Source organism: Sycon ciliatum, chromosome 2, assembly GCF_964019385.1.
Source record: "Sycon ciliatum chromosome 2, ocSycCili1.1, whole genome shotgun sequence".
Classification (NCBI taxonomy): Eukaryota; Metazoa; Porifera; class Calcarea; order Leucosolenida; family Sycettidae; genus Sycon; species Sycon ciliatum.
Genome location: NC_088644.1, coordinates 22147366 through 22554865, shown reverse-complemented (window position 1 = coordinate 22554865; position 407500 = coordinate 22147366). Strand labels below are relative to the sequence as shown.

Below are 407500 nucleotides of genomic sequence, written 5' to 3'. Positions count from 1 at the left end.
CTGGCCGCAAGTCTAGCGGCCCCAGGGCGCTGGCCATGCAGCCGTGAATAAGCGGTAGACACATGAATTTTGTATGCGCTGCAGCGCGCTGGTCGCATTGGATCAACAGTTACATGTGCACTGCACGCAGCGGTCTGTACGCGCTGAGGGCGCCGGCCCCGGTCAATCGACTGGATTTCCATGTCCGCTACAGTAGTAACACCTGTGCGTACTGCACCTAAGTCCTAACACCTTGCGCCAGGCTTTTCGGCTAGTTTAGTGAAAGTCCTTTGCACGAGAGTTTCCCTCAGGACTTAGTCACGGTTTATTTTGATTAACTCCTTTGCCCGGTCCTCTGTGAGCTTCAAAGAGTGTCTGTCGGATTGGTCTCACTTTCTGGAGATGTCGACATGAGCTGCAGTTTCTTCGTCAGCGATTTGCTGGTGATAACTCTTCACTAGACGCTGTACTGTGCCAGTACTGAAATTCAAGCTCGCGAAGCGCTTTTTCAGCTTGTCTATACCTCCCCGCGGTACACAACCCTTGCCACCAGACAGCTGGAAGTAGACAGAAACTGTATTCCCCATAGCTCTGAAATGCGAACATCCCGACCTATTTTACGGACTCGAGCGGAGGTTGCAGCGTTTTCTTGCGCTGACGGAAGTGTTCGTCGGTGGCAGCTCCGTCAAAAAGACTCAAACGAACCGATCGCAACTTCTGTGATGATGTGTGCTGCCATGTTGTCGGATGCAATGGCCAATGGTTATGTTCGGATGGTGAATCGGTGGTTCCATGCCGTATGACACAGGCAGAACACCAAAAAAGCAAGTGCGAAGCGCCAATTTTAACTTGGCAGACCAAGTACATGATTGTATCGAAAATTCAATATATTCAGAACATCAGCATTTAAAAAAATTAAAGCCCGGTCTTCAATAGTAGCACGGGCAACAGGGTCAAGGAAAAACATAAACCCAGGCTCTTATTAGAGAATAATGCCCATCACGGTTTCTTCTTTGCCTGTATTACTTCTGGAGAGAAGGCCTCAGAAATTTAAGTGGTACATGTACCAGTTGTAGTCTTCGGGGTACGGGGTCGAATGGTCTTGGTCCGAGGAAGCTGAGACGCTCCCTTCCTTCTTTAGTCCCAATCGAACTCGCGCACTTCCACCGAAACTGGGTGACTGCGCCCTACTTGATGGGCATTTGTATGCAAAATGTCAATAAAAGCGCCAAGGCTACAACTACCGTAAAGTCGCGGATAAAAGCCGGGCTTGTATGCAAACCATGCTTATATGCACCACTGATATTTTACCAGGCTTGTATGCACATACTATGACATAGAAGCCAGGCTTCTACGCGTGACACGCGTAGATCTACCACTGACTACCGGTATGGCGGCAGTTTTACTATGCACCGTACATAGCGCATGCACTCTTGACCTACCCGAGCCGCGCTTGCAGGCTTCTACGCGCGACAGGCTTATATGCATTTGACCAGTTTGATTTTCAGGCTTCTATCCGCGATGTGCTTGTATGCAAACCCGGCTATTATCCGCGACTTTACGGCATTACTTACAGCATGTTTGGGCGAGTTTCTGTCACTCGAGTTGAACCTTTGAGTTGAACCCTGGTGTGAAAGTTGTCGCCTGCTGGCGTGGTGACCAGGTGACTGGTGTACGCACAAGCACGTGGCCGCTTGTTCAACCATGTTCGATTGGGAATAGGGGCCGAACGCTGCATCGCAGCCTTTTTTGGACCAAAACCAGTCGACTCAGCGTCCAAAAGACTACAACATAGGGACCAATTGCGGTCATCCGCGCTTTCATAAGAACGAAATGGCGCTTTTAGTGACATTTTGCATACAAATCTCCATCTAGTAGGGCGCAGTCACCCAGTTTCGGTGGAAGTGCGTGAGTTCAATTGGGAATAAAGGAGGAAGGGAGTGTCTCAGCTTCCTCGGACCAAGATCCTTCGACTCAGCACCCCGAAGACTACAACTGGCGAACAATTGATTTTAGGCTTAACATCTCCTTTAAAATATCTGACAAGTACATGTCATGACTTTTGTACATGATTTATATACAAGTAGATTATTAATACAGTAATTATCAGGGAGTCGTCAAATACCTAGTACCTGGTATTTGACGACTCCCTGGTAATTTTTTTTTTAAAGTAGCCACTCACCTCTGCCTGTCCGCATTTCCCTTTATTGTCGTACGGGGACAGGCTAGCTGCATAATTCACTGACATGGCCAGCGACGAACTTCAGCGTCTCAACTCTTATCCACTATTCCTCTGTTTGTAGACTACATGCCTCGACACATTTGCCAACTGCTGCAGTCTGAGAGGTTGTTCAGGTTATACGCCGCACTGGACAACTTTCGAGATCGCCTCACATACTACTAGTACAAAGTCATGTAGAAAGTTTAGTTCCACTACACATTTGTAGTAAAATTAATAATTTCGATCGAGTACTCATTGCATGCACGTGCACCCCAGCATGCCAGGCTAGCACTAGCAGCAAAACGCGACACGTGACAAGTGCTTACACTTTTAAAATAATAATTTTTGTAGTACCTTTTGTTAGACATCGACACGCGACGTCGCGACATCGTCGACAGTCAAGAGCGCATAATTTTTTTTATGTTTTAGGCCATCATTTATGTTTCGCGTCAGTTCAACTTCCAGAATCATTATGCGAGAGGTGGAAAAAAATAAAAAAGTTGCAAAATAATAAAAAAGGCTCATCAGAGGTGTATGCACTGTACATAGCACAATAGCTCGTGCATGGTGTACATGTACATTCGAAAGAAAAATCGTACATCGAAGCACAACATCTGGGTTATCAGCATGAGTAAATATTCACTTTGGACAGAGGAGGCAACCGTTGGTGACTATGCTTCGCTGGATTATTGTGCTCAGACTTCAGCAGCGGTGCAAAGAGCTCCGGAACGACGCATCCTCTCAGCTTGAGGCGATCAATGCGGTCTGGTGTAAGCTCATAGAAGATTGCTCCCAGATGCCGAAGAAACGATTTACCAACACTGGCCTAGAGGCCATTTCTGAATCCCAGCTTCGCCGCATGCAACCACTCCACACTGATGACTCGCACGATCGTACACTTACTGTGCATGTTCGATTTTTTTATTTCTTTCCGAAAAAGATCAAAACGTATGCGTGCGGACGACGCGAAACATAGCCATAAAAAATGATGGCCTTATATGGACTCGATCAGGGACAGGGAGTCGTCAAATACCGCGGATCGGACCGGGTAGACCCAGGTGCTCGAAGTCCGTACACTTTTACAGTGTGTGTTTGCCGAGCTGAAACAGTAGCAATGATCACTTGCCAGAATCCTGCTCGTGGATGGAAGGTATCTTGTCCAAGTTTGTTCTGAGGCCAGGCTCGATTGAACCAGGCCATCTTTCGATCCGATCTGTTTCTCTGGAGTTCGCTGATTTTTCACATCAAATTTTTGTGTCGCAGAGGGTACTCTAAGTCCGTACTGATCAGAGGTGACTCGAAATACACACATATTTCTGCTAATTGCTAACTTGCAATCCCTCGGTTACGACGAAAGCACCGAAGGGATATGTTTGGCATGTGCCTCCACCAGTATTTTTTTGCAAAAGCGTAGTTTGTTGCCGAAATGCAAGCTGTTTTTAGTCGGCTCAGAAAAGAAGCAGCTGCGCTGTGAAAACCGCGGGAAAACAGTGGTGGAGATGCCAGGAGTGTCAACCTTTCTGCAAGGATTGGTGGTTCTCTGTAAATTCTTCTCCTCTGGCCATTGTCAGCTCTAAGCTGGCTCTTGATGATTGAGTGAAGGTCTGTTTGACGCTGTGTCCGTTCGAAATCGGTCTCGGCAAAGTTGATTTTTGCATGAAATGTAACCCAATTTATTTGTATTTCGTATGGACACTCGAAAACCCACTCGCGTGGTATGGGACTTCTGCTTATCGTAGATCCCTGAAAATTGCTACGCGAGGAGAACATACCTAGGGCAAGTTCGATTGGTAAGGATCGGGATCGGGATCCAGATCTCAGATCCCTCGGATCCTTCAGATTCAACTGAACACTTTATTTTGGACCTTGACTGTGGCCATGTTGAAAATGGCGCTCACAAGGCACCCAAAAGGGTGAACGTCGTACTCATCCCGTGCGTCGTACAAAAAGTCAACAAGCTCCATCCACGTGTGCGTACCACAATGTGTACAAAAATGATTTTTACCAGCCATATACGCACAAAGGTCACATTTGGATCCGTTGGATCCGGTCAACCCTGCTCCCCGAGGAGGGTTGACCGGATCCAAATCCGAAGGATCCGGATCCGGATCCGACCAATCGAAAGGGTGCGAATCCAGTGGATCCGGTGGATCGGGATCCCGATCCAACCAATCGAACATGCCCCTAGTACCTGTCCCCTCCATAAAATATTTGAGTCGAATACAATAACAGAACATGAAAATTTAATTAATTATGGGCGTACGAACTTAGGATAGCATGTACGGACTTCGAGCACCTGGGTCTACTCGTATACGCGTACTATCAAGAGTACATAACTACACATGTGTAGTTATGTACTCTTGGTACTATAACTTAGTATAAGGCCAAAACAAAAAAATAGGCTTGTTTCCGGTCGGCAACCCCTCAAAAAGGAGACTCGGTCGGCCGGAATGAAACTTTTTTTGGATACTTTTTTTTGGTTCCTCAATCGTTGTGGTATTGATGGACAAGAGCACCTACACATGTACATTGTACATATATCATGGCAAGGATCAATATCAAAGTGGACTGACTCACTGTTCTTGTACAGCATGTGGTGCATTTCTGTTTTCGTACATCCTGAGAAATCAAGCAAACAGTTCGAGTCCTTCCAGCTCCGTTATTCTAGCTCGTAATGACCCCGGAGGTTTTCGAGCCGACAGCTGAGAATCTCTGCTACCTTGTAGGTGTTTCGATTGTGGAATTTGGTTGAGATTTGACTGAGTTATGACTCGTTGAGTGCACTTGCACACATGGCATTGCCACCGTTTGTATACATTTGGGACCAAAAAAAGTTTCAGAATTTGGGAAAAAGTGGCCCGGTCGGGCGACCGGAAACAAGGTCATTATTTGTTTTGGCCTAATAATTATTATTTGACGTAGGCCCTGGATAGATCCATGGACTCGATCGAGTCCATAAAAGCAACGGTGCGCCAATAAAAATGGCGATAAACTCACTCTCCCTACCTAAAATCTACGCCGAAGACCCCGCGCTGACATGTGCGCGCCCATGCAGGGCCGACAACTTTGTGTGGGGGGAGTTTGGCCCTGTCGCTTTGGGTGCATTTTGCATAGCAGGCTCGATCGAGAGCTTCTGGCACTGCTCCGAGATCTGGCCCTACAATGATTATGTAGTAGATCTACTGAGTCTGTACTAGCCTAGATATGCCCTGGCTGGGTGGAAACGACATGCATGCACAAACAACTCAAGCCAAGGGTTCAAATGTATTTTTTAAATTTGTACTACTCCACTGATGATGTTTGTTGTTGGTATTTACTGTAGTGAGAATCAAAGCAGGTACGAAGTTTTCCTTGGCTTTTCGATTGGTTGATTTTTGAGCTTTCTCCACAGCTATTTTCTCTCCAGACCAAAGTCAGAAATTGATGGAAATACATGCACACCATCGTCATGTACTACTGTAGTGACAGTACTACTAGCATCTGCCGAACTGCTGAGCTCCACTGACACAGAGACAACAAGATGTTGACAAGAAAGGGACATCCAATGGTAGGCTCAACAGTTGTCTGCATGAAACCTTGTCCTGACCTGCCCTGCTGAACAAATCGAAACAACAAGTCACAACGTCAGTCTCCCAAGCGCTGCCTCCACCCTATTCACTAGATCCCCGATCTTTGCTGGCTATGTGTTTTGGGCAACATTACCAACGCAGGCCAAGACCAGCACGTCGATGGATAATTTTGTTGCTAAAATCTCTGCTCAATTATAGGTTTCATGTATATCCTGCTGGTTTGTCTCCTTCTTTGCCTTTTCACCCTTGTCTCAGTTTTACTGGCCGTCATCATGATGTGCCATGAGATAATAATACAAAAATACGACTACAGTATAATTGTAGTATCTAGTCCGAAAAAGTGATTTCTAGATTATATGCAAGATTACGTCAAAATTTGTGTCCGCTTCGCCACGGGTCAGGAGCAATATGGAGATACCTCTTGCCTTTTTTTTGTTGACAAAATCACAAACGAGGACAGCAGGGACAGAGTACAGCACTGTAGAGTGTAGTAGGCACGCGTACACGGACTGCATCATGCACGCTACTAGCGCGACGATAAAAAATGTCACGCTGCTCGTACTGCTATGCGGGTTAGTCACACGCAACGAGTCAGCGCAGCAAGTGCGTACCATGTGGTACCAGAGAGTGGAACTGGTACGACTGGCCTGGTAGATCTACAGACTGACTGTCTTTGGCAGTTGAAAAAAAGGTAGTGTAGGCGCCACACTTGTACGCTGAGTTCACCACTCATACTGTTTGACCGCGAAAAAGAGTCTTCGCACTTCATGCACCTGATAAATCTTATGAGTGAACAGAAATTTTTCCCTTTCTTTCATGTTTTGGGGAGTAGTTGGCGCGTTTAGTTTCTATGCATATCCGTACCTGTACCTGCATGCCTGAATATTGCTAAATTTGCTGCTTGCCATGGACGAGCTGGGCAAAGCTCAACCAACCGAAGCGTATAACAACATGGACCAAGCGCCACCGGGAGTTGCTGATCAGAGTTCTTTCCAGGACGCGATGCAGAGGACGAATATCGAGACCCCTATGCAACAGACTGGAAATGGATTCGACGCTGCAGATAATATAAAGCGGCCTTTTGAGGAAATCCCTGGCACCGCGGATAGCACAGGGACTCCGAAGAGGTCTATGATGGAAGGGATGCCTGGTGGCGCGCCTTTCGATGTTGCACAGGCACAAGGCCAAGCAGTTCAGAAAGCTGCAGAATTTCTAAGTGGCCAGACCATTGCAGGTGCCTCGGCTCAGTCTGTCCAGGAGGAGGTGTTGAAAGTGCCGAACCGAATGGTTGGTATTATTATCGGCCGAGGTGGTGAGACTATCAACCGTTTGCAGTCTGAGAGTGGCGCTCGAATTCAATGTGCGCCTCCAGATACAACTCACCATACTATGGAACGTGCCATTACTCTAACTGGTACTAAGGAAGCTATTGCTAGTGGCAGAATGATGATTCAGTCGCTTGTTGATCAAGGACTGCCATCGGAGCCTAGTGCCTCCAACGCAGGTATTATTCATGTCAACAGTGGATTTAGTGGAGCTGGTAGCAACATTCTTCCTGCAGGTGCTCCAGAAGTTGGATCCGAAACCATGGAAATGATGATTCACCAATCTAAAGTTGGTCTTGTCATTGGAAAGGGTGGTGAGACCATCAAGCGCCTTCAGCAGCAGGCAGGTTGCAGGATGCAAATGATCCAAGACGGACCATATACGAATGCGTATGAAAAACCTCTTCGCATTCAGGGCACTGCACAAGCGATCACTGAAGGGCGTGATTTGGTAAATGAGTTAATTCACCAGTCTGATACTACTCCCGCCGGCCAGGAAACATTAGAAGTTCCTGTCCCACGCGAGCTCGTTGGTATGGTCATTGGTCGCAGCGGAGAGCAAATCCGCAAGATCCAGAACGAGACCGGTGTGAGAATTCAGTTCCAGCCAGAGCAGCCGGGGCGGCAAATCCGCAACGCAATCTTGGCAGGAACACCGGAGGGTTTGCCAAAGGCCAAGGTGATGGTCGAAGAGATCGTGGAGAGAGGCCGCAACAGCACGAAAAACATCAGCCAACCTGGACCTTTCCCAGGAACTGGAGCGATGGGCAATTCTGTTGGTGGAATGCGCATGGGTGGTGGAGCTGGCGGTGCATTCCTGGGGCCCAACCAAGTGGTGGATATGCCAGTGCCAGCCAGTCGCTGTGGTCTGATCATTGGACGACATGGCGAAACTATTCGGTCTCTGCAGCAGGAGAGCGGTGCCCATATTCAGCTCAACCGCAACGCAATGTGTGGGCCCGAGGAGAAGATCTTCACCATCGGTGGCACGCCAGAAGAAATCTCACGTGCCCAGCAGTTGATTCGCAACAAGTGTGAAATGGCATCGAATGTCAACAACCATCATGTCGGCCGCAACGAATTTGGCCAGCCGATGATGGGTCAGATGAGTGGCCAGGGCATGTATGGGCAGCAGCAACAACAGCAGCAGGGTCAATGGGGATACCAGATGCAAAATCAAGGCTTCAACCAACCATCCGGAGGTGCTGGCGGCGTTGACGCTCAAGCCTGGGCAGCTTACTACCAGCAGTACTACAACCAGCCCAACATGGGACCCGCTGCAGCAGCTGCATCCACACAGCAAGCTGCAGTGGCAGTGGCCGCAGGCAATGCCGGTGGTAACCCAGGAAGCAACGACATGCAAGCGCAGTGGGCTGAATACTACCGACAACTGGGCTACTTTCCCGGGCAGACCCAGCAGCCGTCCAGGTAAGTTGTGCTTTTCAGTGGCGTTGCACACACGCACAGTACACTGGTGTCTCGCTTATCCAGGTGGTCCGGGACCGGGCACTGCCCATGACTTCGAAATGTCCGTAACTATGAGTCAAGGGGGCAGGGCCAGAGATCTGACGCATTATGTCATTATTTCCACGTGTGCACGGGGTGCCCGGTAGACCGAGGTCTGGATAAGAGAGATGAATTGTGTACACGTTTCAGACTCTTTATTGTAGGCACTTACAAAGGACCATGTGAGATAGCAAGAGTGTGCAACTACCCTGCTGTCCCGACAGAATTTCAAGTTGACGTCATTATTTATGATGCAATGCTCCTTGCACCAGTGATTTACAACATGTGTACTGGTGTCGACGCATCACGTTTATCTTTGCAATGATTTGTACAGGATCAGATGGGCTTTTGTCCACCACAGATTCCGAATTCGTCTGATAATCCGTGTGCAGTGCGCATTGCATCATAAAAATGATGTCAACTTGAAATCCTGTCGAGTTGCACACTCTTGGGGGGTTATGTACTCTTGGAGATAGTAAGCATGGCTTCTAGCGTGTGACGAATGTCAGATACTACAGTCGTGGCAAGTGAAAACCGGCCGTTGCATGAAATGAAGCAGAGCCGTGTTCAGTGCACAGCCCATGTTTCGTATGTCACCCAGTCTCTGGGCTGTTGTATCATGTGGCTGATTTTTGCTTGTCACATCTGTCAAAATGATGTCTTGCCCAGTGCACTGGTGTCTGTGGAAGACTGGTTAGGCCCTCATCAGACTACGTACATAGAAAATCCAGTACAAAATCACATAAAACCTAAAAGGCAACATTTTTCCATGCCTGCATTCAGACTACACATTTTACATGCAATACACAGGCGACCTTTGACCCTACGAAATTGCGCAAGGGGCCTGGGATGTGTGAAAGCAGCGGACAGTCGTACCCGGGTACAAAGTTCGTACAACTGCCTGGTGAAAGTACGATAAATGCAGGAAAGTTGCCTTGTACAAGGGTTGGCACCCTGCCTGAAAGGATTGGGCAGCTTTTTAGGCTTCCCGCCAGATTCTTGTTGTTGTCCTGGAAACTTCTATGTAAATGTGACTTATAGGCTGTTTTGTACCTAGTCTGAAGAGGGCCTAATGAAGGTCTCTTTGTTTTGATGTCTCTGTATTGGTGTTTTATCTTGTGCTTTGTTATGTGCTTCCCTTTGCCAACTTGCAATAACTGATCCGTGCTTGGCATCCGAGACACGAGACCGAATATATTGCTGAACCTCTCACACACTTCTCATCTACAGTATATTCAGATAAAATAGGTCCCGCTGGCTTTGAAAATTCGTTTGGCTGAATTTAGGCTCAAAACCTACTTATATATTTGCTTCTCCATACACGTTCCCATGTATGCCTGCACGGACAACACAATGCGGGATGTACCGTTTTCGAATGTGTCTACCATTTTACATTTGAGACGCCAAAAAGACAAAGGTACCCACTTAAATATGAATGCAGTGTAGGGTCTTTTTTATCAGTTGCTTGACTTACTTTTTCTGTCTTGAGGTTGGGATCCTTGAGTGTTGTAACCCTGCTGGTGATACCCTCAAACATTGCTGCTCAGTGTGAGCCAGCAGCAGCAGCAGAGAAGTTGATTACAGTAGAACCTTCCAACTAAGAACACCCAAAGGAACTGGACAAACGTGTCCGTGTATGGATGTGTCCTGTTTGCAACTTTAATTGCAATTTGATCGGGAATAGTTTGGAACTGCACACAATAGCGTTAAGTCTGTGTGGAGGTGTCCACTAAGGGAGGCTCCACTGTAGGTGTACACTTAGAGCATAAGGCGTTGGTTTTCATTGCATTTGCTCTTCCTGTGCTGCCATAAATTATGTATGCCTTCTGCAGCAGCTGAGTCTCCACACTCCATGTATAAACGTCATGCATTATGTCCTTGCGTCCAATGATATGTCGTCGATGATCGAATGAATGTCATATGAAATGCATGTTGACCCGACATGTACAACCTATGACTTGAAAGAAGGTACGATCCTGTACGTATAAATTGCACATATGCATGTACGTTTATATAAAAAAATCTTTGCTTTTCATGCAATCAAAGTTTCTCTTGTTGTGTTCATGTGCCATGTATGTATATTGCGATGTGTCCTGCTCCTGTAATATCACCATGTTCTATGTTGGTGCTTGCCCCGATTTTCTTCCTTTCCTATTCCCAATTTGCTGTGCATGTTGTGTGCTGAAGTCGATACTTCATCATGCAGAGTAGGTGTGCCATTGTCTCCTTCCTTCGCGGCTTCTTTTCTTTTTCGTTCTTTTCGCTTTGGTGTGAGAGGTGGATGATCCTCACCTCTCTGCTCCTCTTTGCAATGTTTTAGTGTTCACACACACACAAACAGTAGTTGTGCCATCATAGATTTTTCTCACTGAGCGTAGAGTTTTCTGATACACCCATAGTAGTGTGCATGTTCATGTGCTCTCATGACACGGTAACGTTTTCTTTTGCATTCCTTCGCCTAGCGTAGCTCAGGTCTTTGTTGTCTTTTCGCTGCTCTCATAGCATTGCTGGTCGTGGCAAGGAGTGGGTGAATGCGCTGTTGTGTGCAAGTATGTGTGTGCTTCTTTTTTCCCATCCCATCAAGATATTGTGCTTGTTTCGTGCTACCAGGCTTCCACCACCAACTTCTGGATTGCAATCAATTCTGTATTTCTGTTTTGTACTATTTACATCCCTCAGACAAGAATCATTGTGTAATTATGTCTTTGTTCTCTTCTGGCCTCCTCTCCACATCCCTTTTTCTCTCTAGCACTTGTGCTCTCCACTAGTGAACTCTTTTTCCACTTTTGTTTCTGTACTAGGTGCTCTTTAGAGCGAAGCAAATTTCACATTTGCAGGTTTGTCTGTTTTACTTTGTAACCATTGTGTGTCTGTACTCTTTCTGATCCTTTCGTACATCTGTCCTCGTTCAATCTTAGTTCTGTGGCCCAAAGGGTCGCAACTGTCTTGCCTAAACCGGACGTTCATACAAGCCAATTCCTCTGTGTCTTTGAGTGTGGTGGTTTGTACGAAGTCCGTGATGCAAGTGCAGGTGTGCATGGAGTATTACTGTAGTAGCAGTTTTGATGGTGGTTGCTGTCCAGCATACAGCTCACGAGATTCAGTAGATTGCATGGTCTTGATCTGTTTCATTCAGATCAGGGAGCCGTAAAATACGGTATTTTACGACTCCCTGATTCAGATCTTGACCGCTATCGTTGCTATAGGAGACAGTCTGTGGGTGTGCATCCAGTGCATTTGCAGATTTGTGTGCTTCTGCAACGGGCGTACATGGTACACCACCCTCATTATTACAGTTTCAAAGGATGTGCCCATATTTCGTATGACCGGCGTACATTATCGCAATGATTTTGTACACATGCACAGTTTCAGCACAATGACATCACTGATGAAAAGGCTCTTGAATGACAAGTCTTGACGACTCACTCACTGTACTGGTCTGCATGTGCAATGAAGCCAATGATCAATGCTTTCAAGCTTGTCACATGCTGTGACGAATAGTGTTCATGTTTCCAGGGAGTAGTAAAAATAGTATTGCAAGTAGTAATAATTTCTACTCCCTGGTTACTAGTAGTATCAAGAGTAGATAAATTTATCTACTCTTGGTAGTATGCCATACCCAAAGTGGGACTACTAGTACATGTGATGTACATGTAGATGGAGAGACCTGAAAATGTCATCATCTGGCTAGGATATGACGCTGTTATGCAGTGCTTGTGATACAAAACGTATACACTGTGCTGGTATACCGGTAATATTCACTTTGTTGATGAATGAAAGCTGTAAAAAGGCCTTAGGCCTGTGGGGATTGCCCTATTAAAAATTTGATGATAATAATAATAATTTGTAAGAAAGGGTTTGCTCCCCATACCGGAGCAAACCCTTTCTTACAAATTATCGCCGAAGTCGCAACCACTACTTCGTAATAATAATAATAATAATAAAGCATGTTGTGCTGTCACTGTCTCTTTTCTCCAGGTAGAGGCATCTCGACTTCACAACGATTTCCAGTTGCTCTCGTAGTCCAGATGCGAACACTCTACAACACTACCACAGCATGGTTACTGTTGCCGCTCCGCACGACTGTGCCACACCAGGTAAATCCGTGTGTTGATTTTACTCGTAGGGTTATGGGTACAGTGTATGGGGAAGACGCCATCGCCATTAAATATTTCATTCAGTTGTAGTGACAGTATTATGTTTTGTGTTGTTTCTCGCCAGTCCAGTCACCATCATCCAGAGCCTGCAAACTCCGGCAAACAGTGCCGACAGCCCTGGCACGATCTACAAGTTGGCGTATACCGGCAGAATCGGCCAAACATTATAGCCGTGCTTCTCGCTGCTCCAGCCATGACCAGGTGTAACGAAGCTGGCATCAACTCCAGCCATAGCACAGGTTCCAACTGGCCATCAACCTCCTCCCTCCCCCCCCCCCCCCCCCCCCACTAGCAAACCAAATATGTGACTACTACAGTAATGTAGCCCGGCCTCATTACTAGTGACACTCAAATCACGGTCTTTTAGCTTTGGGGGAGGGGAAGGGCCAAAGTGTGACTGACAGCCAGACGTTTTACTTTCAAAGCTAATTTTTTTACCGGATGAACTTTGTTGATTTTCCTGGCTGTATACGAGTAACTTCCAGCGCAAGGTATGATTGCAATATCCATACTTGCCCAGTCATAATTTTCTCTCATTTCCCTTATTTTCCTGGTTTTCACCAATTTCGGCCATTTTCTCTTTTTTGGGCAATTTTTGATTATTTTGCATATCTTTTACGGGTAGTCGGGTACCCGTGCTACCCGTGAGTACCTCGGGTAGACGGGTACAGAATAGTACCCGAAAACCCAAAGTCGCAGATGACATCAAGTACAGTGGATGCGTACACATTCATGTAATATTCTGCATGTCTACCCAGTGTGTAAGGGAAGGGGTGCATTGTGGTGGTACCATGGAAACATTACCCGGGCCAATCGGGTACCCGTGGAAAATTATCCGAACCCGATGCCCGAAGAAAATGCTACCCGACTCGGCCCTAGTATTTTTCTGCAATTTTTGGCAATTTTTTCCGCAATTTTTATTCATTTCTAACCAATTGCCCATTGGATATTGGGGGACCAAAACCTGAGTTTCTTTATTGTCAGATCGCCCCTACATGTGTGATTCTGTGAAATGCAGGGCCCCATGTGCCTTTGTCACACCACAAAACAACCTTTTTTGAACACTCATGCCGTCATGGTTCAGTGCCAATACCGGTAGTTTTCCATCAAAGTCAAAAATCCCGGTATGCCGGTAGTGACCCTAGTTTCCCGGGGAAAGTCACCTGGTCACCTCCCTCTACCCCCCCCCCCCATCATGGGGTTCAAGTGGGGCTTTTGTAAACATCCACTGCATGCTGAGTGCACAGTATGTTATATTCAAAAGTCTCAGTAGGTCACGCCTTACCAATGGTTTACTCAATACAGCGGTACTTGGAGTGAAGGTGACATGGATGCAGCTAACGAGGTTTGCCCCCTTGTCGGCCGCTTGGTTGTGAGAGTTACCACCTTACTCTTGCCTTTAGCGCTGCATCTGCCACCCTGGTACATTGTATCACAGGCATGGTGGTGGCCTGGCACGAGCAAAACCGCTTCCTATACTATTATTAAGCTGGCCCAAGTTAGTTATGTTTCTCAATACAACTGTATAGCCGGTTGTAACGTGGACGTGCTAACTTTAATGTTATGTGCACTGTTGTGCAATGCCACTGCACTGGGCATCATCGATTCATGACTGTATCTTTGTCCTGTACAGTCTGTATCAGCTATTGCGCGCCCTTTTGTTTTCAGCGTTTTATCAGTATCCTATGCATCACTCACTACAAGCGATAAAAATGCATTTTGCTTTTGATATTATTAATTTTTTTGATATTTTGTTCCGATATCACTTTACATGTCATGTTCATGTAGCCCATCATCCTTACACCAGGTCATTAGTAGCCGATACAGACTGGAATGCTTCGGAGTAGATCTACGGACTTCAAAACGCTCTCTCAAGGGATTTGGGATTTGAACGGCAGGAGGTCCCCAATCTTTGGCCACAACTCCTCCTGCAGTGCAGCCTAGCCTGTGCATCAAGAAGAGCACGTTACATTGTTGGATGATTGACCCCTTGATTGACCTCTTGAACTATGTCCAACATGTCACCTATCATAATTATCACCGTATATCATCATGATATCAACCAAGGCTTACAGCACAAGAGTACAACTAACTATTAGAGAGGTTAAGATGCACGTTATTTCCGACGTGATGCGCAATTTCACGTCAAATTTGGCGTAAAACTCCAAATTTCGACGTGAGCAGCAGGTCGCTCGCGTTGATTTTTCGACGTGCGAGCAAATAACGCGAGCTGAACTTTCGCGTCACGTCGGAAATAACGTGCATCTTAACCTCTCTAATTACTTACAACTAACCTACAAGTGCAATCCGCTACATATGATTATAGTTATTATTGTACATAGCTGCTGTCGTCACAGGAGTCGGTGCATGCAGTGCATGAAAGTAATAGTTACCTTTTGCGCAAATGCATTGTTACGCCCAAACTTAGTTACGCGGTTACGGTACATATGTACTTACACAACAATGTCGTGTGACGATACCACCACTTCGAGTTCAGCAACGTTGCCAACGCAGTCTCAGTCCGTGCGACCTCAGCGGTTTGCCAGTTCTTTTGCTCCGTCAGTGGTACGCCGTGGCCTACTGTGCTGGCCACTGTCTTTACACGAATTCCACCTCCCATTTTGATGGAGACTCCGGCACGGAAGCTGGAGGCAAACACGAAACACGAAGTGGTCCACGCTTTACCCTCTTGTCCAGCCTTGATGTGGAATCCACGGCTAGCCGGCTGCAGAATGCAGATGTCGATGCACCGTGATCTTGAAATTATGGAAGTGATCGAGGAGCTGGTGTTGTTCCCGCAGCTCAGCAGCATGCAGTGTTCACCATGGTTTACCGTGTTGACTGCATAGTGTAGAGCCCGATCAATCGAGTGTGTGTTTTCCACGGTGAAGAGGCAGTATCCGTCCAGAGTTCTCTCAGGGATTTGAGACTTGACTCTTGAGCGGCAAAAGTTCCCCAGTCTTTGCCTGGCTTTGGCCAGAAATACCAAAATGTTACAGCCATGTACATGCATATTGTTAGATTGACAGCATGAAACAAGGTGGAGGACACTGTGTTCGGAAACAGTGACCTTTCTACAACCTTCCGCGGTTGGCAATTATAAAGCCATGTACATGTACTTGCAAATGTCCCCCCCCCCAAAAAAAACCCCAAGACGGCTACTATTGTTTGAGTATTGTACTTACATGTACGTGTATGTAAGAGTAAGAGCACAAAAAGTTGATAAATATGGTGGTAAAGACACACCTGGCAATATGGCGGTAAACACACGCCTGCCCACACACGCTCTCTAGGCTGCAAAGTTCTGGCACAGAGCTCTCCTTCTCACCACCACCACCATCAGTTCGCGCCTGGCGCCTCGATGCATGGCTGGCGGTATCCGGCATAGCAGGCTGGTACATCAAGTAGCGCATGGCACATAGATGATGACACAGCAACGACATAGCTCGATTGCGACGTACGTTTCGTCCCCGCTGGACTCATCAGGCAATCTTCTTCTTGGATGTCTTCATACGGAGCTTGACTCGGGAGAATGAAGTTGAAGACACCACTGCAGCTGTACTTATGGTTGATAAATATGGTGGTAAAGACACACCTGGCAATATGGCGGTAAACACACGCCTGCCCACACACGCTCTCTAGGCTGCAAAGTTCTGGCACAGAGCTCTCCTTCTCACCACTGTGTTTACCGCCATATTGCCAGGTGTGACTCTTTACCACCATATTTATCAACCATAAGTACAGCTGCAGTGGTGTCTTCAACTTTCATTCTCCCGAGCACAAAAAGTGTCAAAACAAGCACAACTCAGCAGACATCATACACAGACTGATAATAACTACAAAGTACATGTACATTGTCATGATTGTAGACTTTGTACAATTGTAGTATTAAAATTATAATAGTGACTGTCTGCACTGTACAAAAATGACTATGTACATGTACATAGTCTGTACATCTCGTAGGTCTACGTCGGTACGCGGACGGCGGTACATACATATTGTTAAATTGACAGAATGAAACAAGGTGGAGGACACCGTGTTCGGAAACAGTGACCTTACTACAACCTTCCACGGTTGGCAGAGCCCCTGTCCACTACTGGCATTAGGACCATTTGAACCATATGGGTGTTGAAACCGGTTCTGACCCTCATTATGCTAGGGGAGTTTTATTCTCCTTACGTCCGTCGTGCATTCTTTGATCGCTCCAGCCTCCTCAGTCCTGGATGACTGGATGTCGTCCTGTGATAGTCATGTAGCTACTTTTAAAAATTTTCTTTTCTTCCAACTTCTGCCCGTGGCGTCCATCTCTCAGCTCGTCAGCTGTCAACCGGAGTTACTGCCACCACCATGACACTGTCGCGAGAAGTAGGCCTTTGCGGATAATGCCGGCAGAAAAATTGGCAGAATTCGGTAAGGCTTTTTCTGGTAAGTTTCATGCATGTTTGGTATGTGGATAAAGAAATGGAGCAGAATTCGAGGAATTGCCCGCCATAAGGTTTGTATGGTTCTGCCAATTTCACTGCTTTTCGAGCAGAATCTGCCACCTTTTCGAGCATTATCCGCCAATGCCTAGGGACCGGCGGATTCTGCTCGAAAAGGTGGCAGATTCTGCTCGAAAAGCAGTGAAATTGGCAGAACCATACAAACCTTATGGCGGGCAATTCCTCGAATTCTGCTCCATTTCTTTATCCACATACCAACCAAGCATGCACGAAACTTACCAGAAAAAGTACCGAATTCTGCCAATTTTTCTGCCGGCAGAATCCGTCGGACCCTAGAACCGGGTTCACCCAAATGGTTCAAATGGTCCTAATACTAGACCGGGGCTCTGCCAACCGTGGATGGTTGTACACAGAGTAAGGTCACTGTTTCCGAACACAGCTTGTTTCCGAAGCATGCTGTCAATCTAACAATACAATCAAACAATAGGAGGACAGAGAAAGTGTTTTTACTCCGAGTTTTACGCACTAAGCGATCATCAGAAAACAGTAAACTCGGAGTAAAAACACTTTCTCTGTCCTCCTATTGTTTGAACCAGCTCTACCACTCGGTATTGAGCACTCTCTTGGACAGCCTGGAACCTCTCTGTTTTAACAATACAATCATGTATGTGTGAACTATCAAGGTTTATCTACAATGTACATGTATAATTATGTACATTGTAGCTGGTAGTTTTGAACTACATGTAGTACAGTGTACTAGTATTGGGTTCTAATACCGGTTACCGGTACATACATGTATGATGCAATTGTTAGATTGACAGCATGAAACAAGGTGGAGGACACTGTGTTCGAAAACAGTGACCTTACAACCTTCCGCGGTTGGCAGAGCCCCGGTCCCTGCGGACCATTTGAACCATAAATGGGTATCGCACCCGGTTCTGACCCTCATTATGCTAGGGGTTAGGAGATTACTCCTGATGTCGTCTTGTTGTCTTCGCTCTTTTCTTTAACTTTTATAAAAACTTCTTTTTCTTTTTTTCTTCCAACTTCTGCCCATGGCGTCCTTCTCGTGTCCTCCACCTTGTTTCATGCTGTCAATCTAACAATTGCATGAACTACAACAAGGTTTATGTTTTTCGATTTTGACAGCATGTTACAAGGCGAGGACGCGTAGTGCTCCTGACTACAACCATAACCCGGTTGGCAGAGTCCCGGTCTTGCGGCAAAATCGAAAAACATGACTGTTAAACTACCAAGCAAGGCTTCTGTGTATATACCAATAAGGTTTATCTAATGCTGGTTTACCAGTGTTGGATTATATCATACATGTATGATGTAGCTACTGGCGACTTCGCGAATTCGTGCACACGAGTCACGTCACCATAGCAACGGTCAGTGGGCCTTCTGCGCATCGAAAACAGTCCAACGTTTCGCTAGCTGCCTATTAGAGTATCACTACTTGCTATCGTGCGTTTGGAGTGTGGCTGGTGAACTGTTCGTGCTGTCGTCTGCAAGCGTCGTATGATCTCGTTGGGTCAAATGAAAACCCATTACTCGTACACGTACCATGAGAATCAATGCCGAATAATAATGATATGAATGGCGTTAGAAGGCCTGACTCGCGGATCATGGGGGGGGGGGGCATGGCGGCACGGGGAGGCCCCGAGTCCCCCCTGGCTTTGCTTTTGGAACGCAGGCCACATGAATTAATTATGTGGCCTGCGTTCCAATCATTGACCATGGACAGTCACATGATGGTGACCGCCATGAGTGATGTGGAGGGAGGGGGGGGGGGGGGGGGGGCGACCGGTGCAACCGACAGATTAGGGTACGTGTGAAACAGTGGAATATCTTTCTGACCCAGCAGGACTGCAGGGTGAAGCTGCTGACTTCAGAACTCGGTGTTACAATTTCATGTGATCACAACAACGAAATACAACTGTTTCGTCCTTTGTGGACTCATCAGCGCAGCACAGAGAAAGTGAGGCCAAACCTGATAGCAATGAAACATATAAGTTTCCAAAGCCAGATTTAAACCAGGCCCAAACGTAACTTGTCAGAGTGCTCAAACTGACAAGTCAGTTAGCTCTGAACAACGCAAACAGCCAAGGCACTACCCCACATGAGAGTGCTCAACTACTACAAGAGCAGCACATGGCTACACGTACATGTAATACAAGAAACACAGTTTATCACTCCCTTAGTATTGACTCCCATAGATTTTTGCCATACCTAAGCAGTCAAATATTCCTGCATATTTCACTCCTTAGGGCTATATTGACTGCTTAGGGGTTGCGCACTGCGCAGTTGAACGGACGGTGCCTAGTGCAGCATTGTCACTGCATGAGTAGGCGGTGGTGCAACGGTTGTGCAATCATAAAACCGGGATTCATGAGGTTATCGTTCTGGAATTTGAAATACGGACTGTTTGTCGTGATAAATCTAATATTGACTTCGTCAGGAAATAAAAACCTCGTAAAAGACCTCGGCTTCGCCTCGGTCTTTTACTCGGCTTTTATTTCCTATATTGACCTCGTACTCAGTCAACATTAGATACATATCTACCACCTAAATGTATCAAAATATTAATTTGGTAATACTAATAGAGCGGTTTGCTCAGTACTAGTACTAGTAGGGCAAGGGCTTTATGAAGCCGGGATACTAGTGCATGCATTGTAGGAAAAAATGGACGCCGGTCATCTTTTCAGTCAGTGCCCCCTCCCCGACTACTGATTAGCTCTGTATTGAGCAGCAAATTAGTTGTACTCAGTCTCCTACACTCGTGTTCTGTTCTCCCTACTCTAATGATATGTCAGGTGCGCCGGCACTCACGCTGCTGCCTGGAGTCTAACAATATGCGTGTTGAGCCGGAAATGGAATGTCGCTGTAAGCTGGCATCCCTAGTGATGTTTAGGCTGGGAGACTGTCACCATATTACGGAGCGCTCTCATGGCGCTTATGGCAATAATAGACAGTAGTCAGGGGCGGAGCTGGTCCTCCTTTTAGAGGGGGGGGGGGGGGTGCACGGCCGCACACAATGATGTATTTGTAGGATGGCTGGTGCATGTCATTCATGGTCATAACGTGCATGCTGAACATAGGGCACATGCCCCCCCCCCCCCCCCCCCCCCCCCCCCCGTGTCCCATGAGAGCTACGTGCCTGGTAATCATTAGTTTACTCAAGCTCAACTGATGAAGGGTGATTCCGGAACACAATGGATGTATCCCTCAGGGAGCGGTACTTGCAGATTTGCCGAGTGGAACGTTCTAGGTAACCTGTACTTTGAAGTAGAAAAAACGAAATAAATTCCCAGCGGAAGTTTTGCTAACGAAAAGCTGCACCCATAAAGTGGTTACAACATGGGGTATTCACTGAAGGAAACTGATAGATCATGCTAAGTGTTCGAAAAGACCAACAAACTTGAGCAGCAGGGAGTCAGCGGCTAAACGCTCCATATCGCAAACTGAAACAAGCGAGCTGCATGGCAATAGGATTCTGATCAAGTGTTTGGAAGGATAGAGGCTGTTCTGATAGCGTTAGATACTGGTAGCGATGCTGCTAGGTCATCTCAAACGGAGAAGACTGCACATCTCATGCACATGTCGAAAAGCAACGCCGGTTATAAACTATGTACAGAATGATGCAGCACGCCAGTACACCAGTACTACCAAGGGTCAGTAGCGCTGAGACCACAAAAAAAAAGTGCAGGGCCATCTAACTTTCTTGCGGAGCACGAACACTAGACAGGCACTGTAAGTATTGTGCACAAGAAAGCACTGCAGAATCAACGCCAATGCGGAAAAGGTGTTGGCTTGCCGGAGCAACGGACTGCAACAAACTACACACTGGCAGGTGCTAAGGTGTCCAGCGTGAATGGGGTCGGCAATGTGTGCCTCATAGTTAGACTGGCGGCTCCGATGAATATCGACGCCGGAAACGTACTAAAGTATAGCTGCTTGTGTAGTCATACTGCGGAAAGAAACGATGGCAGCTACTACATGCTACAAGTGAAATCAGGGACATTACTGAAAAAAGAGATCTCTCGTTTAGCCAAACGGCGGTTAGAGATTCAAGGGACATGGTGTATAAAGTGGGGTCATGGTACGCATTCGGTTGGCATGGTTGCAGGTTGGCACGTGTTCTTACTTCACAAACAGGTGGAGCATACAAGTGCTATATCAGGGAAGAGTGGATCACATCACCATCACATGATCCATGCACCGAGGGCATTGGTGGGTGGCAGAGTCAGAATCTCGCCCACTGCTACCAGTCGGCCAGCCTATCCTTGCTCAGAGGTCTTCGATGTGGATGTGGACCGTGCTATGCGCTGCATGGCGATAATGCCGCCGATCGCTTTCTGCAGGTGCACACGACCACGCCAGGCAGCTGGAATGTAAACCCCGATAAATCCATTTCCTCACTTTTTGGATAAATGGCCAAAAGTATTCATTTTTATGTGCGGTTTGTATCTAATCCATGGTTGGATTTGCAATTGCAATAGTCAGATTTTGAATTTGAAATTTTGCCTGGTGGTACCTCTAGCCCTTCTGAGTACACTGCGCTGAAAATCAGATTTTCTCTAATTTGACAATTATCAGGTTTTGCATCTCAGCTGTTCACATGCAGGCCACCTCAGCAGTGTGGGTTTCGCGATCATGCGGCACAGTGCGGCACAGTGCGGCACGGTGTGATGAAGTCTCAGTGACTGTCATGCACACACACTTTAGATACACCTCTGTCAAACCAATTCGACCATTCCATCTACTCTAACATCACGCTATACCGTTGCAATCCAGCTGGCCATCTTCACATGCCGGCAACATCAGCTGGAACTTTTTGCACAGCATGAGATGCTCCTACAATGGTAACGCATCGCAGCCCGGTGGATGGCTGTGGACGGTGTTGGCCTGGTCACAAGACCAGGCCAACACCGTCCACAGCCATCCACCGGGCTGGGGAAGTCAGACAGGGGCATCTACATGGACTTTGCATCACGTAGTAACCATGGTAACAAACAATAGGTCATGTTGTTGCTGATAAGCCTGCCATGGCAACATAGCCACCCGTAGCTGTCAGTTCGCAGTCTATCGCTGAATCATGCGCGAGATATACCATTCCAATTCCAATTACATAATTATTATAGAATAATCCAAACCATGCAATGATCCGAATCCATACCTTGAACTTCTTGCGAGCGCTGTTGAACTCTCTCAGGTTTTCCAGCGTCTTGTCGAGCCGTACAGTGGGTGTCGTGTCACCCTGTATAAACACCGCATCAGACGGGCACAACAACCAAAAGGCCACTATCGAACCAGACAATACAACCCAGCTCAGCCAGGTGGACAAAAGTAGTTCTCTCCGGCGCACAGAAAGCTCAGAGATCATAAACGAGACCCGGAGAACTATTCAGCCATGCACAGTGAAAGCGAGTAGCTCCCGCCCATGCTTACTCCAAGTTTGTTTCAATCAGGATGTGGAGTTCAGGATTTTCTGCTATGCTTGATATTTTCAGTGGACTCATCCACAACAACTCAGTGATCTGGTACATACAGTGATGCTATTTTCACGGTGTACTGACAGTATCGGAAATAGCCTTCCAGGCTACATGTACCGGCGAAAGTACATCTGAAGTACATGGTATATACACGGAAGCCTTGCTTGGTAGTTTAATTAAAACATGTTTTTTCGATTTTGACAGCATGTTACAAGGGTTTTCCCAATACGGTTCAAATGGTCGCAAGACCGGGACTCTGCCAACCGGGTTATGGTTGTAGTCAGGAGCACTACGCGTCCTAGCCTTGTAACATGCTGTCAAAATCGAAAATCTGAAGTACATGTATGTGTATTAAAAGCTACAGACTGTGTTTAGTCACATTCAACATGGGCTGGACAGCATCGGTCTCATGCGGAGTTCTACAGGAGAAACGAGGCCAGCCGCGTACCTTCACCCATGGATGCTGCAATGCCTGACTGGCCGTCAGCCTCTGCTGTGGATTTAACACCAGCAGCTTGGAAATCAAGTCCTGCAGGGGACATGACACAACACAAGGCCATGCTGTACACGGTAAAACACACCGCAGTATGCTGATGTGCGTGTACACGTACTGCAGTAAAACCAGGTTTAAGCGACCACCCCACGGTGCAAGCAAAAGCGGTCGTTAAAAAGGGGAAGTTAGGTCTAAAATCAAATTTTCACCAGTTGTAGTGTTCGGGGTGCGGAGTCGAATGGTCTTGGTCCGAGGAAGCTGAGACGCTCCCTTCCTTCTCTATTCCCAATCGAACTCGCGCACTTCCACCGAAACTGGGTGACTGCGCCCTACTAGATGGGGATTTGTATCCAAAATGTCACTAAAAGCGCCACGTCGTTCTTATAAAAGCACAGATGACCGTGATTGACCCATATGTTGTAGTCTTCTGGATGCTGAATCGACTGGTTTTGGTCCGAAAAGGCTGCGATGTAGCATTCGGCCCTTATTCCCAATCAAACACGGCTGGAAAAGCGGTCACGTGCTCGTGCGTACACCAGTCACCTGGTCACCGTGCCTGCAGGCTACAACTTACAGCATGTTTGGGCGAGTTTCTGTCACTCAAGTTGAACCTTTGCACCTTTGAGTTGAACCTTGGTGTGAAATTTGTCGCAGACACACGCACACGCTAGCACACACACACACACATCCGATGATGTGCAATGAGGACAGCGTTATAGTGATCACTGGTGCGAACACTCGAATGACCCTACCTGCCAAGGGGCTTCTTCAGCAAGTAGTACAGGCGGTCTTTAGAACCAGGTCCCACAGTGTCTGTGTAGAACTGTCGGTGCATGGAAATACGGTCGCTAGGAACAGGTGGTCGCTAAACCCAGAGGTCACTTACACCAGGTTTTACTGTACTATTGACAACCGGTCCCGAACCGGTCATGAACCGGTCATGAACCGGTCCTGAACCGGATTGAATAGGAGATACCAATGCTACATTCTGCATCGTTTTATTAAAAAAGTTAGTGCCTACAGTCCATTCATAAAAAGATGGGCTCTGGCTCTGGCGAGCTCCCGTATTTGGCGATTTTTCGTGATTTCATCGTACACAGTGCAGTGCTGCGAAATTTGAAATTTGAAAAAGGGTCCAAAAAGGGTACCTGAACTGGGGTTCAAACCGCACAATGCACTGCTGCAGACAGGGTCAAACGGCCTGGATTTTTATGGTTTTTCCCAATTCAATGCTTTGGGGGCAAAACCTGGCCGAAATCCTATTCTTGTTATGGCTTGCTTTTTGGAGAAAAAAACTTCAGAAACATAATTGGAAGAGGATTCCATAGAGGATTGCAGAAAAAATTCTAAAAAAACTCAACGTTTGACCCATTTATGGCCAAAAGCTAGAAGTTCATTTTTTCTGAATGGACTGTAGGTCACTTTATGCAGCATCTAACACGGATGCAATTTCCGCTCCACATCAAACGAGGGACCGGGACAGGAGAGGAGAGAAAACCGCATGGCATAGAGTAAGTTACCTTTGCATCTCCGCTGATGTGATCCCAGTAGGGCGGAACGAACTCAAAGTCACACTGAATGATACGCATGAACATGCGTTGATCGTCCTCCTCAAAGAAAGGCTCAAAACCGCACAACCTGCAAAACAGAATAATATACGCATTACATCAAAGCAAACACAACATTCGGTTTCCAACCAACTGAACCGGGGTAAGGGGAAGAGGCAGAGGAGTGAGTCCGGTGCCCTGTGAATTGATAACCTAATAGTGAATTTGCCCCCCCCCCCCCCCGCACACCAATCTTGGGCTAGCTGACGAGAAAGGAAAGAGAAGGGAAAGAGATACAAATGATGAGTTGAGTTCAGGTAAGTATGCAGTATTTATTGCACACCATACGAATCCTATTGGAAGTACAATGTAATGACTAATGGCAATCGCCTCTGTAGACTGAGGGTGCACTCAGCCTAATCTAAGCAGGCAACCAGGATGCCAAAAGACATGACATCTGTGCCGCCAGGGACAGCAGTAAAGCAGGCTAAGGGAACTGGCACAATTCATGAGCTTGGCAGGACTGCCAGACACTGCTGGCTTCAAATGCCTAGCCTAGCCTACTCCTGCTTCGCCCTACAAAGTACGAGCGAGCAGATGCCTACACATGCTAGCTTTGTGACAAGAGGGCACACTCAGTTGCCATGCGGCATGCGTTCTGCACTATGTTTCAGAAAATCTGCAGCCAGAAGCATGTGCTCGTATTGGGCTGATGACGAAAGGTATGACCACCTTCTCCGGCAACATTGCCACCCCCCCCCCCCCCCCTACCCCCAGCATGACACAAACACATACATAATAATAATCTGAGGTCGTGAAAACGAGAAGTCATTACCAATACCATCTTTGCTGAAGGGGGGGGGGGGGGGGTAAAGTACCGGCCCCGTCTCTTAGTTGTGAGAACATAGACGTAAGACTTACAGAATGTATGCAATGACACCGATTGCCCACAGGTCGACTGCGCTGTTGTAGGCCTTGCCTCTGAGAACTTCAGGTGCTGTGATGCATGCGAACAGCCATATACAATACAATAGTACATGCAGACACACAAACCCACACATACACGCACGTGCGCACACACACACAAACCCACACACACACACACATATATACACACACATCAGATGATGTGCAACGAGGACAGCATTACAGAGATAACTGGTGCAAACGCTCGAATGACCCTACCTGCCAATGGGCTTGTTCAGCAATTAGTACAAACAATTCTTTTTACGTAGCAGGCAGAGGAAAGGAGGGTTCAGTGCATTTCTGAGTTCCACGTTACCATAATCTTCAGGCGAGCAGTTGCTCTTGTGTACATGCATTTTTAAAGGAATTCGGAGTTACTAGGCTGGTATGAGCTGACCCACCGACATATCCAGGTGTTCCGCAGACTGTCATCTTGGCCGTTGATGCGTTCATCACACGGGACAGGCCAAAGTCAGCTGCAGAACAGAAACCCGCAAGAAGAGCCATCCACTCTACGGATTAGCATTCACATTCATCCCAACGTCCCATGCATGCATCCTCGCAGTGTACACTGTATCAGCCATTGGTATCTGCAATAAGATGGTAGATGTTGATATACTTACCTAGTCTACAAGATTAGCTGATTGAGATTTCAGATCAAAATAGTGCAGGGCCTAGTCAGTAGCACTGGAATTTATACACATGTGCGTGTGTGTGCTACATGGTGGGTGCATGCGCACAACTTTTATACAACAATCACTTCTACGTCATTCCATGTGTTTCTCTCGGTAACGTTATTTTCCATTTGCTCCCATGCTCTCGCCTGTTCCAGGTGACATGGCTGTTTAAAATGCCAGCAAAAACAACAATGAGAGTGACAACAGATACTGTTGCAGCATCAACAGCAGCAGCAGCAGCGGCAGCCGTAGAGCCAGCAGTAGCAGCGACAGTTGTCTCATTCCATGTGTGCCTACTACATAGTTGCCGCCAAATCATCAGTACAAGTACAGTTGATTCCTGCCTGCCTTGTCCCATTGAACAAAAGTCAGATCAAGTGGTTAGCTCAGCTACTGTTTGCAAGACAGTGTTGGATGTGTACGGAGCCTAGCTATACCGGCATCTGTACCCTACCTAGCTTGATCGGTGCATCCGGCTCTGCACTTTCATATAGTAGATTCTCCGGCTACATGGACCACATGGACAAGGAACACATGAAGAAAGACAGTTACACAGAATAGACGCGGCAAGGCATGCCTAAACAGGCAAGGCATGCCTAAACTTGCATGTTTTTAATACATCACAATAACCCATGGACTGAGCGGAACTGAAAAATTCATGTTTCGAACTCCCGAGCAACCATAATATGTGTCCAACATTTAAAAACAGCATCACGCCTGTGCCCAATCAAGATCCGGCTGAGCGACCATGATTGGATTGCTAGCTGGAGCCCGTGCATAGCGGCTAGTGTGCCAAACGTCCCTTTGCAGCATGACTTTCAGCATGGTGCAGAGATCATGTTTGGACTCACCTTCAAATCGCGATGGATGATCTTGCGTTCGTGAAGATACTGCAAGAAACCCAAACACATGACATAATGATTCCCGGCCTCCAGTAGAGCAGCAAGATTCATACTATTCATAATACACCTCAGTGCACAAAGCAACGGCCGATTGAGATTTCGAAAGCCAGAATTGGAAGAAACTTGCCTCTTTCACATAATTTTTTTCACAAACAATGAATTGCCAGCTGTTCCAAAAAGCGTGCCGCTCCGATAGCAGCATTGCATCTTGCCTATACACTGTACTCCGATCATACGTAGGCATGATATGCACAGTGAGTGGTGGAGCGAGTACTTCCAAGACTACAAAACTGTAACTTGTCAGACACAACACGACCAGAGGTTCCGATGTGATCGATGAGTTCATCATGTTGGACCACTAGCAAAACCTTTATGATCCGAAAAAGAATCATTGAATTGAGAATAATAATAACAATAATAATAATTGGTACTATACTGTAGTAGCTACTGCCAACAAAAATCTGTTCTCTTCCCCCCCCCCCCCCCCATCAATCCCTTTCTAAATAATAGGTCATGTAGAATACCTAGCCACTCACCGCTACGGCCTCCAGGACCTGACGTACTGCATCTGACGCATCCTTTTCTGTGTACGACCCTCTGTCAATAATTCTAGAAGAGAAACAACGGGCAGTGGAAAGCCGCACCATAACTCATACATGATCCAGTCGCCGGGCAACATTTTGGTCTCGGTTTCCAAAATGCGATATTAGGTTTCCAAAATGCGAAATTAGGTTTCCAAAATGCGAAATTAGGTTTCCAAAATGGTACTCAAATACATTCATTCTGTGACACATGCATATACACATGCATGTATTTCAGGAAGTATGCATGTTCCGAGTGCTGAGCAGGCACCGGGTCAGCCAGACTGCCTGAACAAGAGATACATGAGTACATTCAGCACTGGTCCAACCATCAGTTCGTTTCGAACCCAAGCATCAAATCAAGATGCTGCCTAGAAGGAACATAGCACTGGACATTGGGTTGACAAGCACTGAGATGGGGTAGAATCCGGGTAACTACCCTGACACCTTTACTCAATTTCGGAAATGCAAACCGGTGACAAAAAGTCCTGGTTTCAGCTCAGCTATGCCACAGAGACCTATAGTAATACCGACAGTACTATAGGGCAGGCCATAAAATAAAATAAAGTAAATTATCGTGTCCGTTCCCGAAGGGAACTCACGACGGTCGCTAACACCCGGTAGGGCAGGCCATACCTATCAAATAGTTCACCGCCGGTGACCAGTTCCAGGATGAGCTGAACTTCATTGCTTGTCTCGAACATTTCTCTCAGTTTGATCTAGAGAAGGTGGGGAGAAGCAGGGCATGGCAAAACTCGGATCATTATGTCACTTACTAAGTGTGTAAGAATCAGGTGCACAGTGGCCGCATGTTAGTTGGGCTAGCTATTCAGTGCCGTGGAGCTGCACTTGGCGAAGGAGCTTTAAGGCCTTGCTAAGATGACAATAACTGTGTGTGTGTGTGTATGCGTGGCACTGAGGGAGCAGAAACTGTAGACGGCGAGGGAGAATGGTCTGGCTTGAACTGACATGGTCATGAAGCAAGCCTACAGGCTACACATGCATGCAGTACACATAATGAAAAGAACAACTTACTATATTAGGGTGATCAAGTCCGATCATTATATCTACTTCGACTTCGGCGATCTTTTTAAACGTCTGGACAAGGGAGAGCAAAGCACGGACAATATACCCTGACCACCATGATAATACTTGTGAATGGCAATATACCCTACACCGGTATGATCAACACGCATGTATGCTACACGTAGCGCACTCAAAATTCAAAAGGTTAGTTATTTAAAGACATGCATGCTGGAACGAGAAACACAGCCGCAGTATCGCTGGCAAGTTACCTGTACTAGTATTGCTTACCTCTTTGTCGATACATTTGAGGGCATACTCCTTGCCAGTTTGTCTATGCTTGCAGCGTTTGACAACAGATGTTACACCTCTGCATTACACAAGCACAAATCAGCAAAGGAAAGGGTCAGTACATGAGGTGACTAATCACTGCTACCACAGTTTTCATTGGCTAAAGGGTACAAGAACATCCAATGCAATAGTAGAATGCAACACACACACACACACACGCACGCACACACACACACACGCAAGCAGGCACGCATACACACGCACACACACACACACACACACACACACACACACACACACACACACACACACACACACACATGCACACACACATACACAAACCATGCGTGTGAATAAGCATGCTTGTAGGGCAAGGACCTTTCGTCATTTGATTGAGTGTTGAAGTATAAAATGAAAGTCTGCATGCCTGTATTGTTACTTCACACACAGACGCACACAGGACGATTCCTGTAGTGACTTGAAGGCATACACAGCTGGTTAAAACACGGTGCTGTGAAAAGCATCCGCTACTGATTCAGGAACCAGTCAATACTGTTACCTGTGATGCACACATGAGCGACAGTCTATAACCAGCGGCCCCACCAGGCACAGCAAGTAACACTAGTTTGGCAAACACAGTTCCATTCTAAACTGCAGCATGTTTCCCCACGGACTGCTTCTCCATAGGGTATACTGCAGAAAGTGCTACCCAGGGGCGGGCAGTAGTTCCTAACACTACTTCAGAAGCAGTGGGTGTGTTAGGCATGACATAATGGTCACCGGTAGCAAATACATGCCTTGACCAGTCACAGCATTGTTTGCATTGCTTGGCATCACTCAAACTATGAAAGTAGTGGGTGGCGACAAGCGGAGGCAAGTGTAGATGAATTGTTACAGTAACGTGTTTTCACAATTCGAATTCATCAAGTGATCACACGTTTCACAAACTGTCAGTCTACTGAAGGTGTGCTGTGCTACAGGCTGTCATTACAAGACACCCAGATAATCAAGTTTGCCTTTTAATTAAATACAGCAATTGACACTTACGCCAGTCACGGAAAAGCCTGGCAGAGATACCACCGGTCTTTTCTAAGTTTTCTTTACACTTCTTTGCTAAAACCTAGCCTAAACCTCACCGACTTAGTGTGAATTTTGCTCCTATGCGATGACATCACTCCAATCTTCTTCTTTTTTTTATCACAAGTCCAAACCCAAGTCAAAGCAGATTGAGCAAAACCAGTTCCAGATTTCTGCTGAAATGAGGAATCGACAGATACATGTATACTGGTAAGTTGTATTGTGTAATTACTATGCTTTCCTAGATTTGCAAGATTTGCATGTCTGGGATGGATGCTTTTGCTTTGGTGTGCTTCAAGTGGTCCGACTACATTTACGGTCACGGCACTAGTAGGTAGCTGGAAAGCCTGTCCCCGCCTCCCAGCTGGGGCATTCTGGCAACACCAGGCGGAAAAAAAGAGTTGAATTATTGCAGTGTTGATGGAAGAGAGTGTGTGAGCCTAAAAGCAAATGTAATACATGCACGCATCACACACGCTAACATGTTTCTGCAGTTCAGCAGTACAAGATTGTGCACAGCTTACTTCTGACCAGGAAATGTGTGAGTACAGTCAGTACAGAAGAGATAAACTAACCTACTTGGCATACCCAAGCCAAGGAAATGGAGAACAAGCACACAGCCCATCTAATTAGCTTGTGCACCACAGACCAGCCCTGTTGCGCTCAACACTGCCACACACTGCACTGATCCAGCATGAGTGCTTTGAGTTTGATGCAGTACCCAGTACTTTAGTGTTGTATGTTGGAGAGTGGATGATTTTGTTGCACTTTCCTTGTAAACAAGCCTAGTCAGCGCATGGAGTGCTGCACTGTGACAACCACACTTTGCACTGTGCTGGACATGTGGATGCATTTTCCCTAGGTTCATGCAGCATGCCATCTGTGCCAAGATGAAATGCAACACAGCTTTCACAAGCCCTACACTACAGCTGGAGCAATAGTTGAGTTGAGGCCTACCAGTAATGGCCCATTAGAAATAAAATAAGAGAAATAAAAAGCAGGAAAGACGGATAAGGTGCGTGTGTGCGTGGTGTGAGAGAGAAAAACTATTTTGGTTCCTGCTTTCCCTTAGCTGAGTAACTATTAATTTAATAATAATATTCTGGGGACTGTTGATTGATGTAGCAGTAAAAATAATATTTTTTTTTACTGCTACATCAATCAACAGTCCCCAGAATCACCCATCATGCTGAGTGAACCAGGCAATCATGCCAGCTATGATAAGCACTTGCACAGTTGCAGACCGGCAACGAAAAGCATTATATTTTGCGAGTTACCAGGTTACTGAATCATAAACTTCTCAATCAGTACTAGTACTACTACTAGTGTCCAAGCACTTCGACCAGCCATACCCGGGGCAGTCACATAGCTGTTACGTTCTTCTCACAGATACACACAAGATATGACTTTAGCTAAACAGTTTTACTGAGTTTAAACTTTAGTTTAGGCGCAACGAAGCGCCCAAAATCAGCATCACCATTATCAATGCCCTAGCGCCCTACGTACCCACAGCCTGCGCAGCATATGTAGGTGCACGTCGGGTTGCAAAACACCCCTTCATCATGGATCCCGACATAAGCACAGTACACGCCACGGACAAACGGCTCGTTGAACGCTGCCGCTCGGACCTCCTCCCCCGGTGACCCGATATCTTTCCATCGAAATGAGGAACACCACTGCGGCATCGCCCTCAACAGCGCAATCGTGTCATTCTCTCTCTGTCACAAGAGAGCATATTTTCCGAATCAATGAAGATCGATTTGCAGCCCCACTACTGCTGATTTAGATCACAACAAATCAGCCACGATCACTAACGGCGTAACGACGATACAGTACAAGTATGGAGGCGCAGCCTAGATTGGGTCATGTCAGTACGTTATGTTTGAGCGCAGTTTGTGTCACTGGAAGGCACCCGTCCGAACATTCAGACGGCAGCGCACCCCGCAGTGCAATGCCAGCGCAGTGCGGTGTGTCCGGCGGAACGATCGCAAACAATGCGGAAAAACAATAATATCACGGACAGCAGCAGCAGCAGCATGCCAGCTATCGGGAGGTCGCACTGCAGGTACACTTCACTACCATCGTGCCCCCACTGACCCTCCGTCCTCACCTGCCAAGTTGGTCCAAAACTTCATAGTGCTTTCGAACATCATCGTCCTTCCCGCCTGCTGACTCCGACATGGTTACACTGAGCTAGCACACCGACGTCGACACTCCGGTTGCAACTCTGCTACAGTACGAGTATTGAAGAGCCCCTTCAGGTGGCCCGACCATCCACGGCCACGGCACACCAAGTAAAAGTGAGTTAGCGTCGCTCTTGTCCACAATGACTTGTGTGACTTGGGCCAAACACAGTCTCTAACGCGACGTTACGTGCCGCTGGCTCACACTCGAATATCGCGGACACTGTGTTGGTGAACGAAAATAAACAAAAAAGGGGTAGGTGTTGCACTGCATGCAGTGACTAGTGAGTAGTGGCTGCAGTACTGCAGTCTGCACTGTTGACTCTACACAACACTCGTCAACAGTCTAGAGAGTAGAGTCTCCACTGCCACCGATGTCCGCTCACCGGTTGATCTACGACGACCCTCGCACTGAGCTCGACAGTCCCAGGCGATACAGTCGACGAGTCAGTCCGCCGTGTTGTACTTGTAGAGTGTGATGTGGATCTACACTGCCACAGAGTCAGTGCCAGGTCTGTGTGTGTCTACTCGGTAACGCTACTACAGTACAGCCTACAGCCTAGGAGACCATGGAGACCCAGTACCGTCACCCAGCCAGCGCAGAGCTATGTCGAGGCTCGCTCTTTTCACAAGACTGTCATGTCAGTGTACATTTTTCGGGCCCGTGTGCTGACAAGCTGAACCAGCTGTGCTCACAGTAAATGCATGTAGATCGGATTTCATTGAGCAGCACAGTTAATTAGTCACTACGTGTAGCTCCTGTATGGAGTCAGTCACCCTGTTGTTCATCTTTGCTTCCCAACTAAACTGCTTCCCAACTAGACTTCCAGTGCATGCAGCCGTCAGGCGTCAGTGAGATACTACTCATGTACTAGTAGTACTGACTCCATTTCCGGAGAAGGCAGCCATGGCTAGCCAGCCAGCAGTATAGTAATGCTCTTTTCTGTTCCTACGGAAGTACACCGTGTAGTGTATCACTGTACTAGTAGTAGTACATGTATGTGAAAAACTCTACGGTCACTCGATCGATCCATCGTGACTGTGATGATGGCAAGGGTATAGACTATAGTAACTGTTGATGACAGTGATAGAGACAGCGGGTAGTTACAATCTGCCTGTTTTCGAACTCGGGTGTGGCGAGCAAGGAAACCACCATAATATTTCTACTGGCTGCTTTGGTTGTCGACAAAAACAGACTTGGTGTGCAGTGATCAGGTGATGGGTGAGCTACGCCGGGCCTGGGTTTCGTTTTGCCTGCTAGCTGCGATGGGCAGTCACATGATGCTTATGATGCTTATGCCTGCAGGGCCTCTTGCATCCGCCACGGGGTGGGGAGCCCCTTTTCAACACACTGCCGCTGTACAGCTGTGTTGACTCGGGGGGGGGGGGGGGGGGGGGGGATCGGGCAGATCTACAGTGCTGGCAACTGAAATCCGACCTCCGAGCGGTGCGCTCACATCGCAAAGACCCAACACAGTACAGTACATGATAGTAAAACTACTAATTTTCGCTAGAATGTGAACTCATCGCTCAGGGGTCGGATTTCAGTTGCCAGCACTCGTACCTTCGCCTTTGCGCAAGACAGTAAGCCATCTGGGTAACGGTTTCTTGTCAAGCTTTTGTGTACACTCCTGGCTGCACATGCCATTGGTGGCAAAACCAATTATTACGAGAGCGTGAATGCACCTCTCTCAACATGACTGTATCACCCTGACTTGGTGTCAATGCATCGACCGGAGACGTGTGGCTACAAAGTAAAGTTGTAGCGTCTGCGATATTGGCGCCCATCCTCCCCCTCCCTCCTGTCAACTATTGCTGGCTACTAGTCCATTGTAATACATTGTACTATGAATTCGTGCAACTGTAGATACGTAACATGTACTACTGCTTTTGAAGTACCGGTGCTTGTAAAAATGATTCATTGCGATCGGCTCCGCCACTGCGGCACTGGTCCTGGTCCTCCTGGACCGCCAGTCACAGCATTCATTGTCATGTACATGTCATGTACATGTGCCAGACCATACATGTACAGAACATTATGTCATTGCACACATTTTCACTTTCCTCTCTTCCTCTCCTCTTTCATTCCACGGGAAAGCCGCTTGACAGGCTCCCAAAGAGTTTCGTCAATCCTCAAATGAAAACCAATCAATCAAAAGCCATGACTGGCAGATGGATGAGTGGCACCAAGAGTCGGAAGTACAATGTAGTTGCCAAGACTGGAGGAGTACACGTTATGCACTCTTGAGTCATGGCTGGCGACATGTAGCAGCGCTGCAGAAGTCCGGTAACCCCACGCGGAAATGCGTGGCAGCACTTTCAAGAGTAGAATGTACTTCCAACATTGTCATATTGGGGCCCAGCGGTTGAGAGCTTATTACTACTGTATTATTAAAATAACTCTTGGCACTTTCCTTTAAAATATTCTCCACGTACTGTGCATTCCGCACATTCACACTCCCGCTGTTCTCATGCCTGTGCAGTGGCGTGCCCATGGCCCAGTGGGAGGGGAAGGATGCTTGGGTGCCCAAGCACCCCTACCTACGAAGTACTTAGCCCTCAACATTCCCCGACCTTACCGGGCCGGGTAGGTGGGCACCCAAGCCACCCATGCCATACGTGCCATACTCCGAGAAACTACTACATGTACGGTACTACAAGTAGCAGGTACATGTAATGAGTGCGCTGTAGCTGATTATTTTTTTTCCCCACATGACCCGTCGACGACTAACCGTGTTACTTGGAAGGGGCTTGATCAGTATTGATCAGGGACTATCACCAGAAAAAATGTGACTGAACTAACTTGGTGCACTGTATGTGCATTAGAAACTACACTATACTACGTAACAACTATTAGCAAGAGTACATTAATGTACTCTTGACGTCTTGGTAATACTTACAGGTACTCGATCTCTGAAGGAGAGAAGTTTTATACTTTATAATTCATGAAGCTGATTCTTTCCCATGGAAGCAGCGACTTTTTTGGCTGAAGAAAGCATGCGTGCTACGAGGCGGATCCTGGGCACGGCCGCGGGTAAGGAAGAGGAAAACAGAGGCAGGGGATGCACCAAACAAAAAGTACATCATACATATGCATTGAAGCAAGAGTACTTAACCCCAAATTTAAGGTTATGTACTCATTGTATCACATGGACCAAGAGTACAGTATACTTTCACTCCACCCCGGCCCCAGGCCCGAAAATATAGCTCAAGCACACAACGTCATGGCACCTGATGTTATTAAACAAAAGAAGTAAATTTCTATATTTTAAAGGCAATGCGCCGGCACAAAGCCACGAACATAAGAAGAGCAAAACAGCTGTGCTAAACTGTACACAACCAAGCCGTATAATAGACTTGCCTGTACAGCTACCCGATCCACAGAGGGACGGGTCCAATAAGACTCTGCTGAGCCGTGCCACGTGCAAAGTATTCTAAAAGAGTGTACAAGTGAACAAAAAACTGGACCAAACCTTCCATATCTTATGACTATGTACCCTACACTACCAGCACACCATGTGTTAGTGGCTCTGTATGGTACAAGACAATTGTGAGTGACTGGGTTGTTTTGCCAGTGCATACCTCGAGAAATCCACAGTGAAAAGACAATCAGAAGAAAAGTCCGAAGAAAACAAGATGGTAACAGTCAGTGAATAATAAAGGGAATAATTTGACGTACTATATTAAATGGGTAAAATGATAATCTCAGTAGAGAGACCTTGAGCCTTAGAGGGTGAAAGTGAATGAGTTATGCTGACGTGCAAATGTCTAGCTTGGATTTCATGGACACTTAGAAAATATAACAACGCATATAGGACGAAGACAAGGGGAGAAACGAATGTCTTGTGCGGACAATGGAGCACGCATTAGACAGTCATCTTACGACCTGAGAGATGAGGAGGAAAACTGAACAAGGCACTCTGTCAGCAGATTGCTGGCCGAGCGTACCCACAAGTCCAACTGCCCACTGACAAGCTTGGAGTGTACCAGGCAGTGGGTGCCTGGATTGCCCAGGATGGTTCCAGCAGCAATGGCCTCGTTACCTGAAAGAAAGAGCACATGCCCACCCATCCACCCACAAACACGCACACACACACAAACACACACACACACACACACACACACACACACACACACACACACACACACACACACACACACACACACATATACACACACACACACACACAATGCCCGTTTGGTTTGCGATGTAAAATAAAACTTCAAACAAAACACACACACACACATACATTCCTGTACAAGTACAAACACACATGAACATTGCATTGATTTTGTGCTGCTGCCTTTGTGACTCCTACTCCCCCCCCCCCCCCCCCCCCCCCTCCGCTTATCCTGGATAAGTGACCAGGTGGACACCATTACACCTACCTATGATCTGAACAGGATGAATGCGGATACGGTTCTGGACTCTCTCCATAAAGCTGGGTAGGTCGGGAATGCTTGTGGACAGCTTTGTCTTGCTCTCGTGAGATGTTGAGCCCCAGCGGCCACCAAACTCATTCGTCGTCACTTCAAGTGGCCTGTGAGCATAACAGCACAGGAAAAAAGCGAATTACATGCAGTCCTACATGCAGAGACAAAGAGAAACAAAACAGTTTAAAGCAGCCTGACAGAATCTCATGCAAACTGCTGAAAAGAAGAAGAAGAAAGAAAACTGGCCACGATCAATTCAACCAATAGGGAAAAGCTCTGTACAACAGTTACTATTCATAGGGTGAGGGAATGGAAAAGGGTAAAATCAGAAGAAAAAATTGACTGTCACCACCAGGATTCAAACTTTGTACAACATTGCCACGTTCAGAGTGGGGAAACAACAAAGCACATTTTGGATCATACATACCGCAACAAATCCGACAGGAGGATGTTCATGCTGAAGATCTGCCGCTTGGCCGCCGTGGCAGCACCTGCTTGGTACGCCAGCTCGCCTTTCATCACCATCGTTTTCGCGACCGTCTTGCCGGACACGTTGAGAACGAAGCACGCCTGCCACACGCACAGAGAACGCACAATATTTATATCAATACTTTGCTGACGTACAGCGGATTCTGCGCTCTTCAAGGACTACTGTACAGGCAGAAAATTTCGTCGGTCAATAATTTCGTCCAACTCCAAAGAAAGGGAGTTCGTCCGGTTGTAAATTTCGTCCATGGATCATGAGAGTGTATTGAAAAGCTGGACAAATCGACATTAGTCCGGCATTTAATTTAGTCCAAAAGCTCCTTGGACGAAAAAGACGAAATTAAATTCCAGACGAATGTTTCTGCTTATACAGTATATGGAAGTAAGTATTAGCTGTTTTAAAATAAGCCACAACAATGAGCGCTTAGTAGTGGAGGTAATAGAAGAAAACCAGCATGGGCTTTTTGCAATGACGACAACAACTATAACTATAACTTGGCTCTCCATCCGAGTTTAATCTGCACAAGAATATGTAGTTCCAGGTGGAGTCCGTACCGTTTGGCTTGCTGCGACTGTGACACCGGACCAGCCAGAAACACCGGGAGACGAGTCAACATATTCGGCCTGCAGGGAAATGAAAGAACGAATGCAAGCAGGTCAGCTCGGAAAGGGACGTGAGTCATCAACATGAAATGTGCTGTATCGGTATTTGCTGGGCTATATATTGACCTTTGATAAATACCCACACTCATTAGTGACCACACCATCAACAGTATCAAATTCAAATAAATTTGCTTGACTCAATAAATACCACTGTACTTTTCCATGCAGCACTGCACTTTTCCCTTAAAAGGAGTATTTTATAAACAGTATTTATTGGCTTTTGGGCCAATAAATACTGTTTATAAAATACCACTAAGGCCAATAAATACTGTTTATAAAATACTCCTTTTTAGGGAAAGTGAAGGTCAACATATGTATAATAAATGTAGTCGCCTCAGGATTTATTGCAATTACATACCAGTTATAAAAACCTCGGGGGACCTCGGTTTTTATACTGGTATGTAATTGCAATAAATCCTTCGGCTCTACATTTATTATATACATAATGTAGTACAGTACACACTGCATGCACAGTTTATGCCTCAAAATCCCCAGGGGAACACTGCATCAACTGTCAATTTTTTTAATGTCAATGCTCCAGTCCAAACTAGGGTCAAATAGGAAGGGAATGGTCACTATACTCCAACAAATACAGTACACTATTGATGAAGATAGTCTCTATGGTAGTCGCCGCAATTCTGCATTGCAGTTTTGGCAGACTGCTCCTCGCCGACAGCAAGCACTCTGGAGTACATGTACTTCCAAAAAGTACAAACAGCATCAGAATAGCAGTGCACAGTGTTACTATGCAGGAAGCATCAGACTACGTTCTAGACTGCACTGTGGTGTACATTACCTGAAATGCAGACGGCGGTTGAATCTGGAATTTGACACCATCCACATTTGTTTGCTTGCTGTTTGTCACGTAAAAGACAAACACGGCAGCACCAGGTCGCCACACACGCTGCACCGCCAGCCGAACTGAATCATCAGCACATAGATCCTGCAGCAAAACAACACAAACACGCACATGGAGAATGCAGACAAGACACAGACGAAGAATGCAAACTGTAGCGACACAGACATATGTACAAGTACAGCACTGCTCAATGAAATCCAGTCGTATCAATCAAGTATGCGCTGGGTGCTGCACAGCCATAGACCTGCGAACACTGGGCTGCAAAATGATGCAAGGTGCACACTTGAGTGACACGACTAGACTGGATTTCATTGAGCAGCACTGTACGTCCTAGCAGTCCAGTCTCAACCATTTTAAAATTTCCGACACGCCAATTTCGCTCCATTGCAACCTACAGGTCAACGATATTGAGAACCGAACGCCTTTCCACATGTACCTTTCTTGCCTCCTCAGCGAATCCAGTGAAATAGCATGCATTAGTCCCTGCTGTACCCACACATGCAGCACTTGAAAGAAGAGACTACTTGTAATAAGGCTGGCACTGAAGCAAAGGCAGATTCAGAAAAGCACTACAGGTCTACCCTCGCTAGTAGACAACCCGGGGGGGGGGGGGGGGGGGGCAATTTTTGTCTTATAACGAGTACTATCTACTATCCGGACTTGAATATACGCATTTCACGTGTCAGGGCATTTTGTATCGTTGTCTACTAATGAGGTTTGTCTTGTAACCTATGTCGTACTAACGAGGTTAGACCTGTGCATACAAGTAGTAAATACTTACTTCCTCAGTTTCGACAGACAAACCAAGAGCTGTCACAGTCAGCTGGCTTTGCTTGGCCCTCAGTCCGGTTTCCTGCGGTCTGGTGTCCACATACATAATCTCAATAGTGGAATGCACTATATGTACAGATGCGCTCACTGAAATCCAACCCGACGTGCAAAGTCGACGCCCTGGATCAGTTCTGATTACATCACTGTACGTGTACATGTGTACGTCCAGCCGCATTCCTACCACTTCCAGGGTGTCCAGGGCCGTGCACGTTGCGAGAGCCAAATATGCACTTTTGGTCAGATTTCACCGAGCGCAACTGTACTTGTATGTACATGCCCCTACCCTGGCAGATGACTGTATGCACTGCCACACACACAGACACACACAGACAACTCACACACACACACACACACACACACACAGACAACTCACACACACACATAGACAACTCACACACACACACACACACACACACACACACACACACACACACACACACACACACACACACACACACACACACACACACACAGACACACACAGACACACACAGACACACACAGACACACACACACACACACAGACACACACACACACACACACAGACAACTCACCTCCCGAATACTATTGTGAGGAAACGCTTGCAGGCTCGCAGGCAGCTGGTTCGTGTTCGGAGTCGCTGTGAGAGGTGCTGGCAAGTCTTGTGAAGGTTCCTGTGCTAAAAATGAGAAACTAGGCGATGAGGTGTCCGGCGCCTGTTTGAAAAAGAGAGAAAGGCACAGAGACAGTGCAATTCACCACACAAGCACATTATACATGTACATGTATTCCCACATATCCACAACAGCGGACACACAGAGAGACAGACAACGGACGAATAGACAAAAATGCATCTCAACATGCACACATAACAGTCACAGCACGCAATTCACCAGAATGAACAAGCACACAAAGAAAATGAACAAAAACAGGCATGTCTTTGAAGAAACTCACCGCATTGCTAGACTGTGACAGTGCTGGTTGCATGGGTGGTTGCGATGTTGCTGCACCAATATCTACTGCAGCTGGTGCAGGTGAAGTGGACGGCTGTGAGATCTCCATACCGTCAAGAAGATTAACTAATCCACTGCAAATAGAATCAAGGGAAGAACGAGCAAAACGTTATCGAAAGAGTTGTAGAGGAACACATTCCAATTCAACCTTGGCCCCATGGAGGCCTGCCGGGCTGTAGAAGTAGATCTGTCATGTGATTATAGGTGGGTAATGTGCTCTGCCAGGTCAGCCCTCTCCTCACGAGAGAGCTGCAGCTCAACGCACTCACTATGCTTGTTTGGTTAGGTGGCACATGCGTGTGCGTGTACACGACATCCGCGTACCACGACCATGCATCTTGACACAAAGGTCATGTCATGACTTGTTCTTCTTGAGATATTAAGACTTCAGTCCATCAAGTGTCAGTCGGTCAGTCGGCAGGAAGCTCGAGCGCCAGCGTTTGGAGCAGCCGCCTTCTTGTGCCTCTTGGTTGTTTAAAGGGCTGTGGACCCCGGCTGTGGCAGTCGCCCAGTATGTATAGCACGGAAATACTGTAAATCGCCCAATATTCGCGTCACTAAATTTTCGCGATTTCTTAGAACTATGGTGAAGAAAGGAGGACAAAATGTTACGAGTTATGACTAACTGTCCACCAATGTAACCAGATCTTATACAGTCAGTCAAGTTGGGTGGTCTGTTGCTTTGCATCGTTGAGTTGTAGTAAGGCCGGTCTGTCCAATAGTCTTACTAGTTTCGTCATCATCCAGTAACTTTCGGCATTCTTTGTTGCCATGATGCGTAGCTCGTGCTCTTCTTCATTGCGCTTTCCTTCCCCTCTTGGACCTTTCCGAACCTGAGCCTTCCAAGTTGGAAGGTTGTTGGTTTGCGCCTTGGAGAAGTGTTGGAGCTAGGTGTCAGGTCGCCGAATGTCTTAGTACTCCTTGTCAGTTTTGTGCCATTTTGTCGCACTCGCTGACTGTATAATCTGGTTACGTTGGCGGACAGTTAGTCATAACTCGTAACATGTTGTCCTCCTTTCTTCACCATAATTTAATTGGCTCACCATCCGAGTTAAATTTCTTAGAACCAACAAGTTTGCGATGGCAAAAGTTCGCGAAGCACAGGGGCCACCTACATACACCCACTGTTGAAGCTCGATTTCAAGCTAGCCAATATAATATTCGAGCTACGCTCTTCTCGCGAAAATAGCGAACATTAATCCGTCGCGAACATTAGGCAGTTTAGGGGCCGTCCGTAAATATCGATGTTTTTTTAGAGACGATATTTGTTCATATCTCCCCCTCCCCACGTGCTGCAGTACTAGTAGTAGTACAAGTCACAAGGTTCAAGTGCCTGCATGCTGCATGGTGCACGAGCCGCGGCAAGCAAGTACAAGGTGCATATGTAGCGACCTGACTCATATCACGTCGGGGTCACCAATTTAGGATTTTACATCGGGCCCTAGACGACGGTTACTTTGGCCAACCGGACAACGAAGAAGTTGTGACCAAAGAGAATGATTTTATTTCTTGCGCATGCGTATGTAGAATGACGTAATACTCAGTGAGTCAGGTCGCTACACATACCTAAAAATAGCGTATGTGAAGATCGATATTTTTTCCGCCAAAAACAATGAACAGCGTCAAAACCCCCTCCCCCCCCCCCCCATACGAACGAATATCGTCTCTAAAAAACATCGATATTTACGGACGGACCCCTTACAGTATAAATCTTGTCCTTTTCGCGTAGCTGTACACTGCAGTTCACACTGAAGCTCTTCGAGCTCTACGTATATACCTGCTGGTTCACACCCACCATGCCAGAGTGTTAATATAATAATATAATTATGGGTGCGTACTTTTGAGCAGCCGGTGCAGCTTGCATGAGATCAGCAGAAGCAGCAGGACTGGGACTCATCATCAATTGTGTAGCGCCCACACTGGCTGCACCGGAACCAGTCGAGGCGTTGGCAGTGCCACCGGATGCTACACCGCCCCAGTCCAAGTCCAGCAGGTCAACTGCAGCAGAGCTTCCACCTGAACAGCCAAATCGAAAAAAGAAGTAGTTAAACCAGGACAGCAATAAGCAGTTGGAAACAGTCGAGGAAGGGTTGGATCCAATACAGAATATCTGGATTATCTGCAGGCCATTCGATTAGAATATATTACGGGCATGTACATGGGCACAGCGAGTTCTTTATGCAACCGAGCTCGTGGTGTATGTGAGACTAACAATATTATGTTGACGAGGTTCTGATAGACACATTCAGTCACATATCCATACACTACACATGTAGATATTGACATGCCACACCGGGACCACACAGTGATCACACAGATACCACACAGAGAAACACACACAAGCACCACACTGGCATCACGGAGGAATAACACACAGGGACCACACAGGCACTGTACATGTCCAGACTGTACCTTGGTTCTGACTGGCAGCTGCAGGCACGACAGAATCATTGCCATGACTGGTACCAGTAGCAGAAGAGAACATATCCAAATCTAGCAGAGAACTTCCACCAGCATTACCATCAGCAACATGCTGAGCTGATGGCGAGGCTGAACTGGCATTCATGGCTGCCACATTGGATTGTGACAGAGCTGATGTGTTACTACTGGCATTGGCTGCTTGCTGTTGCTGGCGGCGTTTCTGAGCCCGACTCTTGCCCTTGCCCTATTACACAAGGAGATAGATGAGTGGGTATAACAATTCAGTACACCACAATGTCATCTAGCACCGGCTATCTGTATAAGCAGGATGAGTGTAGGACTGTAGGAATATTACACGTTTGGGTATAACTCTGTGCAGAGTCACTTGTTCAATTGTGGGTGACAGGTTCAAGACCAGCAATATCGTGGTGATTCACTACAAAGGGCATGCGAGAAATAAGGCAGCCCCTCACTCACTTACTCACTCACTCTGCCTCACTCTATCTCTCTCTCTCTCTTTTTCTGTCTCTCTTACCGTTAGGATACCGGCACCGCGGCCAGCACTGGAAGTCCCAAATATGGCACCAGCCAGCTCACGCTTGCTTCTCTCCTCTTCAGTGAGTGGAACGCCACCTTCGGAATCAGCGGAGGTCGGTTCAACAGATGCCTACATGTATACACCAGGAATGTGCGTGCACACACAGCACACACATATACACGTGCATGTATACACGTGCATGTACACACACACACACACACACACACACACACACACACACACACACACACACACACACACACACACACACACACGCACACACACACACACACGCACACACACACAGCATAATGTTGAACTACAGTACAATGACTATATCACGTGACATGCACGTGAACAAGCAAATCAAATTCCAGTTCAGAATGAAAGTATAGGCACAACCAAACAGCGCAGCAGGTACTAAGTGTGTGTGTGTGTGTGTGTGTGTGTGTGTGTGTGTGTGTGTGTGTGTGTGCGTGTGTGTGCGCGCGTGTGTGTGCTGTGAGCAGTACAGCAGCTGAACACTCAGAATACTTACAGCAGACTTGCCAGTAGCACCGAATTGACCAGGTGATCTGGGTGAGGCAAAGCCTCCATCAGTCTGAAGACTATCACCAGAAGATGTCGGTCTAGCATGGCCAACACATACGTAAATCAGCAAAGGAGAGAGGAGAACGCAAGGGCAAAGAAAAGAAAATTACAAACTTGACCCCGTGCATGGATTCAGTACAGGGATGCTTTTCGAATTGCAAGAGTGGCAACGTCAACTCTCGAGTTGAGCCGTTCCTCTGCTACTCAGTGACATAGACCTGCTCACAGTTCACGTCACTTCATAATCAAACACCGATCTAACGGCATTAGTTAGCATGATTGTCACAGTGCATCACTGCAAGAGTTATCTTTTTTTCTTTCTGTGCTAGAGATATTGTGTTTTTGCCAGTCTAATGTATTCTTCACTCTGTCATTGTATTGTACATTGTATCACAATCAGCCATCGTATGTATGTACACCACACACTTGTTTTCATAATCAGTCCTTTATGATGATGGCCCGAGACCAAGCTATTTGCCTATATTTCCTGCACTGAGACTCAAGTTGACAATAATTGAATGATATCATAGTGGGAAGTGGTTGCAGTTGAGCCTCCGTACCCTGAGAGAAATGGAGAACTCTTACTGCCGCCGACGCCACCACCAGTGACCAGCACATGACCCAACATGACACATCCTGCCAGGAACCAAACCACTACAACAGTCCATGCACGGATGTTTTTTATTTTTTATTTTTTTTACATGCAAACCATAAGCACAGGACTCCACAAGAATAGCCGTTTTAAAACAGTCAGCAACGAACGCATCGTCTACAGTCCATTCATCGGAAACTGGCCCGCTGGCTTTTGAAAGTCGGATTTGGGCCGAATTGAGGATCAAAACCCCACGTTAAATCTCAAAAATCTGGGTTTTGAATCTGCTTGTAGCGACCTGACTCACTGAGTATTACGTCATTCTACAAACGCATGCGCAAGAATAAAATCATTCTCTTTGGCCTCAACTTCTTCGTTCTCCGGTTGGCCAAAATAGCCGTCGTCTAGGGCCCGACGTAAAACCCTATATTGGTGACCCCCGACGCTGCGCTCTTCGGAGTTTTGAGCATGCCATCCCTGAGCTCGGCCCGCCACAGTTTCCTGCTCGCCTCAACTCTCGGGATCCCGTCAATCGCCGGCTGTTGACGTAAAACTTGAGCCTCACCACCACTCGTCACTGGATCCGCCTCGGAGCTGCTGTGGCCCCTGCCACCCTCCCGGCCCACCTGGATATCCCGCTATCCTGCCACGGCACATCGTCCAGTCGTTTTCGTCCTGGCCTCAAGCTGGACATTGGCCACCTCCACCCGTCGTACCAGCTCACTCACTGTGCACGCACGCAGGCACACGCCCGGCACCGGACCCCATGGAGCTGCGCTCGCCTCCATCTGTCCCCGCCTCAGTCGGCACGCCTCGCCCCAGTGCAGCGCTCCTGCTGGTATCCTGCCAAGCCTGCAACATGCAGCCGCCTCTGACATGATAATACTCCTCTGTCACGCGTACATTTCCTTTCTTTCCGCCTCTGACACGATAACACTCCTCTGTCACGCGTACATTTCCTCTTTTCTTTCTTTCTGCCTCTGACATGCTCTCCACCTCTGTCACGTTAACACACCTCTGACATGTTAGCCCGCCTCTGTCATACATCTCTCTCATTTCCGCTTTCTGCATTTTTGATTTTGTTTCGGCCTTTTTTGCCACGTCACAAACAAATTTCATACACGCAGCGCTCTCGCTTGTACATATTGTATTATATTTTTCTCTTTCCGCCTTGTACATGCCGCGCTTCCTTTCTCTTCTCTTTCTTGTTTCTTGTTTATCGTGCTTCGCTCCTCCCGACCTCACCACTGGCGGGGGAGTACTGTAGCGACCTGACTCACTGAGTATTACGTCATTCTACAAACGCATGCGCAAGAAATAAAATCATTCTCTTTGGTCACAACTTCTTCGTTGTCCGGTTGGCCAAAGTAGCCGTCGTCTAGGGCCCGACGTAAAATCCTAAATGCTTCTCCATACATTTTGCCATGGCATACCTGTCCTAATTTTGTAAAACCTGGCTGAATTTCTATTTCCCTGTTCTTGGACTTTTCTGGCCTCAAATGTGGAAGGAGTAATTGCACGGGTCACACAATGCAGGATGTACTGTTGTTTTCACGATATCTACAACTACTTTGAAGTATGTGAGAGAGACACCAAAAAGTTAGGGTGCCAGTTTCCAATGAATGGACTGTAAGCCTTTAATTGGCCAGGCCGCCCCCAAAGAAAGAAGTCAAAGGCCAGGATGAGATCAACATGCAACAAGCAAACTCACTCAGCCACACTTGCATCAGCAGCAGCAGCAGCAGCTGATGGTGATGACTCCGGTACAGCTGTCTGCTTCTTGGCATAGCCTCCACGTCCCCACAGGCGTGGGCCAGCAACTTCCAAGCCAGATTGGGTTTGCCTAGAGCAAAGACAAAGTAAACAGAACATAGTTGTAACTTTAATAGATAAGCATACATCCACAAGCAGCACAGACTGCAATTCGACAGACAGCAACACTCAACCAAAGTTCACTTTTTCAAAATACTAGATGCACGGGCCATGTGGTGCAATCATACACAAAACATACCTAGTGACTTGCGGTGATGACCTGGCGCCGGCGCTACTAGCACCGTCTGAACGACTGTCATCACCACTACCCGTGCTCTCAGCTGTTGTCGACTGACCCACCGTGCTGACCACTGCATGTGATGATGCTTCCTCACCGGCAGAAGCACTGGAGGGAGCAGCTGGTGAGGCGGCCAATCCACGGAACAGAGCAGATGCAGCGGCCGACTGCTGGGGCGCGGCGTAGGGAGTGACGTTCAGGCCAGCTACACGGCCACTGTCTTCTTGCGGCTCTGCCATAGGAACACACGCGTGCACACATACACACACGCACATATGCACACATACACACACGCACACATGCACACACACACGCCGTAGACACCTATTCGTTATAGCAATGCTACCGTACAAGCCATAACTACTAGTGCTGGGACGGCGCAGCAAACAATGTTGTGGTCAATCTTACAGTAAGACCAAGCAAAGACAAACCCAGTCTCTCACCTTCTTCATCAGGTGGCTTGAAAGCAGATTTACGCTGGCTAGCTGGTTTGTAAGTAGGACAGCCCCGAGCCATAGCGTCAGATACAATGTCATCCAGGAAGGACAAGCTCCCATCCACCTAATTCAAAAACACACACAAATGGGCCATGTCAAATGGTGTGGTGCTGATCATATGAAGCGTGAGCATGGAAGACAAAAGTGTATTCAGGGTACAATGTGTGACTATCCTGGCATTAGAGCTTGAGCTTTGAAGATACTAAAACTCAACAGTGATTATCCACGTCCAGTCCAGTAACTGGAATTCCTGTATACAGTTTCAAGTAGATACAGTGAACTCAAAAACAGTCTTAGAGGGCAAAGCAGTGAAGACGCTCACCACACGCATCATCGACAGCAATGGCATTCTCTATAAAACATGTGGTACGAGGAAAACATGGATGCAGTGAATGGGATTTTCGGTCTTTGACCACTTGCTGGTGAGCTGATCTACTCACCTCCCACCGCTTTAGGAGCTGCATCTGCGCCTTGATCCTTGAAGGGTGGTGGCGTTCCTACGGATGCGGAAAACCTGGCTTCCAGCCGAGTCTCACGCGAACCGTGAAATTTTTATTTTTATTTTTTTTAATGCTCATGGGTGGCTGGGTATTATCATCTGTTCAGAGTACACACAGTGGGTTAGTGGTGCTTACTTCCAGGTCTTCACAGCTTGCATCAGTTGGTAGGACCTCCTGCATCAGAGCTGGTTGTGCTGATAATAGCTTCATCTCGTAGCAGCGCTGCAAAAGCATGCATGCACACACGCACACACACGCACACACACACACAAATACACACACACACACACACACACACACACACACACACATCCAGAAACAGAACCATTGAGAGACAAGTTTAACCCTATACCCCACACGTAACACTGTGGACACAAACACAGTGATTCAAAGTTGAAACAAAAATAAATTACAGTGTACTACCGTTATCATACATCACATGACTTGCATGGAAGCACAACCCGCCCAGTTTTTATCCTGAAGCCAGCGGGTAGGGACGCAGGGCAACACGTTGTCACGCTGAGTGTCTGTACCCGCATGCAAGCAGCATGCAAGCAGCACACACCCAAGTGCGACCCGGTTGCCAGGACAACTACCTTGTCCAACGAGTGAGCCAATGCGCCAAGAGAACGGCGCCCAGCCACGTGTTTCACAAGACTTAGCATTGATTGCGGCCTTGTACTACCCTACACAACATAGCCAGCATATGCCTAAGTTACTATGGTTACCTGCTGTAGATCAGTGGACGCGGATGACAGGAACTTCGAGACACGTGCCCACACTTCGCCTGGTAGTTGATTCTGCTGGCTTACAATCTTGGAGATGGCCGATACTATCCAACCATGCGTTTCAGCATTGGCTACAGCAACAAAAAAGCAAGAAAGATGTGATAACAAGATTAGGTATGCATAGGGGGCAGTGGAAGAAAATCAGTCCGTCTCCTACTCAGAGTTTCTTGCAATGATGTAATTATCAGAAGACTAGCTAAGATAATGTAACCATAAGGCGATACTAAAGCTCCTTACATTCATACTGCCTGTCCAGAAGCTTGCAGAGGGCAGTGAGCACATCCTTGGCGGAATAGTCCTCACTTAGATAGGAGTACTCCCCGAGAACCTATCACAACAGAAATAGAGCAATACAAACACAAGCATAAGCTATATCCCCAGTAAGTGGAGGTCATGCTGTTTGCTGCTGTCGCTGCTCTCGTCATCGTTGCCGTTGTTCAGTTTTCATGTACACGCACTTCAAGGTTGCTTCTTCTCACACGTTCCAGTCAAAGGCAGCTATGACATGTGATGGCACGACTCCCTACTGGCCCTGACCCGGTGCATGGTCATTACATGTACAGTACGTGCAACAAAGTCTTCTGCAACCGATAGACTGGCTGGCCACAGTCAAAGTCAGTGTAGTGTTGGATTGTGCACAACACATGTATGTACAATATATTATTATTACTATTGCACATAACGCTGAGTAATTACACGATGTATAAAAAAACCAGCATCTTGCATGTACAATACATGCACACCAGTATTGCACTGGTGTACGCACAAGACAAGTACGTGCGACACATGCACACCAACATTCAAGTATGTACAATACAATAACATGCACATCGGCATTTGTACCACTGACCCAGCACATGATCTTGACCAAGATGTTGGGCAGGATGAGGTGGTCGGTTAGTTCCATGTAGGACTCCACAGCGTACAATCGCAGCTCCAAGTCCTGATCCTCGTCTTCAGTGCCTGCACATGCATAGGCAAAGAGCACAACCACACCATGTACATGTAGAAATTGTCAAGACTATGTACGTGGAGACCAGAGTGACTGTGCGCCTCCTGCATGGGTGCATGTCACGGCAAAATGCCTGGATTACATCATAGTTGATGCAGAAAAGCGGCAGCAGCAAGCGATGGAGTGCGTGTAGCTGAGCTGCAGTTGCCAGTTGTCCAGCAGCAGAAGACCTACATGAATCCTGCTTACACGCACTGCATCATTAAAATGATGTAATCCAGGAACGTCACCATGACAGCAACCCACTAGAGCCGTACAGGCTTGTTTCCATGTGCCGTATTTCCCCGATTATAAGTCGCACTCAATTATAAGTCGCACCCCCATTCTCAGGTTTGAGCCATATTGATTTGATATTATTGACATCAGTAGTAAGTCATGCTTGATTGCAAGTCGCACCCCTTTTTTTACTGTTGAATTTTAGTGTACAAAGGTGCGACTTATATTCGGGGAAATACGGTACTCTTGAAAATGTAATATTGATTGTGATCTAATCAAGGGCCAAAGTGCATGTACATGTAGAACTGATGTGTCTGTATTCTAGTGCACTGTACGATACACTGGTATGTGAAGATTTAGCGACGGGCACGGCTAGATCCAAGAAAATCAGGATCTAATTTTTTTCCCAATGCCTTTCAAACTGAAGTCTGCATTCACTGCACGCAGAGCACATCTGTACAGACACGAGCATATTATACAACAGTGTGATGGTGAGAAGATTAGATTCGTGACACCTTCCTCCCTAAACAGCAACCTGAACTCAACACACACATGGAACATGCCAGGTCGTGGCACAGTCTTACGTCTCACCTTCTGCCAACAAGCGCATGAGGTTGTGTGCCACCTCAGGCCGTACCAATGAACCGCCAAGCTCAAACACGGCGTTCATTGTTTGCATGAACCAAGAGTTGTTGGGAGCAAACGTAAGCAAAATGAGTTAAGGAGCACATCTGCCCAATGAAAATGGTAGACAGTTACTACCGGTTACATTCAAATCTACACACCTAATTTGTTGTAAAGCATACACTGCACATAGACACCAATAGTAATACCGCGAAGTACACACACACACACACACGCGCGCGCGCACACACGCACACACAGACACACACATACACACGTCACAACCCAACCTCGTAGAAATTCTTTCCGAAACAATGCATCCAGTCTCCTTTTGAGCAGTACCTGTTCCTGCTCCGCGCATCCCCTGGTTTCTGATATCTCGAACGTGTACTTAACTATCTCGATCACCCCTGCTAACGTTATTGCCCCCGCTTGTTTTTCATAATCCATTGCTTCTTGCCTCCCCGGTTAATTTCCATCTAGCTGTTTCTGGCTAGTACCAGCTCTATCGCACTTATCAATCATCCTTATTGGCGTCACGCCATCGTGGAATAAAAGAATAATAATAATACGTACACCGTGCATAGAGAGAGGATATTTTTCAGCAAGTTCAGTGACACGGGCCACCAGATCAGCACGGAAGAAATCATCAACAGTGCTCCTGAGGTAGGAGACTAGTCTCTCGCAGATCACTTCAACATTGTGTGGATTGGTCATGTGGTAGAGAAGATCAAGAGTCTAAGAAAGCAAGCAGGCATGCATGCATGCATGCACAAACATACACACACACAGATACACAGATGCACACACACATACACACACACACACATACACACACACACACACACACACACACCGCACACACACACACACGTACATACACGCACACGTACATACACACGCACACACGCACACACACACACACACACAGGGAAGAAAACATACAGCAGTCAAAACCTGATGGTTGGACGACCCAGACCAGCAACAGCGGTACTGCCATAGAGCATCACAACCATGGTTATTCTCCGAGTTCCTCAAAGAAAACATGTCTACTGGAGTTCCGACATGTGAACATCTGACATGTACTTTATAGCCCAGATACTACTCAATCTGCGGACAGAACTGTTTCGTCCTTTGTGGACTCATCAGCACAGGAGGAAATGAGGCCGAACCTGATAGCAATGAAAAATAAATTTTCCAAAGCCGAGATACTATAAATCCGATTCGAGGTCAAATGACAGGTGTATTATTTATGTAAAAAATATCAAGGTTTGCGTGGTGAAACTGAACATTCCGCATCAGTGGAAATGCCATCGCCCTCAAAGATCTAGGCGCAGATGCAGTTCCTGAAGCTCCTAAACTATTATGAAGGGTCCTTCAAAAACAGTTCAATAGTATTATATTTCCAGGGTACTTATACTTTTAAGTTCTAGTGTATGTCTCGGAGAGAGTGGAAGAGACAGCAAAACAAGGATGGAAGAGGAATGAAGAAAAAATTGAACAAGAGCTATCGGTAGATAAGAGACATACCTTCCTCTTCAGCGTCTCATCCGGATCATCAAGACAGTTGATCACAACCATCTGATGATCGGCAGCATACTTGGGATCGACCTGAACTATAGAAGCAAGCAATGTGATACCTGAATAAGCATGCAAACAAACACACACACACACACACACACCATATCACACACTTCTTACGCTTGGACTCGAATGCTAAACAGCACACATGAACCGTCGTGTACCTGAACGAAAGAAACACGCTTCACTACACGGTCACATAAGTGAACATGTAAACAGCACCAGCATACACCGAAGGCTCACCAAAGTACTTGTAGTTGTTGTTCGTCGACGTCAAGAAGCGAGACAGCGACTTGGCTGCTTTCTCGACAAGCTGAGAGTTGGGGTAGATGGACGTGATGGTTCGGATCACTTCGTAAGTAACGGCTGGGAGCGGACGACCAAGGAGAAAAAGACACAAACAAATGCGTTGAAATGACATCATGTGTGACATAATGTACATCAAAATACAACCAATGAAAATTGCTGTTTGCTGTTCGGACCACATCATTAGAAAGTATTTTGTGTACAAGTAGTAATAGCACTCAAACACAAACAAACAAACAAGACTTAGACAGGTGCAATGGAGATAATGCAGATTACAAGCTACATGAGTGTGCACCATTGAGAACATGGACACACCGTACCAGGAACACCAGCACATGATGTTAGTTCTTTGAAAATTACTCACAATATCCAATCGGGTTGCCAGTGTCAGCTCTTGTCAACGTCAAGCTGAGCACTTCATACATCATCTCGCTTGCTCTACAAACAGTAAGAAGCAGGGCAGCAAACAATACACACGCTTTACGTTTATCCGTTCATTCTACAAGTACAGTACTGTATGCTCGACGGCCAGCCCATAACGCTGCCATCAGCTGCATTGACATGGTTATTATTTTACCTTTTATATACAGTTCTAGCATTGCAAATGGTGGACAAGGGGGCACAGCAACAGGAGCATGTACATGTGCATGTACATAGTGAAACCTGTCTAAGCCGACCGCTCAAGGGACTTTCAAAATGTGGTTCCCGTGAACAGGTTGTCTCCATATCCAGGGTCATTTGACTGGAAACAACACAGCTGGGACCTGGTTGTAGTGATCTTCTAGGAGAGGTGGTCACCTTATCAGAGTGGTCGCCTTGACAGGTTTTACTGTACACACTTCCATACGCACTGAAGGCAAAAGTAGAATTACAGCACGGAAAAAGGCGTATCTTTTTTTATCGCCAAGGTGTGACACATGGCAATTATGCACTCAGCGTGAGAATCAAATCCGCGGTGCTGCTGCTGTTATCCAAACTGCTTTGTTCTAGAAGTCGGGTGTGGTATAATTGTTGTTTCTCTGTAGTCAGGCTGGTTCCTTGTCAAGACAGCGTTGTTTTTCAGCAGTTTTGTATTATCGCGTTATGATGCCTCAGTGGCCCACCTCATTAGCTTCCGATGCCAAACAGTAGCTGGGTTCCAAGCCCTCGCAATCTTGTCGTGGTCGCCAACGCTTTCTCAATCGGTGGTCTCACTTGATCAGGTTCGCCCCATACTAGTAAATTGTGTGTGTGTGTGTGTGTGTGTGTGTGTGTGTGTGTGTATGTATGTGTGTGTGTGTGTGTGTATGTGTGTGCACGCGAATGCACACTTCAATGTGCCGAGATTTGCTTAAATTCACTCATTTCATCGTCACCTACTTGAGATCATCAGCGCCCAGCATGGCTAAGATGCGGAGAAGCTTCATTTGTGTCCATGGCGAAGGCATGTTGTGGTAGTCAAACTCATGCGGCAGGCGGCCTTCTACAATTTGCTTCAGAATGCTGACAAATGACGAAGTTAGATCAGTGTTCTCTTCCGGTGCTTCCTAAAATGGTCATACCCGCAAAATTCGACAAAAGCAGCACATGCACGCACAAGCACACATATAGCACTTCAGCGATGTTCAAAGGATCGGAAGCGGAACAGAAAAAAGCATGACATGACAAAAGCGGAGGTACGGTACAAGTATAGCCACAGGCACAAATATAGCAAAACCATCGCATCCAGATATGCTTTTGCCTTCCACTGTAATCAGTAATAGAGCACTTTGACCAACATCTGATGATACATCCAAGGTAGGGTTTATTGAAGAAGTGACGGAAATAAAGAACAAAGTACAAACACGGCAAGACACAAAAGTTCTTCAGACGTCCAACTCACGCAGATCAGGTCATGGAAGATGTGCAGGCAAGCAGCCATGACGCCAGGATCACGGTCGCACAGCACCTGACGGCAAATGTCCTGGATGTCACTGAGCTGCGTGGGCGCCATGCACCAGATGCGGTGCAGTGTCATCACCGCCTTCTTGCGCACTATCTCGCTGCGAAGTTTGAAAACACACAGCAGTAAACTTTGTAGAACAGTGCGATTTGGTGCTATTCAAACTGGATTTACACTAGGGACCAGTGACTAGGCCAGGTAGATATAGAGTTGAACAGTCGCAAAACAAACCCTCTACTACAGTGCATATCTGCAGGTATGGATGACGACGATGACAACATGTAACAAGGCATATACCAAATCTGCAGGTACATTGCGGTAAAAAAAAGTAGCACTCAAAATCAAGTCAAAATCCATGCCAGAACGGCATGCCCATCTATTTGTCGTCCAACACATTGATTTTGCGCACATCTTTGGTGATCAGTGACCAGTGCAGCATGCTTACCGCTGGTGTGTGAGCTTCTTCTTGATCAAGGGTACGAATACTGGCACCATGTCACTGCCAATCACTTTGCTGATCACCGTCATTGCAGAGCACACTATCAGAATGTTCGTACTTTCCAGATCCTGGCCATGTACACAGGTATGGAAAATGAGAGTGGAATGAACGTATTGGAGAGAGAAAAGATTATGACTGGATGTGCATGTGCATGTCGCGTCTGCACAACTGAGAGTGAGTGGGCGCATCGCTTCCTAGAGGACAGTCAAATGCATTTCCGTCGTTTGCTATTTCGACAGTTCTTTAACTGTCCATGTAGCAAGTCAAGACACAACCATCGTAGAGGCATTGCAAACAACAGACACTGTGTTCACTGCTCGGAGTTGCTATGTAGAGCACATACAGACACTGTGTTCACTGCTCTGAGTTGCACATACCCGCTGTAGAGAGTTCACCAACAGAAGGGTCAGTTCATGGTTCTCGTGCAAGAACAAAGACGTGGCCAAGTAACCTAATGACACACAAACACAATATCCACACACACACACGCGCGCGCGCGCGCACACACACGCACACACGCGCGCACACACACACACACACACATACGCACACACACACACTCACACACACACACACACACACACACACACACACACATACGCACACACACACACGCATGCACACGCACACACTCACACACACACACACAAACACACACACGTGCACGCACGCGCATACACACACACACACACAATTCACAATCCCAGTGTGCTCTCTCATATTGATTTTCACCTTTCCCATGCCATAGCTTCCATAAAGGGCCTGGCCCAATGTCTCCCAGTAAGACTAGAGACATTACACAATCAGTGCAAAGTTTACAGCCTCGCATGGCATGCCACGTGCTGTTACGGTCTCCCCGTCTCTTCGAGGCTACCTGAACGTGTCCCAGAGCCAACATAGCCTGGCTCGTCCAGGAAGCCTCATACAATCTATCTCGAGCTGACAGGTATTGTGTACATGGCTATAGTGTTGCGTTGGCTGTTCAGTGTACATCTGGAGCATTGTGTATACATGTGGAAACGCTGGGCTAAGCGTCACTGAACATACTCAATCCGCAATTGAGCGAACAGTCTCTAGCCAGAGTGTGAGACAACCAACAGCTGCTTCAAATGTCATTGACACTAGCTTCAACTGGTGCACAAGGTCACCAACATACCAAGACAGAAGCAGAGGTATTGGTATCACATGAACATTAGATTTGCTAAGATACTGGAGCGAAAAGTGGAGGTTAGTGCAAGAAAACTAGAACATTGCTCTGCACTAGCCGCATACGTACCAACACGTTTCTCCACCAATGTCGTCTGCTGTGCAAATTTTACAGCATGGATGTGACCAAAGGATACGTCATGGCCCAGCATCTCACAGTACAGCAGGCGAACGAGAACTTCTTTGCGCTGTTTCTGCACCATAGACACACCACACCAGCAGCAGGACAACAGGAAAGCTTCTCAGTACGCACACATGCACGCGGACACACACACGCACGCAGACACAGACAGACACATGCATGCACACACACACACACAGACATGCACATACACACAGACATGGACATACACACAGACATGGACATACACACAGACATGCATATACATACACATACACACACACACATACACACACACACACACACACACACACACACACACACACACACACACACAAAGTACAAAGTATAGAAAGGCTGCAGGGCACTAATTGATAAACTGAGCAGAGGGTTATGTCTACAGCCATGCTGCACCATGCAAAACAACGCAAATAGTGGACATACAGGATTCAGGTCAGGGTGTGCGCAGAGCTCCTTGAGAGCCTGAACTTCCCGCCGCATAATACGATCTTCTTCCTGTGTAGATTAGATCAGAACACACAACAACGACAGCAATGACAACAACGACGACGACGACAACAACAGCAACAAAATATCTCTTATTGGCGATGGTGCCATCGTGAGAATAAAGAATTCAACAACAACAAATGACAAGCACAGTACAATAGTCCAGGATTGAGTCAACAATTCCACAATACACTACAAAATAAACTGTAGACATTCACACACGCACGCACCCATGCACACTCACACACCGAGTCCTCTGTCCATAATATACGGTAGTAGATCAGTACAATGACAAGACAGTGTCGTTGACTGTTGTCATGCCCGGACCAGCTCACTTTCCGACACAGGGTTCATAAGGCTTTCCTGCCCCAAAAGACCTTTACACCAGCCATTGGCAAAAGAGACCTTCTTCAAGCACAAATCGGATGTGCGGATAATTCTACTGTGAGTGAAAGGTTCACTAATGGTAACACCACTAACTCTACAGTCCATATCTAGCTGGAACGGACCAGTAGGCAGTGCTCCGAGCCATTCCCGCTGTATCCACCCTACAATCATGTTGCCCCTGTTGCCATCGCTCAGCTTGTAGTCTAGTCAGAACAGATGAACATCTTGTATGCTCAGACATTACTTGGCACAGTGGATCAAAGTAGTAACTGCAGTGGTGGCTTGTCTCTACTAAACCCACCTCTTTGGAGCTTGCTGCCGCCATTGCAGTTGAAATTTGCCGTGGTATCATTACCCAGGACCATTTGTGCGTTGCCATTCGTTTCGACACTGCGTTGCTTTAGAAAAGGATTTTCGCTTTCTGGGGTGGGGGTTCTTATCAATTTTGTTGTACTTAGTCTGAACACACACTCAAATCAATGGTCTCTCCGCTGCTAAACGAGAGAGCTTGGAAGCTCAGGGCCCTACGCTATGCTTTTTTGCCTTGATGACCTAGACAAAAAAAAAGCATAGGGATGTTATAATTTTTTTTTTTAATTCTTTTTTTAACCCTTTAGTGCCTAAATTATTTCAGGAGACGCATGAAATTCACAAACTCACATTTTCATCTGACTGTAATTTCGATATCCTTTGGAGTATTCCAACAATCTAGGGCTCTATGGAAAGCTCTCTCCAAGACGAACACAGCCATACCCAGTTCGCAATTGATAGAGTCGTAGGAGTAACGCCGCAGCGCGATCTGAGCGCTCCAATGCCAGACCTGCGAGCGCGGTACTAAATTCTCAGCCATTTCAACAATATCGATCGCAGAACGGTCAATTTTTTTGCAGGAGAGAGCTTCAAAATGCAGCTTGAAAATGACGTATGCCAGTCGTGCACGCGTCGCCAGCGAGTCAGGGAAAATCCCTTGCTGGCGTTTCAAATTTTACGCCTCGCGAGCCGACTCGCCCACGCGAATTCCGTTCGAGTGTCATAACTCTGCGCCATGACATCGGATCGTCTTAGGGTGTTTGGAGCCGACAGCTGAGGCTTTTCTAATACGATTAGACCTTTCGTTTGTTGAATTCGAACAAGGATTGACTGAATGGCGAAAGTTTGAAGTCACCTCAGCATGCACTGTACAGTCAGGCGGATATATCCGCCCTATAGGCGTTATAGGGTTAAAAGACATAACCTGGGATTCGAACCCGCACTATCGCGCGCCCTGCATGCATCCCCCGATACACTTCGCATACATACTAAATAGAGAGGTTCCGGGGTACGATTTTCCGTGCCAAAATCCGTATGGGCGCTACGGATTTTTTCCAGGCATGCTCCATACGATTTTTCGGCACGGAGAATCCGTGTGGACTGGCTTTCACACGAACCATGTTTCGTATGGAGATTTTGCGTCATCGGGTGCAGAAAGATTTTTCGCGTACAAATTTGGTACGAGAAACATGGATTTTCCGCGGGAAGTTTCGATTTCGGTACAATTTTCAAAATAAAAAGGCATAGCGCGGGAATGTGACGTGTTTGCGATCGTAACCTAGGCAATGACGGCAAACACATAAGTTCCGTACTCCGGAACATTTCACTGCTCGAAAACGACGTCTAAAAAGTCCGTAGCGCCTCTACGGATTTTGGCACGAAAAGTCGTACTCCGGAACCTCCCTATTCTTCCAAGTTGCTTCACGTTATGATCTTGCATTTGAAAGCCCTATTTGAATATGCATTGTGGCCAGCCGTCTTTGATGGTACGGTACGGGATAGGTACGGGACAGGTACGATCGAGGGTAATACGACACCGTCTACCGCCTTAATGACGGCAAAAAAAGCATAGGGATGTTACAATTTTTTCAATTCTCCTATTTTTTTTAAAGGGGAAGTTAAGGCAAAAATTAAAATTTCACCAGTTGTAGTCTTCGGGGCGCTGAGTCGAATGGTCTTGGTCCGAGAAAGCTGAGACGCTCCCTTCCTACTTGAATCCCAATCGAACTCGCGCACTTCCACCGAAACTGGGTGACTGCGCCCTACTAGATGGGGATTTGTATGCAAAATGTCACTAAAAGCGCCATTTCGTTCTTATAAAAGCACGGATGACCGCGATTGGCCCATATGTTGTAGTCTTTTGGACGCTGAGTCGACTGGTTTTGGTCCAAAAAGGCTGCGATGCAGCGTTCCTCCTTTATTCCCAATCGAACATGGTTGAAGAAGCGGTCACGTGCTCCTGGGTGCCCAAATCACCTTGTCACCACGCCAGCAGGCGACAAATTTCACACCAAGGTTCAACTCGAGTTCAACTCGAGTGACAGGACTGCACCCAAAAAAGGTCAAACAGGCTAGTAAGTTGTACCCTGCGGGCACGGTGGCCAGGTGACTGGCGTACGCAGGAGCACGTGACCGCTTGTTCAACCATGTTCGATTGGGAATAAAGGAGGAACGCTGCATCGCAGCCTTTTCGGACCAAAACCAGTCGACTCAGCGTCCAAAAGACTACAACATATGGGCCAATCGCGGTCATCCGTGCTTTTATAAGAACGAAATGGCGCTTTTAGTGACATTTTGCATACAAATCCCCATCTAGTAGGGCGCAGTCACCCAGTTTCGGTGGAAGTGCGCGAGTTCGATTGGGATTCAAGTAGGAAGGGAGCGTCTCAGCTTCCTCGGACCACGACCATTCGACTCAGCACCCCGAAAACTACAACTGGTGAAATTTTAATTTTTGCCTTAACTTCCCCTTTAAGGCATATCCTGGGATTCGAACCCGCACTATCGCCCTACATGCATTCCCCCATACACTTCGCATTCATACCCATTCTTCCAAGTTGCTTCACGTTATGATCTTGCGTTTGAAAGCCCTATTTGAATATTGCGGCCAGCTGTATATGTGGCCAGCTGTGTTTGATGGTACGGTACGGTACGGGACAGATACGGGATAGCGCCAGGCGTGACACAAACAAACAAACAAACAAACAAACACACAAATACCAAATTAAAGCTGTGTGGACCCTGGCTAGCGCCAGACGTTACTGAAGTAACGTCTTCTGCATAGCTACGGGAATAACTGTTACTCCCTTCTCTTCTGACACCAATTTTTCAGACTTGGCCTATCCTCAGGTTGTAAATCAAACTAAAGGCAAACAAAGAGGAACTGTAAAAGATAAACCTTGAAGTGTAATAGAGCAGTGACTGGTTGATGAGAAATGTGTCAGCTAGGGTGTAACAGTTACCTTAGGGGCCGTCCGTAAATATCGATATTTTTTTCAAGACGATATTTGTTCATATCTCCTCGGACCCCCTCCCTCCCCCCTCAAAACGAACATACACACATTTATGCAGGGTATCGATATTTTTTAATGAAGTGTAATCTTCTCGCGAAACGTGACCAACAGGAACTCCAAATTCAACATACACCAAGGTTTACATTGCCACAGTCTCTCAACCTTGCCATGGCTGTATTCTTGGGGTTGACTTTCACTTTGTGTAGGTCATCAACTGCATGTTTGCACAGTGCCCGCCCAAAGTTAGAGATCGATATTTTTTCAAAAGGACGAGATGAACAGGGACCAAACCCCTCCCCCCCCCCCCCCAAACGAACGAATATCTTCTCTAAAAAAATATCGATATTTGTGGACGACCCCTTAGGCGCCGGTCACACATGCAGGCGGCGACACCGCTTTTGCGGCTGCCTCCAACACGCTGGCAGTGGGCGCTTTTGCGGCTCTTTTCTGCCGGCGGTCACACATGCAAAGGCTTTGGTACGCACGCAGCTTCACGGGTCTCCACAGGTGTCGTAAAACTTTTCTCTGAAAAATACTGTAGCCTCAAAATTCTTCAGGAAGTTACCTGCTTTGTTGCATTTTGACTGAGTTGGCTGTTTCATTTTTAATTCCTATCACTGTTGTCTTTCCTTTCCTGCGCTGGTATGGATCGCAGAAACGCCCAGAATCGCCGACTATGTCGTGACCAGCGACTGCGGAGAGCTATGGAGATTGCCTCAATATTCATGTTGTTCAATTTCTCTTCGTTTGAATCTTGCGGAAGCTCCTTGAGCATCGGTGGACGCCTGAGTCGAGTCCCATGTCGGATGGGACTCGACTCAGGTGTCATGGTGTCTTGTCTTGACCTCGAAATAGAGGGAGAGGAGCAGTTGCTCTTGGTCAGCAGTCCACTTCATGACGAGAGATGAAAAACTAATTTTTCCAAGATCCAAGAGATCCAACAACGACAACGCCGCAAAAGTTGCACTACCGCTTTTGTGTTTCGCCACCAATTTTTTGGTTGTGGCGCTTTTGAGATTGCCGCCGTGGCGCCAGTGGCGCCAGGCGCAGTATCCATGGTGATCCGGGGATATCCCAACTTTTGTGGTGCAGCTTTGGTGGTGTCGCAAAAGCGCCATGCATGTGTGACCGGCGCCTTACACGTGCAGGTGTGGAGAGTAAGAGAGCTAGTTAAAAGGGAAAGGGGAGAGGCTACTAAATGTTATAATCCCATAAGGTTCCTTTACGCTGAAGAGTATGCTGGTGAGATGGAGAGGACCGTCAGGAAGCGCTTTGAAGAACAGTGCAGAGTGGCAGGAATTCAAGCACCCGGCACACCATGGGGTGAGCACTACTAGTATGCATGACACAACCCACATCACGTTAGCACCTCTAGTCCTCTACACCCATCAATGATGCATCAATTCTCACCACACAGTTTTTACAAATTTCGTTTTATTCTGTAAAAGAGGCCTTCCCAACCACACAGTTGTCCCTTAGCGCACACCATCTCTACATGTACATAAAGCAATGCTCCTTCATGATAGAAGCCTCCTGCTGTAAGCAGGGATTGTGCCTGGGTCCTGAACACAGTGTGAAGTGTGTGGGTGTGGTAATTGACTTTGACATTGCAACATTGACCGAGATGTGACTTGTCGCACTTGATGACACAATATTTATGTGCTTTATATGTGCGTGCTAGCTGGTTGCATAGTACGTCGCAACAATGTGTCTTCACCTTTGCTGTCACATGTATGGCTGCAGCTCCACACAAGTATAACGTTATACATGTATTTCACAGTGACATTCACACACACATACAGCTACGTACGTCTCTCCCCCTTCCTTTCCCTTTCCACTAGCTCTCTTACTCTCCACACCTACAACTTCAGCGCAAGTCACACCCTAGCTGACACATTACGCCCCTGATGTGCTGACGGTTTGCCAGAGCAGTGTATGGCAGTGTATGGCAGTGTCCGTCCAACGCAGACCACAGTGTACTAGCAAACAGTGAACCAGTGAACCAGTGAAATCGCTTAAAAGCGTCCACCCTAGTGGGAATTGTATTTCCGTGCTTGGAGAGTACACCATGTTTAATACCTAAAGTAGTTTAAAAAAAGTACCTGTACGTCTCATGTGAAATCACACATTTCGTGAAGGGGCATTTGTAAACCTTCTTTTTGTGCTCTTGTCTCCTTTTAATATCGTGCTGTGCGACCTATTCAGAAGGGAAAAGACGTCCTCCAAAAGCCGATAACTACACAATCAGAGGAATTAAATTAGGGGGGGGGGGGGGGGGTATACCAAAAAAATTGATTACGAGACAGGAGTTACGCAAAACGCTTACTTACATCTCGCGTTTTGGCTTCTCCAATGGCGCGTATCAGGTTCTGGAAAGCACGCGAGTGTCCACCGCTCATGGCGGAAAGGCCCGACTGCAAATGGGCGAGGGCCTTCTCCACACTCATGGTCACTAAGTCCCGTTCTGTAAATACTTCTTCTATTCTACTGTCTACCTAGTCTACACAGTCACAAGTCTGAAAATAGGGACGCAGAAATCTCTGGTTGGCTGGGTGTGATCAAGTAGATTCGACCCACTACACACGTATCCCGTGCCGGAAAGACAGTGAAGCTAGACTAGAGAGTAGTCTAGTAGAGCTTTGACTTTCGAGAGGTCCTTCTGCCAGGCAGGCAAACAGCTTCATCACTTGCTGCGCTTGTAGCTCCCCCTTCCAAAAAATTGTGAAAATTACTTGAACATGATATGAATCATGATAGATATGAAAAACAGCCCATCGCGTCAGTGACGCCACTCTCGGTCGCCATAGAGAACACGCAGAAGATGACGTCAAGCGCCCACATGTCATTATCAAAATGCATGAAGTATGAAGTAAAAGTATTATTAGTTGTGTGTACGTGTATTTTCAAATTCGTATTGGTGGAATACCTGATTACTTGGTCCACTTGTTATTCATCGCGGTGTTTACCAACATCACGACTCACGTCTTCATTAGGCGTTTTATAACTGTTGTTACCTAGTATTCTTATCCTTTCCGTACTGTTGTTTTCAACCTGGTTGGTTTTTCGGAAGGCTGTGCAATGGCTGGTGAAATGTAGTTGTGAATTGGAATCCCTGTTGCACACCCGAACAGAGGAATGGATTCGAAAATTGAAGGTTCGTGTCTAATTGTGTAGAGTGCATTCAATCTATATTCACGCACACACTATGGACAACATACCAGTTAGTTGTCGTGACTCTCAGTTTCACGCTAAAAGTCAATTTTCACACAGCAAGAATAGCTGAAGACTGAATGACAATTGACATTTTAACACTGAATGCGAGAGATCCCAAGCCAGCTAGCTAGACGTGAACTAAGCAAATGTTGTGGATTTAAAAAAAACCTGTAACACAGTGCTTGAATGGAACGTGCAAGCCATCACAGATTGGGTAAATTTCCCAGCCGTTTGGTCTCGTGCAATATGTTGTTTCAAAAGGCAGTATAGACCCCTGGTTTTAAAAACACGTTGGGCTAGCATGATATATACCCAATGAAGGCCGTGATTACTTTGTGCATAAAATTTCCGAAATTGGGCGTGGAAATGAGGCCGAGTAGGACAGTGAGTTTCAGAGGTGTTCATCTATCTATCCATCTATCTATCCATCTATCTATCCATCTATCTATCCATCTATCTATCCATCTATCTATCCATCTATCTATCCATCTATCTATCCATCTATCTATCCATCTATCTATCCATCTATCTATCCATCTATCTATCCATCTATCTATCCATCAATCTATCCATCTATCTATCCATCTATCTATCCATCTATCTATCCATCTATCTATCCATCTATCTATCCATCTATCTATCTATCTATCCATCTATCTATCCATCTATCTATCCATCTATCTATCCATCTATCTATCCATCTATCTATCCATCTATCTATCCATCTATCTATCCATCTATCTATCCATCTATCTATCCATCTATCTATCCATCTATCTATCTATCCATCTATCTATCCATCTATCTATCCATCTATCTATCCATCTATCTATCCATCTATCTATCCATCTATCTATCCATTTATCTATCCATCTATCTATCCATCTATCTATCCATCTATCTATCCATTTATCTACTATCTATCTAATTATAGTATCTATCTATCTAACAATAGGAGGACAGAGAAAGTGTTTTTACTCCGAGTTTCACGCACTAAGCGATCTTCTGATGATCGCTTAGTGCGTGAAACTCGGAGTAAAAGCACTTTCTCTGTCCTCCTATTGTTTGAACCAGCTCTACCTCTTGGTATTGAGCACTCTCTTGGACAGCCTGGAACCTCTCTGTTTTATCTGTCTATCTATCTATCTATCTGAGGCCCGCCGGAACTGATCCGGTTGGTCAGGTCGCCACCGGGCCAACTTGTTAGCCACCAACGCATGTTTTATGTTGAGGAGGTTATGTGTACCCACTATAATATACACAAACTGTATGAAAGAGGCTATGGTGTGGCCGGACCCATCAAAAACTGCATCTGGCGGTCCTCTAGCGGTCCTCTACCAAGATACATAACCCCCCAGAGTGTGCAACTCCTGATCCATCTCTGCATAGGGTCTTGGTCGTGCGTAATCGGATCTTCTGATGTCATGCGTACATTCCACACAACCACAAGGCCGGTCTGGAGGCAGGGCACCGTTGTTTTTGATCCGAGAGTACTCGCGACTCCCCGGGTTCCCCTCAGATGTGTACGGTATTATGACGCAAAGATCCGATTACGCTCGACCAAGACCCTATGCAGAGCTGGATCAGGCGCTGCACACTCTGGGGGGTTATGTACTCTTGTCTATACCTATCTATCTATCTATCTATCTATCTATCTACTTGTATCTCAACGTATCTATATCTACATACAAAAGGCACGTCGGAGGTTTGTAGAGTTTGTTGCAACTCCGAGTTCCTTGCTCAATACAATCACCAGGCGACTTGTGACACGCTCAGTGGCACTTTGCCAGTATATAAGCCATAATTTGGTGATTGTTGGTAGGTCTTGATTCGGCGCAGAAAAATTGCCGTGACCCAGTGGTGATGTGGGTGGTCACTTGGGTGAGGGGAGCTATCTAGCTATATACCTCCGTATCTCTGACTCAATCTGTTCATCTATCTCTGGCTCTTAGTCTATTATGTACATCTCTCTCTCTCTCTCTCTCTCTCTCTCTCTCTCTCTCTCTCTCTCTCTCTCTCTCTCTCTCTCTCTCTCTCTCTCTCTCTCTCTCTCTCTCTCTCTCTCTCTCTCTCTTCTCTCTCTCTCTCTCTCTCTCTCTCTCTCTCTCTCTCTCTCTCTCTCTCTCTCTCTCTCACACACACACACACTCCTTAATCTCTCTCTCTGTGTGTCTTGTGCTGCGCCGTATGCAGGTGACTGGGTTGACATCACCCAACAATTCCGTGATGCCGCTCAAGGTGTGTGAACTACTTTATTGATTCCTATATTTGGTTGTAATTTTGCACTCATACGGTATTATATCCTGAACACCGCAGCACTCTTGGCTTTGGACAAGATCACAAGTAAAATACTTTGATTTGTGTGTGTGTGGGGGGGGGGGGGGGGGCACTTTTGGTCATGGCTGTCATAGTTGACTTTTGGTGCGTTTGTGTACATTTGTTTGATTGACTATGTACGACTAAAACATGATGTACTAGTAATGGATTACTTTCTCATGTGGAGGATAGCCAGGAGATTTTAGATGCCTATGGTGTAATGTATTTCGCGAGTTTGTTTTGTAATTTGTGTAATGAGACTATGGGTGCGTTCTTAAATCCTCTCCGAAAAGTTGGAGACTCTCCGAGAGCTGTTCTTATATCCTCTCCGAATTTTAGGAGGCTCTCCCAAGCTCTCCAAGCTTCAGAGGTGGTTGAAACTTGGAGATTCCCGTGGTTTGGGATCAGCACATGCGAACTAGGCTAAAAGCCACGTGTTGATCATGAGTGTACGCATTTCCCTTTTCGCATACGCACAGCGCATACTACATTCATGTCATTCAAGGCGCTTCATATTGCTTGACATGTGCAAAATATCTCCGAATTCTTCCAGACCCATTCTTAGATTATACCAGTTTCTTCGACTTCTGTTTTCTTCTTCTCCGAGAAGCTAGAGAAATACTAAGAGAATATAAGAACGCACCCAATGTGTCATCACAATATTGTGTTATGCGTGTGTATATGTGTGTGCGTGCATGCGTGTGCGCGTGTGTGTGTGTGCGTGCGTGCATGTGGTTGTCCCTCCAGAGCTTCCCCTAGGCAGCTTACTTCACGAGGAATGCTTCGGACTTGGTGAGGCAATGAATGCTGTGGAAATCATGGATCCTAAGATGGATACCTTCTGCCAGGAGAATCGCATTGATCGCGAAGTACTTAGTGTCCAGGAAGCCAGAAAGGTTTGTTCTTTATTTCTCACAACTTAGAATGCACACGTTGTTACATGTACATGTACCACTTTCACTCTGTCGGCTTTCCTATTTTGGGGGCTAATCGTTGCATACAATGCACTCACTGAGTATTTCATGTTTTCAAGGCTTGCATCATGGCGGTTGACCTGTCGTATTTCTCTGGGTATCTCGTCCTGCAATGGTATGTGGGATTGGCAACGAGTCTTTGACTCAGGTTCGGGTTACCCTGGCCATCCTGTTACACAAGGCTTTATATACGGTGAATCATTTTGTTTATTCCACATCCCATAGCATGTAATTGCCAATCAGATTGTGTGTTTTGGTCTTGGCTACAGGATCAATTGAAAGTTTCTGACTTTTCACCTGAAGAGCAGCTGGGAATCATTGACGAGCTGCTGGCCTGCACGGTACGAACTACGGGCATCGTGTACTCTGCTTTTATGTTTCTGTCGACGCTGCACTGCATGATTATTGCTAAACATGATGCATGTAATGTTGTACACCGTGTATCGTACGAGTCCGCATTATACTTTGCGTGTTCTCTCTGCTCTCTGATGAGCTCATCTAGTGGCACTTGCTTTCCAATGTAGAATTACATCATCTATACTTGCAGGCTGCTGAGGTAGACTTTCCAGACCGATTGTAAAGGTTTTTTTGTCGGTGTGTAGCCTGTTATAACAGTCCATGTGGAAATTAAAAGCTCTGATCCAGTATATAATTCCGTCACGCCGGGTAACTATTGTATTTGTGGACGCAATTGCATTGGTGTTGGTGTGCATGGGGTGTGCGTGCGTGTGGGTGTGTTTGGGTGTGGATGTGGGCGTGTCACTGTATGTATGTATGTGTGTGTGTGTGTGTGTGTGTGTGTGTGTGTGTGTGTGTGTGTGTGTGTGTGTGTGTGTGTGCACGTGTGTGGGTGTGTGTGTCACTGTGCGTGTATGTGGGTGTGCACATGCGCGAATGTGCACAACTGTGATATTGCAGGCAACATGGCTGAGTGGTCATAATCTGGCGCAGACTGTCTTCACATGCTACTACGTACATGATGTGTCTACAGTGGAAGATGCGCTTATAAAGGTGAGTGTGTTTCTCTGAACTGTAGCTACTCAGTGAATGGCTGAATGCAGTAGTTAGTGAATGTGGAGTTGGTACACTATGTTTGAAAAGTACAGTGTGACTACTAGTGATGTAGCGTATCACACAGTTTCCACAAACGATTATTCGCTCTTATACCGATTCAACGCTCTTATACCGATTCAACGAACGAATGAATAATCTACAATTCTCCATTACCAGAGGTGCATGTTAAACCATCGATTTGTGCTCCGAGATGTCATAGCTCTCCTCAGACACTGCTGACACGGATGGGATTACCCCAACAACTGCACTGTAATGCATTATTTGAAGTTCACGTTTCCGCTGTTTGAATATGTCGTTGCCTGCTCATGCCTCAGGTCTAGTACCATTTTGAACTCTCCCAAAGCATTGCTGGTGTAAATATCTGATGGTTCTTTTTTAGCAGCGGACACGCTCTTACCATGCTTACACTGACATGATTCTTTTGTGCTGTGGAGTGAAACCTGCTTCTCCAGTATCGTGAACATGGCATCTTATATGCGTGCCATAAATGTTACGCTTCGAACAATTTCTAATTTTGTACCCCCCCCCCCCCCTCTCTTTTTTCGGCAGGCTGCTTGTATCGGAGTGTTGAAGTGCTGCTACTACGTCCGTGAAGTACTTATCGCATCAAGTGTCCATGAAGATGTAAGTCAGTTGCTGGTGACTGCTGGCAAGGTGGGGGACGTTCGTTGACGCTGGCTTTCCACTTGATAGGTGACAGTCGTAAATATTATATATTCATGTACATGTAAGACTCTAATACCAGTCAAGGCTCTAATTAAACAACAGATACCAGCCACGCGCTGCAAGTAGTTCTCAGATCCCAGCCACACGCTGCGAGTAGTTCTCAGATACCAGCCACGCGCTGCGAGTAGTTCTCAGATCCCAGCCACATGCTGCAAGTAGTTGTCAGATACCAGCCACGCGCTGCAAGTAGTTCTCAGACCCCAACCACGCGCTGCAGGTAGTTCTCAGATACTAGCCACACGCTGCACGTAGTTCTCAGATACCAGCCACATGCTGCAAGTAGTTCTCAGATACCAGCCACATGCTGCAAGTAGTTCTCAGATACCAGCCATACACTGCAAGTAGTTCTCATATATTAGTCACACAGGCCACACGTTCCCAGAGTCCAGTCAGATACAACCCTAATATCAGTCGTTATTCTTTCAATACACAAGCTTCGGAATTGCAAACAACAGCAAGAAGTATTGTGTCTGTATGTGTCTGTGTCTGTCTCGGCGCGCAGGAAGATCAACAGACGTCACTCTACCTTGGCTTTGATCTCTTACGAGAGCTGCCGGATCGCCGGGCAATGGGTGAGTCGCCTCAATTGCTCATCCATGGATTTTCTATGGGTGCCCAAAACGGACATGGTATAATTCCCCACCAATTGTCTTGCTTTGTTGTGGAACATGTTGTGGATGACTTAAGGCAGCCTTGTTTGTAGAATTGATTCTTGTATCCTACTTACTCTTCTTTTTTTGATGTATGCTTTTGTAGCTACTTTGAAGGATGTGGAAGTTGATGTGAATCGCCAGATTCGCCACTTTGTAAGTTAATCTGTCCACTGTCTGCTCAAGAGTGGTGAATCGTATTTCAACCTGCTTGTTACATCATGCACCTGCTTTAGGCGTAAAACTCTGGTGTAGAGGTCTCAGTCCTCATGTGTTAGACTTACCTGTCTTTATAAATGTAACTCTCTCTCTCTCTCTCACTCACACACACTCACACGCACGTACACACACACACACACACACACACACATACACACACACACACACGCGCGCGCGCGCGCGCACACACACACACACACACACACACACACTCGTTTCATCCCCTGTCCTCTTTCTCTCTATCGCTCGACTACTCACTTGGAAAAGTAGCTGTTCCCATGCACGATTACTTGCGCCGTAATTTGTCTACCGGTTGGTGTGTTCTATGTGTTGTCTTCCATTCAGTCCAACCCACAATCACAGTGCAAGCCCTTCAGCGGAGCACACTGTTGTACTGGAGCGAATGCTGACAATGTGAGTGATGTGGCGATGCACTCTTGCTGGTTCTGTTCTGCTGTCGCGCGTCAGACAGTTTACAATGATGCTGTTAATGTTTCTTCCCTGGTGCATATCAGATTGTTCGTTTCAGTCCCGAGTGGCACTGAATGCAGCCTCGGCTTACAAGTCAGTGCTTGATTGCAGCAGCTGATATGGGATGTGTGTGAAGTTAGTTTTTATACTCATCATCATCAGCCCTTTAGCGTTGGCATCGGCTTCAGCCTAGCCTTCGCTTGGGCCACACCCAATGTTAGGCAGGGTACCAGAAGAGAAGGGGAGAAAAGAGAAAAGAAAACGAAAAAAGGGCAAAATATAGGTGAACAAACACTTGATCATATGCATACTATTCAAAGACATTTAACAATGCACCACGCTGGTGCAGTAATAGCACATTGCAAGTAGCCGTAAGTTAGACCTGTTCACAGTGGTACACATATTTCTTCTCGATGATATCATTAACCAGTTGACGCCACCCGGATCTCGTGCGCGCAATTTCACGCAATCTGCAGAGGTCTGCACGGTTGTTGAGCGACCTCCCGATACTCGTCGGATCATTGTGTAGGACGGTCGGCAGCTCTGTTCTTGGTCGGCCTCTGTAGCCGGTTGTCTGGTCCCGCACACTGAAGTAGGCCCGCATTGTTGCATGCGCTGGGACGTATCCGTCCAACCGCAAGACATGGCCGAATAGAAGTTTTTATCCTAGGAACAGTATAGTGTGTACAAAGTGTAAAGTGAGGACAGAGTGCCGTACTAAAGGTTTTCTTCACTGTGGCTTTTGTGCTTTATTTGTGGGTTTTCTCTGCTCTCTCGCAGCTGGATCAAGTCCGTGCTTTGTTGGCGAGGATTCGCTTCATCAAGCACCTTTTCGGTTTCTGTATGCACTCAGAAAACCAGCAGGTGAGCTTATCAGAGTCGGAGCACCCAAGGTTGTGACCATGTTCTCCCTCAGGAAATGTGTGAAAGCTACTACATGTGGATGGTATCATCTCCTTCCCATACTGTACCTTGGCTGTCCCCAGGCTAATAGATGGGGCGACACCATTTGTTGGTGTTCTTCCTCCTATGTGTTGTTGTCTCTACTTGGTGAAACTGGTACTGTCACGTTTGTTACAATGCCGCTCTCGTGCCCTGAGTTTGGTCCTTGTAACCGTCATCCTACCACTTTTCTCTCCCCCCCCCCCCCCCTTTGAACTGTGCTCTCCCCTCTATGATCATAATCACTTTGAGGCAGAAGAAGACATGGACTTGTCATAACATCAGATAACAACCCTAGTCAGTTCTGTGACACCTGCTTGTGTTGCTTGTCTGTACTCGCCTGTGCATGTGGCACATGTTACAGCAGCCAGTGGGTATGCATGCCACTGCCACCTTGGTATATGCAGCTGTGTTATACTAAGGCGCGTGTGTGTGTACCTCACACACGCATACATGTGCAGATACTTGGGCAACTGTGCTGTATTGCTTGTTGTTGAAGATGTGATAGTTGCAACTGTCCTTGCCTTCTCGTGTTAGGATGAAGTTCGGGCAGAGGCAACAAAGGCATTACAGTCGGCGATGGAATTGCTGCCAGAACTGAACAAGACGCTGGACTTCGGCATTAAGCGTGCGGATGGACCGCCTAAGAATGGTGAGTTTGTGTGTGTGTGTGTGTGTGTGTGTGTGTCGTAGCCATTGTGGTGCGTTTCCCTTGCGGTGTGAAGAGCTTGTTTCTCTGAATTGGGTGGCGTTGAACTGACATGGTGTGCGGGTAGTCACACGTGGTGTTCTGAATGGGTCGGCGGTATTATCCACTCACAGTGACAGAAGTACAGTATGTAGCTACTAGTTTATTTTCTCCGTGTTGGTCGTGCTGCGTGCTGACAACACATCTTCTTGTAATGATGCGGTGACATTGCAGTGCATGCTGCTGCTTGTCTTACCTGCTCTAGCTCAGAACAGTTCTATGCTGCTGTACCAACCGTATGGCAGTGTTCATTTCAATGTGTGCCGTCCAACTGTGGTGCTAATATCAACTGCATAGATTTCTTCACATTCGAATCGCCAAGTGTAAAATAATAATTATTGGTGTTTTATGGTTTTGTGTGTATTCCAGCATTGATGCTGGGCTTTGAACCATTGCTCAATGAACGGCTTCTTCCCCCGTCGTCGCGATCGCCGACTTTGTTATCACGTACTGAAGTGAGTAATTAAAAAAATAATTTCACGTCAACGAGAGAGCTTGGAAGCTCAGGGCCCTACGCTATGCTTTTTTGCAAAAAAAAGCATAGGGATGTTATAAATTTTTCATTTCTCTTATTTTTTTTAAGACAACCTAGGATTCGAAGCTGCACTATCGCCCTGCATGCATTCCCCTGATACACTTCGCATACATACTCATTCTTCCAAGTTGCTTCACGTTATGATCTTGCATTTGAAAGCCCGATTGGAATATTGTGACCAGCTGTCTTTGATGGTACGGGACAGGTACGGGATAGCGCCAGGCATGCCGACGGCACAAACACACAAACACGGAATTAAAGCTGTGTGGACCCTGGTTAGCGCTAGACGTTACTGAAGTAACGTCTTTTGCATAGCTACGGGAATAATTATTACTATTGACGTGCTGTGACGATGTTGTCCAGCGTGAACCTAATCTAGCGCGCGCAATCCAGTAGAACTCTGCGAAGCAGATGGCCTGACTGTTCTTCACCTGTACTTGTCATCTTGTCTTCCCTGTCCCTGTAGGCTATCGAATTCTATTCTAATATTATACCTGAGCTAAAATCCACCATATCCATTGTGGCCTTGCCAAGTCTATCAGCGTGTTTGGTAAGTTACTAGCACTGGCATGGGTTCACTGTTCTCGAGATCCTTCTTTCTTTCCATCTTCACTAGCCTGACTACGTCCAGCAATCCATAGTAGTACTGTAACACGGGTAACTATTGCGACGTAAAAATGTTTGCGAATTTTGCGAGAGGCCCCGAATCGCAAACTTTGAACAACGCAAACTCGCGCCATGTAAAGTTCAAAGAAGTATGTATTCACTATGTATGTACATGTATTCAATATGTATTCAATCGCCAACATTGAACAGCGCAAACCAGTCTCAATTTGTAAAACGCAAACATTTATTGTCGCAAACGTTACCCGTTTTACAGTGGTTATGTCTATCGAGATAATTCTTTCTTTCCATCTTCACTACGTCCAGCAATCCATAGTAATAGGGGTTTTTTTTCATTTGACCCGACGAGACCACGCGACGCTTGCAGACCACAGCACAAACAGTTCACCAGCCGCACTCCACGATAGCAAGTAGGTGTTACTCTTGACAAGTCTTGTTTTCGTTCCACGAAGATAACGGGAACTCATCAGAGGAGAAGCAGTTGTCGTATTGATGGCTTTTCCTGCAAGTTGTAAACCGTAGGTGGTGTTTTATGGTACGCTTTTCTCAGCTCGCAACAATTCTATAGAACGTTTACGTTCTATAGAATTGTCTGATGATTGCCTAGCGGCATGAAACTCAGAGTTACAACCAACCTGAACGTCCTCCGCTGAGTCTGCTATGAACGTTTACGTATATGTACCCGTATGCATATGTGTGTGCATGCACACACATATAGGTGTAAAATGTGAATTTGTTGCTGTTGCTGCTACAGGACTGCTTTTGGCAATTCTCATGGCGCCGGCCCCTGCCATCGGTGATATCAAGGTCCTATCTGTTGGTGAGCTGCATCCTATTTTAGACTCTTTGCTGCAAGCATTGTTGTTGGGCACAGTTGGAATGGGCAGTTTTTGGACCGTCTTGTCGGTCCCAATCACCCTCTTTGTCGGATTCACGGGACTTGACCCTGTGTTGCTATTTTCTGTGTGTGTGTGTGTGTGTGTGTGTGTGTGTGTGTGTGTGTGTGTGTGTGTGTGTGTGTGTGTGTGTGTGTGTGTGTGTGTGTGTGTGTGTGTGTGTGTGTGTGTGTGTGCATGTGCGTGGCGTGTGCGTGGGCGTGTGTGGGTGTGGGTGTGTTTATGCTGGTTGTATTATGTGTGCCTGTTGTGCACTGCCTCCCCAGCATTTCTTCTTCATGTTTGACATGAAGAAGTGTGAGCAAAGACTGCGCGACCACTGCCGTGCATTCTGTAATCCACCGTCGTTGATTGCAAAGTAAGAGCCTATGCTGTGTGTGTGTGTGTTTGTGTTTGTGTGTGCATGCACGCGTGTGTATGTGTCCATGCAACTATAGAAACACATAGATGTCGTGCATGTACATCCAAGCACATGGCTGAAGTTCTTCTTTCTTACGACTTCAGTACACACCTGGTGATCGTGACTACGTGAAACTCGGAGTTGCAACATAGCTTCCCCTCTCTCTCTTAGCTCTCGTGTCTTCCTTACTAGAACTATTCTAAATTACTTCGCTGATTAGTTGTGAATGCAGCAAGACATTGATGGATCGAGCTTGGCAGCTAGAGTCTTTTCTTTGTTTTCCCTGGGCTCTCACATATCGGCCATAAGAACACGGGCACTGTCTGTGGCATTCGGCCACACGGTTTTTGTCTCGGCATCTCTACATTATGGTTGATTCATATGGTGGTAAAACACACACCTGGCAATACGGCGGTAAATACACGTCTGCCCACATGCGCTGAGCTGCGCGTTACTCTGGCACAGAGCTCTCCTTCTCACCACCACCACCAGCATCAGTTCGCGCATGGCGCCTTAGTCGATGCATGGTTAGTGGTTAGATTACATTAGATTGAATTTTGCGCATCGTCAGTTACAACTTATTCTGGCTAATAGGGATTATGTGTTGTTTCCTTGACTATAACTTCTTGACTATATTACTGCCTGGAAAAATATCTACTAGCAGCTAGCAAGATTTGGCGATGAACAATTTCTGGAGTACTGTGGGCGAAAGCAGCTCATCTTCAGCATAAGTTTCTGCCTGGTGCTGAGAAAGCCATCATGGCATGTTGTAGCTGGTTCCCCAAGCGGGATTCACAGAAGCTTTCTTTTGCGACGAGATGCGCAGTGCTGAAGTGTGATGCAAACTTGCGAATTTTACTCCAGTGCTGCTCAATGAAATCCGATCACGCAAGTCAAGTTTGCGCCGTGCACCATTCCGCAGCCCAGTGTTTGCAGGTCTAGGGCTGCGCAACGCCCGGCGCAGCATACTTGAGTGACTCAACTAGATTTCATTGAGCAGCACTGTAGTTTCTCCGGGTTGTCACTGAAAGCTTCATTTCCATTGTGATGATTGTAATTCGGGATTTGCTGATTCCTTCTTTTGGATTTGTAGAGTCAGTATATCTAGCAAGCCGGAAGTGTTGCCCCATCTTCGTGAATTCTTCGGTCTGCTGGGTCAGGTATGTGTCCCTGGGCCATGGATCTCGACCTGTTGCGCGTCACTCCCTGTGTTGCTGGCATTTATAGTGTGACATTCTGTCGATTTTCTAGTTCTTGATTATGGCTTAGGAATTTCCAACTCTGGACATAAAAGGAGAGCTGACCATCTGATGTGACATTTTTTTAAGGCTTGCATTTCATGTAGTTTGGTTGGTGTTGTTTGTCTTCGGTGTGCAGGTAGTGGACGAAATCGTCCATGTACTATGCATGCAGCGTTCATGGCATCGACAGAAGCTAGTGGGTGTGATGGGCAAGTTGGCTACGTTGCAGGAGCAGGTGTGTGCATCTGGAAGTTGCTTGTTGTTGCTCTTGGAATTTATACCGTAACTCTGTGTGCCGTGTAACCCTGGAAGTATACTCGTGCTCAGTTCCAGCGCTGTAGCAACATTGCCAGCAATCAGAGTAACACATGTACATGTATGTGTATGCAGGTGTGTACATGCATGTACACGTACAGTCGAATGTCACTTATCCGACCACTTCAGGAATCAGGCATGTTGGATAACTGGATATGTTGGATAACTGATACTTCAGTATCATTTTTTATGTGCATAATTATATGGCTGGATTTCACTGATTTATGTACACAATACCCAAATATATTCATGCATATTCATGAATTGCTCTATGTACACATACATGTTAGCATACTTGACCACATCTACTTCAAGTAAGTGCATATTACACCGTATAATAATTATACATTTTTTTAGAATTTTACTGTTGAGAGTCATAAAATTACCACTCCCGGGCTTGTCGGATAACCGACGTGCTCGGATGACTGGCGACCGGATAAGTGACATTCGACTGTACTGAGTATGTCACACTATTATGTACATGTATGTCACACAGTAGATCTACTACATGTACATGTATAACTATAATACTACTAATCTCCGTATACATGTGCTGCTACCGGTATAAGTGTATATCCATGAAAATGTACTGATGTACCAGCTTGCCTGTCCATTCACTTCTCAGACCCTTGTATTCTACTCTGTTTGGTTGCTGCAGGCTGAGAAGCTTGACCTGACACTCACTCGACTGCTTGCCACCAGTGATCCTGAGGTATGGCTTGTGGTGACCTATTGAATTATCCATGATGATGGGCGTACTGTGATGTACAGTGTGGTAAAGAGTCTACTAAAGACAGAGTGCATTTGCTGCTGCTAGCGAATTGGTGTTTGAAGAGCTATGGATTGCGCAACTACATGTACTTCGAAGTACATCCTTGTACATTGACATGGCGGCATGCATAAAGATACATTGAATCTTTATGCATGCTGTCGGTGCTGTAGATATTGGAGATCGCAAAAAGCCTTTCCTTCACTTCTTTTCCAAGTCAGGATTTTCTGTCATGGGGCCATGCAGATGTATTTGATGGACATATGTCTGTGCTACTGTGTTCTGGAATATGTGTGTGTGTGTGTGTGTGTGTGTGTGTGTGTGTGTGCACGTGTGTGGGTGCGTGCGTGTGGGTGGGTGTGTCCCTCAGTACCAGCACAATGGCTACTTCTCTGCATACGTCTTGTGGTTCATACTTCAAGTTCAAATCCACTACATTCTACTGCCGTTTGAGCTGGAGCTCTACAGTGTTGACGAGTACCACTATGTGTTCTGGTGAGCTGCTCTGGGGGTTTGTTATCTTGACAGTGGAACTACATGCACTATGTTATAATCATTCTGAAGCGTATGGTGCGTGTTGTCAGAGCTGCCATGCACCCAGACAGACTAGAGTGATAGCAGTGCCGACAAACAGCCTATGCGCAGGCGTGTATTCACTCAGTAACCCCCCCCCCCCCCCCCCCGTCATAACAGGTTCTATTTCCGATGTGAGGACGGTGAAGTGTGGCTACAAAATTAATGTCAAGCAGTGTAGATGAGAATGAGCTACGCTGCTGGATCCTCGATTTGCTGGCTGAAGTGCCCACCCGCGCCAAAATGTAATATGAATCCTGTGCATTTGAAGTTGAGCAGAGCTTTTCCGTGCACGATTTTGATGGGATGACCAGGGAGGCCCACACGGAACGAAAAAAGCATGAAAATGATGGTACTTTTGACCAAACCCTTATCAACAATAGACAAATACTATTTTGCAATAAGATTAAGGACGAATAAAGTTAATTGACTGGTTTTGTTTCCTCCTCTAGTTGTATTTGATACATGTTGCACTGTGCCATGCATTCCTGAGTCTCTTCTCTGCTACCTTTGCACATGTATTCCCATTGCTTGCAGGTACGCAGAGTTCTTGTTTGGTTGGATGGGTGGCTGTTTCAAGGCCGCGATGGAGGTGCAAAAACGCAGTGAAGTGGCGGGTGAGTGTTGTGCGGAGGCACAGTGTATAAATAGTGGCTCAACGCCAGCACTGCTGACTGAGCTTCAACACACCTCCCATGTACTTTGATAAGTACAAAGAAAACCCGGATGCCTAACCAGCTTCTGGTTACGTTGGAACGGGTTGTTTTTTATGGCCATCAGTCCCATCACAATGCCCAACCATCTGGTGGTTGTTGTTGACGAGGTTCAAACTGATCACTCTGGTCGCATGATGCCCTGTAGCGGGGGAATCCTGTAAGCATGCCAGCATCCAGGATATGTGGTGTGCCTTTCTGACTATACGAAGTGGTTGGGGGAAATTTTTATTTTATTTTCTGTACTTGTACATGGCCTTGTTGTATTGCTCAGGTGTGAAAGGTAGTAAGAAGGCCAAGACTGCAAGAAAGGGTAAGAGTGCTGAACATATACGTACAAGTAATTTTTTTAGACATGGACAGTATTTGATGACACGTTCCCCAATAACCAGTCTGGTGAAGGGTAGCTTATCTATGGCCCTGTTGAACAAGTGGGTGATGTTCTTGCGTATACTATGGCTGTCCGTATTAGCAAGACTACAGCAACTGTACTCATGCTCTGAAGAATTCCCAATGGCAAACCAGGCCACTAAGATGCAACTGTACACAGCTTTTATGCAAACAAAATCGTTCGCATAATTATGGACATAAATATTCCCATAACAAAATAGTAAAATACCCCGGTGAATATGCCTTATACACCTTGTACGAGGTGATTTGTAAAAAAATTACATCAAAGTAAAAAGGCTATTATCCCCCCCCCCCCCCTTGGTGAATTTTGAAGGGTGTGTGGTCTCATTCTGTCAATCTGCATGCCCTCTATCCGCGTAGAGTCTTCTCGAGCTCACACCACAAAAATTAGAGACACAGCATGAGGTTACTTTACATACAAATTTCCACTCATATAAAAGTGTGTACACAATTTTACAAATCAGTAAAATAGGACCTATCACCAACACGCAGCACCTGAATTTGTCAATAAAATTGCAATGGGACATCGAGATAGGTCTGAATCAATTTACAGGCAGATAAATCAGATGGGCGTTGTAGGATTCTCAATAAATATGATATAAATACGGCAATTCACAATAGGTCATAGCTATGGTTTATTCCACTCAAGTTCTCAAATGTTCACGACAACTCGGATGGAAGCCTTACAAAATTACTGGATACCATGATAGTCACGGAGTGGCACTAATTCGATAATCACTGATTCGGTGCTGGACCAGAAGATGAAGTTCCGGACGGTGGCGCAATGGCCGACAAAACACACACTCGAGAAGATGGAAGTGAGCTGTGACCCCGGGGCGCAGCATCGACATAAGACATAACACATGAGGACAGGTATGGACGTGGCTGCTCGGTCAGAAGAACCCCAGCAGGGTTGGCCACACCAGAACATGCTGATTGCATAGCTGTAGTGGTCAGCGTGGAAACTCGTGCCGGGAGAGATGTGCTGGAGATACAACTGCTGGCGGAAGAGGGTTCAGATATGCAGCGGGTGACAGCCTCGGTTCACGACAAACGGTAGTACTTGCCATGACCGGCAGTCGACCAGAAGAAAGCACGCAGCATTTGGACGTACTTCGCTAACTCCAATTCGAAGCGATATGGAATTTTCGACTGGATTCCGGCCTTGTGTGGTGTGACTATGCAAGCATCATTTTGCTGCTCCCATACTTTGACCTTAGTGTGCAACGTCATGTGCGAAACGCGTACACCAATCATAGAGAGCAACTGCGATGCTTGCCGGCCGTCCATTGGCAGTGAGCTATCATGCATCTGCCCCACTGCCCGCTTTAAAAGCCCTTCCCGGTGCATACCGACAGTGCCGTGGCTTCCATATTGTGCATCATCCCCAAGGCGAGTGCAGCGATTGACAATCAGCTCCTTGACTATATCGTATATCCATATCGAGTGTGTTGGGAGAAGACAATGGACCACCCTCTATGAGTGCTTCGCCGTCAACACACAACATACTAACGTTACGCGGCGGCAACTCCGGTGCTGGCAACCTGCCCTGCTGGATTTCTACCAAGACACCGGAGTTGGCCAGCCCAGACTCATACGTGCTGTAAAGCTGTTTGCTATTTTCATATGCAGCAACAGCGTCAGCCTTCGATTTGAAACTGCCTTTTATGACTGGAGAATGAAAAGCACGTACAGCCAAAATTGCTGTTTTCTGACCTTCACCTCTGGCCACCCTCCAGCAATGCATGTGACTACCTCCGCTTGCTGTGTTGTGTCAGCCAGTCCCTTTCGAATGGCTCTTCTTCTCTTCCTGGCTGACTTTTGCTCCTCACTGGACCTTCTCCTCCTGTGATACTGCTTCTCTTCATCCAACTTGAAAAGACCAGAGCTGGCAAGTGAACCCTTAGAGCAGCTCATCATTTCCAGCACAGCCGAAAACATTTCCATTGTTCGTACTCAGCATTAGAAATCTTTCCTGCTTGCCATCTGTTCTTCCAAGTTTCACATCCACTGCAGTGTTTTGATAGCACCTCCACGTCCAGAACCTGTCCTGTCTCATAGGACACAACAGTTGGCATACCAAACATTGATGAGAAGCCGCGCTTCATCCACGTTCCATCGGTGCTAACTGCAACCTGCTCCGGGTGAGTCTCTTCATTCTTCCTACTCCCTCTGACTGTGTGGTAGACTGAGGGTCGGCCTCGGGGATCAGCTCAGGGTCTGGCCTGCCGTAGGGCACGCTCGCAGGCGCTCAGACGTCCTTCTAGTCTCCATTGAGAGATATTTTACTGCATCGATAACAAAATCATGAGTGTCAATCTATCATTGACGACTCACAGCACGGCGGAACAAAACGATGTCGCAAAACGCTGCTGATACCTATCTACTACTATACAATGGCAACTCACTAATCTATCTATTAGACTAATAAAAACACTACACCAGAAAAAAGGAATCGTCCTCGACAAGGATATTTTACTCAAATTGTAAAATAATATGCCATGTAATTTTTTCAAATCACTTTGTAAAGATGTACGAAATCCCGTAGACCCGGCTGGGTGTTGAAAGTACAGGACCCTAAACGTGCCCTGAAGGCGTTCAATACGACAGCCTTTTTCCGGAAGGATCTAGCTACAAGTAGTCATTCCCTGTATCCGAAGTGATGAAACTGGAAAAGTGATTTTCTTCCATTGATAAATGGGCTAAATTTTCAGAATGCACATGTATCAGTACCACCAAGAGTACATAACCCCCAAGAGTGTGCAACTGCCTGCACAACCTCCATGCAGTGCTGCGACGGCAGAACTTCACATCACGTGACATGGTTCAAAAGGTTACACTGGCAAACAGTGCAAAGTGACCACAAGAAAGTTGTACCCAAAGCTGGGTTGCGCACAACCCTGTATCAATCATGCACAGAGTGCAAATAATGTGTACGGGTTCATCACGTGATGTGAAGTTCTGCCGTCGCGGACCTCATAGCTGGAGTTGCACACTCTTGGGGATTATGTACTCTTGGTATCACACAATGAACACCCAACCCGTCATTTACACACCTACGGGATTCTGTACAATGTGCATCAGGCTTGTAGCTAGTGGGGACGTGTAAACGTGGCCATGGATCATAGTAAGGATTTATGAGCAGGTTAAGCATTGACATGATTGTTGTCGAGCTGTACATAAAATCAAGAGTACATAAACCAGAGTGTGCAACTCGGGATGGTTCCTGTGGGAGCGTAATTCGTGCAGTACGTCATTTCTGACGGCATGGTAAGCCACAGGTACAGTGAAAAGTTGCGTAAGGGCGCGTTCAGACTACCGTGAACCCCATCAAACCGTGAATGCCGATAAACCATGAAGGACGTTCACACTACCGATAAACTAACGTTACCGGTACGTAAGTTTAGCACCTCTCACCGCGGCGCTGAGAAGGGATTTTCCCTTTTTCACAGCGCGCATGCATGCCTGAGCACTTTTTTACTGCCGGGAAAACTTTACTGCCGCAGCAGCCACGGCAGTAACACTTTTCCGCCGGTAACGTGCCAGTAACGTCACGTGATCAAGTCACCATGGTAACTTTTCCATTCCGTCACTTTTTATCGGTAGTCTGAACGCGCCCTAACCAGTCACGGTGGTGCAGGTCACTGAGTTTGTCCTGATTTCGGTTTTTGGATACGGATAGCCTGGTGAATTTACTTGTCGGTGGATGTACGCAGCGTACACAGTCACACAAAAACACTGAAATCCTGAAACAGGACGTCTAAAATCAAGTAAACTTGGCTGATTTCCGGGCTATGAAACACGAAAATTTGAGCTGTACGCAAGTCGCGGCTTCTGACCTCATCAGGGTGACGTAGTGCATGAACTGCGCTGTTTCAGATCTGATATGCACAATTGCACACTCTGTTTATGTACTCTTGATAAAATGCAATGAACTGGAAGTGTTGTAGCTTTACAGACAGCAGATGCCAGCCTCTTCCAAAGGCAACTTTGGAACCTTTCTTTGTTTGTTTGATCGGAACAGTCGGGGAGAGCACACACAAGGGCGTCCCGCAAAGTAGGCGAGTCAAACCCAAGGACGCTCTGAACCCCGCCCAAAAATAACGTTCGTGAACAGCGTCACGAAAGCCCCACGTCACTAGGGCTTGTTATTTTCCTTACTCATTAGTTTAAGGCAAAGATGCATGGCACTTGGCCAAATTACTATGTAGTGCCATTGAGATGAGCGGATGTAGTCACAGAACTTGTTTCCATGGAAATCACAGCTATTTGAAGCTCAGACTTCACTTGCCCTCCAATTTGCTTTTCTTGATGACTAAACCTTGCCATGCTTGGCAGTATAAGTTTCCGGCGTATGCCGACTGCCAGTGAACCTCTAACCCAAGCCATTCATCGGGTCATATTTCTAGGCTGCCATCTTGCACATATTTTCTTGTACATTTTTCCTTCACCATGCCCACCATGACCAGAAGAACTACTGCACTCCAGCCTGTGGTCCTGGCGCACATTAACCATGTGAACGTGCCAAAGGTCTTGATTTGGTTACCATGGCAACGAAATGCGTTGCGAAGGGAATCGTATCTAATAATCGAGCCACTAGATCCAAAAAAGGGAACAAACAGTTTGCCCATTTGTCCATGTTCCACTATTGCCTTGTCACGAAAATAATTGTGACATACGGGTGCACAGAGCTCCCGGAATGATCGACTTGTGGCTGTATTTTCGCGGTATGAACTGAGAAAACACAAGTCGAAATTGTCACGGCGTGGACTGAGAAACACAATTCTAAAAATGAGAACGCTGTGTTTGATGGAGATCCCGTTTGTTCCCTTAGCCTGCTGAACATGTGCGTGTGTTTGTTTTCTTGTTTGTGCCATGTGATCTGTTCGCTCAGTTGACCGTGAGAAGGAAACTCGGATCTTTCTGGTGCACGGCAAGCAACTGCTGGCGCGAGGATGCTTGCGGGTAAGCCATGCTCTGACGGATGGCTGCTAATTAGGTTCTCACAACTGCTAATCAATCACCGGGGGAGGAGGGCACTTGGTGGTACATGTACTGTGCCAGTTTGCTGTACTTTAAAGCTCACGTGTTGCCCGGCTGAACAGAACAAGTCTCTCAATGCGTCCGCATTCCCGTGTTCATGTTCCTTCCCTCTGTAGGTCATTGAAGGCATGCACTGTGCCAAACGAATGGTGAAGCCAAACTATCCCTATGGTTCTGAAGAGGTATGGTTTTTTTTCTCTCTGTCCTGAAGATGGTGTGCTTGACAGTGGAGTGACTTATTTCATGCTTCCAGTGCAACACATTTCACTTCCGCCACCATACCGCTGACCCCAGTCATTGCACTTGGCTTCAGTGTTCACAAATGTAGTATCAGCAACAGATTCAACAGACATGTGTTGCCTGTCGCTCTGCCTCTCTCTGCCCCCCCCCCCATACTTGCCAACCCAGCCAAAGCAAATCCGCTAGTCACACACCCAGTTTCCCTTATTTTGCTGGTTTTTGCCAATTTCGGCCATTTTCTCTTTCTTGGGGCAATTTTCGAGTGTTTTTGCGTATTTTTCTGCAATTTTTGGCAAATTTTTTCTTTCTTTTTATTCATTTCTAACCCATTGCTCATTGGGGGACCAAAACCTGAGTTTCTTCATTGTCAGATCGCCCCTACATCATGTGCATGTATGATTCTGTGAAATGCAGGGCCGCATGTGCCCTTATCACACCACAAAACAACCTTTTTTGAACACTCATGGTTCAGTGCCAATACCGGTAGTTTTTCGATCAAAGTCAAAAATCCCCGGCATGCCGGTAGTTACCCTAGTTATCCGGTAGTATACCGGGAAAACCGGTATGATTGGCAAGTATGCCCCCCCCCCCCTCCCCCCGTTGTGCACCACACGATAGTCTCAGCAGTGGAACTACAAGGACAAGTGGTGCCGCTTGGTTTGTGCTTGCGTGTCCGTGTGTCCGTGTGTGTGTGTGTGTGTGTGTGTGTGTGTGTGTGTGTGTGTGTGTGTGTGTGTGTGTGTGTGTGTGTGTGCGCGCGCGCGCGCGCGCATTGCATTGCAGACTCGGTTCTCACACCGCTTCCAGACCCTGAATACGTTTGATCGTCCACAAGCGCTGACATACGATGTGTACCGGGAGAAACATGACTTCCGTGTGGTCATGGAGCAGGATGTGAGTATTGTTCGTTTGATGTTTGAAATCAAACTACGGGTGTCCGGGTAGGTAGTCATGTTGATTCTGTTCAATACATAGAGGAATGATTTCAAATTGTGGGGTGGGATGGGACTTTGGTCATCGGTACAAGTTGGATCCCTGTCACACACTCACTCGGGAGTCATGTTGTCAAGCGCTCCATGTATTGGTTACTGCAAGTGCAGCTGTCTGAAAACAGGCTGCTGTCATTGATCGTCCATTGAGATTCCTGTACTGCTGTGCTTCTTCTTCTGCTGGTTTCTGCTGCTTTCATCTAGGCTGCTGCAATTATGTCGGCTGGAGCTGAGGTGTTCAAGGCAGCATGCGAAGTGTTTGAAAAACTTCCCCAGGACGAGCCTGAGGTAAGACGGCGGCTGCTGATCCTCTCGGTGTGATGCGATAATGATCATAATGTGGATAGTATTCATCTCAACGACTTGCCAGAAGAATTATTCGAGACAGGGAGTTATTCAGGGGGAGATGCGGGGGTATTATTTAAAACCTTTCGAACATCATTATTTTTTGTACTGCAGTAGAAAAGACTGTGAACAACACCGAGCGATCTGTGTGATGTCACATATTTCCCCCTGTAAACAAGCCCCGTGGGATTTATTTGAGAGTCGGGATTGTTGATCATTGTGGACAGAGATTCATTCATTTAGTCGGGAGAGGGGTTTAGTCTGGCGGGGATTTAGTTAGAACGCGGAAGCGCGGTATGTGCCGTTGTTCCTTTCCTTACAGGACATGTGCCTCAAAACTGAAAACTCCTGTACTATGCAAGCATCACACAATCATACATACGAGCAGGTCCCTGCAACTTGTGCAAGTGCCTGATCTTTCTCTCGTTTTTGTGTTCAGGTTTCTAGTTTGTTGAAGGTTGCCAAGGCCAATCTAGTGGTGTGCAAACTGTTGAGCAGCGGACACAAGAAGGAATCAACGGTGAGTTTGCCTTTTATGTGCTGGTTTTGCACTGGTGCTGCCGGCTAATTTCTTTCGCAGTGAATGGCATTCGAGGTGTTGCAGTTGATAAAAACATACTTCGAAGTAGAAAATACACGTATTACATGTATCTACCGTATTTTACCGGTTATAGGTCGACCCCCGTATCTAGAGGTCTCAATTCTGCGTTTTAAAGTTTTCACCCAAAGAAGCACTACTAACCACTCCCTGCTACTAACACATCGACAAATCATGTAAACATTCCTTATTGGAGGGTGTAACGTCCCAATCCTTGAAAAAGACCAATAAACTGGCAAGAATGTGTACACATGGTGCACTCGTGCATGCAGTGCAGGTCATTTTTTGTAAGATACTGATAGTTCGCGGTTATAAGTCGACCCCCACCTTTCTCCTTCTATTTTTAGTCGTAAAAGGTCGACTTACAACTGGAAAAATACGGTATACGTCGTCCACACCAGTCTAGAAGAACAGATCGAAAAAATTTCTGAACCAAACGGTTTCGTTCCCTTCTCATAATGGGCTTTTTGTTTGTTTGGTTCGGAAAATGTTCGATTTGTTCTTCTAGACTGGTGTGGACGACGTAGAATTACGAGATTCCCGTACCCTCTTTAACGTACCAGATCCCCATACTGTACCCGATAGAAGTACATCTACCAGATCGCCGTACCCGGTAGAACTACCGTTCCACATAAGCTGCTTAGAATTGCATGTTTATTGATTACATGTAGCTTGAAATCTGCGTGTAGCTTGAAAATTATTATTGCATATTTCAAGCTAATTCACAGACATGCATTATAATTTAAAATACGTGTGAGTGCAAGACAAGTATTGCTAGTGGCCGAAATGTGGCTCCCAGTGGAAGATGAGTGTGTGCATCATTATAGCGTGAACATGCTTGAAGCCAAGAATGTGGCAATAGTTTGCAGCAACCATGCACTTGGGCTTTGTGTTCAGCTGACTTCTGCATGTACCGGTATATCTCCCTTGCTCCTCTGTTCTACCTGTAGGAATCTCCACAGTTCGACTTCTCCACGCATCGCCATTTCCCGATTATACGACCGCGGTAGTGTTTGGTAGAAAGTGCTGACGCCCTACATCGATGTTGGTGGTGTCGACAAGTCTGGGAGTGTGCACGTGTGTGTGTATGTGTATGCGCTCATGTGGGAGCACCCTATTGTATTGTAAAGTGTACACTATTTGCTGTCTGTGAGCTGGTCTCTGTGAGCTGGTATTAAAACCAGTTAACAAGCCTATTGCTCTCCCCCCCCCCCTTCCCTCGCCCTCCGTTGTAATTAAAAGTCCCGCTGTCCCTGCATGCCGGCAGTAGCCGTAACAAGCGACTGTTGTAACACTACACGCCTAAACTCTCTTTCATGCCCGTGACACTCGCTGTTGCTGTTGATGCTGCTTGATTGCAGCGACTCTGCTGTATGTACAGTGTAATGTTAGTATGGTACAACGTTACTTTCTCCGCAGCACTATACTGCATGCACATAAGAACAACAACAAAGCAAGACTTACAGCGATGTTGTTGCGCTCTCCTGTGTACATAGTACTACATACCACTGTTGACTAAAGTCTCTAAATGTAACTATCGTTCGTATCCGTGTATTTTGAAGTATTTTCTTTTGCCGCCGCGAGCTGAAACTTGCAGTGCAGACTTGTGCCCCCCGGTCCTGTGTCGACCATATTATGTTGTGTGTATCAAGATCTAAATTGAATGTTTGAGATTCACTTGCAGTGTGGAGTGCACGCCTGAAACGTGAATTGGTCAGTGGGACCTGGAAGGTACATGGCAGTTCAGGGGCGTCGGAAGGTATTCGACATAATCATTGGTGCGGCCATGAATGGGTGTAGGGTCCGGGGTCCTCCCCTGGAAAATTTCTAGGGAAATTGGGCCCAAATAGCCCATATTCCATTGCTTCAAAAATCCAAGATGGAGTTATTGGTGCGCCTTTGACCAGACCTGCCGCACCGGTTCCGACGTCCCTGTACTGCTGTAGACTGTAGTTGCATGATCAACAGTACTTCAAGTACAGTACAGGACTTGTACAATACTAACGATCGGACATGAGAAACATCGGCCTTGTTATTCACGAGTTGTCGTTATTTGCGAGATTGAAGAGTATGCAGTCTGGGGGTTACTTGGTCTGAAGTTAGTGACTACACTGACTAGTGTTGCTATTCGTGAGGTTGACTGTATGCTCATCAGTGTGTGTGCTATGGGTGGTGTGTATGTGTGTGTGTACGCGTGCAAAATCACATACTGTAAAAGCCATTATTCTAACAAGGCGCATATATAACGATTTCCCAAAATTGACTAGTTTACGTGTACCAAAGGTAACGATTCTCACTCATTCTCAACGCTCAATAGGACAGTATGTGTATCGATTTCTGTATAACGATTTCTATTTTAACGACAGATTTCTCCTCGCTAACTCGTTAGAGTTAGCACTTTGTTATAATAATTATGGCTTTTATAGTACAGCTCCACATGAAGGGTGATGATTGATACTACGGTAGACCGTCTGCAGCAGGGAGTCGTGTAGTGAGGTTATTTGAAGACTTTCACAATGCAGAGAGATTGCTGATACTTGTGAAAGTTTTCAGTAGAATCTACTCCTTCAAGGCGTGTGTGGTCTGCAGAGTGCCGGATCCCATGGAAGTCAAACTGCATTGTCACTTCCCATTATGTCTGTGATTTATAAGTAAAGAAAAAGGACCAAGGATAGGAACTACAAGTACAAGTTATGCTATACTTAGTAACAGTTACTATTAATTAATCATTAGCTCTCCATCCCGGCGACTACCAGTAAAAAGTAGAGGTTCTACTCTCGATGTTTATCTACACTACAGTCAGCAGACGGTAGATCTACAAAAAGTAGACTAAAGTTAGTTTGCACATCCGCGTTACCATACCACAGGATGTTGATACTGATAGCAGGGAGTATTGTACTACTCCCTGGTTGATAGGTAGCTAGCTACACATTTCAGAGTAGATCTACTCCCTTACCTAGTACCTGCTAGTATTAGTAATAGTAGTATTTGGCATGTCTTGCCGTGTTATGTGGCACTACACACACTCCGGCCGAGTCTCTCTCTCTCTCTCAGACTATCAGTACCAGGGAGTAGTAAAATACAATTTTACTACTCCCTGATCAGTAGATCTACCAAGCAACTGCAAAACTAAAAGACAAGTGGACGTGCTATGCACTGCACTGGCGCCATATAGGGCATGGCCACATGCACACCGCAAAGAACACGCGGCTTTGTGAAGCTGTGCGTAGCATGCCGTAGCTTTAAAAGTAGGCAGAGCTAGAGTACTACGAATGCGTAGATCTGCAGATCAGTCTACCACAGTCTGACAGTACCAGTCTAGTACTATGCTGAATGCATGTGAGGAAATAGGGTATAGTACTACGACCAGTTGACGGTGACTTTGTTCCGAGATGAAATTGAGAAGACGACCTCAGCACGTCTTCGCGGCATATCCTGTAGGTCTGTTTGCAATGCCATGAAAGACTGTTGCCGCCCGTGGAACCTGACTCTATGAGTTTCAAACTTTGTTGGGGTTTGTGTTGGCCAGTGGTTCACTGGCTGTCCCATGTAAGGAAATTTTAATTTTACTTGAAGCTGTGCATGTGGCTATCATAATCAAGGCTGCTGAGGATTTCTTGAGCTGCCCTTGTAGCTGTAGTGACCATCTTAGATGTAAGCTCCTTTGCTGCTGAAATCTTGGTTTCGTCTGGCATCATTTCAGTAAGCCTAGTCTCGCTGGCCGATGCTACAACCGTCGGACGTATTTCCAATTTGAGCTATATTGGTCAAGAATTGCACAAGTCAGCTCGGCACCATGAGTTTCACCGAATCGTTCTGGGTAAGTGTGTGAACAGTATAGGCGTGTAGGTGTATTGCTAATGCTAGGGTGCAGGAAATCTTGAATTCTTTGAGCTGCCTCTCCTCTAGACTAAAATAATGTCAAGTGCAATTTCAGTGAAACTTCAGACAGTTCAGTATACTACATTGTAGGTACGTAGTTCCCAGGGTCATACATATCTGTACTTTATAGCGGAGGTACATGTACTAGATCCTAGACTCATCAAAAATAAGTCTTTATCATAGCCCATGCTCCCTCAAACGTATGAATGTTATAGCACATAGTTTAGTGTACCCAGAGTATGTTATACCGAAGTGTTGTTAGTCCCATGGCGGCACTACTATTGGGTTGCTTTTAGAAGCTGCACGCACAGTTCAACTTGTCACTGTGCATGTTATGTAGTAGCGCGTGATGGTGCTGGAATAGCCACCGTTTGTCAGTACACCTCCAGGTATTGTGCTGGCCAGCGATATCCAGACTTGGGAACAGCACAGCGCCGAGCATGTGATGCTGATTGCCTTGCTTGTGTTCACGATGCACATGAAGAGTTGTAGCTTGGTACCTGAGCAAGTACCACATTTCATTTGCTGAATCTGTCTTCAGCACTTCCACGGCATCCATTGGAGTGCCCATAGTGGTACACCAGGCTCAATGTCTGATGACCGGGAGTGCATGCAATTGTGAAAGCTGCATTCCTGCACTCTCAGTCAAAGATATCCGATTCAGCGCCCTGAAGACTACTGGATCTGAAGTGTTGATTTCATCTCGCAGCTCCCCTTCAGAGGCATGTTGTAATATTAATACTCAACGGTGCCTGAAACTTGTGAAAGGTTCCTGGTGCTGCTCAGGCGTCACTATACCATACAAAATGTAAATGTCCCTGCCGAAACTGTACCTTCTCCATATACAATTTCCTCGCTGTAACGTAATCTGGTATAGCATAAGTTTCGCCTTCAACACACTTTTCGCCTGGTCCCATGTGCATGGATACCTCAGCATTACCACACTGTATACCGGTAAGTACAAACCAGGACCAGCAGCTAGTGACCACCAGTGAAGTACACGGTATAACCTACTGACCAGGCTATGCGTCTTGCGTACGCTTCCTGCGTCTGTAGTTGATGCTTGGGAACAGCTGTGCAGGCCATGAGGCATCCATGATGATGCTGGCGTACATTGTGTGGGGCGGCCCATGTTTCATGTCACCAGTATGTGTCCTGTGACATCCTTACCTGATGTCAAGCACTTGCTCTGTCACGCTCCGTGGCACTGATCCAGTCACCATCTGTTTAACCTGGGAATAAGCAGGCAGTGTTGAAGGAGGTGTTGTGTGATGGCATGATGTGTACCGACTGCCATGCTTCTTATTCTAGTCTATGTTTGCTTCTATTAATTTTCGTGTATTTGTGCGATTTAAAGCTAGTCCACTGCTCTGATACAGGTTGTACCATGTCAGTACCAATTTGCACTTATGCAGACGTGTACAGCACCACACATTTGCCATGCATTGATAGAGCTATTGAGCGTGGTCTGTACTTTTTTTGAATAGTGAGGGCTATCCTCGTGGCTGGCCTCTTCAAGGAAAGATAGTAAATGGGTCTATAATTGTGGCAAAGCGTATACTATAAGATTTAGCGTGCTGTAGTTGCCACATCTACATCATTCTATTGTCTGAAAATGGTGGTCAGTCAACCCACATCCTTTTTCACACACTTTCTTCGGATATTTAAAATGATCATAACACCGTGGACCTGATTTGAGCCTTCCTCGTTATCCTCTAGAAGCAAAAAAGGGCTGCTTCTGCGATCAAAAGTACAATATGCGTCAGTGGTACCTTTGCTTTGCCTCTCGCGCGTGAATGACGTGTTTCTGGTTTTAATTAAGGCTAAGTTTGTGGCTGTTGTTTGTGTGGTTCTATGCATCACCTGTACAGCAAGCCAATGGCTATCAGGAGCTGAGGAAATGTATGAAAATGTCAGAGGAGTTTTGCAAGGATGTGTCGTCCTTGCTAACTGAAAGGTGGGTCAATTCAATCATCGCGTTCATCACTAAATATAGTGGAATGACTCCGTGCCAATTCAACAGAAGTTGACGCCCTTAGTAAAATGCGTTATTCTCTGATGGTACATGTAGTAGGATACTGTAAAGCCGGAAAGTTTAACGACCAAGAAGTTTAACATTTTTTGTAATTTTGGGCGTATTAACGTGCAGAAAGTTTAACAATATTTGTACAACGGAAAGAACATGCATCGATGTATGCGCATCTTTACACAGACATCTCAAACCGGGTTCACGATAACGTTTCTTCAACTAACGAAAAAAATCGGTCGTTAAAACGTTAGACTTTGTGACTCGTTCGACTTTCCGGTTTTACAATATAAAAAGAGAAAGCAGCTACAACCATTACTTTAAATCAGTCCCTTCACCACTCCACAGTATGCTCTTAGCCGATCCACTCCACTTGCGCATCACCACTATGGCGAGGACAATTCCTTTGATATTGCGTACCCTCCAGACAGCTGGTACGCTCCAACAGAGCTCATCAGTGGAGGTAGTTTCTTGTGCTGCATGGCACGTCCCAGCAGTGCGTAACATCACGTGACGAACCCGTACACATTATTTGGACCCTGTTCAACTCTCTTGTGGTCGCTTTGCACTGTTTGCCAACATAACCTTTTGAACTAAGTCACGTGATGTGAAGTTCTTGAAAAATGGCCAAAAGTGGGTCACGAGTTGGCAGAATGACGAAAAGTGAGTCATGTGCACCGTACAAATTGTATATTAGCAATGACAGCTTCAAAAACGCCAGATTTGGACCAAATTTGGGAGAGAAACGTTGATATTTTGCTCGGTTTTGCTGGCAATTTCTTTTTCAGGAGTTTTCGATATTTTGCTCAAAGAATGCTAGCAAATTTGGTCTGACCCGCAGCACTGGGATAGAGGGTGTGCAGGCAGTTGCACACTCTTGGGGGTTATGTACTCTTGCCTTTACTAAAATTAGCACCTCGGTTTACTAGGGCTTGTCACACTTCTATGCAGAAAGCACCCAATTGCACCAGTTTTTTCCCTATAGCGTCACTCATACAGTAGTGGCAAAACACCGGTACTGATTTTTGAGTTTGATGTTTAGCAGGCTCCACAGCTTCTGAGCGCTATTTTAACGCAGTACAGCCTACACAGTACGCACTATGCATTATGTGTAGGGTTTACGCGAACAGCCGTGATTTGCAATACATTTTGGTAAAAGGGGTACTCACCAAACCTGGAAACCTTACCTGTGACCACAGGCGTATCTTAGCGTTTTTTTCACGACAGCCTCAATGTTATATTGACGCACAGGTGAGAGTACCGTACAACATAGCCCAACCGGTCTTTGTTCAGGGTGTCAATTATGTTAACTGGTTTGAGGGAAAGAGACAAACGGACAGTTAACTGTCAATTATGTCAAGTTACTGTATGGACCTTGTTGTCCTGAAGACTGAACTGCTGTTACATACTAGAGAGACCGAATATAAGGTAAATAGGTGCGAGGTACATATTGTGACATAACTAACACCAGGGTACTAAAGGTGACACCTACATAGTATCTACTACCACATTACTCCAATGCTTTAGTAAAAAGCTAGCAACCGAATGAAATGGGCAACGCAATATATTAATAAAACAACCGAGTAAATCAATTTCGAATGATCATATATCTTGCTGAATCGAATGATTAACCCAACACTTTAGCAACAAGAAGTTGAAAAGAATGATCAACCCAAACACTCTAGCAACGAGAGGATATTACTGCTGTCTATTCTTGCTCATAACTTTGATAGAATGAATGCTGCTATTGTCACTACTCCGGCTACTAAGGATGCCATGCTATTATAGTAAAATTGTTTCAATCGTATCCCAGCCGCTCCACAGGCATGCTCACTCTGCTAGAACGTCGAGGCAGCTGTGGCTGGTTGTTGTCGGCTCGGGCTTCTTCTTCCGTTGTGCCTGCAGCATCTTTGTCAGACCCAGGGCTACGGCTCCGCTCGGTGGTCGCCTCAGTTGCTGATGGCGGGATAGTCTCCCTGACTTGCCGGCGGTTTCTTATGGCCATGCGCACACCGTCTTCCACCACCACTTGACGGCCTTCCTGTCGTACGACACACCATTCCTTGGCCGGTTGACTATATCCGTCTTGCAGTACCACTTTACTGCCTGGCTCGAGAGCAGGGAGCTCCCGCACGCCTCTCTTCTGATCGTGTTGATGGGCCATTCGCATTTTTTGGTCAATTTGCTTCTCCCGGTTGATGATTTGACCGTTAGCTAGATTCGGCAATCGTCCTCGAAGGGCCCGTCCAAAGAATGCTTCTCCTGGTGATGTCCCAATCATCCGATTCACGGATGTACGAATGCCGAATAGCGCTTGCTGGAGTCGCTGTCTCAGAGGTAGTGATGAAGGCATCCCACTCAAGCGCCTGCGCACGACGCCATGGAATCTCTCCACCATTCCGTTGGAGCATGGATACCGCGGGCTCGACTTGATATGCTTGACTCCTGCTTTCCGGAGAAAAGTTTCTGTTTCGTCCGACACCAGCTGTGGCCCATTGTCGCTAACTAGCTCCACCGGTAGACCATGTCTTGCGAATACTTCCGACAATGCTTGTATTATGACTCTCGACGTGGTGCTGGATAGCAAGAGCAACTCGGGATATCGGGATCCGTAGTCGATGACCGACAAGAAGTGATGATCCTCGATCTCCACGAGGTCCACCGCCACCCGATACCAGACTGGTAGGATTTCTGACGGTTGGAGGGGTTGTGGAGGATTCCGCTGCCTCTTCCAGCATGTCGAGCATGTCCTAGCGAATTCTGAGGCATCTTTGCTCATGGACGGCCACCATACACTTTGTCGCAACGTGTCCAGAAACGTGTCGAGTCCTGGATGGCCTTCGTGTGCGATACGGAGGACTTGGTCATACAAGGTACCGGGTATGACGATGCGATTGTTATGCATGACGATGTCATCAACCACTGACAACGAGTCCCTTATTCGAAAGTATACCTCGTCGCTGCCGTCGCATGTATTCCACTTGCCTTGTAACACTCTGTTCCTGACTCGACTTAGCTGACCATCAGTGTCTGTGGCTAGCCGGACATCTTCGCAAGAGATTGGAGCTTCCCCCAGGATTAAGCCAACATACTCCTTCATTGACCTGGCCTCTGCCGGACTGGCTTCAACTGCTTGGGAGGGGGCTCTCGATAGCGCGTCAGTACAAATCATTGACGTTCCTGGCCTTCTTTACGATTGCCACCAGAGGCTTGTGGTCAGTGAATACGATCACTTGTCGCCCCAGTACGAATTGGCGGAATTTTACCAAGCCGAAAACCACAGCCAGCATCTCTCTCTCGAGCTGCGAATACCGTGTCTCGGGATCCTTGAGAGCTCTGCTAGCGCATGACACGGGTTGAAAGCGGCCATGATTGTCCTTCTGCCACAGTATAGCTCCCAGGCCACATGGAGATGCATCCACACTAATGGCCGTCTCCCTGGTTGGCGTGACGTCGAAGAACGACAGACGTAACAATCTAGACGCGGCCTCCTCTTTGAGTGTGTTGAACTCCATCCAGAGCGAGTTGTCTGCGACGAATGGCTCGCGTTTTGCCAATGTCCTGACCGGTGCCGTTGCGTCCGCTAATCCAGGGATGAATTTTCCGAGGTATGTTAGCATACCAAGGAATCGCCGTACATCCGACTGAGATTCTGGCAGAGGCATGTCTAGGATTGCCTTCACTTTGTCTGGGTCAGGATTGACGCCCTGGGCGTTCAGTATGCTGCCAAGGTATCTAACCTCACTTTGCTTCCACTGACATTTGTCGTTGTTCAATTTCAGCTGTGCCGCTTGTAGTCGCTCTAGGACTCGCTGCAGTCGTTCATCGTGTTGCTTGATGCTGTCACCGGTGACCAGTACATCGTCTACGTACACGAAGACTCCTGGGATACCAGCGAGCAGGTCAGACATGACCCTTTGGAAGATTTCCGGGGCGCATGAGATGCCGAAGGGTAACCGCTTGAATCGGAACAAACCTTCCTCCGTCGTGAAAGTTGTGTACGGCTGTGAGCTGGATGACAGCGGGATTTGGTGGAATCCAGACTCTGCGTCCAAGACCGAGAAAATCGTTGCACCGTGGATTTGGGCTGTTATTTCCTCAGCGGTAGGCATGGCTCTCTTCTCCCGAATGATGTTTTGGTTCAACTTCCTGTAATCTATACACAAGCGAAGCTTGCCGTTAGATTTGCGGCTAGGAACTATCGGTGAGATCCATGGAGTCGCCTCTTTCACTGGTTCGATAATTCCAGCCTCCAACATTCGACTTAGTTCTGCCTTGACCTCCTCGCGGATGCTGAAAGCATGTCGTCGGCAGGCAGACGCCACAGGCACGGCGTTTGGGTCCACGGCGATGTCTACCGGCCGCATAGTCACTGTGTTGATGTCGGCAATGTCTACCGGCGGCATAGTCACTGTGTTGATGTCGGGCTCATCAACGGTGACAGTGACCAATTGTAACTGCTGAATGACGTCCTGTCCGAAGAGGGGACATTTCCCGGGTGAGACCACAAAGCACCGACAAGCTATCGATCTGCCATTTGCTTCAAACGTTGCGGTCGCCGTACCAAGTGTGTGGACTTCCTGGCCACCGTATCCACGGAGTCGTCTGTCCGGTAATTCCTCTGGCTGGACGACCGTGCAGGGCATTATTGTCCGTGTGGCACCCGTGTCTAACAGACCGTGTACTATCTTACCATCAACCCGCACATCGACCCAATAGCGGGGATCATGAGCTGCGCGTAGCGTTGCCGCAGGCTCCATGGTATAAGCCTCTTCGAATTCGTCTTCGACCACCAATGTATCTTCCTCTATTTTATTGCTGAGTCTGTCTTTCCGGAGGCAGACCTGAGGAAAGTGGCCCACTATCCCACAGTGCCGGCATCTAGTCCGGCCTGCCGGGCAAAAGGATCTTCCCGGGGTATGTTCTCCCCCACAATACTTGCACGCTCCTTTCCGCCTTTTATGTCGAGGAGGTTGTGCCGAGGCTCCTGCCACTTTCCTGGACTCCTCTCCTGACATGACTCCGTTTACCATTGATGTCGATGATGATGATAGCGGCTGCGGAGTCGGTGCTACTGGCTGCTCGTACAGTAGCGAGTCCAGTATAGATGCTTCCATTCCTACTGCCTTTGCCGATGCCGCAGTTAGCGTCAGATCTGCGGTCGCTAGGAGTTCTCGTCTTATAGCTGATGACTGCAGTCCTTCAATGAACTGGTCTCTGATGACTCCATTCACGATTGTGTCCACATCGGTGCTGTCGAAGCTGCATTGTTGTGCCATAGCCCGAAGGGCTGACAAATAGGCTGTCACAGTCTCCCCATTCCTCTGCTTCCGACCTCTAAACCTGTGCCGTTCTGCTGTCAGGTTGATGGAAGGCTTGAAATACTTCTCCAAGGCCGTTTTCAGAGGAGTGTACGTGTCAGGTGGGACATCCCCTTCTGCCTCAGCTGTGGTCACAACCACGCCTTTGGTGATCCGCCGGAGGTCGATTCCGCCAATATTCAGCAGCAGTTTCCTCTTCTGCGCGGCTGCGTCGATCTTCTGTAGGTCAAGGTAGGCTTCGAAGTCTTCCAACCACAAGGCGAATTCCTCAGCTTGGTTCGTGTCCTCAGAGACTTGAAAGGAACTTGGAGCTCTGCCGAGAGAACTTGCCATCTTGAGTCCTGCTTGTTCATTGCGCCAATGTTGTCCTGAAGACTGAACTGCTGTTACATACTAGAGAGACCGAATATAAGGTAAATAGGTGCGAGGTACATATTGTGACATAACTAACACCAGGGTACTAAAGGTGACACCTACATAGTATCTACTACCACAGACCTCCAGCAAATAGGACAAATGGGACATGTATCATAACCCTCCATACATCACATTCCTCTTGCGATACTAGTAGTACAAATAGCCAGTGATAGTTTCACACTCCAAGTTTTTTCACCGCCGGTATGTTTCTTACGACACACAGTACAATTGCCATCACATACTGGCACTGATTCATTCCAATCTTTTGTCTGATGGTAGGACAGAAGTTGTAAGACAGTCTCCTCCAGCTGTGCACTACTACCGACACCTTTTCTTTGGAACATGTAACGTTACGTCTATCAAATGGTTACAGTGCAACCCGCTCGCCGTCACTTTTATGTTTCCAGTGAAAAGCAGTCCCGTCGATGTGGCCAACTGTTCGCTTCATTCTGTGAACCCTTTCAAGTAATTAGTTCTTGTTGGTGAGCGGTGTATCAAGGTTGCTGCCTTGCTGTGGAGGATCTGTATCGTCTCCGGAGAATAGAGCAGTAGGAACTAGCAGCTTTACTCCTGGCGACAGCACTTCACGGTGCTTGTCTTCTCTCCAGATCATGAAAGAAATACCCGAATGAGGGTGTCCTGCTCAAGCTGCTGGCCATCTTGTCAAGATAATAATAGACCCATCATCTACTCTCCCAGACCAGGCTTGTTCCGGTGGGTTTAGTTTACCAATACCCAGAGTGAGGGTGAGCATTCCGAGGGGACGCTGTTCAGAAGATCCCGAGGTCTGAACCAACGACTATATGTCACATGCATGGTTGTGCTGTACTGCTACGCATCGGCTTCTAGTATGCTTGCATTCATGGTAGCATTGACTGCAGACCTGAGCGGTCACGTGCATGTTTCTGTCTCGCGAGTTCCCGGATGCATGCACCGGAGCTTGCGCCGCTCTGTGCTGCGCTGCTTTTGTTTAGTTCCTGGTTGTTGGATTTTAGTAGTGTTTTAGACTAGTTGGTGTAAACAGTTGCTTTTCGGAGTTCATGTAGAAAGTTCAAGGTTATTGTTTCTTCGAATCGCTTTCCGTTGTGCACGAATGTGGAATGTGTCACTGTGTGAGTGTGCGTTCCCTTTAGTGAGCTTTTCTTAGTAACAGACGCCATCAAGATGCCTGGGGGCAATCGACCTACACAGTGTGCATATGCCCAATAAAATGTTTTCATTTTGCTTCTCCTGTCCAGCCACTATATCCAACGGTCTACATCTGATGTTAAACGTGTTCACTCAGCGTCCATTGATACAGGTTGCCTAGCTGCTTACATGTGCATATACACTTCTCCAGCTCCATACCGATTGTACTGATGACTTGCGGCATGAGCACTTGACGGGCGAGAAGCGGAGGTAGCTGCGCCTGTGTGCGTCGTGATTGCCGCACATAATGGCTTCACATATGCAAATAGGATCAGGTGAACACCTTTGTTGATGAGTTTACTTGGAACTGCAGTGTACCAAGTACCACAGGCCATGGCCGCCCATGATCTTCTCCAGCTCCACACTGATTGTACTGTTGACTTGAGACAGGAACATCTACCTGAGAAGAAGCGACTTTCCCTCCCTTGCTGTTTAAGGCTACGAATGCTCTTCGCGAGCTCCACACCGATTGTACTAGCGACTTGAGACATGAGCACAAGTACCACTGGCCATTGCTGCACATGATCTTCTTCAGCTCCACACTGATTGTACTAGCGACTTGAGCTAAGAACATCTACCTGAGGAGAAGCGACTACGAATGCTCTTCGCCAGCTCCACACCGATTGTACTAGTGACTTGAGACATGAGCACAAGTGCCACTGGCCATGGCTGCACATTATCTTCTCCAGCTCCACACTGATTGTACTGTTGACTGAAGACATGAAAACCTGCATTGGGAGAAGTGACTGTTTACTGTTTACGACTGTGGATGTTCTTTGCCAGCTCCATACTGATTGTCCTGGCGTCTGAAGAAATGAACACTTGACAGAGGAACTGCCACAGCACTGAGCACTAGCATGCCGAGACTGTACTCTACAACAGCAGCAGCATGTCTGGCGTTGGAACTACAACTTGTCAAGTATGCATTTGCTGCTTGTACCCTTGCCTTCCTTTGCCAGTCCTGTGCTGCAGGCGTAGCTGTACAGTACTACAGTCACCGTTATGATGATGCTCACATGATCATCATCATGCAATGCTCTGCGCAGTGCACCACCCCACCCTTGTGTAGGGACTGCTGCCATTGCAATGTGCCACTGTTGCCTGTTGCCTGATGCACAGTGTGTGATGATACCTGACTGTGTTGATGTTCACCTGCAGGGCTGATGTGGAGGCTCAGTACCAGAAGAAACTGCAGAGTTTGGCCACCAAGGCATCCAAGGTTGCGGTAAAGTCAGTTGGGTAAGTTTCTCAGACTTCAGTTATGACACCCATGGGGATTGCTCCTCTGGACAAAATAGAATGAGATTCGCTAAACACAGTATGACACATGTGTTTCCCACATGGGAAGAGTCAGGCCAGGATATGATCCTTTTGGCCCGGTACTACTGGCGCTTACCCCTTCCGCCGCACAGGCTTGGGGTTAACGTTTGGCATTTACACAGGTTACGTCATTCCACAATATGTATTCGTACCTGGTCAATACTTCCCACTGTCCATTGCGGTGTGCCGTGGTTGCCTCAAAGTCGTTTTGCTGGATAGTCACAGCCTGTTCTGTGCGCAAGAGTAACTACTGTATTTTCCGGAGTATATTTTAAAACACTCGTAGTTCACCCAAACAAAGTCGGCTTAAACAACGACGATGATCAAACGAACCAGGAAATGCAGCGTAGATGTCTGTTTTCGTGACAAAAATCTGGGTGCGGCTCGTACTCCAGTGCGGCGTATACTCCGGAAAACACGGTAGATTCTTGTCGCAGGTGTCAGTCTAGACTAGAGTCTGTGTTTGAGATCTGCTTGCTGCCATGTCCGATGTTGTGTTTGAGTGCAGCTCTCTTCAGTCATCGTGGAACTGCATCATGTCCTGTTTGAACTCTGAAGCCGAGTATCACAAGTAAGTCTGAAGAGCATGCCCGGTACCGGTATGCCGCCCGTACTCTGCCATGATGTTCTACTGCCGTTCATCGTTTCTTGCTGCAATCTAGCCATGGACCGTTCTCAGAATGTGCCTGGTGGGTCAAAACTTGCAAATTCACTAGTTTGCTGTACGAAAGATGTGCCCTGCGATTGCCATTTGAAACAGAAGGGTGAGTGCAGGAGAAAAGAAGCGGGAATTCTATCTAGCATGACAGTGCTTGAGGCCTAATTTTGTGGAGAAAATGAGGTAGAGTTGGCTATTTACCACGGCCCTGCTTTACAAATCACAGGTGAAGCAGCCGTTCTTTGCGCTTTTCTGAATCTGCTTCCTGCCGGGGTTCGTAGAAAATGTTGAAAACAAAATGTTGAATGTTCTTGATTCTATTGCAGAGGACTTGCTGAAACTCTTTCCAACCAGATATCTAAACCATTGAAGGCTCATGGCGAAGAAATGTACAAAGAAAGGAAGAACGTAAGTTCAATTTGAATGAGTGCCAATGTATGGTGCCATGCTGATGCTTGGCAACCACCAGTGTGTAGTGTGCATGTGCTGTCGATGGATCTGCCTTCAGTGTGCTACTGGCACCCTTCCCTTGCCAGGAGCTTCTGATGGTCATGCACTGAAGGTTTTGAGTCGATGACATTCACGGCAATTTCTGTGCCTTTTTAATTCTTTCCAGGGTGAAGCTAATGTTGAACGTGCACTCAAGGCTTTCAATGAGCGCCGGTCGAAGGAGACATCTGTAAGTCGGCCGTGATCCACTTGACTCCCTACATGCCAAGTCCGGATAATCCACGTTATTGCTGAACTTACTGGCAGGCTGCGTTGTACTGCCCACTGCACGCTTGTTACCTGAGAGGGGCGGATGGGCTGGTGAACAAACATGTTTTTTTGTGTGCTAAGTTATTGGAGATGTTCCAAGTCTAGTATGGCCGCTGGTAGTAGGGCAGTGCGATTGCTAAAGATACCGTATGACCCAATCCGACCATGTGCTTTACCAGATCCTTTTCTCTGGGCCCACCTTCATGCATGCTTGGTTGCTGTTGTTGAATGATTTTTTCAATCATAAAAACGTTCGGATACATGTTCCGGCGTAAAGTAGCACGAGAGCATCGCACATTGATTCACAGTCGGTGAAAGTGGAATTGCATTGCTGACATTGTACATACATAACTATGTGCAATGGGAGGCTCATTGGGTAGTGTCCATCACTCTGCTTCTGTCAATTTTGTTATAATGTTGTTTTTTTCCAGTCCCGTAACGCTGCCTACAACCGTTGCAAGGAGGTGGAAACCATGACCGAGATGGTGGAGGCAACGAAATCGGACAAGGAAGCATTCAAGATCGGCAAGGCACTGAAGAAAGCAGAAGAGCTGGCAAAGAAAGTCGGTGAGATATCGTGCTGCTGTGTTCGTGATTTGTGTCTATTATCAGCATTGACTCAACTGCATGGGCTGTGTGTGTGCGTGCGTGTGTGTGTACGTGTTTGTCATATCCAGATAAAGAATACCGACGCGACTGCATCGAAAGTGAAAATCTCCGTCTGGCGTGGGAGCATAACATGTTCAGTTTCTGTGAGGTAAGTTGAGCTGTTGCATGTCATGCACATTGTGCACATGTACAGTCGTTGTCTAAGAAATTTGACCTGCCAGTCTAAAGTTGCTCCGCGTTTCCATTTCAATGCCGCCATGCACAGTCCAAAAACCCATCATAGGGCCGCATGAGCAGCCTTGGCGCGGTTGCTTCGGCCCACGGGCCGGATTTCTTTACTACTGTATATGTAGACAGGATAGCAACCTTTTTGTTTTTTAAACAGTAGTGCCTGATTCTCGCCACAACCTACGAAGTTCCCATACATCCTAGGCAGCATTTGAATTTTGCTGCTCGTGGGAAACTCAGCAAAACCCATCTTCTCCCTTCTATTCAGTTCAAAGGAGCATTTCACATGATTCCAGAAAATGAAAAGTTCGGATAATCGGCACTCTACTGTATACAGTCGTCCCTCTTTAATCCAGCACTTTATTAACCAGCACCCTCGATAAACCAACACAATTTTCAGTAGCCCAAATGTCCCCTTCATGCATATTGCAGCAGTAAATCAGACTTGTTAATCCAGCACCCTCCCTAATCCAGCAGATATTCCGTGGCACAAATGGTGCCAGATTATAGAGGGACCACTGTACCCCCATCCATGCAAGAAAGAAGCCACTGTTTGGTAGGAAAGAGCCTCATCCGACCACCCAATAGTCGTCTTTTGTAACGTGCATGTGCACATTGCACACTGGCCTGTAGCCTGTAGCCTGTCCCCTTCGTCTTGTTTTCTATCTGTCTAGCGAATGGAGAACGTTGCTCAAACTCAGACCGCCTTTTGCCGTGATGTATTTGGCCAGTATTGCTCGTCTGTTGAGGACAAGATTCCAGTTCTGCAACAGGTACAGTCTGATATACCGGCATCCACTACTAGTACATTCCGTGTTGTGCTGCCATCTCACCTTTCATTTTCAGAGTGGTGTGCGGGTGGGTGGTGACGTGTGTGGCATGTGGATGGGTGGTGGCGTGTGTGGTATATGGATGGGTGGTGGCGTGTGGGTGGGTGGGCGTGTGATGTATGTGGGTATGGTGTGGTTTGTGGATTTGTGGTGTGTGCGGGTGGGTGTGTGGGTGGATGGGTGGAGTGTGTGGGTAAGTGTGTGGGTGGTGGGTGGGTGCATGGGTGGTGATGTGTGGGTGGTGATGTGTGGGTGGTGATGTGTGGGTGGTGATGTGTGGGTGGTGTATGTGTTATGGCAAGAGTACATACCCCCCCCCCCCAGAGTGTGCAACTCGACTATGGGTGCTGTCCCGACAGAATTTCAAGTTGACGTCATTTTGATGATGCAATGCGCACTGTACACGGATTATCAGACGAATCCGGAACCTGTGGTTGACCGAAGCCGATCGATCCTGTACAAATTATTGCAAAGAAAAACGTGTGATGCGTTGACACCCGTACACATGTTGTAAATCACTGGTGCAAGGAGCATCGCATCATAAATAATGACGTCAACTTGAAATTCTGTCGGGACAGCAGGGTATGTGGGAGTTGCACACTCTGGGGGGTTATGTACTCTTGGTTATGGGTATAGATCGGTAGATTGGCTTCTTTTCATTATTGTTTTCTCTTCCAGTCACATGCTCTCATCAATAATGCTTACTCCCAGGATGGGATTATAATTTATGCAAGTACTTCGAAGTATTACAGAATTATGTGCAGTCATAGTCATAGCTGTGCTATGTAGTAATGTGTATACTGAAGTACTTCAAAGTACTTGACAGAAACTGCGGTAGTGGCCAGTGAAATTAATCTGACCTACATTCAAGTCTGGGGACTGGCATGTCAACCATGTGGACTTGGAACGCATAATTTTCTTGTGCTCGCAACTAATTGCGTAATGCAACGTTTGTGAAACTGGGAACATCCCAAGTTGTAGCATACCCAACCACCACAAGTGGCTGATTGGCAGTGATTGCAAGTCTAAGCTTGGCTCAACTTTAGCAACGCGCGATTAGGACCTTCTTTGCTGCAAATGTTGTGCATTATAGGTTCAAGAGCTGCTCGTAGATTTGTAAAACTTGTACACTGTACTCAGCTACGCGAATGCCAAGAAGCCGCACACCTCTGCATTGTGCATTGATTCCAATCAAGGCGACGTCGCTTCACTGACTTCTTCTGTGAATGGTACTAGTATATGGTGACTTCACATCGCTCTCTTGGGTTTCACAAGGTGTGCATCGAATCACACATGCACATAGCAGAAAAAGCCTTCTGTGAATCTCTCTTTAAACGCTGGACATCATCCCCAACTTCGGGATCCGATTTCATTGACCCCCCCCCCCCCAACAGTGCGATATTGGGAAACTGTCAGTCAGTAGCTGTGCCTAATCTTGTGCTTGGCTCCCGTAATGCTCCCAATGTTTGTTGTCTGTGTATAGAGTGTGGAGCAGATGAGGATGAGTCTGAACGCTATTGATGAAGTGGAAGACATCAAGCTCTGCTGTTCATTGAAAGGCACTGGTAGCAACACCGCTGAACACGTTCTGTACCATTGCTTTGTAAGTTGCCCTCAAGATGGCTGCGCGCGCTGCTGTGCATCAATACAATTGTGAAGAAGCGTTGATCATCCCTCTATTTGGTTGCGGTGTTAAACCGACGCACACACACACAGACACACAAACACACACACACACACTGTGCTGTGCGGAACTGTGACGGAATGGACTTCCTGGTAATAGGTCTAGAGACCTTTTCATATATTCCACCATTCTCGTCTAAAACTGTTACGTGACCATGTATTCTGTGTCTGCAAGTTACTTTATCTGTGATTGTCTTTTGAGTATATTACTGTACCATTTAGGCTAGTCCGGCTACCACTAGTAAGCACGCTCCTCTCACAGGAACACATGCCAGTGAAGGCGTTCCACTGGATGTTGACATAGCACAATCCAGCATGGCGAATCTGACCTGTCATATTGTCTGGGTCCCAGCACTGACGACCAATGGCGTGCACAGTTCACATGTCACTTTTGCTCCAATATAAACAGGATCCGCACTGAGGCAGGCCGCAAAACTTTGAATACTACCCTACTTTGCCAGCTCTCGCCGCTAATGATTTTCCGTGTGATTTTGGTGCACATTGCACTGGTTCACATGAGCAAAATGCGTCGAGAGAGGTTGCAAGGGGCACTCCTGGCTGCATTCCAGGCACATACGTGGTACCAGAAACACGTGAACCAATCCTTGTTGCAATGATCCAGGGATTGGCAGAGGGAATACAGCAACAGCAGCCTCGATGCATATAGCAAACCTCCCTCCACAACGTCGAGTCTGCATTGCTGTGGAAGAGAGAGAGAGAGAGAGAGAGAGAGAGAGAGAGAGAGAGAGAGAGAGAGAGAGGGAGGGAGAGGGGGGGGGGGAGATGGATACTGCATCTGATATTTCTGTACAACTCAGTGAGTAGCTGCGCGACCTTTTGCTAATGTATTGTCCTTAACCTTGCCTTGTCTCTGTCATTTGCTGTTTTTCTCCTGCCCCTCCCACTAAACACACATGCACGGACACACACACACACACACACACACACGTACGCCTTTGTCATGCAGGCGGAAGATGAATCCGTTCAAATAAATGAAGAGAGACGCATCCAAAGTCTGAGGGAGCGATGTGCATTCTTCTTCCAGGAGTGCCGCAAGAACGAGGAGTACAGGGATGGTAAGCGTGCCGCTTAGAATTTAGTTTGTATGGACGGTGTGTGCTGATCCTTTTCTATCCTGTTGCTACTGTACGCAGTACGCAGGGTTGCAATGGGTACCGAGTATGACTATGATAAGAAACGGAAAGAGAGAAAGAGGTCAAGTTTGGAGTTGTCGGCAATTGCCAAAATTACTCCTTTGTAATTATGATATGTAGAGTTATTTCAAATCCTATGTCCATCTATTGTCCAGTCTGACTGACACCTACTGCTAGGGCGCATGAACAAGGCAGCACTGGGGCTATTAGATGCCAGGGTGCATGAACAAGGCAGCACTGGTGCTATTAGATGACCACGCCTGCGTGTGTGTTTTTATTTGCTTAGGCCTTGTGTCGCCTAGCGGTATTGGAACGCCAGAAGCGGATTTGGAGCAGCAAGCCAAGGTATGCAGTCGTTTCATTGTCTTGTACTGGATTCATGGCCGATTGCAGGGGATTGTGTGCATGACAGTGTAAATGTTCTCACGGTGTAAAGTAACATTACGGTATTTACACCATTAAATTCGTGTGGATTATCTGCTCACTGCCATGCTGTGTCAATGCAACTAGAGTGCGTACACCGTGGATCCACAGGTATTTAACTGGTCTTCCGCAGGATCACCTAGCCTTTGGAAACACCATTGGACATCACTTTACTGCACTCTCCTCCCCGCCACTTCTATTTTCGCAAATGCTTCTGTTGTTCACACAAACCCAGGTCTGTCTACCACTTTATTCTGACCAATCCCCATTGCAAGCTGACCCTGCCTGTCGTGTGCACTTGCTGTTTCCATACTGTTGCCCTGTCGTGCCTTTTCGTGATTGTTTCGAACAGATCAATTCCAGTGTGGACCACGTGCAGGCCTGTCTCTACAAGCTGCGGAAATCCCTGGCCGTGTACGACGGTAGTTCATGTCCAAGTTATCCGCTCAGTAACCAAATAGAAACTCGACCGGCTGCAAAGGTATAGTGTAGCCCCGGGACGTTTACTCACGAGGTTCTCCGTTGCTGCAGATTTTAATCTAACTCTCCTGTATTATGATAACCGTTGAAACGGAAATCCCATGTAGAACACAGACCTGCACTCGTAGAAATATCAAACACTTATTTCTTACATGCAATGAATTTACTGCGATCATCTCTTTCTCTCTCTTTCACACATGCACACGAACACACACACACACACTCTCTCTCTCTCTCTCTCTCTCTCTCTCTCTCTCTCTCTCTGTGGCTTCTTGTATGGCGCTGTGTTCAGGGCCAGGTTCCAGTAACTGTGATGAATATCCCACTAACGAATGGAATCGGCAGAGAGGCCAGTCCAGGAGTCCAAGATCTGCACTTTGATATTGGTAACATTCCGCTGTCTCCAACTCAATCAATACACGACCGTAACTCCGTGAGCTCCTGCTCGTCGCAAACTTCCACCACCAAGTCCAGGCGACGGATCAATTTCTCTACAAAGAAGAAGAAAGACACACTGACAGTCGGTGGGTAGCCTATTATGTACATTAGACGGTGTATTGTGTATGTGTGTTTGTTGAAGTACACTTTCACTCAGTGAAACCCCACCCAGAGTGTATATTTGGCGCCTCAGCTAGCACGCCCTTGATGTCTCGGAAGTGGCACGAATGCGGCTGGACGTACACATGTACAAATACAATGATGGGATTGGAACTAATCCAGGGTGCCAGCTTTGCACTTTGGGTCGCAGGCGCATGCCCCGTATGGGTTCCTGGGTGCCCGGAACCCCCCCCCCCTTTTTCCGCTCAAAATGCAGGATTTTGCTTCATTTTTTGAAATTTTTCCAAGGTGGCCCCCCAGAACCCCCCCCCCCCCTTGAAGGGCACCGGCGCACGCGCCTGGGTCGGATTTCACCGAGCCCAACTGTACATGTCAGCGTACAATGTGCTCCTGAGAATCCTCCCGGGAGAGGCCAGTTCAGCTGCGACGTTTGATGCTAGGCAGGGCTAACAGTGGTATGTAGGTCTGCGAATCTAGAACGGACATGGCTACTTGCAGGGTCCATTGTTCGTATGTTTTCCCTTGAAAAACAAGCCAGCCAGGTCCATTTTGCACTGCTCACCAAGCATAAGAGCACAGTGCTCCTGTTGGCTTGGGTCCTCAAGTTCAGAACAAATGGTCACCTTCAACTTTCAGCAAATGCTCCAAAGTAAAAAAATACCCCGCTGACCATTGCCCAACAGCAAGTAACTTCTGGATGTCACGTGACACCAGTTGACAATGGAATGTCAAGCAGCAATCTGGAGATGTACAACACAATGAGTAGACTGACAGCAGCGATGCCCCACAACCAGCCAGCACCAGCGGCAATGATGTTGGCAGCCTCATCATACTCCGTACCTGTTATTTGAAAACATCTACTATTCAAGACACAAATACACCAGGACATTGTGCAGTTCTCTCAACTACAGTCAACTTCGCGTATAACGACACTCGGCGGGGCATCAAAAAAGTGTCCTTATTCGCGAAGTGTCCTTATACCCGAAGTCTCATTATGTGTATTACAGTTGGATGGGACTTCGCTCTGGGCATGGAAATTCTGTCGTTATTCGCGAATTGTCGTTATATCCGCAGTCGTTATTAGCGAAGTTGACTGTACTCGTTTTCTTACCCACCCGGTCTTATTTCAAGTAAACTGGTGAAATCCACTCTCATCATTTGTCCTGATTATGTGATACGACATCACATTGTGTTTTTTGCTTTCTTACTGAATGTCATCCGACAGATTCAGCAAGGGGTACCTCTGTCAGCATGGCCAACGTCAGGAGAGCTTCCAGCGTTGATGTTTATGGTGAGGCTGCTGCTGGCTACATGTTTGTGTGTGCTATTTCAAAAAGTGTTTGATTTGGCTGTTTGCGTGAGCCTTTTACGCTCTGCTACCTTTTGATATGACACATTATGAGGAGGAAGGGTCCAACCCATAGCCAGAGTCGACTACAAATTGCAGAATGCAGTGTATGCATGCTATTAACCCGACTGCTGCCTGGACGATAAGTGCTGCGAATAGTGATCACGCACCCTGGCCTGAGTAGCTCACTTGGCTAAGTTAGCCCACCTGGGCCACGTTATGTTGCCAGTACATGTACCACCCCAGTCACAGAGCACAAGTTGGTTGAATTTGGCCGTCAGGAGGCCAGCGCAAGGTATCCGGGGCGTGGGTCTGATTCCAGCGAGGGGCAATGTGGTACCCCGCAGCACAAGGGTAGCGTGATACCCTACGCAAACGTGCGCGCTGCATGAGTAGCGTGATACTCGCCTAGCGCTTTTGCTGTTGCCTAGCAATGCGTTTCTGTCTTTCCCGGGCCCCCCAATACATGTTGGGTGGCCCTGCGCATGACTGCACGTTGTCATAGCAACCTTTGAAATCTCAAGCCGGTTACCAACAAGCTAGGAATCAGACCAAGCCGCCGAATGCCCCCGCCGGCCACCGGCGCTTCATTGCAATGGAATTTTGTCAAGAATAGTGAGCAAGGACAGATCAAATTATGCGAATACATATACATATAGCTTGGAGTACCATCATGCTGAGTGACACTCATTGTGAGACATAAGAGAGTGTAGAGCGATAATAAATTTCAGGAGGCGGGGGTGGGAGGGAGAAATTGCAAAACAGTTAGATGCATGCAGCAGCACAGCTAGCAAGAGAAAGAAGCCGTGAATGGGTTTGTTCCTATTCTTGATGGCTATGGCCATCCGTTGGCCCAACGGTATTCGTGTGAGTACGGCGTTTGTTCGTGCTGCCAGCTCGCGCCCGGCGTTTGTTTGTGCTGCCAGCTCGGGCCCCGGTGCGCGAGTGAAACCGAACTTTGAAAAGGCTTTCGCTCTTTAATGCTATTGACTGTCTTTCATACAATACCTATTGATGTCTAGAGACATGCTGTCTAGCCTTCCCCTGGTACGCATTACACAGGACTTTGTTGAAGTTCATACCGTGAACTGCCAAAGGGAAATGTTTGAATGGTGCTGGGGCGGGTGCGACATTACAGTGTCCTTGCAGCCGGCCTAATCGCGTTGTCGCCACAACCGATTTTGTCCTGCACTTTCCTAGTCTGAATACAAGGTGGCTGTAAGGCAGTAATGGGACACTGAGATCTTTGTTGTTCCACTTCTGCTTCCAGAGACGCCAACGGCACCAACGGCACAAGCATCAGCAACAGCGCCAACATCACCAACAGAGAACCATCCGAATTTCCATGAAGAAGATATAGATGGTGGGTTATTTGGATGCTCTCTCTCTCTCTCTCTCTCACTCTCTCACTCTCTCTCTCTCTCTCTCTCTCTCTCTCTCTCTCTCTCTCACCCCTCTTAATTAACTCACTTACTCACTCACTCAATTTATAAGTATATCTTTGCTTTCTTGGCTTGTAGAAAGTCAATCTAGTGCACGTAGTGTGTGTGTGTAAGACATGATGTGATCATGCAAGCGAATAGAATACCAGTACCGTAAAAGTCCGTAAATAAGTACGTATTTACTTTTGAATTTAGTGGCCACACCCGTACTAACTTTCGGGCGGGTACTGACTTTCGGGCACGAACTAACTTTCGGACCTGACTTGTGTGTAGTGGAGAAGTCATTTTCATGTTGATGTACATGCTACGTGCTGCATGTGCGCATCGTACCGGTACTTATTTCGGGCAGTATGTTTATCGGGCTTGACTTGACTTCAACAGACAGAGCCAAAAGAATGAAGGGGGTATTTCTTTCGGGCAGGTACTTATTTACGGACTTTTACGGTATCATGGTGGCCTAAGCAGATGATCATTAGTGTTATCAAGTTGTCAGTCCATATGCACTGGTGATGCCGGCCACTCACATTCACTCATATTCACCCTCATTCAGTGCAAAACGTAAAGAATTCCATGCGACATTGCAGGATTTGAACAGCTTGAACCGGTTTTAGTAGCGAATAGACACCCTTAGCAAACAACGCTATTATTTACGGTACTCGTACCTTGATCACCCAAATAGCGTTGAAGCTGCAGCGTATAAACGTTATGGGGGCTGATTTATCGTTGTGACCAACGGTACGTGTTTTGGCCAAATATTCCATAGTCTGTACGCATTTCACCTTGTATCGCGTATATGGTGACAAAAATGGTTGTACCGCGCGAAATCAAAGCTATTCTCGTGGCAACAGCGTACTAAAAATAGCGTGCATCTTGCTAAAGGTCGAACCCAAATCACGGTATTTTCCCCCTTACGATAATACCGTTACAACATACAATGGTTTGCTAAGGGTAGGGATATCAGCGAACGCACTGCCAGCCCATCTGCGCAGGCCAGCCTGGCCCATCTACGCGCGGCCGACAAGAAAACTCATGAACACTTTCATTTTTTTGCAAAATAAATCGTGCGAAGAAGATGCACGGAATGGCTGAAAACTAGGCTGAGGAATAGTAGCATCCAGAGACTCTCAAACAAATTCATGGTCCATCGCTTCTGACAATGGCAGCGAAGACATCAGGGAGCTGATTGCAGCAACTCTCTACCAAGCGCGATGCTGGTTACTCACCAGGGCAGGGCGCTTCCATCGCGCAAGAAATGGCCGCGAGCTAGAAATGGAAGTCCGATTTTGGAACGATCCAACCAGGGAAATTCCTTGAAAATTGGCCTGAACACCTCTCATACTGGTGTTTCACGATGTGCAAACTTTCAGAGAAATCGACCGGGGAGAACGTGGTGAGTTCGTGGGTCCTCGAGTATCGCGTATGATTTGAATGGTCGCGGGGACAGAAGAACAGTAATTTTACGACTCCCAGCGGTGCAAACAGACCGCGGCCATGTTTTCTCTGTCGGCCGCGATCACGTTCAAAAAATCGATGACGCAATGCATGCGCAGAGGCCTGCGCAGTGCGTTCGCTGACATCCCTACTAAGGGTGTCTAATGCATCCACTTTACTGCTCGTGTCATCCTCAGGTATGTGCTTGATCATCATGTACGATATCATGTACAATGTACAGTCGTATGTGTAGGAGGACTGTATGCATGCTATGTAAGCGAGAGGTGTGCACTTTGTACATGTGCAATGTTTGTACACGCACACCATGGTGGGCTGCCAGTATGTACAGTTGGGTTCAATGAAATCAAACGTTGTGAATGAAAGATAACACCCTGTGGCAGGGGCAGTTCACAGCTCGGTGTTTGCAGGGCTAGGGTCGCATTTCACTGGCCAGCTGACCTGTATGCTGCTTGATGTTGATGGCAAATGCTCACTATTGCCTCTTTAGTCTTTACGGCCTTTACCGTAAAAGCCCGTGTATAAGCCCCGGGCGTATAGAATAGCAGCCTCGATTTCCTGGGCGTATACAAGGGCACGGGCGTATACTTGGAATAGGGATAGCAGTAAGTATTGGGTATCAGTACCTGTATATGTACTGGTGTTGCCGGCATACCTGGGCGTATACATGGGCATGGGCGCTATTTTGAAACAAAAGTGTTGACTTCCCCCTGACAGGGCGTGTACACGGAGGGTGGGCGTAATTCCGAGTGGGCGTATACAGGGGCTTTTACGGTATGCCATAATAACACGTGCCACTCGTGTTGCTTCACAGCAGTACATTATGAATTGGTTTGGTCAAACTTTGGTGTTGTGATCTCCATAGCTAGGTGTGACACTGGTTGTTGCCTGGTTATTGCTGTACATGTTGGTGATCTCCATAGCTAGGTGTGACACTGGTTGCCTGGTTAATATTGCTGTACATGTTGGTGCCGCTGCCGCCATCTTGTCTCCCTGTGCAGATCAAAGTGAGTTTGATGATGATCCGTCGGACACTTACGGTAAGTCCAGTACTGGAATGTCACATCACATGATCTAGCCGAGGTACATGTACACGTACACGTATATTGTCACAGAGTCTGCGTGCATAGCCGCTGTAGAGAGTCATCATTTTAGTCCAGTTCTGCCAGGGTGGAATACAGTACACGCGTTTCTCTGCTCTTCTTCTGGACATTAACTGTGATGGTGTAGGCTGTGAAGCCGGTGATGTCAGCTTGCCACTGTGTCACATTTATTATGTAGGGCCAAGAGGCGCTAACCAACAGTGCTGGTATGGAACTGTGATTGTCGGCCAACAAGTGGCACACTGCCTGCCTTAATTATGTAGCCTGCCTGCATCACCCCTGTACTCATGTACACGGTATTCGAAACCCGTCATCACTCATACTAGGTCACCCGGTTTTCTTTGGCTTGATTTCTTTTTTTCGAATCTTGGCACAGTCAGCTTGCACTCCAGCTCTGAGCGACCGTTAGCTTCAAACCACAGCGAAAGTGTAGTCTTTGATTTTCCGCACTGAGCGGTTGAAGATGCATGCTGTAGTGAAGGCGGTGTGCCCAAAGGAAAACGGAAGAGACCACAGTTGTATATTCTTGATTATGGTCTTCTGGGAGTGTTGGCATGCGGTACAGGTGAGTAGCAGTGTGTGTACCGCGGCTCTGTGCCTATCACTACCACTGTTGTAGATCTACTCTTGTACACACTGTGTAGGGCTACAGTCAAAACTTGATAAGACGTACTGCCCACAAGGGAACTCAGAAAAAGTACTTCCTAGCCAAAGTACTTACTACAACCGCGCTGCAATCAAGTGTGCCAATGTTTGGTCAGCTGCAAAAAGTACTTGCTAGCGATAGTGTGTCTTACACCCTGTGCATACTTAAGCTGTGTTCACAATTGGCGCGCGTTTGTGCTTATTTTGCTGGTTTATGGGCGTACGGAAACGCACCGAAATGGAAATCCCAAAATGTTGTATCTTTCTGCGCGTATCAGGCGCGTACCGGCGTACATGCCAGTCACTTTGACTGGTGGGGTCAACGAATTAGTCTCGAAGGCATCGCACGCCCTAAATACGACTCGAATTGCTGTTTTTGTGAAAGCCTGAGCGCCCAATTGGGCACGCATGAACCGCAAACGTACCGCGTCCACGCCGGCTTTGACTGCATCCGTGTGCTGCGGCTTCCTGCAATGTGTAATGCTGTTTCTGTGTGTGTGTGTGTGTGTGTGTGTGTGTGTGTGTGTGTATGTGTGTGTGTGTGTGTGTGTGTGTGTGTGTGTGTGTGTGTGTGCATGCGTGCATGCGTGTGTGTCGCACCATTCTCTTCATCCTCCCTATCATCCTACTAGCACGTCCGTTAGAGGGTTGTGAGCAATGTCGAGCACTGTATGACTTTGATGCCACTGAAGATGCAGAACTTACTATTCATGAAGGCGACATCATTGACATCACTTCGCAGCCTGGCGAGGGCTGGTGGGAAGGCAGACTGAATGGCAAGATTGGCTGCTTTCCTGAATCCTATGTGGAAATGATTTGAGCAGGTTGGGAATGTGTGTGTGTACACGTGTGTGTGTGTGTGCGTGTGTGCACGTGTGTGCATGCGTGTGTGTGTGTGTGTGTGTGTGTGTTCCTGGATGAGTACCAGTGATGATTGCCTTTGCGAACACTTGTGTGTGCCCATGCATGGCTGTGTGTTCTAAACGTTCCTGTGGCTGACGTTTTCCCCAGTGCTTCCTTCTCCAGGGCCGAGTTGCAGCACGGCAAGATTGCTTGATCCTGCCATGAATCTCTTTTACTTAGTTTCTTTTCCATGCCAGTTATCGTATTTATCACTTTTGATGTACTGGTTTGTAAAACTGCAGCTCCTGTTATGCCCTGCAAGTGCTGAGCTTGTGCAAGCTCAGTGCTTCCGTCAACTTAATTTAGTTTCCCCTTGGCTCGCCCGCCGTAGATTTGCGTATAGCTGTGCTCCGCCTACACATTATTTTTCAACAGTGCTGCAACTGCAACCCGGTGTCGCACGCTCTACTGCAACTCTTTGCCTTTCGGGTCGGTTACTTTGCGCTGGCAGTGGCTTTCTGGGGGAGTATATAGTGTGCAGTGATGTGCCGATACTGGCAACTGCAGGTCTTCTTTTCTTTCTTTTCTATGTGTGCAGTAATAGCATCTACGACTCCAACCTTTAACCTTTTGAGTTTTTACCTCTTGATTGTTAACCCCTTTTACAGACCACAGAAATTCCGAATCTTTTCAGATTATCTATCATGCTGTCACCAAATCAGAGGCCCCATCCCCCCCCCCCCCCCTAGGATGCTTTGTTAAGTCATAATTATCATCCACTACCTTTTGTCATGCTGCTTGCTGTATATATTCAAGCCTCCTTGCTATGCTTCGGTTGCTGTGACAATCCCTTGATTGACTTGTGCCACAAGTACACCACCACCATGCTCGCTCTGATGTTGATACCGTCAAGAGTTCATAACCCCCCAGAGTGTGCAACGCCCATCCAGCTCTGCATAGGGTTTTGGTCGAGCTGAATCGGATCTTCTGATGTCATGCATACACTCCACACCACCGCAAGCCCGGTCTGGAGGCAGGGCACCGTTGTTTTTGGTCCGAGTGTACCCGCGACTCTCCGGGTTCCCCTCAGATGCGTACGGTATTATGACGCAAAGATCCGATTACGCTCGACCAAGACCCTATGCACAGCTGGATCAGATGTTGCACACTCTGGGGGGTTATGTACTCTTGATACCGTGTTACTATTGACATTATTTTTGATTTCCCCTTTTCTATTTTGACACCGGGGCCTCCTTTGGGGGGACCATCACAAGCACAATCAAATACAGTGCTGGCAACTAAAATCCAAGGGGGTCGGATTTCAGTTGCAAGCACTGTACATGTAGATATTGCCAAGAGTACATAACCCCCCAAGAGTGTGCAACTCCCACATACCCTGCTGTCCCGACAGAATTTCAAGTTGACGTCATTATTTATGACGCAATGCTCCTTGCACCAGTGATTTACAACATGTGTACGGGTGTCAACGCATCACACGTTTTTCTTTGCAATAATTTGTACAGGATCGATCGGCTTCGGTCAACCACAGGTTCCGGATTCGTCTGATAATCCGTGTACAGTGCGCATTGCATCATCAAAATGACGTCAACTTGAAATTCTGTCGGGACAGCACCCATAGTGGAGTTGCACACTCTGGGGGGTTATGTACTCTTGATATTGCTAATAATGTACGTACAGTATTATAATTGACCTCTTTTTACAGACAAAAAAGTCCTGTTTCCAGTTTGTGCCTCAATATTCTGTGCTCGATTGGTACTACAGCGGGTAGTGTTCTCCCCGGGTGACACAGTGAGCAACATACAGTACATGTACCGTCACGCCTACATACTGTGATGTTGATGATGGGAATAGTAGCTATATTTACCATTCTCTGCTAGCATCATTGCAATCGCACCAAGAGACTAGAGCAAAGAAGATCTGTACTCGCGGCCAAACACTTCTAGAAACAGCTGGCTTGCTGTGGGAGCGTTCCACCTGCTTTCTAGTTTAACGCAACAAACAAAATCTCAAAAAGGAAATTGAAGGGATGAGGGAAATTCTGTGAATAACAAACTGAATACACTTTTTTTCTTTTTAATCCTAAGAGAGTAATGATCCAAGCAGACAACTTGGCTGAATAGACAGGAACACTTGATATACCCAGCAGTTCCCCGAATATACAAGCAAAAAATAATTATATGAATATTGAATACAATCATTTAAGCTACACAGTAAACGTGCGGAAAGTAAAAATTCATCGATACTGGAGAAAAAACTCCTTCAAAACAACGCACCCGTACGCCTCCAGAAGAATTTAAAAGATATACCAAATTGGTGAAAATGACGTGGGGGTGGGGGTGACATGGTGACGGTCCAGTAAATGCGCGTGCAAGAAGACTAGATACTTTGATGTTACCTTGGTCATGTAGTTAGTGAAAGCAAGCTGCAAGCATGGCTAAATCTGTCACAGTGCTGCTCGAGCAGCCATTGCATAGTACATGCAGTCCTGCATAGTGCGACGGGCAAAGGCGTTGAAACTAAAGCTGGCGTGTGCATACAAGTGCACTGCAGAACATTGGCATGGATGTGTTACACAGGCACTAGGTAAAGCCTGTAATGCTAGCACTGGGTCTGGTCATGTGGCCTACAGCCATCAATAGCCTGCATACAGTTCTGCGCTGTCTGAGCAACAACTGTTACTAGGCAATACTAGGCGGCAACATGGTGCGATGGTGAAGGCGTGGGTTGTCCAGCCTCTCCAGGTATGGTGATCAGTACGGCATACTCACCCAGCACCTTCTGCACACCGGAACGTACATCCGTGGAGTTGCACGTCACACAGGATACAAGCACAGGGTACAGCTGGATGAGCTGTTGCCACATACCTAGCAGTGCAACAACCACCACAGCAATCATGCGCACACAGAAATATTAGAGCAACAGCACCAGCAACACCATAGTCCAGGAGCCACATGGCCAAATTATTCAGCACTGCTCCAACCTCTTTCGCACAACCTGAACTTACTCTAGCCGTGTAGAGGACACTTTTGTCATAAAAGGTCAGTTGACATTATCATAATTATCAGGAATCTTAGGGGTGAAACGAGTATCTATTTTGACCAATCGATCACTCATTTGTAATATTCGATCGAGTATCCGATTACTGTATTTCGAGTATTTTACTAAAATTCAAGAGCTAGATTTGTGAGTTCTCGACCAATTCGGAAGAAATTATCTGTGAACATTGAACAAAAGTTGCCAACGTCTTGTACAGAGTGTAAAGTAACGATTTTCATCAGTATTTTCATATCTCATAACTAACTACCGTTACTCGCCGTGGTGATTGCATCGTCCAAGTCATAAAATACTGACTCAAAGACATGCATAATGCATGCATACCCATGCCAGTGGACGAGCATAGCAGTGCAACAAAAGCTTTTCAAAAATAGAATGCCAATACTTTAAACAAAATAAAATAAAATAAAAACGATCGAGTGCAAAATTTCGAATACTCGCTCGTATGAAATTTTCGAACGAATACTCGAATATTCGAACTAATCGTTTCACCCCTCCTAATCAGGATGTGTTGTGAAACCACAAGTTCTCGAGAGTGAAAGGCCTTCTCGCTTGTGACAATTTGTTCGTGTTAATGCAGTTGTATCCCGACTCCGCCGTACCGTTGATGTTTACGACGTAGTATACGCTACATGCGCTATGTGCGGTTTGCTGTGTGCGCTGTAGTTGTATGTTGTATGTGTATGCTTTTATCATATACGCTGTCATTTTCACGCTATAACTACCTGGTGGTTGTAGTGTTAGTTATTCAGTTGTTCATTCATTCATTCATTGTTCATTGTTATTAGTCGATGGAAGTGAAAGATATTGTTGAGAATAAATAGTTGTCCTCGTGCCGTGTGGGGTCGTTCGTTCCTGACACTTTGGAGAACCAGAGGGTTCACAACATTTGGCGACCACGCCAGGATACGAAGCGAGCATGGCACAGGAACTATGGATCATTGAAGCCAGCTTTATCGCTAACGGAATTCGGTATGGATTTGAAGGTGATAGGTTGAGAGAATACGTGGAGGAGAGGCTCCAACAGAGCGAGGAGTTTGAAGAGCGCAGTGCTAGACGGCAAGAGGGTGTGCTCCGCACAGAGTTTAACGAAAAGCTCAAGAAGATGGACGAGCGCATCGCCGTCAGTACATATTGTGAGGGAGCAAAGCGAGATTTGCTTGCCTCACGCGAAAGGACGCCGGACAAGGCGTGGAAGACTTTGCTTACAGACAAGCAGCGGTCAGAAGAGTATTTGAAGCCAGTGGGAGGATCGGATCCAAGGCCCACTGCGTCGGTACAGAGCATGGCGACATCGGTCGGAGACGCTCAGAAGCAGCTGGAGTCTCGGCCGAACGACGTAGAAGAGCAAGACGTAGAAGCGCAAGACGTAGAAGCGCAAGGCGTAGAAGCTGAGGAAATGAGAAGGGCGATGCTGGTTAGCACGGAAGAAGTAAGCGGCAAGACTGTGTGGAACACGGAGATCGAATGTAGGTTATCTGGTCCAGCGTCCGCCCCACGAGGCAGTGGTCCAGTGACTGTGTTGTGTGTAACAGCCCAGATCGGTAAGCTTGGTGTTGAGAATGTTGAGGTGAAGCCGTTCGGTGCGGAATCAAGCCAACAGCGGATGTACAAGTTCGCCATCACGATCCTGGGTAGCTCCGCAGTCATTCCGGTATGTGCTCTTGTGAAACCAACGTTAGAGCTTCATCTGAAGTGCGCAAGCCCGCAGACCATTGCTCAGTTGGCAGAAATGGTGAGCACTCGTAATATTCCACCTTGGCCACCGCCACAGCAGCGGATGACTCGTTCTGGGCGTGTAGTCAGAGCCCTGATCGTTTTTGACTTATGAGTTGTTGTACGGCGGTGAGAAGCCCTTTGGTGGGGAGAATGTTGTGAAACCACAAGTTCTCGAGAGTGAAAGGCCTTCTCGCTTGTGACAATTTGTTCGTGTTAATGCAGTTGTATCCCGACTCCGCCGTACCGTTGATGTTTACGACGTAGTATACGCTACATGCGCTATGTGCGGTTTGCTGTGTGCGCTGTAGTTGTATGTTGTATGTGTATGCTTTTATCATATACGCTGTCATTTTCACGCTATAACTACCTGGTGGTTGTAGTGTTAGTTATTCAGTTGTTCATTCATTCATTCATTGTTCATTGTTATTAGTCGATGGAAGTGAAAGATATTGTTGAGAATAAATAGTTGTCCTCGTGCCGTGTGGGGTCGTTCGTTCCTGACACTTTGGAGAACCAGAGGGTTCACAACATTTACAACAGGATGCAAAGTAACACCGAGCAACACCCACATTGGTCACAAGCGAAACTGGGTTCTTAGAAGCGTGGCCAATGCCAGTTGTCTCTGTCAGCATGGTGGTACACGTATGCATAGCAGCAGCAGCAGCAGCAGCAGCAGCAGATTGTGTCTTACTGGTTGTTTGTTCTGATGTTGGAGTGGTCTTCATAGTCTGCAACATGAGAGCCACTGCGTGTAGAACAAACGAAGTCTCAGCAAGCTGACTCCTGAGAAGCATGGGAGAATTGGATCACAAACAGCCAAGCACAAACACATTGTAGCATTCCTGCACACCACAAAGCCGACCATATCTCTCACAAGATGGTACAAAGAAGATAAAATAATAGCTATGAGCACCGGGGGTGGGATCTTCGACAAGCACAGATTACCAACTACATGACATTGTATATCAACTTATTATCAAGACACTCACATAACCTCACTTTACTGGTCATTCTCCGCCTTCTAAATCCACCTCTCACGCCCACTTCCCAAAAGACACAGTTGGTTCTTACCTTGGCAATGGGCAATCGCCAGTGAGCTTTTCATCTTGCTGAAATTTCTTTAGAACACTACAGCAGCGGCGAACCAAAGACTCGAGGGCCACCGATGCTGAAACACAGGGAGAGAGGGAGAGAGAGGGGTGGGGGAACAACACAAGTGAGCTAGCAATGTCTGGCTCTCAATATCAATGTGGAATGCGCGAGTATCGTAGTGACGTGCGCATGTGCCTATACCCGGGCATAAGCACACCCTCACAAATAAGCGCATGGGCTTATAAGTGAACCTAAATGCAGTCCATCCCTCTACACACAGGCACCACAAAAACACCATGTTCACATAGTTCAATGTGCATCGCGGTACCGCACTATGTGCATAATTATGCAAGGTACCGGTGCACTAGCAACTCAGGCGCATGCACCTATGAGACGAAACAACCCGCAAAAAATAGCAAATAACGCAAAAACGCACTCATAAGCGCACAGGCCTTTATGCGTGTCACTACGGTATGAGAAATTTCATGTACAATACAATGTTTCAAACATACTTGTAGGGTAAGATACAGCTTTCACCAGGCTCACTGACACCAACCCAGACTGACTGCTTTCAGGACAGAGCCATAGGAGCAGAATGCAATGATGTGGCAGAAGTATGTGTCAAGCCAGGCATGAACATTGGCTGGCGCTCTAGTCTAGCAATCAAAGTACTTACCAGATCTTCCTTTGCCTTGTACCAGTACGGAACAGTTGAGCAGCGTTTCAAAGCAAGCGCGTGCAACCTGCTCACGGCCAAGCAGATTAAACTCAGCGACAGTGACTAGATGCACAGAAAATAGACGGAAGAAAAGGAGCCATTGACGGATAACACATGCAGCCACTAGACACAATTGTAAACAAGGAAAGAAAACTACAACATAAAGAACCACAACGTTGCACAACAAGGAGAACAACTGTGAAAATGAGGCGGGCGGGCGTACCATCAAGCGGCGACGTCTGGGACAGGATGGATCCACGGTTGAGTAGCTCAATAGCTGAAGATACGACCCGCGGTGGACACTGGTCAGTATGTGACAGGATCTCATCGCGAATCAAATGTACAACCTGCCGGAGGACAGAAACCAAACAAGTGTGACGGGCCAATGCAGAAAATCAAAATTCAACATCGCACACAACAAAGTTGCACAGTGCTTAAAACTGATATGCGGAACCAATGATGAAGCCCCCATCCCCTCCCCCAGTGACGGCAATACCCCATAGCTGTATACATCATCAGTCCTGCCAACAAAGGATTGTGCCAATGCTTCATAGAAACAGTTTTCGTTCGAAACATGACAACAATGCAAAGTTACAAACAGATTGGAAGGTTAGGTGGCAATCCTTTGCCCGCCGTGCATCGCCAAGAAGCCAAGATGTACTTACGCAAACATCCTTCTCCTCAAACATCAACCGATCATCCACGGAGAGGACGCCCGGCGGGTCACTGGACAAGCAATGAAAGCATCAACAGCGCAGCGCGTACACAAACACTCAGATGATGCAGGCAAACTGATCCGAGATACCACCATGTGTACATGTCTAGGATACCACTGTGTGTAGGCTTTCAATTGGGCTACACTTCATCTGTGCCTTGAGGATGATGGTGTTCCTGCGGATGCGGAAAAACAAGCCTGACTAACTCAGCATGGGAACCACAAGATTCTAAATACACAGATCAGGGGTCTAAGTGCAGCCATCCTAGACCAATCATTAGGCAGTGAAGAATTCTACAGTCAGACCTCGCATAACAGCACACATCCGTTTTCCACAAAAATATCCGGATAGGCGAGGGAACCGGATAATCGAACACACATACTGTATGTAAGCATGGCATATGCTGTACATTTGTAACCAACTATTTTCTTCCGGATGGCGAGGGATCCGGATAAACGAGAACCGGATAAGCGAGGTCTGACTGTATAATGATTAGATAGGGGACTGCATAAAGTGAATTGGACCCAGTTTAGTTACCAATGCACACACCTCACAGACTACGCGTGTGTCTACACTGACCTGGCTGGAAAGAGAAAGTCCTCGCAGATCTGCAGAACGACAGTGTAGACCTCCACATCAGATGGCACTGTAGAGCACATGCACACACGGACGCACGCAAAACATGCATGTACAAACGCACACATACACACACATGCACACACACGCACGCACACACAACACCAACGTCATGACAATCAGATATACGGTATGTCAAAATATAGAATCAAGTACAATTACATGAAGCACAGTAATGCTCTCTTTGCATTCCAAGCACCCTCCACGGGGCACACACTAGACTACACACACGTACGCACTCACGCGTGCACACACACACACACACACACATGCGCGCACGCACACACACACAAAGACACATACACACACGCACACACACACGCATGCGTGCGTGCGCGCGCGCGCGCGCGCGCGCGCCCGCCCGCGCGCGCACGCACGCACGCACGCACGCACGCACGCACGCACACACACACACACACACACACACACACACACACACACATACTATTATTATTTTAAAAATAATTTCAAAATCAATACAACATGCGGACACAGAGACACACACACACACACACACACGCAAACACACGCACACACATGCTGCTGTTTAAAATCAATGCACTCCTAGTGAGCCATACCAGCCTCGGCATTGCGCAGAGCTGCCAATCCAATTGGTACAACCGTCAGCAGAACTTCCAAAGCAAGTAGCCAGGTACTTGTGCTGGGACAGCTGTATTTACACGCAAGTGGAATTTGCAACGCCTGCACAAGGAAAACACAATCATTCACAGCAGAAAACGTACTAAGTGCACTGGTGGTATTCGGAAAGCAGAATGCTAAAATAGTGCTTTTAATATACTGGCAGTTCCGCCCACAATAAATTCAGGTTTTTACTGCATTACGATATTCATATGTCGAGCACATCACACCCTCCTCCAATCATCGACTAGATAGAGACATACACTACATGACTAATATGTGTTCATCATGTATGCTATACCTGTATTGTAAGCAGGGAATAGATGAGAATGTTAGTTCTCAGGGCCCTGGTTACATGCATGGAACTACAGGATACTGTATATGTGGTGGTAGGGCAAAGAATGGATGGGCACTTTGAAACGGGCCACAGTCTTCAATGGCAATAACAAGAATCATGGGAGGTATTCCTGCCTCACACCAGCCTGCATATTCAATCACCACATTACAGCATGAGGTATGCTCGGCTGTGATATGTCAAACGGCATGCCAGGTGCACACAGAGCTAGACATGATCGAAATGCAGCAGCAGCACATTGAACAGCCAGTACACATACCTTGAGAATGCATAGCAGCACAGTGGGATCATGTCCATTGTGTGTGTCAGTGTAGAGCTTGCAGGCAATTCGCCATGCTGCCTCCCCAAGCAGTATACAGCTTTTGCGCTGCTCCTTGCTTGCCGGTTGCAAGTTGCTGGGCAGGCTGGTCGCAAAAGAAGTCAACTGCAGGACAAGCTCAAAGAGAGCAAAGACAAATCCTTCCTTCGAGTCTGCAGACTCCGACGATGTTGTCGATGTTTCTCCATCTCTGCTGCACGTCTGTGCAGCCTCACTACAGATCTTCTGCACATTGCTCAGACTGGATTCCTGCAGCGGTGTCATGGAAGAATTGCTTGTCATCAGAGTGACCTGGTCTGCAGGTACGCTCAGCACACCGCTCATGACTTTCCTCAGCTGACGCAGGTGTGCTGCGCTGAAGCCAGCCGACAAGTGATCCTGTAGATACGGAAGCTGCTGCATGTGCACACACAGCAGTGTCTGAAGGCTGCTGCGGTCCACCGGCTGCTCCTGATTGCTGCTCTGCGACGCGGCCGATGCCTGGCGATAGGACATACTCGGCGTGGTGGGGAGTTGAGCACACTGCAGCGCCAACTGTCGCCACACCTGCCAGAGCTGCTGCCAGAGGTCTTGCTGCTCCGCCTGATCGCTCCTCTTGGTGAGCAGTAGCTGGTGTAAGCTGCGCAGCGCCGCCATTGCCAGCTCACCCTGACCTTCCGACACGCACGCATGGATGGCCGACAGGAGCATGTCCCAGGCACGATGGAAGCCGATGAGCAGTGCCAGGATCTCGAGCTGCTGGGCGAAAATGCCGGCGATGCCCTGCAGCGTCAGCACCTGAGTCTCTGCCCACTGCTTACGTAGCGTGTTGCGCGAGTGATGCACGATAACGACAGAGCTCTGCTTGGCTTTTTCACCAGATTGCTCGACAGTATCTAGAGTATGCTGTATGTACTCTAGCAGTGGAAACAGGACCTACAGGAAAGGCAAGCAAATGCAACACACAAAAACCCCATTTTAATACTTCAAAAAGGAGAATTGTAGCTCTCTACAAGCATCAACAAGTCTTCAGGCGGTTCAAAGTCGCTACCCAGTGCAGCCCGTCAGCAGCACCAGAAACACCATAGGCACTGAGAAACTGTTTGACTGCTCACTCAACTACAACACCAAAGCACAAAAGAGCACTACTAGGATGTACATGTACAGATGTGCAAAAGTAGAAAATGACATAAAGAATTGATTGTGAACAGCATGCCGGTACAGTGTGTTCCCTAGCATAGTGTACTACTACTACTACAGTACACTATGCTAGGGAACACATGATGTTACTGTACCTTCCATAGTACGATATTCCAGGAGATTGGAGACAGGAGATGACCGTGTGCATCAATGGTCGAGAAGAGGGTCTGAGCGGCGCTCTTGCGCACCGCAGCCCTTTCATCGATGCATAGCCGGCCGAGTACGTAGAACAGACTGCACCAGAGGCAGTCGTAGCGTGGGATTTCCGACGCCATGTCCTCCACGGTACGAATGACACCGCTCACAGTGGTGGGTAGAGCAGCAGCAGCAGCGGGCTGATCCTCCCTCGGCTCGGCAGTGACAATTGAGCAAGAAGAGGTCGTCTCGCCAACCGATGCTGCTGCCTCTCGGCGCCGAGCCGGCACTTTCGGCCAAGAAACAATGGAGTCAGTTGTAGACGAAAGCCACGGGCAGGTGAAATCTTGCGGCAGGCCAACTTCAATAGTAGACTGATGATGGCAAAGGAAATCTGAAATATTCCACTGTAAACATACACACCACACACACACACGCACACACACACACACACACATACACACGCGCGCGCGCATACACACACACACACTGGGGGCATGTTCGATTGGTAGGATCGGGATCCCGATCCACCGGATCCACTGGATTCGCACCCTTTCGATTGGTGGAATCCGGATCCGGATCCTTCGGATTTGGATCCAGTCAACCCACCTCGGGGAGCAGGGTTGACCGGATCCAACGGATCCAAATGTGACCTTTATGCGTATATGGCGGGTAAAAATCATTTTTGTACACATTGTGGTACGCACACGTGGATGGAGATAGAGCTTGTTGACTTTTTGTACGACGCATGCGATGAGAACGGCGCTCACCCTTTTGGGTGACTTGTGAGCGCCATTGTCAACATGGCAACAGTCAAGGTCCAAAATAAAGTGTTCAGTTGAATCTGAAGGATCTCAAGAGAATCTCATGTACACAAATGACATCAAGAACTAAGTGGGCAAGCAGACACCACCACATGCACGGTACTTACCAGCAAGCCAACAGCCGTCAAACTGATATTCAAGTCTTGCGTCTGAAGACCAAAGTGCGATGCTACATCCAGGCACTGTGTCAGACATGTCAGAGGCAGCAGAGCCAGGAAGTCGGCCACGACGAGCTGAAGAGCTTCAAATCCAAGCTGAACAACACCAGAGCTAGACAGGCAACAGGAAAACAAAGCAAGTCAATTGATGTACATGTAAATATGCTTCAACAATGGATATGCAGGAAAGTTTCCTTGCCCATTGCTTGAGAAAACCGAACACCCACACGCAAGAGCACATGCAAGAGTACACACACATGCGCGCGTGCGCACGCACATACACACATGCACACACACACGCACGCGCGCGCGCGCACACACACACACACACACACACACACAACCACACACATGCATGGTCAGCTCTCCTGTGCAGCTGTCATTGGTATACACAGAGTCCAAATCGCATGGACGCGATTGTTCATATAGACAAGAATGTGGGTGTGGTGGGACTGTTCAAGGCCAGGGAAGAGACACATCTACTGTACAGTGAGATTAGTGCAAGAAGACATGGCTAAGGAATCGTGTAGATCCACATACTTATCAAGTTGAGCTGAAGAGCGGATGATCTGAAGGATCAATGGCCAATCATCTGACAGCTGATCACCAAGAGACTGTAGAATCTGTCAGAGAAAAGGACAGGAAATGGCAAGAGGAGAGAGGGTATGAAGCAAGGCCCTCAGGTTGAAGACGTAACGTTACTTCAAAACAGGTGTGTATCACCCCAGCTGCTGCGCCAATCTCTGGATTGGTATCACCAACAGAGTGGTTTCATATCTATCACATGACCACATGGGACAGCCAAGTTGGTTTCAACTCCAGTCAACCGTTGCACGTGATGTCGGCCATGTTGGTTCCACTGTCCACATGAAATGATCACTTTCTAGTTTCTACACAGATTTAGTCACATGACAAACTGATGTGAGACCACTCTATAGCTAAAGTGGATGCTGTGTCCAGGGGTGAACCATAGAAAAAGAAAACTGCACTGTCTACAGATCCATCTGCCCAGCCAGGAAACTAGCTATGTGTAGATGAGAAATACAGACACTCGGAAGTCGAGGACAACTTTCAGCAGTCCCATGGCCGTATAAATTCTCACTCGGTACCTACAGCCGACCTTACTACAGGACAAACAGCAGCAATGATGGGATTGGGCCATCTAAACGCTTTTTCTCTCTTTTCTTACTCTTTATCTTGTGTTCATAGCCAATGGGGTCACACTATAGCAAAAGGCAAGGTCAGATAATTACAACTAGTTCCTCCCTTCAAAGCCATTTGAGACGTGCGACGCGATGAACCAGCATCCTACTGGTTCACTTCACTATGCATACGTGAATAATAACAACGCTGATCCTCCAAACCAAGGGCTTATCACATCATTCTTTTTCTTTGATAACGCGGTTTGCACTGTACCTCAAAAACACAGGTAAGCTGGTGATTGCAGACATCAGCCTTGCTACACTCGGACAATCGCGAAAGGGAGAGCAAGATGTCATGGAAGGTCTCCTGAAACACACAACGATCAACACACAGACACACGGCCAGACAGACAGGCACATACACATGCACACACATGCTAATTTAATAGCAATATTAAGAGGCAAAACTGATGGGCAGAACACAAGCTCCATTCAGCCTATTGCAGAAATGACAATGTACTAGGAACGCGCACAACAAGCCACCGAAGCGCCATAGAGAATGTCTTACCCTATTTCCAGATTCACCATGTTCTCGCAGCGCCAACGGAACAATGGCCGTCAGGCACTTAGCAGATGCATCTCTCAGTCCAGCGTGATTAGACGCACACGCCTAACAAGAAGAGAAATGAAAATCCAAGGAAGCATACGGGTGCACACACACGCACGCACGCACGCACGCACGCACGCACACACACACACACACACACATACACACACACACACATACACACACACAGCTGGATGAGAGCAGGGATAGCTAGCAAAGCAACATATTGTGGATAAACAAAGGCAAGTCCATGGTCAAGTCTTTCAGCACACTGACAGTGCAAATATAGAAACAAAACATCACACAGGCACACACAGGCACACACAGGCACACACATCACACAGGTACATGCCCGCATAGGCCCACAGGCACATGTGCACACTTGCCCACAGGCACATGTGCACACTTGCCCACAGGCACATGTGCACACTTGCCCACAGGCACATGTGCACACATGCCCACAGGCACATGTGCACACTTGCCCACAGGCACATGTGCACACTTGCCCACAGGCACATGTGCACACATGCCCACAGGCACATGTGCACACATGCCCACAGGTACATGTGCACACTTGCCCACAGGTACATGTGCACACTTGCCCACATCACACAGGCACATGTGCACACATGCCCACAGGCACATGTGCACACATGCCCACAGGCACATGTGCACACTTGCCCACAGGCACATGTGCACACATGCCCACATCACACAGGCACACACTGAGAGGCACACTGTAAACCTACTGAGAGTATGTGCTTGACAAGAAGTTTCCAGAACAGTGGCAGCCGTTTCAAGTTGACTTTGCAGCACAGCACCAGCAGGTGACAAGAGAATAGGCTGGGCTCCTACAAAGCATACACACCAAACACAGGGAAAGAAACGTGACAAACACCCATGTACACACACAAACACAAGTTGATGATACAACTGGTACAACTATAGATGCATCCCAAAAAAGCGCCAAGCTCCTTGTGACCCACACTGAACTACACTGGCCCTAAACTGTCTCAAGCAGTGTAGCAACTATGTACAACGCTAGCCAAGAAAGCAAAACACAAGCTGGAACTGAAAACTCAAGACTCGAGAAAATAAGAACTGAAGAAAGCCATTCAACCGAATATATTTCCATGAGAGAGGAGGAGAGTGTCAAACATTCCATGGTCACACTTAATTGTTTCTCGGAATATGCCGACACGAAGGGTGAAAAACTTAGCACATCGAGCGACGAACCCAACATCCACCAGTGCTACCTGCAGTAACCTACCTACCTCACACACCTCCACTCCACTCACCCACATACCCACACACACACTACTTTACACAATGGTGCTAAACTAGTACCATCCGCAGAAGTCTTGATAGGGCAAAAGATTTAGACCGACCATGGTAATTCATTTGCGACACACAGCACCGGTGCAACATCTCGCATGATTTCACAATACCGCAGATCACGCTTGCTGGGTAAAACACCATTCACAAGTCTTCACCACTACACGTGGGATGACCACTTTTTTATGTTACAATGTGCGACAATGGTGGCCACCATGTCAAAGAAGGGAAGCTGTGAACAACCTGAACACGTACTAGACAAGTCGAGATCCTAGAGGCTGGAAAGCGCAGAAAACGCTTTAGAGTGTGAGAGTTGACAAGGAGAGATGAAGCTTTTGGAAGGAAAGGCACAGGGGGACTTTCTACATACCCGGCCGGAATTGGCATGATTGCGTGCAGCACTGAACAATGCACAGAGGGCATTGAGCAGATCCAGAAGACCCTTATCTGACAGATACCTACACGGACACACAAACACAACATGTAGAAGAGAAGATGACAGAGATTGTCTGCTGCTACCACTTCTTCAGCACTGACAGAACAAAGTTCAAGCTAACGTTAGGCAACACAAGCCAACAGGTATGCACTAAAAGGTATTCGCATGTTTGGTCAGAGCAAGAATAGCCTCGCAGCACACCCACATATACGCACTCACACCCCCCCCCCCCCCCACACACACACACAGACGTACACATGGTACAAGCATGAGCTGCACGGTGAGTACCACCATGGCATCCTAGCGTGGTGAATCTGGTGATCCTTGAATCCAACCTCATGAATCAGAACCACATTCACTGCACAGCCCAGTGTAGATGGTACTACAGCCTTACAGGGATGGCAGAACTGGTACGATACAGTTGGCCACCAACGTGTGTTTATTGCTGATGAGGTCATGTGCATCCGCCATATAATACACAAACTGTATGAAAGACTAAGGTGTAGCTGGACCAATCACAAACTGGTTTTGCCGGATACGTGCTACAAGGGTTGTGTAGCCTCTAGAACTGCTGTACCCACAAGGTGGGATTTCACTTGCCCACTATGATGGCTCGTCAGCCATCCTTCATATCACATAGTGGTCTAAATAGCCCCACTCGGCGCTCGGAAAGCCAACACGGTTTTCATGTTTTCTACGTTGCACATTCCACGAAAAGGTTCGATTTCGTTGCTTTCAGTTCACTACTATAACAAATCGATTTGAAATCGATAGTATGACGTACATTCAGAAGATCAATAGAAACATATGCATGCACATGCACACACACGTGCACACACACACACACACACCTGCTCTCTCTCTCTCTCTCTCTCTCTCTCACACACACACACACACACACACACACACACACACACACACACACACACACGCACACAGCATACTCGTACGATATAAGGCCAAAACAAAAAATAGGCTTGTTTCCGGTCGGCAACCCCTCAAAAAGGAGACTTGGTCGGCCGGAATGAAACTTTTTTTAACTTTTTTTGGATACTTTTTTTGGTTCCTCAATCGTTGTGGTATTGATGGACAAGAGCACCAGGTTACTGTCCTACACATGTACATTGTACATACATGTACATCATGGCAAGGATCAATGTCAAAGTTGACTGACTCACTGTTCTTGTACAGCATGTGGTGTATTCCTGTTTTCGTACATCCTGAGAAATCAAGCAAACAGTTCGAGTCCTTCCAGCTCCGTTATTCAAGCTCGTATCGACCCCGGAGGTTTTCGAGCCGACAGCTGAGAATCTCTGCTACCTTGTAGGTGTTTCGATTGTGGAATTCGGTTGAGATTTGACTGAGTTATGACTCGATGAGTGCACTTGCACACATGGCATTGCCACCGTTTGTATACATTTGGGACCAAAAAAAGTTTCAGAATTTGGGAAAAAGTGGCCCGGTCGGGCGACCGGAAACAAGGTCATTATTTGTTTTGGCCTAATAGTAATACTCACGCGCTGTTCTGGCATAGCTGCTGTAGTAACAATGCAAGGTGGCTGCCTTCTCCCTGGTTCATCTAAGTAACATAAAACAAGAAACATACACGCATGCACCCATCATCCACTACACTGCCTCTACGTCGAACATTCATGCAACAATGGAATCATCGTCATCTCCTGATATCTCCATCGTTGTACATGTATGAAACTTCGGAGCAGATACAGCTTTACTTGATATTTCCACTGGAATTACAGACGATATGGTACTGGTGTCAAGTGGTTTGTTTGTACAAACAATGAGCTTTTTGACAAGTCGAGATTCCTTCGTGAAAGGTCTTATGATTGCATGCAAGCGCATGCATCCGCACCCACATGGCAACATATCAGTACAGAAGTGCACACATCTATACCACCGGTAGATCTTTCTGAAGGGCAAGGTAATTCTACACATACCGTAAAGTACCACGAGAGCGCCCCACCTTGATTTTACAGCCAAGGGAAGGGAAATCGTGTACGGAGTGTTGCTAAGTTTGTACGGTGCGAGAACCTGAGTGTACTAGGTAACACTTGACATGTTTCTGTGTGGAGCTCGCATCCGCTGGAAGGTACACTGAGTACGGATTGACTGCACAGCGTGCAATGTGTGTACAGGGTCCGTGTCGTATGACCTACAGACAGGACACCATCTCCATAAGGCGGTCACGAAAGGACAAGATGGTGGGACGTTCTCGTGGTGCTTTACGGTACTAGTAAACAAAAGCAAGAGCACAGTCCAGAAAGCCTTACCAATTCTTCCTGTGTTTGCGACTGCATGACTTGTAAATTCAGTGCCGCAAACATTGTCTGGAAAAGAACAGGTTGAAAAGGACACAGATATAGGTATTGTATTCCGCAGCACATGGAAAATGGGATGATGAGGGAGATGAATGAAGCAGGTAGCACAAGGATTCAACAAGGACACACACAGATCAAACGTAGCTGAGCCATGAAAGGAAGATGGGGATAATACCAAGTATAATAAGAGAGATTCCGCAAAACGAAATTTCGCGTACGTTCCGCATGCACAAAACTTCGTGTGAGATTTCTCAGTTAAAGGGCGAAGCTAGCTTGGTGCAAGAAATTTTTTTTGTGTCTTTTCGCTTAACCTACTCAACTGACGACTTGGTCATGACTACATTGTGACCAAGTGCACAGTGTTTTTGTGAATATCTGAAGAACTACTTTCTGTGAGAAGGTATTTTCGTGGCTGCTGACAAGGATGTTTCTGAGACCTTTCATTTAGCAGAGAGAGAGAGAGAGAGAGAGAGAGAGAGAGAGAGAGAGAGAGAGAGAGAGAGAGAGAGAGAGAGAGAGAGAGAGAGAGAGAGGGGGGGGGGGGGAGAGAGAGACGAGCGCACACATGCACGTACACACACACACAGTGATATTCACCTGATAACAGTCCAATGCAACCAGCCAAGTATCCCTCAGCACGGCCCCATGCACTAACGCAATGGAGAGCAAGCATTTCGTACATTGCATCTTCTTCGGAGTAATCTGAAACACACCACAAGAGGCGCAGTAACACAAACATCCCCGAGCTGCATAGCAATGTGTGGGCGCTATCATGGTACAGTATCTATAACAAATGACTATGGCAATACACTTGAGCACATAGAGTTCTCCAAATTCCACATGCGAACTACAATGCTTCAAAAAAGAAAACACCGTACACTACAGAAAAGGTGATGGCTCCTCTGTTCCAAGTACTTGTTCCTCCAGCCTAGCATGCATTTCAAACAGCAACATAAACATTTTGAAATCCAGAGGCTTCAACTGTACACGTAGCACAAGAATATTCATATCACTACTGTACTGGTAATATCACTACTTGTATACAAGAGAATGCAGTCAGGTGTTTTAAACAATGCAAATATCATCATGGAATATGTAAAGTGGTACATGGTACATGGTATATCCAGAGGCAGACAGTTGTAATGCTATCAAGTGTATCCTGCACTCTCACCCTGATAGTCGCCATGCGGTCCTCAGGATTGGTGGTGGGACTGCCTAGCGGACCCAGGTCTGACACGGGCTGGGCAGCTCGGCACAGGTTCTGCAAAAAGTTCAGCATGAGCGCGTCCAGCTCCACTCGGCCGCACACACCCACCAGGGTGTGGAAGGCGCGCAGCACAGCCTCTGTCACGCTAGGCACTTGACTAAAAACGACAACAGCAACAGCAACAGCAACATCAACAGCAGCAGCAGCAGCAGTAATGTGTACATATCAGGATGACTCGAGGCATTCAAACAGAGAACGGGCCTAAATTCCAGTTCTGAACGCCTCCACCACTCACCTAGCATCGAGAAGAAGCGAGAGGCTTCCCAAGATGTCCTTGCTGCTCACTTTCACCATTGCACTGACAACACGGTCCGAGTCTGCAACCACACGCATGCACACACGCAAATGAAATACATATAACAGGTTTGTTTTGGGAAGCAAAGCCCATCGAAGCACCAGTGCACACTACAAGGCATCCTATTTGAACTAATCTGATTGAATGTGCACGTGCAATTAATCTATCACAGCCGCAGGATAGGGCTAGCACACAGAACACATACACGCACATACACGCGCACACACACACACACATACATACACCCACACCCACACACCGTGACTCACTAACCTGCCTCAGACCCAATGACTGTCACACCACAGTCACTGGACGTGTCGGTGATGTCCGCAGTACTACTAGATCCGCTGCCACCATCAACTGCCAAAGTGGGATGGTCAGACCTGACAGGGCTTAGCAATATATTACTTGATGTGCTGCCCCTGCTTCCAATGGCAGACGGTAGTGCATCGAGTGTTGAGTCCACTATCGGGGAAAGTCCCACACTATGTACAGTGTCCAAGAGACATGACACACCTTCGCTCAGAGCATAGCCTTCTGCCACCTAGTCAAAGATAAGACAAGAACTGAATGCAATCAAGACTCCGTACGATACAGATGAATGAGTACTAGAGTAATCACCAGCCTGACAAGAGCCAGATTTTTACCATAGTCTCCAATCACTAAAGCCTAGTTCACATTCGACGGAACGCTGACGGTACGGGACGTAAGGGCCCGTCAGGAAGGCTGGGGTGAGCTGTAAAATTTTGTACGATTCGTACGACACGACATTCTGCAGTCGTTGCGTCGTTCAACAGCGAACGGCACCAGTCATAAGGCACGGTCCGTGACGGGGTCACTATCGGACCTAATTTCTTATTTTTCGGGACTTCTCTTCAATTATTTCTCCTTGAATGAAGCAGAACCAAGTTCACAATACCAGTTTTTCATGAAGACCAAAAAAGTAGGTTCGAAAGGTGTGCCATTCAAATAATAGCTCCAGGAAATGATAAAACAGTTCGTCTGTCACGCTCCTGAACTATCCCTAAATACCATATGTGACATCCGGCCTTATCTTGCTAAAATTCAACTCAAGTCGTGTTAGCGATTCTGCGAGTTATCATGGGAAGCGCAGTGTTCGAAATGCTAAAAATTTCCAAGTACGAATCAGGAGTAGTCGGCACACGCCGCCGTCTGCTGTTCACACTCAAAATGCAGCTGTTTTGTACGCTTGCGTCCCCGTCTAGGGTATGAAAAGTTGGATCGATCCAACTCTTCCCGTCGCTTCCCGATCCGTACGGCAGTACGGTTGCGTTCCCGTTCCTGGTGTTCACATTGGACGCCGTCAGACTGTCCCGTCACTTCCCGGCGATCCTTACGTCGGGTCCCGTCGCGCCCCGTCGAATGTGAACTAGGCTAAACACCAGCACACATCACCTAGGAGACTGCTCCCCCCCCCCCCCCCACACACACACATGCATTGAAGTTCAACAGACCATAGGCACAGTCAAATCCAGTCCGGTTCCTGTCAACAACACACAAACAAAACAAAAATAAACCCAACTGACCTGGGGAGCCTCATGCTTTTCAAGCATTTGTAACAGCATGCCACGGGCTGTGCCTACTGGTGACAGGGCAAGAACAGAGTGTGTTGTGCCACCATACAGAAAACCCTCGCGGTACAGATTGCTGGGAGAGGATGATATGGACATGCCAGACGAATCAGGAACAGTTGAGCCGTCCGAGTTCACTTGATGGCCGCTACCCACTGCTGACAAGCTAGCTGATGGTTTGGGCTGCAGCTGATTCTGAATAAAGAAGTGCAGGCTGCAAATGATGTCCGCAAACACCTTGGTGGACTGCTCTTGCAAATCGTAAAAGTAGCAGAATGACCTATTGAAAAGCGACATCGAAAACACATAAAGATATGCCAGTAAGCTGAGGGGTACATGTACCGGCAAAACCCCACTGTGCTGCATACTCGTGCATAGTGTGAACAGCTGAGGTAGACAACACACCAAGACACACACACACACACACAACTAACAACCCCAAAGCCTATCTGTGGTTGCATGGTGATACCTGTAGATGTGATCTGACAAGGGCAGACTACTGTGTATCAGACACGCTGACTTGCATTACTTTAATACAGCGCATAGAATACAACAGTTCTTGCTGAATGCAGTTTACTGTTATTGCAGTCTTTGCTACAATGTCGGTGAGAGAAAAGTCGCACTGATAATGCTTGTGATAACTTATGCAATGTTTACTTGTATTAAGATACAGATACGATGCCACTAGCACGTGCTGAATGCTGCATGTTGCAGCCACTGGCACACACTAACTGCCGAAGGCTGAATGCTGCATGTTACACTGAACACTAACCGCAGAAGTCGTGGCTGCACAGCAAGCTGGTGCAGAACCTCCACAGCAAGTACTCGCTGCCAAATCGGCTTGTCAATCTCCAAGAACTTGACCAGCAGCGACAAGAAGATCTCACACTCCGTGACCTGCAGACAGAATGCAGAAAAACGGCAGCGCCACGATGATTTTGATCCATCCTACGTGCCTCCAAAACTTACACACACAGCGAACCCACATCACAGATTGTCGTGCCAGTGCCAGTGTGTCAATAAAGGCACAGAATACAGAGTTCTAGCCAGGTCAAAATAGTAAGGGGGAGAGAGAGAGAGAGAGCAGTTACCCCATTTTCCAAAATGGTCTTGCAATGCAAAATGCAACGTACGGGGCGAACCCCCGACTTCACCCGAGACACATGTGCCTTTATGAACCCTCTAGTCATGACTATCGACTGCATTATTGTTGAATGGCATGAAAAACACAAAACTCAACACATGAGTGTGTGTGTGGGGGGGGGGGGGGCACGTTTCACAGGAGGGCGCTGCGCCCCCCTACCCTCCTTTGGCTAGAATCCTGGAGTACAGCAAGCGTAACATTGGAATCACACAGGTGCAGGACCTAGAGCACTCCTGACAAGCTACACTATGACTTTGTTATGATATCTGAGTAATGTGACTGTGACTGACCAGCAAGACGTAGAAGTGCTTGATGAGCACGCCGACGATGCGCAAGAGACGCAGGCACACCGGGAATGAGGGCTTGTCTGCAACAGCGCCGCCGCTGCTGAGAGCGTTGGGCGACATGGCCAGGTTGTACTTGATCGAGGGAGAGAACAGCTTGATCACCAATGGGCACACGCGCTCCTTCAGCATGAAGCTAAACTCCGGTATCTATACAAACAACAAAGGATGAATACAATCATGTACAGAGAAAGCCTGCAGTGAATCACCGGTGATCTAGGCAGCATAATGTGTTATTAACAGCGTGCTCAGCTATTTTTCTGTGTCCATCACGTGAAGAAAGGAGCGTTTGAACTTTGAACGCCAGTCACACCTTACACAACTTTATATTTTTAACTTGGAAATTGTGGGCACATTTTACAAAAAAATTCCTTGGCTCACCATCTGAGTTTTTATATTTTTAAATTATTTTTAAATTACAACTGCACTGTACAACTGCACTGTACAACTGCACTGTACAACTGCACTGTACCTGTAAGAATGCCTCCGGGTGAGCACTAAGTAGTGACTCCAGCAGCTCCAGGCCAAGGGTGCGACTTATCTCCGGCACTTCTGTCAACCAATAGGGTGGGTCGCCATTGGTGAGTTGACACAAGTCCTACGCACAGGCAGCAACAAGAGCGCAGCACGTTGTAATGGCAAAGCACTATTCACACAATGGCGTCAAATTATTTTTTATTATTAAATTTTGAATAGGGCATTCCCACAGGCCTAAGGCCTTCTTACGGGGTACCCTATACGTTTTTGTATGGAAGAGCGAAAAAATGACTTACTATTGCTACTGGCACGTCACCCTACTTAGGTTTTGCATTGTTTCTAGCAACGCATCGGCAGTGTCAGGTCACACCAATCATCAATTTCTCTAGTAGTTTCCACGTAGCACAGATTGCATGCACTACAGTATTATCATCCTCAAGCCAACGGTACAGTGGCCATGGTTTTCCTGGTATAGGACACTTTACACTGATCATCAGGTTCCCCAAATCTTGCAGAGTTCACATTCCAGCCCTCCTACACAGAACTCTTCACTGTGCACCAGCCTTCTACTAAGAAGTACGATGCTGCATTGTTTCATGCAGACGCAAAGACCTAGCGCAACAAAGATGGAGACTAACCTGAAAGACAAGGTAGGCATCCTGGGCACACGGTGGAAGATTCACAGGCGACTTGCGAGAGGACGACTGAAGTTGAGCTGGCAGCGGGTACATCAGGAATAGCACAAACTTCAAAACTTGCGCACACAACAGGAAATTGGTGGTGCAGGGGTAATTCGGCACCATTTGTGCTAAGGCAATTCTGCTGGATTAGGGAGGGTGCTGGATTAGAAAATCTGATTTACTGCTGCAATGTGCATAAAAGGACATTTTGGCAACTGAAAATTGTGCTGGTTTATAGAGGGTGCTGGTTGTAAAGTGCTGGATTAAAGAGGGACGACTGTATTACAGGACACGTTGATCAGGAGCCAGGTGCAAAGTGGTGATTGCGGCAAGAGAAGGAATGGCTCACTTTATTGTAACTCCCAGAAGCTTCCAATGTAGAGCATGCTTCCACCCTGGTGACCCAAAGGTGATCTCAAGGTGACAGCAAATTGCAGGAGTAATGTTACTAAATTCCAGTGACACACCAAACACTCAGGAAAGTGACTTATAGATAGTAGATACCAATCTACCACACATTAGCAAAGCTGTTCACTGCCCTTACGAGTTTTCAGGTTGCCATTGGCAGCTGCTTCTTCCTCAGCCGCCATGCGCTCAAATAGAGACGTGACCAGCTGCCTCATTGCTGCGATGGCCGTGTTACTGGTCACAGGGTCTTTAGACGTGTGCAGTCTGAAGCATATCGCAAGTACCTGAGCACAGCCAACATGCAACACAGACACATGACTTGCCCAAGACACACCCAGTACTGTACACAGGGAGAGTGCACGGACATTTTAATTAATGACAGTCAGTCCGAATACTACGTGAAGTGTACACACACACATACACACACACACACACACACACACACACACACAACACACATACGCACAACACACACGCACAACACACACACACACACACGGAGGGTTTGGGATTATAATCATACATGACAGACCTACACACATAATGAATAGTCGTGATGTGTGTCCACTGTAGATGGATAGTGCCCCCCCCCCCCCCCCCCTCTCCTATGAGTACAACGGGGCGGGGGAGAGTACATCCATAGTACGAACACTGGCCTGTGCACTTCAATGTGCCACATCTTTACTAGTATTCAAGGGATGCATTCCACAGGTCAGGAGAGTACTTCTGTTGACTATTATTTAACAGTACATGAAGCTGAAACAGGTGAAACCCGGTCATGTGATCAACTGGTAACAGCAACACGCTGATCGGTATGACCACTACTAGTATTCTGTGATACCAAGTACTACATAGAATGTACGAGAGGTAGCCTGGTTTCAGAGACCACCTACATTTTACTATTTTAAAGATCGCACTAGCCTAGGCCAGTCTCATGGTTGGATGCCGAGAACCACGTTTCCCCGTATTCCCAGTTACCTTGGCAAGCTGAGCACCATGCACGTGCTGTGTGGACGTGAACAGTAGCACAATGGTCTGCAGGACGCGCAGGTCATCCAGACCCAATGACATGACGCTGCACAGCAGCCCGATGATATTGGAGACATGAGACTGTTGAACGCAATACGTGGAGCACAGCATACAATAGAAGACACAGGCGTTAGGACTTCAGTAGGTTCTGTAATGACACCTATGCATTAAACATGCCTGCAGCATTTCGTAAGGCAATTTGCTCCACATTCAGCAGGCATAGCCAGCTCTACAACATTTGCGAGCACAACCTTACACAGTTCATGACCTTTTATGCAGAGCCAGCTGGTATCAAAATGTGTACAGTCACAGATCAAGTGGACTTGCCCCATGAAACCATATGGCGGGGAGATAATGCATAACTCCCATGCCGGCAAGAGCAACTGATGATATAATACACACACTACTGCGTCTAACCCCCGGTTCAGGCACTTGCTACTACTACTCACAAAACCCTATCTCCACAACTGGGTGAAAAGCAAACTAAACACATGCACTGTACCAAAACCCAGATTCATTTTATAGTAATAATTATTGGCGTGTCAGATCCCGGGCATAGGAAGTTAGGGGAGTGTGCATGTACGGTAAATTGTACTTTGAAGTCTATGACTTTCGCTGCTTGAAAGTCCTGGAGACAGCACTCTGAGACTGCACTAAGTGTCAGTGGAAATGCAAGGAATGTACGAATGATGATGACGATTCATGGGTCCGTTGGAATCCACGTTGCCGTTTACCTCTGGAATAGCATTCTGTGATATCAGCCGCTGCAGTGAGGTCAACGAGAGCTGAATAAACCGTGCATTCTTCGTTTCACACGCGAAGAGCAGCGGATGGACAACATCATCGGTGTTCTGTAGTGCTGAACAAACAATAAAAAGAGTGGAAACAAAAGGAACTATTCAACTAGGAGTGACACGACTACCGCTTTGACAATCATTAAACAGAGCGCTACATCGATCGGCAATTTCTTATACTATCGAACATTTTTTTCTCCAAAAGACACACACGGAGGCCATACTGCGATTGGCTGATTTGGAGACAAGCACATTGTGAACGGCCAATGACCATCAGCGTTTGTTCTGCACCTCTGTGGGTGACAATGACTCGCGCTGCTGTCTGCAGTTCGCGCGGTGTTTGTCGTGCTAGAAACGGAGCGTCACTGTAAGTTGGAATCTCTAGTGATGTTTAGGCTGCTGGAGCACCATAAATCATAGTGTTCCCTTAGCACAGATTTTATTAGTCTCCTCAAGCTTATAATTATGATGAGGGGTGAGTTCTCCAAAGCACTGCGTATGGAGCAGGGAGTGGCTCTTTCTTGCAGGTTTGCCGAGTGGAAGGTTCTGTGGACTTCGGGACTTCTTGTGTGCTGTGGATGGCAATCAGGAGTCCGTCAAGTGTCCAGTCAAGTCGGCCCGAAAAGCGCGAGCTAACATGCAGGGAACGACACATAATTCCTCTATTATCGCCGAAGTCGCTACCAGTATTAATTTTTGTAATATCTTCTCAAGCGGCAAGAACTGGGTTCAGAAGGAATGACATACGACTTCTCCCATGCACAACACCATACATTGCAAATCCGCAATGGAATTTCAACAATGTGTTGCAACCAATTGCCGTAAATGTGTACACGTTGTACGGCGCCATGCGAGGTATGTGCACCTGACGTTACGCGTATTATTATCATATTAGAGAGGTTCCGCATAACGTAATTACGTTAGTAAAAAACGTAGTCGATCTACGGAAAGTCTTACGTAAACTGCATGCGCATCTGTGTTCCGCCTTACGGGAGTTTTCAAATCACGTAGCTGCCCTTGGCAACTCCGAACGCGGCAGTGTACGACCAGATCGACCTGGGGAGAGAGTCATACATTTGTACCCCAATCCACTTACGGACCAGCTACGTTACCAGAGCCCTATCTACGTACTCTACGTAGACAACTTTCCGTAAGTGGAGTGCAAACTCGCGAATTCACGGGTTTTCCCCGCCCACTAACGTAAAGTTGCTCAACTTTACGTAGTGCGGAACCTCTCTATTATTACTGACAGTATCTGGTATCCTGCAATACTACCATGGCAGGATACTAGTAAAGGAGTGGAAGCACACGTGCAGACACGCTCCTGTCAGATCTGCCTGAGACATGCAAAGAATAGTGGCAAGTCATATTCTGTACCTTCAATGATGGCATCGTTCTGGAGCGTGGAGTAGTGACGCAGCTTTAGTATAGCTCGTTCTACAGACTAAACACAAACACCACATACACGTGGAAGGCATTTAGCTCAACACCACACGAGTACAAACACAGTATACAGTGTTACTGTTTACAAAACGATCAAATGAAAATGTTCAGGGTGGATATTTTGAATTTCTAACCTCCTTGACTGCTGGGTGTTTACGGCGTGCTTCTGACGACAACGTTCTTAAATCCCCTTGAACTAAATTGATCAGCTGAGACACAGCAGACAATTTTCCACCACCGCTCATAATTGCAGCCTGCGGTCAAGATCTTCCAATCTCACTATTCAATATCATTCAATGCCTTGCTGCAAATTGAAGTAAACTCGTCCAGGGCTCCACATTTCTAAAGTCGACTGAAAGCAGATGGAAGGCTTCGAGTAATGACTATGTAGCTCAACTAACTTCAGACTAGAGTATTCTGCATTCATGAATGGTTGAGGAAAACTACTTCGTATGTTATGATACGGTAATTGTTGACAATGTTGTTCCTGTTCCTGATCATGAAGATTGAAGGCGAAATTCCAAAAATGATTATGGGCTTTTTGGGGCAGCTACGACGTGTTCTTTGCTTGTCAATCTTGATACGATGCAAGTCGTTCACTTTCTGGTAACTAAACTGGTTGAGTTTGAAGCAGGACTACTCCCTGGTTTGAAGGCTATGCATGAAGCATCACCTCAAAACTCGCTGCTTTACTCAGGTTTGTTCACCTATGCCGCTATGGCAGGGAAAATAGGCCTGATTTACACGAACGCTTTGAACTCGTACTTCGATAAACCAAGCCTGACCGGCAGGCGCGCTAAAATTTGCAAAGTGCGCCGCCCGCGGGCCGCTGTACAGCAGTCATCACCATGGCAATCAACCGAACAAGCCGAACAAAATATGGCGCCAAAAATACGGATTTGGCCTTTTCACTTTTTGTTGACGCAGTTTTGTTTTGGGAAAAGCAAAACATCTTGTACGCGTGCACTGCTGCACATGACACTTGACAGTGAGTGCTGTAGAGAGAGTGTAGTGTGAGCTGTCTGTTGTGCAGTGTGCATGCACTGGATCAGGGCAAGTCGAATACGCATATGTACCGGATGTATAGTAGCAAGAGTTTATGTACTCTTGATAGTAGGCATGCAGCACGTGGCGCACTCACTAGTAGTACTAGTAGTAATGTAGTAATTCAGTCACTGGGAAAAAACTCGCTGAAAGAAAAGCAAGAAGGATTCGCCTGATTCGAATGTAAAACTGACTGACGGCTTCATTGGCAGTCAGGTTTTCTGGTAGTGGTCTCCTTCTGTTGGGCAAAGTCGGAGGCATTGGTACTACAATGGCCAACCGCTCCGCCACACTACACCTTCAAGATGGCTCATCCTTCGTTGGTACAGCTTTCGGTGCTGAGCGGAGTGTTGCCGGAGAAGTCGGTGAGTACATGTGATTTATTGTCCACGTGCAGAATCGTCGTTCTCGACGTTTGGAAGCTACTCACCTCTTCCTCCTCTTCTCCTTCGAGGTCACATTGCATGTTCTTTGGCAAGCTGTGCTTGCTGTGATGCTTGTGGCTGCACGCAATCCCGGACGATTACCTGGAATCAGTTACTAGCTTTGTCTGTGCGCATGCGTGCGTGCTTGACAATATCAATTGGGTGTACTAATTGCATTTCAATGCCATTGGTCTCACGTTGAACATCTGAATGCACATTGAAGTTCTCATTGTGCCACTGCACCTTGCGTGTCGCTCGCAATTGCACACCTTGTAATTACATGTATTAGCACTCTACCACCCAGACTAGCATACCCTCACCCTGTTATTTTGCTCAGTTGTGAAACAAAACTCAGGGAATATCTTGCTCTGTGGAACTCGTTGGTCGTGAAGACGAAATCGTGAACATGGCCCGTGCCCCTGTCGTATTCTTTCATACCTACGTTATACGAAATACTGATAGGTCATAAACCAAGCCAAGTGGAGAGATCGAGCACACACCTAAACGAAATGGGCACATACAGACCTTTTTTTTGTTGTTTTCACATGTGTGATGGAATTTGAAACTATTAATATTATAAATGTGTTCATTTTTAGTGATACTGCTAATGTGTGAATGTAATGACTCATGCTGCAGTTACAAGCCTTGGTGATCTCAACAGGCACATTTTACCAATTCATCTGGCCATTCCAACCTTTCAGTCAAACTTAGGGATAATGTAAATGCTACTCGCTGGGCAATGGGTATACCAACATCACTATCAAGGTTGCTGCATTCCATACACAGAAACAATGCCCATTGGATGCCTCGTTCATTGGCAGAAATAACAATAAGAGTGGGTAGAAAGTGACACGCGGTGGCAGCTCAGTGGGTGATTCGAATCCTGGATTTGCACCAAGCAGGCATGACTTTTTTTTAATGTTTTTTTTGTGTTCTGTGCAGTCTTTCAAACTGGCATGGTTGGATACCCTGAGTCTCTCACCGATCCATCGTACAAATCACAAATTCTGATCCTAACATATCCGCTTATCGGCAATTATGGTGTCGTCAAAGCGGAGAAGGACGCACTGGGCCTACTGAAGACTTTTGAGTCAGCTGGTGTTCATGTGTCTGGCTTTGTTGTGGGCAACTTGAGCGAGAACTACAGCCACTGGGCTGCTGCTACATCTCTTCATGCATGGCTGAAGGAACACAACGTGCCTGGTTTGTATGGTAAGTTTGGGACTGGACAGACTCACTTTCCCTCCATTAGGCGGTGCGGGGGAAAGTCCACTACAACTGTACACACCGTGATACGAACCGTGCACAAAAGGTCATGAACTATGTACGGTCACATTCACGGTTGTACTAGAGCTGGATGTACCTGCCAAATATGGGACGAATTGCCATGCGAAAGGTTACGGCCATCTTCGATGCATACTTCCCATTTAATCGTCTCTATCATGGCTGCTTTCCATGCTGTTCTTATCAGATTGCTAAGGGACGTAAGTAAAGACTTGTTAGATTGACAGCATGAAACAAGGTGGATATCATAAGTAAAGACTTCCATACCCACCATCAAACTATAAGTGTCGGCATGTTCCTGGACATTATATTCAATTATGTTCATAGTAGAAAAAATCATGTGAATAGTCGATGTGGAGATAATAACCCAGGGATCGATTTACTTTGATTTTTTTGCATAGCAGTCACTGTTACACAGTTTTACAATTGACTAGCAACTCCCAGTATCGATTAGCAGTTTTCCTTCATCGAAGTTTACATGTATATCTGTACAATAACAGGATTTTGTACAGAAGAGGACAATAGCTGCAGTTGCTATTTGCTTTTCCGAACGAACGGTTAACCTGAATATTTTACGTTAGGGTTTTCGCTTGGGCTTGTTACATGTTCAGCGTCCATCCGACTTCGAGTTCTTCACAACACAATGTCCTTCAACAGGGCAGTTCCACTGATTCCTTCCACAAAGAAGGCTCAGGAAAGCGCTCAAACGATCGTGACACTTCGTTCAAAACGCACAGAATTTTCGCTTTTCTCCTTTTCTTCATCGAAACGAATCGACACTCCTGGCGCGTCCAGTTCTTTTTCCCGCTTCTGGACAGTGATCAGATTCACTGACATGTTGGCTACATGAGACTAAGAACCATCTACTTCAACTGTGTCTTGTTGAACAGAAACAAACTGAATTGAGCTTGACAGTGAAAGAAGAAAGGAGAACTTCAGGGAAAGTCGTCGCCGTGTAGAAAACTTCAAAAGACTGCAGACTAGACTGTGCAGTCTTGTACGACCGGTCGACCAGTGCTATAGCATTGGCTAGTGCAGTGTCCAAAATCAAACAGAGCGCGATCCGCGACCCGCTCGCGGTCTGAGCAGGACAGGCCAGTTGGTTGGAGTAGTAAAATACTACTCCCTAGTCAGCAGTGTGTACAACAGTCGCATGCAAACTGCACTTAAACAGTACGGAATGGTCTTTGTACATACCGGTATGCATGGCCAGTAAAAACGAAAAGCGAATCGCAGCCAGTGAATTTTGATTCGCAAACTGCGATGCGAACCCGGATAAATCGATCCCTGTAACCGTAAAATAGCTATGAACAGTTTCATTTTGTTCATAGCTATTTTATAGAAAAATCAGCGAGTTGTTTCCTGGTCCATCCTAGTATAGTACTGCTTGTAGTCTGGATGCGATTCTTTCAATGTTCTCTTTGTTCATGTAGTACTGTTTTGCCGTTCCTAGATCAACTTGAGTCATGTTTGGCTTGTCACGTTCGAAGACAGAACATTCAAGATGCTTGTGCTACTAGAACATGCTGCACAAATGTCCAGTACAGATACAACACTGCCGTTTCTTTCATCTTTCTCTTTGTAGGAGTTGACACTCGATTCCTAACACAGAAGATCCGTGAGCACGGCACAGTTCTTGGAAAGGTTTGTACTGGGTGTTGATGACTATGTGTTGTGATGTAGATCTTCATTGTATCAGATCTAGTTTCATGAAAACCTGTCTGTAAACCGTATCCCTGAAAAGTCGTTACGTTTGCATTCTTTGCTGGCTGCGATGATGCGGGTAATTTGCCCAGGATTGCTCGTAATGAGGAACTTTGTTTCGAGACTAATTGTGTGCCCCATTGTGTGCTGAATTGTGCTTCTGTGTAGATCATCCTGGAAGGGGACAAGGCCGAGGCTACTGAATGGGAAGATCCTAACTTGAGACATTTGGTCGCTGAGGTATCGTGCACTGAATCAACGGTCTACAATCCTGATGGTGATGTTTCCATTGTTGCTGTGGATTGCGGTATCAAGACCAACCAGATCCGTTGTCTTGCCGAGCGTGGTGCTCGTGTCAAGGTTGTCCCATGGAATCATGACTTCAGTAAAGAAGGTACGCTGATGTGGATTGTTTTGGTCACCAAAAGGTGTTGCTGCTGGCATTAGTGTTGATTTAGTGCTAGCTTCAGCGTGTCCTGCTTTGCTTGAAGTGGTCAGTGTCCAACCTGTTGTTAGTACTGTGCAATCCTGTTCCTTTTTTTCTTTCTTTCTTTGTTTCCTCTCGTCTTAGACTGTGATGGTGTGTTCCTTAGCAACGGCCCGGGTGACCCATCTCGCTGTGACACGACTATTGAAAACGTCAAAGAAATGCTCGGTGCCAGTGAACCTAAGCCGATGTTTGGCATTTGCCTTGGTCATCAGCTGATGGCCTTGGCTGCTGGCGGCTCTACATTCAAGATGAAGTAAGTCCCCGCCCCTATTCTTTCGAAAGAAGCTCGATAGGGTAGGGTTTCTTTGAGCCTGAAATTGCCATGTCTGTGGATTCAGTTCACACTGCATTTTGATATTTCTACAGTCAGACCTCGCTTAACCGCACACATCTGTTTTCCACAAAAATATCCGGATAGGCGAGGGAACCGGATAACTGAACACACATACTGTATATGCATGTGGCATGTCAAAAGCAGTGACATCGTACATACATGTAGACGGGTCCTATGCAGTACAACTATCGTGCACAGTGTGTAAAACAAGCGAGAAAAATGACAAGTGCATGCAACTTAGGCCGTGATCGTTTGGTCGGATCCAGATCCAGATCCATCGGATCCACTAGATCTGCAATGATCGATTGGTCGAATCCGGATCCAGATCCTTCGGATTTGGATCCGAGCAACCCTGCTCCGGGAGCAGGGTTGACTGGATCCATCGGATCCAAATGTGACCTTTGTGCGTATATGGTGGGTAAAAATCATTTTTATACTCATTGTCGTACGTCTAGTGGACTTTTGTTGACTTTTCGTACGACGCGGGCGATCAGTACGACTTATGCCTTTTTTGGGTGACCTGTCAGCGCCATTTTTTACTTCGTCAACATGGCAACAGCCAAGGTCCGCAAAAAAGTGTTCGGTTGATTCTGAAGGATCCGACGGATCTGAGATTTGGATCTGGATCTGGATCCGACCAAACGATCATAGCCTAAGTCCTGTCCACATGCACCCAGCAGGTCAAGGACCTCATTTGCCTGTACAACTCCCTGATTCTAGCTTTTGGAAGCCACATGCAACCGGATACGACGAAGCTTTTTGTACACATTTTAACCAGTTTGTACACAAAATCATGCACCGGTATGCGGATCGCGAGGTCCGGTTATGTTGTATGCATAACATATGCTGCACATCGGTAACCAGCGATTTTCTTCCGGATGGCAAGGGATCCGGATAAGCGAGGTCTGACTGTATTGACATTCCAATACTGAGCATGTTGCTTGTGTGTGTGTGTCTGTGTGTGTGTCTGTATTGTATGAAGGTATGGTAATCGTGGTCACAACCTGCCTTGTATCCTTCCGGACACCGGTCGCTGCTTCATCACTACCCAGAACCATGGCTTCGCCGTTAATCCCACTGCAATGGAGGACAGCTGGACCCAGTTGTTTGTCAACGCTAATGATGACACCAACGAGGGCCTTGTCCACAAAACCAAGCCGTTCTTCAGCGTCCAATTCCATCCAGAGGCCATGGGTGGTCCCCAAGACCTGGAAAATCTTTTTGACGTCTTCCTGGACACTGTGCGTGCATCGAAGAGTGGCAACAAGTGAGTACAATCGTGTATTTCAGTGAAAACGTATTGAGTTCAATTTGAACGATACTCAATTCTTGTCTGAATTGAGCGATTGAAAATTCTTTCAGATATTGGGAAAGAAAATGTCTGGCTACTGTAGAACAATAAAAATGTGGACACAAGTTTATGCGATCGAGTCCACCGACTGTGCCAGATTTGAACAGCAGCAGGAGTGTGTAGTTTAGGTTCTTTGAACATTGATTGGAATATCCCTCCGCTCCCGAGTGTATTCGATCAAAATCGGTAAAATGGGGACCCAGCAAGGAACTTTTAACGAGATGCATTTCGCTTTGGCACTGGATGGCCTGTAGCCCTTGGACTAACTGTGCAGCTGAGGACGCAAGCTTTTTCAGAAAGTCCAGCCTTATTGAAATGTTGTAAAGCAGACCAAAGTTATGACCCAAACGGTATTACTGTTACAGTACGGTCGGGCTAGGATTTCACCCAGCACAACATACGGTGTCACAACTGTGCATCGACTAGTACATGAAAATAAGAATGGCCTAGGCTACGACTCACAAGGCTGATCCCTCATTTCTTCGGCGCCAGACGGTACTGTATGTAGTCCTGACGACAATCAACCGATTTGCAGGTAATCGGGGATCTCAAAGTGTTGATACCTGTAAACTTTCTCATTGGCAAGTATATATGAACGCTCGCGTAAGCTTCAACAACTAATAACCACCGTTGAGAATTTAATACAGTCAACTTCGCTAATAACGACTGTCGATGTAACGGCAATTTGCGAATAACAACAGAATTTCCATGCCCAGAGCAAAGTCCCATCTAACTGCAACACATATAATGAGATGAACTCGGATGGTGAGCCAATTAAATTATGGTGAATTATCATTTATGGTCGCACTCGCTGACTGTATAAGATCTGGTTATGTTGGTGGACAGTTAGTCGTAACTCGTAACATGTTGTCCTACATATAATGAGCTTCGGGTATAACGACACTTCACGAATAAGGACACTTTCCTGATGCCCCGCAGAGTGTCGTTATACGCTGTTGACTGTACTTTTTATGGTAATTCTTTCAAGTCATGTTGTCCAGTTTCACAGTATGGCCACGTTCGAATAGCGATCATAATTTCTTTCTGTGACTTTCGTGTTTGTGTTTTTCCAGACCTTCTGTCTACAACAACCTTGTGACTCGCTACCAGGCAGAGAAACCCAAGTTTAACGCCAAGGTGTCCAAGGTGCTTGTGTTGGGCTCCGGTGGTTTGTCCATTGGTCAGGCTGGAGAGTTTGACTACTCTGGATCACAGGTAACCTTTCACCTTTTTAAGTTTTATTGTTCCTTGATGTGCTTTCTTGCTTTGAGATTGGATGAGATTGAAGGCATTGACTGTGATGTGAACTCAAATGTAGGGGTTTGTGATACTACAGTTGCGCTCGGTGAAATCCGATCCGAAGTCTAAAGCTGGCTCCCTGGACACCTTCCGATCACATTGTATTTTTACATGTGTATGTCCGTTCCACTTCCAGGGCATCAAAGGCTGTGCAAATTGATTGTACCAAATGTGCACTCTGGGTCGAATTGCACCGACACCAGCTGTAGTAGTATGTGTTGTAAATCGAGACAAGTGCCATATCACACACACTCGCGCCCACATGCACATGCACACACACGCACACAGAATGTGTAGACAACTCTTGAAAAGCACCAGATTTTGTTAGAGCCGAGCTTCTTCACCACGAGATAATACCATAACAATGAGCAACAGAAGCACGTGGTCGTGTATGTTGACATGCCGAGAGCAGGCTGGCAGGAAAAGCTGGCAAGCATGTGTTCTGGACCATGGGTTAGAATTTATGTGTTTGTATCCTCAATCTGCGGACAGAACTGTTTCGTCCTTTGTGGACTCCTCAGCGCAGCACAGAGAAAATGAGGCCGAACCTGATAGCAATGAAAAATAAACTTTCCAAAGCCAGATTTAAACCAGGCCCGAACGTACCTTGCCAGAGTGCTCGAACTGACAAGTCAGTGAGCTCTGCATAACGCAAACAGCAAAGGCACTGCCCCACATGAGAGTGCTCAACTGCTACAAGAGCAGGAGCGAAATACTCAATCTGCGGACAGAACTGTTTCGTCCTTCGTGGACTCGTCAGAAAATGAGGCCGAACCTGATATGTGTTTGTATCTGTGTTTGTGTTGAATGGTGTTTGTGCAGGCTATCAAAGCTCTGAAGGAGGAGGGCCTGCGCGTTGTTCTGATCAACCCAAACGTTGCCACTGTACAGACGTCGAAGGGCATGGCAGATAACATCTACTTCCTTCCCATCACGCCTCACTATGTGGAGCAAGTAAGAGGGTGGGGACGATTACAGTTTTGCTTGCTCTTGGCGACTACTTTGATTTTCCTATATGCTGGCAATGCATTTCACTTACAGGTGCCAGTGTTACTCCTATGTGATGTTTGTCACTGGTCTCATTTTTATGTGCTGGTTGTGTTGTTGGTTTGTTTGGACAGCTCTTCCTTTCTATGTGACATTTTAGGATATTTGTCTTGTTTCCGAGTTGCTAAATGTACCCCATTTATATGTTGATTCCTGCAATGCATAGGTTATCGAGCATGAGCGTCCCGACGGCATTCTTTTGTCGTTTGGTGGACAAACAGCTCTGAACTGCGGTATCAAGCTGACCAAGTCAGGTGTGCTGGAGCGCTATGGCGTTGAAGTTCTTGGTACCCCTGTGAATGCTATCATCAACACCGAGGATAGGCAAAAGTTTGCTGATGAGCTGGCACAGATCAACGAGTATGTTGCACCCAGTGAAACTGCATCTAGTGTCGAAGATGTAAGTGTCCTACTGATGAAAGAAGGAGTACCTTGTTTGGTATTATGTGTATTAAGCTGCCAATGTGTGTGTCTTTCATCGGTGTGCTCATGTTGACGGCCTCTTGCAAGGAAAACTGCTGCTATTGTAGTCGCTTAGTACGGCGATCAGGAAGTCATGTTTAACCTTTTTCCTGGTCTATTATCTTGTCTAGGCATTGGCTGCTGCTGAACGCATTGGCTACCCAGTGCTGGTGCGCTCTGGCTTTGCTCTTGGTGGGCTTGGCTCTGGCTTCGCTGCCAACCCCGTGGAGCTGACCGCACTGTCGCAGAGAGTTGTCTCGCAGGGTGGTCAGGTGACCATTGACAAGTCACTGAGAGGCTGGAAGGAGATTGAGTATGAAGTCGTCCGTGACGCCATGGATAACTGCATCACTGTAAGTGAGCCTGTTCTTTGCTTTCCTACTGTGCGTACTTGTCGTATTTGACATCCTTGCAATCCGTTCAGAAAAAGATGATCATCTTGCTTTCGACCTTTTCAGATTTTTGCCATGCTCTTCCCATTGTGTTTTTGATGTTTATTTCCCCATAACGCAGACCATAACAGAGTTATTTTTTTGGACTTCGCATTGGTCGTGGTACTGATGTTATGCTGGTCAGAAACCCATTTCCGGGTGAATTAGAATTGGGGTTTTGTGCCTGGTTCGGCCTTAGCATGAACTACAGAATTGTTACAGGAAGTGTTTACAATAGTGATGAGTATGATGGGATCAAAGTCCGAACATTTGCAAGCGTAATGCTATTTGCTGCATGGTGTTCTGTACTTGACTGGATCTTGTAGCTTGATAGGGTGGGTTGGTTGACTAGCCGCTGGCTAATCTTTTATGCTGCTCTTTCTGTTATGTGCTTGTAGGTGTGCAACATGGAGAATGTAGATCCTCTCGGTATTCACACCGGTGAGAGCATTGTTGTTGCGCCCAGCCAGACCCTCACCAACCTTGAGTACAACACACTGAGAACCACTGCCATCAAGGTAGCTCGACGTATCGGAATCGTAGGTGAATGCAACATCCAGTACTGCATGAACCCAGATTCGAACCAGGTCAGTGCTTCTTAGTAGTTCTTACACTTTTCTTCCTCCTGCTTTCTGGCGAGGTCTTTGGTAATTCTGTGACGTCACACAAGAACTCTTTGCACCTCTTGTTTTCAGACACAATGATTAACTTCTGTGCTTATTTGTTATTGGCTGGATACAGGTTGTGTCACTTGTTCGGGTGTTGTGAGGCTACTCACTCTGCCTGTGGTAATGGGGTCGTGTATGGTTCGGCTCTTGTTTTTGTGCAAGAGTACTGTGCCAACTGTGTTGCGCTTTGTCCTGCTCGCTGTGTGTATGTGTGTGTCTCTCTCTCTCTCTCTCTCTCTCTCTCTCTCTCTCTCTCTCTCTCTCTCTCTCTCTCTCTCTCTCTCTCTCTCTCTCTCTCTCTCTCTCTCTCTCCTTCTCTCTTGTCCTGCACAGTACTACATTATTGAGATGAATGCCCGTCTCTCAAGAAGCTCTGCCCTGGCCAGCAAAGCCACTGGATACCCATTGGCCTACGTAGCTGCTAAGCTGGCGCTTGGCAAGCCGTTGACTGACCTGAAGAACTCGGTTACCAACTCAACCACCGCCTGCTTTGAGCCCAGTCTTGACTACATAGTCGTCAAGGTGCCACGCTGGGATCTTGGAAAGTTCATCCGTGTCAACAACAAGGTGTGTTGGCCATCTTCGCTCATGTTGTCATCCATATTTCTACAATGTATGTAGTAGTTTACTTTAGCTTTCTTCAGCAGAAGTTGGTGTTGCCGAGTTATACTGATCATGATAGCGCACATTCCCTGCTATTGCTTTTTACAGCAAAGCAGCCTACCCTCTGCAGTATGTTGTGTATCGCTGTTCACTCAGGTACATAAAACACTCTTTCAAACTACCCCGAGTAACCCTGATTATGCTTCCGAGTTTCTTCTCTTCATGTCGCCATGTCCTGCGTCTTCCTTACTGCAGCTCGGTAGCTCTATGAAGTCTGTTGGAGAGGGAATGGCCATTGGACGCACATTTGAGGAAGCGTTGCAGAAAGCACTTCGTATGGTGGACGAGAATGTGATGGGATTCGATCACTCTGTTGTGGAGCTTTCCGAGGAGGTAAATTTTATTTGTATTTATATAATCTGGTGTACTGTGTTCTTGGCTACCATCTGCATGTGTTCTTCCCATCCTCTTCCTTTCATTTCTCTAAATGGTCACAACAAGTTTGGATCCATATGTAATAGCTTTGAATTGTTTCGCCGGCCACTTAGTCCTTGTGTCTGTGCCTTGCTTTCCTGCAGGTCTTGTGCAATCCATCGGACAAACGCATCTTTGTGCTGGCCAAAGCACTGCACGAAGGTTACACAGTCGACCGTCTGCATGAGCTTACTCGCATTGATCGCTGGTTCCTGTATCGAATGGAGAACATCATCAAGTATGGCCTCATGCTCTCCACGTGCGGTGTCAAGGTAAGGGCCGTGTTTCTTGTTTTTTTGCTGGCATCTGAGGACTTGATTGTCTCTTTTCCCTACTTCTTCCGTCGTAGGATTACTGATCACTGTGTGTGTCTGCCGGTTGTTTCCTATAGATGGAAGTTGCTGACCGCCAGTTGCTTCTGGGCGCCAAGAAGCGTGGTTTCTCAGACAAGCAGATTGCTCACGTCATGGGAAGGTAGGTTTTAGCTTGCCTTTTGACCTCAGTATCTGGTCTTTATTTGAAGGTACGATGGTTGTATTGCTGACATTCACATATAGCTTGAACGTCTGTGGATGGACCCTTCATTTCAACTGACACCCTTCTTTTTATTTCTTGCTGTTCGTATGCCTTTGCAGCACCGAGATTGCAGTTCGTCAACAGCGTAAGGCAGTGAATGTTGTGCCCAACGTCAAACAGATTGATACTGTTGCTGCAGAGTACCCGGCTGCAACCAACTACCTGTATCTGACGTACCACGGCGAACACAACGACGTCACCTTTGGCAACTCCAACTACGTGATGGTGCTTGGCTCTGGTGTCTACCGCATTGGCAGCTCTGTTGAGTTTGACTGGTGTGGTGTGGGCTGCATCCGCGAGCTGAGACGAGTGAGTTATGATATCCATCTCAGTGTCCAGGTTGTACATGCTGTTGTTTCGCTTTCTTGTTAGTGTTTAGGTTTGTTATTTGCGTAGGAAGAACCGTCTGCACAATATGGGGGTCAATTGTCTCTGGCTTGTCATTGTACATTCATGAATTCTTCCACTCTTCTTGGTCTCTCACTACAAAATAATCAAGTTTGCCTCAGTGAGCATCTTCAGGAAATTCCCCTAGTACTCGACTTGAAAGTATTCCTATGCTTGCTTTGGGATTGTGTGGTGTCTGCGTGTTTGCTTCCACCAGCCCCTGTATAATACAATGTATTTGCTTCCCGTTGATGTGTGTGTGTTTGTTTAATAGCGTGGCTACTATACTATCATGGTCAACTGTAACCCGGAGACCGTCAGTACTGACTACGATGAGTGCGATCGTCTGTACTTTGAGGAGATCTCGTTCGAGGTGAGTACACTATACAGTGCAGCTGATAGCTATCTGATATTCTGCATGTGGCTTTTGGTCCGCGGTGCACAGCTACCTCCTAATCATGTTGGTCCCCACTGCTCTCTCAGTCAGTATTCTGTGTAGTGAGTATGTTGCTCTATTCATTTGAATAGCCCATTACTGTTGTCTTCATTGTGTTTGCTCTCAATCTCTTGCTTAGACTTCAATGGACATCTACGACATGGAATGCCCCGATGGCATGATCCTCTCCATGGGTGGCCAACTCCCTAACAACATCGCTATGGCTTTGCACAGGCAGAAGGTAAAGAGTGGTGGAACAATGCTCCCTGGCTCCTGGCTGTATTTTCTCTTGTTCATAGACATGCTGGAGGAGTATGAACTGCACTGTACTGAATGGGTGTGTTTCTCAACACATGTATAGCCGGTGGTAGCGCGAATGTGTGAACTTTTCTTTTCTTTTACTGTACTGAAGTGGTTGCAAATAGCAGGGAATTGCTGGCAATGTTCCCTTGTGCCATATTGTTGTGCTACTCTCTGATTTGGCTGAGTGAAGGACAGCTACATATGTGATGTTGGGGTGAAGTTCGGAGTAGCATCCCTTTCTTCGGCTTTGCTCAATTATAACTAGTTGGTCAGGATGTTCTACAATAACCCGATACTTCGAAGCACTAGTACATGTATTGCTGGTAGCATTGCCCTTGCTGCCTCCTTTCCCACCATTGTAACCGTGATTGGTCTTGTCACTGGTGTTAGAAAAGGTAGCTATAGTAGTTTGCCAGGGTTTCTGTCTGGCTCCATCCGCCCATGGTGGTGTTGGATTGATGTGCCAGGCTACAGTGTGCTGCCAGTGGATTTATTTTATGTCCATCACAGCGTTTCTAGTTGTATTGCATTACTACTGTTGCGTGAAATATCCTCTTGTTCTTACCTTGGCTTCTGTGATCTGTCACTTCAGGTTCGCATCCTTGGTACTTCTCCCGAGTGTATTGACAATGCTGAGAACCGATTCAAGTTCTCGCGTCTGCTTGACAACATTGGTATCCAACAGCCGCAATGGAGGGAACTCACTGACCTGGATGTATGTGCATGTGCCCTTTTGTTTTCCTATCTCTCCCTTTCCCACTGCCATCATCTATCTTTCTACCTTGTGTGCATGCGTAATGTTTATCCACTGTATGCCAATGCTCTCCGGCCACCAACATACACACTGGTGTCACCGTGTGTTGGTCTGCATGAGAGAACAAAGCTCGCTATCTGCATGTGTCTTAGTAGCATGGCTCCTGGTGTCCAAAGTTGTAGAAAATGTTGCATTCCCCCATTCCCATGTTTGAGAATCAATATTACACGAGTGAATGTGGTGACCCCGAATTTGTATAGCAGATTCAGGATCAGCATTCAACTCCTGCCTCCTAAACTGCCAAAATAAATAGAGTTGAAACGAGCGTATCTATAGCAAACGAGCGATCAGTTTCACTAACGAGCAAGCTATCGAGCGAGCTAACGAGTTTCATTGATGTGGCAAATAATTATGATTATTTTTTTGAATAATTTTTTTCTAAGTTCGATTTTTTTCAGCTGGTTCAAATTATCACCGCCGGCATTTGGGGTTGCTGCTGCTTCACTTCGGACTGCTGTTTGGTGTCGAGATGTCTTTTCAGCGCCGTCGTCGATTATATTAGCCTTTGTAAGAATAGACCGTTTTGCAAAGATTGCAAGTAGCCCTGGTCTTCGCTGCATCGCGGGAGAAAACTTCCAAACGACTGAGCGTAACTTTCACTCGAATGGAGAGGTGACCGAAGCATATCCTGCGACAGGTCAGCAGATGCGGAACAAGACATCAGTAGAGTCCACACCAAAAATGCAACGACAACTGAAACAACTCAAGTGTCGTGCAGGCATACAGTCACCTGTAACTGCGAGTGATTTTCACTTTGCGCGGGATCGGGACTGGACTCTCGATCGACCAGGGCCTAGGGAGTCGTAAAATATTTTACGACTCCCCGGTCGACATGTTCTGCCATGTGTACGGTGTTCGTTAGTGCAAACGAGCTGGCCGCACAAACGAGCCGAGTTTCTGGCGAGTGAGCTAACGAGTATCCGGTGAGATCGTTTCAACACTAAAAATAAACAAATTCTTTCAGAAATAAAAACTTCTGTGACGAATGACCATGAAACTATGCCAATAGTTGCAACTGTTGCCAATACCCTAGCACCAACGCAACCAGTATAATTATGTGAATGGAGCGCTTGCGATATCCGCTTTATTTGATAGGCTCCCCAGGTCTAACATGTTCCGCTATTGGCCTTTTTTGCTTTATTGTTGTTCCAGGCTGCCCTTGAGTTCTGCAAGGCTGTGCGCTTCCCTGTCTTGGTGCGACCGTCGTACGTGTTGAGCGGTGCTGCTATGAGCGTGGCCTACAACGAGGACGACCTGCAGATCTACCTGACCCGTGCTGGCAAGGTGTCCAAGGAATACCCGGTTGTCATTACCAAGTTCATCTTGGAGGCCAAGGTTAGCGCTGCTTGTGTGGCTGCACTAGGTTTGTGTCTTTCCTATTGCAAAAGATCTACTTCAGAACGAGTTCCTCTCATCCCAATAGTTAGTAGATTTAGCGTTAATTGCTGTATTGTGTATGTACATTGCTCATTTTTGCTTTTTTCAGGAAATCGATGTGGATGCCGTGGCGAGGAACGGCGAAGTCCTGTGCATGGCAATTTCAGAGCACGTGGAGAACGCCGGTGTACATTCCGGCGATGCCTCTCTGATCCTACCAGCGCAGGGCCTGAACGATGAGACGAGAAACCGCATTCACAACATTGTGTACGCCATTGGCCGTGCCCTTGATGTCACCGGTCCGTTCAACATGCAGCTCATTGCAAAGGTGAGCGAGCGAGAAGACTGCATTGGCGTGCAGAAGATGAGGTCCGGTAGTTTTGTGAATTCATGGGCACAGTGGCTTGATCCACATGTACTTCTGGGACTATTCAAGTGATATCACAGCAACCGAGTGTCGTTTGTGCATTTGCTTTCTTGTGTGCAGAACAACCAGCTGAAGGTGATTGAGTGCAACTTGCGTGTATCGCGCTCCTTCCCCTTCGTCTCCAAGACACTGAACACCGACTTCATTGCTCTCGCAACTGGTGTGATCGTCAACGGTAATGTCGACGTCCCCACCGATCTGTCTGGTGATGGCCGCGTGGGTGTTAAGGTATGTGACCGTGCCCATGATGTGGTAGGCCAGGTGTGCACTGCGAGTCGATTCACTTGCTTCGGCAGTATCCTGGCGCACACCTTGATCTGTTTCGTTCGGATGTTTTCCACAAGTGTTGCTGTAAGAGATTATCACGGGTGTGCATGCAGTGAATTTGCAGATCTGTGTGCTTCTCTTGTGACGAGAGCACATGGTAAAGTGTACATGGTATATTATTGTGCTGTTTTGTGAGCTCTTTGAGGAAGGTTCGACTTGTGTTTGTGTCGTACAGTACTTCATCCTCTGTCGATTTGTGTGTACTTATTTGTTCTCAGGTACCCCAGTTCTCTTTCTCTCGTCTCGCTGGTGCTGATGTTATGCTCGGTGTGGAGATGTCCAGCACTGGTGAAGTTGCCTGCTTCGGTGAGAATCGCTATGAGGCTTATCTGAAGGCAATGTTGAGCACAGGCTTCAAGATCCCCAAAAAATCCATCCTGCTTTCTTTCGGAAAGGTGAGTTGGAATGTTACATGACTTGTTCCTATATTCTGCTATGGATCACATCTTGGCTATATCGTTGTGATTTGGCAATGCCGATAAAGAACCTGCATGTGTTGTGTCTTCTCTCTTCCCCTGTGGTGCTATTGTTTTAGCACAGCGACCAATGCAAGTTGTTCACGTTTTCTCCATCTTCTTCCAACACCATGTGTATTTGACTATTTGTGTGTGTTTATTTCTGCTGGTCAGAATCGTGATGAGATGCTGGAAGCAGTTCGCACTCTTCATTTAATGAAGTATGAGCTATACGGTAGTCCAGGCACTGCCCAGTTCTACTTGAACCGAAACATCCCTGTAAGTACAGGTTCCTGCACGAGTACGAGGGCAGTACCGCGGAATCCAGCCCGCGCCGCGATAGCGGCAAGGGCTGGATGAACAGCGGTACTGGCCGAGTATGAGTGACTGGAACGTGTTTCCCGTGTGCACCCAAGCCAAATAAAGAGATACATGACAGACACACCTGCATTGTGTTTTGTGATTGTTTTCTGGTACAGTTTTTTCGTAGTAGTCCATAGTGCTTTTTTTCTCGTGGGGTCATTGACATGCGTTGTCGACTGGGCATCAGGCATTCTGGCTGTTCTGTTCCTACAGATTCTTCCCACGTCTTGATCGGAAACCTCGGCAAATAATTGCGCGGGTCCTGCAGTTTGCTGAGCATTGCGCGCTTTGGTTGAGGCTCATCCGGCTCGTCCAAGATCTCCTTCGCGAGCGACTCCGCAATAAAAGTTTCAGTCTCAACCTCAACCTTTCGGAGGAGCTCATTCACATCGCCAATATCGTTCAAAAAAGGGGCTTCTTTTCTCCCAGTTCCAGATCAAATGTTGGAGCGCCATGATGACAGTTGTGGTTGCAAACAGTCGCTCATCTGCTTTCTTTATTTTATTAGTAACCTATGAAAAACCATGAAGTACTCGTAGAGAGTCAGTCCAGTGACGACGGGCAGTGGAATCCGTTCCTGCCCGTCGTTACTTGCCGACGGGCAGTGGAATCCGTTCCTGCCCGTCGTCACTTGACGACGGGCAGTGGATCCAGTTCCATCACCTTTGAGCAGGCAGGACCGCGCTTTCCAGCCCGCGCTGTTTCATCTGTCATTGGTCCACTCCAAGGCGACAATCACGTGACATACGGGAAGTTCTGTTTTCCTTTGTGTGGTCACTGGGGTTATCTATGCAAAGGCGCACAATCTGAAAGAAATATACTGCATGATTGACGACTTGCTACTGGTCAAAGCGATGGTTGATCAGATTTGAGTTGGGATTCTGTACATGTAGTTGCTTTCATTTCTTTGTCATAATACAAACAGGTGTTTTGGCTCCACATGCGTTTAGCAGACTGAAGGCCATGATTCCAAAGCAGTATCTCTTCACTGGAGAGTATCCCAACAGCTGCGGCATTTTCGGTATTTACCTAACGCCTGTATTCTACATCAATGTGAACTTGTAGGTGAAGGTCGTGGAGAACTGGCCATTTGAAGAAGGTACGCCTGCACCAGGAAGCATTGCTGACTACCTGGCAAATCACAAGTTCGACCTGGTCATCAACCTGCCAACGGGTGCTCGCAAGCCCACTCCGACTGTGACCAAGGGCTATATGACCCGCCGCATGGCTGTTGACTATGATGTGCCGCTCATCACTGACGTCAAGGCTGCCAAGCTCTTCATTGAGGTATGCTTCCACCGTAGTCACTCCTGTTGACTAACTTACTCTGCCGTGCCCGCTTGGGCTGTATTTGGCAAACTCGTCCACGGTCTGCTCTTCTCCAAACTTCTGAGGTGCCTGCCTTGTTGATACTATTTCGCTGAATGAGTATGTATTGACTTACAATCCGATTGCCTGGCACTGTTCTCTCGGTAGTACATATTCTTTCACGTACATTTTTGGTGGTATGTGAATGCATTATACTTGTAGAGCTTACCATACACCATGATCCAGACATGTATGCATGCAATCAGATTTCATTGCATTGGGGTACGTATTTCGGGCAGTATCTGTATTCAAGAGTGTAAGGTGCACGATTTGGAACTGGATACATTTTCGGCACACGGTTTGGTAGTATGTAGACGGCAGTTCTTGATTATAGTACCCTGCTTTGGCTACGTGTGTGTGTGCGTGCGTGCGTGTGTACGTGCTGTGTGGTGCACTTCGCTAACATGCCAATTTGCTTGCGTTTGTGTGAACAGGCTTTGAAGAGGGTTGGTGGTGTTCCACTGATGAAGCCACACGTTGACTGCATCACCACGCATCATACAGTGAGACTGCCCGGTCTGATCGATGTACATGTGCATGCTCGCGAGCCGGGCGGTGAGCACAAGGAGACGTTTGAGAGCTGCAGCCGGGCTGCTCTTGCTGGCGGAGTCACCACTATGCTGTGCATGCCCAACACCAACCCGCCGCTCACCAACCTCAAGCACTTCAAGATGGCGCATAAGGTAAAGTGAAAGTTGTATAAACGTACCCTGGTTATAACATACTATAGTACATTAGGTACTGCTTTTGACAACCTTGCATTTATTATGTTACCGGACTGCCAGTCTTTTATCCGGGTGTCTCGGGACCCAATGATATGCACATCTGAGAGTCTTACGTAACACGGAAATACACTACAGTCAGACCTCGCTTAACCGCACACATCCGTTTTCCACAAAACATATCCAGATAGGAGAGGGAACCGGATAATCCAACACCCATACTGTATGTATGCATGGAATATGCTGTAAATCGGTGACCAACGATTTTCTTCCGGATGACGAGGGATCCGGGTAAAAGAGGACCGGATAAGCGAGGTCTGCCTGTATAACCATAATGGATAAGATCTGATTGCTGTGATATTCATTCGGTTGTGTTTCTGGTGGCCACATGTGGTTGACCGAGGTTGTCTTGATTGGATAATGCTTTGTCTTGGATGGGCAAGGATATGTCTTCGTCGTTAGTAGCTGCCCATGATAGAACTCGCTGACTCTTGCTCTCTTCCACCAGTACGGCCTTATGATGATCTGTGTTGCCACACCTGCCGACATGTCGGTAGACTGCCGATTTTGGAGGCTTGTCAGGACCTGCCGACAATTGACCTTCTCCTGCCGACAATAGCCCTGAAAAGTCCAATTTTGACCTTCTTGGTCTAGAAAACATGGTTCAGATTTTTTTGTTTTTTCTGATCATCACGAGTATTTTCCATAGACAGCTCTCTCCTCAGGTGCTAAGCGATATCATCGTCTGGCTCGAGAAAACCTGGAGTCATCAAGCAAAGTAGCTTTTATCCAACTGAACAAGACCGGGACACTCAGCCTTCGAACAATTTGAAGTTCGATCGGACGCTCTGACTTTTGTCAGTACGACCGTACTCGACTCATACGCACTGCACTTGCACTCGTGCCGGTGCACCGGCATGCGGCAGTGCATGCATGCACACGTAGATCTACTCGTACGTAGTCGACTAGTCGTAGTGTGCAGTCACTGCAGTGCCCCGCATATCGCGCATGCACTCGGCCCAGTGCATGCAGTGCATGCACGCGGCCCTGTGCATGCAGCGCCAGTGCCAGTGCAGCCAGCGGCATGCGGCAGTCAGTGTGCAGTGATCCGTAGATCTACCCGTCGCGCTTTGGATCGCATCCGGATGCTAACTGGGCCAGTCCGATCGAGCGTGGGCCATGCAGTAAGTCTACTTTTTTTTGTAGAACTCTCTGTAGCAGTGTCTGTACACACTGTAGGTCACACGATACGTGGATAGTCGATACCCGATACTCCGATAGCGCTAAGTGTGTCTTTCTTCTTTCATGCACTGGCGCCATGGCACAAGTCATAGATCTACATGACATACATTGTATGCTGTGTTTGCATGCATGCACCAGGCTGTATACAACGAGTCATGTACAATCAGACTGATGAGTGATGTACTGCATGCACTGCTACGCGATCCGGTGCATGCACGCGCACAAATAATTCAATACAAGTACAGTAGTCAATAGTGTAAACTGAGACTTTCGCTGACTGTTCATGCGGTACTGTATTCTGTAGATCTAAATAGACTGAAATACTAGTAGTCACTACGTGGCAGTGCGCATTTAGGCCGCTTGTCCTAGCAATAGATCCTGTCAGTGCTTTAGTCTAGACCATCTTATTCTACATGATGCAGACAATCATTACCGGTACATGTATTCATAATTCTGCTCGGACAAGCCCGTGCCGGTAACACCATTGACATTCGCAAAGTCGAATACAGTACCTCGAGCCCTTCAGTCACGCAGTGGTGTCCCGCCCTGGCCATACATGATTCAGTCGTAGATCTGTCTTGCTTGCTTGCAACGCAGCTAGCCAAGAGGAGCAAGAGACGTCGCCCCTCCACGGCTCCAGACGTACGACCTGCGAGGCGAAATGGGTGCCCCGCCCTGTCACAGTACCGGTAATACAGTCATGTTCAGTACGATTCAGTCACAGGAGTCGACTCGTATGACTTGCGGGCTTGGAACACAGCTAGCCAATCGTCTTCGGACATACGATATCACCCGCGATGTGAAAAGAGCATCACACACGTACACTGCCACTGGATATGTCGCCCATTGTCGGTATGATGCAGCCCACCAGGCGCAGGTGTACTGCACCATACTGGCGATGAATAGATCAAGGCAGGAGTAGGACTTTTGTGGTGAAAACAGCAACCAAAAAAACATGCCAATGATGCAGCGCGCTGGTGCTCTGCAGCGTATAAAGGCGGAGTTGTGTCCTTGTGAAAAGTACCAGATGCCGGAGCAACGAGACTTCTTCTTCCTCTTTTTGTTTTGAGTCGGAGGTGATGTAGTTGACTTGTGTAGCGTAGCGTGCTGAGAAAGAAATACCGATAGTTTGCTTTATCAGTGTGATGTCTAAGTCTGACTCTGACGGGGAAGACTCCCCGCCACGTCCCCTAGCGAAAAGGAAGAGAGTAAAATGGTCCCAGGCTTACATGAAGGAATGGGAGGCCGAACCGGAGTTGTCTGGCTGGTTGACAAAATCCAAGCGGACTGAAGGAAAGGCCTTTTGCATAGTCTGCTGCTGCGACCTTAGTTATCACAACGGCGGAGTCGCTGACTTGAAGAAGCATGCGGGGCGGGATGTCCACAAGGCCAATGTCCGAAGTCGGGAACTGCATGGAGATTTGCGCAAGGTGAAAGCTGGCCCGAAGCAGCGAGATGCCATGTCAGTGGCATGCAGCAACGCTGTTTTGCAGCTGGGTTTTTTCCTCGCTGAGAATCATCTGGCAATTGCAACTGCAGACCGCTTGACACCGCTGATAGCCGCTATGTGCCCGGATTCGAAGATCGCTGCAGGGATGAAAGCTGCGAGGACCAAGATGACGGCCGTGGTGCACACAATTGCGGAGGATATGCACTCCAACCTCCTCCAGATACTACGAAGATCGTACTTCTCGATCATGCCCGACGAGTCCGCGGATGTTTCTGTACAAGAGCAAGTGGCTGTTGCGGTCAGAGTGTTCAACAGCGATGAGGGCTGTGTCCGAACCTACAGCCTAGGCCTGCGTCCCGTGGACCAAGCCAATGCAGAGAGTATTTTCGGTATCATCTCGTCCATGTTGGAAGACGGTGGACTGAGCTGGGACAATGTCATTGGGTACTGCTCGGACGGTGCCAATGTCATGCGAGGGTCACGCAATTCTGTTATGACCCGGATCCTTGCCAGGCAGCCCCATGCGTACACCCTCCATTGTGTATGCCATGTTGCACAGCTGTGTGCACAAGCTGCGTGCGATGCCCTGCTACCGGATAATTTCCAGGACTGGCTTCAGCGTGTGGCGTACTTCTTTGACCGGTCTCCAAAAAGAACTGCCGCCCTGAGGAAGGTGCAACAAGAGTATGATGTCAAGCAGCACAAGCTAGTCAAGCCTGCGCCGACGAGATGGCTGAGCCTGCATGCATCTGTAATGCGGATGCTGGAGCAGTGGGAGGCCTTGCTCCACTACTTTCAGTCGTGCCCGGATGTCTGCCAACTGCAAAACGTAATGGACTGGGTGTCATTGATGGAGCGACCAGAAACGAAAGCGTATTTGCTGTTTCTGGGAGAGGTTCTCCCATTGTTTGTCACATTCAACCTCAGTTTCCAAAGTGAAGACGTGAAAGTTCACTTACTTTCAAAGTCCCAGGCCCAGCTGCACAGAATGCTCCTCTTTAATTGCGTGAAGGCTTCCGCAGTACGTGGCGCAGATGGCAACGTTGATACGGAGATTCAGCTTGACATTTATGATGATGAGTTGGAGCTGTCAAGGCGAGACATGATTATTTCGGCAGACGCTATGGCATTGCTCGCCACATTGCCGGACGAACGCCGAAAGCGGTTTGCAACCAGAGTTCGCAGTTTCTACCAGACGGCTGTGGTGCAGGTCAGGAGAAGGCTGCCGCTAACGTGCCCAGTGCTGCGTGGGCTAGAGTTCCTTTGTCCTGTAGCTGGAAAGGACTGTGCTGCTCAAAGTGTTGCGGATGTGGCGCGTGCGTTTCCGCATGCTGTGAGTACCGGCAGCCTGGATGCGTTGGTCCGAGAGTGGCAGTGCTACCAGTGTACCACGCACAAGAACCTTCCCACGGAAGTTGACCGCTACTGGCATGCAATTGGGAGGCTAACCGGTATCAACGGCGATGCAATGTTCCCAACGTTGTCGTCATTGGCTCGTGCTGTTCTTGCTCTGCCACATTCAAATGCCGACATTGAGCGCCAGTTCTCAGCAGTGACTGCGGATAAGACGAAGACAAGGAATCGAATGCAGGAAGACCTTTTGCAGTCGCTGATGACCATCACACAGAATAAGTCCTCCCAGGGGTTCAGCCCGACGGAGAAAATGCGTGAGCGCCTGCCTCACCATGTTGCTGTCGCTGCAGGCCGTGCCGTAGGAAACCAGCAGCCCGTGGACCCAGAGACCATTGCTATACCTGCAGCACACGCAGTGCCCGAGCCGGAATTGTCGAGCAGTGATTCTGCGTCTCAGGCCCATCCACCCAGCACTGTACCTGCTAATGTGTCGCTGCCAGTCAATGCCGCACCTGCTCAGGAGTCTGTGCCAGCCAATGCTACGCCATCTATGCATATGCCTGCTGTTACTATCTCCAGGCGGATTTGGCGTGTTGGGCAGCTCTGTGAGTACTATTTGCCGATGGAATGCTCACAGAGTTGTATAGATGGCAGAAGTGGTAGCAGTGCTTGTGCAGTGATTGCTACGTATGTTGTGTCAAGAGCATTACGTGGCCAGCTTGAGTTGCCTGCCCCAGGTGCACCACCCTCGCCTGCATGCACCAGCACCTTTATCGGCTGCATCCGTGATGGAAACCGCACATACGACGCAGCTGGATTGAGCAGTGCCTTCCTATCTGTGTATGATGCGAAGGACCTCATGCCAGTCTCCCACGGTGTGTGCGTGATGAAAGATGGTGATCTAGGTATCCGCAACAATGCAGCCTGTAGAAGTGTGATGGAGAAAGCTGGCAACATGGCCATGAAGTGTGACCGCATCGTTGCTGGAGTGCTCGTGCACAACCCGTTGTGTATCGCCATTGTCTTCACACCACATGGCTTTGCTATTGTGTTCGACAGCCACCGTCACCGTGAGAAGGGACCAATGGTTGCTGTCCTGCGGCACAAGGCATCGTGGTCTGCCATGGGTGAGTTCATCCCGGGGCTGTTCCCTGGTAGCAAGCTGACTGACGGTCACTTTTGTATTCTGCAGGCATGTTGACTCATTTTGCTCTTCATGTAGTTGCATCTGAGTGCCAATTATCATTCTATTGTTGTTATTCGTTTGTTTAGTTTGTTTTGATTTCTTGGTTTATCGGGTTGGTTTTACTCTTTCAATTTTCATTTTATTTTTGGTGCTCTATTAAGCGCTATGTGGCTTATAATTTCCTTATTCTTCATTTTGTATTTTAGCGCTTTCTGGAGTTATCATTTTCGTTTTCTTCATTTTGCACCACATTATTATTTCTTGCAGATGTTTTAGTGCTAAGAAGAGGTTGGTGCGACTTCGGCAAGTCGGTAGGAAAAGCGTGAGCTCCCATGTAGGGAGCAACACACCCCTGTTTTAGTGCTACATGTAATTATTATAATATTGTCTTTTGGTTCAGTTTGTATTCTGCCAATTGTGTGCGTACATCAGTAACCCAGTGGATTTTCTGGTATGCCTGGTATAAGTTGCTTTCCACTCTACTTGAATAGTGAAATATGATGGTATATCCCTGATAAAATATCTTTTGTTAATAGCTATGCACAGCGTGTTAATGCAAATGGGTGGTGAGGTGGCAGAGGACATTGATTGTTATGTAGTGGCATGTGTGTGTAGATAGTGGCGGTAGCGGGATCGGGGGTCCGGGGGCGAAGCCCCCGGACGATGCATTTTAGTTTTGAATCCTACTGATATTTGGCTAAAATGGTGTGGCAACACTGGATGATGGTGGTGGTGATGGCCTGCCTGCAGGTCGCCCGGTAGGAGGGGATTCTACTGTTTGTAGTACTGAAGTTTCATAGCTTTTATTGGAGCTTCAACTTTGTTTTGTAAGTCACCTTGTAGTTACTGTACAGCTCCTGTATGCAGCCCTTTTCTCCACTATTGCAACTGTGCCACTGCCATGTGTGTTGTATTGAACTGACGTTTTGACTGTTGGCTTGTTTGTCTGTTTGGCATAGCTTGCCCAAGACGGAGCTTGCTGCGACTACGGCTTGTACGCTGGAGCTGGCCCAGACAACTTCACAGAGCTTCATCGTATTGGCGCAGCTGCCTGTGGCCTGAAGATGTATCTCAACAAGACATTCACTTCGCTGCGACTGGACGACATGTCCATATGGCTACGGGTATGCTTCTTCTCTTTACAGTGTAGTGTTCATCCATGATCAAATCAAAGTTCCATCATAGCATACCTGTATCTGTAGCACGTATGTTGGCGATAGACAACCGATGGTTTATGCACTTGCTCTCAAAGTTACTTGCCCTATTGGTGACTTCTTGTGCTTTTTGTGTATGCGCTTTATGTGTTGGCATTGGTATCTCTCTGTTGTAGCACTTGGAGAACTGGCCGAGTCACTTACCACTTGTTGCACATGCTGAGAGGCAGTCGATGGGTGCTGTCATCCTGCTGGCAGGCTTGGCCAAGCGTCCCATCCACATTGCCCACGTTGCGCGCAAGGAGGAAGTAAGTACACTCGAACTTGAGCAGACTGCACTTGAGCTGCCATGGTGCCAAGCGTTTATACAGTGGCATACATTGTAGGTGACCCGTACACACGCGGCCGCACGTTGCTAGTACTCAGTAGTTTAGTGTCTGTTAGTCCTGCTTTGCTCTTGTTGTTACAGTATTTTGTGTGCGACTGCTATTGACCCTACAGCACATGTATGTTGTTTCATCAAGCTTGAATGTGCTTTCACATGCATGGAGTCTCCCCCGGTGGCCCCTTTGGTCACTTTTCCTGCAGTCTTGCCAGGGCAGTTTATGCATGTCTTATTGGTCATGTCTACTGCTGTATGCCCTGCTCAGGTTCTCATCATCAAGGCAGCCAAAGCAAACGGTCAGAAGGTCACTTGCGAAGTCTGCCCACACCATCTCTTCCTGACAGATAAGGACGCTGAGCGACTTGGCAAGGGCTGGGGCGACGTATGCCCATGCCTTGTCTCACAAGAGGACCAGGATTCACTCTGGGACAACCTTGATGTTATCGACTGCTTTGCAACTGATCACGGTATGGGTTACGCCTCTAACTTGTTGCCACGGTTACGCAGCTGTATTGCATTGCGCATGGCGTGTACTGTGACCACTGCATCCTCCTGGTTATTCGCTATCTGTTCCGTCTTTGATACGTTCTGTTTTTGTATTTTTTCTGTTGTCGACAGCCCCACATGCTCTGTCAGAGAAGCAGTCAGAGACGCCGCCACCTGGATTCCCTGGCTTGGAGACCATGCTGCCTCTCCTGTTGACCGCTGTGCGTGAGGGCCGCCTCACCTTTGAGGTAAGTCTACTTTTCATTGGCATGGTGTTGCTCCTGTGATGTGAATATTAGCAGCCATGGGTCAACAGTTGAATTTGCCCATTGTGTTGGACTGTCCAGTGTGGAATGCTCTACAATTATGTTTTGAGGTATATTCCTCCAAACAGTGCTTCTTGTGTGCCGCTGCACAGCTTGTCCTTTAAATGTGTGTACTGGCTGTGCGTGTTGTTGTCTGTCAGAACTTTTTTTCAAAAATATCTCCGGGCTTCTATTGTTTGTTCCCTTTAGGACATTATCAAGCGCCTCAGTACCAACCCACGGCGTATCTTTGGCCTTCCAGAGCAGCCTGACACTTACATTGAGGTCGACATGGAAGAAAAGTGGACTATTCCAGAGGCCATGCCTTTCACAAAGAGCAAGTGGACACCGTTCGCTGGCAGGGAGGTCATCGGCTCTGTCCGCAAGGTTGTCCTGCGTGGCAAGGTTGCCTACATCGATGGTGCGGTAAGTTGACCCACCCAGTGGGTATGGGAAATTTGTGGAGTGCTGGCAAGGACACTAAGCTGGAGTGCTTGTGCCAGTAGTTCCAATAGTATTCCACCGTCTCCAGTTATGGGCTGGAATTTCGGCATGAGCTTTAGATTTTTAGGACCGTATTCCACCAGTATCGGTCACCCCTCCCTCGCCCCCATACTTGGGGCCTTGGTTTCCCGGCTCAGTGGGGACTAAACCCCAGTTAGGAGTCGACTACCGGCACCCCCTGTTCAATTCGGCTTTTAGGTCCTGAATGGTTGACTTTTAACCGGAAAATATGGATGGTAGTTGTCCGGTCTCATTTTTACGCCTTTTGTTTCGTGTGTGTGTGTGTGTGTGTGTGTGTGTGTGTGTGCGGAAAAATAGGGATTCACTGGCCAGAAAAAGTCACTTCAATCAGCTGTGTGGTGGATACCAGGCTAAAAATAGTGGCGGTCAATTCATCAGCCTTGCAAGCTGTTGAATGGTGTAATCCCAGCACAAGTTGCTATGTCTAACATAGCTGTTCGCTATCATCGCTTCCGCGATGGGCAGGTCTGAGGTCTGAGGTGTGTGTGTGTGTGTGTGTGTGTGTGTGTGTGTGTGTGTGTGTTTTCAGATCCTAGCTGAGCCCGGCACTGGTCGTGATGTGCGCTCTCTGGAGAACCTTCATTTGATCACACCTGCACTCCCTCCGTCGCCGCCAGCACAGCCAGCGGCTCGCGTGCGTGTTCCAGCCACTGTGTCGGCAACTCGCGTCATCAGTCCCAAGAAGCCGATGCACATGGAGGTGCGCACGTCTCGCACACGCATGCTCTCCGAGTCTTACGACTGCGGTATGTTCAGTGTTCATTTGATATTCGATTACTAGTACTGCCTGTACGGAACGATTTAACTTCTTGTTCACGAACTGAACGAACGCTTGCAACTCCGAACTCTACTCGAAAGAACAAAATGAAGTAGGAAATACTGTAAACCGAAGAACGAAAGGACAGCATGGATGTCGCAAAGGACTCTGCTTTGGCGGACATCAGAATCATGCTGGAGTATGTCGTGTAGCAGAAAGTGTGGGAATGTGTACGTGCCCGCGTGTGCTTTTGGTTATGTGTTACAATTGACTAGAGCAACTATTGTGCTTCTTAATCTGTGTGTGACGGCCTTCAGATGAGCATGAGCGTTCGTTATCGCCACCTCCGTTTGGAAAGGACTCTGTGAGGCAACATGGACTCAGTGGACAGAATGTGTTGGCTGCTGGACAGTTCGGAAGAGAGCAGGTAAGTTCTGGTAGCCAACCGGATGCTCCATAAGCTGGTTCGGAGGAAGCCACCTGGTGTGCTGCATGGGAGATTGGGATATTTTGTGTCTCCAGATGAGGTAGTGAAGTTTGTTGTTTACCTTAAGCTGTGTTCACAACTGGCGTGTGTACGCGTGAAACCAAGCGTTTGTGCATATTTTTGCTGGCTTTTGGGGCGCCATGCGTACGGAAACGCGCCGAAATGGAAATTCCAACATGTTGGAATTTTCAGCGCGTATCAGGCGCGTACCAGCGTACATGCCAGTCACCTTCACTGACGGGGTCAAAAAATTAGTACTCAAAGGTGTCGCACGCGCTAAATACGACTCAGATTGCTGTTTTTTTTTGTGAAAGCTTGAGCGCTCGTTTGGGCACACATGAAGCGCAAGCGTACCGCGTCCACGCGCCAGTTGGGAACACAGCTTCACTCTAGACCGGCTTGTGTCTTCTCGTATCAAAGTATTTTAATTTTTGTCTTGGACGGTATTTCTCCTGTGTGTTGTGTACAGCTTCATCAGATCTTCAATGTGTCTCACCAGATGCGACAGCTTGTAATGCGTGGTGGTGGCTCTGACTTGCTCAAGGTACTAGATACGCACACACTCTGCAGTTTTGTTCTTCTACATTAATCCCACTGTCACCTGATCTGTTGGGTGTAGTAGCTAAGAATGTGGAGAACCCAAGGAAGCGACTGTTTCGTCTTTATTACGCTTCTGCTGTGTCCTCTGTTAGGGCCGTGTGATGGCAAATGTGTTTTACTTCTGCTGTATCCTCTGTTAGGGCCGTGTGATGGCAAATGTGTTTTACGAGGTCAGCACAAGGACCCAGCTGTCGTTCGCATCAGCCATGAAGCGACTCGGTGGAGAGGTGATTGAACTGGCGCCTGACAAATCCTCTGTGCAGAAAGGAGAATCGCTTTCCGACTCGTTACAAGTTATTTCTGGCTACTCTGATGTTGTTATCCTGCGCCATCCCGAGCCAGCTCCGTGGAAGGTAACTTGTGAATTGTGAATATCCCTTCATTGGAATGCTTGTACAATTGTGCTTGTTGTTTTTGTTGTTGATTTATAATTTACTTCGCAAGGCCACTTCTGATCTATTTTGTTGGTCTTACTATATCGATTCAATTGCCTTCGTTCGTGTTTGTTAGAATAGAGCGAGATAAAACGGAGAAAAATCTGACGAAAAAACTACTCACTACGACGACTCAAACCAGGCGCCTTCGCTATAGGCCACCGATGCTATGGTGTAGTCGTCATCCCTTTCAATACGTTTACCGGGTATATCTTTCTTTTTTTTCATTGATCGTTCAACGACTGTTTCTTTTTGTGGCGAGTTCCATTATGTCGTGAAATGAAACAAGCCTTGTCAGAGATATGATTTCTTGAAATTACTGTTGTGTTGTCTGCAATCGCAGTATGGTTTCGTTGGGTCTAAATAAGCAACTTTTCTTCTATGTATTTTTTGCATAGAAATGCCGTTTGACCAGACCACTGATCAATGCTGGTGATGGCTGTGGTGAGCATCCCACTCAGGCGCTTCTTGATGTCTTCACAATCAGAGAAGAGATCGGCACTGTCAATGGCCTCACTGTAAGTGGTTAAGTGTCGCTGTCCTGACTTGGTCTGTGTGTTGTTGTTGGAGTGTGAGCTGTCCGTGAATTTGCTCTCGCGATTGGCATTTTGGATTACACATTCCGGACGCGGGTTTGGGAAATCTGGAATAATCAGAATAAACGGGTTAGAGCCAGGTACAGATCATCTAGCTGATAAAGCGTTTGTCAAGAGTGCGTACGTACTTTCTGGAGGAAGATGTAGAAAACTGCTTGCTTCGGAACCAGCAGAATTGGATTTGTGAATTCTGAACACGGCTAACAGGTTCTAGCAGGTTGGCGGAAGACACGAGCTGTCTGTATGTATGTATGTATGTATTATCGGTGCTGTCAAACTGTGTATTTATTGTTATGGATGCTGGACCGGACTGGATTGTGTGCAATCAAACATGCTCTGTAAGTGCTGTAGTCTTCACCGTACACGGCCAGTTTCTTCATCGGAACTTGAACACTAACCTGCTGATTGAAACGCTGCTCCTTTGTTCCCACAGATCACGATGGTGGGTGACTTGAAGCATGGCCGCACAGTGCACTCTCTGGCTAAGCTGCTGTCGTTCTATCGCATTCAGCTGCGCTACGTCTCGCCGCAATCTCTGCGCATGCCGGACGACGTGCGGGAGGTCGTATCCAAGGCCGGCATTTCACAGGTGAGCTGGACATCATGTTTGTGTACTGGCCAGTAGTTTTTAGATGTTGGTAGGTGCACAGTGATTTTTGCTGTTTCTTTGCCTGCACTGGTACAGTATGTAGTAGTCAACTTCTTTCCTATCAAGTGCTGTATCCTTTTCTTTTCTTATTGATGTCTGCAGTTCTCCTCATGTCTTGTCTAATTCTGTCTGCATCCTGTCTGTATGCGATGTCGAGTTCTACTGGGCTGAGATATCCAATGAATTTGCCCATCTGTACATGCTTACTAACAATCTCTCTACGATCATGTTATTGCTGTGTCTGTACCTATTGCTGTAGACTGAGTTCTCATCGCTGGAGGAGGCTCTCGTCGACACCGATGTCTTGTACATGACGCGCATTCAACGCGAGCGCTTCCCGTCGCCCGAGGAGTATGATCAGGTGAGATTGCTGACTATGTGCTGCTGTTCCTGCTGCTGCTGCTGCTGCTTCTGCTGCTGCTTCTGCTGCTGCTTCTGCTGCTGCTCCTCCTGCTGCTCCTCCTGCTGGTGCTCTGAGCTGGAAGGGAATCTAGGTGTCAGCAACTATTGCTGGTGATGTTGTCTCGAGTCTGTGTAGCTTCCATGCTGACCATGTGTGCGTTGTTTTGTCACTGTTTTATGCTTAGGTCGCTGGCTGCTATGTGCTGACTCCGGAGGTTCTGACCAAGGCCAAAGAGAAGATGGTTGTCATGCACCCGCTGCCTCGTGTTGATGAGATCAGTCCGGCCATCGACTCCGACCCACGCGCCGCCTACTTCCGCCAGGCCGAGTATGGAATGTACGTGCGCATGGCACTCCTCGCTATGGTTCTTGGCGTAGCGTGATTGGCACGGAGTGTATGATGAACTCGTGAATAAGAAGATGGCTATGGTGAGCCATAGGACGTGCTGTTTTTGTACAGTCTGCCTCCGCCAGCCATTGCCAGTGCGCATATTTTTCTTAGCTGCTGAGCTGCTTTTGTATGGCTTGATTACGTCGCACCGACACTGTGCTGACCAAGCTCTGCATGCATGTGGATGAACTCCAGCCGAAGAAGATTGCAAAAAGGCCCCTGACAAAGTCCCTGTTGTACGAATGCTCTCTTGACTGTGCATTGGACTGGTCAACGCGATCAGATGATCCATGAGAAACCACAGCTGAATATTTGTTCTCCCTAGATTGAGTTTCTTTTCTGCCAGTTGCCAGAACATCATCTACCAGTATGAATCTGAATCCTGGCTATTCAAAAAATTAATGTCTGAGCACATTTCTTTTTCAAAGGGAACTAAATGAGTTTCTGTTCTGTCATCAAACTGTATCTCCATGAGTAGTTTCATGGTACGTACTTGTATATAACCCGAACCACTTTGGTAATAAAGACACACCAAGGTTACCAATAGTACTTTCAAAACAAAAAGTTTTCGTTTGAGGGTGGGTGGGTTTTAGGAGTTTCGGTTTGAAAATATTTTACTGAATGCACATGCCGAATCCCCAGTTACTTTTTGGAAGTGGGTGCTGAAAATTGACATCAAGTTTTTATTGGAATTTGTTTTACCTGCAGGAACAGTAGTTGGGTGAGGGCTGAAAAGTACTAACACTTTTTAAGTTTTGTAAAACCAACCGGTAACCCCAGCCAGTCCCTTACAGAAGAAATGCTGTTTACTAGAAGTTGGTAGAGGTACAGGATTTCCAGCGAGATCAAGGAGATGTACAGTCTGTATCGGCTATAGCGTACCCTTTTGATTTCTGTGATTTTATCACTATAACCGATGCATCACTATATGCGATACGATCGATTTTTTTTTCTTTCTTTCTTTTGCATCGACACATGACAGGCAAGGAAATACTTCCAGCATGGCGTTTTGACAAATGAGCATGCTGCATAGTTGACAGTGCCCGCATTTCCATAAAAAAATTCTGCTATGTACATGTACAGTAGGTATCGGTTATAGCGTGGGTGTTTGAAAAACGACTTTCTATTCTTATTTCCGATATTTCTTACACACGATACATCAAGTGTGACATCATAATTATGCATGTGCGCAGGAGCAGGACGATCATCGTAGACCTACGTTAATTTTAAAAACGTATTGTGCATGCGGCTGGTCATGGTCCCATAGGCTTACCATGTGGCTATCCAACATGAGTTACATGACCACAACAGTTGAACCTGCAGCACCACGACGCAACGCGAGTCAGATCAGAACTGCATGGGACAGATGTTATTACTACAGGCGATACACTTTGTACTAATCTGGCATGTTTTGCTACACAAAGTCCATTCTTAGGACCGCTATATTCTACTATGCGATAAAATTGCTTGTAAGAATAGAATTGCACTTGAAACCCATGTTATGATTATGAAAACATGAGTTCATTCCTGTAGGTGGTACATGTACATGTATATTCTTTTACACGACCACGCTATAACCGATACGCACTTGCACTGTACATGTATCACTATAAAAATAAGCAACGCGAAGAAAGTAAAAAAAAGAATAGGGCCTTTGATATTATTGCTACATGGATTTTAAAGTGATCACTATAGCCGATAATAATAGTGTGTTATGCATGTTTTGATTCTTTGTTGCCATCATAATATCCGATATATCATTACATCCGATAATATTGGTTATAGTGATATTTTTACTGGATAAAATACGTTTTGCTTTTGATATTTCGTACCAATATATATCACTGTAGCCGATATATTAAAATATATTCTCATATCCGGTCACTCTATAGCCGATACAGACTGTACACAACTTCATAGTCGATAGAGGAGAAAACATTTCACGCACCTATCGTGAAAAAGTACTGACAGTGTTCGTGCACTTTGATAAGTCTACCAAGAGTCCATAAACTCTTGCCTCTACGTACCGTCTACTGCTATCGGTAGAATGACTCTGCTCTACCAGGTAGCTAAAAACGAACGCAGTCGTAATTTACAGCTACGTTCGTTTTTAGCTGCCTGGTAGATCTATAGAGTAGAGTAGAGTCATCCTACCGCTAGCGGAAAGAGTCCATAATCTCGGGGGATTATACTATAGACTCTTGATAGAGGTAGAGGCAAGAGTTTATGGATATTGTTGGTTGAGGAAGTGCACGAAAGCTGTCCTACCGGATTTTGTAGTTTTCACGATATGTACGTGAAATGTTTTCTTCTCTATGAAGTACAACTTGATATAATCTTGCTGGAAATCCCGTACTTCTACCAGCTTTTACCTGGTAGAGCCGGTAGAGAAAGGTAGAAAACACACACAGGAATTGCAGCGTTGTGTGGAGCTTGCTTCGCTGAAGGGGGCCTCCAATTGGCTCACGTGCCGGCCACTGAAAGTCCACGGCTTTTCCCTCAGCAAGGCTGGCTTTCGCGACGCCATCCATGTTCGCTATGGCTGGGTCCCTCCAATATGCAATGCTGCCGTCCGCCTGCGTCTGTGGTCAGGCATTCAGCACCGCGCATGCCCTGTCGTGCCCTATTGTATCCGTCACTCCGGCATAACGAGCTGCGAGACATCACCGCCTCACTGCTTTCACGCGTCGCACATGACGTAAGTGTGGAGCCGTCTCTCCAGCCCCTTTCCGGGGAACGGATGAGGTATCGTACTGCAATCAGCGAGGATGGCGCCCGCCTAGATGTTGCTGCCAGCGGGGTGTGGGGCGGCCGTTTCGAGAGGACATTCTTTGATGTCCGGGTATTTAACCCTTTTGTCCGATCGAACACCGCTCCCTCCCTCAACAGCACGTTCACTAAGCACGAGAAGGAGAAACGGCGACACTATGAAGAGCGTGTTAGGGAAGTAGAGAAGGCATCGTTCGTCCCCTTGGTGTTTTGTGCCTCCGGTGGTCAAGGCAAGGCTGCCTCTGCTTTCCTCAAGCGCATTGCATCAATGCTGGCCGAGAAGCGGAAGGAACCGTTCTCCATGGTGATGGCTCACCTTCGTTGCCGCCTAGGGTTTGCCCTCATCAGATCGGCGATTGCAAGCTTAAGAGGTCATCGATCCAGGCGAGCACCTTTGGATCAGCAGCTGGAGTGCCCCTCAGCTCTAGTGAATGCTGAGTGTCGTCTGGGTTAACCCTCACCTCTTGTTATATGGCTGTATTGTTTTCGCTATTAGTTAGTTTTCTTTGTTATGATTTCTTTTTTTCTTTTTCTTTTTACCAGGCGTGGGCCATCCCCTGAATTCATAGGTGCCAAACATTCTTTTTCTTTAGTTTCCTTTGTAAATATGATTTCTTTTTCTTTTTACCAGGCGTGGGCCATCCCCTGAATTCATAGGTGCCAGACATTCTTTTTTCTTTCTTTTTCTTTTTACCAGGCGTGGGCCATCCCCTGAATTCATAGGTGCCAACTCTTTTTTAAAAAAAAAGAAAAAAAAAAGAGAAAGGTAGAAAAAACTAAGAATCTACTCTTTTGAGTAGATAAAAAAAGGAACGAATCTACCAAAAGAAGTAGTTTCTACACAAACCTGCATGTACATGTGGATCAAAAACGAACGCCACCTTAGCCTACTGCATTAGCAAGTTTGTACAAATTCCGTTGCAACCCCCAGCATCTGTTTCGACTGAAGTCATGTTATCAAGAAGCCAATACACTCTTTTTACCTCTGGACAATTTACCATGCTTCATCGAAATATTCAGAAAAATGAAGAGAGCCCAGAATGTGCATATAGATTTACAAGGCGTAATGGACGCAAAAACATACACACCCGCACACACAGCCATGACCAACACCAAGAGCAGGGAAAAAAGTAATCATCAGCATCCAGCACTGTAACACCGGAACAGGTGACAATCACCAGGCAATTTTAGAATTTGGATAAGTGCAGCGAACATGTACACGTACAGATACAGGACTTTGGCAATAGGTCTTAAAAAAAAATATTTCAATTGTATGCAAACAGGCAGAGGGGAAAAATAAGGATGCGCATAGACAAAGGTCGAACGTCTACCAGAGTAGTAAGTGATTCGTACCCCGGCAGCATTGGCAGCAAACTAGGGAAGAGGAACTCAGTAGGGTAGGACGAGTGCATGGCGAAATACAAAAATCAAAGCAATTCCATTGTTCCGTTTCGGTCAATCTTCGGGATACGGATACAGCGAATGGTACACGACACCAACACTATGACTGATGGGTTCAAAGTGGCCTCGTGGTCCGAGGGGACAGGCACCCAGGCAGACTGATGACTAAAGAGACTTGGTCACATCGAAGCTAATGCCCTCCACAGCACTACAGGAGGACAAGACGACAGGGCTACGGTAGAGCAGGGCTCTTTATCTCTCTCTCTCACTCACATGTACATCTAAGCCAACGGAGTCAACTGATCATTGGAGCAGGATAATCAGCAGCACTATATCTAGGAAACAAGCAATGGGTAGAACAGAAGCGTGAAAAAGGCCCAGCGGAGAGCAATGGCCAATACTTATCCGCTCTTCTTCGAATGCTGAATCAACCACTGTAGTGTAATGTCTGCACATGGAGAAGAGAAGCACATGTTCCACAGTCAGACACGAAAATAACTTAAAAATAAGTACAGTTGTCATTTTGTTGATCTAAGCCAGCACGAACTGAAATGTACCACACATGCTTCGACCGGGCACTTTGCAGGCATATACACAGTCAAGTCTCCAGGGTCTGTTGCCCCTGCCACCACATGACTATAGTATTTTCCGGAGTATAAGCCGGAGCCAGATTTATACGGAATACAGACATCTACTACAGTACAGTGCAGGCAAGTGAAATCCGACCCCTGAGCGGTGCGATAACATTCTAGCGGACCCTATTTTCGTAGTTTTACAATCCCATGTTGGGTCTTTGCGATGTGAGCGTACCGCTCAGGGGTCGGATTTCAGTTGCCAGCACTGTAGTACCCTGTAAGTACCCTGTATATCACCGTTCACTTGACCATCGCAGTATAAGCCACACGTTTTTTTGGTGTGAATTACAAGTGTGTAAAGTGCGGCTTATACTCCGGAAAATACGGTACACAGGCCAAACGTGTTTGTGTAGGTAACACGCTAGACCGCAAGCTAGGACGCACCACTGTCTCATATGCAGGGGATCTCGTTGGCCCCAGCACAGAGGTGTCCAAGACAAAGGCAAAAAGCACTGGGGAAGACACATACCAATGTTATGTCGCTCTTTGCAGGAGATGGAGTAGCAGCAGATTTCGCGATCCTGGACTGCTTGAAGGTTTCTGTATAGCAAACGGAAAGAAATTGTGAGTATGAATCAGGAAAACATGCAGCAGGTTCACGTCAAGCATTCACACGAAAAGCTAAGAAACAATAGTTGCTATCGTGAGCTCCAGCCAACTGTGACGAAGCAGTATGTACGTAGCTGAGCAAAGCGAAATAAAATCAATTGGAAGGTGACAAGACTGATGACATTCAGAGAGAGAGAGAGAGAGAGAGAGAGAGAGAGAGAGAGGGGGGGGGGGGGGGGGGCTACACAAGTTGGTTAGCATGTATGGGGTACCATGGGCATCACTGAAATGATGCAAAACTCACAGTCGTGCAATGAGATCCTTCTCGTCCAGAGCATTTGGCAAGTCCTTCTTATTGCCAAGTACAAGAATCTGAAAGAAACACCAGCACGCAGGCAAGCACCAAAGCAGATACCACCCCAGGCACAAAAGCACAGCCACATACAAGCATCAACATTATTAGTCAGTTACAGAAAAAGACACACACAATAAACACTAAGTGCAAAGCATGCCCATCCAGAGAGGCTCTCTAGAAGAATGACTCATTACTGCCAATTGGCACAACTCCTCTGAACTAGCAACCAAATCAGGGGATACTTGAACTCTAATGCAGTGGTATATAACCACAAAATTCACCTTAAATAATATAATTTAATACAATAGTAGAATGCCACATACCCTACTCGCATGATTAGAGCCCTCTCTTGAATAGTGCCCCAGTCTCTAAGAGCCAGTGAAATAATAAAACCCTCTCTGCACCGGAGTACCGGTGTCCAGGATGCAGGGTAGCAGGGTATCATTATAATCTGTCCCCATAGTTACTTATCAGAGGAGCAGGAGTGTCTTGTCGTACTGCTGTGGTACTGCCAAATTAGTACGAGAATGATGAAATCTTCATGTGGAACGTGCATGGTTTAGATGGGTCTGACTCCGCTCCCTTATACATGTACTCCCAATCTGAACCCTTGAGAAAGTTCTGCACCCCAAGGGTTGCGGATAACCGGCACTGTATTGTACAACAGCCACGTTCTTCTCATTGTGTGCATCTACATTATATTATAGGAGAATGCTTACCGGAATTCCCTGCAGTTGGGGCTTCTCCAACAGGTTGTGGAGCTCATTCCGAGATGCATCGAGCTTCTCCTGATCCGCCGAGTCGACCATGTATACTATACAGTTAACACCACGGCAGTATCTCTCCCACATGCTGCGGAAACGCGGCTGGCCACCAATGTCCCAAAGCTGCAAAAAGTGGAAAACACAACAGGAAATATGTACTCAGCAGGGTCTATTGCAGTATTCCAGTGATAGGAAAACAGAACACAATAGCAGTATAGTGGAACTCAAGTAGTAGTACATACTCTGATAGAACGTACACCTGCTCAGTAGGAAAACATTATAGCACGGGTGTGTTACTCCGTGCCGAATTGCAGTCGTGGGCAAAGAAATCCGACCACCATGGGAAAAGCAGTGCCGCGTTTCCATTTCAATTACATCATGCACGATCCAAAAACTTGGGGTGAAACGAATTCACCGAATATTCTAGAATTATTCGTTTAGGCGATACCAAAATAAAATCGAGATTCCCGGGCAGGACCCATGTGAAATTGGTGCGGGTGGGCGATTTTTTATTTTTTTTCCCATGTATGTACATGACTACATGTGTGCATGCCATGTTGAACTTTTTTTGCAGCATTTTCCGGTAATTTTTATTCATTTTTTACAGACAACAGGTACACGGTTTACCCGTTCAATTTTTCTATATTTCGGCCAACGATGGCCCTGATCTGTACATCAGGGAGTCGTACAAGCTCGGGTTTGGCTTTGGCTCGATTTTGGTGCGGGAGGGCCCGGGAATCTCTATTTTTTTTGGCCTCGCCTTATAGGAGAACAATTCGAAGTGCATGTATTCTTTTCGGAAATGAATAATGTGCATGTGAAAGTTTGCAACACGAGAGCATAAACCGCGTGCAAGTCACGCGTTGAGTACAGTATAAGTAGAGCGCGGTGGTTGGAAAAGAAGGGACTATGACTCTATGTTCAGATGCTAGTTACACTATCTTGTTCCCCAAGAAATAGCTTGCATACGAATCTTCTGCGTAAGGAGTGCTTATAATTTGAGCAATCGATGCTTTTTACCTAAACATGAGTAACAACACACGGTAGGGATTCAATAGAAATAATTCAAATAAACTTCTCTCATTATTGATATGCCTGCAAATCTAACAATCTCTCTCTCTCTCTCCCCCCTCCCTCCGTTGCACTCGCACCATACCTTGATTGTAACGTTTCCTTTCGATACTTTCCTCATGTTGAAACCAACTGTTGGAATCATATCCTCGTTGAATTGACCAGACTGGGTGGAAAAGATAAACGAACAGAAAGGTTATTTGGTCAGTACATGTAGCATCCATATTCTTCAAGAGATTAATGTTTCCCAACAATGTGCTACAATAGGTCTCGACAAATGGGGGTGTCTACTTCGAAGTACCATTCAGAACGAACATACATGTGAAACCTGGCTTTACTGTTTTTAAAACAACCATCCGTGGGAGAGACCTATCCCAGTCTTTGAGTGCAAATGACCCTTACACATTCGGATTAGAAAAAAGTGGTCTTCTAAGACTAGGTGGATGTTGCAGCCAGGTGGTCCCTTGACCACATTTTCCTGCATCTACTTTGAACGAAGACACTTTCTTTATCTACTTTGAATCACTAGAACGTAGAGTTATTGTTGTTTCCCTGCTACATGCTGTGTGGATAGGACATATTCAACCAGCCAGCCCCCCCCCCCCTGAAAGAAACATTAAATTTTGTTTGTTGTGGGTGGTATAAGGTACCATAAAATAGTCAGTATAGCATAAAGCAACACCATAACACAGACAGAAAGCAATACAATTATATACCCCCACCGCCACCACCATTGTACAGAGCATGTACCGAGCATGCACAGGATACACACACAGCAGAGAGAGAGAGAGAGAGAGAGAGAGAGAGAGAGAGAGAGAGAGAGAGAGAGAAAGAGAGAGACGCGCGCGCACGCACACACACACACCACATAACAAACATTCTGACACACCATTGGCAGGCTACAGCTGTACACGTGCAGGCCAGTTGACACCACAATTATTATGATTTCCATAAACCCAGTATGGTTAGAGTTACTTCCAGCACCTGTACTATCTACTACTGGCTGCAGTCCGTATCTAGTAGTAGCAGCACATGTCATGTGCTTGTTTGTTCGGTTTCCTGAAGTGATGTCATTGTCATAACTAAAATGTGTTTTATACATGGTGGGATGAACACACAGAATCCGATGTGATTTGGAGACTGTGCAAGGCAATTGCAGAGGCAAGTGTTGTGTTGGTACTTTGGTCGGGGAGCTCTAGCCAAAAGGGGTTCGTGCAACTCTCTTACTTCCTCGTGCACGTAGTCATACGACATACACGAAAATTCGACAGTCAACAAATTGAATCAATACGAAATCCTATTCAGTACACCCAGTTCAAACAACATAAAAAAATAATGTACTCACTGCAATGACATTGACGAAGGTAGTTTTTCCAGAGTTCTGGAGGCCAACCAAGGTCAATTCCATCTCCTCCTTCCAGAACAAACTCTTGATCCAATCTAATACTCTCTGAAAGAATGAGGCCATTGTGGCGCTCACTTATCGTTCCGATGCCCACGAACAAACGAAATGAACTAATAGGTGAGCCACCGGCTCTCACAATCTTCTCTCCGCCAGCCAATTCCAAACAAACTGAAGACCAGAGTATGTCCGTCGTAAAGACAGCACAGCGTGGGCTACACTTGATGTTCAACAAAAAGAAATTCGAGCAAGAACTTACTTCGTTCAACGTTGCAACCGAACTTACTTGAGCATAAAAAATCTTGACACAAAAACACACGCCGTCAGACTTTCTTCCCGCGACTCTCACAGCACTCTGAGCATGCACTCAGGCGCAAGTCGCAAGTACACCCGGGAGATGCTCGAGCGCTAGCGCACTGGCTACGTAGATCTACGTGGGTACATGTACTTTTTAGCGCACTTCATGTATGTAGCGCTAGCGCTACTCGTACTCGCGTCCTTGTGCACTTTTCACAAAAAAAACACTTCACTCGCGAAGCTTTTGACCGCTAGCGCTACTTACAAGTGACTAGGTACTAGTATGAGTCTATGTAACTATGTGCTCATTATCAGCGCAGCGCATCCTTGTTGTAGGAAAGGTCCCATGATCACGTGATTTTCAGGACGATGTCATGTGGCCACATCTTTATGACGTCGAAACCTGGTTTGGAAAAAAAGCGCCGAGTCGCGGGTGTTTTGAAGCAAACTCCCCGATCTGCTGTCGTGCTGATATGACTTCCAAGCTTGGGAACAGGCAGCTGCACAACAAAGGTTTGTGAAATGACTATGTTGTCTTCGAGTATGCAGAATGCAAGGAAGACGGGGAGGCTTTGTGGCGAGAGGGGCCAGTACAGGGGCAGGCGGGACTGATTCTGGGCCTGCTCGTGGTGGTGGCGGGGGCCGATGGAACCGTGGCTCATGGAGAGGAGGTAAGATTCATGTAAATAATTGTAAATCTACACGTGGAGTTCAACAATTTAAAATGACGTACATGTAGATGTACATGTATGTGGAACTCGTGCAGTTGGAGTCTTCGTAAAATCCAGGATCAGGGAGGTGCTTACTGCATCATGTCAACCGGCGTTTTCGCATCATCCACTGCGCATTTCATACGTATCACATGTACATGTAGTTGGAAAATTGCTCCTATCATGATCAATCACGTATTAGCAGGGGCATAGCAGCCGCTCCGGCCGGTCCGGCTTTGGCCGGACCACGTTGTCGCCCGACCACAACCACCATAGGAAAACAATGCCAAAAGTGCCCAGAATGCAGGATTTTGCACCCTAATTTCCAAAAAAATACCACGGGGACATCCCCCCGCAGCCCCCCCCCCCCCCCCCCTGGCCGGACCACCACCAATGGCGGTGCTACGCGCCTGATTAGCAAAAGTATATAACCCCCCAAGAGTGTGCAACTCCTGATACCCTTTCTATGGGGTAAGCCGACGGCGAAAGCTCACATCACGTGGTGCAGTGTCGCAGTTGTACGTTTCCAGCCCGTTTTTAGCGAGCAGTGGAGTACTAAAAAAAGCACTCTGACAGAAACTCACTGCGCGTATGCAAATCCCCAGCATGATCACGGCAGATTTTCGGATTGCGCGCACGCTATCCTACGTTTGTACGTAGTACAAAGGTATCTGAGACACGTGATGTGAGTTTTCGCCGTCGGAGACCCCATATGCAGAGTTGCACACTCTTGGGGGGTTATATACTCTTGGTATTAGTCACCAAGACTAAGTACACAAGTGCATATAATTGTGCTCACAACGTCGTTCAATGATGTAATCTTGTTATCATCCAGTATTAAATATAAAAGTCTAGATGAAAGTTTAGATGATATAATTATGATAATTATCATCTAAACTCTTATTCCGGAGCCTTGCTAAGGCGTTGGACTTCACATAGTGATGTGGTACATTTGGCAAAGTCAGGATGCAGCACCCTTTATTGCGTATGTGTGCGGGTGTGCACACATGTGTGTGCGTGTGTGTGTGTGGGTGTGTGGGTGCACATGCGTGCGGGTGTGTGTGTGTGTGTGTGCGTGGCCCTGGCTTGTTTGGATATACAGTACATGTAACATGTAATCAAATGATCATGTGTGAGCGGCACTCGGGCCGCTCAGACAGACATTGCCACGAGACGTATTCTGTACACGCCCTGTACCATTAGTGGCATTACACTCATCCCACACAGATTTTCATGTGCACCAGGGAATCATTCATAGCATCTAGGGAGGCGGCAAGAGACCATGGTACCCGAAACATGTACGTTCGACCCCGGATTTGGACGTTCCACGTGTTTCGTAATCTATGAAGCTCGCAGCTGCGGTCATGGCTTTGACCTGCTGATCCCAAACGCAGCCCAGACCAGCGATGCCAGATGCTAGCATGCATAAATCGTGCCTCAAGCCTCAAGTTCGTGTTGTCTCCCCTGATGCTAGGTGTTCTCAGTGTGTGCGAACACGGCCAGTAAGGCGAGGGACCATGCATATAGGTTGTCTTGTTTTCCAGACTTGACCTGTATCAAGGCCGAGAAGAGTCCATAGCCGTAACAACATATGAACCGTGGGTTCTTGCTAGTACAGAAATGAAGGTACATTTACACATAGAAACTATAATTTTGCTTTTGGCACCCGTGGGCTGAAGACTTTCGTTTGCTAGTTCGCAATGCAAATCGGTCACTGTCCTACTGCTAAAAAGATGATCACACCGATTGGATAACTGTTAGCCTACTGGTAGTCAGAGGTACTAATTGCAGTTACATGGACATGCAGTGGTGCAGTGCACATGTGGGGTACCGCACTGAATGAAGAGCCCTCAACACCGCCGAATACACCTTGGTCTTACAGCAGGGAGGGAGTGAAAATTAGTTTATACTGCCTAATGCCTATACATTTTACCCTCTCCCTGCTGCATGTGCGTGTACATGTTCTGTCAATGAGATCATGTAGACACATCAGTATCACCTGGACATAGAATACATAGTTTTGGTGCGTACCGGTGACCTGTTCTTATCATCTCCGCCATTACCCCAATACTGGCCACCTTTGGTGTCTGTGCTGTGCGGTACATGTATTTGGATTGCTGTTCAATTGTAGGTTGGCGAGGTCGTGGTAGAGGGCAGGGCGGTGGCTATGCCAGAGGTAAGCCATCCTTCTCGATTGGGTAGTTGATCGGTGGAGGGACGTTGTGCTTGAGAGGTACATGCACTGCCTGTTTGTGTATTATTTATAGTGTTGCGAGACAGCGTTGAAAAGCTACAATCCACCCAAATATTTTAAATAGGGCTCCATCAATAGTCATAATTATCATGGTGATCAAATCCCAGAGTATATTGCTCTATTGTGAGTGGAGCCTGCATTCCGGGGGGGGGGGGGGGGGGGGGGGGGGACATTTCCTCGCTCGAAATTCAAAGCATACACCATGTCTCCCACAGAAAAACTGCTCTTGTCTAGGTTACCGTCATAAACCTTGACTTGCTTTAATACACACTTCCCATGGACGTAACACACCGAACCGTGTACGTACGTTGCGACCAAACATTAACTCCTAGGGCGTCTTGCCATCTTGGCCGCCAATTTGTTGTGTCCTTCAATACACACAAGCTACATGTTTCCTTAGTTATACATCTTGTTCTCGACATACTCGGTTAGGTGTCATCCAGCAGGAAGTAGTTCCTCGCAACAACAGCAGAGAAAGATGCGCTTTCTCTACTAAGCATGCACATAAGCCAGGTCATTACATCACGCGTGTACGTAGTACTAATACTACTACCTCTACCACTACCACTACTGTAGCTACACAACAGTCGTTTGAAGTCATGCTCTTGGGGTTTTAGGCAGTGGAGTGTATGCTTGTATAAATCAACTATGGGTGAAATGGTCAATGTGGCTGATTCAATGTACAGTAGGTATCGGTTATAGCGTAGGTGTTTGAAAAACGACTTTCTATTCTTTAAGTTAAAATGTTTCCGATATTTCTTACACACGATAAATCAAGTGTGACATATCATATGCATGTGTGGAGGGACGGGAAGACCACCGTGCATGCAATGTAGTGCTACTGTGCATGCGGCTGGTCATAGTCAGGAGGCTTACTATGTATGTGGCTATGCGAAATGGCCAACAACAGTTGAACCTGCAGCACTACGACGCAACGCGAGTCAGATCACAACTGCATTGAACAGACGTTATTACTACAGGCGATACACTTTGTACTAATCTGGCATGTTTCGCTACGCAAAGTCCATTCTTAGGACCGATATTTTCTTCTATGCGATAAAATTGCTTGTAAGAATAAATGTGCACTTGAAACCCATGTTATGATTATGAAAACGTGAGAGTTCATTCTTGTAGGCAGTATATTCCTTTACACGACCACACTATAACCGATACGCACTGTATCAGCCACATTGACCATTTGTCATGTATATGTGAAGGGCTTCACTTCAAAACGCGATAAAGGCCAAACCGGAGCTTTTGCGTTTTTTGTCACGAAGGAATCCGTTTTCACCCCACGGACCTCTGTGTGTCGGTTTTATGGGTCAAAACGCGAGTCTTCAAATTCCTTCTCCTAAGTTCGGATAAGACACAACAAAGTATACTGCTATGAATGAACAGATGAAAATTTTGGCAAGACAAGATGCCAATTATCAAACTGTGTGCTCTCTGCTTTCTCTGCAGGAGGTTATGGTCGTGGTGGCTCTACACAGAGCGCCACTGGCGCAAATGCTTATGCCGAGGGTTCGATTGTCAGTTCTCAGTCACAAGCCAGGCGAGTGCAAACAACCCTTGTCAACTGTCCGTACGCCGGCTGGTCACTCTACTTCCCTACTGATGGTAGGTGTTGGAATTTTAGAATGTCTACAGGTGCAATGCTGCTCCATGCATAGCTGTTCTATGCCGCCCATCTCTAGTGCACTTGTGCATGCAAGCTCACTTACACGTACAACTGATAGCTGTGTCTGTTGCATTTTCGACCCATGCGAGTCATGTTCTTTGTCATGATGTGTCTGCTGTGTTGCTCTAGCGTTCAGCCCAACTTCGCTAGCAGGGAAGCGCTCTGCAGTCTTCGCTGAGTACTTTCGCAAGCTGGCACGGACGTGGACTCCAGAAACCCGAGTATGTCAGACTACCATATGGAACCTGAAGATTTTCTATTTTGGTCTTTTCTTCTGTGCGTTGGGGTTATGCTGGAGTCGTGGCAGTCTCTAGCCACTGTAATCAGATTTGAAGCTACAGTTGATTGAACAGACTAAATCACAGAGTGATATCTCCGAGCCTGATTCCATCGTTGCTCTTTGTTGCTCTTTGGCCTGGTGTATATGCCCTGTCTGGCTGCAGGAAGCTATTGAGCTGCAAGGATCGATTGGTGTTGACTTCACAACGCTGCAGGATGATCCTAGTAAGTGCATACTCACATACAGCCAATATTGACTCATACAGCTATTTGCACTCACATACAGCCAATATTGACTCATACAGCTATTTGCACTCACATACAGCCAATATTGACTCATACAGCTATTTGCTTTGACATTGACATGCACCGATCGTGGGGAGCTATTGAGCTGTTTGCAAAGCTAAGTTCGAATATCTGCAATGTTGCATGGACATTGGAAGAGCACATTAAAGCTCTAGTGGGGAAACGGTTACCCTTTTAAAAGCTAACAAGCGGGCACCTGGCTCAATAGGTGGGTTATCAGGTACCCTTTAGCAGTCATTGACCTTTCCAAGAACATTGCCAATGCGTATGATACAGTAAGACCACGAATTTTAACGTCAATAAAAATTAACGATCTCCTGATTCTCTATAAGTGACATCAGTATCAGTAGCCGTAACCCTTCGCTGTTGGAATTTTTGATGTATGTAATGGCTACCGTGGGTATCAGCTAGTTGGCTGAAGAGCGCATGGAGGAGAGGGGTAGAGGAACATTTTATAATCTCCTGGTTTTTTGTTGGTTAGCGAGGTGACATGTTAACGAATTCCGGCTGTCAAAACCGGCAAATGACTGTACATTCACATCAGCCAACACTTTCATAACTTATTACAGCTTGCTTCGCTTCACGCTGCTGCTCCGGGTCGAGAAATTTTAGAGCCTGAAACTGAGGGTCCAAAGCTGCAGCATGCACCGACTCGTTGTTGGTATCCACATTGTCCAAATGGAAACGCTGGGTAATACTGTCAGCAACTTCCTGCTTTACACATGCCAACACCGGCAGATCATCATCTTCTCTTGTCTGGCAATGTGACTTCAGTGCTGTCAACTGGGAAGAAACCAGGACAGGGTCGAATAGTTCTCACCGTCCAAAGATCACCTGGTCCACTGACCTCAGGAAATCAATGAGATGTTCCACTGTGGCCCACTGGTCGGTGGACAAGTCCAGTTGGCGCCCGTCTTTGTCTGGCATATCTGCAAGGACCAGCTGCACCGGCACTTTGAGCTGGACAAGATGATCAAACATCGGATAGATGCTGTTCCACCTTGTTGGGCAGTGAACAACGTGCTTCACTTCCTTCGCACCAACCAGACGCTGCTTGTCTTCAAGCTGGCTAGTTTTCAATGTGAAGTGCTTGAAACGTCCAACTAAATGCAACTGCTGTTGCCGATTCTGCTATGCCCACGTGTCTCTGCTAACTATAGCTGCACTTTGGTGGTAAACACGGTCGTAGCATCGCCCGAGATTACATATCTGCGTAGCCTGGGGATAGTGCCATTGATGGGAGCAGTTACTGGGAAGAACTTAGCGTGTAATTCAACCACTTGGGGAGCACTTTGCACTGGTGGAATTCTGGTGTTGTTGTGACGAGTTTTCTTTTTTGATTTATCCTTTTTTTCTTTTGCTCTTAATGAATAGGTCTGAACCAGAAGCTGCCGGATTTCCTGAGCGATTTAAAGGAGCAGCCGTCACCTGTCCTAGCTGCAATGGGAGTAGCAGTGCATCAGGTAAGACTGAGCCTTACCATTTGAATATACAGTAAAACCTGGTTTTAGCGACCACTCTGCCACTGCTTCTTGGATGTCGAAGCCTCTGTCAGCCATGATCATATCGCCCTTGTCCAGAAGCTTCACAAGACCAGACCGCATGGTAATGTCTTTGTCAGATATGCCCCCCCCCCCCCCCCCCCCTCCGTGGGCTTCAGAGACAAAGGATACCAAGCCGGTTGGTGTACAGCCCAACAGTACCTTGAACGTATTGCGACTCTTGTAGTCGCTGTACGTTAACGACTGGTTCATCAGGCCTAATGGTCTCTGGCACTGGATTTCGAAGCAGTCGATTATGTTCCGGACGTTCGGATATCGGCTTCTGAACGACCGGGGCATCCACGAGTCGATCAGTCTACGCGATAGGAACGGAAATGACAGTTTCAGCTCGAGAGCAAGGAAAGGAATCCATGTCGCGAACAGCCTGCTGTAAGTGGACTCGGCCAATCCCATGCGCGTGCATATATCCAAGGCTGGCACACTGAGCCTAAGACGCACAACAACGGACAGCAGTTGATCACCACACGACACATTCTTCCACGGGCGAGGACCACTGGATGTTTCGGCTGCTACTGTTGAGTTTCCATTCCAGCTCCTCAGTTGCGCAGCCTTTGGCTCCAACTATGCAGTAAAAGACTGCAGGGAGGCGAAGGTGGGGAATCCAGTATAAAAACGCGTCAACGCATCTTTTCCATCCAGGAAAGAGCAGTGTTGCCAACCGCCCGCCCGTATTTGTCCGTATTTTTACGGAAAAACGAAGTTTTGTCCGCAGTACGGATTTCAACCGAATATCCCGCAAACGATCATGTATATGATCGATTACTAAAACCATCATAACTTCATCGTTTCGTGTGCAAAGTCAACAATCGAAGGGTCTACGCGGTAGCAAAAACTCCAAGCCGCCCAATGCAACAATCGCTGAAGCGACGTCCGACTCCAGAGATATCGCGCGCCGTATTCAGGTATTCTTACCTTGGCAAAAACAAATTTTTCATCGAACTCTTCGCCATTGTTTTTGAGGGGGGGGGGGGGGGGTCCTTTTTTTGCGTGCCCTTTGAGCAATTGAGCACTTTACAATGACGTAGCCGGCTGAAGTTTGAATCATCTCGAACAATTTTGAGCGTTCTGCGATGAAGGAGAGTCGAATGGTGTTGATGGGACGATTTGCTTGCATATTAGGCTTGGAGACGACTTTGCTGTGTTACGGCGCCTGATTTGTGGCGGCTTCATAATGGTGCTTGGCATCCTGGCGTTGCTCCTGCCTAGAGCTTTCCAACGAGCCCTAGATTGTGAAAATCAAGCGAAGTAGAACAGACGGTTATAACCTAGTGAAGTTGAAAATTGTACTGAATTTGTGCGTAGCCTTTACAGTTGAACTAAATCAGTCAAAATGTTGACCTGAAAAACGAGTACGGAAACCTCTGAAAAATTCTGCAAAATGGCACTGGCCAATACGCATGGGGGTAGAGGCCACTTGGTAACACTGAAAGAGAAGGACAGCACTTGCTGCTCGAGGTGCGCAACCTTAGCTTGTAACTCGCTGTTCTTGGCCAAGAGCTCGTCCATCGTAGGAATCGGATAGGAACCATGGGGGGGGGGGGGGGGGGTGATAGGAGTAGGAACTCAGTTTGAGTTCCTGCAGAGCACAGGAGAATGAGGAGATAAACATGAAGTTAATTTAGGTGTATTAAAATGTCGGTGTCGGTGACCTGACAGGTTTCAGTTGTAATGTAGAATTAGGTGACTGGCATTCCCGTCACATACATGTACAGTGCATACTCTAATGCCTTTACGTGTAATCTAAATTTAGGTGCATGGTCCCACCAAAATTAAATTTATTCCCGTAGCTATGCAGAAGACGTTACTTCAGTAACGTCTGGCGCTAGCCAGGGTCCACACAGCTTTAATTTGGTGTTTGTTTGTTTGTGTGTGTCACGCCTGGCGCTATCCCGTATCTGTCCCGTACCGTACCATCAAAGACAGCTGGCCACAAACAGCTGGCCACAATATTCAAATAGGGCTTTCAAATGCAAGATCGTAACGTGAAGCAACTTGGAAGAATGAGTATGAATGCGAAGTGTGTCGGGTAATGCATGTAGGGCGATTGTGCGGGTTCGAATCCCAGGTTATGCCTAAAAAAATAGGAGAATTGAAAAATTTATAACATCCCTATGCTTTTTTGCCTAGGTCATCAAGGTGGTAGACGTTGTCGTATTACCCTCGACCGTACCTGTCCCGTACCGTACCATCAAAGACGGCTGGCCACAAACAGCTGGCCACAATATTCAAATAGGGCTTTCAAATGCAAGATCATAACGTGAAGCAACTTGGAAGAATTAGTATGTATGCGAAGTGTATCGGGGATGCATGCAGGGCGATAGTGCAGGTTCGAATCCCAGGTTTAATAATATGTCTTGAAAAAAATAGGAGAAATGAAAAAATTATAACATCCCTATGCTTTTTTTTGCCTAGGTCATCAAGGCAAAAAAGCATAGCGTAGGGCCCTGAGCTTCCAAGCTCTCTCGTCCTGAAAATAACGTGTTCTACAGTATTCCATAAGAACAAAGATGAAAATTCAAACATGAACAAAACGTCAAGCTAGCCTACCTTGGTCAACCGAGAGATAGACGCAGGATGCAGGGGGTCATCGTTTTTTTTTGTCCCGACACGAAGTGATCAGAGCAAACACGATGATGCTGTGATGGCTGCCACGACGTTCCATATGTATTCTGCCTTCGTAGGGACACGATCCATTGTCGACTTTGTCGTTCAAAACTCGATGCTCGAGCCAGCAGAGTGACGATTGGAGCATCCAACAACACTACACAAAACTGTCATTCATCCTGACATGCAGAAAGAAAGTAAAACTATTTAAACTGGCAAGTTCGGGCTCTACGTCTTCTCCAGATCTCCGTGAAAATACAAAATGCACATGGGCTCTCCACCTTCTCCGTGAATATAATAATAACCAACACTGCCAAGAGCACACTAAAAGTACCGGTACAGGCAAGGCCGTCACAGCCGGGGCGGCTGAGGCCGCCCCACTTTTTCGGCCGTTTTTTTGTTGTTTTTTTGGAGCACATTACAACAAAGCACAATGATCGCAGCTTAGCGCAAACGTGACAAATCCTTGTCCCCGATCGTGGTTTGTTGCAGAAAAAGTCTTTCATTGCAGTTACACTGAAATGGCACCAAATGCCTGGAAATGCTTGCAATTGGCTTCAATTTTTGAATTTTTTCCCGGGGGAGGGTAATGTTTGTCCCCGATCGTAGCGTAGCGTCTTCTTCGTTTGCTGCAGAATCAAAAAGACTTTCATTGTAGTTACCGCACACTGAAATGGCACCAAATACCCGGAAATGCTTGCAATTGGCTTCAATTTTTGAAATTTTTTCCCGGGGAGGACCCGGACCCCCCTTCCATGGCCGCCCCACCTCCAAAGTCGGTGCGACGGGCCTGACAGGTATATTTCAAATTTGAAATGACAAACTACAACTCAACTTCTCAACTAACTTGTACTTTTGTTGTGTGTTTGGCCAGCAGCTGCAGGCCAGTGCCATTTCGCGGCTTTTGCCAACCAAACAATGTGCGCATCATTGGTTGCCCCTCACAACGGTTCAACGTGGAAGATAGTCTATAGTCTCCTTGTACTCTTTGAAGACTGTCATGAAAATACAACAGACATTGTGTGTGCGTGCGCGCGTGCGTGCGCGTGTGTGTGTGTGCGTGTGCATGCATGCATGCATGCATGCTTGTGTGTGTGTGTATGCACGTGTGTGTGTGCGTCTCTTTCTATGATTAGGTTCTGGTCGAGGCACAAGCAGCGGCAGCAGCAGCAACCGCTTCAGGGTCACCACCTGCTGGTGTTCCTCAGATTGCTGTCCGGTACGGTACTGTCTTCTCCACATGTATACCCCTGGTGTGAAGTCTGTCTGGAATACACGCCCGTTATTGAAGATGGGTACTATTTGTGGCACATGACCCTGGTTTTTGTGTTAAGATATGTACCACTGCCGAGTTTGATGGCTTTCACGTAAAACGTCATTTTTGAGGACAGTGTATTGCTCTTATCAACCTTCTTTGTTTTTGTTTCAAATTCTCACATACCGTAAAGTCTTGTATAAAAGCCGCGGCTTCTATGACTTTCTTAGTGAAATTTTGCAGGCTTCTATATGAGACAGGCTTCTATACAAGACAGGTATTTCTTTGTATGTCAACAGACTCAACACCAAACCAGGCTTATGTGTGATTTGATGGGCCCAAATTTGCGGCTTCTATTCGAGGGCGGCTTCTATTCAAGTGCGGCTTTTATACAAGACTTTACGGTAGTTTGTTTGCTGTTGTTGGATTGCTAGTTGCTTGTTCCCATTGTTAATGCTCGGGTCCTTTTGTTAATGTTTTTCCATGCTGACAGAATCTTACACTTTGAGCCACTGACACCACTCAAGATTCTAAAAGCACCACAGTACGGTGAGTCTCATCATTTCAGTTGGAATAGGACCGTTTCTTACCACCGAAACTCTCCCTAAAATCGCACAGAGAAGGGCCTAGGGTTGCACAATCAATATGGCACCTGCCGTGATGCAAGATCCACAAGCGGATCACGAAAGGCTCAATATCTTCGTGACCGTCGCAGCCGATCGCTTCTCCGGTTTGTCATGAGAAGAGACCGTATTTGTTGATGTTGGTCTTGAGCAACTTGTCAAACAGCAGAATTGCAGCAGGCATGTTGGCGTTTTGGTGGTATGCTATGTTTGATTTGTCTCTTCAGTTGTTTGGCTTGAAACTCCGGGAAGAAATATGATGCAGAATGATGGTGCCTGGTTGAATTTTCTCTTTCTGATTGCATATTATGGCATTGTCCTTGCATCTGACAAGTCGGGTAGCATGGCACAACTTTTACCTTATCTTCCTGAGTTGATCATTCTCTCCATGCCTTCCTGCTATGTCTATGTGGGTGCTATGTATATGGGTGCTGTGTGTACCGGTATGTGGGTGCTGTGTGTGTGTGGGTGCTGTGTGCCCGCATTCTGTGTGCAGGCAAATTTGTGTCTGTGCGCGGCACTGTCGTTCGTGTGGGTAATGTCAAGCCACTGGTGACACGACTGACATTCCAGTGCAACAGCTGTGCAGCTGAACAGGTGCGTTACACATTGAGTGAATTTGCACTGAATCCAACATCACCATGGGTTTGTCCTAGACTATGGTTGGGATTTTTTAAATAGGGGAGGGGACCAGGATCAGGTCTTGCTGGGCAGCGAAAGGATTTTTCCTTTCGGGATACGGCCCAAAGTCAATTGGGAACTTGTGACATTGCACAAGGTACTGGAAGTAAGACCTATGCAGCGAATGAGATTTCAGTCTTTGACCAGTGGTTGGTGAATACAATCTATTATATCCTCCTCCACGGTTTAGGACCTGGAACGTTATGTCTCATTCTGTAATGGTGTGGTGATGCCTCATACTAGAAGCCGTGGAGTGTTAGTTCCTGGCCTACATGGCCTCGAATCCTGTGCATTATTTTTTTACTTCTCTGTAGTACTGTCTCTTTATGCACATGGTCATGTACTGGTGTGCATGTGTTGTATGTCCGGTAAATGTACAATCTAGATTCTACACTGAAGGGTGTGTATGATGTGTGTGTGTGGGGGGGGGGGGGGGGGGGGAGGGGGATTCTGCAGCAGCATGGTTTGGTGCACACTGCTATGCAAGGGAATCTGTTTCTTGCCATCTATTATTGCCAGCGATCAATACCGAGTTATTGACAGAAGTATAAATGCGGTAGCACTGATTGAATGCTCTGGACATTGAAATCATTATCGGTGTTCCAGTCTTGTGTGTGTTTCTTGATGTTTATTTGTGTTGCAGACACTTGTGTTGCCTGATGGAAAGTACATGCAGCCTTCTCAGGTCAGAGTCTTTGATCTATTGTTCTTTGGCATACTGTTGTGCTCATTGGAAACGATGAACGGGCTATGAAATGAAAGCAACGCAGCTGTGATTCGTCACACGGTCATGTGACACGTGTTGCCTTGCACATGATCCTCGGGACTCTAAGACAGTCATCTCAGACCTGGCGACATCGGCAAGTCCGCACTCGATAGCAGAATCCTGAAATTTACATCCCCATCACCATCATCGTGCCCCCGGCCGTAGATCTAAGATCGCTGAGATATTGTTGAGCAAGAACCTTTAGCGCAAGCTCTTTTGTTTGTTTTGTAGTTCGCGCAACCTCCTCATAAGCTGTTGTATTGCCGGCACATACAATCTGCTTGTTCTGTACTGTATATGACAATGGCAGATGCGGTTTATCAGATGTGTATTTTCGTGCGCGACTCTTTAGGGCAGATCCCGATGTAAATCACTGCTACTCTTTGCTGTAATAGCTGCTGCCGCGTCTGCTGTCATCTTCATTTGTCTGTTCCAGTGTCCTGGTGATGGATGTCGGGCCAAAGTGTTCAACCCGTTGCGTAGCAGTCCACAAACACAGACCACCGATTGGCAGTCCATCAAGTAAGTGATGCACTTTAGGTCAGATCATCCCACGCCCAGCTGTGTGTGTGTGTGCGTGTGTGTCTGTGTGTCTGTGTGTCTGTGTGTCTGTGTGTGTGTGTCTGTGCGTGCGTGTGTGTGTGTGTGTGTCTGTGTGTGTGTGTGTGTGTGTGTGTGTGTGTGTTGTGATTCTATCTGTGTGCATCATAATACTTAGTGATTGTGATATACATGTAGTACTATAGAGAACTAGAGAATGCACTATTGGTCAAAGAACTAGAGAATGCACTATTGGTCAAAGAACTAGAGAATGCACACTATTGGTCAAAGAACATGCTAATTGTTCACCCTGTAGGTGGCCAACATGTTTCCTTTCATTCCTAGTTTGGTGCACACTACTTGGAGTTTAGTGTTCCTGGTTACTGCTGCTGATACACACTATACTGTGTCTCGTAGGCTGCAAGAATGTAATGATCTTGGCGAGGAGCAGCGCGAGGCTGGCAGAATTCCACGCACAGTGGAAGTGGAGCTCACGTCGGACATGGGTAAGCACTCTGTTGTGAGAGATTGTCACCTATAATATTGCAGTCTGTAATATTCTCTCTCTTTCTTTCTCAAACGCACGAATACGTGCAAACATACATATGCACACATACACACACACACGCGCTCACACACACACTCTCTCTCATTTGCTCTTTGTGGCGGTGTTGACAATCCTTGTCTTCTTTATAAAGCTTGCCCTACATTTGAACCTGACTAAAGTTGGGCTCTTTACATGTATTTGGGAGTTACATGCTTTTCTCCTTTTGATGTGTTCATTGCTAGTGGATTCCTGTGTTCCTGGAGATGTCGTAACAGTCGCCGCTATTGTGAAAGCATCCGGGACAGATGAAGGTAAATCTTTGTGCAGCGTTATTAGCCCGGTATTCTTTCCAAAGTAAAGCCCTCTCTCTCTCTCTCTCTCTCTCTCTCTCTCTCTCTCTCTCTCTCTCTCTCTCTCTCTCTCTCTCTCTCTCTCTCTCTTACAAGGGCGTTCAATGAGGAGGGTGGAATGTGTGTGGTGTGTGTGTGTGTGTGTGTGTATTGTCTTTGTGTAGCACGCGGTCGTTTCAACAAGGACAAGTGCACTTTCCTCATCTACCTTGAAGCCAACTCAATCAGCAACAGTAAAGCTACTGCTGGTAGCAATGGTGGCAGCAATAGTGCTGGTACAGGTGACAATGCAACTGATCCAGCCAGTGCCAACGGTCCACATGTTCAGTTCTCAGCAAAGGTAGCATTCGATATGCATTCGCCGTTTTCATTTTTCTTCTAATGTCTTGTGCATGTACGAGTGATGATGTTGATGTTATCACATTCAAGATTTTGGTAAGCATTGCGTTTTGGTATTCCTGCCATTGGGTTCTGATGAAATGCAGTCTGTGTTTACGGCTGTGTTCCTCGCTTTCTTATAGGATCTGTACGCCATACAAAAGATTCAAGAAGAGGATCATCTCTTCCGCCTGATCATCAAGTAAGCATGTGTCATCATCCTGATAGGGGCATAGGCGAGCTATGTGGCCAACTTCCGGTTGCTCCTACGGGGAAATAATTCCTCAAATAGGACACAGCGCCATTAATATCTAGCCTAGAATCTCGTGGCAGAGCTAACCAAACGTACTCCTGCTCTCAGAAAGAATGAAGGCGTAGAATGACCGTTTCCCCCCACTGTATATGTTGGACATGGCTAGTTTGCATGACGACTTTGCTGCCTTTTTTCCTAATTTTACTGATCCGTGTCATGTTTGCTCTGTTGTTGTGCTGTTGTGTTGCGTAGTTCATTATGTCCTTCAATCTATGGACATGAGGTAAGATGGTGCTAAGTATAATGCCCATTTGGTTTTCATTGCGATCAAATCCTGTCTTTTTTATCAGGTTGCCGATCAGACACATTTGTCCGTGTGTTGCATTGTTACTTCAAGCATTTTCACTCAGTGTACATGTGTGCTTTGACGGCTGCTGTGGTGTGGCATGGTGGGTGTGGTGTGGTATGATATGGCGTGGTATTGCATGAGGTTGTGTGGTGTGGTGTGGTATGATAGAGTATGGTATGGTGTGGTGTAGTGTGGTATGGTATTGTATTTTATGGTATGGTATTGTATGGTATGATATTGTACTGTTTGTGCCACTGTACCTCTGCCAGCACACTCTTACATTTTTGCATTTGCTGTTTTTTTCTTTCTCTTTGACTGGTGTGTAGTTAGTAAAGGCTGGTCTAGCACTTGGCCTATTTGGTGGAACAAGGAGATTTCTCGGTGAAAAGGTAAAGGAGACTCACTGCTTTCCACATGCTCTGCAGTATGCCATATTTCGGTCTTCAATGCACTCTCTTGACCCTGTGTATGCTTGTCTTGCCAATGTTGAGTTTGCAGTGGCATGTTGCAGTTCCTCTGAGTAGGCCGCCCTAAAATATCTTGAATCTTCGGTATTGCTTCATATTTTACAATCCAGACTTGCATCCATTCTCCTTGTCTCTCAACGTCTGACTCTCTCTCTCTCTCTCTCTCTCTCTCTCTCTCTCTCTCTCTCTCTCTCTCTCTCTCTCTAATGGATTGAGCTGTTCTTTGCTTGCAGTGCGATTCACATGGAATAATCTCTCAACTTCTGTGTTCTGTGCAGAATCGCATTCCCGTACGTGGTGATCCTCATGTTCTCGTTGTTGGTGATCCTGGTCTAGGAAAGAGTCAGGTATGGTGGCATCATGTGGAGTGCTTGCTTCATCTCCCTATAGAATTGTCATGTTTTGTGACTGTAGAAAAAGGTTTATCGGTATCGAAAATGCTCACTTGCTTGTTATGGGTGCTTTGTTCTTGCTTGTAATGTGTGTGTGAATTTTACTGCTCATTGTGTGCAGATGCTCCAGGCTGTTGCAAATATCGCTCCCCGCGGCGTGTATGTGTGTGGCAATACCACAACTACATCGGGTTTAACGGTGAGGGTACAGTTCTGTTCATGTTACATGGGAAACCTTGACGTACTTACTACCACTGGAGAGTCAGTGCTACCGAGTGTGTACATCGGCATGTGTATTCCATAGGCAGCTGGCTGATGTTTTGGCAGTCTGGTCGACCTTGCTCTCAGTCAGTGCCAGCTGTAACGTCCCTTTTTTCCCCTCTCCATGTGCATATGAGTACATTGTGTGTGTGTGTGTGTGTGTGTGTGCGTGTGTGTGCGTGTGTGTGCGTGTGTGTGCGTGTGTGTGTGTGTGTGTGCAGGTGACACTAAGTCGGGATGGTGGCACTGGAGACTATGCGCTGGAAGCCGGTGCTCTCGTTTTGGCCGATCAAGGTAAGCAACGATGGCTGCGATGTGCATGTCTTTCTCTCCTTTCTCACTCTCTCTCTCTCTCTCTCTCTCTCTCTCTCTGTTTCTCTCTCTCTCTTTCTCTCTCTCTCTCTCTATCTCTCTCTCTCTCTCTCTCTCTCTCTCTCAGTGAGGATACATGGACATGTATGTTTGTTAGTATACCCTCTACTGTGAGTCTACTACAGTGCACATTATCAGCAAGTTTCAATTTCAGCCTCCAATGGCTGGTTCTCTTTTCAGCCGCACTAAAATCTCCTGCGTTGTTCCTGTCTATGCACTGTCAGACTGTTTCATACGATCTGTAAATTCAGCTGCAACTAAATTTTGCCTTGAAAGGGTCCGGTTGAGAAAAAAAGAGGAAAAACCCCAGCCGTCAGTAAGTACAGCACTGGTGTGGGCGAATACTTGTTGATTTACAGTTTACCTTCTCCCTGTGCAGGCTGTTGTTGCATCGATGAGTTTGATAAGATGGGTAACCAGCACCAAGCTCTCTTGGAGGCCATGGTGAGTACCATCTGCCCAGCATAGCCACACTTCATGATTTTCCCGGCTTTTCTGCTCACACCTGTTGATGTTTGTTGTACGCAGTTTAAGCCGCAGTGATCCTCTGGAAATGTCAAGCTTATCGCTATGAGGCCGATATCTTTTTCATGCACATTTCGATTTGTAACGTCTTGCTGGCCCTGTGCAGCGCACTGTGACACAAACTGCTTGTCAGATACAGTCTTGTTTTCTATATCCAGCACATGTGTGTGTATGTGTGTGTATGTGTGTGGGTGTGTGGGGGTGGGGGTGGGGTGTGTGTGCGTGTGTGTACGTGTGTGGTACAGGAACAACAAAGTATCAGCATTGCCAAGGCTGGAATTGTGTGCAGGTTAGCTATCTAAAATCGTCTTGTTTCTTCGTTTTGCCACACTTCACAGGCTGAACATAGCCGACGCTTTGTGATATTAGATTACTGTTTAGAGATGTAAAACACATTCATCCATGCAAGCCATTAGGCCAGAAGATACTTTGAACAATAATTATTTACTAGGAAATTTGTTTGAACATCCTGCAATGTGCTGCGGTTGTTGCACAGATGATTGTGTATCTTAGACATTTGGAACTACCGTAAAGTACCGCGAGAGCGCCCCACCTTGATTTTACAGCCAGGGAAAAGAAAATCGTATGGCAGAGTGCAACAAAGTTTGTACGGTGTGAGAACCTTAGTTTTTGTGGAGCTCGTGTCCGCTCGAAGGTAAACTGAGTACGGATTGACTGCACAACTTGCAATGTGTGTACAAGGTTCGTGTCGTATGACCTACAGACGGGACCCCACCTCCACAATACGACCACAAAAGGTGAGATGGTGGGGCGCTCTGGTGGTACTTTATGGTAGTAGTAGAGTGTACTTTGTTTCTGCCATGGAGTGTTACCCACGCTGTGATTCCAGTTTGTCTGTTTTCTTGCTTTCTTGTTTGCCTTAGCCTGCCAGCACGAGCATCTATTTTGGCTGCAGCCAATCCTGTGGGTGGGCATTATAACAAAGCCAAGACGGTGTCGGAAAACCTCAAGTAAGCCTCCTTTCTCCTGTGTGTGTGTGTGTGTGTGTGTGTGTGTGTGTGTGTGTGTGTGTGTGTGTGTGTGTGTGTGTGTGTGTGCATGTGGGGGCGATGAGGTTACGCGTTGGTGGCTGGTGTTTGCAACATTTCCTGGCATGCTCAGGCGGGATGCTCAGGCGGGATTGCTTGAGGCTGGCACGTGTATGCTCAGATGGGTTTGATTAAGACTGGCACGTGTTGATTAGTAGCACAACAGGACAAAGTGTATTATGTTCCGCGCATTCCGAGAACTCCCAGATTGCTGGTTTGGATCTACATGTACTACATGTAATCTATGGATTCCTAGATTGCGCGGGACCGTGCAACCTGGCAATTCTCAGACTGCATAGAGGGATCCGTGCAGTCTGATAATCCCAAGATTGTGCAGGGCTTGCTGCAAAATCTTTAGGTCGCGCAGGGACCCCCTTGGAAGAGACCTCGTCAGTCTTTTGATGTAGTGAGATCATCTGACCTATTGCACTACTTTAGTTATCGTCCTGATGATGATTTTCCTGATGTACTACAGTTTTTTCTCTCATGTTCTACCGTCGTTAGAGCTGCTTCTTGAAGAGAATATTGAGCAATGGGGACAGTACAATTGTTCTTTCGTAGTTCAGGTGGTGAGGTGCGTTGGGTGGGTCATGGAAAATGATCCGAAAAATTGAAATTACAGATCAAAATACTGCAAAACTATGAACTCTCATTAATATAAAAAGTAAAAAGGACCAAGGAACTACAAGTTACACTATATATAATAATGTCCACTAAGGGGCCGTCCGTAAATATCGATGTTTTTTTAGAGACGATATTGGTGCTTCTCTCCCTTGACCCCCCCTCCCCCCAGAAGACGCACATGTACATCTAGATCATGGAATCAATATTTTGGATGCTCATTTTTTTCCTTTTTTTGTCAATAATATGAACCCAAGATGGCAAGTTTGCAGTATTTATATGGTCTAATTGAGAAGGAGAGCATTATGACTTTTTTGGTCGCCCTCGAGAACACTTGTGGCCAGCAGCCTTCTTGTGCTGCATTAGCCCATAGTAGGTCCGTGTTTGTTCGCACTGCCTCTACGTCTTGAAAAAGGTCTCCTGCAGGCATCGTTCGGCCGATTTCCACAATCAATAGCTCATTCTTTTGCTCTTGAAATTCGCCATGGGCATACAGCTTCCAATTTTTGATTTTGTTCTTGTGTCGCGAGTTTTAGCTCCGCGAACGGAAGCTGGTTTCACATTTCTTGTATAGCCATTTAGACGTCCGCGTGCAGGGATCGGCGAAACTTCAAATATTTACATCGATATTTTTCTGATGCTCGAAAAGACGCACATGGCTCAAACCCCCTCCCCCCCAGACGCACCAATATCGTCTCTAAAAAAACATCGATATTTACGGACGGCCCCTAACACCACCAGTTCCTAAACAATCAGCTAGAGCTAGAGCTAGAGCTGTTAGCCAGTTAGTTGTAGAACGTCAGTACCGTCGGTCAGTGTCGTGCAATGTTATCGCATGAGCTGATTGTTTCGTAACTGGTGGTGTTAGTGGACATTATAGTGTAACTTGTAGTTCCTTGGTCCTTTTTACTTTTTATAAATAATCCTTGGCTCTCCATCCGAGTTCTCATTAATATAATAATTGAAAAAAGAGAGATAAAGATGACATTTGAAAATCAAATGGTGATATTTTAGATATCATAATGCAACATGATCTAGGGGCATGTTCGATTGGTAGGATCGGGATGCCGATCCACCGGATCCACTGGATTCGCACCCTTTCAATTGGTCGAATCCGGATCCGGATCCTTCGGATTTGGACCCGGTCAACCCACCTCGGGGTGCAGGGTTGACCGAATCCAACGGTGACCTTTGTGCGTATATAGCGGGTAAAAATCATTTTTGTACACATTGTGGTACGCATACGTGGATCGAGATAGGGCTTGTTGATTTTTTTGTACGACGCGCGCGCGCGCGATGAGTACGACTTTCACCCTTTTGGGTGACTTGTGAGCGCCATTTTATTACTTCGTCAACATGGCAACAATCAAGGTCCAAAATAATGTGTTCAGTTGACTCTGAAGGATCCGACGGATCTGAGATCTGGATCCCGATCCTTACCAATCGAACATGCCCTAGGTCAGGGCATAATACCCCACCCCTAAAATTTAAAAAAAGTGAGATTCGAACACACATGTACATAATACATTATTATTTTCAATAGTACCCCATTTTTGGGGCAGGGCGCCCCTGTCACAGAACCCGCTCGTTGCCTACTACTGGTCACACTGCAGGGACAGGGATAGATTTTTCCATTATTTGAAGGGTTCTCACACTGCTCACTCAGTGTGCTGCTGTTCAGATTGTCTACATGGTGCATGTAGGAAAAGAAGAGCTGCGTAAGCTGCAGGTTCTGGAAGGCTCAGGTTGCGTAAACTTTTAGAATGCACGCAACATGCAGGCTGCAGCTGTTGGATAATTCTGTTGTCTATGTTCTGTTTTGTTTGTTTGTTTTGTATCCCTGTGTTCATTGCTTTTGCTGTACAGGATGGGTAGTGCCCTGCTGTCTAGATTTGACCTGGTGAGCGGCAGCATGCCCTCATACACCCCTGAATACTTTTCCATACTTCAACGGCTCTTCACTTTCTGACACTATCTACTGTCTGTGGGCAATACTTTGCGAGTTATTGATCCGCAGTCAGGCATTTCTCCTGTGCATCGCAGCTGTTGTTCACACAGAGTGATATCATGTGATGTTGTTGTGTTGCATTCACTTTTACTGATCCTATCGCGCCGTGGCCAGAACTGCGTATGTGTGAAGTGCTCTATGACCCGGCGCCAGCTGCCGGCATCCAATCTTGTGGCACGAGCCGGCAATTGTGGCCTTCTCCAACATGTTGGATTTTTCACATCTGTCTGCTGACTGCAATCACTGCTGTTGCAAGTGTGCATGCAGAAAGATTGTTTGGGCGACTGTGAAAACTAGCAAGCTGGAGTTGCCGGGTCAAGCCTGCCTCATGTAAACACAGGCACAAAAGTTTTTTTTCCCAACCGTACAGACGTCCGGGTTGAAAACTCTCTTGTAAGCACAGCCTAAAACGCTCGAAGCACAAGAGGCATGGGGACTAACTAATGTTGTGTTCGGTTTTTTTGTTGGTTCTTGGAGAAATTTCTCTTGGAAGACAAAGAAACGATTTTTTGGTCATGCCTGGAAACACGTGTATTTGTAGTAGTCTGCATGCGTAGCATTGTGTAGATCCATGAACGCGGAGAATCTTCAGTTTTAACCACCTCCGAAGTTTGGCGAGCTCAGATTTCTCTCTCTCTATTTCTCTGTCTCTGTCTGCTCTGCTCTCTCTCTCTCTCTCATTCTATCTTTGTCTTGTCTTTCTTTCTCCTGTCTTCTGTTGTGATAGGTGTTTATATTGCTGGACAAGCCTGATGAGGTAAAGTACTATTTTCAATCATGTCTATACTATACTGCTTTGTTCTCACGGGTTTCCACTGTCTCAGTTGGCTCCCGAGTCCTGACATCTGTGTGTGTGTGTGTACGTGTGTGTGTATGTACATGTGTACATGTGTGCTGGTGACTGGTGGCTGTGCAGGAGCTCGACTGGATGCTGTCAGAGCATGTAATGGCACTGCATGCTGGGCAAAGACGGTGAGATTATATGTGTGTGTGTGTGTGTGTGTTGGGGGGGGGGGGGGGGGGGGGGGGCATCGCTGTAAAGCTTGTCTACTATTTTAAAAGCAAGTGATGTTCAAAACTTCAAATAGAAAGTTTCCCGGCGAAAATTTTGTTGTTGGATTGCCTTGAATGACTCAATCCCACTCTGTCTTATCAGTGTATGTGTTCTCTTTTGTTTCTGTTGGTATGTTCAGCGTTGCTGGCACGCCACGTATGATCAGGGTGAGTTTTACATCAAGGAGTTCAGCACCATGTCGTTTAGTTACACAGCTGATGCCTGTGAACTCATCATAATTATGCCTTGTTGGCAATGAAAGACCATAGTGGTGTGACTAGCACCTTGCAGCAGACCCCTCACAGCACACTGAGAATGCACACACTCAGTTCAGTTCTATGAGAGAGCAGTCAGAAGAACGCTCGATGTGACGCAGTGCGCGACTGAAGGAATTAAAAAGTACGACATTCATTGTCTAATGAAAACTACTTTGAAGTATGTATAGTAATTCACTGTTCTTGGACCTTTGTTTTTCCTGTATTTCACGTGATGAGAAGGCTTGAAAGTATACTCGTGAAAACTTCTCCGAGGAAACTGAATACTTGCTGACTGTGTGAAAAATGTTGTTTACCCACTTCCATTGTATGCTCTTCACAAAGTTGCTAAGTTTTGTTTCTGGTTCTTTGTCCTTTTGTGGGCAGCGTGGTGCTGGACCAGAGACCCCAGGTGGCATAGCAACCAGTGGAGATGACAGCAGCTATGCTCAGTGGCAAGCTGACAAGCCACTGTCTGAGCGACTCAAACTGCCCTCAAATGAGATATTCGATCCCATTCCACCGGCACTGCTGCGAAAGGTAAGCACAGTGCTGTTAGCTTGGTTCCGGTCTGTTGATAAACCCATGCGCGAGTGCAAGGAAGAGCCTTGGGTGCCTTGTTGGTGGCGTCTCTAGTATCACAGCTGAAGCAGTTGTGGGCTAGCAATTGGCATGAGTCCTTCCCAATCCCTGACACCACGGAGGTGGAAAATTACGTTCCTTGTGCTAGTTTCCACGGATCTCATTGGAGTTCTGTGGAAACTGAACAGGTAGCCATTGTATGTTACTTCAGGCTATAGCTCAACTCTGTCTAGTACATAGATTCAGCGATATGGCATCCAAGAATGGGGAAGTACTACTAGTACTAGTATTTCAATCCAATGTGTGATTATCATAGCCCAGCACTTTTTCAGGACGCTGGCCATTTAGGGCGCCAAACCAGTCTCGACTGGTCATGGTAAAATTGCTCTGCCCACCCACAGCAGGGCCACAGTCGTCATAACTGATTGTCTTCACTTTCTTCAAATGCTTGTTTCGCCTGATTGTCCCATGCAGTATGTCGCCTATGCCTCCAAGTATGTACAGCCGCGGCTGAGCAAGGAAGCTGCGGATGTCCTTCAGGTAAGCCACTGTGTATCAGTCAAGACTGACTTTCTGCCTGTCTTGTTGCTGATGTCTCATTCGTAGTGTTTTCCCTCTTCTCCATCCGTCTTCCTTTTGGAATGTCGACTCTTTTACTCTGCTAGCATCCATGTATCTCATACACTGGCAACCAGACAAGCTCATTGTTTATCGGCCAGTGCTGTGTGTATCGTGTGATTCTTCTTCTGCACAGAAATTCTATCTTGGTCTGCGTAAGAACCATGACTCTATGGATAGTACTCCGATCACAGCACGACAACTGGAGTCGCTGATCCGGCTCTCCGAGGTAAGCATTGATAGCTGCTCAATTCAACCAAACCAAGGGAGCTGTACTGATGCAATGCCTCAGCATATTATTATGGTACATCCGTTTTCTTTTTATATGCAATGTGTTCTTTCGGTGTATGTGTGGGGACCTGTTTGCGCGTGTGGTGTATGTTGACATGTGCGTATGTGGGCATGCATGCATGTTTGTGGATACATGCATGTGTGTGTGTGGTGTATGGGGACATGTGTGTTGTACGGGACATGCATGCATGTTTGTGGATACATGCATGTGTGTGTGTGGTGCATGGGGACATGTGTGTTGTACGGGACATGTGTGTGTGTGGGGGGGGGGGGGGGGTGGTGGTGGTGTGTGTGTGTCACCGTGTATGTGCTGACTATGCTCTGGCGCCTGCAGGCACGTGCACGCATTGAACTGTGCGAAGAGGTGTCAGCCAGTCATGCAGAGGACGTCGTTCAAATCATGAATCACAGGTACGACTGACGAGTGTACTAGTACATATGTGTTACTTTTACTTCGAAGTACGTCCAACAGGTAGTAGAAAGAGAACTACCTACTCTGGAGTGTACAACTCCACTTATGAGATCGAACTGCAGAGATTGTTGTCTGCAGGTTTTTTTGTGAGTCCTGGAAGCCGAGATCGGCAACTCCAGTCGTGTACCGCATTCGTATGACACATAGGGTTTATCATTATTGTTTTATTACTGTACCTTGATGTGGAAAATGCTGTTAACATGCTTGGATTTTTCTCATCTCTTATGTGCAGCCCAGCACTCTGGTTCATGTACTCTTAGTATTAGCGAGTTAGTGCTGCTTTTTCCTCAACATGATACATGCTAGGATGGGCTCACAGTCCAACATCAATGTGCTAACACTTCATTTTCCATGCGGAGTTGGTACCCTACTGTATACCCTACTCTCTGTGTGTAAGTGTTTGTGTGTACATGTGTGTGTCTGTGTGTGTGTACCTGTGATATTTGTGCTGTAGCATGATGGATGTGTACACAGATGGCGTGGGCGCGGTGGACTGCCTACGCTCGCAGTCCGGTTCTGGCATGAGCAAAACAGCACAGGGCAAGCGCCTGGCATCACAGCTGCAGCGCGTCTCTGAACAGACCTATAATGCTCTGTTCTCAGTGCAGCAGATCAAGACAATTGCACAGGTACTTGCGCTTGCCTGTATGACTGTAGTGTTCACACATACATATATGGACTGTCACACGCATGTATGCACGCGGCACCGTTTGTGCTCCTATCCATTTACATATACCGCTTTCCACGCCTGTGCTGACAGTCGGTACGCACCGACTCTGTACTCGTGCACGCACACCATTACATTCTGTTGGTATCATATTGTGGAGCTTTCCGGAGCTCCGGGAGAGTTGTTGTTTGGAAAAAAGCAAGAGAACAACATTACACTGTACTAATGTAATATTGGTTTACTGTATGCACCTTGGGGGCAAGTTCAGCTACTAGTACATAATTTATTATACTTAGTTCCTCAGTCAGTCAACCCTGCTCTCTGGTTGAGTCATTTGCACTCCTTGTTTGAGTCACGTCTTTGCTTATTTTTCTTAGGAGATCGGTGTTGACATGCGACTAGTGGACGATCTCATTGCATCGCTGAATAACCAGGGTTTCCTGCTGAAGAAAGGACCACGCGTGTATCAGCTTCAGATCGCATCCTGACTCCAGTACGACATGTGTAAGTGGTGTTCCCTGGCTGCTTTCTTACCATCCTCTTGTGCAGTGTACATGTACTGAGCCGGTACTGATGCATGTATGCCACCTGCGGACTCAGTGCCATGTCAACCTACAGTGCTGGCAACTGAAATCCGACCCCTGAGCGGTGCGTTCACATTCTAGCGATCTCTATTTCGTAGTGTTACAATCCTGTGTTGGGCCTTTGCGATGTGAGCACACCACTCAGGGGTCGGATTCCAGTTGCCAGCACTGTACTTGTAGATATTGGTTGCTCTGCTGGCAGTGGCTGTCATCTTAGCGTTGCTTTCTTGAACTCACTTTCCTGTTCCATCTTCCCCGTCTGTTACTACAGGTGCTTCGAAGTACTTGTGGGATGCAACCACCAACCCTCGGCACTCGTCACACTGCAGTAGGATGCCTGTAGTGGATTCACTGTTTTTTTCTTGTGTGTGGGTGTGTGTGTGTGTTGTGTGGGTGGGTGCGCGTGTGGGTGTATATTTTGTGGGTCCTGAGATTGCTAAGCCACAGACCCACTTTGAGTTTGTGCCATGCATGCAAGCTTGTATGTACATAACCACTGCGACTTTAGATACCTGTAATATAGCTTTGTAAATAGCTTGACTGATCGACACTGACTACATCAATAATTATATTGTGTCTGTGAACTGTGATGTACATACGATATGGAGTCCCAACACTTTAATTATTCGTCTTTTATTCAGTTACTTACTCATTATATCCCGTCCTATTAGTAAAGTGTTGACTCAGATCACACGCTCGTTTCTGAATCATTGATTTTCCAGCCATGTGTAACAAAGAAAGAACCTCAAATTGACGTCAGCATGTTGATTATATAGGAATGGCTTGTGGAAAGTCAAGCAGTGCCATGAATGTTCCCATCCCGAAACATGTTGCTGCCGTCCACAGATAAACACAAACAAACAATGAATGCGGCAGCTCTCCTGCTCACTACTACCACAGCTATTTTTTTTTGCTCAGGTTGATCATGGGCAACACAAAAGGCACATCAAATGATTTGCAGTTCTCTAAGCTGACAGGTGTTCATGCATTTTCACTGCGGAGTGATGCTAAACAGACCGAGATACTGACTACCTGTGGTACAATGCCATAATCTTCATGTTACATGTGAAATATTTCAAATCTTCCAAGACAGCAAGCAGCTTTGTAGTAGCTTAGCTCAAATAGACATAATTATACAAGTACTGAAGTAGGTAACATCTTGGTTGACGGGCTTGGTTCCCATGCCTAAGCCTATACCAGTTACCAACTGCAGATCTGTGTCCCATTCCAATTACGCTGCTGCTATCGTTCCGACTGCTGCTGCTGATGATGGTAACAATGATTGTCATGCCGAGGCATACTTACCACCGGTCGATAGGCTCAGCGAGTTTCTCAAGCCGTGCAGAGGCCTTTGCTTTGAGAGCATTGCGCGACACCTGGAAGGCGTCGGGATCGAACTGCAGGTGGTCCATGGTTTCACGCTTGATCGGAACCGAGAGCTCGTCGAGGCGCGGGTTGGCGCTCTCAAAGCTGTTCGCTGGCGTCCAGATGGGACTGCGGCACGGTTTGTAACCCACCGCGGTCGTCTTTGGCGCCGCTAGCTCCAGCGTGCGCTCAGACGCGTCTGCCTTGCGAGCGGCAGCCGACACCTCCCACTCGGGCTCGCGGAACGGTCCGGGATTGTATGTCTTGGGCTCGGCGAGTTGCTCAACTCTTGCGGATGCCGTCGCCTTTTTAGCCAGCTCCGAGACTATGCAGTGATCCTGCGGTGTGCATGGAGGAAGCGGCAGACACTAGGCAGTTCAAGCTGTTGTACCCAATCAAATGTGACAATCATTGCGTGTTGCTTTCATGCCATTGGCTCTTTGTAAAGATAGAGTGCCTGTGGTGGGTAATGTGTTGTACGCATGCTAATACTTGTAGACTTGTGGCAAGTGAAATCCCCATTGGTGTACACATGCTGCATGGATGGCCTCTCCGCCTTGATGTCCCGAGTTTTGTCCCTAGCCTGCTCACATAGGGATCATCAAACTTGGCCCAAGGTTCCTAATCGGTCATGTGGAGCGTCAAAGTACTCCCGTGTCATCCTAAACATTGCCATGGTTCTAAATCAGTCCGGATTTCACTTGCCACAGCTGTAAGCATGCAAGTAGTGCTGTTCTCAAGTTGAGTGCTTCAGCATTCCAGTGTCTTGTCACCACCAACACAGTCATTCCAGTGTCTTGTCACCACCAACACAGCCAGTGCAGTGTATACGGTCATGTAATTTCCTTCTTTTCACTTGAACGTAAAAATGCCTTCACTCACCGTTCTTGGGGGCTGGTAGTCCTTGTGCGGTTGTTTAGGCTGTGCCAGCTGTACTGTCCGCTGCCTGCTCTCACTGTCTAGTTGCTGCGCTGCTTGGCTGGTCTCTCGGATAGGAGACACACGGCCACAGCTACCGATGTCGTGCATTTCCCTGTACATGGCACAGATGAGTACAGGGACAGTCCTCTACAAGTACTTCAGTAGATGCCTTGATTGTTTGTACATGTGCTGGCACTGGCCTATATGGAGCCAGTGCACTGCATGTAGTCTACACACCATCACTCAATCTGTGGACAGAACTGCGTGTTCCGTCATTCGTGGACTCGTCAGTGTTGCACAGAGAAAATGAAGCCGAACCTAACACCATTACGTGAAAAGACATGTTTGCACGTTTTCAAATACGTATTGCACACATACCTTTGCTGCCCATCAATGAAGGCTTTCATCTCTGTCTTGGGCTGCGCCAGTGCCTCTACTCGCTGACTTGCCTCGGCCTGTTTCGCCGGCCCACTTACATGCCAAATGGAGGACTCCCTTCCACAGCTACCAACGTCAAACTCGGGTCTTTGTGAGATTGTAATACACATGTAAGAACACACACACACACACACACACACACACACACACACACACACACACACACACACACACACACACACACACAGATATAATAGGGAGGTTTAGTCCCACGTAATCGGTGGGTACTTTACGTGTGTGTACCACGTGATACTCAGTGACCCAAGTACAGACGTTTTCTGATTCACGACATACCGTGTATGGAGGCTCACCCATGTTCCGCCAGAACGTGGGTGAAAATCAGAATAGAGCGCATTGTGCGAGCTGTGAGAGTGTTCAGCTGAAGAAGTTTCCGAAGCACTAAATCAAAATATTCGATGAGCTTCTAAGCTTCGTCTTTGACCAAGTTTGGGCCTTTCGCTTCATGCTTTTGTTTGTTCCGTGTGACTAAACACAACATTGCAAACATGGGTCCATTGCAGGAACTTTACGTGTATCACCCACGTTCCCGTATCCGTTACGTGGGACTAAACCTCCCTAATACACACACGTTCCTGTAACATTATTGGTGAAGCCAGTAGGCTGTGCTTCGAAGCATACAGATAACGTAAGGAGGTAACAGAGCTAGGGTGCTCCAAAGGTACTGACAACTAAATACATCACCATGATATTTATTTACTGTAACTCGGGATGAGAGGTTAGGAGAAGGGCCATGGACTGCAAGACACGCCTTTCACCTCTGACACAGGAGAGCAAACAGTTGACACGCTATAAAATTGACCAGGAATTCATACTTGCACAGGACACAAGAGAGAGAGAGAGAGAGAGAGAGAGAGAGAGAGAGAGAGAGAGAGAGAGAGAGAGAGAGAGAGAGAGAGAGAGAGAGAGAGAGAGAGAGAGAGAGAGAGAGAGAGAGAGAGAGAGAGAGAGAGAGAGAGAGAGAGAGAGAGAGAGGAACTTGTACAGTATACATGTAGTACATGTATGACGCCATAATGCGATGATGTGGATCTACATGCACATGCACACAAATACAATGCCACATTGGGCAGCAGCTTACGCATGTAGCGCTGGATTTTGAAAGTCTTTCTTCGGCGCAGCCAGGCTGCAGGTGCGTTGTGATGGCGAGGCCTTGAGCGCTGCGGGGTTGATGGCGCTGATTGGCGTTTGGTTACCCCACACTATGGGATTCCTGTGGCAATAACGATAATGTGGAGAGCAATGGTCCCGTGGTAAAGAATAAAGATGCCTGGGGCTAGCCGTGAATTGTAATATTGCCAAGCAGGCAAGTATGCTGCCTCAGCAGCCTGTACCAGCAAAACATCCCATTCAACTTGATAATTCTGTCTTGGAAAGTACAGTCATGTACAATGTTGAGCACAGCAACCACCGAGGAGTTACAGCATTCAGGGAGGTGATGCGAGACCATAGTACGAGAAAGAATGTATGTATGTTTATACCCTGGATTTGGAACTTTGTTCTACACGACCCATAGACAACGCAACTCGCAACCGCGCCGTACGTGACCTGCTCACCGCAAACGTGAACCGGACCAGTAATGTCAAACAGAGCACGCGTAACTGAATTGGCCCTGCCCCAAGGATGCACTCACTGGCACACACACAGCCCGGGAGCGAAACCCACCCGCGTGGGTAGTGCAACACTTACGGGAATGACGTCAGCTCAACTCGCATCGATTGCTTCGGCACAGATAGCTCCTGAGCTCGTTTTCTGGACAGGCATATTCATTTACAAAACAGAACATGCGTGTACATGAACATAGTTATTGCACACAATCCTGGGTACTGTACATATGAGCACACACAAACACGAATACACAAGTTTGGCCTAAAGGTGCGGCAGTCATACAATACTCACTTACTTAGTAGCATGTTGGATAGTCGGTAACAGCACAGCACCCACCCGGACCAGCTTCACCGTACTCAGTCTAGACCATGTACTCAGTCTAGACCATGTACTCAGTCTAGACCATGTACTCAGTCTAGACCATGGCATGTATAGTTGAACATTACGGTGTACAGTTTCAGGCCATAGCAGTCAATCTGGCCAATCAATGGCTGAACCTCGATTTTTGACCGAATTGACCCACTCAACTTGTGCAATACCTCGACTGAGTTGTCATTTTCAAACTGCTTCACCCTGCCGGTGGATGCGCATACATGTACATGATGGAAAAATCATTGCCCATGCACCGAGAGGAGTGGGTACTTTGGGATCCTCCCTTTTACGGCGCACCATGCTACCACCTGCTGCTCAGTACAAGCTCGAATTTACTTGAAGCATAAATCGTGCATGCGCTGAACTCAGTGTGGGTATGCATATGATGCACACTTGTGCCAGTAGTTAGATGCTAACGCAAACTGGTGTTACTTTGGACTTCGAAGCAGGGTGTAACGAGAGAGCTTGGAAGCTCAGGGCCCTACGCTATGCTTTTTTGCCTAGCTCATCATGCATGTTATTAGAGCTGATGGGACTTTCTCTTTGGCCCCAACTTCATTGCGGTCTTATAGTGTTTTACGTCGACTGTGACCATGACGGCTACAATGCCCAACTATACCACAACGAACTGATCGGCTACATCATTGTATTGCAAAAAGTGTCCATCTGTTCGAATAACATGCATGATGAGCTAGGCAACAAAGCATAGCGTAGGGCCCTGAGCGAAAGAAACAAGCAGCTGCTCCGATAGCACGGCGCAATCAAATAATTCTGCATTCAGGTTCTTGCTCAACCTGCGCAAAGTCCAGATTCGAATGCTGATTGACCATGCATTCTTTCAGAAGTCTGCAGTCCGACGTGAGTCTCGTGGCTAAGGAAAGTTGTTCTAAGCGTTTTCACATCCATCAAAATCCATCATGAAGTTTTTGTTAACGGAGGAGTTTTTGAGGACCCTGGCTAGCGCCAGACGTTACTGCACTATCGCCCTGCATGCATTCCCCGATACACTTCGCATACATATATGCCAGGCTCTACAGTCTCTCATTTCTTGGTCGGCTGATCGCTTTAATGCTATACATAATGCTACTATACATACTCATTCTCTTGATGGTACGGTACAGGACAGATACGGGATAGTGCCAGGCGTGACACAAACACACACGAAATTAAAGCTGTGTGGACCCTGGCTAGCGCCAGACGTTACTGAAGTAACGTCTTCTGCATAGCTACATGAATAAAACCTTTTATAATGTTGTAGTACTCCCTGCTTCAAAGTCCAAATCAAGACTACCGTACTGGCAATATATGTTGCCGCGTAACGCGTAACGCAGGGGGGTGCGGCGTAACGCGCGACCAGGCTAGTGCGACAAATTTTCGTTGCGTTCGTAACGCGCGTCCGGCGGGGTGCGGCGATCTTTTCATTGCAAAAAAGGCTGAAAACTGTGAAAGCACGTGTACCGCGTGGTGAAAAGTTCAAAACTGGACGCAGCAGGAGGTCCTGCAATAGCAAAAAAGGACTGCGGCAATATAGAAACCTGTGTAACCAGGGTAACGGCTCCTGTGCGACTTTGCATGTAACGCCCTGCGTGCGGTAAACATGTGCCAATGTAACGCTTCATGGTCTCACTGCGACCATATATATTGCCAGTACGGTATTATTTTATTATTTACTGAGTGGAACTCTGCAAACAAACCATTATGTACTGGCCCATGCACTGTATAAACCAAAAAACAGTATTGCTCACGTGCTAACAGTTAGTACCCCACATTGAGCATAACCAGCTTTCCGGCTCACCTGCTGTACTTCATAGCACGTTGTCCATTGGAAAGGGACCGAGTGGTCCTACCAACAGTGGTCGGTGGGTTACGCAGTGAGCTGGACTGGCTCCTACGCTCGTGTGCTCGTTCCACTGCAAGGCGAGACGTGGGAACAGCATCGTAGTGTTCATGTATGTTATCTAACAGGGGACATCCGTGCTTCTTAGTCTGCCCCAGTCAGGCAGAGCATCAGCATACAACTGATACATGTACTTGGTAACACCGGCCAACATGCAACCCGGAATATGTGTACCGTATTTTCCTGAATATAAGTCGACCTTTTACGACCTAAAAACGGAACTAAAAAAGGGGTAGTCGACTTACAATCGGGGTTTAACTGCCACAAGACCGGGACATTGAGGTCCCAAGTATGGGGCTTCAACACATACGCGAAAAAGCCGTCAAAAGGGAATGCTTCCTCTTTGACGGTTTTTACAAGTAGTTGTCTTATGAGTGCTTGTGCAAGCCGCTCGACACGGATTAACAGCGAGCTTCAAGTGTACCGGGCATTTCCAAAGTTCAACTGTGTAGACATGCAGCATCATGCCGGGAACAGCACTGGCCATGCATCAGTCAGTGCTAGAAATAAATCTCATTTTCAATGCAACTGAATGCCTGTTTCCACCGACATAGATGTGGATATCGTATCAACTAAGAACTCCCATGCATATCGGTCACGGTCATATCAATCTCTCAAATCATATCAGAACCCACACATGATTTCACGCTATACCAGAAATGAAATGTACCCCACACTGGATAGCCAAAAGAACTGGCAAACTTCAACATACATGTAGACTCTTAGTGGTCAAACTGATAAGGATGCTGCATTGGAACTGTACTCAAATCATTCAGAACTTGCTGCATGATTTATATCATCTTTTTTTCTGAATACTGTCAAACGGGAAAGTCTAAACGTTATCGTGAAGCCGGTTTGAGATGTCTGTGTAACGATGCGCACACATCGGTGTATGTTCTTTCCGTTGTACAAACATCGTTAAACTTTTTGCACGTTATCATGCCAAAATTAACTTTTTGGTCGTTAGACATTCCGGTTTTACAGTAGACTGTGCGTACAGTAGACTGTGCGTACAGTAGACTGTGCGTATTAATAAAGGACATAGGTATATTGTTTTGTTCTATCGCTCACCTTCCATTTTGCTCCACTGTGTAGGCTGACTGCAGTCGACTGATGTAGATTGACAGTACACGTATTGTTACAGCTCATCAACACAGATGATTTTCGCATGCAATAGCTGGCCGCGCTATGCCTCCCGATGATCTCGATGGTCTGAATCAGCTTCGTCCAGCTATGAAGGCCTCGCGATCCACAAGAAGGTAAGCCCTTTCCACTCGTGTCAGATAGTCATACATGTATTGCCTGTCGACAGCAGTACCTAATTACTGCCGCGCCAGGTACTGGATCAGTGCTAGGGGCGAACCTAACTCTGCGACACTGTGTTGGACTTGTCCTGGCTTCGATTGCGCTACTCGTATGCGCTAGCGAAGGACGCCGCGTCTAACCCGACGTTCCTCTTGGGTGTTACCACTACCAGTAGTAAGCAAGGGATGTCGAATAATTCACTATTGCCTGAGTATTGGCGATTGGGAGCATCGATCCCTGAAGTATCGACCCATCCCATGCATAGTGGGCATAGCCATATCCGCAATGCTGAACTGTTAGTGTGACCTGGTACATGGTGTCAGAGACTGAGTCGCAGTGAGTGTGAACCATGGGCATGGAGTGGGTCGAAGAGGACACATCAAGTGACCATGGTGACAAGTGCTTGTGGTCTGGTGATCATGGTGATCATGCCGTTGCCTAGCGCTTCACCTTGTCGAGTATCGTGGAGCTTGGGTTAGCTAGCTGGTTAGGTAGGCTGCTTTCATTTTTCACGACTCCCTGGCGGCCTGCACTGACACTGTCACCATGGTCACTCCTGGGCTTGACAATAGACTGTGTGTGCCACTTGGTTAGCATTTTACCGTTCACACCAACTAAAGTTTTACCGTTCACACCAACTAAAGTCACTAATATTTCCACCATCGGTCCGTAGATCTACCGTTTTTTGTTTGTTTTCAAGACATGGTTAGCATTTCGGTTTCTGACCCAACGATCGGCTTGTGACGTCACCCTAGTAGTTGGAATCTTACCGGTTCGTTCTCCCGGTAAACAGAACCTTCTAAGTTAGTTCTATCGTCGAAACGATACCAAACCGACGGTATTTTGGGTGCTGGGTACGAGTACCGTTGGATTTAGCGTAAGCGGAAAAACGCTAACCATGTCTAATGACACGCATGGTACATGCAAGCCAGGCATCTTCGTGATCAAGTGTATGCCATACATACTGCTAGTATGGGATCAGGAGCAGTTGACACGCCGGCGACTGAGTCAATCATGTCTGATGTTCATCTACACAACATTATGTACCACAGTATGATGCCACCTACAATCTTTATGACATACAAACATTTCAATGATGGATGTACAAGTCTCGGTTTCATGGGTACTCTTGATGAAACCAAGGCTGTTTTTACACGAGGCGTTTCAACCTGGGTCAAGTTTCAACTCGCCATGAACACAGATTGACTGGCGCATTTACATGACGCATTGCGCTCGACCCGGGTTGAAATCGTACGACCGTACTGTTGTGCGTATCTCACGCTAGGTTTGAACAGCACTGCACAAGCAAATTTCGCGTAAAAGTATTCACATGACCATACAGGACTCTAGAAGTGGACTTTTGGCGGCATATGGTCAGACCTTGCTAAACCGCACACATCCGTTTTCCACAAAAAATATCCGGATAGGCAAGGGAACCAGAAAATCGAACACCGGCTATGTAGGATGCATCACATATGCTGTTCATCTGTAACCAGTTATTTTCTTCCGGATGGCGAGGGATCCGGATAAAGGAGGACCGGATTAGCGAGGTCTGACTGTATCAGTATTTGACCCGGGTCAACTCTCTGCTTGTAAACACCAACCTAGTTTAGTATTTTGTCTATCGACTTTCAACCCTGGCTGAACTCGACCCGGGTTGAAATTTCTTGTGTAAACACAGTCTAAGAGTACAGTCATGGACACGTACCAGTGAGTTGTATACAACTCCCTGATATATACTACATGTAGCGAACATTTTATGTCACAGTACACTTCATGAGACTTCCCACGCACTATGATTGTACTTTGAAGTACATGTAGTATGAACCTGGGCAAAATACCGCATGATCACCATGATCCTGAATTGTATACACACGTGACTATTGGCTTTTTTTCTCCATTTGAATCATGTGTGGTGTGCTCCTGTGTTTCCTTCCTATTCTCACCTTTTTTTTAGCTTGACTTGATAAAGATATTGTGTCAAGTATGAACCTGGGAGTATTACTCCTTCTCAGTCAGGCCTCAGGCTTCAGTGCAACCGGAGGCTGTAGCAAAGCTGCGTCATCGTTCCTGAAGCGGCTTGGAGTCCTGTCCGAGACAAGCAGAAGGAGCCCTCCTCCATTACGATAGCCTTGGATCTGCTCCAAATTCTCTTTGTCGCCTGCCAGTGTTCAGCTAATGCAAGCCCGGCTCCGGGGTCATCATGCCTTTTCCATCATGATCTGTCCTCAGTTGGATCCACGTGCTCGGGACGCAGCAGTAGTGGAATCGTTGGCTCTACTAGCCTACTACTACTGAGCCACAGTGGTCAACAACTGTCATCACGGGAATCCCAAAAACCGGATCTGAGACAGCTTCGAGTTGTTGACTCGCATGATTTTCCGAGAATGATTGTTTTAGAATTTTGTCATTTGTTCTTGAGGTTTTCCTCCACTTTACTTTGTATCTTGAGCAATGTGTACATGTACTAATACAGTACCACCGGAAGCAGTATTCAACTGGTCTGGTCGTACCAAACCCTTTCATACATTGTGTTTGATATACTCACGGTAAATATACAAAATTTCGGTGCTGCAAAATTTCGGCACTTCGCGATTTTTGACATTTCGGCGGCGATTTATTTTCACCGTGGGGTAGAGGGCATGGTATAGTGCGACAGATGCTGTGAAAAATTTCATCGGCGTTTTAATTTAGGCCGTTTTGGGTTGGTGCCGAATATAGCCGAATTAAATAGCTGCCGAAAATTTGTATATATACAGTAGTGGGAACATAATAAACCCTCTTTAGCAGTAAACATGGCTGTGTTGGTGGCCACAAAGTTGGTCCGGTAATAACCTAACCAATCGGACCAGTTCTGATAGTACCGGTAATTATTATACATTTCCTCTACTCTCTGATTTTTCATGCTCTTTGTGGAACCAAGAGTACATAACCAGAGAGAGAATACTACCATACCATCGCGTATGCATGGCCACTTGTACGGTAGTTGTACGGTCGTAGACAGCTATTATTATTGTAGATACCAGGGAGTAGTACAAGCTGGGGCGGTACAACTTTTTGGGGAATTTTTTGACTGCATTTTTGAGTTTATCCGCAAGGCAGAGATGAAATTTGAAAATATTTTCTGGTGCATATCTTGAGAATAGCCTTCTCTAGCTTCCTATAGTTTTATTTTTACTTTTGGACAAAAATTGAAAACGTTTTATGAAAGGTTCGTGTTATTTTTTCACGGACCTTTCATAAAACTTTTTCAAATTTTGTCCAAAAGTAAAAATAAAACTATAGGAAGGTAGAGAAGAAGGCTCTTCTCCAGAGATTCACCAGAAAACATTTTCAAATTTCATCTCCACCTTGCCGATAAACTCAAAAATGCAGTCAAAATGTGATCAAAAAGACCCCTAAAAAGTTGTACCGCCCCAGCCACCTTATTGTACTACTCCCTACACTACATAATGTAGGCCCTGGTAGATACAACCAGGGAGTACAGTAGTATTATTCCACTCCCTGGATACAACTCAACTCTCTGGCCCCGGCCCGGTGCCTGGTCGTAGGCCATGATTGTCATCAGGGAGTAGTACAATGTACTACTCCCTGATTGTCATGCATATCAGCAAGAGTACATAATTAATGTGTAGTTATGTACTCTTGATATCAGGGATCCTGGGCGTCGTACAAATAAAACCCGGGCTTGTACGACTCCCTGGGGTACGGCCCTACGGGTGCCCTTGGCCTTGCATGACTTGACTGTCCTGTGTACAATTTTGTAATATTTCATGGAAGAAGTCAAAACTAATTTTTGTTTGTTTGACTTGGAGTGAGCAACAGTTACTGTTTTGCTCTCATCTGCTAGCAGGACAAGGGCATTCTAGGAGTAGTTGAGGGTAATTTGTTCTTGAGACAAATAGCCGGAAAATGGCAGCAACATGAAATCTTCACCCAGGCACATATATTTTTCTTTGTATAATCGTGGTGCGAATTTTGAAATAGTAGTCTTAGTCTGAGTTACCTTTGTTGTGGTCGAAGTCATGCTGATATCTGAATGATGCTAAAAAGAAATCTGGCAAAGGTCTCCAATGGCCTTAGGAAGGCAGTCAGCGAGGGAGAGTGGACACGATTGTTTGGGACTGCTCCTGGAGCAAATCACCATGTTTCGTACAATGAATTTTGTCAGAATGTCCAGCTTATCAAGGAACTTATGGCTGAAAATGACCAGGCCATTAGCAGTGACTCGACTGTTGTGCTCAATGGACTCTTGAGTGCTGTTTTGGCTCATGTGACACCTGAGACGGTTTCAAGCACTGGCCATCCTGGACCTTTCTTGGAGAAACTGATTGAGGAGACACTGCTAGAGTTACTTGTTCGTTGGAGCTGCCGCCTATCGTCAGTCATGGAACTGTGGCGTGTACAGCTGCGTTTTTACTTGGTATTGCTCAGTGAATCGTCCCAGCCAGTCTTACAGCAGATGTCCATTGTGCGGCCGCTGAAACGTGTCCTTCAAGAATGTGCACGTTCCCGTAAATCTATTGCAGCGTCTCCAGCCGATGACAGCGGAGGAGTAGACGAAGCATTTGTGCAACTACTGTTGCAGCTGTGCGTGATCATGAACCGGGAAAAGTCAGCACTGGAGCAGTTCCTTGCAGTGGGAAATTCCAGCTTGGGCAGCACGAAAGCTGGCGCCCAGTCGCAGTGTGCTGAGTTTGCCATTTTCAGCTATCTTGTTCCTTACATGCACCACTGTGGGGTGGTGGGCACGCAAGCACGTGATGGATTAGTGCTGTGCCTACTACAAGCAGCTAACAATTCACGAGCACTGTCGTACATCAAGAATGACTCCAACTTCTGCTCGGTAAGATCTGCTGTCAGCTAAGGCGGCTCCTCTAATACTAGTACAGTTGTTTTAAAAGTTAGACCCTTGGGCTTAGGCTTCCCAAGCTGGCGGTATGATGAACCATGGCCGGCAGAACACTCCCGGTAATCATATGTTCTCATGATATTCCATCCACTCCAGGGGCGTCGGAAGGTATTTTAGTGTCGTACGGTCAGCCATTTGAAGTACACAAGTTACTCGTGTGGGGAGGGGTGACTGAGCCGAAATTCTTGGAAATTTAGAGTCTAGATCAGTGTACTTTATTGATTCACTGGGTACCTGGGGCAAAAAGTGGTACGGTCAATACCGTATTGATCGTACCGTCTCCGACGCCCCTGCACTCTCTCTCTCTCTATCTATCTTTATCTATCTACAGTAGACTCGTACGCCCAAGAACGCGGTTTCAGAGGGCCAGCCTAGCAATGTTCTTATTTTTCAGCGCCCCAGGCTACGTTCTTATTTCGCGTTCTTATGCGTCCAACATGACCCGTGACGCTCATGTACAATGCACTTTGCGCTACATGTACCGGTTGTACACTTTACATGCACGTGTAGTATGTAGCACTGCACTGGGTGATGTTTTCGCGAGGATCCGACAAGAGTTTGTGGTTGCGGACTTGTTTTTCGTGTACTCGGACAAGATCATGAAGGAAAAATGTCGCGTTCTTAAAAATCTTGGAGTTCGTTCTTATATCCAGGCTGGAGCGTTCTTAGATTTCCAGCCTGGACGTTTTTGGGCGCCACGTTCTTGGGCGTACGAGGCTACTGTATCTCTCTATTTATCTCTCTATCTATCTATCTCTATCTATCTCTCTATCCCTATCTCTCTCTATCTCTCTCTCTCTCTCTCTCTCTCACTCTCTCTCTCTCTCCTTCCCTCCCTTCTCCCTCCCTGCCTCCCTCCCGCTCTCCCTCCCTTCTTACTTCCCTCCCTCTCTCCCTTTCTCCCTCCCTCTCTCCCTCCCTCTCTTCTTCCCAGGCCTCCTTTCCTTGTCTCTATCAGGTTGGTCTTGGTTTATGGATGTAATATTATGTACATGTATGATGCTTCCTAGAACTTCCTACAAATTGGAATATCAGCTTATATTTTTAATACCGCTGAGAGTTAGGCCTGGCTATTTGGCTATGAATTTTCACTTTACTCTCTCTCTCTCTCTCTCTCTCTCTCTCTCTCTCTCTCTCTCTCTCTCTCTCTCTCTCTCTCTCTCTCTCTCTCTCTCTCTCTCTCTCTCTCTCTCTCTCTCTCCTGTTTGCTCAGATGCTTGGCCTTGGTCTTGGTGGCCTGTACTCTGAGTTGCCTACTCAGCTCAAGTTTTCCTGCGCCGACTGGGGTGATCTGACACCAATGATACCTTTAGTTCCTGGACTGCAGACGTTTGTGCAGTCGCTACAGTTTTGCAATGACGTCATCCAAGTAAGTACTCTTGCACTGCTGCTTTTGTGCAGTTATACACTGTTGGATGTTGAAATCCGGCTTCAACTCTGCTGAGTTGTTGGGCCAACACCCAATGCGTGTAGAGGCTCTCACGATAGGCATCCTTTTGTATTTGGAGAATCTAGTGAATTAGAACTGAATCGAATCGAAATGGTCGGCACCAAGGGACAACTAGCCCTCATGGAAGGGTCAAATTGACTCAAACTCCCTGAGTAGCTAGCGGATATCAGCCTGGGATACCGGTGGCAGCATGTCTTCCCCCTTACTGTAAGAATATTCACCGCACATGCATGGGCTGTCGAGAATCCTGTGCACACAGCAAGCAGGCTGGCGTTGGCTTGAACGTGTCTGCCAGCTTATGGTGCTAGTACTTACCTGATCCTGAAATTGGTGTTATTGTTGGCCACCGGTGCGTGTTCTATGTTTGCTACATTGGGAGGGGAGGGGAGTACCAGCGTGCAAGCACCTTTCGAGTATTTTACCTTTCTATGTGCTGGTAGTATAGGTGTGTGGCTGAAAACATTGCTGGCTGATCTTGTCCCTTGCAGATTGCATTGCCAGGAATATCCTCACAACTGGCCTCATTGATCAGAACGGGCTTCTTTGAGCAAATCTTGGCTCACATGCTGCTTCAGGTAAGCATCGCAATTTTCCTGAAACGTAAAAAGAAAAAGGACCACATGATAAGAATTAGTTGGATTCTTGCAGAGTGGTTGGGAAAAAGCTGCTTGACCACTTTCTATGTATGAAGCTGCAGGAGGTCTCACCACCTTTACTCAGTGTAAACAAATATTGACTTTTTCAACTGCTCAGTGTATTTGCCTGTATTGCGGCAGTGTGGCTCAGTTTGTGCACTTTGTGATGTGATCTACTGTATGTCGTATCTCTGCTTTGATCTCGTGTAGCCTATCACCAAGGACACGATATCAGCCGTAGCATATCTCAATGTCATACTGTTAAGTGTAACTGAGCCAGTGCTACTGTGTGAGCTGCTCAAGTTCATTCTTCAGTACATGGACGACGAGGGAAATCGCTTGCTGCATCGCCTCATAGCATTCATCAACTCAAGAGACTCCCAGGTGAGAAGACCATTCTGAATGTGTAAAGCTGTGTTCACAACTGGCGCGTGGACGCGGTACGCTTGCGGTTCATGCGTGCCCAAACGCGCGTTCAGGCTTTCACAAAAAACAGCAATTCGAGTCGTATTCAGCGCGTGTGACACCTTCGAGTACTAATGTTTTGACCCCACCAGTGAAAGTGACTGGCATGTACGCTGGTACGCGCCTGATACGTGCTGAAAATTCCAACATGTTGGAATTTCCATTTCGGCGCGTTTCCGTACGCATGGCGCCCCAAAAGCCAGCAAAAATACGCACAAACGCGTGGTTTCACCCGTACACGCGCCAGTTGTGAACACAGCTTAAAGGGGAAGTTAAGGCTAAAATCAATATTTCACCAGTTGTAGTCTTCGGGGTGCTGAGTCGAATGGTCGTGGTCCGAGGAAGCTGAGACGCTCCCTTCCTACTTTAATCCCAATCGAACTCGCGCACTTCCACCGAAACTGGGTGACTGCGCCCTACTAGATGGGGATTTGTATGCAAAATTTCACTAAAAGCGCCATTTCGTTCTTATAAAAGCACGGATGACCGCGATTGGCCCATATGGCCATATGTTGTAGTCTTTTGGACGCTGAGTCGACTGGTTTTGGTCCGAGAAAGCTGCGATGCAGCGTTCCTCCTTTATTCCCAATCGAACATGGTTGAACAAGCGGTCACGTGCTCCTGCGTGCCCAAGTCACCTGGTCACAGCGCCAGCAGGCGACAACTTTCACACCAAGGTTCAACTCGAGTGACAGGACTGCACCCGAAAAAGGTCAAACAGGCTGTAAGTTGTACCCTGCAGGCACGGTGACCAGGTGACTGGTGTATGCAGGAGCACGTGACCGCTTGTTCAAGCATGTTCGATTGGGAATAAGGGCCGAACGCTGCATCGCAGCCTTTTCGGACCAAAACCAGTCGACTCAGCGTCCAAAAGACTACAACATATGGGCCAATCGCGGTCATCCGTGCTTTTATAAGAACGAAATGGCGCTCTTAGTGACATTTTGCATACAAATCCCCATCTAGTAGGGCGCAGTCACCCAGTTTCGGTGGAAGTGCGCGAGTTCGATTGGGAACAAAGGAGGAAGGGAGCGTCTCAGCTTCCTCGGACCACGACCATTCGACTCAGCACCCCTAAGACTACAACTGGTGAAATTTTGATTTTAGCCTTAACTTCCCCTTTAACTGTTGTCTGCATATCCTTCCCTCCTTATAGAGTGGTTTCACATCCTTGTCATGTGACTCAATTTGTGTAGAAAGTAGTCATGGCATGTGGACAGTGGATCCAACATGGCCGACATCATGTGACCCATAGATGCAGATGTTGAGTGGAGTTGGAACTACATGTACTGTAATTTCACAAATGTTCGGTGTACTTTTATTTTCGGTACTTTCGGTGCGTCTGTTTCATACCTAAAATTTCAATACACCGAACAAACACTAACACACATAATCCGATAGGGAACTGCTTCTCTGTACCAAAAAATTCTGTTCACCTAACCTGGCCTGTTGCCCTCATACCGAACATATTGAGCACCGAAAATTTCTGAAATTAGAGTATGATTGTGGTCATGTGCAACAGCTTTATTGTCTAATAGGGGGGGGGAGAGCTTTGGTGTTAGGAATGTATTTGATTGTTCTTTTGAATCAGTGGCGAATGAGAACTTCTCACTAGTCTGTGGCTCAGTGTCATGTTGTCATGTCTTTCTGCTCGTTTCTTTGCTGCAGCTTAGTAACGTTGCACTTTCATTGTTCATCTCCCTGCTTGACTTGAACTGCGAAGATGTCATGTTGGAGTTGACATTCAAGTAAGTGCGACACCATCCCCTTTGCCTAAGACTTAGCTTTTGAATATCTGTGAGATGATGGGGCCAGGAGAAGAGTTAGTCGCAACTGGTGTAGCTCGTCACACTATGGCGAAGCCTGTTCGCTTTCCTCTCTTTCCACATGGTAGTATAGTCTGCGCTTATCAATGCTCTGTCCATTCCTAGTCTTTTACCCTATTGCACGGACCTAATCAGCAGTCTGGCTACCCCGCGAAATAGCTGGCTGCATTGTCTTTCTCTGAATGGATTGTTCACTATCATCTGAGTAAACTTGTTGAGAAAAGCTCACTTTGGTTTATGCTCATGTTTGTGTAGGTATCTTCTACCGGGAGATCACGTTCAGCCTTCTCAGTGGTCGCTCATAAGCCAACCAGACTTGTGCAGTGAATCAGCAACACGATTCCTTGTGCTGATACCGTCTTGCTGCTGGCACGGGGAGCAGCTGTATATGGAGGTTGCTCAGAAATCCTTTGCTGAAAAGCTCGCAGGTTAGTTATAGTTGGCTTGTCTTGTTTAGGAGGATTTAATATGAAGAAAATGTAGAGGGATGATAAGCATTGGTAAGGATGGTATTTTGATGGTGCAAAATAAGCAGATCCCCTTCTTTGTTTCAAGGATAACTACATGTCTACATATATCAACCTGACCCTCGTCTCTAGTCGTTCGTCTCCTCTTCTTTTTTCCCCGCCTCTTGTCTCTTGTCTCTCTCTCTCTCTCTCTCTCTCTCTCTCTCTCTCTCTCTCTCTCTCTCTCTCTCTCTCTCTCTCTCTCTCTCTCTGTCTTTCTTTCCCCCCAGAGACACTGGGGGTATGGTTATCAGAGGCTTATTCATAGGGCAAATTTCATGAGCCGGCGCTGTAGCTAGCTGCTGTCCGTCTTTTAGGTAGCTGCTGTCCGTCTTTTAGGTAGCTGGTGACCCATCGCAGAACAGTACCATACTAGTAGGTTCTGACTGCTTGGAGATGTCCCTCTCCGGAAGCAGCTGCTGGAGAGACAATCGCCGGGTGGTGGGGATGATAGACTGTATCACATGACCATTTCACTTGACGTTCTAGAGTGAGGCTGCCCCTCTTGGTGTTGTGCCTTGTTAGTATAATTATCTCCAGTACTCAGCACACTGTTGAACTTGCTGACATAGAACATGTGAGGTATTCGGCCTGAGCTGAAGTGTGCTGGTATGTTATGTGATGTGATTGTGTTTGATGTAGCTTTGCGTAATGTCGTCACCCCGTCCCAGTCACCTCTGGGTAGTGTCCTGCAGTCTGGTGAGAAAATGGAGTCACCCTCTCCAGGGAGCCTCACTGGTATATCGGTGGTCGATGGCTACCGGGAATTGCTTGCCGGGGCTCACGAATGTGTGCTCGCTTGCGAGCAGGCCTGTCGGTGCTGGTCAAGTCGCTACAATTCCTGCCACGCGTCGTATCGTCTAGCTGATGCCGTGCCCTTCAGTGGCTGGTCATCGCTGGCTACCACCAGCGTTGCGCAATCGCCTGTGAATGGCCGGAATCCGACCACCGCAGGTGTTGGCCGTAGTGGCGATGATCATGCGTCAAGCAGCGGTGCTACCTCCAACCACTCTAGTGACAGTGGTCTGGGAAGGGGACGTGCGCAAAGTGAGTGTGCGAGTACAAGAGACTGTACGGCAGCTAGAGTGTGCAGCGCTGGTCTTTGCTTGTTGTTCATTTTATCCTGTCATCAATGTTTCTTTGCTAGTATATGCCAAATGACTAATATCCACAGCCTACATGTATGCAGAAGCTACCTTCTGACCAATATGAGATGTTTGATGAAACCTGAATAAAGTGGTACATGTACTCTCTGAAGAGTTGTCCGACGTACAAGCCAAGTTTCCAAAGCGACTTATCTACACGCGTGTGCGCACTCTCGAGCACGCCCGCGCGCTCGCACCCCCCCCCCCCCCACACACACACGCACGCACGGTGTCACATTCTTGTCTGCGTATTGCTTTGTTGTCCATTCTCACGGCAGCAGGTTCAGGTTCTACACTGCGTCCTCGTTCAGACAGCACCGACAGTTGCTCATCGCACGCCTCGGCCTCTTTCCCGACATCGGGGCTGTTTCTGGCAGCCGTACTGGATCGATTAGGAAGCCTTCTCACCCAGGATAGTTATAGCACCCTACTTGTTACGTCTCTGCTCTCTCGCCTTGCCCGATATCCACAGCCATTACTCACGTCCTATATACTCAACCACTCGCTTATGCTGAAAGCTGAAGTACCGTCCTTACATCGAGTAAGTGAAGGCTTTCATCTTGAAAAAGTCAATAGAGTCTAGATCCAGTTATTAGTATAATTGAATACTATATTCACAAGCTTTGACGTCTGAAGTAAACATATTGTAAGACCTGTAAATATAAGGAGGAAGTAAATCTAACGTTTTAACGAGTGACATTTCTTCGTTATAATAAGTTCTGTTGAGGTTGTATGGCCTCATATGTGTTATGTGCAGATATGCCTGACGACTGCAAGATTGTTAACGTATCTTCTCGTTAACCTATGTATCTTGGACAATCGTTAAATTTGCTACTCGTTATACTAACATGTCTTACAGTATGGGGATTCGTATGTTATTCATAAAAGAATTGTTCTATAATTCTCTTGAAGTAAATCTGCTGCTTTGCCTCTACCAGAATAGGTTGGATACCGTTAGATGAAGGCACCTTTTTCAAGTTTGTTTTGACGTGCCGTGTTGTTTCCTACCTTCCAACTCCCACGCACAGGCTGAGCTGATCTTTCTCTACACATGTTGTATGCATTTGCTCATGCAGTATACATCCTGTGTATGTATTTGCTCATGCAGTGTACATCCTGTGCATCATGTAGTTTGTTCTGCTGTTCTGCCTCTGTGAAGACATTGACCAACTTGAAAGACTTGATTGACTCGCTAAACAAGCGCTACGATGACTTTCCGCACTACCTGGCCCGTGCTAGGAAGACCCTGCTGGCGAGGCAGATTCCTGCCGGTACGCCGCATGCTGCCAACACAGTCACTGAAGCTAGCACACCGGGACGGCTCGCGGAATCTCCATTTCCCAATGCCTCAACTGCTGCTGCTGGTCTGAATCTGTAAGAAAGTCGCGTGGCACGCTCACCATAATACTTTAAAGCACCCCTTTTTTTAATTACATGTAGGTGTTTGTCTGCAGGCATAAACACTATAGAACGTAATAATGTATGTGGTGAAACCTGTCTGATCTGACCACTCTAGTGATCCCGACGTCGTCTTCGTGTACGGTTGGTCCTAGCCAGGGTCAAGTGTCTGGAGAAGTCACCCTTCACTGGGTGCTAGAGGTGCTCGCCTGATCAGAGTGGTCCCCCTTGGCAGCCTTTCCGTAGGGTGCCCGCACAGGCTGATTGACCTGTAACCATCAGGAAAGAAATGTGTGCTGTGGACAACGTTGTCCTCTGTCTTTTCGGTGTAATCTTACACCACGGTTAACAATTTTATGGGGCTATAATTATTGTGGAATTGTTGGAAAAAGATAATTACAATTTCACAGCGGCTGACCCATGGTTCAATCACAGGCCCGCTTCGCCGCTTGTGTGTGGCCCTAGTCACTGACTCTCGACCAGTCTCACCTATCATTGTGAAGATATCCTTGAATTCTATGTTCTCCGTACAGCTCATGCATTGGACCTAATGTTAGCTTGATAACCATGGCCTAAACTATCCATGAGCTGTTTGTGTTACCGTTTGCTTGTGTTGCATGCGAGCGTACACAATGCATCTGAGCTTACACATGGCTTTGCAGAAGAATTCCTGACATCTCGTTACCTGCTGGAGGCAGAACATTTTAATTTTTGAAACTCATGTACCTGTACATGTACATGGCCGGAACTTGGTCACTGTGGCTTGCGTTCTATGCTAGCAGTGACCAAAAAAGCGACCAGTCCCTCTGTATGAGGTTATGTGAATGACTTCATAGCGTATGAATGATCCAGCTCTGCATAGGGTCTTGGTCGAGCGTAATCGGATCTTCTGATGTCATGCTTACACTCCACACCAGCGCAAGGCCGGTCTCGAGGCAAGGCACCGTTGTTTTTGATCAGAGAGTACCCGCGACTTTCTGAGTTCCCCTCTCAGATGTGTATGGTATTATGACGCAAAGATCCGATTACGCTCGACCAAGACCCTATGCAGAGCTGGATCAGGCATTGCACACTCTGGAGGGTTATGTACTCTTGGTATTACCTTACCGACCAGTGCTTGTGGTGTCATTGTTTTGCTACTCCGTACAAAGTGTCTCAGATGATAAAGCACCCGCGTCACCTCCTTAGTAAGACTTTTCCTACTTACTACCTCTGGCCAATGTTTTATCACAGGCACACGGATCTAGCTAGCGGTGAGCTAGGCCGATCCCCGAGAACGACATCCGGTTTGACTTCATCCGCCGTGGCCATGGATCGTAGCAACGTTCACTCCTCTAAGCCATCAGGAAAGAAGAAGCGTCCTGCCGCCCAGATGCTGTTCAGTATTGTGATTCTTCACGAGTTCTTGAAGGAGATGGCCGCCATTGCCCAAGAACAATCTCTTCTACACTATGTTATGATTGAGTAAGACACTGAAACTCGACTGTGTTTTTTTAGCACTACCATACCAGTCTGGAGTGTCGTCAAACTCTACCAATCCATACTATCCGTGTACCCACTACACTCAGAAAACTATATTTCATCCCGTCATGAAACCTGCCACCCAAGCTGGCAAGAAACAATTTTTAAAGCGGAATATATTTTATCGGGCCAGTTGAGTTCCTCCTTTCTTTCCATTTTCTAGTTGAGCTTCCTGATTATGCTGCTGGATGCTGTGCATCATTTCTTGCTAGGCAATGTGTTAGAGTGTATGTGTCTGAGTGTGTGGTGTGTGTCTATATGTGTCTGTCTGTCTGTCGGTTTGTCTGTTGTTGTTGAAATTTTATTTTGTATCGCAGACCGAACGGGCAACTGTCTGTCTGTCTGTCTGTCGATTTGTAGTGCTTGCTCTGAACATGTAGCCAGTAGCTTAGTACATAGCGGTGTGTTTGCGTGTGTGTGTGTGTGTGTGTGTGTGTGTGTGTGTGTGTGTGTGTGTGTGTGTGTGTGTGTGTGTGTGTGTGTTTCTTCTCAACCTGCTGGAACAATTTGAATAGTCTAGTCTCCGCTCTGCTTGTTATTGCTGGTGCTTTTTTTAAACAAATTTCTCATGCAATTAAACTGTTTCATTGTATTTGGGTGACCTGAATAAAATATTTGACCCAATACAATACAACTGGTGCCTGGTGTGGTGTGCTGTTAGCAACTGAGCATGCCACTTTGGATAGATTCAGTACAAAAAGTCATGCATGTACTGCTCGATGAAATGCGAGCAGTGTGTGTCTGTTAGCACCAGGTACTGGACAGACCCCAGGCAGCCCTTTGAACACTGGGCCATGCAGTGGCGCGGGGTGCTTTCTGCCTTCTTGTATCTGTGGGCTCGGATTTCATCGAATATCGTTGTAGTAAACTATGCTACAGTCAAGGCAAATCAAATCTAACCTTGTGAATACCGCTGAGCTACATTCACTGCACCGTGTGGGGGTGTTTGTAATGCTGTCGTACATGTAGGGCCATGCAGCCCTGCTGGCCTGGTGGGTGTCATGTTCATGAGGCTCAATTACATTCGCCATCACATATTCACTGTACATGTACTTGTACAATGTACACATACACTCTCAGTCTGTTTTTGGGAGTCTGCAACTAATTTCCCTGATTTGTCTTCCTGGTGCTCCTCCGGTTCTTGACGGTGTTCATTGAAAGCTGTACAGGTACTCTTGCAAGTACGTTTACCTGGTGTGATCATTGTCTTCTCATACAGCATACACCTACCTGACTACTACGTACAACTACCTGACTACTACATACACATAGCCAGGCTTTCTAGTATCTAAAAAAACAATGCTGCATATGGTACTCAAGTACATGTAGTTTAAAAGTTGACTACGATGTCCAACATTGGCCGGATTTTTTGGCGAATATGCATGTGTAGTACGTGTAGTAGTACCGGTAGTACTCTACATGCACAGTCATGTAGCTGCTAAGTACTCGTACACGACTGTATCAAATACCTTGTGTTGGGATGGGACCAGTCAGAGAAGGTTACTTGCGTGCAGATTCAACTCCAAGGCGCCCATCCCGACCCCTTTCTTCGTACAATCATGGTAGATCTAGTCATTGTAGTTTGGGTAGATCTACGGATGTTGCCCAATAGATCAATGATCTGTCACTTCTGACGTTCATTGACACTCGGCGAAGATCCGTACTGCCGGCATGCTGGTTAGCATGGTAATCATGGTGATAATTCTGCGAGAACTCTCATTTGAATCCGGAGTTTCTGGACTAAACCGGTCCTGCGTATCCAGTGAATATTCAAACCGCAATGGTCAAAATGACAGGCCTTGGCTTCAGATTTCACAGCGCGCGATCGCCATTTCACTGGACCAGTACAGTGCAGGTACAGTAGTACAGAGTACAGCTGTGGGTAGCGACTTTTTCGGTTTTCTTCCACTCATCTACAACGGTACTCGGTAGAGCAAGTCGACGCCAAGGACTTAGGTAGGATGTAGACCATCTGATCTACATGTAATTGTTCTACGCAGCTGCATACAGCCAAGAAGCAATCAAAGTTCAACTGTTCGTGTTGTTGGTGGTTGGGACCTTGAATCTCATCGAGGCTCAGCCTCTCCTCTCAGCTTGACGACGGTGCCGCCTCTTGCGGCCTGGAGGGAGACAAGGCGAGTTACTACCGAGAGTATAAAATATCTTTGAGCTGTGCGAGGGCTACTGCCGACGGGAACGCCAAGGTCTGGCGAGTTGTTTATCGTCCGGGCCACGGCTGACGAGCGGGCTTGAAGCTCTGGAGAATTTTTAGCTCCGTGTGACCTGTAGTCCTCCGAGGTTTCGTCCCGGACAGCCTCTGGAGAACACATCCTCGCCGACCAGTAGGTCGTCTTTGGCCTCCCACATTCTGTTTCGCGCCTGCGAAAGCATCGAACGCAGCTCCAATATGTCGGAGCGAAGATCCACAATGAACAACGACAAGACGACGACAGCACCATGCTGCTCAAGCCTCCGGGCGCTACCAACTGGACGACGTGCATCTCGCACTGATCACACCGCGGACGACGACAAGCCTCGGCTTAGAAGAAGGTATGTTGAGTGCGGTAATGCTAGGGTCCGTAGCTACCACCGGTAATGGTATTGGGTCTTGCTTGTCGAATTGGATGATTCCACCCGCCCCTACCCCTTCCATTGCTTGCTGTTTCCCCTTTGAATAACAATCCGGTCCGTGGGCAGGTGTAAACGCACATACCTACAATCTCTCTTTCTGCCCAGTGTGGAGTCTTTCATTTTGAGAGGAGGATCATGATAGCGATTTTCCGCTTCTAATGGCCCCATTACAAACACGGCGCTTTGCAAAATGCTCGGGTATCTTGGTCTACTTGAGTTCTTCTCTGTAGCCTTGTATGGCGATCAGGACCCCAGCATACATAGTTGCACGTTCCGGTCGCTTGCTAACCTGTTCAATGGCAATGTTGTTGTGGGTGGATGTGCTGGACCGCCACTGTGAACATGGTGAATGTTCCCTCTCATTCTCATTCCCGTGGCTAAGGGCAGATGTAGCTACTGCACGCGTAATCAGAGATGATAGGGTAGAGATGCACTGCGGGGCCAGGGTGTGATGCAAATACTGGTGTTGGTCAATTGTCTGTAGGGGTTGTCCAGCTCTGACTTCATTCAAGTTCATTGTCGCTGCTTAGAGCAGACATCAGTGCCTGGACTGGCTAGTTCTTACATGCAATCGTCTTCACAGAAAAAAGTTCGTCATTGCCCTAGCCGTATGCCGCTGAACTAACAGAATCTCTTTCACAATGGATTAGCACTTTGAAGTAGAGCCATGTCGGTTAGACACACCTAGCAAAATGTATTCATCACATTATTCCATGTGTTCATTGTGTGTGTTTGTGCTATTTGGGTACTTGTTCAGACACACATTGCACCAGTATGCATTGACAGCAATGCTACTACTGCTGCTGCTAGTGCTGCTCCCGGCAGTACCCATGACACGTGGACAGACGGACTCGGATCCTGACCCGCAGTGCGCAACGCAGCTGAGAATACCGTTTAGGATCAACGACCTGAACAGTATCAAGAGTGTCCCAGTGTGTACGCAAAGGGAAGACTGCTACTTGACGTATCAGTTCGATGCCATCGAAGACAAGCTATTCAACTCCATCCTGGCCAATGATTTTGGACAGCTGGCACTGAATTATACACGTGACAGTCGCGCTCCGCAGCTGGTTGAGTTCACTACATTTAACCTGAACAACGGCACTTTCCGCCTGATTTTTGACGAGGTAAGTGCTCACAATCATACGGTATACCGTGTACTACATGTGTATGGCCATACTAGTACCCAGAGTGTGCTGATCATGACTCCTAGCATTGTGATATGGTAGGTGAAGTCCGGATGCCTGGAATTCGACTTTGATTTGCCGCCGGAAACTTCCCACTATCCAGATGCTCTGTTGTCCGTGACCTCTACGAGGTCCCCTTTTGGCCGTGTGTGTATGTGTGGGTTTGTGACCTCTACGAGGTCCCCTTTTGGCGCTGTGTCCGTGCGGACCGCGCAGGTTGCGCCACTGTGCGGTGCTTGTATTTGTGTGAACTTCATGTGTTGTGCCATGTGTGACTGCTGTACATGCTTTACTATGCTGGGTGCAGGTGATCAATGCCTCCACAGTGAACCCTTCGAGCATCACACTGGGCGACTGGTATGGACCGCCGCAACTCACCGCACAGTTCAACCTCACCGGTGGTGAGCCGGTATTCACCTCGTTCTCGACCATCTCGACGGCCGTGGAAATCCAGATGACAACGGCCGACCTGAACCGACTCAAGATCGAGGCGAGGGTGTGCCAGAATCCACGCTCGTGCTGGGTCCAGTACACGGACGCGTTGCTGCGGGACATGGCCGGAAACAAGGTGAGGCGCACACACACATACACACACACACACTCACACACTTGTCCTTCCGTGGGGTTTTGCATTCTAGTTGTCAATTTTGAAGATCATGCTCTTGCCTTTATTGACCACTCATCCTGATGTGCATATGCGTGACTGTCCACTCGGGCCATTCTGGATTTCTTTGATAGTAGCAATGCTGTGAGCATTGTACTCGTACAGTACAATGACGATTGTACACACTGGTGTGGGTCCATGATAGTGCAGTGAGAGTGTACAGGGGCGTCACAGGGATATGGGGAGTGGTATGACTTGGGGGCGCGGGGTATCCCCGGCGGGAAAAAATCAGATTTTTCGGTCAACAGGGCACGTTTTAGCGCTCTACATGCGCTCTGGGCAGACCAACGTTGACGAAAAGCGGTATGACCATGTTAAAAGGTATTCACTTGCAATGGTAGAGTGCTGCTACACAGTCACACATGAATACCACCTTGTCACATGACTGCAGCATTTGTATACTCTAAAATGGTCACACGCATTTGTGAGTAATCAGCGTCATGATTCCTTTGTGCTGCCGGTGGTGTTCTCCATCCTCCCCGGTCTTGGTTAGGTTCATCCTATTGGTGATCTGCTGGCTTTCAACACAACACCACAAGCGCAACTCTACGTGGTTGACGTCACAAGTCCCAAACTACTGTCTTTCTCACTGGATCTTGACACAGATATTGTGCGGCTAACGTTTGACGAGACCGTTGACTCATCATCTGTAAGTTTTACTTCGAAGTATGCTTGTCTGGAGCCGTGATGCAGCTATTGCAGTATTGTTGTGATGAACCGAGGGCGTGTTATGTGCTTAGCTAAGCGCCCATTCTGCATGTATTTGCGGTCAGCGTGAACATGTATTGAGTCTAATGAAGTAGCATGATGCATTGTCGCCAATCTGTGTGCTGTACCTCATTTACCCAGCGTCATTCTGTGGAATTCAACTCGATCTGCGTGAACAGGGCAGTGTCTTTCACAGCTTAGGCTGTTGTGTGAAGATGCACCTAGGTACATGTATGTTCAGCTTGACTCTCAGTGCTAAGATCTTTCTGGCAATGAGTTTCTAACTTTTTGCCACCGTGCTGTTCAACTTTTTCTGCTCCCATTCCGCCTGTAGGACAACATTCGAGGCTTGACATTCCACAGCTCTCCATATCACAATAGTACGTCTGTGGTGCTGGATGGCGAAGAAAGGAAGCTGACTGTCATCGACGATCCGGTATTCTCGTTTGTCCTGCTGGAAGTCGACGCAATTCAACTCAAGGCCGACTTTGGCTTGGGCACGACCGTCAACAATACCTACATCACACACTCATCTGCGCTGATCTCAGACAAGTAAGACCCGAATACCCAAACCATCTATCTGTTGACTACACCCTCTATAAAAACACTGGCTCTTGTTTTGGAACATCTTTTTTGCACGTACTATGGACACGGCATGTGTTTTCCACCATTTTCTCATGATACAGCATATTTCATAGCTTCTGCCTGTATGGTAGTAGGCTTGCTTTGCCACTTTGTAACTTGTGCATGCCTCTATGGCTTTGCTTGTGCTTGTGTATGCACAGATACACAAATCGTGTGGTCAACAGAACAATCGGCGTAGATGCTGTGCAGGCTAACGCTGTAGAAAGAGACGCTACATCCGGTGACCTCTCCGAGTTCAATGAGTTTGACTTCAACACGGGAACGTTCACCATAACGTTCTCTGAGCCCGTGGATGTTGATACGTTCAATGTGACTTTCATCACGCTGCAGGTAGAGCTTTTCAGCTTGTCCTGATGTCAAGATGAGAATTCATTGTACTGTGTGGCCTTGTCTGCTGACAGTTTAGCAAGTTTCTGCATACATTTAGGACTTGGTGACCAGCCAAGGCACCACGAGCACTCACAGTTCCCATCAGGAGTCAGCCCATCATAGACACCCCATGAATAGCACACATCCTGATGCAAATCATGATTGGACTCTTTTCGTCCTATGGCCGGTGGAATGTAGGGCCATTGTCTGCAACTAACAGCATGCTCATTGTACGCTATGTCGTCTGCTCGTTATCTGTTTACTCTCCTCTCAGAATGCTGCAACTCCAACGACTAACTTCACCTTGACTGGCGGAACTGTTGCCTATCAAACTCTCGGTGGATTGATCACGACCGACCGGCGCAGACTTGTCGTTTCCATGAGTGACGATGACTTGGAGGTGTTGAAGCTCAACACGGCTATGCTGAATAGTGAGACAGACACGTACCTCTCCACCGAGTATGCTGTCGTCTCCGACGCCGCCGGGAATCCAATCAATGCCCTGGCAGCACCCAAACAGGTACGGTAGAGTAGCATTATTGTGAGCACGATAATTATATGGTTGTAATTGCTGGTTGTTGAGCAGCTATAAACATTGCTGCTGCATGAAGATTACCTCGACTATCTTCAGTCCCCGTGTACTTTTCACACGCTGTCTCCAATGGACGCTTTCCATTGTGCTCTTTTCCACCGGCAGGCGTTGTCGTTCACAGTCGACTCCAATGGCCCACAGCTGTTGAACTACACGCTAGACCTAACAACTCGCCAGTTGACAATGACTTTTGATGATCCAGTGGATGTGTCCACCTTGGACACCAGCCAGCTCACCTTTCAAGGTTAGTTTGGTCTTTCTTACAATGAGTTACACACTGAATTCAGGTCAAGATGGCATTCACCCCGAGCTACGGAAAAGTAGAAGAAGCCATAACCATATTCATGCACCAGTGCTATAGTGATTGTTTATCTCACATCTCTCCAGTAGTCTGCATGGAGGAGTCACTCAGACCTCTCTATGTAGCCACTTTCTGGAGACTTAGTAGTGCTTTTCATACAGCGTGTGGTACATATTTCAGTTCTTATGCACGGGGTATGTCAGCGTTGCGTGAGGAATTGTGCAGTGTTGACTCTTGAGCCAGTCCGTGATGCAGGCATGCACATGAGGTTTTTCTGTCCGCACTCCATCAATTTATACAATCATGTACACAATGCACACAATCATGTACCCATGTGCTTCTAACCTCCTTTTGTTTTAACTTGCTACGTCCTAGTTAGGAAGACCGCCGCGTACATGATTGCTGTACATGCTGGCTGTGTGGCTGGTGCAAGACTACTCTCCATACTCCATGATTTGTGTGGCGTTCCATGTCACTCATTGCCAGTATCCTACCACAAAGGACCTTTGTACTATGTTCTATTCTGTCACTGTGCTTTGCAGGTAGCAGGACCCTAGCGGCTGCAGGTGGCAACACGTACACCATCAAGGATCGTGCAACCACCAATAGTTCTGATGGTTACAGGATCGTCCTGCTGCTGACACAGAGCGATGTGAACGGACTACAGGCGCTACCCGGACTGGCAACGGATACTAACAATACCTTTGTGTCAGCCAGTTCTGGATTTGGTTCTAACAGCCGACGTGCTACGTTTGAGGCGATTCCCAATAACAATGGCCTGCGGGTGAGTTTCCACTGCTTCTGCTGCTACTGCTGTTGAGTATCTTTGCATAATAGAGCAGTCACACTATTTCGAAGTTTGATTGTAGCTGCACGGCATGTTCTTTTTAACAATATTTTAAACATGGAAACTGTGTCAGGGGTGAAGAAGGGCCAGGCATTATGCAAGTGTGTGTATGTGTTGATGGGTGATACATGAGCTGCTGGGTTGTGGCACCCGGTCCGGCCTGTCCAGCCATGGTCGGACCTTATTTCGAACAAAGTTGACCAGCCCAGTTCGTGCAAAAAGGTTTTTTTCTCACTAATTCTCATCCTGGTGAAGTATCCCATTTGCCGGGCCGGACCACCTGGAATCCCCGGATGCTTCGGCCGTGCGCTGGCTGCAATGCTGTTGTTCTTGGGCGTCTTCTGTCCAGGCGAGCGCTGTGTATGCGGATACTATTCGACCCACTTTGGTCTCGTTCCGAACGGACATGACTGCCGAGACACTGACGATGGTGTTCAGTGAGGTTGTGAACGCCTCTCAGCTGGACGCCACACAGATCACGCTGTATGAGTCAGCAGACAACACATCACGCTCTTATCCGTTGACTGGCGGGCAGGTCATTAGTGGCTTCTACTCGGTGGAGGTGAGTTTTATTGTTTATCGAGTTAGCAACTGTGCGACGATGGCAAGTTGTGTTTACTGTGACGTGTAGCTGCATTGTGTTACATTCTATTGTTTGAGTCGGAAGGGGTACTCTGCAGTGCCAGCACCTTGACACTATGATGCCTTTGTGCCTTGTAGCAGCTATAGTTGATATGATGCCACTCTGACTGCATATTCCGGACACTAGGTTGTAGTGTGATGTAGTGTAGCTGTTGCTCCTTGATCCTTGAGAGTGGTAGCGTTTCTGCTGATGTGGAAAACTCAATCTGATTGAGTCTCACACGAGACCGTGAAATTTATATATTATATTTTATTTTGTGTGTAACTGTTTTGTAATTGTGTCTGTATGTATGTGTTTGTGTGCTTCTCCCATTGTTGCTCAGGTTGTGCTTTCAATGACTACAACTGACCTGAATGTTCTGAAGCAGCGTACCTGGTTGGTCACAAGCCAGAACGACACGTACCTGTCCCTGACATCAAGTCTACTGTCGGACATGTGGAACAACGCTGTGGTGCCAGTTGAGATGCCACGCGTCGGTACCGGCTTCACGGAAGACAGCACACCACCTACACTGGACCGGTAAGGCTCTTCACTGTGACTGTGACCATAGGCTATGTAGCATGTGTGATCATAGTATGCTGCAGTTACTAGTACTTTGCAGAGCTGGAAACGCTTAGGTTAGTTGCTTGGCATCGCTGGAAACGCATAGGTTAGTTGCTTGGCATCGCTGGAAATGCATAGGTTAGTTGCTTGGCATCGCTGGAAACGCATAGTTTAGTTACTTGGCATGGCTGGAAACACATAGTTTAGTTGCTTGGCATGGCTGGAAACGTAAAGCATACATGTACTGTAGTAGTCACTTGGCAGAGCTGGCAATGACATGCATAGTCTTTGCTTGATGAGCTCAGATGCTGTGGTTGTTACTTGAACATACACAGGTAATGATGTTTTATCAAGAGCTCAGTGTTGGAGTGTTGTCCACGTGTCCCGATCTCTGCAGGTTTGTCCTGGATCTAGATGAAGGCCTTCTGTATTTGACATTCTCTGAAACAGTCAACAGCTCCAGCTTTCAGATAGGAGAGCTGGCTATCCAGGAGACATTCACTGCACTGGGTACAGCCGGTGTTGTTCTCAGCCAGAAGAATGCCACGGCTGTGCCGCTCCACATCATCACCGTTGAGCTGTCTGAAGCCGCTTTGAATGCGCTCAAAGCAGACACTCAGGTCAGTGGTGAACTCTGGTGGCAATATGCAAGACGAACTCACGTCAAAGCATAATTTCCTTTCTCCGATCAGCATGAATATAATTATGCTGTTCTCTTCTTGAAGGCTTTGAGGCTCAGATAACGTTATCTCCCTGGGCCCCGGCATGTCTGCTTGTTTGATGATAGCTACACTACATTACGGTGATACCTTTCAATTTGAAACCGTGATGGTGCCGGTGATTGTATTAACTTCTGCTTATTACTCACTGTTGGTGCATTGGTGTTTGTGCAATCCTGCATTTAGTGTCTGGTTTTCAATTTCACTTTAAAATACTTCAACTGTTCTTGTGTGTCCGTCCTGTTATGCTCGCAGCTGGCCATTTCACCCGGCCGAACATACATCCGTGCAAGTCAGCTTGCAGTGAAAGACATGAACAACAACTCACTGACTGCTATCTTGTCCAACGCCGGTCTGCTATCGGCTGATCTGATACCGGATGGCAAGCATCCCACGCTGACATCATACAACCTGAACATGAATTCAGGCTTGCTCATGTTGACATTCTCTGAGATTGTCAACGCCGCCTCATTCGATATTGCCGAGGTTGTGCTGCAAGGAAACGCCAGTGTCAGCGATGACGCTGACTTGATGCACCGACTAACGCCCGGGGCAGCACCAGCAGGAAGCACGAAATCCACAGCTAACGACGTGTTTGTGACCGTGAGTTTGACTACGTGTGTGCTTGATAGGCAGTACTTTTGCTGATAGAGCCTTGAATTATAGACTTAATCGTGAGGTTCTCATCTTTCTTTGTCTTGATCATTAGAGTCACCGTTTTTTCTTCATACAATGTGTGTGGTGTGTTTTTGCATGTGCAGTTGATGACTGTATGCATTTATTTATTCGTGTCCTGGTGCGTGCTACTTTTATTTATATTGCTGTCATTGTTCATTGTGCTTGTAGGTCACTCTCGGGACAACCGACTTGAATGAGCTGAAGCGGCTGACGCAAGTGGCCACAGCAAACACCACAACATACATCTCAGTCAGCAATGCTACGGTCTGGGACATGAACAACAATTCACTGACCGCTATCGGACAGGACGCTGCCAAAAGAGTAAGTCAGCTTAGCTTACCACCATGTAGCCCCAGCTGCCGGTGCTGAAACTGTGACGTTTGCATGTTTTGCAGTTTTTTACTTGTACAGCTCATCATTACCTTCTCTTTTTGCTTAACTCCCTGTTTTGTTCCCATGCTAGTTTGTTAGCCCTGGTAAGGAGGTTTTAGATTATCATATTGGTTGACATGTAATAGTATGGTACTCTTACTTACTTGTTCTCTCTCTTTCTCTTTCTCCTGCTGCTGCTGCTGCATTGTAGGTTCTCTACTTCACGGAAGACATCTTACCACCATTTCTGACCAGCTATGTGTTTGACCTTGACAAAGGCTTGATCCATATGGAGTTCAGCGAGACTGTGGAAAGCGGTACCTTCAATGCCACCCAGGTCACGGTCATGAACAACGTCACGTCAACTCTGGCAACACAGTCCTACACGCTGCGCACCAGTGCTCTCACACAGACCGTCAACGACTCCACGAGTCTCTCAGTCAGACTCAGTGCCTTGGACCTGGACTCGATCAAGTACATGCGCTCACTGGCCACCAACGGCCTGAATACGTTCCTGCGACTCGGCGTGACATCTGTGTATGATATGAACAATAATGTGTATCAGTTCACTATGCAGGCTAAGCCAGCTGCCCAGCACATTCCCGACGGCACCCGGCCGAGCTTGGTTAGCTTCGATCTAGACATTGACACTGCTGTGTTGAGTCTGACTTTCGATGAGCTCATTGACCCTCTTACTGTCGACGTTGACCAGATCTCCCTGCAAAGTGATCTGGCCAGAATTGCAACAACAGCATTTCACAACCTAACTGCTGGCAACTTGTCAGGTCCGGCTCTGTTTCCTGGCCATCCACCCATTCTTAACATAAGTCTTCTGCCCGACATCAACAGGCTGAAATATCTGGACGGGCTGGCCGTGAGCGAGCTGTCAACGTACTTGACGTTTACGCGTAACTTTGTCAAGGACATGGCTACTCTCGACGTTAATCCCGGACTGCAGACATCTGGAGAGGGGGTGACGAACTTTTTTCCGGACGTTACGTCACCACGCCTGACCAATTTTGATTTGAACTTAACCAGTGAGAAGCTAACAATATGGTTCGACGAAACTATCAGAGTGTCCTCGATTGTCGAGTCTCAGATTACATTGCAGGACGCTGGGACAAAGACCACCGAGAGGGAACTGACAACAAGCACAGTGGAAACAACTGACAACGGCTTACAAGCCGTGATCAGTTTGAGCCGCGATGACCTGGACGACATCAAGCTGAACCGAGGTCTGTGCACCACTCCCGACAACTGCTTTCTGTCGTTCACCGGCGAGGCAGCGGATGACATGGCCAGAAACAACCTGACTGCACGTCTTGACGGCAACGCTCTGAAAGTACAAACACACTTTGAGGATCGCACTCCACCTCGCCTTCTGGACTTTGATTTGGACATGAACAATGCGACGGTGACGCTGTCCTTCAGTGAACCCGTAGATGTTCTAACTTTGAACATCAGTGATGTGGTTATTCAGATGTCAGAGTGGAGTAACACCAGCGAGACTCAAGTCCGATTGAGTGCTGGTGCTGGCCCGGAGCTGACCTTCACCACCTCCCCTAACGGCAACGACGTGCTCCTGCAGCTCGGGACTAAGGACTGGTACAACCTGCAGCGTAGGCGTATGCTTGCAACCGGCAGAGCAAATACCTTCATCACCATGGCTGCGAGCGGAGTGAAAGACATGAGCAGACTGTCATTGGTCGCGGTGCCCAACGGTAACGCCACACAGGTGAAGGGCTTCACCGAGGACGAAACCGGCCCTCGGCTGCTCTCCTTCGATTTGGACATGGATACAAACGTGCTGAATCTCACCTGGAACGAAGTGGTGGACGTGTCGAAGCTGAACATTCGTTTCCTGACACTGCAGTCTCTAACCAGTGCACTGCTTGCTGACAATGTGACCGTGTATGAAGAGTACGATCTGACCGTACCAGAACTGCGGCCCAGCAACGATTCTCACATCACACGCATCGTACTAAGTGACTCCGATGCACATCAGATAAAGCTGCAAACACAGCTGGCTACCACATCCGGCAATACGGTTCTCTCAGTGTCACCCGGTACTGTCCAGGACCTGGCAACTACACCCAGAGCAGCTCAAACAGTCGTTCTTGGTGTGTCTGGCTTTCTGCACGATACCACCTCGCCAAGTGTGACCATGTTCAATGTAGACTTGAACAGTGGGCAAATCATTATTGATTTCAATGAGCCTATTGATGTGCAGACTGTCAACTACACACAGGTAACCCTTGTGGATGCAATGACTGGTTCTACAACATCACTGACGTTGCGTGGAGGCTCCTCGCCCAGCGTGAACGGACTGCAGTTTGTCGTAGTGCTCACCACTGCAGACCTGAACGATCTGAAACGCGATACGACTCTGCACCACAACCGGTCGTTTGCCTACATGACTCTGACATCCGCCTTCATCCGTGACATGCTCAACAACCCTCTGTCGCCGTATGGTCCCCGCCAAGCGGCACAGTTTGATGACGACAGTAATCGGCCATCGCTGGTCAGCTTTGTCTTCGACAACGATGCTAGCATGCTGTCACTGCGTTTCAATGAAACTATGGATGTGTCCACACTGCGCTATGACCAGATCACCTTGCAAAGCAGCAGCTCAGCGACTATGCCTGGAATGAGTCACACACTACAGGGTGGTACACTAAATACAACTCGAGATGACATCTTCGTACACATTATGTTGGATCAAGCAGATCACAACGAATTGAAGAGGCTGGAAATCGGCAACCAGGCCGATCGCACTTTCCTCGTCGTAACAAGGAACGCAGTGAAAGACATGAAGAACAACGACGTCCTGCCACTCGTAAACGGTGCTTCAGCTCGCAAAGCAGTGCCTTACATCCGTGACATGACACCGCCGGAGCTGACGGCCTTCTGGCTGGACCTTTCAGCAGAAACACTGTCCCTGTCCTTCTCAGAAACAGTTCGCCGATCAAGCCTGAACACAGATGAAATAACGCTCTTCTCCAAGGATGACTCATACACACTGTCGGCATCCAGTGCATCTGTGAGTGATGATGGCACGTTACTGGTCGTGGATATCAGCCTCTCGGACCTGAATGAAATCAAGAGAAAGCCATTGCTGGGTACAAAAACTGGTGACACATCCATCTCGTTCACGTCACGCATGGTCCTGGATATGGTTCAGAATCCTATTGTCAATCTGACTGTGGCGGACAACTTCAGTGCGCAGAACGTGACCGGAGACAACATTGATCCGCGTCTCAACAGCTTTGAGTTAGACCTGACCACGGAAGAGCTGCGCTTGCACTTTTCCGAAACGGTGAACGCAAGCAGCATTGATACAAGTGCTGTCACGCTGCATTCCATGCATGCAGGCGGTGTTAACTTTACACTGACTGGTGGTGTGGTGGGTAACAGCAGTCACGATCTTGTCCTACAGCTGACCGAACTCGACCTGAACGAAATCAAGAAACTGACTATGCTAGCAACAGCAGAAGCCAACACCTATCTGTCCTTGACCAGTGCCTTCATCCGAGACATGGCCAGTAACAGTATTGTGGCCGTTCCCGCTAACAATGCCACCGCCATTGCACCTGGCACGTTCACAGCGGACGGCATTGCTCCTGAGCTGCGCAGCTTCAACCTGTCCATGGACTCTGGCATCCTGACGCTTAGCTTCAGCGAAACTGTCAATACCAACTCTCTTGGCCCGCAACACATTACGCTTCTGAACAGCTTGAATGGCACCACACAGCTTCAACTGTCTCCTGGCACCAAGCTAAGCACAGACGGTCCTGTTCAATCTGTTCTGCTCACGCAGGCTGATTTGAATGTGATCAAGAGTCTGGATGCACTGGCTGTGTCCCAAGACACCACACATCTGTTCTTTGCTGCCGACTTGGTTCAAGACATGAACGGGAACTCTATTGTAGCGACCGATGCCGGCACATCCACTGACGTTGATGATTTTATCCCAGACACAACATCACCAAGTCTCGTCGATTTTCATCTGGATTTGAACACTGGCAGGCTGCTGTTGACATGGAATGAAACAGTGCGTGTCAACACTAGCTCCCCAGCAGAGTTCACTCTCCAAAACCAGCCAAGCTGGCAGGCGAACACCACTGTCACTCTGCAGCTGACCGGAGGAAACATCTCCGAGATCAACAGCATTGTCACCGTCATCACGTTTCTGCCGGATGATCTCAATGAGATGAAGCGCCTATCAAACCTTGCCATCGCAGCAAACTCCACGTTCCTAACATTCTCAACACTCGCTATTGACGATATGAATAAGAACGACATCGTAGAAATATCGCCGGTATCCGCAAAGGAAGCATTAAATTTCACCCGTGACAGCACTGCACCTCGCTTGCTGTCGTTTACTGTCAACATGACCAGTGAAGTCATTCACTTGTTCTTCAGCGAGACCATTCTGGCATCGTCGTTCAGCGTAGATCAACTCGCCATCCACTCTGGCCGCGATACCAGTGCACCCGACTACACGATGTACACACTCACGACTGGCAATGTGCTCACCAATGATTCGACGTCACTGCAGTTCAAGCTGTCACTGCGTGATCTGGATGAGCTCAAGTTCCTTGCACTGGCCAGGACCATCAATGACACGTACATGACCGTTTCCAACGTCACAGTACTGGATATGAGTAACAACTATAATGAACTGGTCGATTTGCCCAACGCTGTTCAGGCCAATAGGGTGGCGTCTGATACCACTCCACCGGAGCTGAAGTCATTCCATCTCAACGTCAGCTCTTTCCTGCTCACTCTCAGCTTCAGTGAGACTGTGGAGGCAGCTTCTGTTGATGTTACTGGCTTCGCATTGCACTCAGTGAGGAACATCAGTGACAATGCCTCTGTTGTACAGTCATTCAGACTGACCAACACGTCTACCGCATTGATTCGCAACAACCCTGTCATCTACGTGACCGTCAGTGTGAGTGATATGAACGAGATCAAGCGACTGCGCAGCCTGGCCACGTCGAGAGATAACGCCTTCATCAGTGCCGATGCTGCCAGTATCCTGGACATGAACAGGAACCCGTTGGTTGTCGTGACAAACATGTCTGCCCTGCAGGTCACTAACTACACTGTGGACAGTGTACCGCCACAGCTGGTCACGTTTGATCTGATCATGCCAGGCTTGAAACCCCCACTTGTCATTGAGCTGGAGTTCGATGAGACGGTGCTTGCCAGCAGCCTTGATCCAAAGTCTATCGTAGTGGCCAACAGCACCACAGCAGGTGCTTCGACTTTCAGGTTGACAGGAGGCACGGTTCAAGTCGAGGACAGTACACGCATACAAGTGACACTTACTGCAGATGATCTGGAGTCAATACGTCAGCTGGACTCTACAGCTCTGCTGACCCAGGCTAACTCAGCGTACGTGTACATTGATGGCGACGCACTGTGGGACACGGCACAGAACAACTTCACGGGTACTGCGCTGGACACGGCGGTGAACATCCGCAATGGCCAGATGCTCAATGCTGACTTGCAGCCACCGATGCTTCAGTCCTTCGACGTCAACCTCAACACTGGCATGCTGTTCTTGTACTTCTCCGAGCCCGTCAACGGTAGCACAACTCTTGAGCAGCGCATCTCACTGCACAGCTCAGAGGCTGGTGCTGATGCACTGGCGTTGAGCAGTAACAGCACAGTGTCAGTGGACCCAGCATTCCCATCAGGCCTTGTTGTCACACTCACTGATGCCGATTTGAATGAGTTGAAGAAGCGCCGGACGTTGTTTGTGTCCAATATCACGTCGTATTTATCCATACAGCGCGGCATCATTCGTGATCTCAGCGAAAACGAAGCCGTAGTTGTACCCACATCTTCAGCACGGCCCGTGAATGTTTTCCTGCAGGACGTCAAGAAACCAGAGCTGCTCAGCTTTGATTTGAATCTCGTCGATGAAAGCCTGCACCTGACGTTCTCCGAAACCGTCAATGCCACAAGCTTTGACATCACTCAGGTCACATTCCAGAATGTGCGCACTGCGTCCAGCACTGCTGACCTGCTGACGTACACCATGCAAGACAGCTTTGTGTGGCCTGTGGTGGACAGCACGGTCATCTACATCAATCTGACCGAGAACGATTTGAACGCAATCAAGGACATAGAGCAGCTTGTAACCACTGGCGCGGACACCTTCATGCGAGTGACTGCCGAGCTCATCCAGGACATGATCGGTAACTTCCTGGTGTCCATCGTGCAGGAGAATGCATTGAATGTCACTACGTTCATGGAGGACAGCACACCACCAACATTGCGCAATAGCACACTGGATATGGACACGTCGCAGCTTATTCTGACATTCGACGAGACCATGAAGCAGAATACGTTTGACATCGCCGAGCTCACGCTGCAGGACAGTCAAGTCAACCGAACACTGTGGCGAGACCTGACGGCTGCGATTAGCTCAAGTGATGATAACACGATTCTGACACTGCGTCTCTCTGATGCTGATATCGACGAGGTCAAGCGAATCAATTTGTGTACCTCACGGAGCAATTGTTATCTGAGTTTCACCAACGATTCTATTCGTGACATGGCCCAGTTACCTATTGTAGCGGAAGAAGGTGATTCCTCTCACTTGATCGATGTCTTTATCCCTGACACGACCTCGCCACAATTGCTTCAATTCTCAGAGCTTGACTTTACCCTGGAGACGCTAACACTCAGCTTCAGTGAGACTGTGGACGTCAGTACGTTTGACATCACACAGCTGACTCTGCAGACCCTGTTTGAAAGTCCACTCAGCAGGCTGAACCTGTCCAATGGATCAACACCGGAGCGGGACACAACACAGCTCGTAGTCACACTATCGACGGAAGATGTGGACCGCATCAAGCTGAACGATAATGCGTGCACGCGCCGTGGAACTTGCTACGTCACAGCAACATCTTCCTTGATCAAAGATATGAACGGTAACGACATTACCGCTGTTCTGGATGGCTTTCCAGGTCGTGTTGTGCAGACTTTCATTGCTGACAGCAAGTCACCGAGTCTCCTTCACTTCGATCTGTTCATGGGAGCCAGCCGACTGGATTTGGTCTTCGACGAGCCTGTGCGGGCATCTTCCCTGAGCACAATGTCCATTTCTCTGCAGTCCACTGCAAACACTACCGACGTCCCGGAAATCATTGCCTTGACCGGTGGAACAAAATCCACACGCAATGGTCGCTTGCTGAGTGTAACCCTCAGTGATAGCGACTTGAGACGGTTGAAGAGTTCAACATTCATCAAGGATTCAAACGACACCTTTCTGGCCATGGCTGCCTCGGCTGTAACTGATATGTCCTTCTCACCTAACTCTGTGAAGACCATTCCGACAACTGATGCTCTGCAAGTGCGCAACTTCTCCAAGGATGCCCAGGGTCCGCGCTTGGACTCATTTGTTCTTGACTTGAATGCTGATACGCTTGCATTGGTGTTCAATGAGCCGATTGAGCCGAGCACTCTGGACGTCACACAGCTCATGATTGGTTTTCCAGGAGCAAGCAAGCACCAGCTTGCCAGCGGTGTTTTGACGGACGCCACCAATCGCAGTGGTGTTACCGAGCTGCTCTTGCAGCTGCAGAGAGTGGATCTTCGTGAGGTCAAGCTCCTTGCAGTGACCAACAGGGGTAGCACCGCTCAGATCACGACCACTGCTGGCTTCATCGAGGATACGGATGATGATAGCAACCAAGTACAGAGCAATGTCGTTGGTCAGTTGACCCATGACACAAGCCCTGCTAAGCTGGAGCGGTTTGAACTGGATCTGAACGCAGGCCTGCTGACGATGACGTTTGATGACGTCATGAATGCCATTCCGTTCGACACATCAGCCGTGACCGTTCAGAGTATGGAGTCTCGCCAAGGCCAGGAGTTTGTCACCCTGTCATCGTTGTCCTATGCCAGTTCCAGGAGTGGCTACGAGTTCACAATCACACTGCATGCTAGTGATCTGGACGCAATCAAGGCTGATCCCAGTCTGGCCACCAACATGAATAACACGTACCTGACCATGTTGGCTAATGCACTGGATGACGTGTTTAGCCGCGATGTTGTCGCTACCACCGATAGCAAGGCCCTGAGAGCATCACTCGTTCGCCAAGACAGCACACCGCCGTCACTGGACGGCGCCCATCTGGATCTCAACCAGGGCAGTCTCTATCTGACGTTCACGGAAACCGTCCTGGACAGCACGCTGTCCCCGGAGCGCATCTCACTCATCGCAAGCCCACTGGCAGACATCACCAACACCAGCACAGGTGATGTTCTGACACTGCTGGCAAGTAGCACACACCGTTCTATCAACCTCACTACCATTGTCATTGATCTGGACACTGACCAGCTGAATGTGCTCAAGTCACGTAGCTTCCTTGGAACTGGCTCCAGCAACACTTACGTCACCTTGCTGGCGGATGCAGTCTTTGATACGAGCCGGTTTGGAAATCTAGAGCTCAACGAGACATTCTCCAAGCAAGCAGCCAATGTTGTCTTGGACACCACATCGCCACAGCTTGTCACCTATGATTTGGATTTCGACTCTGGCAATCAAGCCATTCTCACGCTGTATTTCAATGAGATGGTTCTCTCATCAACACTGAACACGTCTGGTATAACTATTCGCGGCAGTGACACGCGGACGGTGCTGGCAGAGCAGCATAGCTTGACTGGAGGTGATGTTACAGAGCACAACCTTACCACTGTGATTGTTACCGTCACCTTGGCCGACACGAATCGGCTGAAGCAGCTTCTGACGGTTGCTTCGGCACCGGCGGATACCTTTCTAAATATCGTCAATAACACCATTCAGGATAGCAGCATGAACTGGGCCACTCCAATTCCATTCCTGGACAGTGTTTTCCCTCTGGTGTCTCTTCCAGTCAGTCAGTATGGAACCGATGGCATTGCGCCAGAGCTGGAGAACTGGAGTCTGGATATGAATACCGGCACTGTTGCACTGTCGTTCTCCGAGACTGTGATGGCAAACAGTGTCAACATCAGTCAGTTCACGATCAGCTCCAGTGCCAACAACTCCCTCACAAGCCTCCGACTTGGCAGTGCACTGCCGCTGACTGAGGATGGTCCAGTTATTCAGATGAGACTGTCTCAGGCTGATCAGAACAATCTCAAAGTGGACGACGGTCTTGCAATCTCTATGAACACCTCCTATCTCTCTTGGGTTATGAATGCAGCCGTGGACACATCAACCAGGAGAAATCCACTGGTTACTCGGCACTTCACCAATGGCCTGCGTACGGAAAACTTCACGGAGGACATGTCTTCACCGAGTCTGGTCGACTTTGACCTAGACCTGAACTCCAGTATTGCAACGTTCTACTTTTCAGAGATAGTTCGAGCCACGACATTCAACCTGACCCGTATAGTGATGCGCAGCAGTCAGAACACCAGCACAAGGTGGCATCGTCTAACACAGGGCACTGCTAGTTTGATGGACAGCACCACTATCACAGTGGCACTCAGTGAGGATGACTTGAACGCCATCAAGAAGGACAGGCTGCTGGCTACAAGCGGTGCCACAACGTATCTGGAGATAGACACTCTGCTGGTGGATGACATGAATGAAAACTCCGTCGTAGGCGTTCCCAATACCAGTGCCAAGCCAGTGAGGCGTTACGTCCCTGATCGCGTTGACCCAGTGCTTCGACGCTTCTCCCTGGACATGACGGAGCTTTCACTCTCGCTGACGTTCAGTGAAACAGTGCAGTGGAGTGCGTTCATGTCATCAGCAATCACGCTACAGAACACCGCCTCGTCGCCTACACAGTTTGTTCGCTTGCAGGGTGGCAGCGTGTCACGCGAGGACTCCACCATCCTCACTTTGAATTTGTCTCGGGAGAGCGCAGATGAAATCAAGCGTCTCGCATCGCTGGCAGTATCCAACGAGACGACATTCCTGTCACTGACCCCGCAGGCAGTTAAAGACATGGCCATGAACAATGTCAGCTCTGTAGTTGCCATGGGTCAGCTTGCCCAGCAAGTCGAGGTCTTCACGGATGATTCGCGTTCACCGGAGCTTACGTCATTCTCTCTGGACATGAACAGGGCCTTGTTGACTCTGGAATTCTCTGAAACTGTCAACGCCTCGGCCCTTCAGCCCAGCCAGATTATCATCCAGGGAGGTGATTCACAGTTGTTTGAGTTTGTGCCTCTGACTGGCGGCACATGGCAGCGTAATGACAGTGCTACCATTCTCCTGACACTAAGCCATGCTGACGACAATGCTGTCAAGGCTATGCGGGCGCTAGCAAAGCATCAATTCAACACATACATCTCCTTCGCCGCTCGGCTTGTCACTGACATGCGAGGAAATCCCATCAAGGACATTCCTCGGAGCCAAGGGAAACTTGCTCTGTCTTATGTTGAAGATCACACTCGCCCTGCCGTAACAGCGTTCGACTTGGACCTCAATGTAGGCCAGTTGACTGTTTTCTTCACTGAAACAGTGGACATCAGAACATTCTACTCACCCGCCGTTGGTCTCCAAGAACAGTTCATCTACCATGAGAATGTGACACGAGTTGCGCTGTCACCGGGTGCTGTGGCCTCGCCGAACGAGTCTGACGTAATGGTCGTCCAGCTGACCAAGGCAAAGTGGGACACTGTGCGGGTACTGCGCGAGCTTGCCACCCTGGATTCCAACACATACTTGTTCACACCCAACAGCACCATACAGGACATGTCACTCAACAACAATACGCTGCACTTCAGCACGGTGCGAGTCACCAACCTGACTCAGGATATCACTCCACCGTCACTTATTGGCTGGGAAGTGGACATAGCCAACCAACAAGCCTTCCTCACACTCAGCTTCAACGAACCTGTAGAAACGGACTCGCTGAACGCAACGTCCATCCGCCTTCAGTCCTCGAGCAACTTCTCATCTGGAGATGAGTGGCTGGTTTTGACCGGTGGCCGGACGCTAAGCCCCGATGGACTATATGTAGTCGTGGAGCTCACTGGACCGGATCTCAATGCAATAAAGCTGAGGCCTGGACTGCTTGTGGACATCAGCTCATCGTACATCAGCATTGAGCACACTCTCATGGAAGACATGAACAAGAACAAAGTGAACGCTATCGGTATTGACTCAGCACTGAAGGTAGACGCTTACTTCAACGACACAACCCGGCCGGTTGTGACACGTTTCCATCTGGACATGGATGCCAATCTCATCACGCTGGAGTTTGTGGAGACCATGAATGCAAGCAGTGCCAATGCATCCGGCATGACGCTGCAGACACATGGCATGCGTGACGACGGAGAACACCATCGCTTGACCGGTGGCACTGTAGTTAGCACGGACGGTATTGTGTGGCAACTGCGCATGACCGTCGATGACGTCAACGAGTTGAAGCGCCTGGGCATCGGTCGCCTCAAGTCTACCAGCTATGTTGTGCTGGACAGTTACGCGTTGCAGGATATGAATGGTCATCCACTGCGTACGGTGACCAACTCCACCAGAGCACTGGCAGCAACCAACTTCACATCCGACACTACCCGACCATACCTTACATCATGGAGAGTCGACCTGTCCGTGAATCGCCTGTGGATGACGTTCGACGAGACTGTCCAGCCCACCACACTGGAAACCCCGGAGATCAGTGTGCAGAACACAACGAATATCACAGCCAGCACCGATCAGTTTGTTTTCACAAAGAACAGCTTCAGCAGAAGTCTACCCAGAACTGTTGTAGTGATAGAGATGGGCCGTCTAGACCTTGACCAGATTAAGAGGCAGTCGGCATTGCTTATTGACAACATGACTAGTTACCTCTTCCTGACCAACCTTACCATCAAGGACATGTACGGCAATGCAGTTGTTCCCGTGACCAGTGCAAATGCAACTGAGGTAAGCAGTCGCCCTGTTAGGTTCGTGTAGTGGATAGCGCGGTGGGATAGAGCTGGTCAGGTCCCACCGGTACGGCAGGTATGGCCATTGCCATACTGGCTTGTGAAAATTGGGAGTTGCTGCTCATGGTAATTGGTATACTGGTGAAAGCTGATGTTAACCTTTGCTGCCTCTAGTTTACAAGTTCATGTGTCCTTTAGATCACGGTGAATTGTAAATTGTTGATCATGTGCATTGTGCATGCTCTGATCCTTTAACACCTACAGCTTTATTATAATGGAACTTAGTTATAACGGCAAAACACAGTCACTTTATTTGGTATGTCACTAAACCTGATCTTCAGAAAGGACTTGTTATGAGACTTGGGTACTTGTAGTATAAAACATAGTCAGTAACTCCATCTCTTGTTATTGCGAGGTCGTTATAGTCCAATCTCCACCACACATGTATTTGAAGAAATAGCTCTTGTATCAGTTGTGATCCCCTGCTGGGTTTAATACTCTTGTCCTCTACTGCTATGTGATGACAGGCAAGTGAGTATGTCTACGACATTGTCCGTCCTGTGCTGGATGAGTTTGAGATCAACTTCGACCTGGAAACGCTGACTCTGATATTCTCAGAGACGGTACGCTCGTCCACCCTGAATGTGACGCAGATCACCCTGCAGCAGACTGCAGACACACTGGACATGGGTCAGGAGTACACTCTAACAGCGGGTACACTGAACACCACCGACGATCCCATTGTTGTGTTCACCATTTCAAAGCAGGTACGTCCCTCGATGTTCAATTCACAGTCCAATGGCAGCCACCTTCTGCCGTACAAGTATTAGTTAATCAGTCCAAGGCTTTACCACTGCCATTATAACACGTAGAATAGGATGGGCAGTTGGTCTGTTTTCTCCCGTGAATGTTATCCTCCGTTACATTGGACGGCGCAGGCAGGTCCGTAATTTTATTCTATTTATTCAATTTTCTTGTTTGTATGTGTATGTCTGTATGTGTATGTCTGTATGTGTGTGCGTGTGTGTGTGTATGTCTGTATGTGTGTGCGTGTGTGTTTAGGATCTAGTGGCAGTCAAACAGCGTATCTTCCTGGCAACCGACAGAAACAACACATACCTGGCCCTGACTAACTACACGATCAGAGACATGGCTGGCAACCTTGTCAAGGAGCGCAACCAGAGCAGTGCACTGCAGGTGCGAAACTACACGCAGGATATCACACGGCCGCGCCTTGTCGCCTTTGACTTAGACATGGATGCTCCCACAATCACTCTTACGTTTGACGAGGCCGTCAACTCACTCACTCTGCAGCCCACTGCCATAACGCTACAGGATCTGAAGGCTCCCGTCGAGGCTTCGTACACACTCTCTGGCGGCTGGACGCTCAGCGTCAACGGAACAGTCATTATTGTGAATGTCACCAAAGTTGATTGGGATGCGCTGAAGAAGAACACCAGTCTGGCTACGGACAGGGCAGATACGTGGCTGTCGTTCACGTCCTCCTTGATCACGGACATGGATAACAATACGGTAGTGGAGAGAAGCACACTGATGGCAATGCAGGTCACTAACCACACTCAGGACACGACGTTCCCAGAGCTGGTCGACTGGCAGCTGGATATGGATGCTGGAACGATGAGATTCTCGTTCACCGAAACGGTCAACGCTTTCTCCTTATCGCCAGTGGAAATCCTCCTTCAGGACACTGACAACACGTTGCCGAATGAGCCTCTGCGACGCTTTGCTCTCCGTGGAGCAACATGGAGCATGGAAAACCTCACCCACGTCAACATCACATTCACCAAGGCCGATCGTGATGAGATCAAGAGGCTGTCATTGCTTGCAGTATCGCAGAACACCAGTTACCTCTCGTTGACCAATTCCTTCATCAATGACATGAACGGCAATCCCATCGTACCTATTCCCATCACGGATGCTACACAGGTGGTGAACTATACGTTTGACACCACGCGTCCGGTACTGGAAAACTTCCATCTCAACTTGAACACAACAATGCTGACACTGACATTCTCAGAGACCGTCAATGTCAGCACGCTGCAGCTGAACGAGATCACATTCCAGCCGGTCAACACGTCCGACATCTTCAACTTCACACGCTATACATCGCCTAACTATACAGGGCCGTTGCCTATCCCGCATGCAGTGCCGGTGTACTTCAACCTGACGGGTAACGATACCCATTACTCGTACCGCGAGTCGTTCCTGAACTACACGCTCATCGGCGGTGCATGGCCCGGTGATCAAGACCGTGTGATCGTCGTGGTGACGCTGACAGAGGCAGACCGCAATCGCATCAAGCGTCTTGACATGTGCACTGAAATGAACCGCCGCGGCGATTGCTACCTTTCCATGCCGAACATCACTGTCACTGACATGATGGGCAACTTCCTGGTACCGATCGATCCCTACAACGCCCAGCAAGCTACGAACTTCACTGAAGACCGTGTGAAACCTGAACTGGAAGAGTTTGTATCTCTCGACCTCACTGCCGAAGAGGTGGTGATACGCTTCTCTGAGACTGTCAACGTCAGTTCCTTCAAGCCTGACCAGCTGACGTTTCAAGAGTGGCCGCTGAACCAGTCGCAAACCTCCGCTGGTCTGCCACCAACCTACTGGCTCCTAACAGGCGGCTATAACATCACTCAGCTTGATGACAAGACCATACGCTTTCACATGACTACGTATGATCTGAACAAAGTCAAGCAGAGCCATCCACTGTGCTCAATCAATCGATTCTGTTGGCTGACTCTCACCAAGGACCTGCTCAAGGACATGGCTGGCAATGAGATTGTAGGCTTGCACGCCCCGTTGAATGCGAAGACGTTCAATCAAGAGACAGAGCAAGTGCAGAGCTTCAACACAGACGGTATCAAGCCAAACCTGGTCAACTACACCATCGACATGGACTCTCACATCTTAAACCTCACATTCGATGAGACAATCAGCCTGCCCAGTTTCCGTGCCACTTCGCTTTCTCTGCACAGCGCATCCAACACCACAGGTGATGATTATGAGACTTACACACTGCAGTTTGGTGACGGAGCTACGGTCATTACCACTGTCAACTGGCTCTACATCACGTTCAACTTGAGCTTCCTTGACATTGACAACATCAAGAGCTTGGAGAGCCTTGCCACAGCCCAGCCGACAAGCTATCTCCAGGTGCTGTCCACAAATGAGCTGGACACAGTGGTGCGGGACATCCAGGGTAACATCGTCACCGAGCGTCTTCACCCTGAACAGTCACTGCTGCCTGCTTTCTACGTGCCAGACACCACTCCGCCGCGTGTCACCACGTTTGAGATCAACCTGCAGGACAAGTACATGATTCTGTTTGCCAGCGAGCCTGTAAACCTAGCATCAGTGCAGCTGATCAACATTACCTTGCAGAATACATTCAATGATAGCAGCAATGGGTTCACCTTGACTGGCGGAACAAAGACACATGTCGGCGGCACGCGAAAACGTCAGATTCGAATCGACTTTTCTCGCCAGGACCTGCGCTCCATCAAGCTGAATGATCTGCTTGCAGAGGGACAGGGCAGCATTGACACTTTCCTGGCATTCCCCGAGGGCATGCTGGAGGATACATCGACTAATCCCGTGATCGCCATACCCAGTGATAATGCTTTGCCGGTCAGCAGCCATACCGGTGATTCTGAAAAGGCAGACCTGCTCAGCTTTACGCTGGACATGGACGAGGGACAGATAGCAGTTACGTTCAACGATGTCATCCGCTCTCGCACTTTCAACAACAACCCATCCAGTCTCTACATTCAGAACAATGCCATCACTGGCTTGGCAAGTCGTCGTGTCAGCTTTAACCCCGGCAGCAGAACTGATAGCAGTGATGGATATGAAGTACTCATTCAGCTCTCCATCCCTGATCAGAATGTTCTCAAATACTACCTGGAACTGGCTACGAACTACTCAGATACGTACCTGACCACTGAGGATATTGGCAATGCTGCATTCTCTGACGAGGGCGGACAGGATATAAACGCTGTCGTTACCGGCTTGACAGTCAGCAACTTCACAGCAGACACCACGCCACCCAGGCTGGGACTCTGGCAAATCGACATGAATAGCGGCATGATCGTGCTGAGCTTTGAGGAGACAATGCGAGCGCGTACTCTCAACGTGTCTGAACTGGTAATTCAGAGCCATGGCAATTCGTCAGCTGATGGCTTCAGATCCTACCAACTGACCGACAGCAATTCTACCCAGAACGACTCCACCATGCTGCGCGTTCGCCTCAGCTTCACTGATCTAAACGAACTGAAGAGGATCACGCCAGGCCTGGTGACGAGTATGAATGACTCCTACATTTCTTTTGCAGAGGGTACAGTGCTGGATATGGCTGGTAATCGTGTCGTTGAGCGGAATCGCGATGATGCAATGTGGGTAGACTCGTTTGTTGAGGATACGACAGCGCCGAAGCTGACCGATTACCGACTGGACATGACTGCAGAGTTGCTGTCGCTGACGTTCGATGAGACAATTGATGCCAGCACGGTCAATGTCACTCAGATCACCCTGCAGAACACACAGGCATTCAGTTCACAGGACCACACGTTGGACTTTGGTGTGGTGTCAAATGCCGATTCTATCTACATCAACATCACTCTCCTGGATTTAGATATCGACCGGATTACATTCTTACGGCAGCTAGCTACCAATATCAACAACACCTATCTCTCTTTCACTGACCTGCTCCTCATGGATATGCGCGGCAATCAGAATGCAGATATTGGTGTAAATTCTGCCAGGAAGGCAACTTCATTTGGCTCTGACAACACACCACCTGTGATCCTCGGCTTTGATTTGGACCTGGACGCAGACCGGCTGGTTCTGACGTTCTCCGAAACGGTAATGTGGTCCTCTCTGAACACGTCTTCTATTAGCATTGTGGATGACGTGGAACTCGGGCTACTGTCGGGCACTACAAACCGCTCTAACTCCAGCCGACCTGATCGACATCGCTTGACTGGTGGCACCGTAACACCACTTGACAGCACTGTTCTGTACGTCGTGTTTAACAAGCCCGATTCGGACGAGCTTCGGCGCTTGTTTGACCTGGCTACTTCTGTGAACAGCACTGGTGTGTACATGGATCAAGGTGGAGTGCTTGATATGGTCGATAACCCCTTCACTGCTGGCGGGCATCTTGTGACAAACTTCACACATGACACGAGTTCCCCACAGCTTGTGGAGTTCCATGTGGACCTCTCGCTGGGCACACTCTACCTCTCGTTCAGTGAGACTGTGAACACCGACACAGTGGATGTGACTGCGATAACGCTACAAGACACTAGTGACATTGACATGTCCACTAATAGTTACACACTGAGGAACAGCACGACATCGTCAAAGAACGGCACCAGTCTCACCATTGACTTTACCGCGTTGGATCTGAACGAAATAAAGCGCCTCAGCAGCCTGTGGACGGATACGAACAGTACCTATCTCAGCTTCACGTCCAGCACGATCATGGATATGAATGCCAATAGCATTGTGTCCATCAGCAACTCAACAGCAAACCTGACTACACTGTACACAGCTGACATGGTCAATCCGTCATTGCTCTCATTCCGCTTTGATCTGAACAACTCACTCGTGTGGCTGACGTTCAGTGAGACCGTGAGGGCAGATACGTTTGACAGCACTGGCCTGACGCTGTACAACAGCTCTGAGTTTGTAGCTTCTCCCAGCAATGTCCTGGATGGACGCTTCACGTTCACTCTACTTACACAGGAAATCAGCCCTGACAGCACTGTCATACAAGTCTCCATTTCCATTCCGGACCTGAACGAGATCAAGCGGCAGCGGAATCTCGCCTATGATGCCAACTCGACGTTCTTGGCCGTGCGGCCGAACGCGATCAAGGATATGGCGAAGAATCCCAACTCGATCAATGCCGTGCCGCTGAACAAATCACAGTCTGCAAGTGAGTTCACAGCGGACACAACGCCACCCGTTCTGGTTGACTTTGATCTGAATCTGAACACGGCGAAGCTGATGCTCACGTTTGATGAGACTGTTGCCCCGGGCACACTGAATGTATCCAGCGTTGCTCTGTGGAGCGCAAGTACTTCTAGTGCTATGGGTGCTGAGTCACGCTTCCTGTCACCTTTGCACTCCAACACTACCAGTCCCGATGGCACACAGCTAACTATTGATCTTGGTCGTGGTGATTTGAATGCACTAAAGCTGCTGCCACCGTTAGCTCTGTCTGAGAACACAACCTATCTCAGTGTTCTGCCACTGGCAATTTATGACATGAGCAACCAAAGCGTTGTCCCGATTGATGCAGTGGGGACAAAGGCTGTGAGAGGTGGTGGCTACACGCCCGACGGAACAGGACCAATCCTTGAATACGCTTTCCTGAATCTGACCTCAGAATTGCTGGTACTGCTGTTCGATGAGGTGGTCGATGGCACGACTCTCATGGCTGGTAGCTTGTTGTTGCAATCTGATGGCTCTGGTGGAAATCATCATCGACTTCTAGCCAGCTACAGCAATGATACCCTGGCAGAGAGGATCACGGTGCAACTTGCACAGGCCGACCTTGATGCTATCAAGCTCAACCAACAGCTCGCTGTTTCCACAAACACTTCATTCCTGAAGATCGAGCCATCGGCCATTAGTGACTCGGCGATGGTAGCCAACACGGCACAGGTAAGAGTTCGTGTTGTCGACCAGTTCACGAATGACTTCACCTCGCCCACCGTCACATCGTTTGTGGTGGACCTGACACGGGAAGAGATCGTCATCAATTTCGATGAGCCAGTACTGCGCTCCAGTCTGAACCTCGGGGCGATCACATTCCAGTCTGTGATCAACTCTAGCAGTGATCTGAATGAAGAGTTTACCATCAACGGTGGCGTGTCTGACAGTGTGAATGGCAAGCAGATTCGCTTCACCTTCTTACGCACGGACTTGAACGCTATCAAGGGAACGCGCATGCTTCTGGATGACTTGGAGACCAGCTACATGCGCTTCACGTCCAGCTTCATAACAGACATGAACAACATCACCGTTGCACCCATCCTGGCGTCGTCGGCGCTCAAAGCCATCGACTACATCAACGACACACTTGCACCGCAGCTGGTGAGCTGGGACTTGGACATGACACGAGGCCATGTTGTACTGCGTTTCAACGAGACAATGAACGTTGATGACATTCTCTTCTCGGGCATTGCACTGCACTCGGCACCGAGTAGCGGCTTTTCACACGTGCTCACGGATGGAGTACTAAACAAGACCGGACCAGCCACAGATTTTGTCTTCTCCATCGTGAAGGATGACCTGGATGAGTTGAAACGTCTGCAGATTGGTTCCAGCAAGCTGACATCATGGCTAACAATGTCCTCAGCCACACTTCAGGACATGCATGGACACGATGTCATAGCTCTGGTGATTGGCCGTAATGCACGGCCGGTCACTGGCTTCACAGTCGACGCTGTACAGCCGAGGCTGCTGCACTTTGACTTGGACATGTCCCTGGACGAACTCTACATGTCATGGAGTGAGACCATCGACAAGATATCCTACACTGCTGCCGTGCTGACTCTACAGAACACCTTCACGGCATTCAACAGAAGTGAGCAGTATAACCTGTCGATTAGCAGTTCTCTGAAGAATGCCGGCAGGGATGCCACTAATCTGACCATCCGCCTGAGTCGCGAGGACATGAATGCAATCAAGAGACTCCAGATGCTGGCAGTAGGCTACAGCTCTACGTTTGTGACGTTGAGTGGAGAGTTCATCGAAGACATGGTGCAAAACCCTGCGGTGAACATCAGCAACATGGATGCCCAGCAGGTGAGGATATTCACGGCGGATTCAGTGCGGCCCACGCTGGAGACGTTTTCACTCAACATGAACGACAGTACTCTGACGCTGAACTTTGACGAGACGGTCCTGTGGCTGACGCTGAACGCCACACAGATCACACTGCAGTCTGGCCGTGTCAATGCGTCATCCAGTGCTGCTGACCCACAGTCGTACACATTGACTGGGGGAGATGTCTCAAGGATGAACAGTCATCAGCTTACTGTCTCACTAACCCTACTGGACACTGACGAGATCAAGAAGCTTACTGGCCTAGCACGCTCACCCACTAGCACCTGGATTTCCTTCACCAATGCCACAGTACAGGACATGAACAGAAACTGGATCCAGGAGATCAGCCCGGAGAATGCTAAGGAAGTGGTAGGTTTTACAGTGGATTCCATTGACCCTGAACTTCTCTCATTCACGCTGGACTGGAACACGCATCAGCTTACGCTGAGTTTCAGTGAGACTGTGAAAGCCTCCGAGCTGAGAGCCAGTGCCATCACCCTTCAGGATAGCTTGGTGAACGCCGCGTTTAACTTCACCTTGACTGGCCGTGTCCGGCATGTTCCTGACCTGACTGACTCACCAGTGCAGGTCATTGAGCTGGTGAAGTCCGACATCGAGTTCATCGAGAAGCTCTTCAGCCTGGCGACACACGTCAACAACACAGTGTTAGCTCACACTGCCCTGCTGGTGCGGGACATGGAGGACAGGCGCATTGTTCCGAGAACTGCTGGACTGCAGGCTCTGCGTGCGTTCAACTACACTCCGGACACAACTGCTCCAGAGCTCAGCAGGTGGGAGATTGACATGAATGCCGCCAGCAAAGTCACCCTCTACTTCTCTGAAGTGATCAATGCAGAGACATTCAATCCCGCTGCCGTAACTCTTTTCTCCACGCAGTCTGTAGCTATGCAGCGAGAGGCATTCACTCTGAACTCTTCACTGCCGACAGTCATCAATGAGACTGTGTTTGAGTTCTCCTTCACGGTGGATGACTTGAATGCCTTGAAGCAGCAGTCACGACTTGCCATCGATCCCTACTCATCCTACATCAGTTTTACCGCGGAAATGATCCAAGATATGAATGAAAATGCAGTGACAGCGGTGACCAGTTCACTGGCACAGAATGTCTCAAAGTTCGAGTACGACACCACCCATCCACAGCTGACGTACTTGACGATGGATATGAACACCGGGGAGATGAGACTGGTGTTTGACGAGACCATGCAGAGGCAGCGTCTGAACTTCACCAGTTTCACGCTGTACGGCGGGTTTAGCAATGACTCTGGCGTTGCACTGCACACGCTGACGGGAGGAACGTCGATCAGTACCGACAATACCAACATCACCATGAAGTTCTCCACGCCGGATTTGAACGAGATCAAACGCAAGGCACTGTGCACGGATGCGAACGGCGAAGCTGACTGTGTGCTTGTGTGGCAAGCCTCGGCATTTGCTGACATGGCTGACAATGCTATCATCCCTGAGCTGTATGGTCGTGTTGTGGACAAATTCATCAGAGATGACCAAGAGCCCGAGGTACGGTTCTTCAGTGAATTCAACCTTGAGAACTTGACCTTCACTCTTGAATTTTTAGAAACCGTCAACGTCTCCACAGTGGACTTCACGCGCTTCACATTCCAGACTTTCTTTGAGAATGCAGAGTTCTCCCTGCCTCTGACTGGTGGTAGAGTATTGAATGTTCTGGATTTGCCTATTGTAACCATGGCCTTGTCTCAGACTGACATTGACCGAATCAAGACGCACAGCAAGGTTTGCACGCAGCGTAATCTTTGCTGGATCACGGCAAGGGCAGGCGCAGTTGACGACATGGCTGGCAATCCACTTGCAGTGCTGAGTCAGGGTCGCTACTCGGAGCGGTTTGTTGCTGATGTGTCCGAGCCATTGCTCACCTCCTTCAACATGTCTCTGGAGGACCACACTCTGACCTTGAGCTTCAATGAGCCAGTCTTGGCATCTAGCTTGAATCCAACATCTCTGACTGTACTGGCAAGTCGAACAGCCGGTATGGCAGAGCGCCACACATTGACTGCTGGTCGCACTCTCAGTACCAATGGCCGCGAGATCGTCATCCAACTAACAACTGCTGACGTGAATGCACTGAAGTCATCGACTTTTTCAAAGAACGAAAACAACACGTACATCTCCTTCCTGTCCAGTCTGATCACTGACATGGCTCACGTCCCCAACTCTGTTAAGCCACTCACCTTCAGCGAGGCTGAGCGGGTCGATGTGTATGAAGCGGACACCACACCACCACGCATAGTCCACTATCAGCTGGATATGGATGTAGACAGGGTGACGCTGACTTTCGATGAGCCAGTGCGACCGCGCACGCTTAACTTCAGTCTCTTGGCTATTGTAAACACCAGCGTGAGTGCAGCGCCTACACAGAGAGTTCAGCTGACGGGTGGACTAATCACAGCACAGACGGCCCATGATGGTGTGCTGTCGGTGGTGTTTGATCTGTTGAAAGTGCCGGATACTCGGTCCTTGAAGGTCTTCCTGGACATTGCTACTTCGCAAAACAACTCGTACCTCTCCATTGGTGCTGGCAGCATTCTCGACATGGCAGATGACGGTAATGGCATACAAGCTGTGTCGGCACGTACGCCCAATGCCTTCGTAGCAGACACTGAACAAGCACAGCTGGCTAATTTCACCATAGACATGGATGCTGGTACACTGGATCTAGTCTTTAACGATGTTATGCTTGCATCGTCATTTGATGCTCGCGGCATTACCCTCCAGGACTTCCGTTTCTCCAACGGGCCTTTGTATATGTACCGACTGAGCAATGAAAGCCGCACAGCCAACAGCAGTGGGTACTACTTTACTGTGCAGCTATCTAGCAATGACCTGAATGCAATCAAAATGCTGACACTGCTTGCAACCGATCAGAATAATACTTATCTGAGGCTGGATTCGTCTACAATGGATGACATCTATCAGCGCAATGTACTGGCCAAGACGGACGGACAAGCCATCCGTGCCAGTGGGTACACCAAGGACGTCACCGCGCCAGAGCTCAGCACGTTTGATCTGGACCTGACGTCGGAGACGCTCACTCTGGTGTTCAATGAAGCCGTGAGCAGATCTACACTGCAGCCGGGCGCTCTGGTGCTGCAATCACCAGATACGCTACTCACCGTAACACTGAACGCACTGAGCACAAGCAGTACCGTGTCGCCGACGACTATTCGTGTCAATCTACTGAACTCCGACCTGAACAAGCTCAAGCTCAACCCCAATCTGACCACCAGTGCCCAGGACACTGTTCTAACACTGGGTGATGCGGCCATTGAAGACTACGACAGGAACACGCTTGTAGGGTTCAACAGCAGCTTTGCGGCACCCATCCGTATCTTTGTGCCCGACAGCAATCCACCTCGTCTTGTCTCCTGGTTCTTGGACATGGACCATCCGGCCAGGCTTGTGTTGAGTTTCCACGAAATCATCAACCTAACAACAGTCCTGCCTAGTCAGTTCACCGTTCAGGACCAGCCAGACCGCACCAGTCCCCAGCACATGTACCGACTTACCGACGGGCAGGTCGATACCAGTGCACAGTTTTCTTCGTCGGTGATCGTATTGCTCTCACGTTTCGACACCGATGAGCTGAAGCGCATCACGGCGATTGCAACTGCCAAAGAAAACACCGCCATAACATTCACCAACCGCACGGCACAGGACATGAACGGCATCTTCAACGAGGCCATACTGGACAATTTTGGCCGCGTGGCCGCTTCAGTTGACCCCGACTTGACTGCTCCCGAGCTACTGTCATGGAACATCAGCATGTCAACTGGTCTCCTGACTCTGTCATTCTCAGAGACAGTCAAAAGTAGTACACTGAACGGCACGCAGATTACTATCTATGGTGCTAACTCTACCGGTGTGGGTGTCTCCAGCTACCAGCTGACCGTCACTGACGTTCGAACATCCGACAATGCCCTGCAAGTCTTGCAACTGGCTACCGTTGATTTGAATGAGCTGAAACGTGACCTGGCCCTTGCATCGAGTCAAGAAGACAGCTTCCTGTCCATCACTTCTCTTGCTGTTCAAGATATGAACAAGCAGGCAGTCATGGCAAGAGACACGGCTGATACACTGCTACAGGCCGCAGCGTATGAGCAGGACGCTGTGGCACCTGTCCTGAATTCATTCTCTCTGAATCTCAATACATCGACCCTGTACTTGACGTTCAGCGAAACGGTGGATGCCTCCAGCATGAACGTGTCTGGTGTGACTGTCCAATCCAGTCGCTTACCAACAGCTATGAGAGTTCGTCTGACACCATCCAGCAGTGTAGTTTTGCAAGATGATCCTGTAATCGTGGTGCAGGTCTCTGTCCAGGATGCCAATGCCATCAAAGTTCTACCCCGACTGGCAGATCACAAAGATCGGACATACCTGACTATCGACTACGCTGCCATCAATGACACGAGCGGCGTAGCAAGTCTACAGCGCTCAAATGCAGACGCTCGGCAGGCAGATTTTGTAATCAATGACGCAATCAGTGCTCAAATCGATGGGTATCAGCTGGACTTGAACACGGGTGTACTGTCTCTGACATTTGTTGAGCCTATTGATGCATCAACCGTCGATCCTCTGCAGCTTTCATTACAGAACATGCAAATTCTTGATAGTGGTACGGTTGTGAGAAACCTGACAGGAGGTACATCATCAGTAGTAGACAGTACAACCATCATGATCACACTCAATGACAATGACCTCAACTACCTGAAGCGTTTCCGCCAGTTTGCCGCTGATGTCAACTCGACGTTCTTAGTGATGGGTGAAGCGTTTGCGCGTGACATGGCTGGTAACCGTGTCAATCCATTGCACGTGGGTAATGCTCTGAAGGCATCTGATGTGAGTGATGATGTGACCAACCCATGGCTACGCTCATTCATCTGGGACCTGAACTCACAGACCCTGCAGTTGACGTTCAGCGAGACTGTGGACCCAATGTCTGTTGAAGTGACGGCGTTCACACTGCACAGCTCTGAGCTGGCTAACCAACGCAGCTATGCCTTGACAAATGGCACTGTCATCAACACGATGGATGCAAGCAGAGCAGCAATCCCCAGTCCCACCATCTACTTGAGAATGTCAGATGGCGACGCCAACCAGCTGAAGACATTCCTAGATCTGGCCACACAGCAAGCAGACACATTCCTGGCAATAACATCCAATGCTGTCATGGACATGAGTGACTTGGCCGTCAATGCAACTAAGCTTCCTCCCGCTGCCCAGGCACAGTCAGTCATACCTGACATCACTCCACCAGAATTGAGCTCGTTTGAGCTGGACATGGACGAGTCAGTGCTAACTCTCATCTTTGACGAAACCGTCTCGTCACCTTCACTGCGTATCGGCCTCTTTACGCTGCTCTCCGAGCCTCATCTGAATGCTTCTTCGAGCTACACGCTGCAAGGCCAGACAGTTGACAGTGTCAACAGCACTAGGCTGGTTCTGCAGCTTGTGAACAGCGACATCCTGGGCATCAAGAACAAGACGGACTTGGCCACATCTGTGAACAACAGCTATCTGTCAATGCAGTACAGTGCCGTGTTGGACATGGCTGTTCGTCCGAATCTCGCTGTCCCCTCGCTACAGCAAGCAAGCCTCTTCGAAGCAGACATGACCAGCCCCATACTCTCCAACTACACGGTGGACTTGAACCTCGGCCGTATCTACTTCAACTTTGACGAGCCAGTAAACTCCGCTCTGTTGAACAGCACGGGAATAACGGCTGTATCGCGTGTGAACGCTTCCCTATCAGAGCAGTATACACTAACACTGGGGCGCACAACCAGCCCCAATGGCTTCACCATCGTCTTCATCATCAATGTGACGGACCTGAACGCCATCAAGCAGAACCCGCACCTATGGAGCAGCCCTAACAACACATACCTGCTACTGGACTCACACGCCTTTGCAGACATGGCTGACAACCCGGTTGAGGAGATTCCGCTCAGCAAGCCTCTTGCACCTTTGCTGTTCATCAACGACATGACCCGGCCTTCACTCACAAGCTGGGGAATTGACATGGACGCTGGACAAGTGACGCTTACTTTCCTGGAGACGGTCAATGCTTCTAGCATTGTCTATCCACTGGTGTTCTTGCAGGCAGCCTTTTTCCAGAATGCATCTCAGGGCGGCAATGTGTATCAGCTGACGGGCGGTTCACTCGTGTCTGTGGAGGACACTACGCAGATTGTCTTCAATCTGACACTGGATGATCTCAATCGAGTCAAAGCCCTGGAAATCGCTGACACCAAGCCGAGGTCGTACATCCAGCTGGCTGAGGGTGCAGTGCGTGACATGAATGGCAATGTTAACAACGGCGTGTACAATGGTCTGAACGCCATGGTGGCGGATAGCCATACTGGCGACACAACAGACCCGGAGCTCACAGACTTCGATGTGGACCTAACTAGAGAGGTGCTGACGCTGTACTTCACCGAGTCCGTACGTGTTACCACTCTTCAGGTGTCAGCTCTGACTCTTCTCTCATACCCTGGAGCTGTAGCTGACATGGATCGCTTCTCACTGACAAACAGCAGCTTTGCTACATCAGCAGATGGCCCAGTTGTCAACATCACACTGAGTCTTCAAGATTTGAACGCTATCAAGCAACGGCACAATCTTTTCACCAACACATCCAACAGCTACCTGGCTGCTGAAACGCGTCTCATCGAGGACAAAGTCAAGAATCCGTTCGTGACAGTGAATGAAACACACCCTCTTGCCGTTCAACAGTTTGCTAACGACACCACGTCACCGGTTCTGGAATTCTTTGACCTTGACATGACACTGGAAACGCTGACCCTGTCGTTTAGCGAGACCGTGCTTGTGTCCACGGTCAACCCCAGTCAAATCACGCTGCATGCTGGTCGAAACAACGCCAATACTACCTATGAACACTACACACTGACGGACGGTACCGTAGAGCATGGAGACCAGCCTATAGTAGTACTCAATCTCACCACCACTGACCTGAATGCTATCAAGCGCCTCATCACTCTAGCCGTAAACAAGGACACGACGTGGCTATCAGTCACCAGTGCCACACTCACCGACAGCAATCACAATCAGCTGCAGGTGATTCCGTTCAACTTCTCAAAGCCTGCCCAGCGCTTCTCCCCGGATACCACTGACCCGGTGCTGGTTGATTTTGACATCGACATGGATGCCAGTCCACGGCTCTTGCTAACATTCTCCGAGACTGTCAACAGTCTTACGCTACGACCCACACATATCCGATTGATCAACACTGAAGATGAGATTAACGCAACGGCAGCCTATTCGTTGACGGGAGGAGCAACAGCGAGCGTCAATGGGACACGTGTCATCGTCGACTTGACTAAGAACGACTCTGACTACATCAAGACAAACACCAGTCTCTTCACTGGTCCTGTTGACTCCTATCTATCTATTGGCAGTGAGTTGATTGAGGACATGGCCAACAACAGCGTAGTCACCATACCAAACACCAGTGGTAAGAAGGTACACAACTACACGGAAGACACAACACGTCCATACCTTGTAGGCTTCTCACTAGATATGGACTCAGCCACTCTGGTCATAACATTCTCCGAAAGCATAGATACATCAACACTGGACTCTGCAGAATTGAGACTACAAGCCTTGGTCAACCTGACTTCTCCATTGCCGGTCAATGGCACCATCAACAGGACTGAGTTGGAGCAGTTCCGACTGCAGATCTTTGACCTGACCGGCCACGACAACCGAAGCACGGTCGATGTACCTGTTGTCTCATTCAACATTCTGAAAGCCGACATGGACATCATCAAAGAGCATTACCTGGTAGCAACGCAGCTAAACACAACCTTCTTGTCCCTAACCAATGCTACAATCAAAGATATGAACAACAATCCAGTCATACCGGTCACACAGACCCTGGCTTGGCCGGCACATACATTTCTACAGGATACCACCGAGCCAGTCATCATGCGCTGGAGAATCGACATGGACAAGGGAACATTTGAGATTGACTTCAGCGAAACCGTGCGGAGGCCATCGCTTGTATTCCAGTCCTTTGTCATACAGGATGCACCTGACATTGATGATCCCGTACTCCAGCTAACTGGCGGCGTGTGCAATGATTTCAACAAGACCACCTGGCTGCTAGAATTCAACCCTGCCGATTTGAACGAGATCAAGAGACTGGAGATCTGCTCTGAACGTTTCCAGAGGGATGACTGCCATCTCTCGTTTGACTCCTCCGCCCTGACTGACATGAACAACAATCCCGTCAGACCGTTCAACTCATCGCAAGCTCGCAAGGTGCAGTCGTATCAACCAGATCGCACAGCCCCGGACCTGTACCAGTTCATCGACTTCAACAAGACCACCGAGTCCATCACGTTGAATTTCACTGAAACTGTCAATGTGTCCACGCTGGTTCCGTCCGAGATCTCATTCGCAACGGATTTCTTCCAATTCGCCGCCAGCCGAGACTTTGAAGCAATCAACATGACAGGAGGCTCCTTGCTCAGTCCATCACAAGACGCCAATTCAACATCAAACAACAACTTCGTGACATTCACGGTCAACTGGTACAGCTGGAACCGCATCAAGGAATCGGACAGATTGTGCAGTAACATCCCGACGTGCTTCATCCGCTACTCCAACCTTGTGATCAAGGATATGGCGGGTAATGATGCAGTACCTGTGTTGACCAGACAGAGTGGATCAACCAAGGAAGTACCGTCCACGTTCACGGTTGACAATGTACCGCCTCGCCTCGTCAACTACAGTATGAACCTCGAGACTGAAGTCATGGTGTTCACGTTCGACGAGCCCGTCAGATTCAACACATTCAACCCGCAGGCCATCACGCTTCACAGCAGCACTGAAGATGGTCCTCTACTGGAGGAACACACTTTCCTGGGCGGCATGATCAACACCACACGTAACTGGCTATACATTGGTCTCACTCTGGGCAAACCTGACGTACTCATCATCAAGTACCTCGAGGAGCTTGCCAACAATCAAACCGACACGTACCTCAGCATTTCGCCGGAACTGGTACGGGATATGAGACTGCCAGATACCACTGGTGGAAATCAGATTGTCCAGTCTAACCGATCGCACGGCGCACTGCTGCCGTGGGACTACGAACGCGATGTTTCGCCGCCGGTGCTGAGTAACTACACGCTGAACCTGGAGCTGGACGAGCTGTATCTGACGTTCACCGAGCCAGTCAAGATCCTCACTCTCAACACCACTCTGATCACACTGCAGAGCTTGCCAAAGCTGAGCAGCCCAGGTGTAGAGTACGTCACTCTGCGAGGGCACCAGCGAAGACAGTATGAACGCGGCACAGTCGACAAGACCAGGATCACCGTCACCATACTGCCCGAGGATATCCGCGAGATCAAGGTCCGAGATAAGCTGGCAGTGCGTGACACTCAGTTCATCAGCAACAACGGTCTGTACCTCTCCATGCCCGAGGGAGCCGTTGGTGATATGTGGTACAACCCGCTGGTAGAAATACCTGCGGAGAACGCCCAGGTGAGGGATGTGCTGGTGGAAGATGCGGAGCAGCCTAGTTTGATTGACTACGATATTGACATGGACAGTGGACAGATGACGTTTGTCTTTGACGATGTGGTGGAGCCGCTCAAGCTGACCCCGGCGGCGCTTACATTCCACAATCAAAGCACTGCAAGTGGCAGCAATAACTTCACACTGACCGGCGGTACACCAATTTCACCACGCGGCTATGTCATCGTGCTCAACTTCACCACCGGCGACTTCAACGCACTGAAGAAGAACGAGGGCCTGCTGACGAACAAGAGTGACACGTACATCACCTTCACCCAGGACATGATTACTGACGAGCGTGGTCTCTTTGTCGTGGAGATCCTCAGCATCACCAAGCGTGTGCGCAGCTTCACCGCTGACACTACACGCCCTGTGTTGCTTAACTATACTCTGGACATGAACTCATTCACGCTGAATCTGACCTTCAGCGAGACAGTGAAAGCATCAACTTTGAGCCGGTCACAAATCACACTGCAGGACCGTGCGAACATCTCACAGGACTTCATCTTCCCACCTACAGTTCCGCCGACGGTCCCACCAACGGTCACTCCAGCTACGAATGTGACTGGTGCTAATGGTTCCAATCCAACAAACAACGGCACATCAGGCAACGGAACACTGTGCACTCCGAACGCCACTGCCAACGGAACGTGTAACAATGGCACAACATTGAACAACACTCTGCCTCTGGCGGGAGGTGCAACTGTCATCTTGTGTCCCGGCTGCTTGCACTACACACTGCGTGGCAGTTCACACACCCCGGACGACTCCACCGAGATCATTCTGACTCTGGATGTACCGGATGCGGACGAGATCAAGCGTATCTTCGGACTCGCTATATCCCGTGCCACCACCTGGATATCGTATCCGCAGACGTTGATCCGAGACATGAACTTCAATAGCATCAACTGGCTGATACCGTATGCGAGCACCAGTGCCCAGCAGGTTGGTGCATTCATTGAGGATACCACACCACCTCATCTAGTCTGGTACACGCTGGACATGGATGAAGGTAGACTGTTCCTGCAGTTCCAGGAGACTGTCAACGTTACGTCGTTTGACGTCACACAGATCATCCTGCAGAGCGTCGCCAATGTCACTAACCAGTCCGAGCCTGTGTTCATGTACCGCTTGACAGGGGGAAACAGTACGCTCAACCTGATCAACTTTGTGGAAGTGAACCTGACCATAACCGATCAGAATAATATCAAACGCATCGAGGGATTGGCTACTTCAAGGAATGACACGTGGATCACCTACTCATCCCAGCTGCTGCGTGACATGAATTCGCAGCCAGTGGTGGCCATCTTCAATGACTCTGCCGTGCAGGTGCAGAATTTCACCGAGGACACCAGTGCACCAGTGCTGGTCAATTTCGACCTTGACTTGGACGGTGTCCCCAGCCTGACGCTCACATTCCACGAAACCGTCAAGTCCAATACGCTCAACTACACCTCACTTGCTCTGCAAAACTCAAGCTGGGCAGCGAGGGGAAATGTAACCAGCCAGCGCTACTGGCTTGTTAACGGTGCACACGACGAGCTATACGATGACACAGTCATTGTTATCACGCTGTCCAAGCAAGACCGGGATGAGATAACGCGCCTGGCAGACTTGGCATACTCCAGTGTCAGCACCTATCTTGTTCTGTCAAGCACTGCTATCTTGGACATGAACGGTAACAGGCCAGTTCCTATCATCATAGGCAATGCACAGCTTGTTCAGTGGTACACAGCAGACAAGAGCGAGCCTATCCTAGAACGCTATCACCTAGATCTCACAGCGCAGACACTCTGGATGTCCTTCTCCGAGACAGTCCTACTGAGTTCATTCAAACCGACGGAAGTCACCCTGCTCGGCGACGATGTTCGCGTGGCCAACTCCACGCAGGAACGCAAGCTAGTTGGTGGTGATTTCGAAATGGTGGATGCAACCACTCTGTTGTTGAACTTGACCAAGCTGGACTTGGATGCCATCAAACTGCAGCAGAACCTGTCAGTGAGCAATGAGAGCACATATCTATCTCTGACTGCAGCTAGCATTCAGGATATGGCTGAGAATACCATCACGCCCGTACTGGTGAATGCCAGTCAGCGCGTTGAACTATTCACAGATGATCAAATCAAACCGGAACTTCTTTGGTTTGACCTGGACCTGACACGTGAGTGGCTGACTATGCACTTCTCCGAGCCTGTTCTGGCTGACAGTATTAACGTAGAGCAACTTACCATTCACTATGCTGCCAACACGACGACTTCGGCACGAGAGTTCACGTTCAATGCCAGCTCAACCAGCAACTTGTCGCCCAACGGTCTGACGCAGATCCTTGCCATTGGCTTGGCGGATCTGAATGAGCTAAAGCGCATCCGATTCTTAGCGACTGCAGAGAATGACACGTTCCTTGCCATCACACCTGAAGCGGTGCAAGACATGAACTCAAACCAGGTCGTTGCTATTGATCGTCGGCAGGCCAAATCTGTGCGACGCTATACCAATGACACCATCCTGCCCCGACTGACAGGCTTTGATTTGGATATGAACATGGCACTTTTGACGCTTAGCTTTAGCGAGACAGTTGATGCCACCTCGTTGATGATTGGTGAACTCATCTTCCAGCCTGAGCAGAATGTCTCCTCAATGCTTCTTTCACACCAGCTCAGAAGCGGCTCATTGCCACAACTGAGCAGCTCAAGCAGCCCTGATGGTACTGTGATCCTGATCAACATTGGTGTGCTGGATATGAACGCAATCAAGAAGATCAAAGCCCTCGCACGGCGGGTGGACAACACTTTCTTGACCTTCAGCCCTGCACTCGTCTCGGACATGAATGGCCTGACTGTGGTACCAAGCATGGCGCAAAACTCAACACAAGTTTCGCCTGTCGGCTACACCGAGGACAGCACCGCCCCCGTACTGGCGTCGTTTGCCCTGAACCTCACCAGCGAGACACTGACACTGGTGTTCGATGAAACAGTGGATGCCAGCACTCTCATGGAAACCAGGATAACACTGCACGCCGCCAACTCTCTGCTGAATGGCGGCAAGCACAGACTGCGCACTGCTCGCCGCAAGACCACCGAGGATGGAACCACTCTGGAGGTCCTGCTCGCCATCAATGACCTGCATGCTGTCAAGTTACAGCGTGACCTGGCCGTGTCTATGTCGTCCACCTGGCTAACACTGCAGAACACTACGCTGGAGGACATGGCGTTGGTCCCGAATGCCAATGACTACACTCTACAGGAAAGCACCCTGTTCTACAATGATACAACTGCGCCTCGCCTGACCAACTTCAGTGTCAACATCAATGCAAGCCAGCTCTTGCTGACCTTTGACGAGCCTCTGGATCGCAACACGCTCGTCTTCCAGGAAATCACACTGCAAAGTAATGAATCGTCCAAGTTTACCAATGAGTTCCAGGTCCTGAGAAATGCCTCATCGGCTAGTCCTGACGGCCTGGTGTTTGACATCATAATACCAATTGAAGACTTGAATGAAATCAAGCGTAAGACAGGTCTGTGCACATCACGTCATACCTGTTACATCCTGCTGTCTGCTGACTTCGCCACTGACATGTTTGGCAATCCACTTAGCCCGATCGAGAACGCCGCTGCCTTCCAAGCCGGTTCATTCTTGGACGACTCCACGTCACCCCGTCTCCGTGACTGGAGTTTGGACTTCAACACGGGAACATTTGTACTAACGTTTGCAGAGACAGTGGACGTTCAATCCTTGCTGTTCACACAGCTGACACTGCAGTCCAGCATGAATGTTAGTGGCAGCAATGACAGCTACAAACTCACCAGCGGAAGTCTGAACAACAATACTGACGGTACCACGGTCTCTGTGCGCCTGTCTGATTACGACTTCAATCAGTTGAAGGCGGCTCGCATTGGCCTGACTAGCCTGACATCATTCATCAGCTTCCCATCCACAGCCCTAGAGGACATGAACAAACGTCCTATTCTGCCATTGGAGTCCGATGGCTATGCTCAGCGTGTCGGTGGATTCATCAATGACACCAGCGCACCATCGTTGATCAGCTTCAACCTGTCCATGAACAGTGGCCAGTTGTTCCTGCAGTTTAACGAGACAGTCGATGTTGACTCGCTCTTCACCAGCCAAATCACTCTGCAATCCGATGCATCAGGTCTACAGAGCATGTATGTCTTAAGGTCACCGTTCACAAGGAGCACCAGTCCAGACTGGACCAACATCATCATTGACATCAACAATGACGACTTGAATGAGATCAAGAAGCTATCCCAGCTTGCTGTAGGTGGTTCTTCAACCTTCATTGCCCTGCCACCAACGTCCATTCAGGACACCAGTGAGAACGAGCTATCAGCAATCGACTCCAGCGATGCTAAAGTTGTGAGTATTTTTGTTGCAGATTCAACCGACCCAGTTCTGCAGGGTTTCGATCTGAACATGTCCACGGAAGAGCTGACACTTCGATTCTCGGAAACCATTGACGTATCCACGGTGGACCTGACACACATCAGTATTGGCCAGTTCATGGATTTCAGTACAACAGAATCTATGGTGAGACTGAGTGGTGGGTTCATATCGTCTGGTGACTCTCCAGAAATCACCGTCTTGCTCAACAGCCCGGATGTCAATGCACTGCAAGTGCTGTATGAGCTTGCCATCGATGCCAACTCAACCTACGTGTCCATCCAGTCGGCCTTACTCGCAGATATGAACGCTAACCCCATTGTGGAGATCAACAGCACCAGTGCATTGCCTGTTAGCAGGTATACCAGTGATACCGTATCACCGCTACTGACTGCGTACAGCCTGGACATGAACGCTGCACCACGCCTCATGCTCACTTTCTCCGAAGTGGTGGACGCCTCAACTTTGATTCCCACCGAGCTCAGCTTGCTAGACGCAATGCCAGCCACCAGCAGCTTCAACCTGACAGGTGGGCTCACAGACTCCCCGAACGGAACTGTTATAGTACTGTGGCTGAGCGAAGAGGACAGCAACAGCATTCGCCAGGATGCCCGCTTGGCCATCTCCCAGAACACCACGTTTGTCCAGTTCTCAAACTCGCTCATCATGGACATGGCCAGCAATAACGTAACTGCGGTCAGTGCACAGCGGGCTAGCAGCTTTGTGCAGGACCTCACCGTGCCTACTCTAATTGCATTCCAGTTTGACATGTCCACGGGCCAGTTCAACTTCACCTTCTCCGAGACCGTTGATGCCTCGAGGTTTGAGCCTTCAGCCTTATCTGTACAGAACATGCCAGGTGCAGGCAGCAGTGTTGTCTCACATGCTGTTGTGAATGGCACTTGGGATGTGTCAGCCGATTCCACCGAGCTGCAGTTCACCTTGAGTTATGATGATCTGAACACGTTGAAGTTGCTGACGGCGGTGGCTACAGAAGCTAACAACACCTACATCAGCTTCTCTTCTAGCCTTGTCGCCGACATGGTCGGCAATGCTGTTGAGGAAGTGGCATCGCTGACTGCCCGTCTGGTGACTGACTTTGAACCGGATCAGGTTCGGCCTTCACTGGAAGTTTTCACAATTGACTTGGACGGCACGGGTCATCTGACTCTGAGTTTCAGCGAAGCAGTCAACATCTCCTCGTTCAGTCTCAATGACATCAGGCTACAGGATTGTTGTATTGCTTCGAACAGCACAACCATACCAACTGCGTTTTACCAGCTGTCCAGCCCGACTCAGTGCACCAGCCAAGCTCAGACACAGTTTGACTGTCCTCTCCCAATCACCGGTTTGAACGAGATCAAACGTCTTGCCTTGTGCACACAGACGCACCAGACTGAAGACTGCTGTCTGGTACTGAACGACGGTGCCGTGTTGGACATGGTTGGAAATCACATTGTTCCTCTGCCTGGTGACTGTGGATTCAAACCAACCACCTACACGGAGGATGACACATTACCGAAACTCACCTCAGCCGCAGAGTTCAATGTGGATGCTTCCACGATCCAGCTTGTGTTTGACGAGACAGTGGACTCAGACAGCACCAATCTGACACTGCTCACGTTGCAATCGTTCTATCGCAGTTCATTGTACAGAGTACCGCTGACCGGAGGTAGCATTCTATCACTGCCCAACACGGTGCTGAACTTCTCCCTGACCAAGACTGACATGGATGCCATCAAGAGATTACCAGGTCTCTGTACAGATCACAACAACTGTTGGGTAGTTCTAGAGCCTGGCTTCATCCTGGACATGGCTGGCAATCCATCTGTAACTGTACCCATGACTGCTGCTATGGACATCAAGTCATTGCGACCGGACATCACCAATGCTGATCTTCAGGCATTTGAACTGGACCTGCAACTCAACACTCTGACAATGAGCTTCGACGAGCCGGTGCACGCTCGTACCCTGGATGCCCGTGCTATCACCATCCAGGACGGGCCCACAGCCTCATCCGCTGCTCACTCCGTCACGCTAACCGGCGGTTACACTGTGAGTGCCAACGATCTCAGCATCGTCGTCAACCTGCTGACTGCAGATGTGAATCGTTTGAAGGCAGTCAATGACCTAGCGAGCAGTGAGCTGGACACCTATCTTAGTTTGAACATGTCAGTCGTCAGTGACATGGCATGGGTAGTACCAAACCCAACAAACATGATCAACTTCACAAATGCACTGGAGATCTCTGCTGGCGGCTACACAGTGGACGCTACTCCGCCAAAGATTGCCGCGTTCGACCTGGATCTCGACAAAGACACCGTTCGGATTGTATTTGACGAGCCGGTACGACGCTCCACACTTGACATAGAGCAGTTTGTTCTTTCCGGTGGTCAGAGTGGTTCTAACATTGCTTTGCCTCTCTCTGGTGGTATGGTGGATGCATCAACTGACAACAACGGCACGCTTGAACTGCTTGTACATCTACTGCAGCCTGACATTCGCTTCCTCAAGCTAGCCACTGGCCTGGCTACAAGCTCTTTGGACACATTCCTGTATCTGAGTAACAACACTGCTGCTGTTGACGACATGGCTGGCAACTCAATGGTCTCGTTTGATATGTCTACGGCAATTCCCGTGAGGTCGTTCGTGTTCGATCGCACTGCACCTAGCCTGCTCAATTTCACCTTGGATCTGGACAGCGAACTGCTAGTTCTGACGTTCAATGACATTGTCAACTCCAGCACGTTCTACGCACCAGCACTGAGCTTGCAGAACATGGGACAACGTGGCATGGACACAGTGTCACTCACAACGACCAGTGCCACATCCAGCGTCAATGGCTATGTTGTTGTTGTCAACATCAGCGTTGCTGACCTGAATAACATCAAGAGGAACCTGGCCTTGGCTACGAACGTTTCTAACACCCACTTGACGATGTCTGCATCAGCGTTTGATGATGTGTACGGCGTTGATGTTCTGGCAACAACTCGTTTTGAAGGTATTCAGAGTGTGGGATTCATCAGCGATGGAATTAGCCCAACACTGACATGGTTTGACTTGGATATGGACCAGGGTCATGGCATCATCACACTGTCATTCGATGAAACAGTACGTGCGCGCACGCTTGACCCACAGCAAATCATCCTGCAATCAGGCAGGGACCTGGACAGTCTGCAGACCAGTGAGTGGTATCAGTTAGTCAACAGCAGTCAGTCCATGCTGGATGGTACAATCCTTAGCGTGTCCCTCAGCAAGCATGACTCTGATGTGATCAAGCAGCGTTTCAGCCTGGCCGTGTCAAACTCCACCAGCTACCTGTCATTCACGGACATGCTCGTTCAGGATATGAATTACAATCAAGTGGAGTCGTTGGAGAACAGCACTGCAATGCGTGTACGCCATTTCACTGAGGATATCATCAGGCCAACTCTGATATCTTATGATCTAGATCTGACCAATAACCAGCTCATTCTGACATTCTCTGAGACAGTGTTGGGACGAAGCCTCGATCCAACCAAGTTTGGCCTGCAGAATGTAGCCGACTTGAAGACGCTACAGGGATCTGCTCCGGCATCTTTCTCTGCATTCTGGCAACTGACAGGAGGAGACATTGCTGATTACAACTCCACAGTGATTGTCCTGGAATTGACTGTGACAGATCTGAACGAAGTCAAGCGGCAGCGACTCCTTGCTAATGCCCAATTCAACACATTCTTACTGATGAACGCCACTGCCATCGTGGACATGAATCAGAATCAAGTTCTCGGCATTGCTGATGGCCAGGCCAAGCCAGTACTGGTCTTTACGCCTGATCGTGTTGAGCCAGAGCTGGCTAGCTGGTCATTGGACATGGACGGTGAAACTCATCTCAACCTCACATTCACTGAGACCGTGCAGGGTGCAACGCTGAAGCCAATCTACCTGACTCTACAGAGCAGAAGCAACAGCACAAACAGCATTATAGGTGATTTTGAAGAGCGGACATTGATTGGTGGCAACTACTCACAGGTTGACAGCACTATACTAACCGTTGTGCTTGTCAAGGAAGATGTAGATGTGATCACACAGCTTCAGAGTCTGGCCATTGACGGAAATTCCAGCTACGTGTCCATCCTGCCGGGTGCTGTCTTGGATATGAATGGTAACAACTTGACGTCGATTTCCGAGAGTAATGGTCGGCCGGTAGAGGGTTACACTGCGGATGAGACCAGGCCATCGCTGGTCAACTTTGCTTTGGACATGAACACCGGAGAGATTCACTTCACATTCTCCGAGACTGCACTTGCATCGAGCTTAACCATCACGGAAGTGACTCTTCAGAATCACAGAAGCCAATCGATGGCCGTTGATGTCTATCCAGTGAAGGCATTGGTATCACAGCCCACCATCAGTTCGACCATGATCACTGTCCGTCTCTCTGATGCAGATCTCAACAGCATAAAGAAGCTGCTCTTCGTGGCTACGAGTGCAGACATGACCAACATTGTGCTGACACCGCGCTTCATAGACGACATGAGTGACAACAACATCTTGGAAATCGCTGACAACGCTGCCAAGCCGGCGAATAACTTCACTGGAGACACCACCCCACCCGCACTTCTCAACTACACCCTCAACCTCAACTCCAGTCAACTTCACCTGACCTTCTCGGAGACAGTCAATGCACGTTCTCTGCAGGCCAGCGGAATTGTGCTGCAAAGTTCAGAGAACGAATCGCTGAGTGACCCATTGCGCCACCACCGACTCACATCACTCACCGGAACTACATCAGACAATGACACCAGCATCATAGTCTTACTTGATGTCATCGACACTAATGAGCTGAAGCGCCTTACTCAGCTGGCCACCGAAAACACCACCTTCCTGTCCATGGCTCGTTCAACTATCTCCGACATGGCAGGAAACCGGGTGGTGGAGGAGATCAGTACGAATGCTGTACCCGTTGCTGTATACACTCCTGACCAGACGTCACCGACTCTGGTTTCCTGGGAGCTGGATATGGACAACTCGCCGCTTCTCACCTTGACATTCGATGAGACTGTGGAATCGGACAGCTTGCAAGTTGCCGAAGTAGTATTGTATGAGTCCATGACTGACACGGATGGTTTGAGTTTCACGGGAGCAAGTAGTCAGACGAACAGTTCTGATTCTACGGTGATCCATGTTGTCATTGGTGTCGATGATGCCAACGCTATCAAGGAAAGGAGCCTACTCGCCATCTCACGATCCAGCAGCTATCTCTCATTGACCGGCAGTGCTATTCGAGACATGCGCTCTCTGAGTGTAGTACCGGTCAACAAGAAACCAGTGCTAAGCGGCGGTTACACACCGGACACCAGTGCACCAGTTGTGCAGCGCTTCGACCTCAACCTTACTGCTGAAACCATCACACTGACATTCGATGAGACAATCCATGCCCTCACTCTACAGGAGCAGCGACTAGCTATTCTCTCGGATCCAACATCCACACAGCGATACAACCTAACGTTAAATGTCGGCATCTCCGCAGAAAACTCCACCTCAGTTACCCTGAACCTGACTGACTCTGACCTTCACCAGATCAAGCTGAACCTTGCTCTGGCTACCAATGAGAACAGCACCTACATCTTCCTGGACAACGACGCAATACAGGACATGGCAGTACCATCCAATGGAGCTGTACAACGTACACTGTCCGTCACCGATTACACGGCTGACCTTGTTCCACCGCGCTTGTTATCGTTTGTTTTGAACATGAACGATGAGATGCTGGTGTTGCAGTTTGATGAGCCTGTGGACAGTGGCTCACTCAATGCCACTGCCATCACCTTGCAGTCCGCTGCGCAGCAGGTTCACTTCCATCGCCTCATGGGTGGCTACACGAACAACACCAACGGATTGAGCATAACCGTCCATCTTCTTCTGGACGACGTGAATGCTCTGAAGGTCAACGATAGTCTGGCAACGTCCATCAACAGCACCTGGATCAGCATTGACAGCAGTCTTATTCTAGACTTGAACAACAACCCCGTAGTGGACATCCTAGCCTCGGATGCACTGGAGTCAAGTGACTTTATCAATGACACTGTTCATCCTGTTGTGCGGCGCTATGATCTTGACATGAACACTGGCGTGTTGACACTATACTTCCGTGAGGTGGTGCGTGCAAACACACTCATCTTCATGGAGCTGACACTGCAGAGAAGCTTCAATGCCACAGTGGAAGAGCAACACACACTAACTAACGGCAGCCTGGCTGTGCTACTGGACACAACTAGCATTACAGTTCAGCTGACAGACGGTGACTTGAATGAGATCAAGCGGCGGCGCATTGCCGAATCCAAGGCGACTACCTACCTAGCGCTGAGCTCTGATAGCCTGAAAGATATGAACATTCGCCCAGTCAGGCCCCTTGTGAATGGTCGCTCAGCTTTGCTTGTCACAAACTACACCATTGACAGCACTATGCCTCGCCTGACATCTTTCAATCTCAATCTCACATCGGAACGCCTGGTGCTCTACTTCGATGAGACGGTTCTAGGAGATTTATTCCAGGTGACCCAGGTCACACTTCAATGTGTCGTAGACTTGAGCTCCGTCACTTCACCTTCCTTAAACTCGTACACACTCACTTCAAGCAGTACAAAGAACTCTTCCAATGCCGTCTTTGTGGAGATAGCACTGGGGCTGATGGACCTAAACAACTTGAAGCGCTTGACCAACGTGGCGTCATCACATGCAACAACGTACCTGTCTGTGTCAAGGGATGCAGTGCGTGACATGTCTGCCAACGGCAATACTCTCCATGCTATCCTGAACACCAATGCAACAATGGTGAATGTCTTCTTTGCCGATGTGACACCACCTGTTCTGACTGGTTGGACAATTGACATGCAGCAGCGCGTTGTCACCTTCTTGTTCAGCGAGACAGTTAGGCATATGAACTTTGATCCTACCCGTGTCATCTTGCAGTCAAGCAGTAATGCTAGCGCTCCTGGTACTGAAACCCACCGGTTGGTGAGTTCCACTGTATCACAAACAACAGATGAACCCCAGGTTGCCATCGCACTTGCTCTGGACGACTTCAACAGCATCAAGCAGCTTCTTGATTTGGCCGTGGATCGACAGTCATCGTACGTTAGCTTCTCCAATGCTCTTGCACTGGACATGAACAATAACAGTGTGGTTGCTGTACTGGAGGATGATGCACGCCTCGCCGGCGTCCCGTATGTGAGAGATGAGCTACCGCCGACACTGCAAAGCTTCAATCTGAGTCTCGATGCTGCTCAGCTGGTGCTCAGCTTCTCAGAAACTGTGAACATCTCGTCAATCGTTTACACATCGCTAACACTGCAGAACTCGAGGACATCACAAGTGGTAAGCATTGATCTGACTGGTGGTGAGATTCGTAGTCTGCCTGGTCCGCTGGATGCTGTAAATGGCCCAGTCATCGAGATCAACTTGACCAAGTATGACACAGAGCAACTTCAAAAGTCGATTTATCTTGGCACCTCCATCACAAACACCTTTGTTTCATTCAATGACGATCTGATCAGTGATATGGATAGCAATCCGGTTGTTGAGCGATTGGTTGGCAATGCACTGAACGTAACACATGTGACGGCTGATGTAACTCGGCCGGTCCTATCCCAGTTCAACGTCTCCCTCAATGACAGTACGATAACTCTGAGCTTCACCGAAGTGGTCAACGCATCCTCGTTCAATATCACGGTGGTGACGCTGCAGTCCAGTGCATTCGTGGGAGCGATTGACGCACCAAAGCGTGCATACACTCTGTCTGCAATGTCCTCTGTCAGTCAAACCAACGATGTCGTGCTCACCATCACCCTCGATCAGAGCGATCTTGATAACATCAAGCGATTGACTCAGCTGGCGACTTCACCACAGAACACGCTGCTAACATTCCCAGCTAGCTTGCTTAGAGACATGGCAGGCAATGAGATCGTTGAACAGCTCAATGGCAATGGTGTGAATGTGACGTCGTTTGAGCCGGACAGCACGGCACCGAGCCTGCTCCGCTTCGACCTGAACCTGACCAGTGAAATACTCGAGTTACAGTTCAGCGAACTTGTCAACACAGCCAGTCTGGACATCGAACAGTTCACGGTGAGTGACGTGGATAGCTTTGTCACCTTCCAGCTCACTAATGCTGTGCTGCTGAATACGCGCAATGAGACATTTGTCAGACTGCAGCTGATCCAGGATGACCTGAACGAGATCAAAGAGCTGTACACATTGGCTACAGAAAGGAACAATACCTACGCTCTCATCACCAGTGATTTAATTCAGGATATGAACAGCAATGCCATTGTCAACATCAGTGTTCCACAGCAGGTCAATGTGTATGTAAGTGACAACACACCACCAGCTCTGCGGAGTTTCAATCTCGATCTGGATGGATCTGCTGTGCTGACATTGTCATTCAGTGAAACTGTATCAGCACTCTCGCTCAACGTCGATGAGATCGTCTTCCATGATGGCAAGACGCCAGAGAAATCGTACACGCTGACGTCGTCATCTGGCACAGCAACCATGAGTGAGAATTCCACGGTGCTGTACGTGAACATTAGCACGGTGGACAGCAATGCTATCAAGGCACTGCCATCACTACTGATCTCAGGCAACACCACTCTTCTGACCATGCCACCGACAAGTCTCAGAGACATGTTTGATAACATGCTGGTGCCGGTGGATCACCTGCCCGTCACACACTACACCAACGACACCACTGAGCCAGAGCTGCTGCTCTACAACGTTGACATGAGCCTCGGCCAGATAGAACTGGTGTTCTCGGAGACGGTTAACACTGATCTCACACAGCTCACACACTTCACTCTTCAGAGTTCTCCTGTACTGGCGATGAACAGCAGCCTGACTCTGACTTCAGGGCATGTCCTACGTGTGGAATACAGCACTAATGTCACTCTTGTCATGTCCGAAGCTGATCTGAATCGTCTGAAGCAGATCACCACACTCTATACCAACACATCGGACACGTTCCTGTCATTCACAGCAGCCGCAATCACCGACAGTGCCGGCAATCCGGTGGTACCCGTGTTGGACAGCGATGCCCGGGATGTGTCCGGGTTCACGTTTGACACGGTGCCTCCTCGTCTGACTGGCTGGTCTCTGGATCTGACTGCAGAGACCCTATTCCTGCAGCTCAGCGAGACTGTGGATAGCAGTGGTTTCAGGCCACAGGAGATAACGCTCGTCAACTCCTATCCATCAGCAGATGTTTCATACAACATCACAGGATTCAGCCAAGCAGTAGCTTTCCAGACGATCAATCTTACATCCATCTCACTGCCGCTGTCACTGATAGACCTGAACAACATCAAGGCTAATGTCCAGCTTGCCACGAACATCAACAACACGTTCCTATTGTACTCTGCACAGCTACTGTCGGACATGGCCGGAAATTCTGTTGTGCCTGGTCTGGCTCCGAACAGCGCACAGGTGTCCAACTACACAAAGGATTCTCTGTGCCCCAAGCTTGTGTCCTTCTCACTCGATCTCAACTCCAGTCAGCTGATTCTCAGCTTCAGTGAAACCGTCAACGGCACCAGCCTGCAAGTGAGCGAGATTGAGTTGTTGAGTAGTAGGACAGGCAGTGTGCAGTATGTTCTGCAGAGCAGCAAGGTTGTTGGTGTGTATGCACCGGTGGTGACGGTTGACATTGTGCAGCGTGACCTGGACCAGATTAAGATACAGACTGGCCTGTGCACTACATCCAGCAACTGCTGGATACACCTGACGGCAAACTCGGTGCTGGACATGGCAAACAACAAGTACTGTGTTACCACCGACGCCGTCAGCATTGACTCAGCGCAGTACTTCCAGGCAGATGAGATCCCACCTCGGTTGCTCTCGTTCAATATCAGCCTTGACGCTTCCTCCATCACCATGGAGTTCTCCGAGGCTGTTCGTCAGTTGGACACACGCTATGTTGGCCTGCAAAGCAGCCAGGTGGCAGACAATGACACATCAACCATTCAGCTCTCACTAACGAATGTCATCTATCATTCACCCAGCCAGCCTACACACGTGACAGTTAACGTGACTAAAGCTGATCTCGACGACATCAAATCACTGCCTTTCCTGGCTACGGATCTATTCAGTACGTACCTCACCCTGCAGGCTAGTGCAGTGCAGGATTACAACAGCAACCAGGTCACTGCCATCCTGGTGTCGGATGCCGAGCGAGTGTTTGACTTCACTGGTGACAGTGTGATACCCGAGCTGCTCTACTTCGATCTGGACTTGAATGCCAACCTGTTGACGCTGCAATTCTCCGAGACCGTCAATGCGTCCTCTGTCATTCCCACGCGCTTCATTCTGCAGAGAGCACCTGGTGTGCGCAGAGTGGATCTTTTCCATCAGCTGATATCCGCAGAGGTTTCGCAGCCCACCGTCACTTCAATCCAGTTGCTGCTGTCTACGGCAGACGAGCATCAGATCAAGTCACGGACTGTCCTGGCGGTCAGTAATCTCACTACCTACTTGCAGGTGGATGCGGCGGCTGTCCGTGACATGTCCATGCATGCGATTGCTAACATTCCTAACAGCGTGGCACGAGCGGTCAGACTGTACATTCTGGACGTTACGCCACCGGAAATACAATCATTCTCGTTCAACATGACGTCAGAAGTGCTCCGTATCAGGTTCACTGAAGCCATCAGGGTAGACAGCTTCGACATATCACAGACGCTGGAGGTAGTCAGCAGCGACGTCAGCTTTATCAACTCTGGTGTGACGCTCTCCGGAGGAGTACTCACCAGCGCGGAAGCACCTTACTCCATTGAAGTCAACTTGCTCATGCGTGTCGATGACCTGCACTCACTGAAGCTGGATACTGACCTCGCAACTGAGCTCAACAATACTTGCCTGATCATCCATCCCAATGCTCTGTATGATGCCGCGTTACAGCCAAACTACATCAGACTGGGACGAGTGTGCGCGATTAACTACACGGAGGATCGCGTGCGGCCGACAATCTCCTCGTTCTTCCTGAACATGAACACGGGAGAGCTGGGTCTGAACTTTGACGAACCCATCCTACGCGACTCTCTCAACTTCACAGCACTGACTCTGCAGTCATCACTCAGTGCCAGCGGTTTGGCTAATGAGGAACACACTTTCACTGGTGGATGGACTAACAGCCCCAATGGTCTGCAAATCCTACTGAACGTCACTCAAGATGACCTGAACGCCATCAAGTCCAAGCTGGTACTTGCTAGGGCGTCCAGAACAGCATTCATCCGTTACGAAGAACACCTGGCAACGGACATGAGCGGCAATGCCCTTGTCCCGCGCCAGCAGGATTCTGGTCTCCCGGCCGGAAGTTTCATTGATGATACTACTCATCCGATGTTGCTGAACTGGAGTCTGGACATGGATCGTGGCACTGTGACCCTCACGTATGATGAGACTGTTCTGATTGGCTCACTGCAAATTCCTAACCTGGTCATGCAAAGTAGGACATCAGTCAGCCCTAGCAGCTCACAGTATCGCTACCAACTGACAACATCTTCCACTGCCAATCAAACGCATGATGGAACAACAGTTTCAATTGCTCTGGGCCTGCAGGACCTGAATGAACTGAAGCGACTGCAAATCGGCCTCGCGGATCAGGTATGGCTTGTGTATGAGACTGATACCATCACGGATGCGGAGGGTCGCAAAACACTCGCCCTGAAGAATGGCCTCAACCCTGCAAAGGTTAGCGGACATACAGCGGACCAGACTCCGCCATCGATTGATAGCTTCTCCCTGGACTTGACCCAGGAGGTTCTGACGCTGAGCTTTAGCGAGACAGTGGATGTTGCCAGTACACAGGTAGTGCTCTTCACACTGGAAAGCCATTCGAATAGCTCTGGAACCGCTTACACATTGACACACAGCAGTACTCGCACCACCATGAATGATGGCACCACACTGGATATCAAGCTAGGCCTGGATGATCTCAATGCCATCAAAAAGGATCGCCTGCTGGCTGTGAACTCCAGTACAAGCTTTGTTCGGGCTACACTGGGTGCCATTGCTGACATGACCGGAAATCTGATGCGCAATCAGACGGGAGTGCACCTCACAACAGGCGGTTTCACAGCGGACAGGAAAGCACCAGAGCTGCTCGAGTTCGACTTCGACATGGACTCTGCCCAGCTAACACTGCGCTTCTCTGAGACTGTGCTGAGCAGCTCGTTGAACACCAGAGGAATAACTCTGATCAGCCTATCTGTACCCACGGCACCACCGGCGTACCAGTTCTATGATCTTGGCCATAATCACATTACAGTCAGCGAAGACTCACACGAGATCACTGTCACTCTCAACAACACGGATATGAATGAGATTAAGGTATGTTGATCTGACAACGTCACCCATGCATCTCCTGTACCGCCAGTTTCTCTCCAGGTCCATCCGACTGACACAGTCAGTAGCTGATGCATTTATTGATCTGTTTTCTCTACCAAACTGGTGATGAGTTTAGGATGCCAAGCCCTTGGAGCCGATACTCATCAGGAAGAGTTACATAACAAGGACTCACGCGTCTGTAACATGATTCGCGATTCAAGTTTTTGGGCTTTATTTGTTTTGTTTCAGGTTCTTCAAAGACTGGCTGTGTCCAATGAGTCAACATTCATAGCCGTTGGTGGCAGTGCCATCACAGACATGGCTGATAACGCTGTTCAGGTTCTCTCCAGCAGTCTGGCGCTCAAGGTCACTACCTTTGTTACCGACACAACTCCGCCAAAGCTGAACAACTACAATCTAGATCTGGATCAAGGTCAGTTTGAAGATGATGTCATAGATCATGTGCTCATGCATACTTTGTGGGGTATTGTCACTAACTTACTCAGTACCAAAGTAAGCAGCTTGCTATTGCATGTCAGAAGCACATGCACACATGCAGTCCGTGGGTGTGGAATTGTCTGCTAGTGGGTCGCGGGCAGTAAATGTGCTGCGTACCTAACTATAAATTCACTGTTTCTATAATTTAGCCAGCTCACTATCACGGCGTGCTATTCCATGAGGTTGGTTAGGAGGGGATCTAGTGAAACTGCACTGTGCCAGTTCACTGCTGACTGCTGGACGATGACCGAAACTGAATGATAAAGCTTTGAGTGAGATGAAAATAGACATGTGTTGCCGGGCAACAGTTACTGGTGCAGCAAGTCCCTCTTCCTTGGAAACAACTTAGAGTTCAATTTCGTGATTGTTGTATCTCCGTGTGTTGGTTTTAGGTGCGCTTCAATTCAATTTTGATGAATCTGTCCTGAGCTCATCACTGAATATGACCTACTTCACACTAAGAGCAAACATCACCAATCGTGTCAACGAACATGTCCTCACTGGTAAGATGATACAACATGTATATGTGTAGTATGTCTACTTTATAACACGTAACGAGTAGACACATAAATAGTGCACCGTAGGAATTCATGGTTAGCTGTGTGCATACTCACACTGCCCTGGTCTTCTTCTCATACCCACACAATTTTAGTCGCCGGTTTTGTCCTCGGCAGGGAAGACACCTCCTCAGAAGAGACCAGTTGCATCAATATTGTGTGTCTGCATGTATGCATGTGGGGAGGCATGTATGTATGTATGTATGCATGTGTGTGTGTGTGTGTGCATGTGTGTGTGTGCATGTGTGTGTGTGTGCACCTTGTCCTCACCCACTTACTGAGGTGTGGTGAGCCCATAAGTGGGATCATTTCAAGTCCACCCTAGTTTGGGGATTTCAGGGGGTGTCGGCCGTTGGGTGGTTCAATGGCCAATTGAGTCATCTTTCCAAGATTCCTTTTGAGTCTCTCTCCCCTCTCCCGGGGAGACCCATGTGACCAGTTTTGGCAGTGAGCAACAAGTACAAGTACAAGTGTGTGTGTGTGTGTGTGTGTGTGTGTGTGTGTGTGTGTGTGTGTGTGTGCATGCGCGTGTGTGTGTATGTGTGCACGTGTGTGTATATGCTTGGTATATGTGCTTGTAGGCATGCGGGCAGGTGGACGTGGCGTGCTTGTGTGTGTATGTGGAGGGGCGTGCGTGCATGCGTGTATGTGTGTGTGTGTGGAAAGGATGGGTGAGTGACGTGTTGCATGTTATTATAAACAAGTAGTCCCAATTCATTTCTAGCTCTGACACATGGCTGTTCTTCTATTTCCCTCGATTACAAATTTCTCCTGCTGAAGTAGAATTACCTGTGTGGAATCCACCGCTCTGTGAAGTGCGGGGTTGTTATAATGCAGTGAATTTGGTGCAGCCGCTCCTGTATTGGATGGAGATCATGCTGACCAGCGTGAAATGGGAATGTCTCCGTCATGGCAATGGCAGCAGCACATTAGTCATGACAACGCATGTAATTGTGTTTTCTGTGCTTCTGCTGCAGGCGGTATAAACCTGTCCAGCGATGGGCCGCAGTTGAACGTGGAGCTGCTCTTGGCCGACTTGAACGAGATCAAGCGCCTGGACCTGTGCACACGCCATCGCAACGGCACTGGTGACTGCTACCTGTACTGGAGGAACGACGCTGTACGAGATATGGCTGATAACATCTTCGACGGCTGCGGCGTGTGAGCCACCCACCAGCTACCATGATCCAGGTACATTGAGGGTGTCACATAACTGCTACCAGGTCACTAAGCCATTATTCTAATTTACAGTATTGGTCCACCGGTATTCATTCTCCAACACTTTATCCTGAACACAAACAGGCGTGGCCACTGAACTCATCAGGCCACACTCATCTTGATTAACTTGCAAACTGCATTCCAACTATTTCTCACTGGATACGCTTGCACACAGATGTACTCCTAACAATATCATGATCTTCATTGAATTGTTTGATAGAACCCTGCCGTAATTTTATGTATTGTCCTCCAGGACTTGACTACCCTCACACCAGGGCATATTCTTTCTCTGTTAGAATAAATGTTAGCGGCATTCCATTGTCGTTTAGACCCCGCTAGATGAGTTGAGATAGCTCCTTCTCCAAGCCCTCACTGAACTTCAGAAGTGTAGACTTTTTTTCTCTTTCAGTTTTCCTTGGTGTCTGTACACACAATGTGTTGCAGCTGGCCATGGCAATCTGCCAAGACTTCACTTAGTGTTTGCATTCCTCTGATACCTTCACCGGCTCAAACTGAAACTAGCTTGACTTTGCAATGCCATTGACACAAAACTAATTGGGTACTTCTTTTCACTGTGGATTGTTTCACAGCCAGTTCTTGCTTTGTACATTCGACCTTTCTGGCTCACCCTCTAAACATGCTCGATGATTCTAAGGATGTATGCACGCCAGTTTTCTCCTATTCCGTTTTGATGTCATTCGCTTAGTCTTGGAGAAACAATTTAATTGATATGACAAACGTATTGCAGTCCGTCTTTGCCGCAGTGATTCTGTGTGCCTGGTTTTCACCGACCGTGCACTGTATGGGTTTGTGCACAGTCATGGCGGCTGTTGTGCATAATGTTGTTCATAACGAGTGGCCGATTCACTGAATTGTGTCATGATCAGGTGATACCGTAAAGTCGCGGATAAAAGCCGGGTTTGCATACAAGCACATCGCGGATAGAAGCCTGAAAATCAAACGGGTCAAATGCATATAAGCCTGTCGCGCGTAGAAGCCTGGCTTCTTAAGTTCTATGCAAGCGCGGACCGGGTAGGTCAAGAGTGCATGCGCTATATACAGTGCATAGTAAAACTGCCGCCATACCGGTAGTCAGTTGTAGACCTACACATATCGCGCGGCTTCTATGCAAGCCCGGATCGGCCGATGTGCATACAAGCCTGGCAAAAATATCAGTGGTGCATATAAGCATGGTTTGCATCAGGGAGTCGTCAAATTTTTTTTTTGACGACTCCCTGGTTTGCATTGAAGCCTGATGCAGAAACCGGCTTATGTGCTTATAAGCCCGGCTTTTATCCGCGACGTTACGGTAATAGTTCTTGTTACTGGTACTTTCTTTGCGCTGGTGCAAGCCAGAGTTTATGTACATTTTACCAAGAGTACATAAACGGTTTATGTACTGTATGATTTTACATATACCGGTACATGTAAATCTATGCTACACACTTATCATACAGCAATGACACACTGCCCAAGTCTTCTGCCGGTACTAGTACTCAGAGTTTCGTGTTAAAAAGAAACACTCATCAGACAGCATGACACATGTAATTATTATTATGACTTGGTTGTGTCATTGCTGTGTGATTAGTGTATTGCTGGCTCTGTCCACAGCCTCTGGACATAGGTATCTAATATTGACTGAGTACGATGTCAATATAGGAAATATAAGCCGAGTAAAAGACCGAGGCGAAGCCGAGGTCTTCTACGAGGTTTTTATTTCCTATACTGACCAAGTACGAAGTCAATATTATATTTATCACGACAATTATTATTATTTAAAATCTTGTAGGACGCATCACGCAGCTTCATAAGTAAAAAATTGGTTGTGAGCAGCACTGGCTCACACTCAAATCACTGCTTTTCACCAGAAGAAATATTTTATTTCAACGTTTCGGTCATGAAATAACCATCATCAGGAATGAAGTGGGCACACCGGTTAGGATGGGTTAAAATAAATGAGGAGCGCTGCGAACTGATAACAAATCACACCTGCATGCACTATTATTATCAAATTTTTGATAGGACAATCCCCACAGGCCTAAGGCCTTCTGACAAACAGTCCGTATTTCAAATTCCAGAACGATAACGTCATGAATCCCGGTTTTATGATTGCACAACCGTTGCACCACCACCTACTCATGCAGTGACAATGCTGCACTAGCCACCGTTCACCTGCGCAACCCCTAAGCAATCAAATAATAAGCAGTCAATATAGCCCTAATGCAGTAATGGTTGATGAAATATGGTGGTAAAGACACACCTGGCAATATGGCGGTAAACACACGCCTGCCCACACACGCTCTCTAAGCTCCACAGTTCTGGCACAGAGCTCTCCTTCTCACCACCACCACCACCATCAGTTCGCGCCTGCTATGTCGGATACCGCCAACCATGCATCGACGAGGCGCCAGGCGCGAACTGATGCCGGGTGATGGTGGTGGTGGTGGTGAGAAGGAGAGCTCTGTGCCAGAACTGTGCAGCTTAGAGAGCGTGTGTGGGCAGGCGTGTGTTTACCGCCATATTGCCAGGTGTGTCTTTACCACCATATTTCATCAACCATAAGTACAGCTGTAGTGGTGTCTTCAACTTCATTAATATAGCCCTAAGGAGTGAAATATGCAGGAATATTTGACTGCTTAGGTATAGCGAAAATCAATGGGAGTCACTACAAAGGTTCACACTACACGCGCTATGCATAACCGCTAGCTGTGCTGCATTCTCACGCTTCTTTTCATAATTATTACTCTAGCTATATAACTGGTTGTTTTAGTGATTCTTACTATGTGACGATGTTCCACTGATGATAGTCACACGAAAACGTTCTGGAATTGTTTCATTTTAATTGTTTATACATGGTTATGAGTGCACAATTGATATTTTTCATTGCTAGTCAATACTAAGGGAGTGATAAAGCACTATACAGCCTGAGGACCTTAGACAAGTGTTTATCTACACTATGTGGCAACCTGGATGGAATAATGCTCAGGTACATAAAACATACCGGAGAAGTGTATACTTATGGTGATTGCATTCATTCCTAAGAACAAACTTTGACGTACATAATATTACACAAGGGAATGGTCTCAAACTGCGGAGAGTGCTCAATGCAAGCGAGGCAGAGCTTCATCACACACAAGCGGAAAAATAGGCCTTGGCGGATAATGCCGGCAGAAAAATTGGCAGAATTCGGTATTTTTTCTGGTAAGTTTCATGCATGTTTGGTATGTGGATAAAGAAACGGAGCAGAATTCGAGGAACTGCACGCCATAAGGTTTGTATGGTTCTGCCAATTTCACTGCTTTTCGAGCAGAATCTGCCACCTTTTCGAGCATTATCCGCCAGGGCCTACGGAAAAACCGTCAGAGATCAAATTCCATTACACAGTGTTTCACCGTTCAAGCAACGGATCATCAGACGTACATGTACATAATATTATTAAAAGGCATAATGGTGATGGGTGCAACAGAAGTGAGGACACCTGTAAATTGAGGACATCTGGCCTCAGTCCCTTGGGTGTCCGTACTTGTCAGGTTCGACAGTCTGTATCATGTACAGACTCAGTGACCTGGCAAGCGTGAACACCCACGTCATTAGTTGATAGTAGAGAGGTTAAGATGCACGTTATTTCCGACGTGACGCGCAATTTCACGTCGAATTTGGCGTAAAACTCCAAATTTCGACGTGAGCAGCAGGTCGCTCGCGTTGATTTTTCGACGTGCGAGCAAATAACGCGAGCACGTCGGAAATAACGTGCATCTTAACCTCTCTAGTGTTTTTTGCTTGAAGTTTTATTTTACATCGCAAACCAAACGGGCATTGATGCCCAATATTATGATGGCGATAGAATAAAAAGTGTAGCTCGATAAAGCTTCACTTGCGAAAATGAGAAAACAGTCAAAAGGAAGTATTTGTACCGGTAGTATTTGTACCGGTAATTACAAGTCAAGTTCGAACGAAGTAACAATCAGGGAGAAATAGGAAGATGAGGACCTATGCCAGAGGGAGGTGCTATTCGGCCATATTAACCGTAGAAAAACACTTTCAGCAATCTTTTAAACGGGGTTGGACGACGAGCGGACGTGAGTTCCTGTGGCAGGGTGTTCCAAAGCTTCACGGCGAAAACCAATGGCCGGTAGTGTGACGCTGTCACGGAAACAAAGCTCTCTACTCCAGCTCTAGCTCTGTGTCGGCGACTGATAAGGCGCGATCAGGTGGCGGCATTGGTGACAGGCTCCACAGCTATAGCTACATGTAACTGATATTTTACTCCATCGCTTGGGAGATACATCATTCTACACAGCGGAATTCCGCTAAAAATGTCGTCAGTCGATGGAAACTCACCCAAGACTCGGAGCCAGTTGAGCTCCGTGGCCAGGTATTTTGCTATGGTAGGTTTGTTCCGTGTTTTCTTTTCTTTTTGCTACTCCCTGTTGGAAGCTGCCCATGTTGTGCTTTTGGTAATGAATCAAGCCGAAGTATTTTCGACGCCGTCATGGAAAGTAGTTCGAAGCAGCCGAGTGAAGATTTGCCGAAGGAAATGTAATATGTACGACGGCAAGACCCAACTCGACGATTCCTCGTCTTCGAAGCAGAAGCACGGCATGCGAGAGGCTGGTAGTGTACCCTGCCAGCGGAACAAGGTTTCTTTCGTTGTAAAAATTGAGCCAATCTGCTGGACGGACGGATACTGAACGGCTGACGCCGGCACGGGTATTTGGGTGCAACTACACATCAATGCTGACAACTGCTACAACTTACAAGGACTGGAAAAGCCATGACCATGTCTTCATTACGAGGGGAGACGGACCAGGGCTTCATTTGCGAAGTATCCACTCGCCCGGTGGTACCGAAGCTTCTTTCGACCTGGGGACAAATGTCGGGTAAGGAAAGTCCCTTGTTTGTCACCGTTTCTGAAGACCTTGCATACGTCAAGTTTTTAGATCCTACCACGTGCATCTGCGTATAGTTGACTCCACGAACTCGCATAGAGCGAATCTCGTAATACAGCGATCTGTTCATGCCACTGTTGAACCCAAACATTATGCGAAGGACTAACGGCTTAGTAAAGCCAAAAAAAAAGGACCGTCACTTAATTTTTTGCAGACTACCCGCCAAAAAAATCTTTTCGTTTCATGATCATGTGTCAGACACGTCCGCGCGCGTACGACTCGACTCGTCCTTGATGATCAAGCAATCTGTTCACGCCAAATCATGGCTGGATAGCGCGTACATATAATGTACATGCAAACATGAAGAGTGACGACTTTAAAGGGGAAGTATACCCTAAAATCAAATTTTCACCAGTTGTAGTCTTCGGGGTGCTGAGTCGAATGGTCTTGGTCCGAGGAAGCTGAGACGCTCCCTTCCTACTTGAATCCCAATCGAACTCGCGCACTTCCACCGAAACTGGGTGACTGCGCCCTACTAGATGGGGATTTGTATGCAAAATGTCACTAAAAGCGCCATTTCGTTCTTATAAAAGCACGGATGACCGCGATTGGCCCATATGTTGTAGTCTTTTGGACGCTGAGTCGACTGGTTTTGGTCCGAAAAGGCTGCGATGCAGCGTTCCTCCTTTATTCCCAATCGAACATGGTTGAACAAGCGGTCACGTGCTCCTGCGTACACCAGTCACCTGGTCACCGTGCCTGCAGGGTACAACTTACTAGCCTGTTTGACCTTTTTTGGGTGCACTCCTGTCACTCGAGTTGAACTCGAGTTGAACCTTGGTGTGAAAGTTGTCGCCTGCTGGCGCGGTGACCAGGTGATTTGGGCACCCAGGAGCACGTGACCGCTTGTTCAACCATGTTCGATTGGGAATAAAGGAGGAACGCTGCATCGCAGCCTTTTCGGACCAAAACCAGTCGACTCAGCGTCCAAAAGACTACAACATATGGGCCAATCGCGGTCATCCGTGCTTTTATAAGAACGAAATGGCGCTTTTAGTGACATTTTGCATACAAATCCCCATCTAGTAGGGCGCAGTCACCCAGTTTCGGTGGAAGTGCGCGAGTTCGATTGGGATTCAAGTAGGAAGGGAGCGTCGCAGCTTCCTCGGACCAAGACCATTCGACTCAGCACCCAGAAGACTACAACTGGTGAAAATTTGATTTTAGGGTATACTTCCCCTTTAACATTTTACAAGTCAAGGCGCTAGGCGCTATAGTATAGGCTTTGTAGGTATGAACTATGATCCTATCCGTAGCTGAAGAGATCTACGCGTGTCCCATTTGATTTCATTGAGAACTGCGCGATCGAAAACTTACGGAAATACACGCGCGCCGACAATGCCGTCTGCCTCCATCAAAACGTCGTCAGATGCATTTCGTCTTGCGCAGTGAATTCCTTTCGTCCTCAGATGACTTCTCCGACGAGGACCTAGCAGACCTTCGCTCTGGGACCGACGACAGATAGATAAATACTTCGTTCCAGCCGCCGATGCAAGCAAATTTCAAATTGCGGAGCGGAGCGCACGCCAAGTAAATTCTCACACAAATATCGGGAGCTCCAGCCGCTGAAGACGATGTTGTCGTGATGTACCTGGAAGAATCTGATGGTGCTTATGGTGGGAAAGCCATCGAGAGCGATCCCCGTGTCGACAGTCTCCCAGAGACGGAATTTTAGGCCATCGACTTTCTACGTACCTGATTGACGGCAGCGCAGCGCAACTTGCGCCGCGACCTTACGGAGCCATCGGACAGCGATTCTGGGGCGATGCTGCTCTGAATTGCGAGCGAGGCACGGCCACTGAAGTCTCTGATGGGTATGGCGTTCGTTTCCGTTCCGAAGTCGACTTGTTTTGGCAGTATCATGTCAATGTCGGAATCTGACGATTTTTACTATGTACAATTTCCGTGTTTAGACGTATAGGTGCCAATTATTTAGCAGCGTATGTGTGTGGTATGTGAAAATAAATTTTTCCATGGTCAAGAAGTAGTACCAGACTTCCAAGAAAACATAACTTGCACATACAAAATGTGCCCTCGTTGTGAGTTATTGGCATCCTTCTCAATGTTATGGATTTCATATACAAAATGCACTTGCCGGCAAAGGGTTAATGCCTAATGGCAACTGACTTTATTTTCGGAGAAACACTACTGGAGTGTCATTGACATTGTAGTAAAATGTAACAATGAATGGCGATAGCATCTAGGAAGGATCGCTACCCTAACGCCTTCAGGAAAGGCCTTGCGCGGCTGCTCTACGAAGTGTTGAAGAAAGACTCAAAGTTAGTGCTGGACGAACAACTCGCTGGTGCCGGAAAACTTGGCCCCCAACGATGGTGTTTGGTGAATCATCAAGCATAATGTCTTGTAGCAGTGTTCACCGAGTAAGGAGAACGCTCTAGCCTCTGCTGTTGTCCGTTTCATCCACGTTGGGCGTTAGCTGCATCGCGCCTATTGTGTTTTAGTATTCCATGGACACACATTAGCATTCTGAGCGATTGTGGCGCCACAATGTACTTCACACAGCGTTGTATTGTCCACGAGCGCAAACTTCATTATCAGCAGTAACTGTTACTCTTCATCCTACATGTAGATTTGGAGTATACACGGCGTTGTCACGACAGCGACAGCTCTGCAGAGTGTTCAAGTGAGAAACTTTAATTTCAATTGTTGGTGGACGAACAAATCGCTGGTTTCGAAAACGCGGCCTGCACCGATGGTGTTTGGTGAATCATCAAACAGGGTGTCCAGCAGTGTTCACCGAGGAAGGAGAACGCACTCGCCACCACTGTCGTCCGATTCATCCAAGCGGGCATTAGCTGCGCCGCGCCTATTGTGTTTTAGTATTCCATGGACGCACACTAGCGTTCTCAACTTATCTTCATGCAGCGTTGCACTGTCCAAGAGCACAAACGTCAGCAGTGACCCATCATCATACATGTAGATTTGGAGTATACTACAATGTAGGCCTCGACCAAATATGCTTGCGCATATTTCCGCATATTGTGTGAGACAGTTCATATATGGCATATTGAGCGACAAAGGGAATATTGGAATGAAGCCAGCATATAATTCAAATATTCTGAAGAAAATGAGGACAACACATTCATATTATGGACAAATGCGTTCAGAAATGCCTTTTATGGATGAATTTGGAATGGTCGAGGCGTTTGCTACATTTCCCCATGGATGAACACTATCGCTACGGTTGCTGGGAACACACCCCAGCCATAGTATTCCGCATGTGTTTTGATTTGCACCATAAGCATGATAGCCGTGAAGCCAATGAATATTCCAAGGTTGTAATCATTAATGATCTACACTTTCTGCTTATGTCGAGCATATTTTGGCATATGTCGGCATATCTTTTTGCATATCTTGCTAAGCCTTTGGCATATTATGGACGTTTTCCCTGATATGCGACGAGCATAATAATTATGCTCTTTTTTAGCATATTTGGTCGAGGCCTAGAGTATAAACAACATGCGCCAATGGGCCTTGGCACAACAGCGGCAGCTCTACGGGGTGTTCAAGTGAGAAACATTTGTTTCAACTGATGGTGGACGAACAAATTGTCGGTGCCGAAAAACGTGGCCTGCGCCGATGGTGTTTCAACGCACCCTGCAAAATTCTTTTCGCGCTAACTTATGTTTTAGGAAACCACATTCACGATGGGTATAGGTATTTTTTACCTCCATGCCTTGCACTCGTGTTTTGTTCACGCTTTTTTCGCGCTAAATCGCTAAATTGCTTTTTTCGCGCTAATCACTCGACAGTGCTCAACGCCTGTCTGTCCAGTTCCCTGGTTATACATGTATTGAGTTCCATATTGTCATTTATCTTCATTCCTCTGATGAAGTGACGCATGTCACAGAAACCGGTCAGGTTAAAGAACTTGGAACTCTCCTAGCTTGTGAGTGCGTGGTTGTTATGTTTTAAACTTCCCGTGTAGGATCTTCGCCGCTGCTTCTTCACAGGCCGAGTTATGACATAATATGAGTAGTGACCATGGTGACGTGATCTCTGTCACTCTGTCTCTCTGACCCTCTCTGTCATTCTCACTGTCTCTCTGTCTCTGTCTCTCTCGGTCTCTCTCTCTCCCCGCGTGGTGGGTGTACGTTACCAATAGATAGTAGTGTGGTGACTGGTGGGTAGATTATGTAATCTTTACTAATGTTTGTCTTTAGGTTTTCCACTCTTCCAGCACAGAACAGGATTAGAGATTTGACTTATTCTGACTTGTAAAGCATTTCTTTGCATTTTTCTGCACCTGGACTGATTTACTGATTTAGTGCTTAAACAAGAACGTACCCGTCTAGTAAGTCTACAGATAGTCAGCGCATTTAAAATTCAGCTTCCGAGGGACAAAATCCGCACCAGCTGCAGCATCCACAGCTGCTGCATGCAGGTGCTGTCATGCTGTATCATGCAACCAAAATGCCAGCAACACCTGCATGGTTCTAGGCATTGTTTAAAGGGGAAGTTAAGGCAAAAATTAAAATTTCACCAATTGTAGTCTTCGGGGTGCTGAGTCGAATGGTCTTGGTCCGAGAAAGCTGAGACGCTCCCTTCCTACTTGAATCCCAATCGAACTTGCGCACTTCCACAGAAACTGGGTGACTGCGCCCTACTAGATGGGGATTTGTATGCAAAATGTCACTAAAAGCGCAATTTCTTTCTTATAAAAGCACGGATGACCGCGATTGGCCTATATGTTGTAGTCTTTTGGCCGCTGAGTCGACTGGTTTTGGTCCGAAAAGGCTGCGCTGCAGCGTTCCTCCTTTATTCCCAATCGAACATGGTTGAACAAGCGGTCACGTGCTCCTGGGTGCCCAAATCACCTGGTCACCACGCCTGCAGGCGACAACTTTCACACCAAGGTTCAACTCGAGTGACAGGACTGCACCCAAAAAAGGTCAAACAGGCTAGTAAGTTGTACCCTGCAGGCACGGTGACCAGGTGACTGGCGTACGCAGGACACGTGACCGCTTGTTCAACCATGTTCGATTGGGAATAAAGGAGGAACGCTGCATCGCAGCCTTTTCGGACCAAAACCAGTCGACTCAGCGGCCAAAAGACTACAACATATAGGCCAATCGCGGTCATCCGTGCTTTTATAAGAACGAAATGGCGCTTTTAGTGACATTTTGCATACAAATCCCCATCCAGTAGGGCGCAGTCACCCAGTTTCGGTGGAAGCGCGCGAGTTCGATTGGGATTCAAGTAGGAAGGGAGCGTCTCAGCTTCCTCGGACCACGACCATTCCACTCAGCACCCCGAAGACTACAACTGGTGAAATTTTAATTTTTGCCTTAACTTCCCCTTTTTATGGGTGGAGCGGAAAATAGATAATAACGATGTCAAGTGTTCAGTGGTGTACAGTAAATGTCAACATTAATTGATAGCACTGGTCTTTCCAGCCTGTGCCAGTGTACACAATACTGAATTGTGATAATACAGTCACATTGGGCGTCACGGAACGCAGGTTCCCAGTCACGGCTGGCTGGTAATGGCCTTGTTTCTGAAACTGCAGCCTCCTCTTCCGTGTTCTTCGCTATTTACGCTCAACTACTATACTACACAGTCACTGGTACACGGTCTGAATGGCAAGGCGGCTAGTTTGTTATGTACAATGTCACATGCACCAGTCACATGTGTCAGTCATAGATACTCTGGTACACTACTCAAGTCTGTAGACTCATGGGAGACTCACATGATGGCCAGGATCATGCTACCAAACATCAGATTAGAAGTACAGTACGTCAATTTGCACAGACAATGAGGATCGGTATGACTCTCGACTCAGCAAGCGCGGCCATATATTGCGATCGCGGCAGGAATACAGCACAGACTCATGCGGTGTGGACTCCGGTTCGAAACTCCGAGCATTCAAAGAGAGAGAATGCAGCAATCGTAGGTGGGAACTTAAGTCTGGTGCGGAGAGCATGAGTGACTGCAGTGAAGCATGCGTGTTGACGGCGTGCAGGAATGCTGAAACATCCTCCTCAGTTAGAATCTCAGGAACTCCTTCAAACACAGCGCGGATGCGTATCTGCTTCATCTCCAACCAGGCAGTGCACAGGTTTTCCGCCAAGATTCCAACACAAGCAGGCAGTACTTTGCCGGAAAGCCATAAGACCGACAGATGGGACGAGCCACTCAGTGCATTGCAGATTAACTTCATCTCCTCACCATGAAAAAGGGAATATTCTCTCTTGATCCAGAATTCTTGCAGACAAGGTAGATTGGAAAGGGCCTCTGCCACGAGCTTACCTCTGCCGGTATGGTGATCAGACGGCGACGGCACCCAAATACACTCTGCAGCACCTTCACCCAAAGTAATCTTTGTAATGTGCAGGCAGGAGGCATTAATACATAATACCACACCCTTCCAAAACTCTTCCACCCTCTCTGCTTGGAAAACAACAAGCTCGGTGACATTGGTGCACTTCAGCACTGATTCTAACATATCACACTCTGAACTTACACGGTCATGGACAGTCTTCGTGAACCCCAGAGTGCGCACACTGGTAGAGTGAACAGCCAGAGCGACATCATAGGCACGGACGATTGCTGGAGCTTTGCGGAGAAATGGAACGTCAAAACGTTGAAGTGCTGCAGCTACACTGGACATAGCGTCAAGAGTGTTGTTATGATGACAATGTTCAGCGAAGCAGAGCACGCCAAGATTCAAGTCACGTCGGTGTTCTTCCTCGATGTCCTCTTTTGGAGTAAAGTCGGGATCAGCAGCAGCAGCAGTTGTGACAGGTGTGCGCTCTAGAAGCTCAGCGAGGTTCTGTTTCCCAATTCTACGGAGAGCAGTTGTCAGCATGATGGGTCCTGCGTCTGGACAGCGTTCTACCCAGGCGAGCAGCATCGTTCTCAAGAATTCTTCTCCGCTTGCACATCGGCCGTACTTGCAGCGGTTTTCCACATATCGCTCACCGCTTTGTCCTCGGACCTGGTCGAATAGAAGCTCTTCAGCAAGGCGGCATATTTCATTGTAATTCAGACCACTACTGAGTGGCTCAAGCATGTCCAACGGAAAGACATTTTCTGATACTTTGTCCAGTGCTTCATCAATGTCACCATCCACGTCTTTCCAGCTGTGTTGGTTGCTCTCTGCAGACGTTGTGACTTTCAGCAGACGGCTGATCAAGCAATCCGCTTTCTCCTTGTCCAGCTGAGCTGTCAACAGCATCCAGAAAGTTCGTAAATGGCAACTCTGTGAACCAAGCACCTTTGGAAGGCAAACCACACGTGCCAGTGTTGTTGCTTTCTTCACAGCCACATAGCGAGCAGCCAGTGACTCTTGCAATGTGAGGTGGCTGAACATCCACAGCCTCTTCTTATCTCTGTTCGTGCTGTCAGCCAGTACGAGTAGGCCTAGTGATTTGGCTTCCCTGGTGATTGAGTACTTCTCCAATTCGGCATTGGTGAAGATCAGCTGCTTCATGCAAAGCATGGTGAATGACAATTTTCCGAGTTGAAGGATAAGTGCTTGTACATCAGCAGGAATCTCACTCCATTTCTCGTAGGACTCATCCATGCACCGCTCTGCTACTTGGACGATCATCATCTCGAAGATATCTGAAAGGCAACGGGGTAGCGTGCGATTGCGACAGTGGAACATCTTGCAAGTCTGCATGGCCAAGAATGGCGTGGCCATCATGCTGGCAAGATTCTGGTCATCGTGCACGGCTGTTATCAAGGCAGATGCTTCTTCTGCTGATCCCAGCACCTTCCTGATATACACATCAACATCCTCCTTCCGGAAACCGATAAGTTCCACACGGCGATCGAAATGTTTCCTGTCACATAGCCTCAGTAGCTCTGTGCATGGCCGTGCTGTCACAACCAGACGGAGTCCCTTCACTGATGAGCCGTTGATGATGTCGCGAACAAAACCACTGCAGTCATTCAGGCGTATCTCATCAAGACCGTCAAAAACAAGACAGACTCGATGCGCTTGTTGGCGCACATAATCGTCGATACTCTTGCGCTCGTCACTCGTAAACTCTCCCAGCTCTTCCACGCCCAGTAGAGCACAGATGCTTTTCGCTTTCCGTACTCCTTCGTCACGTAGCTGCCTCGCCACAACTAGGTCAAACTCATTCCAGATCTCATTCCGAGCCCATTTCAACGGACCGACTTTCGTGAAAATGAAGGTCTTACCGCACCCAGCACTGGCGACTGCTAAGATGCGGTAAGTCCGACCACCACTCGTGAACTCCAGCTTCTGTTTATCACTCATATTGAAAAGACTTTCCAGCGAGATGTTCTTCAAACTATCAGCTGCTTTTGTGAAAACGTGTTCCACATGCCACATGTCACCTGCGGTGTCGAAGCTGGTATTCCTGAACTCCTGCTGAAGCTCTGGCCTAGACAAAATGATCAGTTGAACTTGTACATCTGAAACACTCGGCTCGCTTAGTCCTTCGTCCACCATTCCTTCTCCCATGTCAACGGTAGCGCTGACATACCGATCAACCAACAAACTTCGAAGTCTGCGTACTGCCTCAGGTATGTTGTTTTCTGGTACGTCTTCGGCTGTTCGAGCAGTGGATTCTTGGCATGACGTATCTGTACCGACTGACTCACGAGCTCTGTGGCAGCGTTTCTCACCATCGTCATCCGGACTGTGTAAATCTACCGTCTGGGAACTCTCTGGCAGTGGGAAACAATCGCTGGTGTTCTCCTTGCACGCCATTATCGGCCATGTGCCGCTTCACCACCGGTCGGCTGTATCTGTACCCACTGCACACATGCGGATACGGGATAGCTCAACCATGCACTAGCTATAGCTATAATCATAAAATGACTTACCGTATTATCTCTAATATAAGCACGGTCCTTTATTTTTTCAATGTACCTCCGCCCCGTGCTATTATTGGAGACGTTCCTTTATTAGAGACTGTTCCATTATTATTTCAACCTCATTTCAGAGGCTTGTTGCCATGCCAAATTCATGTCAGACACACACATTTCAGGGTTTTTTCGCCGGTACAGATAATGAATTTACACAGTGTGCTTATAATTATAATGCATGGAGACTGAGCACTTTCAGGGCTCACCACGACCATACAAAGCGTCAATAACGGTCATTTGGATTTGACCAATCAGCGCACAGCAAAACGGGCTGTTTCTTGCAATTGTGGGGTGTTTTCTGAGTGGAGCTTGGCTGTATTCGTTGGTTTTAGACATTAGGCCATTGTGGATTCGTGTTCAGAAGGTGTGTCTTTGGGGGGTTACCGTCTCGAATTTTTCGATTTGGCCTTCGTTTGGCTGAGATCGGATGGTGAAAACACTCAAACGCGAAGGCGTGCAAACAAGTGAATGAAGAGAAAATTAGAAATCGGGGACGGTAAACCGATAGAGAATTCCAAGACCTTGAAAATGAGCTATCGATGATGAGAATCGGCCAAGGAGAACCGCTGTTCTACTTTTTTGAAGACATCAAGGTCGGCCGTGCGTCGCCGCGCGCACCAACAAAAACTGGCAGCCGTGCGCATATCTGCAAGTGCAACAAGAAAGGGCGGAGGAGACAGCAAGCGTTCCAAGTGAAGAGTTTACCTTCGTGTTGACTCAAGCTAAGGACTCATGCCAGTCAGGGATCATACTAGTCACCTCTCATCATGGTCATGACTAAGGGATTCATTTGTGACAAGGAAACTCCCCACTCGCAGCGTGAAAGCTGCGAGGCCAAACAGAAAAGAGTGTGCCGAGTCGCGATCAGGAAACGCTGAGTTCTACTGACAACATTGGTTAGCTAGGCGCGGCAAATTCTTGTAGATGCCAGGACTCAAGTTCACCAGTACCCCACGGACATATCTTGGTCGACACCCACCAGCGGATTGAGAAAAATGACCAAGATTGCTTGGAGAAAGGACGTCTTCTCCGCGTGTCTTTCTCGACATCAAACAACAAGATTCGCTTCGGCACTGGCCCTTCGCTGTACAGAGTAGACCAGGAAGTCGTAAAATACCGGTATTTTACGGCTAGACTGTACATCGCTGTACATCGATGCGCATGAACTCGGGTGCGTAGCCGCTATGACTGCACAAACTCTGGCTTTGGCGGCATTCAAAATGGTGGTCGACGCTTTTTGAATTTTGTATGGTCGTGGTGAGCCCTGACTTTATTTTTTGAATGCCGCCCAAAGGTGTTCTATTATTGGAGACGTGCTATTGGAGACTGTGCTTTATTATTAGAGATAATACGGTACATGTATTGTGTTTCTATGGCTAGGTTCCAGGTCTACGAGATCAGGACGGACTGTTCTTCAACTGGACCAGTGTAATGCTACTAATGCCATGATGGCCGTTTTCTATTCCGTATTCGTCCTGAACGAATACTCCGGCGAGGCCAGAACGACGAGAATGGAAAAGTAACGTCATCAACCCGCGATATGCGTGTTAAAACAAAATGGCGTCACGATTTATTGAAAGTGGTATAGTTGTTGGTACGATCGTACGAGTCGGAGTGTTCAAAACCATTAATTTTGAACTTCATACTGGTCGTCTTCTTTTTGACATGCTCTCTTTCCATCGTCCTTAGCTTTTGTTTGTTGTGAGCTGTTTTGGCTGTCTCCTATACCTCTGGGGGATGCCAAGTGATGGTTTTGAGAGGCTGGTGATGGCTTTGAGCGAGAGTTTGCCGATCGGCGTCGTTCTCGCTATAGCGATGAAAATACTAGTTACTGCGCACCTGGCAGATATCACAACACGTCGGAGCGTCCAGGAGCAAAGGAATCTTGGGTTTTCACTGGAATCTAGTTCCTCCAGCATCGTGTAGACCACCGTCGGTGAATGGCCGTCCAGAAAGGTTGAACCTGGTCATCTGCAGCATCTCGCAGTCCTGCGAGGCACACCGTGTACGCCTGCCATGTATTGTACAAATAAAACTCATGCAGTAGTGGACTCTACAGTTATGAGTCTCAGCCTGTATGCTGCAAAAGACACAGGAAATGTGACTGGTGTCTGTACACTGGACGCCAACACCCCAGTCTTCTCCTGCAGGATCTGTTTGACATTGACATTATGCAGTGGGTCGACATTGACCTGGTGTGGCAGCTATCGTAATAGTATCTGCCTGGTTGGATGTAGCAGGTTGGCGTTTGCTCGTCGTCCAGTCCGGAATTTTCTTGTAACTCACGGTGGAGTACGCGCAGGGTTTGTGATCATCCCTGTTCACTTCAATATTATACAAACACAACGTTCCCTTTGTCACTCATCTTATCCCGAGTACTGAATTTGCTGACGATATTGCACCACACTTGTCACAACCTACCGCCACTGCTGACGGTGGCGACTGTTTCGTCAATGGCGGTGACCAGGCTGACTGAATAGCTTCAAGACAGCGGCCTCGTTGTCAACCCAGCCTAAAGGCAGATGTTATCGATCCAGCCTCAGTGCCATGTTGACGATGCCCTAGTGACTGTGTGTCATGGATTGCATTGCCATCAGCGGTCATCGCCGTTCACCTTGGTGCAGCCCTCAACAACTCGCTCAGCCCATGGGAGTCTCAAGTGGACGAAGTTGTTGCCAAAATAGCTCAGAACATTGGTGCATCGTGGTGTAGGTGAGCACATAACTAGGACTTCCCAGCGCCTATTTGTCCAGGCTGCGATACTACGTGACATGCTGTACTGCACATTCTTTTCAGCACTGCGAGGCCGGCAGCTAGACCGACTGCAGGGGCCGCGCACATGCAGGCCGACTGTTGCCAGTGCAGCCATGGCCAGCAATCAAGGACATCTGAGAGTTGTAATTTTTGTACTCCTCCGAGGTGTGATTTTTGGCGTGCTGGGCCAAGCACAAGGAAGCCATCTGCAAAAAAAACTGCAGAAAATGGTTGTTGTTTGATCCTTTGGTGTAATCTTTGTTTCTAGTCGAAGCTAGTTGCTGTTTGGAGCAGAAACGCTGAAATTGACTATTTTCTGCATGTACTCATACATGTACTCATGTACTCAGGCATGCAGTCTCACTCGTATTTTAGCTATTTTTCTGGAATGGATGCTGCTCTGCGCCCCTTGGGGAACATTTCCTGCGCTCGTGGAGCAGCTGAAAAGGACCACTGGTATGTCTGGTTCCTGGTTTGAAAGTGGAGAGTCGACTTGTGTGCCTTGAAAAAGGAGTAGAGAGCGATAAAGGTACGTCTGTGGCTGATTTTTGAGTGCTCCTCGTACATTTTTGATCATGATAGAAATTCTCAGACCAAAGTCAGACCAAAGTCAGCGCGATGATGGTCGTACAGTTTTCTTGTGAATTTTTTAGTTGTTTCATCTCGTATCTATGTCAGTATCATGATGGTGAAGTGGAGAGGGTGATTTTCTTCCTCTAGGCTTCGTTCGGCCGACTTTGCTTCGTCCTCGTTGAAAAGTGATCCTGAAAAAAAGGTCGATTCGCAAAATTATGTTGATTTTCAATGTACGAGATGACATGCGATTGCTGGCTATGATTCTGGAACGTTCTTTCCTTCTGAGATCCGTGGAATATTAACTTTCTTTGCTTCAAAGCAAGTTGCTTGCCTTTCTGTTGTGCTCCTAGTGTCCATACAACAATAACCTACTGCAATTATATTTTATTTTCCTTTCCATTCCCCAACCAATGAATACTACAATGTCGATTCTCTTTGTGCATACTTAAGTGTGTGCCCGCGCGCGCACGTGTGTGCGTGTATACCTCACTCGCCACTCGAAGTTCTGTTCCCCATGACTGAAACACTGCCTGGTGTTTGAAACATCAAGGTCTCCGGAAGCAGCAGCTGAGCCAGATCAGCCAGTCTTGCCAACTCTCAGTTGACGGACTCCGTGCTGCAGCTAGCAGCACTGGCACCAGCCGGAAATATTTTTCCGCCGATACCCATTACTTCCAGTTCTGTAAATTGCGTGCCTGCAATCCATTGCCAGTTGATGACTTTTTACTTTGTGTTATTTTGCTGCCGAGCTGTTCAGAACTTTTCAGCCCCGATCTGTCCATGTCTACATGTCGGCCATTTGCAAACTTCATGTCGAAGTTGGCTTTACCTACCCGTCAGGCCCAATGACTCTCCTCGCAAGGCTCCTGTTGGGCATCGACAGGTCGTCATTGACACAGCGGCATCGCCTGCTGATAACCACTCAACTCCTCAGGGAGATTAGGCCAAGTAAAAAAAAAAGCTAGATGATCGTCCCCGTCCGCCCCAGTTTTTGTCAGCGCCCCAAGAAATATTTTATTTTTTAAATCGTGAGTTTTTGCCGAAATCGTTGGTTTTTTACCGATCGCGGATGCAGGAAACATGTGCACGCTTTGTTTAATACTTTCTTTACTATATGGACCACATACTACTAGTATATCACAACGTCAGTATCGATCTGCTGAAGAAAGAAAAAGAAAAAAAGAAAAAAAAAGAAAAAAAGAGAAAAAAAACCTTGATGTTGTTGTGTACACTGTGTGCATGAGAGGGTAAAAAGTAAAAAAATAAAAATAAAATCCTCCCGCCCTCCCCGATTTTTCCAAAAAAAAGGACGATCATCTAGTAATTTTTTTTACTCGGCCTTAGCCGGCATGTTGCCTTTCCACGTATGTGGCACCCTCATGACAAGGCCATGCTGAGGGCAAACTGACTGCTTGATTTTAGCTTTACATTACCGCAGTCAGTCCAGCGCAATACACCAATCGTATTTCACTATATATAATATATATTACTCGCGTGTCATAATTGGGGATATGGGCTGCTCCAGCTGCTCCGCCCAATATCCCTCATATGCCAACTAGACGAAAAGTGTGTTTGAGCCTGTATTGCGTATAACATGCTCATAGAGGCAATATGCTTTGGTTCTGCAAGAGTGCTCAATGCCTGATTCAGGCAGAGCGGCGTACAGTTTTGTTGTCTGATGATTGGTTCAGCCATGAAACTCTGAGTCAAAACGGAATTAATTTGCCAAGGTTTTCATTGTGTGCCTTTGTGTAACAGGCTCATAGTAAAACAAATAAAAGTCTTAAAAATCAGGGTTCACGTGAGAGTTGGTTGGAAGCCGAGTTTTCCGCATCCACAGGAACGCTACCACCCTCTAGAATCATAGTATAGTGGACTCTGCAATGAACAGATTATGAAACTCCCTGCAGATTTAGTTGTCTCTGGTGACTGGTCTTGGGGCACTGTGGAAGCTGTGACCATGGTGACTGGTTACCAAGATTAGTTGTGTGACTGTTCATGGGGCATTCGTGACTACTTCAAAGCATAACTGCTCACAGAGCCCTGATTGATCACAGAGTCTTACAGTTGTGAATATTAAAATCGATTGAGAAGTCAAGCAGTCGCGGGGCGCTGGCCTTGCAGCTGTGAGTATGCATACGGTAGATATTCACATGACTCTATTGCATGCTGGACACTGCTGGTCCATTGTTGCAGTGTGTAAGTGAACTGCAGTACCTATTCCGTGATGGAACACCTACTCTTGAAAGACGGAATGTTTGAGATAATAGTATTTTACTTCACTCTCATGCTGCTCATATTATACCATACGCCAGAAGACCCTCGGTTAGTTCTAAGATATTGTGGACCATGCGACCATGTGGTACTTTCACTCTACAGCCAAGTCAACCCGCTTCGTCAACACACAGGGTTTTCCTCAGACACAAGCGAATGGTTTACTCCACTCTGGAGAAGAACACAGTTTGCTCTCTTAAACACCAACAGCAGATAACTATGGAACATAGGAAGTGTAACAACTGCTAGAATATTGAACTGTCGTCCACACAAACACAAATAAAGACAACTGAAAACCAAAACACATGCAACTGCCAACATGCATGTAACAGCGACTGCAAGCCAGAACTACAGACTCCGCGCAGGGAGGAACAGGGGAAACAGAGGTAACGCTTCCGAGTCCTTCAAATAGCAGCGGACAACACAATACATCAACCTTGCGTTTCACCTTGCGCTACCGCAAACGGACACCTATGGATGCACAGTGCACAGTACAGCACAGACTCAGTGCATGCACGGCGTAATAAATGGAGTACATGTAAACCGACAACGGTCACCTTGCACCCGATGCAGTAAGTTACAGAGGCGGTGCCAACAAAAGAGCAGGGTACGTGTATAGTGCACACTCCAATGGCACAGCAGAAAATGTTCTCACCAATAGCCACTGCTAGCTGTTTGTCATCTTGCTGTGCCAAATGATGCTGTATAGACGCGCCAAGCAGAAATGGACTGCTTATGAGCGTGAGCGGTACCCGGCAGAAGCGATACCTTGCCAGGCTGGATGGGGTGACTGATGTACATGTACTGTCGGAGTTGGCGAACCACAGAAATCGTGTCGCATCTCTGTATGCTGGGTTGACACTGATTCGTAGAATGGCCTTCTCAGTATCGCCGGTCATGACGATTGGTGGCAGGCAAAAATCGTAGAACAATGCCAAACAGATCTGGCAGCAAAACTGGGCCACGGTGAAAACAGTCGTTCAGGGACACATTAGTGTGGCTGGCTTTGGCTGAGGCGTCATAGACAATTCTGACTGTTGTGATAGTCTTCTGTGGTATCACGACTGGTTGATGAGGCAGATAGTGCACTCTGGCACCCACAGGTGTAGAAGGGCTCACTTGTTCAATGATGCCTTGTCGTAGCTGCTGCTGGATCACGTCGTCGCATTTGACCTTGAGTTCCGGCTCGACTTCTAGGCGCTTGGATAGAAACGATCGAGTTGAGTGATATTTGAGATGAATTGGGTCGTTGTTAGTAAGATTGGCTGAATCCTGGATGCCAACGCAGTCTAAGTCCCACAGATCTGGGATGGTGCAGGAGTCGGAAGTCGCATCAGTTAGAGAAACGGTAGCTGGCATGGCTGTGCTGCTCATCGGCGTAGCTGAGTGACGTGTTCCCGCCACTCACCACAAAACCGACCGTGGCAGGCAGAAGCTGTAGTCCTGACGGAAGTCCTCTGGTGCTCCCAGTCATAAACTCCCAGAAGAAATCTGCACCGATCAAGACGACTGACTATCTTACGGCCGATAGCGATACTGGTTGATGCTGCACTAGCTGCTGTTGTGCTAGATGCTGGTACCTCGTCAGCCACAGGCTGATCAGCTACTATGTTGGTACTGCTGTCAGATTTCTGTTGAGCAGGCGCAGGCCACGTTTTTCGGCACTGACGATTTGTTCGTCCACCAACAGTCGAAACAAATGTTTCTCACTTGAACACTCCGTAGAGCTGCCACTGTTGTGCCAAGGCCCATTGGTGCATGGTGTGTATACTCCAAATCTGCATGTATGATGATGGGTCACTGCTGACGTTTCTGCTCTTGGACAGTGCAACGCCGCATGAAGATATGTTGTGGCTCCACAATCGCTGAGAACGCTAGTGTGCGTCCATGGAATACTAAAACACAATAGGCGCGGCGCAGCTAACGCCCACTTGGATGAATCGGAGTGGTGGCGAGTGCATTCTCCTTCCTCGGTGAACACTGCTGGTCACCCTGTTTGATGATCCACCAAACACCATCGGTGCAGGCTGTGTTTTTCGGAACCAGCGATTTGTTCGTCCACCAACAATTGAAATTAATGTTTCTCACTTGAACACTCTGTAGAGCTGTCGCTGTCGTGACAAGGCCGTGTATACTCCAAATCTACATGTAGGATGAAGAGTAACAGTTACTGCAGATAATGAAGTTTGCGCTCGTGGACAATACAACGCTGTGTGAAGTAAATTGTGGCTCCACAATCGCTCAGAATGCTAATGTGTGTCCATGGAATACTAAAACATAATAGGTGCGGTGCAGCTAACGCCCAACGTGGATGAAACGGACAACAGCAGCGGCTAGAGCGTTCTCCTTACTCGATGAACACTGCTACAAGACATTATGCTTGATGATTCACCAAACACCATCGTTGGGGGCCAAGTTTTCCGGCACCAGCGAGTTGTTCGTCCAGCGACTAACTTTGAGTCTTTCTTCAACACTTCGTAGAGCAGCCGCGCAAGGCCTTTCCTGAAGGCGTTAGGGTAGCGATCCTTCCTAGATGCTATCGCCATTCATTGTTACTTTTTACTACAATGTCAATGACACTCCAGTAGTGTTTCTCCGAAAATAAAGTCAGCTGCCATTAGGCATTAAAGGGGAAGTTAAAGGGGAAGTTAAGGCAAAAATTAAAATTTCACCAGTTGTAGTCTTCGGGGTGCTGAGTGGAATGGTCTTGGTCCGAGAAAGCTGAGACGCTCCCTTCCTACTTGAATCCCAATCGAACTCGCGCACTCCCACCGAAACTGGGTGACCGCGCCCTACTAGATGGGGATTTGTATGCAAAATGTCACTAAAACCGCCATTTCGTTCTTATAAAAGCACGGATGACCGTGAATGGCCCATATGTCGTAGTCTTTTGGACGCTGAGTCGATTGGTTTTGGTCCGAAAAGGCTGCGATGCAGCGTTCCTCCTTTATTCCCAATCGAACATGGTTGAACAAGCGGTCACGTGTCCTGCGTACACCAGTCAGCTGGTCACCGTGCCTGCAGGGTACAACTTACTAGCCTGTTTGACCATTTTTGGGTGCAGTCCTGTCACTCGAGTTGAACCTTGGTGTGAAAGTTGTCGCCTGCTGGCGTGGTGACCAGGTGATTTGGGCACCCAGCACGTGACCGCTTGTTCAACCATGTTCGATTGGGAATAAAGGAGGAACGCTGCATCGCAGCCTTTTCGGACCAAAACCAGTCGACTCAGCGTCCAAAAGACTACAACATATGGGCCAATCGCGGTCATCCGTGCTTTTATAAGAGCGAAACGGCGCTTTTAGTGAAATTTTGCATACAAATCCCCATCTAGTAGGGCGCAGTCACCCAGTTTCGGTGGAAGTGCGCGAGTTCGATTGGGATTCAAGTAGGAAGGGAGGGAGCGTCTCAGCTTTCTCAGACCAAGACCATTCGACTCAGCACCCCGAAGACTACAACTGGTGAAATTCTAATTTTTGCCTTAACTTCCCCTTTAAGGCAAAAATTAAAATTTCACCAGTTGTAGTCGTCGGGGTGCTGAGTCGAATGGTCTTGGTCCGAGGAAGCTGAGACGCTTCCTTCCTACTTGAATCCCAATCGAACTCGCGCACTTCCACCGAAACTGGGTGACTGCGCCCTACTAGATGGGGATTTGTATGCAAAATGTCACTAAAAGCGCCATTTCGTTCTTATAAAAGCACGGATGCCCGCGATTGGCCTATATGTTGTAGTCCTTTGGACGCTGAGTCGACTGGTTTTGGTCCGAAAAGGCTGCGAAGCAGCGTTCCTCCTTTATTCCCAATCGAACATGGTCGAACATGTGGTCACGTGCTGCTGCGTAGTGCGTACACCAGTCACCTGGTCACCGTGCCTGCAGGGTACAACTTACTAGCCTGTTTGACCTTTTTTGGGTGCAGTCCTGTTACTCGAGTTGAACTCGAGTTGAACCTTGGTGTGAAAGTTGTCGCCTGCTGGCGTGGTGACCAGGTGATTTGGGCACCCAGGAGCACGTGACCGCTTCTTCAACCATGTTCGATTGGGAATAAAGGAGGAACGCTGCATCGCAGCCTTTTCGGACCAAAACCAGTCGACTCAGCGTCCAAAAGAGTACAACATATGGGCCAATCGCGGTCATCCGTGCTTTTATAAGAACGAAATGGCGCTTTTAGTGACTTTTTGCATACAAATCCCCATCTAGTAGGGCGCAGTCACCCAGTTTCGGTGGAAGTGCGCGAGTTCGATTGGGATTCAAGGAGGAAGGAAGCGTCTCAGCTTTCTCGGACCAAGACCATTCGACTCAGCACCCCGAAGACTACAACTGGTGAAATTTTAATTTTTTGCCTTTATAACTTCCCCTTTAATTTTAATACTGAGTACAGAGTCAGTACTCTCAAGTCACAACAGTCAGTAGCAGCTCGCCTGCCTTTTTTTGTCGGCCTAGCGCCTGGACTTGTAAAAATAATTATTTTTGCAAGTCTTCATGCAAGTCTTCAATCATGTTTGCATGTACGCGCTATCCGGCCATGTGGCGTGAACAGATTGCTTGACGTGAAAGGTGGCGAGTCGTGCGCGTGGACGTGTCTGACACGTGAAACAAAAAGATTTTTTTGGCGGGTAGTCTGCAAAAAAGAGAAAAAAAGAGAGAAAGCTGAGACGCTCCCTTCCTACTTGAATCCCAATCGAACTCGCGCACTTCCACCGAAACTCTCTTGTACCATCATCCTTCAATGCGACGGACCCCACGATAGGCGGTCAGCCTTTGGGTCATCCTAATAAAGACCACCCAGAATAAATTCGTTGTTTCGGGTCACCCGACCGACCGTCTTTTTTCACCCGACCGCAAATTTTTTTAGTGCATGCAAATGTGTATGACTAGACTATGTACACGCGACCCAAATAGGAGTCCAGACATCGACCTCAGAAGCAGCCAATTGACAGGATGAACTTGGTGACGACGTTGTCTTCTATCTCTGATTCGCCATCGGTCCTGAAACAGCATCAGCTCCGCCACTGTGTCGCTCATGGACAGAAGTTGTCAAGGACTTACGTGAGAGCTGCTCGTCAGACTCGTTTGTCAGCGAGGCCAATATCTGGTCCTGGAGGGGACCTGGATCTGATGAGTGATGGGACAATGGCTACAGTCAGATTTGATCAACTGGCTTGATGGAGAAAAGCTATTCGATATGCTCGTTACGGCACAACGAGGTCCGAGACCTAACAGCAGCACTGCTACGCGACGTCGCACATGATGTTCATGTTGAGCCGCACCTCCAGCCTGTGACCGGTGAGCGCTTTCCGCTGCGGTCCACCATCACGGCAGAACAAGCTCGGCTGGATGTAGTTGTCAGCGGTCTACACGGTGGACGGTTTGAGAGGACCTTTCTAGATGTCCGGGTTTTCAACCCATTTGCCCCCTCAAATCGGAAACCAACGATCGCTGGCAGCTACAGAAAGCACGAAGAGGAGAAACGGAGGAGTTATGAGAGTCGCATTCTCAACGTTGAGCACGCTTCCTTCATCCCCGTGGTGTTCAGTACGACTGGTGGCCAAGGGAAGGCAGCCTCCACTCTCTTTGGCCGCATTGCAGGCATCAAGTCTGAGAAGAATGGTGAGCCTTTCTCTGTGGCAATGGCTTTGATCAGAGCCCAGCTGTCCTTTGCTCTCGTGAAGGCGGCCGTGGCATGCCTTCGTGGGCATCGCCACAAGTCGAGCAGGTATGACCCTCATGCATATTCTGCCACACTTGCTGTCTCCGAGTGTCATCTGTAGACAACCTGTCTGTTTCCCCTTTTCTCTGTATCATTAATTTTTGTATGTTATAATTTCCGCGGATTCCAGTTTTTCTCCCTTCATTATAATTTAAGCGCAGTTTAGCGCGTATTGGCTTATGATTTCTTTTTCTTCTGTTTGTATTTAGCGCTTGACCGGTTATTATTTTCCTTCTCTTTATTTTGCGCTACATATTATTATTTTTCTGGTATTATAAACTTTGGCCGTGATATGCACAGTACATGTATGCACATGCCCGCAACTAAAATAAAAAATAAAATAAAAAATAAACCCGACCGACCGACCCTGGTACGGATGAGTGAAGTGACCCGAAACAACGTATTAATTCTAGGTGGCCTTAGTTATTATTATTATATCATTAAACTGGGTGACTGCGCCCTACTAGATGGGGATTTGTATGCAAAATGTCACTAAAAGCGCCATTTCGTTCTTATAAAAGCACGGATGACCGCGATTGGCCCATATGTTGTACTCTTTTGGACGCTGAGTCGACTGGTTTTGGTCCGAAAAGGCTGCGATGCAGCGTTCGGCCCTTATTCCCAATCGAATATGCTTGAACAAGAGGTCACGTGCTCCTGCGTACACCAGTCACCTGGTCACCGTGCCTGCAGGGTACAACTTGCTAGCCTGTTTGACCTTTTTTGGGTGCAGTCCTGTCACTCGAGTTGAACTCGAGTTGAACCTTGGTGTGAAAGTTGTCGCCTGCATGCTGCCGTGCTGGTGCTGTGACCAGGTGATGGGTGACTGGTCGATATTTAGCCGAAAAGCCGGCCGAAATTTAGTGCTTGCACGTGATGGAGCGGGCATCGGGCCAATCATTGTACTTCCTCCGTTAACAAAAACTTCGTGATGGATTTTTGAGGGGCTGACTTGGGCAAAAACTGACGTGAAATGAGTCGCAATCACTTTCTTGGCCTTCCCTGGCATGCCATGAAAGAGGTACGATGCAAGGAAAGCGACCTTTCACAACAAGCCGAGCGAAATCGATAGTTGCGCTGTGGAAACATAGGTGATGACAGTCATGGCGAGCGAAACTGAAATAACACTTCTCCGAGGGGATATTGCGCTGCTTGGATTCTCTACCACTTGAGCACTAAGTAAGTTAGTTGGAGAGCAATAGAGAGCGACAACACGGAACAGGGAGCCCACACAATGAGCCAGTGAACAAGGAGCTAGCTGCTCCGATCGCATGGCTCAACGAAATTAATTCTGAACTCAAGTTCTTGTTCAACCTGCGCAAAGCCCAGATTCGAATGCTGATGACCATGCATTCTTTCAGAAGTCTGCAGTCCGATGCGAGTCTCATGGCTAAAGAAAGTCGACTGGACTTGCTAGCCGCTGCCGTTCAGTGCTGGCAGGGGTATCCATTAGCGAAAATGGAATCAGTTTGGCTGTGCCTTTACTCCTCGTTTCGCGAAGTTCTGGAGAGCGAAGATAAAACCAGGGAGTCGTAAAATGTTTTTCACAACTCCCAGGTGGAAACGAGTGATAGCCATTGCGGCGGATCACGCAGCTTGAAAGCCAAGTTACTTGAACGATGGCGACATCAAGGTCAGCGGAGTGTGATCAAAGAAGCCGAGGCAAGGCTGAAACGAGCTGAACAACGACTCGAGAGAGATGACGACTCGCGTGCAGCAGATGACGGCTCGCATGAAGCAGATGACGACAGCGACGCACGTCAAAAATGAATCGAGCGAAAGCGACGCTAACTGAACTCTCTGCTCATTCCGCGAACAATTTTTCTTGTAACGACACTGTACATAGGCTGAATCACCTTCCTCCGGTGATTTGCAGTCGATACAAACTGTTCTTGACCTGTTCTAAGGGTTTTCATATCCATCAAAATCCATCACGAAGTTTTTGTTAACGGAGGAAGTAGGCTTTTCACAAGGGCTCAAAGGGTTAGTCCGATTAACCGGTCCCAGAGCGGTTAGGAAGAATTAACGGTTAAAGGGGAAGTATACCCTGAAATCAAATTTTCACCAGTCGTGGTCTTCGGGGTGCTGAGTCGAATGGTCTTGGTTCGAGGAAGCTGAGACGCTTCCTTCCTCCTTTATTCCCAATCGAACTCGCGTACTTCCACCGAAACTGGGTGACTGCGCCCTACTAGATGGGGATTTGTATGCAAAATGTCACTAAAAGCGCCATTTCGTTCTTATAAAAGCACGGATGACCGCGATTGGCCCATATGTTGTACTCTTTTGGACGCTGAGTTAGGCCTTGACGGATTATGCTAGCATAATTTTTCGCATAATTCCTACCAAAATCGAATACTCGCATAATTCGATGCAAATTGCATACGAATCGGAATACCGTAAAAGTCCGTAAATAAGTACGTATTTACTTTCGAATTTAGTGACCACACCCGTACTAACTTTACTGTATAAAACAATTTCACAAATATCCACGAGAAACGAAAGCAGAACGTTAACGGTAGCCAAAAATAATAATTTAGTGCGAAAATAAGAAAAATAAATAATAACACCCGAAAGCGCTAAATACAAAATCAAGAAAAAGGGAAATTATAAACCATGTAGCGCTAATGTGCACCAAATAATAAGTTAAATGATAATAAAGCCGAGTGAAAAACACAAGAAATCATAACAAAAGAAACAAACTAATAATACGAAAAAAGAGTAATAATATTAATGGGAGAACTCTCATAACATCGATTGCAGGAGTCTGTTCAAGGAGGATCATTCAGTTATCGGAGCCTAGCCTCGGCAACCACGAGATCTACCGACGCAGCTGTGACGGAGGGAGTGAAGATCGGACGACGAGCTCCACGTAGGCAGGCAATGCAGGCACGAAGAAGCGCAAAGCTTACCCGGCAGCGGATCCATGCCATTACCCTGGAGTAGGGGTCCTGGCACTTTTCCGATAGCATGTCAGCAATGCGCTTGTATAGCGATGTCGCTGACTTCCCCATGCCTCCAGATGTGGAGAGAACGACGGGGCAGAAGGAGCCATGCTCGACTTCACAGACTCGCTCCTCATAGCAACGCCGTTTCTCTCGCTCGTGACGCTGGTAGCTGGAGGGGACTGAAGTGGTACGGTTTGAGCTCGCAAACGGGTTAAAAACCCTTACATCAAAAAAGGTGCGATCAAACCGTCCACCCCAGACACCACTTGCAGCTATATCCAGCCGCGCTTGAGGGTTGGTGATGGCAGAACGATGCCTGAAGGATTCGCCAGTGATAGGTTGCAGGTGTGGCTCGAGCACGACACTGTGGGCAACACGCTTGAGGAGAGACGCCGTCACATCATGAACCTCATTATGCCGGAGCGAGGGAAATCCTCCTCGAGAGCACGACAGAGCATGGCAAATGGTGAAGGATTCACCACAGGCACAATGTGTTGGAAGATGAGATGGAGTCCAACCATACCGAAGTGCCAGGCCGTCCCGAAATTCGCCCTTCGACAGAGCGAATGCGTGCGCCTTCAGGGGGCGACATGTGAGCCAGGAGGAGGCACCTTTCTCGCTGGCTAGCCTCATGCAATGCTGAAGACCCGACGGGAGTGACAGCAGAAATTCAGTGGCAGCTCTTCCTGTGGCCAGTCTGGTGTCACTAGCCAGTTTCCGCTTGGTCTGGCGGACAGTGTCGAGGGTGTCACCTAGGGCTGGGTCCTGGCAGCTGATCTTTGACACCAGCGCAGCGGTGATGGTGCATGACGCCTTGTACTGACCAGAGAGTGCAGTGGGATCGAGGAGTCCAAGGCCACCATCTCTGCAAGGGAAGCTTAGCAACTTCCGTTCAACGGTGCCCACCGAGCGACCACAAAGCGAGGGGATGAGGCGGGAGGCAATTGCTTCCTCCAGCGTGCCTAAAGCTGAAGCGGCTCTCTCCATCACACGGCACAGAAACGACCAACGGTGCTTCAGGCCATGCGTAAAGGCAGAGAAGGCAGCTTGCGGCTGGGAGTCGGCGATCTCAGCGAGGGTTAGGACCTCCTTCCTCCAGGACTCTGCTTTTTGGCTGAGGTAGCCATCCACAAAGCCAGAGGTGCCAATAGCTGCTCCAAGAAAGCGGTGACCGTCGTCGGTGATGGTGACACCAGTACTCTCGAAGATTCTGCTGGCTTCTTCGAGGTGCGGTGGCTTGACGACCAGCACAGACTTTGATGGATTCGGCTTGTATCCGTACAACGGACCCCGCTGGCAGAGAAGGTCCCACCATGCTCGCAGGCGGATGATCCTCCCCGCAGCTGACGAGTCGTCTGCATACCAGAGCTGAGTGGCCTTCGCTGCTGACAGGGAACGGATCAGTGGAAGAATGGCAACGGCGTACATGGGCATGGCTAAAGGATCACCCTGGGTTGTTCCTTCAGCCGACATGATAAAACTACCTCCAACAAACAGCTTGGCTGAGCAGCGATACGTGTTGATAACTACTGTGGCTAGGGATGGGCAGAGGTGGCGCAGGTTGTGTAGACAGACTTCCCGGTTAAGCTGATTGAAAGCGTTTGTGGCATCCGCCATCAACACTGCTTCGGTGTCGTCTTGGTCAAACATCTGCTGCATTGCATGGATTGCGGCCTCAATGCCGCATTCCTGTCCAGCACACAATTGGAGACTTCCTGCCGCTTCCTGGATGTCGCTTCTGATGAGGGCAAGGATGGCTTTGCCAATGATTCGTCTCACCACTTCGCCTATGCCGATTGGGCGAACTCCTGGGTCCTTGTCAAGCGGGATAAGCTTGGATGCTACGTACGCCTCCAAGGTGACTGGGTCAACATGCTCTGTTGCAAGCCGTCGAGCAGAGGCAGCCAGTGCATCACATAGCAAGCCTGATGCTTCCGAGAATGCCGTACACATCCATCTCCACGCGTCTGCATCAATGCCAGATGGACCTGCTGCTCCATGAGTGTTAAGGGCAGCTCTCCGAACCGTTTCTCGGTCTAACCCAGAGAATCTTGTTGGATGCGGTGTAGGTGGAGCGTCACCATCTAGCAACGCCTCGTTGGACGCGGGTGCAGGTGGGGGATGCTTCGCTTCCAGTATCTCCCGGACAGTGTAGTCACCTGAAATGTCATCCAGTCCCAGCACACCAGGAGACTCCCCAGCGGAAAGTGATCTCAAGGCAGATGCCAGCCGGCCGCTGGTCACCTTGGATGCAAAGTGACGTGCATCATCATTGCTGGTTCTGCTTCTCTGTTGACGCTTCTTGAGCTCCTTGTGAATAGTGTCACATTCGTGGATGAGGGTCTGCAGGTTCCCCTTCTTCCACTCTGTTAACCGCCGTTCGAGTGTACTGGCTGGTTTCTCTGATGGGCCAAGTGGTTTCTGTAGCAGCAGCATTTGAAACACCATCGCAACTTTGAAAGCTTGGCCCTCATACTGTCCTCTCACACCAAAGCACTGAATGTACTGTGCGAGTTGAGACACAAAGTCCTTGCCGGTGTTACCCCGTGGGACCTGCATTGCATTTGGACGGTAGTGGACTAGTGTATCATAGGCAGTATTGATACAGCGAGCAGTCTCCTGTGTGCCCAAATCCCCTAGTGAGAATCTATCTCCAAGGGTACGCGGGTAGTCAGGGAGATTGGAGAGATCATTGACCCCTGGACCAGGTGGTGGGGCAGGTGGATTGAGGGGTTCGGGCACAGGGTGGGCCATGTGGAGGTCCAGCTCAGATGATTGTGACGAGTCCAAGTTCGCCAATAGGGTAGTGTCACGTACAGTCACGGGCTGGAGGAGTGCACGGTTCTGCTCATTTTCAAGTTCGTCCCAAGCCAGCTGTTGAGAACAAGAGACAGGCATATCGGAGGCGGTCGCACTAAGACTATGGGCAGTATGAACTGTTGAGGTGTGTCGCGCAGTTTGACTCTGAGGGCTAAGCTCGGTAGACAAGTGGTTGGTGGTCGTCTGATGTTGATCAGTACTACATGCATTAGCCTGTCGCCCACTAGCACTTCCGACCCCTCCGTGGGAGCATGTGGGTGATTGTGCCGGCACGTGGCGCACCGTTTGAACACCTACGGGATTCGTTGACTGGGTGGCGGGAGGAGAGTTACGGCATTTTGCTTTCCTTCCTGGTGTGCAATTTCGGCAGGATATATTCGATTCTCGGCAGCTACAGCTGGATCCGCACTTGGAGTTGCCACTGCACTGGCAACAACGGCTCTCGCCTGGCACGGAGCCTCCCGGAGGGGGCATCGTAACTTCACGGACGAGCTACTGCATCGAAAACATCTCACACCGGTTGACAGCAGGAGAGGGCTAAAACTTCAAACCTACCTCCCCGCATCAACGGAAAAAGAAAAAAAAACCCCGTAGACCTACTAACTTTCGGGTGGGTACAGACTTTCGGGCACGAACTAACTTTCGGACCTGACTTGTGTGTAGTGGAGAAATCACTTTCATGTAGATGTACATGCTACGTGCTGCATGGGCGCATCGTACCGGTACTTATTTCGGGCAGTATGTTTATCGGGCTTGACTTGACTTCAACAGACAGAGCCAAAAGAATGAAGGGGGTATTTATTTCGGGCAGGTACTTATTTACGGACTTTTACGGTAATCCGCCTGTTCGCATCAAATCCCATACAGTGGTGCATGTTCTACGAGTACAAGTACAAGTAGACGCACCAGGAAGTCGTAGGTTTACGACTCCTTTGATAACATGTCCAGTCCACTACAATCAGTGACGGTCGTAGCTAGGTCGGACGGTACGTTGACACCGTTGAACTTTTGCTACTACAGTACAACATGGTACAACGCCCTCTACAAATAAATCCCCCTGTTATTTTGCACAGAACCATCAACCATCACTCCACTTTTATGTTTATGTATCTATGGGCATGTTCGATTGGTAGGATCGGGATCCCGATCCACCGGATCCACTGGATTCGCGCCCTTTCGATTGGTCGAATCCGGATCCGGATCCTTCGGATTTGGATCCGGTCAACCCTCCTCGGGGAGCAGGGTTGATCGGATCCAACGGATCCAAATGTGACCTTTGTGCGTATATGGCGGGTAAAAATCATTTTTGTACACATTGTGGTACGCACACGTGGATGGAGATAGAGCTTGTTGACTTTTTGTACGATGCACGCGATGAGTACGACGTTCACCCTTTACTCGGCTTTAGGGTGCCTTGTGAGCGCCATTTTCAACATGGCAACAGTCAAGGTCCAAAATAAAGTGTTCAGTTGAATCTGAAGGATCCGAGGGATCTGAGATCTGGATCCCGATCCCGATCCTTACCAATCGAACATGCCCTATGTCATTCGGATCTTCCCAAGTTGTACAATGTACTGTTGAGATACCGAATTCAAATAAATCAATACCATACCATACCATCATATACATTAGCAGCATATGTGAGCATAATGTGGCATAATTTGATAACTTTTAGCACAAAAATAGCATAATTCTGCAATTTTTTCAGCAATGCGAAAAGTATAATTTCACGAAAATATTAGCATAATCCGTCAAGGCCTACGCTGAGTCGACTGGTTTTGGTCCGAAAAGGCTGCGATGCAGCGTTCGGCCTTATTCCCAATCGAATATGCTTGAACAAGAGGTCACGTGCTCCTGCGTACACCAGTCACCTGGTCACCGTGCCTGCAGGGTACAACTTACTAGCCTGTTTGACCTTTTTTGGGTGCAGTCCTGTCACTCGAGTTGAACTCGAGTTGAACCTTGGTGTGAAAGTTGTCGCCTGCATGCTGCCGTGCTGGTGCTGTGACCAGGTGATGGGTGACTGGTCGATATTTAGCCGAAAAGCCGGCCGAAATTTAGTGCTTGCACGTGATGGAGCGGGCATCGGGCCAATCATTGTAGGCTTTTCACAAGGGCTCAAACGGTTAGTCCGATTAACCGGTCGCAGAGCGGTTAGGAAGAATTAACGGTTAAAGGGGAAGTATACCCTGAAATCAAATTTTCACCAGTCGTGGTCTTCGGGGTGCTGAGTCGAATGGTCTTGGTTCGAGGAAGCTGAGACGCTTCCTTCCTCCTTTATTCCCAATCGAACTCGCGTACTTCCACCGAAACTGGGTGACTGCGCCCTACTAGATGGGGATTTGTATGCAAAATGTCACTAAAAGCGCCATTTCGTTCTTATAAAAGCACGGATGACCGCGATTGGCCCATATGTTGTAGCCTTTTGGACGCTGAGTCGACTGGTTTTGGTCCGAAAAGGCTGCGATGCAGCGTTCCTCCTTTATTCCCAATCGAACATGGTTGAACAAGCGGTCACGTGCTCCTGCGTACACCAGTCACCTGGTCACCGTGCCTGCAGGGTACAACTTACTAGCCTGTTTGACCTTTTTTGGGTGCACTCCTGTCACTCGAGTTGAACTCGAGTTGAACCTTGGTGTGAAAGTTGTCGCCTGCTGGCGTGGTGACCAGGTGATTTGGGCACCCAGGAGCACGTGACCACTTCTTCAACCATGTTCGATTGGGAATAAAGGAGGAACGCTGCAGCGCAGCCTTTTCGGACAAAAACCAGTCGACTCAGCGTCCAAAAGACTACAACATATGGGCCAATCGCGGTCATCCATGCTTTTATAAGAACGAAATGGCGCTTTTAGTGACATTTTGCATACAAATCCCCATCTAGTAGGGCGCAGTCACCCAGTTTCGGTGGAAGTGCGCGAGTTCGATTGGGATTCAAGTAGGAAGGGAGCGTCGCAGCTTCCTCGAACCAAGACCATTCGACTCAGCACCCAGAAGACTACAACTGGTGAAAATTTGATTTTAGGGTATACCTCCCCTTTAAAAAAGAGTCCGCAGGATTGCTGTGGCTTATAGGTTATAACTGTTAAACCGACCGTTAGCTTAGCAGTTAACCGCTAGGGGTAAAACCGTGACCGTTTGAGCCCTACTTTTCACCATGACAGCGGAGAGCGTCGGTGCAGACCGTGAACTGGCTGCACTGGATCGCTACTAGTAGTAGACGCTAGCCTTTTCACGCATTTGGCCGTGTAGCTCGTTTAAAAAACTATCTCATTTCCGCTGTCTAGCGTCTACTGCGGTCTAGTGCGGCTGGGTACTACCTGTACGTGTGTAACAAACAAGCATACAACTACATGTATAGTACATGTACAAGCGAAATTGGCCACCGTTGTGTGTGAACAGCTAGTCCGACTCATCCGACACAGTCGGTCGATTTCTTGTCGGAGTCGGTGTGGGAGCATCGGCCGGAAAATCGGCCAAGTGTGAACCAGGCATAAGAAACTGTTTTCGTTTTAACGAACCATTGGGCGCTTTCGATTACACGTTTACACAATTCTGGAACTGTTTTTTAAAATTCTGGAATGACCAGATCAGAATGAGCGGATTCCGGCCTTGTAAACGAACGACTGGAATTCACAACGCATTTTATTCATGTCATGTCACAAACAAAATTGATGAATCGTAAAATGAGATCGCGTACATGTATACACCCTCGCGCGCAGGTCGACCCAGCATCGCGCACTTGCCGGCCAGGGAGGCTCTTTGCGCGCTTGAGTCATGACCAGACCGGTAACACGTCGAGTGTGCAATTCTGGCGCCAGAATTAGAAAAATTCCGCCCTCTCTTCAGAATTGACGGAATTGGATAAAATCAATTCTAACGACGGTATTTGTCACTTTTTGTGTAATCGAACTGTGCATGAACAATAACTAATTCTAGAATTGACCGAAATGCGTGTAATCGAAAGCGCCCATTGACACTCTTGTACTAGTAAGTTGTAGGGCCGCATGATAACCAAGTGCACTCATACAGTCATGGGCCACAAACCAGTGAGTCATGACATGACGTTTGTACGGTGTGTGTGCACTTCTGTTATAACGAACTTCGGCTAAAAAGAACAAATTCTCCTGTACAATGGTGTTCGTTATATCAGGAGTCGACAGTAGTTAGTTGTAAGGAACTACTGTATATATTTCCTGAAACGAGAGAGCTTGGAAGCTCAAGGCCCTACGCTAGGCTTTTTGCCTAGCTCATCATTCATGTTATTAGAACTGATGGAAATGTTTTTTTTCCCATGGATTGGCTATATTGTTTTACGTTGACCTCATATGACGGCTTCAATTCCCAACCATACAACAACGAACTGATCGGCTGCATCATTGTATTGCAAAAAGTATCCATCTGTTCGAATAACATGCATAATGAGCTAGGCAAAAAAAGGATAGCGTAGGGCCCTGAGCGAAATAAATAAACATTCTCTTTGGATCCGAGGGTAATATGACACCCTCTACCACCTTGATGAGCAAAAATGGCTGTGAACAGTCGAGAGAGCAAAAATGGCTGTGAAAACAGTCTAGTATGGAGCCTCCGGAGGGAGCTTTTCAATCCTTACTTCTTTTGCAACACTTTAACCGATGCTGCTGATGGCAACCGCAAATCGGGCCAAGTCTTTTGTATCTGAGGGCACTCCGTGCCGATGGCTCGCAGACTGGCAATAGCAGCATGGACGAGGGCGAAGCTGAGCTTGCATCGGATGTAGGAGATTGTGGCAGAGTACGGCTCCTGCTTTTTGTCGGGGAGCAGCGATGCCACCCGAGCATAGAGCCTGGCAGACTGGCAACAGCAGCATAACGTCTTCTGCATAGCTACAGGAATAATGACAAGTCTTTCCAACGACCGAAAAGAGTTGGAAAGCTGGAGCTTGCCTAGGTGAGTGATTCCCCACACACAGTGTGTGGAATCAGGTGCCACATCCTGCGTGGCTAGACCTTGTGTGCGAATTTCACCCTCTATCATACACGCAGTCTGCCTTACGTGTACGGTGTGCATCTTAGTCCATCTGTTACCCCCCCCCCCCCTCTCTTCCCTGGGGAGACCCACATAGCCAGTTAATTGGCAGTGCTAAGTCATGTACAAGTGTGTGTGTGTGTGTGTGTGTGTGTGTGTGTGTGTGTGTGTGTGTGTGTGTGTGTGTGTGTGTGTGTTGTATTTTCCATTACATTTTATGCGTACGTGTTGTGTGTGTGTGTGTGTGCGCGCACGCGCGTGTGTACATGTGCATGTGGTGTTGGCTACTATTTCAGCTACAAGGTTGCTCATTCTCAATCGTGTACTTCAAGAAGTACCACTACTAGTATTGGAAAGGTCAAGCTGATTGGATACTGCACCAGAGCCCCTTGACTCGCGTTCTATATTGACTCTCGTCCTAATACCGAAGAATGGTGGTCTCTCCAGGTGCAACAATTCGCAGGGTGTCGTACTGCTTGAGGTTATTGGCAAGGTCTTGGCCAGCACTGTACAGACTCGGCTACAGTTGTTTGCAGAAGATGTCTTTCCAACATTGCAGTGCGATCTCTGCTGACGATATTGCTGCTCCAGCACTGACCAAACACCCTATGGGGAAGTCAATAGCAGAACGCCAGTCCAAGTGTTTCCTCAGCTTTATAGACCGGAAGAAAGCACACAGGAGTGCTGGCTGCCGCCACAGCATGTCCTCCAGAAACCTTCAGCGTTTTACGTGTGTTGTGTTCGCTCAATTATAAGCATTGCACATGATTAGTGCAGGAAGATGCATATTTCCAACATTGAGCTGTTGACGCGGCCCTGAGGACGAGAGCGAAGCTATATCCCCAGATATTATTATTATTTTATTATTTATTACAACATCTCAAGACTCGGCGGAAACACCGGTCAATGTTACGAGAGTGGGTGATTGCCAACCACGGCGATAAATAGAAATAAGGCCATTAAGGGGAGGGAAAAAGAAAGAGTAGCAAAAACGAACAGCAACAACAACTCCGTAAAGAAAGATAATGTCAAAAAAAAACAGTGAAAAACACAGAGACGCAAAGGACATATCGACATGTGGATAATGAGCTATGTATGTCGTAGTAAATAATAGATATCCCCAGCATAGCCTAGAGCCCATGAAGCTATATCCCCAGCATAGCCTAGAGCTATATCCCCAGCATAGCCTAGAGCTATATCCCCAGCATAGCCTAGCTATATCCCCAGCATAGCCTAGCTATATCCCCAGCATAGCCTAGCTATATCCCCAGCGTAGCCTAGCGATATCCCCAGCATAGCCTAGTGATATCGGCAGCATAGCCTAGAGCCTATGGGCATTAGATTGAGCTTCACCGACTGGAATGGCACATACTAGTAGCCCCTAGGTGGCTGCAGGATATCTGTTTTCCGGAGCAGATCCTGCACGGCTCTCTGCTATCGTTTCATCGTGTGTATGGTTAGAAACAAAGAAGATGGAAGGATAGTGCTATCCATGGCCTTCATGCCAGGGACTTGTAGGTGAAATGGTAGAATAAGATGGTGGTACACAGAATACCCTGTGTCCTGGGATGAATAATGGGCACACAGCGTCATTGCTCATTGCCTGCTCTGCGCAGGCTTTTAAATTTATTACTTTTAATTTTGTAGGTAGTCTTCGAGTACAAAACAGTACTAGAACCATTCACAACTAGTCCACATACTGTACTGAATAATGACATTATTATTATAATTATTAGCAGGCATAAGAAAATAAGGAGACACTATAATATCCACTAACACCACCAGTTAACATGTGTACTTCACAAGTTTCTTATAAATTAACCCTAGGCTCTCCATCCGAGTCTAAAAAAGTAGAAATGTATTTTCTAAGCATTCAAGTCAACACGTACATAGGCAGGTATTACACACTGTTGTGAATTCCAGCAGAAATCCAAGAGAGCTCGATACCGGGAAGGTAGAGCCGTGACACACTAGTCAGAACAACAGATGGCTTGATCAGTCACAACTTAAAGTTTCATGCCATCTCAGTAGGCAGGTATTATATTAGCGAGCCTCAAGCAGCACGTCTGGAATAATATCGCAATCAAGCAAATGTGGCTATCACACTACATATCATGGGTCATGATCATGGTTATTGATTTTCTTCTGATTGGGTCAGCTGCACTTCCATTGCGTACATTGACGAGACGGAAACCAGCACCATATGTTTGATCAGAAGATACATTTAGCCAAAAGGTAAATGATACACAACAATGCGTGGCGAGCCTCACAAGTTGGAAATATGACCGAATACATGCAAACATTCTATTCCAAGGTACTCATGTCCTTGACCAACAAAACTGTTTATAATCCGCCAAAGCCTGGGTTTCTCCACACGGGTGCTGCTCCATGTCGAAATTCACCACTGCCCCTAGCTGGCAAGACTGCAAGCATTTCTTGCTGCACAACTTCGTCCAACGTTAATGGCTTTAAGAAAGAGAGTGAACCTTCTCTTGCTTGGCTTTTTTTGTGCTTTCCAATAACCACCGCAGGATTATTGGATGCAGCTTCCCTTAGTGTGGCGGCGCCCTCCGATGAAGCTGTGAGTGCTGTTGGTATGTCACCTGCTATTGGCGGAAGTTTGGAGGAAGAACGTTGTCGCTGCATGGCTGAGAGCCCATGCTGGTCCGACGTATTTACAGCCATGCCGCTGGCTGCACCTGGTGCACTAGCCTGTACTTCTTGAGCGGCTTTCTGAACATCAACAGCAAAACAATTTAAAAATCCACAAAAATAGAAATTGAATTATCATGTCCGTTCCTGAAGGGAACTCACGACGGCCGCCAACACCAAAAAACCAGAGCCGCCATACATACGTTATTAGAGGAATTGTCAATGCAGAACCCCCCGTACTCGCTTACCCAACTGCATTGTCAAAATAAGGCCCAGATATTAAAAAGCACTGTTGCAAACTGAGGAACTGTTTTGTCCCAAGTTATGTGAAAGAAAGTGGGGTGTGTGGCTTAAAAGCACACTGTAGTTTCAAACCATTTACTCTTATCAATGCAATGTACTGCTAGACATCATTAACATGAGGCTTCCAACATTGATGAGCAATAGATAGCATATGATTGGGTATTACGCTCCTTGACATGCGCCTTGTTGAGCACTCTCTGTAGGCTGCTCTAGTGCTGCTGCATTACGTATTGCCCGCTACTTTTCGTAGTTAGAGCACTCTGGCACTAGAGCGACGAGCTATCTTAATGTCTGTGGTGCCTCCTTTGCACCATGGCAGGTAGCTCGGCCTACCGGTACTTAATAATTATGTAGTTTGCATTGTTACAAGCAAGACTGTGAACTAACCTCTGCACGGACATCACTTGACAAGCTATACACTTGCTCTCGCATTGAACCACCCAGCTCGGCTTTCATGCGCCGACACTGCTCCTTGTCAAACTGGGCATGGTCGTAACCAATGTTGCGTGGTCTGGGCATCTTGGGCGGCCGATAGTGCAGTTGCCGACTGATTTCCTGGGACTCGACAATAGTCTGAGTGCCCGCAATACACACACGCACACACATACACACACATACATACATACACACACACACAGAGATATACATGAATGCAGCATACATTAGACAATGGTCCACCTCGCATCTGGCCATAATAATTCAGCAGCTGCCCTGGGGATCAACACGCATCACTTACCTTTGCGTAGGACATAACGGGGTCTTTGTCCCTACGTCGTCCTGTATGACTTTGATAATGATATTGTGACTTAATGTGTGGATAGATACGCATCAGCCTCTCATTCTCCAGGTAGTCAATGTACGCCTCCTTCTGGTGTGAACGTTCACGCAATGACTGCCAGTAATCCAGGCCGGAGGGACTCTGATCAGCTGCCAGGTAAACAATGACAGCATACACACACGCATACACGCGCATACATACATACACATACATACACACATACACACACATACATACACATACATACACACACATACATACACACACATACATACACATACATACACACACATACATACACATACATACACACACATACCAACACATATTGCGGCAAGAGCAGGGAGTCGCATGAATCCCTGGGCAAGAGCAAGTACAAGTTGTATGCGTGCCAACTGGAAGAGTGCAACACCAAATCAAATACGGGGAGCAACACTGCACACAGTGTAAGTGATCAAAGCCATAGCCTCAGCAACCGTAACCATAGCTGAAGCTGCTGAACAAATGAAGCAAGCCCTCGCACCCTTTCAACAAATGTAAGCTCTCTAGTGCTGCAGTAATGGACCTGGTAATCCTCCAACAGCATGCAGGTACAGGGATCATACTGTATGGTGTGTCCATACAGGTACCACACACACTCATGCACTCACACACTGCAGTCACCCCATGCATGCCTGCATGTGTGTGTGTGTGTATGTGTGTATGTGCGCGCGTGTATGTGGGTGGGCGCGCGCGCGCGCATCATAACGGCATGAAAGATCACGACAATGCACCGAAGAACAATTCTGCATTGCCTAGTCAGCCAACCTGTGTCGCGCCGACAGAAGAGGTCTCCTTGGGCTACAGATAATTTCATCTTGCTTAGAGCATGAAGCCAAGAAGGAAGTGTGCAGTGATGCACAAAGCTGGTCACAGGCCCCCCGGAACCGGTCCGCTTGGTCAGGTTATCACCGGACCAACTTAACCAACTTTTTGTGTTTACTACTATGGAGGGCATGTGTATCCACCATATCGATATACAAACTGTATGAACACTATATCGATATACAAACTGTATGAACACTATATCGATATACAAACTGTATGAACACCATATCGATACACAAACTGTATGGACACTATATCGATATACAAACTGTATGAACACCATATCGATATACAAACTGTATGAACACCATATCGATATACAAACTGTATGAACACCATATCGATATACAAACTGTATGAACACCATATCGATATACAAACTGTATGAACACCATATCGATATACAAACTGTATGAACACCATATCGATATACAAACTGTATGAACACTATATCGATATACAAACTGTATGAACACTATATCGATATACAAACTGTATGAACACCATATCGATATACAAACTGTGTACCCACCATATCGATATACAAACTGTATGAACACCATATCGATATACAAACTGTATGAAAGGCCCCAATACTACCGGACTAATTGAAAACTGCTTCCGGCGGTCCTGGGTCAGTACATATTGCATGCTTTACCCACCAAACAGCATGTAAAGCAGGGATTTCCATCTGCAGGGTCTATTGCCGTATTGGCACTGATGACTTACCACTGAACTCCATGGTTGAGCTTGCTACTCAGACGGTCACCATTGCCACATGATCGAGACTGACTTATCACTGATACTCTGATAGTGCGGGGAGAACTGATCGCACTTGCAAAGCTGAACCCCAACAGAGGCCAGGCTAGTGCACACAAGAACAGGACATATTCATTCCACATACAGTCAAACCTCGTTAGGACGAACACTGATAAGGCGAACTTTCCTTTAGTACGAACTAGGGCCAATGCTATGGTTGGCCAGGTCCCATTATCAAGTCAAAATTATTCATTTACGACGAACTCTGTACGGCAAACTTTCGTGAATACGAACTAATTTCAAGCGTGATTTGAACAAAATCAGCGTTTAGTACGAACTTTTGGTCCCCGTGGGTACGCAGGCTGTAGTTTTTTTCCCGATAGTCGAGGCCTCTTGTACTGGCAGAGCATGTTACAAGGGGGATGTAATGCTGTCATGAATTCATTGCACATTGAATTTACCTTTTGCTGGGTTATGTTATGAAAAAAAATGTTTTACATTTGCCACAGCATGCACCTTCAGTCACATAAATACAATCCATAAGATATGCATATCAATCTTTTTGTCAGATCTGGATAAGAAGAACTCCGGATAAGACAAACAAACTTGTTCGGTCCCTTGAAGTTCGTCCTAAAGAGGTTTGACTGTAAAATTACTGACATAATTTACATCATGTAGTTGAACATATTGGTTATCATAGATAATGGTTTAATCAACTAATTCTTGGTAAGACAGAATCTTCACTATCAGTGGTGTACATGTACGGAACATTGAAGCCGCACTGGCTGGTACGCGGTCAGTGGGACATTTCGATTTGCAGTGCAACAGAAGCAAAGAATTCCCCGGGATATCCAAACGACGTGATACAGATGAGTAGCACAAGAAGAAAAAGGAGCAAAATATGGTTTTTTTTAATTTTTATGAACATGGAAAAAAGAGCCTTGTCAATGACCGACTCGGAGCGCTTCTAGTTCTAGCGACCTCGTTCGCTTACCTGTACTTGGCAGGACGACTTTAGTACGAGAACAACCTTCTCTGCTCTTTCCCATGCACGACGAACAAAGCAACCACTGCTTACTTGAAAGCAGGGTGGCCCTGCTTGAAACATTGATAGGCGAATAAAAATAACTGGACAGAAAAGAATGAAGCAACAGTTAACACACTCCCGCTAGCGATAGTAGGCCCTATACTGGCTATAGTGGCAGTGTATCTGTATGCCCGATGGACAGTCGAGTCAGTACGAGTCGTAGGAAAGCGTCCAGGTAAAGCATCTACTAGTACTAGGTTACCATGACGTTACAGGGTCAGCAGACAGCAGATCAGTGCGCGAGCGAGTAGCGAATGACGTGTTTATATTAGTGACTGTAGTCTGTGTAGATTTCACACTTTACCGGTACGCGGTAGACCTACATAAGTCATTGTAGACAGACAGCTAGCTCTGGTCTAGCGGCGGCAGAGATCTCGAGTCTAGACCATGTAGACGGCAGACCGAGACGGCGAGAGAGTGTCCGTCGTATCCCGAGCCGGCTGGCCAGATGTCCCCATGCCATGGGCCATGGTCTCGTGTGCTTTTTGAGGCTCAAAAATCTACTAGGCATGTCAAAGAACTTTATTGAAAAATCCATGATCGGAAAGATGATTGAAGAAAAATCCAAAGTCAACCCCAGGCAATTATTAGCAGTCACTACTATCAAAGCAGATCATTAGGCGCGCGATGTAACGCACATTCGCGTTACCACCGGCGTGTTGAGAAACACAACAAACTTTGAGAAGTGCCACCTTGTGCCAGGTCACCAGATACCACCAATGCACCATGCCTGATAACGTGGAGATCTGCAACTTAGTTACTTACCTTATGAAAATGATGCCATCATGGTGATACTACTGGGAAAGGTGTTTGCTCCCCACACCATCGAAGTCTCTACCACTATACATGTATTTCTGTATGTATCTACTCATAACTTTCTTAAGTCGTGTAAACAGTGGTGACCTGGTGACCATGGTGACCAGGGGCATCGGTCCTTATCACCGAAGTCCAAAGCCTCTCCTCTCCTACTGCTACTGCTAGACTGTTTTCTTTGGTCTATTTGAGTATTTCTTCGATTGCAACATCGACAGTGTCCATGGTGTCGTGATCTTGCGGCAGTCCTAGGCCTAGACGCGAGTCTCTTACATCCTGGAAACCCCCGCGGCCCGCTCCCCTCCCCCCCCCCCGTCCCCCACCGGATTTCCGCACGGTATCCGGCTTACCCGATGTTGTTCTTCTCTCTTGTTCTGGCGTGAGATTGTCTGCGTGCACGTGTCTGAATGCAAAGACCCCACCTCCTCCGGACTCCCGATCAGAGCATGTCTGAGAAAACCAGAACAAGTGTAGAGTGTGGAGTGCTTGAGCCAAAGGTACACTTCACTCAGCCTGAGCAGAAAGTATGCGGATATCAATTCATGTGGTAAACTTCGGAAGTTCCAACCCTGATCAGCCCATCAGCCCGTCCATGCAAGGATGGCCAGGCTGGGAAATACCGTTATTCTCAGGTGACTGTTAGAACAAGCAACTCTGCTTGCAGTATCAACAATACAATACTAGGCTAGTGGGTAAGACAAGTGTACTGCTAGAGCAGAATAATCACAGTGTACTGCTAGAGCATAATAATCACAGGGCAGTGAACCATGGTGAATGCAGCGTGGGCCACTCCACGTGTAAACTAATTTTTTTTAAGTTTTAAAAAGCCCCAGGCCCACGGGGACACACCCAGGTCTGCGAGCATACCTCTGCATACGCACATGCGCAAGCGCATACGCACGCACACACACATTCATGTGCACAAACATAATTGCAGCGTGGGCCACTCCAAGTGTAAAATAATTTTTTTTAAAGTTTAAAAAAGATTAGTAGTAGATGGATGCTGGCAATTATGCTCTTGACTGTGTGTGTGTGTGTGTGTGTATGTGTGTGTGTGTGTGTGTGCGTGTGTGTGTGTGTGTGTGTGTGTGTGTGTGTGTGTGTGTGTGTGTGTGTGTGTGTATGTGTTGCATTCTCAAACACTGTGCATGCACAAGACGGTAGAGTGATCAAGTGGACCATGCACAGTACAATCATGTTCCATGTACACGTGCTCAAGAGACCTATCTATGACTATGGTGTGAAATTGCATAGGAATATTATAAAAATTAATAGTATTATAATGGTACAAGTACTAGTACAGTGATCTCAGAGTAGATCCAATGTTGGTCTCAAAGACAGTGCACCTTGCACTGTATGTGCACTGCACACATTCGGGCAAAGATATTTTGCATATTATTATTCTCGACCGCTTCTATGTGCAGTATCACTGCATCAGGCGAACATTGGAAGATGGATACTAACATCTATTGCACACTTGACGGTTCTCAACCCGCCTTTTGAATGTCCACTAACGGCAGGCTGCAGCATTAAGCGTTAGCTTAATTTTAAATACAACGGGATAGCATTAAGGAAATACCGGAGTCCTTGCTTCTGTCTTTATTCGTTTCTTTTCTTGAAACAGCCAGCCTGGATTTACGGCAGCACTACGACCTTCTTGAGGCCTAGAGCGATAAGCAGGACCTGGCCAACGTAATCAAACAGCTCCACAAATGCTAGGAAGGACAGGCCGGCCCACAAGCCCATCTGCCCACCAAAGTCGGCAAAGAGATTCTCCGCCTGCACAGAGGAAATAGGAAATAATCAATACGAAAAATCTTCTGACTGGAGCATGTCATAGTATTAGAAGAATAGATGTCGTACTTGCAATGAATCATCGGTTCAGCATTTTTACGAGGCTAGTTTTAAAGGTACATGTTACACTAACAGGCATGTGAAGCAGCACTCGAGTGCTTGGTATACAATCCAACAGATGCTGAATCCCTTCCCCCCTAACCAATCCCATCCACCTACCCCAATCTTTGCCCATAATTATGACATAACTTAGTTACGCATGCATTACTTCAGTATATGTATAACATGACGAACCTGGGAACAATTACATTGTTACAGCTTCGCAGCTGATGGATGTCGACCAAAAACTGGTCCAGTATCGCTTGTGTACCATGCAAGCTTGAACAACAAAGTGCTTGAAACAATTGAACTCTTTAAAGAACATATTCGCATGTTTGTTCGTTATGATAAAAAAGGTTCGTTAAGGAGAAACCCATGTTCGTTCACCCCTAGCAGCCAGAGATCAAAGTACAAAGAAGTTGTACATCACAGCTACGGTAGTCAAAGCAGAACAACGGACAATAGATTGATGTGTCCTGAATCATCTGATGAGCTCTCACCGTATCTACAAAACAAGCGAGGGAAATCATGCACACTTGTTCATATTTCTCCCAAAGAATGATGCAATACAAACATTTCCGCAGTGGGTGAACCCATCACAGCTTGAGATAGGGGTTGCACATCCTTGGTTGTGTACTCTTGCCTATACCCATTTGGGATCAGGGCAGTTCAATGTGGCAGTGCTGTGGCCAAGCTGGGATTGTCCGGTTGGACTTACAGGGTAGGCTGGCTTCTGAACAATCCGCTGGTAGTTCAATTCCTCAAAGTAGACCACCGCTCGCAGAAACTTCTCCCTAGTTGAGCCAAGTCAACAAAATAAACATACATGCACATGCACACACACACACACACACACACACACACACACACACACACACACACACACACACACACACACACACACACACACACACACACACACACACACACACACACACACACACACACACATACACACACATACACACATACATACACACACATACACACACACACACACACACACACACACACACACACATATACACATATACACATACACACACACACATGTGCACACTTGTATTCACACATACAGGTCACACACAGAAATCTAGACCACTTGTACTTGCTCACGCCAGAAACTGGTTACGCGTGTCTCCCCTGGAAGGAGATTCAAAAGGAATCTTAGAAAGATGCCTCAATTGGCTATTGAGCCTGCCCAACAGCCAACACACCCTGAAATCCCCAAACTCTGGGTGGACTTGGAATGATCCCACTTATGGGCTCACCACACCTCAGTAAGTGGGTGAGGACAAGGTGCTGAGAAAGGATTGTCGGCATCGAGGTATCCGTCCCAGGATCCAACTGCACTTACCCCTGCCCCCAGCGAAGGTAATCAGTACAGTACTTGCTACTAGTGTGAGGTCCGGCTAGACTGATACAATGTACAGTTTCAAATCTTGTACATGTACAGGGTGAACACATTGTTCATTGGCTCATTCAGACCGGCACCCTCTACTCACTTAGATATTGCCATTCAGACCCTCTACTCACTTAGATATTGCCATTCAGACCACCCTCTACTCACTTAGATATTGCCATTCAGACCCTCTACTCACTTAGATATTGCCATTCAGACCACCCTCTACTCACTTAGATATCAGTTGCCATTCAGACCACCCTCTACTCACTTAGATATTGCCATTCAGACCCTCTACTCACTTAGATATTGCCATTCAGACCACCCTCTACTCACTTAGATATCAGTTGCCATTCAGACCACCCTCTACTCACTTAGATATTGCCATTCAGACCCTCTACTCACTTAGATATTGCCATTCAGACCCTCTACTCACTTAGATATTGCCATTCAGACCACCCTCTACTCACTTAGATATTGCCATTCAGACCACCCTCTACTCACTTAGATATTGCCAACCAGCAAACTCACCTGTAGATTTCTTCAGCATTAGAGTCCTCGGGATTTCCATCAGAAAAGTTTAATTCCTTCAACGTCTCACGGAAAGAATACTGGTAGGCTTTAGCTGGCCATGTAGCCTTAGAGAGAGTATGCAGGTAGATGCGATCACTGCGGCATCAATGACATGACACAAGCAAACACATACGCGTGCACACATGTGCACACACACATACACATAATTATAAATACATACATCAGCACACGAAGCACAGAAGCCGTATAATTTCGACTAGGCCTTTCGTACCATTACTCTTCAAGTCGAATACAATGGTGATTAACAAGGTAGCAAGCAAGTCCTTATAACCGGCACTTTGGCGGTCAAAGCATTGACAAAAATAGCACTTGAAAAATAGCGCTAGTGGCGCCAACAACATATTTGGCGGTCAGAGCATAGACCAAATAGCACTTTAAAAGATAGCGCTAGTGGCGCCAACTACACAGTGAGACAATGAATATTACCAGTATCAGACAACAGTGGGGACCATGGTACTACAATGAATATTACCAGTATCAGACAACAGTGGGGACCACGGTACTACAAAGTCAAAATAGTGACAACTTTCGCACATACTTCTTTTGCACGCACAGTTCAGGCTTCAGCTTGGCAATGTACACTGCCTCCAGCACAGCAAGGTGAGATTTGTTGCGCGCACGCGTTTGAATCGTGAAGTGAGAGTGTGTGCCATGCTTGCAGACTGCACTTAGGCAGGCTGGTGACGATGTCAGGTGACGGAGTATCGCCGAGTCCTTCTCATTATCGCCATTGTCCGTTGGTCCATTCCTGTGGTAGCTATTGTGCATCGCAGTTGTGCCGCTGGCGACTTCTCTGCCGGGCGAGGAGTCACACACTGTTCCACATGCCGATCCTGTATCAGCCACTTGTTGATACAGGATTAAGATCAAGATCCTGCTACCCAGTCTGGCTACACAGTCCTCCACGGGACAGGTCAACATAGTGCTTGTCTCTCTGCTTCATCGGTGGCGTGTCCGGCTGCTAGTCGAGCTGAAGGTCCTGTGACATGTGGAGCACCACAGTGGTGGTGCCGCTGTAGATGAAACATCAGTCAGCTTGCATTTGTGTTGAGTCCAGAGGCGGATCTAGGGGAGGGCGCGGTGGGCGCGCTCCCTCCCCTCAAATATTTCGATTTTCTTTAGTGCATGCACGTGGGCAGTTGCGCAAGTAACATTTAAAAAAGTGTTTGCACATACTGTGACAAGTAGTTTCTAGTGTCAGATAAGAAAGTTCTTCTGAACACGGAGTAGTTGTTTGACTTTTAGTTTTGAAATTAGTGTTCAGTTGCCGAACTTGTATAACTAAGTCGGTGAAGGGGATGGCGCACCGCCCGCCCAAGCGGCCAGGGAGCCAACAAACTCTCCACGGATTTTTCGCGAAGCGAACTTGCGCTTCGTCAGCTGCTCAGTCGAGCGACCCGTCTTTGGAGGAGAATTCGGACCACAGTGAAGGTCCTGAGATTGAGGTCTGCTCAGACTCTGATCTTCCCCAAATGGAATCTGACGTAGATTCTGACGACGATGGTGGGACTGTCAGTAGTAGTGATGCGAGTCAGGAGCGTTTACCTGTTGAAACTCTCGCAGATGACGACGTTGTGACTGTCACGAATGATGTGGCTGGTGGCACTGCTACACAGCATTATTGTTCTCTATCTCAGCATGTCTTTAGCTTTGAAGCACTATCTTTACACAGCTCAATGTAGTACGGCTATGTTCTACTACAGCCAGAGTCCTCAATGAAGTGGTTGAAAAAGTGGGAGTGAGTGCATGTGCTAAAATAGTAATTCTACATAATCGCTACCGTTGTTCCGCGCATATAAGCCCATGCCATGGGCTTATATGTGAAATAATGCAGTTTGGGGATAAAATATCCAGTAAAACATGTTCGTTTTCTAGCCCATGGGCCAATATGGCGAATTTTGAAGGTTCACGAAAAAGTACAAGTCCGTGCTCATAGTGGGTCTACCATACTCTACTGGTAAACTGCACTGACCTGCTGTACCTTGGTAGGAAGAGTCTACATTGTGAAAAATTCTTGTTGACACGCGAGTTGCATTTGTGTTTGTTTATAAGCCCATGGGCTTATAAACGGAGGTGGGCTTATATCCGGATATGCCCGTGGGTTTATACGCGCAGAATTACGGTAAGCCTGAGACGTAAAATGGCCGCTATGTCGTAATGTGTACAAAATACATGTACCGCATGGGTTCCCTGTCATGAATATTACCTGCGCCCTCCCCTCAGCTGAACTCTGGATCCGCCGCTGGAGTCCTACCACTGATGGACGTGAAGGTGCGCTGGCCAACGAGGCATGTCAAGCCTGGCCTGTCTCAAACCGTTCAGCGGCTTGTCTCCGTAGTTGTTGCTGCTGCTGCTTCCGAGGCTGGCTGAGAAATTGAGATTGATCATGGCGGATCCTAGAGGGTGGTGGCGTTCCCACGGCGGATGCGGAAAACTCGGCTTCCAGCCGAGTCTCACACGAACCGTGGAATTTTTTTTTTATGGCGGCACCGATGGCTCGCCAAGGCCCCCAGCGAGATGAATTGAATATCGAATATTCTTTACATGGCAGGCCCCACCAGCACCCCACCAGCCCCACCAGCACCATCTCACCCCATGCTGGCCCCATGCTGGCCCCATGCTGACCCAATGCTGGCCCCATGCTGACCCCATGCTGACCCCATGCTGGCCCCATGTGCCTGCCGGTGAGTTGTGTATCTTCCATCTTGTTAACAAAAGAAAGAAGAGAGTATACTGGACATGGACGTTGTTGCCAAGGATGAACAGAAACACAGGTAAATTGCACAGTATCTGTGCGAGAGACAGATTGGCAACCTTTAGTGAATAGCTGCGTGGCAGCAAGAGTGCATAGTCCCAAAGAGAGTGCAGCTTCAGCCTATGGGGTCTGCGACGGCAGAACTTCACATCACGTGACAAGCCTGTGTACCGTGATTATCTGCACCCTGATAATGATAGTTAGAGGGCTGTGCGCAACCCTGCTTTGGGTACAACTCCTTGGTGGTCAATTAAAGTCTTCGCTCAGTGTTTGGCAGCGTAACCTATTTGACTATGTCACGCGACGTGAACTTCTGCTGTCACAGCGCTGGACAGAGGTAGCACAGGTAGTGGCACACTCTTGGGGGTTATAAATAACATGACACTGGAGAACAACATCCGGGTACCGACTTACACACATGGGTTGTAACATAGATCACAGTTGAGCCTGTCCAGCCGATAGTCACGCCTCACACCCGCAGCACAGTCAGCTGAAACACGTCGAAACAACACGCAAAGCACATTCACAAAAATATTAATGTCATTGTGTTTCAAGGAGAAGACAGAGTGTCATCCTCCATTGGTGTCCAGGCGTGTACGCAGGGTAGCGTCCAGGGGGGTTACCAGTGACTTTCCACCATAATGAACACTCTGCCATGGTGCACGTGGAAACTATTCAGAACACTTTTTTTAATAAAGCCTTTGGTTCATGACTTCATGTACATGACTGTACTCTTACTACCAAGTACTAGTAGCATACATATACAGTGCATGTATGATGATCATGCCGCAGGAATCTCAAGGTGCAACTTTTCCGCTAAATTACTAAAAGTACTGTAATTTCCGGTATGTTAGCCACAACTGGGTCTAAGCCTCATCGCTCTCCCTCCCTCCCTCCCTCCCCCCCCCTTCCCTCTGGGCCCCAGATTCATATTTTTGTGGACATTCCTCAAATTCTGCAAAAAATGCCTAGTTTGTCCTTCACTCAGAGCTGACGACAGGTACTTGTAGAAGCTTAGCTAAAGTACAATTGTTGTCCAGTCTCTCCGGAGGCGTGGGTTCGAATCCCACCGCTGCCACCAATGTTGTAACTCGCTTTTCTCTACCTGCTCCCAGTCCCGTGCCATCTCCACACTTATACAAAGGGACGGCGATAACTACATTGAGAAGACTGTTTATTGACACGACGAAGAAACACAACTAGACATGACGAACTCAAGACGAAGACAGCATGAACTCTCAAGACGAAGACAGCTTTTCATACCACAGCAACACGCGCATGCACCAACATGACGTACACACGACGTACACAAAATAACGTACTACAACACAATGATGGATTGCAGGACATGGAAAGAAGCTGAATGACACCATACATGCTTTGTATGCGAAAAGTGCTGTGACGCCGCTCGATTCGCAGCCAGCATTCAGAGTCTAAGCCGCAGGGGCAATCCTTGAGTTTTCATGCCTTTTTTAAAGTGCAGTTAACACCCCGGAAAATACGGTAAACTGAAGTCAGTGCAGCCCCTCCCCCCCCCCCCCCCACACACACACCCTGCTCAGAACTGGAGCTCTTCATACACACTCAGTATCCAGGGGCGTCACAGGGCAGTGAGAAGTGGTACGACCGGGGGTCCAAGGGGTGACGCCCGGGGAAAGAGAAATCGGATTTTTCGACCAAGAGGGCATGTTTTAGCGCTCTTTTATTACACTCTTAGGATGAATTGGGCGGACCACCCTGGATGAAAACTGATACGACCATGGCCCTACTGGTCGTACCGTATATGACGACCCTGGAATCACTGGGTGTACTTCGGTAATTCAGTAGTCAGACAGGGCAGTGTATTAAATTCAGTAGTCAGACAGGGCAGTGTATTAAATTCAGTAATTCAGTAGTCAGACAGGGCAGTGTAATTCAGTAATCCCGGCAGTAGTCAGGCAGGACAGTGTATCTTTATATGTGCTCATACCTTGCTCTTTGTTGACGTTGGCATTATTGCAGATAGGCTTGTCGACCAGGAAGATCTCCACACAGCCACATCGGTCAAACATCTCCTGGGCCAGGCAGGACTGCACGCACGCCTACAACAAGAGCCCGCACCGACAGCACAGCGTACTAAGTACCAGAGAGCAGAACTGTCATACATTGAGATGTGTGTGCTTCGGGACATCATCAATACACTCCGCAGTGCGATAGAGGCAAGGCAATGGAGAATCAAGGCTGATGTAATCAACTGGTTCAAGCCGGGCATAGAACAGAAGGAACGACACTCCTGTCTGGCATGTGATGCAGTAAAATTTTGCCTGTCCATCACAAGAGAGCTCCTTCTCAGTCGATGCATTGGATTTTGTAGCATCGTGCCAGCTAAATGGTACATGCAGGGTCACTAACATTGTGTACGCAGCAGGCATCAAGTCGAGCAGCACCGTGAAAGTGCACAGGGATATTGGCCCTAGTGTTTAAAATAATGCGTACCCACCACATAACGGTTGATGACCTCACTAAGGGGCATGAGCTCTAGGTTAAGCGTCAGAATAGAAGCTAAGAGATTTGCTGGGCGGTTAAGAATGCCTGCTCCAGCACCACAAATCTCTTCCACTTCTGTACAGCCGGAAGTACCCCACCCTCGCATCAGACTGCATCACCTCCCTCAACAAGCGCACAGAGATTGTGCCAAAGAGTCAAAGTGTCGCCTTACTGCGAAGTTTCTGCTCAGTAAATACACTATTGAAGGCGTGACTTTAAAATACCTCTCGCTTAGCTCGCCCGATCCACACTTGGAATTCCTCACTTTTGCATACAGTAAAACTCTCAGACCCGGGCACGTCCCTAATCCTTGCACGTGCGTCTACAGGGCACCTTTCAAGACCCATCTACAGTCACCCGAATTGGCTTTTCAACGAACCGTGGTAACGTCCCCCAAAACCACTGATTGGCATAATGCATGCCAGTAGGTATGCATGTTCTGAGTTAGGGGAAATTCTAGCTACAGGCAGTGGTCGGTTCCAACCTGCCCGGATCCGGGGAGTTTTACTGTAGCTACAGGCAGTGGTCGGTTCCAACCTGCCCGGATCCGGGTCGGTTCCAACCTGCCCGGATCCGGGTCGGTTCCAACCTGCCCGGATCCGGGGACTTTTACTGTACATGCACATACATCGTTGTGTCGTTGTGTCCGTTAAATCACATAATTGGATCTTAGTTGCTCAAGTATTATCAGTTGTCTGGTTAACGTCCAGGGACATGAAACTATTAGTGTCAACGTAGATGCATGGTGCTCTGCCACGGTGACTTGTGTGTAAGATATCTCTGTTTGCATGAACATTGAGCAGTCTACCGAGCAGAGCCGGTTGATTCTTATTTGCAGCACAGTTATTGATGCATGCACACTTCGTGAGAAGAGCATCTACAGTCAACGTTGCGTATAATGACACTTGGCGGGGCATCAGAAAGGTGTCCTTATTCGCGAAGTGTCCTTATACCCGAAATCTCATTATATGTATTACAGTTATATGGGACTTTGCTCTGGGCATGGAAATTCTGTCATTATTTGCGAATTGTTGTTGTATCCGCAGTCGTTATCGGTGAAGTTGACTGTAGATAGTGAGGATCAAAGTCCTTGCTTACCGTTCTCGAGTAGCTGTATCCTGGATAGAGAGATTTCCAATTATCATTCTCTTGAGTGCAGTTGCTGTATGGAGAGCCAAGACGGCTGACTTCAAGCTGTGGGGCAGGAAACACGCCAAAGAGTATGTACTACAGGTGGTTCAACCTTGTTGTGGCAGTGCGCTTGTCCTGCCTTCTCCCTCTCCCTCTCCCTCCCTCTCTCCCTCTCTTTCCTCTCTCTCTCTCTCTCTCTCTCTCTCTCTCTCTCTCTCTCTCTCTCTCTCTCTCTCTCTCTCTCTCTCTCTCTCTCTCTCTCTCTCCTCTTGCCCGGTGTACCAGATACAGTAAAACCTGGTGTAAGCGACCTCTGGGTTTAGCGACCACCTGCTCTTAATGACCGTTTTTCCATGCACCGACAGTTCTACACAGACACTGTGGGACCTGGTTCTAAAGACCACCTGGCTTTAACGGCCACTTTTGCTTGCACCGTGGGGTGGTTGTTTAAACCAGGTTTTACTGTGTATCAGATAGCTCAGAGTGAAGAAACAAACTTGATGGTTTGCCACCACATTATCATATGCATTACTGCTCCAGTGTTGGGAGTGCTCAATAGGTTGGCAAGACGCACCGCCATCGGCATCACATTGATTGTGCACAGGTCTCCACTGCCAAAACACCATCAGTATCACATTGATTGTGTACAGGTCTCCACTGCCACATCTGCATGTCCTTACCTGACGGACACCAATAAAGGTGGCTTCACCAGTTGCCAGGCTGAAGCCATCCTCGTCCGGGAACGGCTTGACACCTGGCTGATGCAACGACATGCGCACTCCGCTGGAAGTGGACGTCTCCCCTCCAATTCCTTCATCCGGATTCATATAGAGCTCTAGTGCCAAGCCTAGGGAAGAGTTTAACATGACAGCAGCAACAGCAACAGCGACAGCGACAGCCACAGCAACAGCAACAGCAACAGCAACAGCGCGGTTATGCAAGAATTATAGAAAACCTCTACAGTGCCCTATCTGCACACAGTCACTATCTGCACACACTCACTATCTGCACACACTCACTATCTGCACACACTCACTATCTGCACACACTCACTATCTGCACACACTCACTATCTGCACACACTCACTATCTGCACACACTCACTATCTGCACACACTCACTATCTGCACACACTCACTATCTGCACACACTCACTATCTGCACACACTCACTATCTGCACACACTCACTATCTGCACACACTCACTATCTGCACACACTCACTATCTGCACACACTCACTATCTGCACACACTCACTATCTGCACACACTCACTATCTGCACACACTCACTATCTGCACACACTCACTATCTGCACACACTCACTATCTGCACACACTCACTATCTGCACACAGTCCCTATCTGCACACACTCACTATCTGCACACAGTCCCTATCTGCACACACTCACTATCTGCACACACTCACTATCTGCACACAGTCCCTATCTGCACACACTCACTATCTGCACACACTCACTATCTGCACACAGTCACTATCTGCACACAGTCACTATCTGCACACAGTCACTATCTGCACACAGTCACTATCTGCACACAGTCACTATCTGCACACAGTCACTATCTGCACACAGTCACTATCTGCACACACAGCACACACACCACACACACCACACACACAGTCCCTATCTCTCAATGCCTCTGCCTGTTAATTACTGGAGTGCATGAAACTTGAAGTAGCAGTAGCATTCGTCAAGTTAGTTGTCCTTATTCTTGTGCAAGAACTAGAGTATGCATTGTCTGGAGCAAGACGGCTGGCTGGCTAGGAATATGGCAAAAATAAGAAAGATCATCGCACAATGATTATAATTCAAACTCAACTCCTAGAAAGGTGTGAATCTCACATTTGCACCACATGCACTCCTTGCATGACTGCATGTGAGGAGAGACACCCTCTCTCCCTTGAGCTCCCTTTTGGTTCTGCTATGACAGTGTTTTGGAACGGTAAAGGCAGCTGCTGCCAGCATAATGTGCTTACCAGCTTCGCGTCCCGGGTAGTTCGTTTGTAATGGGTTTTTCGGGTCACCATTCAATGTAAAGCAGTTCCCATAGAAAGGATTCTGGGAGATGGTAAAGTTCCTGCACGGAGACGGACAAACAAGAACAAAGTCACCTCAGAGCCGAGTGTGGTGTTACTGTTAGCACACCTCTATTGAGGCTTTGATATCTTTCTCATTCCATGTTTATGTTGACTCCGTTCTGGTGCCGGTGTTAAAGGGGAGGTATGGTCTCGAATCTCGTTCATCCGTGCTTTTTTTTAAGAACTAAATGGCGCTTTTAGTGACGTTTTGCATATAAATCCCAATCTAGTAGGGCGCAGTCACCCAGTTTCGGTGGCAGTGCGCTACTTCGATTGGGTATAGAGGAGGGAGCGTCTCAGCTGCCTCGGACCAAAACCATTCGACTCCGCACTCTGAAGACTACGAGCCGTCCGTGATTATCGATTTTTTTACATGAAACGAAAACGCCTGTAGTGCTGCATACTGTAAACCATGAAATTATTGCGATGGTCTAATTTCTGCGAAATTCGCGACCGCGTGGAAATCGCGAAATTTAGACAGCGCGAAAAGGAGATCCATGATAGGTTTAGCAAGAATGCCACAGGTTTAGCAAGAATGCCATTCTGCAATCGCAAAAGTAAAACCTCGCAAACCTGTCTGGATTCTGAAAACGCGAACTAAAAACGCCGCGAAAATTTCACGCTTCACAGTAATTCTTTCCCAGTTGCCGTCATGGCTGACTCTACTGTCATCTACAAGACCAGCCAGGTAAGCCTCGAGATTTTGGACATTGCTATTTGTTGAATGCAATGTCACCGGCGAAAGTAAACAGTTCATGCACTGAAGCCAGACTGTCCCACTTCACAAGATGCACTCTGCCAACCGGAGATAATTGTCTTGATGCTGGCGGACATGTGTACATATGACTGCTTTGGTCAAGATGGCAACAAGGTTGGGTACTTTACGACGCTATCATCAACTTTGCATTCTTGGTAGAGTAGGTCTGATCAATACTTTCAGCTCGGGTGGGTGGGGGGAGCATAACCATTTGCAAGAGCATACCCATGTAATGCTATATGCGTGGGAAAAACTACCGAACTGCGTAGAAATAAGAAAAAAGCATTTGTTAAAGCCAGGTGGTCTTTAGAACCAGGTCCCATACATTCGTGGCATATCGGATCTTGCACAACGTGCTTGATTGTACTTGCATGTAGTCATATTGACAGGTGTGGAGCAAGTCTTGATAACATAGCCATATCTGCAGTCAACATGCAACGTGCTGCATACCTGGCAGAACACGGCTCTCCATTCCAGGTACACGTTATGACCATGTCCTCTGGAAGGAATCCATACTGAAGGTACTCCGCCCTCGTGATAGGGTCTCCAGAGAAATTGTACTCGTGCGCGTAGCCTATAGCATCGTCAGTCTTGATGAGCTGTCCACCAGCACTTTGATTTGCACCTATGCACGCAGAGAGCATGGGTAGGTACAACCAGAGAATATACACGTGTATTCATAAAAGGCGCGTCAAACTCTTAGATCCAAGCAGCATTTTGCTCCGATGTTGAAGCTCGCTTATTTATATAGTTCCCTAACGATTACACATGTTTCCACAGCGCTCTGCTTTTGGCGTAGTGCTCCTCAGTAATGTACTAAAGGATGCGAACGTACTTGCAGCTGTGTTACCTGGAAGTTGAAGACATTCGTCGTGGAATCGAGAACAATTCAGTAACTTGACATTCATTGGATTCAGGTTGCAGAACGTTACGGCCGGAAATGCCAGCTGCCGATTGAAGCTGAACTCCACGTCAACCTGGGTTTATGGAGCAGAGGCAAACAAAACCTCTACATGATTCAAGTTATATCAGGAAGACTGCTGTTACATGCACATGCACAGCTGGCCGTACCCAGTCGTTATGTAAAGTTGTGTTGGATTTTACACACCCACCGTACATACACACACACACACACACACACACACACACGCATCTAGAGTGCCAATGAACAAGGTGAAAAGGTGTAACTTCGTGCACAGTTTTTTAATGCCCCAATGCCGTGGCATTGACTGCAGCTAGAGCTATCAGCAATTCAATATGCAGGGGCATTGGAACTCCAAGGTGGTACGATTGACCATGTGAACTATTCCTCCCGGACCTCTTTGTAATTTTTCTGACGCTGTTGTGTGCCACTGGCCAAACTATACTTCAGTTAGGCTTAAAATACACAAGATCTACAGTTGATGTAGCTCGACTCTGGTCAAGACTGCAAGTGAGGTACTATTCGAGTAATAAGGTCAATAATAAGAAGTCCTTCAGCAACCGGAAAGAGCTCTTGCTTTCAAGAAAAATACAATGGCAGCACCATTGCAAGTACACTATAACCAAATATGAAAACTACAGAAAAATTTCATGTACGATGCTGTCCCAATTCGGAGTATGCAACCCCAAAGGGAAAACACAGTGTACAGTAACGTTAAATACAGTGTACATAGCAGAGCTAAGCGCACGATACACAACCATGTACAAATAAGGAGTCAAGTAGAGTGATCTCGCGATTCACGACAGACGCTGAGAGCCAAAACCATTGCATTCTATTAATACATGGGGCACGTGGGGAAAGAGCAGTGACCATAACGTGTCCACTCCCCCTGGTACGACACTACCATCAATACATGAAATACTCCAAAGTCCATTCAGTGTGCACTGAAGGGTGTGTTGATACGGATAAGGTACAAATCATGCAGCCAATTGTAACTCTCCATACCTGAAATTCATAATCCGTGAACTGTTTGACAAGCAAGGAGATCTGATAGAAGAACATAGAGACGGCACCGGAGAATGCAAGCAGCCAGAACAGACGCCGTGCCACCGAGGCCTTGTTCTGCATAGCCCGCGCAATGCCGTGACATGCCGCCAGGTACACATACGTATAGGTGAACTTCAGCGCCATGGCTTTGCGCTCCCGCCAGTCAATGCCAGAATGATGAGCCGGCGTGTCCGCTTCATCCGTCTGCTCGACTAGAATTGGGCAAGCACAGACACATAGGACAAAAGAACTCAAGATCTGCTTGGCACGTTTGGCTGCGACGCCCGGGGTTAGCAGGTGAATGTTCGTCACCTTAATGTGTTAGGTCTGTGCACACTGCTGGCTGTTGTTCCAATACCATGGCAACGATACTCTCACACATAAACACACATGTGCACACATGCACACGCACACACACGCACACACGCACACGCACACACACACACACACACACACACACACACACACATACACACACACACACACACACACACACACACACACACACACAGGTGATACACTCTGAGCTGGACAGAACAAAAAATAATGTTCCTTAATAGTCATGTACATGTATAGTCACATAAGGACTAAGTGAATCAGTACGTCAGAGCTTCCCTTACACTTCTGTTTCTGCTGACCGATATGCCCGTTGGATGTGCCACCATTGCCGGTATGACCCCCGCCATTCCGCGTGTATTCCTTCAAGGGAAAATCACTGTCGTCATCCACATGATACTCATATGCTGTGCTGCTGTCCGGCTTTCCGTGCAGAACTGCAGGGTTTGGAAAGGAAATACAAGCTTGTGCTCAGCTGACAACCGGTTGCAATAAGAGATGATATAATTATGCCCTCACAAACTGCTCAGAAATGGATCATTTCACAGATGAACCAGACCACACTTCAAAAATACACTTTCACCTGCAAGGACCAAGTTAGTAGTCATGAAAGCCACACAGTGTTGACTTCATCTAGCTACCCCTCCCCCTCCCTCCCCCCCCCCCCCCCACACACACCACACACACACACACAAGCACACACGCACGCACGCACGCACACGCACACACACACACACACACACACACACACACACACACACACACACACACACATCTACACGCCTGCCTGCACCCTGTACGCATACATACATCGAGTGAGTACGCATCTGATGCTAGCCCACATAATCACAACTTACATCTACTGAGTGGCCATATGGGTTTTCGTTTCTTTGGCGTGACCTTGTCTGTGTGGGCACTCACATCTACAAAGATGGAGTCCGCATTGAGCTCAGCACTGTTATTGCTACTGCTTGAGTCATTCGCCTGCTCACAAGGAAAACCGTCATACAAACATACATGTTTGGTGCACAATGCATGACCAGGCAGCCCATACACACGCATACTCACGCATACACACACACACACACACACACACACACACACACACACACACACACACACACACACATAATTATATAATTATTATGTACACACATACGCACACGTAAGCATGCACACACATACTTCCGCAGACACGTGTCATTCACACACAAATACATGCGAACTAGGTACATGCGGATAATGCCGGCAGAAAAATTGGCAGAATTCGGTACTTTTTCTGGTAAGTTTCATGCATGTTTGGTATGTGGATAAAGAAATGGAGCAGAATTCGAGGAATTGCCCGCCATAAGGTTTGTGTGGTTCTGCCAATTTCACTGCTTTTCGAGCAGAATCTGCCACCTTTTCGAGCATTATCCGCACACCCCTAATGCAAACACACACATGTGCATGCATGCGCACACATGTGCATGCATGCGCACACACGCGCGCATGCACACACAGAGAATGCTTCTATACACTCCGGAGGGGGGGGGGGGGTAACAAAATTACCAATACTTGCTTGTCAGGGAATGAATTGTTCTAAGGCGGTAGGGTGAAGAACTTCAGAGCTCGTTAGGAACGCAGACCGCAGTAGCGATTTGTGGTGCTGGGGTCTGGTCAGCAAAGTCTAGTCTGCACGTAGTTGCATGCAGGGTGAATTTCTCATTGTCTACTACTGAGTACATCCTGTACTAGGGCAAGAATGGCCCAATTTTGGAATGTCCCAAACCGCTCCTAAGCTTCCTGAAATAATGTCCAAACCTGATCAGTCGCTGACGTGTCCATGGTTTAGGGCGGCAATCTACAGGTGACCACAGTCCAGCCTGCTGCCTAACAAACACACAGACCAACACAAAGGAAATCAAGAAAAAAACGCCAGAGAAGGTGAGTTTTAGCGGAGAGATACCGGTGGTCTTCTTCCTTGATGAATGACACTAGGAGTAGTAGTAGATGAAGAATGGCTTTCGCAAAACCCACTAATCCGGCATTGCTCGGTACATGGTCGTTCAACCATCGCCATGCATCTGCTAACGCAATGAAACTGAAAAAGACACTTCACGCTCCAGCTCCGCTAACAAAAGGGACGGGAGCACTCGCCTGAAGCGACATGCTGGCCCCGATCGATGTGGTCCAACTCACCGCCTAGGTCTATCGACGAGTATCGTATCACGACCAATCGTTCGTAAATCGAGGCCTTATATAGAGACCACCAAGCCACCAATGGATCTATTCGCAGCTTTCTACAAACAGTCCTCGGTGCTAACAGCAACAGCTAGGGGGGTATAGGGAGTATCAACCACCCGTCCGTCCGAACGAGTGACCTGGTTCCTGGTTTCAGACCTGATATTTTATGCTGGAATGGTTTGCCTTTCGCGAGAAGTTTTGTTCACACAAGCGTTAGCTGAGTGTCTCACGTCGTCGCCTACTGGCCCAGTGGCAGAGCACTGATGTATTCAGAACCTCCCTGCTCTGCTCAGGCACCTAAGCCAAGGCTAAGTAGTTTCGCACAGGACAAGCCGTCCCAAAAAAATGGTTACAGCCACAAGGCACCTTGCTGTGCATAGGCATAAACACCGACCGTGCACTGCACTGCACGTGAAGACTGAACAGTGATCTGTGTCACGAGGGAACCACAAAGGGTATGCCATGACCGGATATAATTATTATTAGTACAGTGCGTATCGGTTATAGTGTGGTCGTATACAAGAATATACTGCTTACAAGAATGAACACTCATTTTTTCATAATCATAACACATATTTTATGTGTATATTTATTCTTACAAGCAGTATTATCGCATAGTGGAATATATCGGCCCTAAGAATGGATTTTGTGTAGCAAAATATGCCAGATTAGTGCAAAGGGTATCGCCTGTAGTAATAACATCTGTTCTCTGTGCATACTCAATACAATAATATTCAACACAAAAAGAGTTATGCCCAAGGGAGCATTGGAGAATCACTTTTTCTGTCCAGTCGGACTCTTTCTTCCGACTTCTCTCGTATCCGCTGCTCCGCAGTCGCCTAGCACGACCGCGAGTCTGATTGATCCGTGTGTATCATGTGTACGTGTCCACATGCCAAACGTGCGCGCATATGATATGTCACACGTGCATATGATACGTCACACGTGATTTATCGTGTGTAAGAAATATCGGGAATAAGAATCAAATGTCGTTTTTCAAACACCCACGCTATAACCGATACCTACTGTATTATGTCACCTGGTCACTAGGCTCCGGCGGATTATGCTCGCGAAATCATGGAATTATGCTTTCATGGATTCTCGGATTATGCTCGCAAAATCCTCATATTATGCTTTGGCACGCGGGGATACATATTCACTTTGTTGCACTTATGGAGCCTCAAACTTCGGAAATTGTGCCTTTTCGTACTTGCAAGTGGCCATTAGTACAACAAAATACATGAATATCCCCATACCAAGATGACCATGCATGCTAGAGATCAACATGGAAAGGAGAAAACATGACTTCTTCTAATCATTAGTTGATTTCTTTTGTAATTTTCATTGCCAAATTATTTTGAGTTAATAATAGCTATGAAAAGTATGAATGCCGCAGACATCACCACGCAACATGACAATTTGTTCAAGGTTTGGTTTTGTGTGTTTCCAAAATCGATTTTCAAGCTCCGATCATCAGTGGAAATACGGAACTAAAGTGATCAAGGGAAAAACAAAGGTTAAAAATCCAAAGAAGTATGACACATGACGGGTAACTTGTGGTAAGTATTACAAAAAGTGAGAACTAAGATAAAGAGTAAGTGTGACAAATGGGCATGAACAGTGCAGAAACAACTCATGAACACGGGGTGCAAACTCACGAAAATAACCTAAGTGCTAAAACATGTTCTTTTTGCTTACACAAATCGGGCTTACGCGTACGAATACAAACAGCTTCAAGGACCTTCAACTGCTGGACATAACGGGCACGGCACAGTACAGAGAAGTGGGAATCATCATACACACTCAAACAATCGGGACGAGATAACAAATGCAAGTACACAGCTGACTTCTTACGAATTTCACCCTCATCAGCTTCATCACCTTCCCTGCACCCTAACTCCTCCTCGTTCGTTTTATCACCATCACCACCAGCCGTCTCATCGTCATCCGCCTCGTCGTCATCCGCCGCCTCATCGTCATCTGTATCCTCGCCGTCATCCGCCTCGTCGTCATCCGCCGCATCATCACCCAACTCATATTCACCACCAGCCAGTCGTCTGATACCATCCATGTTCTCCTTCCTACGTCTGTCCCGTGCCACTGTCCTTACCTCATCTACGTCCCGAGATTGTGTTCCGTTTTGCTTCAGGTTTCTGGTCTCCTTCGATGCTCCACGTGGGCCTTGGCCATTCCTAGCATATATTTCGGTTGAATAATTGGCGGTCAACCTCCGTGGTCTCTGGACCCACGGATCAAGCGCCGGAGGGTGCTGCGGTGTCCGCACAGCCGGATACTGTGTCAAAGAAATGGGATTATTCTGTGATTGGCGGTACTGTTGTTGTTGCCGACTCCACCCCAACCCCAGCCACCAACGGCACTGGTGGTGGCTCCGGTGGCGGCAAGGGCACACAAGTTACCCGTCATGTGTCACACTTCTTTGGATTTTTAACCTTTGTTTTTCCCTGGATCACTTTAGTTCCGTATTTCCACTGATGATCGGAGCGTGAAAATCGATTTTGGAAACACACAAAACCAAACCTTGAACAAATTGCCATGTTGCGTCTGCGGCATTCATACTTTTCATAGCTATTATGAAACTTTTATCTCCACGTAGATTATTTGTATATTTTGAGTTACCTTTGAAAATGATCATGCTCAACTGTCTTCGTAATCGTCATACTCGTCCAACCGATGTCACCCTCACCCTGGGAATAATCAGCTCATCTCTCCCGTAGCTCCACCTCTCCTTCCACCATTACCGAACATCAACTATACCTCATTTGTTTAATTATTAGAGCAATAACCATAGCTTGCACAGTCGATGGTCTCCTCCAGCGCGCTTCTTTGCACACTTTTTTTTTTTTTTTTTTTTACTAGAGCCACGTAAACCCGTCATGTGTGAGCCATGAATAAGGGGAGTGGTGGCGTGGCCGTGGTCTGGCATGCTCTGCCGACCTTGGGTCTCGGCTTCATCACAACCAGGCGCGCCAATAGCCTTTGCGGAAAAGTTGCGAAGGAGTTGTTTTGTGAAAATGAAGAAACTTGAAAACACCGCCATTCCGGCAACAGGCTCTCAGCTGCACCAAATAAATAACTTTGCCAATATTTCGCCCATTGGGCATCATCAGGGCATGGCGGTGTTTTCAAGTGCAAGGAATACGCTGCAATGGAGTTTGGGAATTCTGAAGAAAAATGAAGAAAGTTGCGATTTCTTCCAAAACAACGGAAAGTTGCGAAAAAAGTGGCGAGCATCTTTGGAAAAGGGCTACTCCGAACCCTTTACCATGCAGACCACCAGCACTGATCAGGTGCATTGTACACAATTGTGTAGCTTACATACTAGAATTGTGTTACAATCATGTAGTTATGCTCCTACCTCAGAAAGGATGCCAAATTATGCTCCAAATTTTCAACCACCAAATTATGCCAATAATTATGCCAGCATAATCCGCCGGTGCCTACTGGTCACCAGTGGTCACATAATTATTATTTTAAAATAATAATATATAATGTGTATCATGAGCTCAGTGTCCCACTCTCACCCACAAAATAGTCAGTATGCTCCTACCTCCGAAAGGATGCCAGATTATGCTCCAAATTTTCAACCACCAAATTATGCTGGCATAATCCGCCGGTCCGGTGCCTACCCACAATCACCGACTAAGTCCGATTGGATGGACACCGGCCAATGTCATGGCACTGTAATGTAAATCATAAATGTATTGTAGGTCTACAATGGTCATGGGCATATCGCCGCATCGGTGTAGTACATATACGAGTAGTACTAGTACCGAGAGTATAGCTCCCTCTTGGTAGTACTACATGTACTTTTACTTTTTTTTTACATGAGAGAAAAGCCTCTTGTACGGGCAAAACCCAAAAACAATGTTGCACATGTGCATACATGTATACGTACATGTAATAGATTGAGTATACATGTATAATTATAACACAACAGTAACATAATAATTATGTATGCACATGGATGTCAAAACTAAAAATTAAAAAAACTTGAAAGCTTTATAAAAGAGCGAACAATGACGGTTGCACTGTAAAAAAAATGCGTGTCCCAATCAGTCACACAGTGCCCAACTCCAATGCCCGCCGCATCGTGGAGGGACAAACCAATGAGTCGTCGGCGAGATCCACGCAGCCGAAGGTCGACTGCACGAAAGATTGCGAACTGGGTGCGAATACGAACCCATGCCATCACAGACGTGTATGACCTCCCCCACTTGTTATAGCTGACTACTACTAGCCAGGCGCCGCTGGTAGGCAGCATACTCACGATCAAGTACGGCATCGGTGGAGCAAACAAGAGGAGTGAACGATGCACGCAACTCCTCGCTCACCTGGCCATACTTCTTCTTCTTCCTTTCTGCTGCTTTCCGAGCGACGACTTCCCAAGATGACCGGCGGTAGCTGGGTCCATCAGCATCAACGATACGGTTGTCGAACAATGCCATCCGGCTACTCTCCCAGACATCCCGGGCTGACCAATCAGCTTGCAGGGCGGGGTTGTTCTGATCATCCTCCGGAACGAGAACAGGCTCAACATGGACACCACCAAACGCTACCTCAGCGAGTCTGGCATCTGAGTCGCGATATCGTTTTTCCCTTTCTTCACCAGGCCACCCTTGCGGCAATCCAACCCATGCTGCAGGGTGAAGCGAGCGACACAGCTAGGTGTTGGCGGATAATGCTCTCAGTAATGCTCCACAAAAGGCCATTATAATGCTCCAAATAATGCTGATAATGCTCCGCCGGATGACATATAAACACCTGAACCTTGCGGTATTGCCACTATTGGGCTAAGAAAAACGCAATGATATTGCACCCATGCTATGAAAAACACATAATACAATTTCAGGTAAACATGTACGCTAGGTACAAACACATACAGTCATATTGAGGCGGCACAAAGAGGATACGCCAAGAAGGACTCCTTGACCAGCTTCTGCCTCTGAGTTTCCCTCTCCAAACGGGACTTTCCTTGTTTATGTCTCGCGGTAGCAATATGGGACATGATTATACTCTTCTTCCCTGACAATGTTGTATGGCATGCCAGGCACACTAACTTGCCACAGTCGCTTTTGAGCGGCTCATCTGGGAACTCCCGCACCCGTGTTTCGGCACTGATGGCCACTTCAGTGCTCTGTCCATGAGCTACTCGCGTCCTTTTGGAAACATTTTCAGACTTGGTAATAGCTGTTTTCTGAAAAGACCGCTTCCTCGCTATCGCGGCAGGATCTGCAGTTTCCAACTCGACGACGTCACAATCATCAGAGGACTCCGCCAAAAGCTCATCTGGAGAAAGCCCAGCTTCCCCCTAATCCCAAGAACGGCATCGCGGCGAGTCAGCCAGCAGCGTTGGCTGCTAGTTACTGCAAGCGATGCACCAGCACCGTCAGATGCAAGTAGCGGCGGCTGGGTTGTTGTTGTTGTATACTTTATACAACAACAACAACAACCCAGCCGCCGCTACTTGCATCTGACGGTGCACTCTCATGTACACGGCAAGAGAGACCACCTACGGACAAGGGTAGTCGCCGCCGGCGGGAGATACAAATTCTGTTCAGACCAGCAAAACTTCACGTGGATAACCCTTTACTAGAGGAAACAATCTCGTCTACGGATAACATAAAGCAAGCTCTAACTGGTCTTACACAATGGTCAATGTCCCGTGAAAGTCCAGCATTACTCTTCGACAAAGACATGGACTCTTGCTTCGATGAAGAATGTTTTTTGTAACATTGTGGACGGTAACCGGGTAAGGTCTGGAATGTGTGCGTGTGCGCACCTCCACTGTTACAAGTCACATTTGTTTCGTTGGTTCGGCGTTGTTACTTGGTTACCTGGATCTTCAAAAAGTAGTAATATGTTACTGGCCGAAGCTGCGCGAAGATAGACTTCCGGGACCGGAAGTTTCAGCGAGAGTTTCCACACTGTGCTGGATCACAGGTAGCTAGCACTACCCTGCATGCAATACCGGTCCATGGTATACTGGGCCTGGCACTGCCAGCTGCATGATACGAATCTGTACATGACGATGTGTGTAGATCTACCATGCAGTCTCGTGACGTCGTATTGCCATTTTTGGCCTCGTAATGCTTTATGATGCTCGCAATGCTCAGGGTGGTGTATAATGCTGGATATAATGCCGGCATTATCCGCCAACACCTAGACACAGCCATCACACTACGGTAACTCAGCAGGAAGATGCATGGCTCGCGCCCATATCTGATGGCGGGCTGGTCCCGGAACTGTACAGAGGACATGTCATCATAACCTTCCTGGCGCAAAGGGAGAACGGTGAGCCATCCTGAATCACTGGCTTTCACAATGCGTGAAAGTGATCGCTGCTCAGTGTTGCGGGAGTGGGAGGGAGTCCCGCAACAAGCTCCTGGACCTGGCTGATCTGGGCAGACTGCACGTCTCTGTTCTTGCTGGAGTTGAGAGTGACCTGGTGACCTGGCGACAATGTGCGTTGTGGTCATTCATCACCACCAGTCTTGATCGCGTCCTGGAAAATAGCAGTAGCGTCATGGGATGATGAAATGAAGCTGCCAAGGAAGCGACTGGATCATGGACAGGGTAACCTCTACTGGCTCCAGATCAGAAAACATCTCGTCGGTCTCACCCTTGAAGTCGGGCTTACCGGTATTACGGTGGATGATTTCCAGGAGGACGGGAACACACCGTCTTCAAGGCTGTAGTTGAACAATACTGACAGTGATTGGGAGAGGATGTCTGCGAATTGATTTAGTATACGGTTTGTCAGGTTGATGTCTGATGATGATTTATGTTGTCGCAGCCTCCTTGCTGCATCGAAAACTTCAATAGGGCTTATCTTTCCGAATCCAAATTTGTTTCCATCGACGCCGGCTTCATTGATTGTCATACCAGTTGCTACAGTATTCGGCGGCGTTGACTGAGTGGTGCATTGGCGGGCAAAGAAGGTATATAGCGTTTCGGCCTTCGCTTGATCTGTTTTGTGAATTTCATTGCCGTTCTGCAGGTCTGGCATTGCCTTTTTACTTGATTGGTCAATATTGCATATTGCTTTGGCACATTCCCACGATTAAAAGTCAATAGTCACGTGTCACACAACTCAGGATCATGGTGATCATTCATAGTAATTATTTTAAAATTATTGTATTCAGCGCCTAGCGCCTAGACTACCGGTAGTGTATTTTACTATTCCCTGGGCCAGTGTATACTGTACTTGACACAAAGTTTCTATTACAATCAGCAAAATGTGAGAACAACAATGGACAATTACAAAGAACTCAACGGATTCAAATGTAATCAGGGCTTGTCCAGTATACTACTATCTGCCAAGACTAGGCTTAGCTGAGAGTGAGACGAGGTGCGGAGTTACGTGACTTTAACGTCTACCACTAGTACCACTACCATGTACCAGGACTACAGTAAAACTAAAAGCCGACGATGCTACTGTACAGACTGGGTCTGGACAGTATCACCAAGTGCATGGTACGAACCAGGGAGTAGTAAAACTGGCCCTGGCCCTGGTGAGGGCGAAGAAGTACAGTAGACAAGGTCAAGGCCCAGGAAAACAGGAGCAACCCGTATCGGCACGACAACATCGACTCGACAGTACTCAGGACAGTAGGCAACATACTAGTACAATGACTATGTACTAGTATGTAGCTCTTGCCAGCACGCCTCCTCCTCCTAGATCCTCCCTCCATTACCACTCATACCAGGCACGTTTCATGACCTACTTTTCACAGTACCAGCAGGTACAAGCCTCCAACTCCCAAAAGTGACAAAAATTATTAATTATGTCATGTTGTCACGTTTCTCGCCTTGGTTGGTGCACGTGCACTCCACACAAGCTAAGGTAAGGACTGACGGAACACTGGATAATGGAAGTAACACGATGTCATGTAGATCTGGATCTTTTTGAGCGAGTTTCAGTCTTCAGAATCTGTTATCATAATGATTATGAGGTTATGTAAAGATATCAGACGGGGTGTGTCCACTTGAAGGCTGGGTGAGGGGTAGAATAAAAGACGGGAGTCCTGGAAGAAAGCGGTTAGTTGGCTTGCGCGAGTTGCTGTGTAACTGGGTGACTGAGACCATTTGGAGCTAGCTTGACACGGAGGAGAAACAGAAATTCGGGTGCCAATAATGGTTCCGATCATTGCATTCTCAATTCTTCTGTGCATGTGTACGGTGACCGGTACATGGTCTTTGACCTGTAACGACTTGGACCTGATTTGCTCCGGGACACAACCCCGCGAGGTGCCATGGACCGTGGTGAGTGCCAACATTCCCAGCTTTGATGGCAGCGCATACAACTGGAATTACGCCGGTGCCACCACCCTACCACTGACCAGCAGCATTAGCTGCGAGGACCGAAGCGACCATCTTCTAATCACCTCTGCTGGCATCCCATCGAACGCCAGTTATGTGGGCAAGTTCCCATTCCGCACGGACACAACGGGTTCTGGACACGGAGACAATCCCAACACGATGGCGATGCAGACGTATGAATGGAAGATTCCCAAGACTCCCGTCATCAAGGCCACAGCTCCGCCACAGGTACGTGGATGTGTGAGCACCATACCACACCAATGACAACAAACATAGCAGCCTCGATATTGCCAAATAGAGACGTTTAACCCCTCGCAGCATGGGGGAGGGATTAACACTGCACGCACCATGCATTGACTGTCCTGGATTAAAATTATCTTCTATGTATCTCCAACATGCGCATTATAGGCGTGACACAAGTATGGGTTCTCAAGTATGTGTTACTCCTGATGGAAACGAGTATGCAGCAAGCCAGCCTGAGGTCCGCAGGCATTCGAACACATCTGTTATCCAAACTCCTGACCCGACTTGCAGTGTCTGGGAGCCCCGGCTGTGATTCTGACAGCATTCCCCCATCTGTTTTAAGTTGTATCAACTCAGTGTCCACATTAGCCTGCGGCCTTTATCGATGATTTTCCATGTCCCCTGTTAAATTTTTGAAATACAGGCCACTGGCAGTAATGGAGAGCTTCAGTATGGGCCAATTGCGTTTGCCCTGGACGGCGTCCCTTTCTTCAACCCCTTCAACAACCAGCGGCAGGATGCAGTGGATCCAACTAGTGGAGGGTGAGCTTCATAGTGCATTCCAAGTTTCTAGCAATAGCAGACACTCAGCGGCACACTAAACTGAACTGTAGCACCACCTGACTTTGCACTGTGACCTGTACATGACTGTAGAATCTACTCAGGGGCGTAGGAGGGGTTTTGGAAGTGGTACGACCGAAGGTCGGTGCGGCCGAAGGCCGTGTTGGAGGGGGGTCCGGGCTACGTCCCCCGGGAAAATTTTGTAAAAAAGACACAAAATCCTGCGTTCTGGGTTACTTCTGGCACACTTCAGGCGCAGTGTGCAGTCGAGTCGAGTACAGTACTCAGCACGACTGCAGATGCATAACAGATCTACGAGTCTAGAAAATGGTCAAAGTCTGATGCGCATACATGTACATCAACATGATCAAGAGTCATAACCATCATAACCTCCTCGGATCAAAAACAATGATGCCCTGCCTCGAGACCGGCCTTGCGCTGGTGTGGAGTGTACGCATGACATCAGAAGATCCGATTCCGCTCTACAATACATATGCAGAGCTGGATCGCGATATCGGCGTTGCACACTCTGCATCTGGGGGGGGGGGGGGGGTTATGTACTCTTGTGTACATGTACATATGTATGCATCGATGGATCCTGATTTTTTTATTACGGTTTTGCACGTTCCAGACGGACCACACTTTTCGAAAAGTGGTACGGCCACGATCGTACCAGTCGTAGCGGGTGCTACGCCCCTGCTACTACTACTAACCTGGATTTGGCCACCACCCCATGCCATGGCACACACAGTCTCCGGCCATAGAATGGAACATTGATTTCCTCCACAGGTTGACATGCTATGGTGACTGGTCTACTGAGGTGGTCTTCAATGACAGATGGCCCCTTTATTGCAGTGGTCGCAAAATACAGGTTTTGCTGTACAGGTACACTTAAAATGTCCTAAAGGTGAAATGGATTGTAGAGTACATAGCCATAGGCTAGCTGTTCGTGATACATGACTAATCCATTTGAGCCCAGTCTAGATCCAAAAAGGGGGCTTACCGTAAAGTCGCGGATAAAAGCCGGGTTTGCATACAAGCACATCGCGGATAGAAGCCTGAAAATCAAACGGGTCAAATGCATATAAGCCTGTCGCGCGTAGAAGCCTGGCTTCTATGCAAGCGCGGATCGGGTAGGTCAAGAGTGCATGCGCTATGTACAGTGCATAGTAAAACTGCCACCATACCGGTAGTCAGTGGTAGATCTACGCGTGTCGCGCGTAGAAGCCTGGCTTCTATGCAAGTGTGGTGCATATAAGCATGGTTTGCATACAAGCCTGGTTTGCATTAAAGCCTGATGCAGAAAGCGGCTTATGTGCTTATAAGCCCGGCTTTTATCCGCGACTTTACGGTATGTCATTTTTTGAGCATTTTGAGTTATCTATAACATGACATAGCTGTATCGCAGCAGATCACTCTGTAAAAAACCTGGGTCCAAAATCGTCATCTTTCGCAGAGCTATGGGGTTTCAATAATGGAACCATACCTCGCTTTATGTGGAAAACTAAACTTTCAAATGCATTTTTCTCAATACTGCACGAAACAACATAAGCCCCCTTTTCGGATCTAGAAGGTCATTTCATAATAGAGAGCATGCAGAAAGAGAATAAATTATGACACAGCGGCATTCGAATTAAATGGGAAAGACAACCTCTAGGTCCAGTCCGGTCACAGAGTGGCATATTCATTACGCCCCTCACCAGTAGTATAGTGTGCACAGTCGCATCACAACAGTGTGACATCGGCACTAGCAGTCCAGCCACGCACGCACAAGGACCGTGAGCATCTACAGTAAAACCTGGTGTAAGCGACCTCCGTCTTTAGCGACCACCTGCTCTTAACGACCGTTTTTCTATGCACGGACAGTTCTATACAGAAACTGCACCGGATACAGCGACCACCTGCCTTGCGTAACCAGTGACTGACTTTTTGTATACCAAGTGCCATATTGGACCTGCACACAGCGACCAAAACTAACCAAAAGTGCCATCTTGGCTGGCAGAGTTGACTGCAACAGGGTTGAAGTGTGCTCTGAAGCAAGTGGATGCAGTCAACTGAAGTGACAAGTGACAGTGCAGAATGGGCTGCATGCACTCCAGTGAGGTGTGCTTTGCCTGCACGAGAGTATTCTATGCTCCACACCTGTCAATATGAGTACATGGAAGTACAATCATGCACTGTTGTGTATCCACGTACACCCTACATGCAGTCTCACACGCAGCTCACCAGAGTCAACCAGCCGGCATGGATACATGTAGAGTAAGACCATGATTCAGAGCATGCGCAATGAGTATATACAAATGCATACAGAGTACATAATATATTACATCAGAGTGCATATATAACAATATCCCCCTCGCAAAAAGAGGTAACACCGAAAACAAAACATTTTCATGACAAGGAACAATAGCATAGAACAGACAATGTAATAATGTACCATCGTCTGACGTGCCAATTATCAAAGTTCAATGTTCTATGTGTGGTATGTACTATACAGAGCATTATACTGATATATACAAATGCAACAAGAGAACCACGTACATGCATTCACGACCATCTCAATCAATCCATGCAAATAATATAATAATTACATATCCTACATGTATAAAATGTCTCATCCGTTATACCGAGCTGGTCTTACGACTGACCGACCAGATCGAGTCACCTGCCGGTCAACAGGTACAGCATCAGCTGGGGCTGTAGAAGCTAACGACTGTTGACCCTGCTCATCCTGCGACTGTTGCCTGGGCTGCTCTTTCTGCTGTGAAGTCGTCGGCTGTTGAGCCTTCTGAGGCGGCAACTGCTGTGGCACCTGCTGCTGCTGCGGCTGAGGCTGTTGCTGTTGTGGTGACAGTTGTTGTTGCTGCTGCTGCTGCGGCTGGAGTTGTTGCTGCTGCGGCTGGAGCTGTTGCTGCTGTGGTGCAGAACGTGTCTGTTCTGCTAACTGAGAAAGTGGTATTGAACGTGGCCGGAGTTGGTTACGGTGTCGTTTCCAGACCACATCATTTACCTGGACAGAGTAATTCATAGCACTGCTGTCTAAATGCGACCCAAAGTCGCAGGCTACTGCCGCACGTTTCAAACGATTTGCGTAATCTACCAGCTTTTCCGCTGGTCTCTGGTTGCAATCGCGAAATTGAAAAGAAGAAGTCATCGTGGAACGCTCCACTCTGTAATATCCATTCAGTAGGTCACAAATCTGCTCGAAGGTCTTGTCCGATATTGACTCCGGCAGACAGAGGTTCCGCAAAGTGGAGTAGACGTCTTTCGACAGTGAAGAGATTAGATGTGCAATCATCTTCTTACGTACGCGTTCTTTCTCCGATGAGTTTGCACTGGCTGAAACAACACCGATGTCATTTGCGAGAAAATAAAACTCAAGCCGTTCCCGGTACTCCGCAAAGTCCCCGCCAGAAAACTGCTCCAGGGTGGCCTTCCCTGAAGAGGCCATGGTTTACCAAATTCTCGCAAGCCCTTAATCCGATATACCACAAATGTATGGGACCTGGTTCTAAAGACCTGGATTTAACGACCGCTCTTGCTTGCACCGTGGGGTGATCTCTTGCTTGCATCGTGGCACCGTGGGGTGATCTCTTGCTTGCACCGTGGCACCGTGGGGTGATCTCTTGCTTGCACCGTGGCACCGTGGTACCGTGGGGTGGTCGCTTAAACCAGGTGTTACTGTATACAGTGAGTCATATGTAGCCGTGTGTCACGTTGTGCCGCATGTTTTCCACTGCTTGCCGGTCTCTGATCTCCCAGGTTTGAGGTGATGGATCTATGCTTTGGACATCCGACAATGACGGGCGCTTACCATCATCACTACATACTGCCCAGGGACGGATGCCTCTTCCAAGACACACCAGGACAACACTCGCCCAAGATCGGCTATGCATTCGACGGTGAGCAGTTGCAAGTGGAGAGTGTCTAGTTTCTCTCGGCCTTGTAGGATTACAAGACATGGTGTCCCAGTGTCGGTGCAGTGAATATGACATTGAATGGTTACTCTGTAAGAGGGGTGAGGCGTTCTGCAGCTTCATAGATCAGAGGGAAATCATGGAGTGCTGGAGGGGCAGCATGCCCCCTTCCCCTAGCACTGCATAGTCAAAACGCATTTGCTTTCACTTGTTAGAATAATGTTTTGGTAAATTTCCACCATCATCCGGGTCAAACAGTGTCTTTAAGTACGCACATGAGTCACAGCAGGAAAATGTATTGTCTCTTTCTTTGCCATGTTACCATGGTTACTACTGGCTGCAGGCATTCCTATCTACGGCCCACAGAGTGACAATGGTTTGGCACCAACCGACCTGGATGTTTGCAACGGTCGCACCCACCCGACTCTAGGCTATATCTACCACACGACTAATAACACCTACCCGTACACGTTCGGCTGCTATCGCTATCAGACCATACGGCAGCGCATGATCAGCGGAACTCTGGTGGCTACAGGCACTGGTCCAGGTATGTCCTTGCACATTAGACCTCTCTGTTTGGTTGCCAACAGCAGGTCACACTGCTCTGGCTTACGAGGTGTAATAATTGTACTTAGACTGCTTACACTGTTACATGTGTTCGACTCCAGGGTTGTAATGTGCTTGCCTTGCCATGCCAATGTCCCATACAATGTACAGAAAGGACACCTTTCCTGAGTAACGTGACTACACAATTTCAACATTGGACCCAACTACACGTCATACTGTTGGAGTACAAGTAGGAGTTCTAGAAAACAGGGAATCAGCTCTTCTCATGCCCAGCCAGAAGTGATGAAACCCATAGGGGTTACAGTGTGTGTATTGTAATGTTCCTGAGTGAACATCAAGTTAGTTCCCGCACTCCATAGATCAACTTCACTCCACAAGTCCCAGACAACAACTAAAGTTTATTTACATAGAACAACGAAAGATAAAGATGCACAACCAGGATCCATATATGTACACAGTACGGGAATGCATATGGGTAACCGATCCCGGAACGGATCGGGTACAACAATGGGACCACAACATCTCCCTTTTTATGTTCGAAGAGAGAGAGGTTACAGAGGTAACAGCTCGAAGAATATTTAGTCATATACAAACAGAGGAGATAGGGTAGAGACACACAAATACTACATGCAGTTCACGATCATCAGCGTCAGCGACTGGAGTGATCATAGCATGAGCAATGACTAATGCGTTTACAGGTCGAGTCTGTTCAGCGGCCGGGATGGACGTGCTGATCGGCGCAAGATAGGCTGGAACTCGACATCAGCGGATGGAGGTTCTGCAGGTGTAGTGACATTCAACTGCGGTGTTGGTGTTGGTTGCACATCAGGTAGCAACTTGACGTGGCGACGGTTGCGGCGGTACTCTGACAGGTTGTCGGTCGTGACAATATAGGATCTGTCGGAGACGCGGTCTGCAATCACGGCTTCGGAAGCGAGATTTTGCACCCAGACTCGGTCGCCTTGGGTCAATGGTGGCAGAGATTGTGCTCGGTGTGACGAGTCGTACGTCTCACTCTGTCGGTCTTTCTGCCTCACCTCGAACTTCCTTAGCTTGGAAATATCAGGCCAACTTGGAGCGAGGGATTCCGCTGTACATGGGAGGTGTGTGCGTAGACGACGACCAAACAGGAGCTCGGCTGGCGAGTAGCCATTTGCGAGGGGTGTTGACCTGTAACTGAGTAGGGCATCGTTGAGGCTGTTGTTGGTCTTCAGGAGACGCTTGAATGTTCGAACCGCTCGCTCAGCTTCACCGTTGCTCTGTGGGTAGTGCGGGCTACTGGTGTGGTGGGTGAGCTGCATTTGGGCTGTGAATGCGGCGAATTCAGCACTTGCGAACTGTGGACCGTTGTCCGACACAAGAGCTTGAGGGATGCCATGGATGGCGAACAGCTCGTGGAGTTCCTTGATGACGGCTCCAGAGGTAGTCTTCCGTAGCGGGATGGCGTGGATGTACCTGGAGAAGTAGTCGACAGCAATGAGGTACTCCTGACCGTCATGTTGGCAGAGGTCGACTCCTATTCTCTCCCATGGCAAAGAGGGAAACGCAGTTGGAGACAGAGGCTCTGGCGGCTGAAAACGATGCTTGGTGCAGGTCAGGCAGTTCTGCACGCATTCTGAAATGGCACGTGTGATACCTGGCCACCAGACGGAGGACTTCGCACGGGCCAGGCACTTGGTTATGCCTTGGTGACCGTCATGCAAAGTGGCAAGTGTAGCGTTGCGCTCGGATGCCGGGACTACGATCCGAAATCCGTGGTACAGCAGACCGTCATGAACTGAGAGTGAGCCACGTTCGTTGCGATAGGCTTCCAGGTCTGCGTTGACCTTGGTCGGCCAGCCATGGAGGGTATGCTGGATTACTTGTTGCAGGACTGGATCGTCAGCAGTGGCTGTAACGAGAGCGTGTTGCTTGGTAGGACTGCATAGAGACGACAGGACAGCGGCGATGGTGGCTTCCGAGTCACTGTGTAGGTCGGATTCGGTTGCTGGCGTGTCAGGAAGAGGAGCTCTGGACAGCGTGTCGGCGAGAACCATGTTCTTGCCAGGCACGTACTCCGCCTGTACATCGTAGCGCATGAGTCTGATCAGTAGACGTTGGCACAACAATGGGACCACAACATGTATGCAAATAGCTCTTGCAAATCAAGGCAAGGACATACCCGGATTGGAGTATGGAAAATCGCAAAAACAAAAACACACATGTTCATGTGTGACCGAAGGGGAATGGCTAGATGTATGCAATAAGGTACGTTTTCAGAGCTGCAAACCTACTTCGAAATACATCGATGAACTCCTGTACACAGGCTATGGAGGCAGAGCACGCAGGTCTTCGGAACCAAGTGGCCTGCAATGCTGCACATGTTCATCACTGTAGAGTTCCCTTGCCGTACCGAGTATGCATTTGTGACGCATGGGGTAGGGGGTCTCCAAGAGTAGTAATGATGTTGTCGGGCCGATGAGTTCGCTGTTTTTGAGGAGTTTGTGCTATGTGTAATGATGCAAATGTGAGTGCCTATAATTGAAAGAATGCACGCCTGCTGTGCATGCTCCTGTGTGTGTATTACCGTATGTCCGCACATTTAAAGCCATGGAGTTATATTCGATTATAAAGCCAGTCTCAGTTATAAAGCCATGGGCTTCATAAATGAAATGACATTTGAAGTGTATTTTTCAAAAATGAAGGAATCAGTACTATGGTAACAAACTTACAGCCCAGCAGGAAGGGTGAACAAGTAGATTTGGCTTGAAATTTCTGTGTGGACTTTGACTTTTATGGCATGGCGTAGTGGGTGAGTCATTTTGCTTCTAAAATATCTAGGAAAGCAGCGGTGTTTCGAATATAAGGCCATGGCTTTAAAGGCGCTGACACACGGTATGTGTGTGTGTGTGTGTATTTGTGTCGATGTCTGTATCCGTGTCTGTGTGTATGTGTCTGTCTGTCTGACTGTCCGTTATACAACACAGGTGTCAAGGGAACAATGTGTTCTCCAAAGATCGGTGTGAGGGCAAGTGTCAGCACAGCCACTGGCTCAACCTCCCAGCCCGTTACAAATGGCAATGTCAGTGCCACCACATCAGCTGCTGGTACAAATGGCAATGTCGGTGCCACTACATCGGCTGCTGCTGCACCGGCCATCCCATGCATTGCTACCCTCCTGATGTTTGCTGTGTGTCTTTTCGCACCATACACCTTATGATGTGATGGTTTCTGATTCTCGGGATTCCTTTAGATAATTATATCATCCGTATTGACTGCTGACAACGAATGCAGTACAAGCGGTACCTTTTCAGATTCACAAGATTCATGCCCATAGGAATGAAAAGACCTCGAGACGTTACCTTCGGTTTTGAGGCTGGGCTTTGTGTCAGTACTTTCTATTTTATTTTCCGCTGCTGCATCCGCACCTTGGTAACACCAACATCTTAGCTTTGTAATTTTGCAATTGTATCAATTGTATCAATTGTATCGTGTGTGTGTTTGAAAGACACTAGTAAAGTAGTAAAGTATGTAGAGACTCTTTTTTCTATTTAAAATCATACCACAGTGACTAGTTTTTTTAATTCCAAGAACTGGTGGCAACTGTCTGCCTCTCATGATGTTCAGTGACTGTTGATCATTAGTGTCTTTAACCCTGTAAACATAGCACTCAATTCCTATGTTTGCCCTGCCTACATAGTACCAGCCAGGCACAGCGCGCATTAGTTCTTCCGCCTGTTTCTACGCAATATGGCATGCGTTCTATTTCTTTCCTGGCGGCAGACAGATGGAATGCTCTTCCCACTGACTGCCGTCAGGCCCCGTCTCTTACTCTGTATGTAAACATGGTAAAAACTCACCTAGGGTTCCCAGTAAAAAGGCAACGCCTGTTGGGACTCCCTTAGTAAAATAATAAAATCTACTACTACTACTACTACCACTGTAACCATGGTAACCTCGGCTGGTGTATCAGATGTCCAGAACTGGACCGACCCTCCCCTCCCCTCCCCGATTTACACCAGTCAAGACTAGAGGTTGAACTGTGAAGGACGTGCACTCATACCTCAGCTATCCGAACACCAAAGTTATGGGCACTTCGGTGGGGGTAAACTTTGGGCGGGGTTTTGTGGAAATGGTCAGAGGACATTAATTTTTTGAAGTTGAAGCCAGTGCTTGGTCCTGGATCGCCAGGATAAACGAGGTACATTGTATGTGTTCACATCGGCAGACTTAGAAAATTGTTTCTTATAGGCTGATGGTTCGGACTTAAAAAATGTTTGTTTCTTGGTGACCCATCCTTCCTTCCGTATTGTTCGGTCTTATCTTTTACTTTGTCTATTTCCCTTGCGAGCAGCAGGGTGTGTGATTCTTTTAGAAAATACATTTCAAGAAATACGTTCCTACAGACTGTCACTGTGTCAGTGCAGTAGTGTACTGTAAACTAACTACTTACTAGTACTTGAACGCACACAAAAAAGATCAGTACATGTCATGCATGTCATGACATCAGTACTGTTACCTAGCACTGCTGATCGCTGTTTGCCAAGACAAGACGTAGACGGCGACTTTCACTTACACGCAGATGCTGATCGACTACGTAGTATTTTTTTGTCGAAGTTTATTTAAAAAACGTCGCACCACAAACAGGCGGTTCCGCCTCCTTTAATTATTACATGTATATGTACATGTGGACGACAGAGGGAGTGAGAGAGATTCGGTGCCTACACTCGACTCTTGTCCAGGGCCTGCTTCGCCATTGCCGAGCCACCGCGCTCTCAGCAGAGACTTCTGTCTGTTGTTGTTGTGAGAGTGGACCACAAAGACGAATATTGCACACTACTACTAGTATACTGTACTCCGATCCCTGCTCTTGTCCGTACTTCCCTGCATTAATTTTGTTGTAGCAAATCCACGCCTGTCTGGCCCGATCGTCGACTACATGATTGTACTGCTTCTGTACTGAGCGCTGTAGGCACCTCTCTTCTCTGACTTCTCAGATTGGCACGGCGTGTGCGTGGGACCTGCGGTAGGTCTCGCAAAGCCACGCTCCAGTCTAGTCCTTCTACCGAGTCTCCCGTCCAAGCAAGCTCAGCGCTAGAAACACCACTACAATGACTGCAGCAATAGTCCGAGTGACGAAATTCAACTGGTATGGTGGAACATTGACCATGTTGACGCGTTACTGTCAATAATTGCCAACTAGCTTTTTAGCTGTCGAGTCCCAGTCTTGTACCACCTCTCATTCTCAGCGGGGCTGCGAAGTTCTCGTAGTCGCCGTGTTTGCGGACCGGAGAAGCTGTCAGACAAGCTGTCTAAATTCCACGCGAAGAGCACGTAACCGTCGTTAGAAACGCCTTGTTCTATATGTGTGGTCACGACACGACGAATCAAATGTGCTACGCAACACGGACTAACGAATGAAATGTATCTCCCTTTCATCATCGCCACACTGCACTGGTTCATTCGAAAGGTTTTTTTATCTTGCGAAATACTGGCACACTCTACACCTTCTTCGATCGAGTTTCGTGTGTATGTATTCTCGTCCCAGTTCTATCCTAGCTTACAATCCAGATAGATATCGCCTGACAACACACCTGTAGCAGATATTCGCCGTTATCGTTAGTGGCGTTCGTTACAGTCTTCAAACTTCTTCCGCTTTTATCCAGTGGAATGCATAGTATAGTTATCTTCGGGTCGCTCCAACGGACCCAGCCCTAGCAAGCGAAACCCATTCGAGGAGCCTGAGTTCGCATAAGACATCAAACTCACTGGTTGTGATCAGCCTGCGCCAGACTACTAAGAGCGGAGGGAAAGAAGCGCGACGAAGCACCAACCCGTCCTCGAAGCCTGTCAACCAAGACAATGGTAAGAATATTCTGTGTTCTGTGGTATAACTTTATTCGGCAGTGTCCGATATTTTCAAAGAAGGGAACATACAGCGTAACAGTTTGGTTATGCAATCCACCGGTGGACCCACGCGTTCACGCTGTCCATGAATTTTATTTCTGCTGAACGCTTTCGTGGTGATGTCGCCTAAATGATGGCATAGGCTAGCATTCATAAACCCCTTCAGTAGATCTAGACCTACATTGATGATTGTAGATCTACATCTACGTAGATCTACCTGTGATCTACCACCGAGTCACAAGCTGCTTGGATGGCAGCTACAGCATAGCTCCGTTGGAGCATCGCTAGCTGGCCTGTAGTGAAGGTCTCTCTGGCTTGAGTCCTGGTGGTGACAGTCAATGTTTCCTCATACTTTTTCCTTTTCAGTCCCTCAGACTTATTTAAAGGGGAAGTTAAGGCAAAAATTAAAATTTCACCAGTTGTAGTCTTCGGGGTGCTGAGTCGAATGGTCTTGGTCCGAGGAAGCTGAGACGCTCCCTTCCTACTTGAATCCCAATCGAACTCGCGCACTTCCACCGAAACTGGGTGACTGCGCCCTACGAGATGGGGATTTGTATGCAAAATGTCACTAAAAGCGCCATTTCGTTCTTATAAAAGCACGGATGACGGCGATTGGCCCATATGTTGTAGTCTTTGGGACGCTGAGTCGACTGGTTTTGGTCCGAAAAGGCTGCGATGCAGCGTTCCTCCTTTATTCCCAATCGAACATGGTTGAAGAAGCGGTCACGTGGTCCTGGGTGCCCAAATCACCTGGTCACCACGCCAGCAGGTGACAACTTTCACACCAAGGTTCAACTCGGGTTCAACTCGAGTGACAGGACTGCACCCAAAAAAGGTCAAACAGGCTAGTAAGTTGTACCCTGCAGGCACGGTGACCAGGTGACTGGTGTACGCAGGAGCACGTGACCGCTTCTTCAACCATGTTCGATTGGGAATAAAGGAGGAACGCCGCATCGCAGCCTTTTCGGACCAAAACCAGTCGACTCAGCGTCCCAAAGACTACAACATATGGGCCAATCGCCGTCATCCGTGCTTTTATAAGAACGAAATGGCGCTTTTAGTGACATTTTGCATACAAATCCCCATCTCGTAGGGCGCAGTCACCCAGTTTCGGTGGAAGTGCGCGAGTTCGATTGGGATTCAAGTAGGAAGGGAGCGTCTCAGCTTCCTCGGACCAAGACCATTCGACTCAGCACCCCGAAGACTACAACTGGTGAAATTTTAATTTTTGCCTTAACTTCCCCTTTAAAAATTCAGTAGTGTTAGTAGCAGTTGCAAATGTGCACGGGAAGTACAGGGCTGCTCAATGCATGTCCATGATGCCTTTCCTCTGCGCAGGCCCACCACACTATTGATTTTAAGATTTACATATTACTTCTGCATATGCATTACATACTATGATCACGCTGGCTCCATGATCCCTTATCTCCTAAGCTACCACCCCCCCCCCCCCCTCCCGGTGCGTCTGCCCAGTGTTGACTCCGAGACCCACGGTCGGACGAGCTGCCCAGGCCTCACCACCACTGCCGTTTCTGTGCTGCCTTCTCGATACATACGTATGTAAACTGTATATCATGTGCACATTCACATGTCTGAAGGTTTGTGGTTTTTCAATTAAAAAAATCAAAAAAATCCGATGGAGCTCGTCAGCTTTGCGTACTTTTGGAGTGAAAATCCCAGTGTTCACCCGTCTAGGGCTGCTCAGCAACCGGCCCATACTTGACTCAGGTTTCATTGAGCTGTACTGTACCTTTAGATTGTGAGTCAATGTTGTCAACACCGTCCCAGACCAGTCCTTTGTTGCACACCTGAAGTCACTATGGCTCAAGTTGTGTTATCTTTTCCCGAATCATCGCAGCCAAGTTTGCACCGTCGGTGTGTATGTGGACATAATTATGTGTGTCTTTTTGCCTGTAGCTTAGCTGCTTTGCCTATAATAATTGTAGCTTAGACCGTAATTAACATTCGCGATGGACATTTTAAGTCAATAATTATGTGTGTACATCATGCGTATGTGTGTGTGTGTGTGTGTGTGTGTGTGTGTGTGTGTGTGTGTGTGTGTGTGTGTGTGTGTGTGTGTGTGTGTGTGTGTGTGTGTGTGTGTGTGTACCCAATGCTGTGTGTGCATGTATGTACATGTATGTGTGTGCATCTTTTTTTCTCTTGGCATGTCAGCATGTGAACGTGTCCATGTATGGGTGTGTTACCGGCCAGGTGGGTGGACGAGCACTGCGGAGGAGGGCACGGACACTCTGTCCGTTACCGCAGGTGTCAGTGTTCGTCATGATTTGTGTGGCAGTCTGTTGGCCGACCAGTGCCATCTCATCAGCGCTTCCAGCCGCCACTGTAACCGACGCCATGCAGAATGGTACATTAGAATATGGTGGCAGTGGTCTTTACAACGACACAGTAACTGGCAACTTATCAATGAGTTACCCAGACAACACTACTTCTGACGATATCACTACTGACACGACCACCAGTACCATCACGACAGGGGTCGGCACAGGCGACGATGAAGGGAGCTTAGCAAAAAGGTATGATGTCTCCTCTGTTTCACTCCCCAATTGTATAAATGAATAAACTTCAATATGAACGGATTCTGGCCAAGGGCAGGGGGGGGGGCACATCACCCTGGTCCTAAGCCCTTGCTCCTAGGCTGGGGAAATGGACCATCCCACTGTGAGGGCTACATTTCCACATGCCCAGCAGCAGATGTCAGTTTGCTGGCTATCAGTGACTCAGGTTGGTGTAGATCAGCGTGTGATATATCAGTGACTGTTGGTGTAGATCAGCGTGTGATAATATCAGTGACTGTTCAACAGTGGTGTAGATCAGCGTGTGATAATATCAGTGACTGTTGGTGTAGATCAGCGTGTGATATATCAGTGACTCAGGTTGGTGTAGATCAGCGTGTGATAATATCAGTGACTGTTGGTGTAGATCAGCGTGTGATAATATCAGTGACTGTTGGTGTAGATCAGCGTGTGATATATCAGTGACTGTTGGTCACGATAGATCAGCGTGTCACAGTGTGATATCTGGAAACTGAGCAAGTAGTCACTAACACTTGCTGAGACAGCTGGATCATGGAGCTCATTTCGATTGTGTTGCAATACGCCATTGAAATCCTTTGAGAAAAGGCGGCAACGAGGCGCTGGCCTTGCAGCCGCGAGCACTGCTGGTCCATTTTGACAGTGTGTACGTGAACTAGAACGCATGTACGCGTTAATGCAGTAAGGGCGCCGCCGGCGGTCCCGATCATCCCATAGGACTTCAATGTCCACAACAGTACGTGTAACGTGACTGGTAGACTGTGTTAGACTGTGTTAGACTGTGTTAGACTGTGTTAGACTGTGTTAGACTGTGTTAGACTGTGTTAGACTGTGTTAGACTGTGGTAGACTGTGTTGGACTGTGTTGGACTGTGTTGGACTGTGTTGGACTGTGTTGGACTGTGTTAGACTGTGTTAGACTGTGTTAGACTGTGTTAGACTGTGTTGGACTGTGTTGGACTGTGTTGGACTGTGTTGGACTGTGTTGGACTGTGTTAGACTGTGTTGGACTGTGTTGGACTGTGTTGGACTGTGTTGGACTGTGTGTTGGACTGTGTGTTGGACTGTGTGTTGGACTGTGTTGGACTGTGTTGGACTGTGTTGGACTGTGTTGGACTGTGTTGGACTGTGTTGGACTGTGTTGGACTGTGTTGGACTGTGTTGGACTGTGTTGGACTGCGTTGGACTGTGTTAGACTGTGTTGGACTGTGTTGGACTGTGTTAGACTGTGTTAGACTGTGTTGGACTGTGTTGGACTGTGTTGGACTGTGTGTTGGACTGTGTGTTGGACTGTGTGTTGGACTGTGTTGGACTGTGTTGGACTGTGTGTTGGACTGTGTGTTGGACTGTGTGTTGGACTGTGTGTTGGACTGTGTGTTGGACTGTGTGTTGGACTGTGTGTTGGACTGTGTTAGACTGTGTTAGACTGTGTTAGACTGTGTTAGACTGTGTTAGACTGTGTTAGACTGTGTTGGCAGTTGCCATCTGGACACGTGCATGTCCGATTTCCATTCACAGGATAATCAAGGAACCCTTGTTTATTGGACTATGTGTGGGCGTCGGTGCGCTCATCCCCATCACGGCCATCACGTTGGTCATTGCAAACCGCCAGCACAAGGTAAGGCATACTACTTGTAGCTTCATTGTTGTTGTTGCTGCTGCTGCAGTTGCTGCCGTTGCTGCTACTGTTGATGCTGTCGTTGCTGCCGTTGCTGCTACTGTTGATGCTGCCGTTGCTGCTGCTGCTGCTGCTGCTGCTGCTACGGTTGCTGACCCTGCAGTTACTTCTGCCATTGGTGCTGTAACTGCTGTAACTGCTGTAACTGCTGTAACTGCTGTTATTATTGTCACTGGCAGTCATGTTGGTTTGGTATGTACGGTTGTTCTGACAGCTGTACGTACACACTGGTACACAGCAGACTATAGTACATGTGACTGTGTTATGATAACACGGCATATCAACAAGAAGATCCTGCCATTAGAACGACTTGTATATTATTGTAGGCCGGTCCCATTACCCCAGTCGTTGTGTACACAGAGTGTGACTTGTCTGCTGTTAGCACCTTCAACATTAACACACATGTAAAGATGGTAGTAAAAGTTTCAGGGAGGGAAGTATCTTGTCAGGGGGAGGGGAGAGAACTCACAAAGGAATCAGGAGGCTCTGATCTGGTATGGGCCCATGCGTCCACTTTTGATGTAGCTTTCCATTAGGGCACTACATCTGGTATCATACTTGCGCAATAATACTAAGCTTGGCATTGGTGTACGTCATCATTGCAGATAAAGCGCTCTGTGATACATCCTCTTCAAACGGTAAGCAGCGTACACTCCATTCAACCCATGAGAAAACTGGCCTGGGAGAACCTTACGCGGCCCAATCTGGCAGCTGAAGAGATGTTAGGTGTAATGAATGCACCGGTCTCGGCAGATCTACCAGCAGCCAGGGAGGTTCCGCGTGAAGCTAACGTGCCTGTGCGCTTCAAACACCAGCAATCGTCCATTGCGCGGCTTTAGCCTCCGGCAAAACAGTGGTATATGCCATAACGGTGACAGCCGGTGAAGGTGCAGCATTGAAGCAGCACAGGCGCGAGGATACCGAAGAATACTAGCAACCGTTCAACCACCCAGAGAGCCCAGCAGCACGTTAAACGCGGCCGATTGCCAACCATGCCATCAGGACAGCGTTCCTTACAAGTGTTTCAGTCAATGCGTTTAGAGAGCAGCGGCACCATGGCCAGAACGCCTGGAACGTAGTGTCGAGGACCGACGCGGCATTTGCAAGAATCCTGATTGGCGTGTCCTGGGGTGCCTGGCGATATGAAATGAAAATTTATAATTATTCGACCAGTAGCATCCACTCGGTTTACAAACTTCCCATGTATATTGTCAATTAAAAATGCATGTTTCTGTTCACAACTTCCTATGTTGCTCCACCCTGCTATTGAGATACACGTAAATCGAACATCTCGCTGAAGAGGCTAAACTTCACCGGCGTGCAGATTCAGTTTAAGACCGGTAGCCTCATCAAAGTTGGCATAACTCCATAAGAGCCGAATAGAAATCGGACTCGTACAAAAAAAACCAATTCAAATTCAGTCCTAGTGCAACATGTTGTTTCAATTATCATTGTGCACAACTATCACTGGAGGACCTTCATGTTCCGAACTCTCCCAAGTTTCCTGCATAGCATGCTGTAAGTCACTTATTCCATTCAAACCATCTGGTCTGGTCTTTTTGAAGCACCATTTACCTAACCCCAGTAACTACTATGATGTCTGTATCACTGTGCTATGCTCATTCTGCCGATACACCTTGCCAGCATATGTTCATACCATACAGTTCTGTAATACTTGTAGGTTATTATAGTACTCGGAAGATCAAAAATCAAGACCCCAGACAGACTTTCCTCTGTTCCCATGAAAGCATATGACTGTAAACATGTTTGCACTTTCGTGAATGTACACATCAGCACAACACCACATGAGCTAGGTAAAGAGAAGGAGCAAAGTTTGCAGCTTCAAGGTTCGATGTACTGCTTGGCTGCATACTAGAAAGCGCAAATGAACCTGGCAAGCTAGGTGTGTGGAGTTGGGCATGAAGTGTTTTGGACACAGAGACGTCTTGTGATGTATAAGTGAGGGGGAGAAGTGGAGGAGAGACAGACAGAAAGACAGAAGGAGAAGGGTTTGAGGAGGAAGAGCAAGAGAAGGAGGGAAACAATGGGAACCATGGTATCATTGCTTCGTCTGCTGCATGAGGATGGCAGCTATTCCCGGTGTACCCCCCCCCCCCCCCCCTTTCCCACACTTCCCCTGGGATTAGAGCGATGTGGTGGATGGAGACGGAGATAACACAAAGCCGCTAACGAAACTGATAGGGTCACACTGCCCAAAGCTGTGAAGAGAATATAAAAGCAGTGCTGCTGTGCAAAATGTGGACCCTGGAAAGGAAGCCTTGAACCAACAACCTACATGTACATGTATGTATAACTCAGGAGAGGAATCCACACCGGCCAAATTTCTTGCACTGATTTCCGTGCAAACTTATCCGGCCTAGCACTTTGGTTGTGGTTGCTGGCCATGCGCTTGAAGTGTTACTTCTAGCTAAGTGTTCTTCAGATTACACACCTACCACTACTTACACACCTACCACTACTTACTTACACACCTACCACTACTTACACACCTATCACTACTTATACACCTACAAGTATCACTACTTACACACCCACCACTACTTACACACCTACCACTACTTACACACCTACCACTAACCTTGAAGTTGACTTGGTGTTTGATTACTGTACTGCATGATTGTCTGGATTCCAATTTTTTCTATTTTTTCTTTTCTTTTCCTTTCCACTGATCCTGTTATCGGCCCTCTTAAGAGTTGTGTATTATCACTGTTGAGGCATCCGATGGTAAATAAAATAAATACTACTACTACTACCACTTCTTACCTGTGACTCTTTGTCTTCCCTGCAGAAGCGCATGGCAAAGCGGAAAAGCAAGCACATACGAAACAAGGAGCTGGAGGCAAGTCGAAAGTCCTCGGCGCTCCATGAGCTTCTTGGATACGATCCCCTGCCTGACGTAAGTTGAGTTTTCAGTCATTTGCTATTTGTTCAGTTTGCTGTTGCTCTGATGCCTTCAAAGTGACCCCGAGAAGCTGGCAGAGTATAATTATTCAGTTATGCCTTGGAAATTGGAACACAGACTTTATAGATGGCTTCCATTGGCCATAGTCAAGGAAGCTACCATCTAGGCAATTTTCTTGACCATCCATGGATTGCATGCCATGAGAGGCACTTAACGATGCACGTGAAGTACATAATCATTGTAGTCTTTCTTGATTCTTGTTCACCCCATCTTCCCTCCCGCCCTCGATCACTATTATGTTCTTGTGGGATCCCTGAGGTAGTGAGGCTTTCCAGTAAGGTTCCATTATTTTACACAAATCAACAACAGAATCGATACCTCGGTTAAATTAATTAAATCCCATGTTCATGTAAGCCATGCAGTTGCTCCATGTGACGAGAAAACTACCTGTTTGCCGCCGAGCCGATGCTTACGTGATTCACGTATTGTGCTTTTGCTTCTTAGGGCCGTGAGCTATCTCCGGAGGACCTCACCGTATGGGTGGCAGCCAGCGACCAGCTCAAACTGCCGCACATTGCTGTCAATGGGGTGTCGAGAATCCCCGTTACCAGCCATGCCAGGATAACGAAACAGGTATGCGGGTTGAATTTGGCTCCCAGGAGCTCCCGGTGGTGCGTCCAGCACCTGCGTTGGTGAACTGCAGGAGTCAAAGTATGTATGTGCTGCGTAACTGTGGGTATCTGTAAAATAAATACTTCGAAGTACATAAATGCATGCTTGCTTGTTGCTACACAATACTGCCAAACTCCCTCCGGGAAAACCACATGCACTCTGAGGGTGCTTGCGATGGACTGCCAGTGGCACATGTGCATGGCAAAGGCACATAATCATTGTTAAGTGCCGCGTAGAGAAGCATGATGCCACCGTACTTGTTTGCACTTCTCTATCATGGCAGGGTTCACACGTCAGCATGAATGCAAGACTTTTCGTGAAGGACTGGGGTGAGGAGTTCCCTGAAGACGCCTTGTCCACTGTAAGTGATAGTGTCCCCGTGTCACGTTGACACTAATACGTCGAGGACACTATTAACAGTTGTGAAATGTTTACATGAGGAGTTTCTAATTTTCTTACCGTAGGTTAGCAGCTCAGCTATAATGTTTAGCAAACAATGGGAAATGTCGAGGGAAGCTGGATTTGAAAGTCAAGACTGCAGCCTGCTGAAGACTGATGAAGGCTGAGAGGTTGAATCCTATGTTTCATCAGTCTTTGGATGCTATGTGCGTGCTTACTTCGATCACTTTGGTAGCATGACTGTACACACAGTCACACACGCCAGAGCACACAGCTTCTACTGCCCTACATGATGGCTAGGTCTTTTAGGAAAGACGGAGTGGTAAGCATGAGGAAAATCTGAGATTTCTATTGCTTACTCTACTATACACATCTTCGACTGCTTGGCCTGTTTGTGGCACATCCACAATAGATAAGAACCGTGATGCACAGCTACTTCAAAGTACAGTGCTGCGCTCAACTACAATCCGATCGGGTGAGTCCAGTCCGCACCCTGCACCTCTTTCACAGCCCAGTGTTCGCAGGTCTAGGGCTGTGCAACGCCCAGAGCGTATTTGAGTGACTCGATCGGATTTTATTGAGCAGTACTGACAGTCTGTACATGGCGTGTGCAGGTTATCAGTGCATGTTTTGAACAAAGAACCACAATTTCCCTGAGGCAGTCAGACAGACTGCATAGGAGAGAGAGAGTGATCACTACCACAGCAGCAGTGGTAGTTAAGTCCGTGGAGCGTCTTTGCCGACTTACATAGCCTAAAGCTTTTGTCAAATCGGTGATGCGCAATGCCAAAGTGTGGCAGGGGCGCGTAGGAGTTCGCCTACTTGAAGCCAGGAGGGTGCCGTGGGTGTCTACATGCGTAATGCTCTGCTAAGTTCTCCGGGCTTGTTTATCCCATTCTTTTTCTGAAATAGGGCCACTCCAACATCGTTCTGAATCCAGTGTTTGAGGACACGGTTGCGAAGCCCGCAGGCGAAGGGGAGCGGAACCCTCTGCAGCGACGTACGTCACAGCTCAGTCTTATGCGACAAGCATTGACTCCGAACACGCCAGCAGAAGAGGGCATCGAATGGACTCAGACATAGCCAACTGCCGCTGCTGCCTGGCAATGATCCTGGCATGCGTGTGTCTGTGCATGTACCAACTCAAATCCAGCACGATTCATCCACTAGCCGTGTGCATACCAGGACACAATCTCTTCAGTACGCTATGCCTGGTGACAATGACTTGTGTGTGTGTGTGTCGTGTGTGTGTATGTGTGTGTGTGTGTATGTGTGTGTTTTTTGTGTTTGTGTGTGTGTTCGTGTGTGTGTTTCTGCATTCGCGCACATGCTTGATGTCTACTTGCGCACGTGTCACTTTCTTGAGTTGATATTATTTTTCTTGATGCGCTTTTCCCACATTCCTTGAAACTTGGTCACAGAATTTTGTTGAGCTACTTTGCCGTTCATGTACATGCTCGTGATTATCTCACAAACAATGTTCAAGTCTTTTATTGGGGTTCTGATATTTGTTTTCATAGGCAGGGCTTATTCCACAGGATATGTCGACAAACCTATATGAAAGCAGAAAAAACCGATCGGACAAGGCCGCTGTCTGTAGAAATCCAAAAGTCATTGTAACGCTACAATGGAAGGGCAACACGGGATCCAGAGGAGTTAGAGTTCTTTGGAAGTCTCCAAACAGCACTTGCAGAGAGCTGACTGTAGTATAGGTATGGACTGTGAAATGAGACTCAGGATGGTGGTGCACGGCAGATGATGTGCATGAGTAGCATCCTACAGCAGCGACTACAAAGTACATGATTGTACAGTGTATCTGAATATTAAACTGATTCAGTACAACAAGAGAAGCATAGAACAGTGGTCATGCGCTAGGGGACAGGTAGACCATTACCTTAACTCATAATTATCAGTAATACTTGATAACTGTAACTTGCTAGTTTATCTGAGCAGTGTTAGCACAGAGAATGTGTAAGTATTATAATAATATGCAGTGTGGGCGCACCAACTATGCCGGAGTATATTAAAAAATAGTGTGAGTCCTACATGTACATGACTGTACTGTGTGCATTAGCAATGCTCAGTCAGATTTTGATGCTGGGGATAGCACTGGATTGGAGGCAGTAGACAACTATCAATAAATTATCGCCTTTTTACATATTGGCAACGAGCGCATTTGGCAACGAGCGGAAATCGGTGGATGCCCAGTCATACCCACCAAGCAAATTATTTGAGACCATACGTCCTTGTTTATCGGCTAAAATCTAAGGTATGTCCATACAGAAAAGCAACAAGCAATGCAGTACACTTGACAACAGAGAACATGAGACCGTTTTGATTAAAATAGATCAGTTTCACCATAGCACGGAGTAATATACTCTGTCACTCGGGCACCTGTTTGAAAAACGCTGATCCGCCATGATTTAGACGAGATGAGCAACGTCAGTCGGCAGCCTTTCTCAGAGCAGCCATCTCCGGTGCTTCGCCCTCCAGCGAGTACATGCGCCGGCCGCTGGCCAGTGAGGCCAGGGCTGAGAGGTCAAGTGCCAGTGTGGACGCGGCGATGATTTCGGCAAACCGCAGTACACCACCCTGTGTAGAGAAAGCAAAATAGACAAGATTGAAAACAATCTAAAGAAGAGAAGCTTTCGGCATGATTGGCGATACCATCAAGAGTCCATGGCACCATCGCCAATAAGAGTTGTAGTTGTTGTTGTCACAGACATGTCAGCAGGTCAATGAACAGTGCCAATGCTACAATCATATGCGTACCGATCCGGAGCAACCTATCATCGACAAGCATTCCTTCTGCGTGGGCAGCATAGTTCCACCTCCCACGGTGCCAATGGAAAGGTTGGGTATGGACATACTGGCATACAAGCCACCTTCACCATCCTCCACAGTGTGTTGCTGACCTGGTCGGCCTGAGTAGGATAATAGCAGTACAAGAACACAAGACATGAATACACTCTTACTGGTACTTTGTACATACATACATACCCTAGAGACAGCATGAGAAACAATTGGTTACCTTCTAATCGGTACATCTCGTACCCGCTCATCTGTTCATTACTGATGTTTGATAGCAGATGATGTTTCCAAGCAGTCCGAGGTTAGCCTGTATAGTCTAAGCTTTCCTGAAGACTGACGGTTGCCATTTTCATGGTGCTCAAGTAACCACCAACTTTCCGAGGCATAAACAACACCAAGTCGTGATGATAAACTTTGATGGCCCGTACCATTCTTACTTCATTGCTACATGTGTAACCCCCCCCCCCCCCCCCAACCCAGTATTGGTCAATTCTGTCACTAGTCTCTCTTATCTACATGTACATGTATATCAGTAGGTGCATGGCACTAGTGTTGATAGACCAATGCTGGCTGCTGGTACATGTACATGTAACACTTTAGCCCCAAGCTACTGACTATTGTGAAACTGAACCATGCGCTGCAGCTGGCATCCATCACTTTACCTTTCTGATCACCGGATTGTTCGTCGTCGAGCTTGATCCGTTTGCGAGCAAGTTGAATCTCCTCGGCACTAGCCAACCGCAGAGAAAGCGAGTTGCCACACGAGTGCTCAGGGATGCAGGCCACGTCTTGCCCAGTGGCAGCATAGATAGCAGCCAGGGAGTCGGAGGTGGCGATATTGACAGCTGGCGCACCGGATAGTAAGATTCCCTGGGAACACACTTCATAGCAGCGTTGCATCCTCCCCGAGCTCAGCTGTCAAAATAGTGAGATCAACAAACCCGTCACAGATAGAAAGCGTTACAGCATACAGAAAAGGGATGTCTACGCAATGAACATGAGTAAACGGCGTGTTTTCCCACCAAGATCCGCAGGAATAACAATGTAGATAAGTGCCGGTGCATGCACACACATACACACACACACATACACACACACACACACGCACACACATGCATACACACATACATACATACACACACACACACACACACACACACACACACAAACGAAAGAAGAAACGACTCATGCTCTTCACAAGCTAAATGTTCGAAAGCAAGATACCTGGTACACCACAAGTAGACATCCATGCCTTCTCATCAGGTGAATGAGTGTGATGACTGCATCTTTGTCTCCAAGAAAACCTTTCAAGTAACTGACTATACACTGTAACTATGCTCTTATCTAGTCCCTTACCTTAGATTCATCTAGTCCCTTACCTTAGATTCATCTAGTCCCTTACCTTAGATTCATCTAGTCCCTTACCTTAGATTCATCTAGTCCCTTACCTTAGATTCATCTAGTCCCTTACCTTAGATTCATCTAGTCCCTTACCTTAGATTCATCTAGTCCCTTACTAACTTAGATTCATCTAGTCCCTTACCTTAGATTCATCTAGTCCCTTACTAACTTAGATTCATCTAGTCCCTTACCTTAGATTCATCTAGTCCCTTACTAACTTAGATTCATCTAGTCCCTTACCTTAGATTCATCTAGTCCCTTACCTTAGATTCATCTAGTCCCTTACCTTAGATTCATCTAGTCCCTTACCTTAGATTCATCTAGTCCCTTACCTTAGATTCATCTAGTCCCTTACCTTAGATTCATCTAGTCCCTTACCTTAGATTCATCTAGTCCCTTACCTTAGATTCATCTAGTCCCTTACCTTAGATTCATCTAGTCCCTTACCTTAGATTCATCTAGTCCCTTACCTTACTAACTTAGATTCATCTAGTCCCTTACCTTAGATTCATCTAGTCCCTTACCTTAGATTCATCTAGTCCCTTACCTTAGATTCATCTAGTCCCTTACCTTAGATTCATCTAGTCCCTTACCTTAGATTCATCTAGTCCCTTACCTTAGATTCATCTAGTCCCCCTTAGATTCATCCAGTCCCCCTTAGATTCATCCAGTCCCCCTTAGATTAATCCAGTCCCCCTTAGCCTCGGATTCATCCAGTTCCCCTTAGATTCATCCAGTTCCCCTTAGATTCATCCAGTTCCCCTTAGATTCATCCAGTTCCCCTTAGATTAATCTAGTTCCCCTTAGATTCATCTAGTTCCCCTTAGATTCATCTAGTTCCCCTTAGATTCATCCAGTTCCCCTTAGATTCATCCAGTTCCCCTTAGATTCATCCAGTTCCCCTTAGATTCATCTAGTTCCCCTTAGATTCATCCAGTTCCCCTTAGATTCATCTAGTCCCCCTTAGATTCATCTAGTCCCCCTTAGATTCATCCAGTTCCCCTCTAGATCAAACAGTAGGTGCAGATTGAATCAGTTACACAGTAAACATCATGGAGTTAAAAGCATACCATCCCCTCCCGTTATCTGTGCCCCTTGCTTATCCAGATCACGTTGTCATCCTGGCGCAATAGAAAAAAGGGTTTTGGTTAAGCGAGTCCTAGCTGTACCTTGAACACGGATTGCACAACGGACTCCGGCACAAACACCTCGGCGTGGACCGCAATACCACGACCGATGATCTGATTCATGTAGCTATTGCGCTTGTCACCACTCATTCCCGTCTCGATCATCTGCTGCTTGATAGTAACCTTATCCTTAAGCTCTTTCCGAGCAGTAGTTATAATCCAGCTGTCAACACAAGAAACAAAGCATGTTGGATATCAAGAAACTGACTCATAACATCCCTGATATGTGTAGGTATAGGTGTTGTAACGTGGTAGAATTAGGCGCTGTAATCTTGTAGAAGTAGATGGCCTCTTGAGTACCAGCAATCAGCCCAAATGTATATACAGGTGGAATCCTGATAATTCGAATATGGCTTAACGAACATACCGCTTAATTAGAAGTTTTTTCAGGACTGAGTTCTGTCAATACGATGCCCACATATAAATTTCTGAAAATTCGAACCTCGAACCGGACATGTCCGGAAGTTCCACGGATTTCACTTACATTGAAAATGTGTGTGATTTGTGCTGATAATTCGAAGTTAGCAAAGTGTAATTCGAAGTTCACTGTACACTGTACTGGTCAGTTCAGTTTGCATGAGCAGGCTGTACCGGTCAGTTCAGTATCCGTGAAATCTGTGTCTAAGGTCCCATAGCGCAACTCTGTGTGACCATGACAACATTTTGACACACATATTGTGTTGTGGGTTCATGTTCGGATAATTACCCAATGCTGTAGACAGCAAGCTGTTTCAGCCATAAAGGCCTCATCAGTACAGCTACAAGCTAAATAGGCCGAGCTACCAGCCATGGTGCAAAGGAGGCTGCTAGGTTGTATACAGCAGACCATGTGCAGGGGATATTGACTCACGTCATAGCCGAGCTTGTCAGTGATGTCACCATGTTCTGCCCAGCCGCATCGCCGGTCGAATAGAAGAAGTTCACGTGCAGATCGCGGCCGAGCGTGTACGACTGCAACTTCAGCAGCCGGCCGTGTTCGCTGACTTCGCGCAGCGCTTCCCTGATACGCGGTACCTGCTGCTCCAGCCACTTGGCCAAGCGCTGTGCCTCCACCATGCTGTTTGTGCTGAAGACGGGCGCACGGCGCTGGCAGTAGTTTGTCACCCGGCACACCGCACCGCCACTCTGGCTGATCAGCCGGGAGCCACGCGTTGCCGATGCAGACACTCCTGGCTCGGTGGTGGCGTAGGGCACCAGCACAGAGCCGTTGATATGCTCACCGCTAACGAGCAGTGGGCCTGTGGAGCTGAGCGGTATGGTCAGCATACCAATAGGATTCTCAATGTTACCTTTCAGAAGGGTCGTGGGTAGCTGCGTTGACGCATTGTCGTCGCGCTTACCATCCACCGGCCACCAGTCACCAATGTAGTCGAGCGTTGTGCCGGTAAACTTGCTGCACCATTCCCGTCGTGCGTTGCTCTTGTCCTCCTCGAAGTGTCCGCGATGTGGCAAGCGGGGATGCCCGAACTTGTCCCGTTCTATGTCAATTCCGTCCGGTCCGGCTGCATGTGGAGACTCGAGGTGTCCGCTTCCGCCGGTGCTCGTGGCGGCGCAGTGACGCCGTGGCGTAGCCGTGCCGGCCGCAATCGACGACACCCGTGTAGGACGGACGCAGCGCGCAGAAATACGCTGCATAGATAGCATGATCGGCAACGTGGTGGAAGCAGCTTTCGACTTTCCTTCTCTATCTTCTATTTTCCTCTCTAATAGTTTGATCTTGCCACCAGCGACTACTGTCATGTAGTATCTAACTGCTCTGAGAACAGATCTGGTGATTATTATATACACAGCTACTTACGAGACTCCCCGCTATTCCATCTCTCGGCGAGCGAGAGCGTCGTTTCGCGAGCGCAGGGCAAATCAAACAAAAGTACATGTACTGGTATTTCTGTAAAAATTAATGGGACAGTGCAGCGGAGACTTTTTTGTTTTGTTTTTAGTCGAGAAGGGACTGCACAAACAACGCGACGTAAACCATAGTAGACCCAGGTGCTCGAAGTCCGTACATGGTATCCTAAGTTCGTACGCCCATAATTTCATGTTCTGTTATTGTATTCGACTCAAATATTTTATGGAGGGGACAGTGTGGTATGTTCTCCTCGCGTACCAATTTTCAGGGATCTACGATCAGCAGAAGTCCCATACCACGGGAGTGGGTTTTCGAGTGTCCATACGAAATACAAATTGGGTTACATTTCATGCAAAAATCAACTTTGCCAAGACCGATTTCGAACGGACACAGCGTCAAACAGACCTTCACTCAATCATCAAGAGCCAGCTTAGAGCTGACAATGGCCAGAGGAGAAGAATTTACAGAGAACCACCAATCCTTGCAGAAAGGTTGACACTCCTGGCATCTCCACCACTGTTTTCCCGCGGTTTTCACAGCGCAGCTGCTTCTTCTCTGAGCCGACTAAAAACAGCTTGCATTTCGGCAACAAGCTACGCTTTTGCAAGAAATACCGGTGGAGGCACATGCCAAACATATCCCTTCGGTGCTTTCGTCGTAACCGAGGGATTGCAAGTTAGCAATTAGCAGAAATATGTGTGTATTTCGAGTCACCTCTGATCAGTACGGACTTAGAGTACCCTCTGCGACACCAAAATTTGATATGAAAAATGAGCGAACTCCAGAGAAACAGATCGGATCGAAAGATGGCCTGGTTCAATCGAGCCTGGCCTCAAAACAAACTTGGACAAGATACCTTCCATCCACGAGCAGGATTCTGGCAAGTGATCATTGCTAGTGTGAGTTTCAGCTCGGCAAACACACACTGTAAACGTGTACGGACTTCGAGCACCTGGGTCTACTAGTACCCTGTAAACCATGTCAATGATTAGGACATGATCAAGGCCATTCATGGGATGTTTGGCTGGCTAGACTGATTACATCACCCATCATCACGTGTATCACGATTCACGACACTGAACTAATACTTTCAAAGTTTCAGTCTGAAGTGTGTGTGGACTTGCGCCGTGGTAGACTCTACATGAATCATGATGATGGTGTCAGACACGGTACCGTACCTGACTCCTGACTAGACCTGAGCTGTAGTAGATCTACTAGTAGTAGCTACTGCTGTACTGACACTCACTACTGCCACTGTACTAGTGAGTAGTAGTGAGTGTGGACACTGCATTTATCATGTTTATTCGCACAGCAGAAAAGCAATCAACAGAAAATCACGGAATCATAGCAAACAAAACAAGATCATCGGATAATAAAAGTGTGGCTAGTACGGCTACTCCGCAAGAGTCTCGTCAGACTCGTCACGCAACTGACAGTCGTTGACTGCCACAGTGCCAGCACAACAGGACTGGCAGCATCCAAACGACTGCGGTCGGGAGAAGCACGGTGACCTGGTGACCACGGAGGCTCATGTTGCAGGATCGAACCAAAGCAAAGGAGACAAGGGAGCGGATCCAGGACATGACGGAGGAGTAGGGTTCATGCCGCTTCTCCGAAACCATAATATGGCCAAGACGCTTCAGGAAAGCGTGGGCTACCTTGCCGCACCCACCAGATGCACTGAATACCAGTGGGAGAAAGGAAGCATGCTCCACCTCCCTGACGCGTTCTTCGTAGGCCCTTCTCTTCTGCTGTTCGTGCTTGGCATAGGTGGACGCGGGAGTTGAGGGAGTGTTCGAGCGCGCATGAGGGTTAAAATCCCGAACATCACAGAACGTGCGCTCAAAACGACTTCCCCAGACACCGGATGCCGCCACATCAAGACGAGCACCATCTTCCAAGTAGTTCCGAGTAGACCGCGGCTACGGTAGGAGCTGGAGGTGATTTGGCTGTTTATCAGGGCCAGGGGGAGTCGTAAAAAATTAATATGGTATTTAACGACTCCCTGCTTTTTATTAGACATGGTTGTAAAATGTTTCTTCAGAATTCCCAAACTCCATTGCAGCGTATTTCTTGCACTTGAAAACACCGCCATTCCGGCAACAGGCTCTCAGCTGCACCAAATAACTTTGCCAAAGTTATTTATTTGGTGCAGCTGAGCTGAGAGCCTGTTGCCGGAATGGCGGTGTTTTCAAAATGGTTGTAAAATGTGGTTTTATCAGCAACTCCTAGGAAGGCTATACTATACTCTATAGCGCTAGCGCTACTGCCAAATTAATTACATGCATGGCAAGTGGAAGACTGGAAGTACTATCTGTCATGCCAGTCGTGTCCAAAAATGGGAATGATACCACTTTGGAAAGTGCCTTGAATCATGTCCTACTTTCATAGTATTCTCAGTATTCAAATAATTGGTTTGTCATTTTTCAACAAATCCGAATGGCATCACGAGCCGGGATATTCAGTCACCAATGCTCTGAAGTTGATATGACCGTATTATATCACTTCAATGAGTGCCAGTAGATGAAAATTGACTTGTCAACTGCATCATGTGCTACGAAAGCTGTGAATTTGAATTTGTAACTAGTGTCTGTGTCAGACTGTGGAATTGGATAGGTAGCATAGCACCATCGCGGGTTTTTTCGTTCTCACAGAGTGTATTCAGTGATCTACTACTCTTCATATTGTCCTTAGTGATGGCAAGACGCCCTGACCTCGTCCAATGGCCCTACGGAAGCAATTCCCTGCCCTTCTCGTCCATTCAGGGGCTGATTTTACACAAACTTGTAACACACCCACCAGCATTTATACCGACATGGCACGGAAAAGGAATTAAAATGCACCAAACTTTCTGGACAGTGTTGATATCTACGATAAACTGGCTCTCATTTGCCACCACCTATGTTTCGATACAGCCATCCAGAGCAGAGAAACAACCAGAACAAAAGCAAATCTTACACATTAAAAAAGTGTTAAAAATGCCAAATGTTAAAAATAGTAATATTGCAAATTGTGTTTTGCTTGCCCGTAAGAAGAGGCTGTTGATCACTGAGTAGTGAGTACTAGCAGTGTAATAGTACTGACTGACTCATCTTATAAGTTAGTTATAGAACTACAATGTAGCTACTGACTGTACTGTAGATCTACAATGATCTACCACCCTACCATTACCAGTGACACCACTGTATTGTAGTCTGTAAGTCTACCATGTGTACTGCCACCAGGCTACATAATCAATTACCGTATTATTAATTTTGTACTTTATAGCTGCGCAGGTGGGCGGATGGAGATATCAAAGGTACAGCCTACAGGTAGATCGAGACGAAATGCTGAAAGCTTGTTAAAGTCTCTGGGGCATGAGGTCAGCTTAGTGGCAATGAGGAAGAACGGGAGCCATGCCGAATTGCGAGTTCTGCGCCTAGGTGTCGGAGAACCAGTTATACATGTAACTACTTACACGCACTTGAGAGGGACGAAAAGCGTTTCTTCTGTAACTCTGAGTTTCACGGTTTTAACCGATCATCAGACAGCAACGAGTGTAACTATTTACATGTACATGTACATGTATAACGGTGTCTCCGGCTCCCTACTCATCTGGATAACTAGTTATCTCTCCGACCGAAATCAGCGCGTCACAGTGAATGGAACTTTATCTGACCCCGAATCTGTGACGTCCGGAGTGCCCCAGGGCTCCATTTTGGGTCCCCTGCTCTTCCTCACATACGTTAATGACCTCCCCTATGTAATTCCCAATATTTCTTTGTTAATATAATTATAATAATCACCACTTTGTTTGCAGGCGATACCACTGTCCTTGCTTCCTCTCCATCTCACGCCACCCTGTACCCCAAAGTTCAGACCTGCATCAACATCATTGTCCACTGGATGAGCACTTGGTACCTCAAGCCAAATGTGACCAAAACCGAGCTCCTCCTTTTTCCCCATCCCACAGATCCAGTGCCCATCTTCCACATTCCCGACGACCCCGGTCACCCTATTTCTGTAGCGCCGCATCATAAACACCTTGGCTTTGTCATAGATTCCGCCCTCTCCTGGTCTTACCATGCTGACCATGTGGCATGTGTCCTCACGCGTATGCCGATCAGTCGTCATAATGACAAGTCACTTCTCCCATTTACCCCACAATTGCCGGATTAATTTTATAAATCATACATTCTCCCCCTCTTCACGTACGGCCGTACGGCTCAGTCCCTGCTAGCCCTTTCCCAAAGATGCCATAACTTTTCGCAACTTATGCTTTTCGCAACCTTGTCAAAACAAGTGCTAGTTGCTGAACTCGCATCCATATTTTCAGAAAAAGCTCATAAGTAATTAGTTGCTAATATCGCAACTTAAATTTGGAGAGTTGTTATGCAAAAAATACCAAAAAAGGAGCAGAAATAGCAGAAGTGCAGCGACAGCAAACTCGTACACCCCTTCTTGCTGTGAACCACCACTTTCCACAGTGCCAGGCCCAATAGCCTGTTGCATTTACAGTCAGTATCGCCTATAGCGTTGGTGTTTGATTTTGAGCATTTTATCACTATAAGCGATATATTACTATGACCGATACTGCATGCAATGTATGCGAGTGGGGTGTCAAACGACTCAGCGCGCCGTGTACATACGCACTACAGTCAACTTCGCTAATAACGACTGCGGATATAACGACAATTCGCGAATAGCGACCGAATTTCCATGCCCAGAGCAAAGTCCCATCTAACTGTATACATTTAACTTCGGATATAACGACTATCTGAATAACGACAATTCGCGTATAGCGACATACTTTTAGTGCCCCGAGGTCATATTCACTGCTTGAATAACGACTTTCTGGGCTTTTGACAGCTATCTCAAGTACCTGTCAGTCAAGTACATGTACCTGTCATGCAGAAGTACCAGAACCTATGGTGATGGATATTATTATTAAAAAGGCACACATGCAAGAAAATGCAGCCAAGGGGGGGGGGGGCTTTTTCTTCCTTTTTTATGTTGGCTTCAAAATTGTTGGATTTACCAGCACACCTACATGTATTATGTATACAATGTACATGTAGTTGTACATGATTGTACAGTAATCATCACACATGTACATGTCTCTGGCCCTGTAGATGGCTCAAAAAGGCATATTTTTCAATTAATTTCCCTTGCATATTGAATTTTTAGTTCCTTTCAACTGCAATATGAAAATAAAGTACACATTGACATAGAGCAAGAAAAGAGCTTGATTTTGATATGCATGTCATACTATTCAAAATATGGGTTCACATACATTCAAATGGGACTTCGGTTATAAGGACACTTCGCGAATAAGGACACTTTTCTGATGCCCCGCCGAATGTTGTTATTGGCGAAGTTGACTGTACATAAAATAATGTACAATGTCATGTAGCTGGCTGTAGCTCCTGACACACAAAATCAGGATTTCCTCATGATGGAGGCATATTTTGGCAACTTGTACAAGCAAAACTCACGAAACAACACTCACTGGACAAGTTCTTCACGAAGAAGTAACACCCTGTTCTCCTCTGACATCGCTTGATTTCACATCAATCACTATAACCGATGCAAAAATAGTGTAATAAACGTCTTTTGAAATATGAATTTGATCACTATAGGCGATATATTACTATAGACGATTATTACTATACGCGATAACTGTGTATACTTAGTTATGGCAAATGAAAATGAATTAGAGAAATTGATCACTATATCCGGTATATTACTATAGCCGCCAACCTTATACGCGATACGGACTGTATCCTACATTGTACATCATTCCAGTGCACGGAAAAGGGAATGCACATTATCGTAACTACCGTTGATCTACCGTTTCTCTAAAACGAGTCTGAAGGCAGGCGAGAAATGAGCGAGTATGCATTTGTCTGACATGTAGTCGGTGACTTGACATTTTGACCCCATACCATGTACCATATATCATGTACATGTATATACCATGGGGCCAAGGTTGCGGAAAAGTTGCGAAATAGTTCGCGAAAATGAAGAAAGTTGCCAAAGTTGCGATTTCTTCCCAAACAACAAAAAGTTGCGGAAAAAGTGGCGAGCATCTTTGGGAAAGGGCTAGCCCAGAGAAGTGCAGGAACGTCGAACGACATGGGGAGTCCAACACATATCAGGTTGATAGGCTAGGGGAAGATGTCGGAGCGGCCCTCGTCCTGAACCAGTCAGTGCCCCGTCAGTGGTGCTTCCAGTGACTACACATAATTGTACATGCAATTGCTAGATTGACAGTATGAAACAAGGTGGAGGACACTGTGTTCGGAAACAGTGACCTTACTACAACCTTCCGCGGTTGGCAGAGCCCCGGTCCCTGCGGACCATTTGAACCATATGGGTATCGCACCCGGTTCTGACGCTCATTATGCTAGGGGGTTAGGAGACTACTCCTGATGTCGTCTTGTTTTCTTCGCTCTTTTCTTCAACTTGTATAAAATACTTCTTTTTCTTTTTCTTTTTTCTTCCAACTTCTGCCCATGACGTCCTTCTCTCAGCTCGTCAACTGTCAACAGTGTTTTTGTCATCACCATGACACTGTCGCGAGAAGGGCTCTGCCAACCGCGGATGGTTGTAGTAAGGTCCCTGTTTCCGAACACAGTGTCCTCCACCTTGTTTCATGCTGTCAATCTAAAATTGCGTGAACTATAACAAGGTTTATCTAATACTGGTTTTTAACCAGTGTTAGGTTTAATCATAATTGTACAGTCATGTACAATGTAGATCTACATGACGGGTGGACTACAGTACTCAGTAGTACCAAGAGTACATAACCCACCTGGGGTTATATGTACTCTTGGTAGTACATGTAGAGGAGACGGCTCGATACCGGGACGTTTTGACAGCCAAATTTGTATAGACCCAAACCGATCATCAGCGTTGATTTTTCACTCGAAATATGTTTGTGGAAGGAAACTGGCATGTTGAAGTTTGCTCTGGGGCCAGAGTCAATCGAACTGAGCCACTCCTTTGTGTTGACCCATTGCCTCCAAGTTGCCCAATTTTTCGCTTCAAAAAAGTTCAAATCAGAGGTGGCTCCAAACCGGACACGTTTTAGAGTGCCCGTCAAATTCACTCTGAGTCTGAAATTAGGTAATTGCTATCGCTCCACGACGGCCAGTACAGAGTAACAATAAGCCTTGTGTGTGCTTCCATTAGTTTTGATTGGTATGCGGTGCTTTATTGGCGAGAGGCGAGCCGCTGTTTACCTGCGACAAGAAGTTGATTTTTCAAGTCGTAAAACTCAAGTCGCAGTGCGAAGCAACACGTCAAAAACTCACCTGCTTGATATGGCGCTAATTCTGGTCATCGCAGAGCCATGAAATTTTGGCTCGGAGTATAACACATCGTAGTCTCACTGTGACATATGTTTTCTAATCAAAATACCAAGAGAGAAAGTGAATATTGAGTCCGTTCCGGTTTGCAACCGGTGTCCTATTTGAAACCGTCCCCTCTACTGTTTATCTACCATGATCTACAGACAGTCTTGCCTCTTGCCTTGTCTTGGTAGGACAGTACGAGCTCGTACTACAACTTACACGCGGTACCGCGTACCGGTAGCTCTACCTCAGGGAGTCGTAAAATACCGGTATTTTACGACTCCCTGCTCTACCTCGAGTTTGGACAGACAGACTCATGAGCTCAGTGGACCGGCTATGGCGTGGAAAAGAAATAGCGCCAAGGAGGCCGAGTGCTCGAGCACACGATGACGCGTCTACGATACCGGTAGACCTTTTTCGAAAATCCACGCGAACACTCTTGATTGAATGGATGAGAAGAAATAGAAAGTTGTGTTTCTGCTTTGTCATAAAGCAATGTTCATCAGTCACTAGCACTGCCCGTAGCCCGTGTAGGCTCGATTAGTAGTGTCCCCTTTCATACGCCACCTAGTAAATGGCCGGGGCAAAGCGGAGAGGCAAGCGCCCAGCCGTTCATGCTGAAGAGAGCCCGTCTGCTAAAAGGGTAAGCATCAAAGACTTTGTTTTCTTGCTTGTTTTTTTTACGTAAGTATTGCCTCGACTGGGTTCTCATAGAATCAGTACAGTGGAACCTGGTAAATGCAGACGCCTATCGGGATTCCCTTGGAGGTACTAATCACACACGTCTATCTCCGAATTGAGGACAATCTGGGCTAGTGTATTGGGTGTCCACGTTTCTGGGGTCCCACTATTCTTTGCTATGAACTATCCTCCGATGCATTCTGCAATTTCGTGTATTGGTTGGCGCAGTGACGTGCTGCACATTGCTACTTCGAAGTACTACTAGTACTGCTACTGTTTCTTCTGCCTCTTCTTTGGCAAACACAGCAAAGCCACTAGATCAAGGGGAACGATTGGGGCAACAGAGAAGAAAGTAGTGTTAGAGCACTCTGACGTTGATGCCTTGAGCCGGTTTAAAAATGCTTTGTTGTTGTTCATTAGACTTCATTGCGGTCGGTTCGGCCAGTAACCTGTCCCCGGGGAAAATTGCGATTCCGCGGCCGCGTTTTTTTCCGCGTTTTTTGCGATTTTTTAAAAGATCGCGTTTTCCGCGATTTTCCCGCGTTTTTGAACTTTTTTGTTGCACAACACGTACACACAGTGCACTGTTCGGTCAGCAACGTCTCACCGTGGCGGCTTTTTACTCAAATATGACGAGTGCTTACACCAGAGACTTGTAACTGATTGATTTCACTACATACTCACTGAAAATTGCCGCACATCAATATTATTCACCGCATATTTACCGCAAATTCACCGCAAATTATGCCATATTATGCCGCGTTTTTCCCCGCGTTTTTTGCGATTTTTTTCCGCAATTTTCCCCGGGGACAGAGTAACTCTGAGCTCGGCTGACGAGGCCTAACAAGGTCGAAACAGCTAGCTGTCCGGCGATTTCTTTAAGTCTGTCCCCTTGACCATTTTTGTTGTACACCACAGTGGTTGCTTACGCAGAGCACATGCATGATGACTACCGGCTTATCAGCAATAGGGAGCGCTAGAGATGCACAGAATCAGTACTCATCAGCGCCGGATATACATTTTGGTTAGGATTTCACCCATTAAGACTGTATGTCCAAGACTGCAACTCTCTCTCTCTCTCTCTCTCTCTCTCTCTCTCTCTCTCTCTCTCCATCTCTCTCTCTCTCTCTCTCCATCTCTCTCTCTCTCTCTCTCTCTCTCTCTCTCTCTCTCTCTCTCTCTCTCTCTCTCTCTCTCTCTCTCTCTCTCTCTCTCTCTCTCTCTCTCTCTCTTGTATTACAGACAAAACATGTGCAGCCGGCTTGTCGCACAAGCAGTCGACATAGCAGTGGTTCACCAGTGGAGTCTGCAGACAATGAGGATTTTTCCCCTGCAACAACACCAAGGGGACGTGGCGGAGCTAACAGAGGAAGAGGGAGATCAGGAAAAATCCTGCCAGCCGCCAAGGCTCCTCAGCCATTTATTGCCCATCCATTCAAGAACCCTCTCCATAAGGTAAGTCTGTTTCATGCTTTGGATCTGTGGAACCTCTTCAACATTTGTATAGGGCTTGAAAGTGATGATGTCAGAAGTCCAGAATTAACAAACAAAAAACAACGTCTGTGTCCAATTGGATCCACTCTGCCCCTGGCGAATTACAGGATGTGAGGGGTTGGCCCCTGATATCGCATGCAGGTGTGAATCAACTTGTTCTGTACCAGGAGTGGGTCCTCGACCGGGATGGCCCAGGCCAGTTACTACTGGCCAATGTGTCATCCAGCCTGCTATAAAATAAAATTAGCATCACGTGATACGATATGGGTGGGCAGAATGCTAAGCGATGTTGAGTTTCGCTCCTGCGCTGCCCGTTCTAGTCACCCTTGGAGCAGTTCCGATGTATCCATGCTCATGGATTGCATTGCTGGTCTGGACATGTTTGGAGTCACTAAGCCACAGCACTGCGATCGCGGCGACGTATTACATGCTAGTATACCACCAAGAGTGCATAACACCAAGATTGTGCAACTGCCTGCATAACTTCTATCCCGCGCTGCGACGACAGAACTTCACATCGCCGGACTTGGTTCAAGAGGTCATGCTCGCAAACAGTGCAAAGTGACCACAGGAGAGGATTAACCTAAAAGCAGGGTTTCTATCATGCACAGGGTACAAATTATGTGTACGAGTCCGTCACATGATTGGAAGTTCTGCCGTTGCAGACCCCATAGCTGGAGTTGCACAGTCTTGGGGTGTTGTACTCTGGATATTACGGATCACATAATTCATGACTGGACATTGTAATTTCTGCTTGTGCTTTTCTTGTATTCGGATGTGCGGAAAAAGAGCTCTGGCAAAGTCGGCAGCAAGAAGCCAGTATGGAAGAGCTTGAAGCAGATCGTGGCAGCAGAAAGAGCGTTGCCATGGCGAGCTGACGATCCCACATGTAAGCATACCTGTGCTGCTGCAGTCAAGTGCTAGTAGTTACGTTACGTGTTTAAAAGTTACTTTGAAAAAGTGTGAAAAAAAGGGTTTTAGAGACTTTTATTCCTTCTGCTGTAAATCCTCGTTCAGTTTGAGAGCATACGATGCTCTATTGTGCAGTCCTCTACCTACAGTGGTGGAAGATGACGTCTAACCTCTCGTGTGTCGCAGCTCTGAAGATGCACGTCCTTAGCGCTACGACGACTCCGCTGTGCAGTGAAAGCGGCTCTACTTGTATTCACGAGGCCCGTACTGCACTTGTCCCCACTGTAGTTCTGCTGTGTCAGAGTCACTCACTGTACTTTTATTTGTACGTTGGCCTGCATGCCTCTGTGTGTTTACTGTTTAATTGCGAATATCACTCACTCCATGTGCCAACACATTAGAACAACTCCTTTACAGGACTCAGAGTTTTATTACATGCACAAACAGTTATGGAGAAAAATGTTGTCAAAAAGGAATAGGAAACGGCCAAGAATTAGAATGGACAGAAGAACCATACGAGATTCATCAAATCAAATCAAAAGACTCGTGATATTGCGCTTGTGCATCATTGAACTTGCCAAGCATGGCTGCAAATGAATTACTAAAACAAGAGCAGAGCAGCGGATCCATGTGGTGTGCGCCGCTTCTACGCATGTTGAACTATGAATTATGCAAAGTGCTTTTGAAGTGCCTAAGTAATGATGTGTGCCTTTTGCGTTCTGAACCTTTTCAGACAGCAGTATTGATGCGCCGCCGTCACTGAAGCCTGTGAAGAAGTATGCTGACATCTCGGGTCTAGACGTGAGTTGACCGCTGTCCTTGTCTGCAGACAAACAACCTTGCGATGAATCTTTTTGTGCATCAGCTGTGCTGTGGGTCAGGAGCTACATATACCTCCTGACCCAATGGTATGTCCGAACTTCTCCGATCTGGACCTCCCGTATCCAGAAATCTCCCTAAAACCACAGCTTGTGGAAATCATGTTAACCTTGGACAGGTCAGACCTTGCTACAACATAGTCTCTGGGGTATGGCAATTGTTATGTTATAGCAAGGTTTATGCTATAGTGAGTTGGGCACACCAACTTGCAACATGTACAGTCAACTTTGCTTATAACGACACTCGGCGGGGCATCAAAAAGGTGTCCTTATTCGCGAAGTATCGTTATATCTGAAGTCTCATGATATGTATTACAGTGGGATGGGACTTTGCTCTGGGCATGGAAATTCTGTCGTTATTCGCGAATTGTCGTTATATCCGCAGTCATTATTAGCGAAAATGACGCTCTTTGCTTGCTGATTACAACTGTAGCGCTATTGATCCACTCTGATCAACTCAGAAAGTGTGTGTACAGTCTGTATCGGCTATAGAGTGACCGGATATAAGAATATATCGGCTACAGTGATATTGGTACGAAATATCAAAAGCAAAACGTATTTTATCCAGTACAAATATCAATTTATAACCAATATTATCGGATGTACTGATATATCGGATATTATGATGGCAACAAAGAATCAAAATATGCATAACACACTATATTCTTATCGGCTATAGTGATAACTTTAAAATACATGTAGCAATAATATCAAAGGCCCTGTTTTTTTTACTTTCTTCACGTTGCTTACTTTTATAGTGATACATGTACATGTATCATAACAGAATTTATGTACATAAGGCGAGACCAAAAAAAAATAGAGATTCCCGGGCCCTCCCGCACCAAAATCGAGCCAAAGCCAATTTTTTTTTTTTTTTTTTAGCAGTTCATACATGTACAGTACTGATCATGTAAGTAGATCCGTGATGTGGAGGCACACAAACCCGGGCTTGTACGACTCCCCGATGTACAGGTCAGGGCAATTGTTGGCCGAAATACAGAAAAATAATCGAACGGGTAAACCGCGTACCTGTTTTCTGTAAAAAAAATTGAATAAAAATTACCGGAAATACTGTAAAAAAAAGTTCAGCATGGCATGCATACATACATTGGAAAAAAATAAATAAATAAAAATTCGCCCGCCCGCACCAATTTCACATGGGTCCTGCCCGGGAATGTCGATTTTATTTTGGTCTCGCCTAACAGAATTTTTTTATGGAAATGCGGGCACTGTCAACTATGCAACATGCTCATTTGTCAAAACGCCATGCTGGAAGTAGTTCCTTGCCTTTCATGTGTCGATCGAAAAAAAGAAGAAAAAAAATCGATCATATCGCATATAGTGATGCATCGGTTATAGTTAGGGGTCAAACGGGTGTACCTTTAACTAACGAACGGGTAATTTTCTTAACGGGCGGGTTAACGGGTACCCTTTAGCAGCCATGTTTTAATTTTTGCGCAATTTTCATATAAACCATGATAGTAATTTATCTGTTCTCAGGTTACATTTTGATATCACATTGTGATTCGCCAATTGACTTGAGTCTGATAGTTGCAGAGGTAGATCTACTAGGTGCGAAAATGCAACAACAATGCAGGCATGCAGCTTGGAGTTGTAAATAATTGACTCCCGCCTGGAATGCACAATCCCACCAGTGTTGCTCCGTACTGACCTGATCACCGAAATCCAAACGGGTACCCTTTTACTAACGGTACCTGAGATTAACGGGCGGGTACCCGGGTACCCGGAACACCCCTTTGACCCCTAGTTATAGTGATAAAATCACGGAAATCAAAAGGGTACGCTATAGCCTATACAGACTGTACATGTATGTACTGCGTCTACTGCATGTGGTGAAACCACTACTTCGAGTATGTACCAAGTCCACGTGACTGTAGTGTTGGAAGAACATATGAATGCCAGTATGTGCGTGGATCGTGGAGTGCAAGCAAGGGTATGCAGCCACAGGCAGTAATTTCAAGAAAAGAAAGTGATTTGGGCTGGAAAGACACTCGGCTGTACAATTTTGTGAGTTATACTGAGGTCTTTGTGCGCATGGGACCAAGTGAGCACTGCGAAACAGTGTGTTATAGCGAAAATTACGCTATAGAGGATTATGTTATAGAGGATTACGCTATAGAGGATTATGTTATAGCGAGGACATTTTGTACAGAATTGAACTGGGATACTGAGCCAGAAGTGATTTAGACTGAAATTTCTGTGTGGACTTTGACTTTTATGGCATGGCGTAGTGGGTGAGTTTTCTGATGCAAGCAGCCTGTGTTACGCGGGCTCGACTGTACATGCACTTGTTTGTACATGTACAGTCGTAGCCACTGAAATCCGAGCCGTGAGCCGAAAGCAGTGTCAAGGCTCAAGTGGCAGCCCCTGCGGCTCTCGGATGGGTTTTTGCCTTTTTGGATCATGCGTGGTGTAATTTGAAATGGAAACACGGGTGCTAATTTTGAGTCGCGGGTCGGATTTCTTTGACCACGGCTGTAGAAGAAAATACTTGGGTGGACACACCTATTCCGAATTCAAACTGACTTCTACAGACTTCAGTGTACTAATATATGTTTGCAGTACTCAAATTCCACTGACTTCTACAGACTTCAGTGTACTCATATTTGTTTGCAGTACTCAAATTCAGCCTCACCGCTGCCAAGGGCAGGAATCAATTCCATAAGTGACAAAAGCCTTCATCTTGACAACCATTGACATGTACCGGTATCACTTGCAATACCATCTACCCATGGAAAGCTCTTACGGTATTAACTTTTAATTTGCAGCACATTTGTTTTGTGTTTCTTCTTTGGTGCTGTTGTTACAGACTAATTATACCGATCCATCCACCAAGCTTCGTTATGCTTCAGCGAATGAATTCCAAATGATGAGGGCATTACCGCCGGACATTGTCCAGGGTTACTTGGCACTGCGAGGTGCACAACAAGTGACGTAGAACGTGTAATTAAGCTTGGCAAGCATTTCATTCCGACATGGCACAAATGCCTCCAGTGATCCTCAGCCCGTGTTTGTCCAGCCAGCCGTAACCACGGAATTGACGTTGCTGGAGCTTTTCTCCTGGCTGCAAGCTCATCCGAATGTTATCATCGACTACACATACGACCATTATGTGTGAGATGAGGGTGGACAGCTACTAGTATTCAGTGCAGTTCAAGTACTCACAAAGTGGATCAAACCCTTGACCCAGCGGGTGGTGTGACCATGCAATGATGCATACTATAATGGTCTAGTAGCAGTCACGGCCATACTCACTGTCTTCAGCAAAGCCGCTGTCAGCCGTTCTGGAATGAGCTGAACACTAAGGCTAGCATGCACTGTCTTGTGTTATCGCTCTCTTATCTAGTTTGTGCAGTTTACACTCAGAATTTAGAAACGGTTGCTGCCTAGTGCTTGCACTGCAGCATTTCGAATGCATACGAACCAGAAGTTAATATTTCTCCCGAATGCATACCAGCCGTTAATATTTCTTCCGAATGCATATGTACTAGTACTCTGACTTGCTTGTATAAAATACAACTCTTCCAAACAAAGCGTGATTGACTGAGCCTGCCCCATGTACTATTTTCGTAGCTGCCCGTGATGTTTCTTTGCATTCCGCATCATTCATAATTCTAGAATTATTCTGTTGAGCACTTTGTTATACAGTTACGCAACACAGCCAAACCTTCACCGTCTCGTAGGCATGGGAAATCCTAATAATTGTTGAATTGCAAGTATGCGCATCATGATGATGATATTGCAAGCACGTACATCACTATAAGTATTACGTGGGTATTTTATATGATTCTTATTCTCATATGAAGTCCAGTTCGCTTTCCAAAATGAAATTAGTTGCTCACACAGCAGTATCAGCCACAGCCTTAGGCTCAGTCTCAGGCAACTCTCTTCTCCTCAAGCCGGGCCGGCCCGATCTTGGATTCTGCTGAGTGGTGGTGTAGTAAATTACTCTGAACGGTTCGTGTGTATCCTTCACTTTGTTGCGACGTTCGTGGAGTGCTATTCCAGCACCCATAATGGCAGCTTCAAAGGCATCTGCTTTCTGATTGGCCCTTCTGAAGACACCCTTGCGTGTCCATGTTATATTCCAGATGCCGCTCATCTTCATTCGCTGGGCCATGATGCGACCCAGTTGACGTGCAGCGTTCACTGAGGTGTTGCTGTAGAGGAAGTGGTTAATGCAATCATCCGTTGTAGAGGCCCGTACAACTATTTTGCCGTAAGTGTGTTGCACCCATGCGGTCAATCCTGTATTTGTCTCAATCAGGTGCAACCTGCAACAGCGAGAGAGAGAGAGAGAGAGAGAGAGAGAGAGAGAGAGAGAGAGAGAGAGAGATACATTAATAAAGACAGGAAAGTCTAACAAAAGAGGACGGAGGCTTCTACAACAGGGTTTTTTATGCCTGAAACTAGATCCATGGTCAAATCCAGGTTTGAGAAGACGTTGGAAGTCTGTACGGAACTCTCCCAGAATGCACCATAGCATGTGTGTGTGTGCATGCATCTGTAGTATGGAGTACTAGTACATTGACGGAGAAGCATGGCCCCAAACCAAAACGTCGTGTCTAGTGCTCCACCATGGGCAATTGAGCAATGGTGTAATTTGCTCGATTTTTAGTTCATAGGTGTTTTGGAATGGACTCGGATGGAGAGCCAAGGATTAATTTATACAAAAAAATGGACCAAGGAACTACAAGTTACACTATAATGTCCACTAACACCACCAGTTACTAAACAATCAGCTCATGCAATAACATTGCACCAAGAGTCCACAAACAAGAGTGTGCAACGCGCGATAGGGTCTTGTCACGACTCGTTTTCCACATTACGTCATTTTCATGTAGCGAATGTCGTGGCCTGCACGCGCAGCTACATGAAAATGACGTAATGTTGAAAACGAGTCGTGACAGACATCTATGTGGCGTTGCACACTCTTGTTTATGGACTCTTGATTGCACGACACTGACCGACGGTACTGACGTTCTACAACTAACTGGCTAACAGCTCCAGCACATCTTGGAGGCGCACTCCAACAGCCTTCCAACTTGGAAGGTTCTAAGTTATAGAAATAACATAAGGAGTGCGCATATATATGTGATATGTTCACGTGACCCACTGAACCTGGATAAGAAGACCACCTGGCCAAGGTGACCACTTTTTCTCGTCCCTTGAGTGGTCGCCTAAGACAGGTTTCACTGTATTTATTCCCGTAGCTATGCAAAAGACGTTAGTTCAGTAACGTCTGGCGCTAGCCAGGGTCCACACAGCTTTAATTCCGTGTTTGTATCAGTGTTTGTGTGTGTTGTGCCGTCGGCATGCCTGGCGCTATCCCGTACCTGCCCCGTACCATCAAAGACAGCCGGCCACAATATTCAAATAGGGCTTTCAAATGCAAGCATATCATAACGTGAAGCAACTTGGAAGAATGAGTATGTATGCGAAGTGTATCAGGGGAATGCATGCAGGGCGATAGTGCGGGCTCGAATCCCAGGTTATATATCATACAATACGTTACTTTTATATAACCCAATAAATTCTGCAATTACTTTTGCCTAACTCGTATTCAAACTGATTGAAACTTTTTTGCAATACAATGATGTAGCCAATCAAATTGAAAAAAACATTTCCATCAGTTCTAATAACATGCATGAGCTAGGCAAAAAAGCATAGCGTAGGGCCCTGAGCTTCCAAGTTCTCTCGTTGATAGGCTGATCTTTCATCCAAGAAAGTAAGCAGCAGCACTCGGCCCTTGAAAATTCTGCGTCCACTTCACCACCACCACCGTTGCTCTCTGCAGCCGACCACGTTCATTCCTCACAACAGCAACAAGAGGTTCCATCGGGGGACTGAAAATTTGTAATTCCTTCTGACAGCTGTTTCGGTCATTAAGACCTCATCAAAGAAGGTGGAGTTGTTGTACGACTGGAAAAGAAATAACCACCTATTTTATACCGACTCTTGAAACAAATTTGATATTAAGATTTTAACACCTTGTTTTTCACACTTCGAGTATCAAGCGCGCGCTTATTGACGTGCCCTCTCTGGTTTCAAGAGTCAGTATAAAATAGGAGATTATTTCTTTTCCAGTCATTCAACAAGTCAACCTGCTCTGATGAGGTCTTAATGACCGAAGCAGCTGTCAGAAGGAATTAAAAAATATTTTCAGTACTCCGAAGGAATCTCTTGTTGCTGTTGTGGGGAATGAACGTGGTCGGCCGCAGAGCGCAACGGTGGTGGTGGTGGTGAAGTGGACGCAGACCTTTCATCCAGTGTAATCAAATATGCAAACAAATCATCAACACACTACATTGGCACACTTTACACCGCTCGCTCTGAATTCGCAGCTGTTGTTTTAGTGCTATTTTTGCCAGTGTTTTTTTGTTGTTGTAGTTGTTGTTGTCTCTTTAGCCCTAAGAGTCTCCCTCAGTGTATTATATTATTTTATCACTCCCATAGATTTTTGCTATACCTAAGCAGTCAAATATTCCTGCATATTTCACTCCTTAGGGCAATATTTACCGCTTATATTTGACTCCTTTTTAGCGATTGAACACATGCTTTGGTTAGTCGTGATAAATCTAATATTGACTCGTACTTGGTCAGTATAGGAAAAAAAGACCTCGTAAAAGACCTCGGCTTCGCCTCGGTCTTTTACTCAGCTTTTATTTCCTATATTGGAAACATATTGTTGTAGTCCATATCCATTCCATTGTGAGGGTGATTTCTGATGAAAGTCACAAGAAAACGACGTTGAAGTCGATGAAGTATTGTTGTTCTGGTGTCATGGTATGACTGCGCGCACACTCTTTCTAGCCTTACACTACACTAGTAGTCTACATTTCGTTTACAATTGAAGTGAAGTTACGTCAGTCAAGCTAGTAGTCTCACCGATAATAGTAGTCCACATCAGGTGCTATCTTCAACACACTGTCATGCTGAAATCCCTTCCGCTTAGGTTGATCTCCGCTGACGGTTAAATTGCAGGGGTTGCGATTGATGTAATAACGAGGGACAGTCCTGGCCTGAGGAATGTCATTATTTTCTAATTTCTGAGCAACGGCTGTTTCTAGTGGCACGGGACGATCCTCCTTCCATTTCGGGTTCTTGGGTCTCCAATATGTGTTCCTAGGCGGTGGTATCCTTGAATATCGAAAAAGTGGAGAAACCTTTGTAAGTTTGAAAGGAATGGATCCAGGCATTATGAACTCATTGCATTCTCTTCTCCGTCTCCAAACACTACTTCAAACAAAAATGAGAGAAGCTTGTTTTTTGTTTGTTTGACGAGCCCTTCTCAGCTGTACTGTTCAAGTAATGACCAGTTCTGCAGATATGACGTTTAATAGTTCAAAATTAATGATAAAATTATTTCCACTGCATGCTGCATGCGCGCGCGAGGTACCATGGTTACGTACACGTCCAACACACACATCTACGTACTACGTACAGTCTAGTAGCTGCGTGAAATGAACAGAATTTTCACAATGAAAATGAACAGAATCAATGGCCTATAAGTTTGGTCTTATTATTATAATCATTCAACATCTACCTTCACTGATGAGCTACATTGTATGTACATCAGTGTATTAGCGAACCAGTGTCTGAAGGAGTTATCAATATCGTTACGTCTATGGAAGTGTCCTTGCATGATGGTTGTGTGCAGGAGGGTCTAGTCGGCTGAGAGCGCAATGTAGTGGTGGAGGTGATACTAGTACCCAACATAATAATAACCAACAGCATAAAATTAAAGGTCCACACTAAAGACTACAAATGACGGGAAGTGCCAGCTTTGGCAGCAACTAGGGAGGCAGAAGAAGAGACTGGTGCATGCACAGCGAAAACAGAGCGGCTACCACACAGGCACATGACACTTGCCGGGCCGGATCTGAGCAAAGCAACTTGAAGCTAAGGCGGCAGCGGATGAATGCCATGACAACTGAATACAGTTCGCTGCTTCAAAGTTTCTCAGCAATGATGGATGCAATACGCTTGTAAAGTGAGGCAGATTGCCCATGCCCATGCCACCGGTTGTCACAAGTCGAGACTGAGACCAACACGCAACGGGACAAACTGAAGCGGCATCATGATGCTCGATCTCCCGCTGCCTCTCTTCGTACGACCTCTTCTTCGCTTTCTCATGGCGAACGTAGGTGGCAGAAATGAAGGAGGACTAGTTCAAAGACGCAAAAGGGTTGAAAACCCGGACATCTAAAGAAGGTGCGTTCGAACCGCCCTCCCCACACTGTGACTCCACTTGCTGCTACATCCGAGCGAACCTGGTCATGGCGGATGGCGGCACGGGGCGATAGCGAAGCTGCTCCCCACTATCAGTAGTAGTACAATACCACTCCCTGGTTCGAATCCCAACCTGGGCAAATTTTCTCCTTCTTCAAATACGAGTACAGTCATGGTACTATACATAGAAGCTTTGCTTGATACATGTAGTTTAACATGTTTCGATTTCGACAGCATTTTTTCTCCATACGGTTCAAATGGCCGCAAGACCGGGACTCTGCCAACCGGGTTATGGTTGTAGTCAGGAGCACTGTGCGTCCTCGCCTTGTAACATGTTGTCACGGCGAAATTGAAAACATGTAGTACACAGTCTTACATGTATGTACGGTAGTACAAATGATTCTTCAAACGAAGGTAAGTATGAGATCGCAAGTATCCACGCAAACACACACACACACACACACACACACACACACACACACACACATCCACACACATCGTGTGTGCATGTGACCGATTACCATGATACAAAGTCTGTAATCCGCGTTATGACTAACTCATCATGTTACTTTAAAGGGAAACTGAACGCCAAAAATAAGTATGGCTTATCCGAAGGAGAATTGGGCACTGATTCCGATGAGCTATGTCTCGAGCCGATCAGAGAAGAGGAACTGTGTCAAATTTCATAAATAACACCTCCCATATTTGGAAATTGGCCTTGATGACGTGCGTACTGCTTAGCTGTCACCATGCTGTGCATGTTCAGCAGTGTAATTGAATGGAAGAAAACAATTACTTTGGTGTTTTGCAGCTCTGTTTCGTTCCCTGACGGTAACCAAATCTAGGTGTAGGAATCTGTTGAGCAGGAGAGTGACACATGTCTTCCCGAAGGCTGTCCAGGCTGCAGTGGTGATGAAGAAGACACGATCATCACCCCGAGATCGATCGTAGCGAATTGGAAAACTCATGGTGAATTTGCTTCCACTCCAAGGCAATGTCGAGGTATGAAGGGTGCTTGTACTGCCTTCCAAAGTGAAGAGGAGATGAACATGGCTTTGCATAGCTGTTGTTCTATGCCAACTTACCTACTCTTGCTGGTACCGTAGTGCTATATTGCAAATTTCGTGGACGAACAACTCTAGTCACTAGTGGCTAATGAGCAACACTAACAGGTGAGATTTTTCAATTCGACAAAAATTGTTTTTGTTTGAGAACTGACAGTGGCAGTCATTAGACTCAGTAGGTGTCTCTCTGCTGCTTCTTTCCCTTCATCGGTAGGGTTGTGCTTGAATAGTACAAGTGCTTGAAGTAAAATAAAATAAATAGAACATGTGGAACATAAATCTAATCAAGCATCAGTACATGTATTGCGAAGTTCAACTTCAAAGCACATGAAATCACAATGATCACGAAGTTTATGTAATCAGGAGTACACCCTGTGTTCAACGAACACATACACACATGCTGTATTGCGCACACACATGTACACATGTGCGTGCACCCTTACCCCATCCCACAGACACACGCATGCAGCGCGCACATCCATACACATGTGCGTGTACCCCCCCCCCCCCCCCCCACACACACACTCCTACCCATACACATGTGCGTGCCCCCCCCCCCCCCCACACACACACGTGTGCACATACAGATACACAAACACACACGCACGAACACACACACACAAGATACGTGTAAGTGTACATGGTCTTCCTGGTGCAGATGCTGAGCCAGCACAATGGAAAATACCTCCATCAAGATGCTTGATCAAGTGTTGTGATAATGGCACTGTTTGTTTGTTTTTACAAAGAAGTGTGGGAAAGATTACAATGCATTATAATTCATAATTGTTCTTTGCCTTGTACTGTGCAGACCAGAATGCTTCGCTATCAACTACTGGCTTTCCATCGGCATGGTGTTCAGCTGCAGCGGCATCTGGTCCGGGGAGTTCAAGTTGCTGGATGGCTGCACTGACACAGGAAGGGTTTGCGTTGGCAATGCGATACGGCAGTCATCCCACATCACGAGCTACATGTTTATGTAATTTATATTGTCGCTCGTCCAGCAACGTCAAGGCTCTGCATGTAAACGCAGGAGAACACCATAATACTACTCAGGGGACAATAATTTTGGATATCAATTTCGTGACAATTATTAGATTCACACAATATTCACAACGTATGCAACACGATGCTGTCTATTGACACTACTTCAAACTGAAGTGCTCACTACTCCTCTCCCGTTTTCATCTCCCTCTACCTTATGAATACTCTGCATTACTGGTTTCGTTTCTACCCTTTCCATTGCTGCCAGCTCCCAGTCTTTTTCAATGCACAGCACCACCTTGACAGTCATTTTTGTGATTTGATGTACACATACTTTGAAGTTCAAAGTCGAATTACATGATCAGATTTTTGTTCCACATTTCCTATTTATTTTTACTTCAAGCACAACCCTACCGATGAAGGGAAAGAAGCAGCAGAGAGACACCTACTGAGTCTAATGACTGCCACTGTCAGTTCTCAAACAAAAACAATTTTTGTCGAATTGAAAAATCTCACCTGTTAGTGTTGCTCACTAGCCACTAGTGACTAGAGTTGTTCGTCCACGAAATTTGCAATATAGCACTACGGTACCAGCAAGAGTAGGTAAGTTGGCATAGAACAACAGCTATGCAAAGCCATGTTCATCTCCTCTTCACTTTGGAAGGCAGTATAAGCACCCTTCATACCTCGACATTGCCTTGGAGTGGAAGCAAATTCACCATGAGTTTTCCAATTCGCTACGATCGATCTCGGGGTGATGATCGTGTCTTCTTCATCACCACTGCAGCCTGGACAGCCTTCGGGAAGACATGTGTCACTCTCCTGCTCAACAGATTCCTACATCTAGATTTGGTTACCGTCAGGGAACGAAACAGAGCTGCAAAACACCAAAGTAATTGTTTTCTTCCATTCAATTACACTGCTGAACATGCACAGCATGGTGACAGCTAAGCAGTACGCACGTCATCAAGGCCAATTTCCAAATATGGGAGGTGTTATTTATGAAATTTGACACAGTTCCTCTTCTCTGATCGGCTCGAGACATAGCTCATCGGAATCAGTGCCCAATTCTCCTTCGGATAAGCCATACTTATTTTTGGCGTTCAGTTTCCCTTTAAATATGTAATAATTTATGTGCATACCGTATATTCTCTATTATAAGCACAGGTCTCTATTACTAGCACAGTCTCTAATACTAGCACACTGTGAGCACCTTTCGAAACATTATAAGCACGGTCTCTATTATTAGCACGGTCTTGTTGGAAATCAATGCGGCATGCATGGTATCTAGCATGTATTTCTTCTTGCTCTGTATGGATGTATTGGTTGAAAAAATATAAGCACGGTCTCCAATATAAGCGCGGTCTCCAGTATAAGCACGGGGTAGAGGGGTGTTGAAAAAATATAAGCACGGTGCTTATAATAGAGAATATACGGTAATAATATGCTCGCATTGCTCGGCTCAGTCGGCTGTCTGTAGCAGGGAGTTGTATTTTTACTACTCCCTGGTCTGAGTGTACAGTCTGTATCGGCTATAGCGTACCCTTTTGATTTCCGTGATTTTATCCCTATAACCGATGCATCACTATATGCGATACGATCGATTTTTTCGATCGACACATGAAAGGCAAGGAAATACTTCCAGCATGGCGTTTTGACAAATGAGCATGCTGCATAGTTGACAGTGCCCGCATTTCCACACAAAAATCTGTTATGTACATGTACATGTATCACTATCAAAATAAGCAACGTGAAGAAAGTAAAAAAAATAGGGCCTTTGATATCATTGCAACATGTATTTGAAAGTTATCACTATAGCCGATAATAATTATAGTGTGTTATGCATGTTTTGATTCTTTGTTGCCATCATACTATCCGATATATCATTACATCCGATAATATTGGTTATAGTGATATTTGTACTGGATAAAATACGTTTTGCTTTTGATATTTCGTACCAATATCACTGTAGCCGATATATTCTTATATCCGGTCACTCTATAGCCGATACAGACTGTACATATGTAGTGTGGACTGTATACAGTGCAGTCAGTAGTAGTAGAGTCTACATGTATCACTATCAGGTCAGTCGATCTGCATTCTGCAGTCGCCAGTCGACTACATCATACTTAGAGAGAGTCTTAGTCTTCATAATGCATAGACTGGCAACATCGTACAT

At 47.4% G+C, this 407500-nt stretch overlaps 19 protein-coding genes, 2 long non-coding RNA genes and 1 other non-coding gene across 28 annotated transcripts in view; 10 read left to right on the top strand and 12 right to left on the bottom strand.

Moving 5' to 3' along the window:
- LOC135809250 (NAD-dependent protein deacetylase Sirt6-like) overlaps positions 1-2417 on the bottom strand; it is an 11444-nt gene extending 9027 nt beyond the window's left edge. For both annotated transcript variants that reach the window (XR_010552180.1, XM_065322550.1), the window contains exon 1: positions 2162-2417. Coding sequence is in view for 1 of the 2 variants with exons in the window: in XM_065322550.1 (XP_065178622.1) it covers positions 2162-2227 (66 nt within the window). In the remaining variant the exon portion in view is untranslated. The remainder of the gene's footprint in view (positions 1-2161) is intronic.
- A 4036-nt stretch (positions 2418-6453) lies between these two features.
- On the top strand, positions 6454-11576 carry LOC135809248 (far upstream element-binding protein 1-like). Its single transcript, XM_065322547.1, has 2 exons — positions 6454-8522; positions 10433-11576. The coding sequence occupies exons 1-2, from the start codon at positions 6676-6678 to the stop codon at positions 10437-10439; spliced, it is 1854 nt and encodes a 617-aa protein (XP_065178619.1). The 5' UTR covers positions 6454-6675; the 3' UTR covers positions 10440-11576.
- An 8888-nt stretch (positions 11577-20464) lies between these two features.
- On the bottom strand, positions 20465-32885 carry LOC135809247 (calcium/calmodulin-dependent protein kinase type IV-like). Of its 2 annotated transcripts, none has more exons than XM_065322546.1 (13): positions 32362-32885; positions 29175-29253; positions 28896-28958; positions 28497-28579; positions 27816-27888; positions 27229-27267; positions 26832-26883; positions 26102-26176; positions 25656-25731; positions 24708-24825; positions 23143-23223; positions 22379-22459; positions 20465-21586 (listed from the first exon to the last, which is right to left on the bottom strand). In XM_065322546.1, the coding sequence occupies exons 1-13, from the start codon at positions 32430-32432 to the stop codon at positions 21521-21523; spliced, it is 957 nt and encodes a 318-aa protein (XP_065178618.1). In that variant the 5' UTR covers positions 32433-32885; the 3' UTR covers positions 20465-21520. The 2 variants fall into 2 exon arrangements, with proteins under 2 accessions (XP_065178618.1, XP_065178617.1); XM_065322545.1 differs by having other exon boundaries at positions 20465-21557; positions 32362-32877.
- Positions 32886-35656: 2771 nt separating this feature from the next.
- LOC135809245 (AP-4 complex subunit epsilon-1-like) lies at positions 35657-63094 on the bottom strand. Its single transcript, XM_065322543.1, has 30 exons — positions 62711-63094; positions 56608-56679; positions 56113-56236; positions 55214-55287; positions 54783-54904; positions 54278-54437; positions 53776-53942; positions 52781-52854; positions 52354-52476; positions 52060-52169; positions 51128-51267; positions 50497-50609; positions 49528-49640; positions 48915-49005; positions 48618-48748; positions 48025-48111; positions 47336-47453; positions 46854-47124; positions 46554-46685; positions 44198-44288; positions 43657-43788; positions 43113-43365; positions 42539-42716; positions 40642-40774; positions 40263-40403; positions 38814-38960; positions 37910-37978; positions 37296-37438; positions 36824-36975; positions 35657-36477 (listed from the first exon to the last, which is right to left on the bottom strand). The coding sequence occupies exons 1-30, from the start codon at positions 62825-62827 to the stop codon at positions 36314-36316; spliced, it is 3942 nt and encodes a 1313-aa protein (XP_065178615.1). The 5' UTR covers positions 62828-63094; the 3' UTR covers positions 35657-36313.
- Positions 63095-63280: 186 nt separating this feature from the next.
- Positions 63281-87082, top strand: LOC135809246 (N-alpha-acetyltransferase 35, NatC auxiliary subunit-like). Its single transcript, XM_065322544.1, has 27 exons — positions 63281-63534; positions 65787-65831; positions 66657-66805; positions 67153-67224; positions 67802-67894; positions 68507-68581; positions 69186-69255; positions 69440-69489; positions 69898-69966; positions 70804-70887; positions 71503-71617; positions 72083-72168; positions 72715-72798; positions 73627-73692; positions 74035-74126; positions 75262-75328; positions 75546-75644; positions 76383-76436; positions 76864-76988; positions 77604-77683; positions 78054-78092; positions 83085-83155; positions 83350-83415; positions 84257-84367; positions 84667-84750; positions 85247-85327; positions 86356-87082. The coding sequence occupies exons 1-27, from the start codon at positions 63516-63518 to the stop codon at positions 86413-86415; spliced, it is 2106 nt and encodes a 701-aa protein (XP_065178616.1). The 5' UTR covers positions 63281-63515; the 3' UTR covers positions 86416-87082.
- Positions 82216-82368, bottom strand: LOC135811077 (U12 minor spliceosomal RNA). Its single transcript, XR_010552545.1, has one exon. It is a non-coding gene; the product is annotated as a U12 minor spliceosomal RNA (small nuclear RNA).
- Positions 87083-88754: 1672 nt separating the features above from the next.
- On the top strand, positions 88755-114653 carry LOC135809244 (protein kinase C and casein kinase substrate in neurons protein 2-like). 2 transcript variants are annotated; one of them, XM_065322541.1, is made up of 18 exons: positions 88755-89225; positions 91159-91244; positions 99398-99478; positions 100068-100130; positions 100544-100625; positions 100834-100896; positions 101408-101543; positions 101654-101733; positions 102488-102586; positions 104127-104246; positions 105294-105402; positions 105767-105825; positions 106256-106384; positions 106676-106907; positions 108167-108232; positions 109560-109652; positions 112182-112220; positions 113561-114653. In XM_065322541.1, exons 1-18 carry the CDS (start codon positions 89202-89204, stop codon positions 113746-113748), a joined length of 1749 nt encoding a protein of 582 aa, XP_065178613.1. In that variant the 5' UTR covers positions 88755-89201; the 3' UTR covers positions 113749-114653. The 2 variants fall into 2 exon arrangements, with proteins under 2 accessions (XP_065178613.1, XP_065178614.1); XM_065322542.1 differs by lacking the exons at positions 88755-89225; positions 91159-91244 and adding an exon at positions 98474-99158.
- A 974-nt stretch (positions 114654-115627) lies between these two features.
- Positions 115628-141203, bottom strand: LOC135809243 (protein MON2 homolog). Its single transcript, XM_065322540.1, has 32 exons — positions 140800-141203; positions 140600-140666; positions 139163-139287; positions 138378-138509; positions 137536-137683; positions 136950-137026; positions 136307-136432; positions 135781-135984; positions 135119-135243; positions 134302-134626; positions 133028-133298; positions 132695-132776; positions 132364-132556; positions 131790-131894; positions 131145-131201; positions 130374-130435; positions 128791-128878; positions 127835-127936; positions 127047-127148; positions 126753-126845; positions 125877-125959; positions 125286-125448; positions 124315-124761; positions 122981-123955; positions 122306-122429; positions 121671-121737; positions 121041-121101; positions 120599-120722; positions 120334-120438; positions 119637-119733; positions 119257-119348; positions 115628-116656 (listed from the first exon to the last, which is right to left on the bottom strand). The coding sequence occupies exons 1-32, from the start codon at positions 140908-140910 to the stop codon at positions 116481-116483; spliced, it is 5109 nt and encodes a 1702-aa protein (XP_065178612.1). The 5' UTR covers positions 140911-141203; the 3' UTR covers positions 115628-116480.
- A 659-nt stretch (positions 141204-141862) lies between these two features.
- Positions 141863-172787, top strand: LOC135809242 (multifunctional protein CAD-like). 2 transcript variants are annotated; one of them, XM_065322538.1, is made up of 39 exons: positions 141863-142074; positions 143077-143346; positions 145004-145062; positions 145291-145516; positions 145694-145865; positions 146929-147213; positions 148371-148512; positions 149419-149550; positions 149810-150043; positions 150237-150458; positions 150935-151123; positions 151538-151771; positions 152063-152200; positions 152386-152553; positions 152673-152755; positions 152917-153166; positions 153519-153617; positions 153820-153921; positions 154576-154698; positions 155950-156132; positions 156284-156502; positions 156662-156829; positions 157147-157323; positions 157558-157662; positions 158812-159033; positions 159549-159797; positions 166027-166191; positions 166398-166529; positions 166872-167073; positions 167225-167340; positions 167608-167823; positions 168452-168668; positions 168997-169106; positions 169636-169710; positions 169907-170119; positions 170599-170718; positions 171230-171385; positions 171705-171806; positions 172033-172787. In XM_065322538.1, the coding sequence occupies exons 1-39, from the start codon at positions 141981-141983 to the stop codon at positions 172228-172230; spliced, it is 6567 nt and encodes a 2188-aa protein (XP_065178610.1). In that variant the 5' UTR covers positions 141863-141980; the 3' UTR covers positions 172231-172787. The 2 variants fall into 2 exon arrangements, with proteins under 2 accessions (XP_065178610.1, XP_065178611.1); XM_065322539.1 differs by lacking the exons at positions 141863-142074; positions 143077-143346; positions 145004-145062; positions 145291-145516 and having other exon boundaries at positions 145698-145806; positions 145839-145865.
- Positions 172788-175956: 3169 nt separating this feature from the next.
- On the bottom strand, positions 175957-181508 carry LOC135809241 (ADP-ribosylation factor-like protein 8B-A). Its single transcript, XM_065322537.1, has 6 exons — positions 181128-181508; positions 179868-179948; positions 178667-178834; positions 177897-177964; positions 177513-177583; positions 175957-176856 (listed from the first exon to the last, which is right to left on the bottom strand). The coding sequence occupies exons 1-6, from the start codon at positions 181248-181250 to the stop codon at positions 176810-176812; spliced, it is 558 nt and encodes a 185-aa protein (XP_065178609.1). The 5' UTR covers positions 181251-181508; the 3' UTR covers positions 175957-176809.
- A 431-nt stretch (positions 181509-181939) lies between these two features.
- LOC135809239 (DNA helicase MCM8-like) lies at positions 181940-207587 on the top strand. The gene is made up of 34 exons (XM_065322535.1): positions 181940-182152; positions 184323-184367; positions 185907-186062; positions 186253-186344; positions 186567-186627; positions 188083-188171; positions 192011-192093; positions 192623-192678; positions 193249-193349; positions 194077-194118; positions 194636-194721; positions 195157-195245; positions 195529-195597; positions 195801-195976; positions 196158-196216; positions 196520-196550; positions 196943-197005; positions 197362-197430; positions 197597-197674; positions 197958-198030; positions 198488-198552; positions 198879-198922; positions 199518-199604; positions 202170-202203; positions 203039-203068; positions 203228-203283; positions 203505-203532; positions 204007-204159; positions 204676-204741; positions 204956-205048; positions 205445-205521; positions 206037-206211; positions 206627-206753; positions 207105-207587. Exons 1-33 carry the CDS (start codon positions 182032-182034, stop codon positions 206735-206737), a joined length of 2658 nt encoding a protein of 885 aa, XP_065178607.1. The 5' UTR covers positions 181940-182031; the 3' UTR covers positions 206738-206753; positions 207105-207587.
- A 110-nt stretch (positions 207588-207697) lies between these two features.
- On the bottom strand, positions 207698-214978 carry LOC135809240 (sperm microtubule associated protein 2-like). Its single transcript, XM_065322536.1, has 7 exons — positions 214524-214978; positions 213351-213465; positions 211265-211327; positions 210657-210788; positions 209498-209644; positions 209081-209231; positions 207698-208536 (listed from the first exon to the last, which is right to left on the bottom strand). The coding sequence occupies exons 1-7, from the start codon at positions 214528-214530 to the stop codon at positions 208135-208137; spliced, it is 1017 nt and encodes a 338-aa protein (XP_065178608.1). The 5' UTR covers positions 214531-214978; the 3' UTR covers positions 207698-208134.
- A 3535-nt stretch (positions 214979-218513) lies between these two features.
- On the top strand, positions 218514-229235 carry LOC135809238 (FHF complex subunit HOOK-interacting protein 1B-like). Of its 2 annotated transcripts, none has more exons than XM_065322534.1 (10): positions 218514-219603; positions 220883-221038; positions 221608-221694; positions 221965-222138; positions 223888-223967; positions 224301-224473; positions 225194-225598; positions 225978-226237; positions 226856-227070; positions 228328-229235. In XM_065322534.1, exons 1-10 carry the CDS (start codon positions 218797-218799, stop codon positions 228560-228562), a joined length of 2592 nt encoding a protein of 863 aa, XP_065178606.1. In that variant the 5' UTR covers positions 218514-218796; the 3' UTR covers positions 228563-229235. The 2 variants fall into 2 exon arrangements, with proteins under 2 accessions (XP_065178606.1, XP_065178605.1); XM_065322533.1 differs by having other exon boundaries at positions 225975-226237.
- A 1418-nt stretch (positions 229236-230653) lies between these two features.
- LOC135809237 (uncharacterized) lies at positions 230654-288651 on the top strand. The gene is made up of 20 exons (XM_065322532.1): positions 230654-231165; positions 232004-232373; positions 232741-233001; positions 233591-233746; positions 234140-234357; positions 234591-234780; positions 235094-235339; positions 235517-235655; positions 236255-236496; positions 236909-237121; positions 237525-237721; positions 238143-238365; positions 238720-239067; positions 239311-239463; positions 239726-251398; positions 251928-252167; positions 252463-285627; positions 285874-286057; positions 286515-286625; positions 287657-288651. The coding sequence occupies exons 1-20, from the start codon at positions 231023-231025 to the stop codon at positions 287842-287844; spliced, it is 48660 nt and encodes a 16219-aa protein (XP_065178604.1). The 5' UTR covers positions 230654-231022; the 3' UTR covers positions 287845-288651.
- Positions 288652-325378: 36727 nt separating this feature from the next.
- On the bottom strand, positions 325379-330295 carry LOC135809236 (uncharacterized). The gene is made up of 5 exons (XM_065322531.1): positions 330143-330295; positions 329119-329254; positions 327481-327671; positions 327132-327317; positions 325379-326522 (listed from the first exon to the last, which is right to left on the bottom strand). The coding sequence occupies exons 2-5, from the start codon at positions 329129-329131 to the stop codon at positions 326133-326135; spliced, it is 780 nt and encodes a 259-aa protein (XP_065178603.1). The 5' UTR covers positions 329132-329254; positions 330143-330295; the 3' UTR covers positions 325379-326132.
- Positions 330296-331995: 1700 nt separating this feature from the next.
- On the bottom strand, positions 331996-349063 carry LOC135809235 (degenerin deg-1-like). 2 transcript variants are annotated; one of them, XM_065322529.1, is made up of 15 exons: positions 348692-349063; positions 348314-348382; positions 347368-347494; positions 346795-346947; positions 346133-346386; positions 345056-345182; positions 344656-344830; positions 343347-343447; positions 342030-342196; positions 341317-341412; positions 339662-339773; positions 338107-338182; positions 334875-335012; positions 333660-333735; positions 331996-332827 (listed from the first exon to the last, which is right to left on the bottom strand). In XM_065322529.1, exons 2-15 carry the CDS (start codon positions 348335-348337, stop codon positions 332684-332686), a joined length of 1770 nt encoding a protein of 589 aa, XP_065178601.1. In that variant the 5' UTR covers positions 348338-348382; positions 348692-349063; the 3' UTR covers positions 331996-332683. The 2 variants fall into 2 exon arrangements, with proteins under 2 accessions (XP_065178601.1, XP_065178602.1); XM_065322530.1 differs by having other exon boundaries at positions 348314-348378.
- Positions 349064-356724: 7661 nt separating this feature from the next.
- On the top strand, positions 356725-365996 carry LOC135809234 (uncharacterized). The gene is made up of 5 exons (XM_065322528.1): positions 356725-357304; positions 357744-357862; positions 361643-361782; positions 362141-362344; positions 365331-365996. Exons 1-5 carry the CDS (start codon positions 356891-356893, stop codon positions 365561-365563), a joined length of 1110 nt encoding a protein of 369 aa, XP_065178600.1. The 5' UTR covers positions 356725-356890; the 3' UTR covers positions 365564-365996.
- Positions 365997-367829: 1833 nt separating this feature from the next.
- Positions 367830-378016, top strand: LOC135809233 (uncharacterized). Its single transcript, XM_065322527.1, has 7 exons — positions 367830-368208; positions 370426-370787; positions 372323-372422; positions 375292-375399; positions 375910-376038; positions 376361-376438; positions 377389-378016. Exons 1-7 carry the CDS (start codon positions 368206-368208, stop codon positions 377557-377559), a joined length of 951 nt encoding a protein of 316 aa, XP_065178599.1. The 5' UTR covers positions 367830-368205; the 3' UTR covers positions 377560-378016.
- A 118-nt stretch (positions 378017-378134) lies between these two features.
- On the bottom strand, positions 378135-383805 carry LOC135809232 (3-hydroxy-3-methylglutaryl-coenzyme A reductase 1-like). Its single transcript, XM_065322526.1, has 5 exons — positions 382726-383805; positions 381858-382038; positions 379950-380202; positions 379249-379400; positions 378135-379068 (listed from the first exon to the last, which is right to left on the bottom strand). Exons 1-5 carry the CDS (start codon positions 383613-383615, stop codon positions 378919-378921), a joined length of 1626 nt encoding a protein of 541 aa, XP_065178598.1. The 5' UTR covers positions 383616-383805; the 3' UTR covers positions 378135-378918.
- A 7688-nt stretch (positions 383806-391493) lies between these two features.
- LOC135809230 (INO80 complex subunit C-like) lies at positions 391494-398695 on the top strand. The gene is made up of 5 exons (XM_065322525.1): positions 391494-391701; positions 392982-393194; positions 394023-394122; positions 394879-394946; positions 397854-398695. The coding sequence occupies exons 1-5, from the start codon at positions 391633-391635 to the stop codon at positions 397980-397982; spliced, it is 579 nt and encodes a 192-aa protein (XP_065178597.1). The 5' UTR covers positions 391494-391632; the 3' UTR covers positions 397983-398695.
- Positions 398696-398721: 26 nt separating this feature from the next.
- Positions 398722-402339, bottom strand: LOC135809231 (uncharacterized). Its single transcript, XR_010552179.1, has 2 exons — positions 401933-402339; positions 398722-399318 (listed from the first exon to the last, which is right to left on the bottom strand). It is a non-coding gene; the product is annotated as an uncharacterized LOC135809231 (long non-coding RNA).
- Positions 402340-404971: 2632 nt separating this feature from the next.
- On the bottom strand, positions 404972-405998 carry LOC135809229 (uncharacterized). The gene is made up of 2 exons (XR_010552178.1): positions 405838-405998; positions 404972-405354 (listed from the first exon to the last, which is right to left on the bottom strand). It is a non-coding gene; the product is annotated as an uncharacterized LOC135809229 (long non-coding RNA).
- Positions 405999-407500: the final 1502 nt, after the last annotated feature.

Excerpts from the sequence above, each read along its gene's own strand:
- LOC135809242 (XM_065322538.1), top strand. The coding sequence starts at position 141,981 with ATGGCCAACCGCTCCGCCACACTACACCTTCAAGATGGCTCATCCTTC. Across the intron at positions 159,798-166,026 it reads ACTTCAAGATGGCGCATAAG|CTTGCCCAAGACGGAGCTTG; the intron begins GTAAAGTGAAAG and ends TGTTTGGCATAG. Across the intron at positions 168,669-168,996 it reads CTCCGAGTCTTACGACTGCG|ATGAGCATGAGCGTTCGTTA; the intron begins GTATGTTCAGTG and ends GACGGCCTTCAG.
- LOC135809237 (XM_065322532.1), top strand. The coding sequence starts at position 231,023 with ATGTCGGAGCGAAGATCCACAATGAACAACGACAAGACGACGACAGCA. Across the intron at positions 234,781-235,093 it reads TGACTTTCATCACGCTGCAG|AATGCTGCAACTCCAACGAC; the intron begins GTAGAGCTTTTC and ends CTCTCCTCTCAG. Across the intron at positions 251,399-251,927 it reads CCAGTGCAAATGCAACTGAG|GCAAGTGAGTATGTCTACGA; the intron begins GTAAGCAGTCGC and ends ATGTGATGACAG.
- LOC135809245 (XM_065322543.1), bottom strand. The coding sequence starts at position 62,827 with ATGAGTGTGGAGAAGGCCCTCGCCCATTTGCAGTCGGGCCTTTCCGCC. Across the intron at positions 49,006-49,527 it reads TGGTCAAGATCATGTGCTGG|GTTCTCGGGGAGTACTCCTA; the intron begins GTCAGTGGTACA and ends CTGTTGTGATAG. Across the intron at positions 37,979-38,813 it reads AACCGCCGTCTGCATTTCAG|GCCGAATATGTTGACTCGTC; the intron begins GTAATGTACACC and ends ATTTCCCTGCAG.
- LOC135809235 (XM_065322529.1), bottom strand. The coding sequence starts at position 348,337 with ATGGACACGTCAGCGACTGATCAG. Across the intron at positions 347,495-348,313 it reads ACACGTCAGCGACTGATCAG|GCGAATGACTCAAGCAGTAG; the intron begins GTTTGGACATTA and ends CCTTGTGAGCAG. Across the intron at positions 342,197-343,346 it reads CTACCCGGGACGCGAAGCTG|GCTTGGCACTAGAGCTCTAT; the intron begins GTAAGCACATTA and ends ACTCTTCCCTAG.
- LOC135809234 (XM_065322528.1), top strand. The coding sequence starts at position 356,891 with ATGGTTCCGATCATTGCATTCTCAATTCTTCTGTGCATGTGTACGGTG. Across the intron at positions 357,863-361,642 it reads GTGGATCCAACTAGTGGAGG|GTTTGAGGTGATGGATCTAT; the intron begins GTGAGCTTCATA and ends CTGATCTCCCAG. Across the intron at positions 361,783-362,140 it reads GATCGGCTATGCATTCGACG|GCATTCCTATCTACGGCCCA; the intron begins GTGAGCAGTTGC and ends TACTGGCTGCAG.
- LOC135809232 (XM_065322526.1), bottom strand. The coding sequence starts at position 383,615 with ATGACAGTAGTCGCTGGTGGCAAGATCAAACTATTAGAGAGGAAAATA. Across the intron at positions 380,203-381,857 it reads TTGTGCAATCCGTGTTCAAG|CTGAGCTCGGGGAGGATGCA; the intron begins GTACAGCTAGGA and ends CTATTTTGACAG. Across the intron at positions 379,069-379,248 it reads TGATAGGTTGCTCCGGATCG|GGTGGTGTACTGCGGTTTGC; the intron begins GTACGCATATGA and ends TTCTCTACACAG.
- LOC135809244 (XM_065322541.1), top strand. The coding sequence starts at position 89,202 with ATGAGTTTCACCGAATCGTTCTGG. Across the intron at positions 101,734-102,487 it reads ACATGTTCAGTTTCTGTGAG|CGAATGGAGAACGTTGCTCA; the intron begins GTAAGTTGAGCT and ends CTATCTGTCTAG. Across the intron at positions 102,587-104,126 it reads AGATTCCAGTTCTGCAACAG|AGTGTGGAGCAGATGAGGAT; the intron begins GTACAGTCTGAT and ends GTCTGTGTATAG.
- LOC135809248 (XM_065322547.1), top strand. The coding sequence starts at position 6,676 with ATGGACGAGCTGGGCAAAGCTCAACCAACCGAAGCGTATAACAACATG.
- LOC135809233 (XM_065322527.1), top strand. Across the intron at positions 372,423-375,291 it reads TTGCAAACCGCCAGCACAAG|AAGCGCATGGCAAAGCGGAA; the intron begins GTAAGGCATACT and ends TCTTCCCTGCAG. Across the intron at positions 376,039-376,360 it reads ATGCCAGGATAACGAAACAG|GGTTCACACGTCAGCATGAA; the intron begins GTATGCGGGTTG and ends CTATCATGGCAG.
- LOC135809241 (XM_065322537.1), bottom strand. The coding sequence starts at position 181,250 with ATGGCCTCATTCTTTCAGAGAGTATTAGATTGGATCAAGAGTTTGTTC. Across the intron at positions 177,965-178,666 it reads CCCAACTGCAGGGAATTCCG|ATTCTTGTACTTGGCAATAA; the intron begins GTAAGCATTCTC and ends TGTTTCTTTCAG. Across the intron at positions 177,584-177,896 it reads AAGGATCTCATTGCACGACT|AAACCTTCAAGCAGTCCAGG; the intron begins GTGAGTTTTGCA and ends TTTGCTATACAG.
- LOC135809238 (XM_065322533.1), top strand. The coding sequence starts at position 218,797 with ATGATGCTAAAAAGAAATCTGGCAAAGGTCTCCAATGGCCTTAGGAAG. Across the intron at positions 219,604-220,882 it reads ATGACTCCAACTTCTGCTCG|ATGCTTGGCCTTGGTCTTGG; the intron begins GTAAGATCTGCT and ends CTGTTTGCTCAG. Across the intron at positions 222,139-223,887 it reads TCAACTCAAGAGACTCCCAG|CTTAGTAACGTTGCACTTTC; the intron begins GTGAGAAGACCA and ends TCTTTGCTGCAG.
- LOC135809247 (XM_065322545.1), bottom strand. The coding sequence starts at position 32,432 with ATGTCGGAGTCAGCAGGCGGGAAGGACGATGATGTTCGAAAGCACTAT. Across the intron at positions 28,580-28,895 it reads GACTTGATCACCCTAATATA|ATCAAACTGAGAGAAATGTT; the intron begins GTAAGTTGTTCT and ends CACCTTCTCTAG. Across the intron at positions 24,826-25,655 it reads GGTGTCATTGCATACATTCT|GTTGTGCGGTTTTGAGCCTT; the intron begins GTAAGTCTTACG and ends TCTGTTTTGCAG.
- LOC135809230 (XM_065322525.1), top strand. The coding sequence starts at position 391,633 with ATGGCCGGGGCAAAGCGGAGAGGCAAGCGCCCAGCCGTTCATGCTGAA. Across the intron at positions 391,702-392,981 it reads AGAGCCCGTCTGCTAAAAGG|ACAAAACATGTGCAGCCGGC; the intron begins GTAAGCATCAAA and ends CTTGTATTACAG. Across the intron at positions 394,947-397,853 it reads CTGACATCTCGGGTCTAGAC|ACTAATTATACCGATCCATC; the intron begins GTGAGTTGACCG and ends CTGTTGTTACAG.
- LOC135809243 (XM_065322540.1), bottom strand. The coding sequence starts at position 140,910 with ATGAGCGGTGGTGGAAAATTGTCTGCTGTGTCTCAGCTGATCAATTTA. Across the intron at positions 137,684-138,377 it reads ATGGTGCTCAGCTTGCCAAG|GTACTTGCGATATGCTTCAG; the intron begins GTAACTGGGAAT and ends GGCTGTGCTCAG. Across the intron at positions 120,723-121,040 it reads TTGAGGAGAAGGATGTTTGC|GTTGTACATTTGATTCGCGA; the intron begins GTAAGTACATCT and ends GTCCTCCGGCAG.
- LOC135809236 (XM_065322531.1), bottom strand. Across the intron at positions 327,318-327,480 it reads CCGTTATGTCCTACGCAAAG|ACTATTGTCGAGTCCCAGGA; the intron begins GTAAGTGATGCG and ends GCGGGCACTCAG. Across the intron at positions 326,523-327,131 it reads CAAGTGATGTCCGTGCAGAG|AAAGCCGCTCAAGAAGTACA; the intron begins GTTAGTTCACAG and ends GTTGATGTTCAG.
- LOC135809239 (XM_065322535.1), top strand. The coding sequence starts at position 182,032 with ATGCAAGGAAGACGGGGAGGCTTTGTGGCGAGAGGGGCCAGTACAGGG. Across the intron at positions 188,172-192,010 it reads TGGGAGTAGCAGTGCATCAG|GTTCTGGTCGAGGCACAAGC; the intron begins GTAAGACTGAGC and ends TTCTATGATTAG. Across the intron at positions 192,679-193,248 it reads TCTAAAAGCACCACAGTACG|GCAAATTTGTGTCTGTGCGC; the intron begins GTGAGTCTCATC and ends TTCTGTGTGCAG.
- LOC135809246 (XM_065322544.1), top strand. Across the intron at positions 72,169-72,714 it reads CTTTGTTATCACGTACTGAA|GCTATCGAATTCTATTCTAA; the intron begins GTGAGTAATTAA and ends CTGTCCCTGTAG. Across the intron at positions 83,416-84,256 it reads ATCCCTATGGTTCTGAAGAG|ACTCGGTTCTCACACCGCTT; the intron begins GTATGGTTTTTT and ends ATTGCATTGCAG.
- LOC135809240 (XM_065322536.1), bottom strand. Across the intron at positions 211,328-213,350 it reads CGTGCTATGAAGTACAGCAG|AAAACGAGCTCAGGAGCTAT; the intron begins GTGAGCCGGAAA and ends ATGCCTGTCCAG. Across the intron at positions 209,645-210,656 it reads CAAAATCCAGCGCTACATGC|ACCCGAGTTTGACGTTGGTA; the intron begins GTAAGCTGCTGC and ends AATCTCACAAAG.